This window comes from Homo sapiens, chromosome 14 (genome assembly GCF_000001405.40).
Source record: "Homo sapiens chromosome 14, GRCh38.p14 Primary Assembly".
Taxonomy (NCBI): domain Eukaryota; kingdom Metazoa; phylum Chordata; class Mammalia; order Primates; family Hominidae; genus Homo; species Homo sapiens.
Genome location: NC_000014.9, coordinates 105,120,580 through 105,658,913, shown reverse-complemented (window position 1 = coordinate 105,658,913; position 538,334 = coordinate 105,120,580). Strand labels below are relative to the sequence as shown.

Below are 538,334 nucleotides of genomic sequence, written 5' to 3'. Positions count from 1 at the left end.
TCAACAACATCAGGTGCACATCCAAAATTACCATATATGCAAAGAAACATGAAAATGTGATCCATAGTCAGAAGAAAAAGGGATCAATGGAGATCAACTCCAAGATGACCTAGATGCAGACCCAGTTTTCACACAAGGACTTTAAAGAAGTCATGTTAAATATGTTCAAAGACTTAAAGGACAATATGGTTATAATGAGTGACTAGATGGGGAATCTCTGTAAGAAAGGGAAAATATTAACAAGAACCAAATGAAAATTCTAGAACTAAAAGTATGATTCTGAAATGAAAAACATCATTTGGCCAGGCACAGTGGCCCATGCCTGTTATCCTAGCACTTTGGGAGGCCAAGAAGGAAGGATCACTTGATCCCAGGAGTTTGAGACCAGCCTGGGCAACATGGAGAAATCCCATCTCTATTTTATTAAAAAAGAAAAGAAATAGAAAAACATTACTCAAGTTTCATAACAGAATGGAGCAGACATGAGAAGGAACTGAAAACTTAAAGATGCATCAATAGACTATGTCAATTATTTTTAATCTAATGCAAAGAAGAGAGAGAAAAATACTAAAAATGAAAAGAGACTCATCCTGCTGGACAAGGCGAAGCATTCTAAAACATGTGAAACTGGAGTCCAGAGGGGGATGTAATACTTCCATGGGAAAGGTCAACCCTAAGCTATATGCAAATGTACCTGCGTAGGCTGGTGTGCTGGGTTGATGGCATCTCCCTGGCCAAATGTATGCCCACCTGGAACCTCAGAATGTGACCATATTTAGAAATAGGGTCTTTACAAATTAGTTTAAGGACTTGAGATGATATCATACTAAATTTTCGATGGGTCCCAAATCCAAAGACTGGTGTCCTCATGAGAGGAGAGGACACAGACACACATGGAAGTAGCCAGATGATGACAAAGGAGAAGATGAGGGGTGTGTCAGGAGCCACCTGTGTTTGTCCCTTTGCATTACTGTAAAGAAATACATGAGGCTGGGTAACTTATAAAGGAAAGAGATTGAATTAGCTCACAGTTCTGCAGGCTTTATAGGAAGCATGGCATCAGCATCTGCTTCTGGCGAGGACCTCAGGAAACTTACAATCATAGCAGAAGGTGAAGGGAGAGCAGGTATGCCACATGGCAAGAATGGGAGCAAGAGGCTGAGGGGGGGCCCAGACTTAAACAACTAGACTGTGTGTGAGCTGACTGGGGGAGAATTCACTCATCACCAAGGGGAAGATGCTCAATCATTCATGAGGGATCTGCCCCCTTGATCTAATCACCTCCTAGTGGCCCCACTTCCAACACTGGGAATCATATTACAACATGAGATTTGGAGGGGACAAATATATAAACCATATCCTTCCACCCCTGGTCCCCCAAATCTCATGTCCTTCTCATGTTGCAAAATACAATCATGCCTTCTCAACAGTCCCCCAAAGTCTTACCTCATTCCAGAATCAACAAAAAATTCCCAAGTCCCAAGTCTCATCTGAAGATGAGTCCCTTCCACCTATCAGCCTAGGAAATCAAAGACAAATTGACTCCCAAAATACAATGAGAGTGCAGACATTGGGTAAACATTCCCATTCCACAAGGGAGAAGTTGGCAAAAAGAAAGGATCTACATGCCCCATACACGTCAGAAATCCAGCAGGGCAGTTATTAAATCTTAAAGCTCCAAGGTAATCTCCTTTGACTTCATGTCCCATATCCAGGGCACACTGGTGCAGGGGGTGGGCTCCCAAAGCCTTGGACAACTCTACCCCTGTGGCTTTGGAGGATGTAGCCCCTGTGGCTTCTCTCACACGATAGAGTTGAGTGCCTGTGGCTTTTCCAGATTCAGGGTGCAAACTGCCAGTGGATCTACCATTCTGGGGTCTGGAGGACAGTGGCCCCCTTCCCACAGCTCCACTAGGCAGTGCCCTGGTGGGGACATTATATGGGGGTTCAACCCCACATTCTCTTTGGCACTGCTCTAGTAGAGGTTCTCTGTGAGGGCTCCATGCTGGCAGGAGGCTTCTCTCTGGGCACCTAGGGTTTCTCATACATTTCTGAAATCTAGAGTGAAGATGCCAAGCCTCCTTCACTCTTGCATTCTGGGGGCCTACAGGCTTAACACCAGATGGAAGTTCCCAAGGCTTATAGTGGCTTGCACTCTCCAAAGAAGCAGCCTAAGCTGTACTTGGGGCCCTTTGAGCCAAGGCTGGAGCCAGAGGAACCAGGATGTGGAGAGCAGTGTCCCAAGGCTGCACAGGCAGCAGTGGCCATGGGCATGGCCCACAAAACCATCCTTTCCCTCTTGGCCTCTGGGCCTGTTATGGGAAAGACCACCTCAGAGATTTCCGAAAGGCCTTCAAGGCCTTTTTCCCTTTGTTCTGGATATGAGCACTTAGCTCCCTTTTAGTTATGCTAATCTCTCTAGCAACTGGCTGCTCCATAGCCTACTTATATTTGTCTCCTGAAAATACCTTTTCTTTTCTACCACATGGCCAGGCTGTGAATTTTCCACATTTTTTATGCTCTGCTTCCCTTTGTTGATGAAAAAAGCCAAACTCCATAAAACACTTGACGAGATTGATTCTGAGCCACATGTGAGAGCCATGAACTGTGGCACAGCCTCAAAAGGTCCTGAGAACACCTGTGCAAGGTGGTTGGGTTGCGGCCTGCTTTTATGTTTTAGGGAGACATATCAATCAATACATGTAAAGTATACATTGGTTTGGTTTGGTTTGGAAAAGCAGGACAATTCAAAGTGGGGAATTCCAAATCATAGGTGGATTTGAAGATTTTCTGATTGGCAATTGGCTGAAAAAGTTAAATTATCTAAAAAGTTGAAGTCAGCAAAAAGCAATGCTTAAGATAAGGGGGTTGTGGAAGCCAAGTTTCTTGTTATGTAGATGAAGCCTCCACGTTCCAGAGAGAAGAGATGGTCAATGTCTCTTATCAGAACCTAAAAGGTGCCAGACTCTTGGATAAATCTCTCCTGAATCAGGAAGAGACCTGGAAAGGGAAAAAGATTCTCAACAGAATATACATTTCCTCCACAAGAGACGGCTTTGCAGGGCCCTTCCAAAATGTGTCAGAGAAATATATTCTGGCATAAAATACTTTAATTTCCTTCCATGCCTGCCACCTGTCATGTGATGCTATACCAGAATCAGGTTGGGATTTGATATCTTATTGCTACAAAGAGTCTGCTTTGTCAGTCTTAAGCTCCCTGTTTTAATGTTAACACTGGTCAGCTGAGCCTAAGCTCCAACAGGGAGAGGGTATAGTGAGGGAGTCCAAACCACCCTCCCCTTCCTGTCATGGCCTGAACTGGTTTTCCAGGTTTCTTTGGAATCCCCTTGGATTAGCATTTTATTTTGTCGTTTACACCTTTTAAATATAAGTTCCAACTTTAAGTCATTTCTTTGCTCCCATATCTTACCATAGACTGTTAGAAGCAACCAGGTCACACCTTAGAAACATCTGCTTAGAAATGTCTTCCACAGATGCCCTAAGTCATCACTCTTAAGGTCAACCTTCCACAGATCCCTAGGGCATGAACACAATGCAGCCAAGTTGTTTCTTAGGATTTAACAAGCGTGACCTTTACACCAGTTCCCAATAAGTTTCTCATTTCCATCTGAGATTTCATCAGCCTGGCTTTCACAGTCCATATGTCTATCAGCATTTTGGTGACAACCATTTAATAGTCTCTAAGAAATTCCAAACTTTCCCTCATCTTCCTGTCTTCTTCTGAGTCCTCCAAATTCTTCTAACCTCTCTGCCTGTTACCTGATTCCAAAGCTGCTTCCACATTTTCAGGTATCCTTATAGCAATGTTCCACTCCTCAATACCAATGTTCTGAGTTAGTCTATTTGTGTTACTAGAAAAAAAAAAAAAACATGAATCTGGTAATTTATAAAGAAAAGAGGTTTGCACCAGGCACTGTGGCAAGGAAGGGAGGATTAACTAGCTCACAGTTCTGCAGCCATTCCGGAAACACGGCCCTGGCATCTGCTTCTGGCGAGGCCTCAGGGAGATTGCAATCACGGCAGAAGGCGAAGGGGGAGCAGGCATGTCACATGGCAAGAGGGAGCAAGAGAAGAGAAGTGGCACGTCCTAGACTTTTAAACAACCAGCTGTCACAGGGACTAACTGAGGGAGAACTCACTCATCACCTGGGAGATGGTGCTAGGCCATTCATGAGGGGTCCAGCCCCATGATCTAATCACCTCCCACCAGGCCCACCTCCAACACTGGGAATCACATCTCAACATGAAATTTGGAGAGACACACATCCAAACTATTGCACCACAGGAAGCTGGAAGAGGTGGACGGTCCTCCCCTGGAGCACTCAGAGACAGCCACCAACACCTTGATCTCAGATTCCTGACTCCCAGAACTCTGAAAAAATTTTTGTTGTTTTAAGCCACATTTGTGATATTTTGTTACGGCAGCCACAGCACGGATATAGCTGGTAACAGAGTTCTTTAGCCTCCAAAATACAAGCCTGGGGTAAATAACTATTGAATTTGGCCACATGGAAATCAGGAAGAATGTAATAAGCATCATCGATGGACGGGATGACCTGGGAGATCGTGGCAAGTTTAAAGCTAATTGGAAGTTGGCAACCAAAAAATCCTGTCTTGCAAATTGCCAGGAAATTGCCAAGAAAACTTTTAGAAAACATGGTTAAAGATGGAGAAACCTGGATGAATCCCTGGTTTCTGAAGAGGTGCTTAGGCATTGAAGTGAGACTGATGAGACTTCACACTGTACCTTCAGAAGGGCAGACACTCACGAGATCATCAACCACGGCTCCCTCGCTGGGAGGCAGACACAGAGCTGGAGGCGGCGGCCACAAACTAGGTGGGCAGAGAGGCGTCAGCATCGGGACTTGCGGGAGGCCCTGGGAAGGAACAGGCAGCGGTGGGGCCTGGACAGCCCTGGGGAAAGGAAGTTACTTGGAGGAGACCAGGGGCTTGCATTTGGGCCAAAACCAAGGACAAGAGATCAGCTGGTCCCAGGGAACTCTGGAGCCCAGCACCCCACCACGGGTGCAGGGTCCTGACAACCCGAGAGGGCTGTGGGCACCGGGCACCAGCCTGTGGGGATTCTGAAGGCTGCTGCCCAGCCACACGTCCCGGTTCTGAACAAAGGGTTCAAGAGACACCTGCAAACCTACCTTTCTGAGAGCAGCCTCTTAGCCTCAGCTGGTATTGGCCTTTGGTCACCCCACATGCCCCGACAGTGGGGCCTGGCCTCAGAAAGGGGCCCCTCCATTTGTACTTTCTATCTGATCCTTGACACAGTGCTAACACCAAAGACCAAACCCGAATCTTGGTTCACATACTCTGCAAAGAAATGACTAAGACTAGTTCTTCCGGAGGTCAGTTTTAGAACGTTTATTCTGACTTAATTCTGCCTTATCTCTGTGCACCAAGAAAACTATCTGCACATCTGTAGTAAAATGTGAAGGTACCTTCATTTTGTTTGTATACTAAACTTTTAAGAAATACCTCACTTTTTAAAACTTGGTTTTGTGTTTTGTATGCTTATAATATTTTCCATAATAGATCATTTTAATGATGAACTCTGAGTCTTCTGACAGAATGCAGATCAATGGATTCCTAGCCATCAGGGAGGCGTTGATTGCAAAGGGGCCTGGTGGAATTTTTGGAGAGATTCTACATCTTCTTGCAACTGTTCATCTGGATTACGGTGGTGGTTGCATGACTGTGCATTTGTTGAAACTTACATGTCACAGGATGGATTATACTGAATGTAAACTACACTTGAGTAAATATGACTTTTAAAACTTTAAAAAGTTGGGGGATGGTTCACTGCCCCGGCTCGAAGCCCCCTGGCCACGCTGCCTGGCCAGCCCACCCCCATCCCTGCCAGCGCTTGCCTCCAGCGTCCCAACAGCCTCCTGACCCCCTGGGCTGCTCTAAACCCTCAGGAGCGCAGCCATCCGGGATCAGCTGGATGGAGATGGGGAGCCCGAGACTCGTGCCACACCACGTCCTCCCGCCCACACCAGCCACACGCAGACGTCAAAGCAGCACTGTCCTCGCACGCACTGCTCCCACCCACCCTGGCACGGCCATTCCAGGCCTGGGGCAGGAAGGCAGATGCTCCCCCTGCCCCCAGACACAAGCATTCCTGCACACACCCCCAGCACACACACGCACTCCCATGCGCACACTGACACACACAGGTGTGTGCAGCTGAGACACAGCCCGTTCCCAGGAAGCCCAGCCCCCATCACTGAGGGAAAGGGGCAGCACCGTAGGGCCACAGGAGTGGCAGCTGGACACAGAGCCAGGAGCTGGTGAAGGCCCAGGCCACTGAGGCGGGCTGCCGGCATGGCTGGGCGTGAAGGCCAGAAGAGGGCAGGAGGGGCTGGGGGCACTATGCCTATTGGGCCTAGGTGGGCACACGCCGGGCAGGAGAGGAACAGCCCAGCCCCTCAGACAGGAAGGGGTGGGGGCAGGGGCCATTTGTGGAGGCCAGGGCAGGGCCAGCACCCCAAGGAAAAGCAGAGCAGGGTGAGAACGGACATGGGGCTCAGAGCTGAGCAGGCCTGCTGGGCCCCAGGAGGGAGACACAGATGACCGGAGATCTCAAGGCTGGCAGAGGCCAGAGATGGAGCCCCAGCTGGGAAGCCATCCTCCTTCCTGGGGGCCCACGCTGCCCGGCCCCTCCAGCCCAGCAAGCTTGGGGCATTGGATAGAACCGGGAGAGAGCCGACCAGGCACTGAGGCCCCTGCCCCAAATGCCCACAGCCTGGGGAAAATGAGCAGGTACATGGGAGGGGCAAGTGGAGCCCCAGGCACACCCACACAGTGCACACGGCCTCACCTGGGCCGGAGGGGGCAGGAGGCTCGCCACCCCGCTGTGGTTTCTCTCCTAATCTCACCCTGGGTTTCTCTCACACTTGATGCAGATGATGTTTCTCTGACATTGTGGACTAAGAGTTGGTGCTGGAAGGGGTTAGCCATCTTGGAGATGTTGCTATGGGATGCAGGGATTTTGCGTGTGAGAAGGACATGATTATGGGGGGAACGGAGGGCAAACTGTCATGGGTTAAAATGTGTCCCCTATAAATTCATGTGTTGAAGTCCTAACCCCCAGGACCGCAGAATGTGACCTTGTCTGGAAACAGTCTTTGCAGCTGCAATCAAGTTCAGATGAGGTCACCCTGGAGTAGGGCAAGCCTCTGATCCAATATGACTGCTGTCCTCATGAAAAGGGGGAATCTGGGCACAGACAGCACGTGGGGAGAACGCCCTGTGAAGATGGTGCTGCTTCCATAAGCCAAGAGCACCAGAGACGGCCGGCAAAGCCCAGCAGCAAGGAGAGAGCCTGGGACAGAGTCTCCCATGACACAGAGGAGCCAGCCCCACCGAGGCCTCCATCCCAGATGCCCGGCCTCCAGAACCAGGACGGAATAAACGTCTGTTGTTTAAGCCACGCAGTCTGGGGTGCAGTGTTGCCAGGGCCACAGTTAACGGATACGAGTGTTGTCCTGAGCTGCCAGCCCCACAGGCTGCACGAGGCCTCCCTGCCCCAGCCCAGTGCAGACTCCCCAGCCCCCTGGGTGTGCCATGGGCAGTGGGGGGCCCCTCACTCCGTCCTCCCCCAGCCTGGGAGGTTGAGCCCATTATGAGCTCCATGGGGTGAAGCTGGAACGAGAGGCTGGGAGCCGACTGGGAGCCTGCGGCTGGAGGATGGATTTCCCCAGGGACCCACACGTGCACCTCCACCTGTCTCCTGGACATTCTCTCTGAGGGCAGGGCTGGTGCCAGCTCAGGGATCCAGCAGGGTCACAAGGGCAGGCCGGGTCCTTGTGGAGAGCACATTTAGTGGGAGGGACATGATTTCCCTTCAAAGTGCCCATTCTGGACGCTTCCCGTTCCATGCTGGACGCTTCCTCTTCCACGCTGGATGCTTCCTGTTCCACGCTGGATGCTTCCTGTTCCACGCTGGATGTTTCCTGTTACACTCTGGATGCTTCCTGTTCCACACTGGATGCTTCCTGTTCCATCCTGGATGCTTCCTGTTCCATGCTGGACATTTCCTGTTCCACTCTGGATGCTCCCTGTTCCATGCTGGATGCTTCCTGTTCCATGCTGGATGCTTCCTGTTCCATGCTGGACATTTCCTGTTCCACTCTGCATGCTTCCTGTTCCACTCTGGATGCTTCCTGTTCCACACTGGACGCTTCCTGCTCCACGCTGGACGCTTCCTGTTCCATGCTGGATGCTTCCCGTTACATTCTGGATGCTTCCCGTTCCATGCTGGACGCTTCCTGTTCCACGCTGGACGTTTCTTGTTCCACTCTGGATGCTTCCTGTTCCACGCTGGATGCTTCCTTTTCCACGCTGGACACTTCCTGTTCCGCGCTGGACACTTCCTGCTCCACACTGGACGCTTCCTGCTCCAGGCTGGACGCTTCCTGTTCCATGCTGGATGCTTCCTGTTACATTCTGGATGCTTCCCGTTCCATGCTGGACGCTTCCTGTTCCACGCTGGACGTTTCTTGTTCCACTCTGGATGCTTCCTGTTCCACGCTGGACGCTTCCCATTCCACTCTGGATGCTTCCTGTTCCATGCTGGACATTTCTTGTTCCACTCTGGATGCTTCCTGTTCCATGCTGGATGCTTCCTGTTCCATGCTGGATGCTTCCTGTTCCATGCTGGACGTTTCTTGTTCCACTCTGGATGCTTCCTGTTACATGCTGGATGCTTCCTGTTCCATGCTGGACGTTTCTTGTTCCACTCTGGATGCTTCCTGTTCCATGCTGGATGCTTCCTGTTACATTCTGGATGCTTCCTGTTCCATGCTGGACATTTCCTGTTCCACTCTGGATGCTTCCTGTTACATTCTTGATGCTTCCTGTTCCATGCTGGACATTTCCTGTTCCACTCTGGATGCTTCCTGTTACATTCTGGATGCTTCCTGTTCCATGCTGGACATTTCCTGTTCCACTCTGGATGCTTCCTGTTACATTCTGGATGCTTCCTGTTCCATGCTGGACATTTCCTGTTCCACTCTGGATGCTTCCTGTTACATTCTTGATGCTTCCTGTTCCATGCTGGACATTTCCTGTTCCACTCTGGATGCTTCCTGTTACATTCTGGATGCTTCCTGTTCCACTCTGGACGCTTCCCATTCCACTCTGGATGCTTCCTTTTCCATGCTGGACCTTTCTTGTTCCACTCTGGATGCTTCCTGTTCCATGCTGGATGCTTCCTTTTCCATTCCGGACACTTCCTATTCCATTCTGGACACTTCCTGTGCGACACCTCCTCGGGCTTTTGGTCTGCCCAGTCCCTCTGGCCTCATACCATCCCCCCTTACCTCCCACTTCCACGTTCGTCCTTCCTCAGCTCCTCCCTCTCTCTAGAGCTTCGGCCTGGCAAGGTCCCTCCTGATCTCAGTCCAGGCTCCCCCAGCACAGGTAGGAGACTTGCACCTGCCCTTGGACCTCCCCACCCTGCATGATGCCAGCATCCCCCAGGCCCCAGGGAGGCCCCATTTCTCTCTCTGCTTGTAGTCCAGTGGCCCTGGAGTGCCACTGCAACTCGGGTGTGCCCCTCGCCTCTGAGGAAGCTAAGTGCCCTAAGCTAAGCAGAGGCCATCCCCTCTGCTCAGCCCCAGGGCCCTGCCCCCTACCCCTTCCCCTCACCTGCACCACAGGCTCTGGCCAACTCTGCCCAGGCTCTGAATGGGCCCCTCTGGCTCCCCTCTGCTGCTACACTGCCCTGCACCACCTCCACTCAGCTTCAGTGTGTTCATCCACCTGTCCCACGTCCCCTCGGCCCCCAGGAGCACAGCTGGTGGCCCTGGCTCCTGGCAGCCCATCTTGTTCCTTCTGGAGCACCAGCCTCAGAAGCCTTCCTGTGCAGGGTCCACTCGGCCAGCCCTGGGACCCTCCTGGTCTCAAGCACACACATTCTCCCTGCAGCCAGACCTGCCCCTGCCTGTGAGCTCAGACCTGAGCCTTGGAACGCCTTCCCTTCTCCATCCCAGCTCGCCTTTGCCAGCTGCTCAGCGGGATGAACTCACACTCCCCTCCCTGCACCATGAGTGAGAGCCAGCTGGAGAGACGCCCAGGCCAAAGCAGCCACCAGGGCCCAGTGGGGGTCAGAAGCTTCAGGTGAGAGGCCCAGGTATTGAGAGGCTGAGACCACGGGCAGAATGGTCATAATCACTGCCAGTATCAGTCCAGCCCCAGGGACTCAGAGACAGAGAAAAGAGCAGTGAACAAGGTCCGGGCTCCCCACCTTCTCCCACGAGTATGGGGGCAGCCACCACCCCCATCCCCACACACCCATGAGGCAGCCTCGGCTGTGTCTGGACTCCCCCTTACCCTGTGACACAGAAACCACCAGAAGAAAAGGGAACTTCAGGAAGTAAGCGGTGCCGCCGGTTTCAATCCTGTTCTTAGTCTTTGCAGCGTGGAGTTCACACCCCTGGGGACCTGAGGGCCGAGCTGTGATTTCCTAGGAAGACAAATAGCAGCTGACGGCGTGGGCAAGTCTGCCCACATGTACCGCGCCAAAACAGGAAGGGCTGAGACCCCCACCTCGGTGAGTAGGGTCAGCACAGGGCAAGGGCACAGGCTCGGGAGGAGAAGGACAGAGCCTGGGTGCAGCCGTGGGCGCTCCTGGACCTCAGCTGCTGAACAGGCTACAAGAGGCTGGGGAGACGTGGGGGCAAGGCCAGCCCCACATGGAGACCCAAGCGGAGCCAGCACGGGGGAGGTGGGCAGCCTTCAGGCACCAACGCCCACCCAGTGCAAGATGACGGGGACCGTGGGCAGGGGCTTCCAAGCCAACAGGGCAGGACACACCAGAGGCTGACTGAGGCCTCCATGACGACCAGGCTGGGAGCACGAGGAACCTGACGGGATGCGGCAGAGCCGGCCGTGGGGTGATGCCAGCATGGGCAGGACCCACCTGAGCTGAGGAGGCAGTAGAACGAGGGAGGAGGAGAGGCCCCAGGTGAACGGAGGGGCTTGTCCAGGCCAGCAGCATCACTGGAGCCCAGGGCAGGGTCAGCAGTGCTGGCCGTGGGGCCCTCTCTCAGCCAGGACCAAGGACAGCAGGTGAGCCGGGAGCAGAGCAGGGAGGGTGAGTGTGGCAGCAGGACAGGAGGGTGGAAGCCAAGGAGCCCAGAGGCAGAGGCAGGGACAGGGGAGGCACAGGGGCTAGGCTCAGAGCCACCTGATGGCGCTGGGGCACCTGCTGGCGGGGAGCAGGGCTGTGGTCAGCAGCGGAGTGGAGGGGAGAGCTGTGCTGAGTGCACAGATGGGAGGAGGGAAGAGTCCAGGGAGGCCCAGAAAGGCCCAGAGTGCAGCAGGCCTGGGGCGAGGGGAGGGGTGAGGCTCCGTGCGTTCAGGGAGCTGACCCAGCAGAGCAGAGGCCACTGAGGAGCTGAGGTTCTGGAGAGGCTTCCAGAGCAGGAGCAGTGCAGGGACGGGAGGATCTGGGAGCTCACCCAGGAGGGGCACATGGGCAAGGGCAAGGGGCTCTGTTGGGGAGACCTGACTGGACACTGGGGCTGCTCCACAGCATAGGGAACAAGCCAAGTGCTGCAAAAACAAAAATGAGGCCAGAAAAACAGCCCAAACCTGGACAGAGGGTGCCAGGACAGGCAGGGGGGCAACAGTGACCTGAGTGACATTGCTGCCCGGGTTGAGGGAGGGCAGAGTGAGCAGGGGGCAGGCATTGGAGTTCAGGGTACCAGGACCGAGCAGCCACAGGTGAGCAGGGCAGGTGGGGGCAGAAGGAGCAGGGGGCACCTCCTGGAGCTCAGCAGACCAGGGCAGAGCAACTGAAGGTGAACAAGGGCAGGTGGGAGGCAGGATGAGCAGGGGGAAGACCCTGGAGCTCAGGGGACCAGGGCAGAGCAGCCTCAGGTGCCTCAGGTGAGCAGGGGCTGGTGGGTGGCAGGACGAGTAGGGGACAGCTCCTGGAGCTCAGGGGACCAGGACAGAGCATCAAGAGCTGAGCATGGCTAGTGGGAGGTGGGCGAACAGGGTGCAGCCCCTGGAACTCGGGACCAGGGCAGAGCAGCGGCAGGTGAGCACGGGCTGGTGGGAGGCAGGAGGAACAGGGGGCAGCTCTGGGACTTCAGGGGACCAGGGGAGGGCATCTGAAGGTGAACAGGGGCTGGTGGGGGCAGGAAGAGCAGGGGGAAGCCCCTGGAGCTCAGGGGACCAGGGCAGAGCAGCCACAGGTGAGCAGGGGCTGGTAGGAAGCAGGAGGAGCAGGGGACAGCCCCTGGAGCTCAGAGCACCAGGGCAGAGCACCCTCAGGTAAGCAGGGGCAGGTAGGAGGCAGGACGAGCAGGGGACAGCCCCTGGAGCTCAGGGGACAGAGGAGAGCATCAGAAGGTGAGCAGGACTGAGGCTTAGCCTCAGGGAATCAGAGCAGAGCAGCCACAGGTGAGCAGGGCCGGTGGGAGGCAGGACGAGCAGGGGACAGGCACTAGAGCTCAGGGCAAGGCAACCACAGGTGAGCAGGGCCGGTGGGAGGCATCACTCAGCTCCTAGATTTTGGCAGGAGCTGGGTAGTTGCTGGCAGCAGACAGCTGAGGGCTGGTGAAAGTGCAGTGCAGCCTCCTGGTGCCAGGAAGGGAGTGTGAGCCCATCCCACTGAGCAGTTGGCAAGGGTGAGCTGGGATGGAGAAGGGAAGGCATTCCAGGGCTCGGGGCTGAGCTCTCAGGCAGGGGCAGGTGTGGCTGCAGGGGGAATGTGTGCTTGAGACCAGGAGGGTCCCAGGGCTGGCCCCAGCGGACCCTAGGCAGGAAGGCCTCTGAGGCTGGCGCCCCAGAAGGAGCAAGATGGGCTGCCAGGAGCCAGGGCCACCAGCACAATGAAGCTGAGTGGAGGTGGTGCAGGGCAGTGTAGCAGCAGAGGGCTGCCAGAGGGGCCCATTCAGGGCCTGGGCAGAGTCAGCCAGAGCCTGTGGTGCAGGTGAGGGGAAGGGGTGGTGAGCGGGGCCCTGGGGCTGAGCAGAGGGGATGGCCTGGCTGAGGGCAGGGCACTTAGCCTCCTCAGAGGTCAGGGGCACACCCCACCTGCAGTGGGACTCCAGGGCCACTGGGCCAGCGGCAGAGAGAAATGGGGCCTCCCTGTGGCCTGGGGGTCCTGGCACCACGCAGGGTGGGGAGGGCCAAGGGCAGGTGCAAGGCTCCTACCTGTGCTGGGGGGCCTGGGTTGAGCCCAGCAGGGACCTTGCCGGGGGAAGCTCTGGAGAGAGGGAGGAGGTGGGCTGGTGGCCGAGAAGGCCAGGCCAGGGCTGGGAGGGTGAGGTTGTGGTGACTGAGCCTCCAGAAGTAATGCAGGACACTGGGAGGCAGGGGGCATCCAGGCACTCAGGGCCCTGACCTGGGCTGCTGCACACTGGGGCTAAGGGGAAAGGAGGGGAGAGGCTGAGGAGGAGGCTCCAGGAGGCTATTCCAAGGCAGGGGGTTCCGGGGCCCTGGGGCTGAAGGGCGCCGACCCTATGCAGTGTCTGGCCCCTCTGCTGCACAGAAGAAAAGGGCCTTGGAGGGCAGAGGGCAGGCTATGACCAGGGCCCTGGGCAAGTCAGGCCCACTCACTAGCGGAGGGCCACGCTGGGGCGGCAGGGTCAGGAGCTTCAGGGGACTCGGGGGACCCACGAGAAGCCATCTGAGAACAGTGTCCACTGGTCAAGCCAGGCACCCATAAAAGGCTGGAGTGGGGCCAATGGGCATGAGCCGTCCCTGAGGTGGCACCGATGGCCAGAGCTGAGGCCAAGCTAGAGGCCCTGGACTGTGCTGACTCCCGGCAGGCACAGAGCGCTGACCTGGCTGCCGAGCCCCGCCTCCTAGGCTGCAGGGGTGCCTGCAGAAGGGCACCACAGGGCCACCGGTCCTGCAAGCTTTCTGGGGCAGGCCGGGCCTGACTTTGGCTTTGGGGCAGGGAGGGGGCTAAGGTGACGCAGGTGGCGCCAGCCAGGTGCACACCCAATGCCCGTGAGCCCAGACACTGGACCCTGCCTGGACCCTCGCAGATAGACAAGAACCGAGGGGCCTCTGCGCCCTGGGCCCAGCTCTGTCCCACACCGCGGTCACATGGCACCACCTCTCTTGCAGCCTCCACCAAGGGCCCATCGGTCTTCCCCCTGGCGCCCTGCTCCAGGAGCACCTCCGAGAGCACAGCGGCCCTGGGCTGCCTGGTCAAGGACTACTTCCCCGAACCGGTGACGGTGTCGTGGAACTCAGGCGCTCTGACCAGCGGCGTGCACACCTTCCCGGCTGTCCTACAGTCCTCAGGACTCTACTCCCTCAGCAGCGTGGTGACCGTGCCCTCCAGCAACTTCGGCACCCAGACCTACACCTGCAACGTAGATCACAAGCCCAGCAACACCAAGGTGGACAAGACAGTTGGTGAGAGGCCAGCTCAGGGAGGGAGGGTGTCTGCTGGAAGCCAGGCTCAGCCCTCCTGCCTGGACGCACCCCGGCTGTGCAGCCCCAGCCCAGGGCAGCAAGGCAGGCCCCATCTGTCTCCTCACCCGGAGGCCTCTGCCCGCCCCACTCATGCTCAGGGAGAGGGTCTTCTGGCTTTTTCCACCAGGCTCCAGGCAGGCACAGGCTGGGTGCCCCTACCCCAGGCCCTTCACACACAGGGGCAGGTGCTTGGCTCAGACCTGCCAAAAGCCATATCCGGGAGGACCCTGCCCCTGACCTAAGCCGACCCCAAAGGCCAAACTGTCCACTCCCTCAGCTCGGACACCTTCTCTCCTCCCAGATCCGAGTAACTCCCAATCTTCTCTCTGCAGAGCGCAAATGTTGTGTCGAGTGCCCACCGTGCCCAGGTAAGCCAGCCCAGGCCTCGCCCTCCAGCTCAAGGCGGGACAGGTGCCCTAGAGTAGCCTGCATCCAGGGACAGACCCCAGCTGGGTGCTGACACGTCCACCTCCATCTCTTCCTCAGCACCACCTGTGGCAGGACCGTCAGTCTTCCTCTTCCCCCCAAAACCCAAGGACACCCTCATGATCTCCCGGACCCCTGAGGTCACGTGCGTGGTGGTGGACGTGAGCCACGAAGACCCCGAGGTCCAGTTCAACTGGTACGTGGACGGCGTGGAGGTGCATAATGCCAAGACAAAGCCACGGGAGGAGCAGTTCAACAGCACGTTCCGTGTGGTCAGCGTCCTCACCGTCGTGCACCAGGACTGGCTGAACGGCAAGGAGTACAAGTGCAAGGTCTCCAACAAAGGCCTCCCAGCCCCCATCGAGAAAACCATCTCCAAAACCAAAGGTGGGACCCGCGGGGTATGAGGGCCACATGGACAGAGGCCGGCTCGGCCCACCCTCTGCCCTGGGAGTGACCGCTGTGCCAACCTCTGTCCCTACAGGGCAGCCCCGAGAACCACAGGTGTACACCCTGCCCCCATCCCGGGAGGAGATGACCAAGAACCAGGTCAGCCTGACCTGCCTGGTCAAAGGCTTCTACCCCAGCGACATCTCCGTGGAGTGGGAGAGCAATGGGCAGCCGGAGAACAACTACAAGACCACACCTCCCATGCTGGACTCCGACGGCTCCTTCTTCCTCTACAGCAAGCTCACCGTGGACAAGAGCAGGTGGCAGCAGGGGAACGTCTTCTCATGCTCCGTGATGCATGAGGCTCTGCACAACCACTACACACAGAAGAGCCTCTCCCTGTCTCCGGGTAAATGAGTGCCACGGCCGGCAAGCCCCCGCTCCCCAGGCTCTCGGGGTCGCGCGAGGATGCTTGGCACGTACCCCGTCTACATACTTCCCGGGCACCCAGCATGGAAATAAAGCACCCAGCGCTGCCCTGGGCCCCTGCGAGACTGTGATGGTTCTTTCCGTGGGTCAGGCCGAGTCTGAGGCCTGAGTGGCATGAGGGAGGCAGAGCGGGTTCCACTGTCCCCACACTGGCCCAGGCTGTGCAGGTGTGCCTGGGCCGCCTAGGGTGGGGCTCAGCCAGGGGCTGCCCTCGGCAGGGTGGGGGATTTGCCAGCGTGGCCCTCCCTCCAGCAGCAGCTGCCCTGGGCTGGGCCACGGGAAGCCCTAGGAGCCCCTGGGGACAGACACACAGCCCCTGCCTCTGTAGGAGACTGTCCTGTCCTGTGAGCGCCCTGTCCTCCGACCTCCATGCCCACTCGGGGGCATGCCTAGTCCATGTGCGTAGGGACAGGCCCTCCCTCACCCATCTACCCCCACGGCACTAACCCCTGGCTGCCCTGCCCAGCCTCGCACCCGCATGGGGACACAACCGACTCCGGGGACATGCACTCTCGGGCCCTGTGGAGGGACTGGTCCAGATGCCCACACACACACTCAGCCCAGACCCGTTCAACAAACCCCGCGCTGAGGTTGGCCGGCCACACGGCCACCACACACACACGTGCACGCCTCACACACGGAGCCTCACCCGGGCGAACCGCACAGCACCCAGACCAGAGCAAGGTCCTCGCACACGTGAACACTCCTCAGACACAGGCCCCCACGAGCCCCACGCGGCACCTCAAGGCCCACGAGCCGCTCGGCAGCTTCTCCACATGCTGACCTGCTCAGACAAACCCAGCCCTCCTCTCACAAGGTGCCCCTGCAGCCGCCACACACACACAGGCCCCCACACACAGGGGAACACACGCCACGTCGCGTCCCTGGCACTGGCCCACTTCCCAATGCCGCCCTTCCCTGCAGCTGAGGTCACATGAGGTGTGGGCTTCACCATCCTCCTGCCCTCTGGGCCTCAGGGAGGGACACAGGAGATGGGGAGCGGGTCCTGCTGAGGGCCAGGTCGCTATCTAGGGCTGGGTGTCTGGCTGAGTCCCGGGGCCAAAGCTGGTGCCCAGGGCAGGCAGCTGTGGGGAGCTGACCTCAGGACACTGTTGGCCCATCCCGGCCGGGCCCTACATCCTGGGTCCTGCCACAGAGGGAATCACCCCCAGAGGCCCGAGCCCAGCAGGACACAGTATTGACCACCCACTTCCTGTCCAGAGCTGCAACTGGAGGAGAGCTGTGCGGAGGCGCAGGACGGGGAGCTGGACGGGCTGTGGACCACCATCACCATCTTCATCACACTCTTCCTGCTAAGCGTGTGCTACAGTGCCACCATCACCTTCTTCAAGGTTGGCCGCACGTTGTCCCCAGCTGTCCTTGACATTGTCCCCCATGCTGTCACACACTGTCCCCATGCTGTCCCCACATGTCCCTGACACTGTCCCCCATGCTGTCCCCACCTGTCCCGGACACTCTCCTCCGCGCTGTCTTGACCTGTGCCCAACACTGTCCCCCACGCTATCCCCCCATCCCCAACAATGTCCCCCACAGTTTCCTCCTGTCCCCTATCCCCGACACTGTCCTCCACACTGTCCCCACCTCTCCCTGTCACTGTCGCCCATGCTGCCCCCACCTGTCCCAACACTTTCCTCCAAGCTGTCCTCACCTGTCCCCAACACTCTCCCCCACACTCTCTCCACCTGTCCCTGACACTCTCCCCCATGCTGTCCCCACCTGTCCCTGATGCTGTCCTCCACACTGTCCCCACCTCTCCCTGTCACTGTCCCCATGCTGTCCCCTGTCCCTCACACTTTCCTCCATGCTGTCCTCACCTGTCCCCAACACTCTCCCCCACTGTCTCCACCTGTCCCTGACACTGTCCCCCACACTGTCCCCACCTGTCCCTGATGCTGTCGTCTGTGCTGTCCACATACTGTTGGTGACCTGGCTCTGTTCTCCAAGTTCAAGCCTCAGAGCAGGCAGTGGTGAGGCCGTGGCACCTGGGTGGCCTGAGGGGTGGGCGGGCCTTGGGGGCAGGGCTGTGGCCTCGCTCACCCCTGTGCTGTGCCTTGCCTACAGGTGAAGTGGATCTTCTCCTCAGTGGTGGACCTGAAGCAGACCATCGTCCCCGACTACAGGAACATGATCAGGCAGGGGGCCTAGGGCCACCCTCTGTGGGGTGTCCAGGGCCGCCCAGACCCCACACAGGAGCCGTGGGCCATGCTCAGCCATCACCCAGGCCACACCTGCCCCCGACCTCACCGCCCTCAACCCCATGGCTCTCTGGCCTCGCAGTCGCCCTCTGACCCTGACACGCCCCCCTTCCAGACCCTGTGCATAGCAGGTCTACCCCAGACCTCCGCTGCTTGGTGCATGCAGGGCGCTGGGGGCCAAGTGTCCCCTCAGCAGGACGTCCCTGCCCTCCGGCCCGCCAGGTGCTCACACAAAAGGAGGTAGTGACCAGCATCCCAGGCCCCCACTCAGGCAGGACCTCGCCCTGGAGCCAACCCTGTCCACGCCAGCCTCCTGAACACAGGCGTGGTTTCCAGATGGTGAGTGGGAGCATCAGTCGCCAAGGTAGGGAAGTCACAGCACCATCAGGCCCTGTTGGGGAGGCTTCCGAGAGCTGCGAAGGCTCACTCAGACGGCCTTCCTCCCAGCCCGCAGCCAGCCAGCCTCCATTCCAGGCACTCCCGTGAACTCCTGACATGAGGAATGAGGTTGTTCTGATTTCAAGCAAAGAACGCTGCTCTCTGGCTCCTGGGAACAGTCTCAGTGCCAGCACCACCCCTTGGCTGCCTGCCCACACTGCTGGATTCTCGGGTGGAACTCGACCCGCAGGGACAGCCAGCCCCAGAGTCCGCACTGGGGAGAGAAGGGGCCAGGCCCAGGACACTGCCACCTACCACCCACTCCAGTCCACCGAGATCACTCGGAGAAGAGCCTGGGCCATGTGGCCGCTGCAGGAGCCCCACGGTGCAAGGGTGAGGATAGCCCAAGGAAGGGCTGGGCATCTGCCCAGACAGGCCTCCCAGAGAAGGCTGGTGACCAGGTCCCAGGCGGGCAAGACTCAGCCTTGGTGGGGCCTGAGGACAGAGGAGGCCCAGGAGCATCGGGGAGAGAGGTGGAGGGACACCGGGAGAGCCAGGAGCGTGGACACAGCCAGAACTCATCACAGAGGCTGGCGTCCAGCCCCGGGTCACGTGCAGCAGGAACAAGCAGCCACTCTGGGGGCACCAGGTGGAGAGGCAAGACGACAAAGAGGGTGCCCGTGTTCTTGTGAAAGCGGGGCTGCTGGCCACGAGTGCTGGACAGAGGCCCCCACGCTCTGCTGCCCCCATCACGCCGTTCCGTGACTGTCACGCAGAATCCGCAGACAGGGAGACTCGAGCGGGAGTGCGGCCAGCGCCTGCCTCAGCTGTCAGGGAGGACTCCCGGGCTCACTCGAAGGAGGTGCCACCATTTCAGCTTTGGTAGCTTTTCTTCTTCTTTTAAATTTTCTAAAGCTCATTAATTGTCTTTGATGTTTCTTTTGTGATGACAATAAAATATCCTTTTTAAGTCTTGTACTTCGTGATGGGAGCCGCCTTCCTGTGTCCACGCGCCTCCTGCCCCCGGTGGGAAGCACGGTCAGGAGGAGGCTGGTCCAGCTGCACCTCGGGGGCTCCCTGCATACGCCCCCCGCCTCCTGCAGCCACACGCATTGCCCGAGCGACCCTCCCTGGCCCCTGTCGCTACATGGACCCCCGGGGTTTCTCCTCTTTTCTACATGGATGCAGTTTCTCCTCCTGCTGGGCACGGTGCTGCCTGCCCTGGTCACTCTGCGGGGGACAGGGCCTCCAGGGAAAGCTGGGTCGAGGCTGGGAGCTGGCTCAGGCTGCCCAGGCAGAGCCACAGGGAGGGCCTTCCAGAACCAACCATGGTCCGAAGCGAGAGGTGGGTGTCAGATCTGTGTGAGTCAGCTCAGGACCACAGCGGGGCGGCTCCCACAGCAGACATGGATCCTCCCAGGCCTAGAGACCAGGAATCTGAGATCAGGATGCAGGCAGGGCTGGTTTCTCTCAAGCCCTCTCTCCTTGGCTTGTAGACACCGTCTCCTCCCTGGTCCTCACATGGCCATCCCTCTGTGTGCCCGTGTCCTAAGCTTCTCTTCTTATAAGAACACACATCGGATTAGATTAGTGACCCCCTATGAACTTAATGACCTCTGTAAAGACCCCATCTCCAAATAGTCACATTGTGAGGCCAGGGATTAAGACTTGAATATATGAATTTGTAGGGGCCACGATTTAACCCATCACAGTCCAGACTCTGGCCCCCAAAATTCATGTTCTTCTCACATGCAAAACACATTCATCCTGTCTCAGCATCCCCCTGGGCACTAGGTCATGTAGCAAGGACGGATTTTCAACAGAAATAACTATTGCAACAGAAGAAAGAGTCCGGCATGACCTGGACTCACCTTCATCTGTGCAGAGGCCACAGCCTTGTAAAGGGAGGTGGTAGGGGGAGCAGGGAGGGTGCTCGGGGCTCAGTCGTCGGGGAAGGGAAAAGTTGCCCAGCGCTGGTCAGCGTCCCCGGGATGGGACCCGCTGTGTCTGTGCCGGCCACTGTTGAGGTCAGGATTCTGTCCTCCCAGAGCCTGGAGACACAGGCCCCATCCTTCCCAATGGGGACACTTCAGGGAGTGGCTCTCAGGTCCCGAGAAAGACCCTCCTGGGTCACAGGAAATGCACAGACATCGGGAACGGATAGAAGGTCGTGTGGTTGCGGCCCTCTCAGCAGATACCCTGAGAAAGGGAGGTCGGGGTTGGTCCAAACGGTGAGTTCTGGTGCACGGAGCTTTCTCAGGCAGGTGTTGACGGGGCAGGGGTCGGCCTAGGGGTACGGCCAGAAGCTGTTAGAAACTGTTAGTGTCTGCTCAAGTCTTTACAAGCCAAGGTTGAGGCCGAGTGGAGAGGCTCCGAGGAGCCTGGCTGGAACTCAGTCAAGGACAGGGTCTTGTTACTGCAGTGGCTGCGGTGGCTGCGGTGGCTGCGAAATGCCGTCGGAGTTGCCTGTGGCAGGAGAGAGACCATCTCACCCAGGAAGGAGGAGTGGTTGGATTCGTTTGTGTGGCATCGAGCAGCTGGAGCTTCACCAAACACAGAGTTGGGGACTAAATCCCCAGACTCCAGGCCCTGCCATGCCGTGGGAAGGCTCGCCACTGGAGGGTGCGCTCCAGGGGGCCTGGCCTGAACTGGGTGCTGAAGCCCAGCCCTTTAACTCTCAGGACACGCTGCTGCAGCCCCGCGGGGGGTGAGGGAGAGAGCACCTGGGGTGCAGGGCGGGCAGCTGCTGCATCACCGGCTCTATCCCAAGCCCAAGGATGGCGTCCCAGAGATGCAGGAGAGCTTTGTCCAGAGAAGGTGCCAGCCCTCAGGGACCCTGCTGGAGAGATCTCCACCCTCTGCCCTTCAAGGGGCCCTACGGGCCTCCAGGTGCTCTGGTGGGGTGGGCTCCAGTCCACTGTCTGAGGATGGACGGCCTGGCCAGGATAAGGAAAGGAAACCCAGGACGGTGCCGGGCTCCGGGTCATTCCGTGCACTGAGCAGGCTGAGTTGGGAAGAAGCAGATGCTTCCTGCAGCTGCTGCCCCCTGCAGGGCCTGGCGCCTGGACCAGGTTCCCCTGGGGAAATTGGGCCCCTCCCTGAGCCACCCGGGGCCCACCTCCCACTTTCTACCTGGGACCGAGCATCCTCCAGAGGGTCAGCCCTCCTGCGGGAACACCATGCCCAGCCCCAGGACCCTCCCTCAACTCTCCAGCAAGGCTGCCCCTGCACACCCCCCAGCAGCCCATGCTGTGATGTAACATGACATCGTGTGACATGGTGTGATGTCCTATCACAGTGTGACATCCCTGGTGTGATGTGGTGTGACATGGTGGGATGTGGTGTGACATGGTGTGATGTCCCTGGTGTGAGGTGGTGTTGGACATAGTGTGATGTGATGCGACAGATGTAACATCCCTGGTGTGATTTGGTGTGACGTAGTGTGATGGGTATGACATCCCTGGCTTGATGAGGTATAATATGAAATGATGTGGAATGGTGTGACATGATGTGATGTGATGGGACAGGGTGTGACGTCCCTGGTGTGATGTGATGTAACAGGCTGTGACATAGTGTGATGTGGGTGGTGTGACATGATGTGATGTGGTGTGATGGTGTGGGACATCCCTGGTGTGATGGGGTGTGATTAAACCTTGATTCCATGCAGCACATGTTTCTGTGAGCACAGGGTTGGGGCTAAAGTTACAGGTTAACAGCATCTCAAAGCAGAACAATTTTTCTTTGTACAGATCAAAATGGAGTTTCTTATGTGTTCCTTTTCTACATAGGCACAGTAACAGTCTGATCTTTCTTTTCCCCACAGTGTGACATGGTGTGACATTTCTGGTGTGACTCTTGTGTTGTGACATTTGTGGTCACCCCAGGATACAGAGGTCTCTGTGGCCAAGGGAAGGGGGAGAATGGAACCATCTGAGCATGTTGACCTGGAGGAATTGGTGGCCCTTGAGTCCACGAAGCCCACCCTTCCAGGTGCCCCTGCCCCACGTGACCCAAGTGGGCTTGCAGAGCAGCAAGCAGGACTCTGGTTAGACAGGAGGAAGGACCTGCCACCACGTGGCCTTGTGAGGAGACAGAGCGAGGCTGTGACCTCGGCGTCCGCCCAGCACAGGGTGCTGCTGAAGCTCCTCCGGTCCTCTCAGCAGCGGTCTCAGAGCAAGGCCCAAGGCAGGCTGAAGAGAGGGGCAGAGGGAGGATGCTGGGGAGGCAGGTGTGAGGGGACTGAGAGCCCAGGTTTCAGCTGAGCCCCTCCACAGGGAAGGAGCCTAGCTGAACACCCATCTCCCCACACGCTCCCAACCCTGCCTCTGCCCGACCACCTCCCAGAGGGCACCTCGAACCCTCTGCTACCCACACTCAGCAAGGGGTATGGTGCCCCCACCAAGCCCAGCCAGCAAAGCCTGGCACAGCCACGCCTGTGCCCACCACTCCCATGGCCAAGGTCACTGCTAACATGGCAGGACAGAGCCAGGCCTGGAGGAGACAGAACATCAGTCCCATGGGGAAGCTCCCTGCTCACACGGCAGGGCCAGGCCTGGAGAAGACAGAACACCCCATCTGGCATGGTACTCAGGCTGCACATGCCTGCCACGAACGGGGGCCACGCGACAATGCCTGCCACACATGGGGGCCACGCAACGATGCCTGCCACACATGGGGGCCACGCGACGATGCCTGCCACACATGGGGGCCACGCGACGATGCCTGCCACGCATGGGGGACACGTGACACACACATACACACACGGGCCTCACAGGCACACAAATGCTTGCGAACCCAGCACCCACCCAGCACACTCAGGCATAGGCTCCCTGGGCAGGTCACAACCTCACGCCTTGAGCTAGTCCATGTGCCAGGCCCGTCACCCACGTACTCGTCCCCGGTGCTAGCTATTGAGCCACACCGTCTTCTCTGTGGATCCCTCCCAGCCCACTCAGCACAATGGACATGCTCTCTCCCGTCCAGTGACTGCACCGGCCTCTTCCCCTCAGCACCCAAGTCTGGCCATCTCCCAGGAAACCCGGACCACCACGGGCAGGGACCACGTTCCTCACTGTCCACGTGGACCACCCCACACCTGACCCCAGATGCAGTCACACTACGTCCTGCTTCAATATTGAAAAGGGGAAAAGCTGGAGGAGGGTAAAGATGAAAGAGAAAAAAGCAAGAGGGGAGGGTCACATTCTTCTGAGGCTTTGATTACATCTCACTGAGCCCCCACGTTGCATGAAAAGGAGGGGTGGAGGGAGCAATTACACATTTGCCTTGTGCTCAGTAAATCTGCACTTTATAAGCAAATAAACAGAGTAGAGGAAGAAGTCAAATATGCATTCGTCTCAGGGGCAGGAGGGATGATTTCTTGTCTCATTTTGTCCCATGTCATGAAGACCGGGCTGTTAATTTATATTGTCAGGGTGAGGGAGGCCACCTGGGTAGACCTGGCCTATCTGCTGCTGCTCTCAGTTTGGAAACAAAAGGAAACGCATGACTTTTTTTTTTTTTTTCATGACTCAGCTTCCCACCTCAACTGTTCTTTTTGGCATAGTGACTTTAGGGTCCTGAGATTTTATTTTCCTTTCACAATGGTCAAGATCACACCCTCAGTATTCAGGAGAGCTGGTCCAACCCAGACCCCTGCCGTCCCTGGACGCTTTTCAAATACGTGCTGCAGTCTCTGACACTCTCTCACCATGGTAGAAACTGAGGTCTTGGTGAGTCTGCAGCCCCTGCTCATGGGGACAATGCAGGCTGAAACCCGCATTTCTGACCCCAAAGCTCCTGTTCCTTTCACTCACCCCCACACCAGCTCTTTGAGTCCAGAGCTTTGTCCTTGCCTGAGTCCTACCCTCAGGGACAGGGGCCCAACCCAGCCACCAACACATCATACCCTGAGAGGGTGCCAGGAGCCCAGAGATGTTTGGAGAGCACAGTAGCCCTGGAAGCTCTGTGGAGATGCTGCACATTTCTCTATTCAACAGATACTCGCCAGGTGGCCAGCAGCAGAGATGCCACATGGCATGGAGCTCGCCTTGGCCAACAGGACAGGTGTGGGGTTGGGAGGCCTTCCCAGGGCACTCCTTGAAGCAGAGCTGTGGGGAAAAGTTGGGGCCAATCTCAGATCTCCCCGTCAACACCGGGTCTCCTGCCCTCCTGGGCCACAGAAAACTAAGCTCCGTGGATACTGCGGCTGGGTGGGGCCGTGGGGGAGAAGAAATCACAACGAGTTAAAAGATCATTTTCTAAAACTGTTATGATCAGGACTCACATAACCATATGACGACACATTTCAGAGATGCTCTTTATCTCATTAATTAAGGTGTCGTAACCAGTTCAAAGTGGAATTCTAAGTACTACACTTACATAATTGATTCAGGAATGCTAAAAGGAGTTCATAGATAGATGCAAAACTGGCCTTTTCCCTGGAAGATGAGGAGCAATTCATTGTCCTTCCAAAGATGAGAACTTGAATTTCTACCAACTCAAAGAGCTTTTGCATTGCTATCAATTATGTACAACTTAGAGCAGTGGTCCCCAACATTTTTGGCACCAGGAACCAGTTCCATGGAAGACAATTTTTCCACAGACCAGGATCGGGGGATGGCTTGGGGACAAAGCTGTTCCACCTCAGATCATTAGGCATTAGGGTGTCATAAGGAGTGTGCAACTTAGATCCCGGGAATGTGCGGCTCGCAATAGGGTTCGCTCCTGTGAGAATCTAATGCTGCCACTGATCTGACAGGAGGTGGAGCTCGGGCAGGAATGCTCACACACCCCTCACCTCCTGCTCTGTGGCCCAGTTCCTAACAGGCCATGAACCGGTTCCAGTGCATGACCCAGGGATTGGGGACCCCTGGCTTATAGAGGTGTAAAATAGTTCAAAGGAAATAAAAGATGCAGAGCTCCACAGAATGAAATAACCTGGAAGAGTGTACAAGACGATGCCTTGCTTTCCATGGAAGGCACCTACTAATTTTTCTCAATGTTTCCTATAAACATATATAACTGACTGACAGAAACAGATCCATAATATAAAGAAGACCCCTGTAAACCAATGAGAAAAAAAATCAAATAATCCAACGAGGAATAGGCAAGAGAATTGAACAGATGTTTTACAGAAGATATCCAAATAGCCACTAAACATATGAAAAGGTGTTGAACCACACTAGTCAACAGGGAAATGAAAATGAAAAACCACATGAGAGAAAGTAGTTCTGATTCCAGTAATGCTAGAGCAGCTAATATCAGACTAGCCCTTTGGCAGATGGCAATTATAAACACTGGAAACACTGTAAGCACACACAACACCCACACACACCAATTGCAGGCACTGGAACATGACCAGAAGTAGGCAAACACTAGTAAGGATTATTCCGTGAAATATTCGTCTGAAGTCACACCCCAGTGCATGTAATGGGTGCAGCTAGAGTTTAAGCAGGAAACTGCAGCCCTCCTGGTGAGGAGTGGGATGCAGGGCTGCATTTTCAGAGCAGCTGGAAATGAAGAGAAGATGTCCATAAAGGAGAAGCTCACCGAAGGGAAACCACACAATCTGCAAGTAAACTCCACTGAAACCTCTGGCCGATCCCTTAGGTGTGCATGGGTAGGGAAAACTCCAAAGGGCCCAGCAGAAAGCAACACCTGTAAGTCGAGAGAACTGAGATTCCAGCTACTGCCAACTGCCAGGCAGACAGACTTGGGAGTTTGAGTCAACTCAAGCTAACTGCTAACATTGAAAAAAACAATTAATGCTCTGCTAAGAAAGAATGCAAACCCCATAGCCTGTACGCATGTTATCAACATCAGGTGCACATCCAAAATTACCATGGATGCAAAGAAACATGAAAATGTGATCCATAGTCAGAAGAAAAAGGGATCAATGGAGATCAACTCCAAGATGACCTAGATGCAGATACAGTTATCAGACAAGGACTTTAAAGAAGTTATGTTAAACATGTTCAAAGACTTAAAGGAAAATACTATTATAATGAGTGACTAGATGGGGAATCTCTATAAGAGACGGAAAATATTTACAAGAACCAAATGAAAATTCTAGAACTGAAAGTATGATTCTGAAATGAAAAACATCATTTTTCAGAGCAGGGTGAGAATGGACATGGGACTCAGAGCTGAGCAGGCCTGGTGGGCCCCAGGAGGGAGACACAGAGGACTGGGGGATTTCAAGGCTGGCAGAGGCCAGAGATGGATCCCCAGCTGGGACTGGACCTGGGCTTATGGGAGCAACAGGTGACCCATCCTCCTTCCTGGGGGCCCACCCTGCCCGGCCCCTCCAGCCCAGCACAGGCATTGGATAGAACCGGGAGAGAGCAGGCCAGGCACTGAGGCCTCTGCCCCAAATGCCCACAGCCTGGGGAAAATGAGCAGATAGATGGGGGGGCAAGTGGATCCCCAGGCACACCCACACAGTGCACACAGCCCCACCTGGGCCAGAGGGGGCAGGAGGCTCGCCACCCCTGCTGTGGTTTCTCCCACACTTGATGCAGGTGATATTCCTCTGAGATTGTGGACTAAGAGTTGGTGCTGGAAGGGGTTAGCCATCTTGGAGATGTTGCTATGGGGTGCAGGGATTTTGCATGTGAGAAGGACATGATTATGGGGGGAGCGGAGGGCAAACTGTTGTGGGTTAAAATGTGTCCCCTATAAATTCATGTGTTGAAGTCCTAACCCCCAGGACCACAGAATGTGACCTTGTTTGGAAACAGTCTTTGCAACTGCAATCAAGTTCAGATGAGGTCACCCTGGAGTAGGGCAAGCCTCTGATCCAATATGACTGCTGTCCTCATGAAAAGGGGGAATCTGGGTACAGACAGCACGTGGGGAGAACACCCTGTGAAGATGGTGCTGCTTCCATAAGCCAAGAGCAGCAGAGACGGCCGGCAAAGCCCAGCAGCAAGGAGAGAGCCTGGGACAGAGTCTCCCATGACACAGAGGTGCCAGCCCCGCCGAGGCCTCCATCCCAGATGCCCGGCCTCCAGAACCAGGACGGAATAAACGTCTGTTGTTTAAGCCACGCAGTCTGGGGTGCTGTGTTGCCAGGGCCACAGTTAACGGATACGAGTGTTGTCCTGAGCTGCCAGCCCCACAGGCTGCACGAGGCCTCCCTGCCCCAGCCCAGTGCAGACTCCCCAGCCCCCTGGGTGTGCCATGGGCAGTGCGGGGCCCCTCACTGCATCCTCCCCCAGCCTGGGAGGTTGAGCCCATTATGAGCTCCATGGGGTGAAGCCGGAGCCAGAAGCTGGGAGCCGACTGGGAGCCTGCGGCTGGAGGATGGATTTCCCCAGGGACCCACACGTGCACCTCCACCTGTCTCCTGGACATTCTCTCTGAGGGCAGGGCTGGTGTCAGCTCAGGGATCCAGCAGGGACACAAGGGTGGGCCGGGTCCTTGTGGAGAGCACATTTAGTGGGAGGGACATGATTTCCCTTCAAAGTGCCCATTCTGGATGCTTCCTGGTCCACGCTGGACACTTCCTGTTCCACGCTGGACGCTTCCTGTTCCACGCTGGACGCTTCCTGTTCCACGCTTGATGTTTCCTGTTCCATGCTGGATGCTTCCTGTTCCATGCTGGACATTTCCTGTTCCACTCTGGATGCTCCCTGTTCCATTCTGGATGCTTCCTGTTCCATGCTGGACATTTCCTGTTCCACTCTGCATGCTTCCTGTTCCACTCTGGATGCTTCCTGTGCGAAACCTCCTCGGGCTTTTGGTCTGCCCAGTCCCTCTGGCTGCATCTCGTCCCCCGCTACCTCCCACCTCCACATCCGTCCTTGCCCAGCTCCTCTCTCTCTCCAGAGTTTCCACCTGGCAAGGTCCCTGATGAGCTCAGTCCAGGCTCCCCCAGCACAGGTAGGAGCCTAGCACCTGCCCTTGGACCTCCCCACCCTGCATGATGCCAGCATCCCCAGGCCCCAGGGAGGCCCCATTTCTCTCTCTACTGCTGGCCCAGTGGCCCTGGAGTCCCACTGCAACTCGGGTGTGCCCCTGACCTCTGAGGAAGTTAAGTGTCCTGTCCCTAGCCAGGCTATCCCCTCTGCTCAGCCCCAGGGCCCTGCCCCTTACCCCTTCCCCTCACCTGCACGATAGGCTCTGGCCAACTCTGCCCAGGCCCTGAATGGGCCCCTCTGGCTCCCCTCTGCTGCTACACTGCCCTGCACCACCTCCACTCAGCTTCAGTGTGTTCATCCACCTGTCCCAAGTCCCCTCGGCCCCCAGGAGCACAGCTGGTGGCCCTGGTTCCTGGCAGCCCATCTTGTTCCTTCTGGAGCACCAGCCTCAGAGGCCTTCCTGTGCAGGGTCCACTCGGCCAGCCCTGGGACCCTCCTGGTCTCAAGCACACGTTCTCCCTGCAGCCAGACCTGCCCCTGCCTGTGAGCTCAGACCTGAGCCTTGGAACGTCTTCCCTTCTCCATCCCAGCTCGCCTTTGCCAGCTGCTCAGTGGGATGAACTCACACTCCCCTCCCTCCACCATGAGTGAGAGTCAGCTGGAGAGATGCCCAGGCCAAAGCAGCCACCAGGGCCCAGTGGGGGGCCAGAAGCTTCAGGTGAGAGGCCCAGGTATTGAGAGGCTGAGACCATGGGCAGAATGGTCATAATCGCTGCCAGTCTCAGTCCAGCCCCAGGGACTCAGAGACAGAGAAAAGAGCAGCACACAAGGTCCGGGCTCCCCACCTTCTCCCGTGAGTATGGGGGAGTATGGGGGCAGCCACCACCCCCATCCCCACACACCCATGAGGCAGCCTCGGCTCTGTGTGGACTCCCCCTCGCCCTCTGACACAGAAACCACCAGAAGAAAAGGGAACTTCAGGAAGTAAGGGGTGCCGCTGGTTTCAATCCTGTTCTTAGTCTTTGCAGCGTGGAGTTCACACCCCTGGGGACCTGGGACCTGAGCTGTGATTTCCTAGGAAGACAAATAGCGGCTGACGGCGGGGGCGGGGCCGCCCACATGTACCTCGCCAGAACAGGAAGGGTTGAGACCCCCACCTCGGTGAGTGGGGTCAGCACAGGGCAGGGGCACAGGCTCGGGAGGAGGACAGCCTGGGCGCAGCCGTCGGCGCTCCTAGACCTGAGCTGCTGAACAGGCTGCAAGAGGCTGGGGAGACGCGGGCGCGAGGCCAGCCCCACATGGAAGCCCAAGCGGAGCCAGCACGGGGGAGGTGGGCAGCCTTCAGGCACTGATGCCCACCCAGTGCGAGACGACGGGGACCGTGGGCAGGGGCTTCCAAGCCAACAGGGCAGGACACACCAGAGGCTGACTGAGGCCTCCAGGACGACCGGGCTGGGAGCACGAGGAACATGACGGGATGCGGCAGAACCGGCTGTGGGGTGATGCCAGGATGGGCACGACCGACCTGAGCTCAGGAGGCAGCAGAGCGAGGGAGGAGGAGAGGCCCCAGGTGAACGGAGGGGCTTGTCCAGGCCGGCAGCATCACCAGAGCCCAGGGCAGGGTCAGCAGAGCTGGCCGTAGGGCCCTCCTCTCAGCCAGGACCAAGGACAGCAGGTGAGCCGGGAGCAGAGCAGCGAGGGTGAGTGTGGCAGCAGGACAGAAGGGTGGAAGCCAAGGAGCCCAGAGGCAGAGGCAGGGACAGGGGAGGGACAGGGGCTGGGCTCAGAGCCAGCTGATGGGGCTGGGGCACCTGCTGGCGGGGAGCAGGGCTGTGGTCAGCAGCGGAGAGGAGGGGAGAGCTGTGCTGAGTGCACGGGCGGGAGGAGGGAAGAGTCCAGGGAGGCCCAGAAAGGCCCAGAGTGCAGCAGGCCTGGGGCGAGGGGAGGGGCTGAGGCCCAGCAGAGCAGAGGCCACTGAGGAGCTGAGGTTCCGGAGAGGCTTCCAGAGCAGGAGCAGTGCAGGGACGGGAGGATCCGGGAGCTCATCCAGGAGGGGCACATAGGCAAGGGGCTCTGTTGGGGAGACCTGACTGGACACTGGGGCTGCTCCACAGCATAGGGAACAAGCCAAGTGCTGCAAAAACAAAAATGAGGCCAGAAAAACAGCCCAAACCTGGACAGAGGGTGCCAGGACAGGCAGGGGGGCAACAGTGGCCTGAGTGACATTGCTGCCCCGGGTTGAGGGAGGACAGAGTGAGCAGGGGGCAGGCATTGGAGTTCAGGGTACCAGGACCGAGCAGCCACAGGTGAGCAGGGCAGGTGGGGGTAGAAGGAGCAGGGGGCAGCTCCTGGAACTCAGGGGACCAGGGCAGAGCAGCCACAGGCAAACAGGAGAGGGGAGGGGGGGCAGGAGGAGCAGGGGGCAGCTCTTGGAGCTCAGGGGACCAGGGCAGAGACGCCGCAGGTGAGCAGGGGCAGGTGGGGGGGCAGGAGGAGCAGGGGGCAGCTCTTGGAGCTCAGGGGACCAGGGCAGAGCAGCCACAGGTGAGCAGGGGCAGGTGGGGGGCAGAAGGAGTAGGGGGCAGCTCTTGGAGCTCAGAGGACCAGGGCAGAGCAGCCACAGGGGAGGAGGGGCAGGTGGGAGGCAGGATGAACAGGGGGCGGCTCCTGGAACTCAGGAAACAGGGGAGAGCATCAGAAGGTGAGCAGGGCCAGTGGGAGGTTGCAGAGCAGGGGACAGCTCCTGGAGCTCAGGGGACCAGGGCAGAGCCGCCGCAGGTGAGCAGGGGCAGGTGGGGGGCAGGAGGAGCAGGGGGCACCTCCTGGAGCTCAGGCGACCGGGGCAGAGCAGCCTCAGGTGAAAAGGGCCGGTGGGGGGCAGGAGGAGCAAGGGGCAGCTCCTGGAGGTCAGGGGACCAGGGCAGAGCCGCCGCAGGTCAGCAGGGCCGGTGGGAGGCAGGACGAGCAGGGGACAGGCACTAGAGCTCAGGGCAAGGCAGCCACAGGTGAGCAGGGCTGGTGGGAGGCATCACTCAGCTCCTAGACTTTGGCAGGAGCTGGGTAGTTGCCGGCAGCAGACAGCTGAGAGCTGGTGAAAGTGCAGTGCAGCCTCCTGGTGCCGGGAAGGGAGTGTGAGTCCATCCCACTGAGCAGTTGGCAAGGGCGAGCTGGGATGGAGAAGGGAAGGCATTCCAGGGCTCAGGGCTGGGCTCTCAGGCAGGGGCAGGTGTGGCTGCAGGGGGAACGTGTGCTTGAGACCAGGAGGGTCCCAGGGCTGGCCCCAGCGGACCCTGGGCAGGAAGGCCTCTGAGGCTGGCGCCCCAGAAGGAGCAAGATGGGCTGCCAGGAGCCAGGACCATCAGCACAATGAAGCTGAGTGGAGGTGGTGCAGGGCAGTGTAGCAGCAGAGGGCTGCCAGAGGGGCCCATTCAGGGCCTGGGCAGAGTCAGCCAGAGCCTGTGGTGCAGGTGAGGGGAAGGGGTGGTGAGCGGGGCCCTGGGGCCGAGCAGAGGGGATGGCCTGGCTGAGGGCAGGGCGCTTAGCCTCCTCAGAGGTCAGGGGCACACCCCACCTGCAGTGGGACTCCAGGGCCACTGGGCCAGCGGCAGAGAGAAATGGGGCCTCCCTGTGGCCTGGGGGTCCTGGCACCATGCAGGGTGGGGAGGGCCAAGGGCAGGTGCAAGGCTCCTACCTGTGCTGGGGGGCCTGGGTTGAGCCCAGCAGGGACCTTGCCGGGGGAAGCTCTGGAGAGAGGGAGGAGGTGGGCTGGTGGCCGAGAAGGCCAGGCCAGGGCTGGGAGGGTGAGGTTGTGGTGACTGAGCCTCCAGAAGTAATGCAGGACACTGGGAGGCAGGGGGCATCCAGGCACTCAGGGCCCTGACCTGGGCTGCTGCACACTGGGGCTAAGGGGAAAGGAGGGGAGAGGCTGAGGAGGAGGCTCCAGGAGGCTATTCCAAGGCAGGGGGTTCCGGGGCCCTGGGGCTGAAGGGCGCCGACCCTATGCAGTGTCTGGCCCCTCTGCTGCACAGAAGAAAAGGGCCTTGGAGGGCAGAGGGCAGGCTATGACCAGGGCCCTGGGCAAGTCAGGCCCACTCACTAGCGGAGGGCCACGCTGGGGCGGCAGGGTCAGGAGCTTCAGGGGACTCGGGGGACCCACGAGAAGCCATCTGAGAACAGTGTCCACTGGTCAAGCCAGGCACCCATAAAAGGCTGGAGTGGGGCCAATGGGCATGAGCCGTCCCTGAGGTGGCACCGATGGCCAGAGCTGAGGCCAAGCTAGAGACACTGGACTGTGCTGACTCCCGGCAGGCACAGAGCGCTGACCTGGCTGCCGAGCCCCGCCCCCTAGGCTGCAGGGGTGCCTGCAGAAGGGCACCACAGGGCCACCGGTCCTGCAAGCTTTCTGGGGCAGGCCGGGCCTGACTTTGGCTGGGGGCAGGGAGGGGGCTAAGGTGACGCAGGTGGCGCCAGCCAGGCGCACACCCAATGCCCGTGAGCCCAGACACTGGACCCTGCATGGACCATCGCAGATAGACAAGAACCGAGGGGCCTCTGCGCCCTGGGCCCAGCTCTGTCCCACACCGCGGTCACATGGCACCACCTCTCTTGCAGCTTCCACCAAGGGCCCATCGGTCTTCCCCCTGGCGCCCTGCTCCAGGAGCACCTCCGAGAGCACAGCCGCCCTGGGCTGCCTGGTCAAGGACTACTTCCCCGAACCGGTGACGGTGTCGTGGAACTCAGGCGCCCTGACCAGCGGCGTGCACACCTTCCCGGCTGTCCTACAGTCCTCAGGACTCTACTCCCTCAGCAGCGTGGTGACCGTGCCCTCCAGCAGCTTGGGCACGAAGACCTACACCTGCAACGTAGATCACAAGCCCAGCAACACCAAGGTGGACAAGAGAGTTGGTGAGAGGCCAGCACAGGGAGGGAGGGTGTCTGCTGGAAGCCAGGCTCAGCCCTCCTGCCTGGACGCACCCCGGCTGTGCAGCCCCAGCCCAGGGCAGCAAGGCAGGCCCCATCTGTCTCCTCACCCGGAGGCCTCTGACCACCCCACTCATGCTCAGGGAGAGGGTCTTCTGGATTTTTCCACCAGGCTCCGGGCAGCCACAGGCTGGATGCCCCTACCCCAGGCCCTGCGCATACAGGGGCAGGTGCTGCGCTCAGACCTGCCAAGAGCCATATCCGGGAGGACCCTGCCCCTGACCTAAGCCCACCCCAAAGGCCAAACTCTCCACTCCCTCAGCTCAGACACCTTCTCTCCTCCCAGATCTGAGTAACTCCCAATCTTCTCTCTGCAGAGTCCAAATATGGTCCCCCATGCCCATCATGCCCAGGTAAGCCAACCCAGGCCTCGCCCTCCAGCTCAAGGCGGGACAGGTGCCCTAGAGTAGCCTGCATCCAGGGACAGGCCCCAGCCGGGTGCTGACGCATCCACCTCCATCTCTTCCTCAGCACCTGAGTTCCTGGGGGGACCATCAGTCTTCCTGTTCCCCCCAAAACCCAAGGACACTCTCATGATCTCCCGGACCCCTGAGGTCACGTGCGTGGTGGTGGACGTGAGCCAGGAAGACCCCGAGGTCCAGTTCAACTGGTACGTGGATGGCGTGGAGGTGCATAATGCCAAGACAAAGCCGCGGGAGGAGCAGTTCAACAGCACGTACCGTGTGGTCAGCGTCCTCACCGTCCTGCACCAGGACTGGCTGAACGGCAAGGAGTACAAGTGCAAGGTCTCCAACAAAGGCCTCCCGTCCTCCATCGAGAAAACCATCTCCAAAGCCAAAGGTGGGACCCACGGGGTGCGAGGGCCACATGGACAGAGGTCAGCTCGGCCCACCCTCTGCCCTGGGAGTGACCGCTGTGCCAACCTCTGTCCCTACAGGGCAGCCCCGAGAGCCACAGGTGTACACCCTGCCCCCATCCCAGGAGGAGATGACCAAGAACCAGGTCAGCCTGACCTGCCTGGTCAAAGGCTTCTACCCCAGCGACATCGCCGTGGAGTGGGAGAGCAATGGGCAGCCGGAGAACAACTACAAGACCACGCCTCCCGTGCTGGACTCCGACGGCTCCTTCTTCCTCTACAGCAGGCTCACCGTGGACAAGAGCAGGTGGCAGGAGGGGAATGTCTTCTCATGCTCCGTGATGCATGAGGCTCTGCACAACCACTACACACAGAAGAGCCTCTCCCTGTCTCTGGGTAAATGAGTGCCAGGGCCGGCAAGCCCCCGCTCCCCGGGCTCTCGGGGTCGCGCGAGGATGCTTGGCACGTACCCCGTGTACATACTTCCCGGGCGCCCAGCATGGAAATAAAGCACCCAGCGCTGCCCTGGGCCCCTGCGAGACTGTGATGGTTCTTTCCACGGGTCAGGCCGAGTCTGAGGCCTGAGTGGCATGAGGGAGGCAGAGCGGGTCCCACTGTCCCCACACTGGCCCAGGCTGTGCAGGTGTGCCTGGGCCGCCTAGGGTGGGGCTCAGCCAGGGGCTGCCCTCGGCAGGGTGGGGGATTTGCCAGCGTGGCCCTCCCTCCAGCAGCACCTGCCCTGGGCTGGGCCACGAGAAGCCCTAGGAGCCCCTGGGGACAGACACACAGCCCCTGCCTCTGTAGGAGACTGTCCTGTTCTGTGAGCGCCCTGTCCTCCGACCCGCATGCCCACTCGGGGGCATGCCTAGTCCATGTGCGTAGGGACAGGCCCTCCCTCACCCATCTACCCCCACGGCACTAACCCCTGGCAGCCCTGCCCAGCCTCGAACCCACATGGGGACACAACCGACTCCGGGGACATGCACTCTCGGGCCCTGTGGAGGGACTGGTCCAGATGCCCACACACACACTCAGCCCAGACCCGTTCAACAAACCCCGCACTGAGGTTGGCCGGCCACACGGCCACCACACACACACGTGCACGCCTCACACACGGAGCCTCACCCGGGCGAACCGCACAGCACCCAGACCAGAGCAAGGTCCTCGCACACGTGAACACTCCTCAGACACAGGCCCCCACGAGCCCCACGCGGCACCTCAAGGCCCACGAGCCGCTCGGCAGCTTCTCCACATGCTGACCAGCTCAGACAAACCCAGCCCTCCTCTCACAAGGTGCCCCTGCAGCCGCCACACACACAGGGGAACACACGCCACGTCGCGTCCCTGGCACTGGCCCACGTCCCAATACAGCCCTTCCCTGCAGCTGGGGTCACATGAGGGGTGGGTTTCACCATCCTCCTGCCCTCTGGGGCTCAGGGAGGGACACGGGAGACGGGGAGTGGGTCCTGCTGAGGGCCAGGTCGCTATCTAGGGCCGGGTGTCTGGCTGAGCCCCAGGGCCAAAGCTGGTGCCCAGGGTGGACAGCTTCCGGGAGCTGACCTCAGGACATTGTTGGCCCATCCCGGCCGGGCCCTACATCCTGGGCCCCGCCACAGAGGGAATCACCCCCAGAGGCCCAAGCCCAGGGGGACACAGCACTGACCACCCCCTTCCTGTCCAGAGCTGCAACTGGAGGAGAGCTGTGCGGAGGCGCAGGACGGGGAGCTGGACGGGCTGTGGACGACCATCACCATCTTCATCACACTCTTCCTGCTAAGCGTGTGCTACAGTGCCACCGTCACCTTCTTCAAGGTCGGCCGCACGTTGTCCCCAGCTGTCCTTGACATTGTCCCCCATGCTGTCACACACTGTCCCTGACACTGTCCCCCACTCTCTCCACAAACTGTCCCTGACACTGTCCCCCATGCTGTACACACCTGTCCAACAGTGTCCCCCAGGCTGTCTCCACATGTCCGACACTGTCCCCCATGCTATCCCCCATCCTGACACTGTCCCCCACACTGTCCCCACCTGTCCTTGATGCTGTGCCCCACGGTCTCCCCACCTCTCCCTGATTCTGTCCCCCACGCTGTACCTGTCCCCAATGCTCTCCCCCAGCCTGTCCCCAACACTGTCCGCCATGCTGTCCCACCTTTCCCCCACACTGTCCCCCAGTCTCCGCCTGTCCCTGACGCTGTCCCACATGCGGTCCCCCATTCCTGATACTGTCCCCCATGCTGTCCCCACCTTCCCCAACACTGTACCCCACAGTCCCCACCTTCCCCAACACTGTCCCCACCTGTCCCTGACACTCCCCCATGCTGTCCCCACCTGTCCCCCACTCACCCCCCACACTGTCCCTGTCTCTGACACTGTCCCCCATGCTGTCCGCACCTGTCCCCGTCCCCCACGCTGTCCCTACCTGTCCCTGACACTGTCCCCCATGCTGTCCCCCACTTTCCCCAGCTTTCCCTGTCCCCCACGCTGTCCCTACCTGTCCCTGACACTGACCCCCATGCTGTCCGCACCTGTCCCCCACTCTCCCCACCTCTCCCTGTCACCCACGCTGTCCCTACCTGTCCCTGACACTGTCCCCCATGCTGTCCCCACCTGTCCCCCAATCTCCCCACCTCTCCCTGTCCCCCACGCTGTCCCCACCTGTCCCTGACGTTGTCTTCTGTGTTATCCACATGCTGTCACTACCATGGCTCTGCTCTCCATGTCCAGGCCTGGGGGCAGGCAGTGTAGAGCCCCGGTACCTGGGTGGCCTGAAAGGCAGATGGGCCTTGGGAGCAGGGCTGTGGCCTGGGTGGCCTGAGGGGTGGGTGGGGCTCAGGGGCAGGGCTGTGGCCTCGCTCACCCCTGTGCTGTGCCTTGCCTACAGGTGAAGTGGATCTTCTCCTCAGTGGTGGACCTGAAGCAGACCATCGTCCCCGACTACAGGAACATGATAAGGCAGGGGGCCTAGGGCCACCCTCTGCGGGGTGTCCAGGGCCGCCCAGACCCCACACACGAGCCGTGGGCCATGCTCAGCCACCACCCAGGCCACACCTGCCCCCTGACCTCACCGCCCTCAACCCCATGGCTCTCTGGCTTCGCAGTCGCCCTCTGAGCCCTGAAACGCCCCCCTTCCAGACCCTGTGCATAGCAGGTCTACCCCAGACCTCCGCTGCTTGGTGCATGCAGGGCGCTGAGGGCCAGGTGTCCCCTCAGCAGGACGTCCCTGCCCTCTGGACCACCAGGTGCTCACACAAAAGGAGGTAACCGGCATCCCAGGCCCCCACTCAGGCAGGACCTCGCCCTGGAGCCAACCCCGTCCACGCCAGCCTCCTGAACACAGGCATGGTTTCCAGATGGTGAGTGGGAGCATCAGTCGCCAAGGTAGGGAAGCCACAGCACCATCAGGCCCTGTTGGGGAGGCTTCCGAGAGCTGCGAAGGCTCACTCAGACGGCCTTCCTCCCAGCCCGCAGCCAGCCAGCCTCCATTCCGGGCACTCCCGTGAACTCCTGACATGAGGAATGAGGTTGTTCTGATTTCAAGCAAAGAACGCTGCTCTCTGGCTCCTGGGAACAGTCTCGGTGCCAGCACCACCCCTTGGCTGCCTGCCCACACTGCTGGATTCTCGGGTGGAACTGGACCCGCAGGGACAGCCAGCCCCAGAGTCCGCACTGGGGAGAGAAAGGGCCAGGCCCAGGACACTGCCACCTACCACCCACTCCAGTCCACCGAGATCACTCGGAGAAGAGCCTGGGCCATGTGGCCGCTGCAGGAGCCCCACAGTGCAAGGGTGAGGATAGCCCAAGGAAGGGCTGGGCATCTGCCCAGACAGGCCTCCCACAGAAGGCTGGTGACCAGGTCCCAGGCGGGCAAGACTCAGCCTTGGTGGGGCCTGAGGACAGAGGAGGCCCAGGAGCATCGGGGAGAGAGGTGGAGGGACACCGGGAGAGCCAGGAGCGTGGACACAGCCAGAACTCATCACAGAGGCTGGCGTCCAGTCCCGGGTCACGTGCAGCAGGAACAAGCAGCCACTCTGGGGGCACCAGGTGGAGAGGCAAGACGACAAAGAGGGTGCCCGTGTTCTTGCGAAAGCGGGGCTGCTGGCCACGAGTGCTGGACAGAGGCCCCCACGCTCTGCTGCCCCCATCACACCGTTCCGTGACTGTCACGCAGAATCCACAGACAGGAAGGGAGGCTCGAGCGGGACTGCGGCCAGCGCCTGCCTCGGCCGTCAGGGAGGACTCCCGGGCTCACTCGAAGGAGGTGTCACCATTTCAGCTTTGGCTTTTCTTCTTCTTTTAAATTTTCTAAAGCTCATTAATTGTCTTTGATGTTTCTTTTGTGATGACAATAAAATATCCTTTTTAAGTCTTGTACTTCGTGATGGGAGCCGCCTTCCTGTGTCCACGCGCCTCCTGCCCCCGGTGGGAAGCACGGTCAGGAGGAGGCTGGTCGAGCTGCACCTCGGGGGCTCCCTGCACTCGCCCCCCGCCTCCTGCAGCCACACGCATTGCCCGAGCGGCCCTCCCTGGCCCCTGTCGCTACATGGACCCCCGGGGCTTCTCCTCTTTTCTACATGGATGCAGTTTCTCCTCCTGCTGGGCACGGTGCTGCCTGCCCTGGTCACTCTGCGGGGGACAGGGCCTCCAGGGAAAGCTGGGTCGAGGCTGGGAGCTGGCTCAGGCTGGCCAGGCAGAGCCACAGGGAGGGCCTTCCAGAACCAACCATGGTCCGAAGCGAGAGGTGGGTGTCAGATCTGTGTGCGTCAGCTCAGGACCACAGCGGGGCAGCTCCCACGGCAGACATGGATCCTCCCAGGCCTAGAGACCAGGAATCTGAGATCAGGATGCAGGCAGGGCTGGTTTCTCTCAAGCCCTCTCTCCTTGGCTTGTAGACACCGTCTCCTCCCTGGTCCTCACATGGCCATCCCTCTGTGTGCCCGTGTCCTAAGCTTCTCTTCTTATAAGAACACACATCGCATTAGATTAGTGACCCCATATGAACTTAATGACCTCTGTAAAGACCCCATCTCCAAATAGTCACATTGTGAGGCCAGGGATTAAGACTTGAATATATGAATTTGTAGGGGCCACAATTTAACTCATAACAGTCCATGCTATGGCCCCCCAAATTTCATGTTCTTCTCACATGCAAAATACATTCATCTGTCTCAGCATCCCCCAAGTCTTAGTCCTTTCAGCATCAATTCTAAGCCTAAAATCTCATCAAACTGTCACCCTCATCAGGCACAGGTGAAACCTGGTGTGTGATTCATTCTATGGTAAAATTCAGCCCATAGGACACATGGTGGGTGCCAGGAACGAGGACAAGGCAGGAGAGGCAAAGGTGGAGAGAGACATTTTCAAAGATAAAGCTGGGCACTAGATCATGTAGCAAGGACGGATTTTCAACAGAAATAACTATTGCAACAGAAGAAAGAGTCCGGCATGACCTGGACTCACCTTCATCTGTGCAGAGGCCACAGCCTTGTAAAGGGAGGTGGTAGGGGGAGCAGGGTGGGTGCTCGGGGCTCAGTCGTCGGGGAAGGGAAAAGTTGCCCAGCGCTGGTCAGCGTCCCCGGGATGGGACCTGCTGTGTCCGTGCCGGCCACTGTTGAGGTCAGGATTCTGTCCTCCCAGAGCCTGGAGACACAGGCCCCATCCTTCACAAAGGGGACACTTCAGGGAGCGGCTCTCAAGTCTTGAGAAAGACCCTCCTGGGTCACAGGAAATGCACAGACATCGGGAACGGATAGAAGGACGTGTGGTTGCGGCCCTCTCAGCAGACACCCTGAGAAAGGGAGGTCGGGGTTGGTCCAAACGGTGAGTTCTGGTGCACGGAGCTTTCTCAGGCAGGTGTTGACGGGGCAGGGGTCGGCCTAGGGGTACGGCCAGAAGCTGTTAGAAACTGTTAGTGTCTGCTCAAGTCTTTACAAGCCAAGGTTGAGGCCGAGTGGAGAGGCTCCGAGGAGCCTGGCTGGAACTCAGTCAAGGACAGGGTCTTGTTACTGCAGTGGCTGCGGTGGCTGCGGTGGCTGGAAAATGCCGTCGGAGTTGCCTGTGGCAGGAGAGAGACCATCTCACCCAGGAAGGAGGAGTGGTTGGATTCGTTTGTGTGGCATCGAGCAGCTGGAGCTGCACCAAACACGGAGTTGGGGACTAAATCCCCAGACTCCAGGCCCTGCCATGCCGTGGGAAGGCTCGCCACTGGAGGGTGGGCTCCAGGGGGCCTGGCCTGAACTGGGTGCTGAAGCCCAGCCCTTTAACTCTCAGGACACGCTGCTGCAGCCCCGCGGGGGGTGAGGGAGACAGCACCTGGGGTGCAGGGCGGGCAGCTGCTGCATCACCGGCTCTATCCCAAGCCCAAGGATGGCGTCCCAGAGATGCAGGAGAGCTTTGTCCAGAGAAGGTGCCAGCCCTCAGGGACCCTGCTGGAGAGATCTCCACCCTCTGCCCTTCAAGGGGCCCTACGGGCCTCCGGGTGCCCTGGTGGGGTGGGCTCCAGTCCACTGTCTGAGGATGGACGGCCTGGCCAGGATAAGGAAAGGAAACCCAGGATGGTGCCGGGCTCCGGGTCATTCCGTGCACTGAGCAGGCTGAGTTGGGAAGAAGCAGATGCTTCCTGCAGCTCCTGCCCCTGCAGGGCCTGGCGCCTGGACCAGGTTCCCCTAGGGAAATTGGGCCCCTCCCTGAGCCACCCGGGGCCCACCGCCCCCTTTCCACCTGGGACCGAGCATCCTCCAGAGGGTCAGCCCTCCTGAGGGAACACCATGCCCAGCCCCAGGACCCTCCCTCAACTCTCCAGCAAGGCTGCACTGTGGGCGGCCCCTGCACATACCCCAGCAGTCCGTGCTGTGATGTAACATGACATGGTGTGACGTGGTGTGATGTCTCTGGTGTGACGTGGATGTCATGTGGCATGATGTGACAGGACATGGTGTGATGTTGTATGATGTGGTATGACAGTGTGATATCCGAGGGGTGATGTGATGTGGTGTGACATGTTGTAATGTCCCTGGTGTGAGGTGGTGTTGCACATGGTGGGATGTGGTGTGACATGGTGTAATGTCCCTGGTGTGAGGTGGTGTTGCACATGGTGGGATGTGGTGTGACACAGTGTGACATCCCTGGTGTGATGTGCTGTGACATAGTGTGATGGGTATGACATCCCTGGTATGATGAGCTATAATATGAAATGATGTGGAATGGTGTGACATGATGTGATGTGATGGGACAAGGTGTGACATCCCTGGTGTGATGTGGTGTGATGAAGTGTAACAGGCTGTGACATACTGTGATATGGTGTGGCATGTGACGTGGTGTGACATGTGATGTGGTGTGATGGGGTGTGACATCCCTGGTGTGATGGGGTGTGAGGTAGTTTGACGTGGTGTGATGTAATGTGATGTGGTGTGATGGGGTATGACATCTGTGGTGTGATGAGGTGTGGTGTGACATGATGTGACGTGTGACGTGCTGTGACAGGGTGCCACATCCTTGGTGTGATGTGATGCGGTGTGACATGGTGTGATGTGGCAGGATGGGGTGTGGCAGGGTACGACATCCCTAGTGTGATGATGAGTTTCATGGTGTGATGTGGCGTGACATCCCTGGCATGACATAGTGTGATGTGGTGTGACATGGTGTGACATTCCTGGTGTGACTCTGCTGTTGTGACATTTGTGGTCACCCCAGCATACAGAGGTCTCTGTGGCCAAGGGAAGGGGGAGAATGGAACGATCTGAGCAGGTTGACCTGGAGGAACTGGTGGCCCTTGAGTCCACGAAGCCCACCCTGCTAGGTGCCCCTGCCCCACGTGACCCAAGGGGGTTGCAGAGCAGCAAGCAGGACTCTGGTTAGACAGGAGGAAGGACCTGCCACCACGTGGCCTTGTGAGGAGACACAGAGCGAGCCTGTGACCTCGGCGTCCACCCAGCACAGGGTGCTGCTGAAGCCCCTCCTGTCATCTCAGCAGGGGTCCCAGGGCAAGGCCCGAGGCAGGCTGAAGAGAGGGGCAGAGTGAGGATGCTGGGGAGGCAGGGGTGAGGGGAGTGAGAGCCCAGGTTTCAGCTGAGCCCCTGCACAGGGAAGGAACCTAGCTGAACACCCATCTCCCCACACACTCCCAACCCTGCCTCTGCCCGACCACCTCCCAGAGGGCACCTCGAACCCTCTAACACCCACACTCAGCAAGGGGTATGGTGTCCCCACCGAATCCAGCCAGTGAGGCCCGGCACAGCCACGCCTGTGCCCACCACTCCCATGGCCAAGCTCCCTGCTAACATGGTAGGACAGGGCCAGGCCTGGAGGAGACAGAACATCAGTCCCATGGGGAAGCTCCCTGCTCACATGGCAGGGCAGGGCCTGGAGGAGACAGAACGCCCCATCTGGCATGGTACTCAGGCTGCACATGCCTGCCACGCACGGGGGCCACGCGACAATGCCTGCCACGCATGGGGGACATGTGATGCTGCCTGCCACGCATGGGGGACACGCAACAATGCCTGACACGCATGGGGGCCACGTGACACACACATACACACACGGGCCTCACAGGCACACGAATGTTTGCAACCCCAGCACCCACCCAGCACACTCAGGCACAGGCTCTCCAGGTGGGTCACAGCCTCACGCCTTGAGCTACTCCATGTGCCAGGCCCTTCACCCACGTTCCTGTCCCCAGTGCCAGCTGTTGAGCCACACCGTCTTCTCTGTGGATCCCTCCCAGCCCACTCAGCACAATGGACATGCTCTCTCCCGTCCAGTGACTGCACTGGCCTCCTCCCCTCAGCACCCACGTCTGGCCATCTCCCAGGAAACCCGGACCACCACGGGCAGGGACCACCTTCCTCACTATCCACATGGACCACCCCACACCTGACCCCAGATGCAGTCACACTATGTCCTGCTTCAATATTGAAAAGGGGAAAAGCTGGAGGAGGGGAAAGATGAAAGAGAAAAAAGCAAGACGGGAGAGTCACATTCTTCTGAGGCTTTGATTACATCTCACTGAGCCCCCACGTTGCATGAAAAGGAGGGGTGGAGGGAGCAATTACGCATTCGCCTTGTGCTCAGTAAATCTGCACTTTATAAGAAAATAAACAGAGTAGAGGAAGAAGTCAAATATGCATTTGTCTCAGGGGCAGGAGGGATGATTTCTTGTCTCATTTTGTCCCATGTCATGAAGACCGGGCTGTTAATTTATATTGTCAGGGTGAGGGAGGCCACCTGGGTAGACCTGGCCTATCTGCTGCTGCTCTCAGTTTGGAAACAAAAGGAAACGCATGACTTTTTTTTTTTTTCATGACTCAGCTTCCCACCTCAACTGTTCTTTTTGGCATAGTGACTTTAGGGTCCTGAGATTTTATTTTCCTTTCACAATGGTCAAGATCGCACCCTCAGTATTCAGGAGAGCTGGTCCAACCCAGACCCCTGCCGTCCCTGGACACTTTCAAATACGTGCTGCAGTCTCTGACACTCTCTCACCATCGAAGAAACTGAGGCCTTGGTGAGCCTGCAAGCCCCTGCTCATGGGGACAATGCAGGCTGAAACCCGCATTTCTGACCCCAAAGCTCCTGTTCCTTTCACTCACCCCCACACCAGCTCTTTGAGTCCAGAGCTTTGTCCTTGCCTGAGTCCTACCCTCAGGGACAGGGGCCCAACCCAGCCACCAACACATCATACCCTGAGAGGGTGCCGGGAGCCCAGAGATGTTTGGAGAGCACAGAAGCCCTGGAAGCTCTGTGGAGATGCTGCACATTTCTCTATTCAACAGATACTCACCAGGTGGCCAGCGGCAGAGATGCCACATGGCATGGAGCTCGCCTTGGCCAACAGGACAGGTGTGGGGTTGGGAGGCCTTCCCAGGGCACTCCTTGAAGCAGAGCTGTGGGGAAAAGTTGGGGCCAATCTCAGATCTCCCCGTCAACACCGGGTCTCCTGCCCTCCTGGGCCACAGAAAACTAAGCTCCGTGGATACTGCGGCTGGGTGGGGCCGTGGGGGAGAAGAAATCACAACGAGTTAAGAGATCATTTTTTAAAACTATTATGATCAGGACTCACATAAACATATGACGACACATTTCAGAGATGCTCTTTATCTCATTAATTAAGGTGTCGTAACCAGTTCAAAGTGGAATTCTAAGTACTACACTTAACATAATTGATTCAGGAATGCTAAAAGGAGTTCATAGATAGATGCAAAACTGGCCTTTTCCCTGGAAGATGAGGAGCAATTCATTGTCCTTCCAAAGGTGAGAACTTGCATTTCTACCAACTCAAAGAGTTTTTGCATTGCTATCAATTATGTACAACTTAGAGCAGTGGTCCCCAACATTTTTGGCACCAGGAACCAGTTCCATGGAAGACAATTTTTCCACAGACCAAGATCGGGGGATGTCTTGGGGACAAAGCTGTTCTACCTCAGATCATTAGGCATTAGGATTTCACGAGGAGTGTGCAACTTAGATCCCAGGAATGTGCAGCTCGCAATAGGGTTCGCTCCTATGAGAATCTAATGCTGCCACTGATCTGACGGGAGGTGGAGCTCGGGCAGGAATGCTCACACATCCCTCACCTCTTGCTCTGTGGCCCAGTTCCTAACAGGCCATGAACCGGTTCCAGTGCATGACCCAGGGGTTGGGGACCCCTGGCTTATAGAGGTGTAAAATAGTTCAAAGGAAATGAAAGATGCAGAGCTCCACAGAATGAAATAACCTGGAAGAGTGTACAAGACGATGCCTTGCTTTCCATGGAAGGCACCTAGTAATCATTTGGTCCATTTCAGTTCTTCTTAATGCTTCCTATAAACATATATAACTGACTGACACAAACAGATCCATAATATAAAGAAGACCCCTGTAAACCAATGAGAAAAAAAATCAAATAATCCAACGAGGAATAGGCAAGAGAATTGAACAGATGTTTTACAGAAGATATCCAAATAGCCACTAAACATATGAAAAGGTGTTGAACCACACTAGTCAACAGGGAAATGAAAATGAAAAACCACATGAGAGAAAGTAGTTCCGATTCCAATAATGCTGGAGCAGCTAATATCAGACTAGCCCTTTGGCAGATGGCAATTATAAACACTGGAAATGCTGTAAGCACACACAACACCCACACACACCAATTACAGGCACTGGAACATGACCAGAAGTAGGCAAACACTAGTAAGGATTATTCCCTGAAATATTCATCTGAAGTCACACCCCAGGGCATGTAATGGGTGCAGCTAGAGTTCAAGCAGGAAACTGCAGTCCTCCTGGTGAGGAGTGGGATGCAGGGCTACATTTTCAGAGCAGCTGGAAATGAAGAGAAGATGTCCATAAAGGAGAAGGTCACCGAAGGGAAACCCCACAACCTGCAGGTAAACTCCACTGAAACCTCTGGCCGATCCCTTAGGTGTGCATGGGTAGGGAAAACTCCAAAGGGTCCAGCAGAAAGCAGCACCTGTATAGTCAAGAGAACTGAGATTGCAGATACTGCCAACTCCCAGGCAGACAGACTTGGGAGTTTGAGTCAACTCAAGCTAACTGCTTGCTAACATGAAAAAAACAATTAATGCTCTGCTAAGGAAGGATGCAAACCCCATAGCCTGTACACATGTTATCAACAACATCAGGTGCACATCCAAAATTACCATGGATGCAAAGAAACATGAAAATGTGATCCAAAGTCAGAAGAAAAAGGGATCAATGGAGATCAACTCCAAGATGACCTAGATGCAGATACAGTTATCAGACAAGGACTTTAAAGAAGTTATGTTAAAAATGTTCAAAGACTTAGAGAATATGGTTATCATGAGTGACTAGATGAGGTATCTCTATAAAAAACTGAAAATAGTTACAAGAACCAAATGAAAATTCTAGAACTAAAAGTATGATTCTGAAATGAAAAACATTTGGCCAGGCCCAGTGGCTCATACCTGTAATCCTAGCACTTTGGGGGCCCAACAGGGAAGTATCACTTGATCTCAGGAGCTTGAGACCAGCCTGGGCAACGTGGTGAAACCCCATCTCTATTTTATTAAAAAAGAAAAGAAAGAGAAAAACATTACCCAAGTTTAATAACAGATTGGAGAAGACAAAAGAAGGAACTGAAAACTTAAAGATGCATCAATAGAATATATCAATTATTTTTAATCCAATCCAAAGAAAAGAGAGAAAAATACTAAAAAAGGAAAAAAGACTCATCCTGCTGGAGAAGGCGAAGCATTCTAAAACATGTGAAACTGGAGTCCAGAGGGGGATGTAATACTTCCATGGGAAAGGTCAACCCTAAGCTATATGCAAATGTACCTGCATAGGCTGGTGTGGTGGGCTGATGGCATCTCCCTGGCCAAATGTATGCCCACCTGGAACCTCAGAATGTGACCATATTTAGAAATAGGGTCTTTACAAATTAGGTTAAGGACTTGAGATGATATCATACTAAATTTTGGATGGATCCCAAGTCCAAACACTGGTGTCCTCATAAGAGGAGAGGACACAGACACACGTGGAGATAAGCCACATGATGACAAAGAAGAAGATGAGGGGTGTGTCAGGAGCCACCTGTGTTTGTCCATTTGCATTACTGTAAAGAAATACCTGAGGCTGAGTAAGTTATAAAGGAAAGAGGTTGAATTGGCTCACAGTTCTGCAGGCTGTATAGGAAGCATGGCACCAGCATCTGCTTCTGGCGAGGACCTCAGGAAACTTACAGCATAGCAGAAGGTGAAGGGACAGCAGGTATGCCACATGGCAAGAATGGGAGCAAGAGGCTGAGGGGGGCCCCAGACTTAAACAACTAGATTGTGTGTGAGCTGACTGGGGGAGAATTCACTCATCACCAAGGGGAAGATGCTCAATCATTCATGAGGGATCTTCCCCCTTGATCTAATCACCTCCTACCAGGCCCCACTTCCAACACTGGGAATCATATTGCAACATGAGATTTGGAGGGGACAAATATATAAACCATATCCTTCCACCCCTGGTCCCCCAAATCTCATGTCCTTCTCATGTTGCAAAATATAATTATGCCTTCTCAACAATCCCCCAAAGTCTTACCTCATTCCAGAATCAACCCAAAATTCCCAAGTCCCAAGTCTCATCTGAAGATGAGTCCCTTCCACCTATCAGCCTAGGAAATCAAAGACAAATTGACTCCCAAAATACAATGAGTGTGCAGACATTGGGTAAACATTCCCATTCCACAAGGGAGAAGTTGGCAAAAAGAAAGGATCTACATGCCCCATACTTGTCAGAAATCCAGCAGGGCAGTTATTAAATCTTAAAGCTCCAAGGTAATCTCCTTTGACTGCGTGTCCCATATCCAGGGCACACTGGTGCAGGGGGTGGACTCCCAAGGCCTTGGAAATCTCTACCCCTGTGGCTTTGGAGGATGTAGCCCCTGTGGCTTCTCTCACACGATAGAGTTGAGTGCCTGTGGCTTTTCCAGATTCAGGGTGCAAGCTGCCAGTGGATCCACCATTCTGGGGTCTGGAGGACAGTGGCCCCCTTCCCACAGCTCCGCTAGGCAGTGCCCTGGTGGGGACATTATATGGGGGTTCAACCCCACATTCTCTTTGGCACTGCTCTAGTAGAGGTTCTCTGTGAGGGCTCCATGCTGGCAGGAGGCTTCTGTCTGGGCAGCTAGGCTTTCTCATACATTTCTGAAATCTAGAGGGAAGATGCCAAGCTTCCTTCACTCTTGCATTCTGGGGGCCTACAGGCTTAACACCAGATGGAAGTCACCAAGGCTTATAGTGGCTTGCACTCTCCAAAGCAGCAGCCTAAGCTGTACTTGGGGCCCTTTGAGCCAAGGCTGGAGCCAGAGGAACCAGGATGTGGAGAGCAGTGTCCCAAGGCTGCACAGGCAGCAGTGGCCATGGCCATGGCCCACAAAACCATCCTTTCCCTCTTGGCCTCTGGGCCTGTGATGGGAAAGACCACCTCAGAGATTTCCAAAATGCCTTCAAGGCCTTTTTCCCTTTGTTCTGGATATGAGCACTTAGCTCCCTTTTAGTTATGCTAATCTCTCTAGCAACTGGCTGCTCCATAGCCTACTTATATTTGTCTCCTGAAAATACCTTTTCTTTTCTACCACATGGCCAGGCTGTGAATTTTCCACATTTTTTATGCTCTGCTTCCCTTTGTTGATGAAAAAAGCCAAACTCCATAAAACACTTGAAAAATTGATTCTGAGCCAAATATGAGAGCCATGAACTGTGGCACAGCCTCAAAAGGTCCTGAGAACACCTGTGCAAGGTGGTTGGGTTGCGGCCTGCTTTTATGTTTTAGGGAGACATATCAATCAATACATGTAAAGTATACATTGGTTTGATTTGGTTTGGAAAAGCAGGACAATTCAAAGTGGGGAATTCCAAATCATGGTGGATTTGAAGATTTTCTGATTGGCGATTGGCTGAAAAATTTAAATTATCTAAAAAGTTGAAGTCAGCGAAAAGCAATGCTTAAGATAAGGGGGTTGTGGAAGCCAAGGTTCTTGTTATGTAGACGAAGGCTCCACGTTCCAGAGAGAAGAGATGGTCAATGTCTCTTATCAGAACCTAAAAGGTGCCAGACTCTTGGATAAATCTCTCCTGAATCAGGAAGAGACCTGGAAAGGGAAAAAGATTCTCAACAGAATATACATTTCCTCCACAAGAGACGGCTTTGCAGGGCCCTTCCAAAATGTGTCAGAGAAACATATTCTGGCAATAAATACTTTAATTTCCTTCCATGCCTGCCACCTGTCATGTGATGCTATACCAGAGTCAGGTTGGGATTTGATACCTTATTGCTACAAAGAGTCTGCTTTGTCAGTCTTAAGCTCCCTGTTTTAATGTTAACACTGGTCAGCTGAGCCTAAGCTCCAACAGGGAGAGGGTATAGTGAGGGAGTCCAAACCACCCTCCCCTTCCTGTCATGGCCTGAACTGGTTTTCCAGGTTTCTTTGGAATCCCCTTGGTTTAGCATTTTATTTTGTCGTTTACACCTTTTAAATATAAGTTCCAACTTTCAGTCATTTCTTTGCTCCCATATCTTACCATAGACTGTTAGAAGCAACCAGGTCACACCTTAGAAACATCTGCTTAGAAATGTCTTCCACAGATGCCCTAAGTCATCACTCTTAAGGTCAAACTTCCACAGATCCCTAAGGCATGAACACAATGCAGCCAAGTTGTTTCTTAGGATTTAACAAGCGTGACCTTTACCCCAGTTCCCAATAAGTTCCTCATTTCCATCTGAGATTTCATCAGCCTGGCTTTCACAGTCCATATGTCTATCAGCATTTTGGTGACAACCATTTAATAGTCTCTAAGAAATTCCAAACTTTCCCTCATCTTCCTGTCTTCTTCTGAGTCCTCCAAATTCTTCTAACCTCTCTGCCTGTTACCTGATTCCAAAGCTGCTTCCACATTTTCAGGTATCCTTATAGCAATGTTCCACTCCTCAATACCAATGTTCTGAGTTAGTCTATTTGTGTTACTAGAAAAAAAAAAAAACATGAATCTGGTAATTTATAAAGAAAAGAGGTTTGCACCAGGCACTGTGGCAAGGAAGGGAGGATTAACTAGCTCACAGTTCTGCAGCCATTCTGGAAACACGGCCCTGGCATCTGCTTCTGGCGAGGCCTCAGGGAGATTGCAATCACGGCAGAAGGCGAAGGGGGAGCAGGCATGTCACATGGCAAGAGGGAGCAAGAGAAGAGAAGTGGCACGTCCCAGACTTTTAAACAATGAGCTGTCACAGGGACTAACTGAGGGAGAACTCGCTCATCACCTGGGAGATGGTGCTAGGCCATTCATGAGGGGTCCAGCCCCATGATCTAATCACCTCCCACCAGGCCCACCTCCAACACTGGGAATCACATCTCAACACGAAATTTGAAGAGACACACATCCAAACTATTGCACCACAGGAAGCTGGAAGAGGTGGACGGTCCTCCCCTGGAGCACTCAGAGACAGCCACCAACACCTTGATCTCAGATTCCTGACTCCCAGAACTCTGAAAAAATTTTTGTTGTTTTAAGCCACATTTGTGATATTTTGTTACGGCAGCCACAGCACGGATATAGCTGGTAACAGAGTTCTTTAGCCTCCAAAATACAAGCCTGGGGTAAATAACTATTGAATTTGGCCACATGGAAATCAGGAAGAATGTAATAAGCATCCTCGATGGATGGGATGACCTGGGAGATCGTGGCAAGTTTAAAGCTAATTGGAAGTTGGCAACCAAAAAATCCTGTCTTGCAAATTGCCAGGAAATTGCCAAGAAAACCTTTAGAAAACATGGTTAAAGATGGAGAAACCCGGATGAATCCCTGGTTTCTGAAGAGGTGCTTAGGCATTGAAGTGAGACTGACGAGACTTCACACTGTACCCTTCAGAAGGGCAGACACTCACGAGATCATCAACCACAGCTCCCTCGCTGGGAGGCAGACACAGAGCTGGAGGCGGCGGCCACAAACTAGGTGGGCAGAGAGGCGTCAGCATCGGGACTTGCAGGAGGCCCTGGGAAGGAACAGGGAGCGGTGGGGCCTGGACAGCCCTGGGGAAAGGAAGTTACTTGGAGGAGACCAGGGGCTTGCATTTGGGCCAAAACCAAGGACAAGAGATCAGCTGGTCCCAGGGAACTCTGGAGCCCAACACCCCACCACGGGTGCAGGGGCCTGACGACCCAAGAGAGGGCTGTGGGCACCGGGCACCAGCCTGTGGGGGGTCTGAAGGCTGCTGCCCAGCCACACATGTCCTGGTTCTGAACAAAGGGTTCAAGAGACACCTGGAAACCTACCCTTCTGAGAGCAGCCTCTTAGCCTCAGCTGGTATTGGCCCCTGGTCACCCCACATGCCCCGACAGTGGGGCCTGGCCTCAGAAAGGGGCCCCTCCATTTGTACTTTCTATCTGATCCTTGACACAGTGCTAACACCAAAGACCAAACCCGAATCTTGGTTCACATACTCTGCAAAGAAATGACTAAGACTAGTTCTTCCGGAGGTCAGTTTTAGAACGTTTATTCTGACTTAATTCTGCCTTATCTCTGTGCACCAAGAAAACTATCTGCACATCTGTAGTAAAATGTGAAGGTACCTTCATTTTGTTTGTATACTAAACTTTTAAGAAATACCTCACTTTTTAAAACTTGGTTTTGTGTTTTGTATGCTTATAATATTTTCCATAATAGATCATTTTAATGATAAACTCTGAATCTTCTGACAGAATGCAGATCAATGGATTCCTGGCCATCAGGGAGGCGTTGATTGCAAAGGGGCCTGGTGGAATATTTGGAGAGATTCTACATCTTCTTGCAACTGTTCATCTGGATTACGGTGGTGGTTGCATGAGTGTGCATTTGTTGAAACTCACATGTCACAGGATGGATTATACTGAATGTAAACTACACTTGTGTAAATATGACTTTTAAAACTTTAAAAAGTTGGGGGATGGTTCACTGCCCCGGCTCGAAGCCCCCTGGCCACGCTGCCTGGCCAGCCCACCCCCATCCCTGCCAGCGCTTGCCTCCAGCGTCCCAACAGCCTCCTGACCCCCTGGGCTGCTCTAAACCCTCAGGAGCGCAGCCATCTGGGATCAGCTGGATGGAGATGGGGAGCCCGAGACTCGTGCCACACCACGTCCTCCCGCCCCCACCAGCCACACGCAGACGTCAAAGCAGCACTGTCCTCGCACCCGCTGCTCCCACCCACCCTGGCATGGCCATTCCAGGCCTGGGGCAGGAAGGCAGACGCTCCCCCTGCCCCCAGACACAAGCATTCCTGCACACACCCCCAGCACACACACGCACTCCCATGCGCACACTGACACACACAGGTGTGTGCAGCTGAGACACAGCCCGTTCCCAGGAAGCCCAGCCCCCATCACTGAGGGAAAGGGGCAGCACCGTAGGGCCACAGGAGTGGCAGCTGGACACAGAGCCAGGCGCTGGCGAAGGCCCAGGCCACTGAGGCAGGCTGCCGGCATGGCTGGGCGTGAAGGCCAGAACAGGGCAGGAGGGGCTGGGGGCACTATGCCTATTGGGCCTAGGTGGGCACACGCCGGGCAGGAGAGGAACAGCCCGGCCCCTCAGACAGGAAGGGGTGGGGGCAGGGGCCATTTCTGGAGGCCAGGGCAGGGCCAGCACCCCAAGGAAAAGCAGAGCAGGGTGAGAACGGACATGGGGCTCAGAGCTGAGCAGGCCTGCTGGGCCCCAGGAGGGAGACACAGACGACTGGGGATCTCAAGGCTGGCAGAGGCCAGAGATGGAGCCCCAGCTGGGATGCCAACCTCCTTCCTGGGGGCTCACCCTGCCCGGCCCCTCCAGCCCAGCACAGCTTGGGGCATTGGATAGAACCGGGAGAGAGCCGACCAGGCACTGAGGCCCCTGCCCCAAATGCCCACAGCCTGGGGAAAATGAGCAGGTACATGGGAGGGGCAAGTGGAGCCCCAGGCACACCCACACAGTGCACACAGCCTCACCGGGGCCCGGGAAGTGGGGGAACAGGAGGCTCACCACCCCTGCTGTGGTTTCTCTCAGAATCATGGGTCCTTCCAGGGAACTCAGCATTTTCCCCTCAGCCTCCCACACGGCACCTTTCTCCAGGGCCACAAGCAGGGCATGGGGGCCTTGGACAGCCTGGGAACACTCACCCCCAGCCTGCGTTCCCTGAGCCTCACATCATAGCCCTCCAGGGCCCTGGCAGCCAGCAGCCCTTCTGGTGTCTTCCACACGTGGTGAGCATCTCTCTGAGGGCACCAGGCCCGACAGCCCCTCTCCCTCCACAGGACAACCAGCCCTGGGCACCCAGGGTCCCAGGGGCAGGTCCCAGTGTCTCCCTCCCCAAAGATTCTATACAACCCACCCCTCCCCAGTGGCCACTCCATGCATGCTGGCCTCCAGGGGACAGGCAGGCCAATGGTGTGAAGGAAATTATCTCGCTCAGAGCAGAGCACTGGGTGCAACCAGGGACGAATGCCATGGGCGCCTCCAGGAAGGCCACCGAGCCCGAGCCCAGCCTTCTCCATGTGCCCACGCCCACCCATGGCATAGACGGGGCACAGTGTCCCCAGCCTCCAGCAGCTTCAAGGACCTTGCAGAGCCACCAGCCACCTCCGCACAGCTCCCTGCCAGCCCCCAGCCAGGCCCCAGCCTTCATGTGCTCGCCTTGAGGAGCAGCCCAGCTTGGGACCCCCGGCTGCAGGACAGTGACCTGGGAGTGAGTACAAGGTGAGGCCACCACTCAGGGTGCCAGCTCCAAGCGGGTCACAGGGACGAGGGCTGCGGCCATCAGGAGGCCCTGCACACACATCTGGGACACGCGGCCCCCGAGGGCCAGTTCACCTCAGTGCGCCTCATTCTCCTGCACAAAAGCGCCCCCATCCTTTCTTCACAAGGCTTTCGTGGAAGCAGAGGCGTCGATGCCCAGTACCCTCTCCCTTTCCCAGGCAACGGGACCCCAAGTTTGCTGACTGGGACCACCAAGCCACGCATGCGTCAAGAGTGAGAGTCCGGGACCTAGGCAGGGGCCCTGGGGTTGGGCCTGAGAGAGAAGAGAACCTCCCCCAGCACTCGGTGTGCATCGGTAGTGAAGGAGCCTCACCTGACCCCCGCTGTTGCTCAATCGACTTCCCAAGAACAGAGAGAAAAGGGAACTTCCAGGGCGGCCCGGGCCTCCGGGGGTTCCCACCCCATTTTTAGCTGAAAGCACTGAGGCAGAGCTCCCCCTACCCAGGCTCCACTGCCCGGCACAGAAATAACAACCACGGTTACTGATCATCTGGGAGCTGTCCAGGAACCCGACAGGGAGCCGGACGGGCCACACCATCCACAGGCACCAAATGGACGACCCGGCGCTTCAGGTATCCCAGCCCACCGGGAGCCCCAATCGAGGGGCCGGCCCAGGCAGCAGTGAGGGAGAGGCTGCCTGGGCCCCTGACAGCGAGGGGACTCCTGGGCCACCCTCACAGCATCAACCAAGCTTCTTGGTCACTGCGTGGACTCTAGGCATCCCTTCCCTGCATGGGGACACAGGAAAGCTAGAAACAGCCTAACGCCGACCTGGAGAAGGCAGGGGGCTGGGAATCTTGGCTGGGCCCAAGACCAAGAAGGTCAGAGACCCCACGCTGGGCAGGGCTAGGCTGGGTGCAGACTGCCTGCCACCCCTAGGACAGGGACAGCCAACCCAGAGCTGGGAGGGAGGGTGGGGAGGCGGCAGCAGGGAGCTGTCCTGAGCTCCACTGCGCAACTGGCTGATCTTGGCAAGTCTGAGCTGGGCGGACTGAGGGGGGCTTGGCTGAGTGGACTAGACTGAGACGGGCCTAACAGACTGAGCTGAGGCGAGCTGGGTGGGCTGAGAGGGCTACCCTGTCCCTTAGAGGACAGGTGGCCAAGCTGGGCTGTCCTGAGCCAGGGCGATCGGGGCTGGCCCGGGCCAGGCGGGTTTAGCTGAGTTGAGTGAGTGGACTGGGTAGAGGGAAATGAGCTAGGCTCAGCTGAGCTAGGCTTGAGCTGGGTTATCCTAAGCCCTAAGGTGGACTGAGCTGGGCTGAGCTGGACTTATCTGGGGGGCAGGGCAAAGTCAGGCTGAGCTGAGGTGGCCTGCCCTGGGTGGTCCAGGATTGAGTTAAGCTGAATTAGGCTGACCTGGACTTGACTGGACTTGGTTGAAATAAGCTGGGCCGACACAGGAGTAGGGACAAGCTACAGTTCTCTACTTAGGATAAAATGGGTGCTCGTGGACTATCCGGGCTGAAGGAGACCAAGCTGGGGTATTACCTGCTGAGCTTACCTGACCTGGCCTGAGTTCAGCAGGGCTGCGCTGAGCTGGACAGACCTGAGCCAAGCTTAGCTGGTTGGGCTGAGTAAGCTGGGCTGAGCTAAATGGGATTGAGCTGAGGAGGGCTAGGCTGGGGGAGAGACCTGACGACGGACAGGGTTAAAAGCTGGAGTGAGCAGGCCTTAAATTATTGAACTAAATTGGGCTGGGGTGATCTGAATTTAGCTGGGATGAGCTGGGCTGGGCTGAACTGTGCCCACGTGAACTGGGCTAAACTAGGCTCGCCTGAGTGGACTCAGCTGGGTTGGTCTCAACTGGGTTCAGCTGGGCTGGGCTGGGCTGAGCTAGGTTAGACTGGGGCAGGCTGGGCTGGGTTGGGCTGGGTTGGGCTGGGCTGCTCTAGGCTAAGCTAACCTAACCTAACCTGGGTTCAGCTGGCCTAGGTTGGGCTGGGTTGGGCTAAACTGGGTTCAGCTGAGATATGCTAATATGGGCTGGGCTGGGTCAGGTTGAGGTTAACTGAACTGGGCTGACCTGGGCTGAGCTCAACTGAGTTCACATGGGCTGGGCTGGCCTGGCCTGGCCTAAACTGGGTTTGGCTGGGCTGGGCCAACTGGACTGAGGTGGATGGAGCTGGGCTGAGCTGGCCTGGCCGGGCCTGAGCTGTGATTGGAAGACCTGGGCTGAGCTGGACAGACCTGAGCCAAGCTTAGCTAGTTGGGCTGACTAAGCTGGTTTGGGCTAAACTGGGTTGAGCTGGGGAGGACTAGGCTGGGTGAGTGACCTGAGATGGACAGGGTTATAAGAAGCTGGACTGAGCTGGGCTTGGATTATTGAACCGAATTGGGTTGGGGTGATTTAAACTGAGTTCTGCTGGGATAAGCTGATCTACGCTGGGCTGAACTGAGCAGAGCTGAACCTAGCTGGGCTGGGCTAAACTGGGCTAGCCTGAGTGGGCTGAACTGGGCTGCTGGGCTGGACTGGGTAAGCTGGGCTGAGCTGGGTTGGGTGGAAATGGGCTGAGCTGAGCTAGGCTAAACTGGGTTTGGCTGGGCTGGGCTGGGCTGGGCTGGGTTCAGCTGAGCGGGGTTGGGTTAGACTGGGTCAAACTGGTTCAGCTGAGATGGGCTGATATGAGCTGGGCTGGGCCAGGCTGAGCTCAGCTAAACTGGGCAGTGCTGGACTGGGCTGAGCTAGACTGGGCAACTGTATTCAGCTGGGCTGGCCTGGCCTCGGCTAAACTGGGTTCAGCTGGGCTGGGCTGAGCAGGCCTGAGCAGGATTAGTTGAGCTGGTCGTAACTGGATTTAACTAGCTAGGCTAGGCTTAACTGACTAAGCTGATCTGGACTGTATTCATCTGGATGAAGCTGGGGTGAGGTGGCTACTTTAGGTCCAGCTTTGCTGAGCTAAACTGGACCGGGCTAAATTGATCTGGACTGACCATTCTCACCTGGCTAAGAGGAGCTGAGTCAGAAGCAAGCTGGTTGAGCTGGCTGGACTGAAATAAGAGTTTGCTGCCTGCAAGGGGAGGTCCTGGGCTGACCTGGGCCAGGCTGAACCAGGCTGGCTTAGAGTGAACTTCAGAGGGCGACTCCCCCGGTAGGCCAGTCTCAGCTGAACTTGGCTGTCCCGGTGGGCAGAGCGGGGCTGGATACTGTGATTTTGGGGGTACCTAGAGCAGACTTCAAGACCAAGCTAAACTGGGCTCCAGGGGCAGGATGGGCTGGGGACTTGGGACTCCAGGCCAGGGGCGAAGGGCCACGCTGTACAGACCGCACTATCTGGGCCAGGGTTCTGTGGTGGGAGGGACTGACTGCCTGGGGCATCAGGGCAAGTCTTCCCGCCCTCCCCTAGAGGTCAGGGGTGGGCAGAGCACCATGGGGGTCTGGCAGGTCAGGTGAGGGCTGCTGTGATGGGGAGATCCAGGCTTGGCACTCAAGAGCCCGAGGAGCTGAGACCACAGCCTTGGGGGGTTGGGGTCAGGGTTGGAGGGCAGGCAGACCATCCACCATGAGCCCAGAGAGAGTTTGAAGGGGGAGGGCTCTGGGGTCCCAGGCCCCATGGGGTCCCTGGGTTTCAGCCTAGGGGCATGGCCCAGTGTCTCTGCTCCTGAGTGCCCACCGTGCAGCACTTGCAGGGGGAGGCTGGGGTCATCCTGGAGGCACCCCCCTTCCTGAGCCCAGCCTGATGATAGTGGCTGAGCAACAGCTTCTGGTGGGGGAATGGGGGCCCTGGGAGCCGCCCTGGGCCTGGGGATTGTGGGGAAAAAGGCCCAGAATGAGCCTGGCCATCTGGATCCCTGCCACGGGGTCCCCAGCTCCCCCATCCAGGCCCCCCAGGCCTGATGGGCGCTGGCCTGAGGCTGGCACTGACTAGGTTCTGTCCTCACAGCCTCCACACAGAGCCCATCCGTCTTCCCCTTGACCCGCTGCTGCAAAAACATTCCCTCCAATGCCACCTCCGTGACTCTGGGCTGCCTGGCCACGGGCTACTTCCCGGAGCCGGTGATGGTGACCTGGGACACAGGCTCCCTCAACGGGACAACTATGACCTTACCAGCCACCACCCTCACGCTCTCTGGTCACTATGCCACCATCAGCTTGCTGACCGTCTCGGGTGCGTGGGCCAAGCAGATGTTCACCTGCCGTGTGGCACACACTCCATCGTCCACAGACTGGGTCGACAACAAAACCTTCAGCGGTAAGAGAGGGCCAAGCTCAGAGACCACAGTTCCCAGGAGTGCCAGGCTGAGGGCTGGCAGAGTGGGCAGGGGTTGAGGGGGTGGGTGGGCTCAAACGTGGGAACACCCAGCATGCCTGGGGACCCGGGCCAGGACGCGGGGGCAAGAGGAGGGCACACAGAGCTCAGAGAGGCCAACAACCCTCATGACCACCAGCTCTCCCCCAGTCTGCTCCAGGGACTTCACCCCGCCCACCGTGAAGATCTTACAGTCGTCCTGCGACGGCGGCGGGCACTTCCCCCCGACCATCCAGCTCCTGTGCCTCGTCTCTGGGTACACCCCAGGGACTATCAACATCACCTGGCTGGAGGACGGGCAGGTCATGGACGTGGACTTGTCCACCGCCTCTACCACGCAGGAGGGTGAGCTGGCCTCCACACAAAGCGAGCTCACCCTCAGCCAGAAGCACTGGCTGTCAGACCGCACCTACACCTGCCAGGTCACCTATCAAGGTCACACCTTTGAGGACAGCACCAAGAAGTGTGCAGGTACGTTCCCACCTGCCCTGGTGGCCGCCACGGAGGCCAGAGAAGAGGGGCGGGTGGGCCTCACACAGCCCTCCGGTGTACCACAGATTCCAACCCGAGAGGGGTGAGCGCCTACCTAAGCCGGCCCAGCCCGTTCGACCTGTTCATCCGCAAGTCGCCCACGATCACCTGTCTGGTGGTGGACCTGGCACCCAGCAAGGGGACCGTGAACCTGACCTGGTCCCGGGCCAGTGGGAAGCCTGTGAACCACTCCACCAGAAAGGAGGAGAAGCAGCGCAATGGCACGTTAACCGTCACGTCCACCCTGCCGGTGGGCACCCGAGACTGGATCGAGGGGGAGACCTACCAGTGCAGGGTGACCCACCCCCACCTGCCCAGGGCCCTCATGCGGTCCACGACCAAGACCAGCGGTGAGCCATGGGCAGGCCGGGGTCGTGGGGGAAGGGAGGGAGCGAGTGAGCGGGGCCCGGGCTGACCCCACGTCTGGCCACAGGCCCGCGTGCTGCCCCGGAAGTCTATGCGTTTGCGACGCCGGAGTGGCCGGGGAGCCGGGACAAGCGCACCCTCGCCTGCCTGATCCAGAACTTCATGCCTGAGGACATCTCGGTGCAGTGGCTGCACAACGAGGTGCAGCTCCCGGACGCCCGGCACAGCACGACGCAGCCCCGCAAGACCAAGGGCTCCGGCTTCTTCGTCTTCAGCCGCCTGGAGGTGACCAGGGCCGAATGGGAGCAGAAAGATGAGTTCATCTGCCGTGCAGTCCATGAGGCAGCAAGCCCCTCACAGACCGTCCAGCGAGCGGTGTCTGTAAATCCCGGTAAATGACGTACTCCTGCCTCCCTCCCTCCCAGGGCTCCATCCAGCTGTGCAGTGGGGAGGACTGGCCAGACCTTCTGTCCACTGTTGCAATGACCCCAGGAAGCTACCCCCAATAAACTGTGCCTGCTCAGAGCCCCAGGTACACCCATTCTTGGGAGCGGGCAGGGCTGTGGGCAGGTGCATCTTGGCACAGAGGAATGGGCCCCCCAGGAGGGGCAGTGGGAGGAGGTGGGCAGGGCTGAGTCCCCCCAGGAGAGGCGGTGGGAGGAGGTGGGCAGGGCTGAGGTGCCACTCATCCATCTGCCTTCGTGTCAGGGTTATTTGTCAAACAGCATATCTGCAGGGACTCATCACAGCTACCCCGGGCCCTCTCTGCCCCCACTCTGGGTCTACCCCCTCCAAGGAGTCCAAAGACCCAGGGGAGGTCCTCAGGGAAGGGGCAAGGGAGCCCCCACAGCCCTCTCTCTTGGGGGCTTGGCTTCTACCCCCCTGGACAGGAGCCCCTGCACCCCCAGGTATAGATGGGCACACAGGCCCCTCCAGGTGGAAAAACAGCCCTAAGTGAAACCCCCACACAGACACACACGACCCGACAGCCCTCGCCCAAGTCTGTGCCACTGGCGTTCGCCTCTCTGCCCTGTCCCGCCTTGCCGAGTCCTGGCCCCAGCACCGGGGCCGGTGGAGCCGAGCCCACTCACACCCCGCAGCCTCCGCCACCCTGCCCTGTGGGCACACCAGGCCCAGGTCAGCAGCCAGGCCCCCTCTCCTACTGCCCCCCACCGCCCCTTGGTCCATCCTGAATCGGCCCCCAGGGGATCGCCAGCCTCACACACCCAGTCTCGCCCACTCACGCCTCACTCAAGGCACAGCTGTGCACACACTAGGCCCCATAGCAACTCCACAGCACCCTGTACCACCACCAGGGCGCCATAGACACCCCACACGTGGTCACACGTGGCCCACACTCCGCCTCTCACGCTGCCTCCAGCGAGGCTACTGCCAAGCCCTTCCTCTGAGCCATACCTGGGCCGCTGGATCCCAGAGAGAAATGGAGAGGCCCTCACGTGGTGTCCTCCAGTCCAACCCTCCCTGTCACCCTGTCAGCAGCAGCACCCCACAGCCAAACACAGGATGGATGCGTGGGCTCCATCCCCCACTCACCCACACCGGAACCCCAGAGCAGGCTACGTGCCCCTCACAGACCTCAAACCCACATGTGCATCTGACACCCCAGATCCAAACGCTCCCCCCGGTCATGCACACCAAGGGCACAGCACCCACCAAATCCACACGGAAACACGGGCACCGGGCACCCCATGAGCACAAAGCCCCTCCATGTCTGAAGACAGTCCCTGCACACCGTCACAGCCATACATTCAGCTTCACTCTCACGTCCCAGCCCACCTGCACCCAGCTCTGGGCCTGGAGCAGCAGAAAGAGGTGTGAGGGCCCGAGGCGGGACCTGCACCTGCTGATGACCCGGGACCAGCAGGCAGCTCACGGTGTTGGGGAAGGGAGTGGAGGGCACCCAGGGCAGGAGCCAGAGGGACCAGGCTGGTGGGCGGGGCCGGGCCGGGGTAGGGCCAGGAGGCAGCTCTGGACACCCACAGGCCTGGGCTCATAGTCCACACCAGGACAGCCCCTCAGAGCACCCATGCAGTGAGTCCCAGGTCTTGGGAGCCAGGCCGCAGAGCTCACGCATCCTTCCGAGGGCCCTGAGTGAGGCGGCCACTGCTGTGCCGAGGGGTTGGGTCCTTCTCTGGGGAGGGCGTGGGGTCTAGAGAGGCGGAGTGGAGGTAACCAGAGGTCAGGAGAGAAGCCGTAAGGAACAGAGGGAAAATGGGGCCAGAGTCGGGGCGCAGGGACGAGAGGTCAGGAGTGGTCGGCCTGGCTCTGGGCCGTTGACTGACTCGGGACCTGGGTGCCCACCCTCAGGGCTGGCTGGCGGCTCCGCGCAGTCCCAGAGGGCCCCGGATAGGGTGCTCTGCCACTCCGGACAGCAGCAGGGACTGCCGAGAGCAGCAGGAGGCTCTGTCCCCCACCCCCGCTGCCACTGTGGAGCCGGGAGGGCTGACTGGCCAGGTCCCCCAGAGCTGGACGTGTGCGTGGAGGAGGCCGAGGGCGAGGCGCCGTGGACGTGGACCGGCCTCTGCATCTTCGCCGCACTCTTCCTGCTCAGCGTGAGCTACAGCGCCGCCATCACGCTCCTCATGGTGGGCACCCACCTCCAGGGGCCCGGCCAGGGCAGGGGGTTGGGCAGAGCCAGCAGAGCGCCCTGACCCACGCCCTCCCCTCAGGTGCAGCGGTTCCTCTCAGCCACGCGGCAGGGGAGGCCCCAGACCTCCCTCGACTACACCAACGTCCTCCAGCCCCACGCCTAGGCCGCGGGCCACTCACGCTCCACCAGGCCCAGCTTTTTCTCTGCCAGCGCCTGAGCCTCCCTCGGGCTGCGCCCTGCCCTGGGTGGGAAAAGGGAAGCAGACAAGAAAAGGGGGCACAAGGTCACTACTGTGGGCTGATGGCCAGTGAACCTGAGCCCAGAGGGGCCGGCTCAGCCGCAAGGTTACAGGCGCCGAGAGAACCACCAGTCGCAGCCCCCACCCGAAAACCGTGTCTGTCCCTTCAACAGAGTCATCGAGGAGGGGTGGCTGCTAGCCGTTCTGAGCTCATCCCAGGCCCCTGGGTCTCCGGGTCACTCCCATTCTGACTGTACAATCACCAAAAGCCAAGGAGGGCCCGGCACCCAGCCCAGGACACAGCTGAGTCTGCGTCCAGCCCAACACCAGCCCACGGCCTCACTCCCCAGCCTCGGTCTGACCCTTCTAGCCCTGAGGTCCAAGTGTCTGGCATCCCCGTCCCCCAAGCCTCACCCAGACCTTCTTTCCCTTCACCCACCCCTCCTGCCACCCATCCACAGCCCCCATCCCTTCACCCACCCCTCCTGCCATCTATCCTCAGCCCCCATCCCTTCACCCACCCCTCCTGCCATCCATCCACAGCCCCCATCCCTTCACCCACCCCTCCTGCCATCTATCCTCAGCCCCCATCCCTTCACCCACCCCTCCTGCCATCCACCTGAGCCCCCATCCCTTCACCCACCCCTCCTGCCATCCACCTGCAGCCCCCATTTCTGCAGCCTGAAGGCACAGGGAAGCCCTCTGAGGCCAGGCCACAGGACAGTTGAGGGCTTCGGGCCCCTGGAGTGGGTAGAGGGGCTCCCACAGCCAGAGAAGGGGTTTCCTGCAGGGACAGCAGCTGCCGACCTCGTCCCTATGACCTCGTCCAGCCTCTGGCTTCAGCAGTCATACTTCTTTCTCTCTGGGTTTCTTAGTAAAGATCCTTTTCACAAACCCCACGTCTCCGGAGGGCTCTGTGGGAGGTGTGTGTGGCCCTGGAGTGGCTGGCGGGAGGCAGGACCCCTGAGGACGTGCAGGAGGAGCCAGAGGGGAAGGAAGGGCAGGGGCCATTCTGGGGTCCTGAGAGCCAAAGTGCCCAAGCAGTGGTTCCCATCAATCACCCCTCAGCACCCCAGAGACTCCCCAGCTCGGCCCTGTCATACCTGGTCTGCTGGTCTCCAGCCCAGACTCATGCCTCCTTCTCAGGTAAAGTCAAAGCAACAATCAACATCGACCCCTTTGTGGGCAAAACCAGAAGAGGCCCATGCTGTGGTCAGCACAGGAGGCCCCAAGAATGCAGCTGCACAGTCACCAAGGTGGAGGCTGATGGGGGCCCCTAGGACCACTGGCCACACACCCTGATCCAGCACCCACTGAGCACAGACAAAGCTGACTCCCCAGCCCACAGCCGCCCACCAGCCTGGACCTCCTGAAGAGCTGAGAGGTGACCCAGGAGCAGGCTGGGGCCCCAGAGCCATCGGGGCCACAGGTGGGCTTGACCCACACCAGTCCTCAGGGCAAATGTGCAGCCTCCCTGGCTGGAGAGGCCTGCTTACAAGGGTCTCCACAACATCCTAAAAATGGGAGAGAACGCATGATAGGCATGACAAAGGGCAGGGTTCCCTCATATACAAAGAGCACTCAGAGATCACTAAGAAGAAAGGTGAGCAATAGGTTCTTCATGGAAAGGAAAAACCCAGTGGCCGATAATATAAAGAAACCATTTTAACAATGAGAAAAGTGAAAGGAAGGAGGAGGGGATGAAGGGGGTGGAGGTGCTTCTTGGCCCTGACTGAGGGCACGTAAATCATTAAGACCACTTTTTAGGGCCAGTTGGCAAAATGCCCCAATGCAGGAGAGTCCTCTCACAGTGATGGCCCCACAGGGAGAGCCTCGCTCTGTGCCAGGAGAGCCACGTCACATGGAGTCTGGCACAAAGCGGAATGAAGCAAGCCTGCCTCAGTCTGACAGCGGCACCTGGGCCCTCCGCCCTGTCCTCTGCTGCGACCTCGGAGCAGCCGGGCACGGGGGAGAAGGTGAGGAGCGACGGCTCCCTACGGGGTAGAAAACCCCAAAGCGGGCAGCGCTGAGGCCGACTGGGTCCAAACAACACCAGAGGAGGGGGCGTCGCAGGACAGGGCCAAGGCCACAGCCGCTGCCCAGCTCCCCTCACACACTCCCTCATTCACAGACACACACGCAGGCACACACTCGCACATGCAAAAACACACAGGTTCACACACACAGACTCAACCTCTCATACACATTTGCACTCACACACACCAATCATGCACTCACACAGGCTGACACGCTCGGGCACGCTCATACCAACACACACACAGTCTCAGGAAGCCAGGCCCTCCATCCACCCCATCACCAGCCCAGGGTGTCGCAAACCCACATCTCCTACAACAGACCGGCCCTCCGCAGCCAAGGTGCCCCGGACCGGGAGCCCCCCCGGGGGACAGAGCTCAGTGACTTTCTCTGCCCCGCACCCTAGATCATGAGACCTCCATGGCCCCAGAGCAAGGGCAAGGAGTCAGCTCACTGCCCCACTGTGTGGCAGGCGTCCTCACGCACAGAAAATTCCATCGCCTCAAAGGCCTGAGAGGAAGACCAGATGAGCACCCACGTAGAGGAGACAGACGGGGCCCGTGGGGAGGGGCAGAGGCCCGGATTCACACCCAGGCTCGGAACAGCGCCCCTGCCTTCCACATGGCCTGGCCTCCCGGGAGCAAGAGGATGCCGTCTCAGGGCCTCTCCATCCCCCTCTTCATTCCCCTATTAACCCACCCGTGGGTACAACCATGGCCCCCAAAAGATAGAGCCACATCCTAGCCCCTGGGGCCATTGAGTGCGGCATTATTTGTCAAAAGGGCCTTTGCAGATCCCATCAAGATAAGGATTTCGAGGTGAGGGCACCCTGGATTGTCAAGGATTTCGAGGTGAGGGCACCCTGGATTGTCAAGGATTTCGAGGTGAGGGCGCCCTGGATTGTCAAGGATTTCGAGGCGAGGGCGCCCTGGATTGTCAAGGATTTCGAGGTGAGGGAGCCCTGGATTGTCAAGGATTTCGAGGTGAAGGAACCCTGGATTGTCAAGGATTTCGAGGTGAGGGCACCCTGGATTGTCAAGGATTTCGAGGTGAAGGAACCCTGGATTGTCAAGGATTTCGAGGTGAGGGCACCCTGGATTGTCAAGGATTTCGAGGTGAAGGAACCCTGGATTGTCAAGGATTTCGAGGTGAGGGCGCCCTGGATTGTCAAGGATTTCGAGGTGAAGGAACCCTGGATTGTCAAGGATTTCTAGGTGAGGGCACCCTGGATTGTCAAGGATTTCGAGGTGAAGGAACCCTGGATTGTCAAGGATTTCGAGGTGAGGGCACCCTGGATTGTCAAGGATTTCGAGGTGAGGGCGCCCTGGATTGTCAAGGATTTCGAGGTGAGGGAGCCCTGGATTGTCAAGGATTTCGAGGTGAGGGAGCCCTGGATTGTCAAGGATTTTGAGGTGAAGGAACCCTGGATTGTCAAGGATTTCGAGGTGAGGGCGCCCTGGATTGTCAAGGATTTCGAGGTGAGGGAACCCTGGATTGTCAAGGATTTCGAGGTGAGGGCGCCCTGGATTGTCAAGGATTTCGAGGTGAGGGCGCCCTGGATTGTCAAGGATTTCGAGGTGAAGGAACCCTGGATTGTCAAGGATTTCGAGGTCAGGGCACCCTGGATTGTCAAGGATTTCGAGGTGAAGGAATCCTGGATTGTCAAGGATTTCGAGGTGAGGGCGCCCTGGATTGTCAAGGATTTCGAGGTGAGGGAACCCTGGATTGTCAAGGATTTCGAGGTGAGGGCGCCCTGGATTGTCAAGGATTTCGAGGTGAGGGCGCCCTGGATTGTCAAGGATTTCGAGGTGAGGGCGCCCTGGATTGTCAAGGATTTCGAGGTGAAGGAACCCTGGATTGTCAAGGATTTCGAGGTGAAGGAACCCTGGATTGTCAAGGATTTCGAGGTGAAGGAACCCTGGATTGTCAAGGATTTCGAGGTGAGGGCACCCTGGATTGTCAAGGATTTCGAGGTGAGGGCGCCCTGGATTGTCAAGGATTTCGAGGTGAGGGAACCCTGGATTGTCAAGGATTTCGAGGTGAGGGCACCCTGGATTGTCAAGGATTTCGAGGTGAGGGCACCCTGGATTGTCAAGGATTTCGAGGTGAGGGCGCCCTGGATTGTCAAGGATTTCGAGGTGAGGGCGCCCTGGATTGTCAAGGATTTCGAGGTGAGGGCGCCCTGGATTGTCAAGGATTTCGAGGTGAAGGACACCCTGGATTATCGAGGGGGCTAGGTCCGAGGACAAGTGTCCTAGCTGGAGACAGACGAGGAGACACAGGGATGGGGAGAGGCAGAGGCAGACAGGGGTGGTGCTATGGTCTGAGGGTCTGTGTCTGCCCGAAACTCCTGTGTGACAGCCGTCATCCCAGAGTGAGAGCATGCAGAGCTGGGGCCTCAGGGAGGTGGTTAGGGCCTGAGGGGGAACACTCAAAAATGTGACTCGGTCCCTGATCTCACTAGAGACCCAAAAGAAAAGGGACCCCAGAGAGCAGCCCTGCCCTCTTTCCACCATGTGAGGACGCAGCGAAAAGATGGGGGTCTGTGAACCAGGAATCGGCCCTTCCTGGAACTTGACCCTGCTGCCATCCTGACCTTGAACTTCCAGCTTCCCTGAGAAATGAATGTTGCTGCTGAACCCACCAGTCTATGGTATTTTTGTTATTGCAGCCAGAAATGACTAAGACGCAGCAGCCACGTCCCCCTGGCGAGGGCCGGGGGCATCCCAAGGTTCATAACAAAAGCTCCAGAGCTTCCCTGAACCGCCAGGTGTGTCTTCCCAGGACCCTGGGGCAGCCCCAGGCTACCTCCCTCCTCCTCTGGCCCCACCTGCCCTGATCCGGCCTCACTGTCACTCCCTGGATTTCACCCGACAGCCTCCGCCGGGGTGGCCCGGCCCCATGGCCAGGGCATCTTCCATTCACGCCCACGCTTTCCAGGACTCCGCTGCAGCAGCTCCTCTGTGAAGCGCCCCTGGCCTCCCATTGCCGGTGCCACCCGAGCCCCCAGACATAGCTGGCCTCCCCCGACTCCAGGGCCAGCATCGCTGGCGGGATCTCTCCAACGCAACGGCCAGCTCTCTGGTGACCCACAGTAGGAGTGCCACCTGGGCAGTGCTGGACAGGGTAGAGCAGGCACCTTGGCCGCCCTGACCCGCAGGGCTGCAGGCTAGGAGACGGGGTGCCCCCATGCCCCCACCCTGGGCTGCAGTCTGGGGCCCCCAGTGGCCCATGGGGCAGGCCGAGGGAGGCCAGGCCCGAGTGGCTCCAACCCAGCAGCGCAAGACTCACTCTCCCCAGCCTGATGCCCGCCCTGTGGCCCCAAGGCCCCTTCAACGGGAGTCCACTCACAGGCGCCCTTCCCCTGCGGGTGGTCGGGGACCCTCTCTGGCCCTGTGTCTCCCCTTTGCCATCTCTGTCTCGGGGTCTCTGAGCCTCTAACTGTGTCTGTTCCTGTTTCCCTGCAGCGTGGCCCCCACCCCGCCCTGTGGAGCCATGTGGAGCCGTGAGGCTCCACGGCCGGTGGGGTCACAGAGCCCTGGCCACACACACCTGGCCCCACCACAGCCAGACCACAGGCCAGACATGACGTGGAGCCGCGCAGCCGTGTCTGCTGGGGCAGGAAGTGGGCGAGTGACCCCGTCTGTAGGCCAGACGTACGGGCATGCAGGCCCTCCCCTCCAGCCCCTCAGCATCCAGCCACATCTGTGGACACAGCCAGCGCGGCGGAGCAGGGCTCTGCTAAGGACAGACGGCCATCAAGGCAGGACCTGGGCCGGGCCAGGGCTCCCTCCCCACAGCAGCCCTCTTGGCAGGCAGCCAGACGCCCGTGAGGGTGGACCTGCCATGAGGGCCTGCACGCCGGAGGCCGCCCACTCAGCACTGCGGGCCCTCCAGCAGCCTGACCAGGTGGGTCTTGGAGGTCTCCAGGCCTCCGTCTCCTTCTCTGCACATTGAGGAGTCCAGCCAGGCTGGTCCTGGCCCCTTCTGGAAGCAAAAGGTGGAGAACAGGCACCAAGACAAGAGGGAAGGACAAAAGAGGTCACCACAGGGACTCCGGAACCACAGGGCAGGGCTTCCTAACCAGGCAGGAAGGATCTGGGCACTGGGGGCTGAGCCAGGCTGGCCAGGCCTAAGCTGGGATGACCCGGCCCTTCCTGGGATACAAGGTGAACAGCTTTCATGGCTGAGCTGAGGCCTAAGTTGAGCCGAGGCCTAGGCTGAGCCGAGCCAGAGGGCAGAGGAGAAGATGACCTGGAGCCAACTGATACACGTCCATGTGGGCTGCCCTGAGCTGCCCTGGCCTGGGCTGGGCTGAGCTAGGCTACACTGGGCTGAGCTAGGCTACACTGGACTGGGCTGAGCTGAACTGAGCTGAGCTGGGCTGAGCTGGGCTGGGCTAGGCTGGGCTGAGCTGGGCTGGGCTGAGCTGAGCTGGAGCTGGGGCTGAGGTGGACTGGGCTGGGCTGGGCTGGGCTGAGCTGGGCTGAGCTGAGCTGGACTGAGCTGGGCTGGGCTGGGCTAGGCTGGGCTGGGCTGGGCTGGGCTGGGCTGGGCTGGGCTAGGCTGGGCTGGGCTGGACTGGGCTGGGCTAGATTGGGCTGGGCTGGACTGGGCTAGGCTGAGCTGGGCTGAGCTGAGCTGGACTGAGCTGGGCTGGGCTGGGCTGGGCTGGGCTGGGCTGGGCTGGGCTAGATTGGGCTGGGCTGGACTGGGCTAGGCTGAGCTGGGCTGAGCTGAGCTGGACTGAGCTGGGCTGGGCTGGGCTGAGCTGGGCTGGGCTGGGCTGGGCTGGGCTGGGCTAGGCTGGGCTGGGCTGGGCTGGGCTGGGCTGGGCTAGGCTGGGCTGGGCTGGGCTGAGCTGGGCTGAGCTGAGCTGGACTGAGCTGGGCTGGGCTGGGCTAGGCTGGGCTGGGCTGGGCTGGGCTGGGCTAGATTGGGCTGGGCTGGACTGGGCTAGGCTGAGCTGGGCTGAGCTGAGCTGGACTGAGCTGGGCTGGGCTGGGCTGGGCTGGGCTGGGCTGGGCTGGGCTAGGCTGGGCTGGGCTGAGCTGGGCTGGGCTGGGCTGGGCTGAGCTGGGCTGAGCTGAGCTGGACTGAGCCGGGCTGGGCTGGGCTAGGCTGGGCTGGGCTGGGCTGGGCTGGGCTGGGCTGGGCTGGGCTAGGCTGGGCTGGGCTGGGCTAGATTGGGCTGGGCTGGACTGGGCTAGGCTGAGCTGGGCTGAGCTGAGCTGGACTGAGCTGGGCTGGGCTGGGCTGGGCTGGCCTGGGCTGGCCTGGGCTGGGCTGGCCTGGGCTGGGCTGAGCTGGACTGGGCTAGACTGGGCTAGACTGGGCTGGGCTGGACTGTGCTGGGCTGGACTGTGCTGGGCTGGACTGGGCTGGGCTGGGCTGGGCTGGGCTGAGCTGGGCTGGGCTAGATTGGGCTGGGCTGGACTGGGCTGGGCTGGGCTGAGCTCGGCTGGGCCGGGCTGAGCTGGGCTGAGCTAGACTGGGCTGAGCTGGACTGGGCTGGGCTGGGCTGAGCTCGGCTGGGCCGGGCTGAGCTGGGCTGAGCTAGACTGGGCTGAGCTGGGCTGAGCTGGGCTGAGCTGGGCTGTGCTGAGCTGGGCTGAGCTGAGCTGGGCTGAGCTGGACTAGGCTGGGGTGAGCTAGGCTGGGCTAGGCTGGGCTGGGCTGAGCTGGGCTGGGCTGAGCTGGGCTAAACTGGACTGGGCTAGGCTGAGCTGAGCTGAGCTGAGCTGAGCTGGACTGGGCCGGGCTGGGCTGAGCTGAGCTGGGCTAGGCTGGGCTGGGCTGGGCTGACCTGATCTGAGCTGGACTGGGCTGAACTGGGTGAGCTTAGGTGGACTGAGCTGGTCTGGGCTGAGCTGAGCTGGGCTGAGCTGGGCTGGGCTGAGCTGAGCTGGGCTGAGCTGGGCTGGGCTGAGCTGGACTGAGCTATGCTGAGCTGAGCTGGGTTGCGTTGACCTGGGCTGAGCTGGGCTGGGCTGGGTTGGACTGGGCTGGGCTGAGCTGAGCTGAGCTGGGCTGGGCTGAGCTGAGCTGGGCTGGGTTGGACTGGGCTGGGCTGGGTTGGACTGGGCTGGGCTGAGCTGAGCTGTACTGAGCTGGACTGACCTGGGCTAAGCTGAGCTGGGCTGACCTGTACTGGGCTGGGCTAGACTGGGCTGAGCTGGACTGAGCTGAGCTAGACTGGGCTGAGCTGGGTGAGCTTAGGTGGACTGAGCTGGGCTGGGCTGGGCTGAGCTGAGCTGAGCTGGGCTGGGCTGGGCTGGGATGAGCTGTACTGAGCTGCCCTGGGGTGGGCTGGGCTGAGCTGGGCTGAGCTGGGCTGGGCTGGACTGAGCTGGACTGAGCTGGACTGGCCTGGGCTGGGCTGGGCTGGATGAGCTGAGGTGGCTGCTAATGTGGGAAGGAGGCCGTGGGTTGAGTGTGACTCCACCTGCAGAGCCCTGAGCCCAGCTGTGTTCTTAGGGGTTCTGAGGGCCACGCAGCTCTGTTGCACCATGATTCTGTCTTCTCTCTTGCCCACTGCCTGAAGGAAATTTGGAGTGGGCTGGGCCCAGAGCTCCCCTGGGTAACAGGCCCTGTCCTGGAGGGCCTGGCAGGGACATGGCTTAGCCTGTTGGCCTCTAGTCCCGAGACCTCATAGGCCACAGGGGTCCACTGTGGCTTGTTTGGGCCTGGGGTGGGGCTCATGGAGTGGTGGGTGTTGGACTGAGACTCTGACCAGGGACAGGGGGATGGGGTCACAGCCAAGCCACTCCACCCCTACCCCATGCACACAGCACTCAGAGCCCAGGCCCCCTCCTCAGAGCCCCCACCAAAATCCTCTCTAGGGGCAGGGGAAAGAGCAAGACATGTCCCCCACCCAGAGCAGGAACTGGGGTCAGGGAGCTCAGGGGACTCAGCCACTCCATGGCAGAGCCCTGTTTAATATAACTTGTGTCTGGGATGGCCTGGGTCAGAGGCCCTATCTAAGGAGCATGTTCAGAAACTGTGTCGCTGGGATGAGACAGCTGGGTCCAACCGCAGGCCCATGGTGCAGGAGCTGTGTAACCTTGGGGCTGTCACCAGGCCTCTCTGTGCTGGGTTCCTCCAGTGTAGAGGAGAGGCAGGTACAGCCTGTCCTCCTGGGGACATGGCATGAGGGCCGCGTCCTCACAGCGCATTCTGTGTTCCAGCATCCCCGACCAGCCCCAAGGTCTTCCCGCTGAGCCTCGACAGCACCCCCCAAGATGGGAACGTGGTCGTCGCATGCCTGGTCCAGGGCTTCTTCCCCCAGGAGCCACTCAGTGTGACCTGGAGCGAAAGCGGACAGAACGTGACCGCCAGAAACTTCCCACCTAGCCAGGATGCCTCCGGGGACCTGTACACCACGAGCAGCCAGCTGACCCTGCCGGCCACACAGTGCCCAGACGGCAAGTCCGTGACATGCCACGTGAAGCACTACACGAATTCCAGCCAGGATGTGACTGTGCCCTGCCGAGGTCAGAGGGCAGGCTGGGGAGTGGGGCGGGGCCACCCCGTCCTGCCCTGACACTGCGCCTGCACCCGTGTTCCCCACAGGGAGCCGCCCCTTCACTCACACCAGAGTGGACCGCGGGCCGAGCCCCAGGAGGTGGTGGTGGACAGGCCAGGAGGGGCGAGGCGGGGGCACGGGGAAGGGCGTTCTGACCAGCTCAGGCCATCTCTCCACTCCAGTTCCCCCACCTCCCCCATGCTGCCACCCCCGACTGTCGCTGCACCGACCGGCCCTCGAGGACCTGCTCTTAGGTTCAGAAGCGAACCTCACGTGCACACTGACCGGCCTGAGAGATGCCTCTGGTGCCACCTTCACCTGGACGCCCTCAAGTGGGAAGAGCGCTGTTCAAGGACCACCTGAGCGTGACCTCTGTGGCTGCTACAGCGTGTCCAGTGTCCTGCCTGGCTGTGCCCAGCCATGGAACCATGGGGAGACCTTCACCTGCACTGCTGCCCACCCCGAGTTGAAGACCCCACTAACCGCCAACATCACAAAATCCGGTGGGTCCAGACCCTGCTCGGGGCCCTGCTCAGTGCTCTGGTTTGCAAAGCATATTCCCGGCCTGCCTCCTCCCTCCCAATCCTGGGCTCCAGTGCTCATGCCAAGTACAGAGGGAAACTGAGGCAGGCTGAGGGGCCAGGACACAGCCCAGGGTGCCCACCAGAGCAGAGGGGCTCTCTCATCCCCTGCCCAGCCCCCTGACCTGGCTCTCTACCCTCCAGGAAACACATTCCGGCCCGAGGTCCACCTGCTGCCGCCGCCGTCGGAGGAGCTGGCCCTGAACGAGCTGGTGACGCTGACGTGCCTGGCACGTGGCTTCAGCCCCAAGGATGTGCTGGTTCGCTGGCTGCAGGGGTCACAGGAGCTGCCCCGCGAGAAGTACCTGACTTGGGCATCCCGGCAGGAGCCCAGCCAGGGCACCACCACCTACGCTGTAACCAGCATACTGCGCGTGGCAGCTGAGGACTGGAAGAAGGGGGAGACCTTCTCCTGCATGGTGGGCCACGAGGCCCTGCCGCTGGCCTTCACACAGAAGACCATCGACCGCATGGCGGGTAAACCCACCCACATCAATGTGTCTGTTGTCATGGCGGAGGCGGATGGCACCTGCTACTGAGCCGCCCGCCTGTCCCCACCCCTGAATAAACTCCATGCTCCCCCAAGCAGCCCCACGCTTCCATCCGGCGCCTGTCTGTCCATCCTCAGGGTCTCAGCACTTGGGAAAGGGCCAGGGCATGGACAGGGAAGAATACCCCCTGCCCTGAGCCTCGGGGGGCCCCTGGCACCCCCATGAGACTTTCCACCCTGGTGTGAGTGTGAGTTGTGAGTGTGAGAGTGTGTGGTGCAGGAGGCCTCGCTGGTGTGAGATCTTAGGTCTGCCAAGGCAGGCACAGCCCAGGATGGGTTCTGAGAGACGCACATGCCCCGGACAGTTCTGAGTGAGCAGTGGCATGGCCGTTTGTCCCTGAGAGAGCCGCCTCTGGCTGTAGCTGGGAGGGAATAGGGAGGGTAAAAGGAGCAGGCTAGCCAAGAAAGGCGCAGGTAGTGGCAGGAGTGGCGAGGGAGTGAGGGGCTGGACTCCAGGGCCCCACTGGGAGGACAAGCTCCAGGAGGGCCCCACCACCCTAGTGGGTGGGCCTCAGGACGTCCCACTGACGCATGCAGGAAGGGGCACCTCCCCTTAACCACACTGCTCTGTACGGGGCACGTGGGCACACATGCACACTCACACTCACATATACGCCTGAGCCCTGCAGGAGTGGAACGTTCACAGCCCAGACCCAGTTCCAGAAAAGCCAGGGGAGTCCCCTCCCAAGCCCCCAAGCTCAGCCTGCTCCCCCAGGCCCCTCTGGCTTCCCTGTGTTTCCACTGTGCACAGCTCAGGGACCAACTCCACAGACCCCTCCCAGGCAGCCCCTGCTCCCTGCCTGGCCAAGTCTCCCATCCCTTCCTAAGCCCAACTAGGACCCAAAGCATAGACAGGGAGGGGCCGCGTGGGGTGGCATCAGAAGCAGGCCAGTGAGACAGGGCCTGCCCAGGGCCCTCTGCATGCCTCTGGCTTCTGCCTGGGGCTCCCAGGAGTGAAAGAACAGTCCCACAACCACTGTGGGGACACCTGGCACCCAGACTCCCACAAGGGGGCAGTGAGGCCCCTGCTCGTGCCTTAGACATCTTCCGGGCCTCCCCAGGGGCCCCCGCCTTCTGGCTGCCTCCCTCTGCTCTCAGGGCCAAGGTGAGGTGGAGGCCACTGTCACCCCTGAGGGTCCAGTCACCAGAGGGTAATTGAGAGCAACAGGTCACTTGGGGAAGCCCTGCCACAGAGAAGCCCTCCAGCCCATGGGACCCAGGACCTGGCCTGGGGAGGGGCTTTTAAAGAGAGGGGGAAAGAGAGAGAATCAACAGATGAGGGGCTGAACCAGCAGACAGAGATCAGGCAGACACATGGGTAGATCCTAGGACATATAATGAATGGATGGGTGGATGGAGGGTGGGTAGATGAAGGATGGATGGGTGGTAAAATGGATGGGTGGGTAAATGGCTGGATGGAGGATGGACGGATGGATATGTGATGGATGGATGGATGAAGGATGGGTGGATGGAGGATGGATGAGTGGATGAAGGATGGAAGATGGATGGACTGATGGATGGATGATGGATGGATGGATGATGGATGGGTGGGTAGGCGGATGGAGGATGGAAGGGTGGATGGAGGATGGAAGATAGATGGAGGGGTGAATGGAGGATGGGTGGATGGAGGGAGGATTGAGGATAGATGGGTGGGTGGGTGGGTAGATCTATGGAGGCTAGGTGTATGGAAGATAATTGGATGGAGAATTGCTTTATGAATGGATGAATGAAGAGATGGAAAATAGCTTTATAGATGGATGGATGGATGGATGGATGGATAGATGGAAGAAGGATGAATGGATGGAAAATAGCTTTATAGATATATGGGTGGATATTTAAGTGATAGCCTTACATTAATAGATGAATGGACGATGAATGGATGGGTGAGTGGGTAGGAGTGTTACTGATGGAGGGGTGGATATACGGATAATAGCTTTATAGATGGATGGATGGATAGATGGACGGAAGGATAGAAAGACAGGTGAATGACTGGATGTATCAGCATATGACAAGCAGGTACAGCTGTACATGGGAGGTCTATGCCCTGAGACCCTGAGGAAAATGAGGATGCCCGTGCTGGTGGCCCTCACCTGGCCCTCGCTTGTAACCCCTCAGCCACATTCCCTGGGAAGGCAACAGAGGCCTCTGGTCTTGCCCATTCAACCTTTGGCACACTGAGTGTCAGACCCAGGTCTCTGTCTTGGACCCAGATCTCCTTGAGGGTGGGTGTGTCTGGTCCTCTCTGGCCCCGGGACCCAGTCACTGAATACGTGGCTGGGACTGAGACGGGGTGGGGTGGGAGGGGCGGGAGGGTACCTCGGGCTCAAGCTTCCCTTGGAGAAGCAGATGGTGTCCACTTTCTGCCCTGCCAAGTCTCTCCCTGAAGTGCCCTAAGAATGTCAAAGACAGAAGGTCCCAGCCCCTCACCTGGGACCCTGCCTCCTCATCCTCCCTGGGGGAGTCTCAGGCCTTAGATGGGGACCCAGACCCCACTGTCCCCAGACCCCAAGGAAGCATAGCCGCTGTTCACACGAGTCTGGGAGTCTGGGCCTGGCAGGCTCTTGCTGTGTTGCAGATTGGCAGATGCCGCCTCCCTATGTGGTGCTGGACTTGCCGCAGGAGACCCTGGAGGAGGAGACCCCCGGCGCCAACCTGTGGCCCACCACCATCACCTTCCTCACCCTCTTCCTGCTGAGCCTGTTCTATAGCACAGCACTGACCGTGACCAGCGTCCGGGGCCCATCTGGCAAGAGGGAGGGCCCCCAGTACTGAGCGGGAGCCGGCAAGGCACAGGTGGGAGCCCAGGAGGGGGATGAGCCCACAGTAGATGGGGTGGGCTGCAGTGATTGGCTAAGAGGAGAGCACCACCTGCTCCCACTGTGGGGGGACGTGCTCTCCTGGGGGCCCTTCACAGACACTGAGGACACGCGCAGGCCCAGGGTCAGGGCTGAGCTTCCCTCCAGTGCAGTAACGAGGATTCCGTCCAGGCTCCCATGAGCCAGGCCAGGGCTGAGACAGAGGGCGTTGGCAAGGATGCTGCTCCTTCAGGCTGTGACCCCTCTGTCTTTGCAGGGAGGAAGTGTGGAGGAACCTCTTGGAGAAGCCAGCTATGCTTGCCAGAACTCAGCCCTTTCAGACATCACCGACCCGCCCTTACTCACGTGGCTTCCAGGTGCAATAAAGTGGCCCCAAGGAAAATGTTCACAGACTCTGAATGAGGAGACGGGGGTCAGGGAAAGGGTGGTGGCTTTAGACTGGAGAACGCCTGCTTCAAAGTCCCCCTGGGTGTCATGGTGGTCATGGTGGGCATGGACAGAGGGTACCCCTGGTCCCAAAATCAAGAAATGACCTGATCTTGAATGAGGCTGAGGCCCAAGGATGAATGCTGGATTCACCAGAGACCATGGCAAAGAAGCCTGCTCCTAAGAACTACATGGGATCCCTATTCCTCATAACCTAGACAGCCCTGGTCCTCCTCACTGGGTCCTCATCCTGATCACAGGGCCCTGGTCCTGACCAGTGGGCCCGTTTACCGATCACTGAGCTCTGGTCCTACTACTTGGTCCCTGTTCCTGATCACTTAATTCTAGCCTTGATCACTGAGCCTTAGTCCTGATCACTGAGTCCTACTCCTGTTTTTTGCCCTGGACCTCGTCACTCAGCCCTGGTCCTTGTCACTCAGCCCTGGACCTCATCACTCAGCCCTGGTCCTGGTCACTCAGCCCTGGTCCTCGTCACTCAGCCCTGGACCTCGTCACTCAGCCCTGGTCCTCGTCACTCAGCCCTGGACCTCGTCACTCAGCCCTGGACCTCATCACTCAGCCCTGGACCTCCTCACTCAGCCCTGGTCCTCATCACTCAGCCCTGGACCTGATCACTCAGCCCTGGTCCTGGTCACTCAGCCCTGTTCCTGATCACTGAGCCCTGGTCCTGATCACTGAATGCTGGTCCTGATCACTGAGCCCTGTTCCTGATCACTAACCCCTGTTCCTGATCACTGAGCCCTGGTCCTGATCACTGAGCCCTGGTCCTGATTACTGAGCCCTGGACCCAGTCACTGGCCCCTGTTCCTGATCACTGGGCCCTGGTCCTGATCACTGAGCCCTGTTCCTGATCACTGAGCCCTGGACCCAATCGCTGGGCCCTGGTCCTGATCACTGGGCCCTGGTCCTGATTACTGAGCCCTGGTCCTGATCGCTGGGCCCTGTTCCTGACCGCTGAGCCCTGGACCAGATCATGGATCCCTGTTCCTGATCACTGATCCCCGGTTCTTTTCTTATACATATTCATTTTGAAATCTGATTCCTTTTCTGAGCATGTATCAGTCTGACTAGACACTGAGTCCTGTCTGATTTCTGAGCCTTGGCCCTCATGAGTAAGTGACCTGCAGTGGTGGAGGGAGGCCTCCAGGGGAGCCGAGACCCTCTCAGTGCATGTACTCACTGGTAGATGAAGAAATGACCCCAATGACTTGCTCCATTTTTCCAGGCTCAGAGGGGTGTGTAGGCCCCAGGAGGACTTGGTGGGGAGAGGACCAGCCCAGGCCCTGTGAGCTACACCCAGCCCCAGCCCCTAAGGGGTCGCCAGGTCTCGACTTAGCACTGGGGAGGGGGTACAGTACAGGAGTGGGGACAGGAAGGTCGGGGGAGGCCATGCTGTTTGTATTCTCTTGCTTTTCTCTCTCTCCTGAAGCCTCTTGTACCCCATCACCTGCAGAAATATCCAAAATAGCCCTGTGGGGCGGCTGAGTCATTGTGAACACAGCCCAGGCCAGGTGTTCCAGCCAGAGAACTGCTGTTCTGAGAAACATGCCCCAAAACCGAGACCTGGCCAGGTGTGCCTGGGGCCTGAGCGAGGGGCTGCAGCCACAGGGAGGCCCAGCCCCAACCAGCCCGGGGTCAGCTAGGGCTTTCCAGGTCCAGGGTTAGGCAGAGGTCAGCCAGGGTCAGCCAGGATCAGCCAGGGTCAGCCAGGGTCATCTGGGGTCAGCCAGGGCCAGCCAGGGTCAGCCAGGGTCATCTGGGTTCCGCCAGGGTCAGCCAGGGCCATCTGGGGTCATCTGGGGTCAGCCAGGGTTCCGCCAGGGTCAGCACAGGCCATTGTCCCCCTGTCCGGGCTCTCTAGGCGGCAGGCCTCCTCCATGGGCAGCCCTCACGAGGGCTGTGCCCACCACACAGCAGACCCAGGGAAGCACCAGCACTGAGCATCTGGCAGTGACTGTGGTGGGCCTCACACCCTGCACGCACCTCCCTCAGCTCTCCCCAGGGCCCTTGGCCAGAGCCAGGACGCAGTGCCCAGCCCTGGGGCTTGAGCGGCTGCCCTGGCAGGCTGTGCCCAGCACAAGCACGGCCCACAGGACCACAGAAGGACCTGCACCCCACACCAGGGAAACAGGGGTTCTGGGAAGGGGACATTGGACCAGGGGCCCAGAGAGACACAGAGACATAGAGAGAGACAGGGACAGGGAGAGACAAGAGACACAGAGACATAGACAGAGACAAGGATGGGGAGAGATAAGAGACACAGAGACATAGAGACAGGGATGGGGAGAGAGATAAGAGATGAAGAGACATAGAGAGAGACAGGGATGGGGAGAGATAAGAGACACAGAGACATAGAGAGAGAGAGACAGGGATGGGGAGAGACAAGAGACATAGACAGAGAAAGACAAGGACAAGGAGAGATAAGAGACATAGAGACATAGAGAGACAGGGATGGGGAGAGAGATAAGAGATGAAGAGACATAGAGAGAGACAGGGATGGGGAGAGATAAGAGACACAGAGAGAGAGAGACAGGGATGGGGAGAGACACAGAGACATAGACAGAGAAAGACAAGGACAAGGAGAGATAAGAGACACAGAGACATAGAGAGACAGGGATGGGGAGAGATAAGAGACACAGAGACATAGAGAGAGACAGGGATGGAGAGAGACACAGAGACGTAGACAGAGAAAGACAAGGACAAGGAGAGATAAGAGACACAGAGACATAGAGAGACAGGGATGGGGAGAGATAAGAGACACAGAGACATAGAGAGAGACAGGGATGGGGAGAGACAAGAGACATAGAGACAGGGACAAAGACAGACACAGAGAGAGAGATGGGGATGGAGAGAGATAAGAGACAGGGACGGGGAGGGACAGAGACACAAGAGACAGAAAGAGAGAGATGAGATGAGATAGATAAGAAACAGAGACAGAGATGGGAGAAAAAGGGAGGAGATGGGAACAGGGAAAAAGAGACATGGAGACAGACATGCAGAGAGAACACAACAGAGGCAGAGAACACACAGGGAGAGAAAGAGGCAGCAAGATGGGCCCAGGAACTCAGGTGCAAGCCCCTCTCACACAGTCATACTCACAAACACACACCACGACTATTATACAACATTCACACACAAACACACAGAAACATACCCATGCTCACAGCCACACACTAAGTCACTGTCACATCCATACCCACACTCACACCCAAACACACATGGCCCAGGAGCAAATGGGGAGACCTCAGCCTGCAGCTGGGAGCGGCTGAGCGGGTGCTGGGCCAGAGTCGGGGCCTGTCTGTGGGTGGGGGGCACGGCAGCACGGGCCCACCTGCACCTACAAGGCCTGGCCCCCGAGGTCACTGGGCCACCACCCAGCCCTCGCCCTGTTCCCCGTCTGTGCTGGACGGGGCAGGCCTCTGAGCCTCCAGGAAACCTGCAGATCCACACAGGACCTGGAACATCGGGCTGGGGTGGGTAACAACATGGGAGAGGCGGGAGCAGGAGGTCCCAGGACCCTGCGCACTGCGACCCCAGCCCTGGGGGCTGAAGCCCAGGACAGCCTCAGGTCTCCCAGGAGGGACTGGACAGTGGGGGATGGTCAGAGAACAGGACAGCCAGCAGGGTGCAGCCCGAGGACAGGGATGGACGCTGGGAGGTCAACAGGACAGGGGCAGGAGCTGTGGAGTGGGCAAAGGTCCTGGAGGGCCTGGAGAACCTGTGGGTCCGTGTTTGTGGGAAGGAGGCCAGGAGCAGCCCAGAGTGGCCAGGCTGGCAGGGGTGAGGAGGTGGGGGCAGTGAGGTGAGGGTGACCGAGACAGTGAGGCCTCTGGCCAGGGAGGGGACCTTGGCTGGGCTCTGACTGAACCCAGGGCTCCTGGAGAAGGGGCCCCAGGCGGGGATGAGGATGTGGGCATCTGACTCCATCAACAATGGGGCTTCCAACACGCACAGCCTGGGCCTCGGAGACCTGGGCCCTGACCCGCCTCCCCCTGGCACTGGGCCGGGTGCCGTGTGTGGTCCCCAGTCCCCGCAGCACCTCCCCCACACTGGTCACGTTCCAGGGCCCCTCTGAAGCACCTGCTGTGAGGGGATGTGGGGAGGGGACAGGGACTTGGGCCTGAGCTGCCGGGTCGGGGGGGAGTCGGGGACCCAGGCTCAGCGTGTGGCTGCGGACCAGACAGATGGGGATGGAGGAGGACACGCCCTGTACCCACTGCCTGCCAAGGGGCTGGACCCACGCCCAGTCTAGGCCATGTCCCCCGAGGCCTGTGAACCTTCACTCTGAGCCACTAAAACATTCAGGAGCTTTGAAAGCAGCCCCCGTCCTTGTCACTATGCGATGACTCTGAGCATCACGCTGTCCCTGCTGGATCCACCCTCCAGCCCCAGCGAGGGAGGCTGGGCCCCGGGCAGCAGGTGGTGAGGGCAGCGGGCACAGCCACGCTACAGCACACACAGGGTCTCAGGGACGCGTCCACCACAGCCCGTGCACAGGCTCCTCACGGCACTGAGTTCACCCGGGGCGCGGGCCGTTTGTCCTCAGGAGTCCGGCTGTGCCCTCCGCCCCCAGCCCTGTCCTGCTGAGGCTGCAGCTGGGTCCCGGGGCACAGGGCGGCCCTGAGCACCTTGTCATGTTGGTCCCTGTCGGGTGGGCTGCTGGCTGTCTGTGGAGCTGGCAGAGCCGCGGTTCAGCCTTGGAGGCCGGTCCTGGGGCCCAGCAGCCGTGGGGAGCACTGCCCAGTCCCGTGCCCACAGGGAATCACCTGGGCTGAGGAAGGGCCCACACGCCGACGGGATCGGGGTCAGGCAGCGCACGCCTGGCACCGAGATCCCACGTCCCGAAGTGGGGACACGGCCCAGGGGCACTGTTCCGGGAGGGTCTCAAGATGGGGTCTCCTATTTCAATCTTCACTCCTTCTGCACCTGTTAGCTGGGAACCTTCTAGAAGGAGGGGTGTCCTCAATCATGGGGTGGTTGTGAGCTGAGCACAGATCATGCAGGAAGGTACATGGCTTCTCCTTCACCAGGAAAACAGTGCAGAGAGACAGAGACACAGAGACAGAGACAGAGTAACAGAGAAAGACAGACGAGAGAGAGACACAGAGACACAGACAGAGTAACAGAGAAAGAGAGACAGAGAGAGACAGAGACAGAGACAGAGTAACAGATAGAGTCACAGAGAGACAGAGAGAGAGACAGAGTAACAGAGAAAGACAGAGACAGAGACAGAGACAGAGTCACAGAGAGACAGAGACAGAGAGAGAAACAGAGACACAGAAAGAGACATGCAGACACAGAGACAGAGATGAGGAGTTACAGAGAGACAGAGAGATAGAGACAGAGATAGAGAGACAGAGACAGAGAGAAAGAAACAGATACAGAAAGAGACATTGACAGAGACAGAGAGAAAAACAAAGACACAGAGACAGACACACACAGAGACAGAAAAAGACAGAGATAAAGTTACAGAGAGACAGAGATACACAGAGACAGAGAGACAGATAAAGAGAGACAGAGATACAGACAGAGACAGAGAAAAACAGAGATAGAAACAGAGAGACAGAGATAAAGTTACAGAGAGAGAGAGCAAGACAGAGATAAAGAGAGACAGAGACAGAGTGAGAGAAACAGAAGCAGTAAGAGATAAAGAGAGTTACAGAGACAGAGATAGAGAGAGATCAAGAAAGAGAGACAGAGATAGAAAGATACACACAGAGAGATAGAGATACAGAGAGACAGAGATAGAGAGACATATAGAGAGACAGAGATAGAAAGATACACACAGAGAGACAGAGATACAAAGAGACAGATAGAGAGTCACTGTCACATTCATACCCACGCTCACACACTCACACTGAGCTTCCCTCAAGCCCTGTCACTTCCTATGGGGCCCACGGCATGTCCAAGCCTCTGGGCCACCAGCCTCATGGCTCACTGCTGTGTGCCCACCACACCCCGCCTCAGAGGTCCCCTCTGTGAGCTGGGCACGTGCCCTACACTCTGCTCATGGGTGGTCTGGGGAAACAGGGCCCACCCAAGGCCTGGCTCAGGAAAGGCCCCAAACACACATGGCCCAGCAGCAAACGGGCAGAGCTCAGCCTGCAGCTGGGAGCGGCGGAGCGGGTGCTGGGCCAGAGCCGGGGCCTGTCTGTGGGTGGGGGGCACGGCAGCACGGGCCCACCTGCACCCCCCAGGCCTGGCCCCCAAGGTCACTGGGCCACCACCCAGCCCTCGCCCTGTTCCCTGTCTGTGCTGACCGGGGCAGGGCTCTGAGCCTCGGGGAAACCCACAGACCCACATGGGATGGAGAGACAGAGATAGAGAGAGACAGGGAGAGACAGAGAGAGATAGAGAGACAGAGATAGAGACAGAGATACAGAGACACAGAGAAAGACAGAGAGAGATAGAGACAGAGAGATACAGAGAGACAGAGAAAGAGATAGAGAGACAGAGATAGAGACAGAAAGACAGAGATAGAGATAGAGATGAAAGACAGAGATACAGAGAGACAGAGAAAGACAGAGAGATAGACATGAGAGAGACAGAGATAGAGATACAGAGAGACAGAAAGAGAGATAGAGACAGAGCGATAGAGATAAGAGAAAGACAGAGACAAAGAGATACAGAGAGTGAGAGAGACAGAGAGAGAGATAAGAAGAGAGACTGAGATAGAGACAGAGAGACAGAGAAAGACAGAGTTAGAAAGGCAGAGAAAGACAGACAAAGAGAGATAGAGAGAGGAGAAGAGAAACAGAGACAGACAGCAACAGAAAGACAGAGAGGTATATACAGAGAGGAAGAGACAGAGACAGAGACAGACTCAGAAAGACAAAAAGAGACAGAGAAAGAAACAGGGAGAGAGAAAGACAGATATAAGGAGAGATAGAGAGAGGCAGAGCTACAGAGAGGAAGAGACACAGACAAACAGAGAGACATACAAAAACAGAGACACCAAATGACACAGACAGGCAGAGACAGACAGAGATGAAGAGACAGAGAGACAGAGACAGAGGCAGAGAGACAGAGAGACACACACAGGAAGAGACAGATGAGAGAGACAGATATAGACAGAGATACAGAAAGAGACAGAGAGAGACATACACAGGGACACGAACAGACAGACAGAGATACAGAGGCAGAGAGACAGAGATATAGACAGAGACATGGAAAGACAGAGAAGAGAGAGACACACACACAGGGACACAAAGAGGCTGAGATATAGACAGAGATACAGAAAGAGAAGCAGAGAGACAGAGAGAGACACACACAGGGACACGAAGAGACAGACAGAGAGACAGAGGCAAAGAAAGGGACACAGCAAAGGGACAGGCACAGAGGGAGGGATAGACGGGAAGAGAGACGGAGGGATAGAGACAGACACGGGGGAGAGATGGATGGAGAAAGGAGGCACAGACGGAGACACACAGAAAGAGAGAGAGGCCAAGACAGGCAAGATGGCGGGACAAAGCCCAGCAGACGGGCTTGACAGAGATGAGTCAGAGACACCGACAATGGGACAGAGACAGAGATTCGGGCAGGGAGATACCTTCAGAGAGGCAGAGAGACAGGGAGACAGAAGGGTGGCCAGAGACAGGGACAGCGGGAAAGATGGAGCTGGAGGCTCAGATGGAGACGGGTGTGACAGAGCTGGGAGCAGGGAGGCCACAGCCCACGCAGTCCGGGTGCTGCACCCACCACGGCCCCCAGGCCCGGAGACCCAGCCCCCATCACCATGTAACCTCAGGCCATGTCCCTGGCCCTGCTGAGCCTCAGTGTTCTCTCTGTACAGTGGGGACCACCAGGCCATGAGGGTGGGGGAGGTGCGGGCCTGCACCAGACAGGCCTTGTACCAATCGGGCTGCCTGTGCCCAGGCCACCAGGGCCACCTCCGCTCAGCCTCCTTGGGGCTTCTGGGGTGGGGGTTGGCTGGGGGCCCTGCCAGCGTTGGCTCCCCTGCCCTTCCTGCCAACCTGGGGGCTGCCCCTGGGTCCTGGTCCCAAAGATGGCAACAAGTTCAGAACCACTGAATTCAATAAAGTTGACGTTTGCAGGGTGGTCCCAGTGTCAGTAACCCAAGTGGGCCTGTCCTGGGGGAGGGGGCGGGTGTCCCCGAATCTGGAGGCCTGAGCCAGCCTGGCCACGCTGTGGTGGGGGGGTGTCCCCGAATCTGGAGGCCTGAGCCAGCCTGGCCACGCTGTTGGGGGGGGGGGTGTCCCTGAATCTGGAGGCCTGAGCCAGCCTGGCCACGCTGGGGGAGGGGGCGGGGGGTGTCCCCGAATCTGGAGGCCTGGGCCAGCCTGGCCACACTGGGTGGGTGGCGGCTGCAGCTGCAGGTGGAGAATCGTGCAAGCTATTTCTGGAAACAGCCTCAGAGGGCAAGAAACATGTTTTCGGTGTGGAACAAACAACCATTTGCATGTGCCCTGAGGGCCAAGTCTGCCCAGAATGAGTCACTCAAGGAGAAACAGATCAGAGCCCTCACACCTGCCTGGGGGAGGGGTGGGCGCCGCTCCAGGGACCTGCTGTTGGGCCCAGAGATGCCGAAAACTCAGCCCACCCGGCCGCCATGGCAGGACCCACTTTCCTCACCAGCTTGCCCCTAGGTGGGACCCACAGGACCCCTGGGAAGCCCTCAGCAGCCCTTGGGCAGGTCCCACCCTGCAGAGAACGCGAAGGCTCAAAGGCCCACTCGGGCTGAGACCGCAGGGAGCCCTGGGCCGCTTGGATGCAGAGCCCTGAGGCCCGAGGCTAGGCTGTGGGAGGGAGCAGCAGTGAGACCCCCACTGGCCCTCAGGGCTCACAGGTGCCCCGGTGAGGGTGCAGGGAGCGGGGGTGCCTGCCAAGCAGGAAGGCGGAGGGCCCAGGCTGCCGTGGCACCATCGGGGCACACTATGTGTCACTGGCCCAAGGAGACTCGCCCATGAGGAGCTGCTGCTGGTGGACGCAGGGGTGCCCTCCAGCCTCCTTGGGGGGCTAGGAAGGGAGGGCAGGGCCAGGCAGACCCTAGGGTGAGGTAGGAGGACTGGCAAAAGGCCAGGATGGCCAAGGGAGAGCCACATGGGGGCTGGGAGGGCGCAAGGTTCGGGCCCGGCCAAAGCGTGGGTGCCAGGTATGGTGCCCACCAGGACCGCGCGGCGTGTACTCCAGAAAGACCCTGGGGCGCAGGACGGGCTTGCCATGCTGAGGTCTGGAAAGTAAAGAGAGGCACTTCACGGCAGCACGCCAGCCTGCATGATCTGTGCTCACACTCACCCACTACGAGCAATGCCCTCCTTCTAGAAGCTTCCTCACTAACACGTGCACAAGGAATGAAGGGAATGGGGTCTCCCGTCTCACAGCCCTCCATGTAATGGTGCCCTCAACCGACCGACTGCTCCCGACCGGCCGCAGCCCTTGGCCCCGCGGCCCACCTCTGCCTGACCCCGGCCCTGCTCTCCTCCTGGCAGCTCAGGGATTCGCCACTGCCTGGGCTCAGCCGGAGCAAAGCCCGTGTCCCCCGGCACCCCACACAGCCGAGTCACCCCTCCCTCACGGCCCCCACCTCCTCGGCCCTGCCGGCCCAGCCACGCTGAGCTGCTCCTGGGCCCCCTTCCCAGAGACATCGAAGCCCTGCAGGTTCTCCAGGCCCTCCGCCCACTCCACTACCCCTGCCCGCTCCCAGCTGCAGGCTGAGCTCTGCCCCTTTGCTCCTGGGCCATGTGTGTTTGAGGCCTTCCCTGAGCCAGGCCTTGGGTGGGCCCTGTTTCCCCCAGGCCAGCCATGAACAGAGCGGAGGGCATGTGCCCAGCTCATAGAGGAGACCCCCAAGGCGGGGTGTGGTGGGCACACACCGGTGAGCCAGGGGCTGGTGGCCCAGAGGCTTAGACAGGCCGTAGGCCCCATCGGAAGTGACAGGGCCTGAGGGAAGCTCAGTGTGTGTGTGTGAGTGTGTGTGAGTGAGTGTGTGTGTGACTGTGTGTGTGAGGTGAGTGTGAGTGTGAGTGTGTGTGAGGTGTGTGTGTGTGAGCAGGTGAGCGTGGGTATGAATGTGACAGTGACTATCTCTGTCTCTGTCTCTCTCTGTTTCTGTGTATCTTTCTTATCTCTGTGCCTGTCTCTGTCTCTGTCTTTCTCTGTTACTCTGTCTCTGTGTCTCTCTCTGTCTCTCTATCTCTGTTACTCTGTCTCTGTCTCTGTGTCTCTCTATCTCTGTTACTCTGTCTCTGTCTCTGTCTCTCTCTCTCTGCCTCTCTGTCTTTCTCTGTTACTCTGTCTCTGTCTCTCTCTGTCTCTCTGCCTTTCTCTGTTACTCTGTCTCTGTCTGTGTCTCTCTGTCTCTCTGTCTTTCTCTGTTACTCTGTCTCTGTCTCTGTGTCTCTGTCTCTCTGTCTTTCTCTGTTACTCTGTCTCTGTCTCTGTGTCTCTGTCTCTCTGTCTTTCTCTGTTACTCTGTCTCTGTGTCTCTGTCTCTCTGCACTGTTTTCCTGGTGAAGGAGAAGCCATGTACCTTCCTGCATGATCTGTGCTCAGCTCACAACCACCCCATGATTGAGGACACCCCTCCTTCTAGAAGGTTCCCAGCTAACAGGTGCAGAAGGAGTGAAGATTGAAATAGGAGACCCCATCTTGAGACCCTCCCGGAACAGTGCCCCTGGGCCGTGTCCCCACTTCGGGACGTGGGATCTCGGTGCCAGGCGTGCGCTGCCTGACCCCGATCCCGTCGGCGTGTGGGCCCTTCCTCAGCCCAGGTGATTCCCTGTGGGCACGGGACTGGGCAGTGCTCCCCACGGCTGCTGGGCCCCAGGACCGGCCTCCAAGGCTGAACCGCGGCTCTGCCAGCTCCACAGAGAGCCAGCAGCCCACCCGACAGGGACCAACATGACAAGGTGCTCAGGGCCGCCCTGTGCCCCGGGACCCAGCTGCAGCCTCAGCAGGACAGGGCTGGGGGCGGAGGGTACAGCGGGACTCCTGAGGACAAACGGCCCGCGCCCCGGGTGAACTCAGTGCCGTGGGGAGCCTGTGCACGGGCTGTGGTGGACGCGTCCCTGAGACCCTGTGTGTGCTGTAGCGTGGCTGTGCCCGCTGCCCTCACCACCTGCTGCCCGGGGCCCAGCCTCCCTCGCTGGGGCTGGAGGGTGGATCCAGCAGGGACAGCGTGATGCTCAGAGTCATCGCATAGTGACAAGGACGGGGGCTGCTTTCAAAGCTCCTGAATGTTTTAGTGGCTCAGAGTGAAGGTTCACAGGCCTCGGGGGACATGGCCTAGACTGGGCATGGGTCCAGCCCCTTGGCAGGCAGTGGGTACAGGGCGTGTCCTCCTCCATCCCCATCTGTCTGGTCCGCAGCCACACGCTGAGCCTGGGTCCCCGACTCCCCCCCGACCCGGCAGCTCAGGCCCAAGTCCCTGTCCCCTCCTCACATCCCCTCACAGCAGGTGCTTCAGAGGGGCCCTGGAACGTGACCAGTGTGGGGGAGGTGCTGCGGGGACTGGGGACCACACACGGCACCCGGCCCAGTGCCAGGGGGAGGCGGGTCAGGGCCCAGGTCTCCGAGGCCCAGGCTGTGCGTGTTGGAAGCCCCATTGTTGATGGAGTCAGATGCCCACATCCTCATCCCCGCCTGGGGCCCCTTCTCCAGGAGCCCTGGGTTCAGTCAGAGCCCAGCCAAGGTCCCCTCCCTGGCCAGAGGCCTGTCTCGGTCACCCTCACCTCACTGCCCCCACCTCCTCATCCCTGCCAGCCTGGCCACTCAGGGCTGCTCCTGGCCTCCTTCCCACAGACACTGACCCACAGGTTCTCCAGGCCCTCCAGGACCTTCTCACACTCCACAGCCCCTGCCCCTGCCCCTGTCCTGTTGACCTCCCAGCATCCATCCCTGTCCTCGGGCTGCACCCTGCTGGCTGTCCTGTTCTCTGACCATCCCCCACTATCCAGTCCCTCCTGGGAGACCTGAGGCTGTCCTGGGCTTCAGCCCCCAGGGCTGGGGTCGCAGTGCGCAGGGTCCCAGGACCTCCTGCTCCTCCCTCTGGGATGTTGTTACCCACCCCAGCCTCCCCAGCCCGATGTTCGGGGTCCCGTGTGTATCTGTGGGTTTCCCCGAGGCTCAGAGTCCTGCCCCGGCCAGCACAGACGGGGAACAGGGCGAGGGCTGGGTGGTGGCCCAGTGACCTCGGGGGCCAGGCCTTGTAGGTGCAGGTGGGCCCGTGCTGCCGTGCCCCTCACCCACAGACAGGCCCCGACTCTGGCCCAGCACCCGCTCGGCCGCTCCCAGCTGCAGGCTGAGCTCTGCCCATTTGCTCCTGGGCCATGTGTGTTTGGAGCCTTTCCTGAGCCAGGCCTTGGGTGGGCCCTGTTTCCCCAGGCCACCGATGAGCAGAGCACTGTCGGCTTACAGAGGGGACCCCCGAGGGGGGTTTGGTGGGCACACACCAGTGAGCCCTGGAGCTGGTGGGGGGTGAGTGTGTGAGCGTGTGAGCATGGGTACAAATGTGACAGTGACTTAGCGTCGGGGTTTGAGTGTGGGTGGGGGTGTAAGTGTGGGTGAGGGTGTGAGTGTGGAAGTGTGTTAGTGAGTATATGAATGTGAGGGTGAGTGTGAGTGAGGATGTGTGTATAGGCGTGTGGGTTGTGTGTATAGGAAGTGTGTGTGTTGTGTGTGTATAGGAGGTATATGTGTTGTGAGTGTATGATAGGTGTATGTGTTGTGTGTGTATAGGTGTATGAGTTGTGTGTGTGGTGTATAGGTTGTGTATGAGTGGGTGGTGTGTGGGTTGTATGTATGTTTCATGTATGTGTTGTGTGTGTGTGGTGTATGGGTTGTATGTGAATGTGTGGTGTATGGGTTGTGTGTGTGCATAGGTGTATGTGTTGTGTGTGTTTGTGGTATATGAGTTGTGTGTGTGAGTGTGTGTATAGGTGTATAGGTTGTGTGTGTGTGGTGTATGGGTTCTGTGTGGGGGTGGTGTATGGGTGTGTGTATGAGTATTATGTGTGTGTGTGGTGTGTATGTGTTGTGTGTGTGGTGTATGGGTTGTATGTGTGTATAGGTTGTGTGTGTTTGTGGTATATGGGTTGTGTGTGTGTGTGTATAGGTGTATGGGTTATGTGTGAATGTGTGGTGTATGGGTTGTATGTGTAGGTGTATGGCTTATTAGTGTGTATATATGTGTACGGGTTGTGTGTGTGTGGTTATGGCTTGTGTATGTGGTCTGTGCGTTGTGTATGAGTGTGTGGTGTATGAGTTGTGTGTGTGTATAGGTGTATGTGTTGAGCGTGAGTTTGTGGTATATGGTTGTGTGTGTATATAGGTGTATGGGTTGTGAGTGTGTGGTGTATGGGTTGTGTAGGGGTGTATGGCTTGTTTATGAGTGTGTGTATAGGTGTATGGGTTTGTGTGTGGTTATGGCTTGTGTGTGTTTATGGTCTGTGGGTTGTGTGAGTGTGTGCTGTATGAGTTGCATGTGTGTGTATAGGTGTATGCGTTGTGTGTGAGTTTGTGGTATATGGATTGTGTGTGAGTTTGTGTATAGATGTATGGGCTGTGTGTGTGTGGTGTATGAATTGAGTGTGTGTATAGGTGTATGTGTTGTGTGTGTAGTGTATGGGTTGTGTGTGTGAATGTGTATAGGTATATGGGCTGTGTGTGTGGTTATGACTTGTGTTTGTGTTCTATGGGTTGTGTGTGTGGTGTATGTGTTGTGTGTGAGTGTGTGGTGTATGGGTTGTATGTGTGGCATATGGGTATGTGTATAGATGTATGGTTTGTGTGTGAGTGTGTGGTATATGGGTTGTGTGTGAGTGTGTGGTATATGGGTGTGTGTGTATAACTGTATGGGTTGTGTGTGTGGTATACAGATTGTGAGTGTGTGTGGTGTATAGGTTGTGTAAGTGTGTATGGGTTGTGGGATTGTGTATAGGTGTATGGGTTGTGTGTGAGTGTGTAGCATATAGTTTGTGGGTGTATGTGGTGCATGGGTTGTGTGAGTGTGTGGTGTATGGGCGTGTGTGTATAGGTATGTGGGTTGTGTGTGTGGTATATGGGTTGTGTGTGTGCTATATGAGTGTATGAGTGTGTGTAGGTGTATAGGCTGTGTGTGTATGGGTGGTGGGTGTGTGTAGGTGTAGGAGTTGTGTGTGTGTGGTGTATGTGTGTGTGTAGGTGCACAGGTTGTGTGTGTGGTATATGGGTGTGTGTGTATAGGTGTATGGGTTATGTGTGAGTGTGTGGTATACAGTTTGTGGTGTGATTGTGTAGTGTATGGGCTGTGTGTGGTGTATAGGTGTGTGTGTATAGGTGTATGGGTTGTGTGTGTGTGGTATATTGGTTGTATGTGGTATATGGGTATGAGTGTGTATAGGTGTATGGGTTGTGTGAGTGTGTGGTATATGGTTTGTGTGTGTGGTGTATGGTTGTGTGTGGTATATGGGTGTGTGTGTATAGGTGTATGGGTTGTGTGTGAGTGTGTAGTATATAGTTTGTAGGTGTGAGTGTGTATAGGTGTATGGGTTGTGTGCGTGTGGTGTATGGGTTGTGTGTGAGTGTGTGGTATATGGGTGTGTGAGTGTATATAGGTGTATGGTTGGTGTGTGTGTGGTATATAGTTTGTGAGTGTGTGTGGTGTATGGGTTGTGTAGGTGTGTGGTGTATGGGTTGGGTGGGAGTGTGTGGGACGTGACTGGATAAGTTCGTGAGTGTGAGTGTGTGGCTGTGGGTGTCTGTGTGTCTCTGGGTGTGTGTGGATGGGGGTATGTGGGTGTGAGTGTGTGTGTGAGGTGTGGGTGTGGGGGTGCACTGCGTGTCCTCCCTGGGGGTGGCCCCTGAGAGTCGGGGCCTGAGCCCGGATGTCTCCGCGACTCTGCATGTCTCCCTCTGCCTCCGTCTCTCTGCTTTGTGTCTGTCTCTGTCATCCCTGCCTCTGCCCCATCCCTCTGGGTCCTAGAATCTGCCCAAGTCTGGGGCCGCCTCCCAGGAAGCCCCACAAGTGTCCACCAAGGGATGCACGGAGGACAAACTGCAGTGCACACATACGAGGAGGCTGAGTCACCAGAGCCTCCACCCTAGTCCTGCCCTGACTCCCCGGGTCAGGGCTCCAGGCCCCAAGCACCGCCCGGCTCCCCCCTGGGCTGGGGCCTGTATGGGGCTGGGAGTCTGGAGGCTCAGCCCTGCGGGGGAGGTGTGAGCAAACCCGCCTGCACTGCGAGCCCCGCACAGGCCATCCCCTGACACTCAGACACGCAGACATGCACAGACACACACACATACACACAGACACACACAGACATGCACACACAGAAACGCACAGACACACACAGACATGCACAGAGACACACACACAGAGACATGCACAGACATGCACAGAGACACACACAGACATGCACAGAGACACACACAGAAATGCACAGACACACACGGACATGCACAGACACACACATATGTGCACAGAGACACACATATAGACACACATCCACATGGATGCACAGACACAGAGACACACACAGGCAAACACATACACACACAGACACATAAAGACACAGACACACGGATATGCACACACACATGCACGTGGATGCACAGACACACACTGACACACATAGAGACACACACACACAGACACATAAAGACACACACAGACATGCCCGCACACAGGCACCCCCTCCCGCAGGTCACGCTTGCAGCCCCTGGCCACTGTCCTGCCCCGTGTCATGAACCTGCCTCCCCTGTCCACACCACACACCTGTCCACCCCACACACCTGTCCACACTACACCCCTGTCCACACTACACACCTGTCCACACTACACCCCATCCACCCCACACACCTGCCCACACCACACACCTGTCCACACCGCACACCTGTCCACACCACACACCTGTCCACACTACACCCCGTCCACCCCACACACCTGTCCACACCACACACCTGTCCACACTACACCCCGTCCACCCCACACACCTGTCCACACCACACACCTGTCCACACTACACCCATCCACCCCACATCCCTGTCCACCCCACACACCTGTCCATACCACACACCTGTCCACCCCGCACACCTGTCCACCCCGCACACCTGTCCACCCTGCACACCTGTCCACACTGCACACCTGTCCACACTACACCCCATCCACCCCACACACCTGCCCACAATACACACCTGTCCACACCGCACACCTGTCCGCACCACACACCTGTCCACACCAGACACCTGTCCACACTACACCCCGTCCACCCCACACACCTGTCCACACCACACACCTGTCCACCCCACACACCTGTCCACACCACACACCTGTCCACACTACACACCTGTCCGCATCACGCACAACCTCACACCTCCAGCTCATCCACCACTCACTGCACACACGCTTGCATCTCACACGCTCATGCTCACACTCATGCACTAACACACACATTCTCCCACCTGTTGCCAAGCTCACACTCACACATGCACACATGGCGTTGCTGGGCCAGGCTTGGGCACATGGGGTCAGGGAAGGCTCGGAGAGCGTACGCCTTGGCCTCTCTGGCGGCATGTCCGGGTCTGCGGGGCAGAGGTCACAGTTGCTGCCCCACGACACCGCATGTGCCCCTGCAGGGCCTGGGAATGGCACCCCGCAGAGCCCGCGCTCAGGGCCAGCTCGTGTCAGCACCGCGTGGACCACGTCCCGAGGACACCTGGGCCAGCCAGTGCTGCGGGCTGCAGCGAGTGTGTGTGCACACGCATGCCCATATATGTGTTGTGTGTGCTTGTGTGCATGGGAGGGGGTCCCTGGGTGGGCCAGGGTCTGCCTCGGGGGCTGGAGTGGGAGGCCTGGGCCCCTCAGCTTTCCTCCAACCCAGCCTCACTTCCCCGCCCCTCTCAGCTCTGCGTGGCCACCAGCCAGCCCTGGGCTTGGCCCCGGCATGAGGCCTGAGGCAGGGCCCTGGATAACGCTCAGGACGGGCACCTGGGCCTTCTGGGCCTCCTCGCCAAGGACCAGACTCGGCCTCAGCGCCTCACACTCATCGGGGGTCATGCCCTGGGGCCCAGCCAGGACGCTCGCTGCCCCACTCAGGAGGCTGGACACACTAGCAGGTGGGGGGGCCGCAGCTCCCCCTCCCCCACCCCCGTCCAGTCTGAAAAACAAGACCTCATGGGCACCGGGCCGCAGCTCCCACCCCCACCCCACCACACAGGCACAAACACATTCTTGCAAATATTTCTAAAAATGCTGAAAATGGGAACCACAGAGCAGGTGGGACAGTGGTGTGGAAACCCCCACCCACCTCCGAGATGGCGATTTGCATTGGGGGAGGTGGGGGGAAGGCTGGCACCCAGGCAGCTGGTTTGCAGGATTCCTGACTATTCACACTCCCCAGCCACACCCCATGTCCAGGCCAATGCTGTGGCCAGGCCCAGAGTGACCAGGCCCCAGGGCACTTCCCAGAGGACTGCCTGGTGGAGGGGGTAACAAGTCGGACCTTGCCCCAGGGGAGCTGGGCCAGGGAGGAGACCCCTGCATGGAGGTCCCAGGCATGGCCCCCAGGAACAGGACCCCCAGCACCCTCGGAAGAGGATTTTGTGGGTCACCTGGGGACAGAGCTTCCTCCGTGCACCTGCTGGGCCCCTCACAGCCCACCTGTCACCAAACCTCTGTCCTCCCCTGTGCCCAGGCCTGGCCAACCCAGGCGCTTTCAGCCCGTAGACCCTAGGTGGGGTCGCCCAACCCTACCCCGGCCTCAGTACCCTCTGGGGTTGCCCCACGAGACCACCCCAGAACAGACCTGCCCAACCCCAGCCCTGCATCTTCAGTGGGACACAGAGGCCTCCATAGGACCCCACCCCACACCCAGGGGCTGTCCGGGGCCCATCACCCCAGCAGCTGAGACCCTGGGAGATGACACCCTGTGCCTAGAACAGGGTGGACCACATGGGGGGACATTCTGACCCGTGTCCCAGCCAGGCAGGACAGCCCCACCCCAGCCTCCTAGAGGAGGGGTCTGTGCCCGCGCCCACCCCCTCAGTGGAACCTAAGCCCTCCAGGGAGGACTCAAGTTTGAGGAAAGGATCCCTGGGAAGACCCCCAGGGTGCAGCCCGGGTGACAATGCTCAGGGGGCCCTTCCTGCACATACAGCCTCCCACAAATATAGTCATGCACACCCCACAGAGACACACAGAACACACAAACACACAGAGACACACAGACACATAGACATACAGAGACATAAAGACACACAATACACACAAACACACTAACACACACAGAGAGAGACACACACACACATAGGCACACACAGAGTCAGAGACACACAGACACACTACCACACACACAGAGACACACAGACACACATAGGCACACAGAGTCAGAGACACACAGACACAGAAACACAAGCACAGACACACTACCACACACAGACACGCATAGGCACACACAGAGACAAAGACACACGCAGACACAGGTACACAAGCACAGACATGCTACCACACGCAGAGACACACACAGAGATAGATACAGACACACATAAAGTCAGAGGCACACAGACACATATAGACACACAGAGGTACACGGCACAGACACACACACTCAGAGGCTCACACTCAGCCACAGCCACGTGCACACAGCTCACACGGCCCACACTCAGGTCCACAAGGGCTCACAGCGTCACAGAGGCCCCCAGTCCCACAGCCAGACAAGCACAGGCCGTGCTCACGCTCACACACTGACGCACACATTCTCCCACCCGCTGCCAAGCTCACGCTCACACATGCACACGTGGCATTGCTGGGCCAGGCTTTGGCACATGGGGTCAGGGAAGGCTCAGAGAGTGAGCATCACAGACACAGGGTGGGACTGGTGTCCGGGGGGTCCATGAGGAGCCGAGGGGCAGCCCTGCCACGCCCACAGGCCCCAGGTCTATTCTCAGGCACCCGCCTGGGGCTGGGGGCTTCCTTCTGGGAACACGAGGACCTCCGTTCTGCACGGAGACACACGTCCAGAAAGGGACACCCCAGGGCCACACCCAGACACACCCAGCCCGACTCGGGCACCCAGCACACGCCGGGCACACAACAAACACAGGAGCTGGCACACGCCTGGCCCCAGGCCAGGACAGCAGCAGGCAACTCGGCCAGTGCACACAGCCGCTCACACACACCACACATCCCCACAAGCCCTCACACCCTTACATCCCCACACTCCCACACATCCACACACATCCTCAAACACCCCACACATCCACACACACCCCACACACCCCACACATCCTCACATCCCCACACACCCTCACACCCCACACCCCACACACCCCACACATCCACACACACCCTCACATCCCCACACACCCCCACACATCCACACACCCCACACCCCACACACACCCTCACACCCTCACACTCACACACACTCTCACATCCCCACACATCCACACACACCCCACACATCCACACACACCCTCACATCCACACACACCCTCACATCCCCACACCCTCACATATCCTCACACTCCCACACATCCCCACACACCCCACACCCCACATCCACACACATCCTCACACACATACACACACCCTCACACACCACACACCCACTCCCTCACACACCCTCACACACCCCACACATCCACACACCCTCACACTCACACCTTCACACATCCACACACACCCCACACACCCCACACATCCACACACACCCCACACCCCACACGTGCACACACACCCTCACACCCTCACACATCCACACACCCCACACACCCTCACACATCCTCACACTCCCACACATCCACACACATTCTGAAGCACCCCACACATCCACACACACCCCACACACCCCACACATCCACACACACCCCACACACACCCACACATCCTCACACTCCCACACATCCACACACACCCCACACACCCCACACATCCACACACACCCCACACATCCACACACACCCTCACATCCCCACACATCCACACACACCCTCACATCCCCACACACCCTCACACATCCTCACACTCCCACACATCCACACACCCCACACATCCCTCACACTCCCACACATCCACACACATCCCACACATCCTCACACACATACACACACCCTCACACACCACACACCCACACTCCCTCACACCCTCACACACCCCACATCCACAACCCTCACACCCTCACACCCTCATACACACACCCACACACACATTCTCACTTCACACACCCACACACATCCACACACCCACACATCCATACACACCCACATTCTCACACACCCTTACACCCTCATACACCCACATTCTCACACACATGCTGACACAATCCCAACTTCATACATCCCACACTCACACCCTCCCACACATTCTCACAACCCTCACACTCACCCCACACTTCCGCATATCTCCACACTCCCACACCTTCACAAACATTTACAAGCCCTCACACCCTCACACTCTCATGCACCCCTAACACTTATATCCTCACACACACATCCTCACACATCCCCACACCCTTACACTCTCAGTCACACCCTCACCCCCTCACACCCTTACACACCCTCACATGCCCTCATACACACCCTCACACACCCACACACCCTCACCCATCACACACTGACTTCACACGCATTCTCTCTCACACTCACCCACACACCCTCATGTGCCCTCACACCGACACACCCACTCACCCTCACACACCCACACCCTCATACACCCTCACACCCTCACATGCCCACACACACACCCTGACACACCCACACACACCATCACAACCCTCAGACTTCATGCATTCTCACACCCACACACCCTCACACCGACACACCCACTCACCCTCACACACCCTCACACACCCCCTCACACCCTCTCTCACACACACCCTCACACACCATCACACAGCCCTCAGACTTCACATTCTCACACTCACCCTCACACACACACACCCACACACCCTCACATACCCTCACACCCACACCCTCATACACTGTCACACACTCCACACCCACACTCTCACACACACCCTTACACCCTCACACACACACTCACTCACCCTCAGACACACACACCCTTGACAGCTTGCCTGCAGTCTGTCAGAGGGGTCCCTCAGAGGGCCACCACACCCTGCGGATCAGGTGCCCAGAATCCACCATCCAGCGGCTCTGGGCCTTTCCCCTCTCAGCTCATGACCTTTGGGTACCACGGCTCAGGAGTACCCCTGTGCTCCCCAGCTGCCAATCCCTGCATCTCCTTGGGCCCCTGCTGACCTCTCCAGTGGCCTCAGGGTGACGTCCTGGCCAGGCCCTGTCCCTCTGCAGCCACCTCTGCCCACTGCCCCACCACCTGCCCAGGGCTCCCCCAGGCTCCCACACCAGCCGTGGGGGTCTCTCAGGCAGGCCGGCCAGGTGGCACCACGGCTCCCCCAAGGGCAGCAGGTCAGGCGTGAGCATTGCCGTCTCCCATCCCCTCCTGCTGAGCCCCCACAGGAGCCTGGCAGCCCGATCCTGTCACCATAGTGAGGGCAGCTCCTGGCCCACCAGGCCCAGTCCACACCAGCCGGCCGCAGGCAGCGTGTCTGGGAGACACCCCAGGCCGCCCACCGCCCAGCAGGGGACAAGCCAGCCCCCAGACCCGTGCCCTGCACAGGGGGACGGGGCTCAGACCCAGGCTGCCCTTGACAGCAGGAGCTGTGGTGGGCCCACGGTGGGGACCACTGGGGACAGGCCTGGGGGCACACAATGCTCCTGAGGGGCCTCAGGCTGCGTCCTGGGTTGGGGCACTGTTCTGTGAGTAGGTGACATGTCACCTTGAAAGGGCTTCTATTTCACTAAGAGAAAAGGTGGAGGCTTTCCTGGGGGAGGGCGGTGCGGTGTTGTGTGGGACAGTGAGAGAGGGACCACCAGCACAGACAAAGGAGAGGAAAGTGCAGGGGGGGTGGGGGCTGCAGGGACAGAGGCTTGGGGAGGCGCTGGAACCGCAGGGCGCGGGCCTGGGGGGCCCACACGCCACCTCGAGGGACCGCACCTGGGGACCACAGACGCAGGCCCACTCGGGCTCTGGAGGGCCCTCCTGGGGCTGCCTGGCCACGCTCTCTCTCTCCTGGTCCCAGATCCCCTCCACGGCCCCTCCCCACCCGTCCATCCAGAAGTTGCCCAGGGCTGGTCAGAAGGGGCCACATGACACCCCCAGGACAGGCTGGAAGTGGAGGGATCGTGGTCCCGCAGTTCAACTCCCACCCGGCACTCCCCACTCAACATCACTTAGGACAGTTATATTGTTTCGGGTTCTTTTTTTTCTGTATTAAAAGCATTAACTTCCAATACTGCTTTTATAAAACACACATGCACTGTGGTGAGGACGTTTTGTTAAAATGAAAGGGACAAGCCGGGGCTGGACGGGGAAGCCCCCTGGTGGGGGGACACGGGAGGGGAACCCTGCACTCACAGAAAAGCCCCTCCATTCTTTGCACGTTTCAAATGTTGTATTTTCAAATATAATTAAGCGACGTGGGAGGAAGGGCACCGCGTGCTAGGCAGGAGCAGCCCCCTCCTGGGAGGGAGATGGCAGACAGGGGACAGGGTGGGGGACAGGGTGGGGGACAGGGTGGGGGACAGTGACCAGGTGAGGAAAGATGCGGGTCAGGGACTGGGGGTGCAAATGGGGAGGTGGTGGGGGACGAAGCCCCTCCAAACCTGACGCCCCGCCGCTTCCCGAGCCCGGGGTTCAGGGCTTCCTGTTTTCCTGTGTGATTATGAGCTCCTGCTCCTGCCCTCGCCCCACGCGCGAGTCTCCCCTGGAAGGATGTGCAAGCTTTTCACAAGCACCACAGACTCTTACAACCCGGGACCACCTGGGACCCCAGGCGGTCAGGACCAGGGCCACCCCACACGGCAGGCACCAGCGCTCCTGACCTGGGCTGCAGAACAGCCTGTGGTCAGGCAGGGGCTCCCACTGGCCCCTGTCCTCGGCAGGCCCTTCCCCAGGAGCAGCGTCCGGGAGCTCAATACAGGCTTGGGGGCTGCCCGTCCACCTGGGGAGGATCTTTGCAGGGCCCTTTCTTTCTCACTAAACAGCTTGCCTGTAGAAAGGAGAATTCGAAGGGATTTAAATCCAGTATTTTTACTGGTTTTCCCCGGGGCTAGCCAGGGTGTCTGCCCCACCTGCTGGTGGAAACGAAGTTCCCACTCTGGCCTTCTCCGTTAGGGCTTTATTTCATGGAGGTTGCATATGCCCGCCTCCCTGCAATGCGATGGTGAGGCCAGGGACTGCGGATGGGGCAAGGCCTGGAAGGGTGTGACTGTCTGTGAGGTGGGGATGGGCCTGCAGAGGGACGTCCGGGAATACACGGAGGCGTCTCGCACCGACACCGGGGTTCACTGTGACGGGAGGGGCTAGAGACCATCTGAGTGGGCTGGAATGGGGGTTGTCGCACACCCCTCGGGGGTGGATGTGGGTGCCCAGCAAGAGAAGCAGACCCGGCCCCACAGGAGGCTGCAGATGGAAGCTTCAGAGGCGGCTCCGGGGCTGCCACAAACCCCGCCCCTCCACGTGCCTCCCTGTCCCGGGAGCCGCCCCTCTGACCCCCAGGCCCTTCCCCGGACGTCCCAGCTGCTCCACAGCCCAGGCTTCTCCCCTCCTGCCCCCATGGAACCCCCACCCTGGGCTGTCTGGGCCTGCCTAGCCGGCCGTGTGGGGTCCCCCAGGCCCGTGGCCCAAGCACCCATCTCCGTGTCCAGCGCCCAGCGCACTCGGACGTTTCACACGCGGGCCTCTGGGGAGGACCCCCAGGCACCGCCAGCCCAACCCCGGCGGCCGGAAACTGGACCCGCTGCGGCAGCCGCTGAGGCTCTGCTGCCCCCGTGTGGCCGACAGCAGCATCGAACGCCGCCGACCACGCGGCGCTTCCCGGGCTCGGGGCAGGGGCAGGGGCACGGGCAGGGGCACGGGCAGGGGCAGGGGCAGGGGCAGGGGCAGGGGCAGGGGCGCTCTCGGGGCCGGATCCCGGCTCTGCCTTGGGCTCAGGGCTGGGGCCCGGTCCGTGTCCAGCACTGTGATCCCCTCCCCTCCCCAGCGCCTGCCGCGGAGATGGCTGTGGCATCCGCGAACAGGCGTCAGCTTGTGGGGCTCTGTGGTCTGGGATCCCAGCCTCTGCCAAAGTCCTGCATTCCCTGGGTGTGGGGACGCTGTGACCTGGGGACGCTGTGACCTGGGGACGCTGTGGCCTGGGGGCCTTGCAGGGCTGCACCTGGGGCAGATGGGGAAGCTGGCCTGGGCTCCTCGGTGGGGCCCCGCGCCCCCCACTTCTGCCGGCAGCATCCGATGCTCCCTGACCCTGGTCAGGACCCTTCCTCCTGGCGTGGCCCAGTGTCCCCGCAGAAGCCCCAGAACGCGGCCTGCCCGGGAGCCGGCTCGGGCCTGGGGCCTGCGGGTCTTCACTATGGTCGCGAATGGACCCACGGGATGCTGCATGAGGCGCACGAGCTTGAGGCACCAGCCTCCGGCCACTGTCCCTGGAGGACAAGGGACGCGGCTCCGGAGCAGAGGGTCCTCCCCTGGGGATGCCCTCCCGGCGGCTGGGTGTGGGGCTGGGGGCTGTGCCCGGAAGTGGGTGGGTGGGAGAAGCCTCCTGAGCACAGAGGACAGCAGCCAGGCCCAGGCCCAGGCCCTGCAGGCCCCCAGGGGCTCCAGAGCCCCAGAGAGGAGGAAGGCCTCCGTGTGCTCACAATCAGCTCACACCCCGGGGAGGAACCTCAGAGGGTCGGGACAAGGAAAGGAAGGCCCCGGCCCAACATCGGGGTCTGGGCGCTGGTGGGACAGGGCAGGCTCAGCCTTGGGGCCGGTCAGGGCCCTGTTGGGGTTCGGGTCCCCCTGCCAGGTCCGCGTCTGCAGCCACAGCCCCTCAACCCCAGCAGGGACCCCAGAGACCGGCTCGGGACCCCCTGGTGGCCGTCTTGTGCCACTGCAGTTCTGCTGCTGAGAGGTTCCCGGGGTTCCCGGGGTTCCCGGGGTCCCTGGCCCGGCAGCCTCCTGGGCTCCCAGGCAGGCGCGCTCTGCCGTCCGCTCATGCGGGGACAGCGGACCTCAGAGGCAAGCCTCAAAGACGCGCCCAGATCAGGATCCCAGGAACCCAGCTCACATACAAATCAGAAAAGCCCTAAAGAAGCAGAAACAAGAATCAGTGAAACAAGAAACTATAGAATAAGAACCCAAACAAAAGCAAAATGTCGGCGTTATCAGACATAGAATATGCAATGTGTGCTTAAGAGGGTTTTTTTGTTTGTTTTGTTTTGAGATGGAGTCTCGCTCTGTCGCCCAGGCTGGAGTACAGTGGTGCGATCTCGGCTCACTGCAACCTCCGCCTCCCGAGTTCAAGCGATTCTCCTGCCTCAGCCTCCTGAATAGCTGGGACTACAGGTGCCCGCCACCACGCCCGACTAATTTTTTTGGATTTTTAGTAGACACGGGGTTTCACCGTGTTAGCCAGGATGGTCTCGATCTCCTGACCTCATGATCTTCCTGCCTCAGCCTCCCAAAGTGCTGGGATTACAGCGTGGCCACCACGCTCGGCCAAGAGATTTTTTAAACTTACTTACAGAAGCTATTCAAATATTACTGCAAAATGGGAAATTACTGCACATTGCATTTTGAAATGACCTGAGAGTTTTACGAAGAACTTCTAGAACTGAAAACCGTAATAGATGAGGCTAAAATAAGAATGGATGGGACAGGCAGCGCAGAGGACACGCAGGAGCAGGAGCTGGTAACACCGAAGAAAGAGCAGGAGACGCCACCCAGCCCGAGCGCAGCCCCGCGGAGGCTGGACCGAGGCTCCCACAAGGGCTTCTTCTGCCCAAAGGAGAAACAGAGTCGGGGGAGGCAGTGGCTGGGAATTTTCCAAAATCGCTGAATAACAGGATGTGTCAGGATCAAGGCCAAGTCCCAAGCAGGATAAATAAAAGCAAACCGCGTCCACACCTTGACGCTTGCCGATGGAACTGCCAACACCAGAGACAAAGAGACTTTAGAAGCATCCAAAAGGAGGCCGGGCGTGGTGGCTCACATCTGTAATCCCAGCACTTTTCGAGGCAGAGGTGGGTGGGTCACCTGAGGTCAGGAGTTGGAGAGACCAGCCAGGCCAACATGGTGAAACCCGGTCTCTATTAAAAACACAAAAATTAGCTGGACGTGGTGGCGGGTGTCTGTGGTCCCAGCTACTCAGGAGGCTGAGGCAGGAGAATCGCTTGAGCCCGGGAGGCGGAGGTTGCAGTGAGCTGCCATCGCGCCACTACCCTCCAGCCTGGGAGACAGAGTGAGACTCCATCAAAAAAAAAAAAAAAAAATCCGTCAGGGCCGGCCCAGGCAGGTGCACTCGCGCGGCCACAGACTCCAGAGCCGGACTCGGGAGCCCCCCGGCGGCCGTCCCGTGCCACTGCACGTTCTCATAGACAGGAGAGTCTCAAGAACCCTGGAGCAAACAAGACGCCTGGAGCAGCCTCCCAGCATCTACTCACCTCTGCCGGCCGTTTACACCCGAAAGCCACCCCTCAAGACCAGGACAACGGTGACACTTTCATACAAAGGGCACAGGCACTTAACTCCGCACGCTGGCTGCTGGCGCCTCCTAAGAGTGTGTTTAGAAATGTTAAAGAAAAAATTATTCCATGATAGTTGTTCAATGCGGAAGCAGGTGTGATTCAGGACCACCGCCACAGGAGCAGGGACCATGGCCATGGGGGAGAGAGATGGGGCTCAGTTCTTAACACAGCATGGGCTGGCAGGGATCGACAGCCAAGGAGGGAGCTGGGTAAACTCGGAGGACGGACATTCCCAAGAGGAAATATTGGGGGGAAGGAGGGTTCTGGCTAAATTAGCCCAGGAAGATTTTTGCTGAAGACAGACCAGGGTGATCAGACCTGGGAGATGGTGGAAGATGAGGAACTCAGGATCAAGGGTGATCAGATGTCAAGAGTGGGTCTTTAACCTGACTTAGGGGGGTTCTTTTTTTTTTTTTGAGACGGAGTCTCACTCTGTCACCAGGCTGGAGTGCAGTGGCATGATCTTGGCTCACTGCAACCTCTGCCTCCCGGGTTCAAGCGATTCTCCTGCCTCAGCCTCCCGAGTAGCTGGGATTACAGGCACCCTCCACCACACCCAGCTAATTTTTGTATTTTTACTAGACAGGGTTTCACCATGTTGGCCAGGCTGGTCTTGAACTCTTGACCTCAGATGATCCGCCCACCTCAGCCTCCCAGAGTGCTGGGATTACAGGCATGAGCCACCGCTCCGGGCCCCACCGGGTACTTTTTAAAGCCTTTTTCTTACAAGGAAGTGCAGGCTGGCCTAGGAGAAGGTTCCAGAGCCCGACTGTAGTTTGGCCAAGCAGAGAATCTTTGTCAGTCCACCCTGTTTAAAGAAAGAGGAGACATTCTGGTTTCCCTCCAACAATATAAGTACATTTTCTTGTTGGGTGGCCTTTCGTTCATTAAGAACCAGCTGGATTTTCTGTTGGGACTGGGTAGAAGAGGACATTTTGCCGCATGGTGCTAGCAGTTGGACATTCAAAGAGGAGAGACTCTGAAAATAAACGAAACACAAAGGTTAACACTTAGAAATGCAGTTTCCGAACCCAGTGGGCACCAGGCTGGAAGATTTCTAGACGCTGGGCCTGAAGCATCTTCAGCTGCAGCCAGGTAGGCAGCTGAAGGGCCTTCCTGATTTGCAGGTCAGGTGTTGCAGAAGCTGCCCGCACAGGATCTGTGGGGATGATTTCTCTAAAGTTTACATCAACTTGTCCCATTTCAGCTCACAGGGCTTCAGGAACAGAGCAGTTTTAAATTTGACTGATTCCAAGTCAGAGGGTGAGGGAAAAATTGGAAAAATTAGTTTGCAGAGTTGTTGCCTGATATTAGAGAAAACTAGAAGAATTCTGAAGGGGCCAGCCCCTCCACACCTGTGGGTATTTCTCGTCAGGTGGGACGAGAGACTGAGAAAAGAAATAAGACACAGAGACAAAGTATAGAGAAAGCACAGTGGGCCCAGGAAACCAGCGCTCAGCATACAGAGGACCTGCACCGGCACCGGCCTCTGAGTTCCCTCAGTATTTATTGATTACTATTTTCACTATCTCAGCAAGGGGAATGCAGCAGGAGAACAGTGGGGAGGAGGTCAGCAAGAAAACGTGAGCAAAGGAATCTGTGTCACAAGTAAGTTCAAGGGAAGGTACTATGCCTGGACATGCACGTAGGACAGATTTATGTTTCTCTCCACCCAAACATCTCAGCGGAGTAAATAACAAGGCAGCATTGCTGCCAGCATGTCTCGTCTCCCACCACAGGGTGGTTTTTCTCCTATCTCAGAATAGAATAAATGTACAATCGGGTTTTATACCGAGACATTCCGTTCCCAGGGGCAGGCAGGAGACAGTGGCCTTCCTCTATCTCAACTGCAAGAGGCCTTCCTCTTTTACCAATCCTCCTCAGCACAGACCCTTCACGGGTGTCGGGCTGGGGGACGGTCAGCTCTTTCTCATCCCACGAGGCCATATTTCAGACTATCACATGGGGAGAAACCGTGGACAATACCCGGCTTTCCAGGGCAGAGGTCCCTGCGGCTTTCCGCAGTGTATTGTGCCCCTGGTTCATCGAGACTGGAGAATGGCGATGACTTTTACCAAGCATACTGCCTGTGAACACTTTGTTAACAAGGCACGTCCTGCACAGCCTAGATCCCTTAAACCTTGATCCCATACAGCACAGGTTTCTGTGAGCAATTGTTTAGGGTACAGGTCAAAATGGAATCTCTTATGTCTTCCTTTTCTACATAGACACAATAACAGTCTGATCTTTCTTTTCCCTAAAAATTCAAGATCCAGTCCAGTTTGTAGATAAATAACAAAACCTCGTAAACAATGAGCAGGGCTGAAATCTCATCACGGTGCCCTGCAGTTTTGCATTGAATCATTTTTTTCTCCACAGTCACTCCCACATTTCCATAAATGTTGATCCAAATAAGAGTGATATGTTTGCAAAGTCAGTCTAGTTTCACTATACTTGGCCTGATTGTTTACATAAGTGCAACAAGAAGCAGTTGACCACATTCGCTCTCTTTAAATTTGCTTTGCTGGAGGCTGGGCGTGGTGGCTCATGCCTGTAATCCCAGCACTTTGGGAGACTGAGGCAGGTGGATCACGAGGTCAGGAATTCAAGACCAGTCTGCCTAACATAGTGAAACCCCGTCTCTACTAAAAATAAAAAAATTAGCTGAGTGTGGTGGTGTGCACCTGTAATCCCAGCTACTCGGGAGGCTGAAGCAGGAGAATTACATGAACCTGGCAGGCGGAGGTTGCAGAGTCAAGATCACGCCATTGCACTCCAGCCTGGGTGACAGAATGAGACTCCGTCTCAAAATAAAAAAAAAATTGCTTTGCTGGAGCTTTTCATAAAGAATCTCAGATTGAACTGTAAAGGCCTCCCGGGGCTGGGAAGCCACATCAAGGACATGCCATCTGACTTGGCACAGGGTACCTATAGATCTGGGTGAGTTCCTTTCTGCTCAGTCCCCAAAATACAGAGGTTGCTGGGCTGCCTTACTCAACCTGCAAGACTGGGAACCCTCAGGCCAATTTTTCCAAGGGGGGGTTTACTGGCTCCATAAAGTCAACTCTAGTTCCTTAAAGCTGTGTGGTCGTATCTGAAGATAGGATATTCCGGTCAAAGCCTTGGTAATATCATCAGAGTCTGTAATTGTGCCGTTACAAGGAGAACAGATTCTTACTGAACTTTTACAAATAACTCTACTGTCATAAAAATAAGTGTAGGGAAAAGAGAGATCAAACCGTTACTGTGTCTATATAGAAAAGGAAGACATAAGAAACTCCATTTTGATCTGTACCAAGAAAAATTGTTTTGCCTTGAGATGCTGTTAACCTGTAACTTTAGCCCCAACCTTGAGCTCACAGAAACCTGTGCTGTATGGAATCAAGGTTTAAGGGATCTAGGGCTGTGCAGGACATGCCTTGTTAACAAAATGTTTACAGGCAGTATGCTTGGTAAAAGTCATCACCATTCTCCAGTCTCGATTAACCAGGGACACAATGCACTGCGGAAAGCCAGGGACCTCTGCCCTGGAAAGCCTGGGTATTGTCCAAGGTTTCCCCGCCCTGAGACAGTCTGAAATATGGCCTCATGGGAAGGGAAAGACCTGACCGTCCCCCTAGCCCGACACCTGTAAAGGGTCTGTGCTGAGGAGGATTAGTAAAAGAGGAAGGCCTCGGCCGGGTGCGGTGGCTCATGCCTGTAATCCCAGCACTTTGGGAGGCCGAGGCGGATGGATCACCAGGTAGGTCAGGAGATCGAGACCATCCTGGCTAACATGGTGAAACTCTGTCTCTACTAAAAAAAAAAAAAAAAATACAATTAGCTGGGCGTGGTGGTGGGCGCCTGTAGTCCCAGCTACTCGGGAGGCTGAGGCAGGAGAATGGCATGAACCCAGGAGGCGGAGTTTGCAGTGAGCCCAGATCATGCCACTGCACTCCAGCCTGGGCGACAGAGCGAGACTCTGTCTCAACAAAAAAAAAAAAAAAAAAAAAAAGAGGAAAGCCTCTTGTGGATGAGATAAGAGGAAGGCCTCCGTCTCCTGCATGTCCCTGGGAGCAGAATGTCTCGGTGTAAAACCTGATCATACATTCATTTTATTCTGAGGAGAAAACCGCCCTGTGTCTGGAGGCAAGATATGCTGGTGGCAATGCTGCTGTTACTCTTCACTACACTGAGATGTTAGGGTGGAGAGAAGCATAAATCTGGCCTATGTGCACATCCAGGGATAGTACCTTCTCTTGAACTTATTTGTGACACAGATTCCTTTGCTCACGTTTTCTTGCTGACCTTCTCCCCACTGTCACCCTGTTCTCCTGCCGCATTCCTCTTGCTGAGATAGTGAAAATAGTAATCAATAAATACTGAGGGAACTCAGAGGCCCGTGCCGGTGCGGGTCCTCCGTATGCTGAGCCCTGGTCTCCTTGGCCCACTGTGCTTTCTCTATACTTTGTATCTATGTCTTACTTCTTTTCTCAGTCTCTCGTCCCACCTGACGAAAAATACCCACAGGTGTGGAGGGGCTGGCCCCCTTCAATAAAAACACTCACTACTGGTTTTGGGGTTCTGGAGGGATTAGGAAGGGAGAAAATAGTTGTTTCCTCTCTGTTCACAAAGATGTAACTTACCAAATTGCTGCAAACTATTGACAGCTTAAGGGAAAAAAGTTTTCTAAAATCTGAAAAACAAAACATTAAAGAACCAGCAATGTTTCCAACAAAAAGTCATTTAAAAATTATCCTCGGCCGGGTGCAGTGGCTCACACCTATAATCCCAGCACTTTGGGAGGCCAAGGCGGGCAGATCACGAGGTCAGGAGTTCGAGACCAGCCTGAACAACATGGTGAAACCCCGTCTGTACTAAAAATACAAAAAAATTAGCTGGGTGTGGTGGCGCACCCCTGTAATCCCAGCTGCTCAGGAGGCTGAGGCAGGAGAATCACTTGAACCCGGGAGGTGGTGGTTGCAGTGAGCCGAGATCGCGCCATTGCACTCCAGCATGAGCAACAGAGTGAGACTCCATCTCAAAAAAAAAAAAAAAAATTATCTTCCTTTGTTCATTCAGTCCCATGTAATTGAATCTTGTTCTGTTTGAAGCTGGATTAGTAGTCTGATGACATCAGTTTTTTCATTCCATTTCTGAAAATTCTTACACAGTCCAATGGTATGATCTTAAAGCTATCAGCAGCGGTCTGTATTTCGGAGTAACTGTCAGAGTCTTTTTCATGAATCTTGAAGAATAGCCACTTTTGTCTACCTAATTGCAAATTACTTTAGTAAAGAATCAAAGGAAAAGAATAACTGAATGGCAAAGGCTTAAAATGGCCATTTTTAAAGATCTGATGAGAGTTCATTATAATAATGATACAATTGACAAGGAAATCTGGTTATTTCTGTAACATACAACACTTTAACACAATATCTGAAATTATGGCTGATAAAATTATACCAGGACATATCCGATTTCTAGGATTTCCACATAATTTCTGAAGCATTCATTAATGACATATCCAAAAATATGATTTAAAGATGTAGTATCAAATACTATTTGTTTTCTTTATAACTTTACTTATCAAATAAGCCCAATTAGACCAGGCACAGTTGCTCACACCTGTAATCCCAGCACTTTGGGAGGCTGAGGTGGGCAGATCACCTGAGGTTGAGTTTGAGACCAGCCTGGCCAACATGGTGAAACTCCATCTCTACTAAAAATACAAAATTTAGCTGGGCGTGATGGCACACACCTGTAGTTCCAACTACTTGGGAGGATGAGGCACGAGAATCACTTGAACCCATGAGACGGAGGTTGCAGTGAGCCAAGATCTCACCATTGCACTCCAGCCTGGGCAACAGAGTGAGACTGTCTCAAAAAAAAAACAAACAAAAAAAAAAGCCTAATTAGTTTAAAATCTCTTTTTTGAGACAGGCTCTTGCTCTGTCACCCAGGCTGGAATACAGTGGTGCAACCATTGCTCACTGCAGCCTCCACCTTTCAAGCTCATGCTATCCTCCCACCTCAGTCTTCGGAGTGGTGGGGATTACAGACATGTGCCATGTCACCGGGCTAATTTTTATTTTTTTGTAGTGACAGGGTCTCACTAAGTTCCCAAGACTTGTCTTCAACTCCTAGTCTCAAAGGATCCTCCCACCTTGACCTCCCAAAGTGCTGGGATTATGGGCATGAGCCACCATGCCCAGCCTACAATCCAGGGGTAAGGCCATTCCAAAGCATCCAAGCTGACTATATTGAAATGACCCCAATAGGCCACCTCAAGTATTTACTAGTGATAGCAGACCACCTTACCCACTGGGCAGAAGCTCTCCCCTTCCCACGCGCAACAGCCAGTGATGCAGTTAAAACCCTGTTAGAACACATCATACCCAGGTTCAAACTAACAGAGACCACTGATTCAGACAATGGGACCCACTTTACCGTGCTCATTAAAGGGCTAACCCAAGCACTACAAATAAAGTGGGAATACCATACTCCCTGGCATCCACCCTCACCAGGAAGAGCAGAAAGAATGAACCAGACTCTAAAAACCCACCTACCTAAATTAATTCTAGAAACCCGGTTACCATGACTAAGTGTCTTCCCATGGCCCTATAAGAGTCTGAACTGCTCCCTGAAAAGACATCGGCCTATCCCCTTATGAAATGCTTCATGGGTTGCTTTATTTAAGTTCCACTACTCACCTCCCAACATTTGAGACAAACGATGAGTTTCTTAAAAACTATGTATCCAGTCTGTCTTCTATCCTCTCCTCCCTTGAATTCTCAGTTCAACACCAGCCCCGAGATCACATTCTTATCAGAAGTTGGAAAGGGGAAAAGCTTGAACCCACCTGGAAAGGACCTTATGTGATGCTCCTAACGACTGAGACGGCAGTCAGCCCGCTAAGGAGTAGACCCACCATACCCAGTCAAAAAGGAGTCTCCCTCTCCAAAGTCACGGACCTTCATCCCAGGACCAACCCCCACCAGAGTAACGTGAAAGAAAAAAGCCTAATTGGCCTGTCCGCATTTCCTCTTCTCTTTCCCTTAGCTACCCCACATCTCATTATTAATGTAACCACGGCAAAGTCACCCCAAATCATTACTTTTGATGCTTGTCTTGTTACACCTTGCGGAGACTTGGGACGTCAAACGCAGCTCTCTACTTCAGAAAAATGTCTTTGCGAAAAAAAATTACCTTTTTCGTGAATCACTGACATAATGAAAAACAACATGAAGCACAAGTTATCTTGATGGCACACAAAAATCCTTGTTTTTCCTAAGCCAATTACTTAAAACGTAAAAAAAAAAAACCTTCCGGCCTCCGCACCCAGGCCTGGGGGGCGGCGGGGCCGCGTATGGAGCCCCCCACCTCCCGGAGCTGCCAGCATGGCCAGCACCACCGCCCCGCTACACACAGGTACCCCTAGGATGGCGTGAGCACTCCCCCGGCGATGGACCCACCTGTGACGCTCTGGCACTTTCTGCTGCAGCTGAGAGCAAGGCAACGGCCACAGCTCCTGGACTTCATGGGATGGTGGTGGTTGCAGAGGAAGGTGGCCTAGCCGTGGGGGCGACGCAAGAACAAGACCAACGTGAATTACGACAAGCTCAGGCGGGCCTTGCCGTACTACTGTGTCTGGAATTGGTCGGTTCTTGATCTCACTGACTTCAACAACGAAGCCGCGGACCCTCGCAGTGAGTGCTACAGTTCTTAATAGGCGGCATGTCCCGCCGTTTGTTCCCTCATGTTCCGAGTTTTTGTTTTTTTTTTTCTTCTGGTGGGTTTGTGGTCTCGGTGGTTCAAGACTGAAGCTGCAGACCTTCGTGGTGAGTGTTAGAGCTTTTAAGGCACCGCGTCTAGAGTTGTTTGTTCTTCCTGGTGGGTTGGGGGTCTCGCTGGTTTCAGAAATGAAGCTACAGACCTTTACCATGAGTGTCACAGCTCACAAAGGCACTGTAAATGCAAAAACGAAGCAGTAACAAGATTTATTACAAACAGTGAAAAACAAAGCTTTCCCCTATAGAAGACGACCCTAACGGGTTGCCGCTGCTGGCTCAGGCAGCCTGCCTTTATTCCCTTATCTGGCCCCACCCACATCCTGCTGATTGGTCCATTTTACAGAGAGCCGATTGGTCTGTTTTACAGGGAGCTGATTGGTCCGTTTTGACAGGGTGCTGATTGGTGTGTTTACAATCCCTGAGCTAGACACAAAAGTTCTCCACGTCCCCACTAGATTAGCTAGATACAGAGTGTCAATTGGTGTATTTACAAACCCTGAGCTAGACACAGTGCTCATTGGTGCATTTACAAACCTTGAGCTAGATACAGAGTGCTGATTGGTGCATTCACAGTCCCTTAGCTAGACATAAAGATTCTCCAAGTCCCCACCAGATTAGCTAGACACAGAGCGCTGATTGGTGCATTTACAACTCTTGAGCTAGATACAGAGTGCTGATTGGTGTATTTACAATCCCTTAGCTAGACATAAAGATTCTCCAAGTCCCCACCAGATTAACTAGATACAGAGTGCCGATTGGTGCATCCGCAAACCCTGAGCTAGACACAGGGTGCTGATTGGTGGGTTTACAAACCTTGAGCTAGATACAGAGTGCTGATTGGTGTATTTACAATCCCTTAGCTAGACATACAGGTTCTCCAAGTCCCCACCAGATTAACTAGATACAGCGTGCCAACTGGTGCATCCACAAACCCTGAGCTAGGCACAGGGTGCTGATTGGTGTGTTTACAAACCTTGAGCTAGATACAGGGTGCTGATTGGTGTATTTACAATCCCTTAGCTAGACATAAAGGTTCTCCAAGTCGCCACTAGACTCAGGAGCCCTGCTGGCTTCACCCAGTGTATCTTGCACCTGGGCTATAGGTGGAGCTGCTTGTTAGTCCCCCGCTGTGTGCCCACACTCCTCAGCCCTTGGACGGTCAATGGGACCAGACGCAGTGGAGCAGGGGGCAGCGCTCTTCCGGGAGGCTCGGGCCAGGCCGGAGCCCATGCCGGCGGGTGGCGGTGGGGGGCGGCGGGGAGGCTCAGGCATGGCAAGCTGCAGGTCTCGAGCCCTGCCCTACGGCGAGGCAGGTAAGGCCCAGTGAGAAATGGAGCACAGCGCCGGTGGGCCAGCACTGCTGGGGACCCCGGCGCACCCTCCGCAGCTGCTGGCCCGGGTGCTAAGCCCCTCACTGCCCAGGGCAGGCGGGGCCTGCCACTCCGAGTGCGGGGCCCGCGGAGCCCACGCCCACCCAGAACTCGCGCTGGCCCGCAAGCGCCGCGCACAGCCCCGGTTCCCACCCGTGCCTCTCCCTTCACACCTCCCTGCAAGCCGAGGGAGCCGGCTCCGGCCTCGGCCAGCCCAGACAAGGGCTCCCACGGTGCAGCGGCGGGCTGAAGGGCTCTTCAAGCGTGGCCAGAGTGGGCGCCAAGGCCGAGGAGGCACCGAGAGCGAGTGAGGGCTGCCAGCATGCTGTCACCTCTCACGACTATGACGAGAACATCATCCGCAAGGTGAGCGGCCAGAAGTTGGTCTACAAGTTTGTGTCCTATCCTGAGGTCGCAGGGTGCTCCACTGAGTGAGGACTGCCCGCCCCACCCAGAGGTGTCGGTTACTTCACCATGGCAGTTGTGGCCCCTGCTGCTGCACATGCCGCCCCAGGGGGCACTGCCTCAGGAAAGCCAGGCACACCCAAGGGTGCAGGAATGGCAGGCCCTGGCGGTTTGGCGCGCAACAGCCGGAACAAGTACATGCGCTCGGGCCTCTGTTCCACCTTCACATCCAGTCTCTGCAGCCGCAGCCACCCCCTCAGCCTCGGCCTGCTGCGGTGCTCCCCAACGCAGCTCCTGCAGTCCAAGCCCCTGGGAGGCCTGCCTGGAGGCTGAGGAAGCCGGCTTCCCTCTGCAGGTCATCCTGACCCCGCCCGAGGCCCCAAACCTGAAATTGGAAGAGCCGAATGTGGAGCCGGGCTTGCGCCGCCCTTTGCCCCCGGAAGTGGAAGTGGAAGGGCCCGAGGAAGAGCTGGAATTCGCGGGGGAGAGAGGGTTCGTGCCAGAAACCGCCAAGGCCGAGCCTGAAGTCCCTCCACAGGAGGGCGTGCCAGCGTGGCTGCCGAGGTCCTTATGGACACCGCAGGGCAGGCGGGCGGCCACGCGGCTTCCAGCCCTCAGATCTCCCAGCCGCAGAAGGGCCGGAAGCCCCGGGACCTAGAGCTTCCACTCAGCCCGAGCCTGCTAGGTGCGCCGGGAGCCGAACGGACCCCAGGATCGGGAACTGGCTCCGGCCTCCAGGCGCCGAGGCCGGCGCTGACCCTGTCCCTGCTTCCTACGCACACGTTGACCCCGGCGCTGCTGACACCCAGCTCGCTGCCTCCCAGCGTTCACTTCCGGAGCAGCCTGAGTCCCGCTGCGCCCCGCAGCCCGGCCAAGCTCTCCTGCCAGCTTCCGTCCAGTGGCGGCGCCCAGGTGCACATCCCTTCCATCGGCGTGGCTGGCCTCTCGACCCCCGCGGTGCTCTCGCCAGGGCCCCAGAGGCCATGACCACCACCAGCACCACCACCCCTTCTGGGGTCCCTCCATCCGTGCTCTCTCAAGGAGAAACACAGTTCAACTGAAAGACTCATGCTCTGATTGTGGTGGGGTGGGGATCCTTGGGAAGGATTTCTCCCAGGAGTGACTCTCATTAACTCCTCCACAGAAAACACTCAGCTTCCACAGCTTCTCTCTTTTCTCTCTTTTCTGTCCGTCCCCCAGTGGCTGCCCTGACACGTCTCCTACTTCAATGGTAGGGGCGGTTTATTTATTTATTTTTTGAAGGCCACTGGGAAGCGCCTGACCTAACCTATTAGGGTGGTCAGGACGTCTCCCCCACCTCCCCGCTTTTTTCCCCAAGACAGGACAATCGGGGTCTGGCTTGAGAACGACCTTTCTTTCTTCATTCCTCGGCCTGCCCGTGGGGAGATGAGGGAGCCCTGTGTCCATTTTAGGATGTGAGTAGAAGTTAGTTTCGTTTTATTATTCCTGGCCATACTCGGGGTCCAGGAAGAATTTGTACCATTTAATGGGTTGGGAGTCTTGGCCAAGGCAGAATCACACCCTTGGAATAGAAATTTCCACCTCCTCAACCTTTCTCTCAGACAGCTTATCCTTTTTTAACCAACTTTTTGGCCAGGGAGGAATGTCCCTTTGTTCTTCTTCCCCCTGAGAAGCCATTCCTTTGTCTGCCAAACTCCCTGGGGTCCTGCCTGTTTCCTCCCATGGAGGGGTTTTGTGGGGGTGGTTCCTGTCTGGGGGGCCCCTCCAGCCAGTACTCCAGGTCTCCCTGTCTCTCCCCTGCTGCCATTTTGATAGTATAATCTATTTTTAAATGGGGCTTTTCAATAGAGGAGAGGGAGTCATCTCTTCCTATATTTGGTGGGGTGGATGTGAAGGAAGGGATGTGGGGGGCAATCTTCCTGCCGCCTCCCCCTCAGGGGTTTATTTTTGATAACAAATGTGTATTTTCAGTTCCCTCCCTCCCAGCCCCCCAATTTCCTGCAGGTAGGTACAAAGGACACTTTCAATGTCCCTGGAGTTGGGAGGGAGGAATGGGGGACATAAAGCCTGTCCTGTCTCTATTCTAGGCAGGAAGAGTGGGTTCAAAAGACTCCTGGGCTTCCCTGTCAGCCCTGGCCCAGCCCAGGCCTTGGGACCTGGGGGTTGGTGATTTGGGGGACGGTGCCGACTTTAACCACATAAGATCCCTTTTCCACAATCCTTTTACAACTTTTTTTTTTTTTTTTTTTTTTTGAGACAAAGTCTTGCTCTGTTGCCAAGGCTGGAGTGGAGTGCAGTGGTGCAATCTTGGCTCACTCCACCTCCCAGGTTAAAGCGATTTTCGTGCCTCAGCCTCCCAAGTAGCTGGAATTACAAGCATGCACCACCATGCCTAGCTAGTTTTTGTATTTTTTGTAGAGATGGAGTTACACCATGTTGGCCAGGCTGGTCTCTAGCTCCTGGCCTCATGTGATCCGCCTGCCTCAGCCTCCCAAAGTGCTGGGATTACAGGCATGAGCTACCACGCCCAGCCTAACATTTCATAATTTTTAAAAACACGCTTCCTCATAGTACAGCTTCTCATGTTAATAACAGACCCAAATATGTTTAGCTTTTCAATACCATATAAAAACAAGATGCCAGGCCAGGCACAGTGGCTCATACCTATAATCCCAGCACTTTGGGAGGCCAAGGCAGAAGGCTCACTTGAGCCCAGAAGTTTGAGACCAGCCTGGGCAACATAGCAAGATCCTGTCTCTACAAACAAATTAAAAGTTAGCTAGGTGTTGTGGCCCATGCCTGTAGTCTTAGCTACTGGGAGGCTAAGGCTAGAGGATCGTTTGAACCCAAGAGGTTGAGGTTGCAGTGAGCTATGATCACACCACTGCACCCAGCATGGGTGACAAGTGAGACCTTGTCTCTAAAAGGTAAAATTTAAAATTTGTTTAACAAAAGAATAGAAACTGAATGTATAACTTCTAAATCAGAAGAAGAAAGATTAAGTGAGGAAAATAACTCCTAAAGAAATAAGAAAACGATTTAAAAGATACTCAGAAAAAGCAAGACAAATAGAAACACAAAATAAGGAGGTAGAAATAAATAACGAGTAATGAAAATAAAAAGACATGGACTACATTCTCCAGTTAAAAGATGGATGCTCTTAATCCAGCTATGTGGTTTTTCAAGAGACACACACAAAACAAAATGACACAGAAGAGTTAGGAGGGAAAATCATGGGAAAAGATAAACCAGGCACACAGTAGCTCACAAAACTCACAAGTTTGTGGCATTTTACTGTCAGGCAAAATTGATGTTTTGGGAAAAAGCATTACTAGAGATGTTTTAAAGGGCATGAAATACTGATTATTGTAATAACATGTAGCACACGAAGCACTTACAATGGCCTGGGGGCTGCTCTCAACCCCTTAGTTAAATTAACTCCCCATTTTACAGGTGAAGGAAGCCAAGCACAGAACAGTCAGGAAGTATTTTCTGAATTTTCATGTAAGCTGTCTTTTCAATCATCTGCCTTATGATTTGTGCTTCCGAATTTTTATTTTATAACTTTTTCCCTGCTCCAACATCAATAAGTGATCCTCCTTTTTTTAGCATTAACTTTATAGTTTTGCAATTCACAGATCTATAATCTGGCTCAAGTCCACGCACATATGGGATAAGTGGTGGAGGCCCAGTTTCTATTATTCCCTGTATAGTGAGTCGATTTTGCCAACACCATTTATAAACGATCTTGTCTCATTGATTTGTGGTGTTTCCTTTTTATCTTATATTAAGAATCTGTATGTGGTAGCAGTAAACATTGTTCATATTCACCAATAGCCAGTGGTTCTCTACTTCCAGGAGCACAGAGTTACTCCTCCCTCACCCCTTGGCCTTGTCATTCGTTCTGGCCAATGATATTTGAGAAGCGATGTATGGAATTTCCAGGTCTAAGCATTCAATGGCCAGGATCCCTCTCCACTCCTAGCTTCCCTGCTATAACTGTGATGATAACCCTCTTAGTTCATAGTTTTCTATCCTTGTAATTTTTCAACTTGTGTCTTCTTTTGTTTTAATTATAAAGTTGCTCTTGGAGTGCTCGTTTCTTTGTTTGTTCATTTGTTTGTTTCAGAGACAGGGTCTTGCTGTGTTGCCCAGGCTGGACTCAAATTCCTGGACTCAAGCAATCCTCCACCCCAGCCTCCTGAGCCTGAGTAGCAGGGGCTATAGGCAAGTGTCTGCCACTATGCCTAGCTTTGTCTTGTCTTAATTTTTTTTTAATTTCAATACAAGAATCTCTACTTTTTAACTGATTAGTTTAAGCCATTAATATTTATTGTGATTACAACTGTATTATGATTTAGTTCTATCATCAAAGTTATTTTTTGTTTGTTTCTTCCACATTTCCTGTTTTCCATTGAATAGATTACATCTTCTTTTACTAGTTTAAAAAATTGTACTTGTAACTTTCATGGTGATTGTTCTTAAGATTAACTTTTAATAACTTTACTCATTTATTGAATGTATTCATAAATATAATTCATATTCTCCCAACAAGATATATGCTTTAGCATAATCTTAGTTCCTTGATTAATTCCTTATCCCGCATCATATTGATATTGTCTGGAGTTTTGGTTATGGGTAATTGTAGACATATTATCAATTTTTCATTTTCATGATATCTGTTATCAACAGTATATTATATAGGTATATATCATGATATTAACAATAACCTTTACTCGCTCTTTCTTCCTGTATCTCTTGCAACAGCTCCTGGGATTTTCCCTTCGTTTGCGAGAACTTTTTCCTACAGTGTTTTCAATGTGGTCTCTGTATAGCAAGTATTCTGAGGCCTCTTTTGCCTAAAAATGTTTTTAGTATACCTTCACATTTGAATTTAAAAATTTGCTGGATATAAGATTATAGGTGTAGGTTGGCCACATGCCTGTAACCCCAGCATTTTGGGAGGCTGGGGTGGGAGCATTGCTTGCAGCTAGGAGTTCAAAACCAGCCCGAGAAACATAGGGAAACCCCATCTCTACAAAAAATTAAAAGATTAGCCAGGTGTGGTAGCACATACCTGTGCTCCAGGTACTCAGGAGGCTGAGGTGGGAGGATTGCTTGAGCACAGGAGTTCAACGCTGTGGTGAGCTGTGATTGAGCCACCGCACTGCAGCCTGGGTGACAGTGCAAGACCCTGTCTCAGAAAAAAAAAAAAAGGTATAAAGTGGGTTTTTTTGATACCTTAAAAATAATTTGTAGTCCTCTTGCATTTTTGAATCATGTTGAAAGGTCTGAAGTCGGTGTGATTCTTACCCTTTATCCACCACTTGCTCTTCCATTAAAACTTTTTCCTTCTTTTCAACATTTTTTAAATATTCCCTTTTTTTCCTAATATTCTTCAATTTTAATATAATTGTGACTAGGTACAGGTTTTCCTCATATCATCTTTTGGATTTCTGTGGCGTCTTTCATCCCTAATGTTTGAAAATCCCTCTCATCTTTTTCTTCTGCTCTGTCCTCCCACCCACTTCTCTCCTCACAGTCCCTGTCCTTCTTCCTGCATGCTGGCCACTCTGCCAGGATTCCTTCCCCTCGTCTGTCACTTCGCAGATTGTTTTCCTCGGCTGCGTCCGTCCCACTGAATTTCAGTTACCACATTTTTCTCAATCATTATTTTGATACCTGATATTCCTACTTAGTTCTTTGTGCTCCCTGTTATTGCTTTCTCCCTGTTATTGCTAATATCTTTCCTTAATTCTTCAAGGATGTTACCGCATTTGTCTTTAATTCTTTGCCCAGAGGGTCTCATACTCCTGCTGCACACAAGTCATGCTGTGGAGGGTGCTGTTTTTCTTTCAGGCGCTCTTCTCTCCAGGCGTCTTGTTACTTTGGCCTGGGAGGGCATGTGCCCCAGAGGGGCTCAGTTCCTCTGTCTTGTGGTGTGGCCTGGGGAAGTGCTGAAGGCCGCAGCCTGGTCTGGGTGGGTCCTGGCAAGCTTTGGAGAGAGGAAGGGGGAGCAGAGAGGCCTCATCACCCTGGCTCAGCCGGTGAGCCGTCCTATTTCTTGCCCCACCACCAGGCTGCCCTCTAGCCGGGCTTCACCTTCCAGTCTCCATGATGGAGAAGGCTGGAGGCGGTGGTCTCCACAGTTGCAGCCCAGCCCTGGAGACGTGGACGGAGTGGGCAGGTGAGGGAACGGGAATGCGGCGGGTGTGCTCCAACTGGGATTTTCCATGGAAGGTCTATCTCCAAAGGAACTAGAGGTGAGAGTGGGATGAGTGGGATGCGGAAACCGCGAGGGTCAGCACAGGAACCTAAGGCTGTCAGCATCCGAGCTTTGCAGCCCAAGACCCAGCAAGGCGAGGGTCCGGCACAAAGGGAAGCTGTGTGGACCCAGCCGCCTCTGGAGGAGCAATGGTCTTGGGAAAGTTGTCAGAAACAAAATGGAATCAAAATGAGAAAAAAAAATCTGACAAACAGAGCAGAAAGGAGACGGGCAGAGAGGGGTCAGGAAGGGAGAACCAAGGTGCCCTGCAGCCTGATGAGGCTCACGGAGCCGCGTTGGCCCACAGGTTCCCCAACTCCTCCCCACAGGGTTGCCACCACCAGGAAGCATCCAAAGGATGCCAGTGGCAGAGGCCCAGCTGCCCCCACCAAGTTTCGCCAAGAAAAGGTCAGTCACGAGAGCAGAAGGCAGGGAAATGGTTCCCGAGGGTTCCCTCTGCCTCCCCGGGGCCTCCACCACAATCTGCAGCCCTCACCCCACATGGGGCCAAGACAGCATCCAGCCTGCCCAGGGCTCTGCAGCCCTAAGCGTTTGCCGCTGGAATCAATATGTCTTCCTATAAATACAGGTTCTCCAGGGTGATTTTTTTCATTTTTTTGAGACAGGGTCTTGCTCTGTCACCCAGACTGGAGTGCAGTGGTGCAATCATAGCTCATTCCAGCCTCCACCTCCTGGGCTCAAGGTATCCTCCCACCTCAGCCTCCCAAGTACCTGGGACTACAGGTGCACACCACTATGCCCTGCTAAGTTTTAAAATTTTTTGTAGTGACAAGGTATTGCCATGCTGCCCAGGCTGGTCTGGAACTCCTGGGCTCAAGCGATCCTCCTGCCTCAGCCTCCCAAAGTGCTGGAATTATAGGCGCAAGCCACCACACCTGGCCCAGAGTTGATTTTTTTTGTTTGTGTTTTGTTTTTGAGACAGAGCCTCACTCTTGTCGCCCAGGCTGGAGTGCAGTGGCGCGATCTCGGCTCACTGCAACCTCTGCCTCCTGGGTTCAAGTGATTCTCCTGCCTCAGACTCCCGAGTAGCTGGGACTACAGACGTATGTCACCACGCCTGGCTAATTTTTATATTTTTAGTAGAGATGGGGTTTCACCATGTTGGCCAGGCTGGTCTTGAACCCCTGACCTCAGGTGATCCGCCTGCCTCGGCCTCCCAAAGTGCTGGGATTACAGGCATGAGCCACCACCCCTGGCCCAGACTTGATTTTTTATTAACTTTCTTTGCTCCTGGCAGGACCAAAGGCCCTCATATTCTGTCTCTCAAAGTGGGCTCTGTGTGCATAAATGCATGGACATCATTTTACGTAGATTCTTTCTATATTATGTATCATAAAATTTTAACAGAAAAATGTATTATCAAATCACCTAAAAGCGCCAGGTGTGGTGGCTCACGCCTGTAATCCCAGCACTTTAGGAGGCCGAGGCGGGCGGATCACGAGGTCAGGAGATCGAGACCATCCTGGCTAACACGGTGAAACCCCATCTCTACTAAAAATACAAAAAATTAGCCGAGTGTGGTGGCATGTGCCTGTACTCCCGGCTACTCAGAAGGCTGAGGCAGGAGAATCGCTTGAACCCAGGAGGCGGAGGTTGCAATGAGCCAAGATCGCACCACTGCACTCCAGCCTGGCGAGAAAGCAAGACTCCGTCTCAAAAAAAAAAAACAAAAAAAAATCACTAAAAGCTGTGGAACAAGGAGGACACCTTAACTTATATGAAAATTGATCATCTGGGCCAGTTCTGAAGCTTGTCTCAATCCAGATTTGTCAGAAACTGGATCCAGTGAGCACCATCGCCTGCCCCAGACCCAATCAGCCAAGCATGGGGAGAGCAAAGAATTTCGAAGTTTAAAGTGTGCCATGAAGAACTGCTTTGTGTTGGATAAATAAGTTTAAATTATTTGAAATCTGGATTTTTATTTCTTTCTTTGTGTTTTGTGTGGGTTTTCTTGAGACAGGGTCTTGCTATGTTGTCCAGGCTGGAGTGCAGTGGCACCATCTCTGCTTGCTGTAGCCTTGACCTCCTGGGCTCAGGTGATCCTCCTGCCTCAGCCTCCTGAGTAGCTGGGACCACAGGCACGCGCAACCATGCCTGGCTAATTTTTAAAATTTTTTTAGAGACAAGGTCTCACTACATTGCCCAGGCTGGTCTCAAACTCCTGGGCTCAAGCAATCCTCCTCCCACCTCAGCCTCCCAAAGTGCTGGGATTGCAGGGGTGAGCCACAGCACCCAGCCCTCAGAAATCTTTTGTAATGCCCAGTGATGTTTGTAATGTGTTGATAACAGACACCAAGTCAGGGTCTCTCGTTCCTGAACACAAGTGGGACAGAGTCCCAGCCTTCTTGTGGCAGATGTCACCGTGAGGCTGGGCCCTGGACAACAGTGAGTGAGATAAGCCGGGGAGCTTCGACCGGGCCAGGCTGTCGGGGCCTCAGCCCGAGTGTGACCCAGGGCAAGCCAGGGTCAGTCTGCGATGAGCGTCAAGGTTCAGTGTGGACCTGCACTCAGGGCCTGGGACTGTGGGAGACACGTCCGTCGGGGACGAGGCCGAAACAAACAGCCCCAAGCGCTCAGTGGCTTCAGCAGCAAAGGGTTGTCTCCTGCTTGGGCTTTGGTGGGGAGGTGGGATCCACTCCAGAGCTCACTCAGGGCCCAGGCTGAGGCAGCCCCACCTTCCTTAGCCCACCCCGTGCAACCGCAGCCTCTCCGGACGCTGCAACAGGGAGATGCTGCTGGGCCATGGTCAGCCGGGAGGTGACACAAAGGTGGCGCAGGAGGTGATGCGGGAGGTGACACAGAGCTGATGCAGGTGATGCGGGAGGTGACACAGAGCTGATGCAGGTGATGCGGGAGGTGACACAGAGCTGATGCAGGTGATGTGGGAGGTGACACAGAGCTGATGCAGGGGATGTGGGAGGTGACACAGCTGATGCAGGTGATGTGGGAGGTGACACAGCTGATGCAGGAGGTGACATGGAGGTGACACACAGATGACACGGGAGGTGACGTGGGAGTTGATACGAACCCACTGGCCAGGCCCTCGCTGCCGGGGCAGGCAGAGGCAAGGGAGCAGATGAGTGTTCAGTGAGCAGAATCGGGCTCGGGTTCTGGTCAGGGGCATCAGCACAGCCTGGGGCTGGGGCAGCCTCAGCCTTTGGCCGCGCAGGGTCCTGTGGGGTCGGGGGGTCGGGGCACCACTGGCAGGTCCCGGTCTCACAGCCGGGTCCCGCGGCTCCCTCCTCAAAGGGACCCAGAGCCGGGCTCGGGAGCCCCCTTGTGGCCATCTGGCGACACTGCAGGCTCCGCCGGCGCGAAGGTCCAGAGGCTCCCGCATGCCCCAGCCAGGTAGGGTTCTCAGGCAGGTGAGCTTTGTGGGCAGCCTCACCTGCCAGGAATATGTGTGCCCCCTGCCTGCAGGCCAGCCTTGGCCACGGTCCAGTCCCAACATAATATCACTTGGTGAGGCCTACCCTGACCCAAGGCCTGCCTGAGTGGGGTCTCTCTGTGTGGCCCTGCCCCAACCTCCCTGCATCACACTCCACCCCACGCACCTGTGTGATACCTGTCTCCCTCCAGGCGTGGAGCCTCTCCTCCTAGGAGGCATCCCAGAGACACCCCGGGGGGCCGGGGTCACTCAGGTGCACCCCACAGGTGCAGGTTGCAGGTGGGAGAGCAGCACACAGCTGCTGTGTGGCTCCTGCAGTGGGCCCTGCCTCCCATGCTGTGGATTTGGCATCCGGTACACAGGCCCACTGCGCCTCACCATCCCCTCCAGGCCCACCAGCCGTTTCTGTGCAACTTCCCGCAGCAGCCTTGAAAGTGTTCACTGTGGGAACGCAACACGGACCAGCTCTCGAGGAAAGCACCCCCTGGGGCGGATACTCATGAGGGCGGGAGAAAGCTTTCCTCAAGGCTCACGCACTTTGAAACATGTTTCCGATGATCTCCACATTCAGCTTATTTCATAAGCAATGAGTAAAAGTGAGTCGGTCACCTTAGGTCACCTTCAGCCGGGCGAGTGCTGTGGGCCCGCAGGTGCTGCAGGGCAGTGGGAGTGCAGACAGAAAATGCAGACCCCCGGGCATTACTCACCTCTCCAGCTCTGGTCCGCTGTTGTACCACGGGTCTAATCAGGCTGTGTCTGTCTCCTTCTTGAACAGCCCAGAAAATTCATCTGAACAGCCTTCCTACAGCCGCTCCCCACACCAGGTGGCCAGGTGGGAGTTCCAGACCAGAGCTGTCTCCCGGGATGTTGACACAGCAGCCACGTTGATTGGTGTTGGGGCAGCCCCTGTCGGTGTGGCTGGCTTCGGGCCTGGCATTGGAACGGTGTCTGGCAGCTTGTTGGCTATGCCGGGAATCTGTTTCTCAAGCAGCAGCTCATCTCCGATGCCATTCTGGGCTTTGCTGTGTCTGAGGCCATGGGGCTGTTCTGTTTGGTGGTCGTCTTCCTCATCCTCGCCACGTGAGGCTCCACAGGGGTCACCTGCCTGTCCCTGCTGCCCGTCCCTACTCCACGCCATTCCTGGTGATGGGGTATGCTAATTTTTACCATTAAACACACGTTTCTCTCAAAAAAAAATTCTCCCCCACATAAATTTTACTACGAAAACCTGAACCACGGGCCGGTGCTCATCCATATCAAATTTCGCCAGTCGATGGCTTCCGTCGTCGTGAGTTTTCCTTCTCGGCCATTATGACCATCAAGGGCGACTCTGTTTTGTAAAATGTTGCAGCATTGCACTTTGTCCAGAGGATTTGCCAGCAGCAGGTGTGAGTGAGGAGGTGGTCCCTGGGCTCTCTCACTGCTGGGCAGGATGCAGGTTTGGGCAACGCTTGGGAGGAAAACACTGAAAAGTCCAGTAAAGTTACCAAGGTGCAGCAACACAGGAGGGCTCCCCTTCTTCCTCACCTGGGCATGCGGCACCCAAAGGCAGGTCCCTATTCCTGGCTCCCTGGCAGCTCAGGGCACTGGCATGTCTAAGTTCTGGGCAGCAGAGTGTGGGCAGGTGCCTCATGCCAGCTCCTGAGCCCCATCCCAAAGAGACCCCAAAAGCATGCCTCGTCAACCTCCTCCACCCTGGCTGTGCTGCCGCCGAGCCCTGATGGTGCAGCCTGACCTGTGAGAGCAAGATCCACACCCAGGACCCAGGGGCCACGAGTAGGAGGGATCTGTGTCCTGGCAGCCTGGACCACTGCCCAGACTCACCCAGGAGGGAAATGAATGTGTACGTTGACAAACACCACCATCATCCGAGCCTGGGCTATGGCTTGAGTGTCCCCTCCAAAATTCATATGGAAATGTAATTGCCACTATGGCAATATTAAGAGGTGGGGAGCTGGGCGCGGTGGCTCACACCTGTAATCCCAGCACTTTGGGAGGCCAAGGCGGGCAGATCACTTGAGGTCAGGAGCTCAGGACCAGCCTGGCCAACATGGCAAAACCCTGTCTCTACTAAAAAAAATACAAAAAATTAGCCAGGTGATGGCAGGCGCCTGTAATCCCAGCTACTTGGGAGGCTGAGGCAGGAGAATTGCTTGAACCCGGGAGGCAGAGATTGCAGTGAGTCAAGATCGCGCCACTGCACTCCAGCCTGGCGACAGAGCAAGACTCCATCTCAGGCCAGGCGTGGTGGCTCATGTCTGTAATCCCAGCACTTTGGGAGGCCGAGGCGAGTGGATCACGAGGTCAGGAGATCGAGACCATCCTGGCTAACACGGTGAAAACCCCATCTCTATTAAAAATACAAAAAAAAAAAAATTAGCCGGGCGTGGTGGCGGGCACCTGTAGTCCCAGCTACTCGGGAGGCTGAGGCAGGAGAATGCGTGAACCTGGGAGGCGGAGCTTCCAGTGAGCCAAGATCGCGCCACTGCACTCCAGCCTGGGTGACAGAGCGAGACTCCGTCTCAAAAAAAAAAAAAAAAGGTGGGGCCGTTAAGAGGTGATGAGGCCAGGCGGGTTCCACCCTCGTGGAGGGGTTAACGCCATTATCTTGGGGCGTGTTTACTATCTGCACTGTGGGTGGTTACGACAGCAAGCTGGGCCCTCTCTCTCTCACCCTTTCCTGCCCCTGCACCTTCCACGGTGAGCCGATGCAGCACAAAGGCCCTCGCCAGAGCTGGCACCTCAATCTTGGACTTCCAGCCTCCAGAACTGTGAGAAATAAATGTCTTTTCTTTGTAAATTAGTTCCCAGCCTGTGGTATTATTATAGCCACACAAAATGGACAGCCTGTTGCATTGGGGATTATGTTTCCACATAAGTTTTGGAGGGGACGCAAATGTTCAAAGCACAGCGGTCACCATGGGTTTCCTTTCTCGGGGGACAGTGTGATGTTAGCGCCCCTTCCTTGGCAGCTGCCCCAGCCCTCAGAGGACGGAGTCCATTCCACATCAGCCACGGAGTGAGGAGAGGCGGCACTGTCCCAGGGAAATCTGGGACCTCGTGCCAATGCAGGGTGGCGGGGGTGGGCATGGGCCGGGGGCTGCCGTGTGTCTGGCAACACTCCTGCCCACCTCCCCCTGTCTTGACCTCCCTCTGGCACCCAGGCCCCTTCCTCCTCCTGCCCCCGTCTGCCTCCCTCTGGTGTTCCCCCCACCTGCCCACTGCCTTTTCTACCCTCTCCTCACCCACCTCTTGACCCTCTGCACGCTTGGTCCTCACGCCCAGTGCGGCCCTAGCCCTGCTGCTGGGGCCTGCCTGCAGGTCAAGCCCCGAGGACAGAGGCCCTCCCTGACAGCCTCTGATTGGGGGGTGTTTTTTCCCTTCATCTTTCCCTGGTTAAATGGCAGTTACCTTGTTTTTGCAACAAATGAAGCCACCCATGTTTCAGCCAGGGTGGGAATGTGGCTTTGCAGCCTCTGCCACCATTCTGCGCTGGCAGTGACTCTGATGGCTTTTCCCTCGGGGGTTGCCACTTAGTGCATCTCCGTTATTTTACTGCATAAAACGAATCCAATAATGTTTGGCTTTCTTATTGCTTAAGATAAGTGAGTTCACTTTCGCTAAATTGAGTTTTTATTATTATGAGGCTGTTTTCCTATAGAAAATGTGAGTGTGTTCTGAAAGGAAGATGAAGGGTCGGAAGTTCGAGTATATTTTATCTTTTTGGGTGACTGATCTTCTTGTGTCTGCGATCAGACTCCGACGTCTCTTCCCACAGGCACGTGGAGGCAGGTCTGACGCAGCTCCCAGCCCTACCGTTCTAGGGGGATGAAGGGGGACACGGTCCCGCTCTCTGCAGTAAAGGAGAGTGGCTGGGGCTTTGGCCAGGGCAGCCCTGGGTAAGCCGAGCTGCAGAACTTCCCAAGGGCTCAGGAGCTGCCAGGCTGTGCTGCTGGAATCACCTAGGAAGAGAATTGTTGACACGTGCTTGGTGAGACAGAGCTGGAGGCTGGGTTGCTGCTGTGCGGGTTAAACTGGACGTTGCTCCGTGTGGGGGGTTAAATATGTGCTGGCGTTGTGTAGAAAGAAATTGATCACCATGATGGCTCTTATAGGATCAAAGGCAATTTGCAAGCTCACAGCTTTTGCAGAATGTGAACCTGGGCCAAGTTGCAGAGTATTTTTGATGTCACACTGCGGCCTCCTGGGTAATGGCAGAGGGAGGGTGGGCTCCTGCCAGCTGTGTGTGCTGCATCGCCAGGCACTCCCGTCGCCCCCACGGGATTGTAGGCAAGAGGAGCCACAGCTGAAGCTCATGCTGAGAAACAGGGCCCTTTGTCTCAGACCCACGAGTCTCGTGTCTTCTGGGGCATCCATGATACCACGGGCTCACCTGTGGGCAGGCAGCCAGTCATGACACCCATGTCCCCTGCCAGCGGAAGTGTACACATTGTCCTGGAACAAGCTCTGGACCACAGGACCTCAGCAGACACATTCTGGGGGCTTCTGAGAAGGGTTTTCCTCCCAAGGAGAGGGAGGCACCCAAGGAGGAGCCGTCCCTCCTTCCCTCACGCGGATGACATTTTGAGACAATGTGATGCTCGCTGCTGTTGTGGCTCCATCACCAACCCCCCCAGATGGTGAAGAAAGATGGGCTGAGCCTGGGTCCTCCATGGCCAGGTGACCCTGGAAGGGCTCACCTCAAACTTCCACAGAGTGACCTGACAGTGTCTTCACAGCTACAATCTGCCATGTCCTTCACAATTAGAAAAGAGCTCACTCTCATTCATCTAGGGGAGGCGACTGGGCTGGGGCTTTCTTGATGCAGCTTCAGCAGCACCTGAATTCCTGGTGGCGGTGGAGCTATGGTGGGGCATGCACGCTGCATGGATTCCTGGTGGCCGCAGGGCAGGGAGGTCTCTGCTGGTGTAGAGGCAGACTAGGCCACGAGAGGGAGCAGAGTGCCTGCAGACAGCCCCTTTCTCAGGACAGGACCTCCACTGCCCAATTTCTCTCCCCCACACACACGCCTCCCTTCCCAGCCAAACCACACTGGTGCACCCAGCTGCATCTCCGTCCACACCCTGCTCAGCATCCCAGCCCCGCCTCTTCCCTCTGAGCTGCCCACTTCTCCCCCGGGCCCTTTCTGCTCCCTTTGCTGGTGAGCTGCCCACCACGGCCCTCTCAGGCACTGACACACCCAGCTCTCTGCCTCCAGGCTGCTGCACCTGCGGGCCTCCCTCGAGGCCAGCTCCCAAGTCCAACCCAAGCCCATCTGAGGAGGCCTCCCTGCTCCTCCCAGGCCCTAACTCCCCAAAGTGTGGCTGTCCCCAGACGTCTCTGCCTGGGTTGGGCACCAGGCCCCAGCACAGGGCCAGCGGGTAGTGGACACGCATCAGGACTCACGTACTCACCAGGAATCAGTGAGGGGACAAGGGAGCTGACTGGCTTCTCCGTCGAATCTGGCCATTGCAGGACACCTCAGGAAACTCACGAAGGGCAGGCTGGAGTGCGGCCCGGTCCCCGTCCTGTTCCCAGGGGAGATCACAGAGGCCAGAAACCTCAGGCCGTGAGCCTGACAAAGGCCCCCTGCTTCCCAGCCCTGCCACAGTCGGAGCCACAGCTGCGCCTCGTCGTGGAAACCAGGTGCCAGGCATGGGCCTGGGCAGGGTGGGGCTTGATGTCTGCTCCAATGCCCTCAGAGTCAGTTGCAGAGGCGATGGGCCATTGAACCAAGTCATAGCGGGTAGAGCCAGGATCCCTGGCCCCACTGGTGAGAGGGGGGACAGCCAGGACTTGGACCTCCACTGCCAGGGATGTGGTGGCAGAGGTAGAGGGCACTGGCCTGTGCCAAGGAGCACGGAGACCAGGGACCACCCCTGAACAGGCCAGGAGGAGTGGGGTGTGTGCAGGGTAAGGTTGCCTGGGGAGGTCTTCGAGCCCCAGGGCCTTCACTGCCCCAAGAGTAGCTAAACTAGGGGAGTAGCTAAACCAGCCTCTGACTAGGGGGTGTGGGCTTTCAGCTTTCACAGGCCAAGCTGGGCCCAACGCCTCCCAGACTGCAGCCAGCATGGAAGAGACCATGGGCTTTCAGGAAGGGTCAGAGCAGGATGTCAGGAGCCCAGAGCCCCTCAGCTCCATTCACCCATGGCCACGCTGCCTGTCTGTTCCCATGGGATTTGCTGCAGGTGCCAGAGCCAAGATGATTGTGGGCTCGTCTTCACCCAGGAGACCCTTAAGGCAGGATGGGGCCGGCACTGGCTTCAGCCAGGGGAGGAAACAGGCTCCAGCCCAGACAGGCAGAATGAAGCTCGCCCCTCACCCACTACCCCCCACTCCAGACCACTCCCTCCCAAGAAGGCCCAGGTCCTCCCACTGGCCCACGCAACTCCCACAGCCCCTCTTCTCTCTCCATGCCAGGCCTGGGGCCTTTCCACGGCTGCTCATCACCGCCCCTCCCCGGCCCCCCAGCCCCCTTGATCCTGCAGACCTTCCACTTCCCAACACGATCATTAGTGGCCTGGGCACAGCCCAGAGCAGGGCGCCTCTGACCTCCTACCCAGGCCAGCGCCCCGTGCCCACCCACGGCGCTCGGCGCTTGGAGGGGCTGCTGGGGATATGATCGGAGGCCGGGGCCAAGGCACGGTTTTAGAGGTGGGCAGAGCGCCGGCCACGTCTGACCTGGACAGCGAGGTAGTCCCCCTGCCCGGGACCCTGAGGACAGTGGTCCCGAGGCCAGCTGCCTGGAAGGCAGGCGACTTTCAAAGGCCAGACCCCAGGTGGCCTGGAGCTGGGGTATGAGGACTGTGTGGGGTCGGGGTGCGGCTGGGGCTGCCACCAGCCACGCCCTTAACTGCTGCAGTTGTTGGGAAATGCACTTGGGGAGGACCCCACTTGAGCAGCCAGCTCCACTCCCCTCGATGGTTTTAGCCCTGGCTGGCTAAACCTTGCCACCTTTGGGCCGTGGAAATGCGGGAAGCGAAGGCCCAGGCAGTGAACTGTGCCACATGAGATGTGTGTGACCATCACCCGCTCATGGAGCGGGCATCCTCAAACAATTCTTTTAGCAGCCTCATAAAGGGCCCCTCCCCAGATGCTACGGACCTTCCCAGGCCAGGTGGATACCCAGGGCCACATCACAGGTACAGGGTCCCAGGTGGAAGGCAGGTGAGAGACCCCTTGCAGATGGGCTTCAGGGCGGGTGCTGCCTGTGCCAGGGGCTGCCAGCTCCCGTGCTGGGGCAAGGCCAGGATGGTAAGGTGGGGCCAGGCTCCGTGCTGCTCCTGGGGCTGCGACCTGGGGCTGCCACATCAACTTGGGAACACCCTGATTCCATCTGGCTGTGGCTGTCCTGGGCTGGAGGAGCCCACAGGGAAGGTAGGTTCCACGGTGGGGGAGAAGGAAACCAGGGATGTGGGAGACACTGTCATGCCTGAGGTTGAGGGGAGCAGGGGCCAGGACACCTACGGTGCTGGGGGAAGATGGGGGTCAAGGTATCCCAGGAAGATAATTGGGAACACCGAAGCTGGAGTGGAGGAGCTGTCCCTGGGACAGAGCGGCAGTGGCCCCCAGGAGCTCCTGAGAGCCCCGGAGGAAGTGGAGCGGCCCAGCCTCACCAGCATCCGGCACTTGGACGCCACCATCTCCCCCGCCCTCCACACACCCCTCCTGGCTCCCCGCCTCCCAGCCTGGCTGGTAAACACAGGGACACAGGAACAGGCAAAGCAGTGCGGCCTTGGATACAAAACTGTAAACACGAGTCTTTAAAATGACAGAGGCCTCCTTGGCCCCAAATCTGAGCCAGAGGCCCCCACCGAAGGAGCAGATCTCCGCCCACACTGCCCTCCCTTCCAACCCGGGCGGCCCAGCAGGCAGGGGCCGGATCACCTCTGCTCTGCTCCGGCCCAGGCCTCCCAAACAGACCCACGCGCTGGGGCGGGCTGGTGGAGCGGGGGCTGAGGATCCGCGGTCCGAGAGATTCCTGAGATGAAGAAGCGGCCGCGGGACCCCAGGCACGGGCACTCGAGGCACCTGTCCCTAGGGGAGCCCGCCCCCACCCCATCCCATGCAAACCGCGCGCCCCAAGCCAACCCGGTGTCTCTGCGCCCCAGGGGCGTGTCGGGGGCCGCGCGGGCCCTGTCACGTGTCCAGGGGGTCACGCGTGGGCGAGGACATGTGGGGGCGCCCAGGCGGGCCGTGCAGCGGCGGCGGCGGCGGCGGCACCGAGTTGCGCTGCGGGGGTGGCGGCTGCAGCTCCAGTGATAGCGCAGGCGGCGGGAAGTCGCGCACCTGGCGGCGGTACTCCAGGAAGGTGCAGGCCTTGGTGGCGAGCGCCACCACGTTTTTGCCGACGAAGATGGCCGAGACACGGCTGTCCCGGAACAGCGCCATGTTGGCGGCGCGCGCCAGCACGGCCACCACATTGACGGTGGCGAGGCTGAGCACCGGGTACAGCATCATCTTCTGCGGCGCTATGTGCTCGCCCTGCATGCTGACCTCGCTGAGCGCCACGCACGGCAGCACCAGCAGCAGCATGTAGCAGTAGAAGAAGGTGAGGCCCTCGGCCCACAGCGGCAGCCCGGAGCGCGGCGGCTCCCACAGGCTGGCCTGCATGTCCAGCAGGTCCAGCAGGTCCAGCGCCACCCAAAACAGGCGGCCGCGCAGGTCCTCGCGCTTGCGGAAGGTGCGCACGTACTCCATGCGGTCCAGCGCCACGAGCAGCAGGAACAGGCCGGGCACACACACAGACAGCAGCAGCGTCAGCGCCTTGCGCGCCACGGGGTCCGCCGCGCCGCGCCGCGCCGCCTTGTAGTTCTGGAAGATGAAGTAGAGCTTGATCTCCAGCACGAAGATGTAAAGGAACCACAGGATCATGGCGTAGCCGCGCTTGGCCGTGCGCACCTCGGCGCCCACCCACACGGCCACGTAGCGCAGCACCAGCAGGAAGCACACGTCGCCCACCAGCACGATGATGCACACGCCGATCTTGCGCGGGCCCTGGTTCTGCTCCACCAGGTACGCGTCCATGACGGCCATGCTGCCCATGATCACCAGCGTGGTCAGGCACACGTGGCGCCGGTCCGGGGGCGGCAGCACCATGGTCGGCCGCCGGGCCCCGGCCTGGGCGCGCGCGGCCCCCACGCCTGGCGGGACGAGGCCCTGCGGCGCTCAGCCAGCGGGCATGGCGCGACACGGCCCGGCGAGCTCGAAACCTGGGGAGACCGGAGGAGACAAGATCAGGGTGCGGGCTGGAGCGGCCTCCCCCAACACCCCCCGCCCCCCGCACCCCGCGTGCTTCCCACCAGGCGCGGTCTCCGCGCCGGGGCCCCGAGGCATCGCGCACGCCTGCGCCCATGCGCGAACCGGCGGCCGCGAACCACAGCGAGGCCTCCAGAGGGCGCTGCTGCCTCGCCAGAGCACCCGGGCCTCGTTCCCGCCGCCAGGAAGGAAACGGAACGGACGCGTTTTCTGCCCGCCGAGCTCGTTCCCGGAGCCCGGGGGGGTTTGTCACTGCTGGGCCCGCGCCGCCCTCCCTCCTGGCTCCGGCGGCCCGGACCCCACGCCCGCGCTGCTGGCCTCAGGCCGTTTCCGCGGAGTTCCGGGAATACCCTCTCCCCGCCGCCGCACTGGGCAGGGAGGCGGGCCTGCCCCTCCGCTCTTGGAGTACCCAAGGAGGCCTCGGCCCTCCCAGGCTTTCTGATCCCGGACCGAGAGCCACCCAGGTCCCGATGCATCCGTCCCACAAGCCTCTCCGAGCCTCCCCGCCCCTGCCCGGCAGCCCCCACGCCCCTCCTCCCTGCACGGGCAGGCTCGGTCTCCCCTCCTGTCCACCATCCTGGGCGCGTGGCCACTGCCTGCCCTGCTCCCCATGGCTCCGCATTGCCTTGGCGAGGTGTTGTCCCCCACCCTCTGCCCCGGCAGAGCCACCCTGCTTTGCTCCTCTGCGCCAGGGCGATGCCTGTGGCTGCCCTCGAATCTCGGGAAGCCCGTCCACCAAGGCCCGTCGGGCTTCCACAGGCCCCTGCACCTCTGTCACACACCTGGCACTGGTCCTCATGGCCGTGCTGTCGGAGTCCCCGCACCTGGGCCTGTGCACACCTGGGTGACAATGGAGGCCCGCACACCCGCACCCACCCCAAAGTCACTGACAGGCTTACTCCCAGCCAGCCCCTCACCCCCTCCACAGCCCCAGGCCTGGGGCTCCGTTTACTGCCGTGTCTAGACAAAGGCATAAAATTTAATGTCCCCGTGACAGTCGGGCGCTCGGACTGCCCTGGTGACACCGCAGGCCCCACCGATCCGGGAAAGCGTTGAACTCTGCACTCCCACCCCTGCCCCCACCCAGCACCCGCCGCCCAGGATCCCCACAGCCACACACAGGACACCCCCACCCCTCGGAGCTCTGACAGGTCGCGAGGAGGGTGCCTTGAGGGTCCTCAGCCCATGCCCCTGCCTCCAAGCCTCCCCGCGCTCTGGGTCCCACCGGGACACTCACCCGGTTTTCACGTCCACTGGATCTACACGTCTGACCCAGGAAGCCCTCTCTGGGCCCATTCCAGGCCCACCTGGGCCTCCCCTAGCTGCAGCCGCAGCCTGAGAATTTCCTCCCTCTCCGCGCGTGGCGGGGCCAAATAAATAGCGGGGGAGCCACGGCGCCGCTCACCCTTTCCGGCCGTGCCTCCAGCCCCTCCGCCCCACTACGCTGTCGCTCGATCCTCAGTCACTTGGCAGATGCGGGCCGAGGGGCTCTGCGCTGGCGAAGGGACGGACTCCAGCCCCTAGCGGAGCCCCTACCCCGGCAAGCCAGAGCCCGGCCCGGCCACCTCTCCGTAGGGACCTGGCCCCAGGCCCACCTGTCCTGGGTCTCCTGGGCCCCGGCCGAGGCCCCTCCTCCCCCCACGCCCCGCGGCTCAGACCTGGCACAGACTCTGGGGCCTCCAGGCCCTTCACTGCCCGGGCCCCGCAAGGACCCTCGCCCCATAACCACCCCTCGGAGCCCCCGGGAGGAGGGGCGGGAGGGGGCTGCTGTGCTCCCGCCGCGGGCCGGTGCAGAGCTTGGGCCGCTCCCAGCAGGCTGCGTCTCTGCTTGTCCCCCCGAGGCTTCCCCACGCAGGGCCGGGTCCCCGTCACCCCGCCGGCCCCAGGCCTCACCCCTGCCGCATCGGCCCCCGCCCCACCCCACAGTCCCCACGGCCCAGAGGTGCAGGGTCGCCCAGGCCCGCCGCCCCCTCCGCGGACGCAGCCGCGCACCCAGCCAGTCCCGCCCGCGCCCGCGCCTACCCCGCCGCCCGCAGATGCTGCGCCGCTCCCGGGCCCGCCCGCCCAGCCTCTGCCGCCACTGCCGGGGCCGCGCCGGCTCCTCCCGCCGCGCCCCTCCCCCGCCCGCGCGGCACCGCCCCCGACCCAGAGGCCCCGCCCCGCGCCCCTCGGCCCGCGAGCCCCGCCGGACCTGGGGACCTGGGAGCGCGGGGGTGCCGGTGCCCCGCCCCCTCCGCAGCGCCGGTTGCCACGGCGACAGCACCGCGCGGCGGCGCGCAGGACTGGTGGCTCTGGGGAGCGGGGCGCCCTCGCGCACCCCCAGGCGCGGAGTCCCGTCTCCACCCTCCTCACCCACCGCCCAGAATCCCAGGGTCCCGCCCAGTGCCCCCCGCGCCCTGAAACTCCGCTGCCGCCCCCTAGAGCGACCCCACTCAGCCGGACAGGCGCCCACCGGCCCAGGAGCTGACAGGGATGTAGGCGCGGGGCTGGCCTGGCCGCCGGGGCCCTCCGCGCCACCCTCTGTCCTCTTTGGGGAGAAACCCAGCCTTCCCAGGTTTCTTCTCAGGGCAGAGGAAAGGAATGATGAGCGGCCCCCACCTTCTTCTCCAGCCCGTCCAGGAGGCAAGCTAGGGTTTGGGGACTTGGGCTTCATTTTGTCACTGAGGTGGCACTAAGCCCCTCCCCCCACATCCTGTCCATCCCGTGTGAGCCAGAGAAGAACCCGAGGGCACCTTCTGCCTGCCTGCCCTCCTTCCCAGAACTGCTGTGACTTCCCTCTGACATAGGAGGAGACTGAGGGTCAGAGAGGTAAAGGGACACCAGATTTGGTGGAAAGACCAGAATTTGAGGCACCACCCAACTGGTAGTGAACTTCCAGATTCTCTTCCCGTATCCCCGGGCCTGGACTCAACACGGCCTGAAAGCCAGAAGAGGACAGAGAGCTCCAGAAGTTCTCTAGTCCTGGCACAAGGGGAGGAAAGAAAAAGGTCGCCTAATGCTCCCAGGGTGCAGGAGAATGCCCGGGGGGATGTTAGGGTTTGGGAGGATGGGGTTTTTTGGTAGTGGTTGTTTTTTTACTCTTCTCCATTCTCTGATGCCCCAGCCCCTAGGTATCCCACCAAAGCCATGACCAAGGCATAGGGTTTACAAGCACCTAAAACGCTGAGGCAGAAGAGCCTTCCTTTCCAGCCCCAGGAGATGTGGTCCCCTGTCGCTGGAGAGATGGTGGGCAGGGAGAAGCAGTAGAAAGCAATCCATGGGCTGGGCGTGGTGGCTCACACCTGTAATTCCAGCACTTTGGGAGGCCGATGTGGGCGGATTACCTGAGGTCGGGAGTTCGAGACCAGCCTGGCCAACATGGTGAAACCCCCATCTCTACTAAAAATATAAAAATTAGCCGGGCGTGGTGGCACACACCTGTAATCCCAGCTACTCGGGAGGCTGAAGCAGGAGAATTGCTTGAGTCCGGGAGATGGAGGTTGCAGTGAGCCGAGATCTTGCCACTGCACTCCAGCCTGGGCAACAGAGTGAGACTCTGTCTCAAAAAAAAAAAAAAAAAAAAAGCAACCCCAGGAAGTTGTGCAAGCCATACATGATGTACAAGTCTAAACCCTCATTCACATCCCAAAGGCTGAGAACTGAACAAAAGGACAGCCCACTGCCCACGTCCCACACTGGCCACTGGGCAGTGCATACGAAGGACAGATCTGAGTCCCACTGCAAAGGCTTTGAAAACAAAACCGACATGGAAGGCAGGACCCACAGGAGCCTATTTGAACTTGTGGCCTGAAACCAACTAGGTTGATTGCATGATAAAACAAAATGCCAACATTCTCAATGGGATTTAAATAAGACCAGTCTCATAACATAATGTCTAAATGTGCAGGAGACAATCTAAAATTACTCTGCATGTGAAGAATCAGGAAATCCAACCTGCAAGAGAAAAGACAATCAACAGCCGCCAATGCCAACATGACACAAAAACCCTCAACTAATTATCAGCAAATAGAATCAAGCAGCATTAAAAACACACACACACAAATACCCCAACCAAATGGAGGCTATCCCAGAAAGGCAAGGCTGGTTCAACATGTGAAAATAAATCGATGTGATCCACCATATTAGTCTCAAGAAGAAAACCATGTGATCATCTCAATCAATTCAAAGAAAGTATTTGACGGAATTCAACACTCATCCCTGATAAACACTCTCAGCAAACTAGAAAGCAAAGGGAACATGCTTAATCTCATAAAAGGAATCTACAAAAAGCAACAACAAAAACAACAGGCCAGGCATGGTGGCTCACCCCTGCAATCTCAACATTTTGGGAGGCCAGGAGTTCAAGACCAGCCCGGGCAACATGGAGAGATTCCATATCTGTTATTTTTAATTAAAAAAAAAATTAGGCCAGGCACTGTGGCTCATGCCTCTAATACCAGCATTTTGGGAGGCCAAAGTGGGCGGATTGCTTGAGCTTGAGTTCAAGACCAGCCTGGGAAACATGGTGAAACCCTGTCTCTACAAAAAATACAAAACAATCTGGCCGGATGTGGTGGCTCACGCCTGTAATCCCAGCACTTTGGGAGGCCAAGGCAGGCAGATCACCTGAGCTCAGGAGTTCTATGCCAGCCTGGGCAACATGGCGAAACACCATCTCTACTTAAAACACACACACACACACACACACATTAGCAGGGTACAGTGACACACACCTGTAATCCCAGCTACTCAGGAGGCTGAGGCATGAGAATCGCTTGAACTTGGGAGGCAGAGGTTGCAGTGAACTAAGATCGCACCACTGCACTCCAGTGTGGGCAACAGAGGAAGACCCTGTCCAAAAAAGAAAAAAAAAAAAAAAAAAAACCTCTGCATCTAATGTGATACTTAATAATGAAGGACTAAATGCTGAGCCCTAAGATCAGGAACAAGGTAAAGATGTCCACTCTATTCACTCCTGTTCCACAGTGTACTGGCAGTCCTAACCCATGCAATAAAACCAGAAAAATAAAAGGCATACAGATTAGAAAGGAAGAAATAAAGATGTCCCTATCCATAAATAACATAAAAGTCTATGTCGAAAATCCCAAGAATTTTACCAACAAAAAAGTCAGAATACTAATAAGTGAGTTTTGCAAGGTTGCAGGATGAAAACACAGAACTCAGTCCTGTTTCTATATATTAGCAATGAACAATTGAAAACCAAAATTTTTAAAAGCAATGCTATTTAAAATGGTCCCCCAGTAAATTTATTCGTTTGGTATTAATCTAACAAGACTGGTACAGGATTTGTATACTGAAAACTACCAAATGCTGATAAAAGAAATCAAAGAAGGCCTAAATATGTGAGAGGCATGCTGTGTTCCTGAATTAGAACAAATATAGTTAAGATACCAATTCTCTCCAAAACGACTACGGATTTAATGCAATTTCAATTAAAATTCCTGTCGGAAATTTTATAGGTATAGAAAACCTTGTTCTGAAATGTATATAGAAATGAAAAGCAACTAGTTGCCAAAATAATTCTGAAAAAGAAGGGAAAAAGTTGGAGGGTTCTCACGAATGGATGTTTTTGTTGTTGTTGTTTTTGTTTTTTTGGGTTTTTTTTTTTTTTGAGACTGAGTCTCGCTCTGTAGCCCAGGCTGGAGTGCAGTGGCATGATCTTGGCTCACTGGAAGCTCTGCCTCCTGGGTTCATGCCATTCTCCTGCCTCAGCCTCCCGAGTAGCTGGGACTACAGGCGGCCGCCACCACGCCCGGCTAATTTTTTGTATTTTTAGTAGAGACGGAGTTTCACTGTGTTAGCCAAGATGATCTCGATCTCCTGACCTCGTGATCCACCCACCTCAGCCTCCCAAAGTGCTGGGATTACAGGTGTGAGCCACCGTGCCCAGCCATCACTAATGGATGTTAACTCACCATAAAGCTAAAGCAATTGAGACAGGCTGAATTGGCAGAGGGTCAGCCGACAGATCAATGGAACAAGTGCACCCACACAAGCATGGCCATTGATTCTTTAACAGATTTATTGAAATATAATTCAAATACCATAAAATTCATCCATTTAAAGGGTACAATTCAGGCCAGGCGCAGTGGCTCACACTTGTAATCCCAGCACCTTGGGAGGCCGAGGCAGGTGATCACCTGAGGTCAGGAGTTCAAGACCAGCCTGGCCAACACGGTGAAACCTCACCTCTACTAAAAACACACACACACACACACACAAAAATTAGCCAGGCGTGATGACCCACGCCTGTAGTCCCAGCTACTTGGGAGGCTAAGGCAAGAGAATCGCTTGAACCCAGGAGACGGAGGTTGCAGTGAGCCGAGATCATGCCACTGCACGCCAGCCTGGGCAACAGAGCAAGACTCTGTCTCAAAATAAATAAATAAATAAATAAAGTGTACAATTCAGCCAGGCACAGTGGCTCACTCCTGTAATCCCAGCGCTTTGGGAGGCCAGGCAGGAGAACTGCTTGATCCCAAGAGTTCGATGCCAACCTAGGTAACATAGCAATACCTCGTCTCTACAAAAAACACAAAGGGTAGGTGGGCATGGTGGCGCATGCCTGTAGTCACAGCTATTTGGGGGGCTGAGGTGGGAGGATCGCTTGAACCTGGGAGGTTGAGGCTACAGTGAGCCGTGGGAGCTGGGGCAACAGAGTGAGACTCTGTCTCCAAAAGCAAAAGTGTACAGTCTGGGCACAGTGGCTCACGCCTGTGATCCCAGCACTTTGGGAGTCCAAGGAGGGCAGATGACTTGAGGTCAGGAGTTCGAGATCAGCCTGGCCAGCATGGTGAAACCTCGTCTCTACTAAAATACAAAAATTAGCTGGGCGTGGTGGCGCACACTTGTAATCCCAGCTGCTTGGGAGGCTGAGGCAGAAGGAGCCTAGCTTGAACCCAGGAGGCGGAGGTTGTAGTGAGCCGAGATGGCACCACTGCACTCCAGCCTGGGTGACAGAGCAAGATAAGAAGGAGAGAGACAGAGAGAGAGAGAGAGAGGGAGGCAGGGAGGGAGGGAGGGAGAGAGAGGGAGAGGGAGAGGGAGGGAGGGAGGGAGAGAGAGGGAGAGAGAGAAAGAAAGAAAGAAAGAAAGAAAGAAAGAAAGAAAGAAAGAAAGAAAGAAAGAAAGAAAGAGGAAGGAAAGGAAAGAGAGAGGAAGGGAGGAAGGAAGGAAGGAAAATTTTACACATGTCATAATCAATTTTAAAAGATTTTCATCATCCCCAGAGCCAGTAGCATTCGCCCCCCTTTCACACCCACCCAGAGCCAGTAGCATTCGCCCCCCTTTCACACCCACCCAGAGCCAGTAGCATTCGCCCCCCTTTCACACCCACCCAGAGCCAGTAGCATTCGCCCCCCTTTCACACCCACCCAGAGCCAGTAGCATTCGCCCCCTTTCACACCCACCCAGACCCAGTAGCATTCGCCCCCTTTCACACCCACCCAGAGCCAGTAGCATTCGCCCCCTTTCACACCCACCCAGACCCAGTAGCATTCGCCCCCCTTTCACACCCACCCAGACCCAGTAGCATTCGCCCCCCTTTCACACCCACCCAGACCCAGTAGCATTCGCCCCCTTTCACACCCACCCAGACCCAGTAGCATTCGCCCCCCTTTCACACCCACCCAGAGCCAGTAGCATTCGCCCCCCTTTCACACCCACCCAGAGCCAGTAGCATTCGCCCCCTTTCACACCCACCCAGAGCCAGTAGCATTCGCCCCCTTTCACACCCACCCAGAGCCAGTAGCATTCGCCCCCCTTTCACACCCACCCAGAGCCAGTAGCATTCGCCCCCTTTCACACCCACCCAGAGCCAGTAGCATTCGCCCCCCTTTCACACCCACCCAGAGCCAGTAGCATTCGCCCCCTTTCACACCCACCCAGAGCCAGTAGCATTCGCCCCCCTTTCACACCCACCCAGAGCCAGTAGCATTCGCCCCCCTTTCACACCCACCCAGAGCCAGTAGCATTCGCCCCCCTTTCACACCCAATTTCTCCCCAGTTTTCCCAGCCCCTGGCAACCAATAATCTACTTTCTGTCTCCACAGATTTGCCTTTTCTGGACGTTTCATATAAATGGGACCATACCATATGCGGTCATCTGTGACTGGCTTATTTTGCTAAATGTGTTCAAGGCGCATTCATGTTGCAGCATGCATCACTACTTCCTTCCTTTTTATTGCCAAATAATATTCCATGCTCTTATTATCTCTTTATCAGTTGATGGACATCTTTTGGCTTTGTTTCCACCTTTTGGCCATTATGGATGTGGCTATGAACACTTCAGTACAAACTCTTATGTGGACCTGTGTTTATTTCTCTTAGGTGTCCGTCGAGGGGTGGAATGGCCGGGTCATACGGTAACTCTGTGTTTAACATTTTGGGGAAGCGTCGACTCTTTTTCAGATCATTTTACGTTTCCATCAGCAATATGTGAGGATTCCAATTTCTTCACACCCTTGCCAGCACTTGTTATTATCAACATGTTTAATCATAGCCATCGTGGCAGGTGTGAAATGTTGCCTCACTGTGCCTCTGATTTGCATGTCCCTGATGGCTAAGGACACCAGGCACTGGTCGTGTGTTTAGTGGCCATTTGCATATCTCCTTTGGAGAAATGTCTGTTCAAATCCTTCGCACGTTTTTCCATTGGGTTATTTATCCTTTTACTGTTCCACTCTAAGAGTTCCTTATATATTCTGGATACAATTCTCTTATCAGATATGTGATTTGCAAATACTTTCTCCCATTTTCTGAGTTGTCTTTTCAACTTTTTTTTTTTTTTTTTTTTTTTGAGACAGAGTCGTGCTCTGTCACCCAGGCTGGAGTGCTGTAGCACAATCTCAGCTCACTACAACCTCTGCTTCCGAGGTTCAAGCAATTCTCGTGCCTCAGCCTCCCAAGTAGCTGGGAATACAGTCACACGCCACCACACCCAGCTAATTTTTTGTGTTTTTAGTAGAGATGGGGTTTCACCATGTTGCCCAGGCTGGTCTTGAACGCCTGAGCTCAAGCAATCTGCCCACCTCAGCCTCCCAAAGTGCTAGGATTACAGGCATGAGCCACTGTGCTTGGCCATTTTGTTTTCTTTTCTTTTTTTTTTTTTTTTTTGAGACAGAGTCTTGCTCTGTCACCCAGGCTGGAGTGCAGTGGTGAGATCTCGGCTTACTGCAACCTCCGCCTCCTGTATTCAAGTGATTCTCCTGCCTCGGCCTCCTGAGTAGCTGGAATTACAGTCACGTGCCACCACGCCCAGCTAATTTTTGTAATTTTAGTAGAGACGGAGTTTCACCATGTTGGCCAGGCTGGTCTCAAACTCCTGACCTCAGACGATCCATGTGCCTAAGCCCCCCAAAGTGATCCATGTGCCAAAGCCCCCGAAAGTGCTGGGATTACAGGCGTGAGCCACCACGCCCAGCCTCAACTTTTTTTTTGAGACAGGGTCTCTCTCTGTCGCTCAGGCTGGAGTGCAGTGGCACAATGACAGCTCACCAGGGCCTTGATCTCCCAGGCTCAAGTGACCTTCCCACCTCAACCTCCTGAGTAGCTGGAACTACAGGTGCGCACCACCATGGCTGGCTAATTTTTTAATTTTTTGTAGAGACATGGTCTTGCTACTCTCGTTTCCCAGGCTGGCCTTGAACGCGTGGGCTCAATTGATCCTCCCACCTTGACCTCGCAAAGTGCTGGTATTACAGGCGTGATCCTTACCCACCCAACGTTTTTTATGGAGTCCCAAAGCACAGAAACTTTTTTTTTTTTTTGAGACAGTCTCGCTTTATTGCCCAGGCTGGAGTACAGTGGTGTGATCTCAGCTCACTGCAACCTCCACTTCCCAAGTTCAAGCAATTATCCTGCCTCAGCTTCCCGAATAGCTGGGATTACAGGTGCACACCACCACACTCGGCTAACTTTTCCTATTTTTAGTAGAGATATGGCTTCACCATGTTGGCGAGTCTGGTCTCGAACTCCTGACTTCGTGATCTGCCCACCTCAGTCTCCCAAAGTGCTGGGATTACAGGCACGAGCCACTGTGCCCGGCCAGAAACCTCTAATTTTAATTAAACCCGATTTATCTATCTTTTATTTTGTTGCTTGTGCTTTTCTGTGTCCTAAGAAGCTTTTGCATAATCCAAGGTCACAAAGATTTTCTCCTCTGTTTTCTTCTAGAAGTGTTATAGTTTTAGGTTTTACATTTAGGTGTATGATGCATTTTTAGTTACATTTTATGTCTGTTTTAAGGAAGGGATCTGCTATGGGCTAAATCATGGCTCCCAGAAAGATATGTTTCAGTCCTACCCTGATACCTGCCAACGTGACCTTATTTGGAAATAGGATCTTTGTAGGTATCATCTAGTTAAGTTGAGATCACACTGGATTAGGGTGGGCCTACATCCAATGTCTGTGTCCTTATAAGGAGAGAGGAAAGAAGACTGTATGAGGACAGGGACAGAGGTTGGAGGGAGGCAGCTGCAAGCTGAGAGTTGCTGGCAAGGTTACTGAAACACCAGGGTTTCATTCCAGGTCCTGCTGCTTGCTGCAAAGAAAGCCAATCACTGAGATGCCAAGTATGGCCAAGGAAGAAGGCTTTAATTGGGTGCTGAGCAGAGGAGATGGGAGCTCAGTCCCAAATCCATCTCCTGACTCACTAAAACCAGGGGTTTATATAGCAGGGGAAGAAATGTAACAACGTGTAAGAAAACAAGAACTAGAGAGGTGCAATGTATTACTCGTTTTCATGCTGCTGATAAAGATCTACCCCAAACTGGGAACAAAAAAAGATTTCATTGGACTTACAGTTCCACATGGCTGGGGAGTTCTCAGAATCATGGCAGGAGGTGAGAGGCACTTCTTACATGGCAGCGGCAAGAGAAAATGAGAGAGAAGCAAAAGCAGAAACCCCTAATAAACCATCAGATCTCATGAGACTTATTCACTATCAAGAGAATAGCACGGGAAAGACTGGCCCCCATGATTCAATTATCTCCCCCTGGTTCCCTCCCACAACACGTGGGAATTCTGGGAGATACAATTCAAGTTGAGATTTGGGTGAGGACACAGCCAAACCATGTCAGGCAAGGAAGCAATCATGATGAATGAGGGGTCCAGCATCTGTGCCTTGGTCTGGGTAGTTTCAGTTCTTTGATACTTTTCTGAGAGGCCTGAAGGTCCTTTGCTGAGGAAGAAATTCAGATAAAACAAAAGTTTCAAGCTTTAAGACCAGAAGGGTCCATTTCTGTGTTTTCAAAAAGAACAGTCTGTAGGACTATTGGGTCAGTTTCAGCAACACCAGTCCTGCAGACACCTTGATCTTGGGCTTCTAGCTTCCAGAGCGTGGGAGAAGGAATTCCTGTGGTTGACGCTGTCCCGTTTGCAGTGCTTTGTTAGGGCAGCCCTGGGGCACAGACACAGGGTCTAGCTTCCTGCTTAGGCATATCCAGTGCTCCCAGCACCATTTGTTAAAAAGACGATTCTTTCCCATTTAATGGTCTTGACATCCTTTTCAAAAATTGACTGGCCATAAAAACGTAAAGGTTTATTTCTGGATTCTCCACTCTGTTCCAGTAATCTGTAAGTCTGTCCTTCTGTGAGCCCCTCATTATCTTGATTTCTGCGGCTTTGTAATAAGTGTTGACATTGGGAAGTGTGGATACTCCAACTGTTTTCTTCAAGACTGTTTTGGGGCCAGGCGTGGTAGCTCACGCCTGTAATCTCAGCACTTTGGGAGGCCGAGGCGGGTGGATCACTTGAGGCCAGGAGTTCGAGACCAGCCTGGCCAACATGGTGAAACCCCATCTCTACTAAAAATAGAAAAATGAGTTGAGTGTGGTGGTGGGTCCTGTAATCCCAGCTACTTGGGAGGCTGAGGCATGAGAATAGCTTGAACCCAGGAGGCAGAGGTTGAGGTGAGCTGAGATCTCGCCACTGCACTCCAGCCTGGGTGACAGAGCCAGACTCCATCTCAAAACAAAACAAAACAAAAGACTGTTTAGTCCGCCCTGGATCCCTTGCATTTCCCTATGAATTTCAGAATCAGCTTGTCAATTTCTGCAACAACAAACAAAGAAGCCGTGTGCGGTTTTGATACTAGGGATTGCACTGAGTCTGCAGGTCAGTTTGTGATTAACATAGGATGTCTTTACATTTACTTTAGTTCGGTCTTCTTTAATTTCTTTCAACAATGTTTTGTCGTCTTCAAAACACGTGTTTTACAGTCTGGTTTTTTGTTTGTTTTTTTTTTTTTTTGCATAGAAAAATACACCACGCGTTGCCAACGTTTTACACTTCTTTTGTAAAATTTATTTCTAAGCGTTTAATTCTTTTCGACTCTGCTATAAATGGATTTTTTTACTTTATTTCAGTTGCTTGTGGCTAGTGCATAGAAATAAGTGGATTTTCTGCACATCGATCACAAGATTCTGCAACCTTGCTGAATTTCTTTATTAGTGCTAATATTTTTAGTTCATTTCTGAGGATTTCCTATATATAGTATTATATCATCCCCAGACAGAGAAGTTTTACTTCTTCCTTTCTGATCTAGATGTCTTTTATTTCTTTATCTTGCCAAATTGCCTTGACTAGAGCCTCCAGTACAATGTTGAATAAAAGTGGTGACAGTAGATATCCTTGTCTTGTTTTTGATCCCAGGGGAAGAGCATCCTGCCTTTTACCATTAAGGAGAATGTTAGCTGTGGGGCCTAGCAGATCTCTTTCATCAGATTAAGGAAGTTCCCTTCTATTCCTAGCTTTTCGAAAGTGGTAATTAATTTTTAACTAAAGTGCAAAAGTGATTCGACATTGGAAAGATAGTATTTTCACCAAATTAGACACGTGTGTGGGAAAAAAGAAAGGATCCTCAACCTAGACCTTCATTCCTTATGCAAAAATTAACTCAAGATGATCACAGGTCTAAATGTCAAGTGTAAAGCTACAAAACCTTTAGAAGAAAAAAACAGAAAAAATTTTCACAACCTGGGCCAAGGCTAAAAATATTCTTAGACACAACAACAAAAGCTCAATCCATAAAAGATAAATTGATAAATTGGATTTCATCAAAATTTAAACCTTTTTTTCTATGTAAAAGTCACTGTTAAGAGGATGAAAAGACAAATTATATACTGGGAGAAAGTATTTGTGTATTAGTCCGTACTCATGCTGCTATGAAGAAATACCCAAGACTGAGCCCAGGTGCAGTGGCTCACGCCTGTAATCCCCAGGACTTTGGGAGGCTGAAGTGGGTGAATCACCCGAGGTCAGGAGTTCAAGACCAGCCTGGCCAACATGGTGAGACCCTGTCTCTACTAAAAAATACAAAAATAAGCTGGGCATGGTGGCAGGGGCCTGTAATCCCAGCTACTCAGGAGACTGAGGCAGAGGAATCACTTGAACCAGGGAGGCAGAGATTGCGGTGAGCCAAGATCATGCCATTGCACTCCAGCCTGGGCAATAAGAGCGAAACTCCATCTCAAAAAAAAAAAAAAAGAAGTAACCAAGACTGGGTAATTTATAAAAGAAAAAGGTTTAATTGACTCACAGTTCCACATGCCTGGGGAGGCGTCAGGAGACTTAGAATCATGGCGGAAGGGGAAGCAACACGTCCTTCTTCACATGGCATCAGGAGAAAAAAGTGCTGAACAAAGGGTGAAAAGCCCTTTGTAAAACCATCAGATCTCGTGAGAACTCACTCACTACCAAGAGAAGAGTAGCATGGGGGTAACCACCCCCATGATTCAGTTACCTCACACTGGGTCCCTCCCACAACAGGTGGGGATTATGGGAACTACAATTCAAGATGAGATTTGGGTGGGGACACTGCCAAACCATATCAACTTATAAATCATGTATCAAACAAAAGACTTGTTTGCAGAATATATATATATATAATGTGTAATGTATATTAACATCTAATGTACATATTTATATATTTAACTTTTATTTTATGTTCAGGAGTACATGTGCAGGTTTGTTATATAGGTTAACTTGTGTCATAGGGGGTTGTTGTACAGATTATTTCATCACCCAGGTACTAAGCCTTTGTACTCATTAGTTATTTTACCTGATCCTCTCCCTCCTCCAACTCTCCACCCTCCAATAGGCCAGTGTCAGTTGTTCCCCTCTATGTGTCCATATGTTCTCATCATTTAGCTCCCACTTACAGGTGAGAACATGAATTTGGGTTTCTGTTCCTGCATTAGCTTGCTAAGGATAATGGCCCTCAGCTCCATCCACGTTCCTGCAAAGGACATGATCTCATTCTTTTTTATGGCTTCATAGTATTCCATAGTGTATATGTATCACATTTTCCATCCAGTCTATCATTGATGGGCATTCAGGTTGATTCTATGAGTTTGCTATCGTGAATAGCGGTGCATGTGTCTTTATGATATTACAATTTATATTCCTTTGGGTATATATCTAGTAACGGGATTTTCTGGATAGAATGGGAGTTCTGTTTTTAGGTCTTGGAGGAATCACCACATTGTTTTCCACAATGGTTGAACTAATTTACACTCCCACCAACAGTATATAAGTGTTCCTTTTTCTCCACAACTTCACCAGCACCTGTTAGTTTTTTACTTTTTTTTTTTTTTTTTTTTAGAGACAGAGTCTCACCCTGTCACCCAGGAGAGAGTGCAACGGCGCAATCTTGGCTCACAGCAACCTCCACCTCCCCAGTTCAAGCAATTCTCCTGCCTCTGCTTCACGAGTAGCTGGGATTACAGAAGCACGCCACCACGCCTGGCTAATTTTTTGTATCTTTTGTAGAGATGGGATTTCTCCATGTTGGCCAAGCTGGTCTCAAACTCCTGACCTCGTGATCTGCCCGCCTTAGCCTTCCGAAGTGCTGGGATTACGGTGTGAACCACCATGCCCAGCCTACATATTTTTTTAACTCTTAACATCGGCAATAAGGCCAAGCACAGTGGCTCATGCCTGTAATCTCAGTGCTTTGGAAGGCCGAGTCAGGAGGATCACTTGAGGCCAGGAGTTCGAGGCTGCAGTGAGCTATGTTGATGCCACTGCATTCCACCCTGGGAGACAGAACAAAACCCTGTCTCTAAAAATAAAAAATAAAAAAAAAATCTGCAGTAAATACAATAATCTAAAAATCGGCAAAGGACTTGAACAGACATTTCACCAAACAGGATACATGGATGCAAATCGGCACATGAGGAGTTCCATGCAGATTTAAACAGTGATGAGGTTCCCGTGCACACCTATTAGATGGCTAGGAGTTGATAGTTGTGTGAGGTTATGGGTTATGTGGAGGTTCCTAGTAAGATGGTAGATTTAAACCCAAATAGATTAGTGATTATAAATCAATTAGAAGAGTCCATCATAAGACAAATATATTCTGTTTCTGCAACTTACATTTACAATACATATACAGAAAGGTTGAAAATAAGAGAACAGGCCAGGCACGGTGGCTCACGCCTGTAATCCCAGCACTTTGGGAGGCCGAGGCAGGGGGAACACTTGAGGTCAGGAGTTTGAGACCAGCTGACCCTGGGTGCTGGACGTGCTCACTGCTGCCCGGCTGCCGCCGCTCAGGCTGTCTTTGCAGGCATGCGCACACCTGTGTTTCCACACCCATCCCTCTCCCAGGCCGTCAATGATTTAACCACAAGTTCATGCCAGTCCACAGGGCTTATTCCTAAATCCCCACTTTCCTGATGTGTAACCACCACTTACAGTCAGAGTCTCGCTCCCTCATCCTCAATCTCCCTATTTATTGTTCCATTCCGAATGCCTCCTCTGCCCATGCTAGGTGTGCTATTGAAAGCTCAGCCCCAAAGAAAGGAAAAGGGGAGGGCTTGGGCAACACGAGGAAAAAGCCAGCTGGAAAGCTGTGCCTTGGACACAGCAGACAGACTGCTGGCCCTTGGCTGAAGGTGACCCCTAAATACGCGTCCACATCCTAACCCCCAGAGCCCGGGAATGCACCCTTATTTGGAATAAGAGTCTTGGCAGATGTGATTAAGGATCTCGAGAGCAGGAGATCATCCTGCATTATCGAGTGGACCCTATATCCAATGACAACTGTCCTTATAAGACAGAGACATGGCCAGGTGTGGTGGCTCATGCCTGTAATCCCAACATTTTGGGATTACTGGAGCCCAGCCTGGGCAACATAACGAGACCTCCCCCCCATCTCCAAAAAAAATAGAAAAAAATTAGCTGGGCATGGTGGCACACACCTGTAGTCTCAGCTACTCGAGAGGCTGAGGTGGGAGGATCGCTTGAGCCCAGGGAGGTCGAGGCTGCAGTGAGCCATGATTGCACCACTTCACTCCAGCCTGGGTGACAGAGTGAGACCCTGTCTCCAAAAAATCTTTAAAGATAGAATGGCAGGACACACTACAAAGTCACCAGACCCAGCTGTAGGGCTGCACTGGCTGCCTCCGGGACTATGTGAGCATCACATAAATAATGAGAATAATGCATCATAACCCTCTGAGTAAAATAGGCACACACAAGTCCAAGCTGATGTGAATAAGCAGAGGGAGGGAAAGCTGCAGCTGGCAGCAGGCTCACTGAGGCATCCAGAAGGGAAGTGGACTCCGCCCTTCAGCCACATCACAGTCCTCACCTAGTTGGGCCAGAGTCTCAGGGTGCCCCTCAGAGGGTGAGCATGGGATTAGGACCAGGACACCCGGTCGGGTGGGAGTCTCGGGGCGCCCCGCGGAGGGCGCCCGTGGGAATTGGACCAGGACACTGACATCGCATTGGAGCATCACCCTCATACAATACTCAGGAATTATGCCGTAGTTAGCAACACATTTCACATTAACCTCACGGTGGAGGAGCGAGCGGTTGCCACTCTGACTAAGGGAGAGAGGTGGGTGGCACCCGCAGCAGGGCCCAGAGAGCCACACCCTCCTGAGCGAATGCCCTGAGGCTGACACAGCTCCATTCCCATACGTCCATCACACGCGTGTGTGTGTGTGTGTGTGTGTGTGTGTGTGTGTGTAGAGAATGGTCAGGTGAAATGTTAACAATTGAGGAATCTGTGTGAAGACATATAGGAGCTATGGTACCACTGTAGTATTTTTGTTGTTTGTTTTTTCTTTTTGTTTTGTTTGTTTGTTTTTGTGACAGGGTGTCACTCTGTCGCCCAGACCCAGAGTGCAGTGGTGCAATCTTGGCTCACTGCAATCTTCGCCTCCCAGGTTGAAGCAATTCTCTTGCCTCAGCCTCCAGCTCCCGAGTAAATGGGATTACAGGCACCCACCACCATGTCCAGCTAATTTTTGTATTTTTAGAAGAGGCAGGGATTCACCATGTTCAGCTAATTTTTGTATTTTTAGAAGAGGCAGGGTTTCACCATGTTGGTCAGGCTGGTCTCGAACTCCTGACCTCAGATGATCCACCTGCCTCGGCCTCCCAAACTGCTGAGATTACAGGCGTGAGCCACGGCGCCCAGCCACTACTGTAATTTTTTTATTTGAAATGATTTTTTAATAAAAGGTTTTCTAAAATCAATAAATGTAAGTCTTCACATTAACAGATTAAAGAAAAAAATGACCATATCAGTAGGTGCAAAAAAGGCATTTAGTAGATTCAATAGCTGTTCATGACTTCCTAAAACAGCTCTCAGTAGACGGAGAATGGAAGGGAGCTCTCCTTAATCTAATTAAGTACATCTACAGGAATCTGCTTTGCAAACAGCAATCTTCGTAGTGCAGAACTAGAACACTCTCTTCCAGCCAGAAGCAGACAGAGACGCTGCAGCCGCCTGGGCTGCTCAGCCCCTACTAGAAACACCAGGAAAACAGGGTGCTTCTTTCAGGAAGCAAGAAAAAGAAATAAGAATGGGGGATTTTAAGCTGGGCATGGTGGCTCACGCCTGTAATCCCAACACTTTGGGAGGTCGAGGCGGGCAGATCACGAGGTCAGGAGATCGAGACCATCCTGGCTAACACAGAGAAACCCCGTGTCTTTTAAAAATACAAAAATTAGGTGGGTGTGGTGGAGCGTGCCTGTAGTCCCAGCTGCTCAGGAGGCTGAGGCAGGAGAATGGTTTGAACCTGGGAGGCGGAGGTTGCAGTAAGCCGAGATCACGCCACTGCACTCCAGCCTGGGCAACAGAGCAAGACTCTGTCTCAAAAAAAAAAAAAAAAAAAAAGATTTGGAGATGTTTAAAATGAAACTATCATTAGTTTGTTTGTCTGTTTTGTTTTGTTTTGGTTTGGTTTGGTTTTTTGAGACAGAGTCTCGCACTGTTGCCCAGACTGGAGTACAGTGGCGCGATCTTGGCTCACTGCAACCTCTGCCTCCCGGGTTCCAGTGATTCTCCTGCCTCAGCCTCCCTAGTAGGTGAGATTACAGGCACCCGCCACCACACCCAGCTAATTTTTTTTTTTTTTTGTATTTTTAGTAGAGATGGAGTTTCACCATGTTGGCCAGGCTGGTCTCAAACTCCTGACCTCACGTGAGCCACCTGCCTCAGCCTCGCAAAGTGCTGGGATTACAGGTGTGAGCCATCGTGACTGGTCTTTTTTGTTTGTTTTTAAAGAGAGGGTCTTGCTCTGTGCAAGGTGGAGTGCAGTGGCATGATCATGGCTCACTGCAGTCTCAACCTTACAGGCTCTGACAATCCTCCTGCCTCAGCCTCCAGAGTAGCTGGGAATACAGGTGCACACCACCACATCCTGTTAATTTTTAAATTTTTTGTAGATACGGTGTGTAACAGTGTTGTCTGGGCTGGTCTCAAACTCCTGGCCTCAAGTGATCCTCCCACCTTGGCTTCCCAAAGTGCTGGGATTACAGGCATGAGCCACTATGCCCAGCCTAACCTACGATTAGTTTTTGCAAGTGATATAATTGTGTACTTAGAAAAGTCTTTTAAAATCTAGGCTGGGCACGGTGGCTCTTTGGGAGGCCGAGGCGGGCAGATCACTTGAGGTCAAGAGTTTGAGACCAACCTGGACAACATGGTGAAACCCCATCTCTAGCAAAAAATACAAAATTTACAAAAATTAGCTGGGCGTGGTGGTGGGTGCCTATAGTCCCAGCTTCTCAGGAGGCTGAGGCATGAGAATCGCTTGAACCTGGGAAGCGGAGGCAGAGGTTACAGTCAGCTGAGATCACACCACTGCACTCCAGCCTGGGTGACGGAGTGAGACCCTGTCTCATAAAAAAAAAAAAAAATCCAGAGATAAATTTTTTAGTATTAATAAGTGAGTTTAGCAAGACTCGCTAAACCAGGTCAAAATGCAGAAATCAGTTTCGGGTTTCTACAATTTTCAACAGAGTTAGAAAATGAAATGTAAATATGAAATGGGTGTGGGTGTGTGTGTGTGTATATATATGAGATATCTATATATAAGATATATATATATATCTTACAATATTTCAAAAAGACCAAATACTGAGAAACAAATCTAACAAAAGAAGTATAATACCTATATCCAGGAAACTATAAAACATTAATGAACACCTAACCCACGGAGAAGTGTGTTTGTAAGGCAGAAGAGCCAGCATTAACATTCTAAAGACATCAGTTCTCAAACTGATCTATGGATTCCACGTCATCCCAAGTAAAATCCCAATAGTTCTTTGCCTAATATTCGACAAACGGATTCTACAATGTCTATGAAATATGAGGCGTCGAGAAGAGTCCCAGGGCTCCCGACATAGGCGAGAGTGGACAACACACCCTCCCTGCCCTACATGGAGCCCGAGAGACGGCTGGAGTCATGAACACCATGTGGGCTTCCCAAAGGGAAAGAAGGAAGACCCAAGACGAAGATGGACACCAGGGCGGTACCAAGCGGCACACAGGGTGGCAGGAGAGCAGGGTCTTTTCCACAAGTGGTACTCGGACCCTTTTCACGTGGAAAAAAAAGAGAGTCAAAACTCATTGGCTGGGCACAGTGGCTCATGCCTACAATCCCAGCACTTTGGGACGCCGAGGCAAGAGGACCAGTTGAGCCCAGGAGTTCGAGACCAGCCTGGGCAACGTGGTGAGACCCGCCTCCCCAGTCTCTACAAAAAAATACAAAAATTAGCTGGGTGAGGTGGTGCACACCTGTAGTCCCAGCTACTCAGGAGGCTGAGTTGGGAAGATCCCTTGAGCCTGGGAGGCAGAGGCTGCAGTGGGCTGTGATTGGGCCACTGCACTCCAGCCTAGGCAACAGGAGACCTTATCTCAAAATAAAATAAAAAAAAAAGTTATGTGGCCAAAGCACCCAGCAAGTGTCATACTTCATGGACAAACTTTAGACACCTGCCCTCTGAGACTGAGAACAAGGACGCCCACTGTCACCAGGGCTGCTGAGTGTGCGTCAGCAAGACGGCAAAGGTAAACCCCGACAATCGCAGCCTCCCCCATGCCAGCCTCACACGCACCCCACCCTTCCTATGTATCACAGCCCCCACCGGCTCGGCTACTCTGCTTGAACCCTGATGACATGCAGGGTAATCACGCCATGTGGTATTGGTGAGGAACAGCCTGCTGGATCAGAAGGGAGGTCGGGGCAAGACCCCTGCACGGACAGGAGCCGATGTGGATGACAGCGACAGCGTGGACTGTGAGGAGGGCAGAGCTCCCAGGAGATGGTCTTGGGAAGCGGCTCACCCTATGGAGAAAAACTGGTTTCGACATGAGAGCACCTGCGGAGGTGGGCTGTGGACGAACGGAAGACCTAAGTGCTACAGGGAGAAGTGACAGAAGGAAACTGGGAGAAGGAGGACTGGGAGAGGGAAGCTCGTTTTCACAAAATGCTAAGGTGAAACCAAGAGTCAAAAAAAAAAAAAGACGAATTTGATTATAGCAAAGTTAAAATTTTCTGGGTAACCATAGGCAAATCTTTAACCAGACGACAGAATGGGAGAAGCTATTTATAGTGTGTAAAACCACTGAGAGATCCCTATCTTGAATTTTCAAGGAGTTCCTGCCACTCAATTTGTAAAAGACAGCAGGTCCCAAAAGAAAAACGATCAAAGGGTATGACCAGGCAGCTCACAGAAGAGGAAACCCAGAAACGAAGCAAGTGTGTGAAAGATGCTCACGGTCAATACTCAGAGAGATGGAAATTAGACGCAGAGACCACCTGACGCTCTGCTGGCAAACCCGCAAACGCTAGAAAACGCTGAGGGAGGGAGGGCCGGGACCCAGGAGGTAGGAGCCAGACAGGAGTACGGGCCAGAAAGGCCACTCGGGGAGTCACGGCACGTCCCCGACCAAGGGAAGGACCACAAGCCCTCCTTTTCTGTGGCCTGATCCCTTGGGCCCACCTGAGAGCTGCGTCTTTTGTGTGGCAGGGAGCGGGGGGCAGCCAGGTACCTGTCTGTGGAGAGTGGGTGGGTAGTTGCCTAAATGCTCCCCACTGGACGTGTGCGGGAGTTGGAAGCAGTGAGTCGCTGCAGGCGCACCTTAGAGGATGGAGCTTAAAACACAACAACATTCCATCCTGGCTAACACGGTGAAACCCCGTCTCTACTAAAAATACAAAAAATTAGCCGGGCGTGGTGGTGGGCGCCTGTAGTCCCAGCTACTCGGGAGCCTGAGGCAGGAGAATGGCGTGACCCCGGCAGTTGGAGCTCACAGTGAGCCGAGATCGCGACACTGCACTCCAGCCTGGGTGACAGAGCGAGACTCCGTCTCAAAAAAACAAACAAACAAACAAAAAACACAACAACACTAAGTGGAAAGAAATTATGAAGCCAGGTGCGGTGGCTCATGCTTGTAATCCCAACATTTTGGGAGGCAGAGGCGGGTGGATCACTTGAGGTCAGCCTGGCCAACATGGTGAAACCCCATCTCTACAAAAATACAAAAATTAGCCAGGCATGATGGCGGGTGCCTGTAATCCCAGCTACTGGGGAGGCTGAGGCAGGAGAATCACTTGAACCCAGAAGTCGGAGGTTGCAGTGAGCCAAGATCGTGCCATTGCAGTTCAGCCTGGGCAACAGAGTGAGACTCTGTCTCAAAAAAAAGAAATCACAGGAAAGTTAGGACGAGAGTTCCCAAACTGAGTCACCCCAGGGTGCCATCAAAAGTTTTCGGGGCCACTACAAAGTATTTTAAGGTTCTGAGGGAAATGCAGGGATACACAACACATCCGTTACCTCATGAAAAATTCAAGAGAGCCCAGGCCGGGCGCAGTGGCTCACGCCTGTAATCCCAGCACTTTGAGAGGCCGAGGCAGGCAGATCACCTAAGGTCAGGAGTTCGACACCAGCCTGGCCAACATGGTGAAACCCCGTCTCTACTAAAATCACACACACACAAAAATTAGCCGGGCATGGTGGCCCACGCCTGTAGTCCCAGCTACTTGGGAGGCTGAGGCAAGAGAATCCTTTGAACCCGGGAGGTAGAGGTTGCAGTGAGCTGAGATCGCGCCACTGCACTCCAGCTTGGGGGACAAGAGCAAGGACTCCGTCTCAGCCAGGCGCAGTGGCTCATGCCTGTAATCCCAGCACTTTAGGAGGCCGAGGCGGGCGGATCATGAGGTCACGAGATCGAGACCACCCTGGCTAACATGGTGAAACCCTGACTTTACTAAAAATACAAAAAAAAAATTAGCCGGGCGTGGTGGCGGGCGCCTGTAGTCCCAGCTACTCGGGAGGCTGAGGCAGGAGAATGGTGTGAACCCGGGAGGCAGAGCTTGCAGTGAGCCAAGATTGCGCCACTGCAGTCCAGCCTGGGCGACTGAGCAAGACTCTGTCTCAAAAAAAGACTCCGTCTCAAAAAAAAGAGCCCAGAGTTTCAGCAGTGGGTTGCACCTTCCTTGCGTTGGTGTCTCTTTGCAAAGCTGGTTTCACAGCAGTTGCTGTGAGCAAAAGCAAATACCAGGCAAAAATTAATGTGGATCAGAAATCCAGATGATGATGTCCAATCTAATTAAGGTTTGCAAAAACATGCAGACCTTAACAGACCCAGACATGCTATAAGTAAGTAATTACAATTCTTTTAATATTTAAGTTAAGGGTTTTTTTTTCAATTTATATGACTTTTTTTTCCCCAAAACTGCTACTAAGTTGTTAGGACATAAATACTAAGGCATTTGGCCCTAACAAACAGAACTGTTGGGTTTTTCTTTCGCCCAAGGGGTGCTGTAAAGAATCACTGGGACACTAAGAGTGCCATGAACTGAGAAAGTGCAGGAATCCCTGAGTTAGGACAATGCCAGCTGCTGTCACAAACAGACCCCAAGAAGTGACTGGAGGGAGGGGCTGGCAGTGGCTGCCACATTCCACTAGTTCCTGCACACTCCAGGATCTGCAAGGGCTGCAGTTTCTCCATTACATGCCGGACAAGAGCCGCCTGCCCACCTGGCCCCCGGGTACAAGGGTGACGCCTGGCAGGGCCGCTCAGTAGAAGGCCCCATCCATAAAGGGCACCAGTGAGGCCGTCCTCGGAGGAGACCCTGGCCCACACGCGTTGCGCTCTCAGCTAAGACCCCTCGTCCACGGGCCCAGGGTGCTGGCTTTACTTCCCGGGATGGGCCTGCTGGTCCCTCTCCTTCGGGATAAGCGTTAGGGTGTCCGCCCTCCTGGGCTGGCTTTTCCCAAAGTCTCTTCCTGCTGGTGCAGTCCTGGGGCCCAGGCCTTCTGCAGCCAGGCTCACGTCTCTTTAGCAACTTGATTCTATCAAAAACCAGCAGTGGGGCCAGGCACAGTGGCTCACGCCCGTAATCCCAGCACTTTGGGAGGTCGAGGCGGGCGGATCACGAGGTCAGGAGATTGAGACCAGCCTGGCTAACACGGTGAAATCCCGTCTCTGTTAAAAATACAAAAAGCAGCCGGGCATGGTGGCACGCATCTGTAGTCCCAGCTACTCAAGAGGCTGAGGCAGGAGAATCCTTTGAACCCAGGAGGTGGAGGTTGCAGTGAGCCGAGATCACGCCACTGCACTCCAGCCTGGGCGACAGAGCGAGACTCTGTCTCAAAAAAAAACAAAAAAAAAAGTAGGCATCTCGCCAGTGCCCCGCAGCCTCCCACCTAGCTGCTCATCTAGCAGTTCTGTCCCTCACTGTCGACAGCCACGCCCTAGGAGGACGTTCACAGCAAGGTCCTGGCCCTTCAGTTAACGGAGGGATGTTAAATTAATAGGACTTCGTGGCTAAACGGCTCTTGAACTTCCTGTACTCTGGGCTCAGGAGCAGCAGGTTTTTCCCACAGGCAAGGCCCCGAACTCCCTCCCTCTCTACTGCCCTTTGGTTCTGCTCTCATGCCGGCAAGGCCTCGCCCCAGCCCATCTCCTAGGGGCGACGTGGGGCCAGGTGCACACGGCCCTCGCCAGTAACATCCAGGCCTTTTCCTCCCTCTTCCCTGAAACTACAGGGCTGGCAGTGGTGTGTCTGCTTTCCAAGTCACTGGAGCACACTCTGATCACAATGCCAGCTTCATGCCAGGGCCCCACCAGCCTGGCATCCCCTCCAGCCAGGCACCCCCACCTCCCAGGGCTCCACCAGCCCGGGGCATCACCAGCCCAGCGTCCCCTCTAGCCAGGCGCCCCCACCAGCCCAGAGCTCCTCCACCCCAGCACCCCACCAGCCCAGTGCCCCCTCCAGCCTGGCGCCCCCCCCTCCAGCCTGGCGGTCCCCTCCGATACCCCAACCGGCCCAGCGCCCCCACCAGCCCAGGGCTCTGCCCGCCCAACATCCCCCACCAGCCCGGCACCCCCGCCAGCTGGGTGTCCTCTCCAGCCTGGCGCCCCCACCAGCCCGGCGCCCCCTCCAGCCCAGTGCCTCCCCAAGCCCGGTGCCTCCCACCAGCGTGACAAGCCATGGGTCCCCCACTTCAAGGCCCACATTTTTTTATTAGCTGAGGTCGTGGTAGCTGTTGTACCACCTCACTAAGCGCGTCTTTTTCTGTAGTTTTGATGCTGACGTCTTGCCCATTCCTGTGCCCCGACCACCCAGCTGCGTGGAGCAGCCCCCACTCTCTGTGGATAAAAGAACTTTCTTCCTACAAGACGGTCATTCCTGCGTCTGTGTGTTACCCTCCCTGATTACAACAAATCCTAGGCTCATTTTAAAAAGATACAGGCCCCACATTTAGGAGGCTGCAGCCCAAACCTCTGCAGCCAGCATCCTATGTCTTCGCTGCAGTTTATGGCAAGACCCTGGAGACCTGGTGAGAGCACAGCCCTGGTGTCCTCCTCCGTGGCCCCCCTCATCCCCCTCTGTCAGGTGTGTAGCCCCCACTCCAAGCGTGATCTTCAGCCCCCGGCCCTGTCCCTCAGCAGCACAGGTGATAAGCCCCTCCGTCCGGAAGCACTGTCTTTACTTGGCCACCAAGACCCCCAACTTGACCGCACCCCCACTTGCCAGCCATCCCCTCTGCCCTGCCTGTGCTTCCTACCACTGTGCAGGCCCAGGCTCAGGCCTCAGACCCAGGCCCCTCACCAGCCCCAGGCCCCTCACCAGCCCCGGGCCCCTCACCAGCCCCGGGCCCACCGCACCCTGGGGCCCTGCCCTGCCCTGCCCTGCCTCCCACCCCGGCTGAGCCCACCCACACCCTGCATTCTCACATTCCATTCTCCAGCCCCAAATTCCAGGTTCACGCAGCCAACTGCCCACCTGACACCCACTAAGATGCCAAGATTGTGAGCAGGTCAGAGCCGGGCTACCAAGCAGCAGTGCCCACCCCAGCCTGCCCAGTTCTCAAACCACCATGGGCCCAGCCACCACAGCTCCCTACATCACACCCGCAACCAAGACAGCGGCCAATCCTGTGCCCCAGTGGGCCAGAACCCACCTAGTCCAGCTGTCCTCCAAACCCACCTCCTCTGAGCCACAGAACCTCCCCACCAGCGGATGGGGGCAGAAGCCTGGGCCCTGCCTACTCTCAGCTTGTGCCCCCCTTGGGGCTGAGCCCCGGCGGGCACCCATGTCCTCCAGCTGTGAGCACTTTCCTCTATGGTGTTTGCTCTTCCCTCTGGGACATGGCCATGGGGCCCCTCAGAATGGCACATATTGGGCACCACGTGACTTCAGGTAGAATGACTGAGGGACCAGCCCAGCACAGCCAGGCAGGGCAGCGAGAGGCCGGGCAGGACACCCTCCGACCACTCTGAGGACAGGGATGGCTGCAGAGCCAATGCAGGCTCACACGCAGGGACAGACAGCTGGAGGCTGAGCCCAGGCGCAGGACTTCAGAGCCACCAGCCACAACCACACCCAAGGCCATGGGGTAGACAAGGGCAGTGTGGACTGAGCGGTCAGGGTCCCCATGAGATAAACAGGAACCACTCAGAAACACTTCTCTCCTGCCAGGAGCGGTGGCCTACGCCTGTAATCCCGGCACTTTGGGAGGTAGAGGCAGGCAGATCACTTGAGCCCAGGAGTTTGGGACCAGCCTGGGCGGCATGGTGAAACCCTGCGTCTACTAAAAATGAAAATACAAAAATTAGCTGGGCATGGTGGCACGCGCCTGTAGTCTCAGCCACTCAGGAGGCTGAGATGGGAGGATTAGTTGATCCCGGAAGATCGAGGCTGCAGTCCCAGCCACTCAGGAGGCTGAGGTGGGAGGATGACTTGATCCCGGAAGATCAAGGCTGCAGTCCCAGCCACTCAGGAGGCTGAGGTGGGAGGATGACTTGATCCTGGAAGATGGAGGCTGCAGTGAGCTGACTGTGCCACTGAGTGACAGAGCAACATCTTGTCTCAAAAAAAAAAAAAAAAAAAAGAGAAACCCTCCTGTCCAACCAAGGCGGGACTTCAGAGGCCGTAGGACACATTCCCTGGGCTCCAGGGGGAGGTGCGACCACCACAGGCCCCAGAGGTTGTGATCCTGACCTGGCCGGAGTCCCAACCAGCCTCATCCCTCAAGGCAGGGTCAGCCAGGACCAGGTGAAGGAGCCCTGAAGTAGTGCAGAAAGGGAAGCAGAGGCCAGGAAGGCTGAGCCAGCCGGAACAGAATAGGCAAGCGTATGAGACACTGCACTTCCATCTCATTAATCGTTTTTTCTTTTTCATATAGGGTCTCACTCTGTTGCCCAGGCTGGAGTGCAGTAACAAGATCATAGCTCACTTGGCCTCATAGCCTTGGTCTCCAGGCTCAAGCGATCCTCCTGTCTCGGCCTCCCTTCTATGTAGCTGGGACTACAGGCACATGCCACTACACCCAGCTGCTTTTTTTATTTTTTGTAGTGGTGGGGCCTCCCTATGTTGCCCAGGCTGGTCTTGATCTCCCAGGCTCATGCAATCCTCCCATCCAGGCCTCCCAAAGCGCTGGGATTACAGGCATGAGCCACTGCATCCAGCTGCACCACCTCTTAATAAACATTAGTTTTGGCCGGGCACAGTGGTTCATGCCTGTAATCCCAGCACTTTGGGAGGCCGAGGCGGGTGGATCACCTGAGGTCAGGAGTTCAAGACCAGCCTGACCAATACGATGAAACCCCATCTCTACTAAAAATACAAAAATTGGCCGGGCATGGTGGCGCACTGCTGTAATCCCAGCTACTCAGAAGGCTGAGGCAGGAGAATCGCTTGAACCCGGGAGGCGGAGGTTGCAGTGAGCCGAAACTGCGCCACTGTACTCCAGCCTGGGTGACAAGAGCAAGACTCTGTCTTAAAAAAAAAAAAATTTCTAGTTTTGTTGAAGTTTATTGCACCTTCCAGTAAGCGCACTTGGTCTCACGCGCCAGGTGACCTCTGCTGTTTCCTGTGAGGCCATCTTCGCCTCTGTCTTCCTGGGAAGCAAACTGCACTGTCCTTACACAGATGCTGGCTCGTCCAGGGTGCAGGGCCCTACTGCCCCAGCCAGGCCGACACCGTGGGCCTCCAGGCTGTTCCGTGGGTCTGGGGCAGGTCGCAAGACAGAAGGGAAAAGCTGCAGCTGGCCTTAAGACAGGAAGTCTATGGGGACAGAGGGGATGGGGGTCTTGAGGATGACTCGGGCTCCTGAAGGCAGGGGAGGGAGGCAGGAGAGTGTCAGAGAGGCAGTGTTGTGAGGACCTCCATGCCTGCTCTGAGCTGGGGGCCACACAGCCCTGCCTGCCCATCCAGCTTTAACCCTGTGGACTGGCAACCCCCGACCCACAGAACAAGAGGGCGTGACTTCAGGCGACTCGAGCCACTGCATGTGTGATAACAACTAGAGCTGAAGGCCAGGGTCCCATCCCTGCTCCATCATGACGGGCAGCACTAGGGCACCCTGCCGGCTTCCCTCCCGCAGGCCCTGGCCTCTCAGGCCCTCTCCACCGCCAGCATCATGGGGGCACACGCGCACCCAGGACTTGGACTGCCCTGAATTCACGCATCACATCGAGAGGTGACAACTCCATGACAATAAGCCTGCTTTTGTGCTCGTAAAAATCAAGTCCCCCAGGCCCGTGAGAGTCCTGGTTCTGTGGCAGTTTATAAAAAGCAGGGCTTCAAGTGGACTTGCTCCCAGCCCAAGAAGAGCCCTGTCCGGCAGTCGAGGGTTGCTGAGAGCACGGGGGACTTTCAGAGGCTGCAGGTGGAGGAGGGTTGAGGTCTGAGGGCCTGGAACAGAGCTGGAACCAGCAGGTGGAGGTGGCAGGAGCCCTTAGGAGGAGCTGGCGGAGGGGCCGGAGGGTGGCGCAGGCCAGGGAGCATTTGCACAAATCCTGGTGGCCCACAGGAGGCCCAGCTGCATGAGAGGGTCAGAGAGGTGCTCCTGAAAGGGAGGCCTTGCTGGCCACGGCCAGGTCTTGCCGGTGCTCCTGGGTCCCATGCACCGGAATGGGAAGGCAGGCGGTCTAGGCGTGTCCACCCCTGGGACCAAGGAGGCCCAGACAGGCTGAGACTGGAGCTGGAGCCCCAGGTGTGTGCTGTCACTCAGGCACATGCCCCAGTGAGAGCATGTTCTGGCAGGGGGAATGGACGTGGCCTCGGGGCAGGGCCGGCAGGAGCCTGGAGGTGGCCCCACAAGCCCCATCGTCTGCCCACCTCAGGTCAGAGTCCGACAGCCCCAGAAGAGAGGGGAGCCCGGCAAGGCAGGCAGGGCTGGAGGCCTCAGGGCCACCTGTGTCTGCTGGTGGGGGGCGGGGGGGGTGCCATGAGGCCGACCCTCCTTCCGCCAGGCTGAGGCACGTCCCCCGGACACAGATGGCTCTTTGTCAGGGATGAGCTGAGCTTGCTGAGCAGCCTCTGGAACAAAGCCCCTCTGTCCATGCTGTGCCTCCCCACCCGGAGCACCACCTCCCGGGAAGGAGCAGAGCCCCGGGCTCCCATCCGGCGCACCCACCAGGCACAGCCTTGGCCGGAGGTGGGGGCAGCTGTGCTCACAGCCCAGGGCCAGGCCCACAGCGGGAGCCCAAATGAAGGGGGGCGGGGCCGAGATAATCCCGCTCCAGGGAGGCCTGTGCCACCTCCCCGTGGTCCTGCCACTCACCAGTGCTGGGGTATGCATGTCCTCCAGCACCTGGCCAGCCCTACACTGGCCACCACTGCCCAGGGGCTCCTCCACGCTCCCACCCCCAAACAGGGAAACCCGACAGGGTGGCAGGGGGAGGGCCAGCGGCAGGAAAGCTGCTACAATTTATTTCCGAGTCCCCTCCAGACCACCAGGCTGAGCCTGTCACGACCTCCTCAAGGGACCAGCCATTCCTGTCCCCAGTGCTGCTAGCCACAGGCCTGGGATCCGGCCAGAGTCAGCCCAGCCCCACCCCTGGAGCGAGCATGTGACGTGGGCTCTGCATCTGCATCGTCCCTGCGGCCACCTGGCCTTGGAATCTGCTCCTCCAAGACCCAGCCAGGCTGGGCCAGGGCAGGCTTCCCACACGAGGGCCCGTCGACAGGCCCTCAGCGTCCAGGTGGCGGGATCCAGATGAGACCAGGGCGGGCTCCCACCAGCCTGGCCAGTTCCTGCCGACACTGTCCCTGTAGTCGACGTAGCACCGCCTCCAGGCAGGCCTCCTGGCTCCTCAGCGTCCTGATCACCACAGCTGCCCGCAGGTCCCGGTCCCCTGCTGCCCCATCCTCTCGTCTCACCAGCCGGTGTGGCCCATGGGGCTGGGCCGGGCCACCGTCTCGCTCCCAGCACTGCTGTAGAGCTCCCAGCTCCTTTTCCACAGCCTCCCGAGAGGCCCGCCGCGCGGCACTCCACTCTGGCCCCCGTCCACAGCCTCCAGCCTGCGTGGGACACAATGGCAATGGCTCTGTCCCCCCAGGACACTGGCCTCAGGCTCCCTGAGCATTCCCTGAGCCCAGACTCAGGTGCAGGCGCTGCAGGCATGCGGGAAACGCCCATGCTCTTCAGAGAGGCTTACTGAAAATTTTAAGGGGAAAATCATGCCTGCAATTTAAGTTAAAACTCTTCAGAAAAAGAAAATAGATGGAGCCAACACAGCCCCGTGTTCACAGCCATGAACCTGCGCAGGTTAAGCGGGCAGCTCTGAGTCTAGGGTGGAGGCCCAGGTGGCCACCAGGAGGTTAGACGGGTCCCAGGCAGGTGTGGAGGAGTGACTACTACCGTGTGATGCATGTGTGGCGGACGCATGGGAGCAGCAGGGCCCACACAGCACGGGCTTCCCTCCCTCATGCAAAGAATCAGACAACAGACCTCCCGCAGGAGGGGCGGGGGCTGTCTCGCAGCAGCTGCGGCTCCTCACCAGGTGCCCTCCCGCTCCCTCAGGGTACGTGCCTCTAAGTGTGTCCCCTGCCATGCTTGACAAATGCAACTGTAGGATTCAGCAAGTCCAAAGTGCCCTCAGGTCAGCCATCCCCCGAAGGTGGGGCTGGGCTGGTGCCCAGAGCGAGGCTGGCACTCACCTTGGCCTCCCAGGCCGCCCGCCTGCGCTCCGCAGCCTCCCGCAGCTCCTCCTCCAGTGCCTGCAGCTCCCGCACTACCAGGTCCAACTCGCCACCCCCGCGCTCGGGGACCCAGGGCAGGAAGGTGGGCTGTGAGGCTGCAGCAGGCACCTCCGGGGCACAGGTGCCCAGGACCGTGTCCTACAGAGACCCAAGTGAGACAGCGTGCACCAAGCCAAGGGGACAGAGGGACAGAGGGCAAAGAGGGCAGTGGTAGTCCCCCAGGTCCCACAGCGGGCTGGATGCCACCATCTCAGCAACTGTGACGTCCAGGGAGGCACAAAGGCCACACTCTAGAAGGCCATGGAGCTGAGGGCGGGGGCAGCAGTGAGCCTCCCCAGAAGGCGAGTGGAAGTCCTAGAAAGAGCCTACACTAGGTCTGTGGCCTCCCTAAAAGCCCCTCTTCCTGTCTGGAAAACAGGAAGATCCCGAATGCCCCACCTGGGGGCTGCTGTGGGAAGGGATGCCGGGAGAGGGATGCGCGGGCTTCCTCACCATCCACCGCCAGAAGACCAGCTCAGAGCGCCGCCACGCCAGGACAGCCTCCAGGCGCTGGTTCTCACGCTCCAGAGTCCGCAGCAGCTGGAAGGCAAACGGCAGCTGGCCTAGAACCTCACACGGGACCCCATGGACAGACAGTCGGATGGACAGCTGGACCCAGCGCCGACACCCGGCCCAACGCCTAGCTCACGCCCCGCCCCTGCAGCCCTCCCCTGCCTGCGCCCAGGTTCTCTGGCCAGAGCGATGAGCAGGGCACCCTGGTGTGGTGCGGACGCCACAGCCCACCTGTCCTTTCTGCAGTGCAGGGCAGCCCCCAACCAGTGCACGGCCAGGCCCTGCCTGCCAGGCAAGAGCTGCCCCCCGGCTCTGAGGACATCCGCTGTCCCCCACACCAGCCCCACTGCCAGTCCAACAAGGTCAGGGACAGGTCCAGGTGCCTCTCAAGCCTAGACCTCTGCCCCACAGCCCTCACTGAATGCGGGCTGTATCCGGGGACTGCAGGCGGACGGGGAGGCCCCAAACGAAGGAGCAAGCCAGGCTCTGGGGGAGGGAAAACCCATCCCCTGTAACTTCAGGGACCCCCTAAGGCAGTGAGGAGTCTGCCTAGTGACCCAGGTGGCAGAGAAGGCAGAGCTGAGCCACACTTGACATTCCCAAGTGAAGGGTCAGGCAGGGCCAGGAGACCCCGCCCTGCCTGCCCCATGGCCCTGCACAAAGGTACCTGCCCACAGTGCCCACAGACAGGCGGCTGGAGAATGGCCAGGACACAGCAGCTGCTCTGCCCACACACGGAAGGCCTCCCAGGTTCGCTCATGGGCTATCTGTACCAGTGACCCTGGGCCCGGGGCAAGGGGACCCCTGCTGGGGACAGGCCCTCTACACCTGAATCCTGCCCCACTCTACCCCTGCTTCCCCCGGGAACCCAGAGTGTGGAGCAGGCTGCAGGGGCCTGGGGCTCCAGCAGTGGGCTGGGGGGCAGATAGGAATGGCCTTGAACACCAGGTCCAACCCAGCCCCTCTGGGGCGGAGCAGAGCAGAGGCAGGCAGGCCTGCGGTCAGAGAATATGAGGACAGGGAGGTCTGTGGGCGGTGTGGGAGCTGGAGCAGGCTGGTGCCGGGGCTGCAGCCCACCTGCCCACCCCAGCACGCCACAAGAAGAGCAAAGGCCTCCACCATGGGTACGGCCGCTTCAACACACCTGACAGAAGGCAATCACCACAGTTCCCAAGAAGGTAAGGGCCAGGGGTGGGAGCAGGCAGGAGAGGAGGAGCAAACACACCCCCTCGCCACCCCCTCCCACCCACCCCCAAGTCCTGCGGTCTCCACTTCCCTGCCAGCCTCCCCGACTTACCGCCCTAAAAGGGGAGAGCAGGCTGCAGGCTGAGGCCCCACCAGGATCCAAGGGTGCTGCCCAGTCACCCGGCAGCAGACCTGGCTGCTCACATACCAGCCACAGATCATTCCAGAAGGTTCTGGGACCCATCCCAGGAGTGCAGAAGGAGTGCAGGCACTTTGGGTAGGCCAGGTCCAGGTTTTGGGCAGCTCCCGCTCCAGAAACCTTGGAAGGAAGCCAGCCATGGCCCCAGTCCACCTGGCCAGTGCCGCACACAGCTTCGGGGAGAGGGCGGGGCCTCACTTCCAGGCCCCCCCAGCCCACCACAGAGGGTGGTCCCACAGAGGCACTGGGCAGGAGCAGCCTGGGGCCAGGGCAGCCTCTCCTCTGCCCCAACCCAGGGGTCCCAGGGGCCAGAAGCCTGGGCTTCGCTGAGCCGCCTCTACAAGGCAGGTAGGGACAAGGGCAGACCAGGACGCCCGGATGCTGCCTCAGCACTGCCAACGCCAGTGCAGGCTGACTGGGTGGGCGCCAGCCCGGCTTCAGCCAGGGACACAGGTCCAGCTGGCACCAGGGGCCAGGCAGGCGTCAGGGGTTGGGCCCTGTAAGCCCATGAGTGAGGCATGCAATCCCCCAGGCTTGGGCTGCAGAGCTGGAACCCACAGGCCCTTGCTACGAGCAGGAAGCCCCAGCAGACACAAGACTAGGGGCCAGGAGCCAGGCCATCCGCCTCTGACCCCTAGGTCCCCCTGGGCAGGCCTGGGATGAGGTACAGGGGCCAAGTCTCTGGGATTGGAGAGGGAAGAGGCAGAGAAGGGGGACTGGGTCTGGAAGAAGAGGTCACACCAGCCCTGAGCCTCTGCCCTCCTGCCCGGCCATATGCACCTGGAGCAGGACAGTGCCAGCCCGTCACTCAGGACAGTACAGAGCCCAGCCCAAGTGGTTGGCTCACGCCTGTAATCCCAGCACTCTGGGAGGTCGAGGCAGGTGGATCACCAGAGGTCAGGAGTTCGAGACCAGCCTGGCCAACGTGGCAAAACCCCGTCTCTACTAAAAATACAAAAAAATTAGCCGGACGTGGTGACAGGTGCCTGTAGTCCCAGCTACTCAGGAGGTTGAGATAGGAAAATCGCTTGAACCCAGGAGACGGAGGTTGCAGTGAGCCAAGACTGTGCCACTGCATGCCAGCCTGGGCGACACAGCGAGACTCTGTCTCAAATAAATAAATAAAATAAATTAAAAGAGTGGCAGCCAGCCCTGCCCTATCCCCTGAAACCAAGCCAGCCAAGAGGAAGAAGCCAGTGATGACGGGCGGGCAGACCCCCAGAAAGAAGGATGAGGATGGAAGGCCAGCAGCAGGGTGCGAGGAAGCGGCCATCCCTGGGGAAGATGCCTGGGGCTAGGTCAACCCTAACACTTGGGTCAGTGCTCCAGCAGCCCCAGTCAGAGGAGGATGCTGTCTCCCCAAGGTCACACAGCCACCTGGGGCTCAGAGGCAGGTTTTCCTCCAGGTCTATGCTATCCAGGGCTCAGGATCTGCCTGGGACCACAGAGCCCCGGTCGCCGGGGGCAGGCCTGCCTAGAAAGCGCCGTGCCCCCGGGTGGTCCGGGTGTAGCAAGCAGAACGGGACTGCAAGTCTCCAGGGCCTATGGAGCTGGCTCCAGCTTGGGAGGCTCGGTCCAGCACACCCCATGTGGGCCTGGCCTTGGGTTCTGAAGGGCAGTTGTCCCCTCCCACAGTCAGCCCTGTGCCCAACCCTTCACCCAGTGTGGGCTGGCCCCCCACACCCCTAGGTGCCCCCTGACACACCAAGTGAGACCTGCTTGAGATGCCAACACCACCAGCTCACACCTGAGATCTGTGTTCCTTTATTCCAACAGCCTGCCCTTAGCCAGCTGCCTGCCCAGCCCAGGCTCCTGCGTCCTGGGCCCCCACCCGTGCCACGTCTTGATTTGTGGAAGGGAAGGGTGAGTGGCCCATGAGGCTAGGAGAGGCCCAGAGAAGCTGTCTGTCACCCAGGCTGGCAATGATCAGTGGCAGACATGCAGAGACACCCACCGCTGGAGGCCCAAGAGCTGCCCCGCCCCCAGGCCCCTCCCACCCTGGGCAGTCCCCCTGCTGTGCCCCCCAGCCCACCCCCACCCCCCCGCAGCAGCTTGCCCGCCCTCACCTGCTGGCCTCCCTCTGGGTCCCTGAGCATCTCTGCTTCAGTGACAGACAGATGGCTAAGGCTCTGGTCGCTGTGGCAGCCGCGTGTGTACAGGTGGATCTAAAACAGGTAGTGCAGACCCCAGGCTGAGTGGCAGTCAAGCACCTCCCCCAACGCTGAGTCTCCATGAGTCCAGGGAGGTCGGCCATCAGAGCCCACCTCCCAGATGAGGAAAGAGGGCTCAGAGAAAGCCACTCCTTGCCTGAGGTTGGCGGGGCTGGGCTGGGTGCAGAACAACCATCAGCACCGCTGGGGTCTCCTGCAAGGGGGCGCCAGGCAATTTCACTGATGGCCTCCCCACCCCGCCCAGCTTCCAAGCAGCAGCAAGATTGGAGTGGGGTGCCCTGGCTTCCCCAGCAGCATCGGGGGAGGAACAGCCTCTGGACAGGCACAGCAGTTCAGCCAGGCTCACAGTGGGGACATGAACGACTGCTTGGATCTAGGGAAATGGGGAAGGCTCCCCAAAAAAGGGAGGCTGGAAGGTGGCACAGAGGGTCACAGGTAGGCACATAAGTAAGCGGAGCAGCTGGTGCCAAGGCCAGGCCCGACGGGGTGAGAGGTCCCTGGAAAGGCCAGCTGAGCAACAGACCCTCTGCAAGGGTGGGATGGGGGGGTCTCCAAGGAGTCCCGCGCTGGTGGGAGCCCGCCGCTGCCACAGACCCACCTGTCAGCGCTGGCCTCACAGTGGACACACCACTGGGTACCTGTGCCCCTGAGCCAGCCCCTGCCACCTTCAGGACCCCACAGGAGCTGTCCACCCCGCAAGTCAGCCCCCACCAGGATGTGGTGGCAACAGGAGCTGTCTTCCTCCCCCTCCAGTGCCCAGGAGGGAGTGGCTTTCATGGCACAGACCCCATCCCACTGTTCACAGAGCTGGAAGTCCACTGGTAACTTTTGGGAACAGAAAGGCAAATTCTGTGAGCTCTCTGACACCCGTTTCTGCCCACCATTGCCCACCCCACTGGGCTCCCTGCCCAGCCCTGCCCCCTACAAGGACCACCGGGAACCACGGGCTCAGGCTTTGGGTAAGCCAGGGCAGGAAGGCCCACATCCAGCCAAAAGCCTGTGCCAGGCCTCACGGGACGGGCTGCAGGGACTGGCAGCTGGCGGCCTGCAGCACGGGACACAGCCCCTGAGTGGAAGCCCTGTGCCAGCTCTACCTTGCTCAGGAGGGCGCACTGCTCCTGCTGACTGGACACCAGCTGGCGCCACCGGAACCGCAGCTTTCCCATCAGCCACTGCACATGGCGGACATCCACAGGACCCTCTGCTTCCATGTGGGGTGCAGGTGGGCCAGGGCTGGCCAGGGCCTCACACTGGAGAGGGGCAAGGGTCAGGCCCTGCTCCCACCCCACCCTGCCCCCCAGAAAAGGCCAGGATGGAGACGGTAGTGGAGGCACAGCCAAAAACAACGGGTGCTCCCTGCACAGGGAGCCTCCGTGCTTTCAGCTGGGCAGCTGGGTAACCCTTCATGGGACTGCCCTGAGGAGCAAAGCAGACAGAGGGGGCTGACCCAGGCCTGCCCTTGCTCTGGCCCCAGGAGTTGAGACCAGGGCTGGCTCAGCTCACCCTCACCCACACGCACCTGGCACACAGTCATCTCGTCACCCAGAGGCACTCGGGCCTGGGCCAGCATCTGCTCGGGCACAGGTCCTCGGGCCAAGAGCCAGGACAGAGCCAGCAGCAGCTCCCGACTGCCCTGCGAGCCATCCTCAGGTAGTTGTGCCAGTGCCAGCCTCGGGTAGCCCTGGGAGCATAGTGCTGACTTCACCAAGCGGGCTTGGACCTCTAGGACAGAAGACCACCACCTTAGGGGGACCACCCACCTGGAGGTGACACCACCTGGATCCCTCCAGAGACCCCCACAGGTCACTTGAGCAGAAGCTCAAGGCCTAGTTCAGAAGAGATGATAGTGGGAGAGCTAGAACTCAGACCAGGATGAGGAGACCAGGGGCCAACAGGGACGTCCCCAGGGCTTTGTAGGAGCAGAAGCCAGTGCTACCCAAGGGGGTGGAGCTAGGGCCCATCAGGGGGCGTGGCTTACCGGGGAAGGCGGAGTTTTGAGGAGCAAGCGGGGTCAGTGTTGGGTGGGGGCTAGAGCCTGCCGGGGCGGGGCTTACTGGGGAAGGCGGGGCTTTACAGGAGTAGGCGGGGCCAGTGCTACCGGGTGGGCGGGGCCAGGAGCGGGGCTTACCCAGGGCGAGCGATGCCAAGGCGTTGCCCGCAGGGAGTGGCGAGAGCACACGGAAGAGGAGCTGCCAGAGCGCGGAGGTCTGCGGAAAATAAAAAGCGGGCGGTCAGCGGAGCCGGCCCAACTCCCTGCGAGGGCCCGGGACCCCACCCGGCCCGCCTGCCCTCCGCGAGAGCGTCACCGCCTCCGGACGGTCGAACTTGGCGCGGCGGAAGATCTCGGGGCTGGGTCCCGAGGGCAGCGACCGACTCAACGCGGCGATGGCCTCAGGCAGGGCCCCGGCCCGGGCCCCAGCCGCGGGGTCCACCCGCTGCCGCCGCCTCCCCATGCAGCCAGCACCAGCCTCTTTCGGATCGCCCGCCTCCGCCGCGGCCCGGGGCCTGCGTCCAATCACCGCACGGGCCGGGTTTAGTGCGGCGGCTGGGACCTGCGCCCAGTTACCGCTCCGGCTGGAACCTGAGCCCAATCATGGCACGGGCCGGGTCCAGCGCCCAATCACCGCGCCGGCTGGGACCTGCGCCCAATCACCGCGCTGGCCGAGACCTGTACCCAATCACCGCGCTCCCGAGACCTGTACCCAATCACCGCGCTGGCCGGACATGCATCCAATCACTGCGTCGGCAGGGTCCCGCCTTCGTGTCCAAGCCCAATGAACGGTTCCCCTGGAGTTTGAGTGTAGTCTATTCTGTCTCGTGCGGACCCACTTCCGGGCTCCTGGCAGGGCTGTTGATATGGAGAACACCGCAGAGTCCGCCCTTGCAGGCTCAATCGTCACGACACCCGACACCCCGCCTCGCTCAGACCCCACCCATCAGCGCCTCACGCCCCTTGGCAACCTAGCAACCGCCGGGCGGGAGCGCGCAGACTCCGGAAGGCGCCCTGTGGGGCCGCTTACGCAGTCGGAGCGGACGAGCCTCGCCCCATCGCGCCGCCTTCCAGGCTGGGCCGCCAGGAGGCGCCCAGAGCCCGCCGCGCCGCACAGCGCAGACCCCAGCGCGGCCGGCCCCTGGCCCCTGGCGCGAAGTCCCGGGCAGCTCCCCCGCCCCGAACGCGCAGCCGGAGCCCGCGGCAGCCTCCTCAGGCGCTCCCGATCCTCGCCCGCCCGCGGCAGCGCTTCCCTCTGCCGCCGCCACGGAGCAGCCCCGGAGGAAGCCGGCGCATGGAAGCAGCTGCTGCCCGGGCGCCGCTGAGCCGGGCCCGCCTGCACGGGCGGCCCCGAAAGACGCGGGCCGGGAGGAACGTGGGGCTGTCTGCGGGGATGGAAGGTCGGGCTGGCTTCTGGCCAGCGGCGCCTCCGGGCATTCGTGAAGACCCCGGGCAGCGTGTCACCGGGGCTGTTCCCGCGATGCCCCTGCACCTCCCGGGGCTGCGAGGACGGCGGGAGAGGGAAACTCAGTCCTCCCTGGACCCCCAGCCCTGGCTGGACACGCCCACGAGAGGCGCAGCCCGAGGGGTCCCGGCCCCACCTTTCTTCTCGGCCTCCTTCGCCCCCGACCTCCTCTTCCAGGCGGCCCTCCCGGCCCCGCCTCGGGGCCCCCCCCCCAGCAAGCCCCTCCTCTCCCTCCCCGCACGCCCTCCGTCCTTCCCCGCCCGCAGCCTCCTTCCCTCCGGCGCATCGCGATCTCCTTCACGGCGCCAGTAGGAGGACTGCGCTCCTCACCCCGCCCACGCGGGTTTCTTGAAGCTAAGGGGCCTCCTCCTCGGAGCGCCTACTGCACCTGCCGAGCTACAGGGCGGCGGGAGCCAGGGGGATGGGAGCAGGAGGTGGGGAACCGCGGCGCCACAGAACTTGGCAGGAGGCGTGGGGGAGATGGCGGAGCAGCTCTGCGGCCTTGTTCAGCGCTCTCCCAACCCCCGAGCTTGCGGATTTTTCTCTGCACCAGGTGTCGCTGTCTCAAAGATCTCAGTTCCCTCAGCTCCACCCACCACCGTCCAGCCAGAAACCAGCCTCACCTCAGCACCCCCTGCCCCCATCCCATCAAAAGTGCTGTGGCTCCCAGCTCTTGGAATTCCAGGAATCCCCCAATCACCCCCACACACCCCACCCTGCGGGCCACCCTAGACTGCCCCCACAGCACCTGTCGAGCTGAGCCTGCAGCACACCCACCACAGCCCTAAGGCAGGGCCAGACCCCTGGGCTCTTTTAAACCAGTGGGTGTCCGGAGGGGTGGCCTTCTGCCAAGGCCGGTATCTAAGTAGCCAGTGTGGGGAAGAGGGTCTCTGAAGGTGGCCAGTCAGCAGCGGCTGGCTGAGTTGACAAGGGAGTTTCCAGAAGGCCCCCCAGCCCCTGTGCACGGCCGGTACTCAAGTTCCCCACTGGACGCCGGGCCACTGGGTAAGTCCCTGGGCACAGGGTAGATGGCAGATGAGGACGCACATGGGGCAGTGGTGCCTGGGTCAGGGGCAGAGCAGCCTCATCAGGCCCTTGCAGAAGCTGGGCCTGGCCTGGAGGGGTGGGGAATGAGGACAGGGTTGGGGGGTGGAAAGGAGGAAGGCCAGGAGTTCCCATAACTCCCCCAGAGCCTCTCAGAAAGGGAGCCAGCATGAGCTGATTCACCCTCTGACCCGAGGCCAGCCTCGCCCGCCCCCAGGCCTCTCGGCCTGCTGAGCCTTTGGCTGGTGGCCTGCAAAGCCCCCCTTCCCCACTCCCAGAAGGCCAGGAGGGCTCAGAGGCACTTCTGAGGATCTGGGAGTTGTCGAGGCGGACTCAGAGTGCCAGGGCTGGGTGCGGGCTGTCTAGGGTGGCCTGGACTCACCCTGCACAGGGAGCCCTCGCCTATGAGACCCTGGAACGGCCCCCTGGGGAGGGCAATGGGCAGCAGAAGAGCAGGCGCCGGTGGCAGAGCCTGCTGCCAGGACCCCACTGCAGCTCCCTTGGCACTCCCCAGCACACACGCGCATGTACACACACAGGTTTTCCAAGTGTTCAGGTTTACTGAGAGCATTAGGGGCAACAAGGGAGCCCTGGGCATCTGGGGACAAGGCCTGGCATTTGCCTGGACAGTGGCCCTGCAAGCAGCCAAGGATGGGGTCTCCACCACCTGTGCAGAGAGAGACAGGCACAGACGTGAGTGCAGCGTCCACGGCCTCCTTTGGGGCCCACGAGTGGTCAGGCCTCCCTGGGAGGGGGCATCCCCATCCCGAGGGTGGAACCAGGAGGCAGGATAGGGGGTGGGGTCCTACCTACCTGGTTTACTTGAAAGTGTGGCTCTCGGCTCCGCCCCGCCCAAAGCCTGCAGAGAAGGTGGAAAAAGTCAACAGGCTGGGGTGGAGGAGGCTGTGGGGTGGGGTGGGGTGGGGATGACGGGAGCATACCTTTAGGCCCAAACATGGCTGCGTAGCAGGGGTGGTTGCAGTAGGGTTTGCCTTCGTGCTGCAAAGAGAAGGGCCGTGAGGGGGTGCCATCACCCCTGGCCCCTGCCACCAGGGTGGGTCCCACCTACCTCAGCGTGGCCCCCAGAGGTCAGCGTCTTCCCACATTTCTCGCACTTCAGGCAGGGCCGATGCCAGTCCTTGCCCAGAGAGGTCACCCTCTCGGCTGCAGAGGCACAGACAGGCCCCGGTGAGACGCTGCAGGACGCGGCGCCTACCCACCACTGGCGTACCCGCCTCTTGCAGCCAGCTCTGCCCAAGGCCCTGTGCACTTAGCCCGCATCCGCCCAGCCTGGCAGCCCACCCTAAGGTCTCAGCACCCTCCATGAGGGGAACATCTCCAATCCCCAGAGCCAATACAACTAAACAAAGCGCGGGGTCGCTGGTCCCCGGGGCACTTTCGGGTGCGGCCGGGAATCTTGCTCCTGAAGGCTGGGTGGGGCTAGAGGGCGAGGCCGAGGGTCAGGGGTCGCGGCTTAGGTCAGCAGGGCCTGGGCCTGGCTGCCTGCTTTCAGCCCCGGGCCTCTGCGGTGGCAAGGGTGGAGCCTGCGACAGCCCTTCTCGGCGGGGACAGGGGTGACTTCCCACTTCCTCCCTCCCCTCGGGGCGCGCGGGCGCGGGGCAGGGAGGCGGGCGCCCGGGATCGCGCCCCGGGCGTCGGTTTCCGCGTCTGTTTCCACTTAGCGCTGGGGGGCGCGGCCCCAGCCCCGCGTTCCTTCCAGCCCTGCGGGTCCCCCACTCAGGGCGCGCCTGAGAGGAAACGGCAGAGACCGTAGGACCCAGAGACGGGGAGGCTCAGAGCCAGAGGTAGCCCGCCGAGCACAGCAAGACCACTAGCAGGCAGAGATCGCCAGGGCCCTCGGACGCAGGGGCCTCCACCCTCATCCCGGGGCAGGCGGCGGGCCAGGCTGAGGCGTTTTCAGGCTGGGGCGCCGCCCCAGGGACCCAGCGCCCCCGGTCCTCCTGAGCGGTCCCCAGCCTCGTCGCCCCGTCGGCGGCGCCTCCTCGCGGGGCCGGTGTGGGCGCGCTCACCGAAGTACACCTCCTTGTTGCACTTGGGACACTTGGGCATGACGGCTCCGGGTCCGGTGCAGGCGGCAGCGGCTGGGGCGGCACGGGCTGCAGGCGCGAGACTGGGTGGATCCGGCCTGGTCCGCGCCTTTCAGGGACCCCGGGACCCCGCCCCTTGGAGACCCCGCCCCTCGCGCCCCGCCCTCTGAACCCAGGACTTGGACCCTGGGGACCTCGAATCTAGGCCCAGGGCCCAAGAAAGATCATCTGGTCCACCCCCGCCTTCAGGCAGGACCCGGGCCTGACTGAGGACGGAGCGCGGGGGGGCAGGGGGCCATGGGGACTTACTGAGAGGGCGCAGCTCTTTAGGCGAGTTCAAGCCGCGCCCCTAGCCCAGCGCTGTGATGTCTCCCGGGTCCAGTTCCGAGGCAAAAGGCTCACCCGCAGCAGGAAACGCCGCTCCCACCCCCAGCCCTACCCCACCGGCACCCGCCCGAACCCCAGATCTGCCCGGGCCAGGACTGGACCAAACATCACTAAAATGCAAAGAGATGCAAAGCAGCCCGCGCGCTGATCCTGCCCTCCCCAGGACGGAGGGTCGGGGACAATTGCCGGAGAGCCCCCGCTGTTGCCCCCCACCGAGGAACCCACTCTGACCTTCCATCCCACGCAGGGTTACGAGGCCGCCCCTGTCAGTCCCCTCACTCCCAAGGGACGTCCCCGCCTCTGCTAGCTCCCCTGACCTCCGCTGCTCTGGGAGGTCCATCGGACCGCAGCGGGAACATCCCCGGGGAATTCAAAAGCGGGGACTCCCAGAGAGGGGAGCTGTAGCTTGAGGACCGATCGGCTGCGGGGGCTGCGGGGGCTGGGGTTTCGGCCGGCAAAAGAGAGTTCAGCCACCCCCAGGCCGGCTCGGAGATGCCCGGACCGGGCGCAGGGAGGGGCCCTTATCTCTGCGGGTAGCGCCCAGGGCGGCCAGAGCGGTCCAAGTACGCTGCAAAGTTGAGGCGGAGGATGGTCCCGGTGCCAGGCGGAGTCTGTCCCGCCTCACCCGCCCCCCAGATTCAGGAGGGCCAAGGGGGCTGCGCTGGCCTCGGGCTTTGGGGTCAGCCCTCTAGCTGACTGGCCAGCCTCAGGAAGGGAGCCCAGGTCACTGTCAGCCCCCTCTCCTGTCACTGAGCAGGGGAGCCCTCTCTCTGCAGGCCCTTCACCTCCATGCTGCATGGAGCTCCCTGGGAGCTCCCACAGCACAAGGGCGGTGCTGCCCTTCCTCCCCACCCACCATCCCTCCTGTCAGCCATGTTAACCAGCGTCCTTATCTCCCCTCGATCTCCACTGGGCCTGTGCTGGCCCTGTCCCCGCTGGGGGCGCTGGAGACCATCCTCCTGGGCCCCAGGAGCCGCTGGCCTACCGCTGTCGGGCCCTGAGCCCTAACTGCACCTGTGATCCCAACCTCACTTTCCCTGAATCCTACCGCACCCCTGTCGGCACCTCGAGGCCTGCACTTAGAGGAAGAGAAGCCGCCTGCCCTGCCCTGTCTGCCACCAGTCCCCAGCTTGGGGAGAGGGCAGGGGCAGCAGGGCTGTAGGACGGCCAAGGCACAGGCGTCTGGCACAGAGGCCACACTCCAGAGAGCCCCACACCAGCACACCCAGCCCAAGGCCACATCCTGCTTGCCCTCCTCCTGGCGCCCCTCTAAGGCCACAGTTCTGTCCCCCGACTGGGGCTAAGTCCTGGGGTCTGATAGGACATTCCACAGGGGCCCATTGGAGCCCTCCTCATCCCCCATTCTGAGACCTCAGAGATAAGGTTTCCAGAGTAGGGGTGCGCTCCTGTCCTGCAAACTTGGAACCCCCACTCTCCAGCCCATGAGCCTTGAAACCCACTCTGAGGTCTGGGCCCACCTGCCATCTCCACTGAGTGTGGGGCATCGTGGGACAAACCTGCAGACAAGCAGAGGGAGAGGCAGAGGCACCAAGAAGGGGGAGAGGCCAGGGGAGCCCGGACAGTATTGGGGAGGCCGGGGGCTCTGTCACTGCACTTTCCCTGGGGCGTGCGCTGCCCCCAAGCCCCAGGGTGCCCAGCACCGCTGTCCACACCCCCACCAGGATGACGTGCTCCGGGTGCAGAGGTGCAGGGCAAGTGCCTGATGCACACGTGTGTGCCTGGTGCCCGTGGACATACCCGTATGGGTGTGTCCATCAGGGGTCTCTGGGGTCCCCGCGAGCATGTGTGTGGTCCCTCTCGCAGTTGTCCGCCCATATTTCTGTCAAGCCTCCTCCCCAGCCCATCCCAGCTCCTGGCCCGGTACCTTGCAGCTCATGTACGGACATTAGCCAGGGCAGATAGGGACAATGACCCAGTCCTTGTCCTCCCCTCTACCCGCCCCCAGGGATGGTCCCTTCCCCCACACTCTGGACTCCAACCCACCCTGCCCATGGAGGAGCCCCTCCTTGAAAACCAGGGTGATGAGTCCATTCCTGGCCTTCCCTGCTGTTGCTTCCTGTCACCATGGTCACGGGTGGGGTGGGGGGCAGGATGCCCTCGCCGTGGGGCCACGCCTTCTGTGTTGGCTCACAGCAGTTTTTCCACTCAACTCAGACACCCACACTCACAGATACACACAGACACATGCACAGATACACACGCACACCCTCACTGACACAGACATAACACAGAGACACACACACAGTCACATACACACGATCCCTGGAACCCTTCCTAAACTTCAGCCACAGACTGACATGCCCCTCAGACCCCCTTTCTCCTGTGCTCCCCATCTACCCTGTGCTCTGGGGGTGGGGACCCCTCATCAGCTGCAGGACCCCAGCTTCCAGCTCCTTTCTCCACCCACACTCCGTGTTCAGGCCATCCCACCCCCAACGCCCACCTCCATCTGAGCAGGTCAGGGTCCTGCCGGCTTCCGGGACACACTGCCCCCGACCAGCCCCAGCCCAGTCACTAGGCCTCAGGCTTTGTCAGCTCTCACCTGGCCGGGGATGCACCTAGGACAGGGCACTGACCTCGTCCATGGGGCCAGCCTGACTCAGGCCCACTGGGCTGGCTGGAAACCCCAGCCCCTGTACCTCTCAGCCCACTCTGCAGGGTGCTGGTGGCATTTGTTTCAGGAACAAACAGAGGACAGAGTGGTCGGGGCAGGGACTCGGAGCTCCGCAGCTGCTCGCCCCAGGCTGCCTCTATGCCCAGAACATTCCACCCTGCACCTGGACAGCAAGAGGGCCCTAGACCCGGGGGTGGCGGGGGCTGCTGCAGTGTTCCGGGTGCATCTTGGAGGCCGCCTCTGTCTGCTCAGCCCGCCCTCTGCACACATCCCTGCGCCCTGGCCTGCTCCTGCTGGCCCTCTGGCTGAAGCCCACAGGGGCTGGGGTGCGGCAGCCTGCAGCCAGGCCTGGGCTCCAGGAACCAGGGTAACCCAGGAGGCAGGGCTGGGCCCCACTGTCCCTGAGGAATCCCACCGTCCACCCCTCTAGGAACATTTTGCTCCTCTGGGCCCACAGCCCCTTCCTCTGCAGACTCAGCTTGGGGACTTGCCTTGAGATGCCCCTCCTTGTCCTTGGAGCCCTCCCCACCACCTCCCCTTGCCCCATGCCCAGGCTGAGAGTGTGGGCAGGTGTGAGGTGCCCTCCCGGGGCTGCAGGCCAGCCAGGCCTGTCCTGGATGCTCTGCAACCAGGTGCCCTGCACTGCCAACATGCATGCCAGGACAGCGCGGAGCCGGCCACGCCCAGCTCAGGCCTCCCCAGGGCCCACCTCCCTGCCCCTCCCTCTCGGCCCAGCTGAGTCTCAGACACTCCCAAGTTCCCAGGGTCTATTTTCAGCTGCTTGTCTCCCGGGACCCCCTGTCTGGCCTGTGGTCTGGCCCCGGTTGGCCGTGCTGGGCTCAGTGGCCATTCCTGCCCTGGGCAGACCTGGCATGGGGCTGGCATGGGACAGGCTTACCAGACAGGCACCTCCTGTCCTCCAGGCCTCACCTCCAGCCCCGAGCAGGTGGGAAGGCTGCGCAGTTCCTCCTCTCCCAGAGCAGACGTGGCAAGGTGTGGAAAGAGGGAAGAAGGGGGCTCCCTCAGCCAGCCCTGCCCCCAGCGGGGCTGCACCCCTGCCTGGCTTCCACAGACTGGCCAGATGGGGTGCCCCTGACCTCCCTCCCCTCTCTTGAGGCTGGGCCTAGTACCCAGCATCCTACAGCCATAGCCCAGGAATTCCAGAGGCTGGAATTCCAGCCTCCCCGCCTGGCAGCTGGACCCCACATCCCCACCGGAAGCCCATCAGGCGCTGGGAAAAGTGCTGCCCATACCTGGCCGTCCTGGTCCTCCAGCCTGCCCTTGCCTGTGCCCAGCCCTCCACGGTCCAGAGCTAGGGGCCCACGGCACTGGGTGATTTCCTCACATCCACCTCTCAGGCTACCGCCGGCCCCCAATAAGCTGGACCCAGGGCCGGGAGGGAGGTGTGCCCCACCAAGTCCTGTGGAGGGTCAGGGTCAGGGGCGCTAGTCCCAGCTGTGTGGAGTCCGAAGGGGTCCAGGAATTAGGGAAGACCCTGGGAGCAGGGGTACCCAGGGCCGATGCTGCGGTCACTGGCTGGGCAGGGCCTGGAGGAAGGGTGCTGGGGGTCCCGGGCAGGGGCCAGAAGAAGTGGAGACAGGGGTAGCTGCAGGCTGAGCTGGCCCCACAAAGATGCCTGGCTGGGGGCACCAGTGAGGGCCCCACCAGCCCAGGTTGGAGTGGGGGATACCTTGGAGGGACCTGGCCAGGAGACACGGGAAGACTGGACAGTGGGGGTACAGACGGGGAGCGGCACAGCTCGGTTCAACAGAGCGCCGGGGTGTGAGCTTAGCCCCATGGGGCACCAGGGCCTTGTGGATCCCTGGACTTGGTTCCCAGGGGTTCTGAAGGGGAGGGATGGAGCAGATAGCATTTCAGAGCCGCCTCACTGGCCAGGCATAGGTCCAAGTAGAAGAGAGTGAAGGTTGAGGGCAGAGCAGCCCCCAAGGCAGGGACAGAGAAGCAGGCACGCCCAAAGGCAGAAGAGCCCATTCCAGATTCCCCTCCCTTTTAGGGGATATCTGGGTCTGTGGGCACCCAAGGGAGCACCTGGCTGGCAGGCGGCTGGGAGGGCATAGCTTCCTGGAGCTGGAGACACCAAGCGAGCCCTGTTAGTGCCGTGGGCACCCAGCCAACCCCAGCAACACCGCCTAGCGACGCAGTCCAGACAAACAGTAGCAACAACCGCCCCGGTTTCCATGACAATGACTTGGAAACAAACACGGCAGGCAGGCGTCATCCTCAAACCGGCCCCGCAGGAAATGGTCCTGCCCCAGCCAGACCTGGGGTCGGGGGTGCTGCTGTCCCTGGCGGGGTCAGGGGCTGATCTCTGGAGGAGACCCCTTACCCACATCATCCCCGCAACCGACCCTGGAAGGTCTTCTGGCACACAAATCCCCCACCGCCGCCCAGGTTTTAGAGAAGGGCACACCACCCACCACTCTCCTCACGACATAGTTTCCACTGGAGGCTCCCAAGGGAGGGGGGTCCAGCTGAGCCCTCCAGTCCCCCCCCCGCCCCCCGCCCCGCCAAGCTGAAAGCAGGAATTTCCCATGCAACCCTGGGAGCCCGCAGCAAGGGCGGAGACGGGCACTCCGGAAATTCTCAGTTCTCCCGAAACAACCCCCCAACACACACAAGGAAGCCTGGGCCTGGCAGGAGGGGATGAGAAGGGGAACCATCCCAGCCTCTCCTGTGAGCAGGGGTCTGGAACCTGCCTGATCCTCCCCTCTGCCTGGGGTTGGGGACTGGCCGTCCCTTCCGCAACGTCAGGCCCCGGGGGTTTTGGCTGAATTCCAGGTGGGAGGAGACCGCACTGGGTGCCTGGCTGGAGGGCAGCTGTGGTACGGCTGGACCCCGGAGCCAGCCCAGGCCCCGCCAGGACATGGATGGCTGCTCTCGGGACAATGGGCTCAGCATCCAGGCTCAGCTCCGTCTGAGCCCATGGGCTGGAGGGTGGCCAGGCAGGGAGCTGTGCCAACGGCTGGGAGCAGGGAAGAGGCGTAAAGCCCCGGCCACCCTGTAGCACTGGGGACAGGGGCCTGGAGGTGGCCAGGTCTGAGTGCCCCTCACTGAAGGAAGGGCCAAGGCAACTTCGGTGTGGTGCCAGGAGCAGAGGAGCATAAACCAAGGTGGGAAGTCCAGATGGCGCCAGGACAGGGCTCAGCCACTGGGGAAGGTCTCCACGTTTCTGCTCTGTGCTGCCAGAATGGGACAGTGCGCCCTCTAGTGGGCACCCGAGGAGTGGCGCACAGCAAAGGCGGGGCGCGGGGGAGGGGAGAGCTCCTTGGAGCCGCCAGCGCCCCTGGCTGAAAGGGCAGAGCCTGGACCATGAAGACGCCAGGGGCGAGTCGGTCATCACTAAAACCTTCACCAGAACACTTGGGCAGGGATTCTGTCCCTGGGCCACACCCAAGGCAGGCCTGTCCACAAAAGCCTGTCCATCACCCTATGGACAAAAGCTGGAAACAGCCACGCTGAGCCTCTCCAGTCCTTGCTCTGACCAGAGCCCCCAAACCCTCCTGCGCATCCCAGTCCAGTCTGGGGCTGCCAGAGACCTCTGTCCCACCCGACCTTCGCCGGCTTCCCCATTCTCTGCCCAGGACCCCTCCTCTGGTCCCCGGCCCCCTTCCCTCCTCAGCCACACTCTGCTCTCAGGGCGGACCCCTCCTGCGCTTGCCAGGGTCCACACACCCAGGCAGCTCCGGGTTCTCAGGCCTGCTGTTGGTATTTTCAGGGTTCTAGGTTCAACTTTTCTCCAAGGCTCTGTCCTCCATGGACCCCACCCTCACCTGACCCTGGCCAGGACCCTGGCCCCGGAATGCCTCCCACCTTCCTTACCTCCCCACAGCCTGGCGTTCTTACTGCCTCCCCATCTGGGTGGGCACCACCACCCAAACCGGAGACCACGCTCCCCGCCCCCATCCCTCCCTCCTGCTCAGAAACATCCCAGGGCCCCACCTCCCACTATGACCCCCAGGAGAAGAGCCCACCCCCACTAGCAGCCAGGCCCAGGGGTGTTGGCTGGGAGCACGCATGGACCGGAGAAAGGGACCCTGGTCTGGGATTTGCATCCATCCCACAAGCAGAGACAATCCTGCAATCCTCAAACCGTTTATTGACAGCACAAGGCTCAACAGCAGGTGAGCCACGTGAGGGTGGCGAGCGCTTGCGAGGCAGTGTGGGCACCAGGCAGGGGATCCCGGAGGGAAGCCCTCTGCCAGGGACATGGTGAGGGCGTGGCCATCACCCACGAAGGGAGCATAAATAACACTGGCAGGTGGGTGGGCAGCAGGAGAGGGAGAGCGGACAGCGCCACGGGGACACGCAGGGTCGGCGGGAAAATGCTGGGACAGGGTCACACGGGGATTCGGACACGCAGACACAGAAGGGATCATGGGACGCCCAGAGGATGCCAGAGGGGGCAGACACACCAGAGACTCGGGGATGGGCATGGTGCTCTGCCCGTGGCTGCCCCTCCTCCAATACTCGCCCTGGGCTTGCAGGCAGGACTGGGCGGCTGAGCACTCTCCCAGCAGAGCCAAGCAGGGGGGCCCCTGCAGGGTCTGGGGCGCAGGTGAGCCCACATCATGAGAGCCGCTGTAGCCTAGGGCTGGACCTTGCCTTCGGGGTCCCGGTCATAGATGTAGCTGCCCACCGCACCGGTGTTCACTCCTGTGGAGGGAGGCCGCTGGGGTGGGTCGGGGGAACAGTGGAGGGAAGGGGAGGGCAGGGAAGACATCGTGGACCACCCTGGCTACACTCACCCTTGGGTCCGAAGAGGATTCCATAGCAGGGCTTGTGGCAGTAGGGCTGGCCGTCGTGCTGGGGCAGAAGGTGGGTGCTGAGGGAGGAGTCCACAGACTCCCCCGACCCATCACCTGGAGGCTTCCAGAACGTGCAGGCCGGCTCGCCGTGGGGGAGAGGGCAGCGCAGCTCCCAGAAGCACCACCCCCCATCCCCTCTAGGCGCGCCTCTCACCCTCATCCCCCCGACCCCGCGCCCCTGCCCGGCCCCCAAGCCCCGTTGCACTCCCCTCACCTCCGCGTGCCCGCCGGGGGTCAGTGTCTTCCCGCAGCGCTCGCAGCGCAGGCAGGGCCGGTGCCAATCCTTGCCCAGAGACGTCACCTTCTCAGCTGGAAAGGGGGAGGAGTGAGGCCGAGCCCCGGGGCGGGGGCGGGGGCGGGGGTCCGGGGCCCGGGCGCGCACTCACCGAAGTACACCTTCTTGCTGCAGCGCGGGCACGTGTTGGGCTCCCCGGTGAAAGTGGTGACACTGGAGGCTGTGGGGCGCACGAGTCAGGGCGGGGCGGGGCCGGGGGTGCCCACAACCCCCAGCCCCAGCCCGCGCGTGCCCACAACCCCCAGCCCCAGCCCGCGCCCAGCCCACCTCTGCTGGGCCCCTTCGGGGGGCCGCTCGCCTTCCGCTCCTCTGCTCGGGCCGCGGGGACCTCGATGGGGCCGGTGACCTGCGGCCCCTCCGCCAGGGGCTTCTCGTAGATGTAGGAGCCCGCGCCCCCGATGTTCACGCCTGCGGGTGGGGGTACGTGGGGCGGGGGTACGTGGGGTGGGGGCCGCGGCCACCGGGCATCTCAGAAAACGGCCCGCTGGGGACTGGGGGGCACTAGGCTTTCCAGGGTGGCAGGGACTCTGGGCGGGGATCCACGGCGGCCGGGACCCCCAGCCCTCCCCAGCGCCAGCGCCACGCCCCTCCCAGCAGGTCCCAGGGCAGGCCGAGGGCAGCCGGAGCTCACCTTTGGGTCCGAACAGGGTGGCGTAGCACGGCTTGTGGCAGAACGGCTTCCCGTCATGCTGCGCAGAGGGGCGCGGGTCAGGACCCTGCCTGAGGGTGGCGGGAGTCGCGACCCCCGCCCCCGCCCGCGCCGCGCAGTGGGGCTCACCTCGGCGTGGCCCCCGGGCGTCAGCGTCTTGCTGCAGCGCTCGCACTTGAGGCAGAACTTGTGCCAGTCCTTCCCCAGGGAGCTCACCTTCTCGGCTGAGCGGGAGGGGCGGCAGGGGGGTCAGGGCCGGGGCGCGCCCCGCACCCCCTCCGCCCCCACCTGGCAGCCACCACCCCCACGCGCTCCGGGGGTCCCCACTTTCAGGAGGTCTCCCAGGCGCCTTCCTTCCACCTGGCGGGCCCTGCCCCTCCTTCTGAGACCCGGAGGAGCCCGTCGCCCCCAGGCCCTGTTCTCCCTCTGGGTCTCAGCGCCCCCAGCCCTGGAACCCCGCTAGAGCCGCCTTTGAGAAGGGGCCCGGGGCTGCCCTGTTAGTCCCCTCAGTGCCTGCGGTGAAGGGGCCTGTGCTCGAGCCTGCCCGCGCTCCAACACCTGCCCGCGCTCCAACACCTGCCCGCGCTCCAACACCTGCCCGCGCTCCAACACCTGCCCGCGCTCCAACACCTGCCTCCCGGACACCCGCCTCACACCCGCCTCCCCCACACGCCCGCCTCCCCCCACAAATCTGCCTCCTCCCACACACCTTCCTCTCACACACACACCCGCCTCCCCCACACGCCCGCCTCCACACACCCGCTTCCCCCCACACACACCCGCTTCCTCAGACACACACCCGCTTCCCCCCACACACCTGCCTCCCCCCACACATATGCATCTCCCCCACCTGTCATTCCCTCAAACACTTCTCTTACACTCACACACCTGCCTCTGCAGTGCACCTGCTTCAACACATGCTGCTCTCCCTCTCACACCTGCCTCGCACTGACACGCCCCTGATCCCCACCAACTGGGCCCTGATGGGGCTGGCAGCACCCCGCTGCTGAGTCAAAGGTGCAGCCCCAGAACCTCCAGCTCCCTCATGGGAAGGCCAGGCCCCGTCCCCGTGGGTCCTCCAGGCGGGACCCTCATCTGTCTGTGGATTCCTCGTCCTAAACCCTGAGCTCTCCCCCCGCCGTAATGCCCCTGGCTGCCACTGGCATGGAAGATCTGAGGGCAGCTGCTGAGGGTCCGGGACCCTCTGCCACTGCCTCCCACCCCCACACTGGGGCTACTGGACTGCTTCCCAGTGGATGGAAGCAGGGGCCTCCCTAGGGAGCCAGGCAGGAAGAGGTGGGGAGGGGCAGGAAGGGCCCAGCAGAGCCGGAATTCTGAAGGGAAGGGGACAAGCTGCAGGCCCTGGGGGGAGGGAGCATGCAGGCTGGGCCCACCCTGCCCGGCAGAATCTGGCCAAGCCCCTCAGGTGGCCGAGGACCAGTGGCTCTCCCAGCTCCCTTTCTCAGCAAGTGGCCCAGCCCCCTTTGTCTGGCAGATATCGGGGAGGGGCATCTGGCTAGGGCGAAGCCCACTCTGAGAGGCCCAAGGGTGCTGCTCCTGGCAGTGAGATGGGATCCCCCAGGTGGCCTACTAGGTAGAGGGCTGTGAATACTGGCTCTCCGTGGCCCTGGTACAACCCTCTGGGCATGGCCAGGGCCAGCCTCCAGGACACCAGCCCAACCACAAGGCTGCACCAGCTTAGAGCCCTCTGACCAGAACCACTCCACTCAAGGAAGCTGGGACACACCAGGGCAGGCAGGGGCTGGCTGCACGGTGGGCAGGCGTGTCCCAGCAGCAGCAAGGAAGTCTCGGTGGCTATCGGCCGTGGCAGCTGCAGCCCAGGGCTGCCAGCACTGTGCTCTGGCCAGCTCTGGGACGTGGGCCAAGTGGGGGCAGGGAACTGGCCCTCAGACCCACTGGGTGGGTCAATGGCCACACATTACGGGTCCGAGTTGGGAACACAGAATCGATTGGGTCTAATGGCTCAGAAGAAAACCAGCTGCCCACCCTGGCTGCATGGGCTCTGGGGTGGCCTCCTCAATGTGCTCCGACATCCCAGCCTGGGTTCTACTCAGGTATGAGCTGCGGGGGCAGCCTGGTGTGAGGGTGGGCAGGATTCTGGACCCTCGCCCTCACAGTGCCTCCCAGGCAGGACAGAAGCCAGCCGGGTCTGAAGCGCCTTTGTTTTCCGCTGAGAGGCTGGGCGGGCCAGGCAGGCAGGCCTTTCCGGGCTGTCCACAGGACTGTTGGCCGAGACCCTGGAGAGCCCCAGGCTGGCCTGGCCCGGCCTGGGGTAAAGTCATGGGCAGTTGGACTGCAGAAGGGCCCTGGGGACCGTCTCCCACCCTAAGCCTTACAGAGACAGCCCTCGCTGGGACAGAGACTGAGGGCTGAGCGGGCTCCAGGAGAGGCAGCCGGAAGCCCCTCGGCTCCCAGCCACGCCAGAAGCACTCCAGGCCAAATCCGGTCCCTCCCCTCTGGGACGGGCAAAATACAACCTCCCCTCAACCCCCTCCAGCCTGTGAGCCGGGGAAGCCCAGTGGCGGCCTTCCCTGCAGCCTGGCCGCATTCTGGGTATGGGGCGACCAGGGCAGGCGCCCTGTTGGTCCCGGCCCTCCTCTCTGCTTCACTAAGTCTGCCCCCCTTCGTGCAGCAGCTGGTGGGTAGGTGGGCAGGGACCTTACCACCCTGGAGAAAGCTGGGCAGCGAATCAGCCAGGAGGAAGGGGGTAGGAAGGGCGCACCCAGGCCCAGAGAGTGAGTAAGCCCAGACGGGGGGAGCGCGCCTGCCGGAGGGGCTAGACCGAGGGCCGCCTTGCGAGACATCCCTCTTCCCGCCACCACCTGCATCCTGTCCAGGGCTGTTCTGACCTTGAGGAGGCAGGGATCCTGGACACCTGGGCTGCTTGAGCACAAGGTCCCTCTCACGTTCGCGGGAACTCGCGTGTCACACCCGCCCCCACCCTACCCCCGTGTGAAACTCCTGGGGGAACTGGCGCCAAGGGAATGCGTCGGGACAAGCAGGAGGCAGAGGCCAAGGTCGCCCCCGCTTGGACTGAATCCCGACAGAGTCCAAACCTGGCCCAGCCCAGCTCAGCGGAGCCCGGAGTGGGAGCTGGGGGTCACTGTTCCCGGCCACTTGTTCCCGGGGGAAGCGGGTGTAGGGGGTCCAGGAGAAAGGGCCCAGGCCCACGGGAGCGCGCGGGACGCACCCGGGGCGTACAGCCACGCCCTGCCCCGCCCCGCCCGGCGCCGTCCGAGGAACCGGGATGCGTCCGCGGATCCCCGAGCGCTCCCCCAAACACTGGCCTCATCCCGGGGCACCACAAGCCCCGCCCGGGTGGTCCCTGCCCCGCCCCCACAAGCCGCTTCGGGGTTCGGGCGTGACCGCCCCCGCTTTCGCGCAGCCCCACCCTTTGGCTTTAGCCGCTTGGGCAGCGCGGCCAGCCAGCCTCCGGGACGCGCATCCTCGGTCCGGGGCCGGGGCCGGGCGCACCCCGAGTTACGCCGCGGCTCTGCGGCGCGGGACTGGCCGCGAAGGGCGGCGGGATGCACCGAGCGGGCCGGGAGCGGGCACGCACTCACCGAAGTACACGGTCTTGTCGCACTTGGGGCATTTGGAGGCCATGGTCGGTGCGCCCGGTCGGCCCGCGCCCTCCGCCCGTTCTCCTCCGGGCCGCCGCCGCCCGCGCCCAGCCCCGCCTGCCCGGCTGTCCGCGCGCCCATTGGCTCCGCGGCCGGGGCGGGGCCTCGATAACCCGTCCCCCGGGCTGGGGGCCGCCTGGGGGCGCCGCGGGGGCGGGGCGCACCTGCCGGGGGTGGCGGGTGCGGGGCAGCCGGGCCAGGCCTGGCGCCCCCGGGCCCCTCGCGCCGGAGGTGGCGTCTACAGGGGCCCGCCCGGGCGACCGCGGCGCCGCCCGCGCCCCGGCTGTTTCCATGGCGACGTCGGGGCCGCCTGGCCGGGCCGTCCCCGGGGCGGCGGGCAGGGTGCGGGGAGCCTGGCCCTCGGCTCTCGGGGAGCCCTAGTGACTTGGGCCTAGGGGTCCAACACTCCCGGCCCTGGGCGCCCAGGCTGCGCTCCGCCGCGGGAAGGGGTCGCAGGCTCCGGGAGAACCCCACCCCCACCCCGCCGCGCGCGGCGCCTGTCCCGCTTCCCTTTGTTGCTCGGTTTCCATAGCAACAGCCGCGCCGCGGGAGCGGAGTCAGATTCCCGGCGGGCACGGCCCCCAGCCCTGTCCGGGTCTCCATGTCCCGCTCCGCCCCCGCCCGCGCCCCGCCCCAACACTGTCTGTGGTGCTGAAGGCTCCTTGGGTGGAGGGCAGGGCTCAGGAAGGAAGGCGCCGCCACCTCCAGAAACAGCTCGAGAAGCTGCTGGTAGGGGGTGTGGGGAGGTCTGCGTCTGCCTCCCAGGCAGGGAAGGGGCGGCGGGCACCAGCGCCGAGGGATCCGCGCTTAAGGCGTCCACCCCAAGCACTTCCACCCAGGGGGCGGCCGGGGAGGCGGTGAGGAGTTAGGAAGGGAAGGAGGGGAAGGAGTGGGCGTGCCCTCTGTGCCCCGGGCTGGGGCTGACACTCCAGTCCCTTCTCCCGCACCGCCCAGGACCAGCTGCGTGCCTGGGGGCCCAGGGCCTGACCTCGAGGGGTCAGGCGGGAGATTGAGGGGTCATGCCAGTCACCGCACCCCCACACCCCCACTCTGGCCTCCTCCCAACCAGGGCGTGCCTGACCACGCCTCACCACAGTGCCTCCGCCCTAGAGCCCCGTAGAGCCTGGCCCCAGGTGGGGAACCTCCGCACCCACGGGCTTCCTGGTGCTCTGTCCCCATGGGCCCTTCTCTGAGCCTTCTGGCCCCAGCTGAGCGTCGGCCTGGGAGACAGGCAGATCCCAGAAGCCCAGTGATCAGGCCCTATGGGGGCAGCTGACTCTGGACACCCTTCCCCCTGTGTCTTGGAGGCTGTGGGCTGGACACGGAGACCTACCTGTTCCCTCTGCCTGGTGCACCAGGCATGTTTGTGAGCCAACCAGAGGCCCTCGGTGCTCCTGGCTTTCATGGTGGTCCTGGCTGGGCTCTCTGTGGCAGCACCCTCCTCCCTTGCACACACACCCTGCAGCCACTGCCATTTCCATGGTGACAGCAGGCCAGAAACATGCCCCCCGCCCCCCCGCCCGACTGACCAGCCTGACCAGCTCCCCCTCTGCACTTGGGACCTGTGCCAGCCAAGGCAGAAGATGGTGAGGAGGCATCAGTCAGTACCTTTTCTGGGCAGCCCTTCCTCCCTGGCAGGCCCAGGGGTCCCTAGGGGTCCCTCACAGCAGGGCCTTGCCCAGGCTGGATTCATGGGCCCACTGCCAAACCCTCTCCAGCTCCCTGCCCTGTTCTGCCCAGCTTGGGAGCCTGGGGCTAAGCCATTACCCTCCCTGACTTTGCTACCTGTGGGGCTTGCTACCTGTGGGGCTTGCTCTGGAGGACAGGGCTGGCTGAACACAGGGCTCTTCTGGAGGGAGACCACCTGCCCCAAGGTCCCCAGCCCTGCCAGAAGAGTGGATGGGGGTAGAGGCAGGCCCCTCCCAGGGTGGCAGCAAAGGAATGGCATTCGGCACTGGCCAGGTGCCCTGGAGACACACGGAGGGTGGGGTGGGACAAGGAGTGTGCCAGCTGCTGCACTGCCCTCACCCCAGCCGCAGTCCCTGGGCAGCGGCCAGAAGCTCCCTAATGCGACGGGGCTATTCTGGGCCTGGCAGGCAGGGGTCAGGATCAATGGGTGCAGAGCAGTGGCCTTGGTCTCCACCTCTGAGGCTGCGGTGGGTCACAGGCAGGGGCAGTGACACAGTGGGACGGGCCCGAGTGGAGAGGGGGGCACAGGACACGGCGGGTGTGAAGGGAGCTGGCAGGGCTGATGGCTGGGCATGGGGCTGGGTCACACCCCTGGGCTGCAGTGGTCTGGTCCCTTCCGCCATCCTGTGACACTGGCAGATAGCAGGCCCCTGCTACTCAGCTCCACTGCAGGGAAGCCAGGCTGGGCTGAGTGGTGGACAGAGGACCCTAGCAGGGTGGAGCGGAGCTGGCAGGACAGGTCTCCAGGCATGACAGCATGATGGCCTTGCCACCCTGAGATGCCCCTGGCCCTGGGGAGCCGCGGCCCCTGTGGGGTTGCTGGTGCAGAAAGCAGGCTGCTGTCTCATCAGCAGGGAAGGGCCTAACGAGGACATAGCAAAGCTGGGAGACCCCTTCATGGCCTGGGCACCAAGGCCAATGCTCCCCCCAGCCGGTACCCACTCACTTCTAAGCCCAGGTTTAGACCCACAAGCAGCCCAGGCCCCACCCAGCACCGGTGGCCAGAGCTTGGCCCTGTGAGGGCACTGCAGCCTGGGTGTCTGGCCGGGGAGGGTGTCTGGGGTGGGAAAGGGCCCCACATCTCCTCAGGGCCTCCCTGCCCTTGGGATAGAGCCCAGGACCTAGGACACCTCACAGCCCACATGTTGACTCCAGAAAAGGACAGGCCCTGGGGGGTGGAAGAGCTGCTGAGGCCAGAACCCTGCAGCCAGCACTGGGAGGCAAGCCCGAGGCCTGGGGAAGGGAGACAAGGGAGCTGGGGTCTTCACTGAGCTCCAGACCCCCAGGGTTGGAAAAGGCCTCAGAGGGAGCTGTGTCCTTCATGAGGTCAGGGGCCTGATTTCCCAGCCGTCTGATGACGCACTACAGGCAAGTCCTCAGGCTGTGGGGTCACTCGGATGCTGGCTGCAGATTAGAGTTGGCTGGTGGGGGCTGGGGTTGGGTGGGGGGGCGCCACAGCCCAGGGAGGGTGGGTGGGACGTGCACTGCAGCCGAGTCCCTGACACCTAGTCCTGTCACTGCTGGGCCCCAGCACAGGCTCCCACGGAGGCCAGGACGCCCCCTTATCTTTGTCTCCTGGGAGACAGCAGAAGTGGTTTCTATTTTAATTCCGTGGCTGAGATTTCCACATGACAGGGCGCCTGGGTGGGCTGGGGGAGCAAAGGCACAGCTCTGGGGAGAGACAGAGGAGCTACTCTCCCTGAGCGAGGCCTGGGCGGACCCCTCCTGGCCGGCTGAGGTAGCACGGCCAGGGGGGTGGTCTGGAGCCAGGCTATCCACCGGACCCCTCCTTCTGGTGGCCCGGCCTGTACCTGTCCCCCGGCCTGCAAGTCCTGTCCCCGGCCGGAGGATGGGCCAAGCAGGATTTCTGAGAATGTGCTTGCAGAAATCTAAGCAGATTCTCACTGTGGAGACTGCACACCTGCTTGGGGGCCAGAGCTCTGGGCAGAAACCCTCAGGCGGCTGGGGCCAGGCTCTACATGGCCAGGAGGTTGGGCCTCTGGCTGGAGCACTCCAAGGCCTCGCTGGCCCAGCTGCACTGGCTGCCCTGGTGGGAAGCCACAGGGTCTTCGGCAGGGCCAGCTCTGCCTGCCGGGAGGCAGTCCCCGGCCCACCGCTGCCGCAGACACAGACGCACAGACGGTTTCAGCACAGCTCTGCTGGGGAAGGGGGTTGGGCCCTGCAACCGCTTGCTGCCCCCTGGGGAGGGCAGAGGGCACCGCGCCAGGCCCCAGCAGGGGAAGGTCTGTGGGCAGGTGGGAGAGCAACAGAGCCCAGAGGCTGGGGTGGCTGTCCTGGCTGAGGTGGCCTCCAGGGGCCTCCAGCTCCACGGCAGAGCCACAGCCTAGGGCCGCCCGATGGGGGTGGGGGGCCCAGGGCCTGAGTCAGGGAGAGGGACTGGGAACAAAAGACACAGGGAAGGACCGGTTGGTTTTTTTCCTTTTTATAAGATTTTTTTTCTTTGTTTTTGTTTAATATGAAAATTACTTGAAAAGACAAGGGCCAACCCCGCCAGGCAGCTCGGCCGGCCGCGGCCGCACGATCCTAACATTCCAGGTGTAAGTTACAGAGCTCAAGTTCATCTACAAAAAAAGTAATAAAAATAAAATTTAAAATGGCACCTTCAACAGAACACAACAAAACCTTAGGGCCCGGCCTCCGGGCAAAAGGCCCCGCAGCACAGGGGCACGGGGTGGCCCCTCATCTCCGCTCCAGCCAAAAAGTAAACACAAAGCTAAAAACGACAACTCCTCGGCATTCTCGGAATAAGTTAGCCGCGCTTCTTCCTCTCCTCCCCCAGTGTCCGCCAAGGAGCGCGTTTCTCTGCAGGTGAGGGCGGGAGGTGGGGCACTACCAAACTGAGGGGCGGGCGGCGGGCTGGCTGGGAAGGGGCCGTGTGGGCGGGCGAGGGGCGGGGGGCGGCCGCAGGTGGGGGCGGCCCCTAGTCCTCGATGACGATGGGCTCGTCGTTGACGGGCGCAGGTGGCGGTGGCCGCGGCGGCAGGGCCTGGCTCTGGCGCAGGGCGATGGGCTTGTAGGGCCGGCGGGCAGCACGCTTGGTTTCCGAGGATGAGAGCAGCTTGCGGATCTTCCTGTGGGCAGAGGTGGTGGTGAGGGCCGGGACGCTGTGCGGAGCCCTCCCGCCTGCCCTGGGAAGGCCCCACCTGGTCTCCTCTGTGGCCATGTAGAACACGTCATCCGGGGCGTCGATCCAGTTCATCCGCCGCCGCTTGACTGGGGGCAGGGAGCCCCCCCGGATCAGGCGCACTTTGGTGGGGTAGGACTTCCCGTTGAGCAGGAGGTTCCGGCTTGGTCCCTGCAGAGGGGGTGCACTTCCTGGGCAGCCAGCCAAGGGCCAGCTCCACCTCAACCTGCAGGGCTCCCGCTGGGAGGTGCTGTGCCTGGCCAACCCCCCACCACCCCAGTGAGTTACACGGACCCCCAGCCTGGCCCAGGGCAGCCCTGAGGGCTGGTCGGCCGCACACCGCTGGGCCTGGCACAGGGGCCATGGCCCCCACATGCTGCAGCCCCTCTGGTCTTGCCAGGCCTCCTGGAAGCTTCCACGTGGCACCTGGCAGGGCTGGCCAGGCCTCTTCCCAACACCCCAGAGAGCTCATGGGTGAGCGCACCGTACCCCATCATGGGTTGTTCCTCTTACCATGTGCCTGGCCTGTCCGTGGTTTGCCAGACCTGATGAGAAATGGAGGAGAGAAATGAGGCCCCGAGAGAGCGCGTCCTGCACTCCCACCGCCCACCACGGCCTCAGCCACCTTGGGACAATGGGCCGGGGCCATCTGCCAACCAAGCCACAGCCCACACCCAGGATGGGCCTGGGGGACGTGGGGCCTCGCATCCCCGGGTCCTGGGCCGCCTGGTGGCCCCACAGCTCTCTGGCCAGCAAGAGACACATTGGCTTGGGCTCCAGGCAGGAGGCCAGGAGCCTTGGACCCGACAGTCACCTCCCTGCACAGGGGCCGGGGCTGTCCACCCACTTGCCTGCCGTGCCGAGACAAGCAAAGCCTCGCAAGGCTGTCAGTCCAGCAGCGGCACAAGCCCCTCTGCAGGGCAGCCACGCTGTGGCCGGCACTGCCCCACCAGGAGGCCGGGCTTTTTCCTAAGGCTCTGAGAGAGCCGCCAGCCCCGGCCAGAAACAGGTCACCACCCACTGCCCTGGCTGGGCCCCAGCCACCCTGGCATGTGCTTGGGGATGGGGTGCCAGAGGCCTCTGACTTCCCACAGTGCAGGGTGAGGAGCCCAAGGGGCACTGCGGGAGTTGGGCCAAGAAGCGGGGTCCATGCTCCTGGTCACCCCCAGCTGGGCCCAGGACCGCCGCTGCCCTCCCCCACTCACTGCCCTTCCCCACTGCCCTGTGTGTAGGTGTGGGCGTGTGCATGTGGGAGCTGGTCCCAGGATGGCTCGGCTCCCAGCAGGACCAGCTCAGAGAGGACAGGATGTCATACTCAACTCAGTCAGGTGCCAGGGCCCAGGGGCATCGGAGCAACCTGCCAGCTCCAGAAACGCTGCTTAGCTGAGGCCCATCCCTTAAGGAACAGAAGCAGCCTGTCCAGCCCCTCCCCACCTGCAGTTGCCTCCTAACTTGGGGCACTCCCCTGGGGGCCAACTGGGGCCCTGGAGCCCTGGGTCAGCCTTTCCCTGCCAGTTTGCTTAGCTCTGCCGGGCAGGGTCAGGTGGGGGCCCAGGTGCCTGATCTGCGGCGCTCCCAAGCAGGAACAGCCATACCTCAGGGCACCTGCCACAAGCCAAGGCCCAGCGCCCAGGGCTGGCCAGTAGCACAAAAACTACTTACCCAGGTAAGTGCCTACCAGAGCGGTGGACAGCAGAGGGAAGAAACACATGCTTTAGGTTAGTGAGCCACACGCAGCCATCTGCAGGCCCCGCAGGTGGGGACAGCGCAACAGGCTGCACGGGCAAATGGCCGGGTTAGAGCGCTGGGGCCCCGTGCTGTGGGCAGGCAGGGCCCTCACTCGAGCTCAGCTCATGCCTACCCAGGCTGGACAGAGACCCCACCTCGTGTGCGCCAGTGCCCCCGGGAGCCGTCTTCACCCAGCTGGCCCCTCTCCAGCGCCCAGGTCCTGGCCGCTACACGTCAGGACAGGCGCTTCCTCTGTGGCTGACCCCTCTGAGCCCAGGGCCCCGCCCAGCCAGGCGGCAAGGGGTGATGCTCCCTCACAAGCACTGCATGGCTGGGACTCACGTGTGAGGTGTGGAAAATTCAGTGGGAACAAATAAGCTTTTATGTAACTTGCTGGTTAACCGCTTTTTACAAAACAAAACAAAAAGCTCGAAGATGCCTGCTGACAAGGACTCCCTCCTGTTTCTACCAGCTCTTATGGGGCTGTTCCTGGGACGCCCTGCCATTAGGAACAGACAAGTAAAGCCAGCCCAGAGTGGGCTGGCCCTGGGCCCAGGACTAGGCAATGGGGGCAGCCCCAATACCAGATGGCTGGGAGGGTGCCCCAGGAAAGGAGGGCTGGGGCTGGGGCCGAGACACAGACACCGCCAAGGGATGTCGGGAGGAAGCTGCAAGGACAGGCCAGGGGTGCGTGTCCAGACAGGTGGAGATGGGGGGCCCGGCACCCGATCTCAGGCCCACCCTGCGCTGCAGCCGGCGTGCTGACCCCACAGGACGTGCCTGCCAGGACACCCAGCAGCCTCGAGAGAATGCCCCAAGGGGACAGGGTTGGCTGGGCTGGGCAGCCACTACCCATATCCACCTCCAGGTCGCCAAACCGGCCCTGCTGCCCTGGCCAGCACCGTCAGTGAAAGCCGCCTGGCGAAGGGGCTCCAGGCACATCCACACTGGCAGGCCCAGCACTTGCACACCCGGGCCCCACACACCTGGCCTCCTCATGCTAGGCTTGGTCCTATCTGCTCTTCCCCAAGGGGCCTGGGGTCCCGCAGCCCCTGCTCCAAGCAACCGGCACAGAGCACCTGAGCCAGTCCTCCGACAGAAGGCACCCATGTGTACAAGCTCAGTTGCCCACGGCCCACACAGACACCCCCGACCACCCTCCCCACTGTCCCGCCTGGCAGGCGCACGGAAGGATTGCAGGCACAGCACGGGCGGCCCCACGAGCTGAGGCTGGCAGCATGCGGGCAGTCACAGCGCGATGGCAGACAGCGCAGGCAGGGGCGCCAGGGCCACACGTGCCAGGACAGTCCACTGACAGGAGGCGGGGCCAGGGGGCCGAGGGCCAGATGCCTGGGCTCGGGGGGTCTTCACCAAGGGACCAGTGATGTCGGGAGGAATGTGGGGAACTGGGCTGTGGCCTGGCTCACGTGGACTGCCCCAAGCATGGGCCCTGGGCCGCCCGCCGCGGGGACACAGAGCAGCACAGCACAGGCATCACGGGCGGGGCCGGCGCAGCGCCCGCCCGCGGCTCCAGGCCTTACCCCTACTGGGCATCAAGAGGCGCTTCTTCATGTTGCCTGGCAGCGCCGGGGTGGGAGAGAGGGAGAGAAGACAGCGTCAGCACGCACGGCGGGTGCCCGGGCGGGGACGGGCCGGACTCACCGGGCGGGGAGGGCCACACTCACCGGGCGGGGGGGCCACTCACCGTCCACCCCGTTGTGCTGCTCGTAGCTGCGCTTGCCCAGGATGGTGGGGGAGCCGTTGTTGATGACGGGGGCCACCTTGGCGGGCGTCAGGCTGCTGAGCACGCTGGACACGCTTTTCACGGGGTCAGGCTTGGGGGGGCGGGGGTGGGTCTCTGCCGGGAATGACACAGGCAGAACGAGTTGCCTCTGCCCAGCAGGGGAGGGGCAGGCAGGCCCAGGCTCCAGCCCTCATGGTTCCGGGATACCCCCAGGAACTAAGCCCCATGCGGCCCCCACCCGAGGCCCCATCCTGACTGGGCTGGAAGTGGGGAGGTCACCACAGAACCAGAAGCCCAGAAGCCCTCGGCAAGGCGTGTGCCCGGGCCAGTCCCGCACCCCAGGGCTTCCAGAGAGCAGGGAGACCACCTGGCGGGGGCCAGGCCCCTCAGCCCCGGGACAACAGGATCCATACACAGGCCCGTGAGCACAGCACGCCTATTAAACAGCCCCCACGTCCAGGCCCCCGGAGCTGCTGGTGGAGGGCTGGCTGCTCGTCAGACAGCGAACCAACCATCCAGCCAGCCTGGCCAGGGACACAGCTGCTGAGGACCAGCCCTGACACCAGCCACCTCTTCCCACAGGACAGGGGCCACAACCCCAAACAGGGAGCAATGCCAAAGCCACTTGAATCTCAGAGCACACTTGGCTCATGACTCTGGAATGTCCTTCTCAGGACAGTCACCCTGTGTCGGGAGGGCAGATGCACAAGCCCACTCGAGCCCAGCAAATGGAGGAGGCCCCCCACCGCCACCACAAATGTCTGGCCCAGCCACCAAGCTGCTTCCAGCTGGGCCAGGGTAGCCGGCTGAGGTTCTCGGGTGTCCTCAGATGCTCAAAGGCAAAGGAACCCCCTGCCGCCTGAGGCTGCTCCTCCCCCTGCCGAGGGCGTGCAGAGGCCTGAGTGCTGCCCCTGTGGAGTGGGCGTGGCTCAGGAAGTATACTCCCTGCAGGCAGCAGGTACGACGCTGCCTTAATGGTATTACAGGCAGGGGTGTGCACCACCTAAACCCCAGACCCTCAGGCCCCAGGGACGATCAGAACACAGGGAACAGGGTAGCGAGACTGGCAGGGAAGCCCCCGGGTGTGCCTTGAGGAGGCTGGCCCCGCAGAAGACAGGGCGGCCGCTACTCCGCACTGGGCCCCATCACGACCCCAGGAGCAGGGAGCAGCCTGGGTCCCAGTGGGTCTGCCTGAGCCTGGCACGGTGCAGAGTACCCCAAAAGGACAGTTCCAGGCCCTGGGGGGCTGTCCAGGAGCTCCCAGCTAGAGAAGGCTGGGAGCACCAGTGCATGAGCTTGGGTGAGAAGCTGCCTGCAGGCAGCATTGGGAGCCCCCCAGCACGCCTGGCTGCTCACCAAGATACCGAAGCACGGCTTCCAGCGGCTTGCGTACCGCCTGCTTCAGCACCAGCGGGCTCTGGGAGGCTTCGGGCAGCCGCGCCGTGCCTGCGGGGTACCACACGGTGTGAGGGGTGGGGCACCCCCAGGGGAGCACGGGACCCTGCCTGCGCCTTGACCTGGGAGCCCTCACTGGGCTCGGCCATGTCAGCACCGAGGAGGACGTGGGGCTCCCTGAGATCAGAACTCCCAGTGGGGCTACAGGCTGGGCCCCAAGGTTGCTGCTCTCTCCCCACCACCCGCAGGAACAGAGTAAGCGGGGCGTTGGGGTGACTCACACTCGGCCTTGATGGCCGCGCTGTTGATGGGCAGGTAGGGGTGCCGCGCAGCGTGCCACGGGCGCAGGATCTCACGGCACAGGCGCCGGGCGATCCGCGTCAGCTTCGTCGTGTGCAGATAGAAAGCCTGCCTGGTCTTCATGGCAAACTTGGGGCTCCCGCTGCTCCGGGCTGGGAGGCCGTGGGGACTCTGCGGAAGGGGGCGCAACCGCCCCAACACAGCGCCATGACCGGGGGCCGAGGACCCGCGTGGCCGACAGGCTCATGGCAGGCAGGGCGGGTGTCCCCCCCCTTACCATGTTACTGCGGTTTGGTCCTGGCCTCTCTCCATCTAACCGGGTTGGCATTTTCAAGCCACCATATTTCTTCCAATATGTCCAACAAGATGCGCAGAGACGACACTGCATGTTAGGGGGACCCCAAGAATACCACTGGTAAGACTGTGTGGCTACGGACAACAAAGTTGGAAATAGACGGATTCTTAAGCAGAACCAGCGATGTCAGAGTATTCCCCGCCACCCCCACGCCGGCCGCCCCCACCCGCCAGGCACCCCCACACGTTCCCCGAGGCTCTCCCAACCACACCCCTGGGACGCAGCCCCCATCGTCAGTGGGCCCCTTGCAGGCTGGGCCATGCTGGAGCCCTCAGGGCCAACGCAGGCACCACGGCCCACAGGCGGGCGTGCGGTGTGCCCCCGGCCATCCAGGGCACTTACTGTAACAGCTCTCGCAGGCCCGGCCAGCCCCAGGGCTCTGGCCCGGCGCCCCCGTGCCGTTCACCACACCGGCCTTGACGTTGTTGACGCTGATTTGGTTCGGATTTGGCTTGTTACTTAAAGAGGGAAAGGAGAGACGAGAGGAGTTGCAGGAGCACAAACCTCGAGGGCCCATGTGCCCAGCAGGCACCGCGGCTGACCACCCCTTGTCCAGAACCACGTCCTCGCACCCCTCGGCCTCGGCAGGGATCTTCCTTTCTCCCCTTTCAGTTCCTGGGAGCCACTGCTGAGGTCTGAGCCGTTCTCCAGGCCCCCGTGCTCCCCCTAGCATGGAGCCCAGCTCAGGGACTGAACCCTGGCGGTGTGGGCTGGAATCCCAATGCCCCCTTACTGACCAGGAGGCCAGGACGACAGAGACATGGCCACTGCGTCTGCAGCCAGAACCCCCCAGCCCTGGGCCGCCCTCCCGGGGGCTGCCCCAACTTTCCCAGCCTCTGAGCTTGAGTTTCCTTGGGACCCGCCTGGCCCCAGCACCCTGTGCCCACCCTCCCTGGCCCCCGGGGCCACGAGGACGACGGCTGTGAGGGCACACTTACTAGTTGGGAATATAAACTTGCTTTAACTTGCTCTCAGCTTCAGCTGCTTTCAAGCGTTTCTTAAAACAAAAGAGAAGGTCAGAGGTCAGCAGGCTAGGCCCAGGTTGGGGCTGCAGTGCAGACAGGCTGGAGGCTACGGAGAGGAGAGCACCACGGAGAGGACAGCCGGGCCAGGGACTCAGGAGTCTTCCTTCCCCTCCTGCTGCAGCAGTGCACGCCCACCTGCTGGGAGAGGATGGGGCGCAGGACGGGGAGGCGGCACACCCCGGGCACTGAGTGGCGGGCGGGCTCACCTGCTGCACGTATCTGTCGGTGGTCTTCCACATGTAGTAGTACTCAATGATGCTGGTCAGCGACTTCCACGGGAGCTGGGTGGGAGGAGGCGTGTCACACAAGCAGGAAGGGGCAGGAGGCAGGCACACCATGCAGGCAGGGGCAGGGCTGCGGCCAGAAGGCCACAGAGGGGGCGGGAGGCCAGAGGGCGAGGTGTGCTTGGTGCACGGAGGCCAGGCCCCTGCTGGCAGGCAGGTGCAGAGGGCAGCTGATGAAGCAGGTCCCCCCGCCAGATGCCAAAACACAGTGACGCCAGGGGAAGAGGAGCTGGCACAAGGTCAAGGTCGAGATCTTGCCGAGGTGGCACTGACAACCCAGCCTCCATCTCAGCCTTTTTTTTGTTTGTTTTTGAGACGGAGTCTCGCTCTGTCACCCAGGCTGGAGTGCAGTAGTACAATCTCGGCTCGCTGCAACCTCTGCCTCCCGGGTTCAAGCAATTCTCCTGCCTCTGTCTCCTGAGTAGCTGGGACTACAGGCACCTCTCAACACACCCGGCTAATTTTTGTATTTTTAGTACAGACGTGGTTTCACCATGTTGGCCAGGCCGGTCTCGAACTCCTGACCTCAAGTGGTCCACCCACTTCGGCCTCCCAAATGGGATTATAGGCATAAGCCACCATGCCCGGCCATCTCAGCCATTTTTGTTTTTGAGACAGAGTCTCGCACTGTCGCCCAGGCTGGAGTGCAGTGGTGCGATCTCGGCTCACAGCAACTTCCACCCCCGGGGGTTCAAGTGATTCTCCTGCCTCTGTCTCCCGAGTAGCTGGGACTACAGGAGCCTGCCACCATGCCCGACTAATTTTTGTATTTTTAGTAGACATGGCGTTTCACCATGTTGGCCAGGATGGTCTTGATCTCCTGACCTCATGATCCTCCTGCCTCGGCCTCCCAAAGTGCTAGGATTACAGGCATGAGCCACTGCGCCCGGGCTGTGGCATGGATTTAAGAAACCTGTCTTATTAAATAAGGGTTCAGATAGTTCCTCAGTCTGGTCCACTGCATCTGGCAGGAAGGAGAGCGGGGCCTGCTCCCTCGACACAGCCCCGAAGCTGCAGCCTCCCATCCCCGCACCTGGACAGGGCCCCGCAGCCGCAGCCCCCCGAGACCGTGCCTGGGCATGGCCCCGCAGCCGCAGTCCCCTGAGCGCTGCCTCGCTAGGCATCACGTGGGCTCAGCACTGGGGTCTCCTCCGCTGGAACCATGTGCAGCAGGGTCTCCCTCAAATTCCGCCCTGGTCTGAGCCTAGTTGGTGAATTTTGTTTCTAGCCCTCGTCCTCTTGTCTGAACATGTTCTGCTCATCTTGGTTTGTTTTTAAGCCTGGAGAGATCCGTATCCGCCTTGGAGAGGCCGCTGGCCCCAGGGACAGTCAGGGACTCCTCCCGCCCGGCCAAGCTCTCCCCTTGGCCAGAGGCCCCCACACAAAGCTGCACTCCTGCCCCCAGCAGATGCGTCCTCAGGAGCCTCACAGCTGGCTGCTGTCCCTCCTCCTCTTCAGGTCTAGGCACCCTACCCAACCCCATGTTTGTTTCTTCCGAATTCCAGATGCGTCTCCAGCCTCTGCTGCGCTGGCCTGTGCGCTGCTGCCCGGATGGTGCTTTCATCAGATACTAGCCACCCCGCTGTGTCCCGGCCCCTTTGGGGCTCCTCCCTGCCCTGCCACAGTCTCCACCTCCCCAGGGCTGATGGTTGGGGGCCCCACCACCCCCACATAGGGATGCTCTTCTAACAGATTAATTTAGAAGTATTTTAGGAGGGCTGACGGTTGGAGGGTGGGGGTCCTGAGGTGGAGGTACAGGGAAGGGAGACCCCACGCCATGAAGACTCTCTAGGCCTGCTGCTGGGCTAAACTCACGTGAGACAGAAAACAAGGACATGAGGAGTCAAGAGGTTCAGCTTAGTCAAAAACAAAGCAAAACCAAGCCTGGGGCTGGAGGGGGCAGCAAGGAAGGGAAAGTCTCCGTGAGGATACCCTGGCCTCCGTCACCTGGGCCAACCCTTATCCTCATCACGCAATGGTGGCAGGAGCATGGCTCTCTATGCCCAGGCCCCACCAGCGCCCCCATGCCTGTCTGCTGAACCAGTGTGACAGGAAGGACTATGGCGGCCGAGCGCAGCTGAGACAGAACTCATGCAGCTCCGCACAGGGAATCAGGGTGCAGGACAGGCTCCCTCAGGGCAGAGTGGGATGTGGAGCCCACACCCCCGCAGCCTACCTGGAGATGGGCATGGCCAGCCACTCCCCCATCGCCACCCACGGTACTCACAAAATCTTGCTGAATGTCCGTGAAATCCTTCCCATATTTTTCCAGGGCTTCCTCGAAAAGGTTGGCCTCTGATGCAGACCACTCCTCCATCTCGTCCCTGCAGAGCACGGGCCCGCCCTGCGGCACCAGCGCCGAGATGGCCTTGGAGATGTCGTAGATGTTCTTGTGGAGAGTATCCATGGCGTGGAACTGCGGCAGGAGACAGCAGGGTCACCCGGGCCAAGGTGGCTTTTCCTGCACCTGTGGCACGGTACCCCCTCCCTCAGTACCTCAAGGATCCCCTACTGCAGGCCCAGCAGCACAACCCTCCCTGCACCCTCAGCACAGTCTGGCCGAGTTTGGGGTGGATAGGAAAGGCCAGTCCAGGTGGGACAGCACCTCTGCAGGGGTCCTGAATACCTGGGGCAGGTGCTGGGCCCTGGTAGGAAGAAGGGCGCAGCCACTCTGGGCCATGGGCCACCCCAGGTCTCACCTGTCCCGCCCTGGGCCCACTTACCAGGGTGATGTCTCGGGAGGCAGCTGCGGCGCTCATGTGCAGGCTGGGCTGTCGGACGGAGCTGCTGCAGTCCAGGGCCCGTGCGAAGGTGCCCACAGAGCTGGGGAAAGGAGATGCGCTGACCACAGTGTCGGCCAAGCAGGGACTCCCCACAGGCACACCGCTCCCCAGGCGCCAGGGACCAGCGGCCACGGGCAGCACGGACTCCCCCAAGGCACACCACTCCCCAGGTGCCAGGGACCAGGGGCCATGGGCAGCACGGACTTCCCCCAGGCACACCACTCCCCAGGTGCCAGGGACCAGGGGCCATGGGCAGCACGGACTTCCCCCAGGCACACAGCTCCCCAGGTGCCAGGGACCAGGGGCCATGGGCAGCACGGACTTCCCCCACGCACACCGCTCCCCAGGTGCCAGGGACCAGGGGCCATGGGCAGCACGGACTTCCCCCAGGCACACAGCTCCCCAGGTGCCAGGGACCAGGGGCCATGGGCAGCACGGACTTCCCCCAGGCACACAGCTCCCCAGGCGCCAGGGACCAGGGGCCACGGGCAGCACGGACTCCCCCCAGGCACACAGCTCCCCAGGCGCCAGGGACCAGGGGCCATGGGCAGCACGGACTCCCCCCAGGCACACAGCTCCCCAGGGACCAGGGACCAGGGGCCACGGGCAGCACGGACTCCCCCCAGGCACACAGCTCCCCAGGGACCAGGGACCAGGGGCCATGGGCAGCACGGACTGCCCCCAGGCACACAGCTCCCCAGGCGCCAGGGACCAGGGGCCATGGGCAGCACGGACTCCCCCCAGGCACACAGCTCCCCAGGGACCAGGGACCAGGGGCCACGGGCAGCGCGGACTCCCCCCAGGCACACAGCTCCCCAGGTGCCAGGGACCAGGGGCCATGGGCAGCACGGACTGCCCCCAGGCACACAGCTCCCCAGGCGCCAGGGACCAGGGGCCACGGGCAGCACGGACTCCCCCCAGGCACACAGCTCCCCAGGGACCAGGGACCAGGGGCCATGGGCAGCACGGACTCCCCCCAGGCACACAGCTCCCCAGGCGCCAGGGACCAGGGGCCATGGGCAGCACGGACTCCCCCCAGGCACACAGCTCCCCAGGGACCAGGGACCAGGGGCCACGGGCAGCACGGACTCCCCCCAGGCACACAGCTCCCCAGGGACCAGGGACCAGGGGCCATGGGCAGCACGGACTGCCCCCAGGCACACAGCTCCCCAGGCGCCAGGGACCAGGGGCCATGGGCAGCACGGACTCCCCCCAGGCACACAGCTCCCTAGGGACCAGGGACCAGGGGCCACGGGCAGCGCGGACTCCCCCCAGGCACACAGCTCCCCAGGTGCCAGGGACCAGGGGCCATGGGCAGCACGGACTCCCCCCAGGCACACAGCTCCCCAGGGACCAGGGACCAGGGGCCACGGGCAGCGCGGACTCCCCCCAGGCACACAGCTCCCCAGGCGCCAGGGACCAGGGACAGACTGCATGAGCATCGCAGGGAGCAGCCCGCAGGTGGCGAGGACTCCTCGTGTCCTGGGCCCCAGGCTGCGGAGTAGGGCCCGGCACCCACCCCAGAACCCGTGTGCGTCTAACTGAGGGCATCCCGATAGATTGGCAGCCGCCTTGGGGCTTCTTTTGGGGTTTTCTCCACCTCCCAGGCTGCTGGCAGGGAAGGTGCATGGTCCTCTCCTGGGCCTCGGCCTTCGCCCTGCCCCAGGGGTCTGCCCGGGCTGCAGCTGCTCTGCTCCATGACCAGGCCCAGCCCACTTGCTCCCAGTGGCCCAGGAGTGGGAAAGCACCTCTGGCCCATCCTGGGAAAGCCCCATTAGGGACACATGGGCAGGCACACAGGCCTGCCCCCCAGAAGGGCCGCCCTTCTATTTAATGAAGGGCCTGGACCCAGCACTCCCGAGCCTCTCTGGGAACTGCTACCGGGGGTCTCAGGGCTGCAGCGCATGGGCTTCTTGTTGGGATATGGGATCCAAGACTGTCACGTCCCCAACACCCACCACAGGGAAGGGAGAACAGAAGCTCCAGGCACCACCCCTGCTGGCCTTGCCCAGGAGCAGGACTCACCGGGCCACCACCAGGAACTGGTCGATCTGCTTGTCTGTGAGTGGGTTGTGCGCCTCCCACACCTGGGTCTCCAACCTGGACTGGTCTCGGCCATCCTCCTCGCCTACAGGGAGGAAGTGTGGCCTTTCTGAGACGGGGTCCCACGGCGCGCCGGGCCGCGCCTCTCCTCCCCGGGTGCGGGGAGCTGCTGGGACGGGGAGGGGGAAGGGCTGCAGGGCCCCATAGGTGAGGCCAGGGTGCAAGGCTGGACGGAGGCTGTTGCACACACAGGCACACAGTGGCCTCTCAACCCGGGGCTGGGGTGCACACGCAAGGGGCCTCCCAGCCCACCCAGAATGCAGGGCTCCAAGAACTGTGGCCACAAGAGATGGGAAGGTTGGTTTGTAAATTTAAATCAAGCCTTTTTATTTATTTATTTATATTATTATTATTATTATTATTATTTTTTGAGACGGAGTCTCACTCTGTCGCCCAGGCTGGAATACAGTGGTACGATCTTGGCTCACTACAACCTCCGCCTCCCAGGTTCAAGCGATTCTCCTGCCTCAGCCTCCTGAGTAGCTGGGACCACAGGCACCGACACCATGCCCAGCTAATTTTTGTATTTTCAGTAGACACGGGGTTTCACCATGTTGCCCAGGCTGGTCTCGAACTCTTGACCTCAGGTGATCCATCCGCCTTAGCCTCCCAAAGTGTTGGGATCATAGGCGTGAGCCACCGTGCCCGGCCCAAGCTTTTTATTTTGAGATACTTGGGTTCACATGCTGTTGCAAGAGGGCCCTGCCACGTCACAGCAGCAGGCAGACCACCTCCAGGGACCTTCTGGGGGCACAGGCTCCCTCCTGGCCCCTCTTCCACCCCAGGGGGTTCTGGGGCAGCTGCGGCTAAGCCTGGCACAGCCAGAGCCGGGGGCCAGGGAGTGGGCGTGCCTCTGGAGTCACCAGTTGTTTCCTGTCTTCTGGGAGCTGGGACGATGGAGAACTCAAGGCTGGTGAAGAGGCCACCTGACGCCTGCAGTCGGCCAGGGCCAGGAGGGTTTCTGACGAAACAGCCTTTTACTCGCCAAAAAACAAGACCGTGGTGTTGGGAGACACCCTCAGGAGAATGTGTGTCTGAGCATGGCTGAGCCTGACTCCTGGGGGAGGACTTGGAGAAAGAGCTCCACAATTGTCCTCTGTCCACCTCTCAGCCGCCTCCATAGCTCAGTGCAGGGTGCCAGGCTCAGACTCTGCAAGCAGCTCCCCTCCAGCCCTGGGCAGCACCGAGGTTCCAGACCAAGGACCACGGAGTGCGGGGCTGCCCTCCACTGGGGCGCCCGGCTGCAGGTCCAGCATGGAGAGAGCTCTTGAGACTAGAAAGTCCCCAAGAAAATGCTATCCCTCGCTAAGGGGCACTGGCTCCCAGACCCTGCCCCAAGGGCCGGACATCCTGGGCCATGTGTCCAGGGAGGGTCAGGCCATGCGGCCTCTAGGAAACAATGCCTGGCCAGACTCAGAGGACGGGGTCAGCCAGGGACTGGGGCTGTGTGAACCAGCAAGGCGGGCTGGGGGGTCTTCAGCCTGGTGTGGACTCCTCACCTGGCTCAGGGGTACCCTGGGGAAGCTGGGGCCTAGCTCCCTGACGGCCAAGAAGCTGAGCCTTGGTGTGACCCACACAAGCCATGGTGCCTCCGTGTATGCGCACTGCTGGTCATGATGGTCGCACTCCCTTTGACATTTCAAACTCACTAAAGGCAGGTGCACAACTAGTGTGCAATTTTCCATCACTCAAGAGGGACACAGCCTCTCGGAGGTGGGGAAAGCTCTGGACGCCACGTCCCGGCCCCACACCAGCTGGTGGGATCCCTGGTCCTTGCACCAGCGGCCCAAAAGCCAAGGAACGGCAGGGCAGCGGGGAAGGCAGCGTGGGGAGAGGAGGCCGGCTCCTGCGGCTGGCTCGGCCTTGTGGACCCTTAGTCCCATCGCCCCAGACCCTGCAGAGCTCCGCCAGGTCTCTCCAGGTGTGCATGGTAAGATGGGGGCACCTCAAGGCCCATTCTCCTGACAGGCCCACTGGCCCCAGGCTGAAGGTACAGATGCGCCAGCTGAGGGCCTCTGACCTGAGACAGCTCCTCACTCTCTGGCCCTCATGTGATCTGTGTTCTCACCTGTCTCCCAGCCACGGACTCTGCCTTTCCACCTGGGTGCGGCTGCCAGGCCTTCACCTTTGGCCAGGCCAGAAAGGCAAGACAGCCCCAGGCTGGGAGACCCTGGCATGATAGCAGGGCACCCTGGAGGCCACAGGCCCAGACCCAGCACAGCGGCCTCCCCATGCTCAGACCCACAGGCCGGGCCCCAGCACAGTGGCCTCTCCACACTCAGACCCACAGGCCTCAGCACAGCGGCCTCTCCACACTCAGACCCACAGGCCTCAGCACAGTGACTTCCCCACACTTAGACCCACAGGCCGGGCTCCAGCACAGCGGCCTCCCCAGGCTCCGACCCACAGGCCTCAGCACAGAGGCCTCCTCCCCAGGCCCAGCCCTCAATGTGCCCTGTCTGCCTGGAGAGATGTGGGGGTCTTCCCCCACTGCCAAGCACCTCCCAGAGCACAGATGCTTGCAATGTAGCAGGCCCACGAGCCCAATGCTGGAGCCCACAGCTGCCTGGAGGAGGTGGCACACCCAGCCACCTGTGAGACGCACCAGCACCTTACGGACAATCAAGAAGAACACGAAACAGCACCAGCTACTCGGGAGGCTGAGGCTTGAGGATCGCTGGGGCCTAGGACTTCAAGTCCAGCCTGGGCGACACAGCAAGACCCGCTCTCAAAACAAACCAAAACAGGACAAGCACGAAACGCCTTGATCACAACTGCAAGCAGGGAGGCGAGTCCCCGCCCACCCTCGGGGGCAGAGCCCTGCGTCTCGAGGGCAGCCTCGCGGCCTTGCCCAGCGGGGAGATGAGGGACAGGGCTGAGAAGGGGACAGTGAGCCCCAGGACCTCCCACCAGGGCTACCGAAGCACCCGGTGGAGGGAGGAGGCTGCCAGCATCCGGGGTGAGCACTGCGTCGGAGCTCCACGGCCCCAGCAGGCCTCAAGGGTGGGGCACCCACAGGCAAGACAAGAAACGTGGGCAGATTCACACAGAAGAAAATTTCTGGAGGCAAAAAGAACTTTAAAAAATGAGGCCAGGTGCAGTGGCTCACACATGTAATCCCAGCAGTTTGGGAGGTCGAAGCAGGTAGATCACTTGAGTTCAGGGGTTTGAGACCAACCTGGGCAACATGGCGAAACCCTGTCTCTAATAAAAATACAAAAAAACTAGGGGGGTGTGGTGGTGCCCCTGTAGTTCCAGCTACTGAGGAGGCTGAGGTGGGAGGATCATCTGAGCCTGGGAGGTCGAGGCTGCAGTGAGCTGTGATTGCACCACTGCATTCCAGCCTGGGCGACAGAGCCAGACCTTGTCCAAAAAAAAGAAAAAGTAATGAAAAATAACTGCCAAGGCCAGACTCGGTGGCTCACGCCTGTAATCCCAGCACCTTGGGAGGCCTGAGGTCAAGAGTTCAAGACCAACGTGGCCAACACGGTGAAACCCCGTCTCTACTAAAAATAAAAAAATTAGCCGGGCGTGATGGCGGGCGCCTGTAATCCCAGCTACTCGGGAGGCTGAGGCAGGAGAATCGCTTGAACCTGGGAGGCGGAGGTTGCAGTGAGCCGAGATCACCCCACTGCACTCCAGCCTGGGCAACAGAGCGAGACTCCGTCTGAAAAAAAAGAAAAAGAAAAACAACTGCCAGAAGGAAACCAGGTGTCACTGTGCAAGGACAGCTGATCACCACGTCCTGCCTGAGGGTCTGAGGCTTCCCCAGAACCCCAACACCACCAGGAGTGGGTGGGGGAAGGCTCCGGGACACCAGCCTACACGCATCACCCATGTGGACAGAGCCCAGGCCTACACCTGCCGCCCCCAGTCACACATGAATCACTGACACGGCCATGTCCCAGCCTCCTCTCACCCAGTGTGTCACCCGGCAGGACAGGACAGGACAGAGGGCTCCATGCCCAGGGCGGCCCACCCTACCTTCTTTTAACAAGTCGGTGATGTCTGCCTGGTACCGGTTTCCTACTCGAATCTCTCCTTTATCTGCCAGCAGGGTCTTCTGCTGTGGGTCGTAGACTAGAGAATAGAAGAAGAAATCCTGGAAAACACCACAGGAGACAGAGAGGCGTCAGCACAGTCAGGCTGCTGGGAGGGTCAGAGAGGCGTCAGCACGGCCGGGCTGCTGGGAGGGTCTTGCCCAGAGCTCTTGTGGGGCGACATGGGCGCAGGAGGGAGGGAGGGCGCAGGAGCCCCCACAGCTCCCGGCCATGCCTGGGAGGAGCCTACAGCGGGGCCTCGAGGGTCACTGGGGGATGCACCTGCCCCATGACACTGCACGGAGGAGACATGCCGAGGGTCAGCAGAGGCAGGGCCAATGAGCAGCTGCAGGGGTGGGGCCAGGCTCCACAAGCCTTTACCAAGGCAGGGTGGATACGGCTACAGCCCAAAAACCATGACTTATTTGCCTTTTTATTTTTTTGAGGCAGAGTTTCGCTCTTGTCGCCCAGGTTGGAGTGCAATGGCGTGATCTCGGCTCACTGCAACCTCCGTTTCCCGGGTTCAAGCAATTCTCCTGCCTCAGCCTTCCAAGTAGCTGGGATTACAGGTGCCCACCACCACACCTAGCTAATATTTTGTATTTTCAGTAGAGACAGAGTTTCACCATGTTGGCCAGGCTGTTCTCAAACTCCTGAGCTCAGGTGATCCACCCGCCTCGGCCTCCCAAAGTGCTGGAATTACTGGCGTCAGCCACTGCGCCCAGCAGACTTATTTTCCTTTTTCGAAACATGGTCTCGCTCCGTCGCCCAGGCTGGAGTGCAGCAGTGCAATCACAGCTCACTGTGGCCTCCGCCTCCTGGGTTCAAGTGATCCTCCCACCTCAGCCTCCAAGTAGTTGAGACTACAGGCGTGTGCTATGCCCGGCTACAAAGCCATCCCTATCAGCAGCAGCAATGTGAAGATGTAACTTATCCAAGGTGTTTAAGAGCAACAGAAATCAGGAGTTCTGGGCACAACCTTGGAGGAGCGGCCACCGCTGGAGCGCTACGGAGCATTCCAGGCTCAGCACCGCCGGCCGCCACCCGCGCAGCAGGCGCGGCCCTTCCCGCCAGCATTCCATCTCAGGCAACCTCACACCAGGGCCCCCAGGCTGCCTCTGGGATGGCATTTCCAGGACATGGCCTTTGCCAACCTTTTGCTGTCCGGCATTGTGTGTCCTGCACTGGGCTGGTTCTGATGATTTTTGAAGCAGGCCTGTCCGGGCCTGACCCTGGAGTCCCAGCCTGAGCACCTGGCCTCAGCCAGGGCTGCACTTTCTTCTGCATGTGTGCCTGGCGTCCAATCACCCTCCCGTTTCCAGGTCATCCTCCTGATTCCTGTGGGTCGTCTTTTCCAGCCCTTACCCGCTTTCCCTGTCTCTCCTATTCTGAAAGCTACTCTGCGTGTTTTCTTTCAAGAGCTACCTTTAAAGTCCAGCATGACACCTGCTCCATGTGTGACCACGAGCCATGCTTCAGGGCCTTCGTCCTCTTGAACTGACACGACTATCCAGAGGCCAGCTGCCAGCCTCAGCCTCAGCTCCTACTCTGCCTGGATCTTTTATTTTTTTTGGAGATAGGGTCTTGCTCTATCACCCAAGATAGAGTACAGTGGTGCGATCTTGCTTCAGTGAAGCCTCCGCCTCTTGACTCAAGCAATCCTCCCACCTCAGCCTCCTGAGTAGCTGGGACAACAGTAAGTGTGCACCACCACGCCTGGCTAATGTTTTTTACTTTTGTAGAGGTGAGGTCTCACTATGATGCCCAGGCTGCTCTTGAACTCCTGAGCTCAAGTGATTCCCCCGGCCTTGGCCTCCCAAAGTGCTGGGATTACAGGCATGAGCCACTGTACCCGGCCTGTTTCTTTAAATTAATAAACACAAGTGGTTTCTATTTGGTGCCGGACTGCGCCACTGGTCAGGGCCTGGGTGTGTCTGTGACTGCTGTGTGCTGTTTCTGCACTCTTGCTTATCTGTGACATGAGCCTGTGTTTATCAGGACTTCATCAGTGAGGGTTATTTGAGGCGAGGCAGGGGCACGATCGCCCAGGGGCCAGTGGCACAAGCTTCTGCCAGGTGCTAAGTGTACTCACCCTGAGCCTGTTACATTAAATTCCCATATTGGGGCTGTTCAGAAACCCCAGGTAAGAAAGAAGAGGGAAGTGGCTGGGCGCAGTGGCTCATGCCTGTAATCCCAACAGTTCGGGAGGCAGAGGCGGGATGATCACCTGAGGTCAGGAGTTTGAGACCAGCCCGGCTAACATGGTGAAACCCCATTTCTACTAAAAATACAAAAAATTAGCCGGACATGGTGACACACGTCTGTAATCCCAGCTACTCGGGAGGCTGAGACAGGAGAATCGCTTGAACCCGGGAGGCGGAGGTTGCAGTGAGCTGAGATCGCGCCACTGTACTCCAGCCTGGGCAACAAGAGCGAAACTCTGTCTCAAAAAAAAAAAAAAAAAAAAAAAACAAAAAAAGAAAAAGAAAAAGGGGGGAAGGGCTGCATCGTGCAGCAGGAGGGTTTCAGGGTGCCTGAGCAGCCTGTTTTGTCCCCGGCAAGCATGGACCCGGCCGTTTCTGGGCGGACACAGTGCAGACAGGCTTGTCACTGCACCTGCTGCTTCCTCACGGGCCTTTTTTGCTAACAAACATTTTCTGTGCCCACAGATACATTTCTGCAGTCTCACCCTCTCTGTGTGGCTCTGTCAATAAGGGCACTCCTCATTCCTGAGTGGAAGCCTTCACAGCGACCCCCACAGCCTCTGCTCCCGCCCAGCATGTTGTGGCTCAGCCTTCTGGGAAGCTGGTCTGGCAGCCTGAGAGGGTTCGAGCCCTGCCCATGCTCCACGCATGTGTTACGACCCCAGGCCAAGCCCTGCCTGCTCTTCTCTGCCTGCTCATGACTCTGAGCTAAGGCACGACCACAGCCCTAGCTGAGCCACTGTCGCCCTTCACGCCTGTTTCCAGGCTGTGTGGTGGGAATGGGGACCGGGGCCACAGAGGTAGTGCAGGGCTGAGCTTGGGACACACCGTGGCCATCCTGGATCCTTCAGAGCCCATGCCAGAGCGCCGATGGCCACGACAGAGATGAGCCCCCCTGGGATGGGCAGGGTGGGGGCCGCATCCAGCAACCTGCATCTGAGCTGACTGGACACGCTGGGGGTGTTCAGGTCACAAGACTCCAGCCAGGTGGCAGCAGAGCCCGTGGGAGGCCAAGCCCTAGGCCTGGAGATGCGCCTGCCCCTTGGCAGGTGTGCCCCGCAACTGTGACAGGCACTCCAGGGAACCAACACACTCCAGACGCTTTTGCCCCCACGTGGCCTCAGAAAACCCAACCCTCCCGTTCGCTGGATCTCACAGCAGCCTCAGTGCCACCGCTCTCCGTCAGGCGACACTGCTCCCCAGGGATGTATGGCATTGTCGGGACACATTTTTTGGTTGTCACGCCTTGGGGGATGCTATACGGCAGGTTAACACCGTATAATCACAGGTGACCCCCAGATAAGAATCACCTGGTAACACCGTATAATCACAGTGACCCCCAAGGTGGGCCTACCAGGACTCTGCCCACCGCCCAGGAGAGACCAGCCAAGACTCCTGCGAAGACTCAGGTGGCCCCTGCCCCCACCTGCCTCAGCCACACCCTCCCCAGGGGGACCTCCCCTCGCTGGCTGTCTGGGTGGCAGTGGCAAGAGGAAAGAGCTCCAAGCTCCTGGCCCACAACTCTGGACGCGTAGGGTGGGGGCGGCCACACACCAGGACACCTGGAAGTGACAGTCAGGACGCAATCCCCGCTTCCCCCCAGAACAGCCTGGGCCTAGAGGGAGGAGGGAAAATCGTCTCCGCCGCCCAGGCCAGCAGAGGTCATAGGTAGAGGAAACAGTGGCCCGGGACTGGCTGCGGCAGACCAGGCCGGGCTGGGCCTCACCTCCCGCTCCAGGTAGGACTTGAGCGACTCGGTCTCGTTGAGCAGGGTGACGCTGCACTTGCCCCTGGAAGAGAAGGACGGGCAGGCTGGAAAGGCGAGGGCAGCCCGAGGGGCCCAGGGCGGGAGCTGCTGGGGGCTACCTGATGTGCGTGGCGGGCAGAGACTCCAGCTGCCGGGAGAGGAACAGCTCCCGATGCCGCAGCTGGTGCTTTAGTTTCTCGGGCAGGTCCACCATTTCCGGGTTCTCCATTTCCTCTTCTATTTCCCCTGAAGGACAAGGAGCCCCTGTCAGCACCGCGGCAGACGCACACTGCCAGACCAAGGCCCACCCCACCAGCCCCACCTGGCGCCAGCACGCAGGAGGCCCAGTCCTGGGAGGCGTGCCTCCTCCTGCTGCCGGACACTGTCCCACTGCCCCACCCTATGGCGGCCCGGCGGCTCCTTGGCAGGTACCCCTGCAGACACTCTGGTGCCCACGTGCCCTTTAAGTCCAGGCACCCTAAAGGCCCAGACTCCCCAGGGCATGAAGATGGAAGGAGGAGGGAGAACAAGGTCCGGGCCAGCCCCAGAAGCAGCAGGCAAGAGCAAGAGGAGCGGGGGAGTCGGCGGCTGCCAAGAGCCCAGGCCAGGAGGGCGAGGGGCAGCCGCCCTCTGTCCGTCCCCATCTCGTGGCCAGACAGCCCCATACAGCCCACCACAGACCTCCCACACCAGCAGGTCACCCTCAGGCCGGGGCCGCACCAAGCCTGGGCCGTGGGCCGGACACAAGGGAGGGCCCCTCCTCAGCCGGGCCGGCCGGGCGCAGGGCACAGGCATGCAGGCGGCCCGCCCAAACTCTGTCCCTCAGCGGCGCTGCCGCCCCCAGCCCAGGGACACAGACAGGAGGACGCCCTCCTTGCGGAGGCCGGCTCTTACCTTCCTCGCCGTTGTCCGCCCCCGGTCCGGCCTTATAGCAGACTGACAGGGCTATATAACAGACAGACAGCACCCGGCAGCACGGTCAGCACAGGGTGGCGGCCTGCTCCCTGCCCAGGGCCCGGACCGAGGGCTGTGCCGCCAGGGGGCAGGGCAGAACGGGGGCCGCAGGCCTCCCGGTGGGGCGTGAAGACCACCCGGTTGAAGATCATCTGGGCCTCGACGTCCCCCCACTCTGGCTGCCCATCCACCCAGTGCCAAGCCTCTTTGGGAAGAGCCCAGACAAGCCTGGCTGTGGAGGGCCCCTGTCCAGAGGCCACCCCTGCCCCCACTCCACTGGGGCTTCCCAGAACAGGCTGTCCAGATGAGACCGGGGCCGGGCACCGGCCAGCAGCATGGGGATTCCTGCCCTGTGCTAGGAACCCAAGTAGGGTTCTTATAACACCCAAAATGGGGGCGTGCAGTGGTGCTCCCCACCGCCCCTCGCACGCTCAGCACCGGCCGCCAGTGGGCCACTCATCCCGCTCAGCGCCCTGCCGGCTCTCTGAGCCCAAGGTCCCCAGATGGGACCACAGCCAGCCGGGCTGCTCGCTCTCTGCGGCCCCCTTGTGGTGCCTGCAGGAAGTCCTGGCTCCTCTGGGCCCTCCCAGGCGCCAACAGCTAAGACTGAGGCTGGGAGCAGCCATGCTGGGCCTGTTCTGGGCCGGCCCTATCTGGGCCTCAAAAGCCTGGGGTGTCTGGCGGCTGAGCCTCACCTCCTCCCGGTCCATAGAACAGGGCAGGGCCGACCAGGACAGCCCCAGTCCTCTCATCCCAGGCCAACACATCTCACTCGCTCCCACTTCTGGGGACCCACGAGCAAACTGCACCCTGAACTCAGACATCACCAGGGCCCAGAGGCCCACACACCAGCCCCAGACCAGAGGCTGGCTTTTGTTCACGCCCGCCCTATGCCAGGCCCCATCCGAGCACTGACCCAGCCTGGACAGGAGCCCACAGCGGCTCCGAAACTCCCATTTCACCAGCGTCCCGGTCAGCAGAACAGGGCTCTGTGGTGCAGCCTGTCGGAGATGCGGGCGAGGTGGGCCTACAGCTCCTCAGAAGACCCTCAACAGGCAGAAACACCCAGGCAGGAGGTGGGGCTGGCTAGTGTACCCTGCACCCCTCACACTCTGAACCCTCCCTCAGACCCTGGATACACCCCTAAGCGTGAGGCCCAGGCTGTGCCCTCACTCCCACTCTTGGCTGTGGTCTCCAGGGCCCCCACGCCCTCCTCTGAGGAGGGACGTTCCCCTCTCCCTGTCATTCTGTCCTGAGAAAGGCTTCATGCTCACAGCCCTGCCGGGGGGAGGGCTTCTCTGCCACAGGGGCCACAGTGCAGCCTGGCGGGTGTCTACCCTCCACCCTGAGGCCTGCACTGTGGGCTGGACGCCCCAGCAGGGGCTGGGTGGAGGCAGTGACGTGGGAGAGCCAGAGGCCTCCCAGAGTGTCCTCACACCTGTCCCTGGGATCAGCTGGGGGCCTCACCCTGGCTGCCATGAGCTCACAGAGAAGCAGGAGAAACGGAGATTGACACAACCCCGGGGGGTGTGGGCCCTGCAGAATCACCGCAAGGCCCAGCCGCCAGGCAAGAGTGGGGCCGCGCTCTGAGTCCCTGGACCAGCGGCAGACCCATCACCCATGACGCCTGCTCCCTGCAGCTGGGCTCTCAGTTCATAGGAACGCCCTGCAGAGGGGCCGCCACGCAGCTTTCCAGGGAGCACCGTCCAAAGGGGCTGTGCTGTGTACCTGGGGGGGCCAGTGCTCGAGCTGGGACACTGCTCTCCACCCAGTCCTATCAGCCCCAACGAGGCCCTTCTGGAAAACCTGCCCTCTGATACCTCTAATCACGTTATGTCTGGAGTCCCCTTCTGGGGCTCTTCCAGCAAAAGGCCATCCTCTGGGGCGTCTGAGAGCAGAACCTCAGCCAAGGGGGCCACAGTACCCTCAAAAACCACTAAACCACTGATACAGGCTCTCTGGAGCAGGGACACTGTGCCCCCAGGTGCCAGAGGACAGAGACAGGATCCACCCTGGGCCAGCCATAAACATGCCCAACTCAACGGTGGCGCCTGACTCCCCAGGCCACACAGACTGGCAGGGCCACACTGCGGCCGCTCAGCCTGGGCACTGCTTCTCCAGCGGGCCAGCCCGCTCCCCACCACTGCTTCTCCAGCGAGCCAGGCCGCTCCCCACCACTGCTTCTCCAGCGGGCCAGCCCTGCAGAGTCGACATAGGCCAGCCTCCAACACTAAGAACCGCCAGCCGTGCTGCTGACTGGCACCCAGCACCTGCAGGGCCAAGGGCCACACCAAACACCCCTCCAGAATGTGTAGCCTGTGGACCTTCAACATCCCCAGCTCTCCTCCTTGGTGCCTGGAGCCCGCCGAGTGCAGCAGTGGAGTACACAGGCTTTGGGGTCAGAGGTCAAGGATCACCATGCCCCACCTTGAACGCTCCCCTCCTCTGAGCAGAGAGCTAGGAGGTCCAGTTCCTCACAAAGCCAGAGAAAGCCCATGGTCAACTGGCAGCTCCCTTTGGGCCAGCCACAGGCCCCACAGCCCAGTGTCCAGAGTGGACCCAGGCTCGGGGGCCCGGCCCAGCTGCACTGACCCAGGGCAGCTCACGTCCGCATCCACTGGTTGCTGAGGAAAGGTCCCAGCTGTCCGGTGGGCAAGGCAGTGGGGTTAAGGGACACCTTCCTTCCACAAGCGCCTGCCCTGGCCGACTCCCAGCAAAGGCTCAGGAACAAGGCATCGGTGGCAGGATGGTCTGTCCTGTCCCTAAGCCCCTCCCAGAGCAGGGGGAGGTTGCCTGGGCTGACTTCCTGCCCCTCACCCACAGCGCTGGGACGGGGCAGAAGATGCGAGGGTCCTCCCACCCGACCCACCGCAAACCCACAGTCCCTGGACCTCACCCCATTAGGGGTCGTGGGAGGTTACAGGTGGGACCTTGGCCCACCCCAGCGACACGGGTACCCGGGCAGTCACATGCCTCACCTACTGGGAAATGTCACCCTACAGACCACAGCCTCAGCCTGGGCTCAGATCCCACCCCAGGTGATGTGTCAGAGTGGAAGCCAAAAATGCCCCTCATGCCTGCCCCCACCGACACATGAAGGGCCTCAGTGGGGTACCACACTGTGTCTGGTGCAGGTGGGGCCCAGCTCGGCAGGCCCTGTGTCAGTAGCATGTGGAGGGCGTGGGGGTGCCTCTGGCTCCTGGCTCTGAAGTCAACATCCCCCGGCACAGGAGACTCCACCACCTGCGAGCACCTGTTCCCGGGGGAGAAGCTGGGTCCCCAAGGCTGAGGGCATTCCCATGCAGCCAGTGGCTTCCTCCCACACGCTGTGCTGGCCACAGCAGCCCCTCCCAGCCAGGTTACTAAACTTGGGTTTGAATCGTAAAGAATAAGGAGAGGACTGCTTTCCTGAAAACACTACTCAGAATCCCAACAGAAGCCTCTCCGCAAAATTAAAAAGAGAGAGACATTGGCAAGTGCAGGCAGCAGGGTCCCACCAGCCTGGAAAGTCTCCAGAAGTCATCATAGAAGGGAAAAAGAAGCCTCGATCAATGATGCCCACACCCAGCCACACCATGACAAGCTTGCAGAGGATGCCAGTGAGAGACAGACCACTCCGGGGGGCGTGCGAGGACTTCATTCACCCAGCCCCCGAGGAAACGGAGCCAGGACACCCCCGCCCACTGTGGAAGGGAGAAAAAGAGACGCCAGAGTGAGTTGGGCAGAGGGTGGCCCCACGAGGCCAGGATGCCGATGGGCCCTAGGGAAGAAGGACCCCGCCAGCCCTCCCCAGCCGACCCTCCCGCCAGGCGGGCACCCCAGGGAAGGCCGGACTCACTTGCGTGCTTGTCGGCCAGGGCGATGAGGGTGCTGGAGATGTCCCGCCTCCGGTAGAAGCACACCACTTTGGCCTCCACGTTCCCATTGGCCGTCTGTAACAGCAAGGCAGGGGCGTCTGAGAAACGCGACCAAACCCGGGCTGCACAGCTCCCAGGAGGGGCTCCAAGGCCGGACCCTGCCGTCCAGGGACTGCAGGTGTAACCACACCACCCCTCGGGACTCCAGGAGGGCACTTCACAAATGGAGCAAATCCTGCAGCTCTGGACGCCCGTGGCGTCTATCCCAGGGGAGAAGGCGGGCGTGTGCACCCAACCTCAACCTGTGTCTCCATTCTCCCTCCCTTCCAGACCCCAGTGTACCACCTGAGAACAGCAGGGTCCCAAGGAGGAAAAGGCCCCCGCCACACTGGGTAGGACCTCAGTCAGCTCCTGGGAGGCCACGCCCAGCTATCCCAGCCCCTCTGGGGTGACCTGCACAGCAGCCACGGCCCTAGCGGCGGACGCAGCCTGGACCCCCCGCATGGGACCAGCCCTCCCACCTGGCCTGGCTGACAAACGTCTCCAAGTCAAGACGGCTGTAAAACGCCACCAGAGAAGCACGTATGTTTTCTGAACGAGTTTTTATAACATCTTTGCTACTGCAAGAATTGTGCTGTAATTCTAATCACAGTGCAAGTGCCTAATGGAATACTATTTATAACTCTTTTTTTTTTTTTTTTTAAGATGGGGTCTCACTCTGTCGCCCAGGCTGGAGTGCAGTGTTGTGATCTTGGCTCACTGCAACCTCTGCCTCCTGGGTTCAAGTGATTCTCCTGCCTCAGCCTCCCAGGTAGCTGAGATTACAAGCGTGAGCCACCACGACCAGCTAATTTTTGTATTTTCAGTAGAGACAGGGTTTTGCCATGTTGGCCAGGCTGGTCTGGAACCCCTGACCTCAAGCAATCTGCCTGCCTCAGCCCCACAAAGTGCTGGGATTACAGGTGTAAACAGCACCCAGCCTCACCTAACTTTTTAATTTTTTGAGATAGGGTCTCACTCTGTTGCCCAGACTAGAATGCAGCAGTGTGATGTCAGGTCACTGCAGCCTCCATCTCCCAGGACCACAGTCCAATTACACCATGCCTGGCTTTTTTTTTGAGACAGAGTCTTGCTCTGTCGCCCAGGCTGGAGTGCAGTGGTGCAATCTCGGCTCACTGCAAGCTCCGCCTCCTGGGTTCACGCCATTCTCCTGCCTCAGCCTCCCGAGTAGCTGGGACTACAGGCGCCCACCACCACGCCCGGCTAATTTTTTTGTATTTTTTAGTAGAGACTGGGTTTCACCGTGTTAGCCAGGATGGCCTCGATCTCCTGACCTCGTGATCCGCCCGTCTTGGTCTCTCAAAGTGCTGGGGTTACAGGCGTGAGCCACCGCACCCGGCCTTTTTAGATGGAGTCTCACTCTGTCGCCCAGGCTGGAGGGCAGTGGTGCGATCTCAGCTCACTGCAACCTCCACCTCCCGGGTTCAAGCGATTCTCCTGCCTCAGCCTCCTGAGTAGCTGGAACTATAGGCACCCACCACCACACCGGCTCATTTTTGTATTTTTAGTAGAGACGGGGTTTTACCATGTTGGCCAGGATGGTCTCTATCTCCTGACCTCGTGACCCACCCGCCTCAGCCTCCCAAAGTGCTGGGATTACAGGCATGAGCCACCGCACCCAGCCAACCTGGCTAATTTTTAAATTTTTTGTAGAGACGGGGTTTCACCACATTGCTCAGGCTAATCTTGAACTCCTGGACTCCAGCAATCTGCCCGCCTTGGCCTCCCAGAGTGCTAGGATTACAGGAGTAAGCCAAGGCACCTGGCCACTTTTCTTAAAGATAATTTGGTTTAATGTTATAAATGGGTTGGGGGCAGTGGCTCACTCCCAGGAGTTCAAGACCAGCCTGGGCAACATGGTGAAACCTCATCTCTATAAAATGTGTTTTAAAAATTAACCAGATGCAGTGGTGTGCGCCTGTAGTCCCAGCTACTTGGGAGGCTGAGGTGAGAGGATCACTTGGGCCTGGGAGGTCAAGGCTGCAATGAGTTGAGATCGTGCCACTGCACTCTGGTCTGAGCAAAAGAGCAAGACCTTGTTTCAAAAAAGCAACAACAAAAAAGAAAGAATAAAGAGAAAAGTGCTCAGTTGCTCTGCACAGCCTGCCGGGAGCCGGGCGTTCTCGAGGGTGGAATTCCTCTGTTTGGGACGTGCATCTCCTCTCCCCTTCGCATCTGTATCTGCTCACTATGGTGGTGTGAACCCAGGGACCACCATGCTCTGCTTCAAGTCATGATCCAATGTGGCCTGACCCTCCTGCAGGTCGAGCTGTCCCTACCCTGGCCGCCGGGTTCTCGCTTTGTTGGCTCCTGTGTCCCTGACAGGCTCCACCGCAGTGGGGTTACATCCACATCTGATCACAGTGACACACACAGACCATCCAATGTCTCAGCGAGCCATGAACCCTGCAAGAACACATGACCGCAGCCACCCCACCCGGGCAGCTGGGACCGTGGGGCCAGGCTCTTCCGCATTCAGGTTCCCACCAGCTCAGCGCCTCAGGCCAGGCCTCCCATTGCCACACATGCACCCCACCCTCCAGGATCACTGTGTGCATTCCATGACGCTCAAGGTCTGTTCTGCTGTGTTCCTGCACACAGTGGACTCAGTCACACTCGGGGTCTGTTCTGTTGTGTTGTGTTCCTGCACACAGCGGACTCAGTCACACTCGGGGTCTGTTGTGTTCTGCTGTGTTCCTGCACACAGCGGACTCAGTCACACTCGGGGTCTGTTCTGTTGTGTTGTGTTCCTGCACACAGCGGACTCAGTCACACTCGGGGTCTGTTCTGAGACGCTCCTGCACACACAGGTAAAGGCGGTGAGGCCACACTAGGCCATTCTTTCTTCTCTTCCTTCGAACACCTTTGCTTCCTGAGATTAACAATCGTCTTTTTTCTCCACTTGCCTAGTTTTTCATGGAATCATCACAGATTCTTCCCTAAAGTGCTCGGCAGCAGAGCTCCCAAAGAGAAAGGGCTCATATCAGGGCGCCTGCGAGGCCCCTCCCAGAGCTGGGGTCCACCCTGCTTGCTGCCTGCACCAGGGGCCGCATCTTCCTGGGCGGGAGGAACCTGCGCCTCCCTCGTGTTGGAAAGGCGCGGAGGAGTGCACTCCAAGGCCTCAGTCAGGAAACCTCACTCATCTGCCTTCCGGGAGATGGAGCTTGGCTGGGCGTGGAGCCTCCACACCTGAACGCGGCTGCCGAAAGGCAAAGTGGGTTTTGACTCCGGTGCTTCGTGTGTGACCCACTTTTTCTCTAAACACATTTCTTCTCCCGTGTTCTAAAATTTTAAATACACCTTGAAGGGGCCCCTCTTTATTGCTTTGCTCGCTCCTTCTCTGCTATTAACTGGACGTTGGACCAATGGACTGATGTCTGATTTTTTTCTCTCCTAGTTTCTTTGTGTTTTTGCCCCATCTTCTGTGCGGTATCCTCAACTTTATCACCTGATCCTTTCATTTCATTTGCTACTTCTCCTAACCCAAGTGTCAAGAGCTTTCCTCTCATCTGACCACATCCCAGGATGGATCCCATCCATTTCTCAGAGAACATTCACGGGCTTTGTTTTGCTTTAGTTTCCTTCTGTTCCCTGCACTGGCCCTTCCTCTGAGTTCCTTTTTTACTTTTTTATTTTTTTGAGACAGAGTCTCGCTCTGTCGCCCAGGCTGGAGTGTAGTGGCGGGATCTCGGCTCACTGCAAGCTCCACCTCCCGGGTTCACGCCATTCTCCTGCCTCAGCCTCCCGAGTAGCTGGGATCACAGGCGCCCGCCACCACGCCCGGCTAATTTTTTGTATTTTTAGTAGAGACGGAGTTTCACCGTATTAGCCAGGATGGTCTCGATCTCCTGATCTTGTGATCCGCCCGCCTCGGCCTCTCAAAGTGCTGGGATTCCAGGCGTGAGCCCCTGCGTCCAGCCTCTGAGTTCAATTTTTACATGTGCTGGCTGACCTTCCTGTTAAAAGCCCCCCCGCCCCGCCCCATACGCCTTGCGGCTTTTCATCCCTGGGAGCCTCCCCGGTGCTGGGCAGCTCGCTGCATGGGCTGCACCCATGGGTGCTGGGGTAGCGGGCATTCTGCTGGGTCCCCGATGCCAGCAGCTGGGTCTGTGGGCTTTAGAAGTCTGGCCGCTAGGGTCCTGGGAGCCAAGGAGGCAAGAGGGGCGGGGGGGCCCACCAGGGGACAGGCCATGAGCCAGGCGATCCCCACTTCCAGCCCCCGCACGAACTGTGCTGGCCTGGGTCTGGTGCCCCAAATCTGGGTCCTCTGAGTCCACTGCTCCAGCCCAGGGAAGGGCTCTGTGGGACCACCTGACCCCCCAGACAGGCCTTCCGCGCTGCCAGCCACATGTCACCATGGTTCCTGTTCTCCCCATCCTGACCCAGGCCAGGGCCAGGGCCTCTCAGGTTGCCCAGTCTGCCTGGCTGCCTTCCAAGCTGTGCCCATACCTCCCAGTGGCACCGCCTCTCCCACCTTCCTTGCCCTGTGGGTGCAGAGCCCCAGCACCACTTTCTTGTTATTTGAGGGGGCGTTCAGTCCAGGGAACAGAGGGGAGGTCTGTACTCAACCAGCTGCGCCCACCTGGAAGCCCCGCCTGGAGCTCCTTGGCGTGGAGGGCACTGGCCGCACTCTGTCGCAGGCCTGCGGGTTCTTTTCCACATGGTGAGCGTCTGGCTCGGCTGCCCTGCCTGAACAGTCCAAGAGAGTAGTCGTGCCCCTCACAGGCTGGTGTCCCGCCCAGAGACAGGCAAGTGCCCACGCCATGTGGCCCTGGCCCTGAGGAGGAGGGAGTCCTAGGACGAAGGGGACGCCTCTGAGCGTGTGCAATGCTACATGTGTAACTGAACATCGCCCAAGGGCTGGAAGCCAGCCCCCTGCCTGCACACGCCTGCAATCTACTGTCTGCACATGGAAGCCGGAAGCAGCACGAGGGAACCTTCCTGACAGTGGCACCTCCCAGCAGTGGCACTCGGCCAGGCGCCCACGGAGGCACTGCAGCCTCCCGCCCCGGGTTGCCTGCCAGCTGGCTGTGTGGGGCCAGCAGTGCCATCTGCCGGCCGCCCCTCCACTACACAGACCAGGAGGGACACAGGACCTCCCCCAGCCATGGTTCAGCGTCAGCTGAGGAACCTCCCTCTGCACCTGTTTCCCTACAGTCCACATGCTGGGATGCGTAAAGTGCTGCCCCGCACTCAGGAGGCTCAGCCACAGGAGTGGCGCCCCATTCCGGCAGTACCCAAGTGGCCTTGCTCTGCAGGCGGGCAGGCCCTGCCCAGCAGGGGCAGTGAGGCAGACTCAGAAGACACCCAGGTCATTGCCTGTGCCTCCAACAAACAGGCCTGGCCCTCAGACCTCCCAGGAAGCTGCGGGGGAGCAGATGTCGCACCCCATGCTCCTCGGCCCCAGGTGGTGGCAGATACCGCAGGGAATGGCCCTCGACAAGCGCAGCCAGGGAAGCCCGGAGCCCAGCATGGCTACGTCAGAGGTGGCGCGCTAACCTTCCCCCCGCTGCCCCCTCTGATCCCAAGAACCCCACGTCACCGCTGCCACCAAGCCTGAGGTCCAGGAAGGCAGCTTCTCCCAGGTGAGCCTGCAGCATCCAGATGGAACACCAAGGGCCCGAGTGCCCCAGGCCTGCCGAGTGGGCAGGGCTCCTAGGAGAAGGCAGCCATCGGGCCACTGGCTCCAGGGGATCGGGGGCTCAGGAGCCCTGCAGGCAGGCACAGAGAGGTCTGTGAAGCACCCAGCACCCCACCCCACTCTCTGCTGGAACCATGTGTCCACTGGTGGGGACAACCTGCCCTCCCTCAACACCCTTAGAAAGTCTCCAACCAGGAGGAGGAGAAGGGACGCTGGGGGACCCACCCACCACCCCTGAGGACAGCGAGAAGGCTCCCAGGGTGTGCGGGCGCCCTACACCTCCATGGCCATCTACGGCTCTGTCTCCCGAGCTGATGGGACGGAGGCTGTGCCGAGGCAGTGGAGGCCAGGAGTGGCTGGGGCTGAGGGGCCCATGTGTCACCACCCCCCAGGAAGGATCTGGTGCTGCCAGGCTCAATGCATGGGCACAACCACGTCCCCCGACCAAACAGCAAGCAACTGCCAAGGACTCATGGCAGACACAAACCAGGTGGGAGCAAGGGCTGCCTGAGTGACCAGGGAGGGCGCTTCCAGCCACGCAGACACCTCAGGGTTGGGGGCAGAGCTCACAGCCCTGCAGGGCTGCCTGAGTGACCAGGGAGGGTGCTTCCAGCCATGCAGACACCTCAGGGGTGGGGGCAGAGCTCACAGCCCTGCAGGGCTGGCTGCCAGGGTTCGGGCAGGGCAGGGGCACCGAGTATGGCTTTCTGCAGCCTTTGGTTGGTTTCAGAATCACACCATTCCGCTCGGGCTCCCCAGGGGACACTGGCATCTTCAGGGGACCCAGCACCCACAGACCAAGTGTAGAGTGGGCAGGCAGCTCAGGGCAGCTGCGCTGGGTCCTGCATGAGGCCACCAGGCCCCTCACTCAGTATCTCCAAGGAGGAGCCACGGTGCAGGTGACAGTGGACGGAGTCACTGAAGGGCCTGTGCAGTGGCCAGTCCAAGATCAGCCCCGAAAGGGGGCCACCCACACTGGCCACCCACAGGGCAGGAGCTGGCGTAGCCCCCACCCACTACCCCCCTGCAGCAACACCAGGGCCCCCCAGTACCTTGTTGAGCTCCTCGATTCTCCGGATCAGGTATGGGTTGCTGGAGGAGTTCTCAAAGTAGACGTAGTCTGCAAACAGCAACAGAGAGAGTGCCACCTGTGGCACCAAAGGCCAGACCCAGTCCCACCTCCCGTGGCCCAGGGACTCGGGGCTCAGGCGGGGCAGTGTCATCCCCTCACCTCTGCTCCCTCAGGCGAGGAATAAACAGAGGAAGCGAAGCCCCCACACCATCAGGGAGGGGTGGCTGCAACCAAAATGGACTGACAGGCTGGGTCAGGGACAGGGAGATGCATCTGGAGGGGCCGTTCCCAGCAGGAGCAGACAGCCCCCATCCCGGATCCTCACAGACGCCAGCTGCCCCCAAGGGCTCAGGCCCTTCTTGGGGAAGCTGTGGGGGCCAGGCGGCAGCTTCCCAGGCAAAGCCCAGCTCCAGCACTGCCCAGACCCTGCCGGGAGCCCCAGGACACCTTCCCACTGGCAGCAGCCAGCCTGGATGCTACACCCCCAGAGCCACGTGGCCACCACCAGCCACCAGCCCTGCCCACAGCGGCCCCCATCTTTCCCTCCAAAACCAACAGCAGTGACTACACAGAGAACACAGTTGGGGCTTCCTGGGCCCAGGCAGGCTCAAAAACAGGACAGAGTTGCTCCAGGAATGACAGGAATACCAGAGCTCACCAGAGCTCAGGGACAGCAACAGGCAGCAGGCACTGGGAGTGCCCCAAGATCGGCCATCAGGTGAGTACAGCGCTTCCCTCAGCGATGAAACCATCTGGCCCTCCAGCCTTCTCACCAGCTCCACAGACAGAGAGCCACGGAACCTTCCGGAGCCCAGAGGCTTACCCTGGAAGGCCCAGGGAAGTCCAGGCTGGTGGTGCTGACACCCCGATGCTCCAGGCCTCCTGGGGCCACCGCAGGGGCTCAGCTTGGGAGGCACTGAGGCCATGTCCTCACGAACCAGCACCACGAGCACCCTCGCCAGCCCACCCTGCATCAGCTCCGCAGGGGGGACTGAGCAGGAGGCCTGTCTCAGCTGGAATCAGCCCAGAGGCCCGCACAGGCCTGGGATTCAGCAAAATACAGCAAGACCAGCACCAAAGAAGCCCAGCCCATCTGTCCACACGGAGGCCAAACCCGTGCCGCGAGGACCCTGTGGAGGGGCCTGGAGAGCATCTCCCTCCTGCTGCTGGCACACACCTGCAGGCTCATGCCCCTGAGGACACGCCAGTGAGGACGCACCTGCAGGCTCGTGCCCGTGAGGACACACCCATGAGGACGCACCTGCAGGCTCATGCCCGTGAGGACACACCCCTGAGGATGCACCTGCAGTCACACGCCCATGAGGACACTCCCATGAGGACACACCCCTGAGGACGCACCTGCAGCCACACACCCATGAGGACACTCCCATGAGGACGCACCTGCAGGCACACGCCCATGAGGACGCACCTGCAGGCACATGCCCATGAGGACACACCCGTGAGGACACACCTGCAGGCACACGCCCGTGAGGACACATCTGTGGGTGCACACCTGGGAGGACGCACCTGTTTGGGCACCCATGTGCAAAGTCACACCTGTGCATGCAGCTCCTGAGCCCCCCGTGCTGCCTGAGCAAACCAGCTGATCAGATGAGGCTACGCCCACATAGAGCTCCACAGGACAACGGGCTAGGAGCATGGAGAGCCCAGAGGGGACACAGCCACGGTGCCCGGGGGACACGCACAGCAGTGAGCGTTCCCTGCAGAAAAGCCTGCAGAAGTGACAGGGGGCCTGTGGGTCTGTGTCACGGCTACAGGAGTGTTCTGAATGCAGGATGTGTCCACGCTTGTGCAACGCTGTGAAAACGCTAGAATTCACTGAATCACACACTCAAAATTGGTGGGTTTCATCACATGTAGATATCTCAAACTTTTTTTTAAAAAAGGTCTCAAATCAACGGTCTAACTTTTTACTCCAAGAAACCAAATAAATTAAATTCAAAACAATGCATCAAACTTGCCAAAAAATGGGGGAAAAATGTCCCTTAAGTGAGGAAAGACAAACAAGCTGGGGTCCATCCACTTGATGGAAGACTCCTCGGCAGGGGCCAGGAGTGAAGCCCCCTGGCAGCTCGGGGTCTGCAGCACCGGAAGGCCCTCTCGGGGGAGGTGGCAGGCACGACGGCTGCGTGCAGTGGGGCCACCTACAAGCTGCTGGCGCAGGAAAACCAAGATGTGGAAGACGTGAGAATTTGGGAATTTGGGAACTATTCTGTATCATGACTGTGGTACAACAACATGACTATGGACTTCCAAAATTCACGGAACTGTACACGTAAAAGGAATTGTACTGAATGTAAATTATGCCTTAATAAACGGACAAATAAAGCAAGAAGGCAGGAAATGATAGAGTAAAAATAACATGAAACAAAAATAGTAGAGGGGAAAATATCAGAGGAACCAAAAGCTGAGTGTTTGCTTGTTTGAGATGAAGTTTCGCTCTTGTTGCCCAGGCTGGATGGAGTGCAATGGAGCGATCTCAGCTCACTGCAACCTCCGCCTCCCGGGTTCAAGTGATTCTTCTGCCTCAACCTCCCGAGTAGCTGGGATTACAGGAGCCTACCACCACGCCCAGTTAATTTTTGTATTTTTAGTAGAGACGGGGTTTCACCATGTTGGCCAGGCTGGTCTCAAACTCCTGACCTCAGGTGATCCACCTGCCTCAGTCTCCCAAAGTGCTGAGATTACAGGCATGAGCCACCATGCCCAGCCTACAAGCTGGTTATTAACAAGATCAATAAACTGAAATCTATAGCCAGACTGACAAAGAAACAAAGAGAGAAGCCACAAGTAACCAACATCAGGAACGACAGATGGGACATCACTACGGATCCTACTGACACGAGAAGGGGTGTAAGGAGTATTATGGAGGACTTTATGCCACAGAACTTGACAACTTAAATGAAATGAACCAATTGCTTGAAAGATATAAACACCAAAGCTCATTCAAGAAGAAACAGGTAACCCTATCCATACTACGGAAATACAACAACAAGAACTCTGCGCCCAGATGGCTTCATTGGTGAAGTCTATCAAACATTTAAGGAAAAATTAACACCAATTCTACACAACTCTTCCAGAAAACAGAAAAGGAGGGAACACTCCCCAGCTGACAGTGAGAACGCCATTGCCCTGATACCAAAACCAAAGACACACAAGAAATCAGGAGGATTGCTTCAGTCCAGGAGTTTGAGACCAGCTTAGGCAACATCACAGGACCCCATCTCTAAAAAAAAATTATTTTTAATTATGCAGGTGTGGTAGCATGTGCCTGTAGTCCCAGCTGCTTGGGGGCTAAGGCAGAAGGATCGCTTAAGCCCAGGAGTTTGGGGCTGCAGTGAGCCATGATGGTACCACTGCACTCAAGCCTGGGTGACAGAGTGAGATGCCATCTCTAAATATAACTTAAATTTTTAAAAACATTCAAAAACCAGTGTAGCTCATCATATTCACAGAATAAGTAAGAAAAGCCCTATGACCATCTCCGTAGATGCAAGAATATAATCTGAAAAAATCCAACACATACGCTATTAAACTCTGAGCAAACAAGGAACTAAAGGGTACTTCCTCAGCCTGGTAATACATTTACAAAAAACCTACAGCTAGCATCATCCTCAGTGGTGAGAAAAGGGCTGCTTCTGCTGAGATCAGGGATGTGCCAAGGGTATAGCTACTCTCACCACTACTGCTGACCATCGAGGAAGTCCCAGCCAGTACAATGGGAAGAAAAATCAATGAAAGGCACACAGACTGGATATGAAGAAATAAAACTTTCTATACGCAGATGATGTGACTTTCTATATAGAAATCCCCAGAGTCTACAAAAAAAGCTATTGAAACTGCTGAGTAAGAGTTTTGCAAGGTCACAGGTCAATATATAAAAATAAGTCCTCTTTTGGGCTGGGCATGGTGGCTCACGCCTGTAATCCCAGCACTTTGGGAGGCTGAGGCGGGCGGATCACCTGAGGTTGGGAGTTCAAGACCAGCCTGACCAATATGGAGCTACCCCATCTCCACTAAAAATACAAAAAAAATAGCTGGGTGTGGTGGTGTATGCCCGTAATCCCAGCTACTCAGGAGGCTGAGGCAGGACAATCGCTTGAACCCGGGAGGCGGAGGTTGCGGTGAGCTGAGATCACGCCATTCACTGCACTCCAGCCTGGGTAACAAGAGTGAAACTCTGTCTCAAAAAAAAAAAAAAAAAAAAAGTCCTCTTTCTACGTACTACTAACAAATGGAAATCAAAATTGTAAAAGTACTATTCACAAGAGCACCAAGAAAAATTAAATACTTACAATATAAATTTTACAAAAGATCTATAGATGTTTAAAGATCAAAAGATCTGTGCAAAGATCTACATGCTGAAAAGTACAAAACACTGGTGAGAAAAATCAGCAAAGATCTAAATAAATGGTAACAGATAAGGTGTCAAGGGTTAAAATACATGTTGGTGAGCTTCCTATAAAGGTCCAGATAGTCAATACTCCAGGCTGTGCAGGCCAAGAGGCCACACCAAGGATATTACATAGGGACTAATGTAACAATTTCTACACATTTCATACTGATGAAATCAAAATAACTGGGCCAGGCGCAGTGGCTCACACCTGTAATGCCAGCACTTCAGGAGGCGGGCAGATCACTTCAGGAGATCGAGACCATCCTGGCCAACATGGTGAAAGCCTGTCTCTACTGAAATACAAAAAATTAGCCAGGTGTGGTGGCACGCACCTGTAGTCCCAGCTACGTGGGAGGCTGAGGCAGGGGAATCGCTTGAACCTGGGAGGCGGAGCTTGCAGTGAGCCGAGATTGTGCCACTGCACTCCAGCCTGGTGACAGAGCAAGACCCCATCTAAAAAAATTTTTTTAAAAAGCTGAGTGCAGCTTTCTATAATACAGATGCACTCATGAGAGGACTTGTTTTGGGAGATGACATATTGCTTCACTGGGTTCAAATTTAATGTTCTTTATCACCAAAATCAACAACAAAGGTGCATCCATTAGTGCTGGCTTATAGTGAGTTCATGTGTTTCCTCTGTAACTGTCTTTCCACACAGGTACTGCCAGGCACACTGTCAGCCCCAGGTGCGTGGCTCTAAGTGAGCAGCCTCGCTACTCCCTTTCCTGGAAAGGGCCAGCTCAGCAGGCTTGGATTGCCCGCATTCTTCCTTCCAGAGAGGTCTGACCCTTGACCTGCTCCTAGGAGGTCACCTCGGAGCTCTTGGAGCATCCTGCCTGCCAACAGCGTCTGCTCACCCAGGGCCTCAGGCCACCTCAGAGAGGCTACCCTGACAGTGACGTACCGCGGTGCCTTGTGGCATCAGCCTGACCTCTGGAGGGGCTGAGACGGAGGGACCGAGGGCAGCCACACCGGTGCTCAGCCAGGCCCACCTGACCAACCTCTAAAAACACCTGGACCACCAAGGCTCACGGGAGCGTCCCTGCTTGGAAATACGCCAGGCCTGTCATCACAGACCACTGCTAGACCTACACACCGCCCACGTCTCTGCTGGGAGAGACGCCGGAAGCCCACCCCTGGTCTCTCCTGAGCCCGGCCCCTGTGCCGCTTCCCTTTGCTGATTTGAGTCTGCGTCCTTTTGCTGTAATCAACCGTACCCCTGGCAGAAATGCTCTGCTGTATTCCATGAGTCCTAGTGAATTACTGAACCCGAGGGTGGTCTTGGGGCCCCTATATTACAGCACGGGGTTACGCTACAGTCCAATCGCTTTCGACTGAAGCTCAGGCGGGAGCTCCCTAACACACAGCTGAGTGGATTTTGAAATGTCGACGTTTCCCTTGCACTCGCATGGAAGTCGCAGACACTCTGCTGTAACCACAGTGTGAGCCCAGAAAAGCAGCTCACTGCAAATCTGTGTGGCAATGCAGACTTTGCCTCTCATTTTACCTCTTGACAATAAGAAAACTGTACAAAGCAGTTTGTGATTTAAACATGAGCTGTTGCCAAAGTGACTTCATCACAGTATAAATTTTGCAAATAAATGTGGTTGTGCCTCGTAACTTTAAGATGAATTCATAAAGAACGTAGAGAACATCATGCAGCAAAAACTAGTTTCCCAAGTCATCTGGTGTATTGATGATGGCAGTCAACAGTGGTTCTTCTCATTCTGAAATTTTCCAATTTCGGCGCTTTTTCAAAAAGCAGGCCAGACACGGTGGCTCACGCCTGTAATCCCAGCACTTTGGGAGGCCGAGGCAGGTGGATCATGAGGTCAGGAGTTTGAGACCAGCCTGGCCAACATGGTGAAACCTCATCTCCACTAAAAATACAAAAATTAGCCGGGCATGGTGGCATGTGCCTGTAATCCCAGCTACTTGGGAGGCTGAGGCAGGATAATTGCTTGAACCCAGGAGGCAGAGGTTGCGGTGAGCCGAGATCACGCCACTGCACTCCAGCCTGGGTGACAGAGCAAGACTCCGTCTCAAAAATAAATAAATAAATAAAAAATAAAAATAAAAAAGCAATAGAACTTCACCACTGCCAACTCATCAAGCTGCTGCACAGGACAGCAAGTCAAGATGTTCAGCTTTAGGCCAGGCACAGGGGCTCACACCTGAGCCCAGGAAATTGAGGCTGCAGTGGGCCAGGACTGTGCCACTGCTCTCTAGCCTGGGCAATAAAGCAAGACTCTATCTCTTTAAAAAAGGTTTTTTTTTAATTCACAGAACTGATGACATCAAGTCCACAAGGTCAAATGAAGTTCACTGTTGACACTACTGGTTCAATAAGGCATGACAGACTCAAATACTTTCCACAGGCCGGGTGTAGTGCCTCACGCCTGTAATCCCAGCACTTTGGGAGGCTGAGGTGGGCGGATCACCTGAGGTCAGGAGTTTGAGACCAGCCTGCCCAACATGGTGAAACCCCATCTCTACTAAAGATACAAAAAATAGCCAGGTGTGGTGGTGCATGCCTTTAGTCCCAGCTACTTGGGAGGCTGAAGCAGGAGAATCACTCGGGCCCGGGAGGCAGAGGTTGTAGTGAGCCGAGACTGCGCCACTGCACTGCTGCCTGGGCAACAGGGCGAGACTCCACCTCAAAAAGTAAAAATAAAAATAAACAAATACTTTCCACAAAATATTTACCTGCCAACAAGTAATAGAATGAATAACTATAGGCTTTTGGCACTTTGTATGTTTAACAACCCTTGTAAATTTGTCCAACCAAGCCCTTTTCTGTGCCACACATTTCTCGTGTCAGTAGGATCTGTAGTGATGTCCCATCTGTTGTTCCTGATGTTGGTTACTTGTGGCTTCTATTTCTTTGTCAGTCTGGCTATAGATTTCAGTTTATTGGTCTTGTTAATAACCAGCTTGTAGGCTGGGCACAGTGGCTCATGCCTGTAAATCCCAGCAGTTTGGGAGGCCAAGGTGGGTGGATCACCTGAGGTCAGGAGTTTGAGACCAGCCTGGCCAATATGGTGAAACCTGGTCTCTACTAAAAATACAAAAATTAACTGTGCGTGGTGGTGGGCGCCTGTAATCCCAGCTACTCGGGAGGCTGAGGCAGGAGAAGTGAGGACAGTCTTGTGGGACTCAGCCCTTCAGCTGCAGAACCTAATATTCTCTCCAGGTAAGCAGTGTCAAAATTGGGTTAAATCACTGGATAACCGACTGGCTGCTGGTAGGGAGAAACCCCACACACATTCCAGGGACCAGAGGTGAAGTGTTCTGTGTTGAACGTGTGAGACTGGGAAAAAGTTAAGTTTTTCCTGTCCCTATCACAAATATTCAACCCCACCACGGTAGCTCAAAGCAGCCACATAATAACTGGAATCCCTCCCATTAGTGCGGCCGTGTTCCCATAACACTTTATTTCTGAGCACTGAAATGTGAATTTCATATAATCTTCATGTGTCATGAAGTTTTCTGCCTTTGATTTTTTTCTCAACAATTAAAAAATGTAAAACCCATTCTTAGCTCGTGAGTCATCAAAAACAGGCAGCGGGCCAGTTTGCCAATCCCTGTACGAGAGGACCCAAGATTGGTTTAGATGCCAATTATTTCCCAAACATCTACACGGGCATCATGCTTAGCTTGATGATGCTTTGCAGGTATTGTGTTTCTTACAAATTGAAGGTTTGTGGCAACGTGCATCAAGTCAAGTCCATCGGTGCCATTTTTCCAACAGCAGGTGCTCACTACGTGTTGCTGTCACGTTTTGGTAATTCTCTCAACATTTCCAACTTTTTAACCATGATTCTATCTGTGATGGCGATCTGTGGTCATTGCTCCTCGATGCTACTATTGTAATTGTTTTGGGCATCATGAGCCATACCCCAACTAAGAACTTAATTGATAAATGTGTGTGTTCCGACTGCCCCAGGAACTGGCCATTCCTCCATTTCTCTCCCTCTCCTGGGGCCTCTCTATTCCCTGAGACACAACAATACTGAAATTGGGCCAACTAGCAACCCTGCCATGGCCTCTAAGTAGTCCAGTGAAGGGAAGAGTTGAGGGTCACACATCTCTCACTTTAAAACAAAAGCTGGAAATAAATGACTAAGCTTAGTTAGGAAGGCCTGTCGAAAGCCAAGATACCCTAACGGAAAGCCTGGTCTTCAGCGCCAAGCAGGTAGCCCAGTTGTGAATGCAGAGGAAAAGTTCCTGAAAGAAACTAAAAGTGGGTCGGGCGCAGTGGCTCACACCTGTATTCCCAGCACTTTGGGAGGCCAAAGCAGGTGGATCACTTGAGGTCAGGAGTTTGAGACCAGCCTGGCCAACATGGTGAAACCCCATCTCTACTAAAAATAAAAAAATTAGCCAGGCATGGTGGTGTGTGCCTGTAATCCCAGCTACTCGGGAGGCTGAGGTGGGAGAATCACTTGAACCCGAGAGCTGGAGGTGGCAGTGAGCCAAGATCGCACCACTGCACTCCAGCCTGAATGACAGAGCGAGACTTGGTCACCAAAAAAAAAAAAAAAAAAAAAGGCCGGGCGCAGTGGCTCACGTCTGTAATCCCAGCACTTCGGGAGGCTGAGGCAGGTGGATCACAAGGTCAGGAGATTGAGGCCATCCTGGCTAACATGGTGAAACCCCGTCTCTACTAAAAAAATACAAAAAATTAGCCGGGCATAGTGGCGGGCACCTGTAGTCCCAGCTACTCGGGAGGCTGAGGCAAGAGAATGGCGTGAACCTGGGAGGCGGAGCTTGCAGTGAGCCGAGATCGTGCCACTGCACTCCAGCCTGGGTGACAGAGGGAGACTCTGTCTCAAAAAAAAAAAAAAAAATTAGCCGGGTGTGGTGGTGGGTGCCTGTAGTCCCAGCCACTTGGGAGGCTGAGGCAGGAGAATCGCTTGAACCCGGGAGGCGGAGGTTGCAGCGAGCCGAGATCGTGCCACCGCACTCCAGCCTGGGCGACAGAGCAAGACTTCATCTCCAAAAAACAAAAAGTGCTGCTCCAGTGAACACAAGCCTGATAAGACAGCTGAACGGCCTTAGTACTGATAGAGAGAAAGCTGAAGTGCCGGGATGGGAAATCAAAGCGGACACATTCCCCGAAGCCAGAGCCCCAGCCTGAGCGAGGCCCTAACTCCCTTCAGTTCTACGAAGGCTGAGGGAGGTGAGGAGGCTGCAGAAGAAAAATCTGAAGCTAGCAGAAGTTGGCCCATGAAGTTCAAGGAAAGAAGCCATTTCTACCACATAAAAGTGCAAGGTGAGGCTGGGCACAATGGCTCATGCCTGTAATCCCAGCATTTTGGGAGTCAAGGCAGGAGGATCACTTGAGGCCAGGGGTTTGAGACTAGTGTGGGCAACATAGTGAGACCCCATCTCTACAAAAATAAATAAAACTAGCCAGGCATGGTGGCGTATGCCTGTAGTCCTAGCTACTCGGGAGGCTGAAGTGGGGAGGATCACTTGAGCCCAAGAGACTGAGGCTACATACAGTGAGCCAAGATCATACCACTGCACTCCAGCCTGGGCAACAGAGCAAGATGTTGTCTCAAAAAAAGAAAAAAAAAAAAGAAACACTTCTTTTTGGTTTCTGTAGAAATTAACAAGCCAATTCTAAACTCTGTAAGGGAAAGCCAAGTAACCAGAACAGGCTAAACAATTTTGAAAATGAGGAACAAAGTTCAAGGATTCCTACTACTTGATTTCAAGAATTACTATAAGGCTGGGCATGGTGGCTCACTCCTGTTACCTCAGCACTATGGGAGTCCGAAGTGGGAGGATCGCTTGAGCCCAGGAGTTCGAGACCAGCCTAGACAACATAACGAAAAACTTAGCTGGGTGTGGTGGTGCACACCTGTGGTCCCGGCTGTTCAGGAGGCTGAGGTGGAAGGATCACTTGAGCCTGGGAGGTGGAGGCTGCAGTGAGTCATGGCTGTACCACTGCACTCCAACCTGGGTGACAGACTGAGACCTTATCTCAAAAAAAAAGAAAGACGCCAGACTCAAAAGCCCACATGCTGTGCAATTCCACTTCTACCACATTCTGGACAAGGCAAAACGGCAGGAACAGAAAATAGGTCAGTGTTGCTGGGAGCTGGGGGAGAAGAGGGGGCTGACTACAGAAGGTCACAAGAGAAGCATGTCAGGTGTGGAAGAGCTGCAGCGACCACACAGCTGTGCATGAGTGGAAAACCACAGGCCCCTACACATAAGTGGGTTTGCCATGTGAAACGTGTATCTCAATAAACCTAACTTTTTTTTTTTTTTTTTTTGAGAGAGTCTCACTCTGTTGCCCAGGCTGGGGTACAGTGGTGCGATCTCCACTCACTGCAACCTCTGCGTCCTGCACGCAAGTGATTCTCATGCCTCGGCCTCCCAAGTAGCTAGGATTACAGGCACGCACCACCACGCCTGGCTTTTTTTGTATTTTTAGTAGAGATGGGGTTTTGCTGTGTGGTCAGGTTGGTCTCAAACTCCTGAGCTCAAGTGATCTGCCCACCTCAGCCTCCCAAAGTGTTGGGATTACAGGTGTGAGCCACCATGCCCGGCCTAAACCTTACTTTAAGTTAAAAAAATATACACGCACCCAGAGTCAATTCTCATTGTTTGCAGTAATTACGTTCCATAAAGTCACCACTAATACTGAACACCGTACCTCTGTTCCTACAGGAAATACAGGGTCAGGTTCCTACGAGCCTCTGGTCACAACATTTTCAGCAACCAATCAATACGCAACAGCCTTATTTTACGTTTCTGTCAAAGAACTTTATAATTATTATTGTTCTCCGACACTGAACTCACGTGGGGCAGAGCCTGTCCAACACACGTTCTCTCCATGGGACCCATCCCAGCCTGCCTGTGTCCAGGGACACTCAACAGCACTGCGGCACCTCCCCCAGGGGCATCTAAAAAGCAAAATCACCAAGAGCCCCCAAATGCAAGAAGCATGGCCCTCAGTAGATGGAGAAAGGACAATTTGCTTCCAACATGGGAGCAGTGGCAGAGGGCAGGGTGCCTCGCTCACCCCAGCAGGCACCCAAGCACCACGCAACTTGGGCTTTTAGCAGCCTGTGCGTGCCCGCAAATGACTGGGAAAGTGACATAAGTGTGAATTTTGGGGTTACACGTAAGTTTTAACAAATAGGGGATGGGGCCACAGAAGAATTGGGGGAGAACAGACACAACCCCCAAGATCATTGAGCAACAAGAGCTGTGCGGCAGGGCGGTGCCCGTGGTCCCTGCCTGTCCGGGACCCTCCAGGGCACAGCCCACTCTCCTGAGCTCACCCACAGCCAGGTCTGCCATGGTCAGAGACAGGAGACCAGGGAGCACAGAGAGGAACTTTGTCTTTTCCCTTTTGGGAACAGAGTCAAGAGAAACAGCAACAGTGGTCAGGAAAGCCCCCAGCACCCCTGCTCCAGGAGCCGGGTCTCCATGTGACAACGTCCCAAATGCTGCAGGGGTGTCCTGTATTTTTATCTGCAAAACCTGGGCACTGCTGCAAGCCTCGCGCCCGGCCCATCCTTGGGGTCATCCTCCTCCGTTGCTGTCCCCACAAAGTCCAAGAAGGATCGGAGACCAGAGCCCCAGCATCCGAGGTGCATCCGGCAGTCAAGGGATGGGGACAGCGGCCCCCAGGGGATGCAGACAGACGTTCCCTCATGCAAGTGGCCAGATGGCCCAGGCACTGTGTCTCCTGGAGGAATGGGACAGAACACGCCCCTCCCTCAGAACTGCCCTAGCCCAGCCCAGAGAACGCCACACCTCAGGGCCAGCCCCCACGTGCGCTGCGCCCTTGCTGTCCTCTGAAGGCAGGGGATGAGCCAGGGCAGAATCAGGTGTGCCCCATACCTGACTCCACCGCTGACCAACTGCACAGGCCTTGAGGCTCTTTTTTTTTTTTTTTTTTTTTGTGAGACGAAGTCTCGCTCTGTCACCCAGGCTGGAGTGCAGTGGCGTGATCTCGGCTCACTGCAACATCCATGGGCTCATTTTTAAGGTATGCTTGGTACCAGGAGCCGCTGCCGCTGCCCTGGTTTCCTCCCCTGTGACGACGCTGCTGTGAGGACAGCCTGGCAGGGCACGGACGGGAAGGGACGCGTGGTCCCCTCCATGCCCCAGGGGTCCCCCAACCGCACAGATCTGCAGACCCTCCTCCTAATGGCACCCACAGAGCTCAGGCCCTGACCGTGAAAGGGCTCTGGGGGCAGGCGGGCACTCGAGCTCCTCAGGCCACCGGGCAGAGAAAGCAGCAAAGCCCACGCCAGGCCGGATCACGGGGCTGCAGTGCTGAGGCCCGCCCCAGGGAGGCTGCCGGGCGGCTCTGAGGAGCGGTCACCTCAGACCCCTCAGGTGCGCTGCATGGCCCAGGCGGGAGCAGCCTAGAGGGTGGTGCAAAGCCCATAGAAGCAAGCCTTGGGGCCTGGGCTCGGGGGTGCCGGGGGCACATTGGTGGGGCGGGTGGGGTATAGGGGCGAGGTGCTGGGTGGCCTTGCACTATGAGGGTGGCCCCAGCCTCCCTGGGCTTGGCTCCATCGCCACCAAGATCCCCCAGTCCGCACACTCAGACATGAGCCCACCGGGACAGGAATGGAGCAGGCCAGCTGGGGTGGGGGTGGGGGTGGAGACACCAGCAACACGAGAGCCCCAGAAAGCAGTGAGCCCAGGTAGCACACGAGGAAAGACATTTGGAGAATATTAAATGCTCTGCCGGGCATGGTAGTTCACAGCCTTGCAAACCCAGCGGCACTTTGGGAGCCCAAGGCAAGAGGATCGCTTGAGGACGGGAGTTCGAGACCAGCCTGGGCAACATAGTGAGACTCCGCCTCTATAAAAAATCTTAAAATTAGCTGGGTATGGTGGTGTGCACCTGTGGTCTCAGCTACTCAGGAAGCTGAGATGGGAGGATCGCCTGAGCCTGTGGGGTGGAGGCTGCAGTAGCTGTGATGGTGCCACTGCACTCCAGCCTGGGCAACAGGAGACCCTGTCTCAAAAAAAACATAATTACATGCTCCCAAGACAGCCTGCTGGAGTCTAAGGTAGGGTCTAAGCTGCCCCCCAACCAGGTCTCAGGGTGGGCTCCTCCTGGGGAAGGGGGGCCACCCTCCCTAGCAGGACTCAGCCCATAATCTGGCAAGAGCACTCCAAGTTCAGCAGGAGGAGGAAGGAGGCCCTGCAGCCAGTGCTCCCCCAAGCCGCCTCCCGGGTACCTGGCCAGGCACACGGCACCTCCTCTGGCATCCCAGCCTCACCTGCTGACCAGCGTCCAGATGCGCAGCTGGGGACCCACCTCTAGGTAGGATGCCTGCAGGGCCACTGCAGCAGTTTTGACACCCAGAACCCACACACACGGGCGGGAACGGCACTGCCAGGGCGGGTCGGGCGCGAGGGATGTGCTTCATTGGACCATATATTCCAACATCTCTCACTGACAGCTACTTTTTTATTATTCTGAGAGCTTAACGATCAAATTCTCCACTCAGAACAATATGGGGCCAGGCACCGTGGCTCACGCCTGTAATCCCAGCACTTTGGGAGGCCGAGGCGGGTGGATCACTTGAGGTCAGGAGTTCGAGACCAGCCTGGCCTAGATGGTGAAACCCTGTCTCTACTAAAAACACAAAAACTAGCCAGGTGTGGTGGTGCACACCTGTAATCCCAGCTACTCAGGGGGCTGAGGCAGGCAAATCACTAGAACCCAGGAGGCGGAGGTTGCAGTGAGCCGCGATTGTGCCACTGCACTCCAGCCTGGGTGACAGAGTGAGACTGTCTCAAAAACAAAAAAAAAAGCCAGACGCAGTGGCTCACGCCTGTAATCCCAATACTTTGAGAGGCTGAGGCGGGTGGGTCACAAGGTCAGGAGATCGAGACCATACTGGCTAACACAGTGAAACCCCGTCTCTACAAAAAAAAAAAAATTACAAAACATTAGCCAGGCATGGTGGCGGGCGCCTGTAGTCCCAGCTACTTGGGAGGCTGAGGCAGGAGAATGGTGTGAACCCGGGAGGCGGACTTGCAGTGAGCCCAGATTGCGCTACTGCACTCCAGCCTGGGGGACAGAGCGAGACTCCGTCTCAAAAAAACAAAGGTGGAGCAAGCCAGGAGTGCTCAGTGGCTGAGGCAGGAGAAGCTCAGTGGCCCATCCTGCCTGGAGAGTGAGCCAGGGCTGCCAATGGCGCAGTGCTGAGGCCGATCCTCACAGGCCAAGTGGGACAGCCCCATGCCATCCCCTCCAGGACATCACACCTGGGCCCCTGCCACTTCTACCACTCCCGCTCCTGGTGCTCACAGGACGGCCGTGTCTCCAGGGCTCTTCCCTGCCTTCTTGGAAAAGATGGGTGGGACCCCAAAAGTCGGCCCATGGAGCAGCAAGTGCCTAGGGACACGGTGCACTCAGCACTCCAGGGTAGGGCGGCGCTGGCTGCAGCCCTCTACAAATCTGACATTTTTTTTAAGTTTACTTTTTTCCCCACTGGCAAGTATATAGAGCAATAAAGTTTAAACTTCAAAAAAACACTAGAATAAAAATACAAAAGCAACATTTCTAACAGCGCGCCAGAGCGCAGATGATGGCACATGCCAAGCCCAGTGAAGACCAGCAGCACGGACAGGGTGCTTCCGCCCAGGCTGCGCCAGAGACCGGGGCAGAGCCCGCGGCCCTGCAGGGGCAGGGGCTTTCTGGCATCCTTTCAAACTACATTAAAATTTTTTTTTTTTGATACGGAGTCTCACTCTGTCACCCAGCCTCAACTTTTATTAAAATTAAAACAAAAAGGCCGGGCATGAGCTCACGCCTGTAATCCCAGCACTTTCGGAGGCCGAAGCGGGTGGATCACTTGAGGTCAGGAGTTCCAGACCAGCCTGACCAACATGGAGAAACGCCGTCTCTACTAAAAATGTAAAACTTAACCAGGCCTGGTGGCGCCTGGCTAGTCCCAGCTACTTGGGAGGCTGAGGCAGGAAATCGCTTGGGCCGGGGAGGCGGAGGTTGCAGTGAGCCGAAATCGCGCCTCTGCACTCCAGCTTGGGCCACAGAGCAAGACTCCATCTCAAAAAAAAAAAAAAAAAAAAAATTAAACAAAAAAAATCCAAAAGATGGGGTGTTAACCTCTTGCAATGAAAAACAGAAACACCCAAGGCAAAATGGTAATGGCCTGTCCACTGAAAAGCAGAAGCCCCACATGAGCAAGCTGCAGGCGGCTGGCAGGCACCGATTCCTGCTGTCCTGTTTTGGATGCTATCTAACATCTTCATGTTCAACCCAGAGAAGAAACATCCCGCCGTTGCCCTGGGGCCCTCTCATCCCACAGCAGGTTTCAAGCCTTCCCCAGCCCTCGGGATGGACAACCCTTGAGAAGCAGAGGTCAGGGAACCCTGACCCCGCCACCCTTGCCCAGGCCATCCGCTGCCCTCACAGGCACAGACAGAAGGCCTCTGTCCGTGGCCAGGGCACTCCATGGGGAAGAAACAGGCCCTGTTCCCTCCCTGCTCACCACTTCACCCAGCTCAGCTGGCACAAAAATACTGCCACCACACCTTCACCCTGCCTAGCCCAACCTGGCAGGGCCTCGGAGTAGCCTGCCAGCTAAAATACGGGTTGCCCAGATAACTGTGAATGTCAGATAAGAATCTTCTGGGACAAGTATGTCCCATGCCATATTTGGGACATACTTACACTAATAAATTTCTGTTTATCTGAAACTCAAATTTGCCTGGGCGTCCTGTACTTTTCTTAACTAAATTTGGTGCCTCTACACACAAGGTCCCTGGGGTGGGGGGGCACAGGAGCAAGCCCCTTCCCAGGCTGGGTCCCTGCCGGCATCTCCCACAGGCCAGGACTGGCCACCCAGATGGAGCCCGTGCCAGGCAGCCGGCGACAGACGGACAAAGGCTGCTCAGGAGACACTGCACACCTTCCTCTTTCTTGTCTGGGGGCTCAAGAATCCAGACGCCCACCTCCCCGAGCGAGCACCAAGACAGGAAGCCAACCTGCAATGCCCAGCCCACTGCGACCACAGGGCTCTGCCGGGGTCCTGCCGGAACCCAGGGTTCCGGTCCAGAAGCCAGGGATAAATGCCGCTTCTCCTATAGGGACAGTCAGAGTAGAGAGGGGGAGGCCTACAGTCTCACCTGCAGGGAGAGGAAGTCCTCGGGGCGGGCACGTGGGGGGCCTGACAGCTCCGAGCACACCCGGCCACAGTGACCACGGACTGCACACGCAGAAGCAGTCTGGATCCCACGCGTGGCTGTGCTGCCAGCAGACAGCACCCAACCTCCCATGCTCCTCATCACAGGAAAAGAGACCAGCAGCATCTCTGCCAGGCATGGTGGGGCCCCTCCGCCACAGCCTAGGAGTCCAGGCCACCCACCCTCACAGCACTGGAGTGCGTGGGTCAGTGAGGCCCTGGGACGGGCCTGCGGGCACAGGGGGACAGAGGGTTCGGGGAGGGCGGCGCAGCCCCACGAAGGGCTCCTCCCAAGCCTGTGTGGGGCCCAGGGGAGCTGCACCTCCGGGATGGGACAAGGCAGGGTCCTGGCTTTCATCAGCCACAGCACAGCTGCCACAGGGCACAAAAGGACGGCTGAGAGACGAGGTCCTCACCCACACCATGGGGAAACCGAGGCATGGGAAGGTTGGAGGGGGGGCAGCCAGGCTGGCGCCAAGATCACAGGCAGGCAGGCCTGAAGGCCGAGCAATGCAGCCACTAGGAAGGCATGAGTTGGGGTCGGGGTGTCCCCAGCCCTAGAGCCCAAAGCTGCCACCACTCCCCACCCCCAACATGGGTGGGGGCAGGGAGAGCTCTTCTTGGGACCAATCCCAAAACCATGCGCAGTGGGCCCGGCTGGAGCCCAGGCAGCAGGCATCCTCTCTGCCAGGGTGAGAAACTGGGCCCTCATGTCAGGCTGGAAGGGGGGTCTCCAGGTGGGGAGAAAGAACAGGAAGGAACAGGCCCCTCCCTCGAGGGACCCCGCACCCAGGCTGCTCCCTGAGCGTGGGGTGGGCTCAGCGCACCTGGGTCCACACAGGGACCTGGCAAAGCTGTATGAGGCTGTGGGAGGGGCTGCCGCTGGATGGGGTACAGGCCCACCGCCCCTCTGAGAGGACAGGGGAGGCCCAGAGCTGCTGATGCGGACTGACCGCCCATCTCACAGACGGGATGTAGGGGGCTCCCACCGTCCCCAAGGTCACAGGACTGGCCGGCCAGACCACACGGCGTCCAAGGCAGCAGAAGCCACGCTCGAGAGACACAGAGTGTTCTGGGCACTCGGGGTCAGGGGCATGGGGATCAAGCCAGAGCGGGAGTGACCCCAGCTCCCTCCAGCAGCGCAGGCTGCAGGTGGGAAAGGTAATGAGCACCTGCCCGAGAGGGTCACAGGCAGGGAGGGGTCTCAGAGTCCTGGGGAGGGAGGCGCTGATGGAATGATGGAATGCACACGACCCCCCACCTTCCTGTGAAAGACCCCACGGAGTCCCAGGCACACGAAGGAGGGCAAGGCTCAAAGCTGCAGGCCCGGGGGGCCCGAGCAACAGGAGGCTGGGCCCACGGAGGAAGCCCCTGCCCAGGAGGCCCTCCGGCCTCTCCCCAACCCTTGCAAAGCGCCTCCCGAATGGGCTGAGGTGAGCGAGAGGCAGGGAAAAGTTTGGGGGGACTTAGAGGCGTGCTCGGGATGCTCGCTCCCTGCTGAAGACCCCCTGAGGGATCCCTGCTGGGGGAAGCCCCGGGGCCAGGCTGCAGGAGGGCTCTAGGGAGGAACGTGGCCCCTCACCGGGGCTCCCCATCCCCAGAGGGGATGCACCGGAGTCCCAGCACAGGGCCGCGGGCCGGGGGAGACCCCACAGCCCCAAAACTCCTGCTCCCAGACCGGCAGCCGGCGCCTCCCAAGGCCACGTGCTCCCGCTGGGGGCTCCCGGCCCCGGACCCCCGGATGTCCCGCAGGCCCCGCGCCCCCCCGCCACCCCCGCGGCCGCCCCCTCGGCCCCAACAGGTGGGCCGCCCCCCACCCCCGGGCCGCCGAGCCCCGCCCGCCCCCGATGGGGCCGACCCGCGGGGCCATTTTGGGTTGGGGTGAGCACGGCGGGGGGCGGTTCGGGAAGGAGCCGGGGGCCGCGAGGGCGGGCGGGGGGCGCGGGGCCTGCGGGGCAGAGGGGCGGGGGAGGCGGCAGCGGCGGCGGGTGGGGGCTGCGGGCGGGTCGGGGCCGGGCATAAAGGCGGTGCGGCCTTACCTCCGACCCTGTACATGTTGGCGGCCATGTCCGGGCCGGCGGCGGCGGAGGGGCCCGGGGCGGGCGCGGCGCTCGGCGCGGGCGGCCGGGAAAATGGAGGCGCGATGGCGGGGGCGGGGGGCGCCGCAGGCGTTTAAAGGGGCCGCGCTGCTGCCGCCGCCGCCGCCGCCGCCGCCGCCGAGGCCGCCGAGGCCGCGCAGGGACGGGAGGGCCGCGGCGCGGGCGGGAGAGGAAGAGGAGGAGCGGCCGCGGGCGGCGGGGAGGGGCCTCGGGCGCCGCCGCCCACCGCACGGGCCGTTACCGACCCCGCGCCGCCCGCGGCCCGCGCGCCCCTTCCCGGACAGTTCCTCTCGGCGCCCCCGAGTCCTCCCCGCGCGCCGCTTCCCGGGTGGGCCCTTCCACCAGAACCCCCTGGTAGATCCTCCCCTGGTGCCCTGGGGGTAGAGGGGAGATCCTCCACAAGGGCCATTTCCCTGGTGATCCCTCCCTGTGCCCCACAGGTGAGTCCTGCCGTAGCTCTCCAGGGGTTCCTCCTGATGCTGGGGTCCTCCGGCATTCCTCCCTGAGCCCCCCAAGGGCCCTGAAGCTCAGCGGCCCAGCCCTGGCCTCGGGGTCCCCACCCCACACCTCCCTTCCAGGCCTAACCTTTGCCCCCGACACCAGGCAGGGCGTGTCCTTGGCCTTCGCCGCCCAGCCCGCGTGGCATCTCTGGACAGGTGGTCGTGCGCGCCTTGGTGTGGGCAGGCTCCGTAGCCGGCAAAGCCTCCCTGAACCGTGACCTGGTGAGAAGGCCGCAGAGGAGGTGCCTGTGCCCAGAGGCCACCTCCAAAGACCCCACCTGAGGCTGGAACCCAGCGCCTGCTGACCCCGCCAGCCCCAACAGGGCTGGAGTCCAGGAGCGGCCGTGCTCTTTCCGCAGTGAGGCAGCTGCCTTCTCTTCCCACCACCTGTCAGGATGCCTTCCCGTGTGTGCTTGTGCACAGGTCTAAGGAGAGGAGAGTCCAGTGAGTGACCCAGACGCCCCAGCCAGGAAGAGCATGAGGTGCGAAGGGGGCTTCCCAGATGGAGAGAAACAGATGGTCCCAGAGTGGCTTGGAGACAGGTGCAACATCAGTGTTGGGGGAGGTGAGCAAAAGGAGCTGTCTCGGGGTTCCAGGCTGCTGATGTGAGCAGCACCGTGGGTCTCTGTCCTGCCTGCTCAGATGCTGGAGGGAGCTGACATCTACTTGGGACATCCCTCTCTGTAGGACATGGAGCGGAGCGTTCAGGGCTATCAGGAGGGAGCCCCGTGGCCACGGTGCAAGATCTAGGCAGGCGGGACAGACATGGTCAGGATGCTGGGGACACAGCATGGGGAATCCAGCACACAGGACACCATCCAGGTGGGTAGGAAACAGCATGTGCTGGGAGGAAAGCCAGGTGGGGGTCCCAAGGAGAGCGGTGGCCACAATGTCATGGCTGCAGAGCAGACCAGTAAGGAAAGCCCCACCAGGGTTAGCACAGGGCCAGGAACCCGAGCTGCAGGGCGGTGCTGTCTCTGGGGAGAGAGGGCTATGGGTCCCAGGACACATCCTGCGGGCTGGGCTGCAGGGAACAGGAGCTGGCTTGCTGGTGATTGGGAGGGAAGAGCAGCCAGCCAGCGGCCAGGTGCAGGAGAGGGGCAATGACAGACAGGCAGCGTCTCTCCAGAAGGAAGGTGGGGCTGCTGGCCTCCCCTGTCCTACAGCCCCAGCCTACCTCTGTCTCCTCAGCAGGAAAGCAAAGCTGCAGCCTGAGATCTCCTTCCACCAACTCCTGGCATGGCCAGAAAGTTAGCCAGAAACACCAGAAAGTGCCAGGCAGCTAGGAAGCATGGGGAGAGCCCCCTGAAGCTGCGTGTGTAGTGCCTGCTTCCGCTGCCATCCCAGAAATGGACGAGCTTCACCCTGAGAACCCAGCCACACCACTGGGACACATCCTGACAGTGACATGCACACTCTTCCCTGGCCCCAGCCTGGAGAGGAGCCTCCTGAAGACACCAGCCTTTGCTCCTTCTCCCAGTGGGAGTGGAGAGAACTGACTGCTGGAGTGGAGACAGTCAAGGCTGTCCTTCTGAGGGAGCACAGCACAGGGTCTGGTGTCCCAGGGAGGCAATCTGAAATTCAAGCCAGGCCTCCCCAGCGGAGAGGACACACCCCTCACCATGCAGAGTGACGTTTAGTAAACTCTCAAAAGAGAGCACAGAGCCCCACTCCTCCAGCCGACCCATACTCTGCCTCCCCACTCCAGACCAGTGAACAAGGTGGATTGCCCTTAAGCCAGCTCAGAGGCAAAGTCCAAAGACCTCAGGTGAGTCAAACAATAAAAACAAAGAATTAAGAAGAATCCAGCTGGGTGCGGTGGCTCACGCCTGTAATCCCAGCACTTTGGGAGGCTGAGGCGGGAGGATCACGAGCAGGAGGTCGAGACCATCCTGGCTAACACGGTGAAACCCCGTCTCTACTAAAAATAGAAAAAATTAGCTGGGCGTGGTGGCGGGCGCCTGTAGTCCCAGCTACTCCGGAGGCTGAGGCAGAAGAATGGCGTGAACCCAGGAAGCGGAGCTTGCAGTGAGCCGAGATCATGCCACTGCACTCCAGCCTGGGCGACAGAGCGAGACTCCGTCTCCAAAAAAAAAAAAAAAAAAAAAATCCATCCACTCCATCCACTTAGTAGCAGAGCGAATAGACATTCAGGAAAGAGCTTTCACGTCAGAAAGCACTACAGAAGTAGTGGCATATCCCCGGAGGCTGAGGTGGGAGCATTGCTGAGAGGTGGCACGTGACCACATCCATGTCATTCAACAACAGAAAAACAAGTCATCGAGGGTGTGAGGGGCCGGTGAGAAACCCAGTATGGAAGAAAACACAACTGGGCTGAGCGTGGTGGCTCACGCCTGTAATCCCAGCACTTTGGGAGGCCAAGGCAGGAGGATCACCTGAGGTCAGGAGTTCGAGACCAGCCTGGTCAACATAGTGAAACCTCATCTCTACTAAAAATACAAAAAAATTAACTGGGTGTGGTAGCGCGTGCCTGTAGTCCCAGCTACTCCGGAGGCTGAGGCAGGAGAATTGCATGAACCCAGGAGCCGAGACCACACCACTGCACTCCAGCCTGGGGGCGGCACAGTGAGACTCCGTCTCAAAGAAACAAAAATAAAAAATAAATAAATAAATAAATAAATAAATAAGAAAACGCAACCAAAGAAACAGAAGAGGACTCCACAGGACTTCTTTCAGAGCTTCATAGCAGCATGAATTCAACAATCAGGAATTCAAATGCTTGACGACAAAACAGCAGGATGGGAGGAAGAGTTAAGAGCCAAGCAAACCGGAAGCACCAAAATCGCACCGTGGCTGGATCAAGTCATAAACAGCAAAGGGCAGAATATCAAGTTACTTGGAGATGAAAGGCTTGAGATAATTTCAGAGCAAGACAAAGTGATTAACACAATAATTTACTCATTGATTATTTGTTAAACATCTACTTCAAGCTACAGGCCACTCTAGGCCTTGGAGGGTAAGGAAACAGCACCTTTGCCCTCAGAGGGTTTGCAATCTAGCAGGGAGGGGAACATAATAAAGTGTATAAAACCAGGGCTCTGGCTCTGAAGTTCCAGCACTTTGGGCAGGTCACTTGAACCCAGGAGTTTGAGACCAGCCTGGGCAACATAGTGAAAACCCATCTCTACTGAAAAATATAAAAATTAGCGGGGCGTGGTGGTGCATGCCTGTAGTCCCTGCTACTTGAGAGGCTGAGGCAGGAGGATAGCTTAGGCCTGAGAGGCATAGTTCGCAGTGAGCCGAGATAGCACCTCTGCACTGCGGCGTGGGTGGCAGAGCAAGACCCTGTCTAACAACAACAACAAAAACTGATCTTAAGTCCAGCCAGTAAAGATGTAAATCAAAACAAAGACTTTCAGTGGGTCAAATACTGGCGGTGAGCCTTGATCTTCTGGTAAGAAATGCCCTGCCAGGGGATATGGAAATGTCAGTGCCAGTTCCTCACCATTCACAGGCAGAAGTCAGCCGGTGCCGCCTCAGCCGAACCGTGCTTTGCTGCTGTAAACCAAACACACTCATCTCTTGATGTTTTTGTAATTTCTAAAAATAATCGTAGAAGACTTTTTTTTTTTTTTTTTTGGAGACAGGGTCTCACTCTGTCACCCAGGCTCAAGTGCAGTGGGCCTATCTCGGCTCACTGCAGCCTCGACTTCCTGAGCTCAAGCGATCCTCCCACCTCAGCCTCCCAAGTAGCTGGGACTACAGGAGAGCACCACCACGCCCGGCTGATTTTTGTATCTTCAGTATGGATGGAGCTTCCCTTTGTTGCCCAGGCTGTTCTCCAACTCCTGAGCTCAAGCGATCTGCCTGCCTTGGCTTCCCAAAGTGCCGGGATTACAGGCCTGAGCCACGGCGCCCGGCCATCGTAAGGAGACTTTTAAACTTGAGGTGAAGAAGCATTCATCTGCTTTTAGCAATTTTTTTCTTTAAATATTTAAAAGTCTATAAGTAGCAACTCGACACGTATTTCTGTATTTCCATTACATCCTTTTATCTCCCCATATACATTTAGAAATATCTGGGATAACCTTTAGGTAATGTTAACAGCTGTTATTCCAGGGAGGACACTGGGCGCGTTTTTAAAGCTGTATTCGTTGCTGTATTAATAGCAAGCGGTGTTTCTGCAAAGCCAAGGAAGGCGTTTCTCCAGCGGGGCCGCGTCGGGCATTGTCTGGTGCGCCGGGGAAGGCCGCGAACTACATCTCCCAGGCGCCCCGCGCCCCGTTCCGCGCCCCGCGCCCCCGCCCGCGCGGCTCCTGCTGTGGTGCCGGAGCGTCCTCGGCTCGGTCCGGAGCCAGCCGGAGTCACAATTCGAATCGGGCGTGGGAAGCCCGGGGGACCACGCGGCCAACCCTGGGCGGACCTGCGCGCCGGAGACCGCGTCCCCGGGAGCCCCCAAACGCTACCCCGCGCGGCCGCCCGTGGCGCTGCGGAGGCCTGCGGGTGGGGAGGCGCAGTGGCGGCCGGGGCGACGGCCTAAGCACCACACTACTGCTGCGAGACTTCGGGGGATCCCCACTCCCCTCCCAGGATCCTTCCCACTCCCCTCCCAGGATCCTTCCCACTCCCCTCCCAGGATCCTTCCCACTCCCCTCCCAGGATCCTTCCCACTCCCCTCCCAGGATCCTTCCCACTCCCGAGACTGCTTCTTCTGTCCCCTTGATTCCACGCGCCTCAGAGACCCTCCCTCTGCCGTCCCGCGAAGAGCGCGCCCCTCCCCTTGCAAGGTGGGCTTCACATGCGCTCCCGCCGCACGCACCCTCCTCTGCCCCCGGGTTTCCTGCCGGGCCCTCATGGTTTGGGGCTGCCCATGCATTGCGGGATCCTGAGCAGCACAGCGCCGCCGCCTCTGCCCACCAGGTGCCGGCAGCCCCTGTGGAAGGCAGAATGCCCCTCTCACAGATACTTGTGTACAAATCCCCAGAACCTTGGAGCAGGCTGGGTTAACTGGGTTAAGTGGCAGGTTAGGAAGGGGGCTAACCAGTTCACCCGAAAGCAGGCAGGCGACCCTGGATCTTCCGGGTGGGCCCAGCGTAGCCACAAGTGTGTTTCAGGGTGCAGGAGGGAGGCAATGGAGAGGTGGGCAGAGAAGGGCAGGGCAGAGAGGGGCTCGGCCGCTCCGAAGGAGGCCACAACTACCAGCCAAGGAATGCAGGTGGCTTCTTGAGGCTAGAAAAAGGGAAACAGGGTCTCCCCTGGCACCTCCAGAAGGAACAGAACTCTGCCAACCCCTCATTCTGAGCCCAAAGATACCCATTTTGAACTTCTACAAAACTTAGCTAATACATTTGTGTTGTTTTAAAACACTCAAAGCCAGGCACCAGTGGAACACTCATGTAACCCCAGCTACTCAGGAGGCCGAGGCAAGAGGATTGCTTGGGTCAAGGAGTTCAAGACCAGCCTGAGCAACATACCAAGACTGTTTCTCTATAAAAACTTACAAAAAAAAAAATAAAGGCCGGGTGTGGTGGGATGCACCTGCAGTCCCAGCTACCCAGGAGGCCAAAGTCGGGGGATCACTTGAGTCCAATAGTTCAAGACCAGCCTGGGCAACATAGCAAGCCTGCCCCCCGCTCCGCCCCAACCACCAAAAAAAGAAAAAAGAAAAAGAAACCAAACCTACTGAATTTGTGGCAATTTTTATGGCAGCTACAGAAAACTAGTACACAAATCCCAGTTGTGACAACCTAAGCGGTCTCCAGGCACTGCCCCTGTCCCGGCACCACCTCTGTTGGAGAGGCCTGTGCCTCTCAGTGCCAATACCCTGCTGCCAGCTGGCCCTGTGGCCACCTTACCCACCAGGAGACTGGCTCTGGGCCTCAGCCTGAAGGAGGCCAGGGTTTTGTCTCTGCTGCCACCATGGGGGAGGTGCTCTGTAGGGAGACCTCATGGAGCAGAGAGGGCAACCATCCCAGCATCACCAGCATCCTGGACCACCACGCTCTGACTGCAGCCTCAGGAGACACTCAAACGAGAGCAGGAGAGCTGGCAGGATGAGCCCAGCCAACCCCCAAGTCACAGAACAACGAGTGGTTCTTTAAAGCCACTCAGCAACAGAGGACTGCCCAGCTCATCACCCCCATGGCAACTGCTTACCTGTCAGCTCCGCTCTGCCCTGTTTACACCTGGGGATGCCTGCCTGGCATGCAGCTGGGCCCATAGGATCCCATTCCCCACATCATCATCAGGGGCCTCAGAGGGGGTGGGTCATGACCCAAAACTCCCCACACCCTTAAGGACAGTGCCCTGCCCAAAACTCCCCACACCCTTAAGGACACCTGCCCTAGCCCCTGGAGGATCTGCCCTCCATCCACCTACCCTAGGGCTCCTGAGAAATGCAGAGGATCCCTAGGGTGCACCAAATGACATTCAGAGGACTTGGGAGAGAAGGGGAGCACCTGGCTGTGTAATCTTGGAAGGCTTCCTGAAGGAGGAGGGAACTTCACTGAGTCTTACAGTAAGAAGGGGAGACAGGCAGGTGCAGAGGATTCAACTCGGGCCAGGGATCCTGTGTCAGGGCAGCAGGTGGCTGGCAGTGCAGTCAGGTGGCTTCTCAGCAGCGGGAAGGGGAGGGTTACAGGCCAGGTGGGCAGCACAGCCAGCATGTAGTGTATCTGGTGGTCCAGGCCACCGCACAGGTCCAGCTCCTGCCCTCACCTGGAGCCCAGGAGTGATCACCTCCGCTTGCCCCAAAGCCTCCTCCACCTAGCCACCTCCACAGAAGCCCAGTCAGGCCCCTAACAGTCAGTCACAGAGTTCAGGGCCCTTTCCCCACCCCCACCCACCCCGGGCTGGGAACCCATGCTCACAGCTCTCCTGCCCCGCCTCCCAATCCAGTCCCCCTGCAACTTAGTGTCCCCAAAATGCAGCTGGGACACGTTACCCCGGCTCAGCACCCTTCCGAGGGCCCTGCAGCCTGGAAACGAGGCAGTCACCCAGTGGACCATGTCCCACAGGCCCCTGCGGCAGCCAGCTCCTCACAGTTGCTCAGACCCCCTGCGCAGGATACCCTCTTGGCCCTCGTCCACCACCAGCATCGCTGTCCAGAGGCCAGGAGGCATCTCTGCCTCCAGACAGCCTCCCTCTGTGCTGGGCACTGCATTGGGTCCCTGGGCTTGCTGCTCCCCACCACAGCACCCCTGGGGTCCCGTGTGCCCTTCTGGGTCTTCAGAGGCAGGACCCAATGTGAGACCCCGCCCCCTGGAGAACTCTGCCTGGCCCATCTCACAGCCTGGTGCAGGCAGATACCCAGTTCCCCAGACCAGGCCAGCCAAGGAGCTGAGTCTCCAGGCAGCGCCTGCCACTGGGGCTTCCCAGGACACCAGTGCACCTCAGGCAGGCCCAGGTACCCCAGGCCTCCTCCCAGCGGCCCCGAGGGCAAGCTCCTGCTACCCAGGCCTTGCCAGGGCCCTCTCAGACTGACCCGGGGCAGTGTTCCCCTCCCCTAGATGGCCTCCCATAGCCCCTAGCCCGGTCTCCAAGGCCTCAGCAGCTGCAGGCTGTCCGGAGCCAGGTCCTGCCTGGCCTGTTTTCCTAACATGGGTGGGTGGTGACCCCCTGGTGGGGCACAAAGAAGGCGCAGAGGCTGCCCCCACCGTGGGCCCCCAAGGAAAGGCACTGGAAGACAGACAATGGGCTGAATGGGGCTCTTAGGAAGGGGGTGACCTCGAGGCCTCGAAAGTCGCATTATGCCAGAAAGGCGCACTGCGCGCCAGGAAGGCCTGGAAGGCGTTGGTGGACTCGGTGGACCTCAGCGGGTGGGGAAGGAGCACGTCCTTGTCCACGTCCTCCGACACCAGCTGGGCTACCATCTGCACGACGTCCTGCGGGCGAGGGTGGTCAGGGAGCCTCGAGGGGCGGGAAGGGGACAACGGCGGGGCCCGGGAGCGCCGGGGTAAAGGGCCCAGTGGGACTGAGTCGAGGGAGGCGAGGCGGAGGGGCGGGGCGGGGCGGGGACGGGGCGGGGAGGACCCGCCCCCCGCGCACCCTGCAGTGCAGCTGGGTCCCGGCGGCGCCCGGCCTCTCCCGGCCGCCCAGCGTGGCCAGCCGCCGGCGCTCGTCGATGCTGACGCTCCAGCGGCGGCCCGGGCGCCTGCGTTCCGGCGGCTCGCACACCTGGGGGACAGGGCAGCGGGTCGGCGAGGGCCTCGGCGCCAGCTCCCCTTCGCCGCTCCCACCCAGCACCCGCCGACCCTCAGAGCTCGCCCCCGGGCGCTTTCTAAAGCGCCGTCTGCTCAGCCTCCCGCTGCTCCAGCGCCAGCTCCCGGCGCGGGGCCTCAGGCAGTGTGGCCCTCTGTGGCTTTGCACAGTCATCTGTGCCAGGACACCGCCCAACCCAGTACCTGCCCCGCTTCATGTACAGCAGGGCTGCCTGTGGACCGCTTAGTCCTCACGGCCGGCCCCCGGCTTGACCGGCAGGAGAACCCCCGGAGCTCGAGCACTGATGCGTGCCTCAGGAAAGGCAGGACTAAGGCCAGCTCCAGACTGCCCTTCTCCCCAGACCCCTCTGAAATGATCATAAAGAGAGTTCGGGAGAAAATAAAGATCATGAATCCATAGACAAAAGACCAGCGCCAGTGGAGGAGGGCCCCTGGCAGGGTACAGGAGACTGGAGGGCAGGGACCACCAGCTGGAGAAGCTGTGGGAGGGCCACAGGGAAAGGCCAGAAGCAGGTGAGGTCCCCAGCACGACCTCTATCCCCCAAGAAGGAACTTCCCACGTGGGCTGCAGGAGACGGTTCCTCCAGACTCTGCTCAGCCTGAGGTTCACCATCCTCCACCTCCCTCACCAGGGGGAAGGGGAGAGGGGAGAGAAGGCAGTGCCATGCTAAGAGTGGGATTCATGCAAACCCGAAGTGAATTCTCATTCCTCAAAACATTAAAATCAGAATTGCATGGGATCCAGCAATTCCGCTTTGGGGTATGTACCCAAAAGAGTTGAAGGCAGGAAGGCAAACAGATGTGCGCACTCCAACACAGCAGTGGTCATTATTCACAATAGCGAAAATGTGGAAGGAATCCAGGTTTCCACAATGGATCAATGGATAAAGAAAATGTGGCAGATCCAGAAAATGGAATATTATTAAGCCTTAAAAAGTAAAAAGGCTGGCCGGGTGTGGTGGCTCATGCCTGTAATCCCAGCATTTTGGGAGGCCGAGGCGAGTAGATCACCTGAGGTCAGGAGTTCGAGACTAGCCTGACCAACGTGGAAAAACCCCATCTCTACTAAAAATACAAAATTAGCCAGGCGTGGTGGCACATGCCTGTAATCCCAGCTACTCAAGAGGCTGAGGCAGGAGAATCGCTTGAATCCGGGAGGTGGAGGTTGCACTGAGCCGAGATCACACCATTGTACTTCAGCCTGGGCAACAAGAGCAAAACTCCGTCTCAAACAAACAAACAAAAAAGGTAAGGAGGCTAGGCGCCATGGTTCACATCTGCAATCCCAGCAGTTTGGGAGCCCAAGGCAGGAGGATCGCTTGAGGCCAGGAATTCTAAACCAGCCTGTGAGACCCCATCTCTACAAAAGAAAAATTAAAAAATTAGCCAAGTTCAGTGGCACATGCCTGTAGTCCTTGCTACTGGGGAGGCTGAGGCAGAGATTGCTTGAGCCCAGGAGGCTGAGGCTGCAGTGAACTGTGATTTTGCCACTGCACTCCAGCCTGGGTGACAGAGTAAGACTCTGGAAAAAAAAAAAAGAGAGAGAGAAAGAAAAAGAAGGAAGGAAGGAGAAAGAGAGAAAAAGAACGAAAGAAAGAATGAATGAAAGAAAGAAAGGAAGGGAGAAAGAAACAGAAAATGTAAGAAAATCCTGGCTGGGCACAGTAGCTATAATCCAAGCACTTCAGGAGGCTGAGGAGGGAGGATCGCTCCATCCCCTTGAACTCCCCAGGAGTTCAAGGCCACAGTGAGCTAGGATTGCACCACTGCACTCCAGCCTGGGTGACAGTGCAAGACTCTGTCTCAAAAAAAAAAAAAAAAAGAAGAAGAAGAAGTCTTAATAGTCTAGGGCACCACCACACAGCAGCGCTGCAAGCTAGAAGGTGATGGACAAAGCCTTAAAATCCTGAAAGAAAATTATTTCCCACCTAGTATCTCACCCAACCAAGGTGTCATTCAAGCATACAGGCAGAATAAAGATATTTTCATATCTTTAGAGTCTCAAAAACTTTCACATCCTCTGAACCCTTTTGGAGGAAGCTGCTAGATGTACTCCACCAAAACAAAGGATAAACCAAGGAGAACAAGCTGGGGCCCAGGAAACAAGGGGTCCTGTAGACAGGAGGCAGGCGGATTGTAGGGGGAGGGGAGAGGGAGTGGGGAAGGCTACTCAGTGGCCCTGCCAGCTGGGCTGGTTGCTGGCAGTCCAGGGCTCCAGGAAGGCCACTGCCAAGGAGAAAACACAGCTCCAGACGACCCAATGTACAGGGGTCTGTGAGAGGAGAGTCCTAGATTTGTTGGAAGGTTTAGGAAAGAATAATCAGTTCGTAGAAGAGGGAGGAGGAGGAGGAGGAGCAGGAGGAGGGGGAGGGGGAGGAGGGGGGAACACAATGATTTCCTCCAGGGAAAACAGCACAAAGGCAACACGGCCATCCCACGGTCACGATGCCACATGGTCACTGTAAAGCTAACAGTGGAATTGGGTTTCTGCTGAGTAGACAGAATGCTGGTGGGAGGATGGGGAAGGGGCGCTACACCCTTCGTCTCTGCGGTGGGGCATGGACAGAATGCAAGACAGAGGAATGAAAAGGAGGCAGTGCGGCCGGGCACGGTGGCTCACGCCTGTAATCCCAGCATTTTGGGAGGCCGAGGCGGGCAGATCACCAGAGGTCAGGAGTTTGAGACCAGCCTGGTCAGCATGGCGAAACCCTGTTTCTACTAAAAATACAAAAATTAGCCCAGCATGGTGGCACGCACCTGTAATCCCAACTACTTGGGAAGCTAAGGCAGGAGAATTGCTTGAACCCAGGAGGCAGAGGTTGCAGTGAGCCAAGATCATGCCATTGCACTCCAGTCTGGGTGATGGAGCGAGACTCTGTCTCAAAAACAAAAAACAAACAAACAAAACACAAAAATTAGCTGGGTGTGGTGGTGGGTGCCTGTAGTCCCAGCTACTTGGGAGGCTGAGGCAGGAGAACCACTTGAACCCCGGAGGCGGAGGTTGCAGTGAGCCAAGATCACGCCACTGCACTCCAGCCTGGTGATAGAGTGAGACTCCGTTTCAAAAAAAAAAAAAAGGAAGAAAGAAAGAAAGAAAAGGAGGCAGCGCACCGGCAAAAGTGCACTTCTCACCTCAGCATGCGGTGGGACGTCTGCAAGGGCTGAGAGTGGCTTTGGGGACTGCTGTTCTAAATATATATGTTTTAACAAAAGTAATTTAAAATTTAAAAAAAATAAGATTTAAGTAATGAGTAATCCAACAGACACAGGAGAACATGCACAGAACTCTTTAACTCATAGAGAATCCATGTTCTTCCCAAACAAGCTCAACATGCACATGAATTGGCCACAAACAAAATAGACCCCAATGCAGATAGAGCCCCATAACACAGACAGACCCCCATGCAGACAGACCCCCATAACACAGATGGACCCCCATGCAGACAGACCCCCATAACACAGATGGACCCCCATGCAGACAGACCCCCATAACACAGGGTTCTGCAACTACAAAGTGACACAATTAGAAATTAATAGCAAAAGGATAACAAAACACTCCTGTTGATATGGACATTCCAAAACACCCTTCTAATTAAGTCCTGAGTGAAAAAGAAAATAAAGACTGAAATACCAATTTATTTAGAAAGAAACAATGGCAGAGTGCAGTGGCTCTCGTCTGTAATCCCAACACTTTGGGAGGCCTAGGCAGGATGGCTTGACCTCAGCAGAGAAGTTCGAGACCAGCCTGGGCAACATAGGGAGACCTCATCTCTACAAAAAATAATTAGCTGGGCATGGTGACGTGTACCTACAGTCCCAGCTATTCGGGAGGCTGAGATGGGAGGATCACTTGAGGCTAGGAGTTCAAGGCTGCAGTGAGCCGTCATGGTGCCACACGCTGCACTCTAGCCTAGACAACAAAGTGAGATCCCATCTCTAAAAAAATTTAAGAAACTGGCCGGGCATGGTGGCTCATGCCTGTAATCCCAGCACTTTGGGAAGCCAAGGTGGGTGAATGGCCTGAGCTCAGGAGTTCGAGACCAGCCTGAGCAACATGATGAAACCCCATGCCTACTAAAATATAAAAGATTAGCCAGGCATGGTGGTGTGCACCTGTAATCCCAGCTACTCAGGAGGCTGAGACAGGAGAATTGCTTGAACCCAAGAGGTGGAGGCTGCAGTGAGCCAAGATCACGCCACTGCACTCCAGCCTGGGTGACAGAGTGAGACTGTCTCAAAAAAAAAAAAAAAAAATTAAGAAATTAGCCAGACATGGTGGCTGAGAAACGAACGATGAAATCAGGACACACCAAAACGTGAGGTATGGTCAAAGCTGTGCTGCGAGAAGCTGGAGCTTTAAATACATCTTTAGAAAAAGGTCCCCAAACCATGACCGTGCAAATTATTTGAAAAGATACAAAAAGAACAGCAAAAGAAATGGTCTGAAAGCTTAAAGATGAAATTAGGAAAGATTAATGACTAAATTAAAATTTAAAAATGGTGAATAATGATCACAATGGGCTCTTTGAAAAACCAATAAAACAGACTTACTCTTTCCTTACATCCTCACCAACTCCACATAGATCCACCTTTATAATTTTTGCCAACTTTTTCACTGTTTCATTTAGTTCCTTTTTTTTTTTTTTAGGAACTGCAAGTACGTAGACTTAATTCATTTTTTTCCTCCTTTTTTTTAAAGATACAGGGTCTTGTTCTGCCTCCCGAGCAGCTGGGAGCCTACAGTGGCACGCCACCCGGGCTAATTTTTATTTTTTGCAGAGATAGGGTTTCACTATGCTGTCCAGACTGGTCTTGAACTCCTGGCCTTAAGTGATCCTCCTGCCTTGGCCTCCTGAAGTGCTGGGATTTACAGCAGTGAACCACTGTGCCTGGCCCACTTTTCTATCCAGTTTTAAAAATAGTTTCCTCATTGCTTTCAAGCATCTCTTCATAGATTCTGGTTGGTAAACATTTGAATGTTATAAATATTACAAGTATTTTCTTCCAGGCTGTCGTTTAACATTTTTGTGTCTTTGATTGCACAGAAATGTTTAAAAACTCTGTAGTTAGATTTGTCAGGCTTTTCCTTCAAGGATTTTGTGTTTGGCCTACGAAAGGCACTTATCACTTCCAGATCCCAAATATTCTCTCATATACTCTCTCAGTGCTCACATGGTTTGGGTTTAATGTTTTTTGTGTGTGCATTTTTTTGAGAGACGGACCCGCACTCTACCGTCTTCTAACTATACAGCCAATCACCCCAATACCACTTATTGAAAGGTCTGTTTCTCACTACTCTGAAATGCCATGCTCAACATAAATTAAATCCCCACATTTATGCACAGGTTGGTTTCCGGGTTACTTGTCCAGGCAGTGGTGTCTTTGCCACCTTCTGCCACAGGGCCACACAGTTTTAGTTGTTGGAGCTGGTGCGGACAAGCCAGGCCTTGCTCTTATTTTCCAAAATTGTTGTATGGTTCCTTTTCCAAGTAAACATTTTAAAACATCTTTATTTTTTCAAATTATACTTTAATGAATATTGGCAATATCTTGTTTACTTCTGCATGCTTTTGAACTCTGAACAAAGCCACATGGCATGAATAATTTTGTCACCTTTTTGCCTCTTTCACTCAGGAACAGGTCTATGAGACTCACGCTCACGGCTGCACGCAACAGGCGTCCACACAACCACATTCCCAAATCCGAGGTAAGTTTGCTGTTTGACAGAAAAATGCAATGTGAACTGATGCACGGCCGTTTGGTGTCCATCTTCACCCTGCGGTTGGAATATTCCTGTGCTTACCGCTGCACACGTTCACAACCCTACCGCTGAATTTGGTTGTTTTCAACCCACTCTGACAATGTCTGTCTTTTAACTGGAACACTTAGTCCGTTTTCATTGACTGAATTAAATGACGTACCGGCGATTCTATCTGCCATCGTATCTCCTTCTGTTCTTCTGCTGTAATATGTGAGGGCAGGCAAACTCATCTAACTCCAAAGATGACAAGCAACTCGATCTTTTTTTTTTTTTGAGTCAAGGTCTGGCTCTGTTGCCCAGGCTGGAGTGTGGTGGTGCAATCTCAGCTCACTGCAGTTTCCGCCTCACAGACACAAGTGATCCTCCTGCCTCAGCCTCCACGTAGCTGGCACTACAGGTACATGCCACCATGCCTGGCTAACTTTTTGTGATTTTTTTATAGAGATGGGGTTTTGCCATGTTGCCAGGCTGAGCTCAAGCAATCCTCCCACCTAGGCCTCCCAAAGTGCTGGGATTACAGGTGTGAGCCACCATGGCCCACCCCCCTCCTCTTCTCAGAGGAACTGAGAACACTTTAGTTCCACTCACAGGCACCATCTTGACATTTATGCCATTGCAGGTACATATATTGATTGTATCCTTGCTTTTCTGTGCATGAGTGACATCCAGTGACTGTCAGTTTCAGTTTACTCAGACACTTCCTACTTCCTCTCATGCTTTATCCATTTCAGACCTTTCATCACTTTCATGATGCTTTGAGATCATTTCTTCAGAACTGAGGTGAGAGTGTGCTGGGGGCAAATTCTCTTTTTTATCATTTAAAAACTTTACTTAGCCCTTTGTATAATCCATTTTTGCTGGGCCTGCTATTCCAGGCTGAGCATGGCTTCCCCTGAGCACAGGCATGCTACTGCTCTACTGTGACGAGCTCCCGTGGCTGCTTTGAAGGTTCTGTCTTCCCACTCAAATTGCTTCTGAGGTTTTTGTCGCTGGCATTCTACAATTTCACTATTATGCTTCTCAGTACATAATTTCTTAAAGCGTATAGACTAAATGACTGCCTGTGAGAGCTGTCCTCCAAGATGGCATCCAATGATCCTCACCTCCTGGTATCCATGCCCCTGTGTCGTCCCCTCTCACACTAAATAGGATGACCAGTGTATCCAAAACGGATACTGTAGAAAGAGAGGAGTGTGACTTCCAAGGTTAAGTCATGGAAGTCATTGCAGCTTTCAGCTCACTCTCTCCACTCACTCACTCTGGGGGAAGCCAGCCCCCATACTGAGGATACTGAAGCTGTCCTATGGGGAGATCCACGTGGTAAGGAGCTGAGCCTCCTGCCAGCCCCTATCATGGACTCGCCAGTCATGTGAGTGAGCTGCCGTGGAAGCAGTCTCCAGCCTTCCTCAAGCTTTGAGATGACTGAAGTGTTGACTGCTATCTCAACTATAAGCTCCTGAGAGATCTCAAACCAAAGCCACCAGCTAAGCAGCTCCCAAATTTCTGACCTACGGAAACTAAGATAAAAATACTTACTGTTTTAAGTTGCTAAGCTCTGGGGAAATTTGTCATGCAGCAATGGATAACCAATACATTGCCAAAGGCTGGGTATGGTGGCTCATGCCTGTGATCCCAGCTCTTAGGAAGGCCAGGAGTTAGAGACCAGCCTAGGTAACATAGTGAGACCCTGTCTGTAATTTTTTTTAAAAAGTAAACTAGTAATACATTTCCAGAATCACTATGTACATTTAAAATGAAATTTTCAAGATTCATGAAGTCTGTTTTTTTAAAAAACACTGAATTGTTTTTGGGAAGCTTGGCATGTTTAAAACGTTAAATCTGGCTGGGCGCAATGGCTCATGCCTATAATCCTAACACTTTGGGACCCCAAAGCTGGAGGATCACATGAGCCCAGTTCAAGACCACACCAGGCAACACAGTAAGACCCCATCTCTGCAAAAATTTTTTTAAAATTAGCTAGGCATGGTGGCATGCCACTGTGGTCCCAGCTACTTGGGAGGCTGAGGTGGGAGGATAGCTGGAGTCCAGGAGGTCCAGGCTGTAGTGAGCTGTGATTAGAGAAGCAGGAGTCTAGGAGAGCCAGGATAACATCATTTTATGTTCAACTCCACCTTGAGACTAATAGAGCACATTCCTTACAGGTCACAACCACGGACCTAAGATGTTTACAGCTAAGGAAGCAGCTTGGTAATGCCTACAAGGACAAACTCATAGAAAAGGAAGTTCAGATGTCCCAACACCCACAATAATATATGCTTTCAAGATAATTATAGTGATGCTTTAATGTACTTGCACACTAAAATGTAAAATAGTTTCCTTTTAATCAATAGAATAATAAATTGTTATGCTGTCAGCCCACCCACACGTAGGCACAGCTTGGTCTTTACATAGATAAGACCTCGATATAAGAAAAACTAAAAACAAAGTAGGTCTGTTCCTCTGCTTGCTTGTTGAGGATGCCCTGCTCTGCAGTGGAGCGGCTTTCAATAAATGATCTCTTCTCACTGCACTCTGCAGCTCGCCTCAAACTCCTTCCTGCATGAGATCCAAAAACCCTCTCTTGGGGTCCAGATGGAGATCCCTTTTCCAGTAACACTGTGATCATACCACTGTACTCCAGCCTGGTGACAGAGCAAGACCCTGTCTCAAAAACACACATATGAAATCTGCCCATCCAATATGATAACCATCTCCATCAGGAGCTCTACATGCTATTCAGTAACATTGTAAAGTGTTCTTCATGAAGGAATTGAACAACAGGTTTCTCTTTTTTTTTTTTTTTTTTTGAGACGGAGTCTCGCTCTGTCGCCCAGGCTGGAGTGCAGTAGCGCAATCTCGTCTCACTGCAAGCTCCGCCTCCCGGGTTCACGCCATTCTCCTGCCTCAGCCTCCCGAGTAGCTGGGACTACAGGCGCCCGCCACCACGCCCGGCTAATTTTTTTGTATTTTTTAGTAGAGACGGGGTTTCACCGTGTTAGCCAGGATGGTCTTGATCTCCAGACCTTGTGATCTGCCCGCCCCAGCCTCCCAAAGTGCTGGGATTACAGGCGTGAGCCACCACACCCGGCCAATAACAGGTTTATTTCTAAGAACTTCATAGTTCCTGTTGCTAAGTTGAATAGTATCCTTTGCTTCCATTCCATTTTCTGCTTTTTACTGTGTTGAAAAGTTGTGAATGGTGATCACATATCCAAACTCCCTCTTTTATCTGTACTCATGTTTCTTAAATTGGATTTTCCAAGTAGGTAACATATTAGATGCAAATAGTGATTGTCATCTTTTCAGATATTTACACATCTCATTTTCTTGATTTACTATAAGGGCTTCGGTTTCCAGAATACTGTTTATTTACTTTTTTGAGACAGTCTCCCTCTGTCGCCCAGGCTGGAGTGTGGTGGCGGAATCTCGGCTCACTGCATCCTCCAACTCCCAGGTTCAAGCAATTCTCCTGCCTCAGCCTCCCAAGTAGCTGGGATTATAGGCACCCACCACCATGCCCAGCTAGTTTTTGTATTTTTAATAGAGACGGGGTTTCATCCCATTTGCCAGGATGGTCTCCAACTCTCGACCTCAGGTGATCCGCCTGCCTCGGCCTCCTGAATTGTTGGGATTACAGGCATGAGCCACCGCACCTGGCGATTTTTCTGACGTCATAGTGGTACCATGCATCCATCTGCTTGCATCTGAAATACTTCCATTGGTGGCCACTGCAAGCTCTTGAGAGCTCCCCTCCGTCAGGCTATGGAGATGTCCATCTCTTCCCATCTTATCCAGAACCTACAGGTTTCTATACTTCGGTTTTTTTTAAATTATACTTTTAAGTTCTAGGGTACATGTGCACAACATGCAGGTTTGTTACATATGTATCCATGTGCCATGTTGGTGTGCTGCACCCATTAACTCGTCATTTAGCATTAGGTGTATCTCCTAATGCTATCCCTCCCCCCTCCCCCCACCCCACAAGAGTCCCCGGTGTGTGATGTTCCCCTTCCTGTGTCCAAGTGTTGTCATTGTTCAATTCCCACCTATGAGTGAGAACATGCAGCATCTGGTTTTTTGTCCTTGCGATAGTTTGCTGAGAATGATGGTTTCCAGCTTCATCCATGTCCCTACAAAGGACATGAACTCATCCTTTTTTATGGCTGCGACTTCTTTTGTTCTTAAGGAAAGATACTGGAATTTATTAGTATTACTTTTCAACATCTATTGAGATAATCATGTGATTTTCCACCTGTTGTTACTGAACTTTATTTACAGATTTCAAAATTCCTTTGTCCTTGGGTTACAATCTTCTTTTATTTACATACAACTTCATTTATTCCATATACATTCATTGAGCACCTACTATGTGCCAGACACTGTCCTAAGCACTGGGACAGAGCTGTGAAGAGACATGTGCCTGCTCTCCTGGCAGGCGGAAGTGTGCAGGACCCATCCTTACGGCTATGAAATTCTGCATTTCAGGTGCTCCTGGATTTGGTCTAGTACTTACTCAGGATTTTTCAATCTATGCCCACAGGTAGACTGGCACATCATTTTCTCTTTTTCCTTTTCTCCCTCTGTTCTCTTCTGGCACTGGTATTGGGTGATACCAGGTCCATATCAGAAGTGGCTCTGGGCAGGTGAAGCTTCATCAATGAGGATGACTAATTTCTTGTTTGGGAGTGCCCACCTATAAAGTCATCTGGGCACCCACATTTTTTAGGGAAGATTCCCTGTCCCCAAACTAAAAACCTGCCCGTCAGCAGAGATGCACCCATACCTCTTTCCACCCTTGGCCAACAACCTAATTCTCCCACTGCTCGCCTGCCCTTGGAGGCCTTCAGCCCACTCTTCTGCCTCCCAGCCTTGTCCTCAACCACCATTACCCATAGCCACCAGTCCATCTCTTGGAACTACAAATACAGCCTGGCTGCCCCTGCCCAAGAGCCACTGGGTCCCTGTGTCCTTGCTGGATATGGGTCCAATACACACTCCTCCTGCATCCACATCCCTACCCCTTCAGACATAGTGCCCTGTCCCCAGCCCTGTGCAGGACAGAAGCCTCACACCCCCTGGCCCTCCTCCTGAGCGGCCCTCACTAGACAGGTGACCTATGTGTATTTATAGTCCGGATTGCCTGTCATGAGATGTTCGCCTCCCAAAAGCCACTGCATCTGCTGGTTTGGTCACCCCACTCCCCAGCACCTGACACCATCATAGGGGTTTTGAAAGCATTTGGGCCTGAAGGACATGACTGAGAGGGTACAAAGGGGCCTCAGCGGGCAGCCCTGGGAACACACGCAGACACGCCTGTGTGCATGGCTCAATGAGCTCCCCACACTGAACTGGCCGCATGACCAGCGCCAGCTGCCAAAGCATTGCCAGTGCCCAGGAGCCCCTGCACCCATCTCGCCACAGCCTAGAGCCATCTCTCAGCCTGGCTTTGAACCTTCCAAAAGTGGAACCACACGAGTGGGGTTCTGGCTTCCTCTGCCCTCAGAGAACGTCCTAAGGCTGAACAGCTATATCCCACCATTCTCACTACTGGGCCTGACACAAGCCTGTAGCTCACTGTCCAGCAGTAGAGAGACCAGGAGATGCTTCCAGTTTGGGGAATCACAGCAGAGCCTCTCCCACTATTTTGTTTTGGTCAACTTTCAGTGACAAATCCTTCTCCTGACAGCTGCCCCACCTGGTTGGGAGGACACCACCCCCCCTGGGGACCTTGCTTTCCCTCCCGCTTCTTGCCACCTTCAGCCTGGGGTGGGAGGCACTGGGGAGAGCTAAGGGAAGTGTGTTGCCTTGCCTCCTTCCTGGCCTTGGAAGACCTCTCTACAGAGCCCAGCGGCCCACGGTTCTGGAAGCAAGAAGGGTGCAGGTCCACCTTGGTGCTCGTCCAGGGCCATGGGGAAGAGAGCCTCCTGAGTCCAGCCATCTGTTTCTCATCAGTCCCCACTCAGCCCTCCCCTGAGGCTGCTCATCACGACCAGCCTGGAGTTTTCAGAGACAGCGGCCTCAGGCGGGCTGGGGACAGGAGAGTAGCCTCGGCCAGGGTTTCCTTCCGCTTACCCAGTCCTGAGTCTGCAGTCCCTGCTGAACGCTGCTCTGGATACTGGGCTGGCCCCAGGCTGCTATCAGGCCCAGTGGGGGCCGCCTGTGCTCTTGGGAGAGGTGCGACTCCAGCTTCTTCCCCCGGGGGGACAGTTTCCTGCTGTCCATCTCTAGCCCTAGTAGGCTGCTTGTCCACACCTCTGAGATCTGGGGGTAGGAGCAGGGGGAGGTGGGGCGGGGCCCACAAGGCCACCCACGTGCCCACCAATACCTGAGTCCCTGGGGGCAGATGGTGGCAGTATCGCGGTCTGCTAGGGTCACCTTCCAGCCAAAGGTCAGGCATCACTGACCCCTCTGGGTGGAGTGGATCCCCCAGCTCCCGCCGCAGCTCTTCTCCACACCAGCCTCCCGAACTGTCCTCTCTGCCCCTGCCGACCCCACCCCGGGAGCCTGGAAAGCCTTCGGCAGCCTGCTGCACGGACTCCACGCCTCTGCCAGCCTTCTCAAACGTTCCAGGGGCATCAGCCCTCAGCCAGCACTGCGGGCACGCTCTCAGGGCCCGGCCTTGCTACGCCCGGGGCGAAGGAAAGGCCCAGAGCTCTTGCCACAGCCCCGCTTCCGACCCTGAGACCTCCCCTCCACGCGGCCCAGGCCTCGCCCCAGGCCCAGCCCGGAGCCCTTACGTGCCCGCCCTCTCCGGTGGGGAGGCGGGGTCTGCGCGGCCGGGGTCCGCGGAGGGACGGGGGAAGAAGGCTCAGGACACACGCTGGAGGCCGTGGGCACTCTGGGGTTCGGCGGGGGGGCGGGGTACACGGGAACGGCGGTCGGAGGTGGGGGGTACGTGGGCACCCGGAGACAGAAGGAGGGACAGACCCGCCGCGGATGGAGAGGCCACAGGGGGCCGCTGGAGTACACCGCGGCTTGAGGGGGCCCAAGGGGCCGGCGCCTCGCTCCAGAACGTCCGCTACGGCAAGCCCCGCCCCCACCGGTTCCGCTTCCGGTCTGCGCCGCGCCTGCGTTCTGGGCTCCGTTGCGGCGGGTGGGGGATGGGCGCGGTCTGGGGGTCCCCGGCGCATATCCGGGTCTATGGCCGCTACCGCCCCACGGGCCCTTCCGGGCGTCGGCCTCCGGGGTCTCCCGAAGCACAGACCTGAACTTGGGGTTTGTCGGCCAGAGCCCCTTTCGGCCCTGCGCCCTTCAAGCGGCGCGATGCCGCTGAGCCCCGGGCCACCTCCGCGCGCGCGGGGCCGCAGGGCTGGGGCGGGGCGACCCAGGACGGGGCGCGCGGGCGGGAGGGAGGCGCTGCTCCGCCGCGTGCTCCCAAGGGGTGGACGGCCGAGAGAATCACACTGCAGGCGGGGGCCGGCCCCTCCAGGTTTATTAGTGTTGCATCAGCACCTTGAAATAGTCCACACGGTCACATACGTGACATTAGAATCCGTTCCCCAAAAAGCTATTTACATTAATCCAGGGTTTCATTAAAAAAAACTAGCAACACATACATCCTAGAAACCAAACAATGCACAATGAACCGCATGGGGGTCTGCAGAAACTACAGTGGTGCTTCTTTGGCCCACAGGGTCAGATTCCAGAGGTGCCCAGCAAGCCCAGCTCTCAGTCCCCTACAGGCCACACACCCGCGGACGGCAGGACAGGTCTCGGGGAGGGGGCGGCCTGGCCCTCGGAAGAAGTGGCCTGGTCATTTTCATGAGGAATTCATTCCCGGAGGAAGGCGAGAGGCACTCAGGTCTTTCCATCTGGGAATGAGGACAGTGTGGCAAGGCTGCCAGTACCCTGCAGAGACACCCCCAGCTCTCACCCAGAGGCCCCTCTCCTGCCCCAGCTCTGGCCGAGGCACTGAACCAGGACACTGGCTTGCATGCCCAGAGACAGTGGCCAAGGGGACCAACATGGAAGAGGAAGGCAGCAGACCAGATTGCAGGGCGGGACTGGCCCACAGCTGGCCTGGGTGAGGGTGGGGTCTGTCTACGTAATAGTGGACAGTGGCCACCAGGCCTGAGGGGTGCCTCGGTGGTGACTGGTGGCTTAACCTTTGAGACTGATGGGGCTGAGCCCTAGCTCTACAAGGGGCTGCCTCCTGTCCTGTGAGGCCAGTCCAGGGCCAGGTTCTCGGGGGGTGTGCACACCTCACACACACATCCCCCGCCCTTACCGCACTGGCTGTCAGATGGCTTTGGTTTCTAGTTGTCCTTGGTGGGACAGAGTGCTCCTCCATGCACCCTCAGAACAGCTCTGTGAGGTAGGCAGGGAAAATGCGACCATCCTGTGTAACCAGTGGGAAAACCGAGGCACAGAGGGCTGGCATGGCCCAGGTCTTGTCTGCCCAACCTCCCTGGTGCTGGGCATGGTGTGGGGGATGGACCGTGGGGCTCCTGGGTGCAGGGCAGACCCACAGCCCAGCAGCAGCAGGGGCACAGGGAGTGCCACCAGAACCCCCAGCTGCTGGATGGAGACTCTGCCCATGTTCTCCCCTTGCGTGGCTAAGGATGGAGCTGTGCAGCCAGATGGGAGGTACGGGGTAGGCAGGAGGGCTCCAGGAAAGGGGCTGCCCACAGCCAGGATGCACTAGGCAGCCTGTGGCCCCTTCCTCTAAAACCTGCTCTGAGGCCAGAAAGCCACAGCAAGGATGTTTCCACCTTCATCTCCCTACTGAGTGTGACCCTTGGGAAAGAAACAGGAAGAGCAGGCAGGACGCGGTGACTCACGCCTGTAATCCCAGCACTTTGGGAGGCCGAGGCGGGTGGATCACTTGAGGTCAGGAGTTCAAGACCAGCCTGGCCAACATGGCAAAACCCCATCTCTACTAAAAATACAAAAAAAATAGCCAGGTGTGGTGGCACACGCCTGTAATCCCAGCTACTCGGGAGGCTGAGGCAGGAGAACTGCTTGAACCTGGGAGACGGAGGCTGCAGTGAGCTGAGATCATGCCACTGCACTCCAGCCTGGGCAACAGAGCAAGACTCCATCTCAAAAAAAAAAAAAAAAAAAAAGAAAAGAAACTGGAGAGCAGAAAAACAGATGCTCTGCAGCCCAGCTTGGGGGCAGCTGAACGAGTCAGTCAGGGTCCCACCTGTTGCCGGGGTCAGAGGCCATCAGCCCGGGGCTCACACCCTCACCGCAGACACTTCTCGGGGCAGAGCCTGAAGCCAGGATTCAATGGGAGACCTTCCTACCCTCTCCCCCACCCTGGGGTGTGCCCCAGGCTCCTGGTCCCAGGTGAAGGAGGAGTCCCTGGTGTGGAGGGGCTCTGGCTGGGAGGGGCTGGGGCTCTGCCTCCTGCACACAGGCTACCTCTGAGGCCTGAACCCAGGGAGCTGAGGCTGCACACCAGGCCACATCCTGGCCCCTCACCACAACAAAATCACCCTGTTCAGCCACCTGGGGGGGGCGGCCAGGAAGAGCAGGGCGGTCACAAGTAAGAAATGTGGGCCATCTCTCAGGCCAGCAAGGGTGGAGACCCCTCCAGCCCCGGCTCGAGGCCCACCCTGCCCTGCGTTTGCTTTCTGAGCATGGCCTTTTGCAGTGCTCCATCTTACGAAACCAGGCCAAGAGCCCCCAGGGTCGATCAGGACCCCTGGGAGGGCCCCAGCTTCCCCAGCTCCTCCTATGGAGACCCCACAGTGCAGGCTTACTGGGGAGAAGCAGGACTGAGGGGGCAGGTGTGGTCAGGGAAGCCCTCTCCTGCTGTGTGGAGGGCATGGAACCCACACACAACATGGGACCCAACACGCTCTGAGGACTGTGGCCTGGAGAGCCTCCCAGGCCCTGCACGGGGTACCTGGCTGCACCCACGGCTCCAAAGTGCCGGCCCCGCTGGTCAGGCCATCCCGCTGGAATCTTCATTGGCTACAGCGTTGCAGCAGGTGACACAAACACATCTGGACGCCTGCCCCATATTCACCAAAACCTGAATCTCAACCCAGATATCCCCATGGCTGACCTCAGACATACCCACTGGGGTGGAGGAAGTGGCCCCCACCTCAGGCCAACCCCAGCAGCATCTCACTATGTACCAAGCTGGGCTCTGGAACATTTTCTGGGGCCACCTGGGCTGTGGAGGCCCCTGTGCTTGCTAAGTTTGGGGCAGGGACTACACGCAGAAGCCTCATGGTGTTTCAAGAACAGCCTGAGAGTGGGGAAGGTGTGAGGCGGGGTGGGGCAGGGGCTGGGGAAGTGGGGGCAGGCTCTGCTGGCTCTGCCCAGCCCCAGGGGGACTTCAGAAGAGCAACATGTTTGGCAGCTACATTAGAACATGTATTGAAAAGCATTAAAAATATCTGCTGCTATAAAACCTCCGCCGCAGGCAGGAGTTTATTGGGAACCACGAGTGTGCGGTGCTGGGGGCATCTCTTAGGCGGGCAGGACGGCCCCCCCAGGCTCAACTCAGGACAACCCCAACGGGACTGAGCGGCCCCATGGCCCTCGGCCTGTGGCCACTGAGCTCCGCCTTCCCCGGGCTCCCTGAGGAAGCAGAGTCCTGACTTCCAGGAAGGACAGGACACAGAGGCAAGAACTCAGCCTGTGAGGCTCTGGGTGGCTCCTGAGGCCAGAGGACGCCTTCCGCGATCCATGGCTCAGCATCGTCCTTCTGGCTTCCCAGCCCCGGGCCGAACGTTCGGGTTAATAAGCAGAGCAGTTATTCGGCTCCTGGCAGGAGCTCCCCCGTTAGTTTCCACGTTGTGAGCACATTCATACTTAAGACTGTTTCTCTTTGTGTTTTAAGCGTCTGTCTCTGTAGTAAACTGAAATGTTAACAGAAATGCAGCTGGGCCCCTCACAGCATGGGGCAGGAGGTGGGCCCCCTGGTGGGTGGGGCTAGAAGGTGGCCTTGGAGTGTCCGAAGATGCAGATGGGGAAGTGCTTCACGTGCGAGGACCACTGCGCGGCCAGCTGGAAGAACTTGACGTCGCTGCACTCCACGCCGTCGATGAGGACTGTGGGAGAGGGCTGCCTGACCGCCTGCCCCCCTGCCCGGCCTGCCCACCCTATCCACCTGCCTGCCTGGCCCACCAGGCTGGGTGGCAGCCGGGCGTACAGGATGAGAAGGAGCCCCATGCTGGAGGGCATCAACACTTTCCTCAGGGACTCGGGGGCTCCAGGGCCATGCTGGCTCCTGAGGGACGCCATTCCTGCCCCTGCCCTCCACACTCAGAGCCCTGGGGGGTGGGGAGGGCAGCATTTCCCCCAGGGCTGCCTGCAGGTGGAAGGAGCAGACCCCACCACCTTCCGCCAGGCGCTGCTCGTCCACATCCACTTCCACCTGCACAGGTGTGGGAAGAAGACAGTGGGAGCCCCCTTAAAACAGAGACCCCTGTGGGGAGACAGGGCCACGTCGACCTGGAGGTCATCTGACCCGTGCTCAAAAAGAGGAAAGCCTCCCAGAGCTCCGTTTCTGAAACAGTTACTTGCAGAGTATCTTCTCCAAAACCCCTTTTTTTTTTTTTTTTTTTGAGGCGGAGTCTTGCTCTGTCACCCAGGCTGGAGTGCAGTGGCGCAATCTCGGCTCACTGCAAGCTCCGCCACCCGGGTTCACGCCATTCTCCTGCCTCAGCCTCTGCGCTCAGCCAACACTTTTAAACTACAAGCCATTATTTTTAGGCCAGGTGCGGTGGCTCGCGCCCATAATCCCAGCACTTTGGGAGGCCGAGGCAGGCAGATCACCTGAGGTCAGGAGTTTGAGACCAGCCTGGCCAACACGGTAAAACCCCATCTCTACTAAAAATACAAAAAATTAGCCGGGCGTGGTGGCACGCGCCTGTAATCCCAGCTACTTGGGAGGCTCAGGCAGGAGAATCGCTTGAACCTGAGAGATGGAAGTTGCAGTGAGCTGAGATCACACCATTGCACTCCAGCCTGGGTAACAAGAGCAAAACTCTGTCTCAAAAAAAAAAAAACCAAAACAAAAAACAAACAAGAAAAACGAAACAAGTCATTATTTTTAAAAAGCAAAAAGGGTTGAAAAAAAATTCTTTCTCAGCATTTGGAAGGTTGTCAGCCTCACTGAGGGCTTCATCGAATGTGCTTGCACCTTGAATCGTGGAATGTGCGTGTCACAGCGAGACACCCGCAGCTCCTAGGCTGGGCTCCAAAGCAGCCTTGCTGTGCTCTCACCTACGTCCCACTCTACAGACCCCGGGGCCGGTGGTGCTCACCCCGCAGCATGTTCTGCTGCTGCCTGGCAGTGCAGATGAGCCGGCTGATGCCCTCAATGCACTGGCTCTTAGACTCCACGTCCTTGTCCTTCGCTTTCTTGGGCAGAAACATCACTGGGAGGAGAAAAGAGGCCCTGCTGTCATCTTGCTGCTCCTTCGGGGCTGGGGCCAGGGCCAGGGGTACGTGTGGGGGAGGCACTGGGGGCTCAGCTGGTCATGGCACTGCTCACCTAGGAAACCTGCCTTCCACGGTGACTGAGGACAGCTGCTCTCCTGCCCACCCAGCTGGCCTCCGCCTGAGGCTCTGGTCAGAAGCACCTGACCCTCACTGCCCTCAGGATTCAGGCTCCCTCACCCCACCCGCCCCTGCCTGCGCATGTGGGCTGCCCGAGGCCAGCCCGGGGGCTGTCATCCCTGTTGACTGCGAGCCGCCCTCTCCCACAGAGCCGCCCTTCTGCGCCGTGTGGCCTTATAGCCTGCCCCACCTCACCCTTCTTGTTCTTCTCCTTGGTGACCACGGTCATGGACATGGTGGGCGTGGCTGCAGCCTCGCCGCTGCTGGGCAGCCTGCTGACCTGGAGGGACCGGAAAGTGCACTTGAGCGTGTTTTTGGTGACAGGCAGGTCCTTCTTCTCGGCGTCCCTCTTCCTGTCCGCAGGCTGTGCTGCCGTCCAGTAGTCCACCTGCAGCCCCATCAGCTCGGCGCCGACACCCTGGCTGGGAAAGGCAGAGGGAGGCATTCACACCTGCATCTTTGGGCCTAGTGATGGGGACATCACTGTCCCTGTGACAGGCCAGGAGGTGACAGCCAGCACCTGTGCCAACTTGCCAGCAGAGGAGGGCCGGGTGCTTGGAGCATGCTCTGTGGAGCTGTTCACATGCCCAGTCACCCCCACAAGGGTCCTGCTTAAATTACAGGGACCCTGGCGACAGGAGAGCCTCGGCCTGGGAGGCCTGTCCACCTGCTCTCCAAGCTGCCCCTTGGAGTCGTGAGGGCCCGTGCGAACCAGCTCCCTCAGGCGCAGCCTGGAAGGAGCCGGCGGCTGGAAACACAGAGGCAGGGGGGTCGGGGGGGTATCTGCTGGTGTGAGCCCTGCACGCAGCACCAGCACCACGCCTGGCCTCAGGGCCCACAACCCCCCATGGCTTAGTTCCACTTGAGTGAGGTCTGCTCCGGAGAGACCCGGGCGGGCTAGCGGGGCCTCAGCACAGCTATCGAAGCTCATCCCATGAGGACCGTCTAGAGACTCACGTCTCTTGCACCTTCTGCCCTCAGCTTGTTTTTTAAAAGCCCCAACTGTGTACAGAGCTGAGAGACAGCCCAGCACAACGCCCATGTTTATTCACTGTGCAGGAGTTTCTGTCCCCCAGAGGTCCTGCCCCCAAACACCAGATCTGTGGCAGGAGGTGGCCAGAGAGGACCCAGCCGTCCTGCAGAGCCCCTCCGCCTTCGTGGCTGACAGGCCAGGTGCCCTGGGAGGTGGATGTGACATAGGGGAGGATGACTGAATCAGGCAGCATGTGGTGGGGCGGGTAAGTGAAACGTGCTGAGCCGTGAGGCACCTTTACCTGGGGGAGGACAGGCCTCCGCTCACCGACGGGGAGGAGGGCGGGGTGGGTGAGGCCTCCTTGGCCGCAGGAGATGCGGACGGCGGGGTGGAGGAGAGCGTGCCAGAGCCCGAGGGGGCCGCGTCGTCCGAGTCGCCTTTGGGGAGGAGTCACAGGGCAGGCTGAGCCCACCTGCTGCTCTGCCCGGGTGCCACCAGGCCCTCCGGACCAGGATGTGGCCAGGCCAGGCAGCTCCTGGGGGTGGGCAGGGTGGGAGTCCCCAGTGGCCTGTGAGAGACGGGAGGGTCTCGGATTCTCCTCGGTTTTTGGAAGACAACCCTGCCAGCCTTGATGTGGGGCTTTGTGACAGCAGTCCTTGGAGGATGAACCCCCCGCAGGACAGAAGCACCACAGCAAGACTGGGACGTGGCGGCTCTCAGGCCCTGAAAGGTTGATCTGGTCTGCAGGACTCGAATGACCGTGCTCCTGCAGCCCACCCACGGGCCACTCACAAGGCCTCAGGGTGGGACGGGGTTACCTGATGTGGCCGAGGATGGCTCCACAATTCCAACCTTCACAACCTAGAAAACAACAGGCACTGGCTGGTGAAAGCCGTGCAATTCAGCTAGCCCAGCGCCCTCCCAGTGGGGCTCCCGCCTCCCCACCGTGGCCACCACTCCCATGATGCTGGAGCGGCCAGGTGGTGCCAGCTCCCTCCTGCCCTTCTCTCCCCATCTGTGGAGCAGAGCTGAGCTCAGAGCAGCCATGTGGGGACAGACAGTGCTCAGGGTGCGTGGCCTCAGCAGGAGGGACTGCTCTCTCTAAAGTCGGCCCTCAGGGCAGCTGCAAACTATGTGTGCAGTAAAAACAGGACGCTGGTGAGAGGGACCTTGGCGGGCCGACGGGGATAGGCCCCGGACCTGGCAGCCACGAGCCACAGGCGGCTACGTAGATCTACCGTGAATCCCAGTGACACCGCAGGGCCTTGGTTGCATGGGAAGGCCTGTGTGCCCGAGCACAGTGTACTCTTGTCACCGGAGAAAGCTCTTTGGGCAGCCGCTGTTCAAGACGAATTCCACCCTCCCAGAGGGCCAGCCATCGCCCCAGAGCCCTCAGCAGACCCAACCACTGCACGGTGCACAAAAAGGCCTCTGTTCCACCAGTGGGGAAACCGAGGCCCAGAGACCCTTCCGCTGCCTGGGCAACCTGTCTGCCAGGCCCTGTGGGTCTGTCTCACAGCAGACACCTGGCGGGAGGGAGGCCACACAACAGAGCGAAAAGATGGCAGGAAACAGGCTGTGGAGACCCAGGGCTGGCAGGGAGATGGCCTGGCTGGCAGAAGCAGCCCTAACCCTGGGCAGGGCAGGAAGTGAAACCCACACACTGCAGGCTGCAGCCCAAGTGAGCACTGGGAAGCTCCCGGGGCCTTGGGCTCCTAAAGGACAGAGGCGCCCTCCCCAACCCGGGCAGGCAGTCTCTCCTCTCCTGAGACGTGGGGCCAAGCCTCCTGGGTGTTCTGAGGCCTCGCCCCACCGACCTGTCTCTGCTTCCATTTATCAGCCCCCAAGGCAGAGCTAAGGGGAACTAACAACCTCTGGCCCCACACCCCACTCCAGCAGGGAAGGAAGCGAGCTTTGAGACAGGCCAGATGGGAAGGCAAATCCCCAGCTCGTATCTGTGGGAAGGTTCTGGAATATATCGAGTCAATCCCCAAACGTTCTGACTGTAAACGACAAGTTGGCAGGTGTGCGGTTTCCCATCACATAAAGCTGGCCAGTACTCACCCCGACAAAGGGAATGAACTTTTGGGAGGACTCTTCGTCAGGGCTAAGAGCAAGGAAACAGACAGTTAAGCTCTCCTCAGGGCACAGCCCCGCCTGGTGGGCACAGCTCCCTCTTGGCCTGAGAACCTGGCGCAGCCCTGGGGCCGCGGCCCTGCCGGATGGCCCTGCCGGACAGCCCTGCCCTGTGTGTCCCGGCCCCACCCATCTCCAACCACTGCCAGCCCTGGCCTGGCCCCCAGGACCAACGCCTGGGCCCCTTCTGACATGCTGACATGCTGGAAGGACAAAGGGGTCTCTGTGCACCCATGGTCAGGAGGACAGGCCAGAGGGCACAGCTCCACGGAGGGATTCACTCTGCCATCCTAGGTGCCCGACGCCCACACAGCCAGCTCAGCCCTGTCCGGCTTGCATTTCCACTTCCCCACCAAGCTGGGCACCCCTGCTCTGCTGGGGTTAGGGCAGCTGCCAGTGCCCTGGGACTCCCAGGAAGAGCCTGGGCCCTCTCTGGTAATCAGCAGCACCAAAGCCAGGGTGCAGAAGTTTTCTCCAGACTATCTGGGTAACGTCCATGCCCACATAAGAGGCCAGGCTTTGGCTGCAGTGGGCCTCCATGTTCTACCAGAACACCCCACGCACAGCCTGCAGGCAGGCCCAGCACACCCCAGGCCGTGCCCCGCGTGAGCTGATGTACTCAGCGGGCAGTGGAGGTTTTGCCTGGACTTGGCCCCATACAACATCTGGCAGGTAACAGCAGCCTCTCCTGGAAGTCTGGTCACAGCCCGTCCACACGAAGATGCCAAGGGTGGAGGACAGGAGCCGCGGGGCCGCTGAGGGGACCCGTCTGTCTTCCCCTCCGACGTGTGCAGCTCAAGCAGGGCTGTCCTGTGGTCCAGCTCGCACAGGCTCCTGCTGACTGTGCCCACTGCAGCCTGGGCTTGGGCCCAGGGAGCTCTCCCACAAGACAAGGGGCCAGCACAGCATGAGGCCCCGCCGGCAGCTAGGGTGAGGTGAGGGCATCTCCTTCTGGGCCCCAGGAAAGATCCAGAGGGCAGGGCCTATCCTGAGTGGTGGGCTGGGTCTGGCTCTCCTCTTTCCTCCTCTCCCCTGGCCTCAAGGCCCCCCGTGGCCTGCACGTAGGGACAGAGGTGCCTCCCCGCCCAGCTTCCTCAGCCAGACCGCATCAGCAACTGGTGCCTTCTCTCTGGGCAGCTCCCTCAGCTGTTTCTTCTGTCTCATTTCCCCAAACTGCAGAGTCTGATGCCGGCAAGTGGCTGTCTTACAGGCGGAGACTGTGCACACACAGTGCAGAGGAGCACCTGTTGCCCCTGGAGCGCCGGGGGCAGGACGAGAATGGCCAGGCCAGCAGGGTGGCCCTCAGGGACAGCCCGGCACCAGGTGCAGAACATGGGCTCGCACAGTGGCCCCGGCCCTCCCTTGGGTTGTCGTCCAGCACAGGGTCATTCAGAGAGAATCCCTTGCAGGAAACAGGCCCAGCGGAGGATGCCACAGGCCCAGCCCAGCCGTCTGCCTGGAGCACCAGCTCCCAGGACCAGCAGCGCTATCTCCTCAAGAGCCCTGCAGGGCAGAGGCTTGATCCCAGTGCTCCCCACAAAGTGTGCCCACAAGTAAAACAGCCTCTGCCCGGCAGCCGGTCCAGAGCACACTCCCAGGAGGCAGCCTCTGCGGCTGGTCCCAGCAGGTGCCTTCCCTGTCTTCGCAGCGCCAGTGTGAGGAGACGGCGGCTGGCAAGACCCACCCTCCCCAGACGCCAACCTGGACGGCTCCTGGCCCACCCTCTGCAGAAGACCTGGCAAATGCCTCTGGATGAAACCACCTACAGATTCCTCCCATCCCATTAAAGATGCCCCAGGCCTAGTTCCATTTCTAAGGAGAAGAGTTGAAACTTTCCCCTCTTCTTGTCCATTTCAAATAACATAAAGCGATGCAAATCCTGTGTTGAGGCCCACCTCTGCCTCAGGGCGGCCTCCTGGCCCCCCAGCACCCTGGCTGTGTCCACAGCTGTCAGGCAGGAGTGCCTGGACGTGGCCTTTGACATCCCACTATCCTTGTTGAGCAGACCAGTGTTTGGAAATCTGTGACATCTGTGTCCTCCCAGGCACGCGAAGGCACAGAAGACAGGTGGTGGCTGCTGGTCCCCAGGGCATGGGTGGCTCCAATTCCCAGGGCCACCTGCCCTCTGCCGAGCCAGACCCCCCCACCGAGCCAGCCATGGCAGGCTGGCCTCCCATCCATGCTCTGCTCCGAGGCCCATGGGGCAGTGCGTGGCAGATGAGGGCCGAATGCAGGAGACGTCACAACACAGGGATGTTGCTGGAACTCTCAAAGCCAAGCTGCGCCTCTGGGCCATGCAGACAGCACCCAGCCCTGGACATGGGCCAATATGACAGGGGTGACACCGGCTGGACACTGAGACCCTCATCCTGACCCTGGAGGCACACACATGTCTGTGGAGGCAGTGTGGTCAGGAGTGTAAGGAGCATACCACCGTGGCGTGGGGAGGCCCCGCGGGCACGGAGGGCACAGATGCCTTGGGGGCCACTCCGCATGGCCCTGGGCAAGCTGCCGGATGCCTGAGCAGCCCTTTCCACCCATGCGCTGCACGGGCAGGCTGGGGCTCGAGGCCGCCCTCCAGGCCTGGCCTGCCCTCATAGGAGGAGTGCCATTCTCGGCAGAGGAGGGCGGGCCAGCAGGAGTCACCTCACGAGGGACTCTCGCAGGGGAGCCTGGCTGGAGAGGGCTCTGCACAGGTCCCCCGTCACAAGGGCTGTGCCACCGCCTGCACTCTCTCAGCCTCCCGACTGACCCTCCTCTGGGTACAGAGAGCAGGTAAGACACTTATGGCCTTTGCTGGGTTCCTTCCAGGACCCCAGGCAGCCAGTGTCACCCTTATAACGTGGAGGCAGCCAGTGTCACCCCTGCAACACGGAGGCAGGGGCAGGAGGTGCAGGGTGGGAGTGGGTGTAAGGCCCCCTAAGGCCCTGGCTTGCTGCTTGGAAGAGCTGACCTGGGAGATACAAGCAGCTGCGTCCACGGCCTGCGGCGGCCGGGCGGCCAGAACATGCTGCAGGCTCCTCGTGCCACAGCCAGGGGGCAAGGGCGGAGGCTGCTGGGGGTCAGCAGGGGAGGCCCCCACGGCTGGTCTTTCACCTGTGAAGGCTTGTTTAGCAGGACAAGACATAGGATGTTCAGCCCCCTTCCTGTGTCTTCCCAGCGCCCAGCCCTACAGCTGTGGGTGGTCCCAGGCTGCCCACTTCGAGCAGCTCCTAGGCCAGCAAGGGGGCCCCAGGGACCCAACTACCCTGCACTGAGGTCAGGGGGTTGGGGGGGTTTCCTAGGACAGCAAATGACCTCACACAGGGCAGAAGACACGGGGTAGAGAACGAGCCCATGGGAGGACCAGCAGGGGCCCCCACCCTGCAGCAGGACACACCTGGCCAAGGAAAAGGGGTGGCTCTGTCTGAAAGGGCAGCTTTGGGGGTGCCTGGGACTTGGCTCTGAACATGAAAGGTTGTAGGGGGTGGAGCTGCCTCGGAATGAAAACTCTTTACCCCCATTTGGAGGTCTCGGTAGTTTGGCCCCGTCTCCAGGTAAGCCACAAGATGCTGGAAACCCCTCTCTGCTGGCCCCAGGTGCTCGAGGGAGCCCTGGGAGCCAGGCTCTGCAGTGTGTAGGGGGCCCAAGGCACAGCCGCTGACCACCGTGTCACCAGGCCAGCTCCTTAACTACTTGCTTGGGCGTCCCCGTGTGTAGGGCGTGCACCCGTGCCCCTGCTAGGCTGCTGCCAGCTTCACAAACGTGAAGGGCCTGGGAAACAGCCTGGCCCAGGTGATCCTGGTGTCCACACCAGCCACTCGCTCCTGGTTTAAAACGAGGAGGGGCTAAACCTGGCCACTTCTTAAATCAAAACCCAGGGTCAAAACAGAGCCGGGGAAAGGCCTGCCTGGCCGACCTGCAGGCTTCAGGGCTCTGGGGTGGAGTCCCAGCACACGGGCCTGGCCAGGGACAGGAGGGCCCATCTGCTGCTCTCCTGACTCAGTGTCAGAGATCGGATGGAGGAAAAGGGTCCACGTCAGCAAAAAGTGACTCGGGTTGGGGCCACTTCCCCTCTCCCGTGCGGGCTCTCAGCCTGCAGCTGGTGGCCCTCAGGGCCTGACTCCCAGTCCGGAGAGAGGACAGCGGGGTGATTCCTACGTGACTCTGCCAAACAAGCCCTGAAGACCAGCCTGGGGACAGACAGGGTGGGAGGCAGACCCACAGAGCCGTACCTTAGGGTAAAGTCAAAATGAAAATGCTTTTTCCTTTTCAGAAAGCCACCAAAAGAGAAAACAGACACGTTACGACGCCCTCAGGACCCCTCCAGGGACCGCCGAGGGCACTCAGTGGCTCCCATCTCACTGGGGCTCCTGCGTGGGAGAGCCCGTGAGCGCTGGCTTTGCGCCTTGCACTCGGCTCTCTCCCCTGTAGTCTAGGGAAGGTGTGGGACAGTGGCGCCAGATGTGCAGGGAGGAGGCGCCGGGCGGGACAGACAGGTCTCCGCAGGACTTTCGGCCGGGGGCTCCTGAGCACCGTCCTGCTCTGGGCAGGTGAGGACACGAGCTGATCACTCACCCACAGGGCCCGAGGCCCAGGGAATCCTTCGTTCCCCAGCCCGAGAAACCCAGGCTGTGGAAGGAACAGGTGCCCAGACTGGAGGGGCTGGGCCACTGCCACCCTGGCCCCATGACAGCTATCCATTCTGTCAACTTCTTATCACGCGGGGTTTCAACATGCACAGAAACAGGTGCGGAAATGGCGCTTACTATGAGGGATCTGGGGTGCGGGGAAGCACCTGCTGTCAGGGAGGCCCAGAGCTGCCCAGCTGGCCCAGGCTCTGGTCTAAGCCCGGTGCAGGGCTCTGCGGCCCACCAGGCCAAGCCCAGCAGCGGGTGGGGAGGCCCACGGAGGGTTGGTGGCTGGCGGCAGCCTGTGGTATGGTGCCTGGGCCCACCGCGTTACCTCTTCTGCTTGTAGGTCAGCATGGCCTCTGCGATGGGGAGCTGGTGGGCACAGTTGGCCCCTGCGATGTACTGCGTGATGCGTGACACAATGTCTGGCGTGTCCTGTACTGCAGGGGGAGGAGGCGGTGGGGGGTTAGGCTGGTGCCAGGTGGGGTTGCAGGCGGGGCTAAGCTGGGCCTCCCCGGTGCCCCGCCCAGGCCTCCCGTACCCCGAAGCGCGGCAGGGCTCGCTGGTTGCAGCTGAGGGGCCCTGGTGCTCTACTCTCGAGGCAGTACCAGGGCAAGCGTGGGAAGACCTGAAGGGCTGTGCCCGCCCCTTCCCAGACAGGCCCCACAGCTTCCAACATTCCAAGGCTCAGGGGAATAGGAGGCATCCTGGCCAAGGCCCCAGCAGGCCCTGTCCATGGCCTCTTCCCTGAGGCTGAGCCTGAGCAGGTGCAGGGCCTCCTGGGCACAGCATCTGGGGAAACCGGGGCCCCTTCCTCCCGCCGTGGCGTGGGCTGTGGACGCGCCCGGGCCTCACCCGCACTCTGGGCCTCCAGCTTGTTGAACAGGTCTCTCCAGGCCAGGTCCTGGAAGAAGTTGTTGTAGCGGTAGTCCACGGAGCCTAGGTACCTGGCCACGGGGTGGGAGCCTGCATGCCAGGGGTGGGGCTGGTGTCACCACGGGGGACTCGGAGCTGCAAGGCTCCCACCGCGGCACAAAAGCTGGGCCACCCGACCCCAGGCCTGTGCTGCTGCCTTCCAGACAAGCCCACTTTCCTGCCACCGAAAGAGAAAGCCACCACTGCCCCTCCCTGGTGGATGCCTGTGGCCCCGCTGAAGGAGCTCCAGCCCTGAGCTGAGGTCCCAGAGCCCTGAGTGCCACTGAGGAAGGCCCAGCAGGGCACATGTGACCGTGCAGAGGCCTCGGCTGGCTCAGGGCTCTGACGTCGGCATCGTGAGGGCCACACGGGAGAGGTGTCGCCTCCAGGCCTTGCTGCTGGTCAACAGATTAAGGCTGGGTGGGTTTGTTTCGTGGTAAGACACATCGTATGGACCTAAAGAAGTAATGGAGTTCGACGACACAGGACCTGGACGATTTGAGAGGATTAATAACGAGCCCTGCTTTGCACTTCTGACTTTGGAAATCGAAACTGGCATAGAGTTATCACAGCGACTGATGGAGGAGACACCCAGCTCAGGCCCCTTCAGAGGGCGATGGCTTTATCTTGACCCAAATGGCTGTTTTAGGGCAATCAAGTTATCTTGCATATAATTAAAATTAACAAAGTGTTACTGTATCAAACAAACATTTAAAAACAACAAATGTGTAGCAAGCAGGGACACCACGCCATGCCACACCGCGCCACACCACGACACACCGCGCCACGCCACGCCACACAACACGCCACGCCACGCCACACCACTCCATGCCACGCCACACTGCCCGTGGCATCTGTGCCCAGGCCCAGGTGGACGGCGTGGTGCTCACCCAGTGGGATGACCAGGAAGCGCATGTAGCCGAGCCAGTCGGGTGTCTTGTGGGACAGCTGCTCCACAAAGAGCCGCAGGATGGCACTGAGGTAATGCTGCGCTCCCGCCACGGCGATCTTCACGGGGGTCGGGGGCTGGGAATTGCAGTTGCAGCTGCAATCCAGAGGCAGGTGGGACGGAGAGGGGACAGACGCCTCAGGGGAGCCGTCCTCCATCCAAGGATGCCAGTGTGAGCCCAGGGGGCTCCGTGCCTGTGGCCGCTCATGCCACAACTGCCCTGGAGCTGCCCAAGCCCAGGACCCCCACATGCCCAAACGTGCCCAGGCTGAGGGACCACACAGTCATGGCCTCAGCCCAGGCTTCCAAGGACAGGCCAGGAGGCCACCACTCCAGTGTGGCAGGACACCCACCAGGCTGCTGCTCCCGCCCACAACTGAGGGGAGGCCAGGCTGCGAAGAGCGCATGGGTCAGCCTCTGTGGACACCAGCCACAGCCCCAGGTCCAGGACGCACCTAGCCCCGGAGCAATGGGCAGAGGTGGGGGTGCAGGGACCCCGAGGGGTACTTGGGTGGTGAGTACAGGGTGGAGCCCAACTCACTATCTCTGTATCCGTGAGACGATGGTGCTGAAGGCCGCCTGGACGTCCGCAGGAGAGCACGTGCACACCACGGGGAGCGTGTGCCTCTGCAGGACGTCGGAGAGGAACTGGCAGAAGACAGGCAGACGCTGACTTCGGCACAGCCGCCCAGGCCACCCCCAGCACCTGACCCTCACCAAAGCTCTCAGGGGCTCCAGAGACCCCAGGCACGTCCAGGCAAACCACAGCCAGCAGCTCCAGCACCCAGGTGTGCCGGGTAGGGGGCAGCTTCAGGAACCCACTCTCCTCTGTCCTACACCCTGACCCTCCACTCCAAGAGACTGCCCCTCTACCTGCCCCTGCCAGTCCGAGGTGTTGACAAGGATGATGTTTTCGGGAAGCTGGTCATCGGAGATGAGGATGTGGTTGAGCTGGTCATACACAGTCTTCCTGGGGATCTGGAGGCACAGAGCCCTGTCCACACCCAGAAGAGAAGCACAGCGCCCATCCCCACCACGCCAGCCCTGGTGCCTGCAGTGCCCCTGCTCCCCCTGCAGCCACAGAGGCTCGGTGGCAGGAAGAGAGCTGGCCAGCTTGGAGAACTGCCCTGGGCTAAATCAGCCAAGCAATGAGGCTGCCCTGGACCAGGGAGGGCAGCAGAAGGACTAGAACTTGCCCTGGGGTCCACATGGTCTTCCTGACAAACCAACCCATGGCCCGCCCGCCCTGCTGTGTAGCAGGAGCCCTCCAAAGCCCAGGCATGCTCTGTGGCCCAGCACCCTTGGCCCCCTGTGCTTCTCTTTTTGCCCTGCTCTGGTTGGTGCCAGGGTGACCACGAGCCCTGCCTCCTGGGCGTGCCACGCCCTCCACCCCCACCTGCAGCTGCACCTGTAGCTGGCTCCGGGCGTCCGGGCAGCGCTCGTTGTCCAGGCTGTTGGCCCGCTCATTCTGGGGCCGTGCTGCCTGCCGCTCCTTCAAGGATGTGCTCCGGCCCCGTCGGCCAGCCTGCTTCCCCTCGGACCTATTGGGGACCAGGACAGGCTAAGTGGCTGTGGCAGCAGGAACAGGAACAGGGGCAGAGGCAGGGGCAGGCCTGCAGTGGCCTACACATTGTGGTGGGGACAGGGAAGGGTGAGCACAGGGCTGACTGATGGGCAGTGGGAACATGGGCTGCACAGAGAGGTCACCAGCCCTGGGAGGGCCACAGCAGCAGCTGAGTACAAGTGAGGCCGTGCCTCCGATGGGACCCCACACAGCTCTGCCTGTGAGACTTCGAGCCAGGCCAGGAGGCTTGGAGCCACCGTGAGGACTGAGCTCACCCTCCCTGCCCGGGCCAAGAGCTGGGCAGAGCCAGGTGCAGGCCAGTGCAGGGCACTGAGGCTGCCAGGGCGACCTGGCTCCAAAGCGCGGACACAGGCACCTGCGTGCCACCACAAGGTAAAAACCAGTGCCCAGACTCGCTGCTTTGGAAAAAGTCCCAAATATCACAGAAACATGAAATTGAAATCCTGGAAGAATCAAGCTGGTGTATGTGTGTCTTTTGGCTGAGGCAGGGGCTACTCAGGGGGATGTGGGGGCACCTGCTGGAGGGCAGACCCGCCTGACCCTGCCCTCAAACAGGTAGGGTGGAATCTGGGGCTGCAGGCTTGACACCCAATGCCGGGCCAGGGGGTTTGCTTCTCCTTTTTAAGAAGGACGAGGCCCTGAATCTGCTGTCTACACCCGAGGGAGCTCATCAGGATGGACTGACACGCACCCACCCCGACTGATGCCCGTGACGGCCCCTCCCCCGACAGGTGCATCACCGCCCCGCCCCGCCGTGCAGCCCCCATCACCTGGTGGAGGGGATGACAAGGGACTCTGTCTTGGTGATCCTCCCGCTGGGCGGCAGCCTCTCCGTGAACACATCCAGGGTGGAGGCCTCAGCCTCGGGGCTGTCCTCAGGCTGTCCAGGGTGCTCCCTCGGGCCTGGCACACCCTGCTGAGCAGAGACGGGCCTGGAGCCTCCCGTGGAAACCACACCCGTGCTGCGGCCTCTCCAGCCCTGTGGCCTCTGGCTCGGGTGAGGGTTTAGGCCTCTCTAGGCCGTGGCTCCTACATGTGGACCCGGCCATACGCTGACCAGGGAGCCTAGCTGAGCCAAATTCCAAGCACAGGGCTCCCATCCGGGCCATGCAGGGTGACCAGCCCCCAACCTCCCAGGACCTGACTTGCCCTGGGCCCAGGACCTCCTAACTGAGGAGACCCCATGCAACGCAGCAGGGGGGAACCAGGCGTTCCTGGGTGCCATCCACCTGAGGGTGGGGGGAGTCCGGGGGCCCTGACCCTGCGGGTGGGGTGAGTCCAGGCGCCCTGACCCTGAAGGTAGGGTGAGTCTGGGGAACCCAGACCCTGAGGGTGGGGTGAGTCCAGGGGCCCTGACCCTGAGGGTGGGGTGAGTCCAGCTGCCCTGACCCTGAGGGTGGGGGGAGTCCAGCTGCCCTGACCCTGAGGGTGGGGGGAGTCCAGGGCATCCGGACCCTGCGGGTGGGGGGAGTCCAGCTGCCCTGACCCTGAGGGTGGGGTGAGTCCAGGGCGCCCTGACCCTGAAGCTGGAGTGAATTTTGGGATACTCTGACCATCTGGCAGCCTGGCCACCCCTGAGGGCTGACCCCACCTCTGCACACCAGGTGTGACATGAGGACCTATATGTGGGCCCCGCCCCTCCAGGTCAGACCCTTAAAGGCAGCATTGGTGTGCCTGATGTGTGGAACGGGTGGGTGCGGCCCAAGCCTGCTTACGAGGGCCACCGTGTCAGAGACACTGTCGCTCGGCTGCCTGCCTCCCAGGGACCGCGTCTTCTCGGGCACGTCAGCCTGTGGGGGAGGAGATGGGAATCAGCTTGTGCTCAACTGCAGGTGCCAAGGCGCTGACTTCTGGACTGGGAATGCTGGGACTCAGGGAGGCCCGGGGTACCTGCGTGGCAGTGTGCTGGACAGTGGGTGCAGAGTGGCTCCAGGACAGCTGGACAGGGCCCTGGGCCCAGGACATGCTGGGAGATTTGGGCCACACCACAGCCCAGTCAGACCACGGTCTGCTCTGGGAGATCAGTGTGGCCCCACTCACCGGGCTTGGGGGCTCCTTGTGGCTGCGGGCGCTGTGGATGCTCCCAATCTCCGTCTGCGAGCTCGAGTGCGACAGGCCTTCAAAGTATGGCCTGGCTCAGGGAACAGGGGTGGGGGACACGTTAATTTCCAGGACCCTTCTTGCACTGAAAGCGCAGTTCTCCCACCACACCTGGAGGGACAGACTGCAGAATCCAACGGCAGAGCAGAGCTGGGTCCAGAGAAGAGCCCGTGTCAGCGCACACCCCGCTCGCACCAGCTGCAGCACAGGGCACAGAATGATTCTGGAGCTGGCAACACTAAGCGCTGGGCCAACCTGGCTGCCCCGTCCTGGTTCTTCCACCTGCCCTGACATCAGCTGCAGGAAACACACACCCCTGAAACTCGCAGCCTTAGCTCCAGGCAAGGCTGCCACAAACACGAAGGGGCTCTGGGGAGAGCTCCACTGGCCAATCCTGCTGGAGGGCAGCCCTGGGATCTGCAGCCAGCCTGCAGCAAACAGGTGAACATGCTCGACAAAACAACAAGGGCACATCAGATGAAGCAGGCCCTTCCGGACCCACCAGGCAGATCAGACCACCCAGGCCCATCCAGGTCCTTCCAAACCATCCAGGCCTATCCAGACTATCCAGGCCTTTCCGGACCACCCAGGCCTTTCCACACTATCCACACTGATGCAGGCCACCCATGCCTTTCCAGACCACTCAGGCAAATCCAGACCATCCAGGCCTTTCCAGACCACTCAGGCAGATCCAGGCCATCCATGCCTTTCCGGACCACCCAGGCCCTTCCCGACCATCCAGGCCTATCCAGACCATCCATGCCTTTCCGGACCACCCAGGCTGATCCAGGCTGATCCAGGCCACCCATGCCTTTCCGGACCACTCAGGCAGATCCAGGCCATCCATGCCTTTCCAGACCACCCAGGCTGATCCAGGCTGATCCAGGCCACCCATGCCTTTCCAGACAAACCAGACCCTTGCAGACCATCTGGCCGATCCAGGCCATCCAGGCCGAATGTCTCATCCCTGGTTGATATAATATGTACGAAGAAAAAGGAGGAAGGGAGACCTACAGATTCAATAAGACTTAAAAGACCTTTCAAGTGAAAAAAATTTGACAGGAGGCCAGGTGCACTGGCTCACACCTGTAGTGTCAGCACTTTGGGTGGCCAAGGCAGGTGGTTCGCTTGAGCTCAGTTCGAGACCAGCCTGGGAAACATAGGGAGACCCTGTCTCTACAAAAATATAAAAATTAGCTGGGTGTGGTGGCGCACGCCATTGGTCTCAGCTACTGAGGAGGCTGAGGTGGGAGAACCGCTTGGGCCCAGGTGGTTGAGGCTGCAGTGAGCCACGACTGCACAACTACACTCTAGCCTGGCTGACAGAGCAAGGCCTTATCTCAAGAAACAAACAACTCCCCCGCCCCCTAAAAAAACAGACGGGACTTAGCAGTGTCTGCTGCTCCACCCTGGGTGACAAACCCACGTGGAAACTTGCTGCTGTGTGTGCCCATTCAAGATCATAGCCCCGAGACGCACACGCCTCTCCTCAAACTATGAATGCTAGCTGGCCAGGGCTCTGCAGATACAGCCAACACCACGGAGTTTAAGATGGGAGAGGATCTGGGCCACAAAGATGTCTCCTATGGAATCACGTGAGCCGTTAAAGACAGAAAACTTTCTCCGGCTGAAGGCAGAAGAGATGAGGCAGGAAGGCCAGGGAGGCCCAAAGTGTGAGGGGGACTTCACTGGGCCTTGCTGGTTCCGAAGGTGGAGGAGGGACCCTGGGCCAGGGTACGAGGACGGTTGCCAGAAGGCAAGAATGACCAACGGCCACCAGGCGGCAGGGCAGCCAGACCCCCATCCCGCAGCCACACGGAGCTGAACTCCACCAACCACCACGCTGGGCCTGCACTGCATGACCTCGGAGCCCCAGTCAGGGCAGCCACCAATACCTCCACCCGAGCCCAGCGAGACCCTGGCCAAGAATGAGGCCACAGCCTCGGGATGGCAATCTCCAGAACAGGAGGAACAGAGGCTGTTTCTGGTGGCCACATCCGCGGTCACCTGTTATGGTGGCTGCTGGCAACTGAAGGAGCAGCAAGTTGGGCTGGGGCTGCCAGGCCGGGGCAGGTGAGGTGGGAGGCCGCTGCGTGGCTGCAGGGCTAACTGGGGCCGCGCCTCCAACATGCAGCAAGGCCACCTTCTTCGTGTTGTTTAGGTTAAAAAAGTGTGAGAGCAAAAGGTCTACCAAGCTTCCTGACTCTGACTGGGGCCTCTGGCTCCTCAGCAGCTGCCCAGAGGCTGGCACCTGCCTTCTGCCTGGTGTGCTTGCCTTCCTGCCCCCAGCTGACCGAGGCCTCCATACCCAGACCCATGCACAGAGCTGCCTGCCCTGCATCCTCTCCTCCTGCCCAGGCCAGGCCACCCCAGCCAGCCCCTCCTCCCATCCAGCCACAGAGACACCTGCCCTCCCCCTCCCCACCTGCCTCTGCCTCCTCCTCCTCAGGGAGGGGCACCCAGCATGGGAGCTCTACTCCCCACCTGAGTGAACGGAGGTCCCCTGCAGTTCCCAGGGCATCCCCCAGAGACGGATCCCCTACAACGGGGTGCCACACCCAGCCCAGCCAGCACCCTGGGGGACCCCTCTCGGTCCTCCCCAGCCCAGAGCTTGCACCCCCTGGCCTATGAAAGGAAAGCTGCCTGGCTCAGTGCAGCCGTAGCCTGGGCCTGCCAGGCAGCCGCACACCCCTCCTTCCAGCCACCAGAGCCTTCCCAGGCTTCGAGGCAGCTGGCCCTGCCCACCCCGTCTCCAGGGCTGGACATGGGTCTGCCAGAGTGGTCGCAGAGTGGCCGGGGCATCTGAAATGGCTGTTCCTCCCCGCCCCGCCCTGTAGGGCTCACCGCAGCTTCGGCTTGGGGGTGCTGAGGACGCTGTCGTCATCCTCCATGTCGGGGCCGCTGTCGCTGGGGTGCTCCATGTCCAGGGTGTCATACAGGAGGTCCAGGTCCTCCTCTGCCTCGGGGATGTGCTCCGCAGGGTCCTGCTCCGAGTCCAGGACCTGCACGGGTGCCAGGCACGCGTGAGTTCCCTGCAGCAGCCCACATTGCCCCACTGGGGGCGCCCGAGACCCCAGAGTCTGCAGGAGCAATAGGAGGCGGGCACCCAGCCACCAAACCCCTCCACTCAGCACGGCTGTAGTCCAGCTTCTGTCTTGGAGCTCGGGATGATCACCGAGGACCCCCGGTCCCCAGGTACCGGTGCGTGTGGCATTCCTCCACCTCCCCTGGGCTGGTGCAGTCATCTGGGCTGCCAGGGTGCACGGAGGGCCTGGGTGCAGGCAGGTGAGCTCTGACGGGTGTGGGCCACTGTGCAGCCACCACCAAAACCAAGACAGAAAGTGCTCCCCACACCCAGGAGGCTCCCCTTTGCCTTCCTCTAGTGCGTCCCCTCCCTCAGCCCCAGGCCCTGCGAATCTCACTCTGTTCCTGTACATTCTGCCCTTTCCCGAGTGCTACCCAAAAGGAATCATGTGGCCTGCAGCTCTCGGTGGCGGGGGGAGGAGGGCGTCATCCACCCAGCGTGGCACACTTCATGTTCCACTGTGTCCCCACCCAAGTCTCACCTTGAATTGTAATCCCCATAAGCCCCACGTGCCAAGGGCAGGACAAGTGGAGGTAACTGGATCCTGGGGGTGGTTTCCTCCACGCTGTTCTCATGATAATGAGCACATCTTAAGAGATCTGATGGTTTTATAAGCATCTTGTATTTCCCCTGCAGGCACCCACTCCGACCTGCTGCCCCATAAAGAAGGTGCCTGCTTCCCCTTCTGCCATGATTGGCAGCTTCCTGAGGCCTCCCCAGCCATGCTGAACTGTGAGTCAACTAAACCTCTTTCCTTTATTCACTTCCTCTGATGGTTCTGCAGTGCGCCACTGAGTGGGTGGACCCCAGTCTAACAGATCACCAGCTGACGGGCATTATGACCATCACAGATGAAGCTGCTGTGAACGTCTGAGTGGGTCCATGCATGTGTGTGTTCACCTCCCTGAAGTCAACACTGAAGAACAGGGGTGCTGGGTGTCTGGCAACTGCTTCCTGTGGCTGCCACACCACCTTACATTCCCCCAGCAGGGTGTGGGTTCCTGCTGTTACACCTCACCCTGTTGCATTTCATTTGTTCCAGCCATCCTAGTGGGGATCAAGTAGTGTCTCATTGTGGTTTGGTTTACATTTCCCTAATGACCAGTGATAATGATCATGATGATCGTGTACTTATTGGCTACTTGTGTGTCTTTGAAGAAATCTATTTAGAAAGATCCCTATTTTTTTTTTTTTTTTTTTTTTGAGATGGAGTCTCGCACTGTCTGTTGCCCAGGCTGGAGTGCAGTGGCACGATCTCGGCTCACTGCAAGCTCCGCCTCCCGGGTTCACGCCATTCTCCGGCCTCAGCCTCCTGAGTAGCTGGGACTACAGGCGCCCATCACCACGCCCGGCTACTTTTTGTATTTTTAGTAGAGATGGGGTTTCACCGTGTTAGCCAGGATGGTCTTGATCTCTTGACCTTGTAATCCACCCGCCTCGGCCTCCCAAAGTTCTGGGATTACAGGTGTGAGCGACCACACCCAGCCCCCTGCCCATTTTTTAATTGGACAATTCACTGTTCTTTGTCTTTGAGAAAGGGTCTTGCTTTGTTGCCCAGGGTAGAGCGCAGTGGCACAATCATAGTTCACTGCAGCCTCGACCTCCTGGGCTCAAGTGATCCTCCCACGTCAGCCCCCAAAGTGCTGGGATTACAGGTGTGAGCCACTGTGCCTGGTTCTGACAAGTGATAATCACTTTATTAAAACACTTGGCTTAAGCATCTGCAATGGTGATGTCAACCGCGGCTCGCAGCTCAATTCCAACAGAGCAATCAGCCTCACAATCCAGGATGGACCAGGCAGGTCCACGAGCTGCTTATGGATTCTCGTCTGGAAGTGATCCTGTGTCTGAGAACCTTCACCACAAGGTGTGTTTCTCTTAGTGATTCTCAAAGACTTGGCAGGCATCAGAACTGGTTCTTTCACTTTGAGATTGTTTTTCTCCGTGCCCCTCATAAGCCAGCACACACCTCCAGGGATTTTACATTGCAGCTGGTCAGGGTAATTCTAATTCAAGGAATCACTCCACGGGCTCCAGAGGTGTCCTCCCGGTGTCTTTAAAAGCCGTGGCCACGAGGCGGCTTCCTGGTCGACTTCTCAGTACAAGTGGACAGCAGCGAGTCAGGGCAGGAGTGGGCGGGCCCCAGCTCCGTGGCACCTGAGGCTGCATCGTTCTCAAAGCAATGGACAGTTCAGCTTTTAACTAGACTGTCTGTGTCTTTATTTTTCAGTTATAAGCATTCTTTATGTGTTCTGGATTCAAGCCCCTTATCACATATATGATTTGCAAAAAACATTCTTCTGTTCTACTGTTCGGTTTTCTTGATGGCACTATTTGGTGCACAAAACTGTAAAATGTTGCTGTGGTCCAGAAAAACTTACCTTTTGTTGCTTATGCTTTTGATGTCACATCTAAGAAACCCCTGCCTAACCCAAGGTCATAAGATTGGCCCATTTTCTTCTAAGAGCTTTATAATCTTAGCTCACAGATGGAGATATTTGATCCATTTCAAGTTTTTTTTTTTTTTTTTGAGACAGAGTCTCGCTGTGTCGCCCAGGCTGGAGTGCAATGATGCAATGTTGGCTCACTGCAACCTCTGCCTCCCAGGTTCAAGTGTTTCTTCCACTTCAGCCTCCCAGGTAGCAGGGACTACAGGCACCCGCCACGATGCCTGGCTAATTGTTTTTGTATTTTTAGTAGAGACGGGATTTCACTATGTTAGCCAGGCTGGTTTCGATCTCCTGACCTCAAGTGATCCGGGTCACTTGAGCCTCAAGCCTCGGCCACTAATCCCAAAGTGCTGGGATTACAGGCGTGAGCCACCGCACCCAGCTGATCCATTTAGTTAATTCTTGAATATGGTGTGAGGTAGGGGTCCAAATTCCTTTTTTTTTTTTGAGACAGGGTCTCACTCTGGTTGCCCAGGTGGAGTGCAATGGCATGATCTCAGCTCACTGCAGCTTCCACCTCCTGGGCTCAGGTGATTCTCCCACCTCAGCCTTCCGAGTAGCTGGGATTACAGGTGCATACCACCATGCCCGGCCAATTTTTTGTATTTTTAGTAGAGATGCGATTTCACTATGTGGACTTATGCAATCTGCCTGCCTCAGCCTCCCAGAGTGCTGGGGTTACAGGCATGTGCCACCACAGCTGGCTGTAATTCCTTCTTTTGCATGTGGATATCCAGTGGTCCTAGCACCTTTGTTGAAGACTATTCTTCCCCCATGGATATCTTGACATCTTTGTTGACCATCACTTGCCCATAAATGGAAGGGTTCACTTCTGGACTATCACCTCCATTCCACTGATCTCCATGCCTGTCCCTGGGCCAGCCCCACATGGTCAGGATTACTACTGTGGTTTTGTAGTACATTTTGAAATTGGGAAGTATAAGTCTTCTTTCTTCAAGACTGTTCTGTCTGCCCTGAGTCTCTGGCATTTACACATAAATTTTAGCTGGTCAATTTCTACAAAAACACAGCTGGGAATCTGATACGCACTTGAATTTGTTGAATTTGTACATCAATTTAGGGATTATTGCCACCTTAACAAGACTAAGTTTTCCAATTCATGAACATATGACATCTTTCCACTTATTTATATCTTCTTTCTTTAAAAAATGTTTCATAGTTTCACTGTATGAGTCTTACTCATTTTAAAAATCAGGTTGCTTTTCTTATTGGGTTTTGAAAGTTTTTAATATATCTATTGGATACAAATCTTTACCAGGTATGTTATTTGCAAATATTTTCTGTCAACCTGTGGCTTTTTTCTTTTTTTTTTGAGACGGAGTCTCGCTCTGTCACCCAGGCTGGAGTGCAGTGGCCCCATCTTGGCTTACTGCAAGCTCTGCCTCCTGGTTTCACATCATTCTCCTGCCTCTGCCTCCCAAGTAGCTGGGACTACAGTCGCCTGCCACCACGCCCAGCTAATTTTTTTGTATTTTTAGTAGAGATGGGGTTTCACCATGTTAGCCAGGATGGTCTCGATCTCCTGACCTCGTACTGCCTCGGCCTCCCAAAGTGCTGGGATTACAGGCGTGAGCCACCGCACCTGGCCATCTTTTCATTCTTTTAACAGTACCTTTCAGAAAGCAAATTTCTACTTTTTTTATTGTGTTAAAAATATATAAAACATAATATTTACCATTTTATCTATTTTTAGGTGTACAGTTCAGTGGCATTAGTGCAGGATTTAAGTTCATATTTTTTAAGGCTTAGAATCTAGGTAATTTAAATTTTAGGCTTTTACATTTAGGAATATGATCCAGTCAAGCTGAATTCTGCACATGGTGTGCATTGTCAAGCCTCAGTTTTTTTGCGAAAAGATATTTTCTCCAATGAACTTGGCACCCTTGTTGAAAATCAACTGACTATCCAGGTGTGCCACCTTTTACAATGAAAAATTCAGAAGGCAGCCCTCAGCGGACGCTTTCGCTGTGAGCTGAAGCTGAGGGCTGTAAGGAACAGACTTCACTCTGGTTCCTCCTCACAGGATGGGTCCCAAGCAGAGCCCTGCTCTCCTCCTCACCAGACCCACTGTGTGGCACCTGGGCACAGGGCAGCCTGGATGCCAGTGCTCTGTGGTCAGCCTGGGGGCTGTGAACGTTTGTACCCCCAAAATTCCTACACTGAAACCTGACCACCAAGGTGCTAGAATTAGGAAGTGGGGCCTCTAACAGGTGGTTAGGGCCCGAGAGCTCTGCCCGCTGAATAGGCTCAGGGCCCTGATGAGGGAGGCTTGAGGGAGCTTGTCAGGCCCTCTCACCACACAACACACAGAAGGTGCCCTCTATGGGAAACGGGCCCTCAAGACACCGAGTCTACTGGCACCTTGATCTTGGACTCACAGCCTCCGGAACTGCGAGAAATACACTTTGGTTGTTTATTAATTTCCCAGTCTAAAGTATTTTGTTATAGCAGCATGAACAATCTCAGATGGCTGTAATCCAGGCGGTGACCTCGTCTCACTGTGCATCTCCTGCCCCCTGAGGGTTGCTGTGAAGTCCTGGGCAGGGGGCAGTGCCAGGTGTGGCACTCCTAGTGGCCAAGACACAGGTTCAGAGCTGTGGCGGAGATGGTCTGGTCTTTTCAGGAAAGGGAGTGATGGGTGGAAAATACGGAAAGAGATCCCATCACTCCATTAAAGTACTGTGTTGACCTGCATGAATTTCACACAACGCTGTGCAATTATCCCTATGAAAACGATGTCCTCTCCCTGAACAGCGTCTGTGACGTTGGCCCATCTTTTCACAGTTTGGGTTGTGAGTCTCAGAACCATAATCTGTGTAAGTGAAATGCATTCTGGGACTCAGTTCAGTTGCCCAGGTGAGTGCAGAACCCCACGGTCAAGATTCAACCAAGAACACCCACCCCTGAACCCACAGGCGCTCAGCAGGGCTCAAGGAAGCCCCAGGCCAGGGAGCCGACTTGGCTAAGTCCCATCTTCAGCTGCACTTGGGAATGTTCCAATCCAAGATGCAAACCAAAAGACACAGGGGCCCGATGACCATCCCAGTGGCGGAGCTGCCCTTCCTCTGCGGCCAGTTGGTGATGTTACGCTGTTCCCAGAAATGCTGCCTGCCCCACCGGGCCACAAAGCACCTGTTTCGGCACATGGACCTGACAGCCTCGCTGAGTGTGTGCCCCAGGGGCTGAGCTGGATGCATCCCGAGTATGTTAGGACACAGCGCCATCTACAGGCAGTGTGCTCTCAGGCCGACGGGTGACAACCCTGCTTCAAGGCTGAGACGCTTAAACGCCACCTCTCCACTTCAGGTCCTGAACCCAGGCACGTTTTTCTTCTGACGTTAAAGAAACAACAAAGGCTGGGCGCGGTGGCTCACGCCTGTAATCCCACCACTTTGGGAGGCAGAGGCAGGCAGATCACTTGAGGCCAGGAGTTCAAGACCAGCCTGGCCAACAGGGTGAAACCCTGTTGAACCTGGGAGGCAGAGGTTGCAGTGAGCCGAGATTTGAAGTTTTTTCTTTTGAGACAGGGTCTCGCTCTGTTGCCCAGGCTGAAGTGCAGTGGCTCAATCTCCACTCACTGCAGCCTTGGCCTACTAGGTTTCCTCCCAAGTAGCTGGGACTACAGGTGCACACCACCACCCACAGCTAATTTTTGTATTTTATTGTAGAGATGGGGTTTCACTATGTTGCCCAGGCTGGTCTCAAACTCCTGGGCCCAAGTGATCTGCCTGCCTTGGCCTCCCAAAGTGCTGGGATTACAGGCATGAGCCACTGAGCCCAGCCATGTTTTTCTTTTCGGTATGAAAATTATACAAGCTCATTGTAGAAAATTCAGAGATTAGAGAAAAGCTAAAAGATGAACATTAAAAATCCATGGAATGTCAGTAGTGGGGGGCTGTCAGGTGGGGAGGGGGGGCCCATGTCAATAGTGGGGGGCTGTCAGGTGGGGAGGGGTCCATGGGAACTCTGAACTTTCTGCTCAATTTTGCTGTAAACCTAAAACTGCTCTAAAAACTAAAGTCTATTTATAAAAAAAAAAACACACAAACTAATGGTTACATCCCCCTGAAAATGACTTTCCGACTTCCAGGGTATTCACGACTTCTACTTCAGCAGAGACCCAGCGGGTGACCTGGAGCCCGGGAGGCAGTGCCACTGTCACTGCGCCTCGCAGACTGTGCGATGCTGGCGGGGCCGTGCAGACGGTGAGCGGCAGAACCAGAGGTGGCCCGGAGACAGACCCCAGAGGCCTCCTCCCGACCAGGTGCTGTTGCAGGCGTGGGGGCCGCGAGCAGAAGGCGCGGCGCACTCACCTCGTCGGACACTTTGAACCTCCGCAGCAGCGCTACCACTTTCTGCTTGAAGTTCTGTTGCTGCAAGACAGGCGGTGCAGAGTCAGAGCCGCCGCCAGAGCTGCAGACCCGCCGCTGGAGCCCCTTCCTCAGGCCCAGGCCGCACCCAGGCCCGCCGTGGGAGAGCAGCAAGGCCTCAGCACCAGCCACGCTGATGGATTCGCTCGTGGCTCCCAGAGGCTTCCCAACAGGCCTGAGGTCTGACAGTTCCATTCCTGGCCAAGGGGGACCCGGGGAGGCGTGTGCGGACTCCATGGTTCTTCCAGAAGCCTCTGCAGCCCTTCCCAGGCTCACGGGGCCCTTCCCTCAGCACCCCCTCCCAGGAAAGGCCCTGGCCGACCCCAGAAGGAAGGTGCTGGGCACCCACGTGGGGTGGGCAGGTGGGCGAGTGTGGGGTGGGGCGTGCTCCAAGAGCCTGAGCCCCGTGGGTGCCTCGTGCCACCCTGGACTGCAGAACCTCGGCTCCAGCCACTGGGTGAGCGGGACCCTCAGCCACCCTCTCGGGGACCAACCCTACAAAGGCAGCCCACGCCCTCCCTTCACAACAGTTGGGCCCAAGGGGGCCCTGGAATGGAGGCTCAAGCTGGTGTTCTGCACAGCGGGGGCTGCTCTCCAGGCCAGCAAGACACAGCTTCACCACTTTGGGAGCAGCTTGCCCGTCCCTGGCACCGTCTGCCCACAGCGCCCCCTTGAATGCTGCCAGAGGAGGCGGCGGTGTCCGGGCTGGGCTGTGCCCATGTCCCTTGTCAGCACCAGGCACAGAGCTCCCCGCCCACCTGCGCTGGCCTCCCTGGAACCGTGCCTGTCCTTGGGGTGTCCAGGCGCCAGGCGGTGGACCCTCTGTGCCAGTGCCGGACACGGCCTCTGAGGAAAGAGCTGCCTGAGCTTTCCTCAGGGAAAAAATGCTGAACAGCCCTGCCAAGCTCCTGGGGACCGTGGAGGTAGGTAGGCCAGATCCCAAACAAAAATGGGGGAACCAGCCCACTCAGGTGTATGTGGGCACCTGACGGGACAAAAGGGAGGATGGCCTCCCGGAGTTTCTGCACATGGAGTGAGCCTGGCAGCGAGGCAGCCTCCCAGCCTTGCTCAGGGCCCACTGAGCCTAGCGGCCACACAAGGCTAAAGCCAGGAGATGTGGCGAGGCAGGGGAGACAGTGGCACCCGGCAGGAGACTGGCAATCAGGGGGTCTGCCACGGGACATGCTGCTGTGACCTGGGGTGAGATCTCACTTCCCACGCCCGTGTCCCCCCCACGCCCAGGCTCCCAGCGTCCTCCCCGACCCTCGCCTTCCCCAGCATTCATAGAAGCAGTCTCCACCAACCCTGGTCATGGACGTCGTTCTTACAATCGATCTCCGCTGCTTCTTCGGCTTCCCCACGTCAAAGTCGTCCTCGTCCAAGTCCTGCAGAGACATATGCAGTGGCTGAGGCCACGGCAGCCTGCATAGTGCTGGCAGGACCCTGCCAGCCTCAGCGTGGGCGATGGGAGAGGCCCGGCACTGAGAGCCCACCTGTGTCCCAAGACTCTCAGAGCCACCTGAGCATAAACTCGGGCCCCTGGGGTCGGGAGACGAGAGATGGGCGGCCAACCAGGGGCCAGGCCCGTGGCTCACCCACCCTCACGAGGCCCTGGTGACAGCTGGTGAGGACCCCACAGACCCCAGGACACCCGGTGTGAGCCAGGAGAGGGCGCGGAGCCCCGGCCCCAGGTCACCTGCCCCTGCACGGCGTCGTCACTGGCCTCCTGCTCGGAGGAGAAGCTCTCATACTCCTCCTCGGAGTAGTTATCTGCGGAATGAACAGACAGAAGGGAGGGTGCCGTGAGATTCCACCCGGGAAACCAGGCAGTGACCACCCCCAGGCTTCCCTGGACACAGAGTGGGGGCAGCGAGGAGGTGGATCCATGCAGGACAGAGGGGCTCCAGACACAGGTGCCGTGGCCCCGAGCCCCCGAGTCCCCCAAGTCCACTGGCAACGGTCCAGGTCGGGGTTGGCAGGAAGTGGGGAGGGGCAGGGAGGGCAAAGGGGGCCACATGAACTGCTCCGGCCTCCACGGCCCCTCCTGCCAGCTGGCATTTCAGCCTGGATTTGCACCGACTGGGTCTCCCCCGCCTGAGGAGTAGGGGAGGCCCTGGTGACCCCACTGGGGTGGCGGCAGCTGTGGCACCTGCCCATGGCGGGCCCTGCACCCAGACCAGCAAGGGCATCACAGTGCGACCCCACACCTCCTTTTTGAGGACACTCAGGACTCAGGCCTCTTGACCAAGGAGCTGCAGCCACGGGGGCAGAACAGGGACCTGTGGCAGCCCGGACCCTACAACAGCGCGCACCTCTGCTGTGGCTTCCAGACAGGAGAGCAACTGACACGTGCTCCGGACCCCCAACTCCTTAAGCCAGGCTGGACAGTTTCTGCCACCCGATGTGCCATGGCTGGAAGGCAGGGCCTCCCCACAGCAGGGGCAGGAGCGGGCTGGCACCACACTCACCCGTGGACTTGGCCTTGGGGCCGGCCTGCATGGTGCTGTCTTCGTGGTCAATGGGCTGGCTGGACAGGGAGGCGATCCAGATCTCGGCCGCCTTGACGGGGGCCTCCTTGATGCTGCTGCAGAGGCTCAGCACCTGGCCACCTTCAGACGGGTGTTGCATCACCTGCAGGCCAGGGGCACGGTTCTAGAAAGCAGCACGACGGGAAGGAGCCCCGGTGCCCTGATGTGTGGGCTGGGGTTTCTGAAGGGCTTTCTCTCTCAGTGACAGCAAGGGGGACCCTCAGCAGGGCAGCCACAGGGCAGGGAGCATCCAGTGGACAGGAAACGTGGCCACTGGGGAGAGGGGACAGATACGAGAGGAGGACACAGGAGCCAGGCGGACAGACGAGAGGAACACGTGGGAGCTTTCACGAACGGGCCATAAGCAGAGGGCACTGGGCTGTGCTGGAGAGGCCAGTGCCAGGCACAGTCACGAGGGACTGAGATGGACAGACAGGGGTGTCCGCGGCCCTCCTGATCTCAGGCACGACTGCTGTCCATGCAGTGCCACCCAGGAAGATCCTGGCCCCCTGCTCCAACCCTGCCTCCACCCTCCACCCACCCAAGAGCTCAGCAGCAGCAAAGCAGTGTGTGAAGCCGGCTGCCCAACCCACAGGAGCCAATGCCCAGGGACCAGTGTCTGTGGGGGACCAAGGAGGAGCCCAGCACTCTCAGCCAGGCCGGAATCTCCAGCAGCAGGAGACACCCACCAGGCCTGGCTCACAGGCCAGGTCCAGCTCCTCTGTTGTGAGGCACTCAAACCACGGAGCTGCAGAACAAGCCCCGGCCCCTCCTGCAGCCACGACCTGTACCCAGGCACAGCCCCGCCGTGCCCCACGCCAGCCTCAGAACCACACGCCATGACGACAACTCTCAGACACTCACAGCCTTGGGGCCAGCTGTGCTCTAGAAGCCGCCTTTTGGGGCTATCGGTTCACATCCAGATGTTAGGATTTTATAGACCAGATTTATTTATTTATTACTTTTTTGAGACGGAGTCTCATTCTGTGGCCCAGGCTGGTGTGCAATGGTGCGATCTTGGCTCACTGCAACCTCCGCCTCCTGGGTTCAAGTGATTCTCCTGCCTCAGCTTCCCAAGTACCTGGGATTACAGGCATCTGCCAGCACGCCCAGCTAAGTTTTGTATTTTTAGTAGAAACAGTTTCACCATGTTGGCCAGGATGGTCTCAAACTCCTGACCTCAAATGATCTGCCTGCCTCGGCCTCCCAAAGTGCTGGGATTACAGGCGTGAGCCACCACGCCCAGCCGACCAGATTTATTTTGATTGTGGGGTCCTGATTTGGGCTGCTAATTCTTCAATTAATCAAGGTAAAAAAATGTTTAAAAGTTTACATTTGCCCTCATCTTCATTTCAGAAAATGACGAAGGGCAGCTGGCAGCTTCTGCCAACACTCGCACCCACTGCTGACGCCCTCGTGCCCACAACTCGCCGGGGCACACGCAGCTTCACGTACTTGGAGGCTGCTGTTGTCCAGGCCCCCAGCACCCTGAGTCGCCTTCTCAGAGTGGCATCTGATGTGGCAGGGTCTCAGTGTCACACAGGGGTGAGAACCTGGAAGCTCAGAAGCCCTCGGTCAGAAATGCTGAGCCCTTGCTGGGGATCCCAGTAAAATGAGCTCAGAGGGGAGGGGGCTGCCGGGCTGGGGTCCCGGAGGAATCAAGGTGGGGCTCAGGTGGTGCTGCACCTGCTCATACCAACCTCCACGGGGCTCAGAGGGGTCTGGGCCCTTTTTCTCCTAAGAAAACCCTGCTCGCTTCCTCCTTCAGGTGGGAGGGCAGGAAGGAATGGGGCCTCTTATCAAAGATGCTTTTGCCGGGATCCCTGGAGCTGGCTGTAGTGGGAATGCTCTGCTGGGCCCGCAGCGGGCCAGGGGCGGGTTGTTGATTAGCCCCCGCTCCACTCAGCCTGTGGTCGACCTATATGTGAACACTATTTTGATATCTGCAGGCCCTGGAAGTCCCAGGCCCCGACACTCCAGGCTGCATGTTCCTCTCCTCCTGACAGTGCTCCTTGGGGCGTGCGTCCTCCTGCCAAGGGGCCAGCCACCCCTGAGCTGGGCACTCCCCTGGGGTGATGCTGGCCGGCAGGTCACTGTCCTGGACTGTGGCCATTCCCACTCCTGCCCCTGCTGACCCTGAGACCACCCTCCCGGGTTAGTCCAGCAGATGCTCTGTGGATGCTCTGCAATCCTCAGCAAAGGGCTGGAGCTGCCTCACCAGGGAGGGTGGCCCCAGGGCCCAGCTCCCTCCACCCCTGACCCTGACAGGCTCCTCCCTCTTCCATTTTCAAATAGATTTTAGTGACTAGGAAAATTGAGGCCGGGCATAATGGTTCACGCCTGTAATCCTAACACTTTGGGAGGTTGAGGCAGGTGGATGGCTTGAGCTCAGGAGTTTGAGACCAGCCTGGGCAACATGGCGAAACTCTTATCTCTACAAAAAGTATAAAAAATTAGCTGGGCATGGTGGTGCGCACCTGTAGTCCCAGCTACTTGAGGACTGAGGTGGGAGGACTGCTTGGGCCCAGGGGCTTGAGGCTGCAGTGAGCCAAGATCACACCACTGCACTCCAGCCTGGGTGGCAAAGTAAGACCCCGTCTCAAAAAAAAAAAAAAAAAAAGAAAAGAAAATTGCTCAGGATGTCACACTTAATTGTACAAATACTACAATAAAAATTTTACAAAAACAGTCATGCACCACGTAACGACAGAGGTATGTTCTGAGACATGCATGGTGAGGAGACCTCGTCCTCTTGCCAACATCGCAGCAAGCCTGGATGGTGCCGCCCACCGCGCACCCAGGCCACCGCCCACCGCGCACCCGGGCCGCCACCCACCGCGCACCCGGGACGCCGCCCACCGCGCACCCGGGACGCCGCCCACCGCGCACCCGGGACACCGCCCACCGCGCACCCGGGACACCGCCCACCGCGCACCCGGGACGCCCACCGTGCACCCGGGACACCGCCCACCACACCCCCGGGCCGCCGCCCACCGCGCACCCGGGACGCCCACCACACCCGCAGGCCGCCGCCCACCGCGCACCCGGGCTGCAGCCCTCACTCTGCTCTGCTGCACTTTGCTGATCTTCTGTTTTTTACAGTGAAGGCTTTTGGCAACCCTGCATCAAGCAAGTCTATCAGCGCCACTTTTCCAACAGCACGTGTTCACTTGGTGTCTGTGTCACATTTTGGTAATTCTCCCAATATTTCAAACTTCTTCACTATTATTATATCTGTATGGTGATCTGTGATCAGTGAGCTACGGTGTGACTATCACAACTGCTCTGGGGCACCACGAACATCACCCATGTAAGACAGTGAACTTAATCAGTAGGTGTGTGCGTCTGACTGCTCAGCCCACCGGCCATTCCCATGTCTGTCTCTCCTGTGGCCTCTCTCTTCCGAGACACAATAATATGGAAATTAGGCCAATTACTAACTCTACGGGCCCCTAAGTGTTCAAGTGAAAGGAGGGGTTGCACATCTCTTTCAATGAGAACCTAGAAATGACTGAGTTTAGTGAAGAAGGCACGTCAGAGCCGAGACAGGGTGAGGGCGAGGCCCCTTATACTAAATCACCAAGCAGTGAATGCAAAGAGAAAGCTCCTGAGGGAAAGGAAAATCGCTGCTCCAGCGAACACAGGAAGGAGAATCAGCAGAGCAGCCTCAGTGACGGTGTGGAGAGAGTGAGTGGCCGGGATGAAGATTGAACCAGACAACACTCCTTTAAGCCAAAGCCTCATCCGGAGCAAGGCCCTGACTCCCTTCACCTCTGTGAAGGCTGAGAGAGGCGAGGAGGCTGCAGAAGAAGTTTGGAGCTGGCAGAAGTTGGTTCATGAGGTTTTAGTAAAGCAGCCGTCTCCATAACAGAAATGCAAGGTGAAGCGGCAAGTGCTGACGGAGAAGCTGCAGCGAGTTCTCTAGAAGGTCTAGTTCAGATCTTGACGAAGGTGGCTAACACTAAACAACAGATTTTCAACGTAGAAGACACAGCCTTCCATTGGAAGAAGATGCCATCTAGGACTTTCATAGCTAGAGAGGAGAAGTCGATGCCTGGCCTCAAAGCTTCAAAGGACAGGCTGCCTCTCTTGTTAGGAGTGAAGGCAGCTGGTGACTTTAAGTTGAAGCCAGTGCTCATTTACCATTCCTGAAATCCTAGGGCCCTTAAGAATTATGCAAAGTCGACTGTCTGTGTTCTGAAAATGGAACAACAAAGCCTGGATGACAGCACATCTGTTTACAGCACAATTGGCTGAATGTTTTAAGCCCACTATGAGACCTATTGCTTGGGAAAAAAAAGGTTCCTTTCAAAATATGACTGCTCATTGACATGACCTGGTCACCCAAGAGCTCTGCTGGAGACTCGCAGGAGACGAATGTTGTTTTCATGGCTGCTCACACGACATCCATCAGGCAGCCCATGCATCAAGGAGTCATTTCAACTTTCAAGTCTTATTATTATTTGAGTTGGAGTTTCGCTCTGTTGCCCAGGCTGGAGTGCAATGACGCGATCTTGGCTCACTACAACCTCTGCCTCCCAGGTTCAAGCGATTCTCCTGCCTCAGCCTCCTGAGTAGCTGGGATTACAGGGGCCCGCCACCACGCCTGGCTAATTTTTATATTTTTAGCAGAGATGGCATTTCAACATGTTGGTCAGGCTGGTCTTGAACTCCTGACCTCAGATGATCCACCTGCCTTGACCTCCCAAAGTGCTGGGATTACAGGTGTGAGCCACTGCGCCTGGCCTCAAGTCTTATTATTTAAAAAAAATGTATTTCATTCATAAGGCTATAGCTGCCATAGACAGTGATTCCTCTGATGGATCTGGGCAAGGTAAATTGGAAACCCCCTGGAAATGACTCACCATTCTTTTTTTTTCTTTTCTTTTTTTTTTTTTTGAGACGGAGTCTCGCTCTGTCGCCCAGGCTGGAGTGCAGTGGCGCGATCTCGGCTCACTGCAAGCTCCACCTCCAGGTTCACACCATTCTCCTGCCTCAGCCTCCCGAGTAGCTGGGACTACAGGCGCCCGCCACCACGCCCAGCTAATTTTTTATATTTTCAGTAGAGACGGTGTTTCACTGTGTTAGCCAGGATGGTCTTGATCTCCTGACCTCGTGATCCGCCCACCGTGGCCTCCCAAAGTGCTGGGATGACAGGCGTGAGCCACCACACCTGGCCCATTCTTTTTTTTTGAGACAGATTCTAACTCTTGTTGCCCAGGCTGGAGTGCAATGGTGCGATCTCGCTCACTACAACCTCCACTTCCCAGGTTCAAGCAATTCTCCTGCCTCAGCCTCCCGAGTAGCTGGGACTTTAGGTGCCTGCCACCACACTCCACTAATTCGTTTTTTTTGTTTGTTTGTTTGAGATGAAGTCTCACTCTTGGCGCCCAGGCTGGAGTGCAATGTCGTGATCTTGGCTCATTGCAATTTCCGCCTCCTGGGTTCAAGCGATTCTCCTGCCTCAGCCTCCTGAGTAGCTGGAATTACAGGCATGTGCCACCACACCCAGCTAATTTTGTATTTTTAGTAGAGACGGGGTTTCTCCATGTTGGTCAGGCTGGTCTCGAGCTCCCGACCTCAGGTGACCTGCCCGCCTTGGCCTCCCAAAGTGCTGGGATTACCGGCGTGAGCCATTGCACCCGGCCCACTAATTTTTTTGTTTGTTTGTTTGTTTTGAGACGGAGTCTCACTCTTGTCACCCAGGCTGGAATGCACTGGTGCAATCTCAGCTCACTGCAACCTCCGCCTCCCAGGTTCAACCGATTCTTCTGTCTCAGCCTACTGAGTAGCTGGAATTACAGGTGTCCTCTACCACACCTGGCTAATTGTTGTACTTTTAGTAGAGACAAGGTTTCACCATGTTGGCCAGGCTGGTCTCAAACTCCTGACCTCAGGTAATCCACCCGCCCTGGCCTGCCAAAGTGCTGGGATTACAGGTGTGAGCCACCGTGCCCAGCCTTTTTTTCTTTTTTTGTATTTTTAGCAGAGACAGCGTTTCACCATATTGGCCAGGCTGGTTTAGAACTCCTGACCTCAAATGATCCGCCCACCTTGGCCTCCCAAAGTGCTGGGATGACAGGTGTGAGCCACTGCGCGTGGCCTGGATTCACCATTCTTGATGCCATGAAGAACATCTGTGATTCATGGGAAAAAGTTGAGATATCAGCATTGACAGGAATTTGGGAGAAGTGGATTCCAACTCTCTCGTGGATGACTTTGAGGGCTCAAGGCTTCAGTGCAGGAAGGAAGTGCACATGTGGTGGAAATAGCAAGAGGACTGGGATTAGAAGCAGAGCCTGAGGACTGACTGAATTGCTGCAGTCTCATGAAGAAACTTCAGCTGATAAGAAGTGGCTTCTCATGGATGAGCAACGAAAGTGGTTTCTTAAGATGGAATCTGCTCCTGGTGAGGATGCTGTGAACACTGCGGAGTGACAACACAGGACTTGGGAGAGTCCACCGTCTCGGTTAGTAACGCAGCAACGGGGTTTGAGAGGACTGACCCCAATTCTGAAATAATGGTGGGTAACATGGTACCAAACAGCACCGCATGCGACAGGGAACTATTCTGCGAAAAGAAGAGTCAAGTATGCAGGAAACTTCTTTCTTGTTTTATTTAAGAAATTGCCACAGGCACCCTAGCCTTCAGCAACCAACACTCTGACCGGTCAGCACCCACCCACACTAAGGACCCCCACCAGCCAAAGGGTTACAACTCCCCGAAGGCTCAGATGATTGTTAGCTTTTTCTTTTCTTTTTTTTTTTTTTTTGAGAGGAAGTCTTACTCTGTCACCCAGGCTAGAATGCAGTGGCGTGATCTCGGCTCACTGCAACCTCCGCCTCCCGGGTTAAAGTGATTCTCCTGCCTCCCCTCCCTAGTAGCTGGGATTACAGGTGTGAGCCACGACGCCCGGCTAATTTTTTTTTGTATTTTTAGTAGAGACGACATTTCACCATATTGGCCAGGCTGGTTTCGAACACCTGACCTCAGGTGATACGCCCGCCTTGGCCTCCCAAAGTGCTGGGATTACAGGCATGAGCCACCGCACCCAGCTTTAGCAATATTTTAAAATTAATGTATGTATATATTTTTTGACGTAATGCTATTGCACACTTAACAGACTACAGTACAGTGTAAACATAACTTTTATATGCACTGAAAAACCACGAAATTTGTGTGACTCACTTTATTTCAATATCCGTTTTTATTGGGGTGGCCTAGAACTGAACACACAATATCTTCAAGGTCAGCCTATATGAGAGACAGCCTCCTGCTCCTAGGCCACAGACCTGTAAAGCATGTTACTGTACTGAATACTGTAGGCAATTGTTACAGATGGTAAGTATTTATGTGTCTAAACACATTTAAACACAGAAAAAGTAGGCTGGGCACGGTGGCTCATGCTTGAAATACCAACACTTGGCCGGGTACAGTGGCTCACGCCTGTAATCCCAGCACTTTGGGAGACCAAGGTGGGCGGATCGCGAGGTCAGGAGATCGAGACCATCTTGGCTAACACGGTGAAACCCCGTCTCTACTAAAAATACAGAAAATTAGCCAGGCGTAGTGGCGGGCGCCTGTAGTCCCAGCTACTCGGGAGGCTGAGGCAGGAGAATGGCGTGAACCTGGGAGGTGGAGGTTGCAGTGAGCTGAGATTGCGGCACTGCACTCCAGCCTGGGCGACAGAGCGAGATTCTGTCTCAAAAAAAAAAAAAAAAAAAAAAGAAAGAAATACCAACACTTTGGGAGGCCCAGATAGACAGATCACTTGAGGTCAGGAGTTCAAGACCAGCCTGGACAACAGGGTGAAACCCTGTCTCCACTAAAAATAAAAAAATTAGTTGGGTGTGGTGATGAGCACCTGTAATCCCAACCACTCGGGAGGCGGAGGAAGGAGAATCACTTGAACCCGGGAGGTGGAGGTTGCAGTGAACTGAGATCGCGCCACTGCACTATAAAAGTGAAACCACATCACGAAAAAAATTTAAAAATAAAAAGCAAAAAAAAAAAAGCACAGTAAAAATAAAGTATAAAAGACATTAAGTGGTGCCTGTGAATAGGGCACTGACGATGGCAGAGCCTGCGGGGCTGGAGGTGGCTCTGGACAAGCTGGTGGGTGAGTGAGTAATGCGAAGGCCTGGGAGGTCACCACGCACCGCCGCGTAGGGGTGGACGTGTGTGTGGATGCGAAGGCCTGGGAGGTCGCCATGCACCGCCGTGTAGGGATGGACGTGTGTGTGACCAGGCCCTGGACACCTGGGCCACACTGAGTTCACACAGGAATAAAGTAACTGTGCTATGGTGTTACGATGGCTACCATGTCATCAGGAGATAGGAAGTGTCCAGTGCCATCATATTCTCACGGGGCCACCCATTGATATGCAGCCCACACCTGACTGGGCTGTCATCAGCAGCCTGTGGCTGTGCAGACACTCATAGAGAGAAACTAAAGGGAATCCAGCATGCAAACGGTCAGGGTGACGCTCCCGCGCTGTCCTTACCCTGAGGTCTTCCTGTGTCCCACCATGAGCCGCCCGCCCCTCACAGGTCCCCTTGGGCTGGACCTGGCCCCAGTGGCATGTGCAGCTTGTGGCGAGGCCACAAGAGGAGTCCGGCTGTGCAAAGAAGCATGGCTGCTCCCTCAGCCACCACCGCACTCCCAGGTCACCCCTTCGCCTGGTCATGGGTCTGTCAACCTTCCTGTCTTGTCGGGGAGCCCACAGGCCCCAGCCTCAGACAATGGCCACCAGCTGGCATGCCTGCGTCTCCCAGGCTGCAGCCCCAGGGTGGTCTGGCCACACGAACGCCCACCCCTACACACTCCCTCTACGGGTGCTGGGGTGAGTTCTGAGAGCCACACCACAGGAGAAGGCCCCACGTCTGCCCCCACCGCACACCTGCCTCTGCGGAGCTGCCTCTGAGAGGGACCACCTGCAGTCAGCTCAAGCTTCCTGAGAAGTGGCAGGCAGAGGCGCGTGCCCAGCAGGCCCTGGGGCTGCGGTCACTCCTGATGGTCCCAGCCAGAACTGCTGGTCAGCCTGCAGACCTAAGCCACCCCACGCCGGCGTCCAGCTCCTGGCACCCATGAGGCCCGGCCCCTACCCTGGGCCACCTTGGACTCCACTTCCTCAGCCTCAGAGTAAGTCCAGGGCTCTGGGCCTCAGCTCACACAGAATGAGTGCCAGGTGAGGGCAGAGCTATGGTGTGGCAGGGGCCCAGGCTGCTCCCAGCCCCTCCTGCCCCCTGCGTGTGCACCCATTTGAAGGGAGATGACACCTGTGTCCCCACAGCCATCGCCTCCTGGTCTCCCCACAGCCTGGAGGTCCTGGGCAGGTGCCCCCCACATCCTCTCCCACCACACTCTCAGCCCTGGCCTCGAGTCCGCCCAACAGCCCGCCTCACCCCACCCTGTGCCCTCAAGGACCCTTCCCCACCGCCGAGCACTACTCTCAAATGCATGGCGCCAGCCTCACCGACACCCCACTCTCACGACAGTCCCTATGGCAGCACCCATGCCCTCACCCCCGTCTCAGGCGTGCAGTCTCGGAGCCAGCAAGCCCCCATGGCACAGCTGCCTGAGCCCAGCTGGTGAGAGCCCCCCACCTCTGCCACCTGTGTCCGTCTGTGCCCTCGGGGCTGTCCCGCCTCCGCAATCTCCCGTGCTCATACTCTCAACAAGCCAGCAACGCTCACAGGTGGGAACCAGCCCCAAAAGGTGGCAGGACACAGGGAGCCCATGAACCGCCCTGGTGCTCGGGGACACATGGGAGGACCCAACTAGGTTCTGGGACCAGGCTGCCAGTGGAAGGTGGAAGGATGCCCCGAGGGCCTGGAGGAGATGCTGGAGGGGAGAGCGAGGAGCAGTCAGATGACCTCGGCTTTGGAAGCCACAGGTGCAGGGCGAGGGAGCCTTGGGGTGGGGGCCACAGGCTCAGGGGCAGGGCACTGGAACTACATCCAGGGGTGGGGCTTTTCTGCCAAGAGTGAAGAACAGATGATGGGATTTCAAGCAGCAGACGATGTGGCTGGTGTGACCTGGGGTGGGGGAAGGTTGCTCCAGCCTCTCCCCGGGGATCAGGAGGGGACAGCCCAAGGCTGGGAGGACAGGTGAGGGAGGGGCCTGGGAGCAGAGGCCAGCATTCAGGGCAAGGACGTCAAACACAGAAGCACCAGTGCTGAGAGGGGCTGGGAGGAGCCGCCTGGGGCACTGGGGTGCAGACTGAGAGATGTGGGCGGAGCAGCCTGGGGCAGGAGCTCACAGGGACCGGCAGGGATCAGCAGGACATCACCTGCATGGCTACACAGGGACCAGCAGGGATCAGCAGGACATCGCCTGCATGGCTAATGGGAAACACAGGGACCGGCAGGGATCAGCAGGACATCGCCTGCATGGCTAATGGGAAACACAGGGACCAGCAGGGATCAGCAGGACATCGCCTGAATGGCTAATGGGAAACACAGGGACCGGCAGGGATCAGCAGGACATCGCCTGCATGGCTAATGGGAAACACAGGGACCGGCAGGGATCAGCAGGACCTCGCCTGCATGGCTAATGGGAAACACAGGGACCGGCAGGGATCAGCAGGACCTCGCCTGCATGGCTAATGGGAAACACAGGGACCGGCAGGGATCAGCAGGACCTCGCCTGCATGGCTAATGGGAAACAGAGCCTGCATGACCTCCCCACAGTGCCTGGACCCTCCTGCTCCACAGGAAGCAAGCGGTGGCTCCCAGGAGGCTCTCACAGCCCAGAGAGCATCCCTGAGCTACCTGTTCACCCATCGCTCAGCCTGCAGGAGGGAGGCTGGGATGATGGGCAGCTCCAGGCCACCAGAGGGGTCCCAGGGCCCTGGGAAGTGCAGCCTGGAGGCCCGGTCCACCCGTGCTGTCCGTGGTTTGCCGAAGGAATCGGGAAGACTGCAAAGCTTGTCTGAGGCCCTGCGGCGGCACGGAGAAGCGAGGCCTCGGGACGCCACTGCTGCTTCCTGTACCCTCCACGCTCCCATCTCCTGGGGTAGCAGGGAGGGCTGAGCCCAGAGTAGTACTTGGCACTTGTCCTGGATGCGTAAGTGGGGGTGTGTGAGGATCTGGGGGACCTAGCGCTTGACCTGGGAGACAGGAGGCCTGCAGGCTGGGCCTGGGGGTGTGGGGGAACCAGCTACAAGTGGGCACCCCCACTGTCCCAGCCCCAAGCCCCAGGAGCAGGGGGACAAAGTGGGAAGAAGAGGGGCTGGGGGGCTCTGGCATCTCCGGCTCCCAATGAGGGGCTGCGCTGGCTGACCTTCCCAGGCCCCAGGCAGGCAGCAACCCAGCTTCACATGCCCCAAGCACCACTCACGCCCGCAGCCCCTGGACCCCTGAACACAACCCCACGATGGGGAAAGTTCTGAAGCAAAAGAGACAAACTGGTCTGGGGCCCTGGGCTGCCCCTTCTCCCAGAGCCAATCTTGCAGCCCCGAAAGGGTCCATGAGAAAGTCCGAGGCCTCAGCCTGGGGTGTCTTCTCCCAGGCCCCCACGCCCTACTGCAGCCTCCTTGGAACGCTGGGTTCTCTGGAGCAAGGTGGGCTGCTGCTTGGCTGTTTCTTTTCCTTTTGAGGTACTTCCCCTTCTTTCCCCTCCAGGGAACTCCAGCCACCCCTCTGACCTCTGGGTGCTGCCCCCGCCCTGCTCGGGTATTGTCGCTAGCCCCTTCACAGAACTGACACCTGTCCTGCTCCTGCTCAGCCAATCCTGGGCCAGAGCACGTGCTGAGCAGGATGCAGACACGAACCCATCACAGGACGCACCCGTGGTGTGGGGACAGCAGCGATTCCTCCATGGGAAGGACTCCAGAGCAGCCTGACCCAAAACCCAGCCTCCACTGAAGGGCAGGACAGGCTCGTTAGAGGGGAGTGCGCGCGGCTGCAGGCATGCGGGGAGCCATGCTAGGCGGCAAGGGAAGGTCAGAGAGGAAGCACCACCTGGGGCCGCACCTGGCCCTTATGGCGGAGCCCGGCCGCCCAGGCTCCTCTCATCATTTTCACCTGATCCCTGGACATCTGGACCCGGGAGAGACATCTCCATCTCCCACGGGCGAATGCTCTGGCACCCAGGTGGCCAGCCCGACGCAGGCCACGCCAGACGGAGCACTCACCTCAGCCATGCTGATGGAGCCCGCGGCCAGCGTCTTGTAGCCCAGGATGGTTCTGTTCTTGTAGCGCTTTCTGCGCTGCAGCATGATCTGAAGCTTGTTGCCTTCCCTCTTCAAGAAGTGAGGATACTGTGGGCACAAGTGCGAGTGGCAGCTGAGGGTGCACCGGGGCCCCAGGCAGCATCACGGCCTCTGACGGCCCAGCCACCCTGCAGCCTGCGACCAGGCCAACCTGCTGCCCATGAGATCGGAAGGGCACCCACAGACGGGCCCCCAAGTTCATCCCAGTGGCATGCCGGTCCCCAGAGCCCATCCTTTACCCAACACAATCAAGAGTGAGCCAGTCGCCAGAGCTCAGGCCCTGAGGGCTCCGCGCCACGCTAACAGCCATGGCAGGTGGACAAGGACTATGTGCTGCAGTGTCCGGGATGGCCGAGCGCGCCTGTGGACACTCGGAAACAGTGTGGCGGCTCATGTGCCTGAGGCAATCAGCAAGGTGGGACCCAGGACGCTTTTCCGCGAGGGGCACACAGGGCGGGGAGGGCTCTCCCTCCGAGGCCCCCTGTTCACCCAACTCGCCTGCACGTCTCACCACAGGCTCCCTGTCCAGCAGGGCTCCAGCAAGCTGATGTTCACAGGTATCTCTTAGACACTCAGAGTTCACAAATAAAAATCAGTTTAAATACTTAGGGGAAAATGGGGCTGTTCACCACCCTAACTGCGGTGGTGCTGACATGCCTGAGCATGCCTATCAAAACCCACTGAACCATGGAGCATTGGGCCAGGCGCGGTGGCTCACACCTGTAATCCCGGCACTTTGGGAGGCCAAGCTGGGCGGATCACCTGAGGTAGGGAGTTCGAGACCACCCTAGCCAACATGGCAAAACCCCATCTCTACAAAAATACAAAAATTAGCCGGGCTCACTGTCACCTCCACCTCCTGGGTTCAAGCAATCCTCCTGCCTCAGCCTCCCGAAGAGCTGGGATTGCTTGTGAACTCTGAGTTTCCCCTATCTTTTTAAATAGAAGAGCAAAATAGCCTTGACTCAGTAAGTGTTTTTTTGCCCTCGTTATTATATTCTCTCTTTTTTTTGAGATGGAGTCTCACTCTGTCCCCCAGGCTGGAGTGCTATGGCATGATCTCAGCTCACTGCAACCAACCTCCACCTCCCGGGTTCAAGCGATTCTCCTGCCACCTACCTCGGCCTCCCGAAGTGCTGGGATTACAGGCATGAGCCACCACACCCGGCCTTATATTCTCTTTATCATAGATAAGGAATGAAAAACTAGGCTGGGCATGGTGTCCCACGCCTGTAATCCCAGCACTTTGAGAGGCCGAGGCAGGCAGATCATGCAGTCAGGAGTTCGAGACCAGCCTGGCCGACATGGTGAAACCCCGTCTCAACTAAAGATACGAAAAATAGCCGGGCGTGGTGGCACATGCCTGTAATCCCAGCTGCTCGGGAGGCTGAAGCAGGAGAATCGCTTGAACTCGGGAGGTGGAGGTTGCAGTGAGCCAAGACTGCACCAGCCTGGGTGACAAGGAGAGACTCCATCTCAAAAACAAACAAACAAACAAAAAACAAAGAAAAAACAAAGAAAAACTCAACCTAATAAACAAATACAAATCTTCTAATCATTTAAGAATAAACCATAATCAACAGAAGATCTGCAGTAACGCAGGACACTGATGGCAATGATGAGACAAATGCTCTCACCCCAGGGGACAGTGATGAGGGGGCCCATCACCCCAGGGGACAGTGATGAGGGGGGGCCGTCACCCCAGGGGACAGTGATGAGGGGGGGCCATCACCCCAGGGGACAGTGATGAGGGCGCCCGTCTCCCCAGGGGACAGTGACGAGGGGGCCCATCACCCCAGGGGACAGTGATGGGGGGGCCCGTCACCCCAGGGGACAGCGATGGGGGTGCCCGTCTCCCCAGGGGACAGTGATGAGGGGGTGCCCATCACCCCAGGGGACAGTGATTGGGGGGGCCCGTCACCCCAGGGGACAGTGATGGGGGTGCCCGTCTCCCCAGGGGACAGTGATGAGGGGGTGCCCGTCACCCCAGGGGACAGTGATGGGGGGGGCCTGTCACCCCAGGGGACAGTGATGGGGGTGCCCGTCTCCCCAGGGGACAGTGATGGGGGTGCCCGTCTCCCCAGGGGACAGTGATGAGGGGGCCCGTCACCCCAGGGGACAGTGATGAGGGGTGCCCGTCTCCCCAGGGGACACTGATGAGGGGGGCCCATCTCCCCAGGGGACAGTGATGAGGGGGCCCGTCACCCCAGGGGACAGTGATGAGGCGTGCCCGTCTCCCCAGGGGACACTGATGGGGGGGCCCGTCTCCCCAGGGGACAGTGATGGGGGGGCCCGTCTCCCCAGGGAACAGTGATGGGGAGGGCCTGTCTCCCCAGGGTACAGTGATGGGGGTGCCCGTCACCCCAGGGGATAGTGATGGGGGGGCCCGTCACCCCAGGGGACAGGGATGACGGGGCCCGTCGCCCCAGGGGACGGTGATGAGGGGTGCCCGTCTCCCCAGGGGACGGTGATGAGGCGTGCCCGTCTCCCCAGGGGACACTGATGAGGGGGGCCCATCACCCCAGGGGACAGTGATGAGGGGGGCCCGTCTCCCCAGGGGACAGTGATGAGGGGGGCCCGTCTCCCCAGGGGACAGTGATGAGGGTGTCGTCACCACTGGTGAAAGACTCACCTGCAAGGAGAAGGTCAGGGCCAGGTCTGTCTCCACTTGTCCACTGGGGGGCAGCACAATCTCATGGGACCGCAGGATTCGTTTGGAGCCCTGTGATTAAGCAAGACCTGTTCTAGCTCAAAGGACTGCATATCAGCAGGAAACCAGGCAAAGACACCGTGACTCCTGCACTCTAAAACTGGCAGGATTGCAGCCCTGCAGTCTGGGGGTGGTAGGCACAGGCTGGGGTAATTCTCAGAGGTGCCCTGGCATCTTTCCCAAGAACCTTAAAAACATGGAGACCCTTCGGCCCACAGGTTCCACCTCCAGGAATCTGCCCTAAGACATGAGAGAGAAACCAGGAGCGGCTCCTGCTGAAGTTAACGCGATCACAAAACAGATTCCACGGCCAGGTGCAGCAGCACCTGACTGCGCTGCCCAAGTCTGTCTGGCAGAACAAATCTGGAGGCACCAAGCCTCTTCTGGTTTTGGTTTTGAGAGACAGGTCTCGCTGTGTTGCTCAGGCTGGACTTGAGCTCCCGGGCTCAAGCAATCCTCCTGCCTCAGCCTCCTAAGTAGCTCAGCCTTACAGGCATGTGCCTCCATGCTTGGCTTAAAGCATTTTTTTATTTTTTGTTTTTATTTTTTGAGACAGGGTCTCTGTCACCCAGGCTGTGGGGCAGTGGCTCGATCTCAACTCACTACAGCCTTGACCTCCTAGGCTCAGGCAATCCTCCAGCCTCAGCCTCCCTAGCACCTGGGACTACAGGCATGTACCACCACAAAAAAATATACAATAATTTTTGTATTTTGTTAAGAGACAAGGATTAGTCATGTTGCCCAGACTGGTCTCCAACTCCTGAGTTCAAGCAATCCACCCTCCTCGGCCTCCCACAGTGCTGGGATTAGGCATGAGCCACTGCACCTGGCCTAAAGCATTTTCTAAAAAGAAGAATGATCAGGCCTGACTGGTCCTCTCAGAAAGTAAAACATACAGAGATACAATACTTAAAATACGGAGATGCTGTCACAAAAATGAGGGTAGTAGAAGCCTAGATGTAGGTGCAGGAAATGCATGAGCACCTGAAAACACAGTTCATACCCAGTGAGCTTCAGGCCAGCAGGAGACATCACACGCACCTGCTAAATGGATAACGAGTCATTTGCGTGAAAGACAACAGGACCCCAACCGCAAACTTTATATCAAAATAGATTCCTAATGGATTGAACGTGCTTATCGCAGTGCTGTTTTAAATGGGACCATCCCAACAAGGATGAGCTTGGGGACCTCGTGCCCCGAGAAACAAGCAGCCGCTGCGGGGTCCCAGGCACAAGGTTCCCGGAGGCCGGCGCGCGGGACACAGTGGATGAGAGGTGCCAGGTGGCTGGAGGGCGGGCGGGGGTCCAGGACAGACAACGGGAGCCCGGGGCCAGCCCAGGTTCGGGTGGGAGCAGCGGGGCCTCAGGACAGGTGCGGGCGGCCCGCATGGCCGTACTCGGGCTCCATGAGACGTCCATGGCGGACTCTGGTCCTCCCCTTGTGCTGGGGCCTCACGTGCAGCGTGGCAAGAGGCAGCGCGGCTCTCCTCGGCCAGCCCTCCTGTCCCCTCTCCTCTCCCCAGCTGCCCCTGCGTTGTGGTCTGGACTCTCCCTGCTCCTCCCCTTGACCCTTCAGAGATGTTTCCCTGCAAATGTGCTCTGCGTCGGGTCCCTCTTAGCATTCCCCCCTCAGAGGACCTGCAGGGACCCAGCTGTGTCGGGAAAAGGACAGTGTGTGCCACCAGCCAGTGAGGCGAAGGTGCACGCCAGAGAAGGCTGAGGGGCAGGTGGGGCTGCGGGGCCAGGCTGGCTGCTTCCCCCACAGGGGGCCTGGGCGGAGAGGACACCCCAAGAGAAGCAGATGAGGAGCTGGGGTGATCAAGGGAGGCCAAGGGCCACGTGGCTGCTGAGCTGGGGTGGGCAGGGAGGGCATGGGCAGCCAGTCCATGCGCTACACAGAGGGGCTGGAGAGGTGGGGCTCTGAGGGGCCCTGGGGCCAAGCTCTCGGTCAAGACACAGGCTGGGGCAGGACCAGAGACAGGCAGAGGAAGGAATGGGGCCAAGGAACAGGGTCAGTGTGGGGTGGGGCCCCATGCCAGAGGTTAGAGGTCAACAGCACCAGACTCAGAAGTCAGTGAGGGGTCGACTCTTGCCTTCATGCCTTTCTGCATTGCTCTGAAGACCCAATGAGACCCTGACCCCTGCCCCCCAAGCCAAGAGGTCCAGACACAGCCTCACGGCCTGGTGGCAATGGCCCACAGAGAGCTCCCTGTTCCCCAGGGACGACCCGCAGCCAGACTGCAGCAGGTACTGGGCACCCTGGGCATGGCCACACCCATGGGCAGGACAGGCGGAGAGACGCTTCCATCCTGCTATCAGCCACGCACTCCTGGAAGTTCTTGGGGTCCTGCTATTAGCCACGCGCTCCCGGAAGTTCTCGGGGTCCTGCTATTAGCCACGCGCTCCCGGAAGTTCTCGGGGTCCTGCTATTAGCCACGCTCTCCTGGAAGTTCTCGGGGTCCTGCATTAGCCACGCTCTCCTGGAAGTTCTCGGGGTCCTGCTATTAGCCACGCTCTCCTGGAAGTTCTCCGGGTCCTGCATTAGCCACGCACTCCTGGAAGTTCTTGGGGTCCTGCTATTAGCCACACGCTCCTGGAAGTTCCTGGGGCAAGGCCCCACCACCCGGGGAACCTGGCCACCAGCACACGCCGCAGATGTAGGCTGCTGCTAATCCACGAGCATGTTCAGCGAGGAAAAGGGTTTCTCCAGACGTTTATTTAAGATGCAGTAGGTTTCACATAGTGGCAATTGACTGGGACAGACAACAAGCCTCAGGCCTCCTCGCACTCAAGACCCAGTGCTTGGCTGGTGACCTCAGCCACACTGGCCGAGGCTCAGGTGCTACTCTGCAGGTCGGGGAGACCCGGAGACCCCGTGTCAGAGCCACAGCAGGTGTCAAGAATCCGGCCAGCTGCAGGGACCTGTGTGGGGCCTTGGACATGGGCTCCAAGGGCAGGGCCCCATCCTCGAGGAGCTGATGGGCTGGGGTCAGGAGCACAACAGCCACTGAGACCCCACCCTGTCACGCTGGACGGCCACACAGAAGGACACTCCTGTATGCTGAGGACATGGGTGAGACTTGCCCATGAGTGGTGCCGGCTAGGGAGAGCCCGCTGGCGGTGGCCCTATACAGGCCACACACCTGGAACCGTATGACCCTGAAAGGGCAGGGGTGGCCCTGACAGTTGGCGGGGACACCTCCCTGTCTGGGCCACTGGGCAAAGGCCATGCTGCAAGGGTCATGGCAGCTCTACCCCAAGGAGGGGGCGGGGCCTGGGCCAGGCATGGGGAAGACACCAGCATGACCCCTCTGGAACCGCTACTTGTTCAAAGCCTTCGAGAGGTCACAGGACCCACTAGGGTCAGGAGAGAGGCCCTGGCACCAGGGGCTGGGAGTTCTGGCTAGGCCCTCGCCTCCCAGAGTGCCCTGCTCCCCTCTCCCACCGACGCCCTCCACCCCACAAAAAGTGGGCAGGAAGTGGGTGCTGAGTGCAGCAGGGAAGCCCTGGCTCCAGGTGCTTGGGGCCCGTCCATCACTGTGAGGTGACTCGAGGGCAGCTCTGCCCTGGGAAGGCCCCATGCATGTGACCTCCACATCCCAGAAGGCCGGGCCTGCCTCCCTTGTGCGGGACAGGACTGGACCCAGGAGCATCCTGTCATTCCCAGCCCCCCGGGCTCCCGGAGATGGCATGGGCTGCCCGCTGTTTTGGCACAAGGCCCCACAGTAGCGCACCGCCTGACTCGTCTCCCAGGCACATGGAAAGCCTACACAGCACCCAGCCACAGCCGGGGTCACAAGCGGCCTCACCTGCATCTTGACAGCGATCACCACGGAGATCAGCTCCTTCTCCAGCTCCTTGAAGACCACCAGCTTCTTCAGAGTCAGGCTGCACAACCTGTGAGGCAAGGCACAGCTCAGCCTCGGGGCTCCGCCCTCTCCTCAGGACGCGGCCCTGTGCCGTCCCAGCACTGTGTCACCCCGGGAGCCTGCACCCTGGGGTGCAGGGCGGGGTGTGACTGCCTGGGCGGCCCCAGGACCTCACAGGGCTCCAAGACATCACCCCAGCTGTCCCTGCACATGGTGGGCACCCCTCAGCATCCGTTGGCTGCCGGGCCAGAGGTCCCATCTCCTGAAGGCCCCTGAGGGTGAGCCTCCCTCCCATGGAACTCACTCAGTGTGGGCCTGTGGACAGGCAGGTAGGAGGGATGACAGGCCACAAAGAGAAGATCTGAGAGTCCTGAGCCAGCTCCCAGCTGTGAGAGCACAGGCCTCCCCTCTCCCGCGGCCCTATCCAGCCCCAGGCCCAGCCGCCCCAAATCCTGCCCACCCCAGGACCCCCTGCCCATAGCTGGGATACGCTTTCCCCCAACCTTCCTTCTGTTCATTTCACCTCCATCATTCCGTCCTGAGGCCACAGGAGTGCTGGAGACGCCAGGGACAGTCTGAAGGACACACCCAGTGTCCAGGGCTCTGTTGCTGAGGAGTGGAGGGGTGTAGACCCTACCCTCCACTCTGCCTAGTGCTGCCCCGTGTGAACATGCCATCTCCCCGGGGCATCTGCCGTACACGCGCCAGGGCTCCAAATCCATCCAGTGAAGATGCCCACACCACCCACCCATGCCTGAAGGTGTGTGGGGTGCAACACCCACACTGGCAAGCTTTCCGGAAACTTTGGCACAGCTCTCTTTGAAGCTTGGCTCATTTTTCTTCTTGCTCAGGACAGCAGAAGGGTGAAGGCACCACCATCCAGATAGGGATGGCACTGTCTGCCCTGCCCGGCTTCAGGCTCTAAGACCAACAAGTTCTGAGTGGCTGAGTCTGTGCTGGGGACACTTTCCCTTGGGGAAGTCTGGACTTGTGGCACCCACCTCCTGGGCTGGTGCTTGGCCCTCAAAGTATGAATGTAAAACACCAGAACAGGCGCCAGACACAGTCAGGCCATGGAACGCAGCCACCCACCAGTGCCACAGTGGCCGCCACGTGCTTCCGTCTCCACCCCTGGGCATTGGGTGTGGACATGGCGGTGGGAAGGCAGTCCCAGGCCCTTCCAGCACACATCCCTGCCCCCAGGCAACGGGAGCACTGGATGGGTACAGCCTGTGTATGACTGCCTGGGCGGCCTCAGGACATCACAGGGCTTCCTGAGCACCTGTCAACCCATTTGTAAAATGGAGACCACAGAGACCCCACTCCCATCCTGGCTGCTCAGGTGATGATCTACTACACTGTCTACACTCCACTGAGCTGCTGAGAGAAGCCAAGGGGCAGACACCAGAGCACTCTGGGTGGGACGCGCCTGACTTGACAGCAGGGCAGCAGGTGGGAGGTGCAACGGGGACAGCGGACAACAGGCAGTGGGGGAGCCGTGCAGGCGGGGGTAGGGAAGCTGTGTGGGCAGAGGTGGGGGAGCCATGCAGTGGTGGGGGGATGCTGTGCAGGTGGGGGTGGGGGAGCCGTGCAGGGGGTAGGGGGTGATGCCGTGCGGGTGGGGGTGGGGGTGGGGGAGCCGTGCAGGGGGTGGGGGGGAAGTCATGCGCGTGGGAGTGGGGGAGCCGTGCAGGGGGTGGGGGGGAAGTCATGCGCGTGGGAGTGGGGGAGCCGTGCAGGGGGTGGGGGGAAAGTCATGCGCGTGGGGGTGGGGGTGGGGGAGCCGTGCAGGGGGTGGGGGGGAAGTTGTGCGGGTGGGGGTGGGGGAGCCGTGCAGGCGGTGGGGGTGATGCCGTGCGGGTGGGGGTGGGGGAGCCGTGCAGGCGGTGGGGGTGATGCCGTGCGGGTGGGGGTGGGGGAGCCGTGCAGGGGGTAGGGGGGGAAGTCGTGCGCGTGGGAGTGGGGGAACTGTGCAGGGGGTGGGGGGGAAGTTGTGCGGGTGTGGGTGGGGGAGCCGTGCAGGCGGTGGGGGGGATGTTGTGTGGGCGGGGGTGGGGGAGCCGTGCATGCAGGGCCACGGGGTGCTCTCTGCAGACAGGGCTGCAGACGCGAGCAGTGCCTGACAGCCATCAAAGTCACCAACCGGGCTGTGTGATTCTGCATGGGACCAAATCATGCACAGGGCGGCCTGTTCCAAACAAGATCGGGTCAGTGTAGGTCAAAAAGCAGCACAGGACTAACCCGGAAATGAGTCTGCTTTCCAACACTGGAAGACGGACCTACCCAGGTCAGAAGATGTTTTATTTTTCTGAGTTCCAAGTTCGATGTATTTAAGTCCAGCTTTTTAGGTAAACAGGCATGGAGCTTAAACAATGAGTGTGACAAGCCTGCCTACTACAGACATCTCTGTCAGAGTCCTTCAACTCATTCCCCGAGCTGCAGTCAGACTGTCCACTGTCGCCCGTCAGTGTTTGTGAGCACAAGGTGCACTCTGAGGCCACCTGTGAGCTTTAAAGTCATTCTCATAACTCAGTATATCACAAAATAAGTCAGGCATTAAGTCAGAGTCTCCTAGGACTTGGCAGAAACGCGGAAGGGCCTGGCCTGAGGGGGCGCTCCTCCAGCAGGGACCCTCGTCCTGGTTCCACCCCACTCCACTGGGGCTGCCCGGATTCCCACAGACTCTCTCTTACTCAACACAATGCAAGAGGAAGAAAGACAGAGGAGAGAGACTAAGAGAGGTGATATGAACCAAGATAGACCATAGGCTGGGTCACACCACAAATCCTTCACAAATACAAAAGAGCTGATATCATACAAAGAATACGTTCTCTGACCAAAATGGCGTTAGACTAGCAATCTATCACAGAAAGATGGCGGGGAAATCCTCTTGGGATGCTTGGGAAACTAAAAAACAAAAACCTATGGATCAAAGGAAGTCTCAAAGGAAATCAGAGAACACTCTGAATGGAATGTAAATGAAAACGCAGCACGTCAATCTGCCAGGTGCAGCTAAAGCCGTTCTGAAATGAGAATTTATAGCATTAAGTGCTTATGTCAGAAAAGAAAAAAGATTCAAATACACAATCTAAAGATTCCATTTTTTTTTTTCTCAAGACGGAGTCTCGCTCTGTTGCCCAGGCTGGAGTGCGGTGGCGTGATCTCAGCTCACTGCAAGCTCCGCCTCCTGGGTTCACGCTATTGTCCTGCCTCAGCCTCCCGAGTAGCTGGGACTACAGGCGCCCGACATCACACCCAGCTAATTTTTTGTATTTTTAGTGGAGACGGGGTTTCACCGTGTTAGGCAGGATGGTCTCAATCTCCCGACCTCGTGATCCGCCTGCCTTGGCCTCCCAAAGTGCTGGGATTACAGGCGTTGAGCCACTGCGCCCAGCCAGATTCCATCTTTTTTGAGATGGAGTCACACTGTGTTGCCCAGGCTGGAGTGCAGTGGTGTGATCTCGGCTCACTGCAACCTCCACCTCCTGGGTTCAAACGATTCTCATGCCTCAGCCTCCCAAGCAGCTGGGATTACAGGTGTGCACTACCACGCCCAGCTAATTTTTTATATTTTTGGTGGAGACACGATTTCACCATGTTGGCCAGGCTGGTCTCGAACTCCTGACCTCAGGTGATCCACCCACCTCGGCCTCCCAAAGTGCTGGGATTACTGGGCCACTGCGCCCAGCCCTAAGGTTCCATCTTAAGAAACTAGAAGAACATATTAAACCCCAAGTAAGCAAAAGGAAGGAAATTATAATGATAAAGAGGAACAACTAAACTGAAAATAGATAAACAATAAAATAAAACCAAATGCTAGTTCTTTGGGAAGATCAATAAAATTCATAAAACCTCTACCCAAACAAAGAAGAAAGTAGACAAAAGTTGCCATTATCAGAAGTAAAAGAAGGAAAGCACTACAGACCTTACAGACTACTGGGAAATACTATAAACAACTTCATGAACAAAAATTTGACTACTTTGATAAAATGTACCAATTTTCATTTCCCTAGAAAGCCACAAACTACTAAAACTCCCCACGATGAAATAGATAGCTGGTATAGTCCTACAACTATTAAATAAATTGAATTAATTGTTAAATTTTCTGGGCCGGGTGTGGGAGAATCACTTGAACTGGGGAGGCAGAGGTTGTAGTGAGCCGAGATCGTATCACTGCACGCCAGCCTGGGGGACAGAGTGAGACTCTGTCTCAAAAATAAATCAATTAATTAATTAAATCTTCCAAAAACAAAACAAAACAAAAAAAAACTTCCAGGCAAATTCAACCATATATTAAAAGTTGAGGCAGGGAAGGGTGGCTCATGCCTGTAATCCCAACACTTCGGGAAGCTGAGGTGGGTGGATCACTTGAGCCCAGGAGTTTGAGACCAGCCTGGGTACACAGGGAGACCCTGTCTCTACAAAAAGTATAAAAATTAGCCAAGTACGGCAGCACACATCTGTAGTCCCAGCTACATGTAGGCCAGGCCTGGTCTCAAACTCCTGGCCTCGAGTGATCTGCCCACCTCAGCCTCCCAAAGTGCTGGGATTATAGGCATGAGCCACCACACCTGGCCACAGATCACACATTCGACAAAAATTTTATCCAGAATATATAAATATATGAACTCTCAGAACTCAACAATATGAAAACAAACAACCTAATAAAAAGTGAGAAAAGCCTGTAGTCCCAGCTACTCGGAAGGCTGAGGCAGGGGAATTGCTTGAACCAGGGAGGTAAAGGTTGCAGTGAGCTGAGGTCGCGCCACTGCACTCTAGCCTGGGTGACAGAGCAAGACTCCATCTCAAAAAAAAAAAAAAGTGAGCAAAATATTTGAACAGACGTTTCACCAGAAAAGATACATTGATAGCAAATAAGCACATGAAAAGATGCTCAAAATTATTAGTTATTAGGGAAATGCAAATTAAAACCAAACGAGATACCAACTACACCTATTAGAATGGCTTAAAAAACATGAAAAATAAAAAAAGCTAATACCAAATGCTGGCGAGGAAGCAAAACCACTGGGACTTCCATATACTCTGAACGTGCAGAACGCCACATGGCAGAGTCACTGGAAAGCAGTTTGGCAGTTTCTTACAAAGTTAAACATACAGGACCCAGCAATCCTACCCCTTGGAATTGGTCCAAGGGAAATGAAAGCATATGTCCCTACACAGATCCCTAATGCACATTCACAGCAGCTCTATTCATAACTGCCACCCACTGGAAACCCCGATGTCCTTCACACAAAGACAAGGACATTTTGGTACTATTCAGCAACAGCTAGGAACAGATCGATACGTGATAGGATGGATCTGGAAGGCATCGTGTTGAGTGAGAGACGCCCGTGTCAAGAGGGCACACACCATTTTTGTCCATCTCTATGGCACTCTGGAAAAGGCAGAGCTGGGGGCACAAGGCCAGGTCAGTAGGGAGGGTGGCTGCTGGGGACTGTTTTGGGTGGACTGCCCAGTGTTCTGTGCCTGGTTGTATGGTGGATGTTAAGCTCAGAGCTGCATACGAAAAAAGGTGTGAGGGGTGAACCTTTACCATAACAATACTGTCTTTTTTTTTTTTTTTTTTTAAGACAGAGTCCTGCTGTCACCCAGGCTGGAGTGCAGTGGTGCGATCTTGGCTCACTGCAACCTCCGCCTCCCGGGTTCAAGCAATTCACCTGCCTCAGCCTCCTGAGTAGCTGGGACTACAGGCGTGCACCACCACACCCAGCTAATTTTTTATATTTTTACTAGAGATGGGGTTTCACCATATCGGCCAGGCTGGTTTTGAACTCCTGACCTCAAGTGACCCGCCCACCTCGGCCTCCTGAAGTGCTAGGATTACAGGCGTGAGCCACTGCGCCTGGCCTACCAGACGATACTTGCAAAGTTTTTGTTTTATTAAAGACAGCCACAAGACACACACCAACCAACTGCAAACAAGAAGCTCTACTGTGGCTGGGCACAATCATGCCTGTAATCCCAGCACTGTGGGAGGCCGAGGCGGGTGGATCACTTGAGGCCAGGAGTTCGAGACCAGCCTGGCCAACATGGCGAAACCCTGTCTCTACAAAAAAATACAAAAATTAGCTGGGCTTGGTGGGGCGCACCTGCAGTCCCAGCTACTTGGGAGGCTGAGGTGGGAGGATCACCTGAGCCCAGGAGTTGGAGGCTGCAGTCAGCTGTGATTGCACCACTACACTCAGCCTGGGTGACAGAGGACCCTGTCTCTCTCTCTCTCACACATAGACACACACACACACACACACACACACACACACACACACACAGGCAGCAGCTTGGATCCTGCTGTGGATGAACTAATTGTAAACAAACAAACAAACAAATCCACAAGAGGCATTTGGGGAGTGCGCAGGTACTGCAAACCCACAAGAGGCATTTGGGGAGTGTGCAGGTACTGCAAGATTTCCCTTCCTCACCACTCAGGCTTCCACGCTCGTTTCCAGAAGCTCACGTTCCTTACATTCGTTTGACTTGGGGCTGGGGGTGAGTCCAGTGCTCACCATCTATGCAGCACAGCCCAGTGCCCCCTCGCCCAAGATGCTTGTCACAAAAACAGCAGGCTACGGCTCCCCGTCCCTAGGCAGGGGCTCCTCTCCGCACACTTAGAAGGAAAAAGTCGCAGCTTGCGGTCCCGTAGCAGACAGATCCTGCCCAGGGGGAACGTGGCTGCCCCTCTCAGGCCTGTCTCTGCTGTCACTACACATAGCTACAGCCACTGTGCAAACACGAAGAATAAAAAGCTCCAGCCTGGGCAACACGGCAAGACTCTGTCTCTAAAACATAAATAAATAAAATAAGGAATAAAAAGAATCATTTGCATTCAGAAACTGCGCAGATAAACAAAACATGTTATTTGCTTATTATCCACAGTTGGTTCTGAGAGCGAGGCCTAAAGGTTTGCCCAGGCCAGGTGCACCACACTTGGCCCTGAGAGAATCATAACAAAGACACCAGAAAACCTACAGAAGACGATTCATCACCAGCCTGCCACTGTGTTCAGGACACCGTGCAGCTGTAATAGATTCAACAGCAACGAAAGTGAAGCAAAGCATATTTTAAAAACAACTCAATATAAAATAAAATCACAGTGACAAGTGGAAACTCAATGTTCACATCCAAGACAACTTGCTGAATACCCACAGTGTTATCTGTTTCCTCTTTCATTGTGTCTGCTCGAAATAGGTGAATAAAAGAGCCGACTTGAATCCGAATCCCAGAGAATAGAGGCTTCTGTTTTGTTTTCTGACAGAGAGAAGCGAGAGGCATACAGGAAAAGTTCAGAGTGAGACACAAAAACCCACAGGCCTGCCAACAAGAATGAGCACATGTTCTCTACACTTGGGATCTATTTGAAGAAATAAAGGGGCCTGACCACAGAAACGCACTGTGTGCTCTCCCCGCCAGCCCCGTTTCTTCCCCTCTGCAGGCACTGCAGGTCTCAGGAGCGGGTGTCTCTATGTGTGGCCGAGACTGCCAGCTGTCTCCAAGCTCCGTTCTCCAGCCCCCCACCCCTTGGTAGCGAGCCTCCCCATGCTAGCTGGGTGACGGCTACGTGGCCAGAGACGGGGCAAGGGTGCTGAGCAAGCAGCCCCACTAGGGGCCCTGAGCAGAGGCAGCAGGCCCTGCCCACTCCTTTCACCCTGGCTGCAAGGGCAGGTCCCAGGCAGCCACCACGGACCCAGGGGCAGAAGCCAAGCCAGGACAGGAGATGCCCCTGGCCAGCCCTGGACCATGGACACCTGCACCACTACACAGGTGGCAGGAAGCACCAGCTCAGCCAGCCCTTCATTCCTAGCTCTGGTACAGAAAAGTCACCTGTGCTGTAGACCAGAGGTCCCCAACCCCCAGGACAGGTTCCTGGCCTGTTAGCAACTGGCCGCACAGCAGGAGATGAGCACCAGGGAGTGAGCATTCCCACCTGAGCTCCGGAAGAACCCTATTGTAACTGTGCACGCGAGGGATCCAGGCTGCACGCTGCTTATGAGAATCTGATGGCTGATGATCGGAGGTGGGACAGTTTCACTGGAAACCATTCCCATCACCGTCTGTGGAAAAACTGTCTTCCACAAAACCGGTCCCTGGCGGCAAAAAGGTTGGGGACCACTGCTTTAATCCATCCCACTCCCCCATTTGTTCCTTCCTCTTTTTCACAATGAGATTATCCATCCATTTGGAGTTGTGTGTGTTGTGATTGCATTTTATTTCCTACATGAATGTTCAGTTATCACCAAACCATTTACCCAGAAGTATATCCTTTCCCCACAGATGAATGAGGCCATTTCTGAAGCACATTACGATCGCATGTGTTTCTGCTGGTACATTCCATTAGTCAATGTTTATACTTCTGCCAATTCCATATTGTTTTAACTAGCATAGCTAATTTAAATAAATTTGTATCTGCTAAGGAAAATACTCCTTAGCCAGACGCGGTGGCTCACACTTGGAATCGCAGCCCTTTGGGAGGCCAAGGCAGGTGGATCACCTGAGCCCAGGAGCTCAAGACCAGCCTGGGCAACATGGTGAAACCCCATCTCTACAAAAAATACAAAAATTGGCCGGATGTGGTGGCTCATGCCTGTAATCCCAGGACTTCGGGAGGCCGAGGAGGGCTGATCACCTGAGGTCAGGAGTTTGAAACCAGCCTGGCCAACATGGTGAAACTCCTCTCTACTAAAAATACAAAAATTAGCCAGGCATGTTTGCTACTTTATTAAGCTTTTCCAATCAGCTTCTGGCTTTTGTTAATATTCAATTAAGACTTGTTCTTTGTCATCTCCATTCCTTTTTTTTTTTTTTTAATAGAGACAGAATCTTGCTCTGTCACCTAGGCTAGAGTGTAGTGGTGCAATCACGGCTCACTGCAGCCTTGAACCCCTGTGCTCAGGAGATCCTCTCCCTTCAGCCTCCCAAAGTGCTAGGATTGCAGGCATGAGCCACCACACCTGGCCCTGCTGGTCTTTTCTTTTTCTTCCTTTTTTTTTTTTTTTATAGAGACAGAGTTTTGCTCTTGTTGCCCAGGCTGGAGTGCAATGGCATGATCTCAGCTCACTGCAACCTCTGCCCCCGGGTTCAAGCCATTCTTTCGCCTCAGCCTCCCAAGTAGCTAAGACTACAGGTGCATACCACCACACCCGGCTAATTTTTGTATTTTCAGTAGAGATGGGCTTTTCTCATGTTGGCCAGGCTGATCTCAAACTCCTGACCTCAGGTGGTCCCCCCACCTTGACCTCCCAAAGTGCTAGGGTTACAGGCATGAGCCACCACACCCAACCCTGCTAGTCTTTTTGAAGCACCTGGTCTCGCTCTGAGTGGCAGTGGAATAGCGTCCCCCACTTTCCATCTTTGGCAGCATCCACTTAGCTACGGGAACCACCATAAACATCAAGGGGCCAAAGTGACAGCCACGGGTCCCCAGGAACTTGCAAAGCAGGGGCTGAAGAGCACCTCTGAAGTCAGCCTGGGTTGGTCAACAAAGCCACAGAGGCACCCTCAGCCCAGATGCCTGGATACCTGCAGTCAGTTGAAGGCAGGAGTGAGCACCTCTGGTTGTGGGGCCAGGCTCAGAGAGGAGAGCAGCTGGGTGGGTGGAAGGAGGGGAGAGAGTAGGAAGACAGGAGGCAGGAGGGAGGGAGAAGAGCGGGGAGATGGCACAATGAAGCCAGGGAATTCCAAGGGCCTTCAACAGACATCAGGACCCCTGCTGCCCTGGCCACTTTAGAGCTGTCCTTTCCTGGCAGATGCCTGGGGACCCAGTGGCATGGGGCACTGCTAGGCCTGGGCACCCAAGGGCAGGGGTCAGTCACGCAGGTCACAGGCACATGGTCACAGTCAGGGTGGATGGACACCTGGCCCTGGGGCAGATGACCTGGGAACGGGAGGTGAGGGTCGGCAGGGGACCTCCCTCCAGGGTCACTCTGAGAACCCAGCAAGGATCACACTGGCCCTGGAGGACCCGGAATCCTGCACAGCCCCCAGGGACCTGGGGTGAGCGAGCTGTGGCAGGGTCAATAGGTCAGGGGAGGCCCAAGGAACAAGGTGGGAAAGTAAAGACAGCAAAGGACAAACACCCCCTGGGAATGCCCCACCACCGCCCCCCTCGGCAGGGACTTCCGGGAGAAGGAAGGCACCATATCCCAGCACCCCAGTTTTTGTGAGTTACAGAACAAGTGACATTTCAGGAAGGTCAGAGAAACCTGACTCAGCAGAAAGTGCCCCACGTGCGTGCCCTGCATGGCATTTCCATGTCAGCTGGAAGGAGAGCAGCCAACACTCTCCAGGGCTGGGCAGAGCCCCAGCGCCATGCAGCCCACAGCAGGCGGAAGGGGAGGCTGGAAGTCCTCCGCAGGTCACTCCCCCGCTTCCTCCTCCAGGAAACCGGGCCAGCGCCAGGCCCCAGTCTGAGAACAGACCCCTCGGCCACCCAGCCTCAGATGGGGGCGGGGCAGGACCTCCATGGGTGAGGAGGCCAGAGACAGCATGGCCCAACAGTATGCTCTCTGGGAGACTGAAACTCCCACCCACCCACTCCTGTGCATGATGCAAACCAGAGACTGGAGGGGACGCTGCTGCCCCTGGGGGTGCACATGTGGGGGCTGAGACAGGCACCTGCGTCCCTATGTCCCAACGGAGCAAGGGTGGGCACCCCTTCAAACCACTGACTTCTGGAAGCCTGAGCTAGGACTCTGCACCAGGCCCCCCAGTTTTGTTCAGAGGCACAGAGGCCCTTGTCCAGGGGTGGGACAGGATCTCAGGGGCAGGTCTGGAGAGGTTCCCATCTCAGGGGGCTCAGGTGGGCCCTGGGGTTTGGAGACCACTTCCCATTTTGAACAGGAACCCAAAAGACGAGAGGCCCAAGCTCCTCGCAGGGTTGCCACCTAAGCCCAGGGAGGCATAGCCACGGGCTCAGCCAGCCCCAACCCAGGAGGTTAACACTGGTGCTCCCCCTGGCTTTGGGACTTAACTGTTTTTTTCTGGTAGGAAGGTAAACGGTGACAGCCTTATTTTGGAGAACAGCTTGACGATGTCTATTTCTCTTTTTTATTGTGGTAAATATAACGTAAAACTTGCCGTTTGAACCATTTTTCAGTGTGCAGGTCAGTGGCACTACGTGCGTGGATGCTGTTGTGCAGCCCTCACCGCCATCCATCCCGAGAACTCTCTTCACCTTGCGCAACTGAAACTACCCATTCAACCCCAACTCCCCATTCCCACCTTCCCCGGCCCCTGGCATCACCAGGCTGCACCATCCTACCTCCGTCCCTATGAATGCAATGACTCTAGGGACCTGACACAAATGGGATCATACAGTGCATGTCCTCCTGTGACTGGCTTATTCCACTCAGCACAATATACTCAAGTTCCATCCACGTTGCAGCCTGTGTCCATTTCCTTCCTTTTCAGGGCTAAGTAATATTCCACAGTGTGGAGGGCCACGCGGTGCTGACCGAGGGCCCAGTGATGCTGGGTGGTGCGGAGGGCCACATGGTGCTGACTTGTTTGTCCGAGGATGGATACAGGCTGCGTCCATCACGCAGTCACCGTGAGTAAGGCTGCTGTGAACACAGGGTGGAGATCTCCCCTGGAGGCCCTGCGTCAGTGCTCCCGGGTTCTACTGAGAAGTGCAACTGCTAGCTCACACAGTAACTCTGACGGTAACTCTGTCTCATTTCCCGAGGGGCTGCCGTCCTGTTCCCCGCAACAGCTGCACCATGCTACATTCCCAGCAGCAGTGCACAGGGACTGGCTTTCACTCTGATTAACACTTCTACAAGGACGCCCTCCCCACAGTGGCCTCCCACAAGTAGGGCCCACAACCCCAGGAAGGAAGGCCAGACTCACCCAACAGCACACTCTGGCCCCGCTGGAGCATGGGGCGTGCGTGCTTTCACTCATTCACTCACTGAGTTGCTCTGGGCGGCCTCATCCTGCCGCCTGCCCCAGCCCTGTCCTCACTCGCTCCTGCACGGACTCTGGTCACCTGAGGACCCTGCCCTCCAGACAGCAGCGTGGACCAGGATCTCTTCCGCCCAGCCACTCCACGGTGCCACCACTGCTGGGCTGCATCCTGTGCTTGGCTCAAGGCCTCCTGGAGAGGCTGCGTGGCCAACTCTGCAGCCCTGGCAAGCGGCCGCGCCACTCCCAAGGACAGCACAGAACACGAGCAGGACAAGGGAGCACTTCACGGATTTCTGAGAAATGCACCAGCGCCCGGCTGGCCCTCGAGGCGCATGTCAACCCCACCACTTTCCTCCAGGCAGGCAAGGGGGTGGGGGCGCGCACAGAGCACAGATGGTTAAGACCCCAGGCAGCTGGTCCCAAACCTGCTGACTGTGTTTTGTTGGAAGGGAAAACTGAGGAGCTTTTGTCTCCAGGAGCTGCCCCCTTGGTGCGGTCGCGAGCCTGCCCGCGTGGGAGCTGGGGGCCTGTGGCGGCAGCTGGCCACACACGCTCCGTGCCCTGCTGCCCCTGGGCAGAGGAATGTCACAGGCTGGTGCTCCACATGCTCAGCCCACGCCCTGCCATCCCCAGGCTCCAGGTGCCTGCACAGCCATCCTCGTAGCTGGGCCCCAGGGCACCGCCGTCCTCATGGAGAGAGTTCCACGGGGCTCTCTGCTCCTGCATCACCAGCACTTACCACCCAGCCCGTCCCAAGGCTCGCCCGGGCGGCCGAGGGCGGCTGCCAGCTCTTGCCAGCCTCACTCAGCTTTCTCTGATGTACAGCCTTATCTGGACATGGCTGCTCCCTGCTAATGAGGACAGAAGGTCAGGGTGCCTTCTCAGTGTCCTCGTTGGCCAGTGGTCAGGGCCAAGGAGGCTGCTGTGGAGTGAGAGGAACAGGCTCAGCCAGGTGCCTCATGGATAGACTACACCGAGGGCTAGGACCACTGGGTCTCCATGCCTGGGCCCAGTGAGGGGCCACCTCAGCAGAGGCCAGCCCTGCCCATGAGGGAGGGTGAAGAGGTGGTCCCCACCTGCCCCAGAATAGGGGAAGGAACTGATGGTGCCGGAGTCAGCACATCACAGCCATGCCAGGCGCCGGCCACAGCGTCAGAGCCACGCCAGGCGCCGGCCACAGCGTCAGAGCCACGCCAGGCGCCGGCCACAGCGTCAGAGCCACGCCAGGCGCCGGCCACAGCGTCACAGCCACGCCAGGCGCCGGCCACAGCGTCACAGCCACTCCAGGCACTGGCCTATGGGGGCTGAGCTGAGCCCAGGGTGCCTCTGGGAGCACCACGGCTCCAGCAACGGCATCTGCCCCAGAGCAGGGAAGCCTCCGAGGTGGCTGTGAGAACAATGCTGCAAACACACGTCCGGCCCTCAGTGCTGGGCTCCACCACACCACGCATTCCAGTCAGCCTGTGGCAAGGCTGGGAGCTGCCGGCCATTGTCCAGGCTGGGTCCAGTCATCAGGAGGCCCTGTCCTCAGACCTGCTGGGCCTGTACTTCTGTCTCAGTCACCCGAAGGCCCAGGGGCCATTCCATGTTCCTACACGTCCAGCCCAACAGTCCCAGGCACAGGTGTGCAGGTGTACAGTGTGCCTCACCAACAGCTGGAGGGGAACCCCACCCCATGGAGGGGAGCCCCTCCCAGCTCTGTTCCCACCTCCCATACCATGCACACACTCCCGAGGCTGCCAGACCAGAGGGGCTCTGGGAAAAGATGCCACAGCTCCCCCCCGCAGTGCACGTTATGAGCTGCATCCCATCTGGGTCTGTGCTCAGTGACTTGTGTGGCCACGTGCACCTGTGAGCATGACCACGAGCCTGGGCTAACTCAGCTGTGGGCACCAAGCACACACTGGCCCTCAGGTGGAGCTCTACACAGACACTGGCCCTCAGGTGGAGCTCTACCCACACACTGGACCCTCAGGTGGAGCTCTATGTAGACACTGGGCCTCAGGTGGAGCTCTACGCACATACTGGCCCTCAGGTGGAGCTCTACGTAGGCACTGGCCCTCAGGTGGAGCTCTACGCACATATTGGGCCTCAGGTGGAGCTCTACGTAGACACTGGGCCTCAGGTGGGACTCTACGCACACACTGGGCCTCAGGTGGAGCTCTACACAGACAGAGGGAAGAGGGTGAAGCCCTGCACATACTTTCTGCTGCTCAGGACAGAGCCAGGTCTGGTCTGCGTCAGCCTCAAGGTGGGAACAGCTCTCTCCTTCCAATGCTCTCCTGGCCACGCTGCCCTGGAGTCAGGTGGGGTCTGTGGCCTGACCCACTCAGCTAGCTGGCACTGCCTCTGCAGCCGGGGCCCACTCCCTTGGCCCTGGAGTCTGGCAGGAGGAGGTGTCAGGGGAAGGCAGACAGATGAGCCCAACGCAGGAGGATGCAGCTGAGCAGACGGCGGCCACTGCCTGTGGGCAGTCACGCCAAGGGGAAGCCAGGCCAGGCTCTAGACCAGACAGGGCATCGTGGATCCAGGCCCAGGCCCCCGACACCCCACGACCACCCCCAGGCTGGACACTCCATATGGCCCCAGGCAGGAAGGGCCCTGACAGGTGTCTCCCAGCAGGAATGGGCCCTGCCCAGCAAGGGCGTTTCTGTGCAGGGGCTATTTTAGCCCGGGTGAGGCACAGGCAGGTGCGTGTGACAGCTGGGGGAGGCTCCCAGAACCCCCTCTGGGAAGGCCTGTGGGCCACGCCTCACACTGCAGGCCTCCGGGGCCAAGCCCCTGTCCTGGGCAGCCCTGCCATGGGCCACAGGCTGTGACCCTCAGTGAGAAGGGTGACAGGCCGGGCCGGTTGCCAGCCCTGGGTCTGTGTGGACCTTTGGGCTGCTTTGCCAAAACCTCCCACCTCCTCCCTCCCCAATGGCCCACGGGGCAAAGGCTGAAGAGTGGGCCTGCAAGAAGGTGTCCCAGGTTTTGGCACTTTCAGTGCTCAGCTTTCCCAAGTGGCCACCGCAAGCCCAACGGGTCCCAGGAACATCCCCAGACTGCATGTCACTGGGACCCAGCAAAGCCAGGTGACACAAGCCAGCACCCCAGGGAGCAGCCAGAACCTTCTGCCGAGACACTGTGCCCCCAGCAGGACAGGACGGCCAGGGACTGGCTTCCAGGAGGGTCTGTCCAGCACCCCAGGACTGGCCGGCCTGTGCTGCAGGCAGCTAACACAGCAGTGGCGCCATGGGAACGCCTGCAACGGGGCAGCTTCCCAGTGTAGTGTCCCCGCCTGGGGCAGGCCAGGGGAGGGCAGAACCAGCACCTGCTCTGCACAGGGCACGGCTGTGGGCAGGAGGATGACTCCAGCTGTCAGGTGAAGAGAGGGAACCAGGAGCACATGCAGCAGGAGGGGGTGGGGACTGGTAGGGAACAGGGCCAGGGTGTGTGTGCACACGCGTGCATGGGTGTGTGTGTGCACGTGTATGTGCCTGAGTGGGTATGCGTCTCTCTCTCTCACACCCACGCCAGTTGGTCTACATGGGCCCAGGCTCGGTCTGCATCCACCCCCAGGGGCCCAGCACACGTCCCACAGAGAGGAGAAACCACGACGCAGCCCACAGGAGCGGAGCCTGGGGAGGGGGCAGAGCACAGATTGGGCACCCCCACAAAAAAGTGGGGGGACGATGGCGGTGGGGGCATGAGACTGTCTCAGATTTCTTCTCTGCCCCACATCAAGAGGATGCACTTAGGACCAACTTCTTGTTTAGGAATCAAGGCTGCTCCCCTCCAGGGAGTTTCAGGAAGGTGTCTGTAACCTACTGGCCCCTGGGGGCAGGAGAGGGACCAGAGGATGGAACTGCTGTCCTGCGGGGGACTCAGACCTCAGAATCCACCTCCTGGGCTCCAGGTCTTGGACCGCCCACGAGAGGACCAGGCAGAGGCCCCGCAGAGAAGCCATGCAGTGCCCGAGGAGGGAGCTCCCACTTGGGAAGAAGTGGGTCAGACACCAAACCTTCCCAACTCAGCCCCAGGCACCGAGCCCCACCATTGCCTGTGCCCTCAGCTGTCACAGGCTCAGGGGAGGATCAGCACAGCTTCCCATGGGGGTTTTCACAATCCCAACTGCTTCCTGTGTGGCCTCAGTCCTGGAGGTGGTCGGCCACACAGGCACACCCTGAACACAGCCGAGGGGGCCACCTGCTCCTCTCACTCCCCACTGATATCACGGGCACCAGGCAAAACCCCCGTGCTCCGTGTTGTGGGTCTGGGACTAGCCAGCAACATTTCTCAACACAGCCCACAGAGGGGAGGACCACTGTGCTTCCCAGCGCCAGTGAGGGGCTGGGAGGGGCTCCCCATGGAAGGAGAAGCAGGCACAGAGGCACAGGCAGCCCCACGGCAAGGCACAGGACAGTGACTGAGCAGCTTCCACCCAAGGAAGGAGATGCAATGTCTGACTGAGGATTCTTCCAAAACAAGAAGAGAGATGCTCATATTCAGTAAGTCCCAAGGAGGATCAAAAGCAATGTTGATAACAAATCCGCACCAAATCAAAATAAAAACGCTAAAAGCAACCACAGATCACACATGTGTCCCACAAGGAACAAGGAGCAGGCTGATCGCAGACTCCTCAAAACCACAACAGAGGCCAGAAGACAATAAAACAATCGTCAAAGTACCGAGGAGACAAAACTGTCAACCTAGAAGAACTCTGTGATCACCAAGTATGAGGGGGACAAAAACGCCATCTTCAGGCACTGAAAGACTGAAAGAGCTTCTGAAGGATGTGCTCCAGGAAAACAAAAACTATCCTTGGGAAAGGCAGGGCCACAGGTGAGCAAAGTAGCAGCAAAGCCATACTCATCAAAGGCATTGCTGTTTCTCCTGCATTTCAGCTCTCCTTCCTTTGGAGGGTGGGAGGGTTGTTGACTATCCTTAAATGTCAACAGGCCTTTCACATTTTAAGCAAATCAGTAACAGTTAAAAGGACTACAGTGATTTCCTGGAGTGGGTAATACATAAAACTCAGGCCAGGCACAATGGTTCGTGCCTGTTAATCCCAGCACTTTAGGAGGCTGAAATGGGAGGATGACTCGAGCCCCAGAGTTTGAGGCTGCAGGGAGCTATGATCATGCCACTGCACTCTAGCCTGAGCAACAGAGTGAGAACCTGTCTCAAAAATACAAATAAATTCAATCAGTCTTGATCCTTCCTTAATTTCCGAGGAGGAAATAACAAAACTTAGGAGAGGAAATACGTAATAAACACAATCAAAATGATCAAAATGACAGGAATACATGCAACTATATCATCGCACAGAAACACAGACTAAACTTGCCAGTTAAAAGCCAACCCAGGCTGGGCACGGTGGCTCATGCCTGTAATCCCAGCACTTTGGGAGGCCGAGGCAGGCAGATCACCTGAGGTCAGGAGTTTGAGACCAGCCTGGCCAACACGGTGAAACCCCGTCTCTACTAAAAATACAAAAATTAGCTGGGTGTGACGGTGCATGCCTGTAATCCCAGCTACTCGGGAGGCTGAGGCAGGAGAATCACCTGAACCCTGGAGGCAAGGTTGCAGTGAGCCGAGATTGTGCCACTGCACTCCAGCCTGGGCAACAGGATGACTCTGTCTCAAAAAAAAAAAAAATGCCAACCCCAGCATCCAACAAAGCCGTTCACCAGAGCAAGGCTAGGCCCCAAGGACCCAGAAGGTTGACATCACGTGAGATGCCGGTAGAGGCTGCATGGGGCACAGCTGGCACAGAGATGGAATTGGGAACGCACTTAAGGCAAAAAGCAGGATTTGAGGTAAAGGCGAGGACAGAAATGACTGACCACAGGGCACTCGTCAGGAAGCTGAAACAAGGCCAGCCCTGGGTACCATGGCGATTGCCTGAGAAAAGACAGGAAATGCGTGGGTGTTGGGTGGGGCCCCAGGATTCTGATGCCAGAGTCCCACGGTGCTCCGTGGAGACAGGGGCGAGGGGTCATGCTGGTGTGGCCTAGGCTGCACTAGCTGCCACCCTGGGACCGGGGGTCCAGAGAGCGGCCACACACCCAGCTGGGTCAGGGCTGGCTGCGGCCCCACTCCCTCCCAGGAGGTGAGCATTGAGTGCTCGGAAAGAAAACTCTGCGGCACAGTAACCTTCCCCTGTGTGACCTCGTCTAAGGCAGGACATCACTATAGTGAGCCTCCCGGAACCCACACGCCCTTCACAACCTCCTGTCCCCCGTTCCTACGGACACACGGACCCCAGGCTTCTTGGAGGCTCCTGTCCCCGTTCCTTCCCACACACGGACCCCAGGCTTCTCGGAGGCTCCTGTCCCCATTCCGTCCCACACACGGACCCCAGGCTTCTCGGAGGCTCCCTGTCCCCGTTCCGTCCCACACACGGACCCCAGGCTTCTCGGAGGCTCCCTGTCCCCGTTCCGTCCCACACACGGACCCCAGGCTTCTCGGAGGCTCCCTGTCCCCGTTCCTTCCCACACACGGACCCCAGGCTTCTCGGAGGCTCCCTGTCCCCGTTCCTTCCCACACATGGACCCCAGGCTTCTCGGAGGCTCTGGCTCAACCCTTCCTGGTTCTCACTGAAATCCCCCAGCAGGCATCCAGAGCCCACCCTGCACCCTCCCAGGGCATCCCAGCTGGGGGCTCGGCCCTGGCATGGACGTGCAGACCACAGGGATGGGTTTCATCTCCTGGCTGTGCTTGGCTCCTGGGCTGGCACCACCACACCACAGCTCGAGTTCCAGGCCTGGATGCTCCCGCTGCAGAGACCTCACCCTCCTGGAAGGAGCCTGGTGGTCTCCTGTCCATGAGAAGCAGTACCACACGGCAGAGTTTGCTGCTGCCTGCAGTCCGGGAGCTGATACACTAGAGCCCTGCAAGGCCTGTTTGCAAGTCACGCAGGAAAGGACTCCAGGTGCGCACCTAGACAAGGGGGCTGTCTGGACCTCCCTGAGCCATCGTGAGAAGCCCCGCCCCCAAGCCCAGAAGGTGCCCGCCACTTGGCTGACACCAGAGCGGTCTCTCCAGAGGGTGCCCAGGACCACAGCCCCCCACTCTACTGCCCCATGAGCCCAAGGATCTAGAGCATCCTAGACTCTCCCAGAGCTCCTGGAGGCCCTGAACACCCCCTTGACTCTCAGCCAGTTTGGACTCAGGATGGTTCTGGTGGGGCAGGAGCAGCAGGCAGGTGACAGCAGGCTGGTCCTGGTTCCAGGGACTTCTCTTCTGGGAAAGGCAACAGTTGCCAGGGAGCAAATCTTGAAGTGCCAAGTTGGGCACACAGGACCCAAGGAAGCCGGGAGAAGACGGGGACAGAGATCACACAGGGCAGCTGCAGCCAGGCCCCTGCAAACCACAGGCACCCCCGGAAAGGCTTCTGTGCAGCCCATCCTGCTCCCGTACACACCCTCGCTCCACAGCTGCCTCCTCTGCAGACAGATGAGGAAGAGCCCCAGAGGATGTAGCCAGCACCAGGGCCATGCTGGCCTCCAGGGCGCAGGGCCAGCCTCCAGGGAGTCCTCCCTCTAATCTCACTCCCAGCACACTCCCCACTGCTCCCCTGAATTAACCCCACAGCAAGGTGGAGAAGATTCATCGAATGCCTAGAGCGCCTATAATTCTCTGTTGCTACAAATTTTCCGACTGTGCAGCTCCGAATTACAATTGACCTCTCTCTCTAGGTCAATAATATGCAAAAGAGGTGCTGCCAGGTCACAGTGGCACTGAGAGAGGACGCCGCCCTGCCTCGTGACCCTTAGAGGCAACTGCAAAGACAGCAGGCAAGAGATTCACTGGAATCTTTTTTACAATGAGTCTAATCAAACAAGGTTTCCTCTTCACTCTTAACAGAAACAGCTAGTTGGAAATCCTAATGACGCCGCTGCCACTGTGCCCTGGGTGTTCAGGTCAGCAGAAAGGTGCTGAGTGTGGGAGTCCAGCCCACGCGCCAAGACTCGGGCTGCTGGGAGGGCCTGGCCACAGTCTACCCCCAGGCAGTACCTCCAGCAAGTGCGTGGCACTTGTGGAATATTCCAGCTTCAAGGATGGCGAGCCCAGAGCACAACTGCTGCCAGTGTCCTCGAGAGCAGCCTCTGGGCCCCTGTTCTCTATGGCCATTCACACTGCTGGGCCCAGCGGCTGGAGCGTCCGTGTCCAACTCACAGAGCAGCCACAGCCTGAGCTCCCTCCTCTCCTGAGAGCCGAAGAGCCCCAGGAAGGCCCAGAGGAGGCAGTGGGTGGTTTGCACCAGGTCACCCACTACTGGGTCCCCTTTCTGAAGGGACCACATTCTCCAGGAGGAGAGGTGAGGACAACCCTGGACAGCTGCCTCCTCCCCAGTCAAAGGAAAGCTGGCCACTCCGGGGGTTGGGGCAGGGGGTGTGGCATAAGCCATGTGTCCTTTAAGAACTGCACCCCTCTCTTCTCCGTGCACCTCCACACCTAGGGAAACACTCAACCTCTGACCAAGAGTCACCCCCTAATCAGTGCTGGAAATTTTCCCAGGGAATAACTGGAACCACTGCAGGGCCTGGTCCACTGAAGGTTGACGAATCCTGGGGGGAGGCACTGTTCTGATAGAATCCGCAGTGAAACCTCGGGTGGCCTGGGCCGGTGAGCCAAGGCTCGGCTGTCAATGGCCCCTCGGGTGGCCTGGGCCGGTGAGCCAAGGCTCAGTTGTCAATGGCCCCTCGGGTGGCCTGGGCCGGTGAGCCAAGGCTCGGCTGTCAATGGTCCATCGGGTGGCCTGGGCCGGTGAGCCAAGGCTCAGTTGTCAATGGCCCCTCGGGTGGCCTGGGCCGGTGAGTCAAGGCTCGGCTGTCAATGGTCCTGCTCCCTGGCAGGGAACCGCTCGAGCCACAGTCGCAATCTCTGGATATCATGTTGCTAATTAAAGAAACCTCCAAAACCTTCGATAGCCCACCAGAGTCAGGTGCAGTCCAAGAGCCTGGCCAGCTGTCCTCTGCCCCTGCCACATCCTCCCCAGGCAAGTACAGTGAGCAAGCGGCAGAGGCATGAGATGCACCACCCTGCCCCCAGCACAGGCTCCGAGCGCTAGCGGCAGACACCTGCTGTGATTCCTGGCCCCGCCCCCAGCACCATTTGACAGGACCACGGCAGGAGAACAACTCCACCCCAGCCCCCTGTCACCACTTGCCGAGGGTCTGAGAAGCAAGAGGATGGTGCAGGAGCTATCCACGGGAGCCAAGGTCCCCGCCCCTCAGGCCCACGATCCCCAGTGCTCAGGCAGTCAGCGCAGCAGGCAGTAGCGGCAGGCACTGACCTGGCCGCGCACATCCCCTCAGGCTACCACCACTGCAGCCTCTCGACCTTCCTGGACCCCTCCCCAAGGCCTGCCCTCCTTCCCCCTCGCTTCTGAGGCTCGCTCTGTGTGGCCAGGTCAGGCACGCCGGCCTCCCAGCTGGTGAGATACCCCTTGGCCCTGTGGCCTTGCAGCTGTTCTTCACGCCCAAAGCTGACACCTCCCGCAGGAGACAGCGACGCTGGACCTGATAGGTGCTGTATTTATAAACATAAGCCACGCTCAGCTCCGTTTCCAGCTGAAGCCATAGCCAGGCGAGCCAAGAGTGCGTCGATTCGGGTGTAGTGACTTAACTTTCCAAGGCGCGACAACCTTTACGTCCAGCTAGGTGGGAAAAACAGGAAGTCCAGGGCCAAGCTGGAAACTGCAGGAGCCGAAGGAACAGCAGGACTGACTGCAAGGGGCAGGCTGGCGGTGACTGGAGGCCACCCAGGGCACCACAGCAGCTCCCACCAGGAGGAACAGTAGAGTCCTGGCCGCAGGGTGAACGTGGAGCTCATAGCAGAAAGCACGCTCAGGCCAGGAGAGCCCAGACCTCAGGGTGGGTCTTCACGGCCAGAGCTCCCGCTCCCCTCCCTGGCTAGGCCACACCCCAGGCTTGAGGTGGGGGAGGAAGGAGAGCCCTAGGCCAGACCGAGGGGCCTCATGACCTGACACTTGGGTGGCACACAGGCAGCCCGAGAATGTGGAAGGGCCACCCTCCCGGGCCCCACCACGGAGCACCTTCTAGAGGCACCGGCGGGCACTGCCTGAAGCCTGAGCCGCCATCCCTCTCCTTGGTGCTCAGAGGAACGAACAGCCCAATTCAGCACCGCACCAGGAAGGCCTGGCCCCGAGGGACTGCCTGCTAGCAGGGCATCGGCCTCCTGCCACTCACCCTCCTGAGGCGCTCCTGGGGCGACTGGGAAGATGCAGGATGTCTGGTATGTCCACCCTCAAACTGACCAGGAGCGAGCTCATACGGAAGCCTCAACTCCACTGCTGCTGCGGAGCCCCCGCCCCACCCGTGTCCAGGACCAGGAAGCAGGTGCGGGTCTCAACTCCACTGCTGCGGGGGAGCCCCCGCCCCACCTGTATCCAGGACCAGGGAGGCGGGCGCTGGTCTCGAGGCGGCCCTGGAGACACCTGCACGAGCCCAGCATGCAATGCCCATGAAAAGTCTTGCCCAATTATTTTGCATCTAAAAAGAGGGAAGTCCTGGCTGGGGCCATACAATAAAGAAATATTGTCAATGCCTCCTGCAAGGTCAGCTACAGAATTACACTGGGAAATGAGACTCAAATTAAACAAAAGATGCTGGTGGCATCCTAGCTGTCAACTGGTCCCTGGTCACCTCTGTCCTGATGCAGATGTGGGACTCCCAGAAGGTTGGAGAGTAAACAAAGGCATGGAGGAGGGGCCCAGCAGAGGGGCCAAGCTCGCAGGACAGCAGCCCAAGGTCAGGGCCCTTCCCATCAGCATTGGCTTGGTGCCGTTCCCCGTGCTCACCAGAACAAGAACAGCATTTGAGAAGAGGGATGTGCATCTGCAGGTCTGCCTCGCTGTGGATCCACATCCTGGCCTGCCAGGGAAGGGACAGTGCTGGTCACCCCCACAATGGCCATCTCCCCAAGATGAAAGGCATCCTGGGGAAGGCTGAAGGGAGGCTGGACTGCATGGCCACTTTGCTGCCCAGCTCAAGACACACCTGGCTCCTGGGGCTGCTGAGCTGAGCTGCCTGTGCGTGGCGGCTGCTGCCAGCTGCTCTTAGGACACGGGCTGGATGGGGCAGTCGAGAGACAGAAATGCGAGACACAGCATTGCACCGAGCGAGCTGACCACCTGGGCCTCAAGCCCGTGGATCCCAAACTCCTCTGCCAAGCAAGGCCCAGGATGTTGGCCCGAAAGGTTGTGCAAGGGCTGCATGGGGACTGAAGGCCCTTCCAAGTCCCCTCCCCTGCTCCAGCTCACCCCACCTTGTCTCAGGACTCAGGGGTCATTAGAACCCATCTGTCTCCTTGCTGAACCCCTGAAGAGAGCCGCTACCCTGAAGCAAACCCTCCCCCAGCCCCACCCCACCCCGAGCCACAGCACTGACCCCTCCACAACCACTGTGTCCGAGCCCCCCCCCGTCCCACCACCCTACGACGGTGCCCTCAGGGCTGGGACACAGGCGAAGAGCCAGCTGGAGTGTCTCTGCACTTGGCCAGGTGCTGCCTGTGTCCGGGGGCAGGGGGTGCCCACAGCTTGGCCAGGGGGTGCTGAGGAAAGGCTGGTTGGGGCAGTGGAGCGGAACAGCCAGGCCCAGAGCGGGTTGCTCAGCCCCAGGCCCGTGTGCACCCCCAGCAGGAAGGGCAGACCCACCCCTTCCCCAGTGTCTTCCCTTGCCCATTTCTGCCCCTTTTGGGTCCTGACTCCTCTGTTGAGCGGCATCTGCACCCCAGGGGACCCAGCATGGCCCCTGACCATGCAGAGGACCTGGGGCTACGGCCATGAATGTCCCGGGCCTGAGAGCAGCCCAGCAGTAGCCAGTGCTCCCTGGGGCTCCTGGAGAGCCTGCCCCCCATCCGTGGGGTGAGACGGGGCGCCACCGGCCTCCACAGGCCGGAGCCCTCGAGGAGCTGCTGACGACCCCAGCACCATGACCAGCAGCCACGCTCTCATCACTCTCACAACCCTGCTAAGTCGGCCTGAGCTGAGCACACATCGGCGCGCGCCTGCGGAGCAGAAAGGGACGGCCTCTCAGCGCTCGGCTATTTTTAGGGCTGCCTCTCAGAGCAGCTGCTGAGCCAGCCAGGCCCAGCCACCCTGCGGGGCCAGCAGCTCACAGGCCTCAGGGCTGCCCTCAGCGGGAGCCTGTCCTACAGAGACCCTCCACGGCCAGGCAGGAATAAGCACGCCACACCCTGCCCCCTGGTCCTGGGGAAAGCACTGTACAACCTCCATCCTGCCACCCCTTCCCACCTGCACCTGAGCACCCTGTCTCGGCAACGCCACTGCCTGCCACCACCACACACAAGTCACAGGGTCCAAAGAGACCCCCGTCACTGTGACTGACCGCAGACCCGCTCTCTGCAGCAGCCCCCCGACCCCGCCACAGCACCGCAGCTGCCCACTCCATCAAACCTTCCTGAGACGCATGCTGAGAATGCTGGGCAGAGAGAGGGAAAGGGCTGGTTCTAGTGCCCAGATCCAAGGAAAGCATCCTTTAGTCCAAGGGCACTGTAGCCCCCTGCCCTCCATCTCCTGCACAAAAGCCAGTCCCCAGCAGGAGACCCACTGACATGTGACTCCAGTGTTGACAGCAGGACAGAGCTGCCAGAGGTTTCCAGGCATCTTGAAAGCAGGGCACAGCCTGCGCGGACAGAGCGGTGTGCACGCACCGTGCAGGCCACGGCGATGGGCCAGGTCCTCCGAATCCCCAAGGCCTCCAGGGCTACGGGCACCGTCCTGCTGCCCCTTGGCCCCAGCTCGAGTGCTGCCCAGCCTACAGGCCACTGGCTGCCCAGGTCAGCTTCCTCAGCCCCTCCCTCAGAGCAGCCCATCTTCCCTGGATCACTGCAGACCACCTCCGAAAGCCCTGTCCCAAGCCCTGCACGACACCTCCCACCCATCTCCACCTGCACACCCTGAGGCAATCTCCACCTCCAGTGTGGTCCACCACTCCAGCAGCACTGCTCTCCCAAATACACACACTTGAAATAGTCCAGCGACTTCCCCACCACTCAAAATGAAACCACACTCCTTGGCATGACATCCTGGTTCCATTACAGGAACGTCCGCCAAGGAGCTACACTGTGCAGGCTCTGGGCAGCACCGAGCAAGGCAGACAGGGTCCCGCCGTGAGAGTCTCGTGCAGGCTGGCAGCGGTCAGTAGGCAACATGCGTCCTGAGGAGACGCCCCTGCACGTGGACAGAGGCAGGGGGAAGGGCTGGAGACAGGCTACTGCCCCAGCCAGCCGCCGCCCACTGACACCACCCAGTGCATCTATGGATGTGGAGGATCCGGCAGGAAGAGCAACACGTCCAATTGTTGCTCCAGAGGTGAGAGAGAGAATAGCGCAGAACCAACAGCAGAAGAAAAAGTGGCTGAGAGCTTCCCGGGACTCATGAAAATCATCGATCCACAAAGTCAGCAAGTCTAGTAACCCCGACTCAGGCAATCACAAGAGAACCCACACCAGGACCCACCATGAGACGACCGTTGGCAACGATGACATGACCACAAAGCCACCCAGACGTCTCCCTCCAGCCTGTCACGGCCGCTGACCTCTTACAGCAAAGCTGGAAGTCAAAGCCAGGGACGCCCTGCCTGGACCTGTGGGAGGAGCACACACCACCCCAGCATCGTACAACCAGCACACGCCCTGCTCAGGGTGAGGGTAAACTAAAACATCTTCAGACAAACAGAAAGAGAAGGTAGTTATCAGCAGATCCTCACTAAAGGAAATCCTAAGAACAAATATTCAACAGAAGAAGGAAAATGATTCCTGACATGCAAGAAGAATGAGCAACAAAGGAAGTGGTGAGTTTTGAAGCTCATCAAATATCACAGTATAAAGCAGTAACAACATCTTGTGGGCTTCACAAGAAAACAATTAAGATACACAGTAACAAAATCATATAAATATAAACATGAAAGGGTTGGATTAGAATAAAGTGGGCTAAGGTCCCTGCATAGTTCAGCAGGAGAGTAAAGATACAATTAACTATGCACATTAAAATGTACAGGGTAGGCTGGGCGTGGTGGCTTATGCCTGTAATCCCAGCACTTTGGGAGGCCGAGGCGGGCAGATCATTTGAGGTCAGGAGTTCGAGACCAGTCTGGCCAACATGGTGAAACCCCGTCTCTACTAAAAATACAAAAAAATGAGCCGGGTGCGGTGGCGCGCACCTGTAGTTCCAGCTACTCGGGAGGCTGAGGCACAAGAATCACTTGACCTGGGAGGTGGAGGTTGCAGTGAGCCAAGATTGCGCCACTGCATTCCACCCTGGGCAACAGAGCAAGACTCCATCTCAAAAGAGAGAGACTCCGTCTCAAAAAATAAAAAATAAAAATAAAAAAAGGCCGGGCACAGAGGCTCAGCCTGTAATCCCAGCACTTTGGGAGGCCAAGGCGGGCGGATCACGAGGTCGAGAGTTCGAGACCAGCCTGGCCAACATGGTGAAACCCCGTCTCTACTAAAAATACAAAAATTAACTGGGCGTGGTGGCAGGCGCCTGTAGTCCCAGCTACTCGGGAGGCTGAGGCAGGAGAATCGCTTGAACCCGGGAGGAGAGGTTGCAGTGAGCCAAGATTGCACGACTGTACTCCAGCCTGGCGACACAGCGAGACTCTGTCTCAAAAAAAAAAAAGTCAGAAAAGGTCAGAGTGAATGAAAATGAAATCTAGATACATGCTGAATAACCAAAGACACATCTAATATGTAAGGATATACAAAGGTTTTTAAAAAGGATAGAAAAATAGCTAACAGGCAAAAATTATCCAAAAGAATGCTTGCATCAAAGTCAATACTAAAGACAAAAAGCATTACTAGATATAAAAGCAGTCATACAATGAGAAAAGTTCAAAATACCTAGAATTACAATTCTAAACATGTATGTACCTAATAACATAGCCTCAAAAATATATTAAGTGACGGGGCGTTAGTGGTTCATGCCTATAATCCCAGCACTTTGGGAGGCTGAGGCAGGTAGACTGCTTGAGCCCAAGAATTCAAGATCAGCCCGAGCAACATGGAAAAACCCAGTCTCTACAAAAAATACAAAATTTAGCCAGGTGTGGTGGTGCACACCTGTAGTCCCAGCTACTCGGGAAGCTGAGGTGGGAGGATCGATTAAGCCTGGGAGTTCAAGGCTACAGTGAGCTGTGATCGTCCCACTACACTCCAGCCTAGGTGACAGAGTGAGATCCTGTCTGGAAAAAAAAAAAGTATCAAACAGAAACTGACAGAACTGTTAGAAAACCCGGACCAATCTATTCTCAGATTATAAGATTTTAACATACATTTCTAGTAGACAAAAAAAGGGAACGGACTTGAAGACCACAGTAAACCAAGCTTGATCTAATAGACAAACACTGCACCATCAACTGCCAAACACACATTCCTTTTAAGTATAAACAGAACGTGCATTAAAATTGACACACTGACCCAGAAAGCAGGTTCAAAAAAAAATGTTTTTGCAGTGGCGCCATCTGGGCTCACTGCAACCTCCGCCTCCCAAGTTCAAGTGATTCTCCTGCTTCAGCCTCCTGAGTAGCTGGAATTACAGGTGCGTGCCACCACGCCTGGCTAATTTTTGTATGTTTAGTAGAGATGGGATTTCACTACGTTGCCCAGGCTGGTCTCGAACTCCTAACCTCCGGTAATCCACCCACCTCAGCCTCCCAAAGTGCTGGGATTACAGGTGTGAACCACCAGGCCCGGCCAGTCAGGTTATTTTATAAGTGAATTATCCCAAACATTCAAGGAAGAAATGATTCCAATTTTACATAAGCTATACCACGATACAGCAAAAGAGGCAGTACTCATTTCATTTCACAAGGAAATCTTAGCGCCAAAATCTGCTAAGGACTACAGAAGAAAGGAAGCACATAGACCCCAGACACACATGCAGAAGTCCTAAACAAGATACTATCATCTAAACCCACCAATGTGGGCAGGTAGGGAGGCTCACACCTGGAGTCCCAGCTCTTTGAGAGGCCAAGGTGAGAGGATCACTTGAGGCCAGGAGTTGGAGACCAGCCTGAGCAACATAGTGAGACCCCATCTCTACAAAAAATTTAAAATTAGCCAGGCCAGTGGCATGCACCTGTAGTCTCAGCTACTCAGGAGGCTGAGGCAGGAGGATTGCTTGAGCCATGGTCACACCACTGCACTCCAGCCTAGGCAAAAGAGCAAGACCCTGTCTCAAAAAATAAATACATAAATAAATATATATCCACCAATTTTTAAAAAGGGTAATACAACATGCTTAAACTAGTATTTTTCCAGGAATAGGTTAATGTTAGAAAATCAATTTACGGCCAGGCATGGTGGCTCACGCCTGTAATCCCAGCACTTTGGGAGGCTGAGGTGGACGGATAACAAGGTCAGGAGATCGAGACCCTCCTGGCCAACACGGTGAAACCCCGTCTCTACTAAAAATACAAAAATTCGCTGGGCGTGGTGGTGCACACCTGTAGTCCCAGCTACTTGGGAGGCTGAGGCAGGGGAATTGCTTGAACCTGGGAGGCAGAGGTTGCAGTGAGCTGAGATCACGCCACTGCACTCCAGCCTGGTAACAGAGCGAGACTCTGTCTCAAAAAGAAAAGAAAAGAAATAAAATCAATTTATGTAATTTACCACAATAGTAATGAAAAGATAAAAATTATATAATCCTCTTAATGAAAGTACTTGATTATATTCAACATCCACTCATAATGATTTCTTTAAAAAGCCTTTGCAAGTCATGAATAGGATGAGACTTTTTAAGTGCATAAAGGCTATCCACAAAAAGTTGCAGCAAACATCGTCCTTAAAGGTAAAACACTGGAAACCTTCCTTAAGGTCAAGACAGAACACGGGTAATCCACGCAACCAACCATATTCAACACTGTACTATGACAACTGGCACAGTCAGGCAAGAGAAAGAAAGAAAAGTATGAGGATTGAAAAGAAACAACTTTGTCTTTTGCAAAAGACAAAACATACATTTTGAAAATACAAAATAATCTATAGATAAGTTACTAGGTTAAAAATAGTAAAATCACTGATTTCTTTGAAAAATCAACTGAATTTCTATATGTTAGCAACAAACATAATAAAAAGCTGACTTTTACTATGACTTCTAAAATACAAGCATCTAGGAATAAATGTAACAAAGGATATGCATGACAGCAGAATCTTGTAAAACTCTCAAAATACATTCAAGACCTAAGTAAATAGCTTGATCATGAATGAGAAGACTCAGTACCACACAAACGTCAATTCTCCCCAACCTGCTCTACAGAGTTAAAGAACTTCCAATTATAAACCAAATGTGGCTTTGTGTGAAACTTAAAAAGATAATTCTGGCTGGGCGTGGTGGCTCACGCCTGTAATCCCAGCACTTTCAGAGGCCAAGGCGGGCGGATCACGAGGTCAAGAGATCGAGACCATCCTGGCCAACATGGTGAAACCCTGTCTCTACTAAAAATACAGAAATTAGCTGGGCGTGGTGGTGCACGCCTGTAGTCCCAACTACTCAGGAGGCTGAGGCAGGAGAATTGCTTGAACCCGGGAAGTGGAGGTTGTAGTGAGCTGAGATCGTGCCACTGCACTCCAGCCTGGGCGACAGAGCTTCTCAAAAAAATAAAATAGGCAGGGCGTGGTGGCTCACGCCTGTAATCCCAACACTTTGGGAGGCTGAGGCGGGCGGATCACGAGGTCAGAAAATTGAGACCATCCTGGCTAACACGGTGAAACCCCATCTCTACTAAAAATATAAAAAAAATTAGCCGGGCGTGGTGGCGGGCGCCTGTAGTCCCAGCTACTCGGGAGGCTGAGGCAGGAGAATGGTGTGAACCCAGGAGGCGGAGCTTGCAGTGAGCCGAGACAGCACCACTGCACTCCAGCCTGGGTGACAGAGCGAGACTCCATCTCAAAATAAAATAAAATAAAATAAAAATAAATAAATAAATAAATAAAATAAAAATACAAAAATTAGCCGGGCATGCTGGCAGGCGCCTGTAGTCCTAGCTACTTGGGAGGCTGAGGCAGGAAAATCGAAACAGGGAGGCGGAGGTTGCAGTGAGCCGAGATTGCACCACTGCACTCCAGCCTGGTGACAGAGTGAGACTCTGTCTCAAAAAAACAAAACAAAACAAAAAAATTAGACAGACATGGTGGTGTACACCTGTAGTCCCAGCTGCTCAGGAAGCTGATGTGGGAGGACTGCTTGAGCCCAGGTTTTAGGGGTTACAATGAGCCATGATCAAGCCACTGCACCCCAGTCTGGGCCACAAAGTGAGGCTCTGTCTCTAAAAACCAAACAGATGGCCAGGCCCAGGGGCTCATACCTGTAATCTCAGCACTTCGGGAGGCCGAGGTGAGAGGATCACTTGAGCCCAGGAGTTCAAGACCAGTCTGGGCAACATAGGGAGACCCTGTCTCTGCAACAACAACAACAAAATACATAAATAAAAACAAATTAATAAACATCAACCGAAAAAACAATCAAGTGGGAAGGGCAAGGTACAAAGCAGCCCAGCCCTTGCTGAAGAGCAGGTGGGGGCGCTCAGGGACATGGGCACCAGGAGGACACTCTGGGAACCCAGGAGGCAGAGGCCACAGACAGGCACTGACGCATACCCCGTGGACCACCTAGGAGCACCGTGTGTAACAGTGCTGAGCCAAAAGCGTCGCAAGGAAACCCGGAGCACAGGCCTCCCCAACAACAGCCCAGCATGCCCAGTTCAAGCTCCCGGGGGCAGACTTCTCCGGCTGCCTCCCAGAAGGAGAACCGAAACGAGACCAGCACCCCAGCCTGGCAAACAGTCAATGTGCACACTCCACCAGGCTGACACGGGGAGTGCACCCAGAGGCTGCTCAGAGAGCAAAGACTCGCTCATAACTGGACGGGGACATCCTCAACACAGCCGAGAAAGGATGACTATCTCTAAAGAAACTGCTGAAACTCAAGCAGAAAAAAAGAGAAAAAAAAACTGGCAAAGGAACAGGAATTTCACTGACAAGGAAGTACAAATGGCCTAAATTAGTAATCAGAGAAATTCAAGTTAAAACCACGATACCACTTCACACCCACCAGACTGGCAAAAATTAAGTCAAATGAGTGTTGGCACAAATGTGGAGCAGTGGGGACTCTCGTCCCTGTCAGTGGGGGCCGGAGCAGGCACAACCACTCTGGAAAACTGCCCAGCAGTAACGCTGAGTGCGTGCACACCCCCACCATAAATCCTGGTAGCTGGCGGTACATGCTTAAGACAGGCCCTGCCCATCCAGAAAGACACACGCAGAAGACTGGCACACGATGTCCACAGCAGCACGGGGCTTGTAATTAACCAAAAAACTGGAAACAAGCCAAGGTCCCTTGACAGAAGCAAAGCCGAGGTACTGTCACGCCAGTGAATAGTACGCAGCAGTGAACACGCCGAAAGGCATCAGCACACACGCAGCCCAGAAGCTTCATGGCTGGGCAAAAGTGAGGAGTACAGAAGAACTCAGGAGGAACAAAGCAAAACTAAGTAGCAGACTGTCCGAGGATGCACGGACAGGCGGCACAAGCACAAAGCAAAGCTAGGGGCAAGCCCGCCTATGAGGGGCCCTGTTCCAGGACAGGTAAGGGCAGGAGCTCATTATGAGGCTGAGCATGTCCTACGAACAAACTGCATCTGCCCACCTGGTCAGCTGCGCCACTCGCCCCTCCGCCCATTAACTCCTCCGCCCATTAACTCCACACCAACAGAACAAATCCTGTCCTCCTGCCTACCCTTCCTCCCAACCCTGTCCAGGCCAGAGCTCGGGACCCCCCCCAGCACTTAGTGCTACCCAGCCCAGGTGCCCCCATCTACCCCCGCCTGTCCTAACCAGGCTTCTCGAAACCCGCCCTACCCATACCCTCCCCACAGACACCAGAGTGGGCTTTCTAGACCCCTGGAGAATAGAGCACAGCTCCACAGGGGGGCTGATAAGGCCCCCGGCCCCTCCTGCCACACGCCCCCACCTCCCTTGGGTTAAAGACTTTGCTGCTCATTCGGAGGGCCCCAGGAAGCTGCTGCAGAGGTTCAGCAAGGGCAGGCTATGTGCTGCAGTGCTGGAGCAGGGGAGCGCCAACAGCCCGCATGAAGGTTCTGGGGCTGTGGGTGAGGCAGTGACTCAGAGGGGCAGACAGGAGAAGGGCTGTGGGGCTGTGGGACCTGACATTGGGGCAATCGCCAAGACCTGGAATGGAGAAGCAGCCAGGCCTGGGGAGATGCTCCTGGCTTTGGCTTTGAGGCCCCAGAGACTTCCCAGAAGAGAGGCAAGCAGGCACATCTGCAGTGCTCGGCCCCAGACCTTGGGCAAATGCTGACCCTTAGGTCTCATATGGACACTGGGTCCTTCGGGAGGCCCCGCCAGGTGCAAGAGTCGTGCCGGGTGGGCATCCTTCCTGTCCACTCAGCAAAACCAAAGCCCCGAGGTCCCAACCCTGCGCTCCAGGAGGGCAAGCCCCACTGTCCAGCGGCTCTGCAACTCCAACACCACGCTCAGAGATGCAGGCTGTGGGAGCCACAGGAAAGCACGGAGAGGCCCACCTGCAGCTGACTAGGGGTGGAACAACTCAATGCCACGTGGGGTCCCCTCCAGGCATACTGGCCACTTCCAGTGCCTGGAAGGTCCGCTCACCCTCCCATCTCCCCAGGGAGAACTCTCACTACCCCCAACCGCCTCCTCTTCTCGCCTGCTGTCTATTCTAGAACCAGAACTTTTCCGGAGAGCGTGTCTCTCTCCTCCTTAGCCTGGGAGCTTCCTGAGCAGGAACTACCAAGTCACGAAGAAATTACAAAAGTTTCAAACTGAGCAGGAGACTCAGGGAAGCTGCAAGTCCAAGGAAGGCTGGGCTATGGCCGGAGGGTAAACCCTGTCCAATCGTTACCGCTGGGCGACCGGGCGCCCCCCTACCAAGTGCAGAACAGCCAGTCTTCCGCAATGGCAAGATCAACTGGGAGGCGCAAATAGCAGTACTGGCTTGGCGACGCCTCTAAATGAGAGACAGCGCCAACCAGGTACCCGCGAGGACGACCCCGCCCCGCAGGACAGGGCATCTCCACCGCGCGCTGGACGGAGGATACAACCGAGTCCTGCGCGCCCCGTGCGCCGGGGGTCGCTCCCAGGCCGAGGTCTGACAGTGTCGCCGAACGCGAAAGGAAGCGTGTGGTACCCGAGAGAGGAAGCACCCTCGTCACCCCGGCCGGCACCGCATTGAGGCAGGTGTGCAGGTGCGGTTGCGGCGAGCCAGGTGAGCGCCGCCCGGGAGCCCCAAGGTCCCGCCGGGTCTGAGCAGCACCGGGTCCTCGGAAGCTGAGCGCGGCCCCCGGTGCTCGGGACCTGGGGGGCTGGGGCCGCGCTTGCCGGAGCTGCGGGGGGGCGGCGGCTGCACGCGTCGAACCGGCGGGCGGGGGCGCGGGGGGCGACCTGGGCTCCGCTGGGGGACCCGGGCCGGGGATGGGGCGCGCAGAGGCCGCGGCCAGGACACCCCCAGCAGGTGCCCGGCGGGAACAAAGCGCGGCGGGCGGCGCGTACCTGGGCACGCAGCTGGGGCTGGAGCCGTCCACCTCCCAGGTGGCGAACAGGTTCATGGGCACGGGCGTGTTGAGCGCGCCGGGCGCGCCGGGGAGGCCGAGGCGGCCTCGCTCGGCCATGGCGCCGGCCCCGCCGCTCCCTCGGCGGCCTGGGGCTGCGGCCGGGCCGCGGACGCGCGGCGGGCGGGCCGGGCGCGCGGAGGGCGGCGGCGCGGTCACATGGCTGCCGGGCGGCGGAGGGGACGGGCCGGGCCCCGGCGTCGGACAGGCCCGCGGGCGGCGACGAGCTGCGGCCGCTCCGCCCCGCCCCGCCCGGCGCCCCGCCCGCGCCCCGCGCGCCCCCGGCCGCCCCGCGCGCGCCCGGCGCCCTCCGACCCGCGCCGGCGCCGCCGATTGGCTGGGCGGGGCGCCAGCTCGCCGCCTCGGGTCCAATCGCCGCCGGCGCAGCGCGCGCCGGAAGTGAGGTGCGCGCGCGCTTCCTCCGGCGGCGCCTCACGGGGCGTCCCCGCCCGCCGGTGCGCGAGAGCGCGCACTCACGCGCCTGCGCACAGACCCCGCCCGGGGCGCCCCGCCCCGCCCCCCGGGAGCCGCGGGCAAGGGCCGGGAGAGTCGTGGGGGTCCACCGGGTCCCGGCCAGCTTCAGGCGCCGCCCCCTAAGGAAAGCTCATCGTCGCCCTGGCGATGCCCACCTCCCCACGCGCGGATTCCCCGGCCTCGACACTTTCCCGCCTCCACCCCGCCATGCCCCGAGTCTCCCCGCCCCCCTGCCCTCGCCGCCCCTTGTCTCCTGCCGACCCCCGCTGGGTTGGCCCGGCTGTGCGGGCCCCGCCCGTCCCCGAGCCCCTCCCTCGCGCCCCCCTGCGTGGGTTCCCCGGGACGCAGGGAGGTGGCAAGGAGGTGGCCGGGCCTGGCGGCGGTCGCGGGGACTCGAAGCCACTCGGGGCGCCAGGCTGCCGAGCTTAGCCTCCAGGGCTCCAGATGACCCCGGGCGCCCTCTTTGCGTCCCAGCATCCTTATTCAGCGCCGCTTTTCAGCGTTGTGCTCAGGACAATGGAGAACAAATGTCTGGGGCCAAGGCTGGCTCCTGGCCCTGGGGTTAACAGTGAACTTGGGGACCCAAGCAAAGAGGAGGCAATGGCTAGAGCCGCTGGGGCCCGACGTGTAGGCTCTGGGGCTCAGGGAGGGTGCTTCCCCCATCTGTTTGGCAGCGGCTGTGGTCCAGCACCAGATGCCAAGCCGAGATTTAGGAAACGGTTTTCTGGCCTCTCTTCTGTTTCCTTGTTTCACAGTTAGTTTACAGTTGCTTTTCTCTTCGCCCTGTGTCTTGTCTACAAGTAGTTTTACTGAAACAAATCCAGCCCGAGCAAATTGACCTGGAGCTGGTTTCTTTCCTGGCCCACGGGGCTTGCCACCCCAGTGCCCCGTCAGCTCCTTCTGCAAAGGCCCTCATGCCGCTGCTTCCTCCGTTGAGAGAGCTCAGCCTCCAGCTGTAACTCCTGTATCTAGAACTGCAAACAGCTGCGACTGCTTAAAGTCAGGGTCCCACTTCGGAGAGAACAAGGGACTCTGTGTTTCCCACGCGCCCCTGGCTCCTCTAAGGTGGTACACTGAGAGCCATGAGGGTCTGTCTGACCTTGGCCAGCTGCTCGGCGGGCAGAGGGCCGGTGGATCTCATACCTTTGAGACAGGGTAGGGGGAGAAGTGACTATGTCCAGAGAGGGGGTAGCCATACCCCAGGAGGACAGGCTGTCTGTGATGGGAGGGCAGGAGACAGGCACCCATTGACCCCAGAACTGAGCGTACGGCGCTGCTGGACCTGGCGAGCGTGCAGTTGCAGTCAGACGGATGGGCCGCCTGACACATGGTGCCTGTGTATGCCAGCGTCTAACCCAGGCAGGGACTACAACTGGGGGTCAAGTGAGGAGATGCGGGGTGACTAAGCCGTGCACAGCAGGGCTTGGCACCAGCTGCCACCATTGAGCGGTGCCCCTCCTCTGTGCCAGGCACCGTTGTGAGCCCTTAAGGGACGTGACAGTTCTGTCCCATCCCAAGTGACAAAAGAGGAGATGGCGGCCTGTGAGGTTATGCAGCTGCCAGGGGTCGGGATATGACCCACACAGTCTGTACCAGAGTGGCCCGAAGAACCCGTATGGTGGGTCTACATCAATGCTTCTGCCAGGCAGGAAAGCAGGGACACGAAACACACCATGTGTCACGCCTGCGACCACGTTTATGTTTGTTTTTAAGGTGGGATGGTGGTGATGGGACTGTGGTCTTCTGTATTTTCCAAGTGCACAGATGTCCCTTGGGTGATCAGAGTAACTTTTTAGCCAGAACTTGTTATTTGCACTGCCCTCCTCTGTCGGAAAATGATGCTGTGCTGGTCCTTCTCTTGAGGGCTGTGGGTCACAGGAGGAGATCCCCTGAAGGCTGGGAGGCATCCCTCCCCATGCTATGACCCTGGCATGGTGTGAGCCCTCACCCCCGTGTTTGGAGCACAGGTGCTTTCTCTGGTAGCGTTTTCTTTAAAGCAGGAACTTGGTTTGAGACAAACCTCTCGGATGACTGGGGTGGCTGGGCACGGTTGGGGAGGAGGTCCAAGAAGAGGATCCTTCAGAGCCCTGGGGTCTCAGGAGGACAACCTGAAAGCTGGTCCTACCACGTGCTGCCCGGGGTCCCCGGAGGTTGTGGGAGTTATTATTATTTAAGAAGTTAAAGCTTCAAGGTTCTGAATGCTTGGCTAGGATTCCATTGGTATTAAAAAGACGAAGCCCCAACCCCCAGTCATGGGACAGGATGGGCCGAGGCCTTTCCTCTGTCCGCCTGGCTTCGCTAGGTCCCTCCACCTAGGGTGAAGGCTCAGGCTTTTCCAGTCGGGCGCCAGGACCATGGGCTGCTTGGAAACGCATTCATCTCCTCAGCCTGGGCTAAGATGACACAGACACACAGCAGGCCCTGCTGAAGTCGGGGAGTGGGGGAGGGGCCTCCTCCAGGGCCAGCACTGGTCAGTTGGCGGCTCCAGCCCACAGCGCCCCTACTCCTTCTCCTGCCAGGAGCTGGGCTGAGGAAGCAGCCCCACGTGGCCAGGTCCCTGCCCAGCCCATGCTATGGCAGAGGGACAGAACTGCCGAACCCCTAGACAGGCCCTGCCGCATCCACTCCCATGGTTGGAGCACATGGCCATGACTGAGGCTGAGGAGGAATGGTCACAAAAAAGGTACAGCAGGGCCCTCCTCCTGGAGGCATTTTCTGGGAAGCCATGTGGGGGATGGCCAAGAGCTCTAAGACCGCTGAGATCGCTGCACCCGCAGCCGCACCTGTGGACAGTTCCCACGGTCACCCTTAGAGCAGCTCAACTGCTGAGAGTGAGGCCTGGAATCAACCCCGGGGTTGTAGAGTAGAACAGGGTTAGGTGAGCCATGATAGAACCTGATAGAATATTCTACAGCTGGCAGAAATAGTGAGTTAAAAGTAGCTAAAAACAGGCCAGTCGCAGGGGCTCACACCTGTAATCCCAGCACTTTGGGAGGCCAAAGCGCACAGATCCCGTGACCTCAGGAGTTCAAGACCAGCTTGGGCAATATGGCAAAGTCCCATCTCTAACAAAAATACAAAAACGTACCTGGGCATGGTGGTGCGCATCTGTGATCCCAGTGACTTGGGAAGCTGAGGTGGGAGAATCACTTGAACCCAGGAGGTGGAGGTTGCAGTGAACCAGGATCACACCACTGCACTCCAGTCTGGGGGACAGAGCCAGGCTCCATCTCAAAAAATAAAAATAAAAAGGCCGGGCACAGTGGCTCATGCCTGTAATCTTAGCACTTTGGGAGGCCGAAGTGGGTGGATCACCTGAGGTCAGGAGTTTGTGACCATCCTGGCCAACATAGTGAAACCCCATCTCTACTAAAAATACAAAAAATTAGTGGGGCATGATGGTGCGCGCCTGTAATCCCAGCTACTCGGGAGGCTGAGGCAGGAGAATCGCTTGAACCCAGCAGGCAGAGGTTCCATTGAGCCAAGATTGTGCCACTGCACTCCAGCCTGGGTGACAAGAGTGAAACTCTGTCTCAAGAAAACAAAAATGTATGTGAAAATGCATGTCCATGTGCAGTATGTATTTACATGTTAGTGATTATACATATAAAACACCTATTTTCAGGTATAGAAAAATATTGATAGGATACAAATTAATCCAAAGTGTTAAGAAAGTATCTCTGTGTGATGGGGATTCCATTGATTTGGTTTCTCCTTTTTGCTTATCTTTATCTCCTATTTTCTCCATGATGAACATGTATTAATTGTGTAGGGAAAATCAAACCACAGCAGGGTGAGCTGCCGCTGGCTGGAGAGCCGGGCGCCATCTGGCTGGGGCTGCGCCCCGTCCTGAAAAAACCAAACGTGCAAAGGGAACCCTCACCCAACGCAACAAACTATTGAGGATGATCTTTGTAAGAATACTGAATGTTTCACTAGGGTAACATTCTTTTTTTTTTTTTTTTTTTTTTGAGACAGAGTCTCGCTCTGTCTGTCGCCCAGGCTGGAGTGCAGTGGTGCCATCTCAGCTCACTGCAAGCTCTGCCTCCCGGGTTCATGCCATTCTCCTGCCTCAGCCTCCTGAGTAGGGGGGACTACAGGCGCCTGCCACCACGCCTGGCTAATTTTTTGTATTTTTATTAGAGACGGGGTTTCACCGTGTTAGCCAGGATGGTCTTGATCTCCTGACCTCATGATCCGCCCGCCTCGACCTCCCAAAGTGCTGGGATTACAGGCGTGAGCCACTGTGCCTGGCTCACTAGGGTAACATTCTTAATATCAAAGGAAATCATACAAGTCCATAAGACCACTAAAAAATTCCCAGTGGAAAATGGTTAGAGAAGCTACAAAAGATTCACAAAAGAATAAGTGAGACAGTTGTCACTACTATCACGAATTGTAAATTATAAAAAGATGCACATGGCTGGGTGCGGTGGCTCATACCTGTAATCCCAGCACTTTGGGAGGCCGAGGCGGGTGGATCTCCAGGTCAGGAGTTCAAAACTAGCCTGACCAATACACTGAAACCCCGTCTCTACTAAAAATACAAAAATTAGTCGGGTGTGGTGGCGGGCGCCTGTAGTCCCAGCTAGTCGGGAGGCTGAGACAGGAGAATTGCTTGAATCCAGGAGGCGGAGCTTGCAGTGAGCCGAGATTGTGCCACTGCACTCCTGCCTGGGCAAGAGAGTGAGACTCCGTCTAAAAAAAAAAAAAAAAAAAAAAAAAAAAGACACACATCACCACCTTCTCCTTAATGCAGGCTAATCTAGACCTAATACAGACCTAAGGTCGTGATGACATCCTCGGTGTCCTGCACGCTGCTCCCCTCCTGGGTTGGGCGCAGGCAGCGCAGCTCCCTCACACAGCACCTGGGGCAGGACCCAGAGCAGCTCTGCAGAGTGGCTTGGCAGCGTCTTGGGAGATTTGCCTGGGCTCATGGGTATCCCATGGCATCCTGCAGGTGACACTGGAAATGTCAACAGGGACACAGGTCCAGGTGTGTGAGATATTTCAAACAGCAACACCTACAGAAAGGAATGTCCAGTCCAGGGGAAATGACAAAACTTGCCCTGGCACATCCACCCCATGGGATGTGGAATAACCAGCAAAACGGAACGCTGCCTCAGTTTTAGCAACATGGGGAAATTCTCAGATATGTGATTGTGTGACAAATCAGGGTGTAAAGTTGAACACAGCATGACCTGGATTCAGGAATAAAACTCTCCCCTCTTGACTGTGGTTATCCTGAGCCCCAAGATTAAGAGGGACCTTGATGCATAAATTTTAACACTTCTTTCTTTCCCACAATAGAATATCATCACAATAAGCCAGGACATAACTTAAATATTAGAAAAGAAAGGAAAACACCCAGGCCCTAATACAGAAATCAGCCAAGGACATTCACAGACATCAGAACAGCAATTACCGCAACACGTGTCAACCAACACTCAACCTCAGTGCTCTTCGTGCAGGATGGATTTCTGGTTTTGTTAGGTTTTGTTTGTCTTTTTCTTTTTTTTTCTTTTGTTTTCTTGACAGGGTCTTGCTCTGTCAACCAGGCTGGAGTGCAGTGGTGCCATCATGGCTCACTGTAGGCCAGATCTCCTGGACTCAAACCATCCTCCTGCCTCAGCCTCTCAAAGTGCTGGGATTACAAGTGTGAACCACTGTGCTGGGTCCCTAAGGGTTTTAAAAAATTATTTATTTATTTAGAGACAAAGTCATGGCTGGGCACAGTGGCTCATGCCTGTAATCCCAGCACTTTGGGGGGCTGAGGCAGGCGGATCATGAAGTCAGGAGTTCCAGACCAGCCTGGCCAACATGGTGAAACCCTGTCTCTACTAAAACTGCAAAACTTAGCTGGGCACAGTGGCTCATACCTGTAATCCCAGCTACTCAGAAGGCTGAGGCAGGAGAATCACTTGAACCCAGGAGGCGGAGGTTGCAGTGAGCCAAGATTGCACCACTGCACTCCAGCCCGGACGACAGAGCAAGACTCCATCTCAAAAAAAAAAAAAAAAAAAGACAGAATCTGCCTCTGTCGTGCCCAGGCTGGAGTACAATGGTGCCATCTCAGCTCACTGCAACTTCTGTCTCCTGGGCTCAGGCAATCCTCCCTCTTCAGCCTCCCGAGTAGCTGGGACCACAGGCATGTACCACCACACCTGGCTAATTTTTGTATTTTTGTTAGAGATGCTGTTTTGCCATATTTCCCAGGCTGGTCTCAAACACCTGGGCTCAATCAATCCTCTCACCTCAGCCTCCCAAAGTGCTGGGATAACAGGTGTGAGCCACTGTGCCCGGCCTAATTGTTTTTTTGGGGGGGACAGAGTCTCACTCTATGGTCCAGGCTGGAGTGCTGTGGTGTGATCATAACTCACTGCAGCCTCAGTCACCTGGGTTCAAGCGATTCTCCTGCCTCAGCCTCCCAAGTAGCTGAACTAGAGGCACGCACCACCACGCACAGCTAATTTTTAAATTTTTTGTAGAGACAGGGATCTCACTTTGTTGCCCAGGCTGGTCTCGAACTCCTGGGCTCAAGCTATCCTCCCACCTCTGCCTCCCAAAGTGCTGGGATGACAGGCGTGAGCCACTGTCCTGGCCTGGCCCTTGACTTCTGTGGTGGAAGGTGGACTGGAGCCTCACCAAGTCTCACTCGAGTTGCGGAGAACAGACAGGAACAGGGACTTGCCTTCTGAGCAGTCTGTCTACCAGACACATGTCCTCCATCATACTCCGCAGTGCTAGGGTGGGCTATTCTTATCCCTGTTATGCAGATGAGGAAGTAGAAACCTAGAGAGATTGAAGCACTTGCCCAAGGCCAGGCAGCAGGTGAGAAGGTGAGAAGGCCATAGAAGCTTGCTTTCTCATTTCCCCTGCTGACTGCTGCATGGGGGGACAGGGCTATTGAGTACCCAGGAGTTATTTTGATCAAATGTGATAAGATGACAGACACAGAGACAACCGCCTTTGAAAGAGGAGTTTATTACTCACAGTTCCCAGGAGGAGGGGCACGTGGGGAAGCACCCAGGGCCAGTCAGGACAGGGAGGGGGTGAAGGGAAAGGGTGGGCAAGAGCCTTTATTGCCATTTTCCAGGCAAGGCAGAGGAGGCAAGCTGAGCAGAATTAGAACTGGGTCATTTCAGTGGGCTCTGGGCTTGGGGGTGGTATCTAGCTAGCTGGTACCTGGCCTTGGGGTGATTTAGGGCAGGGGGCTAGTGTTCAGGAATGCAGGAGCCTGATGAAAGGAGGCAGGTGGGACTCATGATGGTTGCTCTGCATATCAAAGGTATGCTCAGCCTGCACGGTGGCTCAAGCCTGGGATCTCAGTACTTTGGGAGGCTGGGGCCAAAGGATCTCTTGAGCCCAGCAGTTTGAGACGACAGTGAGCTATGATCATACCACTGCACTCCAGCCTGGGTGACAGAGTGAGACCCTGCCTCAAAAAAAAAAGAAAAAAAGAAAAAATAAAGTAAATAAGGCATACTCAGAGGCAAGTGGTCAGCTGTCTCTAGGAATTAGCTAACCCTGGGAGGGGAGTCCCTCTCTAGGTCCACGAGACCCCAAGATGTCAAAGCACCACAGATGAGAACACGATGGGGCTTGGCACGGTGGCTCACGCCTGTAATCCCAGCACTTTGGGAGGCCAAGGCAGATGGATCATTTGAGGTCAGGAATTCAAGACGAGCCTGGCCAACATGATGGAACCCTGACTCTACTAAAAATACAAAAATTAGCTGGGCGCAGTGGCAGGTGCCTGTAATCCTAGCTACTTGGGAGGCTGAGGCAGGAGAATTGCTTGAACCCGGGAGGTAGAGATTGCGGTACATCAAGATCGTGCCATTGCACTACAGCCTGGGCGACACAGCGAGACTCAGTCTCAAAAAAAACCCCCAAAAAACAGGCCAGGTGTGGTGGCTCATGCCTATAATCCCAGCACTTTGGGAGGTTGAGGTGGGCAGATCACGAGGTCAGGAGATCGAGGCCATCCTGGCCAACATGGTGAAACCCCATCTCTACTAAAAATACAAAAAATTAGCCGGGCATGGTGGCATGCACCTGTAATCCCAGCTAATCGGGAGGCTGAGGCAGGAGAATCGCTTGAACCTGGGAGGCAGAGGTTGCACTGAGTCGAGATGGCGCCGCTGCACTCCAGCCTGGGGGACAGAGCAAGACTGTGTCTCAAAAACAAAACAAAACAAAACAAAACAAAACAAACCCAAAAACAAAAGACACCATGAATGAAGAAAGCCTCCAGGAGGGGAAGTTTGCAGGTGCCTAGGCGTGTCCTTCAAAACTCTAACCCTGCTGGTCAGGTCATTTTTCTCAGGCCCTGAGAAAAGGAAATCCTTCCTGGTCTAAGTGTTACGAGCACGTTCAGTTCAGATTAAAGCAATTCTCTCATTTCAGTGCAACACCTACATTACTTTCCAGCTCTCTGGGGCCCCCATGAAGGAATGTTCCTGCCCCACACCCCCAGCCTGGGCCCCGCTCTGCTGCTGTGTGCTGGAGTCAGGTCTAGGGGCAAGCCCACAGCCTCTCCCTGTTTACAGCCAGAGCGGAGATCACTGCACGTTTCCAGCGTCCTCTTTGGCGCGGTGCGAGTGAGGGTCCTGCCTTGCAGGGCTGAATGAGGAGTACAGAGGACCCTGGGCACAGGAAGCTGGTGCTGGGTGCCCAGTGTGGGTGCTCTGAGGGCACTGGTGCCCCTTGGCCGCCCTTGCTTGACTCTTTGAGCTTGTCAGTCAGTCCTAAATGTTTCCAAGCTTCCTGGGGCGCTTGCAGCATGGGGCACCTAACCGGTCCCCAGGGCAGTTCTCCGCATTCTCCCTCTAACCTGGCTCCATTCTTTATGCCTTCACATCACGTGGGGAGCGTTACTCCCTGCCTCAGTTGGTTCACACTGCAATGGCAAACCACCACAGTCCAAGTGGCTTATAAACCACTATTCATTTCACAGGACGGTGCTGGCAGATGCCGTGTCTGGTGAGGGCCACTTCCTGGTTCATAGACAGTGCCCTCTTCCTGCATCCTCACATGGGGGAAGCAGCAGACAAGCTCCCTCCAGCCACGTTTTTTCTTTTTTCTTGTTTCTTTTTTCTTTGAGACAGGTTCTCAATCTGTCGCCCAGGCTGGAGTGGAGTGGTGTGATCTCAGCTCACTGCAGCCTCAACTTTCTGGGCTCAAGCAATCCTCCTACCTCAGCCTCCCAAGTAGCTGGGACTACAGACACATGCTACCACAACCGGCTAAGTTTTTGTAGTTTTTGTAGAGTCAGGGTTTTGCCATGTTGCTTAGGCTGGTCTCAAACTCCTGGACTCAAGCAATCCTCCCTCCTCAGCCTCCCAAAGTGCTGAGATCACAGATGTGAGCCACTGTGCCCAGCCAGCCACTTTTCTGAGGGCATTAATCCCGCTCATGAGGGAAGCAGCCCTCATGACCTCATCTCCCAAAGGCCCCACCTCTCTAAAACCATCGCCTTGGGGCAAGGACGTCAACATATGGACTTTGGGGGAACACACATGATATGATTTGGCTCTGTGTACCCACCCAGATCTCATCTTGAATTCCCACATATTGTGGAGGGACCTGGTGGGAGGGAATTGAATCATGGGGGCAGGTCTTTCCCGTGCTGTTCTTGTGATTGCGAATAAGTCTCACGAGATCTGACGGTTTTATAAGAGGGAGTTTCCCTGCAGAAGCTCTCTCTCTCCCTGCTGCCATCCACGTAAGACGTGACTTGCTCCTCCTTGCCTTCCTCCATGATTGTGAGGCCTCTGCAGCCACGTGGAACTACAGGTCCAATAAACCTCTTTTGTTTGTTAATCGCCCAGTCTCACGTATGTCTTTATCAGCAGTGTGAAAACAGACTGATACAATGCACATTCAGACCATAGCACCCCTCCTCTGCAGCCCATCTGAGCAAAGGCTTAGTTCTGGCAGCACGCACCTTGGGCCATTGCCCAGTAGAGCCTCACCCTTTTTTATATTTTATTTTATTTTATTTTATTTATTGTGAGATGGAGTTTCACTCTTGTCGTCCAGGCTGAAGTGCAATGACGCCATCTCGCCTCACCACAACTCCCGCCTCCCAGGTTCAAGCAATTCTCCTGCCTCAGCCTCCCGAGTAGCTGGAACTACAGGCGCCCACCATCACACCTGCTAATTTTTGTATTTTTTGGAAAGATGGGTTTCACCATGTTGGCCAGGACGGTCTTGATCTCTTGACCTCGTGATCTGCCCTCCTCAGCCTCCCAAAGTGCTGGGATTACAGTCCTGAGCCACCGAGCCTGGCTGAAACCACACCCTTTAAACCTCTTACCGTTGTGGGTGTGGTCTTCCCCACCCTCTGCTCCTCTGGCCAATCCTGTCCTGTACAGCCTGACTGTCCTGTACTGCCTGACTGTCCTGCACCGCTGTGGCCTGGGAGGCATGCTGCCCCTTGCACCTGCAGGCACCTCACAGGCTTTGGTGAGGGAGCACACGAAATAACCCCTCTAGTCTGTCAGGTGAGAGCAAGGATCCAGTGGCCACATGGCCTCAGATTGGATTCTGGCTTTGTTACCTACTGGCTATGAGATTTGGGGCTGTCACCCCTCACATCCTCAAGGGCTCCCTCCATAAAATGGAGACAACAGTGTCTGCAAGCTAGTGTTGCCATAAGGATGAAATGTCATCATGGACAGAGAGCATTTTGCATAGAGATCAATAATACATATTTGAAAAATCCCCAACATTTAGAAACAAAACAATACACTTCCTAATAACCCTTGGATCCGGGAGGAAATTAAGAGTGGAGACAATCTTGAGCTGAATGAAAATGAAAACACAGCACATTGAAATGTGCAGGATTCAGCTAAAGTGGTAATTACAGGGAGAATTATAGCAATAAAATGCCTATTTATAAAGGAAAAGAGATCTTAAATCAATGATTTCATCTTTCACCTTAAAAAACTAGGAAAAGGCCAGGCGCGATGGCTCACGCCCATAGTCCCAGCACTTTGGGAGGGCGAGACAGGTGGATCACGAGGTCAGGAGATCAAGACCATCCTGGCTAACACAGTGAAACCCTGTCTCTACTAAAAATACAAAAAATTAGCCAGGCATGGTGGTGGGCACCTGTAGTCCCAGCTACTTGGGAGGCTGAGGCAGGAGAATGGCATGAACCCGGGAGGTGGAGGTTACAGTGAGCCAAGATCGCACCACTGCATTCCAGCCTGGGTGACAGAGCGAGACTCCACCTCAAAAAACAAAACAAAACAAAAACTAGAAAAAGGGGCCGGGTGCATTGGCTCACGTGTAGAATCTCAACACTTTGGGAGACCAAGACAGGTGGATCACTTGAGGTCAGGAGTTTGGGACCAGCCTAGCCAACATGGTGAAACCCCATCTCTACTAAAAATACAAAAATTAGCTGGGCGTGGTGGCACATGCCTGTAATTCCAGCTACTTGGGAGGCTGAAGTGACAGAATCACTTGAACCTGGGAGGTGGAAGTTGCAGTGAGCTGAGATGGCACCACTGAACTCCAGCCTGGGTGTTCTCTATCTCAAAAAAAAAAAAGAACTAGAGAAAGGGCGGGGAGCAGTGGCTCATGCCTGTAATCCCAGCACTTTGGGAGGACAGGGCGGGGAGCAGTGGCTCATGCCTGTAATCCCAGCACTTTGGGAAGACAAGGCGGGTGGCTCACTTGAGCCCAGGAGTTCCAGACCAGCCTGGGCAAATGAGGCAAAAACCCATCTCTACAAAAAATATTATCTGGGTGTGGTGGCACATGCCTGTAGTTCCAGCTACTCGGGAGGCTGAGGTGGGAGGATCACCTGAGCCCAGGAGGTAGAGTCTGCAGTGAGGCTTGATTATGCTACTGCACTCCACCTTGGGTGACAGAATGAGACACTATCTCAATTTTTAAAAAATGAAGAAACTAGAAAAAGGGAACACATTGAACCAAATTAAGTGGAAAGAAGGATCTAACAAAAATGAGAGCAGAAATTAATGAAATAGGGCCATGCACGGTGGCTCATGCCTGTAATCCCAGCACTTTGGGAGGCTGAAGTGGGCGGATCACCTGAGGTCGGGAGTTCAAGACTGGCCTGACCAACATGGAGAAACCCCGTCTCTACTAAAAATACAAAATTAGCCAGGTGTGGTGGTGCATACCTGTAATCCCAGCTACTCGGGAGGCTGAGAGAGGAGAATCGCTTAAACCCAGGAGGCAGAGGTTGCAGTGAGCCGATATCTCACCACTGCACTCCAGCCTGGGCAACAGAGCAGAGACTCCGTCTCAAAAAAAAAAAAAAAAGAAAGAAAAAAAAGAGGGTGGGGTCTTCCGCATTTCCTTTTTTCTCTTTTTTTTTTTTGAGACAGAGTTTCACTCTTGTCACCCGTCACCCAGGCTGGAGTGCAATGGCGGGATCTCAGCTCACTGCAACCTCCACCTCTCAGGTTCAAGTGGTTCTCCTGTCTCAGACTCGCGAGTAGCTGGGATTACAGGCGCCCACCACCAAGCCTGGCTAATTTTTTTGTATTTTTAGTGGAGACGGGGTTTCGCCATGTTGGCCAGGCTGGTCTCGAACTCCTCACCTTACGTGATCCGCCTGCCTTGGCCTCCCAAAGTGCTGGGATTACAAGCGTGAGCCACTACGCCTGGTTACGCATTTCTTTTTAGGCTCATTCCTGGGTATGTCACCGGCCCTATGGCGATTGTGAACAGCACCTGCAGATATTTGAGGGCGTGCGCAGCCAGGGTTCCCGCTCTGGGCAGGGGGCACAGCGAGGTGACTCACGGGTAACCACAGGTGGCCACGAATGACTGCTAGAAAGTGGGAATTTTAGGGGAACAGAAAACGGAGAATAGCGGGGCGCACGGGGAGGCTCTGGAACCTGGGCGAGCGGAGCGGCGGACGCCGCAAATGCGGAGGGCGGGGCAGGGTGGCCCCTGGCGGGTGTCTCCACCTCTGCGGCCAGGCCCCCCAGCGCAGCTGCCCTGGCCCCGCCCACCACTCCCAGAGCCCGGGGTTGGGTCCCAGGTCGCCCTCAGGAGCCAAGGCCCCGCCCACCACGCTCGGCCCCCTCGCCTCAAGCCCCGCCCACAGTTCGGGTCCAGACCCAGGCTCCGCCCCCTTCCCCCGCCCACAGCTCCAGTTCCCTTCGCAGGCCGTCTCTCCACGGGAGGCCCCGCCCCCCACCCTCAGCCCCGCATCCGGCTGAGTCCTCACCCCAGGCCTCGCTCGCCGCTGGAGACCGCGCTCACTATCCGAGGAGGACCCTCCTCTGCCCCGCGTCCAGCTTTAGTCCCCGACTGCGTTCATCGCCAAGGGCCCGCCCACTGCCTTAGGTCGCGTCGCCAGCCTTGGGTCCCGTCGCCAGCCTTGGGTCCCGTCCCCGGCTGCACTCACCGCGAGGCCCCACCCTTAGCTCTAGTCCCCGGTGTCGCCCACCGACGAGGCCCCGCCCCAAACTCCAGTCCCGGGCTGCGCTCACCGCCGTGGCCCCGCCCCCAAGCGCCAGTCCTCGGCTGCGCTCACCGGTAGGCCCCGCTCGGGTTCCGCCGAAGCCCAGCCCCCGCAGGTCGCCCCTCCGACGCCGGCGCGCCGCAAGGGAGGCCAGCTCGCTCGCAGTGGGGAGGTCGCGGCTCCAGTCCTCGCGTCCCCGCCGTGGTCCCGGTGCCTGTCCCATCCCGCGGGCGCGGCCGTTGCGGGCGGCGCGGCCCGGGCGCGCGCGGCGAATCTGCGGCTGCGAATCGGCTGGAGCGGGGCCTCGCGAGAGCGGCGAGGCCTGGGCGGCTGGGCCTGGGCGGGCGGCGCGGGCTGCTCCGGAGGCTCGGGTGGCTTGAGAGTCTTGGGAGGCTCCGGGCGCTGCCCGCGCGGTCGCCGGCATGACGGGCCGCGTGTGCCGCGGTTGCGGCGGCACGGACATCGAGCTGGACGCGGCGCGCGGGGACGCGGTGTGCACCGCCTGCGGCTCAGTGCTGGAGGACAACATCATCGTGTCCGAGGTGCAGTTCGTGGAGAGCAGCGGCGGCGGCTCCTCGGCCGTGGGCCAGTTCGTGTCCCTGGACGGTGAGTCCCGCGGGCTGGCGCTGCGCGGATTTCTCGGTGCGGCTTAGGCGGGCTGGAGGCGGTGACGGCGCGGCCGGGACCAGCGCCTCGGTACCGCACGCTCTGTCGGGGCGCGCGGTTCTGCGCCGTCTGGGCGCGAGTGTGGATCCCCTTGGCGAGAATGTAGACCTTCTTCGCGCGCCTGTGGACCCCCGTGGCGTGCGTGGACTTCCTCGACACACGCGTGGGCCAGGGCAGCCAGCACAGGGAGGGTTGAAGAGAGCCTGGGGAGCCCAGAAGGCCCCTCAAGCTGCCCCTCACTGTCACTCTCTGTGCCTGCAGTTTTGTTTTCAGCAATGTCTGGTACTTAGAATCCGATTGCTGCTGCCCTTGGCCTTGGTGGTTACCGGGCGGATGCCCTAGGGCCACTCAGGCTGCTGCAGGCCTCGGAGGGGACGTTTCAGTGATGGGCAGTATTGCGGGCTGGGGATGGACCCCAGCCTGTGGAAGGAGCTGGACTGTGGCCAGTTTCAGGTGGTTGTGAATAGAGCTGCTAAAAGGATTCATTTGCAGCTCTCTGTGTGAACATACGTTTTCATTTCTCTGGGGAACTTAGCTGTATGTGTAACTCTATGGGAAACTGTCATGAACTGTTTTGTGATGTGGCTGTGCCATTATGCATTCTCACCAGTTGCCCCACATCTTCACCAGCACTTGGTGTTGTCGATGTTTTTATTTCGGTTGTTCTAACAGGTGTGTGGCATCTCATCATAGTGGTATTCTGTATTTCTCTACTGGCTAGTGATGTTCAACCTTATTAGGGTGCTTATTTGCCATGCCCGAATCCTCTTTGTTGAAATGTGTGCTCAAGTCTTATTTTTTTATTTATCTCGAGACAGGATCTCACTCTGTGGCCCAGGCTGGTGTGCAATGGCCCAGTCATGGCTCTCTGCAGCCTTGAACTCCTAGGCTCAGGCAATTCTCCTGCCTCAACCTCCTGAGTAGCTGAGACTACAGGTGCATGCCACCATGCTGTGATCATTTATTTTATTTTATTTTTAGTAGAGACAAGGTCTCTATGTTGCCCAGGCTGGTCTCAAACTCCTGGGCTCAAGTGATACTCCAGCCTTGGCCTCCCGAATTGCTGGGATTACAGCGTGAGCCACCACACCCTGACTCTCATTTTTTATTTGGGTTGTTTTCTTATTGTTGAGTTTTGGGAGTTCTTTGTGGATTGTAGTTACAAGCCCTTTGTTGTATATGTGATTTTCAAAGCAGAAGTTTTTTTTCTTTTGAGATGGAGTCTTGCTCTGTTGCCCAGGCTGGAGTGCAGTGGCTCGATCTCGGCTCACTGCAAGCTCTGCCTCCCAGGCTCACGCCATTCTCCTGCCTCAGCCTCCCGAGTAGCTGGGACTACAGGAGCCCACTACCATGCCCGGCTAATTTTTTTTGTATTTTTTAGTGGAGACGGGGTTTCACTGTGATAGCCAGGATGGTCTCGATCTCCTGACCTCGTGATCCGCCTACCTCGGCCTCCCAAAGTGCTGGGATTACAGGCGTGAGCCACTGCGCACGGCCTCAAAGCAGAAGTTTTAACTTTTTTTTTTTTTTTGAGACAGAATCTTGCTCTGTGGCCCAGGCTGGAGTGCAGTGGCACAATCTCGTTTCACTGCAACCTCTGCCTCCCAGGTTCAAGTGATTCTCGTGCCTCAGCCTCCCAAGTACCTGGGATTACAGGCGTGCGCCACCTCACTTGGCTAATTTTTGTATTTTTAGTAGAGACAGGGTTTCACCCTGTTCGTCAGGCTGGTCTTGAACACCTGACCTCAAGTGATCCGCCTGCCTCAGCCTCCCAAAGTGCTGGGATTACAGGCGCGAGCCACCGCACCTGGCCTAAATCTGTGGTCCATCTATGTTTTGTATAAGGTGTGCTTTGTAGGCTGAGGCTCATTGTTTATCTGGAGGTCCCCTTGTTTCAACACCGTTTGTTGAAAGACTGAAGGCCTTTGCTCCCTCGGCTGTGCTCACTGGGCCCCGTCCGTGCAGGTCTGTCTCTGGGCCTTGTGTCCTGCCCTGTTGATCAGGTGCCGTTTTCCTTTGTCAGCATCACACGCTTTTTTACTATACCTGTTATATTGTCCTGAAATCAGATATTGTGAGTCCCTCAACCTTTGTTCTTCCTTTTCAAAGTTGTTGTGGCTATTAATTTCCCTTTCTCTTTTTAATTTTAGAGTAAGTTTGTGCATCTCTGCAGGTCACATATTCTTACCTGAAATGCTTGGGACCAGAAGTGTTTTGGATACCAGAGTTTTCTGATTTTGGAATATCTGCATTATAATTACTGGTTAAGCATCCCTAATCGAAAAATCTGAAATCTGAGATGCTCCAGTGAGCATTTCCTTTGAGCATCGTGTTGATACTCAAAAAGTTTCATGTTTTGGAGCATTTATTTTTTATTTTATTTTTTTCTTGAGACGGAGTCTCGCTTTGCTGCCCATGCTGGAGTGCAGTGGCACTATCTCGGCTCACTGCAAGCTCCGCCTCCTGGCTTCACGCCATTCTCCTGCCTCAGCCTCCCAAGTAGCTGGGACTACAGGCGACCGCCACCACGCCCGGCTAATTTTTTGTATTTTTAGTAGAGACGGGGTTTCACCGTGTTAGCCGGGATGGTTTCGATCTCCTGACCTCGTGATCCACCTGCCTCAGCCTCCCAAAGTGCTGGGTTTACCAGCGTGAGCCACTGCACCGGGCCGTTTTGGAGCATTTATAATCTCAGATTTTTGGATTTGGGATGTTCAACCTGTACAAAAGTCCTGGTGGGGTTTTCATTGGAATTGCATTAAACCTCTTGATATATTTAGGGAGAGCTGACATTTTTTCTTTCTTTCTCTTTTTTTGAGACAGAGTCTCACCCTGTCACCCACGCTGAAGTGCAGTGGCGCGATCTGAGCTCACTGCACCCTCCGCCTCCCGAGTTCAAGTGATTCTGCTGCCTCAGCCTTCTGAGTAGCTGGGACTGCAGGCACACGCCACCACACCCAGCTAATTTTTGTATATTTTTTAGTAGAGACGGGGTTTCACCACATTGGCCAGGCTGGTCTCGAACTCCTGACCTCGTGATCCGCCCTCTTCGGCCTCCCAAAGTGCTGGGATTACAGGTGGGAGCCACTGTGCCCAGCTGACATTTTTTCTATGTTGAATCTTGTAGTCCATGGAACACAGTGTATGTTTGCATTCATTTAGATTTTCTTTGATATAGTCTGTCAGTGTTGGGTAGTTTTCAGCATACAGCTTCTGGACTTTTTTTTTGAGATGGAGTCTCGCTCTGTCACTCAGGCTGGAGTGCAGTGGTGCAACCTCGGCTCACTGCAACCTCTGCCTCTTGGGTTCAAGCGATTCTCGTGCCTCAGCCTCCCAAGTAGCTGTGATTACAGGAGCCCACCACCACGCCTGGCTAATTTTTGTATTTTTAGTAGAGACAGGGTTTCACCATGTTGGCCAGGCTGGTCTCGAACTCCTGACCTCAAGTGATCCCCCCCCACTTCAGCCTCTCAAAGTGCTGGAATTATAGGCATGAGCTGCCGTGCCTGGCCCTCTGGACATTTTTTAGATGTGTACCTAAGCTCTATTAGGAGTTATTATAAGTGGAATTTTTTTAATTTAGTTTTCAACTCTTCATTGCTTGTTTATATAAATATGGTTGATTTCTGTGTGTTGTCCTGTTTCCTATGGCTTTGCTAAACTTACTTGTTCTAAGAGGTTTTTTTTTTTTTTTCTTTTTTTTTGAGCTGGTGTCTTGCTCTTGTTGCCCAGGCTGGAGTGCAGTGGCACCATCTTGGCTCACTGCAATCTCCGCCTCCCAGGTTCAAGAGATTCTCCTGCCTCAGCCTCCCAAGTAGCTGGGATCACAGGCACCCGCCACCGCACCCAGCTAAGTTTTTTGTTTTTTTTTTTGAGACGGCGTCTTGCTCTGTCACCCAGGCTGGAGTCCAGTGGCACAATCTCGGCTCACTGTAAGCTCTGCCTCCCAGGTTCATGCCATTCTCCTGCCTGAGCCTCCCAAGTAGCTGGGATTACAGGCGCCCAGCACCACGCCCGGCTAATTTTTTGTATTTTTAGCAGAGGCGGGGTTACATGGATGGTCTCAATCTCCTGACCTCGTGATCCGCCCACCTCGGCCTCCCAAAGTCCTGGGATTACAGGTGTGAGCTGTTGCACCCGGCCGCAGTTTTTGTATTTTTAGTAGAGATGGGGTTTTGCCATGTTGGCCAGGCGATCCACCCGCCTTGGCCTCCCAAAGTGCTGGGATTACAGGTGTGAGCCACCACACCTGGCCCCTAAGAGTTTTTAATACACTCCTTGAGTTTTTTTTTTTTTTTTTTTTTTGAGATAGAGTGTCGCTCTGTTGCCCAGGCTGGAGTGCAGTGGCGCAATCTGGGCTCACTGCAACCTCCCCCTCCTGGGTTCAAGCGATTCTCCTGCCTCAGCCTCCTGAGTAGCTGGGATTACATAGGAGCCCACTACCATACCCGGCTGGTTTTTGTATTTGTAGTAGAGATGGGGTTTCACCATGTTGGTGAGGCTGGTCTTGAACTTCTAATCTCAAGTGATACACCTGCCTTGGCCCCTGAAAGTTCTGGGATTACAGGCGTGAGCCACCGCACCCAGCTTTTTTTTTTTTTTCTGGGACAAAGTCTCACTGTTGCCCAGACTGGAGTGCAGTGGTGTGATCACAGGTCACTGCAGCCTGGAACTTCTGGGTTCAAGAGATCCTTCCACCTGAGACTCCAGAGTAGCTAGGACTACGGGCATGCACTACCATGCCCAGCTAATTAAAAAAATTTTTTTTTGGTTGGGGAGACAGGGTCTAGGGTCTTGCTCAGTCACCCTGGCTGGAGTGCAGTGGTCATGGCTTACTGCAGTCGTAACCCCCTGGGCTCCAGTGACCCTCCCAGCTCAGCCTCCTGAGTTGCTGGTACTACAGGTGCGCCCTACTATACCCAGCTAATTTTTGTATTTTTCTTGTAGAGATGGGGTTTTGCCATGTTGACCAGGCTCGTCTGGAACTCCTGGGCTCAAGTAATTCTCCCGTCTTGGCCTCTCAAAGTTCTAGGATGACAGGTGTGAGCCAACGCCAATTTTTTTTTTTTTTTTTTTTTTTTTGTAGAGATGTGGTCTTGCTTTGCTGCTCAGGCTGGTCTCGAACTTCTGACCTCAAGGCATCCTCCCACCTTGGCCTCCCAGAGTGCTGGGATTAGCGGCATGAGCTGCTTTGCTCAGCGCCGGATGTTCTGTTGAGGGTTCCTGCTGATGCTTGCGTGGGATATTGGCCTGTAGTTTTTCCTGTAACGTCCTTGTCTTGGGTATCAGGGTTCTGCTCCTTATGGAATGGGTTGGGAAACGTTTCCTCTTCTATTTTCTGGAAGACATTATGTAGAGTTGGTGTTCTTTCTTTCTGAAATGTTTGGTAGAATTCACCAGCGTAGCCATCTGGTCCCAAAGCTTTCTTTCTCAGAAGATTCTGCACTGTGGTTTCGGCTTCTTTCATCACTGAGGTTCTAGTTATATTTAAGATGCTGTGTTTCACCTGGGGTGAATTAGCCGCTTGTGTTGAGGAATTGGTCCACTTGACCTAGTTGTTGAATTTGCCCAGAGAGTTGTTCGAAGCATTCCCTTATCCTTTTGATATCTGCGGGGTCCACAGTGGCCTCCTTTTTCCTTTCAGATGTTGGTGTTTTGTGTCTTTTTTTCCCTTTGTCTCTCTTGCTAGAAGTTGATCCGTGTTTTTGATCTTTTCTAAGAACTGGCTTGGGCTTCATTGAGTTTTCTCTCCTGCTCTTCCCTCCCCATCGTCTTCCATGCTCATACTCCCTGGGTATCTTCCTAGGACTGCTGGGCACAGAGTTTGCAGCTGTGTCACAGTTGCCAAGACTTGGATGTCTGTTGGGATGATAACAACAGTAATGAAAGCAAGTTGTCATGGCAGCAGACGCAGGGTTTCCCGGGCAGGCACAGTGTTAAGTGCATCCGGGCCTGGTGACAGCGCACTGCCCTCACTGTGCCCTGCCGGGGGAGGATGGTGGTGTGGAGCAGTGCAGAGCTGGAAGTCTGTCACCCGGGTGCTGTCAGAACAAGCTCAGAGCCAGCGCTGTCAGGTGGCCCCAAGACGCCTCTGAGCCCAGGCACACTCTCTGGAGGGAGGCGCAGGCCCAGCAACCAACTGTGGTGGTCCTGGGGGAAGTGCTGCGAGGCGGCGGGTTCTTAGCCCCTGGGGACCGGCGCAGGTGGTGCCTGGGCCGAGAGTGGGGAGGAGAGAGGGGATCTGTTGCTCTGGGCAGCCCCTCTGTCTCCCAGGCAGGCTCTCTAGGTGCCCACTTGGCATCCTTCCTCCCTCGTCACAGTGGTGATCACAGGGGGCTGGAAACCTTGGTGGCTTCTCAGTTTCCCTGGCACACAAGTAGGCCCCAGCCGCCCCTTCCTCCAGCTTCATCTTGAAAGCTGAGCTTTCTCTCTGAGCTGTCGTTTTCTAGTCCCAAGGCCACTGTCTTTCCTAGGTGTTTTGCCTATTAATTGAGAACTAAGCCTGATACAGCTTCGCAGTTTACTCTGGAATATTTAACTAAGGCATCAGGGCAGGTGACCAGAGGCCTCAGGAGAGTCCCCAGAGGGTCCTGACCTTGGAAGCCAGGCCCCACGGGGGAAACCACACTGGTGCTCCAGCGTCCCGGGGCACCCGAGCAGAGACTGTGCAGAGAGAAGGGTGGGTGAGGACTGAGGCTCAGCGTGGCTGGAGGGGCCAGGCAGACGGTGGAGTTGGGGGCCGTTGGCAGTGCCCTGAGGAGGCCGTCTGCTCCACTGAGGCAAGGCGGGGCTTCCCTGTGAGCCCACATCAGTGTCCTGCACTGTGTGTGCCCTGAGGCTTCCCTCTGCCAGCAGGTGATGGTGATGGCGCCCACACACCAGACATCCTGGGCTCCTGCTTGCAGGGGTCCCTCCTCGTCCTGTGCAAGGAGCAGCACACCTCAGTGTCACCAGAACTTGTGGGGGTGGGGAGCGTTTCCCGTAATCACAACTTTCAGTGGCTTCACAGTTAGAACTTCGAAGCTGGGGTGTCCGTGAGTGCTGCTGTTTTCCGTTTGGGGTCACGATGCAGCCGGACCTAATTTGTGACATGGCTGCATGTCACCTGGCGCTGGCCCTGGAGGGGGACATGGGTGGTGGAGTTGCCCTCGCCTGCTGGGAAGCTCCCTCTGCCTCAGAGAAGGATGTGACCGGCCAGCCTCTCCCTGCGGCCTGGGGTTCTGAGCATGCGCCTGGCCTCCTGGCGGGGCTCTAGTCCTGAGGGTGGAAGGCTCCAGGCTTCTGCCTCTGCTCCATGACCCCCAGAACCCTAAGTTGTGGCTGAAGGTGCCTGCTCTTAGGAAACGGGTGAATTCTGTCCCGTTGCCATCTGGGTGAGGGAGGAAGCTGCTGGTTAGCCTGCAGCGTGACACACGTCCTGTTTTCCGTAACCAAATTGTAATCACTACAAAACCAGCTCCTCCGCAGTGGCCTGGGGAAGGGGCCTGGGCTTGGGAAGGGGTCTGGACCTGGGGAGGGGATGTGGGCCTGGGGAAGGGGTGTGGGCCTGGGAAAGGGTTGCTCCTGGGAAGGGTCTGTGCCTGGGAAGGGGTGTGCGCATGGGAAGGGTCTGCGCCTGGGAAGGGGTGTGGGCTGCCGTGCTTGGCCCTGTTTGTCAGTGCTCCTCCCAGATGTCTGATGCTACTGCATCCAGCCCCACCAGTAGGCACACGCTCTGTGTTCCCGGGTCCCCGTCCCCAGCTCTCAGGGATGCACTGCGGTCTGGTCCAGCCTCCTTTGGGCACTCACCTGTGGGACCCCTGAATTCCTCTCCATCCATTACTGCCCAGCCAGCCAGGCCTCCTACAGGTGTCTCCCCTTAAAAGAAGTTTCCAGTCAGGTTTGGTAGCTCATGCTTGTAATCCCAGGATTTTGGGAAACCAAGGTGGGAGGATCACTTGAGGTCAAGAGTTTGAGACCAGCGTGGGCAACATAGTGAAACTGTCTCTACAAAAACTAAAAAAACAAAACAAGAAAAAACCCCAAAATACAAAAATTAGCTGGGCATGGTGGTGGGCGCCTGTAATCCCAGCTACTTGGGAGACTGAGGCATGAGAATCGCTTGAACCCGGGAGGTGGAGGTTGCAGTGAGCCAAGATCGTGCCATTACACTCCAGCCTGGGCGACAGGAGCGAAACTCTGTCTTGTCTTCAAAAAAACAAACAAAGAAAACAAAAAATAAGAAAACATTAGCTAGGCGTGGTGGCGCATGTCTGTGGTCCCGCCTATTTGGGAGGCTGAGGTGGGAGGATTCCTTGAGTCCGAGAGGTTGAGGCTGCAGTGAGCCGTGATGGTGCCCCTGCGCTTTAGCCTGGGTGACAGAGTGAGACTTCTTTTTTTTTCTTTTTGAGATGGAGTGTCTCTCTTGTTGCCCAGGCTGGAGTGCAATGGCGCAATCTCATCTCACTGCAGCCTCCGCCTCCCGGGTTCAAGCGATTTTCCTGCCTCAGCCTCCCAAGTAGCTGGTATTACAGGCATGTGCCACCATGCCCGGCTAATTTTTGTGTTTTTAGTAGAGACGGGGTTTCGCCATGTTGGCCAGGCTGGTCTCAAACTCCTGACCTCAGGTGATCCACCCGCCTTGGCCTCCGAAGGTGCTGGGATTACAGGCGTGAGCCACCACGCCCGGCCAGACCCTGTCTCTTAAAAAAAGGAAGTTTCACAGCAGCAACAGAAAGTCTCCAGTTAAAAAAAAATTTTTTTTTGACAGAGTCTTGGCTCACTGCAACCTCCATCTCCTGGGTTCAAGCAGTTCTCCTGCCTCAGCCTCCCGAGTAGCTGGGACTACAGGAGCACACCACCATGCCTGGCTAATTTTTTTTTTGTATGTTTTAGTAGAGACGGGGTTTCGCCCTGTTGGCCAGGCTGGTCTTGAACTTCTGACCTCAAGTGACCCACCCACATCGGCCTCCCAAAATGCCGAGATTACTGTCATGAGCCACTGAGCCCGCCCCCAGTTAAGTTGAATGAGCACGTGAATATTAAAGGTTATTGCTTTCTCATGTTGGAAGAATCCTGGTGTGAAATGGACAGTGCTGTGCTGGGTCTTTCAGGACATGGAGGGCCCCTGGCCCGCCTTTCTGTCTGTTCGGCGGTATGGGGTGTTGCTGGCTTTGTCGGAGCTCAGAGGTGCCCCTGCGGCCTCTGGCCCTGCTCTGGCTCTGGTGGAACCGCAGGTCCTCCCTTGCTGTACACAGGGGGGCAGTCTTGGCCAGGCCCCACAAGACCTGGCCCCTTCCACATGTCAGTTCCAGCTAACGGGAACTAGCACATATTTTTTGTTATAGAAACACGCTATGGAAAATACCAAATGTTTTTAGAAGTAGAGGGCATCCTGGCAGTTTCAGCCAGAGGTGGCACTTTCCTCTTTCATCCTCCCTGTGGGTTAGTGTTCTGAGGTTTCACACTGTCCACATGTGTCCTGTGTGTGTGTGCCTGCAAGTGTGCACGCACCAGGGTGTGAGGCAAGCAGAAGCCAGGAGGCGCTTCCAGAGCAGGTGCAGCAGCGTGGCCCCAGGGAGGGTGACTGTGGTGTTGGGGGACAGGGAGAACAACACAGGGACAGGAAACAGAGGTCCTGGGGTGTGAGGAGGGTATGGGAGGCTGGAGGGTGCAAGACAGAGTGATGGAGGAGGGAGGGCAGAGGTGGCAGGTGGAGCGTGGAGCTGCTGACGCATGCAGCTTTGCAGTGTGCTGTGGTGCAAGCTGATGGGTATGGGTCAAGGAGTGAAGAGATTGCGTAAAACACAACCAGAATCGAAATCATCACTGTAATTTAACGTGGCATCTCACTGTGGCCCTGTTCTGTCAGAAGCACGCCTGCAGCCCACTGTACCTAGGCAGGGAAACGTGGCTATAATGGAGGCTGTACGGCGTCCCCTGTTCTTGGAAGGTGGGGCTTCAGGGGCTTTTTATTTATTTGTTTTTGAGATGGAGTTTCGCTCTTGTTGCCCAGGCTGGAGTGCAATGGCGCGATCTCGGCTCACCACAACCTCTGCCTCCCAGGTTCAAGTGATTCTCCCGCTTCAGCCTCCTGAGTAGCTGGGATTACAGGCATGTGCCACCATGCCTGGGTAATTTCATATTTTTAGTAGACACGGGGTTTCTCCTTGTTGGTTAGGCTGGTCTCGAACTCCCAACCTCAGGTGATCCAACCGCATCGGCCTCCCAAAGTGCTGGGGTTATAGGCGTGAGCCACTGCACCCAGCTGGCTTTTTATACTTTGATCATTGTCCTTTTTCTAATGTAGTGTTATATGAGTTATTTATTAAAAGCATTATATACACTAATTAGAATATAGTGAGATTTTTCTTTTTCTAAAGTGAAAGTTGGTGAGGGAGCATGTGCTGGAGACCAGCATGCCAGGGGCTACACAGAATGGTGATCTTAATTCGAACGCTTAGAAAAAACAGGCGGGGCGTGGTGGCTCACGCCTGTAATCCCAGCACTTTGGGAGGCCGAGGTGGGTGGATCACTTGAGGTCGGGAATTCAAGGCCAGCCTGGCCAACGTGGTGAAACCTCATCTCTAGTAAAAATACAAAAATCAGCTGGGCGTGGTGGCACGCACCTGTAGTTCCAGCTACTCAGGAGGCTGAAGCAGGAGAATTGCTTGAATCCGGGAGGCGGAGGTTGCAGTGAGCCGAGATCGCACCACTACACTCCAGCCTGGGCGATAGAGCGAGACTCCGTCTCAAAAAAAAAAAGAATACACACTGCTCACAAAACAAAGAACTCTGAGGGAGGGTCGGAGTTGCAGGCACCTGGAGCTCAGCCTGGGGAGGCCTGGGCCAGATTTCTGCAGAATTTAGAATTGGCTCATCAGTGCTGCTCAAAGCCCCCTTATTCCAGGATGGGTCTCTCCTGAGTCCTGCGTTTCTCCCTGGCCTCTCTTCTGGATTCTCATATCAGCAGGCACCTCACTGTGGCCCTGCCAGGTCCTCTCCAGCCCCCACAAGGAGACACCACTGCGACCTGCTCCAGCTTCTGTTTAGTTTATTATTTGTTCAGACAGGTTCTCACCGTGTTGCTCAGGCTGGAGTGCAGAGGTGCATCACAGCTCACTGCAGCCTCCACCTTCTGGACTCAAACGATCTGCCTGCCTCAGCCACCTGAGTAGCTGGGACCACAGGCATGCCCTACCATACCCCGCTCATTTTTTTTTTGTAGAGATGGGATCTTGCTATGTTGTCCAGGCTGGTCTTGAACTCCTGGGCTCAAGCAGTCTTCCTGCCTCAGCCTCTCAAAGTGCTGTGATTACAGATGTGAGCCACTATGCCTGGCCTGTTCTAGCTTCTTTTTTTTTTTTTTTTTGAGACAGGGTCTTGCTCTGTCACCCAGGCTGGAGTGCAGTGGCACGATCTCAGCTCATTGCAGCCTCGACCTCCCGGGCTCTAGTGATCCTCCAACCTCAGCCTCCTGAGTAGTAGGACCACAAGCAGGTGCCACCACACCCAGCTAATTTTTTTCAGTTTTTTTTTGTAGAAATGGGTCTCCCCCCATCCTGGCTAACACAGTGAAACCCCGTCTCTACTAAAAACACAAAAAATTAGCCGGGCGTGGTTGCAGGCACCTGTAGTCCCAGCTACTCGGGAGGCTGAGGCAGGAGAATGGCATGAACCCAGGAGGCAGAGCTTGCAGTGAGCCAAGATCACGCCACTGCACTCCAGCCTGGGTGACAGAGCGAAACTCTGTTTCAAAAAAAAAAAAAAGAAAGAAAGAAAGAAAGAAATGGGTCTCCCCGTGTTGCCCAGGCTGGTATTGAACTCCTGGGTTGGGCGATCTTCCTGCTCCGGCCTCCCAAAGTGTTGGGACCACAGGTGTGAGCCACCATGCCCGGCCACCACTCCAGCTTCTTTTTTACTTTATTTTATTTTTATTTTTATTTTTATTTTTTTGAGACGGAGTCTTGCTCTGTCACCCAGGCTGGAGTGCAGTGGCACCATCTCTGCTCACTGCAACCTCCACCTCCTGGGTTCAAGCGATTCTCCTGCCTCAGCCTCCTGAGTAGCTGGGATCACAGGCACCCGCCACCACGCCTGGCTAATTTTGTATTTTTAGTAGAGACAGAGTTTCACCATGTTCGCCAAGATGGTCTCGATCTCCTGACCTCGTGATCCACCCACCTCGGCCTCCCAAAGTGCCGGGATTACAAGCGTGAGCCACCGCGCCCGGACCTTCTACAGCTTCTTGAAAGCCACTAGGTTTGTGGCAATTTTTATGGCAGCCACAGAAAACTAGTACATAGATCCCAGTTGTGACAACCTAGGTAGTCTCCAGGCACTGCCCCCGTCCCGGCACCACCTTTGTTGGAGGCCTGTGCTCAGTGCTGGTGCCCTGCTGCTGCTGCCGGCCACCCCTGTGGCCACGTTACCCACCAGGAGGCCGGCTCTGGGCCTCAGCCTGAAGGAGGCCCGGGCTTTGCCTCTGCTGCCACCAGGAAAAGCTGAGTGCCACCTGACCCTGTTCAGCTCTGAGTTTCCGGACGGGCCCAGTAGCTGCCCCTTGCTCTCTTCAAAACTTTTCTTGGCTGCTCTAATTCCTTTTTGCTTCCAACTGAACTTTAGAATCATTTTACTGGAGTCTTTAAAGAGTGTTGTTAGTATTTGTTTGGGATTCAGTTACATTCATTGTGAAGCCAGAGGCCGTGCCTGTTCTGCCTTGTCTGTGCTGGTGGCTGCCCCTGGATGACGCTGAGGTCCCTGCCTCATGGTTTCCCTGGAGGGCCTGGCCCCAGGCTCCAGCGATTGGCTTTCTGCTTCTGCATCCTATCCTTCCAGTGTCCTCCGACAGGCCCTACACACTTGCCTTCCCCCAAGTGGCCAAGGTTGTCTGCGCGTCCCGATTGCAGCAGCCTCCAGTCCTGTGTCTGTGCTTTGTCACAAATGCACTGGCCCCTGTGCCAACCACTGAGGGCCGACGCTGCGGGGCGGGGGGCACTTTCCAGCTCTCCCCATCTTTGGGCATGCCTGGGGCCTCACCTTACTGTTCTCGTTGGAAGATCAGGCCGCAGCGTTTGGGTTGGTGAACCTGGTGAACAATCCACATGTCCACCATGCTCATTGGGAGATCAGGCTGCAGCGATCGGGCTGGTGAACCTGGTGAACAATCCAAATGTCCACCTGATGTTTCCAGAGGTACCAGGGCCAGGTCTTAACCCCGAAGCCCTGCAGGGCAGAATGTGGTGGACGTCGTAGGCATGCTGTCAGTTGGCAGAGCTTCGGAGTAGAGTGTCCAGCAGGTTCAGCTGCAGCCTCCCCATGGGTGGGTGGACTGAGGCGTGGGGGCCTTCTGCAGACTGGCTGGTTGCAGTGCCTTGGGGCACATGGGATGGTACCTGCGTCCCCTGCAGTCCAGCAGGGAGGTGGATGTGTTCACATGTGGTCACCATGCAGGAGTGATATCTGAGTGGGCTGGCCTGGGGCAAGGGGGACGGCCAGCCCATGCTGTGTGTGCACCACTTGCAGAGGTTTGGAGGTACATCTGTGTTCTCGCCCGGCAGCCATTTGACAGCGTCCACTCTGGACTTGCAGTGTGTTAGGGACATGGTTAGAAAATGCAGAAAGTGCCTGTAATCCCAGCCGGGCGTGGTGGCGGGCACCTATAGTCCCAGCTACTTGGAAGGCTGAGGCAGGAGAATGGCGTGAACCCAGGAGGCGGAGCTTGCAGTGAGTGGAGATGGGACCACTGCACTCCAGCCTGGGCAACAGAGGGAGACTCCGTCTCAAAAAAAAAAAGAAAATGCGGAAAGTGCAGTTGGCCCACCCTCAACCCTGCTGGCTGGGCAGAGTGAGAGATGCTTCCCCCACTGGGGTTCCTGGCTCAGTGACGGAGGTGCGGGGGGCCGACCTGCTGCTTCCCCCATGAGTGCTGACCCCCGCTTTGTTCTCACTTTGTGTCTGTGGATGTTAGGAAAGGGTTGTAAATGCAGATCTCCAAGTTTTGGCTGATCTGTCTTTTTTTGTGTTTCCAGGTGCTGGCAAAACCCCGACTCTGGGTGGCGGCTTCCACGTGAATCTGGGGAAGGAGTCGAGAGCGCAGACCCTGCAGAATGGTATTTCCCACCGCGGATGCTGCTGAGCGTGCGGCGGGTCCCAGAGATGGGGATGGTGGTGCTAGGGTGGAGGGCACTGACTCAGCCATGGACCTCATGGCCTGCCACTTCCTCGTCACCCTGCACGCCCAGCCCAGGCTGCTTTCCAGGAGGAATTGTGCCCTGAGTCCCCTCCTGGGTGTCCTGCAGACTCTGCCAGGGCTGTTTGGGGAGAACCCAGTGGATCCCACAGGATCCACAGCCATTGCTTGATGGCCTCAGTGAGATGGAGGCAGAAATAACACATTTATAGCAGTTGGATATTGTAGTGACATTCTCACTGCGTTTTGTCAAAGTGCCAGTTCACCACAAACTGGAGAAATGTCTGCTGGGTTATTTGTCTTATGATTGAGTTGAAAAAGTTCTTTATGTGTTTTAGGTACAAGTCTTTTATCGGATGTGTGATTTTATATATTTTAGGTGCAAGTCGTTTATCGGATGTGTGATTTTATGTGTTTTAGGTACAAGTCTTTTATCGGATGTGTGATTTATAGGACATTTTCAGCCATTTCATGCGTTCTTTTCATTTTCTTTTGTCTTTTTATTTTTCGCTGGTATCCTTTGGAGCATGAAAGTTTTAAATTCTGATAGTATCCAGTTTACCTATTTAGTCTCTTGATGGCTGTGCTTTTGGTATCATAACTAACAAATGTTGCCTAATCCAGTCCAAATCGTGAAGATTTGTGCTTATGATTTTTTGGAGTTTTGCGCCTTCCTCTCTTTCCAGTAGGTTTTGGTCCATATTGAGTCAGCGTTTGCATGTGATGTAAGGTAAGGGCCTGCCTTCACTCCTGCACGTGCAGACCCAGTTTTCTCAGGACCATGTGTTGAAAACACTGTATTTTGCCAGTTGGCATCCTCTTGGTGCCCTTGCTGAAAATCGATTGACCGTAAACCTAAAAGCTCATTTCTGGATCCTCAGTTTGGCTTAGTGACTGCATGACAGTCCTGGTGCCCGTTCCACGCTGTTCAGGACACTGAAGCTTCGCAGTCAGTTTTGAAATCAGGAACTGTGAGTCCTCTAACTGCTCTCTTTCAAAAGTGTTATGCTGCCTGTTTGAAGTCCCTTGAGTGGCAATATGAATTTTAGGATCAGCTTGTCAGTTTCTGCCAAGAAGTCAGCTGGGATTTTGACGGGGATTGCGTTAATATGTTGGTCATTTTGGGGAACACTGCCGCCTAAACAGTGTAAAGTCTTCTGATACCTGAATACAGGATTTCTTTCCATTTATTTGGGTCTTCTTTAATTTGTTTCAACAATTTTATTAGTTCTCAGAGTATAAGTTTTGTACTTCTTTTGTCGAATTTAGTCTCAGTTGATATGTATTGATCTTGTATCTTGCAGCCTGGCTGAACTCATTTTTTATGCTGAATAGTTTTTTAGCGGATCACTTAGGATTTTCGGTACAAGATCGTGTTATCTTTCCTTTCTAGTCTAGTGCCTGTTTTTTGTTTTTGTTTTTTTTGTTTACCACATTGAATAGCAGTGGTGTGAACAGACATCCTCTTGTCCTTGATCCTGGGGAAGCATCCAGTCTTCACCATTGAGTGTGGGTTGGCCGTGGGTCAGTCCAGGCAGGGATACTTTGTGCTAGGATCTCTTTGGCTTCACTGTTTCATTGAGTACACTCTCAGGAACCTGAGGACCACGTGAGGGATTCTTGTGATCGGTGCAGCCATGTCCTGCAGCCTTAGTGTGGATGCTGGAAGGTGGTCGGGACAGGTAGAACATCTCTTGTGGACAGCACGTCACCCTGGCTGTTTTCTCCTGGGCCATCTCCAGGAGGCCGGGCTCTTGAGCACCTGCCTCTGCTCCTGGCTGCTGCTGCCGACGGGTGGCCAGCACCGACACACCTAGGCTGGCAGGGGTAGTTGGGCTTGCGATGATCCCTCACAGCAGAGTGGATGGATCCTTACGCTTCCCTTGTGCTTTTTTCCTTGTCCTGCTGTGGACTTACTAGTAGAGGAGTATAGTCAGCGCCTTTCTTCCTGACTGCCGGTGTGATTCTTCTGCAGTAGAGAGCACCCTCTGTGTGATTTCAGTCTTCGGAAATGCTTCGAGCCGTGGCCGGGTGGAAGGCCAGTTTTGTGGACGTGCATGTGTGTTGGGCGCTTGAATGCGTTTCCTGCAGGAAGCGGGTGCAGCGCAGCACATCCCTCTTCCTCTCCACTGGCTGGTTCTCTGTGTCTGCCACCGAGAGTGTGCATGAAGACCTGGCACAGTGACTGGATCCGTCCTGTCCTACCCACAGTTTTGTCAGTTTTTTGTTTTGTCTGTTTCAGGGCTTCCTGGCACACACGTTTACAGTTCCTCCAGGTGGGGGCTGGGGCTGCGCTGCCCAGGGGCCCTCCTGACCTCAGGCTGCCTGGGTTGGGGCCCAGCTCTGCCCATTGCTTGTGGTGCCACTAGGCTATCTCCTTTTTTTCTTCTACTGACTTCAAGATTTTCTCCATGTGAAGAGCTTTGTTCTCCACAGAGAATGTAGTCTGTATTTTCCCAAAAACTCGCGGTATCTTTACTAGAGTTGGTCGTGCCTCAGACCTATACAAATTGCAAAGAGTAGTGTCGGTGCAGACGCGTGCATTGCAATAGGATTGGAAACCAACAACAGAGAAAGAGAAATGGCTCATCTTACCTTTTCAAAAGCCTTTTAAATACCTTTGGTTCAAGAAAGAAATGAAAATTGGAACATACATGCTCCCTAATTAGGGGTGAGTGTCAGTGAAGGTTGTGACCTGCAGGCCCAGGAGGCCCCGTGGACCCCACTCACTGTGTGGGGGAAGCTGCGGGGCCCCCACCCCTCTTGAGTCTTACTGGGGATGGGTGGTTCTGGGGGACCCTATGCTGATCTTTGTACCTGGGTTCCCACCTGAGGTTCTGCAGCTGCAGCCTGGGTACCTGCAGCATCAGGGGCCATGCCCTGCTGCCCACTCAGTGAGCTCTCCCACCCGCCTGCCCCGGGCCAGGCACCGCTCCTGCCTGGGTGGGGTGTGGGGCTGAGGGAGGCCATTGGTCCAGCCCCTGTCCTGTTTCCTGCTGACTTTTCGCCGGAGTCGTCCCTTTTGCTGCCAGTCAGGCCCCCTGCTGTGGCAGTGATGTCCTCCTCTGCCTTGGCTGGCTGGGCCCGCCGTACCTCCTTGCTGTCGAGTGTCCTGGGAGCATGTCTGTGAGGCAGATCCTAACGTATTTTTCAAATACTTCTGGAGACACAAGAGGGGATTTTGGCCCATTATAACTGGCACATTTCTGATGCTTTGGGCTCTTCCTGCCTCTTATTTTGTATTTCGTATTTATCTTACCTTTTGTTTGTTTGTTTGTTTTTTGAGATGGAGTCTCGCTCTGTCACCCAGGCTGGAGTGCAGTGGCGCGATCTGGGCTCACTGCAACCTCCGCCTCCTGGGTTCAAGCTACTCTCCTGCCTCAGCCTCCCGAGTAGCTGGAGTTACAAGTGCCCACCATCACGCCCGGCTAATTTTTGTATTTTTAGTAGAGACGTGGTTTTGCCATGTTGGCCAGGCTTATCTCGAACTCCTGACCTCAGGTGATCCACCCGCCTTGGCCTCCCAAAGTGCTTGAATTAGAGGTGTGAGCCACTACACCTGGCTGTATTTATCTTACTTTTAAAAAACCCTTTATTTTGATTGATTGATTTATCATGGGTTATGTTTGTTTAAATTTTGTTTATTCTCCTTTGTTCTCCCCATACCGCCTTGGTTGAAGTTTTCATATCAGCCCTGGTCCCGCTGCAAGCTTGGCCCACGGCCTCCACTCCCGCCCGCCACCCAGCCTGCCAGGTTTGGTGGAAATCTGTGAATGTAGCTTCCGACTGTTACTGTTTTGGTGAAGTCTTGATTGCCTTTCTTAGAAAACTGCAAAGATGGAAATAAACTCACGGGCCACCCTTCCTGCCCGCAGCGACAGTCATGTTCTGCGAGGACTCTGTCTCCTCTGCTTGCCTCCGTGCACCCTGCGAGGTCACAGGCCCCTCCTTTGGTTTGCTGGGGACACGCTGAGACTGTATTTAGAGAAAGGGTCTGGGAGAGAGAAACTCCTGCCCCTTCCCCCTGGGATGGTTGCCAAGGGGTTGAGACAGGCACCCCATGGAATGTGGGGAGCATCTGCTCCGGGTCCACCAGCAAGAGACGTTGAATGCCAGTGTGTTTTGATCTCTGTTTTTAAAATCTCAGGCCTTTTGGGATGATTTCTTTGATGTTCTGAAGCGACGGTTCTGAAATGCCGCTAGGTGGGGCTCTCTTCATTGACCTGATGAGCCTTTCGTTTGGGACGCGTTTCTCAGGGAAATTCTTTTTCTGTTCTCTTGGTCTGTTTTTCCTAGTATAGCACGCATAGTAAAGTGCATGAAATGTGCTGACCTTCCATGAACCACCTGACAAATCCACATGAGTCAGGCCTGCAGCAGCTCAGAAAGCACCTGCTGCCCACTGGCTTCACTTGGTTTTCTGCTTCATACAGTGGGAATCATATAGAAAGGAATTTAAAAAAAAAAAAAAGACTTGTAATTTTTAGAGCATTTTAGGTTCACAGCAAAATGGATCGGCAGAGAGTTCCTGTAGACTCTGAGCACCTCCCACCACACAGCTTCCCCTGACCCCGTCAGTGCCCCCCTCCACTGTGGTGCACGAGCTGCAGTCAGCCGCCCCACATCGACTCATCAGGATCACGCAGGCTCTGTCCACACACCCGGGCTCAGGATCACGCAGGCTCTGTCCACACACCCGGGCTCAGGGTCACGCAGGCTGTATCCGCACACCTGGGCTCAGGGTCACGCAGGCTGTATCCACACACCCGGGCTCAGGATCACACGGCCTCCACCTCACACCTGGGCTCAGGATCACGCAGCCTGTATCCACACACCCGGGCTCAGGGTCACACAGGCTGTATCCGCACACCTGGGCTCAGGATCACGCAGGCTGTATCCACACACCCGGGCTCAGGATCACACAGGCTGTATCCACACACCCGGGCTCAGGGTCACGCAGGCTGTATCCACACACCCGGGCTCAGGATCACGCAGGCTGTATCCACACACCCGGGCTCAGGATCACACGGCCTCCACCTGCACACCTGGGCTCAGGATCACGCAGCCTGTATCCACACACCCGGGCTCAGGGTCACGCAGGCTGTATCCACACACCTGGGCTCAGGGTCACGCAGGCTGTATCCGCACACCTGGGCTCAGGGTCACGCAGGCTGTATCCACACACCTGGGCTCAGGGTCACGCAGGCTGTATCCACACACCCGGGCTCAGGGTCACGCAGGCTCTGTCCACACACCTGGGCTCAGGGTCACGCAGGCTCTGTCCACACACCTGGGCTCAGGGTCACGCAGGCTGTATCCGCACACCTGGGCTCAGGGTCACGTGGGCTGTATCCACACACCCGGGCTCAGGGTCATGCAGCCTCCACCTGCACACCTGGGCTCAAGATTATGCAGCCTCCACCTGCACACCCAGGCTCAGGGTCACGTGGGCTATATCCGCACACCCGGGCTCAGGGTCACGCGGGCTGTATCCGCACACCCGGACTCAGGATCACGCAGCCTTCACCGCACAGCCGGGCTCAGGATCATGCAGCCTCCACCTGCACACGCAGGCTCAGGATCACACAGCCTCCACCTGCACACGCGGGCTCAGGATCATGCAGCCTCCACCTGCGCACGCGGGCTCAGGATCATTCAGGCTGTATCTGCACACCTGGGCTCAGGATCACGCAGCTTCCACCACACACCCAGGCTCACGCTGGGCGGTGCGTGTTCTATGGGTTTAGATGAATGCGTAGTGACGGGTAACCACTGTTACAGTTTCATACAGAGTGCTTTCAGAGTCCTAAAGATCCCCTGAGCTCCACCCATTCATCCCTCCTTCCCCAGCCTCCAGCAACCATTGATCTTTTCACCGGCGCTTGGTCATGTGGTCGTAGAGCTGGAGTTGCACACTGTGCATCCTTTCTCTGTGCAGCCTGTCACTCAGCCATGGGCATTTAACTGTCCTCCAGGTCTCTGCACAGCCTGTGGCCTCTTTCTCTTTAGTGGTGAGTAATATTCCACCGCCTAGGTGCGCCACAGTTGATTTATCCTTTCACCTGCTTGCTGAAGGGAATCTGGGCTTGGGCGATTATGAGTGAAGCTGCTGTAAACGTCACGTGCAGGTTTTTCTGAGTGATTGCTGGGTGGTGTGGTGAGAGTATGCTGAGTTTTGTAAGAAACTGCCAAACCCTTTTCCAAAGCACCTGAGCCATTTTGTGCTCCCAGCAGCAAGGAAGGAGAGCTCCTGTGGCTCTAGTCGTCCGCATCTGGCTTGCCAGTGTCTGGGCTGGAGCCGTTCTAGAACGTGCTGTTTTGGAGCGTGTAAGTAGTTTATTCTTTTATTGCAATGTAGTATTTCATGGGATGAATAGACCACAGTTTATCTCCTTTTCCTGTTGATGGACGTCTAGGGTGTTTCCATTCTTGGCTGTGCACAGGAAGCTGCTGTGCGTGTTCTTGCACCTGGTCCTTCGGTGGACACAGGTGCCCCCTCCGCTTGGGAGTTTACCTGCGAATGGGTGTCTGGGTCCTGAGGTCTGGGTGTGCTCATCATTAGATAGGGCCACAGGGTTTTCTGTAGTGCTTGTACCAGTTCATGTTCCCACCAGGAAGCAGTGTAGGAGAGTCCCAGTGGCTCCGCAGCCTTGTTCACATGTGGCATCATCAGCCTTTCCAGTTGTAGTCTTTCTGGTAGGTGTGTAGCACACTCGCTGCGGCATTAATTCGCTTTCCCTGGTGAGTAATTATGGCCACAACCTTTGCTCATGCTTCTTGGCTGTTGGGACGTCCTTTCTGTGTGAAGTGCCTATTGGCGTCTTTTGTGCTTTTTAAAAACTGAGTTGTCTTTTTCTTACAGATTTGTAGAGTTCTTTATATATTCTGGATTCGAGTCCTTTGTTGGATATACATGTTTCGAATCCTCCTCCCACGTCTGTAGCTTGTCTCACTCTCTTAATGTTGTCTTTTGACGAACAGAAACTTCTGAATTTTTTTTTTTGAGACTGGGTCTCACTCACTCTGTGGTCCGGGCTGGAGTGCAGTGGTGCAGTCGATGCTCCTTGCAGCCTCAACCTCCCAGACTAAAGCCGCCCTCTCACTTCAGCCTCCCGAGTAGTTGGGATCACGTGTACATGCCACCACATCCACTCATTTTTAATTTTTTTCTTTGACATGGAGTCTCACTCTTTTGCCAGACTGGAGTGCAGTGGCGCGATCTCGGCTCACTGCAGCCTCTGCCTCATGGGTGCAAGCGATTCTCCTGCCTTAGCCTCCCGAGTAGCTGGGATTACAGGTGTGCACCACCATGCCCGGCTAATATTTGTACTTTTTAGTAGAGACGGGGTTTCACCATGTTGGTCAGGATGGTCTCGATCTCTTGACCTCGTGATCTGCCCGCCTCGGCCTCCCAAAGTGTTGGGATTACCGGCATGAGCCACTGCGCACGGCCAATTCTTTTTTTTTTTTAAATAGAGATGGGGGTCTCACCATGTTGGCCAGGTTGGTCTTCAACTCCTGGGCTCCAGTGATCCTCCCACCTCAGCCTCCCAAAGTGCTGGGATGACAGGTGTGAGCCACTGCACCCTGCCAGAAATTTCTTAATTATAATGAAGTCCCAGTATATCAGTTTTTATGGTTAGGGCTGTTTGTGACTTGTTCAAGAAATTCTTATCTACTCCAAGGTCTGAAGATACTCTTGTGTTTTCCTCTGGAAGCTTTATTGCTTTATACTTTACATGTAAGTGGTGATATGCCTCAAATCTTTTTTTTTTTTTTTGGAGACAGGGTCTCGCTCTCTTGCTGCCCAGGCTGGACTGCAGTGGCAGGATCATGGCTCACTGCAGCCTCAACCTTCCAAGCTCAAGCAGTCCTCCTACCTTGGCTGGGCCTACAGGCTTGCACCACCACACCTGGCTGATTATTTTAGCAGTTGGATCTCACTATGTTGCCCAGGCTGGTCTTGAACTTCTGGGCTCAAGTGATCTACCTGCTTCAGCCTCCCGAAGTGCTGGGATTACTACAGGCATGAGCCACGGCACACAGCCTGAGTTTACTTTTAGAATTCATTTGTTGGAAGGAAGTCTAAGGAGACTCGCAGGCTATGGCTAGCTAATTAGTAGTTGGTTTCTATGTGAATATCTGTTTATTAATAACATATTTGGCCAGGCACAGTGGCTCATGCTTGTATCCCAGCACTTTGGGAGGCGGAGATGGGTGGATCACAAGGTCAGGAGTTCGAGACCATCCTGGCCAACAGTGTGAAACCCTGTCTGTACTAAAAATACAAAAAATTAGCTGGGTGCAGTGGCATGTGCCTGTAGTCCCAGCTACTCAAGAGGCTGAGGCAGGAGAATCACTTGAACCCGGGAAGCAGAGGTTGCAGTGAGCTGAGATCGCACCACTGCACTCTAGCCTGGGTGACAGAGCGAGACTCCATCTCAAAAAAGAGAAAGAAGATGGTAAAAAATAACTTACTGCAGTCATCATAAGCCCCCATTTTAGTCCTTTTGGGCTGCTGTAACAGAACACCATAGACCAGAAAGGCAAAACAGCAGGAATGTGTTTCTCACACTTTTGGAGCTGGAAAGTTTGAGCTGGAGATGGGGGAGACAGTTGCCTCCTCCCCAGCTCTCTAGTGAGGGCCGCCTCTCAGCTCCTTCTCACTGTGGCCTCCTCCCCAGCTCTCTAGTGAGGGCCGCCTCTCAGCTCCTTCTCACTGTGGCCTCCTCCCCAGCTCTCTAGTGAGGGCCCCCTCTCAGCTCCTTCTCACTGTGGCCTCCTCCCCAGCTCTCTAGTGAGGGCCGCCTCTCGGCTCCTTCTCACTGTGGCCTCCTCCCCAGCTCTCTAGTGAGGGCCCCCTCTCAGCTCCTTCTCACTGTGGCCTCCTCCCCAGCTCTCTAGTGAGGGCCGCCTCTCGGCTCCTTCTCACTGTGGCCTCCTCCCCAGCTCTCTAGTGAGGGCCCCCTCTCAGCTCCTTCTCACTGTGGCCTCCTCCCCAGCTCTCTAGTGAGGGCCCCCTCTCAGCTCCTTCTCACTGTGGCCTCCTCCCCAGCTCCCTAGTGAGGGCCCCCTCTCGGCTCCTTCTCACTGTGGCCTCCTCCCCAGCTCTCTAGTGAGGGCCGCCTCTCGGCTCCTTCTCACTGTGGCCTCCTCCCCAGCTCTCTAGTGAGGGCCGCCTCTCGGCTCCTTCTCACTGTGGCCTCCTCCCCAGCTCTCTAGTGAGGGCCCCCTCTCAGCTCCTTCTCACTGTGGCCTCCTCCCCAGCTCCCTAGTGAGGGCCCCCTCTCGGCTCCTTCTCACTGTGGCCTCCTCCCCAGCTCTCTAGTGAGGGCCGCCTCTCGGCTCCTTCTCACTGTGGCCTCCTCCCCAGCTCTCTAGTGAGGGCCGCCTCTCGGCTCCTTCTCACTGTGGCCTCCTCCCCAGCTCTCTAGTGAGGGCCGCCTCTCAGCTCCTTCTCACTGTGGCCTCCTCCCCAGCTCTCTAGTGAGGGCCGCCTCTCGGCTCCTTCTCACTGTGGCCTCCTCCCCAGCTCTCTAGTGAGGGCCGCCTCTCAGCTCCTTCTCACTGTGGCCTCCTCCCCAGCTCTCTAGTGAGGGCCCCCTCTCGGCTCCTTCTCACTGTGGCCTCCTCCCCAGCTCTCTAGTGAGGGCCGCCTCTCGGCTCCTTCTCACTGTGGCCTCCTCCCCAGCTCTCTAGTGAGGGCCCCCTCTCGGCTCCTTCTCACTGTGGCCTCCTCCCCAGCTCTCTAGTGAGGGCCGCCTCTCGGCTCCTTCTCACTGTGGCCTCCTCCCCAGCTCTCTAGTGAGGGCCCCCTCTCAGCTCCTTCTCACTGTGGCCTCCTCCCCAGCTCTCTAGTGAGGGCCGCCTCTCGGCTCCTTCTCACTGTGGCCTCCTCCCCAGCTCTCTAGTGAGGGCCGCCTCTCGGCTCCTTCTCACTGTGGCCTCCTCCCCAGCTCTCTAGTGAGGGCCCCCTCTCGGCTCCTTCTCACTGTGGCCTCCTCCCCAGCTCTCTAGTGAGGGCCGCCTCTCGGCTCCTTCTCACTGTGGCCTCCTCCCCAGCTCTCTAGTGAGGGCCGCCTCTCGGCTCCTTCTCACTGTGGCCTCCTCCCCAGCTCTCTAGTGAGGGCCCCCTCTCAGCTCCTTCTCACTGTGGCCTCCTCCCCAGCTCTCTAGTGAGGGCCGCCTCTCAGCTCCTTCTCACTGTGGCCTCCTCCCCAGCTCTCTAGTGAGGGCCCCCTCTCAGCTCCTTCTCACTGTGGCCTCCTCCCCAGCTCTCTAGTGAGGGCCGCCTCTCAGCTCCTTCTCACTGTGGCCTCACGTGGTAGAAGAGCTGGGCTAGTTCTCTGGGGTCCGGTTTTTAAGGGCACTGAGCTCATCATTAGTGCTCTGCCTCCTGACCTAGTCTCCCGCAAAGGCCCTGCATCTTAATACCATCCCCGTAGGGGATAGGATTTCAACATAGGAATTTTAGGAGTCAGACATTCTGACCATAGCAGCCCTGCATGCTGGGAACACGAGCTGGTGCCTGTGGGGTCGGGGCTTGGGATCGAGTCCCAGCCTCAAGTGTGTGGCCTCAGAGAGTACCTCTCTCTTACCTTTTATTACAGAATTTTCAAACATACAGCAGAGAGCTGGTAGGTAAGGAGCCGTAGCTTCAGCGGGTCCCCTGTCAGCTGACTCTGTTTCCCTCTGGGCCTTGCTGGGCCGCGGGGACGGTCTGTGCTGGTGTGTCTGGCTGGTGCTGCACATGTGCAGGTGGCAGCTGGCACGATGCCCTTTCTGTCCATTCTTTTGGGGTCTTGGCTTGGCCCAGGCCTCAGCTCTGGGGACAGTGACCAGCCTTCCACGTCAGCTCAGCTGGACTGCAGGCCTCAGAGCTGTATGAGCTCTAGGCAGGTGGCCTTAGGTGCTCAAGGTGGCAGGGCCACAGCCGGGCTGGGGGCTCCATGTGATGCTGCTGACTGCCAGGGGCCTGGCAGTGTGAGGCTTGACCTGGACCTGCCAGACTGTGTACCCTGGCCACCGGCTTCCTTGGGATGCAGGCTCAGCAGCTGCCCACCTCTGGCTGCTGGTCATCATTAGTGAAGTTTGGCGTGAGCAAAACATCAGCCCTCACTTTCTCCAGCTCATGTGCCCTTATCAAATAAATCTGGGAGGTCAGTTTTTGACTTTATATGGGGATGGAGGCCGCCTCAGGTAGTCTTTGCAGGAGGACTGTGGGTTTGGGTGCCAGAGGATGCAGTGGGAACTGGAATCTCCATGGCGGCAGCATTCCTCTGCATCGAGCCGTGACCCACCACACATGTCCTCTGGGTACCCCATGGGGCTAATTGCCTGGAGCAAGGACTCTGCCTGCCCACGACGCCCACTGTGCAGACAGAAGTGGGGGCAGTAAAGTTGGCTCAGGTGCTCCCCACACAGCCTGTGCTCTGCAGACAGAAGTGGGGGCAGTGAGGTTGGCCCAGGTGCTCCCCACACAGCCTGTGCTCTGCAGACAGAGTGGGGCAGTGAGGTTGGCCTGTACTCTGCATTGACATTTGTTTCCCAAGGTTCCTCCTGCCTGCAGGGCAGCTTTGCCATTTCCCTCCTGATGCCATCATGTGGCCCGCAGCTTTGGGAGGGTCTTGCTCCAGGGAGGCGCGTGTGCTCGGATGTTGCCGTCCTGGCCACCTCCAGCACCTCGCAGCCCCTAGGAGGGCGCAGTGGCCTCCGGTCTGCTGGGCATGCCCTTACCATGGTGAAGGGGTGGCCTGCCCCTCCACACCTGTGGGTATATCTCGTCAGGTGGGACGAGAGACTGAGAAAAGAAATGACACAGAGACAAAGTATAGAGAAAGAACAGTGGGGCCAGGGGACCGGCACTCAGCATACCAAGGACCTGCACCGGCACCGGTCTCTGAGTTCCCTCAGTTTTTATTGATTATTATTTTCACTATCTCAGCAAGAAGAATGCGGCAGGAGAGCAGGGTGATAGTGGGGAGAAGGTCAGCAAGAAAACATGTGAACCAAATAATCTGTGTCATAATTAAGTTCAAGGGAAGGTACTATGCCTGGATGTGCACATAGGCCAGATTTATGTTTCTCTCCGCCCAAACATCTCAGCGGAGTAAAGAATAACAAGGCAGTATTGCTACCAACGTGTCTAATCTCCCGCCATAGGGCGGTTTTTCTCCTATCTCAGAATTGAACAAGTGTACAATCGGGTTTTATATCGAGACATTCAGTTCCCAGGGGCAGGCAGGAGACAGAGGCCTTCCTGTATCTCAACTGCAAGAGGCCTTCCTCTTTTACCAATCCACCTCAGCACAGACCCTTCACGGGTGTCGGGCTGGGGGACGGTCAGGTCTTTCTCATCCCACGAGGCCATATTTCAGACTATCACATGGGGAGAAACCGTGGACAATACCCGGCTTTCCAGGGCAGAGGTCCCTGCAGCTTTCCGCAGTGTATTGTGCCCCTGGTTCATCGAGACTGGAGAATGGCGATGACTTTTACCAAGCATACTGCCTGTGAACACTTTGTTAACAAGGCACGTCCTGCACAGCCCTAGATCCCTGAAACCTTGATTCCATACAGCACAGGTTTCTGTGAGCTCCAGGTTGGGGCAAAGTGGCTGGGGCAGAGTTACAGATTAACACCTCAGGGCAAAGCAGTTGTTCAGGGCACAGGTCAAAATGGAGTCTCTTATGTCTTCCCTTTCTGCATAGACACAGTAACAGTCTGACCTCTCTTCCTTTTCCCTACACCATGGCCCTCCCTCTGGGCAGGTGCAGGGGATGGCGCTAGCCTGGCTTTTTCTCAGGCCGGGTGGCTGGCTCTTAGAGGAGAGGCTGGCGGGCGCAGGGCTGAGCAGAATGGGCCCTGCTGAGAAGGGACGGGTGGGCTGACCCAGACTCTGTGCGGTTGGGGAAGGCGGTGGCGCTGGGGCATGTGGCTGTAGGAAAAGGGGCATTCCCACTGTAGCCCAGGGCAGTCAGGGGCATAGCACCTGCCAGCCAGCCCAAACCAAGCCCTTGCCAGACACGCCGCACCTCAGAGCCCTGGAGAGAGGCACATTCAGCCACACCGCACACGCCACTCAGAGCCTAAAGAAGGGAAACAGGTAGAACAGGATCTCATGGCACATGGAGATCACAGAAAATTCACATTTCAGTGTCCTTAAATAAAAAGTGATTGGAACCCACATATAAAAAGTGAGCTCAGAAACTTACAAGGAAAAGCACAAATCTATATTCTTAAAGTTGCTGCTGTGGCCGTGTGATACTTTTCATGTTCTGTGGGAACATTTGGCTAAGAGCTGCCTCGTGCTGTGTCCTAGGGAGGCGCCACATCCACCACCTGGGGAACCAGCTGCAGCTGAACCAGCACTGCCTGGACACCGCCTTCAACTTCTTCAAGATGGCCGTGAGCAGGCACCTGACCCGCGGCCGGAAGATGGCCCACGTGATTGCTGCCTGCCTCTACCTGGTCTGCCGTACGGAGGGCACGCCGCGTATCCTTTGGTTTGAGAGCCTCCCAGAGGGCCCCATCTTGATGCTTAGTTGGCTCCCCTCGAATATTGGGACTTGGTAGTTGCAGTAACTTGGTGTTTGTCTTTAATAGAAAAACACCTTACTGGAAGAACTGTTTCAGTTGATCCAGGGCTTTCTGAATTTGGGGTCTCCTTTTACTGGATCGAAGAACTGGGGAGCTGGGCACCTGCCTTCCTCGCACAGCCCTTGGGCATGCAGAGCGAGGGTTCTGTCGGTGCCTGAGAATCATGCCCTGGATTCTCCCCACTTGTGGACCTACTGCGCCTTGGGTGCTGTCTCCACGTCCCCTGTGGTTCAGGCCGCCCTCTGGCCTGAGCAGGTGGGGTGCTGTTGCTGAGTGGGCTGCAGCCAGGCGTACACCGAGTGCCTGCAGCTGTGGACACCGTGACTGTGGGCGATGGGTGGGGAGGCCGCCGACCCTCAGCGGTGTGCAGCTCGGCCTTGTGCGTGGATACCGTGACTGCAGGCCGTGGGTGGGGAGGCCGCCGACCCTCAGCGGTGTGCAGCTTGGCCTTGTGTGTGGACACCGTGACCGCAGGCGGTGGGCGAGGAGGCCCCCGACCCTCAGCGGTGTGCAGCTTGGCCTTGTGCGTGGACACCGTGACTGCAGGCGGTGGGCGGGGAGGCCGCCGACCCTCAGCGGTGTGCAGCTTGGCCTTGTGCGTGGACACCGTGACTGCAGGCGGTGGGCGGGGAGGCCGCCGACCCTCAGCGGTGTGCAGCTTGGCCTTGTGCGTGGACACCGTGACTGCAGGCGGTGGGCGGGGAGGCCGCCGACCCTCAGCGGTGTGCAGCTTGGCCTTGTGCGTGGACACCGTGACTGCAGGCGGTGGGCGGGGAGGCTGCCGACCCTCAGCGGTGTGCAGCTTGGCCTTGCGTGGAGATCCAGTGTCTGGTGTTCTCTTGCACTGGTCTCTGTGCATCTGGTCCTGTGCCCACTGCTGCCATCTGCAGACACACACATGGGTCAGGAGCTGCCTTCGGCCTCTTGACAGGGAGCCCAGAGCCTTCCAGCCTCCTCTGCTCTGTGCTGTGCTGTCCACACCTGCTGTGCACCTGCATCTTTTCCCTGCTCTCTGGGGACTCCCCGCTTCCTGGTCCACACCCTCCTCATCTTGTGAGGTGCCTCCTGCAATGGCTCCCTGGGAGAGGGACCTTTTCCGAGCTGCGCCCCTCTGAAGGTGGTCCCCCTCCCTGCCCTGTGTCTGGTGGGCGTGGCGTGCCCGGCCACATGTCTGCCTCCCAGCCTGCGCCCCTGCCGTCGCCTTGCCTCCAGCATTCTCACTGGGCAGTTCTGTGGCCCTCTGGCTCCTGGCCCTTGCTGTGCAGCTGCGGGGCTTCAGCTCCTTGCCTCTAATCTCCACGTTCAGAAATCTCACGGCAGTGTGAGCCCATCAGGCCTTTGCTCTCTGACAGCTTCCTGTCCTGAGCTTCTGTTGAATTCGTCGTTAGATGTGTCTCCCTTCTTCTCTGTTACTCTGCCTGCCACACTGAACCCATGTGTTATCTCATCCTTTTTTGCACGTGGCTATCTTTTTGCTTTGGGACAGCACCTGAACTTTAGCTTCCAGCAGGCTGTTTCATTTCTTTCATGTTTTTCATCTCTAAGAGCTCTGGGTCTTTTCCGAATCTTTTTTATAATCTCCCGTCTTCCTGAGTGTGGCATCTTCTCACCTTGAGCTCTTTTCTGTCTTGGTCTGTTTTTCTGGTTGGTCCCCCTCGAGGGGTGTCCTGGGTGCCAGGTGATCCTGGTGGCCTGCTTCTCTTTTGAGTGGGGTGCAGGGAGGGCTCCTGGAGATGACGAGCTGGTAGCCTGCTGACGGTGCCTCTGGCCAGGCAACCCTCAGTATCAGGATCTTTCATTAAAATGTTACTTTTTTTTTTTTTTTCCAGACAGGGTCTTGCTCTGTCACCCAGGCTGGAGTGCAGTGGTAGTATCTCAGCTTACTGCAACCTCTGCCTCCCAGGTTCAAGCAATTCTTGTGCCTTAGCCTCTCGAGTAGCTGGGATTACAGGTGTGCACCACCATACCTGGCTAATTTTTTTGTATTTTTAGTAGAGATGGGGTTTCCCCATGTTGGCCAGGCTGGTCTCAAACTCCTGGCCTCAAGTGATCCACCCGCCCTGGCCTCCCAAAGTGCTGGGATTATAGGCATGAGCCACTGCATCCAACCCTGAAAATGTCCTTTTAACATTTTGAAATTTGGGCTGGGCATGGTGGCTCACGCCTGTAATCCCAGCACTTTGGGAGGCCTAGGTGGGCGGATCACGAGGTCAGGAGATCGAGACCATCCTGTCTAACACCATGAAACCCCGTCTGTACTAAAAATACAAAAAAAATTAGCCGGGCGTGGTGGCAGGCTCCTGTAGTCCCAGCTACTCGGGAGGCTGAGGCAGGAGAATGGCGGGAACCCGGGAGGCGGAGCTTGCAGTGAGCCGAGATCGCGCCACTGCACTCCAGCCTGGGCTACAGAGTGAGACTCCGTCTCAAAAAAAAAAAAAAAAAGTCCTTTCAACATTTTGAAATTTGTCATTTCTGCGTAAAAGTGTTTAAAGCACACGTGTGCCTTTAGGGACAGGGATGATGCAGAGTGCCCAGGCAGCCCACTGCAGGGCGAGAGACAGAGCCCACGCCCGCGTCCCTGCCCGCCCCGCCTGCTGTCTGCTTGCCCCGGCTCCACCCTGGGGTCCCACTGAGAGGCCTGCTCCGATCCTGCTCTCTTAGAAGCAGACCAAGGTCCTGAGCGAGAAGCTGAGCAGAGCCCAGGGTCAGCCCATGGCCCTGCCTCCCTTGTGTTTGTAGGAGCTGTGTGGGGACTGCTGTGGAGCAGGGCCTAGGGTGCAGGCCGGCACTGGGACCCCAGCGTCAGCAAGGTGGGGTGGAACCACGTCCATGCTGCTGCCTCACTGGGCCTCCTGTGGGGGGGACAGATGCCCTGGGACATGGGCCTTCATGGGGTGATGACAGGCAGGACGGAGAGCAGTCCTGTGGCACTGCCGGGGCTGCCTCTGAGTCTGGCAGGACCACCTTTAGCCACAAAGTTCCCACACGCTCCAGCGATCCTCCTACTAAGTGTGTGCCCAAGGGAAAAGAGTACCTGTGTCCCCACCGAGGCTCACGCACAGTGCTCACAGTGGCAGCATCCAGGAAGCCACCCCGTGTCCCCCACGCATTCTAAAATTAGATCCTGGTGGTGGTTGCTCAGCTCTGGGGATTTACGAAAACCCACTGCCCGGTGCACTGTGAACAGGCAGGTTTGTGGCACAAACTTGTACCTTATAAAGCTGCTAAGGACAAGACAGCTTGGAACAGGACTGTGCTCACGGGAGGCCGCACTCTATCCCCTCTGGCTGCTGGTGGCCTGGTGGGGCTCCCTTCAGCATCCTCAGAGGATGCTTCGGGCTGGTCTCGGGTAGCTGTAGCCCTCACTTCCCAGCCCACCCCTGCTTTGCCGGCACTTTAGAGGGAAGTGGGTCAGGCCAGGTGTAGCATGTCCCGCTCTGCCCTCCCTTCAGGTTGCGGGCAGCACCGTGCCCTAGGCCTGCCAGCCAGAGCCCCCAGACCCATCCTGGACACGTCTCCGTCTCTCACCGCCCTCCTTGTTTTCTCCTGCCCCTGTGCCTTCTCCCTCCCTGCTGACCTGCATTGGCTCTGGCCACTGTCCTCGCCTCCTGCAGCCCCAGCTGGCTGGCTGGGCTCATGTGCTGCCTCAGTTTCCTCAATAGCTCCACCCACTTCCCTTCCACAGAAAATCCACCCAGGAGAGGGTGTGTGCAGCCAGGCTCTCTTCTCCGAGACAGGGCTGCTTGGCCCAGCCCTGCTGCCTGCACAGCTCCCGTCACCTTCTGGACTCGCCACCTTTAGCCAGGGCGCAACAGCACCCACCACCCCACCTCCACCCTGCCGTCAGCAGGACGTGGAGGGTCCTGTGCAGTGAGCTTACGTTGTGGGGTGCATGGCCCCCACCCCAGGAGAGGCCCCCCAGGATCCTCCTATCGTATCGTCCAGCCCATGGGTGGGACCAGTGCCCTGAGCCCAGGGCTGGATACAAGAAATCCTCTCTCAGAAGGAACAAGGGCTTGATTTAAGAACATCCAAGCTTATTCCTCCTTCTGCCCACCCTTCATTGTTGCCCGATCCTCAGGTGTGTCCACTATCACCCCGAAAGTGCCGGGGGCTGTGCACACACACCTCCTCTCTTGGCCCCGTAGCCTGGTGGCTGACACAGCCAGTCCCGGATTCCTGGAGGAGGAACGGGGTGCTGCTGAGTCCCACTGAGTCTGGCAAGGCCCGGCTGACCCTAGGCCTGAGTCTGCTCCTGGCTCCCAGCCCAGGGAGGCTGCGTGGGCAGCAGGGCTGAGACACGGGACCTGGACATGCCGGGCAGAGACTCAGCTGGAATGAGCACCTCTGCCATTGTCGAGCAGGTAGTTTGTGGCCAGTGTGCTTTTCCTGGCTGTGTGTCTCGACTTGTTATTGCAGCTTTTGCCCACAGCTGGTTTGTGGGTCTTTGACATTTGTTCCTGTCCAGCCAGGCTGCCCTAGGCCTGCATGTGAGAGGGCATCTTGGGATGGTGACAGGCTGGTGAGCCCTAGAGGGCGTCAGAGCCCTGGGGCCAGCACTGTGGATGGTGCCATCACCTGTCCCCACGTAGGTCTGCAAAGAGCATGCCCAGCTTCCATGGCCTGCCAGCCTCAGCCTCCATGGCGTGCCTGGCCACGCGTGGGAGCAAGGCCTCTGCCGCCAGCCGCCACACTCCCTTCAGACCCAGCTCCTCTCTCAGGCTGCAGAACCGTCCGTTCAGGTCAGCAGGGGCCATGTGCATTCAGCTTATTCCATTCTGGGGTCTGGGATGGGCTTTCAGAGCCCACACTTCTCTGCCCCCCTGTTCTGGCCAGCACCTCCTTCTGCCACCAGGCCCCCTTGTTCCTGCTCCTCTCCCTCTGCTGCCTTCTCAAGGACAGGGCATTTATAACAGTTTAAGTGGTCAGAAGAAGGTATTAGGATGGCTGATGAGGGAATCAAATGGTGCACACATCATTAGGCATGAAGACGTTGGCATTTCAGGTCAGGCACAGTGGCTCACGCCTGTAAATCCCATCACTTTGGGAGGCCCAGGCAGGAGGATTGCTTGAGTCCAGGAGTTTGAGACCAGCTTGGGCAACATGGTGAAACCCCGTCTCTACAAAAGAAAAAGAAAACAAAAAAAAAAATCCAGCTGGTGGTGTGTACCTGTGGTCTCACCTACTGGGGAGGCTGAGGTGGGAGGATCGCTTGAACCCAGGAGGTCGAGGCTGCAGTGAGCCATGATCGCACCACTACACTCCAGCCTAGGCAATAGAGTGAGCCCCGTCTCAAAAAAAAAAAAAAGTTGCCATTTCAGACTTCCGAAAGGCTGACCTGGAAACACCGGCACACCCAGCGTGGGCCCATGTGGGCCCCTTGTCGGTGGTGTCTTGTTGCTGGCGTAGCAGAGGTTTAGCTGAGTTTTGTATGTTGACATTATTAATACATCATTCCTACCAAATTCAATTGTCGATCTTACTGTTTGAGTTTTGGAGTCTCTCCTTTAATGCACACAACTGTGTCTGCTGCTCATAATGCCAGTTCTGCTTCTTTCTTTTCATTTTTTTCATGAGACAGGATCTCACTTGATCACCCAGGCTGGAGTGCAGTGGCGCAGTCTTGGCTCACTGCAGCTTCTGCCTCCCAGGCTCAAGCGATCCTCCCACCTCAGCCTCCCGTGTAGCTGGACTACAGGCATACACCACCACCCCTGGCTAATTTTTGTACTTTTTGTGGCGACGGGGTTTTGCTGTATTGTCCAAGCTGGTCTCAAACTTCTGAGCTCAAGTGATCTGCCTCCCTCAGTCTCCCAAAGTGCTGGGATTCTAGGTGTGAACCCCCCGCCCAGCCTTGGTTCTTCCTTTCTAACCCACACACCTCTCATCTGTTTGTCCTGCCTTTTGTATGCCGAGGACTCAGCATGGTCCTGGGGAGGGAGATGTGCCTGGCTCTCTCCTGTCCTGGGAGGGGTGTTTTCTGCCCTTCGCTCTATGTATCTGCGGTAGACTTTTGTGTATAGGACTCTTTATCAGCTTGAGGATGTTACCTTGCTTTCTAATTTTCCAAGAGTTTTTGTCATGAAAAATACTGAATTTTATCAAACACCAATGTATTTATTGGTATGATTTTTTCATGTACATTTTCCCCTTAATCTGTTACCTAACGTAAATAACACTGATTAATTTTTTAAAATTTTTTAGAAACAGGGTCTTGCTCTGTTCTCCCAGGCTGTACCACTGTGGCACCACCCTAGCTCGTTGCAACCTCCAACTCCCTGGCTCAGGCGACTCTCTCGCCTCAGCATCCCGAGTAGCCGGGACCATAGGTGCACTAGAGATGGGGTCTCACTGTATTGCCCAGGCTGGCCTCAAACTCCTGGGTTCCAGTTATCTTCTCATCTTGGACTCCCAAAGTGTTGGGATTACAGGTGTGAGCTATTGTATCTGGCCTGTTTTTTCTAACATAAGCACTCGAGGCTATAAATTTCTCTCTAGGTGAGTTTCGTTACATCACACGGTTTTTTGTTTGTTTTGTTTTTTTTTGAGACAGAGTCTCACTGCCTCACCCAGGCTGGAGTGCAGTGGTGCCATCTCGGCTCACTGCAACCTCTGCCCTCTGGGTTCAAGTGATTCTCCTGCCTCAGCCTCCCGAGTAGCTGGGATTACAGGTGCATGCCACCATGCCCACCTAATTTTTTTTTTTTTTTTTTTTTGAGAGGGAGTCTTGCTCTGTCGCCCAGGCTGGAGTGCAGTGGCATGATCTCAGCTCACTACAAGCTCTGCCTCGCGGGTTCACACCATTCTCCCGCCTCAGCTTCCCGAGTAGCTGGGAATACAGGTGCCCGCCACCACACCTGGCTAATTTTGTTTTTGAATTTTTAGTAGAGAAGGGGTTTCACTGTGTTAGCCAGGATGGTCTCAATCTCCTGACCTCGTGATCCATCCGCCTCGGCCTCCCAATACTGCTGGGATTACAGGTGTGAGCCACTATGCCTGGCCCATGCCCAGCTAATTTTTGTATTTTTAGTAGAGAGGGGTTTCACCATGTTGGCCAGGCTGGTCTCAAACTCCTGACATCAGGTGATCTGCCCACCTTAGCCTCCCAAAGTGCTGGGATTACAGGCGTGAACCACTGCACCCGGCCCACTACCTGCTTTTAAGAAATATTTTTGTGTTTGGATTTGGCAGTTTGACTCTGATGTACCTAGATGTGGTTTTCTTTGTGTTTATCCAGATTATTTTTTGTAGAAGTTCAAGGATTTGTGACTTGGCTGGGTGTGGTAGTTTATGGGTGTAATCCCAGCGCTTTGGGAGGCTGAGGTGGGTGGATCACTTGAGGCCAGGAGTTTAGGACCAGCCTAGGCTAATAAAAGAAATTAGCCAGGTGTGGTGGTGCACACCTGTAGTCCCAGCTACTCAGGAGGCTGAGGCAGGAGGATCACTTAAGCCCAGGGGTCAAGGCTGCAGTGAGCTGTGATGACATCAGTGCATCAGTGCATTCCAGCCTGGGCGACAGAGTGAGACCCTGTCTCTAAAAAAACAAACAAACAAAAAAAAAACAAAAAAAAGGATAAGTAGAACTTATGACTTGATGTCTTTTGTCTACGTTGGAGACATCTTGGGTAGTATCTTTTCAAATAAAGTTTCTGCTCCACTCTCTCTTCCTGTTCTGGGACTCCATATATTAGCCTTTCTCTCTTTTGCTCATCCTTTCTTTTGCTGTGTCTAATCAGGTGTTGAACCCATCTACTAACTTCTTAATTTTTTTTTTAAGAGATGGAATATCGCTGTGTTGCCCAGGCTGGAGTGCAGTGGTGCAGTCACAGCTCACTGCAGCCTTGACCTCCCAGGCTCGAGCAATCCTCTCACCTCAGCCTCCATAGTAGTTGGGACTACAGGTATGCGCCACCACACCCACTCAATTTTTTTTTTTTTTTTTTTTTTTTTGAGATGGAGTCTCATTCTGTCACCCAGGCTGGAGTTCAGTGGCACAATCTCGGCTCACTGCATGCTCTGCCTCCCGGGTTCATGCCATTCTCCTGCCTCAGCTTCCCGAGTAGCTGGGACTACAGGCACCCGCCACCATGCCCGGCTAATTTTTTTTTGTATTTTTAGTAGAGACGGTGTTTCACTGTGTTAGCCAGGATGGTCCCGATATCCTGACCTCGTGATCCGCCCACCTCGGCCTCCCAAAGTGCTGGGATTATAGGTGTGAGCAATCGCGCCTGGCCATCAATTTTTTATAGAGATGAGGTCTCACTGTGTTGCCCAGGCTGGTCTTGAACTCCTGGGCTCTTTATTTTTTGTAGAGAATGGTGTCTTGCTATGTTGCCCAGCCTGGTCTTGAACTCCTGGGCAGAAGCTATTCTCCTGCCTTGGCCTCCCAACGTGCTAGGATTATAGATGTGAGCCATCACTAAGACTCCTTTTATTAGAGTCCAGTTCTTTGGTAAGATTCTTCATTTCTTCATAGTTAGGTGAAAGTCATTGATAAGCCAAATAGTTGAATCATTTGTGGTTCTGTTTTTATTATCTTGATTTTCTTTTTGTTTTTGTTCCTTTGGTCTTGTCTTTTGTCATGCTTGGTAATTTTTCATTGAATCGCTGGAATATTAGGTCTAAAATATTACAGAGATGATGGATACTTTTCCATCCAGAGGGAATTTAACTTTTCTTTTTTTTTTTTTTTGAGACAGAGTCTCACTCTGTTGCCCAGGCTGGAATGCAGTGGCACCATCTCTGCTCACTGCAAGCTCCGCCTCCCAGGTTCATGCCATTCTCCTGCCTCAGTCTCCCAAGTAGCTGGGACTATAGGTGCCCGCCACCACATCCGGCTGATTTTTTGTATTTTTAGTAGAGACAGGGTTTCGCCGTGTTAGCCAGGATGGTCTCGATCTCCTGACCTCGTGGTCCGCCCATCTCACCCTTCCAAAGTGTTGGGATTACAGGCGTGAGCCATCGCGCCCGGCCGGGAATTTAACTTTTCTTGAGCAAGCAGAGAGCACGCAGGTAGCTCACTCTGATCCAGTTGCTGCTGGTCCGTCTTGGTTCCCGGCTGAAGGATCGTGGCAGGACCCAGGTGTCCCTTCCTGGCACCTCGGGACTGCAGAACTTCCTGCTCGGCTCTTTTGCCTTTCAGAGCTGACTTCTGGGCTTGGCGGGCCTCAGCCTGGTGCCTGTGGCTCCAGGGGCGGCAGCTGCCGTAAAGGGACTAAGTGCACTGTGCCCTGCTCGCTTGTTGAAGTTGCTTCCTCTTCTCTTGGCAGCTTGGCCCCTCGTGTCTGGCTGGCTCGGAAGCCACTGAACTGTAAACTCTATCTTCCCTTGCCAAGCGAGACTGTGAGCACTAGGCTCCTACTTTTTTTTTTTTTTTTTTTTTGATGGAGTCTTACTCTGTTGCCCAGGCTGGAGTGCAGTGGTGCCATCTCGGCTCACTGCAACCTCTGCCTCCCGGGTTCAAGCGATTCTCCTGCCTCAGCCTCCCGAGTAGCTGGGATTATAGGTGCCCACCACCATGCCTGGCTAACTTGTATTTTTAGTAGAGATAGGGTTTCACCATATTGGCCAGGCTGGTCTCGGACTCTTGACGTTGTCATCTGCCCGCCTCGGCCTCCCAAAGTGTTGGGATTACAGGCGTGAGCCACCGTGTCCAGCCACTTTTTTTTTTTTTAAATGGAGATGGGGTCTTGCTATGTTGTCCAGGCTGGTCTTGAACTCCTGTCCTCAGGCAATCCTGGCCTGGCACTGCCAGACTATGACAGCTTATTAGAATTGGCGAGAATTGGAAGGAGGCCCGAGCTGAGACACTGCACCTTACACTCGTGCCACTCAGCTCCTCCTGGGGCCATCCATGTGCCTGGTTGCATGTGTGTGCTTGAAAGCCAGGGGCTGGGAGCGTCAGGTGACTGCCTGGATAGCAGCTGCATTATCCGTGAGACCACCTCAGTGTGGCTGGGACAGAGCCAGGCTCCCAGCTCTGTGGGAGGCTCAGTCTTCAGAGCAGGGATCTTTGAGAAGGCACCTGGGTACCCTTGAACTTCACAGAGGCCATGCATGATGACAGCGGTGAGGTGCTAGATTATTCAGGGTGTACTGCACACAGGAGCCCACCGTGGGGTGTGGCAGCCAGCAGTGGCTCAGGGATTTAGTCACTGTGCAGGGGATGGGCAAGGCCCAGCAATGACCCACTGGCTCTTCCCTGGAGGTCAGAGGTATCTGGACAAAGGGCAGCCAGCAGGTCTCCTACCCCGCATCAGTCATTCAGGGACTCCCAGAGCACCTGCTCTGTGCCACACCTCCAGGCGGAGGAGCAGGGTGGTCTCTGGGAAGTTCGGGAGGGCAGGGCTGCTCATGACCTAGGCCCTGGGTCTTGATGGGTCCTGCTCTTGGGGTGCTGAGGGCATCCGAGCTCTGGGGTGAGTGACCCCATTCCAAGCTAGGATCCGTCATAGCCCCGTCCAGGCATGTGCGGGGCCTGAGGATGCCCAGTCTGCCTGCCGGGCTCCTGTGTGGGTGCTTGGTCGGCCGCTGAGTGCTGTATGCTGAGTGCTGCCAGGGCCTTGCCCTTGGTGGGTTGGGGCTGGGCACTACTGCTCTACACGGAGCTTCGGCCGGGCCGTGTGTTCCCGTGCCAGGTGGTGTTGGCTGCCGGTGAGGAGCACTCAGAGCAGGGGGGGCCTGCAGAAGGGGAGTGGCACTGGGTAGGGGCAGTGAGCCGTGGGCCGGTGCAGTGCTGGGCATCATTCTCCAGAAGGTGTGGGTTTCGCTCCTTGGTCCTCACGCCGTGTGGGCGCCGCAGTCCCCCTCTCCAGTCCCATGGGGCCGGGAATGCTGGTGTCCGCTCAGGGTGGGGCCCTGCCGGCCCCTGCACTGCTGGCTGTTGTGGACACAGCCCTTTCTGTGGGGCTCTATATACAAGAGCACTTTCCCTCGCTTCTCTCTTTGGGTATCCAGTAAGAGCATTTGTATGTGAGGCTGTTGAGAGAAATTTCTTGTTTTTTTAAGTTTTAGTTCTGCCTTATGTAAATCTCTGTAAACTTTTCCATGTAAGGAAAGTGTGTCTGAGTCAGGACCCATCTGCAGTTTTTCTCCCTGCAAGCATCGTGCAGCCAGCCAGGGTGTGGGCAGCCTCAGTTTCCCCATCCTCTTCACAGTGGAGTGGCCCCTCGCTGTGTTGTCCACAGCTGTGGTGGGGAAGCCTGGTTGGTTCCTGGAGCCGGGACAGTTTGATGGCACAGCAGTGGGGTGCAGGGCTGCACCGTCATGACTGGACCATTTCTGGGCCTTGTCATCTGCTGATGGGAGCCTCGCGTGGGCCTCTGCCGCACTCAGGAATGTCTGGCGCCCTTTGAGGGCATTGTGTCACCTGCCCTCTATTGTGCTCCCGCGTCTCTCCTTTGACTGGCACTCAGCTGCACCGAGCAGAAGACCACCCGGCACAGCGTGGCAGGGGCCAGAAGGGAGGCAGAAAGAGGCCCCAGCTGGCAGAATCCAGGCTTTCGCACCCTGGGGGCCGCAGACAGGGCCTCTTCTCTGCAGACTTTTTTCTGATTCCCAGATGGTCAGAAGCAGCTGCTCAGCAAAAGGGAGGGGCTGCTGGGAGGACACAGGTACCAGCCATGCTGGACACAGGAGAACCTCCAGAGCCCTGGGAGCTCATTAGCTGGGGGACCTGTAGGCTGGGCCCCAAAGGCATTAGTAGGCCCTCCCGGGATTGGCCAGAGGGAATGTGATATCCTCACAAGGGAAGCACATAATTGAGCTTCCATCGTCTGGAAACTTCCCTGAAAGCGCCTGATAGAGCCAGGTGAATGCGGATCAAGTGCCAGGTGATTTTCATTTCAAGGAAAGCAGTAATTCTAACTTCGTTAAATGTTTAATTTGAAGCTCCTTTTAAAAATGTACACACTTATCCCATTGTTTTATTAAGAAAATTTTCTGTGGAGCTTGGTGGCTTATGTCTGTAATCCCAGCACTTTGGGAGGCTGAGGTGAGCAGATCACCTGAGGTCAGGAGTTTGAGACCAGCTCGGCCAACATGGTGAAACCCCATCTCTACTAAAAATACAAAAAAAAATTAGCCAGGCATGGTGGTGCATGCCTGTAGTCCAAGCTACTTGGGAGGCTGAGGCAGGAGAATCGCTTGAACCTGGTAGGCAGAGGTTGTAGTGATCCAAGATTGTACCATTGCACTCCAGCCTGGGCGACAGGGCAAGACTTCATCTCGGGAAAAAAAAAAAATTCGAACACCTGCAAAGTTGAAGTGAATTGTGGAGTCCCCTCGCTCACACCTGTGGTCCGCTCCCCAAAGCTATGCTGCCCTCACCATCTTATTTTTTGGCACATTTCAAGGCAAGTTGCAGACGTCTGTGTACTGCACACAGTCCTTCAGCAGGCAGACCATCAGCTCAATGGGGGTGAGCATCGTTCCTGGGTCTTTTTCTCCTCTGAAGGTAAAGTTGGCTTAAAGTGAGATGCACAGGCCCTAATTGCTCCATCTGGAGAGTTCTGACAAACGGTCACCCGTCAGCCCAGAGCAGGGCTCTGTGGACAGACCTCATGCCCCTTCCAACAGTCCCAGCCCCGCAAAAGGCAACCGCTGTTTCCATTTCCTTCCACTACAGACCAGTTGTGCCTGTTCTAGAATGCCCTATAAATGGAATCATATGATCTGTGCCCTGTCACTTCACATGCTTTTTTTTTTGGTGACAGAATGTAGCTCTGTCGCCCAGGCTGAGTGCAGTATGGTTCCATCTCAGCTTACTGCAACCTCTGTCTCCTGGGTTCAAGCGATTCTAATGCCTTAGCCTCTCAAGTAGTTGGGACTACAGGGGCACGCCACCATGTCCAGCTCATCTTTTGTATTTTTAGTAGAGACAGGGTTTTGCTGTGTAGGCCAGGCTGGTCTCAAACTCCTGGCCTCAAGTGACTGCCCGCCTTGGCCTCCCAAGGTGCTGGGATTACAGGCGTGAGCCCCGTGTCCGGTGGACATGGTTTTGAGAGGCGCCCATGGTGTTTTGTATGGTGAGTGGTATTGCTGTGTGAATACCAGCCAGAGTATTCTTGTATTAATGGACACCTGGACTGCTCCCCGTTTTTGGCTGTTCTGAATGAAGCTGCTATGAACATTTTTCTACAAGTTTTTTTGTGGACATATTTCTTTTTATTTTTAGAGACAGAGTCTCACTCTGTGGCCCCAGCTCAGTGCAGTGGTGCAATCACAGCTCACTGCAACCTCGACCTCTTGGGTGCAAGCAATCCTCCTGCCTTAGCCTTCTGAGTAGCTGGGACAATAAGTGTTTGTCACCATACCCGGCTAATTTTTGGATTTTTTTGTAGAAACAGGGTCTCACTGTGTTGCCCAGGCCGGTCTTGAACTCCTGGGCTCTGGTGATCTGCTGGCCTCAGCCTCCTAAAGTGCTGGGATTATGGGTGTGAGCCACTGCACCTGGCTGACATCTGTTTTTATTTCTCTTGGGTAAATACCTAGGAGTGGAATAGGTGGGTCAGAGGTGTGTGTTTAGCTTTGTAAGAAACTTCCAGGCCTTTTCCCAAGGTGGTTGTACCACTTCACGCTTCCATCAGCAGCATGGGTGAGCTGTGCTTGCCCCACATCCTCGCCGGCATTCAGTGACGTCGCGGGCTCGTGGCATTGTCACAGTTTTGTTTGCATTTCTGATGATTAATGCAGTTGAGTTCTTTTTCATGTGCTTGTTGGCTATTTTTTTTTGTCTTCATGAAGCTTCTGTTGAATTGTTTTGCCTTTTTTTATTTTGGCCTTTATTCTTTTTCTTATTTAAATAGAGTTCTTTTTTTTGAGACTGAGTCTCGCTCTGTTGCCCAGGCTGGAGTGCAGTGGTGCGATATTTGCTTACTGCAACTTCTGCTTCCTGGGTTCAAGCAATTCTCCCACCTCAGCCTCCCAAGTAGCTGGGATTACAGGTGCCCGCCACCACCCCCTGGGTAATTTTTGTATTTTTAGTAGAGACGGGGTTTCACCATGTTGGCCAGGCTGGTCTCAAACTCCTGACCTCAGGTGATCCTCCCACCTCGGCCTCCCAAAGTGTTGGGATTACAGGCGTGAGCCACTGCGCCTGGCCTTAGAGTTCATTTCTTTTTTTTTTTTTGAGACGGAGTCTCGCTCTGTCGCCCAGGCTGGAGTGCGGTGGCGCCATCTCGGCTCACTGCAAGCTCCGCCTTCTGGGTTCACGCCATTCTCCTGCCTCAGCCTCCCAAGTAGCTGGGACTACAGGTGCCCGCCAACACGCCCGGCTAATTTTTTTGTATTTTTAGTAGAGACGGGGTTTCACCATGTTAGCCAGGATGGTCTCGATCTCCTGACCTTGTGATCCACCCACCTCGGCCTCCCGAAGTGCTGGGATTACAGGCGTGAGTCACCGCGTCCAGCCCAGTAGAGTTTATTTCTTAGAGCAGTCTTAGTTTACAGAAAAATTGTGTAGAAAGTACAGAGTTCCCATACACCCCCTTCAATCCCCAATTTCCCTATGTTATTAACATCTTGTGTTAGCTGGTCCATTTGTTATGGTTGATGAGCCCGTCTTGCCAAGTTGTTGATAAGAAAAGTCCACAGTTCACATTGAGGTTCACTCTTGGGGCTGTGCCTTCTATGGGTTTTCACAAATATGCAATATGTGAACCCACCAGTGCGGAGTGGTGCAGAGCTGCAGCGTCCTGGAACCCTCCTCTCGGCCCACCCACCCTGCCTTTCCCCAGCCCTTGGTGGCCACTGACCTAATGCTGTCTCCATAGTTTTGCCTTTTCCGGAAGGTGTATGCTTGGAGTCACACAGGGTGTAGCCTTCTGGCCTCGTTCACTTTTCCCGTTGGTGTGTGTTGGCTGTCACGGGCGTTTCCCCAGGTAGTTCTTACTGCTTTCCTTTGGTTTCCTTTGATGTCACTGGCCCCACCCCTGCCGCCGGTCTTCTCATAGTGCCTCTTGTGAGGCTGTTGGCTGTGCTGCAGTCGGTCCTGCCCGTTGTCTCGGCCCTCTGGGACTGCCTGCCTTCAGATGCACCTTTGTTCACGGGCCTCACCGCTCACGTCCCAGCCGTCCTGGGGGTTCTGCTCTGTGTCGGAATGCCCCTGTACCCAGCCCTGGCACCTTCTTAGGGTGGGAGGCCTTGCTGTTCTGCATGGAGTTGCAAGAGAGGTCAGGGGCCTCCAGCCCAGGGCGTGGATGAGTGGGCTGGCGTCCTAACCATCTGATTGCTTGCGAGGTTCTTGCGTGGTGGGGCTTTGCTGCTCTGGTCCCGGGGATCTTCCTTTGGACCCCTGCTCTGGACTCCTGATCCAGCTCCAGGAGGTGTCCTTAGTGACTTCTCGAAGCTACAGTGGGCCCATGGGAGATGTGCACTTCAGCTGTCTGGCAGAGTGTATTAACCAGTGACTTGTGTTTGATAACTTATGTATCCATGTGAGTTTTGAATCACTTAGGACACATTCTTGGTCCTGTTTGTTCATCTGAGCGAAGACAGGTCCTGTGCGGGGTCCCCACACCTGTCTCTCGAGCGCAGCCCCCAGTGGCGCCTGCAGGCTCACCACTCACCAAGGGGGCCCCAGGTCTAGTTTTCTGTCTCTCGGGAGGACTGCCTGCCTGACGCCTGATAGGTGCTCAGCAAGTGCCCTTGGGATGGAGCATGAGTGCCACTGTCTCTTCTGTGCTGTGTGTGGGCAGCAGATCCACCATATGGTGGGCACCTGACTGGGCAGGCGGGTGTGTGGGGGTGCACGCTTTCTCCAGGATCAGATGGAAGCCCCCACCGTTTCTGGTTCCCCCGACCCGGCTCCAGGTTCCTTGCAGTCCCTTGTCCTGGTACTGGGTTCACAGAAGTCTCACTTGTGCCTGGGGCTGGGAGGTTCTGGTGAGGCCTGAGCGTGCCGCGCCTCGCTTCCATACCACCTTTCCTTCCTGATCAAAGGTGGAGCTTATATTTGGAGGGGCGACTCCAGCTCCCTGCAGGTGCAGTCCTGCGGTCCTGCCCATTTGAAGGTGGGCGAGTAACCTGAGCTTGCAGCCACTCGACAGGATCCTTGACTCCTGCTGCAGACATGCTCCTGGACCTCAGCGACCTGCTCCAGGTAGACAGCCTCCGTCCTGCATCTTTCCCCACCTGGGGTTGTGACCTGGGGGTTGTGACCAGGGTTGTGACCGGGGTGTACCCCAGGTGCCTCCACGCATCTCAGTGGCCGGTCTGTGCTGCCTGCCCAGTCAGGAAGTTTTGGTCTGTAGGATGAGGGGCCTTCATGACATGGGGGTCACAGTCCGAGACTTGTGGGAGTGTGGGTCTCCATGGCAGGAGGGCACCTGCCAATGCTGGGCACGGTTGGGTGTTAGCTAGGCCTGGGTGAACAGTGAACTTTTGTCCTACACAAAGGAGATTATTTTCAATTAAAAAATTTTTTTGTGAGTACCTAGTTTGGTATAGGAGATTATTTCTTTTGACCTTGCATTTTATTTATTTATTTATTTATGAGATGGAGTCTCGCTCTGTCACCCAGGCTGGAGTGCAGTGGCGTGATCTCAGCTTACTGCAACCTCTGCCTCCTGGGCTCAAGCAATCCTCCCACCTCAGCCTCCCAAGTAGCTGGGACCACAGGTGCCCACCACCATGCTCGGCTATTTTGTATTTTTAGTAGAGACGGGGTCTTGCTATGTTGCCCAGGCTGCTCTTGAACTCCTGAGCTCAAGCAACCCTCCCACCAAGGCCTCCCTAAGTACTGGGGTCACAGGCATGAACAACCATACCTGGCCTCTTGCATGCATTTTAAATTGTAGAAAAATCTTATATTACAGTCTGTTTGGAGACACTCACTTTCTGGGTACCACAGAAAGCACTTTCAGTTACATCTCTCTTTCCACATGACTGAACAAAGTGACAGAGTGGAAAGACCAACCCCAGGGACCCCTGTGCAGACAGGATACAGGGTGGGGGCACCGAGGCTCTGCAGGGACGGTGCTGGGGGCTGCACCACAGGTCCTTGGTGACCATGCTGCTGAGGACTCAGAAATATTGAAAACAGTTGTGACCACAGTGCAGAATTCATGTAGATTTCACTCCTCAAAGGGAGCTCTGTCCAGATCCAGGTGCCCACAGGGGTTCTGGGCACCCACAGGCTGTGCTGCCACCTCTGGTCCTCAAGGGCTTTCCGCCTTTGGCAGCAGCCCACAGTTAGGCTTCTGCCCGTGTCAGGTGGCATCTGGGGTCCTTGTCCTCCCAGCTGTCTTTATAAATGGCAACTCAGAAGCTACTGCTGAAACATTTTGTGGTCAAGCTAAAAATAGTCTGCTGGAATTGTGATAATCCAGCAAGTCCACATTTCAGATGCTCTCTGCTCAGTGCAGGGCAAAACCACATGACCCTGGTTCCAACCCCACGACTTCCCAGGGAAGATGAGTATGAGGGCCAGGGCCAGGGCAGCTGCTCCGGAAGTGGTCAGGCTCCTGGGGACTCAGATGGTCCCATGGCGAGCTCATGGAGTCTCCCTCTTGATCCCTGCCTTAGGGCAGACCCAGGTTGTTCACTGGCCTGGGCACACAGCTCATCAGACACCCACGAGGGCAGTCTGCAGGCAGAATCCACCTGCTGCCCAGGAAGAGAGATGGGGGGGGCAGCTGGCTGTGCCCCACCCTGACCTGCCCTCAAGGAGCAGCCACAGTTAGACTGTTAGCAAGAGAATTTCCAATAAATGGTCCTCATACATGGTAGCAACTCTGTAAAGAACTGCATGTATTTAGGCCGGGCGCGGTGGCTCACACCTGTAATCCCCGCACTTTGGGAGGCTGAGGCAGGCAGATCACCTGAGGTCAGGAGTTCAAGACCAGCCTGGCCAACATGGTGAAACCCCGTCTCTACTAAAAATACAAAAATTAGCTGAGCGTTGTGGCGGATGCCTATAATCCCAGCTACTTAGGAGGGTGAGACAGGAGAATCGCTTGAACCCTTGAGGTGGAGGTTGCAGTGAGTCACGATTGCGCCATTGCACTCCAGCCTGGGCAACAAGAGTGAAACTCTGTCTCAAGAAAACAAACAAAAAACTGCGGCCAGGTGCGGTGGCTCACTCCTGTAATCCCAGCACTTTGGGAGGCCGAGGCGGGCAGATCAGGAGGTCTGGAGATCGAGACCATCCTGTCTAACGCGGTGAAACTCCATCTCTACTAAAAACACAAAAAAATTAGCTGGGCGTGGTGGTGGGCGCCTGTAGTCCTGACTACTCAGGAGGCTGAGGCAGGAGAATGACGTGAACCCGGGAGGCAGAGCTTGCAGTGAGCAGAGATTGCACCACTGCACTCCAGCCTGGGCGACAGAGCAAGACTCCGTCTCAAAAACAAACAAACTAAAACAAAAAAACTGCACGCGTTTTGCACACATGGCTTTTTAAACGTGAGTTTCCATGTAAAGGCCCTTTGGAGATTCCTCACTTGCAGTGTTCAGGTCTCATTGATCCCTGTGTCTCTGGGACACAAGGTTGGGGGGTGTGGAGTTTGAGGTGGGCAGGCAGAGGCCAGCAGCAGATCATGGTTCTGCTGTGGCTTAAAGAGAGATGGTGGGATCAGGACGATCAAGATGCAGGGGCCTGGCAGGAACCCAGCACAGGGGCTGGGGCACTCATACATGACATGCGTGAGTCACACCTAGACACACTGTATGCGTGTGTACACACATGCATGTCTGCACACTGCATGCGGATGCACACACACACTACATGTGCTGACACGCCCCCCAGTTTGGTGAGCAGACCCCAGGGATCCCTGGAACCCCCAGAAACTGTGAGGAGGGGAAATTCCTTCAGAAGGCACACTCTGTGAGCCACCAGCCCTTGTGATGGAGCCCTCGGATATAATGGAGAAGATGGAAGCTGCGCCCCACTGGGGTGGATGGTGACCAGGAGGAGCTGCTGTGGGGGCCCAGCCCTCCCAGCGGGCAGGGTCCCTGATCAGAGGCATCCCCCACAAGCGCTGCCTCTGGCTCTTGCCTCTGTCTCTTGCCTCTAGCGCAGACAGGACCCTTTGTGTGCGGTCCCTTAGGTCTCCCAGTACCCTGGAGTCAGCAAGCACCTGGAAGTGCCACTGGCGGGCCAGGACAAGGGGACTTGTCTAAGGGCCCACGAGCCGGGCTTGGTCAGGCGAGGGAATTCTTTGGGGGAGGCTAGTGGCAGAGGGTCAGACTGGCCAAGCCTGTGAGGCCCGGGGGCCCCAGGGGCAAGCCTGGGATGAAGACAGCCAAGTGTGGGCAGGGCTCTTGCAGGCTCCAGTAGGGACCAGGCTATTCCCGCTGTGCACCTCATCCACACCTGCCAGCAGACATTGCTCTGAAGTGTCCTCCCCCAGCCAGCAGGGCTCCTTAGGGGTACTCGGCCCACGGCAGGGCTGTGCACAGGGTCTGCACACAGGCTAGAGTCCTTGTTTTGCTGAGGACAAGCAGCGGTGCTCCCATCACTGCCAGCCCTCGGCGTTGCCCTTCTCGGTCTGGGCCTCACCTCCACTGCCCTATGGCAGATAGCCGAGGCAGGGGTGACAGGATCTGTGTGGATTTGGACCTAAGGTAGGAACAGTGTGGGGGGCAGGGGAGTCACTGAGGAACACAGATCTCAGTCCCAGCAAGGGGGCTGAGGCCAAGACCCCTGGGCCCATCGGAATCTGGGCTGGAGGTGTGGCTGGTGGGAGCACATGTGGACAGAACTGGTTTTGTGTTCATGGGTGTGCAGTTGTGAATGAAATGCTGCGTGCACCGTGTGATGACGCCCTGGGAGGAACCTTGCAGTCAGGTTTTCTTCTAAGCAGATGCCATCATTGGCGAGACGGCAGCACGGCCTAAAGCAGCGGCTTAGAGGAAGAAGGCAGGGCCCTGGGAGCCCCAGCAGCCAAGGGAGGCCAGCCAGGCTTGCGGGTGTGGGGTGGCTGCTCCACGGGCCATCGGAGTCTTTAAAGACTGCACAAGAGATGCATTTTAAGAGAAAAAAAGCAAACATTTCCTTAAATACCAATGCTGTTTCTGGTTGTGATCTCTCCATCTCAGGTGAATGTGTACGTGCTTGGAAAGACGTTTCTTCTCTTGGCAAGAGAGCTCTGCATCAATGCGCCGGCCATAGGTAGGCATCTGGGTGAGATGCTGGGGTGTCCGGCAGGCTGCTGTAGGGACCAGCGTGCCAAATGTCCTTTGAACAGTGGAGGGAAATCCTGTCCAAGCATGGGACCCCTCAAGGTAAGAAATGTTTCTTAAAGCTGCTAGGAGCTCAGTAATGTGGGGCCTTATTTTCTAAGACACAGTCTCGCTGTTGTCCAGGCTGGAGTGCAGTGGCACAATCGTAGCTCACTGCAGCCTCAAACTCCTGGCCTCAAGTGATCCTCGTGCCTTCGCCTCCCAAAGCACTGGGATTACAGGCATGAGACCGCACCTGGCCTGGGGCTTGCTTTCTGCTGCAAAACCAGAAGGCCTGTTGTCAGTGCCTGTCAGGTGGCAGGAAGGTGTAGACAGGGAAACAAGTGCTGCGTGCTGGGAGCATCTTGTGTGGACAAGGTTTAAGGGACACACCTGGCTCCAGGTGCCTCTGGACAGATGGGGACAGTGGGGCAGCTCCTGGTTGTGCTTTCCAGCCACAGCCCTCTTTTGTGGTTTTTCTGCCACTTTTGTTCTGTGTTGTGTGCGAGTTTGTGGAACTCCTGTATGCCTTTCTTGATGTGTGTTAGGTGTAGGGTAAGTCCTGTCTCTCCCTCGAGGCAGCAGCAGTGTTCATGCATGCAGAATCTAACCTAGCGGAAAAGTCTAGAAGGAAAGGATCAAAACAGCACTCACTGCCCGATGGTTCTGACCTACCCTTTCTTTACCAAGCAGATGACTGGTTTCCATGGCCCGCTTAGAGGCCCCTTTCTTACTTTGCCTGTTTGCATCTAGGAGCGTATGTCCTTTGGGTAGAGAAGCACCAGGTGGGGCTGGGTCACCAACAGGACTGAGCAACACGGGCTGCAGCAGCAGAGGGGCACCGGCTGAGGCTATACACTCGGCCCATGCCCTCTCCCAGGTGCCAAGAGGGGCCATCCCTCTTTTCGGGGGTCATACAGGTTTTCCAGAAAACAACTGCCTACAGGGTATGCAGAGTGGGAGGAGAGAGACAAGGGGTGGGAGAGCCTGTTTCACCCTATAGTCCACTCCTGCAACAGGCTGTCCCGCAGCAGTGTCACAGCTAGTGACAGTCCCCAGGGTCCAGAACGCTGGGCCCAGCAGAATGCTCCCCCGACAGTCTGTTCATAGGGTAGGACTCTGAGGTGCTAGTGATGCATTAGGACATAGAGACAACCAGGCACCTGGTGTTTCCTAGGGTGGCCCAGAAGCCAGCCAGCAACCCAGGGGACAGATGGGCTTCACTGGGGCGCAGTTTGCTCCTAACCACATAGCATGTTCAGCATGACAGGTTTTCTCCTCGGGATGGGAGGGAGCTGTTCTGTTGCATGAGAAAGAGAATACCCCACTGTACAACTGCTGTAGTCATTTACTGACACGTGGGTGTTATTTTAGGCAACCTTTATTACAGAAGTCCACTATTTTAAGTGACTTTTTGCCAATTTTAGATTTGAAGGGAAGGTCTCAAGTTAAGCTTGGAACCACTTAGAATCCAAGAGGGTAGCAGGAAGATCCAACCCCTCAAAGCAGGTGGCATGGGTGCCACTGGGAGGGGATCTGGGGCCTGTCTTGAGCCGTAAATCTTCCTCCACCTGAGACGTGCACCCCACTGTACCAGAGATGCCTAAGACTCCAATCCCTGGGTTCTGGCTGTGTGGAAAATGTCTCTACACAGTCAAGCTTCAGCTGACTACATGTCAAAGAGAGACAAAGTTAAGAGCAGCCTTTCATGGTGTCAAGAAGCAGTTAGCATCTTGACTTCCCCTCCACTCACTCGCTGACCTGCTGCAGCCTCCCCGGGCACCTCAGGCATAGAAAATGAGCTCAGGGATCTGCCCACCCTGGACCCCAGTCCCGTTGGTGCTGTCCGAGGAGCACTGGAACTGGAAGGCCACCTTTCCACACTGCACTTCCGTCATCCCCTCCTGCCCAAAGTAGCTGAGTTCGCTGCCGTCCAGGACGGCACTGGCCGTGTAGAAGGTGTCTTGTTCAACCTGGACCGGGTGTTCAAACCAGACCGGGAAGGTGTTACTGGATCCGTCTGACATGAACTTGGTCAAGTTCTGAGCCAGAACCACCCCGAGCCGCTTGAGCTCAATCTTCACGCTGTACTCAGCCTTCCCAGAGCTGGAGCCATACAGGCCCAGCCCTGCAATAAATACCCTTCTGTCCACTGCAAACTGGATGCTGTCGCAGCGCCCGCGGTACCGCCACTGGTTGCTGCGGTAGGCAGAAGACTGGAATCGGTGGCACCTCTGCGGGGCGAGGCCCTTCCTCTTGGTCAGGGGAAAGTCCAGGCGGGGCTTGTTGGTGGCCGTGTACCACAGGAAGATGCTGTGGGTCTCCTCCAGAGTCAGGATGTCTGACTGGGCAGCGCCGTTGGCAAACTCCTCTAGGGTCATGGTTGGAATTCGGACCAGATAGAGGGCTCGCCCCAGAACATGCCTCTTGTTTCGTGGGGTGATTGGCAGCCCCTGCCTCTTGCACTCCGCCTCGGCCCAGTTCAGGACGGCCTCGAAGACCACCGCCTCTTTGGTGTTGAGGGCCTCCCGAGTGACAATGATCTCCAGCGTCTGCCGGTCTATCTCACAGAAGCCTTCGGACCGTAGGGCCATCTCGGCCTGTGCGTCAATGACCTCCCAGCAGCGCTGCGTCAGCTCGGGCTCCTCAAACAGCCGGCTCTGGGACAGCAGGACGCAGGCGTTCTTGGCTTCCAAACTTGTCTCCAGAAAGTTGACACAGGCTTTTGCCAATGCTGGGACGATGTACTTCTTAGCAGCGTACAGAGTGGCCAGCACCGTGTCGGCTTCCAGATCGATCTCATCACTGTACATGTACCTAGGCGAGGCAGGGCCCGCGTCAGGGGCTGGCTCCCAAGCACCCATCGCGGGGCTGGGCCTGGGAGAGGAGTCCATCAGCTCCTGTGTGCTTCCCTTCAGAAGCCTCCGGAGGCCGCCTAAAACGGACCCACCCGTCCCTCCCCAGTAGAGTGGACTTACTTTAAGAGGATCAGAAAGGCTGCGGGCTCCACGTCTGGAATGTGAATTTCAGATTTGACTTCCGCCAGGTCTCCGTAGAACATGGCATAGAAGACGGAGCTGCCGACAGCCAAGACGTACTGGGAGGAGAAAGCGCCGCCGTGAGCCTGGCTCTCCCGCAGGCTGCGTGTCAGCCACACGGCGGACGGGGCGGACGGGGCACGCGTTCCGAGAGGGGCCGCCGCTACCCACCTTGTGGGCGGGCACCGTCCTGGTCGCCCCCGGGGGCCCCACGACGAAGTGCACGTCGGCCATGAGCTCGTTGTTGAACATGAGCGCGTTCCTGCAAAGGTAGAGGCACGGGCTGGGGGCGTGGGCGCGCGCGGGCGCGGGGGCCGCGGGGCACGGGCTCACCTCTCGCGCAGCGTGGGGCGGCAGCACCGCCAGCCGGGGCTCTCCTGGTGGTTGTTGCCGAGTGTGGGCGGCGCGGGCGCGGGCGGCGGCGGCGCTGGCGCGGGGGCGCTGGGCGGGCTGCGCGGCCCGGCCTTCCTGCCCACGGCGGCGCCGGCGTTGCTGTTGGCTAGGTCCGCGGCCGCGGCGCTGGCGGGAGCGTAGAGTTCCGCCGCCATCTTCGCGGGCGGGGCGGCGGGGGCAGCCTCGGCGCCTGTGGACGCCGCGCCCCGCGCCCTCGCGCCGCGCCGGGGCCTCGGGAGCGGCTCTGCAAGCAAAAGCAAGGAGGTCAGGCACTGAGCGACGCGGCCGTGCAGGCAGGCTAGGGGCAGCAGCATGGGCGGCGGCGGCGCTGTGACCCGCGGGGCTGCCACCCGCTCCCCTGCCACCCCCGCCCCTGCGACCCTGCCCGAGCCCAGCCTAGCGCAGCCCGGCCAGGCCCGGCCGCGGGGGGCGCCGTCCCGCCCGCCCGCCCGCCCGAGCCCGTACCCGCCGCGGCGCCGGTGCGTCACGCTGCGTCAGGGCCGCGCCCCGCGCGACGTCGCTGCCTCGCGGCCCCGCCCCCAGGCCCGACATCCTCGAAGCTGCTCGAGCTTCTGCCCAGCAACCGGCGCGAGCCGCGCGCTGTGCAGAGGTAGCCGTGGAAGGCGGCTCCCGGCGCTGGCAGGCGGCCGCCCCCAGACCCGCAGTGCCATGCGCAGGTGCTTGCGCCCGTTCTTCAGTTAGCGATCTTTTGGTTAGGAACGCAGGTGGACCTGCTTGTTTGGCCATTTGCATTCCGGAGTCTGCCTCTGGCCGCGGCCTGTGGGATGGTCGTTGGGCTTCCTCGTTCGTTCAGATGCTTCGCGATTTAGCTTGCTACGGACGCCAGCAGCCAGCGCTTGCAGAGAGCGCGGTCCACTCTGCTCTGAGGGCTTTACAGGGGCAGGCGCTGCTATTTCCCGGCATTTTCCTCGAGGAAATAGGCACAGAGAGGTTAGTCGCGCGCTGAAGGTCACACAGCCGGCGGGTGGGCAAGTCAGGATCTGGCCCTGGGCCTGCAGCCCTGGAGCTTGGGCCCCAGGGCGCGCCCTGCCTCTGTGGCTCTGCCTGTGGATCGCAGTCGCAGGCTCGCTCCTTGTGGGGCCTCTAGCCTCCCGGCCTGGGGCTAATCCTGGGAGGTGCGTGGCATGGGGCACTGGCTTTGCTGATGAGGAGACCAGACTTCAGAGGCCGTGTCACCTGGCCTGGGCCGCACAGCTGGTGCATGCCAAGCTCGCGTGCAGACGAAGCTCCAGAGGCCTGGCTGTCAGGAGGGTTCCTCCCCGAGGACACACACGCAACCTCCTGGACCGCCAGGCTTTAGACTTTTAAAACTTCCATATGCAGGAAACCCCACAGGACGCAGCCAGCATCTCGGGTCATGGGTGCACCTGTCACCGCAGTCCTGGGCTAAACAGTGAACAGGAGCTCTGTGTCTCTGTGGTCGTTACAGTTGTAGTGAATGTTCCCTGGGAGAGTCCTCTTCAGAAGATATTTGCGGTATTTTCAACAAAGGACTCTCCAGGATGGAGGAGCAACTACAAGTCAGGAAGGAAAAGGCTGACAACCCAGTTTTTTAAAAAACGGGCAAAGGACGTGAACAGACACCATGCAATGGCCCAGAGTGCACAAATCATCATTTCTCCCAGGAATGGGGTGCCCGAGCCCCCAGGCGGCTGAACTTGAGACTTGTCACGTAGTGTTGGTGGAATGCAGAGCAGCTGGAGATCACCTGCTGCAGGTGGGTGCGTAACTCCGCACGGCCAAGCCGTTTGGAAAGCTGTAGCATATGCATGAGAGTCCGGAAAGTTCCGAGAGAAAGTGTGTGGATGCACCCGCCAAGGACACACCCACCGAGGCCACAGCTGCGATTTCATAGTGTGGGACCCCACTGGCAAAGACACGCTGGCTGCTGTGGCCGTGGTTTCTGTCCCAGCCGTCTGTTTCCATAGAAAAAGGTAACGGGCATAAGCAGTTTCCAGGAGAAATACAAATGGCCAGAGTGGAGACAGCCTACATGTCCATCAGCAACAGAAAGGATCAGCAGGTTGTGGTGGGTCCATTTGGGGAATGCAGTGAGAAGGAATAACTTACAGCAGCACACAAGACCTGGGCGACAGCTGTCTCCGGGGGTGCCAGGATAGAATTGCTGAGCCGCCAGAGGTAGTCAGCGTCTTGATCTGCATGGTGGTGTGGAGCATGTGAATAATAATTTTCATCCTTAGAAAGAAACCACCCTTTGCACTTTGATTTTTAAATATGTTACAGTGTAGGTTGGGCGCGGTGGCTCACGCCTGTAATCCCAGCACTTTGGGAGGCCAAGGTGGGCGGATCACTTGAGGTCAGGAGTTTGAGACCAGCCTGGCCAACATGGTGAAACCCCATCTCTACTAAAAATACAAAAATTAACGGGCACCTGTAATCCCAGCTATTCGGGAGGCCAAGGAAGGAGAATGGCTCGAACCAGGGAGGCGGAGGTTGCAGTGAGCTGAGATCATGCTACTGCACTCCAGCCTGGATGACAGAGCGAGACTCCGTTGACCAGGCTGGTCTTAAACTCCTGGCCTCAAGTGATCTACCTGCCTAGGCCTCCCAAAGTGCTGGGATTACAGGTGTGAGCCACCGCGCCCAGCCTATTCTTTTTTGTTTGTGATAATGGTCATCCTAATGGACATGAGGTAGTGTCATGTGGTTTTGATTTGCATGTCCCTGATAAATAATGATGTTGACCATCTACTCATGTGCTTGTTGGCTATTTGCATGGCGTGTTTGGAGAAACGTCTGTTCAAGGGCTTTGCCTTTTTTTTTTGAGACAGAGTCTTACTCCGTTGCCCAGGCTGGAGTGCGGTGGTGAGGGTGCACTGCAACATCCGCCTTCCAGGTTCAAGCGATTCTTGTGCCTCAGCCTCCCAAAGAGCTGGGATTACAAAAGTGCAGTTTGCCCATTTTTAATCGATTTTGTTCCTGAGTTGGAGTTTTTTGTATATTCAGGCTGTTAACCCCTTATGAGATAGATGGTTTGCACATAGTCTCTTCCATTCTATAGGATATCATTTCTGTTAATAGATTCCTTTGCTGTGCAGAAACTTTTTAGTTTGAGGTCATCCCATTTGTCTATTTTTACTTTCGTTGCCCTTGCTGTTGGTGTCATGTTCAAGAAATCATTGCCAAGACCAATGTCGTGAAGTCTTTCCCTTTGTTTTCTTCTAAGGGTTTTACAGTTTCAAGTCTGTGTTTGGGTCTTGCATCGGTTTTGAGTTAGTTTTTGTGTATGATGTAAGGTAAGGGTCTATCTTTATTTGCAAGTGGATATCCAGTTTTCCCAGCGCTGCATATTGAAGAGACCATCCTTTCCCCATTGTGCAAGAAGTTCTTGTCACCCTTGTTGAAGGTCATCTGTCTGTCATTGTCATTTCTGGCCCTGTGCTGTCCTGTCCTGTCCTGTCCTGTCCTGTTCTGTTCTGTTGGTCTGTAGGTCTGTCTTTATGTCAGCACCATACTGGCTGTTGGACTTTTTAATTCTTTTCTTGACAGTGGTAATTTATTTGCTTCTTTTTCTTATTAGTCCCTTTGCCTACTTTAAATAATTAATTTTGTTAATTTTTAGTTTTCTGTTATTTTAGTTCATTAATTTCATTGCTTCCTTTATTTATTTATTTATTTTTTTTGAGATGGAGTCTTGCTCTGTCACTCAGGCTGGAGTGCAGTGGCACGATCTCAGCTCACTGCAACCTCCACCTCCCAGGTTCAAGTGATTCTCCTGTCTCAGTCTCCTGAGTAGCTGGGATTACAGGCACTTGCCACCATGCCCGGCTAATTTTTTGTATTTTTTAGTAGAGACGGGGTTTCGCTGTGTTGCCCGGGCTGGTTTCAAACTTCTGAGCTCAGGCAATCCACCTGCCTCGGCCTCCCAAAGTGCTAGGATTACAGGTGTGAGCCACCACGCCTGACCCATTGCTGCCTTAAATACACAAAGCGCTTGAGTTAATAAAGTTACCTGAAGGATTGAACTTTAATTTCTAACAGCGTTTGGAGGTGAGGGGACTACTTGTTTTTGCTCATTTTTAGTTTTTTTTTTTTTGCACTTGGGGTCAAATGGCATGTCCTATGTGCTGTTACCTGAAATATATTGAGGGTTTCTTTGTTCTATCATACCTGGTCATTTTCATAACTGTCCCACAGACACTGGAGAAGCATGATGACTCCATGGGGTACAGAATTTAGAACATCCTTGTCAGATTGAGTCTATGGTGATGTGTCTTAAGTCGTCCCTTAGTCTTTTTTTTCCTAATCAGTCTGTCAAATTTCAGAGAACCATGTTAAAATCCCCTATTATTGTGGTTTTGAAGGTTGTTTCCAGTGTTTTTCCTTCATTTAATTCTTCCTCTGTCGCTGTGCGCCTGCAGATTCCAGGCTGCTTGACATGGGTTCCTTTCCATGATGAAATGCCATGCCTGTCCCGTGCCGCTCTGCCACTCCGCGTTTGCCCACCGTGCCGCCGCTGCCCACCACTTCCTCCTCCACCCTAGTCACTGACAGATTTGTCTTGAAAAAAACACTTTTTGCTTGTCTTTTTTGTTTTTTGTTTTGAGACATGGTGTCAGTCACCTAGGCTAGAATGCAGTGGCAAGGTCATGGCTCAATGCAGCCCCGACCTCCTGGACTCAAGCAATCCTCCCACCTCAGCCTCCCAAGTAGCTGAGACAACAGGTATGCATCACTACACTAGGCTAAATTTTTCATTTTTTGTAAAGATGGGGGTCTCACTATATTGCCTAGGCTGGTTTCAAACTCCTGGGCTCAAGCGATCCTCCTGCCTTGGCCTCCCAAAGTTCTGGGACTCACAGGTGTGAGCCACTGCATCCGGCCCCAGATTTTTGTTTTAAGAGATGGGGTCTTGCTGTGTTTCCCAGGCTGACCTCGAACTCCCGGGCTCAAGCAATCCTCCCACCTCGGCCTTCCAAGTAGCTAGGAATGTAGGTATGAGCCACTCTGCCTGGCTTGTCTTGAATTTTTTGTTTGTTTGTTTGAGATGGAGTCTCGCTCTGTCGCCTAGGCTGGAGTACAGTGGCGCAGTCTTGGTTCATTGCAACCTCCACCTCCCGGGTTCAAGCAAATTCTCCTGTTTCAGCCTCCTTAGTACCTGGGATGACTACAGGCGCACACCACCACCCCCAGCTAATTTTTGTATCTTTAGTAGAGATGGGGTTTCACTATATTGGCCAGGCTGGTCTTGAATTCCTGACGTCAGGTGATCCACCCTCCTCGGCCTCCCAAAGTGCTGGGATTACAGGTGTGAGCCACTGTGCCCAGCCGTTGATATATTTACCAGTGTTTTTGAAATGAGTTTTCTATTTCAATAATTAATGAGCATCAAAGTCTCACCCACATTAGTACATCTTTTTCTTTCTCTCTCTTTTTTTTTTTCTGTTGCCCAGGCCTGAGTACAGTGGTGCAATCACAGCTCACTGCAGCCTCAACCTCCCGGGCTCAAGTGATCCTACTGCCTCAGCCTCCTCAGTAGCTGGGACTAGACCACACCCACTAATTTTTTATTTTTATTTTTTTTTTTTTAAGAGACAGAGTCTTGCTGCTCTGTCGCCCAGGCTGGAGTGCAGTGGCATGATCTTGGCTCACTATAACCTCCACCTCCCAGCTTCAAGCAATGCTGTAGTCTCAGCCTTTCAAGTATCTGGGACTATAGGTGCCCGCCACCACACCCGGCTAATTTTTTTTTTTTTTTGTATTTTAGTAAAGACTGGGTTTCACTATGGTGTCCAGGGTGGTCTCGAACTCCTAAGCTCAGGCAATCCACCTGCCTTGGCCTCCCAAAATTCTGGGATTACAGATGTGAGCCACCACACCCAGCCTCACACCCACTAATTTTTTTGTTTGTTTGTTTGTTTGTTTTTTGAGACAGAGTCTCACTCTGTCATCCAGGCTGGAGTGCAGTGGCATGATCTTGGCTCACTGCAATCTCCGCCTCCTAGGTTCAAGCGATTCTCCTGCCTCAGCCTCCCAAGTAGGTGGGATTACAGGCGTGCACCACCACGCCCAGCTCATTTTTTGTATTTTAGTTGAGACGGGGTTTCACCATGTTGCCCAGGGTGGTCTCGATCTCCTGAGCTCAGGTCATCCACCCGCCCTAATCTCCCAAAGTGTTGGGATTACAGGCGTAAGCCGCAGCACCTGGCCCCGGCCAAATTTTTTTCAAAAACTTTTGTATAGACTTCGTCTCTGTATTGCCCAGTCTATAAGCGTATCTTTTTTTTTTTTTTTTTTTTTTTTTTTTTGAGTCAGAACTTCGCTCTTGTTGCCCAGGCTGGAGTGCAATGCTGCGATCTCAGCTCACCAAAACCTCCACCTCCCTGGTTCAAGCAATTCTCCAGCCTCAGCCTCTTGAGTAGCTGGGACTAGAGGCATGCACCACCACGCCCTGCAAATTTTGTATTTTTAGTAAAGATGGGGTTTCTCCATGTTGGTCAGGCCGGTCTCGAACTGCGGACCTCAGGTGATCCGCCCGCCTCGGCCCCCAAAGTGCTGGGATTAGAGGTGTGAGCCACCGCGCCCAGCCTATGAGCATATTTTTTATCGTTCTCTTTATTTCTAGCTGCGATGATTGTATCTTATTGAAAATCATTAAAAATCTTAGCAATTGTTTTAAATTATCTAATTTTTTTCTCCAAATAATATCTATTTTAGCAGCCAAATCACCACAAATCATTGGTTTTTATCTTTAGTTGTGGGTGCACAGCGGGTGCGTGTATTTTGGGGCATGTGAGGTGTCTTGATGCGTTCATGCAGTGTGTAACAGTCACATCAGGGTAAATGGGACATCTTTCACCTCAAGCATTTATCCTTCGTGTTATGGACACCCTCAGCTGGAAAGGGGGGCTGCGTCGTGAGTATGAATGGATGCAAGTCATAGCCACCTGAGCCTGGTGGGGCACAGCAGGGCCCTGTGGAGTCACATCCCGGCCTCATGCTCGGCATAGGGGAGCGCTGCTTAGGTCCATGCAGTCGCTCAGGGCCCAGGCTGTGCAGCGCCCAGCCTGTCCTGCTCCAGGCACTCCCCCGTGGCACTGTGCCGTGCTGGCAGAGGTGCACAGCGCCAGGCCTCAGTGTGCACACACAGCCCCCGTGGCACCGCCATGCTGGTAGAGATGCCAGAAGTGGGCCCTCCTCTCACCCATGAGTGTCAGCTGATGCCGGCCGGCTGGCGACTTGTGTACCCAGCCCACGCCTGTCTTGCTCTAAGAGTCCCCGGACCGTTGTTGCGTGTGGTGCTGTCTGCATGGTCTGGAGGGAAGGCTGCTGGGTGTGCGCCCCTCTGTGTCCTGAGCAGGGCGGCCATGCAGTAGGAGCACGCTGCCTGGCCCTAGCGTGTCTGCAGCAGGCTGGCTGGCAGCAGGTGGCCAGTGGCTCTCCTGGGTTCGGTGCGATGGCTGCCCTAGCTGAGGGTCAGAGAGGCTTTGTCCAGGGGAGGGGAACTGGTGGGGGGCCTGGGGGCCTGGAAAGACAAGTGCAGGTTGCCCCACCCCTGGGCTGCGTGGGCCGCCTGTGCACGTGCCATGGCACATGGAGGTGGGCACTGAGGTGCTGTGTCTGCCGCAGACCCGTGCCTGTATATTCCACGCTTTGCGCACCTGCTGGAATTCGGGGAGAAGAACCACGAGGTGTCCATGACTGCCCTGAGGCTCCTACAGAGGATGAAGCGGGACTGGATGCACACAGGCCGGCGCCCCTCGGGCCTCTGCGGAGCAGGTACAGCGGGCCCTGCCTGCCTGGGGGATGCTGGTCTGGGTCCTGGCCTCACACTTTCCTGACTCCTGAGTGCTGGTGGGCTGGGCCGTATGTTTGCAGAGCACTGAGAGCTGCCTCCAGCCTCCCGGGGCTGACTCTGGCCTGGCCCACCGGGGTCCTCAGCCCTCCAGGACCTCCTGGCTGCCCCGTTGGCCTCTGCGTGTCCTGGCATAAGGGGCAGAACTCTCAGGGCAGAGCGGCCTTGACCCCAGGTTGCCTACTTCTGGGGTGCGGCTGCATGGGCATCCCTGCCCGTGGTCTCGTGGGGCCCGGCTTCTGACGCGGACAGTGGTGTGGCCTCTCTCTCCTGAGATGCTAGGTTGTTGCTCCTGAGGGTGCCACAGGGCTGCCAGGCTGTCCCCCGCCCCCAGCTGGGCGACTACGCGGATAGTGGTGTGGCCTCTCTCTCCTGAGATGCTAGGTTGTTGCTCCTGAGGGTGCCACAGGGCTGCCAGGCTGTCCCCCGCCCCCAGCTGGGCGACTACGCGGATAGTGGTGTGGCCTCTCTCTCCTGAGATGCTAGGTTGTTGCTCCTGAGGGTGCCACAGGGCTGTCAGGCTGTCCCCCGCCCCCAGCTGGGCGACTACGCGGACAGTGGTGTGGCCTCTCTCTCCTGAGATGCTAGGTTGTTGCTCCTGAGGGTGCCACAGGGCTGCCAGGCTGTCCCCCGCCCCCAGCTGGGCGACTACGCGGATAGTGGTGTGGCCTCTCTCTCCTGAGATGCTAGGTTGTTGCTCCTGAGGGTGCCACAGGGCTGCCAGGCTGTCCCCCGCCCCCAGCTGGGCGACTACGCGGACAGTGGTGTGGCCTCTCTCTCCTGAGATGCTAGGTTGTTGCTCCTGAGGGTGCCACAGGGCTGTCAGGCTGTCCCCCGCCCCCAGCTGGGCGACTACGCGGACAGTGGTGTGGCCTCTCTCTCCTGAGATGCTAGGTTGTTGCTCCTGAGGGTGCCACAGGGCTGCCAGGCTGTCCCCCGCCCCCAGCTGGGCGACTACGCGGACAGTGGTGTGGCCTCTCTCTCCTGAGATGCTAGGTTGTTGCTCCTGAGGGTGCCACAGGGCTGCCAGGCTGTCCCCCGCCCCCAGCTGGGCGACTACGCGGACAGTGGTGTGGCCTCTCTCTCCTGAGATGCTAGGTTGTTGCTCCTGAGGGTGCCACAGGGCTGCCAGGCTGTCCCCCGCCCCCAGCTGGGCGACTACGCGGACAGTGGTGTGGCCTCTCTCTCCTGAGATGCTAGGTTGTTGCTCCTGAGGGTGCCACAGGGCTGCCAGGCTGTCCCCCGCCCCCAGCTGGGCGACTACGCGGACAGTGGTGTGGCCTCTCTCTCCTGAGATGCTAGGTTGTTGCTCCTGAGGGTGCCACAGGGCTGCCAGGCTGTCCCCCGCCCCCAGCTGGGCGACTACGCGGACAGTGGTGTGGCCTCTCTCTCCTGAGATGCTAGGTTGTTGCTCCTGAGGGTGCCACAGGGCTGCCAGGCTGTCCCCCGCCCCCAGCTGGGCGACTACGCGGACAGTGGTGTGGCCTCTCTCTCCTGAGATGCTAGGTTGTTGCTCCTGAGGGTGCCACAGGGCTGCCAGGCTGTCCCCCGCCCCCAGCTGGGCGACTACGCGGACAGTGGTGTGGCCTCTCTCTCCTGAGATGCTAGGTTGTTGCTCCTGAGGGTGCCACAGGGCTGTCAGGCTGTCCCCCGCCCCCAGCTGGGCGACTACGCGGACAGTGGTGTGGCCTCTCTCTCCTGAGATGCTAGGTTGTTGCTCCTGAGGGTGCCACAGGGCTGTCAGGCTGTCCCCCGCCCCCAGCTGGGCGACTACGCGGACAGTGGTGTGGCCTCTCTCTCCTGAGATGCTAGGTTGTTGCTCCTGAGGGTGCCACGGGGCTGCCAGGCTGTCCCCCGCCCCCAGCTGGGCGACTACGCGGACAGTGGTGTGGCCTCTCTCTCCTGAGATGCTAGGTTGTTGCTCCTGAGGGTGCCACAGGGCTGCCAGGCTGTCCCCCGCCCCCAGCTGGGCGACTACGCGGACAGTGGTGTGGCCTCTCTCTCCTGAGATGCTAGGTTGTTGCTCCTGAGGGTGCCACAGGGCTGCCAGGCTGTCCCCCGCCCCCAGCTGGGCGACTACGCGGACAGTGGTGTGGCCTCTCTCTCCTGAGATGCTAGGTTGTTGCTCCTGAGGGTGCCACGGGGCTGCCAGGCTGTCCCCCGCCCCCAGCTGGGCGACTACGCGGACAGTGGTGTGGCCTCTCTCTCCTGAGATGCTAGGTTGTTGCTCCTGAGGGTGCCACAGGGCTGCCAGGCTGTCCCCCGCCCCCAGCTGGGCGACTACGCGGATAGTGGTGTGGCCTCTCTCTCCTGAGATGCTAGGTTGTTGCTCCTGAGGGTGCCACAGGGCTGCCAGGCTGTCCCCCGCCCCCAGCTGGGCGACTACGCGGACAGTGGTGTGGCCTCTCTCTCCTGAGATGCTAGGTTGTTGCTCCTGAGGGTGCCACAGGGCTGCCAGGCTGTCCCCCGCCCCCAGCTGGGCGACTACGCGGACAGTGGTGTGGCCTCTCTCTCCTGAGATGCTAGGTTGTTGCTCCTGAGGGTGCCACAGGGCTGCCAGGCTGTCCCCCGCCCCCAGCTGGGCGACTACGCGGACAGTGGTGTGGCCTCTCTCTCCTGAGATGCTAGGTTGTTGCTCCTGAGGGTGCCACAGGGCTGCCAGGCTGTCCCCCGCCCCCAGCTGGGCGACTACGCGGATAGTGGTGTGGCCTCTCTCTCCTGAGATGCTAGGTTGTTGCTCCTGAGGGTGCCACAGGGCTGCCAGGCTGTCCCCCGCCCCCAGCTGGGCGACTACGCGGATAGTGGTGTGGCCTCTCTCTCCTGAGATGCTAGGTTGTTGCTCCTGAGGGTGCCACAGGGCTGCCAGGCTGTCCCCCGCCCCCAGCTGGGCGACTACGCGGACAGTGGTGTGGCCTCTCTCTCCTGAGATGCTAGGTTGTTGCTCCTGAGGGTGCCACAGGGCTGCCAGGCTGTCCCCCGCCCCCAGCTGGGCGACTACGCGGACAGTGGTGTGGCCTCTCTCTCCTGAGATGCTAGGTTGTTGCTCCTGAGGGTGCCACGGGGCTGCCAGGCTGTCCCCCGCCCCCAGCTGGGCGACTACGCGGACAGTGGTGTGGCCTCTCTCTCCTGAGATGCTAGGTTGTTGCTCCTGAGGGTGCCACAGGGCTGCCAGGCTGTCCCCCGCCCCCAGCTGGGCGACTACGCGGACAGTGGTGTGGCCTCTCTCTCCTGAGATGCTAGGTTGTTGCTCCTGAGGGTGCCACAGGGCTGCCAGGCTGTCCCCCGCCCCCAGCTGGGCGACTACGCGGATAGTGGTGTGGCCTCTCTCTCCTGAGATGCTAGGTTGTTGCTCCTGAGGGTGCCACAGGGCTGTCAGGCTGTCCCCCGCCCCCAGCTGGGCGACTACGCGGACAGTGGTGTGGCCTCTCTCTCCTGAGATGCTAGGTTGTTGCTCCTGAGGGTGCCACAGGGCTGCCAGGCTGTCCCCCGCCCCCAGCTGGGCGACTACGCGGACAGTGGTGTGGCCTCTCTCTCCTGAGATGCTAGGTTGTTGCTCCTGAGGGTGCCACAGGGCTGCCAGGCTGTCCCCCGCCCCCAGCTGGGCGACTACGCGGACAGTGGTGTGGCCTCTCTCTCCTGAGATGCTAGGTTGTTGCTCCTGAGGGTGCCACAGGGCTGTCAGGCTGTCCCCCGCCCCCAGCTGGGCGACTACGCGGACAGTGGTGTGGCCTCTCTCTCCTGAGATGCTAGGTTGTTGCTCCTGAGGGTGCCACAGGGCTGTCAGGCTGTCCCCCGCCCCCAGCTGGGCGACTACGCGGACAGTGGTGTGGCCTCTCTCTCCTGAGATGCTAGGTTGTTGCTCCTGAGGGTGCCACGGGGCTGCCAGGCTGTCCCCCGCCCCCAGCTGGGCGACTACGCGGACAGTGGTGTGGCCTCTCTCTCCTGAGATGCTAGGTTGTTGCTCCTGAGGGTGCCACAGGGCTGCCAGGCTGTCCCCCGCCCCCAGCTGGGCGACTACGCGGACAGTGGTGTGGCCTCTCTCTCCTGAGATGCTAGGTTGTTGCTCCTGAGGGTGCCACAGGGCTGCCAGGCTGTCCCCCGCCCCCAGCTGGGCGACTACGCGGACAGTGGTGTGGCCTCTCTCTCCTGAGATGCTAGGTTGTTGCTCCTGAGGGTGCCACAGGGCTGCCAGGCTGTCCCCCGCCCCCAGCTGGGCGACTACGCGGACAGTGGTGTGGCCTCTCTCTCCTGAGATGCTAGGTTGTCGCTCCTGAGGGTGCCACAGGGCTGCCAGGCTGTCCCCCGCCCCCAGCTGGGCGACTACGCGGACAGTGGTGTGGCCTTTTTCTCCTGAGATGCTAGGTTGTGCTCCTGAGGGTGCCACAGGGCTGCCAGGCTGTCCCCCGCCCCCAGCTGGGCGACTACGCGGACAGTGGTGTGGCCTTTTTCTCCTGAGATGCTAGGTTGTGGCTCCTGAGGGTGCCACAGGGCTGTCAGGCTGTCCCCCGCCCCCAGCTGGGCGACTACGCGGACAGTGGTGTGGCCTCTCTCTCCTGAGATGCTAGGTTGTGGCTCCTGAGGGTGCCACAGGGCTGTCAGGCTGTCCCCCGCCCCCAGCTGGGCGACTACGCGGACAGTGGTGTGGCCTCTCTCTCCTGAGATGCTAGGTTGTTGCTCCTGAGGGTGCCACAGGGCTGCCAGGCTGTCCCCCGCCCCCAGCTGGGCGACTACGCGGACAGTGGTGTGGCCTCTCTCTCCTGAGATGCTAGGTTGTTGCTCCTGAGGGTGCCACAGGGCTGTCAGGCTGTCCCCCGCCCCCAGCTGGGCGACTACGCGGACAGTGGTGTGGCCTCTCTCTCCTGAGATGCTAGGTTGTTGCTCCTGAGGGTGCCACGGGGCTGCCAGGCTGTCCCCCGCCCCCAGCTGGGCGACTACGCGGACAGTGGTGTGGCCTCTCTCTCCTGAGATGCTAGGTTGTTGCTCCTGAGGGTGCCACGGGGCTGCCAGGCTGTCCCCCGCCCCCAGCTGGGCGACTACGCGGACAGTGGTGTGGCCTCTCTCTCCTGAGATGCTAGGTTGTTGCTCCTGAGGGTGCCACAGGGCTGTCAGGCTGTCCCCCGCCCCCAGCTGGGCGACTACGCGGACAGTGGTGTGGCCTCTCTCTCCTGAGATGCTAGGTTGTTGCTCCTGAGGGTGCCACAGGGCTGCCAGGCTGTCCCCCGCCCCCAGCTGGGCGACTACGCGGACAGTGGTGTGGCCTCTCTCTCCTGAGATGCTAGGTTGTTGCTCCTGAGGGTGCCACAGGGCTGCCAGGCTGTCCCCCGCCCCCAGCTGGGCGACTACGCGGACAGTGGTGTGGCCTCTCTCTCCTGAGATGCTAGGTTGTTGCTCCTGAGGGTGCCACAGGGCTGCCAGGCTGTCCCCCGCCCCCAGCTGGGCGACTACGCGGATAGTGGTGTGGCCTCTCTCTCCTGAGATGCTAGGTTGTTGCTCCTGAGGGTGCCACAGGGCTGTCAGGCTGTCCCCCGCCCCCAGCTGGGCGACTACGCGGACAGTGGTGTGGCCTCTCTCTCCTGAGATGCTAGGTTGTTGCTCCTGAGGGTGCCACAGGGCTGCCAGGCTGTCCCCCGCCCCCAGCTGGGCGACTACGCGGACAGTGGTGTGGCCTCTCTCTCCTGAGATGCTAGGTTGTTGCTCCTGAGGGTGCCACAGGGCTGCCAGGCTGTCCCCCGCCCCCAGCTGGGCGACTACGCGGATAGTGGTGTGGCCTCTCTCTCCTGAGATGCTAGGTTGTTGCTCCTGAGGGTGCCACAGGGCTGTCAGGCTGTCCCCCGCCCCCAGCTGGGCGACTACGCGGACAGTGGTGTGGCCTCTCTCTCCTGAGATGCTAGGTTGTTGCTCCTGAGGGTGCCACAGGGCTGCCAGGCTGTCCCCCGCCCCCAGCTGGGCGACTACGCGGACAGTGGTGTGGCCTCTCTCTCCTGAGATGCTAGGTTGTTGCTCCTGAGGGTGCCACAGGGCTGCCAGGCTGTCCCCCGCCCCCAGCTGGGCGACTACGCGGACAGTGGTGTGGCCTCTCTCTCCTGAGATGCTAGGTTGTTGCTCCTGAGGGTGCCACAGGGCTGCCAGGCTGTCCCCCGCCCCCAGCTGGGCGACTACGCGGACAGTGGTGTGGCCTCTCTCTCCTGAGATGCTAGGTTGTTGCTCCTGAGGGTGCCACAGGGCTGCCAGGCTGTCCCCCGCCCCCAGCTGGGCGACTACGCGGATAGTGGTGTGGCCTCTCTCTCCTGAGATGCTAGGTTGTTGCTCCTGAGGGTGCCACAGGGCTGTCAGGCTGTCCCCCGCCCCCAGCTGGGCGACTACGCGGACAGTGGTGTGGCCTCTCTCTCCTGAGATGCTAGGTTGTTGCTCCTGAGGGTGCCACAGGGCTGCCAGGCTGTCCCCCGCCCCCAGCTGGGCGACTACGCGGACAGTGGTGTGGCCTCTCTCTCCTGAGATGCTAGGTTGTTGCTCCTGAGGGTGCCACAGGGCTGTCAGGCTGTCCCCCGCCCCCAGCTGGGCGACTACGCGGACAGTGGTGTGGCCTCTCTCTCCTGAGATGCTAGGTTGTTGCTCCTGAGGGTGCCACGGGGCTGCCAGGCTGTCCCCCGCCCCCAGCTGGGCGACTACGCGGACAGTGGTGTGGCCTCTCTCTCCTGAGATGCTAGGTTGTTGCTCCTGAGGGTGCCACGGGGCTGCCAGGCTGTCCCCCGCCCCCAGCTGGGCGACTACGCGGACAGTGGTGTGGCCTCTCTCTCCTGAGATGCTAGGTTGTTGCTCCTGAGGGTGCCACAGGGCTGTCAGGCTGTCCCCCGCCCCCAGCTGGGCGACTACGCGGACAGTGGTGTGGCCTCTCTCTCCTGAGATGCTAGGTTGTTGCTCCTGAGGGTGCCACAGGGCTGCCAGGCTGTCCCCCGCCCCCAGCTGGGCGACTACGCGGACAGTGGTGTGGCCTCTCTCTCCTGAGATGCTAGGTTGTTGCTCCTGAGGGTGCCACGGGGCTGCCAGGCTGTCCCCCGCCCCCAGCTGGGCGACTACGCGGACAGTGGTGTGGCCTCTCTCTCCTGAGATGCTAGGTTGTTGCTCCTGAGGGTGCCACAGGGCTGCCAGGCTGTCCCCCGCCCCCAGCTGGGCGACTACGCGGACAGTGGTGTGGCCTCTCTCTCCTGAGATGCTAGGTTGTTGCTCCTGAGGGTGCCACGGGGCTGCCAGGCTGTCCCCCGCCCCCAGCTGGGCGACTACGCGGACAGTGGTGTGGCCTCTCTCTCCTGAGATGCTAGGTTGTTGCTCCTGAGGGTGCCACGGGGCTGCCAGGCTGTCCCCCGCCCCCAGCTGGGCGACTACGCGGACAGTGGTGTGGCCTCTCTCTCCTGAGATGCTAGGTTGTTGCTCCTGAGGGTGCCACGGGGCTGCCAGGCTGTCCCCCGCCCCCAGCTGGGCGACTACGCGGACAGTGGTGTGGCCTCTCTCTCCTGAGATGCTAGGTTGTTGCTCCTGAGGGTGCCACAGGGCTGCCAGGCTGTCCCCCGCCCCCAGCTGGGCGACTACGCGGACAGTGGTGTGGCCTCTCTCTCCTGAGATGCTAGGTTGTTGCTCCTGAGGGTGCCACAGGGCTGCCAGGCTGTCCCCCGCCCCCAGCTGGGCGACTACGCGGACAGTGGTGTGGCCTCTCTCTCCTGAGATGCTAGGTTGTTGCTCCTGAGGGTGCCACGGGGCTGCCAGGCTGTCCCCCGCCCCCAGCTGGGCGACTACGCGGACAGTGGTGTGGCCTCTCTCTCCTGAGATGCTAGGTTGTTGCTCCTGAGGGTGCCACGGGGCTGCCAGGCTGTCCCCCGCCCCCAGCTGGGCGACTACGCGGACAGTGGTGTGGCCTCTCTCTCCTGAGATGCTAGGTTGTTGCTCCTGAGGGTGCCACGGGGCTGCCAGGCTGTCCCCCGCCCCCAGCTGGGCGACTACGCGGACAGTGGTGTGGCCTCTCTCTCCTGAGATGCTAGGTTGTTGCTCCTGAGGGTGCCACAGGGCTGCCAGGCTGTCCCCCGCCCCCAGCTGGGCGACTACGCGGACAGTGGTGTGGCCTCTCTCTCCTGAGATGCTAGGTTGTTGCTCCTGAGGGTGCCACAGGGCTGTCAGGCTGTCCCCCGCCCCCAGCTGGGCGACTACGCGGACAGTGGTGTGGCCTCTCTCTCCTGAGATGCTAGGTTGTTGCTCCTGAGGGTGCCACAGGGCTGTCAGGCTGTCCCCCGCCCCCAGCTGGGCGACTACGCGGACAGTGGTGTGGCCTCTCTCTCCTGAGATGCTAGGTTGTTGCTCCTGAGGGTGCCACAGGGCTGCCAGGCTGTCCCCCGCCCCCAGCTGGGCGACTACGCGGACAGTGGTGTGGCCTCTCTCTCCTGAGATGCTAGGTTGTTGCTCCTGAGGGTGCCACAGGGCTGTCAGGCTGTCCCCCGCCCCCAGCTGGGCGACTACGCGGACAGTGGTGTGGCCTCTCTCTCCTGAGATGCTAGGTTGTTGCTCCTGAGGGTGCCACAGGGCTGCCAGGCTGTCCCCCGCCCCCAGCTGGGCGACTACGCGGACAGTGGTGTGGCCTCTCTCTCCTGAGATGCTAGGTTGTTGCTCCTGAGGGTGCCACAGGGCTGCCAGGCTGTCCCCCGCCCCCAGCTGGGCGACTACGCGGACAGTGGTGTGGCCTCTCTCTCCTGAGATGCTAGGTTGTTGCTCCTGAGGGTGCCACGGGGCTGTCAGGCTGTCCCCCGCCCCCAGCTGGGCGACTACGCGGACAGTGGTGTGGCCTCTCTCTCCTGAGATGCTAGGTTGTTGCTCCTGAGGGTGCCACAGGGCTGCCAGGCTGTCCCCCGCCCCCAGCTGGGCGACTACGCGGACAGTGGTGTGGCCTCTCTCTCCTGAGATGCTAGGTTGTTGCTCCTGAGGGTGCCACAGGGCTGCCAGGCTGTCCCCCGCCCCCAGCTGGGCGACTACGCGGACAGTGGTGTGGCCTCTCTCTCCTGAGATGCTAGGTTGTTGCTCCTGAGGGTGCCACAGGGCTGCCAGGCTGTCCCCCGCCCCCAGCTGGGCGACTACGCGGATAGTGGTGTGGCCTCTCTCTCCTGAGATGCTAGGTTGTTGCTCCTGAGGGTGCCACAGGGCTGTCAGGCTGTCCCCCGCCCCCAGCTGGGCGACTACGCGGACAGTGGTGTGGCCTCTCTCTCCTGAGATGCTAGGTTGTTGCTCCTGAGGGTGCCACGGGGCTGCCAGGCTGTCCCCCGCCCCCAGCTGGGCGACTACGCGGACAGTGGTGTGGCCTCTCTCTCCTGAGATGCTAGGTTGTTGCTCCTGAGGGTGCCACGGGGCTGCCAGGCTGTCCCCCGCCCCCAGCTGGGCGACTACGCGGACAGTGGTGTGGCCTCTCTCTCCTGAGATGCTAGGTTGTTGCTCCTGAGGGTGCCACGGGGCTGCCAGGCTGTCCCCCGCCCCCAGCTGGGCGACTACGCGGACAGTGGTGTGGCCTCTCTCTCCTGAGATGCTAGGTTGTTGCTCCTGAGGGTGCCACAGGGCTGCCAGGCTGTCCCCCGCCCCCAGCTGGGCGACTACGCGGACAGTGGTGTGGCCTCTCTCTCCTGAGATGCTAGGTTGTTGCTCCTGAGGGTGCCACGGGGCTGCCAGGCTGTCCCCCGCCCCCAGCTGGGCGACTACGCGGACAGTGGTGTGGCCTCTCTCTCCTGAGATGCTAGGTTGTTGCTCCTGAGGGTGCCACGGGGCTGCCAGGCTGTCCCCCGCCCCCAGCTGGGCGACTACGCGGACAGTGGTGTGGCCTCTCTCTCCTGAGATGCTAGGTTGTTGCTCCTGAGGGTGCCACGGGGCTGCCAGGCTGTCCCCCGCCCCCAGCTGGGCGACTACGCGGACAGTGGTGTGGCCTCTCTCTCCTGAGATGCTAGGTTGTTGCTCCTGAGGGTGCCACGGGGCTGCCAGGCTGTCCCCCGCCCCCAGCTGGGCGACTACGCGGACAGTGGTGTGGCCTCTCTCTCCTGAGATGCTAGGTTGTTGCTCCTGAGGGTGCCACGGGGCTGCCAGGCTGTCCCCCGCCCCCAGCTGGGCGACTACGCGGACAGTGGTGTGGCCTCTCTCTCCTGAGATGCTAGGTTGTTGCTCCTGAGGGTGCCACGGGGCTGCCAGGCTGTCCCCCGCCCCCAGCTGGGCGACTACGCGGACAGTGGTGTGGCCTCTCTCTCCTGAGATGCTAGGTTGTTGCTCCTGAGGGTGCCACGGGGCTGCCAGGCTGTCCCCCGCCCCCAGCTGGGCGACTACACGGACAGTGGTGTGGCCTCTCTCTCCTGAGATGCTAGGTTGTTGCTCCTGAGGGTGCCACGGGGCTGCCAGGCTGTCCCCCGCCCCCAGCTGGGCGACTACGCGGACAGTGGTGTGGCCTCTCTCTCCTGAGATGCTAGGTTGTTGCTCCTGAGGGTGCCACGGGGCTGCCAGGCTGTCCCCCGCCCCCAGCTGGGCGACTACGCGGACAGTGGTGTGGCCTCTCTCTCCTGAGATGCTAGGTTGTTGCTCCTGAGGGTGCCACGGGGCTGCCAGGCTGTCCCCCGCCCCCAGCTGGGCGACTACGCGGACAGTGGTGTGGCCTCTCTCTCCTGAGATGCTAGGTTGTTGCTCCTGAGGGTGCCACGGGGCTGCCAGGCTGTCCCCCGCCCCCAGCTGGGCGACTACGCGGACAGTGGTGTGGCCTCTCTCTCCTGAGATGCTAGGTTGTTGCTCCTGAGGGTGCCACGGGGCTGCCAGGCTGTCCCCCGCCCCCAGCTGGGCGACTACGCGGACAGTGGTGTGGCCTCTCTCTCCTGAGATGCTAGGTTGTTGCTCCTGAGGGTGCCACAGGGCTGCCAGGCTGTCCCCCGCCCCCAGCTGGGCGACTACGCGGACAGTGGTGTGGCCTCTCTCTCCTGAGATGCTAGGTTGTTGCTCCTGAGGGTGCCACAGGGCTGCCAGGCTGTCCCCCGCCCCCAGCTGGGCGACTACGCGGACAGTGGTGTGGCCTCTCTCTCCTGAGATGCTAGGTTGTTGCTCCTGAGGGTGCCACGGGGCTGCCAGGCTGTCCCCCGCCCCCAGCTGGGCGACTACGCGGACAGTGGTGTGGCCTCTCTCTCCTGAGATGCTAGGTTGTTGCTCCTGAGGGTGCCACGGGGCTGCCAGGCTGTCCCCCGCCCCCAGCTGGGCGACTACGCGGACAGTGGTGTGGCCTCTCTCTCCTGAGATGCTAGGTTGTTGCTCCTGAGGGTGCCACGGGGCTGCCAGGCTGTCCCCCGCCCCCAGCTGGGCGACTACGCGGACAGTGGTGTGGCCTCTCTCTCCTGAGATGCTAGGTTGTTGCTCCTGAGGGTGCCACAGGGCTGCCAGGCTGTCCCCCGCCCCCAGCTGGGCGACTACGCGGACAGTGGTGTGGCCTCTCTCTCCTGAGATGCTAGGTTGTTGCTCCTGAGGGTGCCACGGGGCTGCCAGGCTGTCCCCCGCCCCCAGCTGGGCGACTGTTCTAGTTGGACCTCTGTGACCCCCCAGGTCGCAGCTGTCACTCAGACTCTCACTTTGCCCTTGGTGCTGGTGGGTGGATGTGGCCGTGGCCTGGTCAACTACCCCAGCTCCGGAATTGGAGCCCCAGGTCGGCAGGGCCCTCACTCCTCATCCGGGCCCTTACCCTCGTGCCCACAGAGTCCACTCTACCCGGCAGGCCAGGTACCGGCATCCCTGCGCTGCAGGATTCAGTCCACCTGAGAAGCCGTTCCATCTGCACACATGATCTCCATGTTTGCACTGGAGGTTCTGGGCCCACTGTGGCCTTGGTGAACCTGTGTCAGCTGCCAGCTGTGGCCTCGCCCCTTTCCTGCCCAGCCTGGCTCCGCATCCTCAGAGTCCCCAGCTCCCATCACAAGCTGTGTTTCCCGCACAGTCATCTTAGAGTTAGTTTGTTTGCTTTGAGGGATTACGTGAAGCTCTCGGAAGCCTTCATTTTAATTTTCCTTGATTTGAAAATGGAATGGGTGCAGCCGCCACCCACAATAAGATAGAGAGGGTCATGTCGTTCAGGAGTAGCCATGCCAAGTGAGGGTCTCACTGCCTGGCACAGACACGTCTTCTCAGGCCATCATCTCCGTGACCGGGATCCGCAGTGTTGTCCTGGGCCGCCACAGATGTTGCCCTGGTTCCCAGCCGTGGTTGACGAGGCCCGTCTCGTTGCCTTCCAGCGCTCCTGGTTGCAGCCAGAATGCATGACTTCAGGAGGACTGTGAAGGAGGTCATCAGTGTGGTCAAAGTGTGTGAGTCCACGCTGCGGAAGAGGTGAGGGGCTCTCATTCATGGCATGGGGACCACACAGAGGCTTCATCAGTCCAGCTCAGGCCTGCTTGCCAGAGCAGGCGCCACCTCCCGGGACCCTGCCGTCCCCCGCCTGGCTGCTGGCCAGGACCTAGCCCAGCCCCGGTCACACTATGGCTTGGACGTGCTGGTGGGCTGCCTCGCCTCCCTCCAGAGAGTTCCCTGCTAGTCCTTCTGGGGCCGGCCCTATCCTGCGGAGGCATCCTCCTCCTCCGATCCCTGTATTTTTTTTTTTTTTTTGAGGAACAGCCTTGCTCTGTCGCTTAGGCTGGAGTGCAATAGCGTGATCTCGGCTCACTGTAACCTCTGCCTCCCGGGTCCAAGAGATTCTCCTGCCTCAGCCTCCTGAGTAGCTGGGATTACAGGCGTGTGCCACCACGCCTGGCTAATTTTTTAGTAGAGATGGGGTCTCACCATGTTGGTCATGCTGGTCTTGAACTCCTGACCTCGTGATCTGCCCGTCTTGGCCTCCCAAAGTGCTGGGATTACAGGCATGAGCCACCGCGCCCCGTGTTTCTAAGTTGAGGCGGAGGGTGATGTGTAAAGTTGCCCTAAGTCACAAACAGGCATGAGGCTGTCTTTGACGTCAGAAGCCTGGTCCGTCTCCTTTTTGCTGTGGCCCGTCCTGGACTTTGAGAGCCCAGGTGACCCCTGTCCCAGTGAGAAGCCGGAGTGCCATAAGAGGTCCCCGCATCAGTGAAATGAGTGGCGTAGCAAGCCAGGCAGGCAGGGGTGGGGCTTTGCACCCCGGCTTTGCTGGGTGGTATTTGTCGGGGTTCCTCACAGCTCGCCTGCACCGCAGCCCTGTTTCATAGACTTTGACAAGGTAAATGTGACAGTGGAGTTGCTGCCACCTGTAACTGCTGTGACATTTATCACAAATCTTAAACACAGGACTGCTGTTTTTCAGCTGAGATTGTGTCCTGTGGCATTTTCCAAAACCAGCTGTAAAGTATTTCACTTTAAACATCTGACCATTGATTCTGTAAAAAAAATCTTTGATGAAACGTGTTTGAAGGTTGTGTAGCGTGTAGAGGCGTTCGTAAGAACTGAGCCCCATGGCTCACAGGCCTGCAGGGCCCCTTCCTGCCCGACTGCCAGGTGCTGAGGTTCTAGCCCAGCCTCCTCTCTTCAGGCCTTCTGAGTCTTCCGCCTAGGATTGGGGTTCTCTTGTGAGGGATGAGGGTGCCTGTGGGCCTTTCTCCTAGTGAGCAGAGGTCCGGGCAGGATCGGGTAGGGGTGGAGAAGCCGCCAGAAGGGACCTGGGCGCCGAGGGGCAAGGCCTGAGTGCCAGGCCCCGTGGAGGAACATCCGACAAGCACAGTTCAGGTATTTGTTTTTATTGTTATTTATTCATTTTTTTGACACAGATTTTCGCTCTTGCCGCCCAGGCTGGAGTACAGTGGCACGATCTTGGCTCACTGCAAGCTCCGCCTCCTGGATTCAAGCGATTCTCCGGCCTCAGCCTCCCGAGTAGCCGAGATTACAGGCTCCCACCACCATGCCCAGCTAATTTTTGTTATTTTTAATAGAGATGGGGTTTCACCGTGTTGGCCTGGCTGGTCTCAAACTCCTGACCTCAGGTGATCCTACCACTTCGGCCTCCCACATGCTGGGATTACAGGCATGAGCCACAGCACCTGGCCTTTTATTTTTTATGTATTTTTTGAGACAAAATCTCACTCTGCTGCCCAGGCTGGAGGCCAGTGGCGCTATCACAGCTCGTTACAGCCTCAACCTCCTGGGCTCAAGCGATTCTCCCTGACCTCAGCCTCCCAAGTAGCAGAAACTACAGGTGTGTACCACCATGCGTGGCTAATTTTTTTTTTTTTTTTTGGGTAGAGACAGAGTCTCACTGTGTTGCCTAGGCTGGTCTCAAAGTCTTGGACTCAAGCAATCCACCCACCTTGGGCTCCCAAAGCACTGGGATCACAGGCATGAGCCACGCCCAGGCGAAAGCTCAGTTTTAAACAGCTGGTTTCAGAGCCACCAGCTCCATTTCCCATGTCTGGCTCCATTTTAGGCTCACGGAATTTGAAGACACCCCCACCAGTCAGTTGACCATTGATGAGTTCATGAAGATCGACCTGGAGGAGGAGTGCGACCCCCCCTCGTACACAGCTGGGCAGAGGAAGCTGCGGATGAAGCAGGTAGCGCCGGCTTTGGTGTCTGTCTGTGCTGGGCTTGCCAGCCTTGGGGGGAAGCCACACACCCCGACTGGGGTTGTAGCAGAGCTGGTGCCATCCCAAAGCCTCATAGCCGCTCTTCAGTGCTATGACCAGCCAGAGCCCGAGGCTCCGGGATGCCCCTCACACAGACTCTGGGAAGTGCCACCTCTTCCCATGGGGGACACAGGCCCATAGCTCCACCTCCATCGCTGCGTACCCCTAAGTTCTAGCAGCCTGTGGTCCCTGGGGCCCACGCGGCACCCCAGAGGCTGCGCTGTGCACCAGGGCCTCCCTTCACGAAGCCTCTTGCCCTGTTCCCTTTCAGCTTGAACAAGTCCTGTCAAAAAAACTGGAGGAGGTTGAAGGTAACCAACCAATCTTCCCATGTAATGCTTCTGTTTTGTTGGGAAAATTGATTTTATGCTGACTTTTTGCTTTTAACTTATGACTTCAGGTGAAATATCCAGTTACCAGGATGCAATTGAGATTGAACTAGAAAACAGCCGGCCAAAGGCCAAGGGGGGCCTGGCCAGCCTGGCAAAAGATGGTGAGTCCACTGTGCCCGGCCCCTATTCAGACCTTTAAAATGTGCTAGAGTCTCAGCAGATCTCTTCAGGATCAGAAAAAGACCTGGAAAGGGAAGGGGATTATCTACAGAATGTAAGTTTACCACCGGGCAGGGTGGCTCACGCCTGTAATCCCAGCACTTTAGGAGGCTGAGGCAGGCGGATCACGAGGTCAGGAGATGGAGACCATCCTGGCCAACATGGTGAAACCCTGTCTCTACTACAAATGCAAAAATTAGCTGGGCGTGGTGGTGCGCACCTGTAGTCCCAGCTCCATGGGAGGCTGAGGCAGGATAATCATTTGAACCTGGGAAGTGGAGGTAGCAGTGAGCCAAGATCGCACCACGGCACTCCAGCCTGGGTGACAGAGCGAGACTCCGTCTCAAACAAAAAAAAAAAGAATGTAAGTTTCCCCTACAAAAGACAGCTTTGCGGGGCCATTTCAAAATATGTCAAAGATATTTTGGGGTAAAATATTTTTATTTCTTTCAGGGCCTGCTACCTGTCATTGATGTTGTACTAGAGTCAGGTTGGAATTTGGTATCTGTTGCTACAAAGTCTGGTCAATCATCAGATCTGTGTTTTGATGTTAATGCTGATGAGCTGTGCCTGAACTCCAAAGGGAGGGGGTATAAGCGGGTATAATGAGGCGTGTCTGACCCCGCCCCCACTTCCCATCATGGTCTGAACTAGCTTTTCAGGTTTCTTTGAAATCTCCTTGGCCAAGAGAAGGGATCCATTTGGTTGGTTGTGGGGCTTAGAATCTTGTTTTTGATTTGTATTCTGTACTGTGTATTTTCACTTGGGGGTTAGTAGGAGCCACGGGAGGGCCTGAGAACAGAGGCAGGAGGTAGGGAGGCTGTTGCAGGAACCCAGGGTGAGAGACCTGGCCCAGCCTGGTCGAACTCTGGAAGTACTTTTGGGGCAGAGCCAACAGTCCAGGGAATGTGCATGTCCCGGGAATGTGGCAGCCGGAGCCCCCAAGGCTCCTGGCACCTGCGGCCTGGGCCCACTTGCCCGGGGAGGGGCTTCTGAGAGGCTGCTCTGTCCAGAGGTCATCGTCCACTGACAGCTGCTCTCTGGGGATCAGGTGCTTTCCCCCAAGGAGCCATTCCTCACCATGGGGACCCCTCCGGGACTCAGTGCTAGCCAGGAATCTTGTATTGGAACACATTCAGAAGAAAGCAGTCTAAGACTAGGGAGTGGGTCAAGCATGGTGGTTCATGCCTGTAATCGCAGCACTTTGGGAGGCAAATACAGGAGGACTGCTTGAGCAGAGTTCAAGACCAGCCTGGTCAGCATAGTGAGACCCCATCTCTACAAAAAATAAAAAAATTAGCTGGGCATGGGAGTGTGCACCTGTAGTCCCAGCTCCTCGGGAGGCTGAGGCCGGAGGATCACTTGAACCCAGGAGTTCGATGTGCAGTGAGCTATGATTGCACCACTGTATTCCAGCCTGGGCAGCAGAGCCAGACCCTGTCCCCAGTATACACACACACAAAATCCAGAGTGGGATGTTTTAAGATGAGTTTTGCCAACCTTAAAGGAAGAAGCAGAGGCAAAAGTAATCTACATAATTTATTTGGGTCAAGCTTGAGGATTGCAGCCAGGGTGGACATATCCCATTGCCTTGAATATACACTCTGGTGAGCAGCAGTTACACATGGACTTTTTCTTTTTTTGGAGACAGGCTCACTCTGTCACCCAGGCTGGAGTGCAGTTGCATAATCTCAGCTCACCACAACCTCTACCCTGTAGTTTGAAGCAATTCTCCTGCCTCACCCTCCTGAGTAGTTGGGACTACAGGCATGCGCCACCACGCCCAGCTAATTTTTGTATTTTTTGTAGAAACGGGGTTTCGCCACGTTGGCCAGGCTGATCTCGAACTCCTGACCTCAAGTGATCTGTCCACCTTGGCCCGCCAAAGTGCGGGATTACAGGAGTGAGCCAGCCTCAGCTACAGATGGATTTTTAAAGGCAAAAAGGGACAGTGATTGGATAGATACAAAGTTGTCTGTTGGGAATTCTCATTGGCTTACAATAGTAACGTTCATTCGTGATTGGCTGTACATCGTTAAACTATTGGGTGCGGCATTATTGGGTTAGTTTAGAGCTACTTGTGGCAACAGCAAGTGGTTTCAAGAAATGAACACGTAGCTCAAGGAGGAGGAGTCACATTCCTCCCGTGAAAGTTCTTTTCTCAGTCTTTTAAATTTACCATTGGGTGATTTTTAACAGCCTTATTGAGGTGTGATTGCCGTATGAAAACTGCTCATATTTAAAATGTGCCCTTTGATTTCTGAACTTTGATGTCTGCACACACCTGTGAAGCCATAGTGACAACCAAGAAGACCCACAGATCTGTGGCTCCCACGGGGTCCACAGGCCCTTGGTCACCACCCCCCCTCCTGCCCCAGGCCACCAGTGAGCTACTTTTTTCACGATAAATTAGTTGTATTCTGTAGAATTCCGTAGGAGTAGGATCACATAGTATATGTTTTTCCCTTCGGCTTTTTTCACAGTGTAATTATGTTGAGTCACGCATCAATGGTTTGCTCATTTGTGTTGTGGCGTGGCAGTCGGTAGTCCTTCAGCACGCTGAGGGTGTGTGTTGAGTCACGCATCAATGGTTTGTTCGTTTGTATTGTGTGGCAGTCGGTAGTCCTTCAGCACGCTGAGGGTGTGTAGCCATTCATCTGTTAGAGGACATTGCACGTTTGAGGCTGTTTCAGATGCGCTCGTGAACACTCGTGTACAAGTCCTTGTGTGGACGTTGATTTCCTTTTGGGTCAATTGCTGAGGAGTGAAATTGCTGGGTTATGTGAAAGGCAAGTGTGTATGTCTTTTTTTGTTGTTTTTGAGACGGTCTTACTCTGTCACCCAGAGTGGAGTGCAATAGTTCCATCATAGCTCACTGCAGTGTCAACCTCCTGGGCTCAAGCAACCCTCCCATCTCAGCCTCCCAAGTAGCTGGGACTGCAGGCGGGCACCACCACACCCAGATAATTTTTACATTTCTTCATAGAGACAGGATCTTGCTGTGTTGCCCAGGCTGGTCTGGAACTCCTGAGCCCAAGTGGGCGGCCACGAACTGCCTGTCTTTAAGAAATGATCAGGTTGTCAGCCAGGCGCAGAGCCTCACGCCTGTAATCCCAGCACTTTGGGAGGCTGAGGTGGGCAGATCACAAGGTCAGGAGATCAAGACCATCCTGGCTAACACAGTGAAACCCCGTCTCTTCTAAAAATACAAAAAATTAGCCGGGTGTGGTGGCGGGCGCCTGTAGTCCCAGCTACTCAGGAGGCTGAGGCAGGAGAATGGCGTGAACCCGGGAGGCGGAGCTTGCAGTGAGCCGAGATCGCGTCACTGCACTCCAGCCTGGGCGACAGAGCGAGACTCCGTCTCAAAAAAAAAAAAAGAACTGATCAGGTTGTCTCCAAAGGGTTAGCACCATGCGTGGAAGTGCAAGGGAGCGTGTTCCCCCTGTCTGGGAAGTGCGGCCTGGTTTTCTTTTCAGGGCTAGACATTCTGATGGTTGTGAAGGAGGAGCTTGGGGTGGTTTCATTTGCATTTCCTTCAGGACTGGAGGTCTTTGTATATGTTCATTTACACCAATATGTCGTCTTCGCCGGAGTGTTCAGATCTTTTTCCATTTTTTAATTGGGTTGTGTTTTCTTGTGAAGTTTTGGGAATTCTTCATCTGTTCTAGATTTAAGTCCTTTATCAGTTACGAGATTTGCAGATAAGCCTGTGGGCTGTCTTCATTGTCTTAACGATGTCTTTCAAAGGGCAGTTCTTAATTTTTTGGAAATCCGTTTTATCAGTGTTTTATGGATTCTGCTTTTAGAACCATTAGAAATGTTTGCCTTATCCAAGGTCACAAAGTTTTTCTTTTACGTTTTTGTCTGAAATGTCTGTACTTTAACTCTCCCCCTAGGTCTGTGATCTGCTTTGAGCTAACTTCCGCGTGCAGTGCGAGGTGTGGGCTGAGGCTCGTTCTTTGGCACCTGACCGCCAGGCACCGTGCACTGACAGCCGTTCTATGGGTTACCTGGCAGCTTGGTAGCATTGTTTTTTGTCACAAAAGCGGGCACCCTGGCCCTCTGCCTGGTTAACAGGTGGATTGTGTACACCTAGGCTCCACCGAGGACACCGCGTCCAGCTTGTGTGGCGAGGAGGACACAGAGGACGAGGAGCTGGAAGCCGCGGCCAGCCACCTGAACAAAGACTTATACCGGGAGCTCCTTGGTGGTGCCCCCGGCAGCTCGGAAGCAGCAGGAAGCCCCGAGTGGGGCGGCAGACCTCCGGCCCTGGGGTCCCTGCTGGACCCCCTCCCCACTGCAGCCAGCCTGGGCATCTCAGACTCCATCCGCGAATGCATCTCCTCTCAGAGCAGCGACCCCAGTGAGTTCTGATGGGGCCCTGGGGGACGCTGAGGTCATCGGGAGATCTTTCAGGCGTGTGCCTCTCATGGGGAGAGCCGGATGCTGCCATCCTCTGTCGGGAGGTGTGGTGGTCTCGGGCGGTGGGCTTGGGTGGTGGCACCACCAGTCCCCCCAATGGGGCTGTGTGGGCGTCAGTGGTCCTGGCGTGAAGAATTGGGTGTGTGCCGACGCCAGAATGCAGTGAGTCTCGTCACCCTCACTGGGACCGCCTTCAGGTCACAGGGGCCACGGAGAATGGAGCCCACAAGTTGTGTCCAGGAGTCCCATGGGGCAGCTCCACCCCTCATCCGCTTGTCCAACATGGTCGGGGGAACGTCACTTGCTGAGCTTGGGCGTGGCAATGACGAGGCACCCCTGCCCCATAGTGCCCAGGCCAGGCCACCGTGCCCATCTTGCCCCCCCTCACCTTGCCCATTTGGCTGGGAGCTCTAGGAGAAAGGTGGGTCCCATCCCCCATCCCTGCCAGGACAGGCTTCCCTGGCTGAGAGCCTAGACCTTCCTGCAACGCTTCACCCTCAAGCCCTGCCTCCCGTCGGGCACCAGGGCCTGGCCTCTGTGTGAGGAGCCAGGCGAATGTTTATCAAGTGATATCTGGGCCGGGGTAGAGACAATCCTGATGGTTGGGGCTGCTGTGTGGGTGGAACCCAGGCGAGTCACACAGAGCAACAGGCAGAGGGGACATGCACAGGCCCTGGGGCAGCCAGCGGCACAGTGACCCTGAGCAGAAAGGGCCATTCTGGCTGGAGCTGAGGAAGGGCTGCCTGTGAGTGCTGAGAGGAGCCGTCTCTGGCCTCGGCCCTGGAGCAGCATGGCAGGAGAGCACCTCAGACAGTCTGGCCCTGTGCTGGAGTTGACTTGGCAGCACGGGGCAGGCAGCTATGGCGTGGGGCTGTGGCAAGGAGAGGCTGTCCCAATTCCAGGCTGTGCAGATGCTGCCTGGACTGCGTGGGGCTGGGCAGGGGTGACAGGCAGGTTTTGGGGTGTCCTGAGCATGATCATGGAGGGCTCCCTCAGGCCTGGACTCCGGAATCATTTCTATTCCCTCATTTCTATCCCCAGACCTATGGGCTCAGTGATGGGGAGCTGGCTCCCCTGAGCACAGACCCCCATCTCACTCCGTGGCCTGACCTTTCCTTCCTGCCCAGCTTCCGTGCCCTCCCTCGGTCTTTGGGGCCTGACAGCCTCTGTCTCCTGTTCTTAAAAAGTTGCTTTTTTACAAAAAGCACAGAAGTGCTGGGGTTTTCCTTTGCAGCTTCAGTTCAGTGTTCTGCTGGCTTCGCTTAGTGTCCTGAGCTAGGCATTTAAAGAGGTGCGGTCATGTGGGCAGACAGGGCGCGACCCACCAGTGCAGAGGAGGGGACGGGGTTCTAGAAAGCCCTTAGCCCAGACCCAGGGTCCTGAGCCAGCCCAGGTGGTGGCCACGCTCCTATAATCAGTGCTGGCCCTGAGTGACGCGGATGCTGTGCTTCCCTCCAGAAGATGCTTCAGGAGACGGTGAGCTGGACCTCAGTGGCATTGATGACCTGGAGATTGACAGGGTACGTGGCAGCACCCCTTCCCAAGAGGGGCTGGGCTTGGGAGGGCGCTGCAGCCCAAGGAGCCCTGAGTGGTCGGGCGGGGTTGGCCACCTCCCCTGCCCAGAGCCCACCCCGCTGGGTGAAGTGGGCTCCTGGCCTTCTGGCCACTGTTCCCGGGACCCCCCCCCACACTCTCTTCTCCAGTGTCGGCTCGGGGGCGGCCTGTCGAGAGGCCCCTGGCTTTGCGCCTGGTCCTTGCGGCCCTCGGCACATAGCCTGCAGCAGGCACACATCGCACAAATAGCACCAGGGGCAGCCCCTCGAGGGGTCTCTAGACACAAGAGGGCACCCACTGACTCCACATGCGCTGTGCGCCCCCAAACCCCAGGGCTTCCAGCCATTGGGACCAGCTCTTTGCAGTTTATCTCAATATACTTGCCCTCTGTCAGGCAGGAAGTCGTCTTCCCTGATTTCATGGCCACGTGGTGCCTCAGACCCCTCCAGCCTGGCCCATCTGTACCTGAGTGGGAGGCTCTCACCCTCACTTGGCCCCTTTGTGGGAACCTGTGGCCTGCACTCTGGCTGGCCAGGGTCCTGGTGCCGGCAGGGCTTGCAAGCTGCCCTAGGGGGTCTCACACATGTGGCCTGCGTGGTTGGCCTTGGGACAGGCCACAGAGCAACAGGTCCCCAACTCGCCCCGCGCGATGAGGCCTCAGCCCAGGCTCCGCACTAAATAGAGGCTGCCCCGGGTTCCCCTTCCTCTAACGGTGGAAATACTTCCCGCTGGCCAGCGCGACCTTAGCATGCCCCGGTGTGCGAAGGCTAAAAGCCAGCCCCACTTCCCTGTGCTCGCCCAGTACATCCTGAATGAGTCGGAAGCCCGCGTGAAGGCCGAGCTGTGGATGAGGGAGAACGCCGAGTACCTGCGGGAACAGAGGGGTAAGCGCCACCCGCCCACACTCACACGCAGGACGCACAGTCCCCAGGCCTGGGGCGTGGGCCCTCAGTGACGCTGGCCCCCTTTCTGAACTTTTAGAAAAAGAAGCAAGAATAGCGAAAGAGAAGGAGCTCGGCATCTACAAGGAACACAAGGTGGGCGCCTGTGACGCTGGGCCTGGCCTTCTTGGGGGTGTCCAGGTTACGGGGGGCAAATGTCTCTGGAATGTCCCTTCCCCATGTGACAGGAGGGTCTAGGCCCCAGGGCAGGCAGCCGGAGGCCATGTGCTCTGGACCCCAGACCCACGTCCTTAACCACTAGGTCCTGCCCCGTGCTGGCCACAGGCGCCCAGCCGTCGGCCTCACCTTGGAGGGCGTGTGCTCAGCTTTGGGGTAACCTTCTGGATGCAGCACCGGGGCAGACTGTCGAGACTCGGGGCTGGACGCTGGGGTCCCTGCCTGTGTTAACGGGTTTGCTCTTCTGACGCCCTGGGAAAGTCCGACTGTCATGCCTCCCTGCCTTGTGGCCGTCACGGTGACTTGCTCTGCCAGCTTACTCTCTGGCGGAATGTGCCTTCAGCCTCGTGGTGCAGGCAGCAGTGGTTGAGCCTCTGAGTGACTGAGCAGGAGAAAACACGGGGAGCCAGTTCCCTGCCTGCGAGACTGGGGTCCCTCAGACGAAGCTGGAGGTGGCTGGGATGGCAGATGTGGGGCCTACCCGCTCAGCAGGACCCGGGGAGCTTGTGGTCAGAGAGTTAGGAGCCCAGGGACTCCACCCCACCCAGCAGCACGTCCCAGGCCTTGCTGGGCCACGCAGGAAGGTCATCGTGCAGCGGGGGGCAGCAGGGGTGGTGCAGGCTGATTGCCCTGAAGTGGTCTATGGCTCCAGCTCCTAGAAGGAGATCCAGGGTCTTCGGGCAGCTGGGGCCTTTGACGTGGGCAGCGGTGCTGGGGTGGATTGTCTGTCTTCACTGAGTAGCCATCTCTGCTGCAGCCCTCACAGTGCAGCAGCACATCGCCCTGCCGTGTGCATGTGGCCCTGCCCTGTGTGGGACCCAGGGGCAGCAGGGCCCTGAGCACCTGTGGCATGTTTGCTGCTGTTGCTGTCTGGAGGCCCTGCCAGCACCCATGCCAGGCCACGTGCCCCACTCACCTGGGAGGGCAGGATTTGACGTGGGCAGGCCCAGAGAGCACCAGGCTGGCCCACATTCTGGGGGGAGGAGGCAGGAGCGGCCCTTCTGAGGGCCTGAGCCAGGCCTCACCCGCCTGCACTCCTGGCCTCACGTGGAGCCCCTGATGGTGGAGTGCAGTGGGCGTGACTCACGGGAGGCATTCTTGCTTGTTTCCCTCAAGCCCAAGAAGTCTTGCAAGCGACGGGAGCCAATTCAGGCCAGTACCGCCAGGGAGGCCATCGAGAAGATGCTGGAGCAGAAGAAGATCTCCAGCAAGATCAATTATAGCGTGCTCCGGGGCCTCAGCAGCGCCGGCGGGGGCAGTCCGCACAGGGAGGATGCACAGCCCGAGCATAGCGCCAGTGCCAGGAAGCTGTCACGAAGGAGGACGCCGGCCAGCAGAAGTGGGGCTGACCCTGTGACCAGTGTGGGGAAAAGGTACCATCCTGTCCTGAGTGGCTGGGTTAGGGCAGCAGCCCAGGGCGGGCAGAGGCCCATGGCTTCGGGTCCTGGAGCTGCCGGGGGCCAGCCGGGGCCACAGAAGTGCCTGGAGTGGCATTTGCCACCTGCATGCTGGGGACTGGTGGGCCTTCTCCGGCACCTTGACAGTGTCTCAACTCTCCTTGGCCTGGCAGGCTGTGAGCGGACGGGCGGGTCCAGCTGTCAGGGGGGTCCTGCAGCCTAGGCTCTGTTTTGTCCCAAGGAGGGGCTGGGACAATCCGTGGGGTCGGTGCCTTCTCCAGCCTGGGTTCGGGAAGAAGAGTCCCCAGCCCTGCCGCCCTGTGCCTGCTCTGCGCACCCTGGCTGCATTGCCGTCTCTGCTGAGGTGATGGGTGAGAGCAGCACACTGCTGAGGAAGGAGGATGTGGGTGGAGAACGTGGCTGAGGGACGTCAAAGGCGGGATGTGCTGGCCTCAGCGCACAGGGTCACGAGGCTCTGCAGCTCCATGCAGGGCCGCCTTGGAGTGGGTCGGCCTCTGTGCACAGCTTGCCGCTGGGTGGCGGCTGCAGGCTCTCCTGACGAGGCCATGGGCAGCTGGGCTCACCTGCTGCGTCTTGGGGGCCTGTGGCTGGTCCATGTGTCCCTCTGGCAGTGGAGATGGGGTTGGCGGCTTAGCTTCTGGGTCCACCCTTTGGTGGTTCCGACCTTCACTCCACCCCACCGAGTCTCCGGGCTGGGTGTGTCTGCTGGTCCTACTGCTTCTTGGGATCTCTTGCGTTGTCTCCAGCTGCTTCCGCCTGTGGGGCAGTGCTGACTCTCGGCAGCCCCGTCAGGGCCTCCTGTTGTTTGCGGTATTTGCGGTGGTTTCTCCTTGGCCTTTTGAGCTGCTAGGCTGGCCACTGCACCCCGCGAGAGTTGGCTGTGCTGTGGCCCTGCCCCTGCCCCTCCCCTGGGGTGCCCAGGTGCTACTCTGTGAGGGAGCCTGACCTCCTGGCAGGCTGGTGCTTCTCAGCCGGCGTCTCAGCCCCTCAGGAGGGCCGCATGGGCTGTCTCCTCCACATCAGCCATGCACTGGTCCTCTGGGGGTGCATTCCTAGCACAGCTCCTGGCATGCGTAGGAGGTCAGTGGGGCAGAGGTGAAGTCAGGGCAGGTCTGTGGCTCGGTTCCCCTGTGCCTGAGCACTCCCAGGTCCGATCTGAGGCTTTAGTCTCCGTGTCCTCTGCCTGCCTAGCCAGCCTCTGTCAGCGCTGGAGGTGGGGGTCCTGTCCCAGTTGGGTGATTCTGGTGCCTGGTGACAGGGTTCACAGCCCCCTCTGTCACATCTGACCAGCTGGCCCAGACAGGGCCCGGGTGTGCATGTGTGTCTCTCTGTGTGTGTATACATGTACATGCAGTGCGTGTATGCCTGTATCTGTGTGCATGCAGTGTGTGCCTGTGTCTGTGCGCATGCAGTATTTGTGTGCATGTGTGTGTGTGTGCCTGTGTCTGTGTACGCAGTGTGTGTGCCTGTGTCTGTATGCCTGCAGCGTGTGTGTGCATGTGTGTGTGCGCCTGTGTATGCAGTGTGTGTGCATGTGTGTGTGTGCCTGTGTCTGTGTATGCAGTGTGTGTGTGCCTGTCTGCGTATGCAGTGTGTGTGTGCCTGTGTCTGTATGCCTGCAGCGTGTGTGTGCATGTGTGTGTGTGCCTGTGTCTGTGTATGCAGTGTGTGTGCATGTGTGTGTGCCTGTGTATGCAGTGTGTGTGCATGTGTGTGTGTGCAGTGTGTGTGCATGTGTATGTGCCTGTGTCTGTGTATGCAGTGTGTGTGTGTGCATGTGTGTGTGTGCCTGTGTGCATGCAGTATTTGTGTGCATGTGTGTGTGTGCCTGTGTATGCAGTGTGTGTGTGCCTGTGTCTGTGTATGCAGTGTGTGTGTGCCTGTTTCTGTGTATGCAGTGTGTGTGCGCCTGTGTCTGTGTGCCTGCAGTGTATGTGTGCATGTGTGTGTGCCTGTGTCTGTGCATGCAGTGCGTATGCACACAGTACGTGTGTGCGTTGGTGCACTCAGTACGTGTGTGTGTGCATGTGTTCTGGTGTCTGCACACAGTGTGTGCCTGTATCTGTGACTGCACATAGTGTGTGTGCATGTGTGTAAGTTTTTGTGTGCAAATGCAGGTGTGCACGCCTATGTGTCTCTCTGTGCATGCAGTGTGTGTGCATGCAACATGTGTACCTGTATGTCTACAGATTGTGGTGTGCAGGTCTTTGTCTCTATGTACACGTGTGTGCATGCATGTGTCTGTATACACTGTGTTTCTCTGTGTGCGTGGGGCGTGTGTGTGTGTCTTAAGTCTCTCAACTGTGTGCAGTGTGTGTGCATCTGTGAGTCTGTGTGCACACACATCTGCGTGTTCGTGCACTGCTTCCTGCTTTAGAAACCCATCAGTCTTCCCCCCAACATGGCCATGATCTGATTCGGGAATATTTAGTGTTCTAAGACGGAAGCATGAAGACCTCAGGGCTGGGGACCCCCCACACTCCCACCCCCACTCAGGCCTGGGCAGCTCAGGCAGTTCCAGCGGGGCAGGGGAGAGGGGGTCTACCTGGGGACAGAAGGGCTTGTCCCGGTTGCCCTTGCAGCCCATGGGGGCAGCTTTTCACCCACACTCGGGTGAGGAAAAAGGGATTTGGACCACTTGGAAAGAGGCTGAGGCTCCGACGTGGGGAGGGGTGGTGGGGAGGGACCATCAAGGAGGGGTTCAGCTGAGGAGGCACTGCCTCAGCCCAGCGACCACAGCGTTCCTCAGCAGCAGCTGTGCTGCCTTGGGTGGCCCAGGCATGGCAGTCCCTCCTTGCTGTGGGGGAACCAGCCTGAGCTGCACCCCCTTTCTCTTTGGCTGCCGGTGGCTGCCTAGCCCATCTCCCTCTGGCCACCTGCCCCTGGTCCTGCGTCATGATGCATGCTTCCCCTGATGACAGACAACTGCAGAACCTGAGCTGGGCCACTCAGGGGTGTGGGCAGCTGAGCCACGCAGGGGTGTGGGCAGCTGAGCCATGCAGGGGTGTGGGCAGCTGAGCCACGCAGGGGTGTGGGCAGCTGAGCCACGCAGGGGTGGGCCATGCATGGGTGTGGGCAGCTGAGCCACACAGGGATGTGGGCAGCCGCTCCCTCCGAGCTTGTCTCCTCCTCACTCTGTGGTCACTCGGGCTGCTTTGACCCTCGGGGTCTTCCTCTAGCCCATGCAGATCAGTCTGTCCTCATGCCTGAGCGTCCCACTCTGGGGACAGGCAGAGGGGCCAGTGTGGGCTGTGGGCCCCAGCGCCCATATCTGGAAGGGGGACAAAGTGGGGGCCCACCAGATGAGCTGCCCTCTTGCCTGCTTACAGGCCCCAGGATCCCCCCAGGCTGGGCTGGGGCCGAGCTTCAGCCAAGCGGGGTCAGCAGGTGCTGGCGCGGCTGCGAGAGGGAGCAGCCTGAGCCCAACAGTGGGTTTGCGTGAACAATGGGCCGCAGCGCCCCACATCCTCAGGCCCCTGGCTGGGGACCCCCGTACAGGCCAAAGCCATGGCCGAGGTGATGCCAGGTGGGAGCTTGTTCTCCAGGCGCTCTCAGGCCCTCCCGTGTGGCCTGGCTGCCTCAGGTTCACACAGGATACTGCGTGGAAGAGGGGGAAGCCCTTGAGACAGGCCCCCAGCTAGCCCGCAGACCCCAGGAGCCCTTGCGGTTCTGCACTCATGAACACTACGCACCCTCTCTCCAGCCGGGTTCTGCAGGAGTAGGGAGCTTTCTGGCCCCCCAGGGTGAGGCCTGGCACAGCTGCTTCCTGGTTCTGGAAAAGCTGGACTTGTCTGTCAGGACCTTGGGTCAGTGCAGCAGGACCTTGTGGCTTGAATTTCAGCCTGTCCTCAGTGCCAGGTGGGGGAGGGAGGGTGTGTCCCTGCAGGAAGCGCACCCTCCTAACAGCACCGCTCTCCCTGTAGCCCCGTATTCCTGCCCGCCAGCATCTGCTCCTCTCTAGCTAAGGTACAGTCTGCCAAAGTCAAAGAAACTGCCTCTTCCAGAGGTTGCAGTGGGCCGAGATCGCGTCACTGCACTCTAGCCTGGCGACAGAGCAAGATTCCGTCTCAGAAAAAAAAAAAAGAAAAAAACTACCTCTCCTTGAGCCAGCGGGGTCTCAGGGCCCTTCTCAATGGGGGCCTGCTGGCCTCACCTTCCAGAGCATGAATCTCCTGGGGACTTAGTCCCACCGGCCAAGATCAGGCCTCCCACCCAACTGCCAGGCCTGCCTCCTGGAGCGCCAGCCACTTCTGGAGAGACCACAGTGGGGTGTCTCATTGAGGTCAGCCTGCTGAGAAGCCCCGCTGCAGGGCCAGCTGCCATCCCCAGAGGCCCCCACTCCACTGCACAGTGGGCCTGGGGATGGGAGTGGGGAGGGCGGAGCAGCAGCTGTCAGGCTCCAGGAAGCAGGCTGGAGGCCTGGCCTGAGGATACAGCACCACCAGGAGCCCTGGTGTCCAGACTGTCTCCAGTCTGGAGAGGGACCACATGGGGAGCCCGGGGCCTCAGCCTGGCTCACACCTGCTATCAGCTTCACCCCGAGCAGAGCTCCACGTCTAGATGTTCTGCTAAGGTCCACCTGTCATGGGGTCCCTTCCCAGTGTCCCGAGGGTTCATCTGACACGTCAGAGCCAGGCAGGGCCCTGCCTCAGGCCCCCTACCGCCTCCCCACACAGCTGTGCCCTGGAGGGAAGGGCTCTGCCCCGCTGCGTCCTTCCCCACAGGCCCTGAGCCCTCTCATTGCCCGCCCGACAGCCCTGTGTGTCCGTGCTGGAGGTTGTGGGTAATGCCTGCGTCCTCTCCCCTGGGCCCCCCTGTCTCCCTGGGGGGACCAGCAGTCTCCAAGAAGACTTGGCATGTGGAAGGCACCTTTGGCCTTTGTGTGTGGCGGGCCGGCGAGCAGGCCCTGTGCAGGGTGTTGTCAGCAGATGTAGGGATTGCCCTGGGCCTGGTGAGGGTTGGGGAAGCACTCTCGGGTCTGACAGTGTCCCTTCACCCTCCCTCCCCTCCTCCCTGAGTGAGGTAGGGCACCAGGCAGCTCCTTGAGGGCTCAGGCACTGTTGGAAGGGGAGTGGGCTGGGGAGCGGGGCGTCTGCAGCTTCTGTGTTTGTGTCGAGTGCTGCTCGCTGTTGAGAATGTGAACGGGTCAGAGCTCTGTGTTGATGTGCAGTGAGCACTGATGGAGCACACAGAACCTGGACGCAGAACCAGGCTTCCAAAGGGACAGAGAAACAGTCAATTAACACTGGGAAAGGGAAGATGGGCAAAAGGGAACAAGTGGGCAGGCGTTCGGGAGCCTGGGCTGAGGCCGCCATGCTGTGCTTCCTTTTGCAGGTTGAGGCCTCTGGTGTCTACGCAGCCAGCAAAGAAGGTGGCCACGGGAGAGGTGTGTTGTCCCACGCAGCCAGGGCAGGGAGACCTTGGGAGGCAGCCCACTTCTTCCTGGGCCCAGATGCTTGGTCTGTGACCACAGGGAGAGCAGGCCTGACAGAGGCGCCTGCCCCTGCTGCCCCATACTTGCCTGGCATGGCCAGAGAATCGAGGCCCGAGGGTGGGAGCTCCCGGTTGCCGGAGCAGGAGCGGGCAGGAAGTGGGGACCGTTGTGTGCCTGCTGCTCAGCGCTCGGGCCAAGGCTGAGCAGCCTTGCTGTGGGCCTGGTGCCTGCAGGGAGCCTGTATGTAGGAAGCAGGCACTGCCAGGTCACAGGGCCCAGCCCTCCAGGGCTCAGGGGTCTTTCACCTGGACTGTCACTTGTTGGGGACTGGTCTGGCCCAGGAAACGAGGGTGAAGGTGCTGGCAGGTGGCGGGGGCTGGGGCAGGGGCCGGAGCAGAGCCTCTGTCTGTGTTCTGGGGGTCAGGGCAGGCCAAGCCCCCGGGGGCTGAGGCCACAGTGTCCTCGGCCGAGGCCTATGGTCTGGAAAGGTGTTCTGCATGCTCCCCGAGCACTGGGGTGGGGCCCAGTAGGATACAGGAGCAGGGGCTGGCAGAGGCCTGAGGGTGGGATCTTGATGCTGACACAGCTCATGGCACAGCCCCCAGGAGGCCAGAAGGGGCCAGTGGGCCTGGGAGCCCTGGCCAACCCCGGGAGCCACTGGTGTGGCGGGAGTGGCTGAGCATCCTGGGCCAGCCCTGGTGGGTCTGAGGGGTCTGTTGAGATACACAGGGCTCCCAGCTCTGTGTGTGTCAGAGCCCCACTTCGTTCCAGGCTTTGCTCCCAAGCTCTCCCACCCTCGGAGCTGAGCCTGCCAGGCCCCAGGCGGTGCTGGTGGAGAGCGGGCCCGTGTCATACCACGCCGACGAGGAGGCTGACGAGGAGGAGCCTGACGAGGAGGACGGGGAGCCCTGCGTCAGTGCCCTGCAGATGATGGGCAGCAACGGTGGGTGGGGCCCGACAACAGGGAGGGGTTCAAGGGAAATAAAGGCATCAGCTACTGCCCCTCATGATCCCTGAACTTGGGCCTGTTAGCTTCAAACTAAATTTCTGTTTCTCCCTGGAAAGAAATTTGAACTAAGACATTTTGTAAATTGGTCATGTCGATTGTGAGGTTGGAGGCAGCCAGGGTCAGAGAGGCTAGGGACGGTGAGGTACCCACCACGAGGGCCGCCCAGCCAGCAGCACGAGGTTCCCGGATCTGCACACCACCACGGACCTGCACACCCAGGGAGGGAGGCTGAGGGAGCCCACACTGCTCTCAGGTGCCCTCGACGAGGAGCAAGGCCCTGCTCTGGGTGCATGCCAGTCCCGGGAGGTGGAGAGGAGCCCAAGATGGCTCCTGGCGGGGCGCGGGGGGCTGGGGCTGGGGCTGGAGCCTGAGTCTTCTAGGGGGGCACCAGGAACAGGGCGGGTTGGGGGGTCTGGGCTCCTGGGTCCCACAGAGACCCTGGGCTTCATGACTGTGCTCTTCTGCAGACTATGGCTGTGATGGCGATGAGGACGACGGCTACTGAAGTGTGGCCTCCAGGCAGGTGATGTCCTGGCAGGGGGCCTCGCGGGTCTCCTCAGCATCAGACGGGCTTCCAGGACCGCAGCAGGCAGGCCCCAGCGCCGAGACTCCTGGTGACAGGTGGCACCTGTCCCACAGCCCTCGTCCCATGTGGAACTTACCATTGGGATTGTGTTTCTATTCAGCAAGGGAAACCGGACCAAGCGTCTGCATGTGTGTGATCAGATGTGGGCCGGGTGTGTGCAGGGCTGGGTCCCGCTGCCTGCCGTCGACTCATCCAAGGACCCTCCAAGGCTGGCAGTGTGGTGTTGCTACTATTAAGGAAACAGGCTTGGGGCAGCCCCACTGCTGGTCCAAGTGTGTGGAGGGCTGAGTGTGCTGGCCCTGTGACTCAGGACCAGCTCTGGAGTCTCCAGCCCACCCTCCGCACCGTCCCCTCCTGAGCAGCACTCGGCGCCAGCAGCCTCTGCCAGAGTGGAAGCCAGAGCCCTGCAGGTGTCCGGCGCAGCCGTGGGAGCTGAGGATCTGGCACTTGAGAGGCAGCAGCTCCTTGAAGGTCCTCTGCCTCCAGCTGTGGCCCTGCATCCAGATACCTGCCTCGTCCGAGGCAGACACCCCCACCCCTGCCTCCTCCAGACCCCCCTCCCCGCTGCCTGCACCGCCTGGAGCAGCATGGGGGTCAGACCCCTGCTCCAGGGCCACTTGAGTTGTGGGCCCAGGAGCCCTGCGGCTGCCGGCAGGTGAACTGAGTGCCCGACAGCTGAGACCGGCGCCCACCCGTCCTGAGCATAGCTCTGTAGGCAGTGCGGGCATAGCCTGCATAGTGTCCTGGCGCTGGGAGTTCCCCGTGGACAGAGCCAGAGGGCAGTGGCGCTCCCTGTCAGAGCTGGATCAGGCCCCCCATCGAGGAGGGAGGGCAGACGGAGGCCCGAGAGCCTCCCCAGGCCTCTTCGTGGGAAGGCCCCAGTACCACTCGTAGGAGGTCTCAGCTCTGGCATGGCTGCCCCGGATGTGGCCGAGGGGGCTTCACCCTGTGTCCTTAGGAGGGGGTGGCCTTGAGGCAGAGCCGTGCCTCACTGACCCCCAGGGGCCTCATCCTCCCCATGGAATGGGCTGTATGTCCTGCCCCAACTTGGCCCGCAGCAGGCCAGACCCCCCTACCCCCGCCCAGAGCTCAGTAGCCAGCCTGGGTCCTGCCAGGGCTTCTCGAGGGCTTGGGGGAAGAATAGATTTAGTAAAGCAGGAAGATCTGTTGTTACTTAACAGAAATTGCCTGAGGCTTGTCTGATTCTGTGTTGCGATCTGTGGCCAGCCGTCATGTCGGTCTGCTGGCTGCACGGCCTGGCTGTGGATATTAGCCCCTGAGACCCAGGGGCTGCCCTGAGTGAGGGGTGTGGGGTCTTTAGGTCCCCCCAACTACTGCAGCAGCTGTTGAGTGGGTGTGCATCAGCCTGGGCTGGACATGGGTGTGCCACAGGGGACCGGGTGGACAAGTCCCCGCTTGGGCCCCCAGCGCAGTGTGGGCACCGGGAGGTGAGTGCTGTGAAGAAAGTGAAACGGCAGGACCAGCCCACAGGGGCTTCACTGAGGCTGGGGTAACAGGAAGCAGCAACTGGGCCAGGGTGGGCGGGCCTGGGGGCCACAGCTGGCACCCAGGGGCCCCGAGGGAGGTGCAGGTGGGCCGTGGGACCGCAGGATGGGGGGCTTGGAGAAGGTGCTCTTAGAGGAACCCTGAGGACCAGCTGGAGGGGCTCCCGGCCTAGCAGATGGCCACTGGGGCCGGGCCAGAGACGACAGCCAGGTGGCATGGAGTGGGGGTCTTGTTGGAGATCGAAGAGGGTGGATTTGGGGGGCGAAATGGGTGAAACCTGCCACCAGATCTTATTTGGGGAGGAGACCAGACGTGCAGCTGAGGGGCGCAGGCGAGGCAGGCCGTGCAGCGATCCAGCCCTCGGCCTGGGTGCTGGGGTGCAGGGCGGGGGGCAGCGTCTGACTCTGGTGGTGCTGTTTGCCAGGCTGTGGGGCCCCAGGCACAGGTGGGCTGCAGCTCCGCAGGAGGGAAGGAATCCTCATCCCGGGAGACCTGCTTTGGGGCCAGTTGGGTGTTGGAGGGGGTTTCAGGACAGACAGCTCTGGCTGGGCACTTCCACTCGGGAGGCCAGGAAAGAAGGTTTCCAGGCTGCCTGTGCATGAGCGGCTTGGCCCACAGGTGGTTGAGGATATTGGCTGAACGGCCCGCCTGAGGCTGGAGGGAGAGGGAGGGGTGGAGAGGTGGGTGGGAGGTGAGGGCCAGGGGAAAGGGAGGCCCGGGAGGCAGTGGCTGTCCACCCTTTGGGGATGGAAGCGGGGGAGGTTATCACAGAAGGGGGAGGGTGGGGTGGGGCTCGGGGGCTGGGGCGCGGGAGAGGATGGCTGGGGTTTGGGGCTGAGGAGCACAAGCGGGGCCAGGCGGTGACCAGTGTGCTAGAGTCAAGCCCCACAATGGCTGGAGGGGAGGTGGGACATCTCTGGGCTGGTGGCGGAAAGACTCTTCCCCAGAGAGGGTGCGGTGTGGAACACAGCATCCGGGTCCTGGAGCCGTGGGGACCTGTGCTGCACAGACACTTGGGTGGCCGAGGTGCGGAGGTGCTGCGGCCCGGGAGTAGACAGCCGTAGTGGCCAGGTGCTTTTGGGTGCTGGCCTGAACCGCGGGTTTGGGCATTCAGGTCTGTATTGCTCAGTCCCGTAGGTGGCTTAGGGGCCACATCTCCCAGCCTGGACGCTGACAGGCCTGAAGCAGTGCTTGGCCAGCTGTGACGCTGCAGCTGCACGGGGCCTGCCAGCATGTCCAGCAGCACCTTGGGCAGGTTCTGCCTGGGCCCTTCCCAGTGCCAGGACCAGACCATGCTGCAGCCTCGGGGAAGGGGGAGCCCAGCCTCTCAGCCCCGCATCACTATTCTTAGCTTGCTAGCTGTCCCCTTGAATGCTGCCTTCCGGGCTGGGCCTGCCAGGCATGCACACCCCAGCCCTGAGCAGCCACCGCCGCCTCCTGCTGCCTGCTCAGAGCAGGGCCATCCGAGGCTGTTACGAGCTGGCTTAGGAACCTGGTGTTTGGTGGCCGCCACCACCCCGTGGATACCACGTTACAGTCCTGACAGGACTGGAGAACAGCCAGTTGGGGGCTCAGTGGTCCTGGGGGCTCCAGGACTTTGTCAGAGCATGTGTCCACCTTTGGGGGTGCCCGGGAGAAGTGGTCTGCACAGCTCCATAGAGCGAGGGGGTGGGGCATGTGGGGCTCAGGACTGGGTCAGGCCCGAGGCTCCACCACAGCCGGCCCTGAGCTCCATTGTCTTGGTCCAGCTGTTCTGTGCCTGGATGGCTCCTTCTTTGCAGCCCATGGAGCTGGGGTGGGGAGAGCCCCCTGGAGGAATCCCCTTGAGCCAGAGTTGGAGGGTGGGGCACGAGATCTGACCCTTTGCCGCCTCTGGGCTCCTTGCCAAGTCCTTAGGGATGTCTGCCCAGTGACCTCACTCCCTGACCCAGAGAACAAGCTGGGCCACGCCCCACACCCCTGTACCCCAACTGCAGGGGGCTGCCATGCCTGCCCACAATCTTGTACCCCAACTGTAGAGGGGCTGCCATGCCTGCCCACAATCTTGTACCCCAACTGTAGAGGGGCTGCCATGCCTGCCCACAATCCCTGTACCCCAACTGTAGAGGGGCTGCCATGTCTGCCCACAGCCCGTACCCCAACTGTAGAGGGGCTGCCATGCTGCCCACACCCCGTACCCCAACTGTAGAGGGGCTGCCATGCCTGCCCACACCCCTGTACCCCAACTGTAGAGGGGCTGCCATGCCTGCCCACAATCCCGTACCCCAACTGTAGAGGGGCTGCTATGCCTGCCCACACCCCTGCACCCCAACTGTAGAGGGGCTGCCATGCCTCCCCACAATCCCTGTACCCCAACTGTAGAGGGGCTGCTATGTCTGCCCACAATCCCGTACCCCAACTGTAGAGGGGCTGCCATGCCTGCCCACAATCCCGTACCCCAACTGTAGAGGGGCTGCCATGCCTGCCCACAATCCCGTACCCCAACTGTAGAGGGGCTGCTATGCCTGCCCACACCCCTGCACCCCAACTGTAGAGGGGCTGCCATGCCTCCCCACAATCCCTGTACCCCAACTGTAGAGGGGCTGCCATGCCTGCCCACACCCCTGTACCCCAACTGTAGAGGGGCTGCCATGCCTGCCCACAATCCCTGTACCCCAACTGTAGAGGGGCTGCCATGCCTGCCCACAATCTTGACCCATGCTCATTTGGTCCAGCCGTATGGGTGTGGACCACGCTGGCCAGGGGAGGGACAGGCCGGGCATCTGTGCCCCTGACTTTGGCTTCCTCAAGTCCCTGCAGGGGCGCTGGTTGTCTCCAGGCCTTCCTGAGCGCAGGTGCTTTGCAGGAGACTCCAAGTGCCAGAGGGAGCAGTTCCCATGTCCAGCACAGCTGACAGCGGATGACCCAGCAGCCTCTGTCTAGTGCTGAGGAGCAGGGGAAGAGGAGCGAGTGTGGCCAGCACCCTCTGCAGCTGGCTGCCTCATGCTGGGTGGGCGCCTAGAGCCTTACCCTGTGGCTTGGAGCGAGGTTGGGGGCACCAGCAGGTGGGCGGATTGGCAGCTTCAGAGTCGGGCCCCAGGCAGGTCCAGCCCAGCTGCTGCTCCCTGTGTGGCAGAGGGGGCCAGACACTCCCCTCCCCACTGGCCTGAGCTGCCTGCCTGGGCTGAGTGTTCAAGGCAGGCTGGCATCTGCCCAGAGCTGCCAAGAGCAGGGGCAGGGCCTCAAGGGCGGCAGTGGGAGTCGGGGCTGCAGAAGGCTGTGGCCCCAGCCCTGGCAGTGTGTCCTCGTGGAGGCTGGCTGGATGTTTTACTTGGGGCTCGGTCCTTCCGGCTGCTGGCCTGGGCGGCCTCTTTCTCTTCTGGTGCCTTGGGGAGGGGTCCCCCAGCAGGCTCAGGGCTGCAAAGCCGGAGCATTGCTGGGGTGGGAGGGGGCACCTGCATGGCCTCTCCCCGCCCCTGGCCTCCCACCACACGTCTGAGGCTCTGCAAGGGCAGAGGCAGCAGCGGGCCCCACGGGGGAGGGGCACAGGACCAAGGAACCCCAAGGACCCTGGGTAAGCAGAGCTGGGCCCTGGGGAGCCTCTGTTGGCACTGGAGGGGCAGAGCCCTGGAGGTTCTCCCATGGCCCGGGGCTGTCCCCAGATGTGGTAAGATCTACTTCAGGCTGGGAGTGTGACTGGCAGCCAGCCGCCGTGGTCTCTGCCAGGGATACCCCAACTTCCCCAGCCTTCCACAGTCCGCAGGCCTCTCGTGTACCCCCACTGTGCTTGGCGTGCACCAGCCAGGGGCCGGCCCTTTGTGGGGATGGAGCACATCTGCATGTGAGTGTGCGTGCATCCATGAGTGCACACGTATGCCCGGGCATCCTTGGAGCATCCTGGACCCCTGTCCTAGTGTGGAGTTTGGTGTTGTGTACTGGGAACTTTGTGGGACCAAGGGCCAGGACCCAAGGCCAGCCAGGCCCCTCTGTTCACCCACCTACCCCAGCTCAGCACATACCGCTCAGGGCCAGTGGGCAGGAAGCGCGCATGTCCTGCCCAATTTCAGGTGGGGCATAGTGGGCGGGTTCGGCCCACTCATGCAGCCACAGAGCTTTCCTGGAGTTTCCTGCCCTCTGCCAAGTCCAAGTCACCTTTGCCCGCATGCCAGAGGGGAGGGCAGGGCAGGGGCTGAGGGCCACGTGGGCTGCTGGCTGCTGGCTGCTGGCTGCTGAGCTAGAGTCAGCCAGCCAGAGAGAGGACGGAGCTGGCAGCCTCAGGGGCACACGTGTGCAGGCATGTGACCATCCACAGAGAAATGCATAATGCCCTTACGTACGTGTGCCTGTGCACACCTGTGAGTGCCCTTCCATGCACACCACACCCTCCTACATGGCCGCTATTCATGCACACCCAGTACGCGTGTACACGTACACACATTCATCCGCACACACGTCTGCTCGCACCCATCCCACCACCATGTGCACGGGCTTGAGCGTGTGTACCCAGACCCACACCTGGATGCACAGATGCTGAGGGCCGGGAGCCTCTGGACCAGCTCAGGGTGTCGGGCCCGGTTGGGGCAGACAACTGGCCGCAGTCCACACCCACATGGTGGCTGAGCCCTCGGACACTTGTGGGCCTGTGGGTGATCTTTCTAATTTTTAAATTTCTTTTTGAGATTGAGTCATGCTATGTTGCCCAGGCTGGCCTTAAATCCCTGGGCTCCAGCGATCCTCCTGCCTCGGCCCCCAGAGTAGCTGGAACTGCAGGTGTGAGCCACCGCACCTGGCTGGGGATGCTCATGGTAGTTTCTCCTCACAGGGGCACTGTGACAGGGCCCAGGAGTCACCAGGCCTGCCCCTGCAGCCACTCCCCACAGATGCAGCGGGGAGGGATGGTCTGGGGGCTTGTGTCTGGTAACTCCAGCACCTGATGGTCACCCAGCCCACACCAGTGCTGTGTGACCTGGCACCTGCTCCATCCCTCGGCCACAGAGTGGGGAGTGAGGTGAGCTTCCTGGCAGTTCGGGGAGTGAGGCAGCGCCAGGCTGGGTGAGCACTCCAGCGTGACCCCCCCACTGCCCAGGCCCCTGGAATAGGGGACAGCAGACAGTCCCAGGCTCCCCCAACCCCCAGGTGCCTTCTGTTGCCCACGTCTGCCCCTCTGCCAAACAGGCCCCTGGTCAGCCCAGCCAGGGTGGGTCAGGAATCCTGGGCCTGGGCTGAGCATTACTGGGGCAGCAAGGGACACCTGCAGGGTCTCTCACTGAATGAGAGGTTCTGCGAGGGCAGATGCCGGGCAGCCCCTGAGGATGCCCCCACCCCTCCCTCTGCCTCCTGCTCCCCATCCCCCACCCCTCCCTTCACCTCCCCCCCATCCCCTCCCTCCACCTCCCAGCCCCTCTTTCCACCGTCTGTCCCCCAGTGTCCTCCAAGACACTGACAGAAGCCCTCTTCTAGGCCTGCTGCTGCTCTCTGGTCCTGTTCCAGGTGGGGCAGGGGCTGCTGCATGAGGAGCTGCTGGGCCTGGGGCCAGAAATGGGGGCTCTTTTGTCACTGTCTAGAGTCTGAGTCTGCCACCAGGGACTGCCACCCGCTCCCCTGGTTTGAGGGAGTCGGGCAAAGGAGTGTGGAGCACGCCCTTCCCAGCCCCCACAGCTGGGTGATGGTGGGTGGGGGCCGCCCTGTGGTTCTCCCATGGAGCTTGGAGGTGGTAGCGAGACACAGCAGGCTGACGTGGACCCGCTGAGGGATGGGCACCCGGGATCCAGGCTCCTGCGGGACCGGCCTGCCCAGTGTGTCCGGGAGACTCGGCTGGCCCGCCCCCTGGCGGCCACGGGCGGCACCATCTGGAAGCGGACATTTATGTTCTTGGGACACTTGGCCTTTTCCCGGGTGATGAAGCCCACCTTGCACCCCATCTGGTGAATCCGGAGGCCACGAAGATGCCTTTATGTTCTTAATTGTTGTATCAGGTCTTTGTTGAATCTTGGAGCCCTGCCTGGCTGGTGGCCCCCAACCCCACACAGCAAGGCCTTCTCGCCTTCCTCCTCGGTCCTTCCCTTTCAGGGTCTGAGGACCCCTTGGCCAAGACGGTGGAGACAGGCTCGGAGGAAAAGTAACCCTGAGCCTTGGGGGCTTCAGGAGATTACCTGCCCCTGCAGCATCCCAGTCCCTGTCCCAGTCCTGGCACCAGAGACCTTAGTGGGGCCCTGGACACACCCCAGGCCTGAACATCCCAGCCTCCTCTGCCTGGGGTCTAAGACCTTCACCAGCAAGGTGAACAGACGGCTGGAGGCCTCAGAGTGCAGAGCTCTGCCAGACCCACCTGCCACCTGTGACTCTAGAAAGCCCTCAATCCTGCCTTCCCCTGCAGGACTGGTCCCCAATTTCTGCATCTCCAGGGGCATCCCAGGACCATCTGGGGAAGCAGGGCATGCACACGCCCTGAGGCAGCCCCGCTTCGAGTCCCCTGTCTTGTGTGAGGACAGATGGCCCTTCTCAGGCCTTGAGTGCCAGGACCCTCTGCCCTCTCCAGCCTAGGTGCGCCTGCTCCAGGGCCAACACCCTCCAGGGTCCCTTGGCTGTCCGCCCCCACAGGGCTCAGCCACCCTGCAGATGTACCCTGGCCTCTTGGGAGGCACCGAGGGGGGTCGGTTGCCTCCGTCTCCAGCCTGTACGGAGTCCGGGCCCAGGACTCTGCGTCCTTCCAAGCTCTGATGCTGTGTTGAGCCCACTGCCTGCATGGTTCTGGCCGGCGGCTTCCTGGGCCGTCAGTAACTGTCCCTGCAGCCTGTACTACGTGTCTGGAGGACTGGCAGGTCCCTGGGGAGACCGGGGCCTGGGCTAGGCTGGTAAGAGGTGGCGCCGGGGGCAGGCCCCAAGGCTGCAGTCAGTGCCTGAGGCTGGCCCAGGCCCTTCAAAGGGGCCGTGGGCGGAGGCAAAGAGGAGGTTCTGTGTGGTTTTCCTGCCCGGAGAGGAACCTGGCTCAGGAAGCCATTGTCCCCACACAATGAGCACGGCTGGAACTGTGAAGTCAGGGGCGCTAGGCTGGGGGACCCAACCCTGACCTCAACCCGACTCTGTTCCATCACTGATGCCCCCAGGACTGACACCCCAGCTCACCCTGGACAGGGAGGAGCCACAGCTGGGGTCGGGGCACTCCTGAGCAGTCCGGGGGGCCTCGATTGGGGAAGTGCCCGCAGCTCAGGCCCGCTGACAGGCAGGGAGGGAGCGTTACATGTACCCACTTAACAGCAAAGCTGGGACCACAGAGGCCCAGGAGGCCCTAGCTGGACTGAGATTGGGATAGGAGGCCGGGCAGAAGGCCCAGTCACACCTGCCCAGGGGAGGCAGTGCCCACTCTGCCAGACGATGTGGGGACCCTCCTTTCCTTTGCGGCCGGGGGCCTCTGCACCAGCCCGACTGAGTCATTGCTGCCTCCCTGTGGACAATAACGTTGTCTGCCAGGTACCCGCCTTGGTGGAGCCTGGGAAAATGACCCCAGCCTAACCCGGCCGCCAGCACACCTCGGGGGCTGGCCCCCATGGCTCTGCTCCAGCCTTGACCACCCACCCATTGAGCTGAGTTGGCCGCTGTGGGGGTCCTGGGCGGCAGTGCAGGGCCGGACTGCAGGTGCCACAGAACCTGGCAGGTGGAGGCGGCACTGTGGGCTGAGGCTGAGCTAGGGTCAGCACCTGCAGGCCACAGCCTCGCCTGCCTGGGGTCCAGGAACACACATGCTGGGAGACATGTACCCAGCATGGAGACGATGTTCGAGCTTCTGTCTCTGTGCTCTGCCCCCGCGGCGCCCGGAGGATGGGGAGTGGCTGCCATCCCCACACAGCCCACCCTCCAGGCCTCACCCCTTCGGACTTCCCCTCCCACAAATCCCTGACCGGAGCATTCCCTCCAGCTGCACGTGGGGTTCTGGAAAATGCGTGTTTCTCATGCATTTGTTCATGGATTCACTCAGCAAGCGTGGAGAAAGCCTGACAGCCAAGTGCGTGCGCAGAGTCGGCGAGGATGAAGCAGGGAACCGGGAAGTGCTGCCCACAGGCCAGCGCCCCTGTCCTTGTAGGGGAGATGCGCTTCGAGCCACCCCCTCCCCAACAAGATCCATAGGCACAAGTTTGTGCAGGGAAATCAGGGCGTGAGGCGCAGCGGCCGGCCGGCAGAGGAGAAGTGGTCTTGCCAGCTGCTGGAGGGTGGGCTGTGGGGCTGTGAGCAGAGCGCATGCTTAGTTCCATTTTGGAGCACTCTGGGGAGGGGATGGAGAAGGGCCCAGAGGATGGGGGTGTCCCTGGGTGGGGCCGGGAGGTGGGTGGAGGAGGAGATGAGACTGGCTCCCTGGTGAAGGTCTCAGCAGGGATTTGTTATTAGGGGAGGGGGACAGCGGAAAGGAGTAGGTTCAGGTGGGGCCAAATTTAGGGGCCTGTAATGTGTGGAGGGCCTGGGGCTGGAAGAGCCTGGGATGATGTGATCCTGGGAGGTGAAAATCAGGGCTCAGCAGCCTGCTGGTGGCCTTGGAGGGCCCTGGGCACGCTCTTGGGCTGGTGTGTCCCGGCCTGGCTCCCGGGGAGGTTGCTATTCAGAGACAGTATTTCCCAGCCCACCAAGGGGAGGGGTGTGGTGGTCACATGGCCACTGGGGGACAGGTGCATCTGTACATACCCATGCACAGGATGCTCGCAGGCTCTGCAAGCTGGGGGAGGCCCCTCGGGCCCTGGCCATCAGGAGGCGCTGCGGGACAGCTGGGTGGGCTGTGTGGGGTGGCAGCCTGAGGGGCCCTCAGTGCCTGTGTGGGTGCAGCCCTCTTGCAGGTATTGGGCGTGTGTGACAGTGTCATGAGGAGGGCAGGAGCCTCGCCGATGGGAGAGGAGGCCTCTAGGGAGGGAAGGAGTCCACTGAGGCAGCTAGCTCCTTTGTCACTTAAATGGGGTGGCCACCTGGATTTGGGGTCGGGGCACCCTGCACAGGGGAGCTTCCTCGGAGCTTTCTCTGCTGCCCGGCCCAACTTCCGGCCCAACTTCCATTCTCATCCTGACCGGTGCAGTGTCTCCAGGCGAGTTGGGCGAGGGTCGCAATAGGATGGGGTTGGAGGGTGAGTTCTGCCTTGGGGACACACCAAGCTCAAAGACAAGGTCCATGGGGTGGAGGCAGGAGAGGCAGCCTCAATGAGGCGGGGCTGAGAGGGCTCTCAGGAGCCCATAAGCCTTCCCAGAGGAGGGGCTGGCCGGCTGAAATGGGCTACAGAAGGTCCCAGGTGTAGAGGTAGGTAGGCCTTCCAACCTAGGACTCAGGCAACAGAGGGTGTGTGACGGCAGGGCTGGTGGCTCTAGGGAGAGCAGGGCAGAGGTAGGGAGAGCAGGGCAGAGGTGGGCAGAGCCCCACAGCCAGGGACAGCAAGGGCCTCTGAGAGTGGGGGGCTGGAGTCCCCTGAGGCTGGGGTGTCATGCTCTTTATAGTGGAGGACCCCCAGCCGGTGGGTGGGAGCAGGTGCAGGGCCACTGAGGAGGAGGTGTGTGCTGGGCGGTGGCAGTCCTGCAGCCCAGGCCAGATGGTGGGGTGAGGTGGGGACGGGGTCCTCTGCTGAGAGCCGGGAGTGGGATGTTCGGGTGCTGGGCTCTGGATGAGTCACTGCTCACCAGGCCGCCCGGCGCCAGCGGGGGCCTGGCCGCAGGAAGCAGCAAGGGCTGATCGAGGGCAGGAATGGAAGCCGCTGGACCTCCCACTTCCTGTGGCCTGAGAGCTGGGGCTGGACGCCGGTGTCCACCGCCTGGGCTGGATGGCTCAGAAAACAGAATGCACAAACGCCATGACCTGCGTGGCTGAGCACCGGGGGCGTGCAGGATCTGTCCCAGTGGGTGCAGGGAGACCCAGGAAGCTTCTGCTCACACAGGAAGGAGGCTACAGAAGGGCTATGGATCAGGGTGGAGTGGAGACGGTGGTCCCAGCAGGGCCACAACCAGGGCCAGGCCAGTGAGGTGGAGGAGGGTGTGGCAGGCAGGTATCCACTTGACCAGGCTTCGGAGAGGGTTCAGGGGTACCCAGGAGAGGGGGGTGCTCACAGCACATGGTAGGGCACTCTGGGGCTGGCTCCTTGGATGGCGGGGCCCTGGTTGGGCAACGATGCTCAGAGCCCCTGAGCCAGAAGGCAGCCTGCAGCACCCCAGCATTTCTGGCATACTGTGGTCACCACCCCAGCCCACCAGCAGGGGCCCAGGGTGATCATGCTCAGCACCACCGCTGCCAAGGTGGTCCTGTAGGACCTGCATAGGGGAGCTTCCCTAGAGCTCTGGTCACAGCCCCAGCACCCTCTCCCTGGTACCCCCACCTGACCTGACTCCTGGGGACCCCAGCAAATAAGCAGTCACCACTATCCACCTGCCCTGCCATGGCTTGCCACCGCCTCCAGGTTGCCACTCCAGAGCCTTGCTCCTGTCCCTGGTCCAGCATGGCCTCAGCTCCTGCTGTCCCCACCTGTGCCCCTGGGACTCCTTGCCCTCCCTGTCAGCACCCGGCTTTCCCCTGACTGGGGTCTATGCCCCGCTGTCCCTGCCTGTCACGCCTTTCCTCTGTCACCTCCTCCCTTGGCAAACTCAACCCAAGTGCCACCTCCAAGAAGCCTTCCTTGCCACCCTCACCCCCATGGCTGGGCCAGAACCTGCTCTGGGACCTCTGCAGCTGGCAAGTGTCTCTTTGTCCTGACTCTGCTCACCTTGTGTCATCCCTGTCCTGGCCAGTGGCTTGCTGAGGGAGGGGTCTGTGGCTGGTAGAGATGATGGCAAGAAGTGCCATGGGCTGGACGTCTGTCTGGGGCTTGCCAAGACCAAAGTGGGCCTGGGCTATCTCATCCTGCCCAGAAGAGAGGGGCTGCCTCAGTTTCCCCAAACCTTGAGTTCTTGCTCCTCCTTCAGCCCCCAGCCCCTGACCCCTCCCAGTGCCACACCCCTCCTGTGTGATTATCTAATCCTGGGGCAGCCAGGTGCCAGGCTGCTGCGGGAAAACGCTGAGACACCCCAACCCCTCCCGGCCCTTGCCCTAATGACAGCTCTGCACCTGCCCACACAAAGCCTTCCCAGATTCGAGTGGGAACGTGGTGCCCCTGAGCCCTCTGGAGCCAGCACAGCGCTGACTCCTGATCTCCCTGGGTGCTCAGGCCTGGGGATGGGGGACAGGGAGCCGCCTCTTCACTGGTCCTAGGTTCAGTCTCTGCCAACACAGAGCTGCCCCAGGCCTCGGGAGGAGGTAGAGTCTTCAAGGAGAGTCTTCCGGAAACATGGCCCTCGAGGACTCGGAGGCTGTCGGACAGTCCTGCAGAGTCCAGGGGGGTGGGGGGTGGGCAGGAATGTGGCCTCTCCCTCCCGATGGCCCTGCCCTGAGGCCCAGCTGGGGAGGATGTTCCTTGGAGCAGACCCCCCCCACCCCATGTCCCCTTGCCGCATACACAGGCATGAGGCCCAGGCTGCCCCTGGGGACAGCAAGTGACCGAACCCTGCAGAAAGCCAGGAGATGCTGCAGCCACGTGGCCAGCCCTCCCTGGCTGTCATTCTGTCCAAAACAATGCGAAGGAAACGCAGCCAAGCCCTGAGGCTCTCCAGTGTCATGACGTCTGGTGCATTTTGGGGAAATACCAAACATCACGCCCTCTTAAAAGCGCGGCTTCCTTGGCGTGCACAAGGGCCAGGCTCTCAGGCAGCTGGGTAGAGTCTGGCCCCCACATACTCTCGCCCCCCACCCCGACCCCGCCTGCCCAGGGCTTGGGCCGGACCCCCAGACCCCAGGGCGGGGTCAGGTGCAGGGACGGGGTCAGATCATAGAGGGCCCAGACTGCGGGACCCGCCGTATCCTAGGGGTTCAGATCTCCGGGCAGGGTCAGGTGCAAGGGGCAGGGCCAGATCCCAGGGGGTTCAGTTCGTCGGGGGAGGTAGAGGCGGGGCCAGATCCAAGGGGGGGTCAGACCGCGGGGCAGGGTCGGGGGGCAGGTGCTAGGGTGGCTCCCCGGTGCGCTCCTGGGATTGGTCCCGGGCGCTGGCTCCTCTTTAGTCCCCAGCGGGGCGGGCACGGCCCCCTGAGGCCGCAGCTGAGCCTCCCACTCCCGGCCTGCGGTCCCGAGTCCCGGCCGCACCTGCCGAGGCCCAGGCCGCGAAGGAGGGAAGGCCGAGCCGGGCATTAGCCCCCGCGCCGGGCGCCGCGGGGAGGGTCTTATCAGCGCGGGCAGCTGGCGGCCTGTCCCTGCGCGAGCGCCCCGGCCCAATTCAATGGCCATTGTCCGCCGGTCCCTTTGTTCTGAGGTGTCCGCTTCCTGCCAGGCTAGGAGCGGGCGGGCAGGAAACCCTCCGAGCCGAGGCCCAGACGAGGAGGCCGGCCCAGCCTGGGGTCAGAGGCGACGGCAGACCTGGCTCGGGGCTCCCGGGGGCTGGGGAGTGAGGCTGGGGCTCGGTGTGCGGTCTGCAGGGCGGGGGCAGGAGCGGGATGTCCCCTCCAGGGGGACACTGTGAGGGCGGGGCTCCCGCCTCCAGATCCTGCGGCGCTGGGGGCGGGTGGAGGAAGGAGGAGGAAGACCCTGAGACAGAGGGTGCCCCTCCCAGCTCTGCAGCCTTCCTCTGCTCCCTGCTGGATGACAGGCTCAGAGAGAGCGAGGGCAGGCTCAAGTTTCAGGGTCGTGAAAACCCAGCGCCCACGGCCTCCCATGCGGAAGACGCCCACCCAGGACCGTGGGCTGGGAAGAGGGGCTGAGGCCTGGGAGGGGAGTGATGCGGCCAGGGTTCATCCCTCCTTCACGGGGGCCCTGCGGCGCTCCTGACCATCTGAGGCCGTCTCCACCCCCTCGTCCTCTCTCCCCTGTGCTCCACGCTGCCCATTCACCAGGCCCCACAGGTTCGCCCAGCACAGCACCCTGGTTGGCTGGCCATCGGTTGTAAGCTCACCCGTAGCTGGGGCTGGGTCTCTGGGAGCTGGTGGGAGGGGGAGTTGGCACCAGTGCCACAGCCCACCGGTGCCCACCAGAGCTCCCCATGGCACTCGAGGCCACTGAACCAGCTGGAGCAGGATGGCCACAGCCGCTGCTCACTTCCCACCATGTGCCCTGGGGTCTCCTGCAGTTCCTTTTTCCGAGACCCCCTGGGTGCCTTCCCAGCAAAGCCCTGGCCCTGACTCAGGCCAACTCAATCAGCAAACGGAAGCCACCGCGGGGATTTCAAACAGCAGAACTTAATGCGAACAGCTTGGAGGGGATGCAGGAACGTAGAGAGGAGAGTCTGGCAAGCCGGAAATCAATTTCCTGCTGCAAGAGGCAGCCGGCAGGTGGGGTTGGGGGGGGTGCTAGCCAGGTCCCACTGCTGCCGTGTCCCCACAGATTGGGCCAGTGGTTCACCCCCTCTTGCTGACGTCCCTGCCGTCATCACCACTGCCTCTTTCTGTCCCCATGTCCGCCACCACCATCATCACCTGAAGTTGCCACTGACGGACAAACATGGCCTGTCCCTCCTCCTTCTGGACTTCCTTGGACAGAGCTTCCAGGGAAGTCAGCAAGAGAGTGTGGGAGATGCGGAGGCAGCCTTCCCTGGTGGAGAGGAGGCCCCCCACCCTCCAGCTCACGGGCACGGTGGGCCCCAGGTGGGGAGGAGGCCCCCCACCCTCCAGCTCATGAGTACAGCGGGCCCCGGGTGGAGAGGAGGCCCCCCACCCTCCAGCTCCCAGGCACAGTGGGCCCCAGGTGGAGAGGAGGTCCCCCACCCTCCAGCTTACAGGCACAGTGGGCCCCAGGTGCAGAGGAGGTCCCCCACCCTCCAGCTCACAGGCACAGTGGGCCCCAGGTGGACAGGAGGTCCCCCACCCTCCAGCTCACGGGCACGGTGGGCCTGGGGGCCACGTGCACATGGCTTTCAGCATTCCCACCTACAGCTCCTCCCGGGAACTCGATGAGAGCAAGCCAATGGCCATCCCAGCCCAGCTGCTTGTCCCTTGGACAAGTCTTCCCTGCCTCTGAGGCTCCTGGGGGAGTTCACACAGGTGAAAGGAGGTGCCAGATCTTAGTGGGCACTCTACAAGCAGCAGCACGTGTTTATGAAGGGCCTGGCACGAACCGGGGCACTCTGGGGAGCCATGCCATGCTGCCTATGAACCAGAGAAGTGGGGAGGCAGCCCTTGGCATAAGGAGCCAGAGGGCACACAGCCCAGGAAATGGAACAGGGCCCTGAATCTGAGTCTCCTGTGTGAGCTCAGGTCCTCTGAGAAGAGGACACCAGGATCCCATGCAGGTGCGATTCAGCTGGGGAAATGCAGGTGAAGGATAGAGAGGGGAGGAGGCACAGCAGCAGGGAGAGCCTGACTGACGCAGGGGTGCTGGGAAGGATGGAGGTAAGAGAGCTGGGTGGTGGGTGGGAGGAGCCTCAGAGCTGGGGCTGCCTGGGCACGATGCCAGTGTGATGCGGGGCCAGCGCTGGGCAGCTGGGCATTGTCTACTGGCTCCTGCGTCAGGATGTCTGCACACAGCCTCGTCACAGCCATCTTCACCTGGTGGCAGAGGAGGGCATGTGTGTCCCCCGGGGGCAGGGTGGTCCCACAGTCTCTGTGTGCTAGAGACTCCTAAGGGGAGACTTGGGGGATGGAAGGAAGAGGGGAGGGGGTGAGAACCTTGAAGACCAGAGGCCCCAGGGTGGTTGGCCGGGTCTCTGCCCAAGAGAGACCAGGAGGCAAGTGGTCCCAGGAAGGGCAGTGGTCTGGGGGCGGGTTCCAGGCTGCCTCGTGGTAGCAGGAGCTCCTCAGGCTTGGGGACCACACACAGGTTGTATACAGAGCTGGGGAGAGACTGACGGCGGCTGGGCCCTCAGAGCAATGATTTGGAGCTGGGTGGATTCTCCCGGAAGCTGGGGGCGGGGTGCAGAGGAGCTATGCCTCGGTTGGCAGGAACCTCCGCTGACTCCTCCTGCACCTTCTTTAGATCTCCCACTGAGATGTTGCCCTCCACCTCTCTTCTCCAGAAGGGAAAGATGTTGGGGTGCCCTCAAGTTTCCTTTACCATGAAGGACTGTCCCCTGGCAGGTCAGATGTCCCATGGGCTCTGGGCTCACTCAGGAGCACATGCTTTCCAGGACCCGCAGGCACTGGGCACCTGCAGCCATGGCCCCTGTACAGTGGCCCTCCCTGGCCTCCCCATGTCCAGGGACACCCCCCACTCCCCAGCCACTGTGGGCTCCATGACCACCACTCCCACCCCACCCTTGCTGCCTGGGCACCCACAGCCTGCCCTCACCACAGCCCCTCAGTGCCCAAGCACCCTGTGCCTGGCTCCTCAGGAAGCCCTCCGTGATTTACACCAGCTGTGTTGATGCGTGTGTTCTGGCTGCTGGGTGTGGAGCTGAAGCCTAGGAAGAAGGCAGGGGCTCCCTGGAAGGGCAGTGGGCCCTGGCCCGGCCCCGGGGGGCTGGCAGAGCGGGGAGGCTCTGGGACACTGGGCCTGGCGGTGTTGGCTGGGGCGCGGTGTGGGGGCTGTCTTTGTGGGAGGTCCGTGCGTGAATCACCCCTTCAGGCACAGGCACAAATGCAGGAAGTTGCCATTCTACTGAACTCTATTTTCTCTCACAGAGGGGAAAGTCTGTCACACGAAGGGCATTGTTCCCTGGGCTAGCGCTTTCCGGGTGGGCTTGCTCTGCAACGGGGGCTGGGGCTCACTTGGTGCTGGGGCCCTGGGCTGAGCCGTTTCCCTTCGAGACCCAGGGGCGCCTAGGGGCCAGGAATGGGGGCCTCGGTCCAGCGGCCAGCCCCAGGTGACACACGTCCACAAGGCGGGTGCCGGCAGGAGCAGGGCTGGGGGCCTATCGAAGGAGGGGCTGGGTGGGCCTGAGTGCGGCAGGTCTATTCTGTGCCTGGCGGTGGTTTCCGGAGTCCCCATGTACAGGGTGGGCTGGGGAGAGGAGGGCAGATGTGTCCTCCTCTGACTTGCCACACCCTCCCTCCTCTTCCCAGGAAGGGACCATAAGGCGTTCCCTAAAACTGTGAGGCCAGCCCAGCCCCTGCCCCCAGGCAAGGCTTGCAGCCCCCAGCCCTGCTGTGGGCCTGTTTGGCTGCTCTGTCTTGGGGAGACCCTGCCGTGGTTGGGGAATGCGGCTGGGCCGAGCAGGAGGTGGAGCCCGAGAGTCCTGCGGGGATGTGTGGGGTCAGCGTGCAGACCGAGGGTCCTGCGGGGGTGTGTGGGGTCAGCGTGGAGACCGAGGGTCCTGCGGGGGTGTGTGGGGTCAGCGTGGAGACCGAGGGTCCTGCGGGGGTGTGTGGGGTCAGCGTGGAGCCCGAGGGTCCTGCGGGGGTGTGTGGGGTCAGCGTGGAGACCGAGGGTCCTGCGGGGGTGTGTGGGGTCAGCGTGCAGACCGAGGGTCCTGCGGGGGTGTGTGGGGTCAGCGTGGAGCCCGAGAGTCCTGCGGGGATGTGTGGGGTCAGCGTGGAGACCGAGGGTCCTGCGGGGGTGTGTGGGGTCAGCGTGGAGACCGAGGGTCCTGCGGGGGTGTGTGGGGTCAGCGTGGAGACCGAGGGTCCTGCGGGGGTGTGTGGGGTCAGCGTGGAGCCCGAGAGTCCTGCGGGGATGTGTGGGGTCAGCGTGGAGACCGAGGGTCCTGTGGGGGTGTGTGGGGTCAGCGTGGAGACCGAGGGTCCTGCGGGGGTGTGTGGGGTCAGCGTGGAGACCGAGGGTCCTGCGGGGGTGTGTGGGGTCAGCGTGGAGACCGAGGGTCCTGCGGGGGTGTGTGGGGTCAGCGTGGGGTCTGAGGGTCCTGCGGGGGGTGTGTGGGGTCAGCGTGGAGAATGCTTTATGGGCTGATGTGCTACCCAGAGAACCAGGGCATCGTCTGCAAAGGTCTGGGGCAGCGGGCACCCCTCCCACATCCTAAGGGCAATGCCAGATGGGGATGGACGAGGGAGCCATGTCGGAAGTCCCAGGAGAAGCAGCACTCGGGAGCCGAGGTGGAGGAGGAAGAAGCCACCCCTGTTCTCCCAGCTCCATGGGGGGCTGGGAATTGGGCTGAGGGAGAGAAAGTGACTTGTGTCTTCTCCTTGGGCCAGACTCCGCGGCCCAGGCCAGAGCCTCGTCATTTATGAGCTCTGGCCTCCAAGCCTGTGGCTGCATCTGAAGCCCATGGTGGACACCTCCTGCTGCTGCTGGGCCCGCCCCTGCACTCTCCGGAAGGCACTGCCCAGTGAGGGTGGTCTAGGGAGCACCCGCAGGCCCTGCCCCAAGTACCCACCACCCAGCCCCACCCGCCCCATCCCATGACGGGGACCCTCTCTTGCGCCAGGCTGCCCTGGTGTCCCAGGGGCCCCATGGGGTGTCGGGGCACACCCAGAACACGTGACGCCCCTCTGTTGCCTTCGTAGTCCTGGAACCACGGTCGGGAGCAAAACAGACCAACAGAGGAGACAGGACTAAGTGAGAACTGTCCACAGGCTTGGAACACGCCGCGGGCAAAGAGGACCTGGGCCCAGCCCCTCAGGCACTTTCGGCTCTGCGGGTCTCAGAGGGCCTGTGTGCCGTCGGCGGGTGCTATCACCTCCCACCTTGTGGGTCTGTTCCCGGGGGAGATGGGTCTCAGGGGGAGGCGGCTGGCATGGCAGGTGCGCAGCCCTGGAAGAGAAAGAAGCAAAGTGCCCACCTATGCCAGCAAGAAGAGGTGGACTAGGCATGCACAGAGGGGCCGGGGCAGGGCAGAGGCCCAGGAAGAACCACCCAGAGGCTCAGAGGTGCCCCGGGGAAGGGGCCAGAGCTGGACACGGGTGGTGGTGGGGTTTCCCCAGAACACACAGTGGTGGGGGCAGGGTCTTGGAGCCTGGGGAGGTGTGGGCATCCTCCTGTTCACCCCAGGGAGAACAGGTCGCTGGAGGAGGACTCTTTGAAAATACAAAGTCAGAATTTCCCTAGGTTAAAGATGAACAGCTCGAGCAGGAAGGGCTCACAGCTCCAGCAGGAGGGTGGGGCCCAAGGCATCGAGGCATCTGACAACAGGCCCTGGGGCTCAAAGGCACGTTTGTCCCCCTCCCCATCGCTCAGCGACCCCCTCCCCATCACTCAGCGACCCCCTCCCCATCGCTCAGTGTCCCCCTCCACATTGCTCAGTGTCCCCCTCCCCATCGCTCAGCAACCCCCTCCCCATTGCTCAGCGACCTCTGCTGCTGCTCCCGGGTTCTGCCTGGGGGACCTTCCACCTTTCCTATGGGCTCCCCAGCCCTTCTCACCCAGGGAGGCCCCTGGAGCACTGATTCAGGGCCCTCCCCACCTGCAGGGGTCGACTCACACGCTCCAGCTTTCGTGTACATAGCCAGTGACACTTCACAAAGTTTTCCAATTTGTTTTCATCGTAGTAAAAGATACACAATGTAAAATGTACCATGGTAACCACTTTTTAAAAGTTTTTTAAATTGAAAGAGTAATACATGCCATGGTAAAATTTAAATAGCACCTAAAAGTATGCAGTGAACAGTGCATTCCCTACCAGAGTCAACCATGGCCAACAGTGCTTGTGTGTTTTATATTGTGTTAAAACATGCAATAACAACATTTACCATCTTTTTTTTTTTTGGTGGGGGGGTTAAGATGGGTCTTGCTCTGTCACCCAGGCTGGAGTACATCATAGCTCACTGCAGCCTCGACCTCCTAGGCTCAAGAGATCCTCCCACCTCAGCCTCCCAAGTAGATGGGACCACAGGTGCACCACCACGTCCAGCTAATTTTTTGTAGAGACAGGGTCTCGCTATTTTGCCTAGGCTGATCTCGAAATCCTGAGCTCAAGCAATCTGCCTGCCTCAGCTTCCCAAAGTGCTGAGATTACAGGTGTGAGCCACCGTGCCCGGCCATCTTGACCATTTCTAAGTAAACAGCTCAGGATTGTGAAGGAACATTGATGGCGCACAACTTTTGCCACTATCATTTCCAGAGCCCTTCATTGTCCAAAACTGAAGCGGTTCCCATTCAACACCAGTGCCCCCGTCCATGCTCCCCAGCCCCTGGCGCCACCACCCCACTTTCTGTCTTTATACCTTCGACTCCTCTAGGATCTCCTATAAGTGGACTTGGGCAGGATCTGTCTTTTTTGGGACTGGTGTATTTCACTCAGCATAATGTCATCAAGGGTCACCCATGAGTCAGAATCTCCTTCCTTTTTAAAGCTAAGTAATATTCCGCTGTATGTATATATCACACTTTGCTTATCCATTTCTCCATCGATGGACTTCAGCTGTTTTAGGTACAAGTTTTAAATTTTCATAAAGCCCAATTTGTCTATTTATTATCTTGTTGCCTGTACCTTTGGTGTCATACCCAAAAAAGCCACTATCAAACGGAATGTGTTGGAGCTTTTCCTCTGTTTCTTCTCAGAGTTTTATGGATGTAGCTCTTGTATTTAGGTCTTTCATCCATTTTGAGTTAATCTATTTTTTTTTTAGAGACAAGGTCTCGTTCTGTGGCTCAGGCTGGAGTGCAGTGGCATGATCGCTGCTCACTGCAGCCTCTACCTTGGTCTGCCAGGGTGCTGGGACTACAGACGTGTACCACCACACCTGGCCCGAGTTAGGGTGATTAGGGTGGTTGGTGAAGATCCAGCTTCCTCCTTTTGCATGTGAATACCCAGTTTCCCAAGGACGCCTCGCACTCCACCCAGCTCCACAACAAACAAACCACATCTGCCCTTGCTCCAGGTGGGCCCACCTCCCAGGTGCTTGGGCCAGAAAACCTGGGGAATATCTCTGGCTCTCCTGTTTCCTTCATGTTGAACTCTTCTTGGATCTGCTGTTGGGTTACATCCTGGATCCGGCCACGGCTCATTACGGGCCTGTGGCAGACACAGTGTGCGGACCACCCCCGCTCTCATAGTTTCTACCACACTCGGCGGCAGAAGCCACAGGAGTGAGTGACGTGCCCCACCACCATTCTGGGCCGGCTCCGGTTCCCACACCACCTCTCTACACTATGCCCCCCCCTTTTTTTTTTTTTGAGAAGGCCTCAGTGGTCTTCAGCGTGGGGCCAGTTCTGCCGTCTCCTTTCCCTCTCCCGACGTGATTATTTTGAAGTCGATCCTAGATGTCGCCTCCTATTTCAGTTTTATCTCTAACTCGTCTTTCAGAAACTGCCAGCTCAAGCATCCCCAAGCCAAGACGCGACAATGTGGAAAACACCGCGAACAGGGCAAACAGAACATTCTCCACATGGACACATGTTACGTCTTCAAACGGGCCTCAGAATGGCCTGAGAAGTGGAAGCAGCCCCTGGAGACAGACAGACGATGAAGCAATGCCTGCAAAATGCTGGAGGAAAGTGACTTCCAGCCTAGACTTCTTTTTTTTTTGAGATGGAGTCTTGCTCTGTCGCCCAGGCTGGAGTGCAGTGGCGTGATCTCAGTTCACTGTAGCCTCCACCTCCTAGGCTGAAGTGATTCTCCTGCCTCAGCATCCCGAGTCGCTGGGTGGCATGCACCACCATGTCTGGCTAGTGTTTCATATTTTTATTAGAGACAGGGTTTCACCATGTTGGCCAGGCTGGTCTCAAACTCCTGGTCTCTTGTGATCCACCTGCCTCAGCCTCCCAAAGTGCTGGGATTACAGGAGTGAGCCACCACGCCTGGCCCTAGCCTAGACTTCTATACCCAGCCCAGCTATCATTCAAGGATGAGAGTGTAATAGACATTCTCAGATAGGCACGGTGCTCAAAATGTGTCTTCCACGCACCCTGTCGCAGGAAGTGGCTGCAGGATGGGCTCCACCAGAGCAGGGGGAGGGAGCCTTCAGAGGGCTGTGAAGGGAGGTGTCTGGAGGCCAGCTGTGCCCACGTGGGAGCTGGCCGTTGAGAGTAGAGGGTGTGACAGCAGGTGGCGCCCGTGGTGCAGCTAGGATGCTGCTTCTCCACCGCACCTGCTCTGACTCATGCCTGGGACCTGGGAGACGGTGGCGAGGCGCTGGGGGGTTACAAGCAGAACTGCAGAGCAGCCCCTGCCAGCCTCGTCACACGCCCTGACTGTGGGGACCTGGGTATCCTTAGAATCCTCTAGTCCCCACCCACTGATGGCCCTGAATGGCTCCTGTGAAGTCCCCGGGAGGCTGAAGACACCTTGACCCCAGGCTCTGTTCAGTTCTCTTCTCTTGAGACTTTCAGCTGACAGGGTGAGGTTGAGCCCACTGTGAGATTAGGCAAGACAAAAGATAATATAGCTTAGGACATGCAAAACAGGCTGGGTCACTGGCTCACGCCTTGATAGCACTTTGTGGGGGCCAAGGAGGGAGGACTGCTTGAACCTAGGAGTTTGAGACCAGCCTGGGCAACATAGCGAGACCTCATCTCTACAAAAAATATAAAAAATTGGCTGGGCATAGGGGCGCACACCTGTAGTCCTCACTACTTAGGAGGCTGAGGTGGGAGGATCACTTGAGCACAGGAGGTCCAGGCTGCAGTGAATCAAGATTGCACCGCTGCACTCCAGCCTGGGCAAGGGTGAGACCCTGTCTAAAACAAAAACAACACCCCCACCAAAAAAAGAAAAACAAAAAACAACCTATCATCACCAAAACTCCCTATCATAGGTGAAAAGAAAAGGCTTTTCCAGATGCCCAGAAAAAACAGCAGTTCCCAGGCTCTCCCTGCCAAGCACCTCACGAAGGCAGGACCTTCAGCCTGGGAGGAAGCCTTTGTGTACTCAGCCTCTTCTGCAGCGCACTCCTGGGTTGCAGGTGCTCCAACCTGCTCAGCCCCTTTGCTTAGTGAAGCCGCCCTATTCCTACTCAGTGCAGAAGCTTGGCTGCACACACACTCACACACACACCCCCCACACATACCCCCCCACACTCACACACACGCACACATACCCCCACACACACACCCCCTATACACACCCCCACATATACATATCCCCCCACACACATACCCCCCACCCCCCCACAAACATACCCCCCACACATACCCCCACACACATACCCACACACACACACACACCTCCCACACACCCCCTATACACACCCACACACACCCACACACTCACCCCCACACACATACCCCCTACACACATACCCCCACACTCTCACACACACACCCATACACATACACCCCACACACATACCCCCCACACTCACACACACATACCCCCATACACATACGCCCCACACACATACCCCCCACACTCACACACACACACCCCCCACACCCCCCATACCCCCCACAAAGATACCCCCACACACACAGCCCACACACACACCTCCCACACACCCCCTATACACACCCACACATACCCCCACACCCACTCACATACCCCACACACACACCCCATACACACACACCCCCCCACACACATACCCCCACATTCACTCCCACACACCCCCCCACATACTCCCCCACACTCACACACATACCCCCCCACACACATACCCCCACACCCACTCACATACCCCACACACACACCCCATACACACACACCCCCCCACACACATACCCCCACATTCACTCCCACACACCCCCCCACATACTCCCCCACACTCACACACATACCCCCCCACACACATACCCCCACACCCACTCACATACCCCACACACACACCCCATACACACACACCCCCCCACACACATACCCCCACATTCACTCCCACACACCCCCCCACATACTCCCCCACACTCACACACATACCCCCCACACACTCATGTACACCCCCCACACACAGCCCCCCACACACACCTCCACACACACACATACTGCTTCTCTCCATTACACACACAGACACACAGAGATGCACAGATACACACACACACACACACACACACACACACGGCCCAGCCCCCTGCTGCTCCTCCGGGTGTGGTCTCTGCTGTATCCCCCCAGCACCCCACTGCCAGTCCTGGAGCCCACCACTCTGCTCACTTATGAGCACTCTGCACTCAACTCCTGCCCACACCCAGTGGACTTCTGTGCCCCACACCCCCGACCTCCTGACCCCCCATCCTGATCCTCCTCCAGCTTCCCCTCAACTCAGCCTCTCTCGGGACACTCCCTCTGCACTTACCTCGGAATCCCCGCCCCTGGCTTTCCTGCACCCCTCCCGCCCCTGACTCCCCCACGTCCTCCCCACCCCCCGCACCCCCACCTGGGCTCTGTCATGCCTGTAGCTCCCTGCTCAGTGTCCTCAACTCTCCAATCCACCTGCTGCCTGTGACCTTACTGGGAAGGAGCTGAGCCATGGAGGAGCCCAGGGGCCCCCCTTGTACCTGCCCTGCCTCCAGCATGGCCCAGGAGCATCCCCAGCCCGGTGCCACCAGGAAGCCTTGCTCCCCAGGCCCCCTCGGAGCCCGCACCCAAGCCCCCTGCCAACAGGGGCCACTTCGCCTCCCTCCCCTCCCATCTCATCCTTGGCAGGGGCCCTTGCCTCACTCCCCTTACAGAGGAAGGGGGACAGAAGCCCACAGCGGTCTCCTAGGTGTCCTGCAAGAAACCCGCCCACTTGCTGCGGGGCGAGGCCCCAGGCTGCAGATCCTGGCGCCACAGGGTCCTGCCCTGGTGGTGATGCCCTCCCGACGCATCCTCCCCAGAGTCCACACCTGGATCCCCAGAACCTGCGAGTATGGACCTTCTGTGGCAAAGGGGACTTAGCAGGTTTGACTAACAGAAGGACCCGAGGTGGGAGATGGCCCCGGATGGCCCCGGATGACCCGGGGGGGCCCTAAATTGTGGTCACAAGGACCTCAGAAGAGGGAGCAGGAGGGTGGAGACGCGAGGACGGAGGCAGAGTCGGGGGAGGACGGAGGGGCGCTCTGCTGGCCTTGAAGGTGAGGAGGGGGCGGGGGCCGCCTCCGGAAGCTGGAGAAGACAAGGAATGGATCTTCCCCTGGAGCCCCCAGAAGGAGCCGCCCTGTGACCCTTGACCTTCACCCGGTGGGATGCGTTTTGGACACCCGTCCCCCAGGGCTGGAAGGCCATGGCCGTGCTGTTCCCAGCTGCTGGGTTGGCAGTGGTTTGTCTTGGCAGCCCTGGGGAGCTGACACTGGTGCTCTCACCCCACATGCCCTCTGGCCCCGCTACAGGGCATCTGCAGGGGCCTCTGCCACTATGCTCAGCAGGGTCTTTGAAGCCTCCACACTGCCAAAGCCAGAGGTGGCTTTTCAGAGCTCTCCACTGTGGCTCTCAGGCCACCTGGCCACACGGAGTCCTCTCATTCCCCCTCCTGGAGCCCCTCCCCAAATCAAGCTCCTCCTCCTCCTCCTGCACCTGCTTCCATGGGGAACGAAGCCATCCTCTGCACAGCCACCACTCTGGACAACAGCCAAAGGCCCTCGGACCAGTCTCCTCCTCCCCCGGCCCCAGGCAGCCACGGTGACCTCCCAGAGGGGCATCTGACCACCTGCCCTGCCCAACCCCTCCGAGACTTCCAGTGGCCCCAGGGGATGTGCCAAGCACAGGCCAAGGGAGCTGCCCCCAGGGCCACAACGCCTCTTCTGGCCTCGGTCTCCTCCTGCCAGGACAGCTTCCTTTCTCCTGCCTTGGATCTTCGGGTTTCTGGGGAGTGTCGTGTCCTCGGGGAGGCTGTCCTCTGCCTCTTGGCATGCCTGTCCTAACTTCTTGTGACATCAGGCCTGCCCCGAATCACCTGTTCGAGCCACCCCAGTGCACAGCAGGAACTGGTAAAGTGCCTGGGCTGCTTCTGCCTTTTCTCCCTTTCCATCTCGGAGGGACAGCAGGCCTCACTTGCCCTGTCCTCAGCTCCACGTGTGGGCAGTGGCCTTGTGGTCATAGACAGCATGGAATGTTCCTGAATAGCCTCAGTGACACTGGTTTTTCCTTTTTTTAAAAAAAAAAAAATTGAACCGAGCCAGGCATGGTAGTGTGAACCTGTAGTCCCAGCTACTCAGCAGGCCGAGGTGGGGGAATTGCTTGGGGCCAGGAGTTCAAGTCCAGCCTGAGCCACATCATGAGACCCTATCTCTAAATAAAATTTGTTTAAAATGGAACTGAAATTCACAGAACATTAAACACTTCACAGTGCACACTGAGCGGCATTCAGTACATTCATACTGCTGTGCGGCCACCAGCACTGCCTGCTTCCAGAATGCCTTCTTCACCCCAAACGGAAAGGAAAGCCGGCACCCATTAGTCAGCATTCTTCATTCTCCCGCCCTCAGCCCCACCAGTCCGCAGCTGCTTTTCCGTCTCATGGATTTACCTGTTCTGGACATTTTCTTTTTTCTTTCTTGCTTTTTGTCTCCCTCCCTCCCTTTCTCTGCCTTGCCTTGCCTTGCTTTGCCTTTGCCTTTGCCTTTGCCTTTCTTGATGGAGTCTTACTCTGTCACCCAGGCTGGAATGCAGTGTCAAGATCTCAGCTCACCGCAACCTCTCCCTCCCGTGTGCAAGCGATTCTCGTGCCTCAGCCTCCCGAGAAGCTGGGATTACAAGCACACACCACCACGGCTGGCTTTTAGTAGAGACAGGGTTTCACCATGTTGTCCAGGCTGGTCTCGAACTCTTGACATCACGTGATCTGCCTGCCTCGGCCTCCCAAAGTGCTGGGATTACAGGCATGAGCCACCGCGCCCGGCCTGGACATTTCATATACACAAAATCGCAGAGGACACGGCCTTTGTGTCTGGCTTCTTTTGCTGAGCATAGTGTCGCTGTCGCTTGTGTGGGAATTTCTCTCCTCATGGCTGAGTTGTGCTACCTTACACGTCTACACTGCATTTTCTGGATCCATTCACCTGGCAACGGATGCTTGGGTTGTTCTTCCCTTTGGCTGCTGTGAGGAAGCATCTGTCTGAGTGTCTGTTTTCAACTCCTTTGGGTGGATACCCAGGAAGACAGTTGCTGGACCACAGGGTAATTCTATGCTTAACTTTTTGAGGAGCCGCCAGGCTGCGTCCCACAGTGGGCTCCTTGCTGATATTTTCAGGCACTCAGCTCTGCAGTCTGCACTGCCAGACACCTGGACCCGAGTGAGTCTGAGGAGCACGGTGCTTTGAGGAGCTGCTGGCTCTCCCAGGGGCTCCTTGATGGGGCTCCTGTTGCCTCTGCCTGTCCCGGGGCTGCTGCTGCTGGAAGCTGAGACTCATCCTCATTTTCCATGCAACCACGGGCAGGAAGGAGCCTGCACGCGACATGCCAGGGTGCGCGCTTACCCTGGGCCCCTCGTGCACCGGAGGAAGAGGCCTGCCTGGCTGTGGGGTAGGGTGGGGCCAGCTTCTGGGCTGGGCGCTCTGGCTTCCGGGACACCAGGCGGAATGGCTAAAGCAGGGAGACACAGGCCCCTGTAGAGCTACTGGGGCGGTGACAGCTGGACTTGGATGCTGGCTTCATGACCGTGCTCCCCAGCGTTCCCACCTGGTGATGTCCCTCCCCTGGAATCTGCCGGAGGCCCAGGACTTTCTGACCCACAGGATGCCCCAGGAATGACACCATATGACATCTGAGGCCAGGTCACACAAAGCCTGGCAGCTTGGCCTGGCCTGGTGAACGTGCTCTGGAGGGAGCCAGCTGCCACGGGAGAATCCAACTACCCCGAGACCACCATGCTGCAGGGAAGCCCACGCCAGCCACATGGGAGGCCAGCCGGCCCTAGCTGTTCCAGCCACCCAACTGAGGGCGGGGGCGAAGAGGCCATCCTGGACGGTCCACCCCGTTTGGCCTTCAGACGACTCCAGCCCCAGCTGCCACCTGATTACAACTGCAGAGAGACCCCAAGACAGGGCTGCCTGGCTGAGCTGGGCAACCCACAGGCCAGGCGATAACGGGGTGCTTTAAGGCACTAAGCTTTGGAGGAGTGTTTTGTTACACGGCAATAGTTAACAGGGAACTGGGAGTCGATTTCAAGCTCACATGGCCAGTCCACCCTGAGCATGTCCCCTGGGCCATAGTTCAGAAAGCAGGTGCAGGTCAGGGTTCAGGGCCAGTGTGGGCCTCAATATTGTTTCCTGCCCCCGTGGAGGCCGTGGTGGCATTTGGAGGGGGTCCTTGGAATCCATGCCCAAGGAAGCACTGAAGCTGCCTGGGACCCTCCCACACCCAGGAAGGGCCGTCATCAAGGTAGGACTTGCAGGGGGAGGGAAGGGCAGCTGGCTTTTGAGTGGAGGAGGGACAGCTCCAGAGACAGCGTGGCAGCTCCCAGCCACCCTCGCCACCAGGAACCTCGAGGGGAGGCCCCCTCGGCCCAAGCTCTGGCCCCTCCAGCTCCCTACTCTCCTCTCCCCTAGCTTCCTTCCAGGGCCCTCTCTCTTTGGTCTCCTGTGATTTTCTTCCTGGGCCCACAGTCCCTCCCTCCCTGGGGGGCTGCCCCGCCCCCGGCCCCGCCCGCGGACCCCTGGAGTAACTTAATCTCGGGGTTGTGGTCCATCCCCAGAGTGGGGAGGCATCCGCTCGGCCCATCGCACCCCAAAGCTGCAGGCCCTTAGCTCCAACCACCGCCAGGCCCTCCCTCCCCCAGCCAAGAGGTCCCGAGTCCCACCCAAGCACTGTACCCCGGCCCGGCTGGCCCCGCCCGGCGGCCGGGGTCGACCCGGCCAGTCCTTCCCCCGGGCGACGCCCACGTGCCTGCGCGGCTTCCCTGGCACCGCGGCGACCAGCGCCCCGAGGCGCGCGGCACCCGACAGGTGGCACCTGCGAGCCCCGCCCACCTCGGCCGCCCCGCCCACCTCGGCCGCCCCGCCCCGCGCGCCCACGGAGCATGCTCAGAGCCGCGGTCACGCGCCCGCCCGAAGGCTCCTGTCGGGACAGGGCGCCGCCCCGTGTCGGCCCCCGCAGAGCTCGCGGCCCCCGCCTGTCCGGGCGCCGCCATGGAGCGCATCGAGGGGGCGTCCGTGGGCCGCTGCGCCGCCTCACCCTACCTGCGGCCGCTCACGCTGCATTACCGCCAGGTGAGCCCGCGCCCCCGCGTCCCCCGCGCCCCCGCCGGCGGCCCGGCCCACGACCCGCGCCCCGCCCACCATCTTCCGCGCTGCCGGCCCCGCCCCGGAGCCCCGCCCCCGCCTCCCGCCGATCTCCCGGGCGGCCGCTTGTCCGCCCGCCGGATCGCGGGTTCCCAGACCCAGTGAGCCCCCAGGCCGGGGAGGGGCCGCGGGAGGGACATCTGAGGGGGCACCACTCATCCTTTCAAGGAAGCATTGCTGGGCCCCATCCTTCCCGCCCGCCCAATCCGACCCTCTTGGCAGTGGAACTCCTTGGTTGCCCTGGGGATCAGGGAAGGCTTCCTGGAAGTGGTGGCTTTCATGCTACCACTTGAAGGAGGAGATAGCTGGGCCGAGGAGGAGGGAGCAAGGAGCGCAGAGGCCGGGCGCAGGGAGGTAGGAGAAGGAGCTGAGTGAGAACTTGAGAGAGCCTCTCAAAGCAGGCTTCCTCCTTGGGGTTTTTTCCAGGGAGGGCACCTCCTTGGAGTCTCCATCTGCCTAAGCTCAGCCTTCCCCACCTCCTAGGGTGTCACCTTCTCCCATGCCAGGCCACGGCACAAGAGGCTGTATTGCCTCACTTAGCACCAGGCACATGGTAGGTTCACAAGGAATATTTTGTTTTGTTTTGTTTTTGAGACAGGGTCTTGCTGTCGCCCAGGCTGGAGTGCAGTGGCATGGTCACAGCTCACTGCAGCCTCAACCTCCTGGGCTCAAGCGATCCTCCTGCCTCAGCCCCCGCCCCAGTAGCTGGGACCACAGGTGCACACCACCACACCTGGCTAATGTTTAAATTTTTTTGTAGAGACGACGTCTCACTGTTGCCCAGGCTGGTCTTGAACTTCTGGCCTCAACCGATCCTCCTGCCTTGGCTTCCCAAAGCATGGGGATTACAGGCATGAGGCATATGTGTTGGGTGAAGGAGCTGCTGCCATCCTTTTCCCACATCCAGTGGATCACTGAGTCCCGGGCCGTCTTCCTCCAAGCCCAGCCCTGTCCAGTTAGGGCCCCACCTTTTGCTTGCATGCCCACCTGCCCCCAGCAGATCTCCCCTCTGCCAGAGCTCCTTCATGCCATTAAGGCAAAGACCACCTTCCTGGTCACAGTCAGTCCAGCCCCCCAGCCTATCAGGTCAGGTGGTCCAGGTCGCAGTGCCTCTCTGCCTGCCTGCCTCCCTCCCTCAGGGGGCATCCTGTCCCCCCCATCACATCCAGGACTCTGCCCCTCGCCATCCTGGAGAAGCCCTCTTGGCCCCCAGCCTGAGAGAGGCCCTGTGCCCCTCACTTTCCCTGTTGCGGGAGTCCTGTTGGCGCTGGAGGACAGGGGATCCCTCTCCCCAAGGCGAAGCTAAGCTGGTGGTGCTGGCAGGGGGCAGCTGGGATCAGTCGGGGTACAGCAGGTGGAGACATGGGGTCACTGCCCTTTTCCCTGACGTTGGCCATATGGGATGCCTGCTTGTGGCTGCACAGTCCCCACAGGGCTGGGTCTCAGGCAGCAGGTGCAGGCCCAGGCAGGTGCCCTCTGTGGCCCTGGTGGCAGCACTCTCTCCCTCACTCCCCGTGAAGCCTCAGGGCAGCCCTTGCAGCCTCAGCGGGCAGCCCGCCGGCACAGCTCTGCTGAAGGGTTCTGGTGACCAGAGCTGAGCTGGTTCGGGCTGTGGCTGTGGTGGACACGGATGTAGGCTCGGGCTGGGCGGCATCTCCTCAGGGCCAAGGGACATTGGGCTGGACGCTGGCTGCCACCCAGGGGCAGCTGCAGCCCTCAGCTTTTTGCTGCGTCCAGCCAGGGGAGGCCTGTGATGTCAGGCAGACCAAAGGCAGGGGACCCCCGTGGCTCCGAGGCGATGGGGTCTTCTTTGCACCCAGCCCTGCCCCTCCCTCCCAGGCCTCAGCAGCCTCCCTAAACCTCCCTGCACCTTGACCTGGCTGGACCTAAGGGTCTGACACGCTTTTGACCTTGAGCTGAGAGGGTCCTTGAGACCTGCATGGGGTGATGTTACTCGGGGGGAAGCAGTGGTGGGGAAGGGGCATGGGCACAGCAGGCACATGGCAGGCTGTGGGCAGGGGGCTTCCCTGGAGCCTGCCCTGGCTGGGTGGTGGTTCGGGGGTGGCTGGGTGTCAGGCAGGCCTGGGGTCGCCTCCCGGGAGTGGTACCCCACGGCCTCTCGGGCTGCCTGACCTGCGCGGGACGCCGGCCCTCCCTTCCCTTGGAAACCGGTACTCTCCTCCCAGGACGCCTTTGCCTCCCGGCCAAGCTCAGAGGGCCTCTGCGCCTCTGCCTGCCCAGAGTCCCTTCCCTCACTTCCGTCACCTCCTCCAGAAAGTCCTCAGGAAGGCTTCTTCTCTCTTCTGCAGTCCTGGCTGCACTTCTGTGTCTCTGCTGCTCAGACCTCTTGTCCATTTCACAGCCCTGGGCAGAGCCCCCGGTGGGGGATGAGCAGCTGGCCTGGGCCTCAGAGTGGCAGATGGGCTGAGCGTGCCGGAGATGGGACCCCGCGGGACCCCAGGCTCAGCCCCCAGGATGGGAGTGCATCTCAGAATGCATCAGTTCCAGCCTCCCCCAGCAGGCCCAGCCCACACACCTGCCCACCCTGCCTCCTCCGTTCACTGAGTGCCACCCAGGGTGCAGGGGCCTGCCAGGGTGGTGTGCCCAGTGTGGGGGAGTGGGAAGGTGGAGGGTGGCCACAGGAGAACGGGACCACAGGGTATGTGGGAGAGTCGAGGCCAGAAACTGGGGGTAGGGGTGTGTGGGGGGGCTGCCGAGCCTGGTCACCATCATGACAGTCACCGAGTCCTGCAGTGCGATCTCCTACCTGGCTGGGGCGCCACCCTTCCTCATCTGCTCCTGGTGCCAGCCCCTCCTGCCACCCTTCCCCATCCACTCCTGGTGCCGGCCCCTCCTGCCCTCCCGTCTCCACCTGTTCAGTGGCCCAAGGAAGCATCAGCAGGAAAACCTGACCTCTCCTCTGCCTGCAGGGCCCTCCTGCCCTGCTGTGAGGGAGTCACGCCTGCCCTCCCCGAGCCTCCATGAGCCTTCCTATACTTGGTGACGGTGTACGTCTCTCTGCAGCCCCTTGTGCTCGGTCTGTGCTGGGCAGTGTTTCATGAGGTGCCTGGACACCTTCCCTGCCCTTTGCCCTGGTCTTCTGCCTCACTCGTAGGGTATTAGGCTGTCCTTGACCTCCCTGCCCCTCCCAGGCTGCTTGCTCCTCTGCCCACGGGAGCTGCAGTTCCTGGCTCCCGTGGGCCCAGGCCACGAGCCGATCTCCCTGGTTAGGAGTGGGTGCAATGGGTCTGTGGCCTCCTCGGTTCCCCGAGCACCTCCGCCCATCCTGGGACATTCTAACCGCTGACCTGCCCCTTCTAGAATGGTGCCCAGAAGTCCTGGGACTTCATGAAGACGCATGACAGGTGAGAGCCTGGCCCAGCCTGGCCACTGGGGAAGCCCCAGACTGATGTCTACGGGGACACTGGGCCCAGGGCGAAGGTGCCCTCTCCTCCCTGACGTTGCTGTTCCCTGCGTGGGCTCCAAAAGTCCCTTCTCTCTGCCCGGCCTCTGGGTTTCCTATCCCTGAGGGGTCAGCCTGAGGCCTGGGGGCTGAGTCAGGTCTTTGCTCAGGCCACCGGGACCATGATGGTGGGCAGGCCCTCTCAGGGCAGGGAGAGGCTGTCCTGGAGCCTTTGCCCCTAGCATCCAGGGTCTGGGCTGGATGGCGACGTGGCTCGAGGAGTGTGGCTGGTGGGCAGCTGCTCAGTGAGGGCCAAACGTCCTGTCAGTCACCCGGCCTCAGCTGCGAGCACCCTGACCTACTCAGCTGCCCGTGTGTCCTTCCCTGCCCCCCGCCTCCCATCCTGCCAGCTGGAATACAGCAGGTCTGGGTCCTGGCCAGACTGTGACCCTGGAAAGCTCTGGTCCCGCCTGGGCCTCAGCCATCCTATCTGAGCAAGGGGCCTGACCTCCCTGGGCTGCTGGCAAGGAGGTGGGATGGCCACGCTGGGAACAGAAAGATGGGAGGTGGGGCCCCACGAGGGCCAGTGGAGTGCTTCTGTGCTGAGCCCCTCCCCCCGTACACAGCGTGACCGTTCTCTTATTCAACTCTTCTCGGAGGAGCCTGGTGTTGGTGAAGCAGTTCCGGCCAGGTGAGGCCAGCTGGGGTGGGAAGGGGATCTGCAGGGTCACCTTCAGGTCCCTGTGGTCCTGAGGGTCTGAATACAGATGTGGGAGGGGGCTCCAGGGGAAGCTGAGGCCCTGGGAGGGGGCTTGGCTGTGTGGGTGACCTGGAGGTGGCCACCACGTGGCTGTGAGCACAGTCTGGCTTCTTCCCACGCAGCTGTGTATGCGGGTGAGGTGGAGCGCCGCTTCCCAGGGTCCCTAGCAGCTGTAGACCAGGACGGGCCTCGGGAGCTACAGCCAGCCCTGCCCGGCTCAGCGGGGGTGACAGTTGAGCTGTGTGCCGGCCTCGTGGACCAGCCTGGGCTCTCGCTGGAGGAAGTGGCTTGCAAGGAGGCTTGGGAGGAGTGTGGCTACCACTTGGCCCCCTCTGATCTGCGCCGGGTCGCCACATACTGGTGAGTGGGACCAGGCCCTCAGGCCTGTGGTGTGACTCAGGAGATGGGAGAGAGTGAGGGCCCCGTCCCTGGGAGTGTGCAAGCAGGATGGATTCCTCCTTGTTTTCCAACATGGGATTAGGGGAGGGTTGGACCGAATGCGCCTCAGCTCCTAAGCCAGGCCAGAATCTGGGCTCTTGGGGCTCTCTCTGCAGCGTCTCGGCCCCATGCCCCCAGCCTGCGGCCCCCAGCTGTGTGAGGCAGGCCGGGTGACAGCTGCTGCTGACAGGTGCCTCTACTTCCTGTAGGATTAAGACCGGGCGCTGGGGGTGGGGGTGACTCACAGCTCTGTTCTCAGAGGGTGGCTTAGGAATGAGGGAGAAGCTGTGTCCTGGGCTGGAGAAGGGGTGGCTCCAGCTCTCCTGGGGAACAGGCACTAGAGCCTGCGCTTTGGGACCTGACCCACCAAACTCGAGGCACCAACTCTTGCCCCGCGAGGGCTGCCAGCTGGGGTGGGGTTGCCTTCCCAGGACTAGATGTTGGTATGAAGCCCATCCACTTCCCCAGGGACGCTACGATGGGCTCCTGACCCCAGCTGAGGTCTTGGGGAAGGAGGAGGGTGTCACAGACCCCCACCCCCACCAGCTGAGCACCAGCCTCCACAGCCTCCTCCAGAGGCCAGGGCCCGCTCCACTGGGAGAAGCACCGGAAGTCTCTGCACCTGTCAGCCTGGCACATGGGCCACTCAGGGTTGAGCCTGGGGCCCTCCCACCTCAGCAGCCTCAAGGACTTCACCTGGGCACGTTCCTGGCTGGATGGGTGGACTCCCAAGTTAAAGGCAGCATTTCCACGCTGGGCCAGGCACGGTGGCTCACGCCTGTAATCCCAGCACTTTGGGAGGCCGAGGCAGGCGGATCACCTGAGGTCAGGAGTTCGAGACCAGCCTGACCACATGGAGAAACCCCGCCTCTGCTAAAAGTACAAAATTAGCCAGGCGTGGTGGCAGGAGCCTGTAATTCCAGCTACTCAGGAGACTGAGGCAGGAGAATCGCTTGAACCCAGGAGGCGGAGGTTGCGGTGAGCCTGAACCCAGGAGGCGGAGGTTGCGGTGAGCCGAGATCGCGCCATTGCACTCTAGCCTGGGCAACAAGAGCGAAACTCTGTCTCAACAAAACAGAATTTCCATGCCGAAGGGTGGACTTGGGTGTGAAGGATGGGCCTTGGTTTTCTGCAGGTGTCTACCCCGTGGTGGGCCACGCCCACTGTGCCCCCAGCTCCCCAGCCCATAGTACTGAGCACAGCCGGGAGGCATGGGAGGGGCTGGAGTCCCCTTGGTCCCCCTGGAGGAGGTGGGCCTGGGCAGGTTCCTGGCAGAGGGACCGCACAGGCTCTCAGGGCAAGTGGTCAAGCAGCCCTGGCCGCGGTGGTTCTACTGGTACAGCCTCTGGGCCACAGCCTGATTGTGAGGGTGCTGGGGAGCCAAGGAGGGCTCTGGGAAGTAGGCATCCTGCTTAGACTCGCATCGGGAAGAGCAGGCCGTGGCTTCAGGGATGCAGGACTGGAGATGCTGCTGACTAGGGGTCAGGGTGTCCGTCTCTGAGGGCCTGATGGGGGGCTGGACTGACAGCAAAGTTCACCCACCCTGTGGCAGGGCCCGTGGCTCCCTGTCTCTGATTCTGGAGGTGAGCCAGGCCTCTTACCTGCCGCTGCAAAGGACAAGGCCCAGGGAGGCAGTCAGCTTGGGGCGTGATGGAGTGAAGTTGGAACGTGCCCTGGGGTGGGGGAGGCGTTGCCCAGCCTGGCTGGCAGATTCCTCTCAGCCCGGGCCAAGGGCCGGGCCTGTCTCCTTCACAAGCCGGCGGAAACCGGGGCTGGAAACCCCAGACCCGCCACTTCCCTCAGAGGCGCAGCCGCGGCCGCCGCCGGAAATGGGCCATCAGGAAGGGGTCTGCGGGAGGTGAGGGGCTAGAGGGCAAGGAAGCAGCTGGGTAAGGTCGGTCTGGGGTGAGTCCCCCCGGAGGTGGGGAGGCCTTGGGGGTGGGGCATGGAAGCCCCCAGTTCTGTCCCTGCCCCTGTATGTTGGGTACATCTCAGAGGGCGGCCTCTACCCTGCAGGCCTCCGGCTGGCCTTGGTTCATGGCACCCGACAGCCCCTCCTGCGGCGAGCCAGGGCTCCCCCACCCCCTGGTCATCTTCCCAGATGCCCCTCAGTCCCGTTTCTCCCCAGATCCACACCTGGCCCTCCCCCTCCTGTTCCAGAATGCAGCCCAGCCCCTCTGCCATCCTGTCCTCCTAGCCCGTGGTCTCCCTCCACACACGCCAGTCCAGGCTCCTTCCCTTGGTGCCTGACCCCTCCTGGCTGCCAGCAGCCCCCTTCTGGCCACTGCCCACTGAGGGAGGGGGCTTCCTCTTACCCCTCCCCAGCCTGGGCCACTGGGCCTGGTACTGAGGACCTCGCTGCCACCCCACCCCACTCTGCCATGCTACGGGGGGTGGGGGGGCGGTCAGTGCATGCTGTTCCTAGTCTGAAACTTGTGTCCTGTGGGTGCCTGGTGGGGAACCCTTGCGGGAAGGCCTGGTGGGTTTGTCCCTGCTTCCCAGCCAGCCTGTGTCCCCGGGTATGGGCTGGGGTCTGGCATGGGCCTCTGCAGCTGGCCACAGACTGAGGGGCTCCAAACAGCACTGGGAACAGCCTCAGGGTATCTGGTTGGGGGCTGCAGACAGGGGTGGGGTCTTCTGCTTGGCCTTGACAGGTTGCAGGCAGGTTGTCAGCCGGATCTGCAATCTCATGGGGGCTTGGGGTCTTCCCGGCTCACGAGGTTATGGCAGAATTCAGCTCCTGGTGGCTGGGGACTGGGTCCCACCTCCCTGCTGGCTGTTGGCCCTTCCCAGCATGGCGGTTGCTTCCCCTTCAGGGCCAGCAGGACTGGCCTGAATTTCTCCCTTTCTGGCGTTGAAACACCCTCTGGAGGGCTTCGTGATCGGGCCATGCCCGCCTAGGATGCTCTCCCTTCTGATGAGCTCAAGTCACCGGTTAGGGTCCTTAATCACATCGACAACACCCACCCCACCTGGCGAGTACAACGTGATCAGGGAAGGGATGCCCTGCTGCGGGAGGGGCCACGGGCGTGCACACCAGGTGGGAATCCGGGTGGGAGAGGGCATCCCAGAGTCCTGCCTACTGGAGGGCTGGAGGGAGCAGAGTGGAGAGGGTGGGTTGGAGGGTGGTAGAAGGGCCAGGGGGCCAGCGGGGCCAGCGTGGGTGACTCAGCAGACCCTGTCTCAACCCGTAGGTCTGGAGTGGGACTGACTGGCTCCAGACAGACCATGTTCTACACAGAGGTGACAGATGCCCAGCGTAGCGGTCCAGGTGGGGGCCTGGTGGAGGAGGGTGAGCTCATTGAGGTGGTGCACCTGCCCCTGGAAGGCGCCCAGGCCTTTGCAGACGACCCGGACATCCCCAAGACCCTCGGCGTCATCTTTGGTGTCTCATGGTTCCTCAGCCAGGTGGCCCCCAACCTGGATCTCCAGTGAGACTCCAGGGTTCTAGACAGAGGCCAGTCTTGGCCACTCACCCCACACCCCGCGGACCCCAATAAAGGCTTGCATAGCTCCAGCTTCTGCCTGCTGGTTCTGAGCTCTGTGACCAGGGCCTTGGAGAGGACTGGGGAAGGGGCGGGAAGCAGTGACCCTGACCTGAGATGGCCCTCGGGACACGGCGAGCTCTCCTGTAGGAGGAGTAGCTGGTGGCAGGCCATGCAGGTGGTTGCTGTGGGGCTGAGGACAGGCCTGGGGATGCCATGGGCAGGGCCAGGCTGTGCCTCCTCTTGGAGCTGGGAGGGGTGGGGTCCGGGACTCATGGAGGGTGGCATGGCAGGCCTGGGGGTGGGCCTGCTGGTCACGGGGCTGCAGCATGAGCTGTGCTCACGAGAGTGGTGGCTGAGCCAGTCCTCAGGAGTTAGGATGGGGTGGGCAGCACTGCAGGCTGCACGCTGCAGGGAAAGTATGTTCCCTGCTCCTGGGGCAAGTGAGGGGTCCCCACCCTGACTGGGGCTGGGCTAGAGCCACTCCACAGGAGCCCGGAGCCAAAGCTGCCCTGTGTCGGGGGCCCCAGTAGCTGATCCGTGCACCCCCAGCCTTGGAAGTTTTCCAAGGGACCTTCCTCGGCCTGTGGGGTATGCAGAAATGTCTGCAGGCTTGCTCCAAGAGGAGCAGGTGGCGGCACAGGGTGGGGACACAAGGCCAGTGGTCTTGACATGGGCCAGGTTCCTGGTGCCAGCCCGGTCCTGGTCCCGGGGCACGGCCTCAGCCTGGGCCGCCCAGCACCAGGCTCTACTGGCCCCTGAGCATCTCTGGCCTGTATGCCCTGGCCTTGCCTTCTGACCTGTCCTGAGGGTGGGGCTGTGGGAGATGCGTGCAGCTCAGAGCTGCTCCCCAGGTGCCCAGAATGCTTGTGAGGCAGGAGGGGACCCAGCTCGCCTGGTCTGCTTCCTGGGCCACAGGTGCACAGTAAGGGTTCTGCAGGTGAATGGGTGTGTTGGCACTGGTTGTGGGCATTCGAGGGCACTGCTGGGCCATCAGTCTGCGGCAGGATCGATCCGCTCCTGGACATCATTAGGTCCAGGCTGTGGCTCCCAGGAGGAAAGTAGAGAAGGGGACAGTGAAGTGAAGGGAGCCTCAGTACCCTGCAGGGTGGAACCCTGGGCAGGGAGGTGGAGACTGACCCCCTGTTGTCATCCAGCACAGTGCTGGACAGCCTGGCATTGGAGGCTGTCCTGAGGAGGCTGTGCCTCAGGGGCCCACAAAAGCAGTGCCACCTGTATGCAAATGCTGGCTGTGGCCCAGGTGGGGCCCTGTGGGCATCAGCAAGGCCAGCGACAGGGCTGCCGGGGAGGGGCTGTCAGGTATGGGGTGTGTGCCAGGGAGGGGCTGCCAGGTATGGGGTGTGCGGGTCTTGGCCAGCCTCAGCTTCACTCTACCCAGATGAGGCCCCAGCAGGACATTCACAGGACAGGAGCTCTGCCTGACCCACAGCAGCCTTGCTGTGCTGCCCTTACCAGCAGCCTGCCTGGTGACACCACGAGAGTGCGATGGGCCCTCCGGGTTGACCAGCAGAGGCCTCCCACTACCTCAGAGGGACCTCTCGCAGGCACCAGGTGGGTCTGGCCCCTGAAGCACTGAGGGGACAGGTGACAGGGCACCCGGACCTGGGTGTAGTCCAGCCCCTCACTTTGCTCCGCAGCCCGATGGGGTGGGTCAGCAGGCAGTGCTGCCGGGCCTAATGGAGCTGGCATTGATTTCCCGGCACTGGAGGGGGGGTTGTAACCGGAAACTCCCCTCCCCGTCTGCTATATTTAGCACTGCAGGACCCAGCGGAAGCACAGCTTACTCTGGAGCCTCGCCGGCTCTGTCCAAACCCCTGGCAGCCCGTCCTCAGCCTGGTCCCCAGGACTGCCCTATGGGCCCAGAGCCCCTGGCCAGGCTGAGCAGCTGCACCCTTGCCCTCTGCATACAAGCTGGGCACCGCCCAGCGCTCAGAGTGGGAGCCCTCCAGGCTGGGGGACGGGTGGCTCTGGGAGGCTGGAGGGTGCTGTGGTCCAGTGGGCCCCAGAACAATGACGAGGTCCCTTACTAGAAGAGACCAGGTAGCCTGGTCTGGTGAGGGTTGGGGCTGGAGCCCTGGCCGCCACTGATCTCAGCCCCTCACCCCAGCAAGGTGCAGCAGGGGGCAAATGTGTTTTGTGAAATATGTATGAGGGGCGAGGGTTCCCACTGCTGCCTTCTGGAAACTCAAACCAGGGTCCAGCTGCCTGGCATTTCTGGCTCAAGGGCTGCTGAAATTCCTGCAGGGAAGGGACCCCCTCTCCGATGCCTCCTATGTCCCCCTCCTTCCTAAGGGCAGGTGCGGCCACCTTCCTGACCTGGGTGCTCTCATGGACATCGTGAGGTCTGGCTGACCCATGCCCGTCCACGCTCTGGCGGCCCCCTATGCCAGCTTCTGTATGACTTGTCTAAGTCCTCTGTCCACCCCCGGGCTGGGGGCTCCTGAGGGTGTGCAGGGGCGGAGTCTCCCTTGTTCACCACTTGGCCAAGTGCCCAGCAGAGGCACCCAGCACCCCCTCCCCCACCATAGTGGGGCAGTGGGCGCAGGTGGGGATGGAGCCCTGGGCCTCTGGAGCCGGGCAGGGGGCTTCTCTGTCCTGGGGCTTCCCTCTCTCGAGTACCCGAGTACCTGCCCCCAGGCCAAAGCACAGGAGAGGTGGCATCTCCACAGGGAGCCCCTCCCCCCGTAGGCGGTAATCACCGCCCACACACCGGAAGGCGGCAACTGGAAGGCTCTGAACACAGCTTGGATTCTCTTGTTTGGTGGGGGTCTCTGTGCGGGCCTCATCCTGGCTTGTGTCTTAATCCCCACGAAGCCTACCCACCACCAAGTTTGGGGTGGGCACTCTGAGCAGAGCCAGCTGAGGTGGGCATGGGGGGCTCCCACCCACCCCTTTAGGGACCTTCAGCTGAGCCTGCGGCCTGGATCCTGGAGGAGCTGCTAAACAGGGATGGAGCAGGCAGACCCTGCGCATGGGGTGTTCACAGGCCCTGTGCCTCCAAAGCTCTCTTCCTTCAGCCCTCAGCCCCAGCAGCATGGTGGCAGTGACTTGCTCCAGGCTGGGGGGCTGCACAGCCACCCAGCTCCGGGCACAGGGCAAATTTGCGAGAGGAGCTAGGGGGAGAGAAGACAGCTCAGTTATCATGGGGATGGGTTGAGGACCCCTCTGGACCATATGGGGATCTTTAACCACCAAGGTGACCCCTAGCTCTGGAAAGGACCGTGCTCACTGGAGGAGAGGAAGGTGCCATTGGTTTTGACCCTGTGGAGGAGCTGCGAGGTCACCCAGGGAGAGGGCAAGGAGGTGACCGCAGAGGATGGGGTGTGGAAGCCTGGTGACCAGGGCAGCAGTGGGAGGCCTCTCTCGGGGTAGCCTTCAGGGACAGGCACTGCCGACTTTTGTTCCCCATTTCCCGCCTCTCGCCCCCCAAGCCCAGACCTGAGTTTGGGGGGCGAGAGGCGGGAAACGGGGAATGTGGCCTGAGCATTTCCTGAGGGCATGGCCTGGCTACCTCGACGCCAGCGCCGAGCTGAGCAGTCTGCACCCTGGAGCATTTGTTGACTGGCTGCTTGACCAGCGCGCCTCGCAGAGGGGAAGGCAGGGGCGTCGGAGGGGCGCAGCGCCCCCTGCAGCCGGCGTGGAGGCGGTAGGAGCGGCGCGGAGAAGGGGAGATTCTCGGAGGAGGTGGGGGGCGCGCAGTAGGGGCTGGGCCCGGCTCTGGCCCCAGGGCCGCGCCACCCCGCGTGGGGGCCGAGCCCTGATCAGAGTAGGAGGCGGCATCTCCTCTGGGACTGCGAGGAGCGCGGCGGTGGCGCACTGATGGGAGGGGACCACACGGCAACCTCGGGGCGCCCCACCCCCGGTTTCTGACACCCGGCAGGAGCCCAGGCGGAGGAGGGGAGGCAGCTTTGCGGCGCCGGCGCACGCCTCGCCGACTCACGCGGAGGTGTGAGCGGGGCCCCCGCGGCCCGCGCTGACCCCGAGGCCCCGTGCCCCCGCCGCCCGGGCGCCCTGGGGGGCGCGCGCCGGGCCGGGGCGCTGGCAGGCGACGCCCTCCACCGCCTTTAAAGCCTGGGGCGCCCCCGGACCCCCCCCCGGCCCCACCCCGCGGCGCGGCCCCGCCCCCTCATGCATATGCAGGTGCGCGGGTGACGAATGGGCGAGCGAGCTGTCAGTCTCGTTCCGAACTTGTTGGCTGCGGTGCCGGGAGCGCGGGCGCGCAGAGCCGAGGCCGGGACCCGCTGCCTTCACCGCCGCCGCCGTCGCCGCCGGGTGGGAGCCGGGCCGGGCAGCCGGAGCGCGGCCGCCAGCGAGCCGGAGCTGCCGCCGCCCCTGCACGCCCGCCGCCCAGGCCCGCGCGCCGCGGCGCTGCGCTCGACCCCGCCCGCGCCGCCGCCGCCGCCGCCTCTGCCGCTGCCGCTGCCTCTGCGGGCGCTCGGAGGGCGGGCGGGCGCTGGGAGGCCGGCGCGGCGGCTGGGAGCCGGGCGCGGGCGGCGGCGGCGGGGCCGGGCGGGCGGGTCGCGGGGGCAATGCGGGCGCAGGGCCGGGGGCGCCTTCCCCGGCGGCTGCTGCTGCTGCTGGCGCTCTGGGTGCAGGTGAGCGGGGCGGCGGGGGCGGCGGGGGTCGCGGACGGGGCACACCGGGCCGCCCCTAGGGGCCGGGCGGGCACTGCCTGGGGCCGCCGTGGTTCGGAAGCCCTCGAGGCTGCGCGCGGCGGCTGGGGCTCCGGGCGGGCGCGGCTGGGTGGGGGCGGGGCGGCGGGGCCTGTTCCCCCACCCCTGGCGCCCGGCCCGCCGACCCCGGCCCGCGCCTCCCTCCGCTCTCCCGCTGCCTTATTTTTAGGCGGCGCGGCCCATGGGCTATTTCGAGCTGCAGCTGAGCGCGCTGCGGAACGTGAACGGGGAGCTGCTGAGCGGCGCCTGCTGTGACGGCGACGGCCGGACAACGCGCGCGGGGGGCTGCGGCCACGACGAGTGCGACACGTACGTGCGCGTGTGCCTTAAGGAGTACCAGGCCAAGGTGACGCCCACGGGGCCCTGCAGCTACGGCCACGGCGCCACGCCCGTGCTGGGCGGCAACTCCTTCTACCTGCCGCCGGCGGGCGCTGCGGGGGACCGAGCGCGGGCGCGGGCCCGGGCCGGCGGCGACCAGGACCCGGGCCTCGTCGTCATCCCCTTCCAGTTCGCCTGGCCGGTACGTGCGCTCCATCCCTCGTGCTCCAGCCCTTCCCTCTCTCTCCGCGCCCCGGCCCCGCGCGCTTCGCGACCCCCAACACCTGCGGCCGGGTCTGCGTGCGAGCCGCGCGCGCCCAGGCGGGGCGGGGCCGGCAGGGGGCGCGTGCTCTGGGGACTTGGTCCGCGCCTGGCCACGTGGGCGCGCCGGGGCCCCGGGGCCACCGGGAGCGGGGTCGCGGCGGGGGCGGGGCGGCGGCGTCCCGCGTGCGCGGCGGTGTGCGGCGTGTGCCTGCGTCGCCCTGCGCGTGTCTGTCTGGGTGGGGAGGCGAGGCGAGGCGCCCCGGTCCCGGGCAGGCCGCGGTGGCATGTGCGCAGCGCGTGCTGGGGCTGGTCTAGGGCAGGCCCTGACTGAGCCGCCCCGGGCCCGTGGCCAGCCTGCGCCTGCCCTGCAGTTTCCTGGATGCCTGGGGGGCACGGGCGGGCGCCGTGGGACCTAGGCCCGGGAGAGCCTAACGCCTAACGCTTATGTCGGCAGAAGCCCCCGATGGTGACCCAAGATCGTTCAGAGACAGAGATAGTGGATCCTGGTGCAGTGACCTTCTGTGGCACTGCCCTGTTTGTGGGTTTTTTTGGTTTTGTTATTCTGGAGGGGCAGAAGCTGAGTCGGGGCTGTCTGGTCTCCCCTGGCAGGTGGCCAGTCAGGCAGGAGCCCTGGCCTGGGCGTGCTGGGAGGAGGGGTGGTAGGGGTCCAGTGTCACTGGGAAACAGGTACTCATCCCAGTGGGCTGGCAGGTGGGTAGTGGTAGGTGGGCAGGCCCAGGCCTCGGGCGCCTTACCTCATTGCCTGGAGCACGGCCTTGCCCTGGTGCCCAGAGGTCCTTCCCTGCTTGGTCATTGTGCTGGGGGCCTGGAACTGGGTGAGTGCGGGAATGAGAGCACCATGCAGACCTGTGATCAGGGAGTAGATGGATCTGGGAGCCAGGAAGTGGCTCCAGTCAGCAGGAGGCACCGGAGTGTGCCCACCTGGTATCCTGGGCCCTGAAGTGATTGTGAGTTGAGGGCAATCCCTGCCGAGCTCACGCCAGTTGGGCCTGCCGTGTGTGGCTCCCAGTCCTGTGCTGTACCTTTGCAGCCCTGGCTGGCAGCCTTGCCTGCTGCCCCCATCCTCACCGCTTCCTGAGCTCCCACCCGTGGAAGCTGGCCACAGTCTCCTCTGGCCATGTCCTCAACCCGTGAGCACCCCGCCGAGTATCCCTTGACCAGGGGGGCCCCAGAGAGGGGAAAGTGTCCCCCAGATGGAAAAGGCAGGGGCGGGCATGGGAGGGCCCAGGCAGTTGTGAGAAGCCCAGCCCCTCGCCCCCACGGCGGTGCAGCAGGCAGGTCTGAGCAGGGCCCGCAGCCTGTCATCTGCACCTGGGCCTGAGCCAGCGTGGCCCCACATCGCTACCTGAGGATGTGTTTTCTGCTCGAGTTGGCAGCAGTGGGTGTGGGGGCAGGGAGGTCTTGGAGGAATGTGGCGGGCTATCGCGTGTCCGCCCTGGCTCTTCGCCCCGCGGGCCAGCCGGTCAGGTGTGGGATGGGACCGGGTAGGCCCTTGCCTTCCTTGGAGTCCGGGCACTGGGTTTCGGGGCCAGCTCACCTCCCTGCCTCTTGCTTCCAGCCGGTTCCTCGAATGCCCCAGGAGGGGGCAGGCGGCCTGTCTCTGGGTTGGGGGCCAGGGCAGAGTCATAGCTGCGTGTTTGGGGGCAGCCCTGGTCTCCTGCCATGTGGCCTGGCTGCCGGGCGGGAGCTGTGCCGTGATGCCAGCACCCTGGTATTTGCACTCGGGCGGCGGCAGTCCCTGGCCATGCTGCCCTGGCTTGCTGAGGTCCAGCTCTGTGCGGTGAGCTGAGGTGTACTTGGCTGTGATGGGAAGGCAAGGACCGAGTTCAGGCTCCCTGGGACCTGAGGAGGGGTTTCAGCCTGGAGGCTAGGGTGGCATCCTGCCCAGGCCCGTGGGGCTTTTGGGCTCCTTGGAGTAAAGGGAATGAGAGGGCCTTGTGGAAGAGGAGTGGGGGAGTCTGGGCTCTGCATTCGCTCCCTCCACCCCCTGCCCCCTGAGTGACTCTCCCACCTTGTGGTCTCTGCTGTTGACCCAGGCCTGGCTGGGTGGCCCTCTGCCCCCTGGCCTGGCTTCTTGTGGCCGGGGTCTGTGTGCTATTAGTCATGGATCTGTGCTGGTCTCGGGCTCAGCTTCCCTCAGTGGGTGGGCCCAGGGTCTTGAATGTGGAGAGGTGGTGGACCACATGCCAGCAGGCTGCCTGGCTGCCCCTCCTCTCCTGGCTCCACCCCCAGACGTCCCCAGGAGGCCGGTGTCAGCCTGGGTTGGTTCTGGTGCCTGGCTTGTAGCTGGCAGGGTGAGGCCACATTCTCCCAGCTGCGTGTGTGCACGCACCCCGGGTGCTCTGTAGGCATGGCAGGTGGTGATGGAGGTTTGGGGAGGAGTAGTGTCATGCTGGGGGCAGCAGGGAGCTTTGCTCTGGGGCCTGGTAGGTGGCAGGCCCAGGGGACACCTGCTGGCTGAGGGAGGAGCAGGGTGGTGGCAGTTGGCCGTGACCTGGGCAGCCAGGGCCCCACCCTCAGAGGTGCAGCTGGAAGTCGTGCCTGCCTGGCTGGCCCATCTCTGGAGCCAGGAGCCCAGGAGCCTGCCTGCCAGCGAGGGTCTTTCTTGTTCTGTCTTGGCATGTGTGTGCTGGGCTCCAGGGCAGCTGTGCGGGGTGGTGTGGCTGGAGCATGGTCCCCGTGACAGATCTGGGCTTATGAGGAGAACGGGATGGGTGAAGGCCCTGTAGATACAGGAGGTGGGCCTGGGGCTGACCCTGCGTCTATCAGCTCAGGAGGCCTGAGGTCCTGGGCCATCAGAAGGGCTGAGCTTTTCTCACCTGTGAAAGGGGCACACTGCCGCTTTTTCATTGCAGGTCTCACGAAGTCAGATGGGGCTGCTGGACTCCCAGCTCGGGCTCTGCTTGTGCCCCCAGCCCGGCTCCCAGACCTGTCCAGTTCCTCCCCTTCCCAGCCTTCCCTACCCTCTCCTTTGCCCCCTAGGGAGGAAGGTTTTTACAGAGCCCACCCCCTGCATCCAGCCGCCCTAGGGCTCAAGGTGGGCCAGGCTGAGGTCTGTGCCTGGAGCTACCTAAGCTGCTCGTGGCAGGTGTGAGGTTCAGCACCACTCTGCTTCCTGTTTTTTCTGAGCTTGGGCTGGGGATGACAGGGCCCTGGCCTCCCCACCCTACCTTCAGGGGATCCTGTCTGCACACTGGGGACCACCCCCCTCCTTCCCACACCTTCCCAGTAGGGACCAGGAGAGCTGGCTGGTCTGGTATGGAATGTGGGCATCTGGGTTCCTGTGTTGGGTGGGCATCGGTCTGTTCCTCCTGCCATGGCCCTGGGGCCCAGAGCCCTGGGGAGAACTCAGGGCATGTCCGCCTTGTACATTGGGGGTCTGGTTCAAAGCTTTGGTATGGGGGCAGGGTGGGGCATTCAGTGCCCAGGCAACACGGGGACCATTGGAGCCAGGGAGGACTGCCCTTGGCCAGGGAGGATTGGAGAGTGGGCTGGGGGTTTGTCGCTGGTCCCTGAGGGTGGGCTGAAGGGTCAAAGCCGCAGCACGATAGGAAGGCTGGGAGGTGGAGGGGCGGGTTGGGGAGCAGGCGGCAGGCCTGGGTGGGAGGGGACTGCTGCTCTCAGGGGCCCTCCTGGGCTGCTCCATGGTGTCTTTATGAGGGGAGCAAGCTAGGCCAGTGAAGGGGTGCTTGTGGAGCCAGGCTTCGGCCTGAGCTGCTGCTGGTGGTGGAGTGGGGGCAGGAAGACAAGGATCTGCAATCCCAGGCCCCAGCCACAGTCGCTATCCCCAGACCCCAGGCCTGAGCGGGGTCCCTGTCCCCAGACCCTAGGCCTGATTGGAGTCCCTGTCCCTAGACCCCAGGCCTGAGTGGGGCCCCTATCCTCAGGCCCCAGGCCTGAGCTGGGTCCCTGTCCCCAGGTCCCAGGACTGAGCAGGGTCCCTGTCTGCAGACCTGAGGCCTAAGCAGGGTCCCTGTCCCCAGACCCCAGATCTGAGTGAGGTCACTGTCCCCAGACCACAGGCCTGAGCGGAGTCCCTGTCCTCAAGACCACAGGCCTGAGCGGAGGCCCTGTCCCCAGACCACAGGCCTGAGCGGAGTCCCTGTCCCCAGACCACAGGCCTGAGCGGGATTCCTATCCCCACATCCCAGGCCTGAGCAGGGTGTGGCTGGCATCAGTTGTACCCTGGGCTTTGTGGCAGGTGCTAGCCGGCCCTGGCTGCCACCGTCTTCACGGTGGGGGACCTGGGACCTAGAGGGGGTGTGCTGGGGAGTGGGGGTACACCCAGGCAAGGCCCTGGCTGGTCTCTGGTGTGGAGCATGGGTGTGTGTGTTCCTGCGTGGGATGGGCTTTGGTCTGCTCCTCCTGCTGCGGCCCTGGGGCCCAGAGCCCTGGGGATGGTGTTTGCCCCCACCCCTTCTTCCCTGCCTCGGGTGACAATGGTGGCAGAGGCCTGGGCCTCTCAGAAGCTCAGGTTTCAGGAAATGTATCTGTGCTTGGAGCTCCTGGCGCCTGCACCAAGCGCTGTGCTCCGTAGGGGGCGGGAGGCTGATGCGGGAGGCCGAGGAGAAGAAACCAAGTCGGGGCGTTGGTGGGGCAGCAGGTCTAGGAGGCTGTGTTGTGTTGGCCTGGACCGTGCAGGGCCCTGGACCTGGGGGGGCCGTTAGCGGGGCAGCAGGGAGGCTGTGTTGGCCTTGACCGTGCAGGGCCCTAGACTTGGGTTGCCTGAGTTTTGGGATGCTGTAGATTGGGGTACAGTGGGCAGTGGGGTGCCGTGGACTTAGGGTGCTTGGCATTTGGAGTACCCTGGGCCATGAGGTGTGCTGGGCCATGCAGTGCCCTGGGCTGGGGGTGCCCTGGACCTGGAGTGCCCTGAGCTTTGGGGTGCCCTGGACTGTGGGTACACTGGGCCATGGGGTGCACAAGGCTGTGGGGTGTACTGGATCTAGGGTGCCCTGGGCAGGAGGGTACTCTGTACTTTGGGTGCCTTGGACCTGAGGTGTCCTGGGCTTTAAGGTGCCCTGGACCTTGGGGTGTGCTGGGCCATGCAGTGCTTTGGGGCTCTGGGGTACCCTGGGCTTTGGGGTGCCCTGGAACTGGGGTGCCCTGGGTCTTGGAGTATGCTGGGCCATGCAGTGCCCTGGGCTGTGGGATACTCTGGGCTTTGGGGTGCCCTGGACCTGGGGTACCCTGGGCTTTGAGGTGCCCTGGCCTGGGGTGGAACATCTATTGTCTTGTCTGCCTGTCCTCTGGCTTGTGCCACTGCTGTTGCCCCTGCCTGGGGACAGGAGGAGGGGTTTAGACTTAGCCTTGAGGGTTCGGGCTGGGGAGGAGGCAATCAGATGGTGGGAGATGAAGTTGGGCTGCGGGTCTGCTTGTGCGGTGGGGGTGGGTCAGGCCGGGCTTGTAGGGAGAGGCTTAGCTGGGCCTGCAGGGGTGAAGCCCTTCCCCCTTGGCCTCCAGAGACTGGGCAGGGGCATAGCCCTGCTAGGCTGGCCTTGAGGGAGGGCCTGGGTTCCTCTCCCTGCTTGCCGGGGAACCTGGGCAGGTGATGGGTCTCTCACCTGTCCCCAGACCCCCAGCCCACACATCGCCTATTGCCCCTGCCAGCGCCAGGCCCACATCCCCACATGTCCCAGCCCCGTTCCTAGAAGGGCAACATGCCCGCCAACCCCCGCCCAATCCAGGCCCTATAGTCCCTCCTGTGTTCTAGGGGTTTGGTGTTGACAAAACCCTGTCCCAGATCGTGGCCCGCCAGGCAGGAAGGACAGGGGTGAGAGGTTGCTATTCGCAGAGGAGGCAACTGAGTCCTGGAAGGACAGGGGTGAGAGGTTGCTATTCGCAGAGGAGGCAACTGAGTCCTGGAAGGACAGGGATGAGAGGTTGCTATTCGCAGAGGAGGCAACTGAGTCCTGGAAGGACGGGGGTGAGAGGTTGTTATTCACAGAAGAGGCAAATAAGTCCTGGAGGCTGGCCCCTAGGGAAGAAGGGGAGCTGGGAGAGCTGGCAGGTGGGGTGAGGCAGGTACCGCCCCGTCAGCCAGCTCAGGTTCACTCTGGATGACTTCCTGCCATCCAGGTGTAGGGACCCCAGCTGGCGGGCGGTGAGGCCCTCTCGGCGGGCGGGCAGGCACACGTCCCTGCGGGAGCAGGTAACCGGAGCCCTGGGCTCAGGCGAAGGTGGCAGTAATCTTACCTGAGTGGCTGGCATGAGGTTTCCTGGGAGTCGAGAGGAACTCCCTGCTGGCCCTGAAGCCCAGGTGTGGCTGTGCCGGGAGACCGGGTGGCCTGGCTTTTCTCTGCCTGCCCCGTGGCCAGAGCTGCTCTCAGACCCATGCTGGCCCCATCCTCTGACCTCACTATTGCTGCTTCCTGGTCCTGCTGGTTCCTGTCCAGCGGCTACAGTGACTGTTAAAGCCTGGTGGGTCCCAGTCCTCACTCAGACCCCCAACAACAGACCTCACTCAGACCCCCAACAACAGACCTCACTCAGACCCCCAACAACAGACCTCACTCAGACCCCCAACAGACCTCACTCAGACCCCCAACAGACCTCACTCGGACCCCCAACACCCGAACAGACCTCACTCAGACCCGCAACAGTCACCCACTTCGCTTAGCCTCAGGAAGGAAGTCCGTGGTGGGGTCTGGATCTGTGGTATGACCCCACTGTCCCCGTGGGCTATGCGTTCTCAGCCCCTGGGCCTTCTTGTGGGCTCTGCCATGCAGCTCCTTCACTTCCTCATGCCCTGCAGCCTCAATCTCAATGCCACCTGTTCAAAGCCTGGCCTGGCCTTTTTTTTTTTTTTTTGAGATGGAGTTTTGCCCTCGTTGCCCAGGCTGGAGTGCAATGGTGCGATCTCGGCTCGCTGCAACCTCGGCCTCCTGGGTTCAGGTGATTCTCCTGCCTCAGCCTCCAGAGTAGCTGGGACTACAGACACCTGCCACCATGGCTGGCTAATTTTTATATTTTTAGTAGAGATGAGGATTAACCGTGTTGACCAGACTAGTCTCGAACTCCTGACCTCAGGTGATCTGCCTGCCTCAGCCTCTTAAAGTGTTGGGATTACAGGCGTGAGCCACTGTGACCCGTTGGCCTGGCCTTATTGGAACAACAGCCCCTGCCCCCTGTTGCTTTCCCCGAGCCCCGCTGGCTATAGGTTGCCGTCCTTGGTGGCAGAGGCATGCCTGCTGTACACTTGATGTGAACGAAGGAAGGAAGGAACGAAGGAAGGAGCCAAATGCCAGACGCCTGGGAAGCGGCTGGGTGCTCCAGGTGTTACCGGGGGTGGGGAAGGGCTTGGCCAGGTGCAGCTGCGAGGGTGGTGCTCCAGGCAGATGGGTTGATAGGCTGGGGTGGGTGGGTGGGGGTGGGCAGGAGCCTTGGGAACCCCAAGGGTGCTCTGAGCTGAGAGGGCGTGGACAGAGTCCTGGTGGGGGTGTGGATGGAGCCCTGGGGGGTGTGGATGGAGCTGACGGGGGTGGTTTGTGGACAGAGCCCTTGGGGGGTGTGGACACAGTCCTGGGGGTGGTGTGGACAGAGTCCTGGGGGGTGTGGATGGAGCCCTGGGGGGGTATGGATGGAGCATGTTGGGGGGTGTGGATGGAGCTCTGGGGGGGTATGGATGGAGCCCTGGGGGGGTGTGGATGGAGCATGTTGGGGGGGGTGGACAGAGCTCTGGGGGGGGTGTGGACGGAGCCCTGTTGGGGGGTGTGGATGGAGCATGTTGGGGTGTGTGGATGGAGCATGTTGGGGGGTGTGGATGGAACTCGGGGGGTGTGGATGGAGCTCTGGGGGGTATGGATGGAGCCCTGGGGGGTGTGGATGGAGCATGTTGGGGGGTGTGGACAGAGCTCTGGGGGGGGGTGTGGACGGAGCATGTTGGGGTGTGTGGATGGAACTCTGGGGGGGTGTGGATGGAGCCCTGGGGGGGTGTGGATGGAGCTCTGGGGGGGTGTGGATGGAGCATGTTGCGGGGTGTGGATGGAGCCCTGGGGAGGTGATGGAGCCTGTTGGGGGGTGTGGATGGAACCCCGTTGGGGGATGTGGATTGAGTTCTTTGGGGGTGTGGATGGAGCTCTGGGGGGTGTAAACAGAGCTCGGCGGGGGGTGTGGACGGAGCCTTGGGAGGCATGTGGATGGAACTCTGGGGATTGTCTGGCGCCTGTAGGCAGAGGTTTGCGGGCCCTGGTGACCTCAGGGAGCCCTGGAGATGGGCGGGGACTGGGCCCCGTGGCCTGGCGGGGCCATGGCGGATGTGGGAAAACGGGTTTAAGGGGAGCTTAAGAGGTGGGATTGAGGGTCTGTTGTCAGCTCGACGTGGCTAGGGAGGGTTCTAGGAGCGGGTTGGGGATGGCCCCCCACTTCCATCCTGTGCTCCTACCTGGGTGAGCCTCCTCGGGCCGTCCCCGGGTGTTCTGCAGGCAGGGGCTCGGGGGCGGGGCCGGGGTTGCCCAGCTGTGAGTGAGGCCCAGGGTCAGCAGTCATGTTGGGCCCTAGTTGTCTGTATTTGAGGGACAGTCGGAGGTGTGGGGCGGGGGACTGGGTGGGGGTCCTGGAGGCTGGGCTGGGTGTGGCTGGTAGCACGTTGGTTAGGGGAGGGGCTGGACGTGGGAGTGCAGTCTTCTGAGACATCTTGGGAGGCCAGGCCTGTCCTTAGCTGGATGAGGCCGAGGCACTGGGACGTGCGTGGGGTGGGCGGCGGGTGAGGACCAGGGAAGGGCTGGCAGGCGTGGGGTTGGGCCTTGCTGGGGAAGTGTGGTTTTCCCCAGCTTAGCCAGGCCTTGGGGCTGGTTGGATGGGGTGTGCTGAGGGATGGAGTGAGCCTGGCCTGCCTGGACACTGCCCAACGCAGCATCCCCCCGGGGTGGGAAGCCAGCAGGCCCTGAGGTGACTCAGCCCCAGCCCCCTCCTCTGGGCCCCACCTGGAAGGAGCCAGGGCTGGGCTCAGGGGTCAAGAGCACACCAGGGGTAGACTGGGGGGTTCCTGGGCAGTGAGGGCTGAGAGGCTGTGGAATGTGGGTACCCAGTGCTGGGTAGTACAGGGCATGTCCCGGGGGTCCCACCTGTCTGAGCATGTCTGTGAGTGACGGTCTCCGTGGGCTGCACTAGGCGGAGCAGGGGGCCAGCCCTGTGGTCTCTTTGCTTGGCTGACAGCATCGCCTGTCGCCATGGCTGGGGTACAAGGGCCAGGTGGCCCGGGGGCAGAGGGGGCATAGTGGCCATGGTCTGAGGCTGTGCTGGGCAGTCCCAGGACCTCTTGGCCTCAGTTTCCCCAACTGTACCGCAAGGGCCCCTCCTGCCACCTGTTCTGTGTGAGGGTGGAGGTAGGTGTGGGTTTGCCTGTGTGCTGTATGCCTGCAGGACCTGAGCTCCGGCCTGTTGGGGCCTCTGGCTGGGCGCCCTGTACTTGGCCACCCCGTGCACTTGGTGGAGGCCGCCAGCGTGGTGATGGGGCCCCACGTTCTCCCCCGTGGTCACCCCCAGTGAGGCACCAAGGGGCGTTCCACAGGAAACGCTCGGGTCCCGGCTGCCCATGGGGCCCCTGTCTGTGGCCACTCCAGCCAGGCTGCCCTTTGCCCACCTCTCCCCCCGGTCGCTCTTCCTGTGCTCCGTGCTGACTTGAGCCAGCTCAGGGCAGGCTGGGCCTCTGGCACCCCAACGGTAGGGAGCCCAGGCCCCTGAGCCCGCGTGGCCTGGAGGGGCAGTCTCCCTCCCTTGAGCTGGGTCATTTTTGGGTCTGCAGAGGATGTGGCCTGAGGATGAGGAGGGTGGTGGGTCCCTGGCTGGGGAGGAAGGGCCAGAGCCTGGCAGACCCAGGGGCAGCGTCTGAGCCCTGGGCCTTGTCCCACCCTGAACGAGGCAGGCAGGTGTGGCCTCAGGTACCTGACCCGCCTCCCCATGTCTGCAGCGCTCCTTTACCCTCATCGTGGAGGCCTGGGACTGGGACAACGATACCACCCCGAATGGTGAGTGAGCCCTGGGCCAGGTGGCAGCTCCTCTCAGCTTCAGCGTGCCTGTGGCAGGGCCCAGCTCCTCTGTCTGCTTGGGACAAAGCCTTGCTTTACCCTGAGGATCATGTGTGCTGTTTCCCTTTTTGCTTTGGCTGCCAGGAAGCTCTGCCACGTTTGGGACTTGCAGAGCTGTGCATGCACTCTCTTCCCCAGTCCTGGCTTTGCCTATGTTGTTCTCCTCTTGGGTGTGCTCTTTTGGGGCCCATGGCAGTGACTTAGTGGAGGGGACACCCTTGAGTGTGTCTCTGGCTTTGTGGCCCCCTCTGCTTGTCTGTACTGGAGCATGGAGCCTTGGTGGCCCTCTCCCTGAGGCAGGGGCTCTGCAGGGCCCTGCAGGGGTAACGGGATGACTTCCATGGGTGAATGCAGAAGCACCCACAGGCCAAGGGAGCAGCTCGTGTGAAGGTCTGGGCAGGAGCGGGCTGGCTGTGCAGGGGGAGCAGCCGGGGCTGGGCTCAGATCATGGAGGCTGGCAAGCCACTGAGAGGACACGGGCTCCGCCTGGCAAGCTGTGGCTGCCTTATGGAGGGTGGGCTGTGGGGCCAGGACACAGACCGAGGAGGAGCTGCCACGTGAATCTGGGCGTGTCAGGGTGACTTGGACCAGGGGCAGTCTGGGGGTGAGAGGGGCTCTCAGAAGTGGAGGCATGGGGTTGGCCAATGGGTTGGAGGAGGGAGAGCGGGGCCAGGGCATCCTGGCTGCCAGCAGAGTGGAGGGGCTGTTTTCAGGGCAGGGACGGCGGTGGGGGTGCCCAGGTGGGGAGCAGCAGTTGTGGGGACCCCAGCGGCTCAGGGCAGGGGTGTTTCCTGAGGGGGTGGCAGAGAGACAGGTGGGCTGAGTCCCAAGCAAGGTCGTCAGGGCTCTTGACAACGTGAGCCTGGAGAGGCTGGGGCGGCCGGGACGCCCCTTGGGGAGTGGGCCAGCACAGTGTCCTCCCAGGCCTTGGCCCGAGGCGGGAGAGGTGGGGTCTGGAGGACCCGTTCACCTTTTATTGTGCAAAACGTCGAGCCTGTGCCTAAGCGCAGGGACCGGCATCACGGACTTTGCATACCAGCGCCAGCAGCTGTGGTGCCCCTGGCCCCTGGTCTCCTGGTGGCTTACTTAAAGTGAGGCTTAGACAGCGGGTCACGGGACCTATGCCTGTCTTGGGGGCCTGAGGGGAGGCTTGTCTTAAGGTGGGGACGGTAGTGGTGTTTGGCACTTCTGGGAGCAAGTCACAGCGCAGGAGAGGGGAGGGCAACTGAGCACCATGTCCGTGCTGTCGAGGGCTGGACACGGCGCAGGTGGGTGCAGGTGTTGGAGCAGGGCTGCAGGTGGGTGGGCACAGGTGTGGGACGTGAGACTCACGCCCTGGCAGCAGCCGTGCCTTCTCTGTGGAGCCTGTGGTCTCAGCAGCCCTCCCTGCAGGGCCCCTAGCCCCTAGCCGGGCCCCCCGACCCTCTGCGTTTAGGGTGGGAGCGGGGCGCAGGCTTGGTGGCGGGAGGGAGAGGCCTCTCGGGGCCCTGAGCTTTCTGTAGCAGCCTGGCCGGGGGCCCTGCCCTCCGTGTGCTGCTGCCTGCTGTGCCCCGGCCTTGCAGCAGCCGCAGGCTTCTGCCCCGTCCCCGTTGTTCCTGGAGGACCCCTGGCCGGGCTGGTTTCTCTGGCCTGTGCTGACTCTGCCGCCTCCCCAAGAGGAGCTGCTGATCGAGCGAGTGTCGCATGCCGGCATGATCAACCCGGAGGACCGCTGGAAGAGCCTGCACTTCAGCGGCCACGTGGCGCACCTGGAGCTGCAGATCCGCGTGCGCTGCGACGAGAACTACTACAGCGCCACTTGCAACAAGTTCTGCCGGCCCCGCAACGACTTTTTCGGCCACTACACCTGCGACCAGTACGGCAACAAGGCCTGCATGGACGGCTGGATGGGCAAGGAGTGCAAGGAAGGTGAGGGGGCCGCTGGGCTGCGTGGAGGGCAGGGAGGGCCTCGGGCAGGGCCCCGGGCACAGGCCTTGCGGCCAGGCTGGCTGCAGCTGTGCCTCTCGCTCCTCTCTGTTCGCAGCTGTGTGTAAACAAGGGTGTAATTTGCTCCACGGGGGATGCACCGTGCCTGGGGAGTGCAGGTGAGTGTGCCGCCGGCCCGTCTTTGCCCTCCCAACCTTTGCCCTCACGTCCTCACTGGCACACACAGCCTTGCTGTCAGGAGTCGCCCGGAGCTGGCTGGAGGTTGGGCACACAGCTGTGAGAGCCGGGCCCTGAGCTCGGGAGGCTCCTTAGTGCAGTAGGTGCGTGTCTGAGCATGGGATGTGTCTGATGGCGGCAGCCATGTGAGGACAGTGAGGAGAGACTGGGGAGGCTGGCTGGACAGTCACGTCACCGAGGGGCAGAGACCCGGAGGCTGCAAGCCACCCAGAGATGGGGCATGGGCAGAGGACACGGTAACCCTGCCCATGGGGAGGGGGTGGGCGGCGAGCGGCCGGCAAGTGACACCAGCAGGCGAGGGGCGGCAGAGCAGACCAGTGGTGGGAGCTGAGGCCTGCAGGACCAGGGACAGAGGAAGGGGCTGCTGGCAGGTTTGTAGCTGGGCAAGGTGGGTGGAAGGGCTGTGGTAGCTGTTGAGTGGGGAAGCACCAGACGGGAGGCTGTGAGGGGGAGGCCGCTGTGGGGCATGTGGGGGTGGTGGGGGAGGGGCCAGCGGGATGGGGAGGGGGTCAGTGGAAGGGGGAGAGGCGCACGGGTCCTGCAGACATCCTGGGGTGGAGCCCAGGGGTTTGTGGATGGATTTGATCAAGCAGGAAGGGTGTGGAGTCAGGGAGAACCCCAAGCTGCTGAGTAGCAGAGCCATGGTGGCAGGAGGAATGCCACAGAGGAGCAGGCGGGGCCGGGGTTAGCTGGATGTGGAGAGGCGATGCCTGCCCTGTCCCTGGAGACACCCAGAAAGCTCGTGGGAGAGGCCTGGCCTGCGCCACGCGGGGCCTGTGGGGGGTGGCATTCAGGCGGTGACGGGAAAGTGGGGAAGGCAGAGAGGAGGGAGGCCAAGGAGCAAGTCCCGGCTGCCACAGGTCAGGGCGGATGGATGAGGAGTCAGCAAGGGCCTCCACAAGGGAGTGTCCGGGGTCTTACAGCCAAGTCCAGATGGTGGAGGCCTCTGGACCCAGACCAGAGTGTGGGGGATCCAGCCAGGGGGGCTGGCAGCTTTGCCCTAGAGTGGAGCAGAGAAGTCAGCAGGGCAACCAGAGGGGCTGGGGCCCAGGGTCTGGGGTGGGCACGGGCTTCGAGCCGTGGCGCTCACTGTGCGTGAGCAAGCTGGGGAGCCCGAGAGAGGGGCGCGAGCGGGTGGAGAGACAGCAGGTGGAGGTGAGCACCGCCCTCCAGCCAGCCTTGGATTGCAGGGGTCCCAGGACCTCCCTCTGTGGAGTGGGTTTGCCTCCATGGGACGAGGACACTGGGGCACAGAGAGCCTACTGATTTCCCCAGGGTCACACAGCGTGGCGTTTTGGAGAGGAGTCGGGGAGTTTGGGAACCAGCTGAGTTGGGAGCCAAGGTGGGGAGGTGGGTGACCCTTCCACAGGCCCCACGGTTGAGTGGCCTGGAGGGTACAGTGAGGAGCTTTCCCGGCCAGTCCCAGAGCGGGGAGGCAAGCAGGGCTGGGGCCGCCCACCCGGTCACTTGCACACACAGGGATTCCCGGCAGGTTGAGCGAGTCCCAAGTCAGCTCAGAAAGTGCAACAAGGTGGACCTGGTCTGGGCAGATGTAGATGTAGATCTACGGGAGTCGGCCCCACTCACCCTCGCCTGGCCCAGTGTGCATCACACAACCTGGATGGCAGTGCCACCCTCCCTGGATGGCTGCTGGCTGGCAGCTTGAATGTCACACCAAGGCTGGAGGAAGGCAGCAGAGAAGTTGGCCATCCCTGCCCTTTACCCGCAGGAAGATGAGCCGGAGTCTGGGGGGCCTGGTGGGTGGGGGCAGTAGGTGAGCTCCGCCTGCCCCTCTTGCTGGCCCTGTCGGGGAGGCCCAGCTGTTGCTGACAGCCTCGGCTCAGGTTCCAGTGCAGGACGCCCCCCCACCGGATGCTGCGGAGATGGCCATGCCTTCCTGCCGCCGCCTCTCCAGGGCCCTGGGGCTGCTGGCTGGGGAAACCAGGAGGTGGGGGCCTGGTGTGGGCTGCCCTGCCCAGGGTCGAGAGCACGCCCTTGGGACCCACGAGGTCTGGGCTCTGAGCCCGGCTGTGGCCGCTCTCTGGCCGATGACCCAAGGTGTGTCACAGCCCCGCCCTGAGCCTGGGTCTCTGTGTCTGTGGAGGAGGGATTCTAGGCGGGATGTGAGGCCACCCACGCGGACCACTGTGCATGCTGGGCTGGATACTGGAGACACGTTCTTCCCGGCCTCAGTTTCCCCATTTGTGGCAGCTGAACTGGGCTGATAGGCCTTCGGTGCTGGCTGTGTGGCTTGAGGGCGGCTCAGGAAGGGCCGTGGTTCTTTCCTTTTACAAAAATAAAGTGTGGCGGGTGCCGGTGTGGAAGTGACGTGGCCTGGATGACATTCCCGTCCTGCAGGACCGGAGAGTTCTAGGAAGGGCCCCCCGGGAGTCCCGGCAGGGCCTGGATGGCAGCCTGCTGAGCCTTGGGGTCGTTGCAGGCTCTCTCCCCTGACGGAGGCACCCTCAAGTCAGGCCATGTTCTACCCTGGCCACCTGCCCTCTCCTGGGGGACTCCCAAGACAGGACGTTGGCCGATAGCCTGGGGCAGGGCGAGTCCTGGTGGTTGTGTCCTGGGGGGTGCAGCTGGGGGTGCAGCTGGAGCTCCTGCAGAATCAGGAACTACCCTGGGCAGGGCTGGCCCAGGCCAGCCTGTGGGCCTCAGTAGCCCCATCTGTGAGATGGGTACCTTGTGGGACTTTACTGGGAGCGAGCGAAATGACTGCCTTTGAGGTGGGGGCGAGGGCACGTGCTGTGCCCAGGGCCACATGGCCGAGGCAGAGCCAGGAGTGCTCCCCTGCTGCCCGCTGGCCTACCCAGCCCCTGGTGCCTCCCGGCCCTGGCAGCACCTTGTGAGTCCGAGCCGGCATTCTCATCCCCGGGGTCCCGGCAGGGCCTTCCTTTCCTGGTGCCTGCTCTCGGGGCCCAGCTCACGGGTGAATCCCAAAATAGCTCAGGGAGGAGTGACGGGACAGCTGGGGCTGACCGTCGGCAGCCAGCGGCCGGGAATGCCCGTGACAGTGGGGCTGGCCGGCAGGGCTGCAACCCCTGCCTGGCTGGGGCTGCTCCAGTTCAAAGGCCTGAGGCCGCCCGCCGGCCCTGGGTGTGGCGTGGGTGACTGTGCCTGGCTCCCCTGCCACCCTTTCAGGCACCACAGCTCACTGGGTCTTGCGCCCCTCCTCCTTCCCCCAGGTGCAGCTACGGCTGGCAAGGGAGGTTCTGCGATGAGTGTGTCCCCTACCCCGGCTGCGTGCATGGCAGTTGTGTGGAGCCCTGGCAGTGCAACTGTGAGACCAACTGGGGCGGCCTGCTCTGTGACAAAGGTAGTGGTAGGGGGCGGCAGGCCTAATGCTCTGCCATCGAAGTGTGGGTTGTGGGGGAGCGGGGGGCCGGCTTTTCCCCTGAGCATCCCACCCCTGCCCCCAGACCTGAACTACTGTGGCAGCCACCACCCCTGCACCAACGGAGGCACGTGCATCAACGCCGAGCCTGACCAGTACCGCTGCACCTGCCCTGACGGCTACTCGGGCAGGAACTGTGAGAAGGGTACGTGGGGGGCTGGCCACCCAAATTCTGGCCAGGCAGGGACTGGTTCCCTGGGGAGCCGGTCAGGCCCCATCCCTCTGGCGTCCTGTGTGGTGGGCCCCTGACCCCCAGCTTGGGAACCTGTGGGCTTGGGGAGGAGTGCTTGTGGAAAGCTGGGGGCCTGGCTGCCAGCTCTGCCCCCTCCCCGCGGTTCTACAGCTGAGCACGCCTGCACCTCCAACCCGTGTGCCAACGGGGGCTCTTGCCATGAGGTGCCGTCCGGCTTCGAATGCCACTGCCCATCGGGCTGGAGCGGGCCCACCTGTGCCCTTGGTGAGTGTCTGCACGTGAGTAGGGGACTCCTGCCTAGTATCAGTGGGGGTCTGGGAGTGGGGCAACTCGCTGGGGATGGGGTGCAGTGGTCAAGTCCACACGTGTGGCTGCGGCTGGCTTGGCGAGGACAAATGGCAGGAAGACCCAGGCTTGCAGCGCCACCTGCCCATGGGGACCTTATTCCCACGGCTCACACTGCCAGGGCCCCACCTTTCTCCACCCTCTGCAGACATCGATGAGTGTGCTTCGAACCCGTGTGCGGCCGGTGGCACCTGTGTGGACCAGGTGGACGGCTTTGAGTGCATCTGCCCCGAGCAGTGGGTGGGGGCCACCTGCCAGCTGGGTAAGGGCTCCGAGCGAGTGCATGGGAACGTGGGCCGCGCATGCGGGCTGCGGGGGCTGCTGGGGCTGCGGGGGCTGCTGGGGCTGCTGGGGCTGCTGGGCTGCGGGTGCCAGGTGCCCGTGCTGCAGGGGGCAGGCAGGGCCCGAGCCCCACGGCTCCCACCTTGTCTCTTTCACAGACGCCAATGAGTGTGAAGGGAAGCCATGCCTTAACGCTTTTTCTTGCAAAAACCTGATTGGCGGCTATTACTGTGATTGCATCCCGGGCTGGAAGGGCATCAACTGCCATATCAGTCAGTATGGGGGGTGGGCGCCGGCGGGTGGGCCGAGGCACATGGGACCCCGCCTCTGACCCTGCTCCTCTGCCCCCAGACGTCAACGACTGTCGCGGGCAGTGTCAGCATGGGGGCACCTGCAAGGTGAGGCGGGGCCAGGAGGGTGTGTGGCGTGGGTGCTGCGGGGCCGTCAGGGTGCCTGCGGGACGCTCACCTGGCTGGCCCGCCCAGGACCTGGTGAACGGGTACCAGTGTGTGTGCCCACGGGGCTTCGGAGGCCGGCATTGCGAGCTGGAACGAGACGAGTGTGCCAGCAGCCCCTGCCACAGCGGCGGCCTCTGCGAGGACCTGGCCGACGGCTTCCACTGCCACTGCCCCCAGGGCTTCTCCGGGCCTCTCTGTGAGGTGAGGTCTGCCTGGTCACCCTGCCCCACCTGCTGCTCTGGGAGCTGTAGGGCAGGCCTCGTCCCCTGACCATGGGGCCTGAGTGACCCAGGGGTGCTGCAGGGGAAGTTGTCCCCAAGGCGTCCCAGGCTCAGCTCTCCACTGGGTGCCAGGTGGGCAGGCGGGGCTGTCACAGGTCACCAGGCTTGGCCCCCTGTGGCCATTGCTTGTTGTGATGGGTTTCCTGGTGGCCTGGGCTAGGAGCCCCCGGGCTGCTGGCTGCCCAGGCCTATCTGTCCATCTGTGCACTCCCTCGGGACTGGAGGGCAGGGGGCTCTGGTGGGCAGAGCACATGGGGTAGGGTGGGTGCCTGATGGTGGAGAGGTATACACCTGTCATAGGTGAGTCCTGGGTCGGAGTGGGCATCTCTCTCAGGGCTGATGCTCTCGCCTCCCTCTGACCATCTGTTGGTACTGGACCCCCTCCCCCAACCTCCCCTTCCCCCCTGCCTCCAAAGTAACCTGCCTTCCCCCTTCCCCACCACCCCTACCACCCCCTTCCCCACCTCCCCCTTCCCCACCTCCCCCAACCCTGCCTCCCCCCACCCACCTCACTATCACCCCTCCCCTACCTCCCCCAACCCTGCCTCCCCCCACCCACCTCCCTACCACCCCCTTCCCCACCTCCCCCAACCCTGCCTCCCCCCACCCACCTCCCTACCACCCCCTTCCCCACCTCCCCCAACCCTGCCTCCCCATTACCTGCCTCCCTACCACCCCCTCCCCTTACTTCCCCTTTTTCCCTGCCTCCCCCCACCCACCTCCCTACCACCCTCGGCCGCCCACGATCCTGCCCTGGCCTTGGTGCAGAGGATGGGCCTCCTGTCCAGAGGGCTTCTTGGGGCCCAGGGCAGGGGTCTGACCTCAGGACCTGCAAGCATGGCAGTGGCTGGCCCTGGAAAAGACCCACAGTCTTGGCTCTGAGGGTGGCCAGGCAGTGTGTGAGGGGCTCAGGAGCTGTCCTTCCTGCCAGCAGCAGGGGCCAAGGCCACACTCCTCCCGAGGGACAGTGAGGAAGCTGGGCTGCAGTGGAGGTGGGGGTGGGGGCCCACAGGTATCTGCGTTCAGCTAAGGCCTGGGCAGTCTCAGGTGGGCAGGGGTCTTGGGCTCTGGCTGGCACTGTTAGGCCCAGGGCGGAGGGGCCTGGGGGTCCCCAGGGATCTACCTTCGTATGGACAGAGGCCTGGCCTGTGTTCCCGGCCTGGGCCTGGGCCTAGGCTCTCACAGGCACCCCCCACCCTGCAGGTGGATGTCGACCTTTGTGAGCCAAGCCCCTGCCGGAACGGCGCTCGCTGCTATAACCTGGAGGGTGACTATTACTGCGCCTGCCCTGATGACTTTGGTGGCAAGAACTGCTCCGTGCCCCGCGAGCCGTGCCCTGGCGGGGCCTGCAGAGGTGCTGGGTGCGGCATGGGGTGGTGGGGGAGGTGGTGGGGCAGGGGCGGGCCTGACTCCTGACTGTACTGCCTGCCATAGTGATCGATGGCTGCGGGTCAGACGCGGGGCCTGGGATGCCTGGCACAGCAGCCTCCGGCGTGTGTGGCCCCCATGGACGCTGCGTCAGCCAGCCAGGGGGCAACTTTTCCTGCATCTGTGACAGTGGCTTTACTGGCACCTACTGCCATGAGAGTGAGTGGCCACGAACGGCGGGCTGGTGGTGGGGCTGGGCTGGCCTGAGGCCCTGGCTCACCCCGCTCGCCTCTGCAGACATTGACGACTGCCTGGGCCAGCCCTGCCGCAATGGGGGCACATGCATCGATGAGGTGGACGCCTTCCGCTGCTTCTGCCCCAGCGGCTGGGAGGGCGAGCTCTGCGACACCAGTGAGTGTTCCAGCACCCGCCCACACGGCCTGTGCCTCCACCCCTGTGGGCCCCTTATCACCCTGAGATGGACCGCTGTCTGGGTGCGGCAGGCCCCGTACCCAGAAAGGCCTGGCCAGGGGGTGCTGCCACCATGGGGTGGAGTCCCAGGCTGCCCCCATGCCCGAGGCCAGCTCCCCCGGCCCGACGCTCCTCCCCCGCCCCTCTCTGTCCTCACCTGGCCCAGCTCCAGTGCTTCCTCCCCCGGGAAGCCCTCCCTGAGCGCCGGTGACCCCCCGCCCGCTGACCGGCGTCCTCGCCCCCAGATCCCAACGACTGCCTTCCCGATCCCTGCCACAGCCGCGGCCGCTGCTACGACCTGGTCAATGACTTCTACTGTGCGTGCGACGACGGCTGGAAGGGCAAGACCTGCCACTCACGTGAGTGTCCGCAGGCCCTGGCCGCCTGGGGCTGCCCCCAGGACCCTGGCCCTGGCGGTCTGGGGCCTGCCTGCTGAGCGGCCCATGTGCCAACAGGCGAGTTCCAGTGCGATGCCTACACCTGCAGCAACGGTGGCACCTGCTACGACAGCGGCGACACCTTCCGCTGCGCCTGCCCCCCCGGCTGGAAGGGCAGCACCTGCGCCGTCGGTGAGGAGCCCCCGCTGCCTCTGCGACCGCCGGGCATATGCCCTCCCAGGCACCGCTCCCTCGGGCGCGATGGGCCGAGGGGTCTTTTTTGAGGGCCACACCTGCCACCTGCCCCCTGCCCCCTGCCCCCGGGTCTGTCTGCCCTGTCTGGGTTGGGGGCGCGGTATGGAGACCCAGGGCCAGCCCAGGGCCAGGTGAGACGCTCCCTCCTCCTCCTCTCCTTACAGCCAAGAACAGCAGCTGCCTGCCCAACCCCTGTGTGAATGGTGGCACCTGCGTGGGCAGCGGGGCCTCCTTCTCCTGCATCTGCCGGGACGGCTGGGAGGGTCGTACTTGCACTCACAGTGAGTGTGGGAGGGGTGTGGGCGGGGGCCGCTTTCCTCCACCCAGATGACATCCCTGCCCCCGACTCGCCCCCCAGTCCCTTCTGCCAGCCCCTCCCCCTGCTGCCCCTGCCCCCAGCAAAAGGCACCCTCCTTGATGACCCTCCCCAGCCCCACAGCCTGATCACGCCAAGCCAGCCTGGACAGTGCCTGGCACGCTTGGGGGGTGGGTACTGATCCCCTGCGTTCTCTTCTCCCAAACCAGATACCAACGACTGCAACCCTCTGCCTTGGTGAGTGGCACCCTGGGGGCCACAGCAGGGGTGGGTGGGACTTGGCATACCACGGGGGGCCACCTGATGCCCACCCTCTGCTCTGCAGCTACAATGGTGGCATCTGTGTTGACGGCGTCAACTGGTTCCGCTGCGAGTGTGCACCTGGCTTCGCGGGGCCTGACTGCCGCATCAGTGAGTGGCCAGACAGCCCCAGCCCTGGGAGCCCCTCAGCCCAGCCGCGGTGTCAGGAGTCTGGGGACATCAACGTCCACGTCCCTTGAAGGGCAGTGTGGCCACAACTACTTCCTGCCTCTCTTCTGAGCCTCAGTTTCCCCACATGTCTGTGCCCTGTGGGGTTCCTGCTGTATACCCTGCCAAGTGATTAAGTGGGGAGCCCCAGCCTGGGGGACCAGTCCGGGGCCCAGGGAGCTGTGGGGGTTGGAGCGTGCAGCCTGACGTGGGCTCCTCTGTGGCCGCAGGGCTGTTGTCCCTGGGTGTTGGCCCAGCTGTCTGTCCAGCACCCCTTGGCTGGTCCGACGCAGCAGCTGGGGCTAATCCAGGATGGGACAGGCCCACTGCAGAAGCAGACGGAGGAGGGTGCTGTTGGGCCAGGGTCAGGCTGGGCTCAGGAAGGCCTCAGGCAGGCAGCAGCTTGGGCTCGGGGGCAGGGGCTGCTCCTCATTGTCCTGGGGCTTGCGCCTGTGTGCCACTGGCTCCCCGCTGCCCTAGGCCATGCCGGTCCTGCGGTGGGCGTTGGCCTCACTGCACTGAGCAGCGGTGGCTCTCCCTGCAGACATCGACGAGTGCCAGTCCTCGCCCTGTGCCTACGGGGCCACGTGTGTGGATGAGATCAACGGGTATCGCTGTAGCTGCCCACCCGGCCGAGCCGGCCCCCGGTGCCAGGAAGGTAGGCCCCGTGTGATTGCCCTGGGTTGGGGCGGGTTGGGGGGCATGGGTGACACCCAGCCCCGAGGGCCAGATGCCCACTGCTGACCCTCGAGCCCCTTCTCCCCACAGTGATCGGGTTCGGGAGATCCTGCTGGTCCCGGGGCACTCCGTTCCCACACGGAAGCTCCTGGGTGGAAGACTGCAACAGCTGCCGCTGCCTGGATGGCCGCCGTGACTGCAGCAAGGTGAGGGCAGCCCGTGAGCCGCCCTGCCCTACCCGAGGCTGGTGCACGCTGACCCTGGCCACTCTGTGAGATCAGGAGGCGGGTGCTGGGGTCCGGATGGACTGAGAGCCGTCTGCCCTCAGGGACACCCAGGGAGGCGAGAGCTCAGCCAGGCCCCATGCTTCGATGTGCAGTTGGGAAAACAGGCCTGGTCTGGGTCCTGCCTTGCTCCGCCTGCCCTTTCTGATGTCGAGCTTGGCCTGCCTCCCTGGGAGCCCTGGGTAGGGGGTGGGCTGGGCCCTGGGGCTCACAGACTTGGGCGGTGTCCCTCCTTGGCATGGGGCCCGTGCCTGCCTGTGGGTTCTCATCTGTGTGCCTGCATCTGACCCTCCTGTGCGCCTGCGCCTGACCCTCCTGTGCGTGCCTGCCCAGGTGTGGTGCGGATGGAAGCCTTGTCTGCTGGCCGGCCAGCCCGAGGCCCTGAGCGCCCAGTGCCCACTGGGGCAAAGGTGCCTGGAGAAGGCCCCAGGCCAGTGTCTGCGACCACCCTGTGAGGCCTGGGGGGAGTGCGGCGCAGAAGAGCCACCGAGCACCCCCTGCCTGCCACGCTCCGGCCACCTGGACAATAACTGTGCCCGCCTCACCTTGCATTTCAACCGTGACCACGTGCCCCAGGTGAGGGGCCTGGTGGCATCTGAGCTTGCAGAGGCCACACGCCGGCATCTGCTCGTGGCATGGCGAAAGCCTAGCCCCGCAGGGCAGGGAGGCCCTGGTTGGCTGAGCAGAGTCACTCTTGGTCACAGAGAGTGGCCCTGTGGGGTCAGATGAGAGGGGCATTGGGCCTGGTGCTGGGTGGAGGTGGCAGAGGAGGCTGGGAGAGCAGCCAGCTGGGGGTGCCTGTTTGTCCAGCTGCCCTGAGGGCCTGGACTGACGGCGCCATGGCTGCCTGGCCCCAGCTCTTGGGCTGTAGCTCCGTGGGCAGTTTTGCCCTGGCCTAGGAGCCACCTTTGCCTGCTGTGTGCTTGGAGCTGGGCCCCTGTCTCCCAGGAGGGGCTCAGAACTGGAGGAGACCCACTGTACCCCGCCCTGCCTCTCCTTCCCCCACTGGCCTGCAGGTGGAGCTGGGTCCGCCCTGAGGATGGGCGGGTGGGCACCGTCACTCCTGCCTCCTGGTATAGGGCACAGCCGGGTGGGAAGCTGCCCCCCCAGGCCCTTGGCATCCTTGCTGTGCTCTCCTGGGCGGGCTGTAGGGTGTGTCCCACGTGTACCCACAGCGCCAGTCCAGGGATGTAGGTGTCAGGTTCACGGCCCTGCCCTGCCCACGCACTGCCTGTCTCTGCCCAGGGCACCACGGTGGGCGCCATTTGCTCCGGGATCCGCTCCCTGCCAGCCACAAGGGCTGTGGCACGGGACCGCCTGCTGGTGTTGCTTTGCGACCGGGCGTCCTCGGGGGCCAGTGCTGTGGAGGTGGCCGTGGTGAGTGCCCAGTGGGGAGCAGCACCTGGGTGGGCCCTGGGTCCCGTACTATGCAGGTCCTGGCTATGCTGGACAGAGGCTCTGGCGAGGCTAGTCCTGGTGCGGAAGGACTGCGGGCAGGCCTGTCTCCCTGCGGCCCCTCGCTGTCCATGCCGCAGACCCGTGGAACTGCTCCCTGGGCCTGGCCAGCATGAGGGAGATGCAGGGCTGTGGTGTGGAGCCCGCTTCCCCTGCAGCTGCATCCTCGCCCGGTCCCCTGCTCTGTTTTTGTCTCTGTGTCCCTACGTCACAGGCAGCAGGAGAGTCCGTGGGCTTAGTCTGCCCTGGGAGGCCTGCTTTGGGACTGGCACCTGCCCTGGACCTGGGGGGTGTCAGATGTGAATGGATACCAAGGGGGTCGGGTGAGACTGGGGTGGAGACATGCCCGGAGAGGGGAGGGAATGTTCTGGAACATGGTGGGTGGGTGTGCAGAGCAGTGGGTGTGGCCATGGCACAGTGTGGCTGGTGGAGGCCATGGCCAGGCACAGGAAGGACGTGCAGTGTTTTGGTGCCCTGAGGCCGCAGAGGGGGTGGGGGACATGGATGGGTGCTGCTGGGTGATGGAAGGGCAGTAGGGGCAGGGGAAGATGTAAGAAGTGTGCCAGCACAGGTCAGGGCGCCATCAGGGATGTGGTGGAGGCAGGGGCACAGCCCCGGGTTGCTGTGGCCTCGTGAAGGCACTAGGTTTGTGGTGCCCCTGGGGTGTGGCCCATAGGTGGGGGTGGGGGCTGGGAACTGACAAGAAGGGATGGCCATCACGGAGCAGGTGTCAGCGAATGGGGCCACACACCTCCCCAACTCACTGCCTGGTGGCGAGGTCCCCACCGCAGGACCCCGGGCTCTCCTGTGTGCCCGGACGGGGACACCCTCCACCCCTCCACTTCCCCCCACCCCTCACTGCCTGCTGGTGAGGTCCCCACCGCAGGACCCTGGGCTGTCCCGTGCGCCCGGATGGGGACATCCTCCACCCCTCCCCTTCCCCCCACTGCTCGCTGCCTGGTGGTGAGGTCCCCACACCTCAGGACCCTGGGCTCTCCTGTGTGCCCGGATGGGGACAGCCTCCACCCCTCCACTCCTCCCCCCGCTACTCCCCACTCACTGCCTGGTGGTGAAGTCGCCACTGCAGGACCCCGGGCTCTCGTCTCCCGTGCGCCCACCTTGCTCCAGTGTGGCCAGGGCCTCAGTGTTGGGGGCAGGCTGCTGGGAGCCTGGAGCCCTCGAGCCATCCCCACAATGCCGTTCTTTGCCGCAGTCCTTCAGCCCTGCCAGGGACCTGCCTGACAGCAGCCTGATCCAGGGCGCGGCCCACGCCATCGTGGCCGCCATCACCCAGCGGGGGAACAGCTCACTGCTCCTGGCTGTCACCGAGGTCAAGGTGGAGACGGTTGTTACGGGCGGCTCTTCCACAGGTAAGCGCGGGAGGTGGGCCCCTGGGAAGGCACCAGGCAGGCAACTCAGGCATTGGGCACAGAGCCGGCCGATCCTGCCGATCCTGCCAGCCACCAGGAACACAGAAGTCCCTGGCACCTGCTGCCCCAGCCGCCCAGCCCCACAACCTGACCTTCCCAGCCCCCGTCCTGGGACCCTCCCCACGAGCCAGCAACCGGAGGGTGGGGCCCGGCCGCCTGGCCCGCAGGGCCCTCCCAGGCCTGGGTGTGTGGCTAGTGCCCCGCAGGTGCCCAGGCCTCATTGCCCACCGGCTCTTCTCCCCGGTCCCCAGGTCTGCTGGTGCCTGTGCTGTGTGGTGCCTTCAGCGTGCTGTGGCTGGCGTGCGTGGTCCTGTGCGTGTGGTGGACACGCAAGCGCAGGAAAGAGCGGGAGAGGAGCCGGCTGCCGCGGGAGGAGAGCGCCAACAACCAGTGGGCCCCGCTCAACCCCATCCGCAACCCCATTGAGCGGCCGGGGGGCCACAAGGACGTGCTCTACCAGTGCAAGAACTTCACGCCGCCGCCGCGCAGGGCGGACGAGGCGCTGCCCGGGCCGGCCGGCCACGCGGCCGTCAGGGAGGATGAGGAGGACGAGGATCTGGGCCGCGGTGAGGAGGACTCCCTGGAGGCGGAGAAGTTCCTCTCACACAAATTCACCAAAGATCCTGGCCGCTCGCCGGGGAGGCCGGCCCACTGGGCCTCAGGCCCCAAAGTGGACAACCGCGCGGTCAGGAGCATCAATGAGGCCCGCTACGCCGGCAAGGAGTAGGGGCGGCTGCCAGCTGGGCCGGGACCCAGGGCCCTCGGTGGGAGCCATGCCGTCTGCCGGACCCGGAGGCCGAGGCCATGTGCATAGTTTCTTTATTTTGTGTAAAAAAACCACCAAAAACAAAAACCAAATGTTTATTTTCTACGTTTCTTTAACCTTGTATAAATTATTCAGTAACTGTCAGGCTGAAAACAATGGAGTATTCTCGGATAGTTGCTATTTTTGTAAAGTTTCCGTGCGTGGCACTCGCTGTATGAAAGGAGAGAGCAAAGGGTGTCTGCGTCGTCACCAAATCGTAGCGTTTGTTACCAGAGGTTGTGCACTGTTTACAGAATCTTCCTTTTATTCCTCACTCGGGTTTCTCTGTGGCTCCAGGCCAAAGTGCCGGTGAGACCCATGGCTGTGTTGGTGTGGCCCATGGCTGTTGGTGGGACCCGTGGCTGATGGTGTGGCCTGTGGCTGTCGGTGGGACTCGTGGCTGTCAATGGGACCTGTGGCTGTCGGTGGGACCTACGGTGGTCGGTGGGACCCTGGTTATTGATGTGGCCCTGGCTGCCGGCACGGCCCGTGGCTGTTGACGCACCTGTGGTTGTTAGTGGGGCCTGAGGTCATCGGCGTGGCCCAAGGCTGGCAGGTCAACCTCGCGCTTGCTGGCCAGTCCACCCTGCCTGCCGTCTGTGCTTCCTCCTGCCCAGAACGCCCGCTCCAGCGATCTCTCCACTGTGCTTTCAGAAGTGCCCTTCCTGCTGCGCAGTTCTCCCATCCTGGGACGGCGGCAGTATTGAAGCTCGTGACAAGTGCCTTCACACAGACCCCTCGCAACTGTCCACGCGTGCCGTGGCACCAGGCGCTGCCCACCTGCCGGCCCCGGCCGCCCCTCCTCGTGAAAGTGCATTTTTGTAAATGTGTACATATTAAAGGAAGCACTCTGTATATTTGATTGAATAATGCCACCATTCCGGCCTCCCTTGTTCTTTCGGTGCTGTCCCTTTTGTATTGAGAGTGAGGTTGGGGGAGAGCCACGCCGGCAGAGAGGCTTGGGGCAGTGGGGCGCGTGCTGGGTATTGGCCCACGTGGCTGTGGTGGCTGTAGAGGGCGAGACGGTTCTGTTGAGTCGGGGCCTGCCAGGGCCTCGAATGCGTTGGCATGCCAAGGTGGTGGATGCAGGTTTGGCCAAAACCTTCCTGGGAATGGGGAGGGGGGTGTCTAGGTGCCTGGCACCCGACCCTGACTAAAACAGCTGAAAACAGTTTTATAAAATAGTATAAAATTGCTTACCCACGAATACGTATCAAGGTCTTAAGGAATTAACAGGTCAAAATTTTTATTCATTCATTTATTCCTTTGTTTTGCTTGGTCATTCAGAGGCAAGGTCAGCATTTGATGGAGGCAGGAGAGAAGCAGCCCTTCCACCTGGCCCTGGAGCTGGTTTTGCCCCTCACTGCTTGAGCCAACTGGAACGTGGCATGGTGGCCTCAGGGCTGGGCATGGAAGGCCGACTCCAAGGCTGACTCCGAGCCGCCTGTCAGTGATGTGCAAGTCTTTACCCTGCTGTGAGGGGTAGGAGGTCAACTGAGTCAAGGAGCAAAGCCAAGAACCAGATCTGTACAAAAGAGAAAAAAAAAGTCCTGCTGACAGCCTGGGAGTGAGGCTGCCTTGCACAGGCAGAACAAATGAATAAATGAATGAACGAATAAAAATTTTGACCTGGTAATTCCTTAAGACCCGCTCGTTGCTGCAGAAGTTACTCTGGATGTCTGTTGTTGAGCACTGCTGCTGTGGACTCCAGGAAGCCATGCAAATGAGCTATGGTGTGCACTAGAGGGACAGTCTCCCTCACTCCGGCTGGAGTCCTCCCATCGGCTTCTCCATTGTATTGAGCCAGGTCTGCAGGGACACACAGAGGAGCTGGTAGGAGACCCTGCTTGCCATCAGTTGCTCACAAGCCCAAGGCTTGTGCCCTCAGGGTGGGGGCAAGGGTTAAACCCACCTCCTGCCGTGGCCCCAAGGGGTTGGCCAGGCAGTTCAGGCAGAAGGGCAGCCACTGAGGAGTCGTGTACACCATGACTCGTGTGGACCTGAAGCCCATGTTCCCACCACCAGGTTGGCCAAAAAGACGGCAGGCTTTGAGTTTCCTTTTAAACGGTGTGTACCTAACTTGCAGTTCCCTAGGTTCCTGGTAGAACCAAATGCAAATCACCTTTGTCCTAGACATCTGTACACCTCATGAATGAGTTTTCCAGGTCAGTGAGTAGACCACAATCAAACCAAGTACACGGGAACCTGGCACCATGATCGAAAGCCATGAGAAATGTGTGCAGAGGCATCCGAGTGTACTGGAATTCTCAGACATGGATTGTAAAAAGCTTGCTGTGCTCAAAGATGGCTTGGAAAAGCTGATAGGCCAAACTTCAACCTAGCACCAAGTAGAACTTCTAGAAATGGAAAAAAAAATACAGCCTTCAAACCAAACACTCCAGAAGTAGTTTGGCAGCCACGCTTAGACACTGCTAAAGAGAGAATTTGTGAACTAGAAGACAGGTGAGAAGAAATGATCCAGGCTGCCCCCCAGGACAAGAGATAGAAAATAGCATCAGCAGCTGAGGAGGGGGCCCCAGGCAAGGGCCTGGCAGGGGCTGTCCTGAGGCCCACAGGAGCCCATCAGGCATAGGGTGAGCAGTAAGTAGGTGCGGCAGGTATAGCGGGTGTCATAGGTGGGGCTGGGTTGCCCAGTTACTTCTGCAGGAAGTGTCCCACAGGCCTGGCCCTTTCTGGCTGTGCCAATGTGTTCCCCAGATTCTGGGGAAGCCCCTGTAACCTCCGGGAGATGCATCTGGCTTGGAGTCTCACAGGACGTAGTCTGGCCTCCATGCCCGTGTAAGGGTGTGTGGCTGTTGGAGGTGGAGGGGTGGCACTCAGGGATCATTCATGCACCAAGTGTGCATGGGTTGAGCTGAGAGCCTCTGCAGTTGCCTGCGTGTGTCCATGGTGGGCGGGCCTGCCGCCCCCCACCCTGAGCTCGCCATCCAGTGTCCTGAGCCCACTGGGAGTTCATGGCCTCCCTCCACCCCATACTCAGTCATAACCCCCCACTTAGGGGACCTTGCACCTTTTCAGGCCTGGCTGGTGCCTGGCCATGGCCAGCCCATGTGGATGGCAGTGTCAAGAGGTCCAGGCCCGGCCAGCAGGCTTCCTGCTTGCTGTCTCACGCCATGTCAGGGCAGACGATGGGGCTCTTCTTCATCTCAGTGCTACTGCCCCCATGGTGTGGTCATGAAGCCGGGCTAGGTTCTGGCCCAACCCCCTGGGGTAAGCCTGGCAGTCCCTGCCCTCAGACCCTAGGCCACCTCCACACCTCCTGAGTGCCACTCACCTGCCTCACAGAGTCCGCTATGCAGAGGCCAGGGTCCACAAGTGAGGGTTAGGCCTCAGGGTCCATCCTGCTGCCACCAAAGCCTTGTTCCCTTGTGGGTGGGTGGGTGGGTGGGTGAGTGGCTGCCCCCAGAGAGGGCGCTGTGTGGTCAGCAAATCTAGCGAAGAAAGGCAGGCTCCCTGGCACCCCCAGGCTGGTGCTAGGCCCCTGGGGCCCCTCTGGCTGTGGCTGCAGGAACCCCGGTGGTCACCCCTACTCTGGCCGCTGGGCTTGGGACCTGTGCCACTCCTGTTTGCCCCTCAGGACACACAGGCGTGCCCTGCTACCCGTCCTGGCTGCCAAGTTCCTGGAGCCCGCTGTGTCTTGCACTGCCATGAAGCGGGGGCCCCCAACGGCCAGTCTCCCCACTGCCTCCACTCTTTGCTCTTCCTGTTGACAGGTCTGGGGCTGTGACCTGCCATACAGAGGGAGAGCTCCTCTGTCACTGGGGCACATGTCCCCAAAATGAGCACCTGGGCCTCCCCAAGCCTGGTGGGCAGTGAGCTTGGGGGACACCAGGCTCCGAGGCATGTGCCGGCGACTGGCGGGGCAGGGCCTGTTCCCCACACTTTGGAGCTGCTCCCAGCTGGGCCCAGAGGCTACATGGCTGTTGGCTTTGTGGCTCGGATGGGAAGGGTCTGGATGCAGAGGGAACTTTGAGGTGGCCACTGCAGCCCCGGGGGGTGCCTGGCTGAGGCGGCCCTGGGCAGCAGGCGCTCACTCAGGCAGAGGGTTACAGGGAGCCGTGCCACCACCCCTGCCACCACTTTCCAGGCAGAGTGACCTGTGCACAAAGGCCAACCTGCAGGCTAGACGGCGTGGGCGGGGCCATGTGCGCACATGCCCCGGAGACTCCTGCCTCTTCTCATTCTGCACCGTCAGAGCAGGGAGCAAAGGGTCGGCCCTGCCTGGCCTGGCCCGAGGGGTGCGTCCTGACCGCGCTGTCTGACCCAGCCTGGGACCAAGTCATGGCAGGGGCCTGCTGTGGGTGCAGAGCCCCTCTCAGGTGGTGAAGCAGCACCTCCCGCACCCACTGCTGCCAGGGTCCCCTGCTGCGTCCTTGCTGTTCGGCCCCTGGGACTGCGTCTGCTGGTTCTGCTTGGCGACAGCTCTGACAGCTGCGTCTCCGAAGAAACCAGGCCCCAGGGTGCAGAGAGGAGGCTCCACAAAGGAGCCTGGTCCCTGGGGGGGCCAGACCCATTAACCCCTGCAGGCCAGGCAGCAGCAGCTGGGTGGTGTGGGCCTCATGGTGGCCACAGGCCCAACTCCAGCTGTCCCAAGACCCACAGGGCTCACCCCTTCCCCATCAGACCCCCAGACCCAGGGTCTTCCAAGGAGCCCCTGAGGTCAGCAGGGACCTGTGAGGTCTCGGATGGACAGCATCTGGATGCCAGGACTTGAAGACCTTTATACAAAAGGGGAAACTGAGGCCCGGGAGGATGGGACCTGCCCTGTGACATTCCTCATGGTTCCCCAGCCCTGGTGGATTCAGGGGCTAGGATGTGAGTCTTGGGGTGGCGTTCTGAGAGGAGGGCAGCCGGCAGGAGGCATGGAGCCACGGGAGGGCTTGCTGGGGACAGTGGTGTCAGTGCGGCTCTGGGCCAGGGGACCAGGGCGGCAGCTAGGCGGCACCGGGGGCTTCTCCTCTGGGCAGAGTGGCGCTGTGGAGCACGTGTAGGGGCAGAGGCAGGGGCCCTAGGAAGCTCGCTCTAGGCTAGAAGGTGTGGCCTGTGGGGGTCACCTGTTCTGCAGCAATATTGTTATCCTGCTGTCGATCTGGGGACCAGGAAGCGTCTGCTTGAAAGCCTTCTGCGGAAGAAGGAAGCCCAAATGGTGAGGAGGATTCTAGAAGCACGGAGGGGCTGGAAAAGGCTGTCGAGAGGCCTCTGGGGCTGCAGCATCCGGCATCCTTGCTCTGATGGAATGGCCAGGTCGCTTCCTTGTCCATCACAGGTTTGGGGTGGCCCAAGGGGGCCTGACCCCGACAGCTGGCAAGGACACACTCATCATGGAGGCCAGGAGCCCCCGAGGCCACAACAGCCCTGAGGGGCTCGGTAGCCAGAGATAGGCCCTGCCTGGACCCACAGCGTGCAGGCGCAGAGGAGTGGCCAGGCGCTTGGCTCATCGTCAAAGATGCTCATTTGACGTGATCAAAGTGCGGCACAAAATGGCTTTCCGGAGCTAGATCCCTGAGGTCCCAAAGAGCAACCGGGCAGCAGAACAGAAGAACGGCGCGGGGGTTGGGGGAAGGGAGCGGGTGCCGAGACTCACACGAGGGCCTGGAGCCGGGGACGGGGAGAGGAGACTCGGGACACAGCCTCTGAGTACCAGGAGCTGCAGAGGGAAAGGGAGGGACAGACGGAGGTGAGAACATTACATGAAAGAGAGCATTTCTCTGAGCTAAGTGAAGACCCGAGCCGGCCAAGCGAGGGGCCCACCGGCTGCAGGCTGGGAACCTGGCGCCACGGTAAGGCCTGGGGAAACGGAAACCTTCCGAAGCCACAGGCAGATGCCCCGCCGAGGGGGAAAGAGAACGGACTGTGTGGTGAGCTAGTGCGGCGAGCCCCTCAGAACGAGCGCCCCTGCCCACTGTGGATGGTGGGATGGGGGTGGGGTGCAGACCCTGCAGAAGGAAGGCAAATGCACCAGTCCCTTGGGAAGGCGCCCGGCAAAGCCACTAGTTTCCAATGCAGGTGCCCTTCGGTGCAGCGACCTGGAGCGCCAGCCGCGAGGGTCCCAGGCCTAGGAGGGCTGCAGCTGCACAGCCACGCATGGCATGGACCAGGCACCAGACAAGGCCACCACGGGGGAGGCCACCGGGCTGTGGGGCCTCGCAGGGCAGTGCGCAGGTTCACGGAGCAAGCACATTGCCGCAGATTGCTGAAATGGGGCCGCTGCACTCCAGCCTGGGCGAAAGAGCGAGACTGCATATAAAAAAAAAAAATGGTTAAGAGAGATATTTTATGTGTATTTATCACAATTGAAATTTTTTTAGGCAAGGTGCAGTCCATACGATACGATCTGTGCTTGTGCTTTTTTTTTTTTTTTTTTTGAGACAAGGTCTCACTCTGTCACCCAGGCTTGAGGGCGGTGGCACGGTCATAGTCCACTTCAGCCTCGTCCTCCTGGGATCAAGGGATCCTCCCACCTCAGCCTCTGGAGTAGCTGGGACTACAGGCACGCACCATCGGGCCCAGCTAATTTTTTAAAAACTTTTCTGTAGAGATGAGTTCTCCCTATGTTGCCCAGGCTAGTCTTGAATTCCTGTCCTCAAGTGATCCTCCTGCCTTAGCTCCCAAAGTTCTGGAATTATCGGAGTGAACCACGGCCCCCAGCCCCATTTTAAACATTCTTAAGTGTACAGTTTAGTGGCATTAAGTACATCCAATTGTTGTGCAATCATCATGGTTTGCCTTTAAAAATTTCTTTCTTTTCTTTTCTTTTTTTTTTTGAGACAGGGTCTCACTCTTGCCCAGGCTGGAGTGCAGTGGTGTGATCATGGCTCGCTGCAGCCTCTACCTCCTAGGCTCAAAGGATCCTCCTGCCCCAGCCTCAACCTCCCGACTCTCTGACACTACAGGTGTGTGCCACCACACCCAGCTAATTTTTAATTTTTTGTAGAGATGGGGGTCTTCCTATGTTGCCCAGGCTGGTCTCAAACTCCTGGCCTCAAGTGATTCTCCTACCTCGGCCTCCCAAAGTGTTGGGATTACAGGCATGAGCCACTGTACCTGGCCTAAAAAAATTTCAATTGTGATAAATACACATAAAATATATCTCTTAACCATTTTTTTTTTTTGATATGCAGTCTCGCTCTTTCGCCCAGGCTGGAGTGCAGTGGCCCCATCTCAGCTCACTGCAAGCTCCGCCTCCCGGGTTCACGCCATTCTCCTGCCTCAGCCTCCCTGGTAGCTGGGACTACAGGCACCCGCCACCACGCCTGGCTAATTTTTTTTTTTTTGTATTTTTAATAGAGACGGGGTTTCACCGTGTTAGCCAGGGTGGTGTCGATCTCCTGACCTTATGATCCGCCCGCCTCAGCCTCCCAAAGTGCTGGGATTACAGGCGTGAGCCACTGCGCCCGGCCTCTCTTAACCATTTTTAAGTGTATAATTCCACAGCGCTAAGTCCATTCACATTGCTGATGACACTGGGTCTCCAGAAGTTTTTCATCTGGCAAATCTGAAACTCTGTCCCCATTAAACACCAACTCCCCATTCCCTTCTCCCGGCAGCCCCTGGCATCCACCATTCTACTGCCTGTCTCTATGAGTTTGACCGGATGCCTCGTGTGAGTGGAGTCAAGCAGTGTTTGTCTTTCTGAGCCTGGCTTATTTTGCTTGACTTCATGTTCTCAAGGTTCATCCACGCTGTTGCATATGGCAGAATTTCCTTCCTTTTAAGGCAGAAGCATAGTTCCTGGGATGCACAGACCGCACTTTGCTCATTCAGTCATCTGTTGATGGCCCCTGGCTACCGTGCCTAATGCTGCTATGAGCATGACTGTGCAAGCAGCCCTTTGAGACCCTCCTTTTGGTTTTGCTGGGAGTACACCCAGAAGCAAAATTGTGGGATCCATTCTGGGGTCATTCTGCTTTTAATTTTTTGAGAAACTGCCATACCTCCGTCCAAGACGACATTCCCACCAGCAGCGCACAAAGGTTCCAATTTATCCACAGCCTTAACTTGTTTTGTTTTGTTTTAATAACAACCATCCTATTGGGTGGGAGGTGGTATCTCACTGTGGTTTCGATTTGCATTTCTCTAATGATTAATGATGTTGAGATGATCTGTGTTCTTTTCTTTTTTTGAGACGGCCTATTTTTATATTAATTGTACTATTTTTCCCCTTTTTCTGTACTCACACTTATTAGAGTCTTTTTTATGAAAAGAAATTTTGGACTAGAGCTGATTGTAAATGTTTGTAGAGAAGAATTTAGAACAATAACTTTGAACGATAAAACTTAGATTAGTCATGGTTAAAATTTGATAAAAGTTCCCACAGTACAAGGAAATGTAGTTATTTTTGTTACCTGCAGCATTTTAAGATAACAATAAGAATCATGACTGACTGTGTCACATGAGGACTATCTGGCTTTTATAAATTTTACGCAGTCTTTAAAATACTCACATTAATAACATCGATGTAAACATAGGTTTAGAACAGGTTTTAATATAACAAAGTTATGACTGATATTTGGTTTTTTAAATTTACATAATTTTGGAACATTGATATCAATAATATACCCATAAATGTAATTGAAAGAAGGTCTAGCATCACTTACCATTTGACAATGTTTCCCATACAGTTTACCACATAAGTCTAATCATGTAATTCAAAAAGGCTTAATTCAGGATTTTGGTCCTGGAGAAACCTGTAAAAAATGTCAAAAGGTTTAAAGCACTTGATCAAAACAGAATCACAGGTCATTGAAAAATAATAGTTATTTGTTTAACCAGAGTGATAATTAAGACCTCAAAGGCAATACAAAAGTTACATGGATGTAAAAGCCTTAACCCTTTCAAAGCTCAGTTCTTCTAAGTAATCAAAAAACTAATAAAGACAACACAGAAATCATCACGACAAAATGTAAAATCTTGTGTGTGTGTGTGATTTAGGCCAGTTACTAAAAAGGTAAGGAAAAACCTCCTGTAATGTGTGATTGCTTCTCCTTATGGGAAACCCATTTAGGTAACCTAGAAATCAACCTCATTAAGAAAGGGCATTTGTACTTAATCTGACACAGGAAGAATGCGTCCAGGGTAATCAGTGTACACTACATTCTAGGAGAGTGTAAACAAGAAAACTAGTAACTTGAACGGGGGAATACATGGCTCTTAGAAACGGCGTGGGAAGTATCCTGGTTACACTGAACAATTCAGACATATTAAGAAAAGCCAACCAGGCACAGTGGCTCACACTGTAATTCTAACACTTTAGGAAGCTGAGGTAGGAGGATCCCTTGAGGCCAGGAGTTTGAAACTAATCTGATCAATATAGCAAGACCCTATCTGCACACACACACACACACACACACACACACACACAGAAAAAGAAAAGCCAAATGTGATCAAGCCACTGCACTCCAGCCTGGTGACAAAGTGAGACCATGTCTGAAAAAGAAAGGAAACAAAAAGAAAAGCCAACAGCACAGAATCCAGTTATACTAGAGGAAACATTGCTTTCTAAACTGTGAAGATAAGCACTTAAGCATCAGACCACAATAGCAAAGTTAGAACAGGAGTTGATGAAAAGATTGAAGGAGAGAGTTATAATCCCAGCCAAACAAAAAGATACACCTTTTCAAGGGAAAAGGAACAGAAGGCAATGATACATGGCTGCAGATCACATGGCAAAAGTTGAACTTCTGATATGTAAATTTGAGAAGTTTAAGAAAAGAAACAGATAAGAATCAAAACCTCTTATAATTTTACTAAGAGCAAATCAAGACTTTAAGAAAACTTTGTTCTAATACAGGGAACCAATTTTTAGTTTTGTAGTAGTGTATTTTTAATATCAAAACTCAAACCTTAGAAAGATTGTTATAAATAATTATTCAAAATTATAGCTAACTTAATCACATACAAAATTCCTTTTATAAAATTTTCTTTTCATGAACCTTATCACAATTTACACAGGCCATTTAAGTTATGTGTGGACTTTTTGCTTTGTCCTATAATCAGTCATTTTCCTTTAGGACAAAAACTTCACCATACAAGATTCTTTCTCATACAAAATTATTCTCTCTCTCTTTTTTAAACTTTTCTTACCAAAAATATAACTTCATATCCGTAAGCTTCTTTACATCTCTCCCTCCTACTTGCTGGCTTCTTTTAATTTTGTTTCATATTTTTAAAAACCTGAAAATTAGACAAAAATTATTTTTTCTTAATAAATAACATATTTTTATGCCTTTTAAATAATTTTTAAATTAAAAACACATTTTAGGCACATTTATATACAGAATCATATATAAATTAGAATTTTTAACTCTTAGTAAACTTAAATTTAGTAAAAACCTAGGAAGCCAGAAATCTTGAATTGTCTGTCACATATTAGAATTTTATTGATGAGAACCATATTATAATTTTATTTTTGAGATGGAGTCTCGCTCTATCACCCAGGCTGGAGTGCAGTGGCATGATCTCGGCTCACTGCAACCTCCTTCTCCCAGGTTCAAGTGATTCTCCCACCTCAGCCTCCCAAACAGCTGGGACTACAGGTGTATGCCACCATGCCCAGCTAATTTTTGTATTTTTGTAGTGATGGGGTTTTGCCATGTCAGCCAGGCTGGTCTTGAACTCCTGACCTCAGGTGATCTGCCCGCCTCAGCCTCCCAAAGTACTGAGATTTCAGGCATGAGCCACCATGCACAGCTTATATTATAATTTTTAGAAACATGTAACATAATTTTTCTTAGTTGGAAATGGAGACATTTAATTTAAGATTTCAAACATGAAAAGTTTATTTATAGGCATTTATCCCATTGACATTTACTTATTTAGTAAATTGCTTTTCTAGACCCTCAAGATAAGGTCTTTGGCTAGATTAATTATAAAAACTGAGATATTAGACAAAGTGAATCATCATTTTATAAGTTATTTTCCTGCTAACCATTTTTACAGCCTGTGAATATTAGGTGTTCACCTAAGTAAGAACATTAAAGTTAAATATATATGGCTATTTTTCTGATAACTCAGAAGATTTAGCTGTTTTTATTAAACCAACAATATGAAATAATTTTTCTTATAAAAAATTACATAAAGATCATTCTGTTTCTGGCTGGGTTTATAGTTTTATAGCCTTCATGCTAAACCCTGACATCTTAAATATTTATTAGCTCATATAAACCTGTCTGACCACTCAACCCAGGCAAAAACATATGCTGACAATTCCGAAGACATTTCTATCTTTTATTTTACCACTAATTTCAAACCCATCTTATTTCTTAGAGATTTACTTAAGTCAGATGAACTTCAAAAATATTTGGGCTTACTAATTTATGAGCACTCATTTATTTATAAGTCATTTGGTACTACGTAGACACAACATATAATAAATGTACATATTTGTAAACACATCAAACACATACACACACACAAATGTCTTACAGCTTTCATTTTAGAATTTTAGTCATGAGACATTAATAAGAAACTCACTGGTTTATAAAAGATGTTTGGATCCAAGTTACACTTTTTTTTTTTTTTTTTTGAGACAGACTCTCTCGCTCTTCTTGCCCAGGCTGGAGTGCAGTGGCACAATCTTGGCTCACTGCAACCTCCACCTCCCAGGTTCAAGCGAATCTTGTGCCTCAGCCTCCCGAGTAGCTGGGATTACAGGTACCCACCACCACGCCCAGCTAATATTTGTATCTTTAGTGAGGATGGGGTTTCACTAGGTTGGTCAGGCTGGTCTTGAACTCCTTACCTCAAGTGATCTACCCGCCTTGGCCTTCCAAAGTGCTGGGATTACAGGTGTGAGCCACCACGCCTGGCCCCAAGTTACATTTCTGACAAAATTGGGACATGTTCACGTGGCTAAACTTTATTTGCTTTAATGAGTAATGTAATGAAGGCTGTGAACCCAAATTTTGGGTAAAGCAGTTTCCATGGCAGTTTGATTTTTAACACCCCTTTTACATTTTTTTTTTTTTAGTTTTACATGAGTTTAGGGTTAAAAATTCAGTGTCTACATTTTAGTTAGAACTGGCTGAATTCTGTAAGAAAAACAAAATCTCCAGGTAGTCTTGAACTAGTAACACCATAAACAATGAGTTTTATCTGGAAAGCACTAGAAAAGTCAGTAGATTCAGGCTGGGCATGGTGGCTCACGCCTGTAATTCCAGCACTTTGGGAGGCCAAGGTGGGCGGATCACGAGGTCAGGAGATCGAGACCAACCTGGCTAACACAGTGAAATCCCGTCTCTACTAAAAAAATAGAAAATATTAGCCAGGCATGGTGGCGGGTGCCTATAGTCCCAGCTACTCGGGAGGCTGAGGCAGGAGAACGGCGTGAACCTGGGAGGCGGAGCTTACAGTGAGCCGAGATTGTGCCACTGCACTCCAGCCTGGGCAACAGAGCGAGACTCTGTCTCAAAAAAAAAAAAAAAAAAAGAAAAGAAAAGTCAGCAGATTCAACGTATTCAGAAAGAAAAGAAAAAAAAAAGAGAGAGAACTTAGAAGACTCTACATGTTAATAACTCTAGCTGCAGATTGGTTGCTTGAGCTCTGAATTTTCTTTGATGTTATTTGTCCATCAGTTTAAACAAGTGGACAAGAATGGGCAATAGTATGTAGCTGGCTGCAGTCCCAGAAAACCTGGCATGCCTTAATGTTTGAAAATCCAATTTTTGGTCATTTCAGTGTTAAATCATTGTCTCTCTTTCTCCCTCTGGTTATCTAAAAACTTGTGGGGCCTCAGAAGAGCCGATTGTCAATTGCTTGTGACAAGGAATTTCCTATGGGACCTCTGTGCATTGCAAGGATTGCACCTCCAACACCTCCACGAGCCCTCTAATCACCGAGGGTTGCCAAATCAGAATCCAGCTGGAAGGAGCAAATATTCCCGGTCTTTGGAGTTGACTCAGGTCAAACTCTCATAGATTTTTAAGAGCTTCTGTCCTGCTGAGGTTTACTTACAGAGTCAAACGGAAAGGGGGAGCACGGGCACAACCTAGCCAATCAGACACCTCACGTGATCATTTCTTCCTAGTGTTTCAGCTAGGAGAAATCCCCTTCTCAAGAAACAGAAGTCGCAAGGAAGAACTTCCCCCTTCATCAAGGAGTCGTAGCAACTATGTGTAAATAAATCTCAAGACCACCAGCTATGTGTGAGGAGAGACTCACTCAGTGGTCTTTAACCACTGGGGACCCAGAGGGACTCAAAGGGCCCATGCTGGTACCAAGGCACCGGGTCCTGGTGATGTTTTGGACAACTCTGGGCAGTTGGCTTGGAGTTCCCTCATGGTCACCATGATTGTTGACTAAAGGAGAAAAAATCAAGCTTTCAAATAACTAAAGTTAGTTTTATTCTGAAGTCTTACTGAGGACTACAGATTGAGGCCTATAGCCTGGGAGCAGCTCTGTCAGGCTGCTCCAACACAGTGTTTCAGCTCACTGCTTGTGTACAGAGTGGGGGCTTAATATGCACAAGAGCACATCAAACATGCTCGGGAGTGACATTGAAGCAGAGTCCCGTCGAGGTCTGGTGGTAGAGTACATCTGCTTATAGATGACAGCGGCATCATCACGAACCCCTTCAGGTGTTGGTCATCTTATGTGTAGGAAGAGGCAATAATTTTTTTTTTTTTTTTTTTAGAGTCAGAGTCTTGCACTGTCATCCAGGCTGGAGCGCAGTGATTGATTTTTTTTAATTTAATCAACAATCATGGTGACCATGAGGGGACTCAGAGCCGATTCTCCAGGGTTGTCTGATCATAGCTCACTGTGTAACCTCAAACTCCTGAGCTCAAGTGATCCTCCTGCCTCAGACTCCCAAGCAGCTAGGCATGCACCACCATGCCCAGCTACTTAAAAAAAATTTTAAGGCCAAGCACTGTGGCTCATGCCTGTAATCCCAGCACTTTGGGAGGCCGAGGCAGGTGGATCACTTGAGGTCAGGAGTTTGAGATCAACCTGGCCAGTATGGTGAAACCCCATCTCTACTAAAAATATAAAAATTAGCTGGGTGTGATGGGGCATGCCTGTAATCCCAGCTACTCAGGAGACTGAGGCAGGAGAATCACTTGAACCCAAGATCACTTGAACTGCAGAGGTTGCAGTGAGCCAAGATCCTGCCACTGCACTCCAGCCTGGGTGACAGAGCTAGACTCTCTCAAAAATAAAAATAAAAATTTTAAAATAGAGACAGGGTCTTGCCATGTTGCCCAGGCTGGTCTCAAACCCTTGGCCTCAAATGATCATCCCACGTTGGCATCCCAAAGCACTGGGATTACAGGTGTGAGGCACCGCTCCTGGCAGGGGTCATGTTATCTTTGAAGGAATGTAGTGACTCAGGCAAGAGATGTGGGGGCCGTGCGCTCTGTCCTGCTTTGTCTTCAAAGCATCTTTCTGGAGAGCTACACATTGTGGAAGAGTCAGGGCTTTGTGAAATTATACTGCAAGCAGAAAGGAGCACACGTGGCTTCTTACATTTGCTACTTTGTTTTGCAAAAGTAACACTTGTGCATTAGAGAGGATTTGAAAAGGACAAAATACAGAAACTAAGGGGGAAAAATCCATCATCCCACTACTCAGAAACAACCACAGTTAATATTTTGGGATTTTTGTTTTGTTTTCTGTCCTTTTATTCTATTTAATTTTTTATTGTGGTAAAATCACATACTATAAGATGTACCATCCTAACCATCTTTAGGTGTGCAGTTCATGCTTCGTAGTTTTCAGTTTATACACCTGACGTCTCTTTTGTCAAATTTATCCTTAGTATTTCATACTAGGTGATGCCTTTGTGGGTGGTGTTTTAAAATTTCTCAATTTCCAATTGTTTCTTGCAAGTAAATAAAAATACAATTGATTTATCTGGGCGTGGTGGCTCACACCTATAATCCCAGCACTTTGGGAGGCTGAGGCAGGCGGATTACCTGAGGTCAGGAGTTCGAGACGAGCCTGGCCAGCATGGTGAAACCCTGTCTCTACTAAAAATACAAAAATTATCCGGGCATGATGGTGGGCACCTGTAATCCCAGCTACTTGGGAGGCTGAGGCAGGAGAATCTCTTGAACCTGGGAGGCGGAGGTTGCAGTGAGCTGAGATCGTTCCATTGCACTCCAGCCTGGGCGACAAGAGCAAAAATCTGTCTCCGAAAAAAAAAAAAAAAAAAAAAAAAGCGGTTGATTTTTGTTTAATGCTCTTATATCCCACAACCTTGCTAAATTCCCTTACTTGTTCTGGCTTCTGTCTTTTAGAAAACTGACACGAGCTCTGCTAATGATGGAGGTGTTGCCTGAGTCATCCAAGCCAACCTGCTGTTTCCTAGACATGAAATTGCCGGGTTGCAGGACAATGAAGCATTTTGAATAAGCGCTGCCAAACTACTTCCAAAAAGAGCTGCTGACTTCTACTACAGTACGGGCATTCCTGTCTTCCCCATCCCGCTAGGCAGGCTGTGGGATTTGGGGCAGAGCCATGGGGCTGTCTGTGAAACAGCTCCCGGTCCTGCACCTGGCTCTGCACTACGAGCGTCATCCTCACGGCTTTTCCAGGCATCCTGTGGGCGATTTATCTGAGTGTCAACAAATGGAAAGAGGGTTCTGTGTGAGTTCCTGTCCTATAGCATGGAGTGTCATGTTAAAGGACACTTTTTGTGCCGTTGTCTAAATACAAATGGCTGCAGGCATTGAACTAATGGACTTTGGACAGAGTCAAGCAACTCCATAGTGAGGGACGAGGAGGCGACTTCCCCCACCTGGTTCTCGCCCTCCTGTCAGTCCTTGCTGGCCAGGGCCCAGTCCATCGCATTCTGCTCACCCACCTAACCTCCGCAGCTGGGCGGCCTTTCATCCTGCTTGATTGAATGGTATGAAATTGCCTCTTTTTCGTCAAAACAGCCACCTGTCAGCAATTCCGTGCAGTTCAACCAAATTATTGAAGTGCAGCTGATGCTCAGTGTCAATTTTCTCCGCACGCGGTTCCCTGGCCGAGCAGCCCCTCAGGGCCCAAGCATGGGAAACAGAGGGGCCCTCCTTACAGCGGCCTTTCCTGACCAAGTGCATCCTAACCTGAGCAGCTAGAGGGGCAGGGAGACCTCACCTTCCTCATCCTTCTTCCTCTCCTCTGGAAATAGCAGAACCTTCCAGTGGCTTTCCACCTTATTCAGAGAAAAAGCCCAAGTCCTCAAAGGTCACCCCACGGTCCAGCTCCCCGACCTCCACCCTGCCCTGGCTCCTGCTGGCTCCTTGGGCGGCCTCCAGGTGAGTGCACTTGCCTGCTCCCTCGCGTCTGAAAGCCTCTGCCTGTTGCCCAGCACCCCTCCCTGGTCGCGGGAGTGTCTCTGTGATTCACAGCCCCACGGTGCCTCTCATTGCTGGAGCTGTTTATTGTCTGTCTGCCCCCAGAACCCAAGGTCCAGTAGGGCAGAGACAGACTGGATTTCCCCTGTCCTGTCCCCAGGTGTGACCTGGTATGTTGCAGACACCCAGCAGATACTGCATGCACGAATGGATGAATATCAACGTCAAATTACTTTTCATAAAAGTTCCCTTTTCGGCTGGGCATGGCGGCTCACACCTGTAATCCCAGCACTTTGGGAGGCCAAGGCAGGTGGATCACCTGAGGTCAGAAGTTCAAGACCAGCCTGGTCAACATAGTGAAACCCTGTCTCTACTAAAAATACAAAAATTAGCTGGGCATGGTGGGGGTTGCCTGTAATCCCAGCTACTCGCAAGGCTGAGGCAGGAGAATCGCTTGAACCCATGAGGCGGAGGTTGCAGTGGGCTGAGATTGTGCCATTGTGCTCCAGCCTGGGCAACAAGAGCAAAACTTTGTCTCAAAAAAAAAAAATCCCTTTTCTTGTCCCTGTTTTGCTTGTGCCTAAGGGTGTGTGTAGGATACTGTTTGTTGGGCAATCCAGGATTTCCTACACGGGCTTCACTTCAATTTTGCTGTTACATTTCAATACCAAGTGGGTTTGTTTGTTTGTTTGTTTGTTTGTTTTAGAGATGGGGTCTTTCTCTGTCACCCAGGCTGGAGTGCAGTGGCATGATCATGGCTCACTGCAGCCACGAACTCCTGGGCTCAAGTGATCCTCCTGCCTCGGCCTCCTGAGTAGTTGGGACCACAGGTGTGCACCACCGTGCCCAGTTTCCAACTGTGTGTGTGAGAAATAAGAACTCATAGGTGCCCTAATACCTGGATTCTGACATGTTTGAAAAGACAGGTATAAAATGCTTCAATCACTGCTGTCCTTCAGCCTTGCATATTGCTGTGGAGAAGCTTGTGGTCAGTGTTGTTTCACTCCTTGTGGTAACTTGATTTTTCTGCCTGTGTGGCTGTAGGATTTATAGCAGGTGTTGTTTCTGGCTACTCAGCCCTTACCAGCTCTTCTCACTCTCCTCCATACCACTGGGGCTAGAAGTCTGAAAACTACATTCCCCAGACCCACTGCCAGATGGATTTCCATGGGGTTCTGTACTTGGAGGCACTTATGTGGGGTTAGAATGCAGGGGCTAGGAAGGACCACTCTGCTTTTGACCTTGGCAGCAGCAGCAGCTGTCTCAAAGTGACGTCGTAGCAGAGGAGCTCAGGCTCAGATGATGGAGGATTTGCAGGGTGGAGGCCACCCAAAGCCCATCCCTGGTCGTGGCTGTGCAGCAGGTGGGATGTCTAGCTCAGGTTCCTACAGGCGTCGTAGCTACTTCCCATGGGTCAGGGTCTTTGAGCAACACCCCTATCCCCTTGTATTCTGTACAGATTCTCTGTATTAAACCCTTTCTGTTAGAAACACGCAGAGTGGTTTCTGTTTCCTGTCTGCACCCGAGCTGATCCACACTGAGCATCAGGAGTGCATCCAAGAGAAGGACTCTGATCTGTGCTCTGTGGAGAATCCCGACCTGCATTCTGCAGTTGCTTCACCCAGGGGTCCAGATGTTGAGACTGAAGAAGGCTCACACCCTCAGAGTGTATGGGAAGTTGTGTTGCTCAGATAATGAGCTTTCTGAGGAGGCAGGGCAGGCACAAGCAGTCCCGAATGGCTGAGCAAAGAGGGCGTGCATTGCTTTGATATTTATTGGGGCCGGGGCCGGGGCTGGAGCTTGAGCGGTTTGAACTTCCTGCCAAGGGAGAGACAACACAGGATTTCTTATTGGCTTGCTCAGACGCAGGGCAAAAGGTTGCTGGGGAGGGGCTTACCTGAAAGTTGTCAGCAGTCAAAGAGCAAAAACGGAGTCCGACTCTATGATAATCTGGGGTTGGTTCACAAGACTGGGCTCGAACGTGGTGATGGCCTCATTCTGATGGAAAATGGAATGCGATGGCCTGTATCACCCCTGCGAACATTCACCCAAATTACCACCTGGCGTTGTCTGCAATGAAATGCTGCGATAGGCTGTTGGGGTGGCACATCAGTTAGCCAGAGCTGTGTCACAGCCGTGCACCTCCGTGGCTGAAGACATTAAGTGGGCACTTACTGTTGCTTGAAAGGCTCTGGCTCAGCTGGGGTTCTGCTGATCTGGACCTGGTCTTTGCTGAGCTTGCTTATGAGCCTGTGGCCACCTGGCAGGTCAGTTGAGGGTTGACTAGTTTAGGGTGGTCTCACTATCACCTCTGGGGGTGGCTGAAGGTCAGCTGGGGCAATGGGAGTGACCGGGCCACAATGCCTCTCATCCTCCAGCACTCTAGCCTGGGCTCGTTCCCATAGCAGCACGGCAGGAACAGAGGGAGGAGTGATCACCGCTGCCCTGTCTTCTTCTTTCTCTCTTTCCTTCCTGTCTTTCTTTCCAGCTTTATTAACATATATTTCACATACCATAAAATACACTCTTATCTACGGCCATACCACCCTGAACGCGCCTGATCCCGTCTGATAAAATGCACTCATTTCTGGCATACAATTCAATTACTTTTCACAAATGGAGAGTCATGCAATGGTAACGACGCTAAGCTTAGAACACCTCCGTCACCCCAAAAGGAGGCTGCACACCCTTGCAGTCACTCCCTGTTCCCACCCATGGTCCCCGGGGACTGAACCATTCCATTCATTTCCTGTCTCTGTAGATTTGCCTTTTCCAGACATTTTGTATCAGTGGGATCACAAGATCTGTGGTCTTTTGTGTCTGATGGCTTCCACTCAGCATAATGTGATGTTATTCCATGTATCAGAACTTTGTTCCTTTTTATTGCCATATCATATCCCACTGCATGAATAGACCACACTGTTTCTCCATTCACCAGTGGATAGACACTTGGGTTATTTCCAGTTTGGAGGCTACTATGAATAAAGCTGCTATAAATATTCATGTACAAGTTTCTATGTGCAGATATGTTTCCATTTCTCTTGGGTGGATACCTAGGAGTGGGATTGCTGGGCCATATGGTGACTCTATGTTTAACAATCCAAGAACCTGCCAAACTGTCTCCAAAGCAGTTGCTGCACCATTTTCCATTCCTGTTACCAATGCGCGAGGGTTCCAGCTTCTCCACAGCCTCTCCAACTCTTATCCGTCTTTCTGATTACAGGCACCCCAGGGTGTGCCTAGTGGTATCTTGTGGTTATAATTTGCATTTCTCTATTAACTAATGTTGCCAAGCATTTCTGAAAGCATCTGAATATGTCCTTTGGAGAAATAGCTCTTCAAATCTTTCAGCCATTTTAAATTGGGATGTTTGTCTTCTTACTTAGTTGTATGATACAGGCAACACATATTGTTAATATAAGTCCTTTAGGGAATATATAAGATTTGAGTGTTTTCTTGCATTCTCTGGGCTGGCTCCTTGTTGAAAAATCGATTGACCATAAATGTAAAAGATTACTTATGGATTTTCAGTTCTTTTCCGTTTATCTGTATGTCTATCATATTTCTAGTACCACATTGTCTTGATTACTGTGGCTTTGTAGTAAGTTTTGAAATTAGGACGTGTGAGTCTTCCAGCTTTGACCTTTTTTAAAGATTATATTGGCTATTTGGGGTACTTTATTGGCATGCCAATTTCTAGGAAAGCAAACAAAACAAAACAAAATAAAGCCAGCTGGAATTTTGGTAAGGACCACAATCAATCTGTAGATGAATGTGGGAATTATCGCTATCTTAACCGTGTTGAGTTGCCCAATCCATGAACATGGGATGTCTCTCCATTTAGATCTTCTTTCAACAACATTTTGTAATTTTCAGTGGACAGGACTGCACTTGCTCAAGGGGTCTTGAGATCCAGTCCTGGGACTGTTACGTGACGTGTCTAACACACTCTGTGGACACAGTTCTGGGGTCCACGCACCAGATACAAGACATGGGGAAAGAGACTACCCCTGTTGGTAGGAAGCATTGCAAGGCCACGTGGTACAGAGTGTGGATCCGGGGATGGTGAAGAAATGTGGCCATTGCTCTCACCTTTTTAGCACAGGTGTGAATGATGACTATGAGGAATGAGGATTGGGCAGCTGCTGATGCCTGCACTGGGGAACTTAATGAAAGTCAGTGCCAATCCTATTGCCAAACGTCTTCATTTACAAATGACCAAAAATGGAGCATCTATCGTGGCCCTAACCACTTACCTCGTGTAGCCTCAGCACTGACTTAGTTGAAAGTCACCCCAAATTGGCCTTGGAGGTTGCAGAAGTCCAAGGAAAGCTGAATCTAGAGCCTCACCAGGTCATGTATGTGAAAGTTTGCATCATCTGGAGAAGAATAGGGTCCTGAGAATCAGAATGAGAATATTACCTGGGTTGGAATGAGTCTGATGAACTTGAACTTCCAACCGCCCTCCAGACTCCCTGGCTAGCAAAGTAGCCTCTCCTCCCCTGTGTAGACTGTGTCTACACTGGCCTTCCTTTGTAGACTGGCCTTCCTTTGCTTGACAGGTGAGTGGTACAGATTTTTAACCTTGCCCAACAGGAAGTCCGGTCTTTGCCTTCAGCTCCTGGGTGCTAATCTCCAGGTCCTTAGGATGTCCAGCCTAATAAGAGGGTCTTTGTTTCTGTGGAGGTTTTGGGCCACACCAGAGAGTCTACGCTTACAATGTGATTTATGGTGGGAGTCTCAGGTCACATGGGATTGCCTAATGTCCAGAGGGACCAGAGACTGAGGTTGGCCACAAAGGCAATCAACCATGGAGTCCAATAAAGACTTTGGACACTGAGGCTCAAGTGAGCTTCCCTGCTTGGCCATACTCCATGCAGACTGTCACACATCAATACCAAGAAGTCACACCATCTACAGCTCTGTAGGGAGAGGACACCTAGAAGCTTGCACATGGTGTCTGCTGGCCCCTGACCCCAGTGTCTCTTCCTTTGGCTGCTTTTAATCCGTATCTTTTTGCTGTAATCAACCATAAACACGAGTATAACAGCTTTCAGTGAGTTCTGTGGGCCCTTCTGGTAAATTGTTGAACCACAGAGTGATCTTGGGAACCCTCCAAACCTACAGTGGGTGTCAGAAGTAAGGGCAGTCTTGCAGAATGCACCCCCTAACTTCATGCCTGCCCTGTAATCACCTCCCCCAAGGCAGTTGTTTGCTGGGGGATTCTCCCTTCTCACAACAGCCTCAGCATCCCTTTTTGCCTCTAGATTCGTAACTCAAGGCAGAGCCCAGCATGCCCCATGGGGACACATATAAAGTCTAAACCCAATGAGAGATGGTTGACACCCCAAAATTCATATGGGTAGAAACTCTTGGGTTGAGTGTGGGGATGGCTTCTCTCTTCGTCTGTTTGGTCTGCTTTAAGAGGCTACCATAGACTAAATGGTTTATAAACAACAGATATTTATTGTTCACAGTTTTGGAGGCTGAAAGTCTGAGATCAAAATGCTGGCAGATTCCGTGTCTGTTGAGGGCTTGTTCTTCATAGACAGTGCCTTCTCACTCTGTCCTCACGTGGCCAAGGGTGAACAGCTTCCTAGGGCCTCTTTTAAAAGGCACTAAACCCACTCATGAAGGCTGTGCCCTTATGATGTATTCACCTCCCCAACTCACCTCCTAAGGCTATCACCTTGGAGGTGAAGACTTCAACATATGCATTTGGGGGGATTCAAATAT

The 538,334-nt window shown here is 58.0% G+C and overlaps 11 protein-coding genes, 3 long non-coding RNA genes, 3 other non-coding genes, 4 pseudogenes, 4 gene segments (V, D, J or C) and 1 further gene, besides 94 other annotated features; 12 read left to right on the top strand and 14 right to left on the bottom strand.

The window, feature by feature from the left end:
- The window catches only part of IGH (immunoglobulin heavy locus), a 1,293,408-nt gene extending 1,220,931 nt beyond the window's left edge, over nucleotides 1–72,477 (top strand).
- Nucleotides 14,125–15,711, top strand: IGHG2 (immunoglobulin heavy constant gamma 2 (G2m marker)). The segment is given in 4 exon segments: nucleotides 14,125–14,418; nucleotides 14,811–14,846; nucleotides 14,965–15,291; nucleotides 15,389–15,711. Coding segments are annotated over 4 exon segments (980 nt in total).
- Nucleotides 18,682–18,746, bottom strand: MIR8071-2 (microRNA 8071-2). Its single transcript, NR_107059.1, has one exon. It is a non-coding gene; the product is annotated as a microRNA 8071-2 (primary transcript).
- Nucleotides 32,849–34,438, top strand: IGHG4 (immunoglobulin heavy constant gamma 4 (G4m marker)). The segment is given in 4 exon segments: nucleotides 32,849–33,142; nucleotides 33,535–33,570; nucleotides 33,689–34,018; nucleotides 34,116–34,438. Coding segments are annotated over 4 exon segments (983 nt in total).
- MIR8071-1 (microRNA 8071-1) lies at nucleotides 37,734–37,798 on the bottom strand. The gene has a single exon (NR_107038.1). It is a non-coding gene; the product is annotated as a microRNA 8071-1 (primary transcript).
- Nucleotides 57,187–58,848, top strand: IGHE (immunoglobulin heavy constant epsilon). The segment is given in 4 exon segments: nucleotides 57,187–57,495; nucleotides 57,703–58,023; nucleotides 58,110–58,433; nucleotides 58,517–58,848. Coding segments are annotated over 4 exon segments (1,286 nt in total).
- Nucleotides 70,520–71,977, top strand: IGHA2 (immunoglobulin heavy constant alpha 2 (A2m marker)). The segment is given in 3 exon segments: nucleotides 70,520–70,822; nucleotides 71,040–71,360; nucleotides 71,583–71,977. Coding segments are annotated over 3 exon segments (1,019 nt in total).
- A 29,033-nt stretch (nucleotides 72,478–101,510) lies between the features above and the next one.
- LOC105370698 (uncharacterized) lies at nucleotides 101,511–111,721 on the bottom strand. 3 transcript variants are annotated; one of them, XR_001750918.2, is made up of 4 exons: nucleotides 111,252–111,721; nucleotides 109,232–109,724; nucleotides 102,505–102,585; nucleotides 101,511–101,803 (listed from the first exon to the last, which is right to left on the bottom strand). It is a non-coding gene; the product is annotated as an uncharacterized LOC105370698 (long non-coding RNA). The 3 variants fall into 3 exon arrangements; XR_001750919.1 differs by lacking the exon at nucleotides 111,252–111,721 and adding an exon at nucleotides 111,093–111,131; XR_944262.4 differs by lacking the exon at nucleotides 111,252–111,721 and having other exon boundaries at nucleotides 109,232–109,816.
- Nucleotides 109,080–113,491, top strand: ELK2BP (ETS transcription factor ELK2B, pseudogene; annotated as a pseudogene).
- On the top strand, nucleotides 121,622–122,168 carry ATP5MC1P1 (ATP synthase membrane subunit c locus 1 pseudogene 1; annotated as a pseudogene).
- On the bottom strand, nucleotides 124,596–127,059 carry LOC105370697 (uncharacterized). The gene is made up of 2 exons (NR_135205.1): nucleotides 126,395–127,059; nucleotides 124,596–125,945 (listed from the first exon to the last, which is right to left on the bottom strand). It is a non-coding gene; the product is annotated as an uncharacterized LOC105370697 (long non-coding RNA).
- A 1,656-nt stretch (nucleotides 127,060–128,715) lies between these two features.
- TMEM121 (transmembrane protein 121) lies at nucleotides 128,716–132,331 on the bottom strand. Of its 2 annotated transcripts, none has more exons than NM_025268.4 (2): nucleotides 132,261–132,331; nucleotides 128,716–130,192 (listed from the first exon to the last, which is right to left on the bottom strand). In NM_025268.4, exon 2 carries the CDS (start codon nucleotides 130,077–130,079, stop codon nucleotides 129,120–129,122), a length of 960 nt encoding a protein of 319 aa, NP_079544.1. In that variant the 5' UTR covers nucleotides 130,080–130,192; nucleotides 132,261–132,331; the 3' UTR covers nucleotides 128,716–129,119. The 2 variants fall into 2 exon arrangements, with proteins under 2 accessions (NP_079544.1, NP_001318167.1); NM_001331238.2 differs by lacking the exon at nucleotides 132,261–132,331 and adding an exon at nucleotides 131,476–131,809.
- Nucleotides 130,464–130,673: a silencer, noted in NCBI's record as "silent region_6253". NCBI's record gives its function as "represses an Ori minimal core promoter by ATAC-STARR-seq in GM12878 lymphoblastoid cells {active_cell/tissue: GM12878}" and the evidence as "EXISTENCE:reporter gene assay evidence [ECO:0000049][PMID:35858748]".
- Nucleotides 138,119–138,294: a silencer, noted in NCBI's record as "fragment chr14:105986957-105987132 (GRCh37/hg19 assembly coordinates)". NCBI's record gives its function as "represses an EF-1alpha promoter that drives an FKBP-Casp9 reporter gene in an ReSE screen in K562 erythroleukemia cells {active_cell/tissue: K562}" and the evidence as "EXISTENCE:reporter gene assay evidence [ECO:0000049][PMID:32094911]".
- Nucleotides 146,491–146,990: an enhancer, noted in NCBI's record as "H3K4me1 hESC enhancer chr14:105978261-105978760 (GRCh37/hg19 assembly coordinates)". NCBI's record gives its function as "activates a minimal SCP1, AML or CMV promoter by ChIP-STARR-seq in naive H9 embryonic stem cells {active_cell/tissue: H9 hESC(naive)}" and the evidence as "EXISTENCE:reporter gene assay evidence [ECO:0000049][PMID:30033119]".
- Nucleotides 150,155–150,654: an enhancer, noted in NCBI's record as "H3K4me1 hESC enhancer chr14:105974597-105975096 (GRCh37/hg19 assembly coordinates)". NCBI's record gives its function as "activates a minimal SCP1, AML or CMV promoter by ChIP-STARR-seq in primed H9 embryonic stem cells {active_cell/tissue: H9 hESC(primed)}" and the evidence as "EXISTENCE:reporter gene assay evidence [ECO:0000049][PMID:30033119]".
- Nucleotides 150,655–151,156: an enhancer, noted in NCBI's record as "H3K4me1 hESC enhancer chr14:105974095-105974596 (GRCh37/hg19 assembly coordinates)". NCBI's record gives its function as "activates a minimal SCP1, AML or CMV promoter by ChIP-STARR-seq in primed H9 embryonic stem cells {active_cell/tissue: H9 hESC(primed)}" and the evidence as "EXISTENCE:reporter gene assay evidence [ECO:0000049][PMID:30033119]".
- TEDC1 (tubulin epsilon and delta complex 1) lies at nucleotides 159,666–169,059 on the bottom strand. Of its 5 annotated transcripts, NM_001367178.1 has the most exons (9): nucleotides 167,392–167,668; nucleotides 167,214–167,292; nucleotides 166,605–166,807; nucleotides 166,180–166,335; nucleotides 164,981–165,079; nucleotides 162,828–163,034; nucleotides 161,471–161,557; nucleotides 160,937–161,116; nucleotides 159,666–160,297 (listed from the first exon to the last, which is right to left on the bottom strand). In NM_001367178.1, exons 1-9 carry the CDS (start codon nucleotides 167,536–167,538, stop codon nucleotides 159,968–159,970), a joined length of 1,488 nt encoding a protein of 495 aa, NP_001354107.1. In that variant the 5' UTR covers nucleotides 167,539–167,668; the 3' UTR covers nucleotides 159,666–159,967. The 5 variants fall into 5 exon arrangements, with proteins under 5 accessions (NP_001354107.1, NP_001185912.1, NP_001128349.1 ...); NM_001198983.2 differs by lacking the exons at nucleotides 162,828–163,034; nucleotides 164,981–165,079; nucleotides 167,392–167,668 and adding exons at nucleotides 167,782–167,933; nucleotides 168,929–169,059; NM_001134877.1 differs by lacking the exons at nucleotides 162,828–163,034; nucleotides 164,981–165,079; nucleotides 167,392–167,668 and adding exons at nucleotides 167,788–167,933; nucleotides 168,677–168,731.
- Nucleotides 159,808–160,102: a silencer, noted in NCBI's record as "tiled region #9919; HepG2 Repressive DNase matched - State 1:Tss". NCBI's record gives its function as "represses a minimal TATA promoter and a strong SV40 promoter by Sharpr-MPRA in HepG2 cells {active_cell/tissue: HepG2}" and the evidence as "EXISTENCE:reporter gene assay evidence [ECO:0000049][PMID:27701403]".
- Nucleotides 166,845–167,588: an enhancer, noted in NCBI's record as "H3K27ac-H3K4me1 hESC enhancer chr14:105957663-105958406 (GRCh37/hg19 assembly coordinates)". NCBI's record gives its function as "activates a minimal SCP1, AML or CMV promoter by ChIP-STARR-seq in primed H9 embryonic stem cells {active_cell/tissue: H9 hESC(primed)}" and the evidence as "EXISTENCE:reporter gene assay evidence [ECO:0000049][PMID:30033119]".
- Nucleotides 166,845–168,732: a biological region, named in NCBI's record as "hESC enhancers GRCh37_chr14:105956919-105957662 and GRCh37_chr14:105957663-105958406".
- Nucleotides 167,343–167,712: a silencer, noted in NCBI's record as "silent region_6252". NCBI's record gives its function as "represses an Ori minimal core promoter by ATAC-STARR-seq in GM12878 lymphoblastoid cells {active_cell/tissue: GM12878}" and the evidence as "EXISTENCE:reporter gene assay evidence [ECO:0000049][PMID:35858748]".
- Nucleotides 167,589–168,332: an enhancer, noted in NCBI's record as "OCT4-NANOG-H3K27ac-H3K4me1 hESC enhancer chr14:105956919-105957662 (GRCh37/hg19 assembly coordinates)". NCBI's record gives its function as "activates a minimal SCP1, AML or CMV promoter by ChIP-STARR-seq in primed H9 embryonic stem cells {active_cell/tissue: H9 hESC(primed)}" and the evidence as "EXISTENCE:reporter gene assay evidence [ECO:0000049][PMID:30033119]".
- Nucleotides 167,763–168,012: an enhancer, noted in NCBI's record as "active region_9150". NCBI's record gives its function as "activates an Ori minimal core promoter by ATAC-STARR-seq in GM12878 lymphoblastoid cells {active_cell/tissue: GM12878}" and the evidence as "EXISTENCE:reporter gene assay evidence [ECO:0000049][PMID:35858748]".
- Nucleotides 168,103–168,732: a silencer, noted in NCBI's record as "silent region_6251". NCBI's record gives its function as "represses an Ori minimal core promoter by ATAC-STARR-seq in GM12878 lymphoblastoid cells {active_cell/tissue: GM12878}" and the evidence as "EXISTENCE:reporter gene assay evidence [ECO:0000049][PMID:35858748]".
- Nucleotides 168,743–168,792: a silencer, noted in NCBI's record as "silent region_6250". NCBI's record gives its function as "represses an Ori minimal core promoter by ATAC-STARR-seq in GM12878 lymphoblastoid cells {active_cell/tissue: GM12878}" and the evidence as "EXISTENCE:reporter gene assay evidence [ECO:0000049][PMID:35858748]".
- Nucleotides 168,923–169,052: a silencer, noted in NCBI's record as "silent region_6249". NCBI's record gives its function as "represses an Ori minimal core promoter by ATAC-STARR-seq in GM12878 lymphoblastoid cells {active_cell/tissue: GM12878}" and the evidence as "EXISTENCE:reporter gene assay evidence [ECO:0000049][PMID:35858748]".
- Nucleotides 169,967–172,028, bottom strand: CRIP1 (cysteine rich protein 1). The gene is made up of 6 exons (NM_001311.5): nucleotides 171,942–172,028; nucleotides 171,615–171,715; nucleotides 170,654–170,748; nucleotides 170,526–170,583; nucleotides 170,398–170,443; nucleotides 169,967–170,251 (listed from the first exon to the last, which is right to left on the bottom strand). The coding sequence occupies exons 2-5, from the start codon at nucleotides 171,652–171,654 to the stop codon at nucleotides 170,403–170,405; spliced, it is 234 nt and encodes a 77-aa protein (NP_001302.1). The 5' UTR covers nucleotides 171,655–171,715; nucleotides 171,942–172,028; the 3' UTR covers nucleotides 169,967–170,251; nucleotides 170,398–170,402.
- Nucleotides 170,271–170,842: an enhancer, noted in NCBI's record as "H3K27ac-H3K4me1 hESC enhancer chr14:105954409-105954980 (GRCh37/hg19 assembly coordinates)". NCBI's record gives its function as "activates a minimal SCP1, AML or CMV promoter by ChIP-STARR-seq in naive H9 embryonic stem cells {active_cell/tissue: H9 hESC(naive)}" and the evidence as "EXISTENCE:reporter gene assay evidence [ECO:0000049][PMID:30033119]".
- Nucleotides 171,089–171,298: a silencer, noted in NCBI's record as "silent region_6248". NCBI's record gives its function as "represses an Ori minimal core promoter by ATAC-STARR-seq in GM12878 lymphoblastoid cells {active_cell/tissue: GM12878}" and the evidence as "EXISTENCE:reporter gene assay evidence [ECO:0000049][PMID:35858748]".
- Nucleotides 171,469–171,598: a silencer, noted in NCBI's record as "silent region_6247". NCBI's record gives its function as "represses an Ori minimal core promoter by ATAC-STARR-seq in GM12878 lymphoblastoid cells {active_cell/tissue: GM12878}" and the evidence as "EXISTENCE:reporter gene assay evidence [ECO:0000049][PMID:35858748]".
- Nucleotides 171,649–171,748: a silencer, noted in NCBI's record as "silent region_6246". NCBI's record gives its function as "represses an Ori minimal core promoter by ATAC-STARR-seq in GM12878 lymphoblastoid cells {active_cell/tissue: GM12878}" and the evidence as "EXISTENCE:reporter gene assay evidence [ECO:0000049][PMID:35858748]".
- Nucleotides 171,759–171,808: a silencer, noted in NCBI's record as "silent region_6245". NCBI's record gives its function as "represses an Ori minimal core promoter by ATAC-STARR-seq in GM12878 lymphoblastoid cells {active_cell/tissue: GM12878}" and the evidence as "EXISTENCE:reporter gene assay evidence [ECO:0000049][PMID:35858748]".
- Nucleotides 176,498–176,817: an enhancer, noted in NCBI's record as "active region_9149". NCBI's record gives its function as "activates an Ori minimal core promoter by ATAC-STARR-seq in GM12878 lymphoblastoid cells {active_cell/tissue: GM12878}" and the evidence as "EXISTENCE:reporter gene assay evidence [ECO:0000049][PMID:35858748]".
- Nucleotides 177,376–178,097: an enhancer, noted in NCBI's record as "H3K27ac-H3K4me1 hESC enhancer chr14:105947154-105947875 (GRCh37/hg19 assembly coordinates)". NCBI's record gives its function as "activates a minimal SCP1, AML or CMV promoter by ChIP-STARR-seq in naive H9 embryonic stem cells {active_cell/tissue: H9 hESC(naive)}" and the evidence as "EXISTENCE:reporter gene assay evidence [ECO:0000049][PMID:30033119]".
- Nucleotides 177,598–177,707: an enhancer, noted in NCBI's record as "active region_9148". NCBI's record gives its function as "activates an Ori minimal core promoter by ATAC-STARR-seq in GM12878 lymphoblastoid cells {active_cell/tissue: GM12878}" and the evidence as "EXISTENCE:reporter gene assay evidence [ECO:0000049][PMID:35858748]".
- Nucleotides 177,838–177,987: a silencer, noted in NCBI's record as "silent region_6244". NCBI's record gives its function as "represses an Ori minimal core promoter by ATAC-STARR-seq in GM12878 lymphoblastoid cells {active_cell/tissue: GM12878}" and the evidence as "EXISTENCE:reporter gene assay evidence [ECO:0000049][PMID:35858748]".
- Nucleotides 178,744–185,969, bottom strand: CRIP2 (cysteine rich protein 2). Of its 8 annotated transcripts, none has more exons than NR_073084.1 (8): nucleotides 182,172–183,055; nucleotides 180,554–180,648; nucleotides 180,407–180,464; nucleotides 180,043–180,183; nucleotides 179,867–179,935; nucleotides 179,695–179,789; nucleotides 179,421–179,478; nucleotides 178,744–179,328 (listed from the first exon to the last, which is right to left on the bottom strand). NR_073084.1 is itself a non-coding variant. In NM_001270837.2 (8 exons), the coding sequence occupies exons 1-8, from the start codon at nucleotides 185,664–185,666 to the stop codon at nucleotides 179,261–179,263; spliced, it is 849 nt and encodes a 282-aa protein (NP_001257766.1). In that variant the 5' UTR covers nucleotides 185,667–185,969; the 3' UTR covers nucleotides 178,752–179,260. The 8 variants fall into 8 exon arrangements, 3 of the variants coding, with proteins under 3 accessions (NP_001257766.1, NP_001303.1, NP_001257770.1); NR_073082.2 differs by lacking the exon at nucleotides 182,172–183,055 and adding an exon at nucleotides 185,870–185,969 and having other exon boundaries at nucleotides 178,752–179,328; NR_073085.2 differs by lacking the exon at nucleotides 182,172–183,055 and adding an exon at nucleotides 181,313–181,671 and having other exon boundaries at nucleotides 178,752–179,328.
- Nucleotides 184,071–184,180: a silencer, noted in NCBI's record as "silent region_6243". NCBI's record gives its function as "represses an Ori minimal core promoter by ATAC-STARR-seq in GM12878 lymphoblastoid cells {active_cell/tissue: GM12878}" and the evidence as "EXISTENCE:reporter gene assay evidence [ECO:0000049][PMID:35858748]".
- Nucleotides 184,361–184,430: a silencer, noted in NCBI's record as "silent region_6242". NCBI's record gives its function as "represses an Ori minimal core promoter by ATAC-STARR-seq in GM12878 lymphoblastoid cells {active_cell/tissue: GM12878}" and the evidence as "EXISTENCE:reporter gene assay evidence [ECO:0000049][PMID:35858748]".
- Nucleotides 184,701–184,850: a silencer, noted in NCBI's record as "silent region_6241". NCBI's record gives its function as "represses an Ori minimal core promoter by ATAC-STARR-seq in GM12878 lymphoblastoid cells {active_cell/tissue: GM12878}" and the evidence as "EXISTENCE:reporter gene assay evidence [ECO:0000049][PMID:35858748]".
- Nucleotides 184,941–185,030: a silencer, noted in NCBI's record as "silent region_6240". NCBI's record gives its function as "represses an Ori minimal core promoter by ATAC-STARR-seq in GM12878 lymphoblastoid cells {active_cell/tissue: GM12878}" and the evidence as "EXISTENCE:reporter gene assay evidence [ECO:0000049][PMID:35858748]".
- Nucleotides 185,041–185,090: a silencer, noted in NCBI's record as "silent region_6239". NCBI's record gives its function as "represses an Ori minimal core promoter by ATAC-STARR-seq in GM12878 lymphoblastoid cells {active_cell/tissue: GM12878}" and the evidence as "EXISTENCE:reporter gene assay evidence [ECO:0000049][PMID:35858748]".
- Nucleotides 185,119–185,651: an enhancer, noted in NCBI's record as "H3K27ac-H3K4me1 hESC enhancer chr14:105939600-105940132 (GRCh37/hg19 assembly coordinates)". NCBI's record gives its function as "activates a minimal SCP1, AML or CMV promoter by ChIP-STARR-seq in naive H9 embryonic stem cells {active_cell/tissue: H9 hESC(naive)}" and the evidence as "EXISTENCE:reporter gene assay evidence [ECO:0000049][PMID:30033119]".
- Nucleotides 187,207–188,070: an enhancer, noted in NCBI's record as "H3K27ac-H3K4me1 hESC enhancer chr14:105937181-105938044 (GRCh37/hg19 assembly coordinates)". NCBI's record gives its function as "activates a minimal SCP1, AML or CMV promoter by ChIP-STARR-seq in naive H9 embryonic stem cells {active_cell/tissue: H9 hESC(naive)}" and the evidence as "EXISTENCE:reporter gene assay evidence [ECO:0000049][PMID:30033119]".
- MTA1 (metastasis associated 1) lies at nucleotides 188,185–239,087 on the bottom strand. Of its 21 annotated transcripts, none has more exons than XM_047431904.1 (22): nucleotides 238,851–239,087; nucleotides 220,175–220,242; nucleotides 213,403–213,496; nucleotides 209,505–209,555; nucleotides 208,730–208,856; nucleotides 208,590–208,653; nucleotides 204,604–204,721; nucleotides 200,542–200,644; nucleotides 198,457–198,556; nucleotides 197,961–198,149; nucleotides 195,656–195,730; nucleotides 195,363–195,421; nucleotides 194,767–194,882; nucleotides 194,347–194,498; nucleotides 194,051–194,240; nucleotides 193,731–193,820; nucleotides 192,336–192,488; nucleotides 192,172–192,207; nucleotides 190,565–190,576; nucleotides 189,416–189,447; nucleotides 188,922–189,073; nucleotides 188,185–188,849 (listed from the first exon to the last, which is right to left on the bottom strand). In XM_047431904.1, exons 1-22 carry the CDS (start codon nucleotides 238,876–238,878, stop codon nucleotides 188,699–188,701), a joined length of 2,160 nt encoding a protein of 719 aa, XP_047287860.1. In that variant the 5' UTR covers nucleotides 238,879–239,087; the 3' UTR covers nucleotides 188,185–188,698. The 21 variants fall into 21 exon arrangements, with proteins under 21 accessions (XP_047287860.1, XP_011535607.1, NP_004680.2 ...); XM_011537305.1 differs by lacking the exon at nucleotides 238,851–239,087 and adding an exon at nucleotides 236,756–236,966; NM_004689.4 differs by lacking the exon at nucleotides 190,565–190,576.
- Nucleotides 193,616–194,137: an enhancer, noted in NCBI's record as "H3K27ac-H3K4me1 hESC enhancer chr14:105931114-105931635 (GRCh37/hg19 assembly coordinates)". NCBI's record gives its function as "activates a minimal SCP1, AML or CMV promoter by ChIP-STARR-seq in naive H9 embryonic stem cells {active_cell/tissue: H9 hESC(naive)}" and the evidence as "EXISTENCE:reporter gene assay evidence [ECO:0000049][PMID:30033119]".
- Nucleotides 194,138–194,660: an enhancer, noted in NCBI's record as "H3K27ac-H3K4me1 hESC enhancer chr14:105930591-105931113 (GRCh37/hg19 assembly coordinates)". NCBI's record gives its function as "activates a minimal SCP1, AML or CMV promoter by ChIP-STARR-seq in naive H9 embryonic stem cells {active_cell/tissue: H9 hESC(naive)}" and the evidence as "EXISTENCE:reporter gene assay evidence [ECO:0000049][PMID:30033119]".
- Nucleotides 209,889–210,028: a silencer, noted in NCBI's record as "silent region_6238". NCBI's record gives its function as "represses an Ori minimal core promoter by ATAC-STARR-seq in GM12878 lymphoblastoid cells {active_cell/tissue: GM12878}" and the evidence as "EXISTENCE:reporter gene assay evidence [ECO:0000049][PMID:35858748]".
- Nucleotides 220,915–221,511: an enhancer, noted in NCBI's record as "H3K4me1 hESC enhancer chr14:105903740-105904336 (GRCh37/hg19 assembly coordinates)". NCBI's record gives its function as "activates a minimal SCP1, AML or CMV promoter by ChIP-STARR-seq in primed H9 embryonic stem cells {active_cell/tissue: H9 hESC(primed)}" and the evidence as "EXISTENCE:reporter gene assay evidence [ECO:0000049][PMID:30033119]".
- Nucleotides 221,512–222,109: an enhancer, noted in NCBI's record as "H3K4me1 hESC enhancer chr14:105903142-105903739 (GRCh37/hg19 assembly coordinates)". NCBI's record gives its function as "activates a minimal SCP1, AML or CMV promoter by ChIP-STARR-seq in primed H9 embryonic stem cells {active_cell/tissue: H9 hESC(primed)}" and the evidence as "EXISTENCE:reporter gene assay evidence [ECO:0000049][PMID:30033119]".
- Nucleotides 236,205–236,874: an enhancer, noted in NCBI's record as "H3K27ac-H3K4me1 hESC enhancer chr14:105888377-105889046 (GRCh37/hg19 assembly coordinates)". NCBI's record gives its function as "activates a minimal SCP1, AML or CMV promoter by ChIP-STARR-seq in naive H9 embryonic stem cells {active_cell/tissue: H9 hESC(naive)}" and the evidence as "EXISTENCE:reporter gene assay evidence [ECO:0000049][PMID:30033119]".
- Nucleotides 236,875–237,542: an enhancer, noted in NCBI's record as "H3K27ac-H3K4me1 hESC enhancer chr14:105887709-105888376 (GRCh37/hg19 assembly coordinates)". NCBI's record gives its function as "activates a minimal SCP1, AML or CMV promoter by ChIP-STARR-seq in naive H9 embryonic stem cells {active_cell/tissue: H9 hESC(naive)}" and the evidence as "EXISTENCE:reporter gene assay evidence [ECO:0000049][PMID:30033119]".
- Nucleotides 238,994–239,253: a silencer, noted in NCBI's record as "silent region_6237". NCBI's record gives its function as "represses an Ori minimal core promoter by ATAC-STARR-seq in GM12878 lymphoblastoid cells {active_cell/tissue: GM12878}" and the evidence as "EXISTENCE:reporter gene assay evidence [ECO:0000049][PMID:35858748]".
- MTA1-DT (MTA1 divergent transcript) lies at nucleotides 239,175–241,333 on the top strand. Of its 2 annotated transcripts, NR_125384.1 has the most exons (3): nucleotides 239,175–239,892; nucleotides 240,098–240,232; nucleotides 240,605–241,333. It is a non-coding gene; the product is annotated as an MTA1 divergent transcript (long non-coding RNA). The 2 variants fall into 2 exon arrangements; NR_125385.1 differs by lacking the exon at nucleotides 240,098–240,232.
- Nucleotides 239,344–239,393: a silencer, noted in NCBI's record as "silent region_6236". NCBI's record gives its function as "represses an Ori minimal core promoter by ATAC-STARR-seq in GM12878 lymphoblastoid cells {active_cell/tissue: GM12878}" and the evidence as "EXISTENCE:reporter gene assay evidence [ECO:0000049][PMID:35858748]".
- Nucleotides 239,424–239,523: a silencer, noted in NCBI's record as "silent region_6235". NCBI's record gives its function as "represses an Ori minimal core promoter by ATAC-STARR-seq in GM12878 lymphoblastoid cells {active_cell/tissue: GM12878}" and the evidence as "EXISTENCE:reporter gene assay evidence [ECO:0000049][PMID:35858748]".
- Nucleotides 240,221–240,890: an enhancer, noted in NCBI's record as "H3K4me1 hESC enhancer chr14:105884361-105885030 (GRCh37/hg19 assembly coordinates)". NCBI's record gives its function as "activates a minimal SCP1, AML or CMV promoter by ChIP-STARR-seq in primed H9 embryonic stem cells {active_cell/tissue: H9 hESC(primed)}" and the evidence as "EXISTENCE:reporter gene assay evidence [ECO:0000049][PMID:30033119]".
- Nucleotides 243,559–243,968: a silencer, noted in NCBI's record as "silent region_6234". NCBI's record gives its function as "represses an Ori minimal core promoter by ATAC-STARR-seq in GM12878 lymphoblastoid cells {active_cell/tissue: GM12878}" and the evidence as "EXISTENCE:reporter gene assay evidence [ECO:0000049][PMID:35858748]".
- On the bottom strand, nucleotides 245,055–260,376 carry TEX22 (testis expressed 22). Of its 2 annotated transcripts, none has more exons than XM_006720234.4 (4): nucleotides 260,089–260,376; nucleotides 259,424–259,612; nucleotides 247,418–247,546; nucleotides 245,055–247,254 (listed from the first exon to the last, which is right to left on the bottom strand). In XM_006720234.4, exons 2-4 carry the CDS (start codon nucleotides 259,571–259,573, stop codon nucleotides 247,081–247,083), a joined length of 453 nt encoding a protein of 150 aa, XP_006720297.1. In that variant the 5' UTR covers nucleotides 259,574–259,612; nucleotides 260,089–260,376; the 3' UTR covers nucleotides 245,055–247,080. The 2 variants fall into 2 exon arrangements, with proteins under 2 accessions (XP_006720297.1, NP_001182011.1); NM_001195082.2 differs by having other exon boundaries at nucleotides 260,279–260,376.
- Nucleotides 246,306–246,808: an enhancer, noted in NCBI's record as "H3K27ac-H3K4me1 hESC enhancer chr14:105878443-105878945 (GRCh37/hg19 assembly coordinates)". NCBI's record gives its function as "activates a minimal SCP1, AML or CMV promoter by ChIP-STARR-seq in naive H9 embryonic stem cells {active_cell/tissue: H9 hESC(naive)}" and the evidence as "EXISTENCE:reporter gene assay evidence [ECO:0000049][PMID:30033119]".
- Nucleotides 246,809–247,312: an enhancer, noted in NCBI's record as "H3K27ac-H3K4me1 hESC enhancer chr14:105877939-105878442 (GRCh37/hg19 assembly coordinates)". NCBI's record gives its function as "activates a minimal SCP1, AML or CMV promoter by ChIP-STARR-seq in naive H9 embryonic stem cells {active_cell/tissue: H9 hESC(naive)}" and the evidence as "EXISTENCE:reporter gene assay evidence [ECO:0000049][PMID:30033119]".
- Nucleotides 247,384–247,513: a silencer, noted in NCBI's record as "silent region_6233". NCBI's record gives its function as "represses an Ori minimal core promoter by ATAC-STARR-seq in GM12878 lymphoblastoid cells {active_cell/tissue: GM12878}" and the evidence as "EXISTENCE:reporter gene assay evidence [ECO:0000049][PMID:35858748]".
- Nucleotides 247,614–247,673: a silencer, noted in NCBI's record as "silent region_6232". NCBI's record gives its function as "represses an Ori minimal core promoter by ATAC-STARR-seq in GM12878 lymphoblastoid cells {active_cell/tissue: GM12878}" and the evidence as "EXISTENCE:reporter gene assay evidence [ECO:0000049][PMID:35858748]".
- Nucleotides 259,265–259,775: an enhancer, noted in NCBI's record as "H3K27ac-H3K4me1 hESC enhancer chr14:105865476-105865986 (GRCh37/hg19 assembly coordinates)". NCBI's record gives its function as "activates a minimal SCP1, AML or CMV promoter by ChIP-STARR-seq in naive H9 embryonic stem cells {active_cell/tissue: H9 hESC(naive)}" and the evidence as "EXISTENCE:reporter gene assay evidence [ECO:0000049][PMID:30033119]".
- Nucleotides 259,776–260,286: an enhancer, noted in NCBI's record as "H3K27ac-H3K4me1 hESC enhancer chr14:105864965-105865475 (GRCh37/hg19 assembly coordinates)". NCBI's record gives its function as "activates a minimal SCP1, AML or CMV promoter by ChIP-STARR-seq in naive H9 embryonic stem cells {active_cell/tissue: H9 hESC(naive)}" and the evidence as "EXISTENCE:reporter gene assay evidence [ECO:0000049][PMID:30033119]".
- Nucleotides 259,776–260,863: a biological region, named in NCBI's record as "H3K27ac-H3K4me1 hESC enhancer GRCh37_chr14:105864965-105865475".
- Nucleotides 259,954–260,863: a silencer, noted in NCBI's record as "silent region_6231". NCBI's record gives its function as "represses an Ori minimal core promoter by ATAC-STARR-seq in GM12878 lymphoblastoid cells {active_cell/tissue: GM12878}" and the evidence as "EXISTENCE:reporter gene assay evidence [ECO:0000049][PMID:35858748]".
- PACS2 (phosphofurin acidic cluster sorting protein 2) lies at nucleotides 260,767–358,140 on the bottom strand. Of its 16 annotated transcripts, none has more exons than XM_017021112.3 (25): nucleotides 357,935–358,140; nucleotides 310,334–310,421; nucleotides 306,447–306,536; nucleotides 303,737–303,862; nucleotides 291,539–291,701; nucleotides 290,767–290,840; nucleotides 290,375–290,455; nucleotides 289,014–289,073; nucleotides 281,989–282,146; nucleotides 279,085–279,175; nucleotides 278,760–278,834; nucleotides 277,815–277,960; nucleotides 276,856–277,000; nucleotides 276,333–276,437; nucleotides 276,001–276,107; nucleotides 275,401–275,555; nucleotides 274,451–274,561; nucleotides 273,927–274,035; nucleotides 273,197–273,229; nucleotides 268,911–268,953; nucleotides 267,665–267,707; nucleotides 267,148–267,283; nucleotides 266,069–266,295; nucleotides 265,579–265,692; nucleotides 260,767–264,360 (listed from the first exon to the last, which is right to left on the bottom strand). In XM_017021112.3, the coding sequence occupies exons 2-25, from the start codon at nucleotides 310,337–310,339 to the stop codon at nucleotides 264,242–264,244; spliced, it is 2,517 nt and encodes an 838-aa protein (XP_016876601.1). In that variant the 5' UTR covers nucleotides 310,340–310,421; nucleotides 357,935–358,140; the 3' UTR covers nucleotides 260,767–264,241. The 16 variants fall into 16 exon arrangements, with proteins under 16 accessions (XP_016876601.1, XP_006720153.1, XP_016876594.1 ...); XM_006720090.3 differs by lacking the exon at nucleotides 357,935–358,140 and adding an exon at nucleotides 343,877–344,166; XM_017021105.3 differs by lacking the exon at nucleotides 357,935–358,140 and adding an exon at nucleotides 343,877–344,166 and having other exon boundaries at nucleotides 276,868–277,000.
- Nucleotides 267,390–267,890: an enhancer, noted in NCBI's record as "H3K4me1 hESC enhancer chr14:105857361-105857861 (GRCh37/hg19 assembly coordinates)". NCBI's record gives its function as "activates a minimal SCP1, AML or CMV promoter by ChIP-STARR-seq in naive H9 embryonic stem cells {active_cell/tissue: H9 hESC(naive)}" and the evidence as "EXISTENCE:reporter gene assay evidence [ECO:0000049][PMID:30033119]".
- Nucleotides 267,891–268,391: an enhancer, noted in NCBI's record as "H3K4me1 hESC enhancer chr14:105856860-105857360 (GRCh37/hg19 assembly coordinates)". NCBI's record gives its function as "activates a minimal SCP1, AML or CMV promoter by ChIP-STARR-seq in naive H9 embryonic stem cells {active_cell/tissue: H9 hESC(naive)}" and the evidence as "EXISTENCE:reporter gene assay evidence [ECO:0000049][PMID:30033119]".
- On the bottom strand, nucleotides 283,943–284,293 carry RPS20P33 (ribosomal protein S20 pseudogene 33; annotated as a pseudogene).
- Nucleotides 287,743–287,812: an enhancer, noted in NCBI's record as "active region_9147". NCBI's record gives its function as "activates an Ori minimal core promoter by ATAC-STARR-seq in GM12878 lymphoblastoid cells {active_cell/tissue: GM12878}" and the evidence as "EXISTENCE:reporter gene assay evidence [ECO:0000049][PMID:35858748]".
- Nucleotides 287,743–287,994: a biological region, named in NCBI's record as "ReSE screen-validated silencer GRCh37_chr14:105837257-105837460".
- Nucleotides 287,791–287,994: a silencer, noted in NCBI's record as "fragment chr14:105837257-105837460 (GRCh37/hg19 assembly coordinates)". NCBI's record gives its function as "represses an EF-1alpha promoter that drives an FKBP-Casp9 reporter gene in an ReSE screen in HepG2 liver carcinoma cells {active_cell/tissue: HepG2}" and the evidence as "EXISTENCE:reporter gene assay evidence [ECO:0000049][PMID:32094911]".
- Nucleotides 294,348–294,537: a silencer, noted in NCBI's record as "silent region_6230". NCBI's record gives its function as "represses an Ori minimal core promoter by ATAC-STARR-seq in GM12878 lymphoblastoid cells {active_cell/tissue: GM12878}" and the evidence as "EXISTENCE:reporter gene assay evidence [ECO:0000049][PMID:35858748]".
- Nucleotides 305,662–306,191: an enhancer, noted in NCBI's record as "H3K4me1 hESC enhancer chr14:105819060-105819589 (GRCh37/hg19 assembly coordinates)". NCBI's record gives its function as "activates a minimal SCP1, AML or CMV promoter by ChIP-STARR-seq in naive H9 embryonic stem cells {active_cell/tissue: H9 hESC(naive)}" and the evidence as "EXISTENCE:reporter gene assay evidence [ECO:0000049][PMID:30033119]".
- Nucleotides 312,506–312,695: a silencer, noted in NCBI's record as "fragment chr14:105812556-105812745 (GRCh37/hg19 assembly coordinates)". NCBI's record gives its function as "represses an EF-1alpha promoter that drives an FKBP-Casp9 reporter gene in an ReSE screen in phorbol 12-myristate 13-acetate-treated (for megakaryocytic differentiation) K562 erythroleukemia cells {active_cell/tissue: K562(+PMA)}" and the evidence as "EXISTENCE:reporter gene assay evidence [ECO:0000049][PMID:32094911]".
- Nucleotides 315,783–316,624: an enhancer, noted in NCBI's record as "H3K4me1 hESC enhancer chr14:105808627-105809468 (GRCh37/hg19 assembly coordinates)". NCBI's record gives its function as "activates a minimal SCP1, AML or CMV promoter by ChIP-STARR-seq in primed H9 embryonic stem cells {active_cell/tissue: H9 hESC(primed)}" and the evidence as "EXISTENCE:reporter gene assay evidence [ECO:0000049][PMID:30033119]".
- Nucleotides 317,286–317,335: an enhancer, noted in NCBI's record as "active region_9146". NCBI's record gives its function as "activates an Ori minimal core promoter by ATAC-STARR-seq in GM12878 lymphoblastoid cells {active_cell/tissue: GM12878}" and the evidence as "EXISTENCE:reporter gene assay evidence [ECO:0000049][PMID:35858748]".
- Nucleotides 317,396–317,455: an enhancer, noted in NCBI's record as "active region_9145". NCBI's record gives its function as "activates an Ori minimal core promoter by ATAC-STARR-seq in GM12878 lymphoblastoid cells {active_cell/tissue: GM12878}" and the evidence as "EXISTENCE:reporter gene assay evidence [ECO:0000049][PMID:35858748]".
- Nucleotides 320,023–320,688: an enhancer, noted in NCBI's record as "H3K27ac-H3K4me1 hESC enhancer chr14:105804563-105805228 (GRCh37/hg19 assembly coordinates)". NCBI's record gives its function as "activates a minimal SCP1, AML or CMV promoter by ChIP-STARR-seq in naive H9 embryonic stem cells {active_cell/tissue: H9 hESC(naive)}" and the evidence as "EXISTENCE:reporter gene assay evidence [ECO:0000049][PMID:30033119]".
- Nucleotides 320,689–321,354: an enhancer, noted in NCBI's record as "H3K27ac-H3K4me1 hESC enhancer chr14:105803897-105804562 (GRCh37/hg19 assembly coordinates)". NCBI's record gives its function as "activates a minimal SCP1, AML or CMV promoter by ChIP-STARR-seq in naive H9 embryonic stem cells {active_cell/tissue: H9 hESC(naive)}" and the evidence as "EXISTENCE:reporter gene assay evidence [ECO:0000049][PMID:30033119]".
- Nucleotides 325,972–326,857: an enhancer, noted in NCBI's record as "H3K4me1 hESC enhancer chr14:105798394-105799279 (GRCh37/hg19 assembly coordinates)". NCBI's record gives its function as "activates a minimal SCP1, AML or CMV promoter by ChIP-STARR-seq in primed H9 embryonic stem cells {active_cell/tissue: H9 hESC(primed)}" and the evidence as "EXISTENCE:reporter gene assay evidence [ECO:0000049][PMID:30033119]".
- Nucleotides 330,387–330,896: an enhancer, noted in NCBI's record as "H3K27ac-H3K4me1 hESC enhancer chr14:105794355-105794864 (GRCh37/hg19 assembly coordinates)". NCBI's record gives its function as "activates a minimal SCP1, AML or CMV promoter by ChIP-STARR-seq in primed H9 embryonic stem cells {active_cell/tissue: H9 hESC(primed)}" and the evidence as "EXISTENCE:reporter gene assay evidence [ECO:0000049][PMID:30033119]".
- Nucleotides 335,485–335,994: an enhancer, noted in NCBI's record as "H3K4me1 hESC enhancer chr14:105789257-105789766 (GRCh37/hg19 assembly coordinates)". NCBI's record gives its function as "activates a minimal SCP1, AML or CMV promoter by ChIP-STARR-seq in naive H9 embryonic stem cells {active_cell/tissue: H9 hESC(naive)}" and the evidence as "EXISTENCE:reporter gene assay evidence [ECO:0000049][PMID:30033119]".
- Nucleotides 343,149–343,800: an enhancer, noted in NCBI's record as "H3K27ac-H3K4me1 hESC enhancer chr14:105781451-105782102 (GRCh37/hg19 assembly coordinates)". NCBI's record gives its function as "activates a minimal SCP1, AML or CMV promoter by ChIP-STARR-seq in naive H9 embryonic stem cells {active_cell/tissue: H9 hESC(naive)}" and the evidence as "EXISTENCE:reporter gene assay evidence [ECO:0000049][PMID:30033119]".
- Nucleotides 343,325–449,628, top strand: BRF1 (BRF1 general transcription factor IIIB subunit). Of its 21 annotated transcripts, none has more exons than NM_001242787.2 (18): nucleotides 343,325–343,592; nucleotides 372,538–372,618; nucleotides 386,020–386,193; nucleotides 402,365–402,396; nucleotides 406,335–406,407; nucleotides 417,500–417,649; nucleotides 430,001–430,094; nucleotides 432,154–432,280; nucleotides 432,624–432,663; nucleotides 432,753–432,845; nucleotides 437,000–437,266; nucleotides 438,784–438,845; nucleotides 439,682–439,763; nucleotides 439,861–439,916; nucleotides 441,114–441,370; nucleotides 446,750–446,801; nucleotides 447,621–447,792; nucleotides 448,326–449,628. In NM_001242787.2, exons 3-18 carry the CDS (start codon nucleotides 386,100–386,102, stop codon nucleotides 448,361–448,363), a joined length of 1,689 nt encoding a protein of 562 aa, NP_001229716.1. In that variant the 5' UTR covers nucleotides 343,325–343,592; nucleotides 372,538–372,618; nucleotides 386,020–386,099; the 3' UTR covers nucleotides 448,364–449,628. The 21 variants fall into 21 exon arrangements, with proteins under 21 accessions (NP_001229716.1, NP_001229715.1, XP_047287261.1 ...); NM_001242786.2 differs by having other exon boundaries at nucleotides 439,616–439,763; NM_001440449.1 differs by lacking the exon at nucleotides 343,325–343,592 and adding an exon at nucleotides 357,913–358,468 and having other exon boundaries at nucleotides 438,787–438,845.
- Nucleotides 343,545–343,624: a silencer, noted in NCBI's record as "silent region_6229". NCBI's record gives its function as "represses an Ori minimal core promoter by ATAC-STARR-seq in GM12878 lymphoblastoid cells {active_cell/tissue: GM12878}" and the evidence as "EXISTENCE:reporter gene assay evidence [ECO:0000049][PMID:35858748]".
- Nucleotides 343,855–343,944: a silencer, noted in NCBI's record as "silent region_6228". NCBI's record gives its function as "represses an Ori minimal core promoter by ATAC-STARR-seq in GM12878 lymphoblastoid cells {active_cell/tissue: GM12878}" and the evidence as "EXISTENCE:reporter gene assay evidence [ECO:0000049][PMID:35858748]".
- Nucleotides 344,085–344,614: a silencer, noted in NCBI's record as "silent region_6227". NCBI's record gives its function as "represses an Ori minimal core promoter by ATAC-STARR-seq in GM12878 lymphoblastoid cells {active_cell/tissue: GM12878}" and the evidence as "EXISTENCE:reporter gene assay evidence [ECO:0000049][PMID:35858748]".
- Nucleotides 344,715–344,804: a silencer, noted in NCBI's record as "silent region_6226". NCBI's record gives its function as "represses an Ori minimal core promoter by ATAC-STARR-seq in GM12878 lymphoblastoid cells {active_cell/tissue: GM12878}" and the evidence as "EXISTENCE:reporter gene assay evidence [ECO:0000049][PMID:35858748]".
- Nucleotides 346,645–346,805: a silencer, noted in NCBI's record as "fragment chr14:105778446-105778606 (GRCh37/hg19 assembly coordinates)". NCBI's record gives its function as "represses an EF-1alpha promoter that drives an FKBP-Casp9 reporter gene in an ReSE screen in K562 erythroleukemia cells {active_cell/tissue: K562}" and the evidence as "EXISTENCE:reporter gene assay evidence [ECO:0000049][PMID:32094911]".
- Nucleotides 347,721–358,286, bottom strand: LOC124903409 (uncharacterized; annotated as a pseudogene).
- Nucleotides 357,232–357,601: a silencer, noted in NCBI's record as "silent region_6225". NCBI's record gives its function as "represses an Ori minimal core promoter by ATAC-STARR-seq in GM12878 lymphoblastoid cells {active_cell/tissue: GM12878}" and the evidence as "EXISTENCE:reporter gene assay evidence [ECO:0000049][PMID:35858748]".
- Nucleotides 357,832–358,241: a silencer, noted in NCBI's record as "silent region_6224". NCBI's record gives its function as "represses an Ori minimal core promoter by ATAC-STARR-seq in GM12878 lymphoblastoid cells {active_cell/tissue: GM12878}" and the evidence as "EXISTENCE:reporter gene assay evidence [ECO:0000049][PMID:35858748]".
- Nucleotides 359,092–359,171: an enhancer, noted in NCBI's record as "active region_9144". NCBI's record gives its function as "activates an Ori minimal core promoter by ATAC-STARR-seq in GM12878 lymphoblastoid cells {active_cell/tissue: GM12878}" and the evidence as "EXISTENCE:reporter gene assay evidence [ECO:0000049][PMID:35858748]".
- Nucleotides 364,652–364,781: an enhancer, noted in NCBI's record as "active region_9143". NCBI's record gives its function as "activates an Ori minimal core promoter by ATAC-STARR-seq in GM12878 lymphoblastoid cells {active_cell/tissue: GM12878}" and the evidence as "EXISTENCE:reporter gene assay evidence [ECO:0000049][PMID:35858748]".
- Nucleotides 365,422–365,541: an enhancer, noted in NCBI's record as "active region_9142". NCBI's record gives its function as "activates an Ori minimal core promoter by ATAC-STARR-seq in GM12878 lymphoblastoid cells {active_cell/tissue: GM12878}" and the evidence as "EXISTENCE:reporter gene assay evidence [ECO:0000049][PMID:35858748]".
- Nucleotides 365,692–365,841: an enhancer, noted in NCBI's record as "active region_9141". NCBI's record gives its function as "activates an Ori minimal core promoter by ATAC-STARR-seq in GM12878 lymphoblastoid cells {active_cell/tissue: GM12878}" and the evidence as "EXISTENCE:reporter gene assay evidence [ECO:0000049][PMID:35858748]".
- Nucleotides 372,093–372,991: an enhancer, noted in NCBI's record as "H3K4me1 hESC enhancer chr14:105752260-105753158 (GRCh37/hg19 assembly coordinates)". NCBI's record gives its function as "activates a minimal SCP1, AML or CMV promoter by ChIP-STARR-seq in naive H9 embryonic stem cells {active_cell/tissue: H9 hESC(naive)}" and the evidence as "EXISTENCE:reporter gene assay evidence [ECO:0000049][PMID:30033119]".
- Nucleotides 374,262–374,802: an enhancer, noted in NCBI's record as "H3K4me1 hESC enhancer chr14:105750449-105750989 (GRCh37/hg19 assembly coordinates)". NCBI's record gives its function as "activates a minimal SCP1, AML or CMV promoter by ChIP-STARR-seq in primed H9 embryonic stem cells {active_cell/tissue: H9 hESC(primed)}" and the evidence as "EXISTENCE:reporter gene assay evidence [ECO:0000049][PMID:30033119]".
- Nucleotides 375,346–375,887: an enhancer, noted in NCBI's record as "H3K27ac-H3K4me1 hESC enhancer chr14:105749364-105749905 (GRCh37/hg19 assembly coordinates)". NCBI's record gives its function as "activates a minimal SCP1, AML or CMV promoter by ChIP-STARR-seq in naive H9 embryonic stem cells {active_cell/tissue: H9 hESC(naive)}" and the evidence as "EXISTENCE:reporter gene assay evidence [ECO:0000049][PMID:30033119]".
- Nucleotides 383,811–384,714: an enhancer, noted in NCBI's record as "H3K4me1 hESC enhancer chr14:105740537-105741440 (GRCh37/hg19 assembly coordinates)". NCBI's record gives its function as "activates a minimal SCP1, AML or CMV promoter by ChIP-STARR-seq in naive H9 embryonic stem cells {active_cell/tissue: H9 hESC(naive)}" and the evidence as "EXISTENCE:reporter gene assay evidence [ECO:0000049][PMID:30033119]".
- Nucleotides 407,821–410,381, bottom strand: BTBD6 (BTB domain containing 6). 2 transcript variants are annotated; one of them, NM_033271.3, is made up of 5 exons: nucleotides 410,354–410,381; nucleotides 409,829–410,132; nucleotides 409,667–409,757; nucleotides 409,436–409,554; nucleotides 407,821–409,274 (listed from the first exon to the last, which is right to left on the bottom strand). In NM_033271.3, the coding sequence occupies exons 2-5, from the start codon at nucleotides 410,041–410,043 to the stop codon at nucleotides 408,242–408,244; spliced, it is 1,458 nt and encodes a 485-aa protein (NP_150374.2). In that variant the 5' UTR covers nucleotides 410,044–410,132; nucleotides 410,354–410,381; the 3' UTR covers nucleotides 407,821–408,241. The 2 variants fall into 2 exon arrangements, with proteins under 2 accessions (NP_150374.2, NP_001374496.1); NM_001387567.1 differs by having other exon boundaries at nucleotides 409,829–410,381.
- Nucleotides 408,384–409,173: an enhancer, noted in NCBI's record as "H3K4me1 hESC enhancer chr14:105716078-105716867 (GRCh37/hg19 assembly coordinates)". NCBI's record gives its function as "activates a minimal SCP1, AML or CMV promoter by ChIP-STARR-seq in primed H9 embryonic stem cells {active_cell/tissue: H9 hESC(primed)}" and the evidence as "EXISTENCE:reporter gene assay evidence [ECO:0000049][PMID:30033119]".
- Nucleotides 409,780–409,829: a silencer, noted in NCBI's record as "silent region_6223". NCBI's record gives its function as "represses an Ori minimal core promoter by ATAC-STARR-seq in GM12878 lymphoblastoid cells {active_cell/tissue: GM12878}" and the evidence as "EXISTENCE:reporter gene assay evidence [ECO:0000049][PMID:35858748]".
- Nucleotides 409,965–410,755: an enhancer, noted in NCBI's record as "H3K27ac-H3K4me1 hESC enhancer chr14:105714496-105715286 (GRCh37/hg19 assembly coordinates)". NCBI's record gives its function as "activates a minimal SCP1, AML or CMV promoter by ChIP-STARR-seq in naive H9 embryonic stem cells {active_cell/tissue: H9 hESC(naive)}" and the evidence as "EXISTENCE:reporter gene assay evidence [ECO:0000049][PMID:30033119]".
- Nucleotides 410,030–410,589: a silencer, noted in NCBI's record as "silent region_6222". NCBI's record gives its function as "represses an Ori minimal core promoter by ATAC-STARR-seq in GM12878 lymphoblastoid cells {active_cell/tissue: GM12878}" and the evidence as "EXISTENCE:reporter gene assay evidence [ECO:0000049][PMID:35858748]".
- Nucleotides 461,471–462,252: an enhancer, noted in NCBI's record as "H3K4me1 hESC enhancer chr14:105662999-105663780 (GRCh37/hg19 assembly coordinates)". NCBI's record gives its function as "activates a minimal SCP1, AML or CMV promoter by ChIP-STARR-seq in naive H9 embryonic stem cells {active_cell/tissue: H9 hESC(naive)}" and the evidence as "EXISTENCE:reporter gene assay evidence [ECO:0000049][PMID:30033119]".
- Nucleotides 462,253–463,034: an enhancer, noted in NCBI's record as "H3K27ac-H3K4me1 hESC enhancer chr14:105662217-105662998 (GRCh37/hg19 assembly coordinates)". NCBI's record gives its function as "activates a minimal SCP1, AML or CMV promoter by ChIP-STARR-seq in naive H9 embryonic stem cells {active_cell/tissue: H9 hESC(naive)}" and the evidence as "EXISTENCE:reporter gene assay evidence [ECO:0000049][PMID:30033119]".
- Nucleotides 466,163–466,944: an enhancer, noted in NCBI's record as "H3K27ac-H3K4me1 hESC enhancer chr14:105658307-105659088 (GRCh37/hg19 assembly coordinates)". NCBI's record gives its function as "activates a minimal SCP1, AML or CMV promoter by ChIP-STARR-seq in primed H9 embryonic stem cells {active_cell/tissue: H9 hESC(primed)}" and the evidence as "EXISTENCE:reporter gene assay evidence [ECO:0000049][PMID:30033119]".
- Nucleotides 477,433–477,902: a silencer, noted in NCBI's record as "silent region_6221". NCBI's record gives its function as "represses an Ori minimal core promoter by ATAC-STARR-seq in GM12878 lymphoblastoid cells {active_cell/tissue: GM12878}" and the evidence as "EXISTENCE:reporter gene assay evidence [ECO:0000049][PMID:35858748]".
- Nucleotides 477,602–485,975, top strand: NUDT14 (nudix hydrolase 14). Of its 2 annotated transcripts, none has more exons than NM_177533.5 (5): nucleotides 477,602–477,785; nucleotides 481,179–481,222; nucleotides 481,887–481,951; nucleotides 482,143–482,380; nucleotides 485,653–485,975. In NM_177533.5, exons 1-5 carry the CDS (start codon nucleotides 477,705–477,707, stop codon nucleotides 485,891–485,893), a joined length of 669 nt encoding a protein of 222 aa, NP_803877.2. In that variant the 5' UTR covers nucleotides 477,602–477,704; the 3' UTR covers nucleotides 485,894–485,975. The 2 variants fall into 2 exon arrangements, with proteins under 2 accessions (NP_803877.2, NP_001305309.1); NM_001318380.2 differs by lacking the exon at nucleotides 485,653–485,975 and adding an exon at nucleotides 482,927–483,426.
- Nucleotides 487,432–488,268: an enhancer, noted in NCBI's record as "H3K4me1 hESC enhancer chr14:105636983-105637819 (GRCh37/hg19 assembly coordinates)". NCBI's record gives its function as "activates a minimal SCP1, AML or CMV promoter by ChIP-STARR-seq in naive H9 embryonic stem cells {active_cell/tissue: H9 hESC(naive)}" and the evidence as "EXISTENCE:reporter gene assay evidence [ECO:0000049][PMID:30033119]".
- JAG2 (jagged canonical Notch ligand 2) lies at nucleotides 490,138–517,919 on the top strand. Of its 5 annotated transcripts, NM_002226.5 has the most exons (26): nucleotides 490,138–490,559; nucleotides 490,807–491,157; nucleotides 501,151–501,208; nucleotides 502,925–503,176; nucleotides 503,292–503,352; nucleotides 506,623–506,753; nucleotides 506,857–506,976; nucleotides 507,175–507,288; nucleotides 507,518–507,631; nucleotides 507,810–507,923; nucleotides 508,003–508,049; nucleotides 508,137–508,310; nucleotides 509,594–509,744; nucleotides 509,825–509,977; nucleotides 510,056–510,169; nucleotides 510,475–510,588; nucleotides 510,685–510,798; nucleotides 511,026–511,142; nucleotides 511,387–511,414; nucleotides 511,503–511,588; nucleotides 512,190–512,303; nucleotides 512,414–512,529; nucleotides 512,941–513,183; nucleotides 513,853–513,984; nucleotides 515,276–515,432; nucleotides 515,744–517,919. In NM_002226.5, exons 1-26 carry the CDS (start codon nucleotides 490,494–490,496, stop codon nucleotides 516,217–516,219), a joined length of 3,717 nt encoding a protein of 1,238 aa, NP_002217.3. In that variant the 5' UTR covers nucleotides 490,138–490,493; the 3' UTR covers nucleotides 516,220–517,919. The 5 variants fall into 5 exon arrangements, with proteins under 5 accessions (NP_002217.3, NP_660142.1, XP_047287310.1 ...); NM_145159.3 differs by lacking the exon at nucleotides 507,810–507,923; XM_047431352.1 differs by lacking the exons at nucleotides 490,138–490,559; nucleotides 490,807–491,157 and adding an exon at nucleotides 491,393–491,757.
- Nucleotides 490,917–491,416: an enhancer, noted in NCBI's record as "H3K4me1 hESC enhancer chr14:105633835-105634334 (GRCh37/hg19 assembly coordinates)". NCBI's record gives its function as "activates a minimal SCP1, AML or CMV promoter by ChIP-STARR-seq in naive H9 embryonic stem cells {active_cell/tissue: H9 hESC(naive)}" and the evidence as "EXISTENCE:reporter gene assay evidence [ECO:0000049][PMID:30033119]".
- Nucleotides 494,955–495,702: an enhancer, noted in NCBI's record as "H3K4me1 hESC enhancer chr14:105629549-105630296 (GRCh37/hg19 assembly coordinates)". NCBI's record gives its function as "activates a minimal SCP1, AML or CMV promoter by ChIP-STARR-seq in primed H9 embryonic stem cells {active_cell/tissue: H9 hESC(primed)}" and the evidence as "EXISTENCE:reporter gene assay evidence [ECO:0000049][PMID:30033119]".
- Nucleotides 503,325–503,923: an enhancer, noted in NCBI's record as "H3K4me1 hESC enhancer chr14:105621328-105621926 (GRCh37/hg19 assembly coordinates)". NCBI's record gives its function as "activates a minimal SCP1, AML or CMV promoter by ChIP-STARR-seq in naive H9 embryonic stem cells {active_cell/tissue: H9 hESC(naive)}" and the evidence as "EXISTENCE:reporter gene assay evidence [ECO:0000049][PMID:30033119]".
- MIR6765 (microRNA 6765) lies at nucleotides 508,050–508,136 on the top strand. The gene has a single exon (NR_106823.1). It is a non-coding gene; the product is annotated as a microRNA 6765 (primary transcript).
- Nucleotides 517,920–538,334: the final 20,415 nt, after the last annotated feature.

Bases quoted from the DNA above. Each gene is read 5' to 3' on its own strand.
- JAG2 (NM_002226.5), top strand. From the start codon at position 490,494: ATGCGGGCGCAGGGCCGGGGGCGCCTTCCCCGGCGGCTGCTGCTGCTG. The intron at 511,143-511,386 runs GTGAGTGTGGGA...CTCCCAAACCAG, and splicing joins GGGTCGTACTTGCACTCACA to ATACCAACGACTGCAACCCT. The intron at 512,530-512,940 runs GTGAGGGCAGCC...GTGCCTGCCCAG, and splicing joins GCCGCCGTGACTGCAGCAAG to GTGTGGTGCGGATGGAAGCC.
- BTBD6 (NM_001387567.1), bottom strand. From the start codon at position 410,202: ATGCTGCTGCCCCTAGCCTGCCTGCACGGCCGCGTCGCTCAGTGCCTG. The intron at 409,555-409,666 runs GTGGGTAGCGGC...TTCTCCTCCCAG, and splicing joins GGACGGTGCCCGCCCACAAG to TACGTCTTGGCTGTCGGCAG. The intron at 409,275-409,435 runs GTAAGTCCACTC...TGCCTCGCCTAG, and splicing joins GCCTTTCTGATCCTCTTAAA to GTACATGTACAGTGATGAGA.
- CRIP2 (NM_001270837.2), bottom strand. From the start codon at position 185,666: ATGCCTCCTCACCATCTTCTGCCTTGGCTGGCACAGGTCCCAAGTGCA. The intron at 180,184-180,406 runs GTGAGCTCCGGC...CCCCACCCGCAG, and splicing joins CACCCTGTTCGGACCCAAAG to GCGTGAACATCGGGGGCGCG. The intron at 179,329-179,420 runs GTGAGTGTAGCC...CTCCCTCCACAG, and splicing joins AATCCTCTTCGGACCCAAGG to GAGTGAACACCGGTGCGGTG.
- TMEM121 (NM_025268.4), bottom strand. From the start codon at position 130,079: ATGGTGCTGCCGCCCCCGGACCGGCGCCACGTGTGCCTGACCACGCTG.
- MTA1 (XM_011537305.1), bottom strand. From the start codon at position 236,951: ATGCCTGGCAGAGATGCTGCTGGTCTCTTTTCCTGTGATGAGGAGCAT. The intron at 193,821-194,050 runs GTGAGTCACCCC...GGTACCCCGCAG, and splicing joins CGCGGCCATCAAGGCCGAGT to GCACGGCGCGGCTGCCCGAA. The intron at 192,489-193,730 runs GTGAGCAGCCAG...CATTCCCGGCAG, and splicing joins AGCCGTGCTTCGGTATCTTG to AGACCCACCCCCGCCCCCCC.
- TEX22 (XM_006720234.4), bottom strand. From the start codon at position 259,573: ATGGACAGCAGGAAACTGTCCCCCCGGGGGAAGAAGCTGGAGTCGCAC. The intron at 247,547-259,423 runs GTAAGCGGAAGG...CCTGTCCCCCAG, and splicing joins GACTGCAGACTCAGGACTGG to GTGTGCGAGCCGCCGGAACG. The intron at 247,255-247,417 runs GTGCGCGGGGGG...CCTCGCCCGCAG, and splicing joins GGACCCAGCTGCACTGCAGG to GACGTCGTGCAGATGGTAGC.
- BRF1 (NM_001519.4), top strand. From the start codon at position 358,285: ATGACGGGCCGCGTGTGCCGCGGTTGCGGCGGCACGGACATCGAGCTG. The intron at 386,194-402,364 runs GTATCCTTTGGT...CTCCTGCTGCAG, and splicing joins CCGTACGGAGGGCACGCCGC to ACATGCTCCTGGACCTCAGC. The intron at 432,664-432,752 runs GTAACCAACCAA...TTATGACTTCAG, and splicing joins AAAACTGGAGGAGGTTGAAG to GTGAAATATCCAGTTACCAG.
- TEDC1 (NM_001367178.1), bottom strand. From the start codon at position 167,538: ATGGGGAGGCGGCGGCAGCGGGTGGACCCCGCGGCTGGGGCCCGGGCC. The intron at 166,336-166,604 runs GTGCGTGTGGGT...GCCCCTCTCCAG, and splicing joins ACGAGATGACTGTGTGCCAG to TGTGAGGCCCTGGCCAGCCC. The intron at 163,035-164,980 runs GTGAGGGCGGGC...CTTCCTTCCAAG, and splicing joins ACCCAGAGGGAGGCCAGCAG to GTTTCTGGAGCGGGAGCTGC.
- PACS2 (XM_006720090.3), bottom strand. From the start codon at position 343,995: ATGGCCGAGCGAGGCCGCCTCGGCCTCCCCGGCGCGCCCGGCGCGCTC. The intron at 290,841-291,538 runs GTGAGTGTGGTG...TTCATTCCGCAG, and splicing joins CCCCAAGGCCAAGTCCACGG to ATAACTACTCCGAGGAGGAG. The intron at 273,230-273,926 runs GTAACGCGGTGG...CTTTCTGAAAAG, and splicing joins CTGACCTACAAGCAGAAGAG to GAAAAAGCATTTTCATTTTG.
- NUDT14 (NM_177533.5), top strand. From the start codon at position 477,705: ATGGAGCGCATCGAGGGGGCGTCCGTGGGCCGCTGCGCCGCCTCACCC. The intron at 477,786-481,178 runs GTGAGCCCGCGC...TGCCCCTTCTAG, and splicing joins TCACGCTGCATTACCGCCAG to AATGGTGCCCAGAAGTCCTG. The intron at 482,381-485,652 runs GTGAGTGGGACC...CTCAACCCGTAG, and splicing joins CGCCGGGTCGCCACATACTG to GTCTGGAGTGGGACTGACTG.
- CRIP1 (NM_001311.5), bottom strand. From the start codon at position 171,654: ATGCCCAAGTGTCCCAAGTGCAACAAGGAGGTGTACTTCG. The intron at 170,749-171,614 runs GTGAGCGCGCCC...GTGCCTCTGCAG, and splicing joins CAACAAGGAGGTGTACTTCG to CCGAGAGGGTGACCTCTCTG. The intron at 170,444-170,525 runs GTATGCTCCCGT...CCTTCTCTGCAG, and splicing joins AGCCATGTTTGGGCCTAAAG to GCTTTGGGCGGGGCGGAGCC.